At 40.7% G+C, this 435,000-nt stretch overlaps 4 protein-coding genes and 1 non-coding gene across 38 annotated transcripts in view; 2 read left to right on the top strand and 3 right to left on the bottom strand.

Moving 5' to 3' along the window:
* Window positions 1–34,478: 34,478 nt before the first annotated feature.
* TFCP2L1 (transcription factor CP2 like 1) lies at window positions 34,479–83,292 on the bottom strand. Its single transcript, XM_087712056.1, has 15 exons — window positions 83,016–83,292; window positions 72,577–72,728; window positions 61,604–61,680; window positions 59,531–59,636; window positions 58,875–58,981; window positions 57,591–57,743; window positions 55,526–55,636; window positions 53,341–53,432; window positions 52,083–52,131; window positions 51,893–51,986; window positions 51,525–51,615; window positions 51,038–51,138; window positions 48,652–48,794; window positions 38,606–38,657; window positions 34,479–37,530 (listed from the first exon to the last, which is right to left on the bottom strand). The coding sequence occupies exons 1-15, from the start codon at window positions 83,075–83,077 to the stop codon at window positions 37,493–37,495; spliced, it is 1,428 nt and encodes a 475-aa protein (XP_087568182.1). The 5' UTR covers window positions 83,078–83,292; the 3' UTR covers window positions 34,479–37,492.
* A 30,617-nt stretch (window positions 83,293–113,909) lies between these two features.
* On the bottom strand, window positions 113,910–372,903 carry CLASP1 (cytoplasmic linker associated protein 1). Of its 34 annotated transcripts, none has more exons than XM_087711876.1 (43): window positions 372,487–372,903; window positions 323,595–324,075; window positions 269,480–269,558; window positions 268,301–268,404; window positions 266,680–266,771; window positions 266,499–266,574; window positions 255,484–255,581; window positions 254,614–254,681; window positions 230,168–230,320; window positions 229,343–229,416; window positions 228,215–228,307; window positions 227,531–227,676; window positions 225,463–225,598; window positions 223,521–223,591; window positions 215,161–215,220; window positions 213,995–214,072; window positions 213,037–213,204; window positions 212,644–212,693; window positions 211,547–211,717; window positions 207,740–207,763; window positions 191,406–191,513; window positions 187,483–187,509; window positions 186,454–186,630; window positions 179,853–179,960; window positions 174,220–174,282; window positions 167,846–167,949; window positions 163,463–163,486; window positions 159,040–159,284; window positions 156,638–156,701; window positions 155,806–155,969; window positions 155,166–155,244; window positions 154,769–154,912; window positions 150,807–150,902; window positions 148,498–148,641; window positions 146,582–146,688; window positions 142,094–142,210; window positions 134,580–134,730; window positions 132,511–132,757; window positions 131,749–131,939; window positions 129,192–129,320; window positions 124,261–124,467; window positions 118,344–118,460; window positions 113,910–116,341 (listed from the first exon to the last, which is right to left on the bottom strand). In XM_087711876.1, the coding sequence occupies exons 2-43, from the start codon at window positions 323,787–323,789 to the stop codon at window positions 116,255–116,257; spliced, it is 4,836 nt and encodes a 1,611-aa protein (XP_087568002.1). In that variant the 5' UTR covers window positions 323,790–324,075; window positions 372,487–372,903; the 3' UTR covers window positions 113,910–116,254. The 34 variants fall into 34 exon arrangements, with proteins under 34 accessions (XP_087568002.1, XP_087567998.1, XP_087568011.1 ...); XM_087711872.1 differs by lacking the exon at window positions 372,487–372,903 and adding an exon at window positions 372,151–372,359; XM_087711885.1 differs by lacking the exons at window positions 163,463–163,486; window positions 372,487–372,903 and adding an exon at window positions 372,151–372,360.
* Window positions 271,863–271,991, top strand: LOC148049406 (U4atac minor spliceosomal RNA). Its single transcript, XR_015695289.1, has one exon. It is a non-coding gene; the product is annotated as a U4atac minor spliceosomal RNA (small nuclear RNA).
* A 12,990-nt stretch (window positions 372,904–385,893) lies between the features above and the next one.
* Window positions 385,894–395,732, top strand: TSN (translin). The gene is made up of 6 exons (XM_014053933.2): window positions 385,894–386,414; window positions 389,023–389,116; window positions 392,936–393,032; window positions 393,461–393,576; window positions 393,681–393,760; window positions 394,253–395,732. The coding sequence occupies exons 1-6, from the start codon at window positions 386,307–386,309 to the stop codon at window positions 394,487–394,489; spliced, it is 732 nt and encodes a 243-aa protein (XP_013909408.1). The 5' UTR covers window positions 385,894–386,306; the 3' UTR covers window positions 394,490–395,732.
* A 5,761-nt stretch (window positions 395,733–401,493) lies between these two features.
* The window catches only part of LOC106553648 (uncharacterized), a 105,065-nt gene continuing 71,558 nt past the window's right edge, over window positions 401,494–435,000 (bottom strand). The window contains exons 2-7 of the mRNA XM_087711860.1: window positions 427,747–429,453; window positions 415,458–415,554; window positions 414,046–414,250; window positions 411,292–411,920; window positions 405,403–405,548; window positions 401,494–404,380 (exon numbers count right to left, since the gene is read on the bottom strand). Of these exons, the coding sequence (XP_087567986.1) occupies window positions 403,585–404,380; window positions 405,403–405,548; window positions 411,292–411,920; window positions 414,046–414,250; window positions 415,458–415,554; window positions 427,747–429,254 (3,381 nt within the window). The 5' untranslated portion in view covers window positions 429,255–429,453 and the 3' untranslated portion in view covers window positions 401,494–403,584. The remainder of the gene's footprint in view (window positions 404,381–405,402; window positions 405,549–411,291; window positions 411,921–414,045; window positions 414,251–415,457; window positions 415,555–427,746; window positions 429,454–435,000) is intronic.

The raw sequence follows: 435,000 nt of genomic DNA, 5'->3' as shown, positions 1-435,000 counted from the left end.
AGATAAGAGTCAAGTTGTTGTTCTTTTAAAAAATAATCTATGCACAGCCTCTCATTTCCACATGTTTTGGAAAATGGGGATTGAATGGGAATCTAGTCTATGTTGATCTCAAAAGTTTGTGGAAAGTCCCGATCGGGACATGTCTCTGTGGGTACTCATAAATCCATTTTTTACATTCCCCCTTGGAAACATTTACTTTGTTGAGCTTTTATTTCATAGTGTTCACTGAGCATTCGTAAAGAGGTTTTATGACGGGCCACTTGCCAGGTGATGCCCTTAAATAGATGACCTTAAAATTCTTAACAGGAACTATTTAATGAGCTAATCTTTTGGTAGAGGCAAACCAGGCAAGTGACTCTCTTTGTCAAGTGAAGAGAAAGAGCACAGACTTTGCAATCCCTAAAGGCATTTTCTCAGGGAGAATACGTTCAGATTCATATTTTGGGGGCAGGCAAAATACCCAATAATTATTATTATTTTTAAAATTAAGATGCAATTATAAAATCTGCAAAAGTCAGGACTGATTACAACATGGGAGTCTGTGCTGGTGTGGTTACACAGCAGGGCAGACACCATGTAGACATAGAAGCAGGTAAGAACCTGTCAGCCTCGTGCAGTAGTCCAAACAAGAAACACACACAGACATTCCAGCTTTAACTTTATTGTAAAGTGACAATAAGAGAATGTTGCAAGTCTGAAAGTACATCCTTTGGCCCCCGCCCTTGCTTTTACAATCCAAAAAACTTGAGAGGGTCCCTTCTGAAACATTTGCCACACCCCTGTTCCTTCTGTGGATTCAACCGACACTTGTCTGCCTGTTGCCTACTCTGTGGCTGTTCTCCCTGTCTCCCAAGAGGAATGATTGACTGATGCAGCAAAAGTATTGGCCCTAGAGATAAAAGAATGGTGCTCCATTTCTTTCCAGGCAAAATATGACATGTTGGTTACTTCTTTTAACACCTCTAACATACTTGGAGTCATGCTACTGGGAAGAATAGCTTCCTCCATCATATCCTCACTCATTGCATCCTCCTTGTCGAGAGGCCTAATGGAAGCTTAGGAACAAGACATTTCTGAAGCCACCTCAAAGGTCTGGAAGAGGTGAGGGAATGGAGTTCATTATTAACATGTTGAAAACCATGAGGAATATTTTTAAAACGAGGGTGTGTTGTTGTTGTTGTTACTCATCGCACAATCAGCCAGATATTCAGTCTGGGATTGGCATTTTTGCCTACCTATCGAGTCCTTACCAAGGACCTGGAATAGGCAAATCTGGATGTTTGATGGTGTTACAGATATTATTGCAGGATGGAAGCAGTTCCAAGTAAAGCCACCTTCTGCAATTGAATTGTTGTTGTTGTTGTTGTTGTTGTGGTTGTGGTTGTGGTTGTTGCCTTACTCTAAGGAGAAACATAGATCCTGACTGGAATTATTCCAATTATATTTTAAATAACCTTTTGAACTGGAACATTTACATTCCCATTTTCTAGGTCAGCAAGTGGATCAACTAGCTGGTCAATATCCTAATGCCACCCTTACCCAGTTCCTTGTAACTGAGTTTAAATCTGAATCCTACAAGCACACACTGGCTCTTTTCCCCTGATCATCAAACTTCCATGGCATTTCACTTCTGCCATCTTGCCTTTGGGATCTGCCTCTGTAGATGTTGGTGGTCTATTCAGCCACAAAGGCAATGTGGAACTGTACAGTATGTTCCCATTCATGGAAGTTGATGGGGCTTGCATCACAAGGTTGCTCCTGCTTTCTTACTTTTTTGAACCCCATTACTGCCCCCATGGCCATAATGGCTTCTCCCCCTTTGAGATCCCTAAAAGCAACCCAGATCTTTTCTCCAAACAGCTATTGGTGAACACAAACTCCCCTTCCTCCTGTTGGAAGAAATATCCAGGTCCAGGTCCAATCCAGGAGAAAGGCACTGGAGTCAAAATGGAGGCTTGAGGCTGATTGGAATGATGGTCCATTTACTGATGAAGCAGAAGGATATGTGTGGTTCTGGGCAGCTGACCACATGGAGTTGAGAGTGAGGGGTATTTATACCTTCTCTTGGGCTTTGCCCTTGAACTTCCTGTTCCTGTGTAAGAACATATATTCTATTGGTTGTTGTAGGGTCATAGCTGGCTCTGTAGATTGTCTGAGCTAAGCTTGGTTGAAGTTTGGAGGGTGATGCAATGACCTTAGGAGATTGTGCAATGTGGTGAACTCTGCTGCTAGATGGTAATGGGTTAATCCTACCTTTGTTCAGACCTTGCTGCAGGGAGTAATGGATTACCAAATCTGCATTTCTAAAGCTGCTCCAGCTCAGTATCTGCTGGGTGGGGTGGGGTGTAAAGGAAGCTGGGGCTCTGAGATGCTGTCTCCCTTAAGATTTTTATTTCTCTTTTAGGGGAAATATTTTATCTTGCCTTTTAAAAATATTTCTAAAAAAATATTTCATCTTCTAGGAGGGGGAGCAGCTTCCCACACTCCATTAGAAAGAACTGAAACACCATCCAGAGAACGAACTGATGCTGGGACAAAAGAAAGCCTCCACTTATAAATCATATTTGGCCCACAGATTATAGCTTCTCCATGCCTGACTTACCAAATAGTGGTAAAGTAGTTGGAACAATATACCACAAAAAGCCTAAGGTAATTTCCCAATAATCAGTTAGGGCTTTTCTCTTTTAAAATAGAATAGAATAACAGAGTTGGAAGGGACCTTGGAGGTCTTCTAGTCCAACCCCCTGCCTAGGCAGGAAACCCTACTCCACTTCAGACAAATGGTTCTCCAACATCTTCTTAAAAACTTCCAGTGTTGGAGCATTCACAATTTCTGGAGGCAAGTTGTTCCACTGATTAATTGTTCTAACTGTCAGGAAATTTCTCTTTAATTCTAAGTTGCTTCTCTCCTCGATTAGTTTCCACTCATTGTTTCTTGTTCTATCCTCAGGTGCTTTGGAGAATAGTTTGACTCCCTCTTCATTGGGGCAACCCCTGAGATATTGGAACATTGCTATCACGCCTCCCCTAATCCTTCTTTTTATTAAACTAGACATACCCAGTTCCCGCAACTGTTCTTTATATGTTTTAATCTCCAGTCCCCTAATCATCTTTGTTGCTCTTCTCTGCACTCTTTCTTGAGTCTCCACAACTTCTGTACATTGTGGCGACCAAAACTGAATGCAGTATTCCAAATGTAGCCTTATCAAGGCATTATAAAGTGGTATTAACACTTCATGTGATCTTGATTCTGTTTATGCAGCCTAGAACTGTGTTGGCTTTTTTGGCAGCTGCTGCACACTTTTCTGACAGTATAATTTCATCTCGGCAAATATTTGGTTAAAAAAAGCATTTGGCATCTTATGTATTTCTTGTGAAACTTGCTTTGAAATACTATAGCAGACATTCTACTTACAGTCTAAAAAGAAACCCATGACCTTGGTCATCAACATGCTCATACCTATGAATGAGAAATAACTTATGTGAATATGACACATCTGTAATTTGTTGCTGGGCTGTAGGCTAATGCTTAAACCCTCATTTTCTCTGTGTGTGAGAGAGGGGGGGGGAGAAAATCAAATGTTTAATCATATGTCTGCAATCTGAATTAAGGTTATGCCTACTTACATGTGCCACTATTTAAGAGAATAACAGAAAACAGAGTTACCAAATAGTATTAAAGTAGTTGGAACAATATACCACAAAAAGTCTAAGGTAATTTCCCAATAATCAATTAGGGCTTTTCTCTTTTAGAACAGAATAAAACCGGGATGGCGAACCTATGGCACATGTGCCACAGGTGGCATGCGGAGCCATTTGTCAGGGCACGCAAGGCATTGCCCTGTTAGCTGACCAGCGCCCTACAGGGAAATTGGAAGTTTGTTCATAGGGTCATATTTTGTCCACTTGAGCCTTCAGGGAAGCCTCCGGAAGGCTCCTGAAGGCTCCGGAGGGCTTAAACTGGCCCTATAAGCAAACTGGAAGTTTGTTCCTGAACTTCCAGTTTGCCCGTAGGACCAATTTTTTGCGCTCTGGAGGCTTCAGGGAAGCTCCTGAAGCCTCTGGAGGGCCTCAGGGGAGGGGGCGAGGAGGCTTCTATAAAGCCTCTGGAGCCTGGGGAGGGCGAAAAAAGCATGCAAAAAATGGGGGGGTCGCGCCTGTCATGCGCGCTTGCATGCTGGGGGTCGCACATTGCATTATGGTTGCGGCACGCCCGTGCATGACCCCCCCCCTGCACTCCCCCCGCTTTTGGCAAAAAAGGTTTGCCATCGCTGGAATAGAATAACAGTTGGAAGGGATCTTGCAGGTCTTCTCGTCCAACCCCCTGCTTAGGCAGCAAGCCCTATACCATTTCAGACAAATCTTCCAGTGTTTTTTAAAATCTTCCAGTGTTGTGGCACCCACAACTTCTGGAGAACAACCTGTTAATTGTTCTAACTGTTAGAAGATTTCTACTTAGTTCTAGGTTGTTTCTCTCCTTGATTAGTTTCCATCTATTGCTTCTTGTCCTGCCTTCCGGTGCTTTGGAGGTTGACTCTCTCTTCTTTATGGCAATCCCTTAGATATTGGACCACTCTGTCTTTGTATACTTCTCCCATGTCCCTCCCTACCTTTCTCCTTGCCTGTTTTCCCTTCCCCCAGCCCAGTTTCTTCCAAGAACATACCATGTTTTCAAATTAGTCATTATATTTGTAAAGGAACAGGTTCCAACCAGCTGAAGCTGGTTAAAGAACAACTTTTCAATCAGAGCCATCAGACTTCTGCAGGTTAAGTTGGAAGGAAATGATCCTTGAAAAAAATCATTCTAGGCAAGCTATGAAAATTATGTAGTGCTTTCCAGTTCTCTAAAGAGTGACAATAAGTAGAAATTACTTCTAAATAACCTTGTTCTCCATCTTCAAATGCTCCTACAGAGTGACTTGTTCACTATGTCTGGACCATGCCTATCTCCATATGCCCTTCCATGAAATACCTGCCAATGTGTTAACATAGAATAATTGCTAAGGTTCATTTACTTTTATGGCAAGAGATAAAAATTAATTGCTGGGGCTTCCACAGATGCTGTTATAAAAGGTGAGTGAAAAGATAGGATTTAACAGAGGAAAAACCTTTGTGCCCCATAGCTTGGTGTTCCCACTGATTTCAGTTAGAACCTACAGGTTGTTGTGATTTACATGGCAGGTAAAAATTTTAAAAACCAGTGAATTTTAGTCCTTTCTTAGGCACAATGCCAGCTGGGTGACCTTGAGCCAGTCAATTCCTCTCAGCCCCAGGAAGGAGGTAATGGCAAACCACTTCTGAAAAACCTTGCCAAGAAAACTGCAGGGATTTGCCCAAGCAGTCTCAAAGAATTGGACACGATTCAACAGAAGAAGAAAAAAATATACACATAGAACCAATAGTGTCAGTGGATGCTAACATTGTGCGACTTTCAGATTCAGTTCCAAAATTGTGTTTTTAGTGCACAAAGGTACAAAGCTAACACTTGTCTGCAACACTTTAAAAGAGCCTCCCCTTTCCCGAGCTCACACAACTGCTTAAAGAGTTGCAGACAAGTGGTAGCCTTGTGCTCCCTAAATGCCCTAAATGGCCTTTTTAGAGTGCTATACAAAGCCTTATGAAGTCCTTATACACAAAGGTACACGGGGTTGGCTTCAAAAATTTCAGCAATGGGTTCTCCGCTCGGTTGCTGGATGGGCGTGGCCATGGTGGGTCAGCCTCCTGCACCATGGAGTGGGGGGTTTTCACCTTCCCCAGGCTCTGGAAGCTTTCCTCGAGCCCCTGGAAGGGCGAAAACTGCCTCCCCCAGGCTCCTAAGGCCTTCTGGGAAGCCCAGTTTTCCTCCTCCCTGAGCTTTCACACGGACCCTGCACTTACCTCGCATCCAAAACAGGCTGTGTGGGGACTCCTGGGAGGGACGTGGTGGGGTGGCGGGGCTTGATGGGTGGGGCCAGCCAAGAGTCGTATTTGGAGGTTCTCCAAACCGGCCATAAGGTTACCTATGGGTTTTCTCAAACTCGGGCAAACCCATAGCAGCCCACCCCTGTATATAAAGGAGAAATTTCTCCTATAAAGGAGAAATATCCTGCAACTTCAAATATTGAATAGAGTTATATAATGTTACTCTATTAGGAATGAAGATAGGCCCTCCCAGGCGCCCCCCCCCCCCGCCCCCGTATCACCTCAACAGCTTGCGGCGGTCTTGCCAGTCTTGTTCCTGTTTCTTACGATTGGAAGGAGCCCTCGGACTTGCACCAATCTATCGTCATCTTTCAGGGAGTGGGGTGGCCGATTTGCGCAGCGCTGGATGGAAGTGGGCAGTGGACTTTGCTTGGCATCATTGCGGCCCTCTCAGTCCCCCACCCTGCTCCACTCGATCAGGGCCTCTTTGTGGTGCAACCTCTCCCCGCCTTTCTTTACGACTGCGGAGCCTCCTTCTCTTTTTTTACCATCTTCACCATCTGACTCTCTTTGTCTACGAACTTGGACTCTCGGACTTCCAGATCTATGACCCTGCTCCTTTGTTACGACTACTGCCGCCCACCGCTACCCCAAGAACATTATTCCAACCATCAGGGACACCATTTCATCTACCCTCCATCTACAACCACCTCACCCAACACGGACTTTGGACCTTTGGGCTTGGGTGTCTTTTTGGGATTTGGAGGAAGGGAGAGGGGCGGAGCAGCTCTCCCTCCTCCTTCCGCACCACTAGCTATTTTAAACCGCACTACTGCAGTGCTCCGCAAATTTTATGAATGTGGTGTGGATGGTGTGCCTGTTTGATGTCTGTACTCACTCTTTTTTAAATCTCATTATTGTTGTATTTTCTGTGTTTTAACTGATTTATGTGGGGACTGTATGGGTGAGTGGTTGTGTATGTATGAGAGGACTGGGAGTGCAGCTTGGTGCCTCCTCCACTGAGTGCTATTGCAGAAGTGTCAGGGGGGCCCAGGCCTACCTCCCGTCCTAGAATGACTGATATAAATCGCCTGCCGGAAGGAGCGGAGGCTGTGAGAGGAGAAATGGGGACTATGGGTGCGGGGGTGGGCTGGAGCATTATGGTCATTACAGGGAGGGGCAGGTACGATGGGAACTTCAGGGCTAGCCATTACCGGGGAAGGAGGGTTCGCTACGTCACAGCGATCCCCCCTTCCGGCCCTGTTATCTCCACTCCAGGACCAGATGGCGAGAGTTGTCAGGGCCCTAGTCTCAGGCTGTTGTTGCTAAATGCCAGGTCTGTGGTTCACAAAGCTCCCCTCATCGGGACTTAATATTAGATGAGGGGGCAGACCTGGCATGTATTACTGAGACCTGGCTGGGCCATGAGGGAGGAGTCCCCCTCACTGACATGTGCCCAGAAGGGTTTCAGGTGCTACATCAGCCGCGACACCAGTAAAAGGGGTGGGGGAGCGGCAGTCATCAGCCGAGAGTCCATAGTTCCTCGTAGGATCCCTGCTCTGGAGATTGTCGGGTGTGAGTCCCTGCTGGTGAAGTTGGACCTTAAGGGTCAAGTGGGCTTGTTGTTAACGTACCTACCTCCCAACAGTGTTGCAACAGCCCTCCCCTCGCTCCTCGAGTCAGTAGCCAAGCTGGCGGTGGAGTTCCCCAGGCTTATGGTGCTGGGGGATTTCAACCTGCCTTCGCTCGGTGAGCACTCTGATGGGGAGTTGGCTTCCATGACAGCCATGGACTTGACCCAAGTAATTCAGGGTTCGACTCACAGCGGGTCACATGCTTGACCTCGTATTCCTCTTGGAGCAGTGGAGACATGATCTAGATTTGAAGGGCATTGAGATCTTGCCCTTGTCATGGTCTGATCACTCCCTACTGAGGCTTGACTTTTGGAAACCAATCCCCCACTGTAAAGAGGGGGAACAGATTAGGTGGTTCCGCCCCAGGCGCCTGATGGACCCTATGGGATTTCAGACGGCGCTTGGAGAAATACCTGACGCTCTCATCCACAGTCCGGCGGAGTCCTTAGTCGCTGCCTGGAATACAGTGGCAGTGGGGGCTCTAAACCGGATTGCGCCTTTGCGGCCTCTCCGAGGTTGCGGATCCAGGAGGGCTCCTTGGTTTACCCAGGAACTCCGGGAGATGAAGCACCAAAAGAGATGCCTAGAGCGCCGCTGGAGGGCCAGTAACTCTGAGTCAGACCGAGCACTGATGAGAGCCTATATCAGGACCTATCTTGTGGCAATAAGGGCGGCGAAATGTGCGCATTTTGCCACTCTTATTGCATCCACTGAATCGCACCCAGCCGCCTTGTTTAGAATAACCCATGCCCTCCTGAAAGGGAGGGAGGCGGACAACCCTTTACAAGGTAGAGCTGAGGAATTTGTTCAGTTTCTAATGGATAAAGTTGCTCGGATTCGGACAGATCTGGACTCCAATTACACGGTACCAGCCGAGGTACCGGGGGAAGGTCTTGAGCGGATTTTATGGAGCGAGTTTCAACTTGTCGCTCCTGAGGAAGTGGACGAGGCCATGGGAGCGGTGAGTGCCTCCACATGTATACTGGACCCATGCCCCTGGTCTTGACCAGCAGGGAGGTGACACGTGGCTGGATCCAGAGGATAGTTAACACCTCTCTCCGGGAGGGATCCTTCCCGCTCCTCTTAAAGGATGCGGTGGTGAGACCCTTCCTGAAGAAGCCTTCTCTGGGCCAAGCCACTTTAAGTAACTATTGTCCAGTCTCCAACCTCCCCTTCGTAAGGAAGGTTGTTGAGAAAGTGGTGGCCTTTCAACTCCGGCGGTCCTTGGATGAAACCAATTATCTGGATTCCTTTCAGTCTGGTTTCAGGCCTGGTTACAGCATGGAAACTGCTTTGGTCGCACTGATTGATGATCTCTGGCGAGCCAGGGATATGGGTCACTCCTCTATCCTAGTGCTCCTTGACCTCTCAGCGGCCTTTGATACCATCGACCATGGTATCCTTCTGCGACAGTTACGGGAGGTGGGAGTGGGAGGCACCATCCTATGATGGTTCTCCTCCTACCTCTCAGACAGGTCGCTGTCAGTGTTGGTCGGAGAGCAGAGGTCAACCCCTAGGCCCCTCAATTATGGGGTGCCGCAGGGTTTGGTCCTGTCCCCGCTCCTATTTAACATCTACATGAAGCCCCTGGGTGAGATCATATGATGGCACGGGATTAAATACCACCAATATGCGGACGACACGCAACTGTATCTGTCCGCCCTGTGCCAACTCAGTGAAACAGTAGAAGTGATGTGCCAGTGCCTGGAGGCTGTTAGGGTCTGGATGGGAACGAACAAGCTTGCACTCAATCCCAACAAGACTGAGTGGCTATTGATGCTCCCTCCCAAAATTGGTCCAGCTATTCCATCCCTTAGCCTGGGGGGTGAAAGCATTCACCCCTCAGAGAGGGTTCGCAATTTGGGAGTCCTCCTGGATCCACAGCTGACATTAGAACATCACTTGTCGGCTGTGACCAGGGGGACCTTTGCCCAGGTTCACCTGATGCACCAATTGCAACCCTACCTGGACGGGAGGCCCTTCAGATAGTCACTCACGCCCTCGTCACCTCAAGACTGGATTACTGTAATGTGCTCTACATGGGACTGCCCTTGAAGAGAGTTCGAAGACTTCAGTTAGTCCAGAACGCAGCCACGCGAGCGATTGTGAGTGCACCTAGGTACACCCACGTTACACCTATCCTCCGCGAGCTGCACTGGCTGCCCATTGGTCTCCGGACATGCTTCAAGGTGCTAGTCGTTACTTTTAAAGCTCTGCATGGCATCGGACCTGGTTACCTGAGAGACCGCCTCCTGCCAATTACCTCTCAAAGACCGATTTGATCGCACAGATTAGGCCTTCTCCGGATTCCATCTGCCAACCAGTGCGGGCTGGCGACCCCCCAGGGGAGGGCCTTCTCTGTTGCAGCTCCGGCCCTCTGGAACGACCTCCCCGTTGAGATCCAGACCCTTACTACCATCCCGGCCTTCCGTAAAGCTACTAAGTCCTGGCTGTTCCAGCAGGCCTGGGGCTGTTGAAGTATCCAGCCCCACTTTAATTGTGAATGTTGTTGTATTTTAAATTTTGTATTGTCTTATTTATCCCCCTTCCCTTTTTTATTGTAAGCCGCCCGGAGTCCTTCGGGAGTGGGCGGCATACAAAACTAATAAACTAAACTAAACTACTAAACTAAACTTTGCTATGAAGATGGTTGTGTCACAAGTCCATATATAAAGTAGTGAAGGAAATGCATCTATTTTGCCTTTGCAACATTACCATGAGAAGCTGGTTGGTATTTGAGATAGCAACAAAGTTGTGCAATGAGTTTCTATGGCTAGGTATCATTTAACACTCAGCTGCACTGAAAAATGAAAAATTAGCAGCTCCAAGTTGTATTTCACACTATTCCTGCTGACATTCCCTTTTCTAAATATCATTTTACAAGACACGCAATTCTTTTGCATCTGCCCACTCTGTATAGAAAGAATAGGAATGAACCAATCCCAAGTAACCAAGTAAAAGGTTACTCAAGTAACCTTTTCAAGAGGTGCATTTAATAATTCCTGTTATGGCTCCCTCTTGGCATTTTTTAATTCTGCCCATGTGTGATGAAAAGCAACAAGAGCAAAATGGATAGATGGGGCACATCTAATTCTCCTGCTCAATTCTAGCATTTCTTTTTTTTATGTCCACGCATGTTTTTTTAAATTTCTGTTTCTAATTGTTTACACACATAGATGAGGTTTTGTTATAAAACCTGTGTTGGTATTGATTTTATTAAAAAGGTAATAACTCTTGAAAATCCTACCAAATAGGTGCTGGAAGATGTGACAACACTAAAGCAAAAGTGCTTCATCATTATCACTGCCCCGAAATTGTGGCCAGGAATGCATTCTCACTTGTAACCAGCCATTGTGGCTAAGAGCTAAGCTCCAGCTGGTAGTGTGCTTGTTCCATCTACTGTGTCTTCCTAATAGTTGTGCCATGCTCTTCCCAGGTAACTGGGGATTTCCCTGCAAATACTTCCATCATTTCTATTTGTGCAAAAAGGATGCAATGATGGGAGATAGGAGGAAGAGCCTAGATAGCAGGAGGGCAAACAAAATCTGAGTCTGAAAAGAAAGGGGCAAAAGCATACAATATTGGCAAATATCTGTAACTCTCTGAGCCTGTGGGTTGATTTCTGAACGTTTCACTACCAGGCTAGGTAACAACCTCAGTGGAGTTTGGGGGATGTCAGTGTTCAGAAGAACATTTTTAATTTTAAAAAAATTAAATTGTTACATGTGTTTATAAGGGCTTTGTGTGTTCAGTAGGTCTTGTGATGGGTCAGGTGTAGCTGTGTCAAGTGAGAAGGCATCTCAGAAGGGACCCTCCCAAGTTTTCAGGAGAGTAAAAGTAAGGGATGGGAGGGATCTTCCAGACTTGCAAGATTCTTCCACTGCAATCTTACAATAAGGTTGTTACTCATGGTTGTGCCTCTTATCTGCAGGACCTTGAAGGTCTAAATCAATGATCTAATGTAACAGTCTAACTTAATAAGGATTAGATCAGAAAGCTTTGGTATGAAATAAGCTGAAGGATAGAAGGGAAGAAGAAATACCAATAGTATATGGGGAAGAGATCCTTACCCTCCTCCCCGGTATACCCTTGGCGTTTCTTCTTCCCTTCAGCTTATTTCAAGGAGCTGCTTTTGATCAGGAAAAGATTATTTCAGAAGGTGCATAGGCAGGTCTATCACATCTGCCAGCATGTCTTTAAACCAAACTTTTCTTTTCCTGGATTGTGCAACATCAGCCATGCAAACCCAAGAAAAGATACAGCTCCTGATTTGCTCCTGGGCACAAGATGAGCGTTCCCAGGCTTTTAAGATCATAGTTTCTACTTCAAATCCAGATTGAACAGGGCACAACCCTATTGTAATTGAGGGTGATGGGGAGGATTTGTTTCTGTTATGTTCCTTGTTATGATGTGTGTGTGTGTGTGTGTGTGTGGGCGCGCACGCATAATAGTAATACAAACAGAAGAGAATCTATGAACATGCTTCAGGTGAGGAGACTTAAATGCAGCAGCTATATAGGAAAGTATTTAAAAAATGTGAATCCCGAGAAGAAGAATTGAAGACTAAGGTAAAAATAGCCTAGGAAAATAAGTGTTAGAGAGGGAGAGATACAAAGAAAAAAAACCACTAACAGTAGACAGGTACAAAATGAAACTGTGACATGCAAAATGTGCAAAATCTCCCTGTAAAAGTATTACTCTTCTCAAGCATGGAGTTCCAACATAGCATGGCAAGAACTAAAGTCAAATTAAAAAAACATCACATACCTCTACTAATCAAGGTACGGTATGCCAAAGAGCTAGGAAGCAAGATAAACAGTAGCAGCAGGGAGATGTTTTTGTGTCATGCTGAAATACCATAAACCCAGGCCTGAATTCCTGGCCAAACACTTCTCTAGCAAGAGTTCTGTAAACCTGTCCCTGAGACCAAGAAACCACACACTGCCCCAATTCATTCATTTCTCCCACAAAATCTTTGTGGCTCATAATCTGAAGGCTCAGAGCATCCTTCCTACCAAGAATGTCTGGATCTCTGCCTGCCTGCCTGTCTATATGAAGTTTAGAACTGAGGACCAAATTGCACCCCAATACTTGGAGCTCAACCACTTTAGGATTCATACATGCCTCCTCTTTGACAATAAACAGATGATCACTAGGAATGCAAAGAAATTGAACTACTATATTCTTAACTGCCTCCTCCCCCTAAATCCTGCACATTTAGGGGGAGGGGGCCCAGTTAGGCTTCAGATTTGCATTTTGGAGAAAAACTGCTTACCTTTTCTAGTCTGTCAAGCCTCTTTGTCTCACCCATAAGCTTGCCTCCATCACATGCCTAACATTGGCATGTAGCTCATAGAAGATTAGTGATGCAAGGAATGCAAGCCTAAAGGCTGACAAAGGATCCCACCCCTTGCCTCATAACCTTCACAAGCCAGAAGGAGTTCTGAGGCTTCTTTTACAGTTCCTATGCCACCTTGTTGCTAGAAAAACCTGGCTTCTTCAAGCTCAACCTTCTTGTCTTCCCTCATCCTTGCCTACCCTTCCCAGGTCATAGAGCAAGAGTCATCCTGTCAGCCTCTATTTTGCTTGCTTGCTACCGGCTACCATAGTAACAGGGAGGGTGGGGGCTTGGGTATTTGGGGGGGAAGTACTAAGTACTGGAGGAGTTATCATGAGGGAGTTTTGTTCTCACCATCTTCTGCGCATGCTGATGGCTCGTGTTTGGGCTTGGTCAAGGTCAACTGTCTCTGCATACCAGCTGAATGAGGCCACTTGAAGATGCACCCCACATGACACCTTTGGGAGTTGCAGATTGAACATTGGGTTGGGGTAACTGGGAGGGAGGGTCATGGGCAAATGTTTGATATGTAAAAGCTTTTTTGCTTCAGCTCTTGCTTCACTTTAGCTGTTTTCATTTCAGGTCCAGTAAAAGTACCTTATCTCTTCTTAAATGGAGTTGGGGTTTTTCTTTCTTGGATACTGAAAGAGGCATGCCTGACACATCCTAGCCCTGGGCTACCATCTTAAGAATCTACAGCACCTGGACATCTCTCATTGTGTTGTTGAAGTTAAGATTCATCTGCCAATCTCAATGGCTTCTGTCCATTACATTGTGGGGAGTCCTTCATCTCAGTTCCCAAAATATGTTGGGTCTCTCCAACTTACCCTTTTGATGTAGCATCGTTTCCACTAATTCCAGGTAAACTGCTTTCCCATTATCTTGTTCTGGCCTCAGTATTTCAGTATCTGGATGACCTTGACTAATTAGAATCCAAGTAGGGTAGAATCTGGCTAGTATTTGGAAGGCGGGGGAGGACTTCTCTGTCAACCAGAGTGGGAAGTAAAAAAAACAATCCCAGAAGGTGGCCATGGTAAACCACTTTGTAACTTGCCAAGAAATTCACATGAGTAGTCAACAGGAGTTGGGCACAACTTGAGGGTGCCTTTTATCTTTTTAGAACTTGTCCTGAAGGACCTGCTGAAGGAGTACAACATATTAAGATTCCAAGAATAAAGCTATGTAGCAATTCTCCACGAGTTGACCTTCCTAAATGATTGTTCTTGCTAAACCCATTGTCAGTGAGAATGAAGGAAGTATGGCAATAAATGATCGCTCTGGCCCCAGCTGGCAACTGGCACTTTCTTGTAGACAGGTCTGCTTGCTTTTGGACATTCTTCAGCATCTGATAAGCTGACATTGCAAGTTGCCAAAATATAGTAAAGGGAACACACTTGGAGCCTGGCATCTAGACAAACAATTCATTTCATAACCAGGAAAATCTTTTAGTTGTCCAAGAAAGATAAGATGATTCCTTCTGACTAGCTTGCCTTTCTTGGTTTAGCTGGGAGCTGATTTTCTTTATTCAATCAGTGGGAAGTTTATCAATGAAACATTTCAGGCAGGTTGGAATTTTCATATAGTGGGGAGCCACTTTTGCCTCCACCCACCCACCAAATGCATTTCTTTCTGCATGGAATGAATATAAATATATACAGAAACCAACTATAAAGAAAATCAATTTAGATGAACAACAATAATGCCAAGCTTCATATCAGAGACTTAAAAGTATCAATAACTCTATATCTCTAAAAAGTTGAATTATAAATATCCACAAACAATTTCCAAACTAGTGTAAATATTCTATTAATCAAACTCCCTTCCTCCTTGTCATTATCTTCCTTCCTCCCTCCCTCTCTTTCCATAAATCCTGCTGGCTTCCCCATTGAATTTCTAACTTAGCATGTATGTCACTGTCTCCACCTATTCCCCCTCCCCCACAACAAAGACTGAGAGAGTAGCTGGCTCAAAATCACCCAGTGCATTTCCATGGTTGACAATGGACTAGAACCTGGATATCCCTGGTGCCAGTCCAACATCTTAACTTGTATATGTTTTTTTCCTACATAGATAGAGATACTCATACATTAAAATCATCTCTGAATCCCTGTTACTAACAACATATTGCATTAATAGTTGCAAAATCCATCATACTTGATATTATTTCCTTCCATTGTTTTCATTCTATACTATAACATATTTTTTAATGTAATTTTTTACTATCATTCAATCGTGTCTAATTCTCAAAGATTTCTGGACAAGTCCCTGTAGTCTTCTTGGCAATATTTTTCAAAAGTGGTTTGCTATTGCCTTCTTCCTAGGGCTGACCCAAGGTGAGTGGCCCGAGCTGGCCCGAGCTGGTTTCCTGCCACAGTCTCCTAATTTGATGCCTTACCATGACAACAAACTGGCTCTCCCAGCTGCATTTAAATTTAGCTATTTGCCAGTGCAGTATTATTGAATGGTTGTAAGGCTGGTCAGATTGACAACAGGACCTGAATGTTCAAGCCTTAATACACCAATGGCTAAGTTCATCCAACCATAGAGTTGTTTGCTCTATCTTCTGGTGTGGGAGGGCTCTATGGTGACTGTACTATCCCCTCCCCCTAGTGGTCATCTACTCAGTCATTTCAGGTTTCTTCCTTCTCCTTCCCAAAGACTTCCTTTAAAATTCCATGATTGAGCATGACTGATGTAAAATAAAGCACTCACCTGTTCTTTTTCATTAATGGCATTTCTGATCAAATAAGTAGACAATTACAGTTTTCCTTATGTGGGATAAATAATGGTTAATGATCACCTTCTGAATTTAGGCAAGTCAAGCTATTATCAAAACTACAATTATAGAGTCAGTAGAAATGGCTCTGTCTCACTTTATTTTTTAAAAAGTAATGTATTAGTTTCTTTTAAAAAATGTATGTAACCATATATTTATCAACAAAGCAGCTAGCAAGCAAATGGAAATAATTTCATGAACACCAATGGTGCTTCCTACAAAGGGCTATGCAAAACTTCCTAAAGTCAGCACAAATTATGTGGTGGGGTTGCTACATTTCAGGACCCCCTAGGGGTTTATGTCACAAAAAATGTCTTCATTGCCATATCCAAAAATATCCCTTTTCAAACACAAGCTTGTAAAACTAGTAAACATAGTATTCCAGGCACTCACCAGGTCAAGAGACGAGGTCAGCTGCATTTAAAGAAGACAGAGAGACAACAGACATTTTGAGAGCTGTGGGAACAAAATGTACAGATGAAATAACTCAGCAATAAAAAAAAAATGTACCTTAGGCAACTTGTGTTCTGTCCTGCTCCACTATCTCAGGTGAACAGTGAATTAAATCAGGCCTTGCTTGCCAAGAAAACAAATGCCTAGTACTGTAATTTCCCACTAAGGATCAAGGCCAACAGAAGAATGGGAAATTCATTATATTTAAAATGGGAACTGTTAAACAGGAAACTTAGATAAAGGAAACTCCATCAGTGGTCTTTCAAATTAGAAGTTACAGAAGATTTGTTTAGAAACTAGTTTTCAGGAAACATCTAGGACCCTGATGGCAAACCTATGGCACATGTGTCACATGTGGCATGTGAAGCCCACTCTGCAGGCACGCAAGCTTTACCGCAGCTCAGCTCCACCATGCATGAGCATGTGCCTTCTGCCGGCCAGCTAATTTTCGGGTCTCTGACGTGCATGCAGGAGACGCGTACACATGCGTGGAGGGGAAGGGGGTTGATCACACATGTGCAGGGGGTGGGAGAAGAATGATGCGCCCCTCCAGCCCCGTTTTTGGGCCCAGGTGGCTTCAGGGAGGCCTGCTAGGCCCAAAACAAGGCAGGCAGGGGGATATCATGCGCGCATGCATGGGGAGCAGGGGGTGTCACATGCAGGGGTGCAGGGGTGGAGTATGTGGGGGAGGTGTCACGCGCACATTGCATTATGGCACGCGAGGACAAAAAGGTTAGTCATCACTGATCTAGGATATCACTTAAAATAAGGTTATTCATTATTTTAAAGTTAAGGCACTATGACCACTGTGCAGTGATGAGAAGTCTTCCATCTGCCTCAATCGATACTAAGTGATATAAATCATTTGTAGAATTTTACTTTCCCTATCTCTTTCATTCTTTTGGGAATAAAGATATCTGTGAATCTGAAAAAAAACAAATCCACATGAAAAATGCAAGTGAATATATATCTCAACTATTAAAACTATGTTCCCAAGTACATCTTGCAAGATAGAGAATTATTGGACTAATTGACCTTAAGAAACATCATTATACTTTTCAATTGCAGCCCTGTCAAAACACTAATTCATATGATTTTGGATTTTGTTTCTAGCGGTAATTTGTTAAGGGCAGAGACCAATTGTGGCTTTGTAGACACAGGTAGTCCTTGCTTTATGACCACAACTGAGCCCAAAATTTTTGTTGTTAAGTGAGACATTGGTTAAGGGAGTTTTGCCCAATTTTATCACCTTTCTTGCCACAGCTGTTAAGTGAATCACTACAGTTGTTAAGTTAATAACAGGCTTGTTAATTGAATCTGGCTTCCCCATTGACTTGGCTTGACAAAAGATTATTCTATGGCCACAGAACATTGCAACCATCAAAAAAATGAACCAGTTGCAAAGATCTGAATTTTTTAAAAGTTTTTTTTCCAAATTTTAAATATAAACATTTCATCTTTTCTTAAGCAGTGTGTCGTCTTGAGTACAAATATTTCTGTGCAACATCCTTCCACCAATTATAATACAATTAAATATTGTAATGCTCTTCCTTTCCTTCATTAACATATTTTCCAATAAAAACATCATAGTAACATTAAACCTAGTTATTCTCATCATACTAATACTAACAATTATCGTTTTATTCTCATTTCTATCTTAATATATTTTCTGTTCTTCTTTTAACCTTCTTTTTCCCCCTTTCCTTTTATTTCCAATTTCCTTTTTTATTCTCTAACTATTAGTAAAACACTTCCCATATCCTATAATGATCAATTTGTTCTTTCTCCTTAATTGCTAATGTTAATCTATTCATTGCTGCACATTCAAGTATTTTCCTAATGACCTCCTCAGTAGGAATCTCTTTGCTTTTCCAATGTTGTGCAAATACAATTCTAGCTGCTGTTAATACATGAATAATTAAATATATATTCTCTTTATTGTAGGTTTCACCCAAGCATCTGAATTTTGATCATGTGACCATGGAGATGTTGCAATGGTCATAAGAGTAAAAATGGTCACTTCGAATGGTTGTTAAATGAACTGTTGTAAGTTGGGGACTACCTGTATTGATGAATTACCATTCCCAACATCCTGGAAGTATGGCCTGTGGTGATGCAGGCTGAGAATGTAGTCCAGAAACAACAAAGATTTGCAGATTAGTCTATTTTTGACCTATTGACTACAGATGGCAGCAAATCCAGGCATTCTGTAATCAAGGTAAACCTTGCAAGTGAAAAATGCCATCTCAACAGTCAGATTAGCATTTTTCAACTTTGAAAACTTCCAAATGTGTGTACTGGAATTCCCATAATTCTTAGTTATGGCCATACTGAGTGGAATACTAGAACTGGAATTTGCCAAGATTGCCATCTGCAAAGATGGAAAATTTGGATTTAGAAAACTGAATTCACCAACTTTTAGAAGTACCATAGTAAATAACAGACTTTTTCTCAGTTTATCCGTATTTTTCAGAGTATAAGACACACCTTTTTCCCTCAAAAAAGAGGCTGAAAATCTGGGTGCATCTTATACACTGAATACAGCATTTTTGCCTTCTGAAACCCCACCCCTTCACCAAAATGGCCGGGCATAGCTTTTAGGAGGCTTTCAGAGTGCTCCTGGGAGCTGGGAGAGCAGAAATGAGCAAAAAAGGGCCATTTTTTGCTCAATTTTGTCCCCCCCCCAGCCCCCAGGAGCACTCTACAAGCCTCCTAAAGGCTATTCATGCCCTTTTTTGGGGGGAAAAATCACACCCGTTTTGGGGAGGTTTGCAGAGTGCAAAATCTTTTTTTTAATTTGCCTCTTCAAAACCTTGGTGCATCTTATACTCCGGTGCATCTTATACTCCAAAAAATACAGTAATCACTTTCTTTTAGATTTAGATTAGATTTAAAGTTTATTTATATGCCGCCCTTTTCCCTGGGGGGACTCAGGGCGGCTTACAACTTAAAAGGGGGGGGAGACAAACTTTTAACATATAAGACAAATACATAATTAAAACACAACATTCATACTATTCGGGCGGGTTGTAGTCTTAACCCCAGGCCTGACCGGATAGCCAAGTTCTGAGGGCTGTGCGGAAGGTCTGGAGGGTGGTGAGGGTACGAATTTCCACGGGGAGATCGTTCCACAGGGTCAGAGCTGCCACCGAGAAGGCTCTCCTCCGCGTAGTTGCCAGTCGACATTGACCGGCAGATGGGACTCGGAGGAGGCCTAACCGGTGAGATCTAATAGGTCGTGTGGAGGTAATTGGCAGTAGGCGGTCTCTCAAGTATCCAGATCCACTACCATGGAGGGCTTTATGGGTGGCAAGTAGCACCTTGAAGCGCACCCGGAGATCGACAGGTAGCCAGTGCAGCTCGCGGAGGATAGGTGTTATGTGGGTGAAGCGAGGTGCACCCACAATCGCTCGCGCGGCCGCATTCTGGACTAGCTGAAGTCGCCGAATACTCTTCAAGGGCAGCCCCATGTAGAGCACATTGCAGTATTCCAGCCTAGAGGTCACAAGGGCACGAGTGACTGTTGTGAGAGCCTCCCGGTTCAGGTAGGGGCGCAACTGGTGGACCAGGCGAACCTGGGCAAATGCCCCCCTGGTCACAGCTGACAAGTGATGTTCGAAAGTCAGCTGTGGGTCCAGGAGGACTCCCAAGTTGCGGACCCTGTCTGAGGGGCGTAGTGTTTGACCCCCCCAGCCTGAGAGATGGAATACTAGCCAAATTGGTGGAAGGGAAACACAACAGCCACTCAGTCTTATCTGGGTTGAGCATGAGTTTGTTAGCCCTCATCCAGTCACTAACAGCTTCAAGTCCCTGGTTCATCACTTCCACCGCTTCATTGAGTTGGCACGGGGCGGACAGATACAACTGGGTATCGTCCGCATACTGGTGGTATTTTATCCCATGCCACCAAATGATCTCGCCCAGCAGTTTCATGTAGATGTTGAAAAGTAGGGGGGACAGGACCGAACCCTGTGGCACCCCATATGTTAGGGGCCTAGGGGTCGATCTCTGCCCTCCAACTAACACCGACTGTGACCTGTCCGAGAGGTAAGAGGAGAACCACCGCAAAACAGTGCCTCCCACCCCCACCTCCCGCAGTCATCGCAGAAGGATACCATGGTCGATGGTATCGAAAGCCGCTGAGAGGTCAAGGAGAACCAGGATGGAGGCGTAGCCTCCGTCCCTGGCTCTCCAGAGGTCATCGGTCAATGCGACCAAAGCGGTTTCTGGGCTGTAGCCAGGCCTGAAGCCAGACTGGAATGGGTCAAGATAGCTAGCTTCCTCCAAGGACCGCTGGAGCTGAAAGGCCACCACCTTCTCAACAACCTTCCCCACAAAGGGGAGGTTGGAGACTGGATGATAATTGTTAAGAACGGCTGGATCCAAAGATGGTTTCTTCAGGAGGGGTCTCACCACCGCCGCTTTAAGTGCGGGGGGAAAGAGCCCCTCCCGAAGGGAGGCAGTAACAACCGCCTGGATCCAGCCCCGTGTCACCTCCCTGCTGTTAGCAACCAGCCAGGAGGGGCACGGGTCCAGTACACATGTGGAGGCACTCACAGCTCTCATGGTCTTGTCCACGTCCCCAGGGGCAACATCCTGAAACTCAACCCAGGGGTGGTCTACCAGATTATCCCGTTGTGCCTCGGCTGGATCTGCAGAATCGGAGTCCAACTCCGACCGAAACCGAGCAACTTTGTCCGCTAAGAACTGGACGTAGTCCTCAGCCCTACCCTGCAGGGGATCTTCCGTAACCCTCCTATTTAGGAGGGAACGGGTTATCCTAAACAGGGCGGATGGGCGCGACTCAGCGGAGGCGATCAAGGTGGCAATATAAGCTCTTTTTGCTGTCCTAATTGCCCTGATGTATTCCTTGATGCACGATGTTAGAAGTGCTCGGCTCGATTCGGATTTGTTGGACCTCCATAGGTGCTCTAGGCGTCTCTTCCGGCGCTTCCTCTCCCGGAGTTCCTTGGTAAACCAAGGAGGCCTCCTGGATCCACTGCCTCGGAGCGGCTGTAGTGGCGCAATCCGGTCAAGAGACTCCGACGCTGCTGAGTTCCAGGCAGCAACCAGGGTCTCCACCGGACTGTGGGCGAGAGTATCAGGAATAACCCCAAGCTCCGTCTGGAACCTCAAGGGGTCCATAAGTCGCCTGGGGCGGAACCACCTGGTCGGTTCCTCCTCCCTACAGTGGAGGTTTGGTCTCCGAAAGTCAAGCCTCAGTAGGCAGTGGTCTGACCACGACAGGGGTATGATCTCACTACCCCTCAGACCAAGATCACAAGTCCACTGCTCCGAGAGGAATACGAGGTCGAGCGTGTGACCCGCTGAGTGGGTTGGGCCCCGAATTACCTGGGTCAAGCCCATGGCTGTCATGGAAGCCATGAACTCCTGTGCTCCATCAGAGTGTTCACCGAGCGAAGGCAAATTGAAATCCCCCAGAACCATAAGCCTGGGGAACTCAACTGCCAGCTCTTTGAAAGATAGTAGGTCAGGCAGCATCTAGGATGGTATTTTTTCCCATTATTGTTGCAGTATTACTTTCTTGTTAAGCTACAAAAGGTACATTATAAGGAGACTGAAAATTCACCAATGACATATTTTCTACAAGATCAAGTGTTTGCAAACATATATACTTTCAGCACAGATGTCTTATTTTGCTAAAGGTTTTGTGCTACTTGGTCAATGGTTTCTTGCAAATAAGGACAGGAACATTTTTTGTATTAGTAACTTTAAATGTCCTTTCTTTTTCCAGTCTAATGCATTTATTGTTCATTACATTCAAAATCCACAGAGAATTCGTCAAACAAAAGCAAATATTTTTGGTATAATTTCTAAGCATGTTTCCTAGGGAGCAACATCTGGAAGATAGTTTATTTAAAAAATATTTATAATTCAAGATCTTGTTTAGTTCATTTTACAGCAGCCCAGTTCTTTAAAGACCTTCTAATGGTGTCTTCTTCTTGTCTTTATTGAACTTCATCTTAACTCAGGATGAACCATCACAGCCCAAGTCACACCATTCATTGTACTGACATGCAGAAGTTCAGCAGCTGAAATCTATCAACTGTAATTTTGTCAAGAAAAGTTTTGCAATTAAATTTATGTTTGTCAGGTTGTTTTTTTTTTTTTTTTTAACAGAACTTTTTTTATTTTTCTTTAAAAAAAAAAAAACACAAATATGTCATCATTTGTCAATCATTAAAACATTGAAGTACAATTTTTTTTTTGTGTGTGTACCCCTCCCTCCCTCCACCCCCCCCACCCCCCCTCCTCCTTCCCCCCCCCCGACTTCCCAGAACCCGTACACGGTATAGAATTTTAACTAACACAGTCTAAAATCTATTGAGAAAAAAGAAATAAAGAAATTAATGACATTCTAGATTGACCTTAGCTTCTTCTTACTGAACTAACTTTAAACAATTTAAATCATTTCTGATCTTAAGCATAGGCTAACTGGAATTTCTTAGTCCCGTATTTATTTTGTATATAGTCAATCCATTTTTTCCAGTCTCGTTTATATCTCTCATTTGAATGATCTTTGAGATATGCCGATATTTTAGCCATTTCAGCTAAGTTTGTTACTTTCAATGTCCATTCTTGAATTGTAGGCAAGTCTTCCTTCTTCCAATATTGTGCCACCAACAGTCTTGCTGCAGTTATCAGGTGCAGAGTCAAATTGGTCTCTACCACTGTAAAGTCAGTACATATACCTAGTAAAAATAACTGAGGACTAAACTTTATCCTTCTTTTAAAAACATTTTGCATGACCCACCATATTTTTATCCAAAATGCTTTAACCTTTTGGCAGGTCCACCATATATGATAATATGTAGCATCGAGAGAACCACATCTCCAACATTTAGGCTGTACATTCGGATACATAGAAGCCAACTTTTTAGGATCTAAATGCCATCTATAGAACATCTTGTAAAAATTTTCTCTCAGATTTTGAGCTTGTGTAAATTTCACATTTCTTACCCAGATTCTTTCCCATGTATCCAACATTATTGGTTCCTCAATATTTTGAGCCCATTTTATCATACAATCTTTAACTAATTCTGTTTCCGAATCCATCTGTATCAATACATTATATATCCTCTTTATATGCATTAAGCTTTGATCTCTTATTTGTTTAAACAAATTATCCTCAACTTGAATAAAACCAATTTTTTGATCTATTTTCCATCTAGCCTGTAATTGCCCATACTGGAACCATGTTTGAACTACCTTCTCCTCTTTTAATACCTCTAAAGATTTTAATTGTAATACCCCCCTTTCCGAGGTAAGAAGCTGTCTGTAGGTAATTCTGTCCTGTTTTTGTGCTGTATTCATATTTTCAATTGCGTGTCTAGGAATTGCCCACATGGGTATCTTGTCATTTAATTTATATTGATATTTCTTCCAGACCCGCAATAAAGCATTTCTTAAAATATGACTTTTAAAGTTCTTATCCAATTTTTTGTTGAATAACAGGTAAGCATGCCAACCAAATACCAGATCGTGTCCCTCAATGTTCAATATTCTATCATTGGTTAAGTGAATCCAGTCACTAATTACAGATAATACCACTGCATCATAATATATTTTTAAATTAGGTAGTTTCAATCCTCCTCTCTCACGTACATCTTGCATTATTTTCATCTTTACCCTCGGCTTCTTTCCTGCCCACACAAATTTGTTGATACCCTTCTGCCATTCTAAAAGGTTCGCATCTTTTTTAAGTATAGGTAACATTTGGAAGAGAAATAAAAATTTTGGTAAAATGTTCATTTTCACTGCCGCTATCCTACCCAGCAAAGATAAGTGCAATTTCTCCCATTTTTTCATCTCTGTCTGTATGCTATGCCAAAGTGGTTCATAATTATGCTTATATAATTTCCCATTTGAAGTTAAAATGTTAACTCCAAGATATTTAACTTTTTTAACTACCTCACATCCTAGCATCACTCCTAATTCTTCCTTTTGTTTAATATTCATATTTATAGCTAATATTTTGGTTTTTCCTAAGTTTATTTTAAAGCCCGACACTTGACCATATTGATTAATCATATTCATTAAAACCATACTAGATTCCTGCGGTTGTTCCAATATTATGACCAAATCATCCGCAAAAGCGCGGACTCTATATTCTTGCTGCCTAATCTTGATCCCTTTTAAACCATCCAAGCCCCGTATTTTATTCAACAATACTTCCAAAGTTATAATAAACAATAATGGGGACAAAGGACAGCCCTGTCTTGTACCTTTTCCAATTTGAAAAGAGTCTGTTAGACTTCCATTGACTATAATTTGTGCTGTTTGCTGTTGGTATATTGCTTTAATTGACTGTAGAAAATTATCTCCTATCTGCATTTTTTGCAGTATCTTCAACAGAAATTGCCAGTTAACTCGATCAAAGGCCTTCTCAGCATCCAAAAATATAAACGCAGCAGGGATCTGGTTGTTCTTTCCCAAATATTCTAATGCATTAATAATTAATCTAACATTACTTTTCATCTGTCTCCCTTGTATAAAACCTGTTTGGTCCGTGTGTATCAATTGTTGAATGACCAACATTAACCTATTTGCTAATATTTTAGTAAAAATTTTATAATCTACATTCAGTAATGAAATAGGTCTATAATTTTTGGGTTGAGTAGTATCTTGTTCTTCTTTGGGTATCAAAGATATAAACGCTGTCTTCCAAGATGGAGGGACTTTACCTTCCGTTTGAATCATATTAAATAATTCTCTAAGAGGTTCTACCATTTCTAACTGTAAGTTTTTATAGTAAACCGCTGTCAAGCCATCTGTACCTGGTGCTTTCCCTAACTTTAATTGCTTAATTACCTGCAGGATTTCCCCCGAGGTTATTGGTTGATTCAATTTTTGCCTGTGTTCTTCTCTAACTGAAGGTATTTTCTCTTTGTCTAAATATTTGTCTATGTCTAAACCATTAATTTTATCCCCTTTATACAGTTCTGTAAAAAATTCCCAGAAAGCCTTTTGAATCTCTTCCTGTTGAAACACCTCCTTCCCTCTGTAAAACAGTTTAGATATATTTCGAGTTTTCCTTTTTTTCCTAATCTGATAAGCTAACCATCTGCCAGGTTTGTTTGCATTACAAAAAGTATTGTGTTTTGCATATAATAGATTAGTAGCCACCTGGTCAGAGATCAACATGTCAAATTGAGATTTTAATATGTTAATAGCTTCCTTAACCTTTGTATCGTCTGGGTTCATTGTTAACTCCAGCTCTTTTCTCTTAATTTCCTCTTCCAATTCTGTTCGTTTTAACCCTTGCTTATTTCTATGTGTTTTATTTATATTCATCAAAACTCCTCTCATATACGCTTTGCTTGCGTCCCATACAAATTCCATAGATGTACCCTTATTCATATTCAAAACAAAATATTCAGATAATAATTTTTTACAATCATTAATATACTTTTCATATCTAAATAAGTTTTCATTCAATCTCCAAGACCTTCTTGCCTGCACTACCCTTCCCAACTCCATCCAAACTGGATTATGGTCAGAAAGGACCCTAACTGCAATCTTTGTTTTCTTGACCCTAGAAAGCAAATCGTTAGTGGTTAGGATAAAATCAATCCTTGAAAGGGATTGATGCCTGTCCGAGAAGAAAGTGAAGTCATATTCCTCTGCATTTCTTTCTCGCCAAATATCTCTCAATTCAAAATCATCCATAATGTCAAAGAAAGATTTGGGTAACTTAGCTCGCATCTTGGTATTTAGGCGGGAAATCTTCTTATCTCTCTTAGTGTCTATCACTCCATTCCAGTCACCCAATAGTATACAGGAACTATAGTCCCACTGTACTAATTTAGCATGAAGATTTCTATAGAATCTATCTTGCTGTTGATTGGGAGCATAAATTCCCAAAAGTAATGTCTTTTTCCCTTCTAAGATTAAGTCTAAAGCAATATATCTTCCGAAGGGATCTGCTTCTATTAATTCAGCTTTCATATCTTTTCTTAAGTATACAACTATACCATTCTTCTTTTCCATAGCAGAAGCTGCAAAATGTTGACCAAGTTTTGAGTTGATCAAATATTTTTGATCAGTTGACTTAATATGAGTTTCTTGCAAACAAATTACATCGTTCTTAAACTGTTTGAGATAATGAAATATTTTCTTCCTCTTCTGTGGAGAGTTCAGTCCATTGACATTCCATGTTAAAATCTTAGTTGTCATTTTTGGTTGGTTGAAGCATTTTTAGAGCTTCCTGCACGGCCTGTTTAACCTTAGGTCTAGCTCCTCCCATTGCTTCCAGATTTGTTGTTGTAGATCCTTGATCGATGGCCGATGATTGTTGATGCTGTTGCTTTTTAGCTTGTTTCTCCATACGTCTAGTAGTCATGCGGCTAGGTCTTGGTTCCATAGCACCTTGCACTTCTAGAGAAGAAAGATGCTCCATCTTGTCTGATGGTTGTGTAGTTTGCTGTCTATCCTGTCTTTCTTGTGGTCTTTCTCTGGGTCCAGATGGTGCAGGGTGTCCGGCCTTCAATATATTATAATAAAAATCTCGGGCTTTCCATACAGAGTTGAGGCGGTACCTTTGCTTATCAAATGTAAATATGATGCCAAATGGTGCATCCCATCTATACTGTATCTGACGATTTCTGAGTTCTTCGACCAAAAAAGCGTAGTCTCTCCTGGCTCTTAACATTGGAGGTGGTATCTCTTTCAAAACAACCAGGTCTTGACCGCCAATTTGAAGCTTAGTGTTATAAGATGCTTGCAGTACCATATTTCTAAACTCTCTTGTAGTAAAATATATAACGATGTCTCGAGGAAGCTGCTTCTGCTTTGCCAGCCAGGAGTTGACGCGGTAAGCTTTGTCAATTTGCCAGCCTTGATTGGTCCCTGGTCTTCCCATCAGGCGGTCAAAAGCTTCCGATAGGATCTGTTTCAGGTTCTCCTGTTTCTCCTCACGCAGCCCCCTTACTCTTAATGCGAACTCCATTTGTCGGTACTGTATCATAATAATTTCTTTTTCAGCATTTTCCACTTTTTGTTCCACCACCTCTGTTTTCAATGTCAAGTTAGCATTGGCATCATTAAGAACCTCTAAAGTATCTTCCACTCCAGAAATATGTTCTGTTAATACAGTTACAAGACTCAGCATGTCGTCTCTAATTTTATCAACCTTAGCCTCAAATTTCTCATACAACTCCTGTTTAAGTCCTTTTATTTCACTTTTAATTTCATTTTTAATTTCTTCTTTCATTTCTTTTATTTCCTCTTTTCTCTCCTCTCTATTATCTCTAAATTTATCTTCCATTTTAATTGTCTGTGCATTAAGAGCCTCGCTTAGATTACTCAGAAAAAATTCTTTCGTTAACACATCCCCAGCAGGGGGCGTAGGAAGCGGAGGCTGCAGCTTTGTGCCAGGCACTGAGGATGTGCCCCTGGAAGTAGAGGGTGACGACTTCAAGTTAATATTTGGTTTTGAGGCCATTTCAAAATTTATCTGCCTGCAGTTAATAAAACTCTATTGCCTAAATAAGCAGCTTTAAAAAAAGAGGCTTTTATTTTGAAGTTTAAGGCTTGGCAAAACTTTCAGTGAGTAAACATTGTAACAAGACCATTCAGCAGATTCATCACCATTTAACTTCCAAATAAGCAAGGTTAATAAAGGAGTAAAATTCTTCTATTGTGAAACCAAAACAAATGATAAGCAATCTCTTTTGTTTTGCATTCTTTTGAGGGTTTGCATTGTCTAGCAAAAAGTGTTCGTTATTACCGGAGAAACCAGGCTGCTCGGCGCCATTTTAGAAGCCTCTGAGTAAATAATTTTTCGGAGGAGAAAAAGAAAAGAAGCTAAAATGTTGATAAGCAATTAATGTCCACAGTGAACGGATCCAGCTCGTGATAAGAATAAATCAAACAAAGCTTAGAGCAGAGTGGGAGAGACCTACTTTGTCCTGCACAAGGCAGTTTGAAGTTCCCAGCACGGACAGCTGTTCTGCCTTGGGCTAGCCCCCCTTTCCTTGCAAGCACAAAAGCTGCAAAAATCGAAGAGCATTTGCCAGCACAACAGTTTCTTCTTTCCTTCTTGCCTGAAGGATAAGAAAACCTGATAAGACGTCAGATGGAAGATCCTCTAAACAGGTACGTAGCCAGGAATTCGGAGGCAGCTGATTTTTTGCTGCTTCCACCAGTAGGCTCCTCCCAGGAAGCCGTTTGTCAGGTTGTTTTGAAAGCACGGGATTTAATAAATTATGAACATGATAGATTGAGTCTTCTTTTTGTTCCACTTTTTAGTTTTCTAATCTACAAATATAATCCACAAATCCATGAGATTGAATTTGAGATTTTTAATACTATGTCCCAGCAATTTACATAAAAACTGAATCTGAGTACAATGTGTACATCAGAAGAATAAAACCCAACCACCCCTAAGTAGGGTATTATCATTGTGCTGGTATATATTTGTCTTCAAGCCTCCTGCCTTCTCAGACTGTAGCCATTGCTTAATATTTATCTGGAATTTCTTCAGCCTGACCTGAATTTGACTCTTGTGTGAAACTGAAGAGAGCCAGAAAAAGTGTGCAATGTTATGCAAAATCCATCAGACAGTCCACTTCAGGATATTTCATCAGTCTTATTTATTTATTTCTAAAGCATAATTTAAGAGGTTCTGCCATCTATACCTTATATGTAAGCATTTTCTTGTTTTGCATCAGAACTTATTTTTAGCTAGTTGTTTTTCTTAAATGGAGATTGTATGAACTTTTGCCCTTGGTATTGTGCATTGTACTGATTGTTGGTTGGGTAATACTGATGAGAAGACAATTCCTCACCTCCTCCCTTAGCTGTGAAGAGGAAAGTGGAAGGGAGCAGGTTAGAAAACAGGTAGAAGGTGAAGCTTGTGGTTGATATTTATTTATTTATTTATTTATTTATTTATTTATTTATTCATAAAATGTATTGACCACCTCTATCTTGAGGGACCATGTGAGGTAGTCAGGGAAGACAAAAGCTGCTTTACTTTTTCTTAGTCTTCCTTTCTTTCTTTCCTTCCTTCCTTTCTGCTTGAAGGAAGAGGGGAAAGAGGAAGATATGAATTAATATCTTTTTGTAAGAGAGTAGTTTGTGTGAGAAAGACCATTTGGTGATTTTAAGGCATCAGACTAGAAACCGTGAGACTATGACTTTCTCTCACTCCTAGGAAAGAGGCAATAACAAACCATTTCTGAAATACCTTGCCAAGAAAACCATAGGGACTTTTATACGCAGCCTCCAAGAATTGAACACAATTTAAAAAAAGTTTTACATGTGGGAACATGTCTAATAACAATTTAGAAGTGGAGTCTAATATCATTTACAGCTGTTTTAGTGCATGAGCCGTGGTGGCGCAGTAGTTAGAATGTAGTACTGCAGGCTACTTCTGCTGATTGACTGCTGTCAACAGTTCGATCCTGACCCGCTTAAGGTGGACTCAGCCTTTCATCCTTCTGAGATGCGTAAAATGAGGACCCAGATTTGTTGGAGGCAAATATGCTGACACTGTAAACTGCTTAGAGGGCTGTAAACCACTGTGAAGCAGTATATAAGTCTAAGTGCTCTTGCTATTAATTAATAATTAGTAATACCATTCAAGATTACCTTTGAAATGATCATTTGAATTGAATGGTTGATGAAAAGACTTCAAAAACATGAAATATTTCATTGGTGACAAGATAAAAAGAGCAATAGTGGTAGATAAGCTATCTTTGTTATCAAGTTTTTCCTCCATTAAAGAATCTTCCCAAATTTCTGATACACCTCAATATTTTCAAAAACATTTTTATAAACATAACATAATGTTTTGAGAAACAATATAAAAGCATGTAGGTTGTTATGCTGCAGAGGGCAGGAAGAGGACAAGGTATGGGAAGCAGAGTTGTGATTAAATACTTTACATTGTGGTTCAGCTGGTAATTCTCTTTCCATATTAAACTCCAAAGCAGTCAGTTACACATGTCTATAGAAAAACCCAGCTGTGATTTCCCTCTCTTCTCCCAAATAAGCCCCACTGAATTTAATAGGAATTCCTAGGTAAACCAGGAGTAGGTGACTTGGGTAACAGCGTGCATATGGCAAGAGCAAATGTATTGTAAAATGTCTTGTCAAAATGGAGAATGCTGGACTTCCCTAGACAGCAGGAGTGGGAAATGGATAATCTTAAATGTAATGAGCTCAGCCACTGATACAAAACAATGACTGCAAACATTAAGTGGTCTGCAAGCCAACATAATATAAGCTTTCTTGATAAAATACATTGAAATTCTCAATTTGGAAAGTTGCTCTTTTGTATCCTTTGATTAACCCCATTATAGCTTGCCAGCAATTATTTTTGCTTTTTTTAAAATATGGTTGCATTGTTCATTCTATGTTAAAACCTTTGTCATTTTATGAAGAAGCAGAGAATCGGTTTTCCTTTAAGACATTTTACTTCCTGCAAGTCTTAAAAGCTGATTAATAGAAAATGTTGACCAAATCATTATAATTAATTTTAATATATATATAAAGGAGAAAGAAAAGTACTACTATTAGTAGTAATTGCAACAGCTAGTGGTAATTCAGTTGGTTTCTCGCTTCTGGTAGTTCTGCAATCTACAAACATGGACATCAAATTTACCTGCTACATCTTACTAAAACTAGAAGGGAAATAAATATTAATTTTTCAGCAAAACACTGGGTTTCAGAACCTATTACAACTATTTCCACCCAGCACTCAATAAACAGTGAGCCTATTAACAATTAGGGGATAGTCTTTTTTTATTAGAGTAAGAAAGTACATTATACATATACTTTTCTTCATGCACCTATCCGTGTTTTCCTAAAAAGACAGGGAGATAGATATAGAGATAGATAGATGATAGATAGATAGATAGATAGATAGATAGATAGATAGATAGATAGATAGATGATAGATAGATGATAGATAGATAGATAGATAGATAGATAGATAGATAGATAGATAGATAGATAGATAGATAGATAGATAGATAGATAGATAGACAGACCACCAAAAAAGGCACCAGGTCTTATTTTTGGGGAGGAATATCATCCACTGACTCACCTCACTTGCACGCATCACCCCTGGCCTCTTTTTCGCTGTCAGAGGCCTTCAGAAACTTCTGCTGCTGCCAGCAAGGTCTGCAAGGCTTTCCTGAAGGCCTCTGTAACCAATAACAAAGCTCCAGATCAATGTGGAATTCTGTTATCAGCTGCAGAGGCCTTTAGGATAAGGTGACCAGATTTTAACATTGGTAAAGAGGGACACCATTGACTGGGGGGGGGGGTTTCTTGATTAATTTTTTTTTAATGGGACTTTTTAGTTAATGCTACCTTCAATCCTCATGAAGGAATAATCCAATTGAATTGATTAAGAATAAGATGTTCTGATAGAATAAATGGTCTATGGTTCATTTATTTTTATTTTTATTATTTATTAAATTTTTATCCCACCTGTCTTATTTTTACAAATAACTGAAAGGCGGAAAGCATACCTAATCTTCCTTTTAATATTTTCCACATAACAACAACCCTGTGAGGTGGGTTGGGCTGAGAGAGAACAACTGGCCCAAAAGCAAGACTCGAACTCATCTTCCCTTGGTGTGTAGGCCAGCCCTTTCACTACTACACCAAAAGGCTCTCATTTAGTAGGAAGATACGGAAGAGGGTTTTTTTTAGTGTAATGAGGGAAATGGGGGGAAATTCGGCTTGAAGCAAGATTTCTGGGATAGGGTCTTTCTTTTTTGGGTTGGCTTTAATGCTCATCTCTTGGCATTCTGGGAGTTCTCCCCTGGGAAGGAAGCTTTGACAGAAATATTATTTTTGCTCCACTAGAAAAGGCCAAAGTGAGAGGGAAAGGCACTGATGGTGGAGGAAGATGAAAAGTGAACTTTAATCACATCTTTAATTCATTTTTCTCGCCTGTTTAATTATTTTTATTAGTTTATCAGAATATAAAAGACAAAAAAATGAAAATAAGGGGAAATTAAGAGTGGAAAAAGGAAAAAGAAGAAAGTGTGTGGTAGAAGGGGAAAATGGGGAGGAGGCATTGACTTCTGACTCTTTTTTAGCACAGTAGAAGACAATAACATTACAACCTCAACTTTTTACTTTTACACAATAATATATACTACCCAATTCTATAACAACAAACTATCTAATCAGGAAAACTAAAATCACAATTTCATTTTTCCCCCGCAAGCACAAAATTTAAAAGTGGTTTCCACATGGAAACTAAAATAGATATGTTCTTTTCTTTGAATAAAGCAATCAGTTTAACCATCCCTACTTTTCATCTTGCTGTGATAAATAACATAATTCTGTTCACACCTATTAATCTTTATAGACTATCATCATTTATATTAAAAAGGGAAAAACCTTTTTTTACATCCATTTTAAAACTCTAAACTTTTCTTTAAAAATATTTAGCAAGAGGGAAAGGCAGAAGGAAAACGCCCCCTTTTTCCTGTGCCTCAGTTGCTATGGGGAATGAAAGGACCAGGGTTCCCCCCCATGCTGAAAAGAACCCCTGAACAACTTTGTGCAGTGCACAGCTCCATTTCGGTGCCTTACTGCTCAGTTTGGTGCCATTTCCATCAAAGATTTGGAAAAGTTTCTTCTTCTTTCCTTACACTATAATTTTGACTCTGAGAAGGGTTTGCTGTTCTTAAAACGATACATTTCACTGACTCTTTCTCTGTGCTTGCCTTTAAGAAGCACTCCAAGTCAATCCAGAATGATGTAGATGTTAATATGAAGAATGAGCAAATTAAAATGGTGAAATTAGTCCCAGGGAAATATTTTTCAAAGAAACCTTGCCACCATTTTTCCCACACAAGCCGACCTCCAACCTCCGTGCCCTCCAGGAAATCCAGGAAGAAACAGTCGCTACTTCTCTAGCCAAAGTATTTCCTGCAGCTCTATGGTACTGGGTCATCTTTTCTTATAAAAGGAAGTAAAAGGGGTGGGGGGGTCTGTTTTCTTGCTTTAACGTTTTAATATCTTCAATGAAAGTACTGAGACATAGAGAGGGGTTAGATAGAGTGTCTTTTGTCTTGCCCCGCTTAGGATTTCTTAAGCAAATCCACTGCGCTTTCAACATGAAGCCAAAATTGGGATTTTTTTAAAATGCCGGGGGGATGCGGGACAAATTGTTAGAAATCATGTCTGTCCCGTCGAAAGCGGGACATCTGGTCACCTTACTTTAGGAAAGCCTTGCAAGCCGAAGAAATGGGTCAGTGTCAGGGTGTGTGAAGCCTGGCTACAATTGTCTGAAGGTAAGTAGTAGGGCAGCTCCATACATCCCCATCCCCACCATAGCTTAATTTTTACCTATGCACCCTGGAGTGGGTGGGGTCTTAATTAGGGCTTATTTGGAGAGGTAGGGCTTATATTGGGTGCACATGTAAAAATCAAGCTAGGACCTACTTTTGGGGTAGGTCATATTTTCAGGGAAACATGGTAGCTTTATGATAATCATGCCCAGGGCTACCACTGAAAATAGATTCCTAATTATAGAAGAAGAATTTCAGAAATAGGGCAATTCACAATTTGTAAATGACAAAACAATTCAACGGGGGAGACTCAAGGCATCTCAATTCACTGGTAATTCCTGGATCACAATTTCAAGAGATGCAGGGATGGAACATGTCCCTAATCTCTCATAAATCTTAGCACATTGCTCTTGCTTCTTGGAAAAATATTAAGGTAGGCATATAATCATTGACAGCCAGTTTGTTGTGTAATACTTAAGATATCAGGCTAGAAACCAGGAGACCGTGAATTTTAGTCCTGCCTTAAGAACGGAGTCAGCTGAGTGACCTCTGGCTAGTTACTTTCTCTCAGCCCCAGGAAGGAGGCAATGGCAACCCACTTCTGAAAACTCTTGTCAAGAAAACTGCATGGAGTCTGAATAATTTCAGATCCACAGTCTAATTTCCGCAGTTTAGTTACTCTCCCTTTAAGACTAGGTCTAGTACAATATGATTGCAGATACGCTGGATATCAAAGTCTTCACAATAAATTGTATTATCAATTTTAGTAAAAATCATAAGTGCCATTTAGTTGCTCTGCTGTTTTTCAATTCATGATCATATAAAATAATTTCAGTTTGCTTTGCTGTTTTTACATTTTAATTCCATTGTTCCACAGTAGCAGAATCTGGGAAGACAACAAATTAAGCCACCTCAGCAGAATTGTCAGTAGAAATCTACTTGTAATTCTGTTCTCTAGAGTCTTGACTCTGAAAGTAATATTTGAGTGGCAAAAAGTCAATCTCAAGACACTGAATGAAATTAAATTAAGCAGAAGGAATTAAAATAATAAAAAAACACCAGAAATAGAAAACACATATACTTCAAAACCAGAATTGTTTTTTACAAACAAGTTTATTTATAGTTTTACCAGAGCATAAAGTTGAATGACAGCAAAAAAAAAATTCTGTACAACAGCAGAATGGCCAGTGCAAAATATGTATTTTTTAAAAATCAATAAACAAACATTCTGACACTTTCACTCAGAAGTCTTATTCTGGGCCTCCATTCTCCCTTCATTTAAATCGCAATTAAAATTGTCCTTGTGTTACACATTAAAAACAAGAAAACTCCCATACCCCTTCTGAAAGACAAAAATACCCTAATCCAATCATCTGAAGATATCAAACATTTAGCAAGATTAAGATTAACCAGGCTTCACAATAAGACCAAATATAGGGATAAAACAAAGGGCATAAGCGCAAACATTCAGCATACATTTTTAAAAGTCAGGCATTGATTTAAAGCTGTTTTTCCTGAGAGACTAGCACTATTAAAAGGTATCGTGACATCTAATATCCTTTTCATCACCAAACATTTTCATTACCCAAAATTTTTATCTCAGATGTCAGGGTTAGTACAAAAGAAAACAGACAAGTAAAGTCTCATAGCTGTAGATACAGCAAGATAATACAATTTTCTGGCAGTAATTTCTCAAAATCCTATCCCTTGGTCCCTGCCATCCCAAACTTTGTTTACAGGTTTAAATTTTAAATGGAAAGTTGGCATGCTGCTTAACCATTTCCAACAGTTTCTTTATTTCCACTGTAAAGTGCATCCAGACCACACAGAACTGGGCATACTGATCACAAGAGGCATTTACTTGTGAATGGGAGCATGTTCATTTGGTGAAGGACTCTCAGTCTTCCAAATACGTCCTCAGCTCAGAAAGACTGGGCCCCTCTAGTCTAGAGGTATTTTGTAGCATTCAAGGATTAGCACTATTTTATAAACCTCAATCAGCTTCCTTATTGGATTACAAGAATTAACATGAAGACTTAAGGCAGAAAAACATGTTGCTACTGACTCAAATGGTTTACACTTTTTAATCTGAAATAACAAGCTTTCTCCATTCTTTTTTTTGTGGGGGGTGGGGGAATAGCTATAACCTGCTATGAAGGCTGTTCATTTCAGGAAGTTAAAAAAGACAATTATCAAGAGCACAGAATTTATACTTCTGTGAAATGCAACACACAGTTAAGAATGTGCTAAAGGCAATTTTGAACCAAAGCTGTATTGTGCCATGATATGTTTCCATCAGAACTGTTTGGGGAGCATAATAGTCCAATATTTTGCTTTATTTCAAGAGCTTGATGAAGGCAAATCTATATAGATATATAAATCAAGATTCCGGTCTAAGAAGTTAACTCTACACATATGAAGATTCTGGCCATGAGCACTCACTCAACAGATATCAATCAAATGTTGCATGATGCAGCTGGATATAATCTACCACCTCAACCAGTGTTGTCTACCTTTGTGTGCAAATCCACGACCTATCATACAATCATGTGGGAGATAGATGTACATTAGCTTTCTTTATGTATGTTTCTAATCCAACAGGCAATTTTGTACAAAAGGTACTTCTGCGCACCTCCCCCATTCAATTGATCAGGGCACAAAGGTCTGTCTTAAATGCATATAAAGCATATAATATTAGACATGTGTCTATCCAGTTTAATGTGATTTCTATGCATCTCTATGCAATATGTAAGAGAAGTGGGAGCAATGTACGGTAAAAATCTGCTTCTCCTCACACTAAAGGTTAGAGATGTGAAAGTCCATGCTACTTGTGGAAGGAACTTTAACATATAAAGCATGTACATTCCTGTAGGTTACACTTCCACATTAGAAAGCATGAAAAAAACAGTTGCTGACAAATCCAACAACAGTCTCTTTAAAGTTTTGAGATGGAATCACCACCAGAGCTATGGACTAACCACAGAAATAAGAGTTTTGCTATAAGTCCAAGGCACAAAAGTCAGATATTCCTGATTATACTTATAGCTTTCTACCTATGCAGTGAATTGAACCATTTTACTACATTTGCAAAAAAAAAACCTACATTATTCTTGAACATATCACTGGCTTAAAAGTAAAGCTTAATGTGCAGCCTTGAGTACGGCTAGGTTTTTTTTTAACAACAGGCTATGTACACATGTAACCATTTTTATTGTCTTTCAAAGTCAAATTTCACCCAGTTCCATGAGGGTTTTGTAGTTCTCTTAGCTATAATGGTGGGAAAGTCAAATTTGCAATCTCCCATTTTTCCACTCAAGAATCAGCCCCTTTCATCTATGCAATAAACCTGAAGTTTATGATGATCACGTTGTATGATATAACATAAGCTAGCTACAAGGAGGGACATCATTCAGTTGCAAGTGAGATCTGACCCTATTTGTCCTGGTTTTAGTTGGAAGTCTGAAGCCCGTACAAAAGAAATGAATTAAAAATTTAAAAATGGAAACTGGAGGTATAAAAGATCAGGGAAAAAGGAAAAAGGAAACCTTTGTTAATATGAACAGTGCAGAAAATATTTCTCATGATGAGCTTAGAACATAATTCCTTTGCTCTGAAGTAGTGTTTGTGAACTTTGGCAATTTGATGATATGGGGAATTTTGACAGCTGAAGCCCACATATCTTCAAGTTGCCAAAGCAGTATTAAAAAATACTGTTTTAGTACAAATCAGTTATAAAAACCTACAATTAATTTCCTCTAACTGTCTGGAAAGAGAGGAGACAATAGAATAAGCCCAGTTAATTTCAAATTCACATCCAAGATGAATTCCAAAACCTGGTGGTTTATTGTACCAGCTTATTTCATCTGCTTATTTCAATACTTTCTGAACAAGGCACTTGAATCAAAATATCACTAGATCAGGAACAAAGCAAAGGCATTATGTGGTCCTCAGGTCTCCCAAATACACACTTTAATTTCTTGTTAGGGCGTTTGGTTAATAAGAGTGTTTTATCCAATGGATTTTCTATCTTTACAGGCTGAGTTGCAGGAAGGAGAATGAGACGTCGTGCTGTGCAGCTGATCCAAGACCAAATATACAGAGAAGTGGGTCATTTCAGAATAATATGGTAACCATCATTACTTTCAGCTGTAAGATAAGGGTGAAAAAAACCCATAAGGAATTCATTGAAATATTTATGTTTTTAATCCTATAAATATCTACAATTCTATGTTCTATACTTTGCTTGGATTCTGGTTGTACAATAGGATACTGTAAAAATGCCATTCTGCAAAATCATTTTGAATGTATTGGGAAGGCATATTAATGGTAAATTATGGGATTTTTTTGCAAGAAAATATAAACTTTTTCAGTTGGAGACAAGCTATATACAAGTACTGTATTTTTCGGACTATAAGACACACCGGAGTATAAGACGCACCATGATTTTGAAGAGGTAAATTTTTTAAAAAAGGTTTTGCACTCTGCAGGCCTCCGAAACCCTCTGCACGCCTTATTTTTTGCAAAAAGAAAAAAAGGTATGCAGAGCTTTGGGTGTATTGTAGAATGCTCCTGGGAACTGGAGGGGGGCAAAACGGCGTGTTTTTGCCCTTTTTCGCCCTCCCCAGCCCTCAGGAGCACTTTGAAAGCCTCCCAAACCTTCTGCACATCCATTTTGCAAAGGGGACAGGGTTTCAATAGGCCAAAAATGCTGTATTCAGTGTGTAAGACACACCCATATTTTCACCCTCTTTTTTGAGGGAAAAGGGTGCGTCTTATACTCTGAAAAATACGGTAGATAGAAGATGACTTATCTTTTCTCTCACCCTGAGTAAACTCGCGCAAGCGTGCTGAAACAATGAAAAATCAGTCTAATTCTAAAGCAGACTTCTGCAGTTTCCCTCTTAGAACACCTACCCAATGGTAAGCAGCCTTTTTATTGATTTGGCTCCTGGGGCTGCATTTTGACAAATTCCCATTCAAAGTGTTCTAACAATTACCAGGAGGACCTCTTGACCTACTTCGAAAAGCAACAGGAATAACATAATTATTGCTTTTAGAAGAGGGCTCCATGGGTGCCATCTGGTTATATCTTCACATTTATGCCACATTTAACCAAAGAACTTTTGAACAATGCTTATAGGTTGTTTCTTGTTTCTTGCACCTCTCAGTGTGAGACCTGGAAAAACTACTACATTATAGCAGGAAATGTATGCAGATATACCTTTCAATGTAGAGATGAGGAAACAAGATTCATCTTGAAAGTTTTGTACCATCTGGATGAAGAGAAAAATGGAAGATGTTTTTATTTCTTTCATGATACATTTTGTATTAATCTTTATCCAATGGAAAAACACTGATCAAGCATGAGCTACAGACTCCCAATGATCTCTGGATGGCAAAAAGAAGTATATTTTTTACACTATCCAATGTTTTTCCAGAGGTCAGTGGCTCTAAATAAGGTGCTGTTATTTTTAAAAGAAAATCATGTAGATATTGTCTCCTAGTACTAGCAAACCCAACCATTAAGGAAGGAGGATTCCCATTGGAATTTGAGGGGAAAAAAGAGTTTGGTTTCCCACCACCATTTATTTTATCATACAAGAAAACACCCATGTAGGAGAAAACAAGTTGCCATTTCCATTGTATGAATTTTTGGGCTCTAAAAATCACATAACATAACTACTACTACTACTACTACTACTACTACTACTACTACTACCAACACCAACACCACCACCACCACCACCACCACCAACATACATTCATACATTCATACATTCATACATTCATACATTCATACATTCATACATTCATACATTCATACATTCATACATTCATACATTCATACATTCATACATTCATACATTCATACATTCATACATTCATACATTCATACATTCATACACATATATAAACACACATGTTAATTGTAAATGTTTACAGACATCAGTACATTTAGCACTTAACCTCTCTAGCCATTTGTTCAGATTGCAAGGTGCTATGATGCTCATGGGTGACTCTAGGACCCATCTCCCTCTTATAGTTCTTACAAGCATTTTAGGTTTCTTCTCTCCCACTCACTTTCCAAATGTAGAAATATTCACCAAAATTAAAGTTGTGGCTACTAGCATGCATGTATAAACCAAGCATGAGGTACAACCGGGGACTTCCGGTGGACGGGGCCTGACAGAGGGTTGTTATCTCTGGAATCTTGGCATCGTTAATCTGTCTAAACAGCAATCTATCAAGCTGTTTAGCAGTTTATTTATCCTCCCTTCAGGCTTAGAAGAGAGAGATGAGCAGCTATGCTTCGGAAGTTTTCCAACTAGCTCTTTCAGCATAAACACTGGAAGCAGGGGTGGGTGGGAACACCGGCTGTAGCATGGCAGTTCCATGCCAGGATTTATTCTGCCTTTTGTTGCAGAATGAAAGTTTTCGCTCATCCTCAGCACAATGATTTATTATGGACTTCAAGCCGAGCTGAACCAATACTTGTGAAGTTCTTAATTGTATGTATAAATCCTTAGCTCCATTGTAAAGAATTCCTTCTGCTGATTACTTGCTGAAAGTTTTATAAAAATGGCACCGAGCTGTGTAGGAGGGGCATGCCTCGGGTAGAGCTTTTGCGAAGCCTAAAAGTGATTTACTATCAAGAAGAGATTTATTATCAAAACAAATAGCAATTGCTGTATAATTGGACTGCCTGGACTTTTTAACTGACTAAAGAACATTAAGTTTGAGATGGCTTCTAAGCAAAAATTCCCCCCCTCCTCCCCCCGCATCAAAAAGTGCCAGAAATTCACCAGCGCCTTCTGCTAAAATACAATCATCACTCCCTTCTACATCTGCAGGGGACCCCCTGACAAGGGAAATTCTGCAGAAGGAATTAATCGATGCGTTAAAAAATCATGCTGTTACGATGGAAACAAAGCTTAAGGAAGAGATAGCTGCTTCTAACAAACAGATGTCTGAAAAACTTATGACATGTAACCAAATGATTAGAGGGGATTTGGTTACGGCTCTGAATTCAATAGTTGGTTATGCACAGGCCCTTGAAGAAAAGTTAGAAGAACTCAGTGACGCTAATACGAACTTGGCAACGAAAATGGAGGCGGTCCAGCAAAAGGTTAGCGATGTAGACAATGAAATCATAATGCTACAGCATAGGCAAATGGAATTGGCTTTAAGGATAAGGGGCCTCCCTGAAAATACACAAGAGAACCTGAAATAGACTCTCTCTGAAGCCTTCGACCTGATGGCGGGAAGGTCAGGAGGGAATCTTGACTGGCAAATCAAAAAGGTTTATCGCATTAATTCCTCACTGGCAAAACAAAAACAATTACCAAGAGAAATAGTGGTCTACTTTGCCACTAGAGATGTGAGAAATACGATATTACAGGAATCCTACAAAAATAAGCTTCAAATCCGGGGTCGGGAGGTGACTGTCTTGAAGGAGATACCACCTAAAATGCTCAGATCTAGGAAAGACTATGCCTTTCTAGTGGAAGAGCTCAAAAATCACCAGATACAGTTTAGATGGGACGCACCAACCGGCATTGCATTTAGCTATCTTGGGGAAAGACATTGCCTCAATACAGTATGGAAAGTTCAAGATTTCTACACCAACGTACTGAAGGGTAGACAACCCTCTTCCTCTAGATCTAGACAAAGAGAACAAGAAGGATATGATGGAAAGCAAGCCACTCAAGTTTTAACAAGGGGGGATCAACTTGTTCTTTCAGAGGTACAAGAAGCTAAAGAACAAAGACAAGTGGTTACCAGATGAATGGAACAGGAATTAAGAAAGCAACGTACACAAGCCACCGTTCAGGAGCATACAGGTGTTACATCAGAAACAGTGGGAGGAGCTAGGCCAAAGGTTAAATTTCAAGAGGTTCAGATGGCTATTAAAAAGTTTCAGGGGGCTAATGATGAACTAAATCTCTAATATGGAATGTTAAGCGATTGGATTAATTTAGCAGGAAATGGAGTGCTCAGTATTGAAGGGTTTGATTTGGTATATGGCTGCTTGTTTGCTGTATAATAAAGAGGTGGATGAGAACTTTAAAGGTCATGCTCTGCGGAATGCCTTGCTACGGGTTGGGAAAAAAACATTAATATTAATTACATGGTAGATTTATAAAAAGGTTAAGGTATTCTGGACAAAAATATGATGGATTATGTAAAATGCTCTCTCTCAAAAAAAAAAACCACCTATTCTTTGTTATGTATAATTACTGACCGTACAGCAGTAGAGATTAACTTGACTTTGCATTTGATAACTGCGGCTAGATTGTTGGTGGCGCAATACTGGAAGAAGGAAGTTTTGTTTACTATCTAGGAATGGATATTGAATATCACAAACTTAGCAGAGATGGCTAAAATAGTTGCATATCTCAAGGATAACTGAAATGAGAGATATAAACGAGACTGGGAAAAATGGATTGACTATATTCAAAATAAACATGGGTCTAGGAAATTTCAGATAGTTTATGACTAAGATCAGAAACGATACAAATTGTTTATAGTTAGCCTAGCAAGGAGGAGCTAAGATCAATTCAAAGATGTTATTAACTTTCTACATTTTCTTTTAAGTATATCTTAAACTGTTTTTGTTAAAGATTTATACCATGTATTGGTTCTGGGAAGTCAGGGTGGGGGAAGGTTGGGGGGGTTGGGCGAGGGTGGGAGGGAGTGGAGTTTACTAAGTTGGAGGAGGGATGTTGGATGATTGTACATGTATACTACTATTTTTTTATGTGTATTGAAATGGAATTATAAATACCATCAACACAAAAGGGATTTTGCTCAGATGCTGAAACACACCAAGTGAATTAGAGGAAGAGTGGGAAGTAGAGGAGAGAAGGATAGGAAAAGAGGGATAGGAGAGAGGGGGAAGGGTAAGGTGACCAAACGTCCCGCTTTTGGCGGGACACACCCGCCTTCCAACGCATTTTCCCGCGTCCCGCCCGCCTTTTTAAAAGGCACGCTTTTTTTGGCGCTCGCAGCTCCCGCCCATCAGCTGCTAGCTTGCTGGGCTGGCTCATCGTTCTGTTCTCTATCCTACCAGATGAGCCAGCCCAGCAAGCTAGCAGCTGATGGGCGGGAGCTGCGAGCGCCAAAAAAAGCGTGCTTTTAGCCTTTTACCTACTACCTACAAATTTAAGCCAGCCCAGCCTCCCGCTCACTGATTAGATTGGCCTGGACTCCAGCCAATCAGTGAGCTGGCTGGGATGGGAAATTTTCAGCACGCTTGCGCGAGTTTCCATTTCCTTTCTACAAAAGACGAAAGAGGTTGCAGCTGCGCTGACTGGTGAGTAATCTAATTCTAATCGAATTTTCCGCTCGCCGCGGCAGGAGGAGAGGGTGGGGGCAGCTGCAGCCGCCCGCGGCCGGTTCAGGGGCTCCCACCGCCCGGCAGAAGCCCCTGAACCGCGTGCGGGCAGCTGCCCCCTCCTCCTCCCTGTCCTCCTGCGGCCGCGAGGAGTAGTCCGTTCGTGCAGAAATTGCCCGCCCTGGCTGAGTGAATTGGGATCGCCTGCGGCCGTGAGGAGTCCTCGCGGCCGCAGGCGATCCCAATTAAATTCACTCTGTGCGGGCGGCAGGCGCTGCGCCCACGAGGAGCTGCCTCTTCGTGAATGGGATCGCCGCCTCCGAGAGCATGGGCGCAGCGGCTGCCGCCCGCACAGAACGTCGTGCGGGGGTCCCGCCGCCCGGCAGAAGCCCCGGGACCCAGTGCAAATTCGCTGCGCAAGGTGAAACGGCTGGCAGCAGCCTCGCTCTCCTGCTGCGGCTTCTGTTTCAGTAGGGAAGAAAACTTCCATTCGCTTCCCGGGCTTCTGCCGCCCGGCAGAAGCCCCGGGACCCAGTGCAAATTCGCTGCGCGAGGTGAAACGGCCGGCAGCAGCCTCGCTCTCCTGCTGCGGCTTCTGTTTCAGTAGGGAAGAAAACTTCCTTTCGCTTCCCGGGCTTCTGCCGCCCGGCAGAAGCCCCGGGACCCAGTGCAAATTCGCTGCGCGAGGTGAAACGGCTGGCAGCAGCCTCGCTCTCCTGCTGCGGCTTCTGTTTCAGTAGGGAAGAAAACTTCCTTTCGCTTCCCGGGCTTCTGCCGCCCGGCAGAAGCCCCGGGACCCAGTGCAAATTCGCTGCGCGAGGTGAAACGGCTGGCAGCAGCCTCGCTCTCCTGCTGCGGCTTCTGTTTCAGTAGGGAAGAAAACTTCCTTTCGCTTCCCGGGCTTCTGCCGCCCGGCAGAAGCCCCGGGACCCAGTGCAAATTCGCTGCGCGAGGTGAAACGGCTGGCAGCAGCCTCGCTCTCCTGCGGCCAGCGTCCGTTTCAGTCGCTTCCCTTGTCCGTCTTGATTGCTGGAAGCAGTAACAAACGGCGCGTCCGCTCCGCATCGCCCTGACAACCACCCCAGCCGGCGGCTACCGGGCCTCGCTGGAGTCAATTGCAAAACTGCGTTCAGCGCTTTGAGGACCTGAGGCATCTTGGGAAATGTAGTTCCCTATCAGAAAGAATGGAGTAGCTGCGAATTTGTAACAACATAATATAACTTGGTGCTTCGCAGGTTACGAAAATCTCGTTTGATTTGCACACTGTTTTTTAAAAGTTAGATAAAGAAATTATGCTGTGAAAGCGACTAGATAGCCCCCCCTCCCCTTCCTGTGTGCGAGAAAGGGAAGGAGAGGAAGGAAGGAGGGAGGGGGGAGGAAAAGAAGAAGGGAGGGGGGGAGAAGATGGAAGGAGAAAAGATGGATGGAAGGAGAAAGAATGGAAGGAGAAGGAGGAAGATGGAAGAAGAAAGGAAGAAAAAGAAGAAGGGAGGGAGAAGGAAGGAGGTAGGAAGAAAAGGGGAAGAGAGGGAAAGAGCAGAAAGACAAAGAGGATGAAGTTGATAGGCAAGAGGAAGGGGGAAGGAAGGGAAAAAAGAGGGAGAGAGGAAAGAAGAAAGGATGGAACTAGAAAGGAAAGAAGGGAAGGAGGGAGGAAAGGGGAAGACAGGGAAAGAGCAGAAAGACAGAGAAGGTGAAGGTAGATAGGCAGAAGGAAGGAAGAAGCAAGAAATAGGAAAGGAGGGAAGGAGAAAGGAACAAAAGCAAAGAGGAAGGGAGAAATGGAAAGAGCAGAAAGACAGAGAAGGTAGATAGGCAAAAGAAATGAAGCTGAAAGAATGGAAGGAGGAAGGAAGAGAAAAAAGGAAGAAGGGAGTGAGTGAGGAAAGGAGATGATGGAAGGAGAAAGGAAGGAAGAGAGGGAAAGAGCAGAAGATGGATATGTTGGCATGAAAGGGATCCGGGCACAATCTCACCTGTTCCAAGTAAAGTTGCCTTTTGCAATTGGCTACCGGTAATCCTCGACTTACGACCAGGATTGATCCCCCAATTTCTGTTGCTAAGGGAGACGTTTGTTAAATGATTTTTGCCTCATTTTGCGACCTTTTATTGCCACGTTAAGTGAATCATGGTGGTTGTTAAGTCAGGAACATGGCTGTTTAGTGACCAAAATTACAATGGCATTGAAAAAAGTGACTGATGACCATTTTTCACACTTAGCGACCATTTTCACACTTAGCGACCGTTGTGGCATCCTCATGGTTACGCGATCAAAATGTTGATGTTTGGCAACAGATTCGTATTTCTGATGATAGTTTGAAATGGTGACAGTATAAATTATTGCTGGTGTAATACTTAACAATGGTTTTTAAGGATTTCTTTTATTTATAGAATACCTTTTTTATTATTTTGGGGGGATTTTTACTTTTAAATTGTTTATAAAATGTATTTACTACAAGAAATGTTCCTTTTTGCAAATGTGATCTTTGCAAATCTTTGTGATGCAATATGTTCAAACCAGGTTTATGTGTCTCAAAGTGGCTGCTATTCTATGGGCAGGCCAGGTTGGTGCAAGGCAGCTTTGCCAGATTTGGTGTGTTTCACCCTCATTGAATTTTATATCGTATAAAGAATGGAAGGAGGAAGGAAGAGAAAAAAGGAGGAAGGGAGTGAGTGAGGAAAGAAGAGGATGGAAGGAGGGAGGAAGGAAGGAAGAGAGGGAAAGAGCAGAAGACAGATAAGGTGAAGGTAGATAAGCAAGAGGAGTGAAGGAAGAAGTGAGGAGTCTCGAGGAGGGGGAAAACATTTAGTGACCAAAGTTACAATGGCATTGAAAAAAGTGACTGATGACCATTTTTCACACTTAGCGACCGTTGCAGCATCCTCATGGTCACGTGATCAAAATTTTGTTTGGCAACAGATTCGTATTTATTCTGGTTTCAGTGTCCTGGGGTGACCTTTTGACACAAAAAAATTTTTTAATCAAGCCCCCCCCCCCCCCCGGTCAAGGGTGTCCCTCTTTTCCAATCTGAAAATCTGGTCACCTTAGGGAAGGGGGAAGATGAGGTGTATAAGGAGGAGTGGTAAGGGGAGAGAGTAGAAGGAGAAAGGAAGGGGAAGTAGAGTAGTATGGAAGCGGAAATACACCAATGAGAGGAAGAGTGGGAATCAGAAGGGAGAAGAAACGTGGGAAGAGAGGGATAGGAGAGAGGGTAAGGGGGGAAGATGAGGAGGATAAGGAGGAGTGGAATGTAGAGAGAGGAGAAGGAGAAAGGAAGGGGAAGTAGAGTAGGAAAGGAAGATGGAGGGAAGATAGGAAGTAAGAGAGAGGTAGAAGAAAGAGGTGTATGGAGAGTAGAAGAGCTAATAATGGGTGTTAATCTTTTTGGGGCGTTGAGGACAAGAGGAACTGAAGTAATCATTATTTAATACTATATGATACTGGCTATGTATAGTATACATGTGATTGTATGTTATGAAAATGGAAATAAAAATATGTTTATACCAAAAAAAAACAAAAAACAAGAAAAGGTACAACCAGATTCTGCCTATCCTTTACTTCCCTGCTGTTGCCCTACCATTAGAAGACAAAAAATAAGGCAAAAGCAGTTGTTAATCAGTAACCTAAATATTTATTGAAAGCCTTTTCGCACCAAAGTTAATCAAGGCCATTCCACTTTCCAAATGCTGCCTTAAAGCATTTCATGACTATTCAAATGTTACAAGTTTCTGAATCATCAGGGTGAAACAGTAGAGCAACTTTTCAGAGCAAACATTACAGGCTTGATCCATAACGGCATGGGAATTTTGTGCTTAGCTATAACTCCGTCCAGAGGTCAAATACAATGAAACTTAAGTGATTCTGAAGCATGCAACAGGCTACTAAGAAAAAGCTGTAATATTTGGCAGGTAAATACAGGGTATAATTAAGTGAGATATATTTAGAAGTAGTTACAAGAAAGAAGGTAAATTCCCTTCACATTTGCCCCGAAGCAAGACACTTTATAGTTATTAGGGCTGATATCAGTTACTTTTACTAAACTATCTCGCGTTTTTATATATTTCAGTCTTCATATAATGCTATCTAGGAACATCTGTGTCTTTTTCCCTACCCTCTGCCTATCAGAAGATTAATCAAAATGAAACAAAGCCATAGGTTTTGTAGTTGAAATAACTTTTTAAAATGTAAATTGAAATTGTCTGATGACCCTTATTTTTGTTCAAAATTCACTATATTTAAACCAATTTATGTAATCCACTCCTGTTTATCTCAAACTTTCATCAGTTTTACTGGAGATGGTGGGCTGCTATACTCTTAAACAATTGAAAGTCAAAATTTGTTACTAGATAGCTACAAATCATCCCAACTATTGCCATGTTTCTCGATCCATGCCTTAATTATCTTTCAATACTAGCCTTTTGTAGGCAATGTTTCAGAATATTGTTTTGTCTGCCTATTTATTTGCAAGGTTTATAGCCTGCTCATATCTATTATCTGACTAGTGTACTCTTCCCCAAGTCTGTAATCAGGGTTGAAAATAGGTAATATGATTAAAAAAAAACAGATTGGGAAATAAAAAGTAAAATATTATATAAAGCGAATTGGAATTATTAAAAAAAACCTAAATGAACATTCATCTGTTGATTCTACTCACTTTAGCACCATATACATTCTACCAGAAATTTCTGGTTTTAATTATTTCAAGGATCAAGGCATCTTAAATTGATGAACTTATTTAAATAAAGCAGTAAAGAGTGATTAAGACATTTTAATGTTTTGAAGCTCAAAGTCGTTTGAAAGGAATATAATTCAGAATGAACAAATAAGTTAATGTTATGCCTTGGACATCAGGTGCAAAATATTCTAGTTAAAACCAGCGTTCCCTCTAAAGTGCGGGTGTGAGCGGCCGTGCAGGTAACAAAAAAACACCGGGCACAAGTTTCAAAGTGCAGCGCAGTGTTTTTTAATGCCTTCAAATGTGACTGAAAATATCCCCCTTCACTCCCTTCTGAACTCTTGATTTCTGATTGGTGAAATCAAGGAAGACTCTGCCCGGAGATCGATGACGCTGCAGAAGGGAGAATTCCCATTGGTCCTCTGGGGCTTCGTCAGTTCCTGGGAAAACGAGATTCGCTGGTTGTAGCCTGCATTTCTCTGCACATCCGGGGTTTCTCAGGCATTGCCTCGTCTGAAGCCCCGTTCTGGGCTCAGCATTTTTTCTGCAATCCCTTCGCTTTGGGGAGAGAGGGAAGCAGTGTGGGATTGGAATGCCTGAACCAAAGTGGTCCACAGGATCTTGAGACTTGATTTTTGAGCAGTACCAATCCTTTCAACTCTTTCCTTTTCCTTTCTGTCCTTCTTCTAACTTCTGTTCTTTTTCCTTTCCTTTCTCTTTTCCTTTCCTTCTTTTCTTTTGCCTTTCCTTCTTTTCCATTTCCTTTCCTTTCTCTTTTCCTTTCTTCTTTCCCATTTCCTTTCCTTTTTCCTTTCCTTCTCTTCTATTTCCTTTCTCTTTTCTTTTCCTTTCTCCTTTCCTTTCTCCTTTCCTTCTTTCCCATTTCCTTTCCTTTTTCCTTTCCTTCTTTTCCATTTCCTTTTCTTTTTCCTTTCCTTTCTCTTTTCCTTTCCTTTCTTCTTTCCCACTTCCTTTCCTTTTTCCTTTCCTTCTTTTCTATTTCCTTTCCTTTTTCCTTTCCTTTTCTTGTTTCCCATTTTCTTTCCTTTCCCTCCCCTCCCCTCCCTCCCTTCCTGGGTTTCTGAGGGAGAGGGAGGGGCCCCTTTTCCTCCTTGCCCCCCTCCCAACATCTGCTCTGATGGCAATTATGGCTAAAAAAAATTCAGCTGCTCAGACATGAAAATGTGCTGCTCGAACACTATACTTTTCCGCACACAGTGAAAAAAAATTAGAGGGAACATTGGTTAAAACTCTTACCTCATTGCTCACTAATACATGGATCCCTGTAGGTCCCTGTCGATAGATCCGGTTTATCTGCTGTGGGGAAATACTGTACAAGTTTGCAATCTTCTCCATCAACTCCAGTGTAGTTAACTCTTCTAAGAAGATAGCATGGTATACTGCAACAGTATTGGAGAAAGAATAACTTTCAGGAGTGAAGATACTGGCAAGTTGCAGGCGACATGTGATTATGTGGGGCCCTCTTTTGTGTTAGTCACTCTCTTTCAGCCCAACCCACCTCACAAGGTTGTTGTGGTTGTAAGGAAACTAAGATAAGTATTAGGTATCTTCCCCACCTTGAGTGATTTATAAAAATAATAAAGATGGGATAAAAATAAACAAAAAAAATAATCCTAGCTAATGCAGTAAACTGCCACAAGTTAACACATTACTTGCACAAGATCAACCTATACATTGAACTGTGTCTTGAGGGACATGCTATTTGCATTTCATATGATTCAAAGTATACTCTCCTATATTTCATATGATTCAAAGTATGCTCTCCTATATTTTATTCATCCAAAACTTGACGAAAATCAGACATCATGCTGGTTGACACACATCTTATCAAAGGTTTTGCAGGAGGCAGGCAAGAAATCTTTTGACATTGAATGTCTTCTAGTGAAAGCCAAAATCATCTTTTAAAAGTAACTTTCCCAAGACCACTGTCTGATTCAAAAGGTAACTTCAGGGTTGCAAAACCATGTGTAGTCCTTGGAAAGAGATCCAGTAGATATGGTCAATTATTGACTCCTATAACAATCTTGCACCTAAACCATTAGATGCTGTAACTGCTTGCCCTTTGGACTGTGTCAAGCTCAAATCATCATGGCGGCATCATGTAATGTATCAGGACTTTTTCCCCCTTCGCTAAATCAGGGCTGGGAATTTGACAGCCATGGTTTAAACCTTAAAACCAAGTCATCTATTTTGCAAGGAGACTGGGACATGAGAAGAATCCTTCTGTTATCAGGAGAAGGAGAGGACATTATGGAAACTTATTGTAGTTACCCATGAATAGGGGTAAAATCATGAATGTGCCTCAATCACAATACTTAATGCAGATCTCATTTTGATGATTTGCCATATTGCTTTGGAGGCCATTTGATTCATTTCAGAAATGAATTAACTGCAAGCCATCTTTTCCTTTGGACTTCAGGCCTGCCACACTTTCTACCATGGGAAAATAGGAGGTGGGGATTATATGGAGTTGGGTGATATGTAGCCATAATAATATTCTTCTTAGAAAGTCAAGGTCATCTTTGTCTGGCCTGAACTGGATGGGTGGAATCTGTCTTTGTGGCAGTGAAAGATTGGACCATGTGATAAACTTGTTGGTGCTGAAGCAGGATCTTGCACTTTCAACTGGGTGGGAAAACCTGGAAGCTTTCAGATTCGGGTTTTCCTAGATGTGACAACATGAAATCTCTAATAAATTAGAACTTTAAGGAAACACAACCCTTGGAGTTTTATTTTGTTGGGGGTGTTTTTTGGAACCCTGACATTAGTATTATAGACAGAGTTCTCCTGATGAAGAAATGAAGCCTGACAAATTTCACATTATTAGGGACCACAGCTAGATGTGCTTAGAATTTTTTGAGCTTTCTTAGTTTCTTAGCAGAATTTCAAGGCATATTTGTTTCTTTTGCATGCATATCAAGTCTCCCAAAATTTAAAAAACATAATTATAACTATTTTTGTAGATAATGTCTTCAAATTTGAGGATTCAATAGGGATAATTTGGTTTTCTTTGAGACTGAGCACCAATATTTGGTCTTGGCATATATCATGGCCATGATATAGATAAAATTCTGACAAATTTAGATACTCTGGGAACAATGGATCAATGATGAAAAAATTCCTTTCATTTTTTTGTTTACAAAATTTGGTCATGGAAAATGCAATAGGGCAGAAGGAAGATATTAAATGTGAAGCAGATAGTGGCAAGGACAGAAACACTGAATAGTGAATAAAAATATTTTATTAAATTGTTGTAACATCCTTCTATGTTAAACACCTTAATTGGAAAATTCTGATAAAACTATTCACTATGTTAGAACCTAAAGCTGTCACTTAAAAATTACAATTCCCATCATTCCACCTTGTAGGTTATAATTTTTATAAAAAGACTGCCTGTACTATGGAATCACTAGACAAGATTTCAGGGTACATATGGTCCATTCTGGAGAAACTCCAGACATGCCCTGAATCTTCCAGAATGCATCCAACAGGCTTTTTCTGAATATAATTCAAATGCTAGATTTATATGTCTAATAAAACTATTTTTTATAATTTCTTAAATTCTGTGAAATGAATCCTAGAAACTCTCAAATAGCTCAGATTCTGCCCAAATGACACTTACTACAAAGAGTACCATCTCCATTCTCTCGTTTTTGATGATGATGAGTCCGATTTTGCTCAGGTTCTTGACACACATAAATGGTCATCTTAGGCCTTACATTCCTAAAGGCAAAACAAAGTTTTCTGTTCAGTTTTGGCATCGTAGGCAAAAGTACAGTTCTCTAATCTTAATCAATAGCTTTAACATGACTGCCCCAAGGATACTATCAGTATGACTTCTGCTTAAGCAAGGGGTTGGACTAGAAGATCTCCAAGGTCCCTTCCAACACTGTAATTCTGTATTCTGTATCAATAAATCTGTTTCTGTATTCTGTAATTGAACAGTAAGGTGCAAGCAGAATAGTGGAGGACATCTGTGATTTTTACAAGCAGCAGTAATGATCACTGATGATGCAAAGTTACAGTATTAAATTTGAGCCTCTATCTTCCACAATATTTACATATTTCAATCCTCAATGACTGATATAAGAACAAGAACTATAACAAACCTTCCTTTAATGGCATTAAACAGTCGAATACCATCAGCTGGGCCACAAATCTGAACAAAGTCTTCTTTGGACATCTTCAATAAGTCGGCACCTATACATTTCAAGCACAGGTGATTTTCTTTTTCTTTCCAAAAACATATATCCAAGAATACAGAACCACCTTTTACAGATGTTTTATGACAGATGCTGGCTGACCACACATGCTAATTAGAAAATGGGGGGGGGAGAAAAGGAGGAGTTTTGCACCTAGTCATCAGAAAGCCAATGTATACAAATATGCATAGTTAAACTATTCCACTGAAATGTCAACACATGACCTATGAAAAGTAGAGATGTACCCCTTTAAAGGGTACATTTAATACACATACCTGAGAAACTTGAAAATAGTCTACAGAACTGAGAAAACCTATTTCGATGAAGCCACTGCTGAGCATCTTGAATAGAAGCAGAGGGAAGGAGATGCTACATTGCAAAAAGAATAAGAAGGTCTTGAAATGAACTGTTCATCAGTGTCCTAAAAAAGAAAAGCACCACATTAACACGATCCCAGATACTTACATCATTGTTGGAAGGCAGGAGCTCCACCTGATGAGTTGGAGAACTGTTGCTAAAAAAACATACAGTCGAGAAAAAAAGAAAGCATTTTTAAATCTCTCATTTAATCATCTTGGCCATTCCCCACCACTTCCACCACCATACAGCCTAGGTGATACAGTAAAATATCTAAAATGAATTTTCTTTATTATTATTATTTTCTAAATTTGGGCCAATGCATAGTCACCTGTTCTTGGTTTTAACAAGAGCTGCTTGAGTCTTATCAAGCCTCTGTGCTGGTTAATGACTACAATGCAGTTTTAAAATATGAAGCATCTAAACTGCATCTTGAGTTTTAAAATCAAATTGGCATTACCTGGAGCTAAATCTCATTCAAGTGGTAGAAAAAGTGTTGGCATGAACTAGGTCTCTTCCCTCAAATATTGTCATATAGCAGGTCCTGTGAAGTATGCCTTTTTCATTTAAATGCCTCTACCCTGTGGAACACCTTTCCCATGGGATTTGGCAGACCTTTTCGATTTCCAGAAAGTTCTAAACAGTTGGTTTTTTCCACATGGAAAAAACCTGTGGATAGGATGAAGTTAAAGCCCAGGGCCCATATTTTGGTGATATATTGGAGAATATCAGGTTCTATTACTATCTCTGGAGTTTTAGTATTGTTGAGAGCTATGGCTCATAACATAGGTGGTCATATTTTAAAAATAAATATATCAATATAAGATAATTATCATTGTAGATTACTATTCTAGCAATGTTTGAAGTGGCTCATATTACTTTATGATGGTAAGATCTTGCGATCCAGAGATGGTTTATAATCAGACTGAGAGAAATCATGTCCAGATCTTCATTTAGCCTTAAAGCTTGCTACAGAACTAAGCAAACCACCATCCCTTAGTCCAACACATATTTTTCTTACAAAGCTAAAATGGAGGGAATAGGTTGCATATTATATTATCTAAAATAAATTAAAACATTACCTTTTCCTCTAGCTAACAGTGTGTGTGTGGGGGGGTGTCATTTAAAAGCTATCTTTCAAGTATTCTATTATGTAAATAGCTTTCAAATAAGGCAAAGTTGTGCAAGAGTTCAGTTGCACAGGAATGGATCTTACAATCTCAGTCCATCAACATTAAGCTGGGCCTGAAAGCCAGGTTAAGCTTCCTAATCTTTTATATTCGGAAGTGTTTAGAACACACAACCATAAAATCTCAAAACTGGGTTGCCTCTGTCAGCAGAAAAGACAAAAATATTCATCACATACCCTTCTCCGAGGCTGAAACTGTTTGGAGAGCTGTTGTAATTTGGAGATGGAGCATTGTTCACTTGATAAGGCACATCTGGCCATGGGGAACACTGCAAACAAAACCAAGGTGCTGAGAAAGAAAATCCAAAAATGCAATCTCATTCTGTTTTAAAACTAGCTTTTGTGGGATCATCAATAGCAAAAATATATTTATTATCACCTACATGCACACTCCAACTCTGAAATTATCTGATTTCCAACAGTGATTGTATATGCACTAGAATTCAAGCAGCTACTCAAATGTTAAGCATAAGCAGGGAAATAACCTATAATTAGTTTCCTAACACTGTAGATTTGTACATGGTGGAACAAATAAAAAGCCATTCTTCAATTGTATATTCAGTAGGGGAAAGGGCTGTTAATCTATAAATATAGAATATAATACATTTCAAGCACTCTTTACTACATATAAAGATGTTATACTTAATATATGCAGAGTGGGCTTACAAGAAAGCTAGCACAAGCCTACCCACTCACTTTTTACACAGAAATAATTTTAAACATATGCTTAAATTATTATATATTATTGTATAACTAAATTCTTAGCAGAATCTAATGTTGTAAGAGTAGATGTTTGTGCACCTGGAGGTTTCCTGCTTCTCCTCCAACCCCACTTCCTTACAGCTGAAATATGCTTAAGAAATCCCCATATTATCCATTATCCGCACTGTGGATTTGCTAGTGGCTGTAAGGGGTGCCACAACTGAGACAGCTGAAAGGATTTCGCCATTCATTTTCAGTGATATAACAGGCAACCTGTGCATTAACTTAAGATTTCTCTCCATAGTAAATACAAACATTCGTAAATATTTAACTTTTTTGGAATACGGACTTTATGACTCCCTGCTCTAAGGTGCTAAAGGTCATTCTCATCAACAACAGGCCACCTCAATCTAGTAGTTCTTTAAAACTAGGTCATTTTCCAGGCAGAGGACTCACTGCCCTTAAGCATTAGGACCCATAATGTGCTGTCTAAATGACACAAACAGATATAAAAGGTTCTATGAATGAAACAGCAAATTTATTTCAGCTCTTCTTTAAACATTTAACTTTACCCTACTTTCTCAATGTTTGTTTAATCTGGGTCTTGCAGCAATGTGAACTTTAAGACTAAAATGTCAAAATCTTTTAAGTCTCAAAAGAAGAATGAGACCAAAACTTCCCTGAAAAAATATCTGCCTATTGATCTGTTTTTACTTTTGTTTGTTTAGATTGCCCAATGATGAAATGAAATGAACTGCACAAATAAAACACAAAATCTAAAATGAATTAGAAGAATTGAAGGGGGGGAAATACCTTGAAGATAGAAGTAAGCAAAGGATAACACAATAAGATCAAATAATTATTTTTAAAGGTTTAAAAAACTGAGATCATCAGAAGACCTTCACTGTGTGCTGAAAGAATATACAGTATACATCAGTAAACCTCTCTAGGGAAGTCAGTCTATAATCTGGATGCCCCATTGTTAAGGCTCTTTTTCGACTAGCAATCCCTCTCCTTTAGTGGAGGTACTCATCAAGAGAATTGTGGTTTCTTCTCACATGTTATTTCCCCAGCACAACAGCACAACTATTCTCCTTCTGTACACCCAGCCTGCCACATTGTGAGTATCATTTTGAGGAGGTCTGCAGAATTATACATTTTCAGGTTACAATATAATTGTACATGCAGTCTGAGGTACAAAAAATGATTATTATTTATTATTCTGGTGGCAGGTTAGAAGGGGAATGGGTGGGAGCTTTACCTCAATTCATTGCCAAAACTGCAACTAAAGATAGGGCTGTGGATTTTAGAAAATCACCTTAGTATCCAAGTAGAGACACTTTAAGTAACTGATTCCAATTGGCTTAGAAAGTTATTATTGATAATCTGAATTTCAGAATCCAACAGAACATTCTTTTTAGCTCTTTGGAACTTTAGGAAGCATCAATTTTAGGATATATTAGTTTTAAATACAGGTCAAGCAGGTTATACTGAGCATCATCAAATCTAAAAATGCAACAGTGTCCTGTTTTAGACTTTACCCATTGTATCATTTTGCTTCAAAATTGAACACTCCACAATACTGCCTTCTATACATATAAAATATGCAGTCTTTTGCAAGTAATAACCATATAACACTGCAACTCTAGGACAGTGGTACCTCAGTGAGAATGGTTGTATCATAGGAAGGCTGATATTTCTCCCTTTCTTGAGTGGTTTTCTTCTCCATTTTTTCTCTGTCTGTTTTCTGTTTCCTATCTGCTCCTTTAGGCTATAAAAGCACATATAAATTTAGTTTGTCTTAAGCAAAGGATTGTTAAACAGAAAGTGCAAAGGTTTTTATTGATAAAAGTGACATTGAGGCATGATTTAATGGACATTCTTCCCTTGTGTACGTATATGTGCCATGGGATATAGGATAGAAAACTATTTTTGTAAAACTGGCATGGACAATCTGTTCCAGGTGTTGCTGAACTCTAAATCTTGCCCAATATGGCTATGGTGAAAAATGCTGGTAGTTCAACAATATGTAGAGGATGCTGAAGTTTCTCCACCCTTCCTGAAGGATACTTTCCATTAGCAATGGCATCAGTGGATACAACCATGGTGAGCAAGACAATTCCTGCTTTTCTTTTGCAAACCTTAGAGTTTAGGTACCCAACAAACATAGAAGGCTCATAAATACAGGAATTATTAAAGTGATTATTCATCAAGTGAATTTCATGGCAGAGAGGATATTTATTGGATAACTGCCTTTAATAATTTTAACTTTATTGAACATAAAACAATATCCCAATAAAGTATCTGTATCATACTCTCCAGAAATATAGAGAGAGACATGTCCGTCTTCATTCAGATCGATATAATCTATTATCTTAATCATCATTGGCTAATATTCCAATTTGCTCAGTAATTAAATTCAATTTTGTTTCTAGTTTTTATTTATTAATTAGATTTTTATAGCACTTTTATTTTAGCATGTGTTATTCCTGGAATTGATCTGAAGTGGGATTCAGGACATAGAATCACACAATAATGGACACATATATGCAGGAAGAAATAGGCCAAGTCATATGAGTCAAGAATTTATATAAATGCACAAATTATAGGGAACAAACAGAAAGAACTAGGAGTCTAAACACAAATATGATATAGTCAATATTACAAAATCTGGTAGGATGAAATTCATGAGTGAAATGTAGGGACTGAATGATATAACTTACTCAACAGTAATATGCCAGGCAAAAGGGGAGGAAGAGTAGCTTCATACGTGGGAAGTGCACACATTTGCTAATAGAACAAGAATTTTAGCGTGAATCTATTTGGAAGCACTTTGTAAGAATACAAGGAAGGGAAAATCATGAAAATAGTATGCTGATAGTGTGCTATAGACTGGCAAGCCAAACAGAAGTAGATAATAATTCTTAAATATCTTAAAGAACTTGCAGAGAGAAGGAGCATGGTAATAATAGAAGAATTCAACCATCCGGAACACAGTTGGAAACAAACAAAGTCAGTACTGCAAGATCTTCAGAGCTGGGTTTGCAGACTTCCATTGTCCAGACAAGAAAAATAAGAGACGGGCTTTGCTAGATCTGATCCTAAACATTTGAGAGTGGTTACCAAAAAAGTAAAAGCAATGAGAAAGTGGCCATGCTCAAGTTATATAAAAATAGAAACTGAAGTAGTCATTCATTCACCCTTCAGGAGAACAAATTTTCCCAGAATTTGAGAAATACTAGGGAGGATCCCATGAATAGAGATCCTTATGTCAAATCAAGTGCAAGTTGGGAATAAGATATTGGAAATACAATTGCATCCCATTCTAATTCTAATGAGAAAAAAATGGAGAGAGATTAGGAATTAGTTCTGGATGTACAAGCGGCTTTTCAATGAACTAAGAGGTGAAGGGGCCATATAGAGAAAATTGAATAACTGCCAAAAAGGGAGGGAATGATCACCAAGAGGAAGTAAAGAGATGTCAAAAATTAATGAAAAATCCAAATGTTAATATGTGGTTATCTGTAATTTTCACAGAACAATCTTTTCCCACCCCCAATTGTGCCAATTTAAACTGCTTCTTTTCTGAGAGCCTACAGATCCCCTCATATCTGTCCAACTATCCTCTTTTCAAGAATAATGAAGTAAAGTGGGGGGAGGGAAAGAAATATCATTTGTAGCATCTCCTTATGGTACAAAATTAATGGAAGAAATTAGCTACCTACCTTAAATACTTTGATCTGGCAGCTTGCAGAATGCAAGTGTTCTGTATACTCCCCATTTTCATTCTGTTTAAACGTATCCATTTGTATTCGGAATGGTACCCCTTTCTCCCCTCCATGTTTCCTTGGAGTAAATTCCGTACTAATACAGTGCACCTAACCAAAAGAAATGTGCTTAGTGCTCAAGTCCCAAATCACACTGTTTGAGATTTGGGTTTTGGGTTGTTTTATTTTTTAATAGAAGTATTTGACAAGTCTTATGAGGGGAAGCTGAACTAATAATGTAACCTACTGCTTAGCTATGGGAAAGGAATCAGTATTATCCAAATTGAGGTACCCACTGAATCCTCATCCACAGTGGTTAGAATGCGGCATTGCAGGCAAACTCTGCCGACAGCCTGGAGTTTGATCCTGATGGGGCTCAAGGTTGAGTCAGCCTTCCATCCTTCCAAGGTTGGTAAAATGAAAACCCACATGGGAGCAATGTGCAAATAATGCTTTGACATTGTAAACCACCCAAAAAGTGCTGTAAAGTATACAGGAGCAGTATATAGGTGTTATTGCTACTACTCATTACATTCTCCTTTTTAATCAGCTCTTCCCTAAAGCAGCTATTTCTTTCTACCAAACATTAAATAATGGAATTTGTCTTATCATTATCTGTCTGGTGGCCAGATAATGCCAAAAGTATTAATGATTAAAATTTCACTTGTAGTTTGGACCATACTTCAATATTGTTACTATTGTTATGCTCAGATGGTAAAGCCTCTTTTAATACTAAAAAGTATAAATATTCAGAGATATTTTTAACCCTCAATGTTTTTTTAAAATATTTTACTCCTCTTCTTGGAGAAAAATGAAAATTATGTAATCTTCAATAATTGGAATACTTCTTCTATCTTCCACCCTGGCAGGGTCAATCAAGGTGCCACCCTCTGGATACTCAGCTGATAAATATAATGTATAGTCCCAAAAGGGGATTCATGCTCAGCAATTTAGAGCCCTAATTTTTTAAAAATACACTCACTGTAAAGAAAAAATGCAGATTTGAAAAGAATTGATTTTCAAACGTAAGGGTGTTCTGTCCTGCCCATTTAGTAAACAGTCATGTCCTTAGAAGTGTTATTTTATGAACATTATTAAGTTAAAGGGAGGTTGAAATAAAATTCTCAGATTCTCAGTCCCATATAGTCTCAATGAAATGTATCCCAAAGAACATGAAAGAATGATGCCCTCTAATGGCTTGAGATAAAACATATTCCACTTAGGAGTATTTTCTTTCCTTACCTGAACAAATGCAGATGCTCTCTTAGATGGATCCCATAGAAATTCAACTGTATTCAGCTGGGTAGGACTTGCTCTGGGGTCTAAGATACCAACTGACAGTGGGATATCTGTAGAAGAAAACCCCTAAAATATTAAAAAAATTAAAAATTGAAGAGCAGAAACATTGCAATGTAAACACCAGTTGTATTTGAAAGACCAGCCTGACACAACTAGCTGCAGAGTAAGAAACTTGGTCTGAGCTTTTCCATCTGAAACGGATTCCTGGAGTTGTATTTCGCAATCCTGGGAAACTAAAGTTATCCTACCCTATTTATATCTCTTCTGGCTTTCATAGCACAGATAAAGAGTTTGCTTATAGTACTATCAGCAAAAATGGATATGATTATATAAAAGCCACTTTTCTAACAGATTTTACCTAAAAGGTGAGAAATAAATACATTAATGCAAAAAAAGAAAAACCATTTCATTGATATTGGAATGAAATGTAACAAAAGCAAAACCTTGTTGGTTATTTCAACACACCAAGTATTTTCAAATTCATAAATATTACAACAGGTATAAAGAACAAAGTGTTTTTATACCTATTGTATTTCACAGGGAAGTCATACTGTATATTCAAGAAAGAAGCAATGGATATCATAATGAAAAGTTCTCACCTATGTCAAGAATGCGGTCTCCAGGCCGACTCCATCTCCAGCCTTCTAGCTGTTGGTGCTCAGTATATTGCAAACGCCGATCATGAAAAACTACCCGAATAATGCTCTGTGGGGAAAAAGTGGATGAAATAATAAAAGAAGTTAGATGCAAGTATTTTAAAGAAATTATACTTTCCACTTCTAGGACAAAGCTAATAGAAGACTTGCAATGTGTATTTTATTTAAGTAGATGTGCAGAAATCACCCATCTCCATAAAGAATAATATTTTAATTAAAATAAAATAAAATTTCTATTCAGAATATACTGACAACAATCCGCAATCTGGAAAATGGTATTATTTAGTGCTATGGTATCTTGTCATGTGATATCCATTGCAAATAGCAAGATACATCCCACTTTGTAAATCATATCTTACTGTCACTATTTGTTTTTTAAAAAATCCATGAAAGAACTAACATCAAGAAAGTGAAATATTTGGAGAAAGATTGAGTAATAGAATGGAAATCTCCAGAAACTGTATGTCAAAAGACAAAAGTGAGTAGCTTTTATAATATAGGATATTAATCATTTGTCTTTATTTAATCAGACCATTTAATAAGGGAGAAGATCTTAGAAGTTTTATATCCAAATGAAGAATCTGATAGAGATCCAAAACAATCTGTGTTTTAGATATTGATTTCCATGTTATGAACTGTAGGCTTACGGATGTGTTTTGAACTAGATCAGGGGTGTCAAACTCAAGGCCCGGGGGCAGGATTTGGCCCGCAAGGTGCCTAGATCTGGCCTGCAGGGGCACCCTGGAAACAATGAAGGACCGGCCCACGGTGACTCTGGCAAGCTCAGTTTTCTCTGGCAGAGGGTTGCAGGAGGCAGTCACAGCGGAAAACTGAGCTCAGGAGCCCATTTTCACTGGCAGAGCACTTTGGCCACCACAGGTGCCCCCCACATGAGTGATGTCAAGCTGGCCACATGCACCCTAGCCATGCCCACCCTGGCCCTGAGGTCAAACACACCCCTAATAATTTATAATCAATGAAATTGAGTTTGACACCCCTGAACTAGATGCATTGAGGATCCAATGGCATTTTGTAGGTTGTTCCTCTGATTGCAAAGTGGCCTGTTAAAATTCCAGTGCAATTCATGAAGTACATTTCTTTAGACAGAATAGAAACATGTAGTCATTTTATTACGTGATATTATTGTTTTTTTATTCTAAAACACAATATATAAACAAACATCAAATTCTTAAGTGGTAGTAAAACTCCAGCTTATAGTACAATAAATTCTCAAGTCATAAATTTACAAGTCTGCTGTGCTGACCAAATAATCAACAAATTTCTGTTATCATACACTGGGGCAAATGTGGCAAATGCTGGATGTTGTCAAAAACTACCCTTTATAGATCAATATTATGAATGGCAGCAATGGTGCAAAGGCAGTCTTACCTAGTTGAGATTTGTATATACCTGCAATAAAAAAATTAGTACCCCTTGATTTGATCTTTAATAGATGTTGCACTGTTGTAAACAAGGATGCTGTCAAGAAATGTAAATGCTATTTCAGTCCAAAATATGTCTAACTTTGTGACCAGAAGACCAAAGGTGTACATTAGTTGTTCTCAAACAGTATTTATTCTTTGAGATTCCTCAAACATTGGTGATTCCTGAAAAAGTACCATGGGTATTCAAGTTTCGTTAAAATTGATTTATGCATCATGAATAATAATGTAAAATATGAAAGAATCCTGGATTCATTCAAGTTCTACACTTGGCAGACAATGTACAATGTACAAAAACTGTATCTAGAATTGACTGTGGAACATTCCAACATGCAAAGCATATCTGGCAGAAAGGCACAGATTAAATACAAATAATTTATGAAGAAATTGTTCATGGTTGTCAGGGAATTTAGAAAATCTTTAATGTACTCAAAACCCTGAAATTCCCATTATTTCTAAGTAAATCAGGAAACAGTGCAACCACTATGGCTCATGTACCCTTAAAGTATTTTCCAGCAGCATAATCTATATCCAGTAGCTCTTATGTGTGGCAGCAGGAAGAAAATATCCTTACCTTTATATATTTTGTGTTTAAATCTTGAAACTCTCCCAATTTCCTATTCTCAAGTAGACGGATTTCATATGACTGACCTAGGAGTTCAAGGAAACATTTCCAAGTTGTTTAAGCATGTTGCAGCAAGAATAGCAAGAGACAGTTGCAACGGCATCAATCATGTTTGGGAGAGATGCTTTGGAGCTGATGTTGTCTTTGACAATTTTCTCCTAATAAAAGGTCAGGCATTATTGCAACTTATGCTTAATTTAAATATTGTACTTTTTTGTTATATCAATGATGTGGATATTCCAAGAATTTAGAACCTTCTAATCCCTTCTTGAAGCATATTACATGGTCTATTTGTCATGTAATCATCTGGAAGAAGTCTTCTTAAACAGCTACATCTTTCAAACCAGCTGCAGCTCCAAGAATATGCAAGTATTCTTGAATTTTTTCTATAATTGTTTCATTCATATGTGTTTTTTATTGCATTGTACCATCAGAGTGAGATGTTCTACCATTCAAATCCATAGAATTTGACTAATGGATCTTTACTTTAGGAATTATCAGGAGAAGTTACTACTGTAGCCCCTGAATATAATCCTATAAGGGAATAAGCCCCATTGGACACTTTTGAATAATCAGACATAAATTTGTACTATTGTTGTTTTCCAAAAGCTATCTGCACATAGATGAATGATAAATACTAAGCACTCCAGAGAATTCAAGCAATGATCTAAAACTGGTCTTCCTACCATTACTTTAATTAAAAAGCAGGTATAATGATGGTCTGTTTCTTCTCTTTTTGGGCTATTTAGTAGCTTTCAGAGGATCACATGGATGAGCACCCAAGGACAAGATCAGATCTTTAAATGGCTCCTAAAAATATAACTCTGTATCACAGAAACCTTCAGCATGAAATGAGCAGGTGTGTTTTTAGTAAATAGCAATGACTTTTCATTTATTTTAGAAATAGCTTTGAACATTTGTTTTGAATTAAGCTTGTCACATATTGCTATTAGAAACATGGCCAATTGTCTTTCAAAATGGTATAAAACTATACAATTAACTATAAGAGTTCGGTGCAATACAAGACCACCCGGGAATTAAATCTGCTCTTCTATCGTCAAGGTAAGAATTTGGCATGTATTTCCATGTACATAAGCCTAATCAGAAATATAAACGTATTTATTTTGGATATAATACTGTTTGTTTGATAACCAAATGTTGGGAACAAGAACAAAATTATAAATACAATAAAAGAAGAAGCAGATACAGAGAAACTGGCTTTTCAAGTTCTTCTTCTAATCATTTCCCCTCCTTGTACAAGAATGCAGTTCAGTGTATAACAATCTAAAATAATAATCAGTATGACTTCTGGTTTGACCAGTGAAGTTGATCTTTTTCTTTTAAAAAATCTTTTCCTTATGCAGAGAAAAGAAAAAATGTTACATTTCTGGAATTTGGCCAGAAATAATTGGGGGGGGGGGGGTGTTGTTACCCAAATACTTTGAATAATTTACACCACTTCTAGTGATATGGACTTATGGAATTATCTATGGCTGAATAAGAGTTTAAGAATTAGACAAAACTCTCTAAAAAAACCAAAAAAAAAACAAAAAACCAAAGTATAATCATTACTATAGCTCTTCTAGAAATAAAGGAAACAAATACAGAGCAAAAGAAAAGAACCCCCCCTCCCCAGATCTTCTACATAAACCTGTGTTTAGAACTCCATATATTTTATTAAGATTATCAAGAATAACAAGAAATCCCCTCCATGGTTACTGAAGACTTGGCTTGATTGTTCTCGGATAGGATGAGCTGACTGCATGTTGGAAGCTTGACTTGGCATCAATTCTTTTTTGTTATGGTTGTTTCTAATGTTTATGGTTTCCGTATGGCTTCAATGCAGGTAGTCCTCGACTTATGGCCACAATTGAGCCCAAAATTTACATTGATAAGTGAGATATTCATTAAGTGAATTTTGTCCCATTTTACAATCTTTCTTGCCACAGTTGTTAAATGAATCCCTGAAGTTGTGAAATTAGAAACATGGTTGTTAAATACATCTGGCTTCCCCATTGACTTTGCTTGTCAGATGGTCACAAAAAGTGATCACATGACTCCCCGGGCCACTGCAACCGTCATAAATATGAGTCAGTTGCCAAGTGTCTGAATTTTGATTGTGTGACTCTAGGGATGCCGCAACAGTTGTAAGTATGAAAAACGGTCATGAGTCACTTTTTTCAGTGCAGTTATAACTTTGAACAGTGCAGTTATAACTTTGAACGGTCACTAAACAAACTGTTTTAAGTCGAGGGTGACCTGTAGTTTTTTATGTAACCTTAATTCTTGATTGGGAGCTGTCGGGAGTTTGGTAGAAGAAAGATGGCTATAAAAATGTTTTAAACAAACAAGGAATGGAATGGAATGGAATGGAAGGGAAGGGAAGGGAATGGAATAGAATAGAATAGAATAGAATAGAATAGAATAGGATAGGATAGGATAGGATAGAATAGAATAGAATAGAATAGAATAGAATAGAATAGAATAGAATAGAATAGAATAGAATAGAATTGGAAGGGACCTTGAAGGTCTTCTAGTCCAACCCCCTCCTTAGGTAGGAAACCCTACACCACAATCATCGTTAATTGAGGCGTCGCTAAACAAAGACTACCTGTAATTATAGTCCATCTTTTCTAACTGTGGTTTCCCACAATCTGAGCCAACCAAAAGTAAAACCACCTGCTATTAAGCCATTTCCAAACCAAAGTACAAATGGATATTGTATCACAGGTTCACAAGAGAATGGCTTTATGTAGAATGGGTGGGGAAAAGGCACAAGGAACTGATTATTGACTGTAGTATAAATAGAACTTGCATTGGATACACTGCAATCACTAGATGTCTTTTGTAATGGGTCAAAGTCTTGCCACAATAAATCAGCTTTATCTGTGCCTTTGTGCCCTGGGAAATATATTCTTGCAATTTTTTATCTTGTCAGCTGAGAAAGGCCTGACAGCAGTTCAAGGCAAAGAGGTTTGTTTATAGGGTTCTACTAAGCAGGCAATAATACACATATATTCGGTGTGGTTCCACAATAAAAATAAAAAGTGGAAAGGTTCACAATGTTCCTGAATCGTATTATATGCAGAAATTCCACCTGTCATCAAAAGAATTTTTATGAGTTCTCTGCATCAAGTAACACCATTTTTGCCTGCAATTAAAAACCTCGTAAATAAAACAGCAGTACATTCGGGCACTTAGGGCAAAAGAGCTGCCTACTATCAATGTAAAATAAAAATAAAACGTTTGAAGGTGATATACTGACAGCAACAAAAAAAATATTTATTTCTTGTTTGGCAAATTCACTGCCAATATGACAGAACTTTAAGTTCCTTCATAAACCTTGAATTATGGTATTGGGGGGGGGGGTTAATGAATGAGTGTCCAATCTTATTCCAATTTCCAAGGCTCAGAGGAAAGTTAATATCTGTTTTGCTAATGAGATGTAGAAAGGAAGAAAAGGATATTTATTATTTTTTGCTCCTCCAGGATAAAATTTTCCCCCCAAACAACTCCTTTAAAATAATACGAATTAGAAATAAAAGCACTGAGACACGGATTTGTCTGAATTGTAATATGCTGAACCAACTACAAACAAGGCGAAACAAAAAAGAAAAAGACATGTTTTTCCATTTATGATTTGTTTGTTGACTTTGATCTTATAGTAAATAGACTATTTGGAGAGCTTAGACAGACCCTAAAATGCTAGAAAAACCACGTCATGTACATGTGAAGCTCAAAAAATTAGAATATTGTGCAAAAGTTCATTTATTTCAGTAATGCAACTTAAAAGGTGAAACTAATATATGAGATAAGACTCATTACATGCAAAGCAAGACAGTTAAAGCCGTGATTTGTCATAATTATGACATAATTATGGCTTACAGCTCATGAAAACCCCAAATCCACCATCTCAGAAAATTAGAATATTACATGCAATCAATAAAACAAGGATTGTACTTAGAACAATATCGGACCTCTGAAAAATATAAGCATGCATATGTACTCAGTACTTGGTTTGGGCCCCTTTTGCAGGAATTACTGCCTCAATGCGGCATGGTATGGAAGCTACCAGCCTGTGGCACTGCTGAGGTGTTATGGAAGACCAGGATGCTTCTATAGCGGCCTTCAGCTCTTCTGCATTGTTCTGTCTCATGTCTCTCATCTTTCTCTTCTTTATGGGGTTCAGGTCAGGCGAGTTTGCTGCCAAGCACAGTAATCCCACGGTCATTGAACCAGGTTCTGGTGCTTTTGGCAGTGCAGGTGCCAAGTCCTGCTGGAAAATGAAGTCAGCATCCCCACAAAGCTCATCTGCAGGAGGAAGCATGAAGTGCTCCAAAATCTCCTGGTAGATGGCTGCGTTGACCCTGGACTTAATGAAGCACAGTGGACCAACACCAGCAGATGACATGATTCCCCAAATTAACAGACTGTGGAAACTTCACACTGGACTTCAAGCATCTTGCAGTGTGTGCCTCTCCACTCTTCCTCCATTCTCTGGGTCCTTGGTTGCTCTCATCAGAAAAGAGGACTTTGGACCACTGAGCAACAGACCAGGTCTGTTTTTCTTTAGTCCAGGTAAGATACTTCTGACGTTGTTCGTTGTTCAAGAGTGGCTTGACAAGAGGAATACAACATTTGAAGCCCATGTCCAGGATCCATCTGTGTGTGGTGGCTCTTGATGCACTCACTCCAGCCTCAGTCCACTCCTTGTAAAAGTCCCCAACACTTTTGAATGGCCTTTTTCTGACAATCCTCTCCAGGCTGCAGTCATCACTGCTGCTTGTGCACCTTTTTCTTCCACACTTTCCCTTTCACATAACTTTCCATTAATGTGCTTTGATACAGCACTTTGGGAACATCCAACTTCTTTTGCAATTACCTTTTGAGGCTTTCCCTCCTTACGGACGGTGTCAATGATGGTTTTCTGCACGTCAGGTCATCACTCTTTCCCATGATTGTGATTCCTACTGAACCAGACTGAGAGACCATTTAAAGGCTCACGAACTCTTTGCAGGTATTATGGCTTAATTAGCTGATTAGAGTAGGACACTTTGAGACTAGGATATTGCACCTTTTCACAATATTCTAATTTTCTGAGATGGTGGATTTGGGACTTTCATGAGCTGTAAGCCATAATCATCACAATTATGACAAATCACGGCTTGAACTATCTTGCTTTGCATGTAATGAGTCTTATCTCATATATTAGTTTCACCTTTTAAATTGCATTACTGAAATAAATGAACTTTTGCATGATATTCTAATTTTTTTAGTTTCACCTGTATATTTGTATTAACATCATATTGGGCCATAGTTGCAATCAAAAAGCAAGTAACCAATTATGTTTTAAAATGAGGAATGACTTGATCAGCTAAACAAATTGCATCAAATCTTAATGCAAAGTGTAAACCAAATGTTATGATATGGCTTCAATAGTCAATAAATTATCAGTGGGTGTCAGGTTGCATTTATGCTTTATTGTATTTTACAACAACACTGTTTATGTCTTATGGAATTAGGAGTGCTCATTCTGTGGGATTGCTCTTGACAATTAACATACATATGCCAAGATTGCTCCAGTGGCATCCTTCTCCTGGAGTGGTTTGCATATTGACTTCCATGCCTATAAGACAAAAGCCAACCAATGTAGAATTGTGTGCATGTTGACTTTCGTATAAGTCTTATAATGCAACTAAACTTGAGGAATCTCCTCACCATCAAAATGTCTGAAACAGAAATTGCAGTGGATAAATGTTAGTGAGGGGATGTGGGTTATTTCAAATTTGTAACAGCTGAACAGGGCTAAAGCCTTCAAGCCAGGGAGCATTTTTAAATTCTTATATCACAAATGCATTGTCGCTTAAATTAGTTAACTTTGATAACAGTTTGTGTGAATCTTTGGTTTTTTCAGAATAAGAAACTAACCTGAATATTTGATGTGATAATTGAAAGCTAACAATTGGTTAATCGTCTCACTCCTTTTCCAGTTGAAACTCTGGATACTTCCATGAACAGAACAATTTCCCATCCTGGTGGTCTCCAAATCTGTTGGATGTCATGTCCCTGGATCAGTCTTCAGACTGGCTGAAAATTTTGGAAGCAACCTATACTGTATTAGCCTATCCTCACATTCTGCACTGGCATATTATGCTTCAGTTGTAGCTTATGTTCTTCAATCAGAATGTTCTTTCTATCAGCAGATTGTGTAATGATAGCACAAGTAAAAGAGATTTTTTTTCCAAAACTCTACAAATATTAGGAATTAGCAGAACTGTTCATCTTTACAGAAGTAAACTGAAGAAAAACCAGTTCCAGGAGACTGAGTTGACATACCTAAGTCATATCTATTTAAGAAGGCCAAGTTAATAATCACCTGGATTCTGATATAACACTAAGAAAAATGCATATTTCTTAGATCATGAAAGTTCAGTCCCTACGTTCCACCCATGTCAAAGAACAAACACAAACTCCAGCATGAAACATAATCCAATGGAAATCTTGTTCAACTGCAATCAAAATATATTGTATTACTGATGCCCAGCTGACTAACAAACTAAGAACTCCCAATTTTTTAATGTTCTTTTTCACTGAATTTCTCTGAATAACACATAGTAAGAATACCATTAGAGGGAAATTAAAAACTCTTTACTTTTTCTGAAAATTTCACTGATGTTTTATCCTTGGTATTCAATGCAAAATAGAAGCAATAGTATAAACCTTTTTACCTTTTAGAAATAGATTGATTACTTTACAATCAGAACATACGGATTGTATGCCTCCATTTTTCTGCATAAACATTGGGAAAAGCTTGTAGAATTCTTTTTATCTAAGGAGCTCCCCTAACTTTGTATGAAATGTCATATTATTTAATGATAATAATTTTCCTGCAATTTCTTTGAAAATTCCATTTTAAGACAGTCTGTTTCTTTTGAAAAATGTCTAAATTATGCTTTATGAATTCACCATGTCAAAGAAATAACTGTTTGAAAGTTCCTAGAACAAATGATCCTTTGAACTGAATGAAAAAGTCTTCAGCTTCAAAGAGCACATGTGCTGGCTGACATATCTATTACAATATGCAAAGCCTTCCTTCTCTAAGGATGATTTGTGATTATAACATCTCCCTTCTTTTGATCACAATGCAGGAGTTTACACAGACAGTACATTCAACATACAAAGCTATTATGAAGCCTACAATTTTCTTGGGACTATATAGATGTTACAAAGACAAATTGCTGTCCAGAGGCTTAGTTAAATTGGCATTTTACAGAAGCGGAAGGCAGAGAAAGAAAAAAACCAAGAACTGCAGCAGCAGTAGTTTTGCCAGTGATCTATATAATATTAATTTGGCTTTTTATTTGCCATTATGATTTTCATGGGAGGTAAAGGATCCAGTTTTCCAAAGGATTCCTGCCCTGCAAGTCAACAACATTTGGAGATGTAGGTTCTGTCTAGTAGGAGAATAAAATGGCTTCAATGGAAGAGATGGTGATGGAAGAGAGCCAGGCTATGCCTATCCTTATGGTACAAGCTATTATTATGGCTGCCCTATTCCCTTTATTGGGATTAATTTTTACCCTTCTGGCACGCAAGACTTCAAAGGTCTATGGAGATTCTCAATCATTCAGATCATAGTTGTCCAAAGGTGCTTTTTCCAAAAGGCAACTGAGATTTCTTGTTGTTTTTTTTCTTTGAAAATGTTTTGCTTCTCATTCAGGAAGCTTCTTCAGTACTGACCTGATGAGAATCAAAACATTTTAAAAGAAAAAAAAAACAAGAAAATCCATTTGACTTTTGGAAAAAGCACCTTTGGGACTTTGAGTTCAAACGTCCCACTTCCTTAAATTCAGAAAAAGTACTTCAGAGACAAGAAAAAAGTCTAAGATATGGTAAATAAAATGATAATAGCATATTGATCTCTAGCTAAATATAACTGAACTTAGATGCTTGTATGGATAGGTACAAAGTTACCAGTATTAATGCTATGGAGAGGAAATGGACAATTTCTTCTCCATTTTAGTGTTAAGTTATAAAATAGATAATGACATCAGGTCAGCACTAAGTTTAGGGAAAATGAAAATAATAAACGCTATTTTACTACTACCAAATGCATCTAGTATGATTCTTTAGCTTTTATGTCTTTTAAAAAGTGTAAAAAAAGATAATACTTTGTATAATAGTTCAATAGGACTGGGAGTTATGAGGTGCACTTTTTCCTCTGGGGTTAATTTCCAGTAGTATTGGGGGGAAATGAAGAAACAGAACAAAGGACTGCATTGGCCTTAATCCAGTAAAACATACGTAGATTAAGTTATTTTTTTTTAAATTTTCATAAAGCCTACTTATCCTTATATTCAAAGTATTATTCTAGCACTACTAATGTTGTTGGTAAATCCTTATGGTACTGTTAGTTACTACAGTGCATGCCTATGCTGCTGCCAGTTTTCATTACACAAGAGCTTTGTAAACATGTAGTAATAATGGGAGGGTTTGGGATCCATAGTCTAGTTATATATTTCCAAAAACAATTCAATTGAATAATGAATCCAACAGACTTAATTTTGAAAGGCCATGAAGACCATTAAACTCTAAGTGTCTTGAATCACTGAGATTCTGTTTGGATAGTACTACTAAAATTAATTTATTTTCAGGAATAAAAAATGAATGTATTTCAATATCCAATTGAAGTTGGTTTCTACAGTGGACATGATTTTATACCGAATTGAACAAGACCAAAGACAAATATAAATAATATACAATATTTTAAAAGCAATAGCAGAACATCTTGAAAGTAGAATATTTTTATTTACAAATAATCTTTGCCCCCAAAACAACCTTATGGAAGCATTGTCATCAATATTAATAAAAGAGAACTGAAAACAATATTTTCATTCTACTAATTAATTAAACTGTTCCTTTTCACAGGAAATTTTGTAATTTCAGGTGAAATAAATGTGAATAAATGCAATTTTTTAAAAAAGTTTTTTGCTATTTGTAGTAGAAGAAGGAAGGGGGAAATATATTTCTGTGTATATAGAAATATATTTCTACAGAGAAAATTATTGGTATTGATGTTAGAAATAGAAATAGCACTTAGACTTATATGCCACTTCATAGTACAGCACTCTCTAAGCAGTTTACAGAGTCAGCATATTGCCTAGAACAATCTGGGACTTCATTTTACCAACCTTGGAGGTATGGGAGACTGAGTCAACCTTGAGCCAGTCAGGATCAAACTCCTGGCAGTGGGTAGAGTCAACCTGCAATATTGCATTCTAACCACTGCACCATCATGGCTCATTACAAAATGGAGTATCTTATTTTAAATTTTGTCAATCCTAGTTTTTGTGAAGCATGGCTTCTAGCAAATATATAATGCAGATACACATACACAAATATGTGAGAAATATCCTCACATTTATTAGGGAAAGAGAAACCTCCAAAAATAGTTTAAAGCATAACTGACTGAGTTTATGCAATAAGCTACCAATAACATGGAAGTTCAACCTAACAACTGTGGGCTGTACAAACACATATTTTTTGCACTATACAACACTCCAGATTATAAGACGCACCTAGCTTTTGGGGAGAAAACAAAAATCTGCTCCCAGCCCCAGCACATGGCTCGTCAGCACTCTGCTCTGTTGTGCCCACCACCAGTCAGCTGAATGACAGATGGATCCCGGCCTCCCATAGCCCCTTTAATTAGCGGGCTGGCCAACCAGAAATGGCTCTATTGCTTCCTCCTCTATGTCTGCTGCCTCTGCCAGGGAATACTGGAACCTTTGCCAGCATTCCACAACTATTGCCATTGCCACCGCCTATCACCGCCTATCACCGCCACCGCCATTCACCTCTGTGGCTGGATTGGCCTCCCGGAATACAGACACTCAGCTCTTCCAGGTGGCGGGGATCGGCAGCAATGGGTGGCGGTGGCAATAGGCAGTGGCGATCCCCACCATCTGGAACAGCTGATTGGCAGTATTCGGGAAGGCTGATCCAACTGCCAATAGGTGGCGGCGAGCAGTTGCAGCGGGCGGCAGCAAGTGGCAGTGATAGGTGGCCACAATAAGCAGTGGTGGCAAGAAGCAGCAGCAGCAACAGGCAGCGGTGATAGGTAATATTCACTCCATGAGACGCACAGACATTTCCACCCACTTTTTGGTAAGGGAAAGTACATCTTATAGTGCAAAAAATATGGTACTTCCTCCCCAAATCAATCACTATTGAAGCCTCAATATTCATTGATGTGTTGCATCTTTTATCTAAGAAGCCCAGAATCATACACAACATTCCCCAACTCATACAATATACACATTAAGCACAAATGTCTTCCAGATGTGTTGGCTGACAACTCTCATAATTCCTGGCCAAATGGTGGCTATGCTGTATGGGAATTCTAAAGATATAAATCTTAAACATCTAAAGGGAACTAGCTGCGAAAGACTGGTATACTGTATACTGGCCAGTATTTTGTATCAGAATCTCCATACTGCGTGGTGTACATTTTGCATTTTTCTATTGCATCTTTGAATCCTAGAGTTGGTAACCAGATAGTATTGTCTTAAGCAGAAAACAAAGCAAAATCTACAATGTCTCACCATCCAGTAAAGTTTTGTTTTTCTACCTTAATAGAAGAATTAAGGTTAAATGAGTACAACATTGCAACTGGCAATCACAACATTTTTCGTTAGTCAACTATGCCCCTAACATAGAAGCAGTGAAAATATAAACTTCCTAAATATGCATAATTCTACTCCACCGAGGCACATTTCAGGCACAATACCTTAAATGATCTTGATCTCCCAGAAATGCACAAGCAGCCTTCAGACCAAATTAGGGTCTGCTATGTTTAGTCTTCAAACCACCAAAGATCAATTCAAAGAATCAGAATCCATTCAATTTTGTTTTGGTCCTACCTTGGTTGAGATAAGTTAGAGTCTCTTCATGAAGCTTTATAGCAGGAGATGTCGCTGCACAGAGCACATATTGAAACGGAGGGAGTTTTGCATCATTCTCAGGGGAAAGTTGAGGCTCTTCTTGTTTAAAGAATGGCAGTGCAAGCACCTCACTGAAAATATAAAATAAAAATTTACTTAGCAATTGGTTGCCTTTTTTTACTGTACAACTACAATGGAGTTAAAGTCAGAATCGTCTGAACCCATGAGCATTTTTTCTGTGAACACATTCATTTAATATGTTAACCTGTCAAAAAAAAACTAATGATATCAATTTCAATCCATTTCAATACGGCCACATTTATATGATGAAAACTGGCACAATAAACCCAATGATACACAAAGAAAAGGATTTAGAAATATATGCTGTGATGGTACTGTTTTTCAGGTAATCTTATTTAATGCAGTATCATATATTCTGTCATATTCATAGATGCAGACTGAATTATTTTTTAAAGAGTCATGTTAGTCTCTAGGAGCAGGAGCAGCAGGGAGCTATGTAGCATATTAAAGTTTAAGAAGTTTGCTATTCCTCAGGCTTTTATGGACTCTAATCCATTTCATTGGATGTATGGAATCTAAGTGTTCAAAAAAATATGGGGAAAAACAGAAAGATAATGTATGTACACAGACTCTTACTATTGATGTGGAGAAAGGGTCGCAAAGTGTTTTTTTCAAAAGGCAACTGGACCTTGTTTTTCGCTTCTCATCCAAGAAGTTTCTTCAGCTTTTCTTCGGATGAAGAAGCTTCTTGGATAAAAAGCAAAACATCTTCAAGGAAAAACAAAGTCCAGTTGCCTTTTGAAAAAAGCACTTTGGGCACAACTATGACCTGGATGACTGAAAATCTCTGCAGATAAAAGGTAACAATACAAAAGGAAATATGAAATACATAATTGCTTTTTTTGCCATCAATAAAACACCATTGAAATATTCTACAAGGAAGAAGAGAATTAAAGGATTCAAACCAGACTTCACTTTAAAGTTATCTTTATGATAAAGATATAGGGACACGATGGCTCACGCTGAGCTTGTCGATCAGAAAGGTTGGCAATTCGGCGGTTCGAATCCCTAGCACCATGTAACAGAGTGAGCTCTCGTTACTTGTCCCAGCTTCTGCCAACCTAGCAGTTCAAAAGCACGTAAAAAATGCAAGAAGAAAAATAAGGACCACTTTAGTAGGAAGGTAACAGCGTTCCTTGCACCTTCGGCGTTTAGTCATGCCAGCCATATGACCACGGAGATGTCTTTGGACAGTGCTGGCTCTTCGGCTTTGAAACAGAGATGAGCACCGCACCCTAGAGTCGGGAACGACTAGAACATATGTGCGAGGGGAACCTTTACCTTTACCTTATGATAAAGATACACAGCTCATGTTAGAAAATAGTTTAATAATAATAATAATAATAATAATAATAATAATAATAATAATAATAATAATAATATAATATAATATAATAATATAATAATAATATTAAAACAGCAACAAACTGGTGGGAACATCAGCCTGAAAACGTCACAGAAAATCAGATGGTCAAGATCTTGTGGGATTTCCGTATACAAACCGACAAAATACTGGCGCATAATACACCAGACATCACACTGGTTGAGAAAAATAAGGTCACAATCATAGACATCGCAATACCAGGTGATAGCAGGGTCGCCGAGAAGGAACATGAAAAAATCGCAAGATACCAGGACTTAAAAATCGAAATTCAACGACTATGGCACAAACCAGCAGTGGTAATTCCAGTGGTAATTGGCACACTGGGTGCTATTCCAAAAGCACTGGAATTACATTTAAAACAGTTAAAAATTGACAAAATCACCATCAGTCAAATGCAAAAAGCTGCACTGCTTGGATCTGCACGTATATTACGAAAATACGTTACGACATCCTAGGCCCCTGGGTGGGGCCCGACTAGTAACCAATGCCAAATCCGGCGAAACAACTGGCCCCTGTGATACAATTGTACAATAATAATAATAATAATGGACTTGGTAAATAGGAGACAGATTTCCCCAAATATACTTCAATCTATGCAATTGTTCTTGATAAGACAAGACACTCCAATATACTCCAATAATTCAGCACTGCAACCTCTTCATACCTAATCTCTCCCACCAAGAACAAGAAAACATCTTCTCTCAGTCTATCCTCCCAGAAACTACCATTCCTAGAAACTATTCCCAGTCTCAAAAGTGATTCAGACACACAAACAAACAAACACACGTTATAAAAACAAACAAACTAGGTACAAAGTCATGTGTGCATGTTTAATAGATCCAGGGATAAATCACTGGATCAGGTTAATGGTACCTGATAATATCTATATGCATAACCTATAGCTTGGTAACTGCAGAAGAAATCTATTAACTGTTCACTCTCTGGTGTACTCCAGAAAAGTTAGAACTAAAGTCTTGTTCAACTTCTGGTGACTTCCCTGACTATCCATGTATGTTTTTTCAATAGTAGTAAGGAAATAGTTGCCATTGCTTTCTTCCAAGGAGTTTTTTCACTCTATGTTTAACTGCAGGTATTTCCCAGTGTCTGCCATCCAAATATGAATCATATTTGCCCAGACTTAAGCTTTTCTGAGATAAAGTAAGGTATACCAGGTGTGCCTCCAGGTGATGTAAATTGGGATTATATCTCCAAATTTCCAGTCATGTGGCTTTTAAAGACCACTCTTCTTGATCATAGATAAGTTTATGTTTAGTATTTTCAACACAAGTTGGGCCACATTCTAAAACTGTTTAACTAGTCATAAGATTAGGAACATATATGCCAAAAGTTAAATAGACCGAGTGTATATAATGGAAATTCCAGTTGGAAACCATGAGGTTTCAGGAAACTAATATTTTATAGTATTAAAATGAATTATGCTGCTTCTGTAGATTGTTGCAGTCTATAAAATGAATGAACAAAGCATAAATTGTGCCTTTTTCTAAGCAGAAGCCATTAAAATACTTACTTATTTTCTAATGAATCAAATTCATTTAACTTAATGGGCTTAATTTTTGCTTTTGATTCTAAATATTCAATATTAGGTCAACTGTCTTCCATAAATATTTGTGTGCATGTGAAAAAACCCTACATTTTCTAGATGCCACTACATCTACAATTATCAATAAACATCAACTGAAAATTAGGACAGGAAGGTGTTTCTCTTGTGCCTATACAGATTAATAATTCTCTCTTTCACCAGCAGGAAGATTATCTGAAAATTAGTTGAATCCATCACATGTTTGATAATAAACATGATAAAAGTTCTTAACTGAAAGAGAACGTGATTTCATTTTATGGAGAACTAAAGCTAAAAAGTATGTGAGCTGCAAAGTTAAACATGAAAATTTAGATAGCTTTGCTGGTAACTGACACTATCTTGACAATATTATTTATTTTATAGTTTGCTGAAATAATTGTTTTAAATCAGCAAAATAATACATTTTAAATCCAATATAGAATTTAGGTTAGCAAGAATCTAAAATATATTGTGTTCTTTTCTTTTTCAGGTCTACTATGTAAAGTCTTTACACTGTCTCAAAGTAGAGAGCTACCATAACGATAACTGGTGCCATAATGATAAATGTACCATAACGTATAAAAGGACTTAATAAACTTGTAAAAAGAGTGGATGTTATGACCACACAACCTCCTTCTTTTGCTAAAGCAAAAAACCAGAGTGAAGTAGTGGCTGAATGAGTATCCACCAATCTGGTGCCATTGCAGTATCCCCATGGTCATCATCTGATCAAAATTCAGATTTGACAACTGGCTTGTATTTATGTCCCAGGGTCATGTGACTCCCATTTGTAGCCTTCCCAGCTGGTTTCTGACATGCAAAGTCAAAGGGGAAAGCCAGATTCACTTAATAACTGAATGATTCACTTAATGACTATGGCAAAAGAGGTCATAAAATGGGGCACAACTCACTTAACAACTGTGTTGCTTAACCTTAATTGGGCTCAATTATGGTCATAAGCCGAGGACTACCTGTACTACATTGTTACAAGAAAATCTGCACCCACTTCAGAACAGATTAAAGAATGAAGCAGATTGGAGACATGCTTAAGTTAGAAAAATGCCATATTTTGGCATTCCAAGTTGCCCAAAACCATGTACTCTCCTCTGAAAACATAAACAAGGGTTAATTTTTGAACTCTCAAAAAAATTTAAGGAAAGTAATAGAGGATATTTCCCTATTATCTGCTGGCATGTGCACTGCCTTTAATAGGTTCCACACTGAAACACCCATTGTTATATACCTCAAAGCTAAATTGAGATAGCTGTTCCAGGGCTAGAAAATTTTCCAAGTGGTGTGACCACTCTCTTCCCCCTCCCCCAGCCATTTTATATAGCATTTTTGCATTTCTTTTATGAAAAAATCCTTTACATATATTTGTTGTTGTTTTTTGAAAGATTTAGATTTATAGGCTTGACTCATCCCAAGGGCTGGGCTGGTAGCAGAATTGCAAAAGGTGAAATCACAGGGTTCCCCCTCCCAGAAGACTTGCTTGCAAAACCAGATGAAAAAAGAAGACGAGAAAAGATAAAAGAATACAAGACCTACCCTTTGCCAGAATCATCCCACACTCAAATTCTTACACTTCAGTTCTGCCCATGAGCCCAAATCTAGATGTGGGTCTCCACACACTCACGTTATCTCCCTCATTCCCATGCCTCCATCTATTTTATCTGATTCTCATGAGAATATGCTAGTTCAATTCCAGTGGGAAAATGCTAATTTTAAAACTTCCAGTTAAGTTAAGGAAGTATATGAACAATGGGATAATAAATCTCCCCCATTTAAATTGTATGTTCAGTTTCACATTCAAGAATCTATATAAAATCATGCTGTTTTCTTGATCAGAAAAGGAATATCCAAGAAAGGAAAATTATAATTATATTGCTAGCAATATTATTTAGGTAGTAGAAATATAAGAAAGAAAGGTCATAATGCTGCATTTAATTTTAGTCTGCTACTGATTTGAAAAAAAGGCTAGAAAGCATTAGCCTTAGACTAGAAAATCTGGGCTGTAGAACATTTCTTTCAAAAATCAAAATTGGTAACCAAATGAAGAATGCTTATTCTTCAGGTTCACTGCTTCCATAACTAGCACACAAGGTAATCCTTGAATTACGACCACAATTGAACCCACAATTTCTGTTGCTAATTGAGACATTTTAAAATGAATTTTACTCCCTTTTATGACTTTTCTTAAAACAGGTTAACAAAGGTTGTTAAGTGAATCACTGTATTGTTAAGTTATTAACAATTATTAAGTGAATCTGGCTTCCCCATTGACTTTGTTTGTCAGAAAGTTGTAAAAGGGTCATCCTCTCCCATTTATTCTGGTTTCTTTTTAGAGTCAGCATTGGAAAAACTTAGGAATTTTTTCTCCCTACTTTCCTTCTCTCCTCCTAATGTTAACAGGATTAAGAATATAATTCTGTGTACACTTAAAAGTACAATCAGAAATAAGCACGTAGGGTTGGGTTCACACATTCTGGAAAGCCATTAGGTAGCCTGGTTTGATTCAGTGCTGTGTAAACTCTGTCACTGTGGCTTATGCAAGCAACAAAGCAGGGTTGTGAAGTTACCTAAAGACACTTATTCTGTACTAGGATTTTCTGTAACCCAAGGAAGCTTCAGATTCCTATGAATTTAAACTCAAATTAAACAAAACTATATTGTCTTTTTCAAGAAACTCTATCTTGGTCAGAAATAATTCAGATAAACATCATTAAAAAGAGCGACTCAGCATTAGCCTCAAAGGATTCCGTCTTTCACACAAAGAGATTTGAAAACATTGTAAGCAGTACCTGGGAAATCACATGTGGATGGAACTTGACTCTACAATGAACATCAGCTTCCACCAAGCCTGCTATGAATTCACCTTGGTGGCAAGACAATTGTTTTACACAACTTGCTCATCAGTGGTGGGTTTCAATTTATTTTACTGTTTTGCTCATGTGCATGCACATGCTCACATGATGCTTCTGCACATGTGGAGGAGTTTCCGGGTAGGTGGGCGGAGCCTCCTGCTGCTACCACTATCAGTTCGCCCGATCCGGGGCGAACCGGCAGAAACCCACCTCTATTGCTCATCCATGGTTAAATGAATGAATTTACTTCAATTTCTGGATTTGCACAATATACTATATCATAAACATAAACATCAAGTGGCCTGGCTCCATGCAACATGCTGGCTAAACATGATTAGCCCGAGTGTCCTGTACCATAATGTTATTATATTAACTGAAACATAAGATTGAAACAATGATAATTTCTACTCCAGTCCAGCAGAGGTGTCTCAGATTATTCCTGTGCCTTTCAGAATTGCCCAGAACAGAAAAATGTACTGTGTTTAACAAAGATCAGCAGTGATGAGAGAAGCTAAAGACAGCTGTGTCCTCCCAATACATGAAAGTAACAACTTCAGCAGGGCAGGCCCAGCAAGCTGACAACGATCATAGCAGGGTTCCTTATCTTCCAATTATATGGCTTCAGCAAATTCAGAAGAACTTGTGTTTGCCTCTGGGAAGTTAAGCTTCCCAAAGTGACATTATCCACATTTGTGCTTCAATTATTTACTTACCCCTTTCAGATCTATTGAAAAGTAAGTAAGTAAGTAAGGATGACAACTCCCAGAGTTTTTAACCAGCAGGATGTGCTGCTGGCTGGGGAAATCTGTAAATTGACTGGAAAGATGAGTGGGGGAAAGGTGTACTAGTTGATAAGGATTAAGAAGCCTGGCTCCTAATTTAAGCAAATTATCACATGCTTTAACTAGATTAGAGCTGGCAAAATGTTATGCAACAGGTCTCAGGCTTCATTTAAGAGCAGCATACATGATAATCTCTGTAAAGTTCACTTCAAGTCATATTCAGATTGTGGTAACATCATAAAAACATGAGGTTTTCTTGGTGCATCACTACATTTTTCTGGGATGTTTTGTTTTCTAATTAGCATACCTATTGGTATTCCTTGTAAGTTTTTTATCTAAATAGTAAGCTAAGCTCCAAGTTTAGAAAAGATTGGGTAGGTGCTGCCAACTTTTGAGACACACTCTAATCCTTAGATAATGACATTAAAACTTCTAAGCAAGACTTTAGTGGATGGCTTCTCAGGCACAATGACTAAATTAACACAGAAACAAAGGCAAGCCAAACAAATAATATGATTCGTGAATCTAATTTTACTCAACCAATTCTGCGTTCCTTACTCTCAGTCCTATCTAATCTGATGAAGACTTCTGTGAAGTCTAAAAAATTATTTACTTATTATGGCATTGTAATTAGCTTTAAAAAGATGTTGCCAAACAATGTATTTTTAAGCAGCATGAGCAATTATACATTTTTTAAAATGATTCCCTAACTACATACATAAAATCATATTAAAACAAAGGAGTTCTTCACTTATGGCTTGCTGCTTAGGGGGCTCAAATGAAGACCTTCCATTTGTTATTTCATTGTTCACTGTCCTTTTTGCTTAAAGATACTTAAGCAGAACATGACTAACATAGAAATAAAGCAGGAAAAAACTGGATTCATCAAGTCCAGTACATAAAATGAATTAAAGGAACTACTCATCATGCATAGAGGCGTGGGGGTAGAAGGGGCAGGGTTGAGGCCACAGATTTAAAGAACCATTAGACAGTCTTTTAAATCAACAAGTTCTTGGAACTTCTGAAAGAACACTTTGTGTCTTCCAAATGTGTTCATTAAATGGATTTACTTCAGGCAACCTCATTTGAACATCTTTATTCAATATAACCAACAGGTTATTTTCTTTTTAAAACCATCTACATCTAATTAAGAAGGACTAGAATGTGAATTATGTTTCTTTTTTTTCTGCAACAAACTAAGCATCTTTTATTATATGAAAGTTTTGTTGATCACAATCTGTTTAACAAAGTGTTTTCACATACCTGATAGAGTGGATCATATCCCCAAAACTTTTATGCTATAATAAATTGAACAATTTTTAGTCTTTAAAATTGGTTATTTTTCTTTGCTTTGAAATGTCATAAGACCTTTTGTTTCTTAAACAGCAGTGTGTCTATAGATACTCCAGTGAGATGGTTGAAGCAAGGATGACTTGCAGGGACAGAATGATTTAATGAATAGTTTTGTGGAATGTTGATTCAGTTACATTTACTTCCCCCCCCTTATCTCCTGCTTTCCTTTTCTTTTACTTCTTGTGGGGTTCCCCCCCCCCATGCTTTGCATTAGAACTGCATATTATGACACAGATTTGCATAAGGAACTGCAGCAAAAACAAAGGTTTTGAACCTTAGAAATGAAGACAAGAGACATACTATATAACCACTAACTCTTGCCTTATTTTCAAACGTTTCTGCTTCTATCCCCCACTTTTTGGTATTACATTTTTCTTTTTTGCTACTACAGCTTTCAAATTGAAAGTTCCTTTGGGTTCATTGATTATTGGATTCTAATAAACATATGATGGACTAAAATCCATACATTTGTATGTAAATATATAAAGTTGCAGAGATCTATACGGAGAGCTAGTTTGACGTATTGCTTAGGGCATCCAACTAGAAAAAGGGAGATGGCAAATTTTAGTCCTACCTTAGGCAGGACATCACCTGGGTGATCTTGGGTCAATCACTATCTCAGTCCTATAAAGAAGGCAATGGCAAATCACTTCCAAAAATCATTGCCAGGAAAACTGAAGGGACTTGTCCAGGTAATTGTCAAGAGTCAAACACTGACTATAAGCCAAGGCATATACACACGAAAAAGAGACTTACAGTATAGGTTACTGAAAAGATATGACTGCCAAATTAGAATAGCATTTAGTGAAAGTATTTATTCCTTAGTAAATGTATTAATCTTTTCACAAGATAGTATATTACAAATTTCAACATTGACTGCCATACTGACCTTCCCACAACAGGCAGTGAGGGGGAAAAGTATGAGATAGGCAACTGCTGACAATTTTAAAAACCATAATTGACAGACACAAATGGGGGAATCACACAATACCAGATTGCTGGTTATTTAGTCCAAACTATATGGTGCACCACCTTCCCATTTTCAGATCCCACCATAAATCAGTTTCCCTAAATCACACATTTTTCATTAATCTTAGTCTGATCTGAAATAGTTAACCCACACCCTGATAGGAAATAGGAGCTGTAATCCACAGAGGTTTTCTGTAATGTTCACTTCTTTAAATATTTTTCAGATATCCACTATGGGGGATGGTCATTAGGTACCCTATAATAATATTCCACTACAGAGAGAAAAGGCAGCAGTTCGCAGAGTGTGAAACAGCCTAGATACATCCCCGTAATGCAAACAAGCTCCCAGGATGGAATCAAGGGCTTCAGACATTCTAACATTCAGGAAGTCATCCCCACATAAAGACGCTCAAGCAGCGCCCTTGTATAACTTGGATGTCCTAAGGGTGCTTTTTCAAGAGGCAACTGGGCTTCCCGCTTTTTCTTTGAAGACGTTTGGCTGCTCATCCAAGGAGCTTTCTCAGCTCTTCTTCAGAAAAAGCACCTTTGGGACAACCACGACCTGGATGAGAATCTCCATAGACGTATAACTTGGATCTTACACTCATATTGATCTGGGGGGAAAGGGCGAGGTCCTTGTTAGCAAACCTATCTATTCACTTCGGTTGTATTTTCCCCCTTTCGGTTCTTTTGTTGTTTCTTCCACCTTTCACCGTATGATGTCAAATCTTTTCGAAAGGAGAGGAGTTTACGCCGAGTAGCCAATGCCCCGAAAAGCGCCCTCCTGCACCGAGAGTGCGATATATACATACAGTACAAAACCACCCGAACTCCGGACGCAGGTTGGTTCTTCCTATAAAGCTCTCTCACCAAACGCCTCTCACCAAAAGCTCAGGATCCCTCCTGAAGAGGACACGTTGGATAACACCGGCTGGTTTGCGCTTGTTAATGATGCCCTCGGGTTACCCCCGCGCCCCGCGCTTCAGAAACCTTCTCCGATTCGCCCCCCCCCCCCATTCAGACTGAAGCGACCCCGACCCCCAAACAATGCAACGCAGCCTAGCAAAAGAAGCGGGCGGTGGTTTTTCCTCAGCGGCCACTTAGGATTCTCCTGACTAGTTGACCCGCCACGCGCGGTTTTCTTTCCTTTCCTTTCCTTTTCCATTCCATTCCTTCCTCCTTTTCCTTTTCCCTTTCCTTTCTTTTCCGCCTTTCTTTTCTCTTTCCTCCTTTCCTTTTCCTTTCCTTTCCTCCTTTTCCTTTCCTTTCCTCCTTTCCTTTTCCTTTTCTTTCCTTGCCTTTTCTTTTCCTCTTCTTCTCCTACCCCCCTCCATCCCCTTGGCTCGTGGGCATCCCGCGCCCTTTTCTCCGACCCTCCCGCGGCTGCTCCCCTTCGCCTGACTCACCGCAAGTAGCTGCCCGTCGAGTGCTGGTTGTAATGCTCCGGCTGCGAGTGCCAAAAGAGCATCTTTGCCCTCCGCTCGCCGGCCAAGCCGACCCCCGAGTCAAATCCTTTCGGCTGGGTCGAGCTGCCCCCACGAGGCGTTCAGGTCACTCAAGTTGGGAGCGGCGAGGCAGAAGCGACGGCAGCAGAGCCTTCGAACAGTCGGAGCCGCGCTCAGCTGCGCTTTTATTGGTCAAGCCGCGTGAGCCGCTGGGCGGCCGCTCCCCAGCGCTGAGGTCAGCCGCGAGTGCCTTCGGCTTTCCCGGTTTTTTTCCCCCCCTTCCCCTTCCTCGCCTCCGCCCTGCCGTGACTAGGCGCCGGTTCCTTGGCTTGTGGTCGCCCGCGGCATAAGGTGGAAGAACTGAGGAGGAGTCACCGAAGCAGAAGGGAGAGGGCTGGCGAGGGAGGCGCAGCAACAGAGCGGGAGGCGGGCGCCTCTTCCCCGGAATACCAACCCCTCGTTGCGCCCCGTCCCGTCCCCTCCATTTGAGGGGTTTGACATTCGGTCGCCTGTTTGGGAGAGCGCTTCGTCTCCCTTAGGGGGCATTTTGCAGCCGCCCCCGTAGTTCAGCCGAGGGAGAGGGCCTTCTTCTTCGTGGGTTCTGGATGGGGTGGTGGGGATTAACTGTGGCCCCTGCGGGAGTGAGGAATACCTCCCTCAAATGTTTGAGTCAGAATACCCTGCCCTGGGGGGGGGGGAAACGCGCTCTGGGGGTTTGAATTACTCCGGGGAAAGGACCTTTTTTTGAGTCAGGTGGGGTTTAAATTTTATGTTCTGTGAATTGGGATTTGAGGGGAACTGAAGTGGGTTTGTTGAAAAAAATAGGGAGCTGTGCCTCGGTTTACCCAGTTGACTGGATTGAAGGAGCTACATATACTGCACACACAACAACAACAATGGCCTGAGCAAATACTGGTAGGCCTCGATTTAGAGCACTTCATTTAGTGACCGTCCAAAGTTATGTCACTGGAAAAAAGTGACTTCTGACCGTTTGTCACACTTAATGACCGTTGAGGCATCTCCATGTGGTCCCGTGATCAAAATTCAGGTGCTTGGCAACAGACTCATATTTATGACGGTTGCATTGTCCCCAGAGTCATGGGAATACACCTTTGGCAAACTTCTGACAAGCAAAATCAATAGGGGAGCTAGATTCACTTAACAGCAGTGCTACTAACTTAACAATGGCAGTGATTCCCTTAACAACGGTAGCAAGAAAGGTCCTTAAATGGGGCAAACTTCAGTTAACAAATGTCTCACTTAGCAACCTAAATGTTGAGCTCAATTGGGGTCATAGGTCAAGGTCTACCTCTACAGCTTAAAAATGATCAAAGGGGCTGCTTTCTTTGCACATTGCATGGTTATGCAGGGCACTGAAAACTGATTTCTGGAGTTGGGTTTTTGTGGTTAATTTTTAAGAGCTGCAGGTCCTCAGGTCTCCCAAATAGGAATCCAAAGATAAGATAACCCAGTTCCATGCAACTCCCCTGGAGTCTCATGCAACTCACTAGAGAACAGCCTAATGCTGGGAAAGATGGAGGGCAAAAGAAGAAGGGGACGGCAGAGAATGAGGTGTCTGGATGGAGTCACTGAAGCAGTAGGTGTGAGCTTAAATGGACTCCAGAGGATGGTAGAGGACAGGAAGGCCTGGAGAAACATTGTCCATGGGGTCACGATAGGTCAGACACAACTTCGCAACTAACAACAACAATGCAACTCCCCAAAGGCAACTGCTGAAAAGGCAGACATTACATGACCTGAACCTGTAAACTAGCCAGCCACATTTTAATCTAGTGTGTTATGTGAGAAACCACCCTATGTGACTGGTGTATGGTTCCGAGTGTTTTGCAAACGCAGCCTGGCTGAATTGGAAAAAACATGGTTAAGGTAATCCGGTAAGAGAGTCAAACAGTCTAAATTAGGAGAGAAGATGTTGAGACCAAGGAAAAACAGAATGTCTTACAACATACACCATTTAGAAATCATTTGAATAAGTGATTTAGAATGAGTTAAGCATAAATAAATTTGGGCAGAATGCTTTGAACTAAGATTGTAGGGGGGGGAGAGTTATCTAGAACTTTCCTGCTCTTTATGTTCCTTTTCCATAGCAATGGAAAATTGCCATGAATTAATTGATACTTTTGTATCAATTGTAATTGATACAATAACTTTGTATTATTTGGTCTTCAAAGGGTGCTCAGTGGCTATAAATTCAATTGATGTTGGATTCTCAATCTGTTACCATTCCAATACTAAGGGTTAATATGTATTATCACAATAGATTTAGTTTCCTTAAAATCTTTTTAGCAGCAGCAATACTATTGCATTATATTAATCAACATCTTTCTAGTCTACCTTGTAATTGCTACTTTGGGTGGTTTAATTGCCCATTTTTCATATTTTTTATTGTTGTTTGTCAAACCTACTAGAGGAAAACACCACAAAAAATGAAATTCCTTTTTGTGAGATCAACATATTTAAAAGGGGGAAATAAGCATTGACTGAAAAATATGACACAGCACCAAAGAATTTGAAGTATCCTTTAGTTACATATATCCTATAGTTTTACTCACATTTAATCTCCATTTTCTTCTCAAATTAACACAATTATCTTTCTACCAGTATCTACATAATCTATATTGGAATATGGCCTCCCATTGTAGATTCTGTGGAGCACAGTGAAGAATGAAAATGAACCGAGCAATACAGCTTCAGTAATACCTGAGCTTGTTTATGCTGCATAAACACATCCCTGCTTACTATTCAGTTGACTGATTATACCTCATAGTGGACAGAACAATAATTATTCAGGGTAGTATAAATTAATAAATAATTGCATAATATAGTCCCTGTATAATAAGGCAATAATTTCATAGGGACCTACTTCCTTGTCTTATGAAGAAGAATAGTAGTTTTTCATAAATTCCTTTTGTCTGTCAACTTTGTGAACTTTTTATGAATGATCATTTGTTCTGGCCTGAGAGGGCACTTCAGGTTTTCTCTGCTTTGCTCATCTAAATCAAAAGTAAAAGGAGAAAAAAGTAAAATACCGTAGAAGGAGCAAGTTGTGTTCCCATTACCATTTTCCTGAATAGGACAATGAAGCAGCAACAGAAGTTCTGTATACTCTATCAAGAGTAGAGATATTAAGAAAAGGGGCTACTTGTGTTTCACATTACATGTTCAGTTCTTTTTCATATGGCATTATAATTGTGGATCTCAAATATTACAATATGCTTTCTCTTCAAAACCATATTGTGAAAAAAAAAAATTTTTAAAAATTTTGAGTGCCACTAAGACAGTCTTTCATAGAAGATATGCAGTATATCACAGAAATGAGTATACCCACTCACATTTTGTAAATATTTAAGTATATCTTTTCATGTGACAACACTGAAAAAATTACACTTGGCTACAATGTAAAGTAGTCAGTATACAGCTTGTATAACAGTGTAAATGTGCTGTTCCCTCAAAATAACACAACACATAGCCATTAATGTCTAAACTTCTAGCAGTGACATGCGGTGAGCTTTATGGCTGGTGAGGCAAAGCCCTGGCGCGGCTTTCCAAAAGCCCCACTGAAGCCCCGCCGCTGTGTCCGCCATACAGGCAGGATGCGTCCCGCTCTATAGCAGACACAGTGCCTGGGCTTCGGCCGGGCTTTCGGAAAGGGCAGCACTCCTAATGCAGCATAAGCTGCGGCCAGGGCAGAGAGTAAAGCGGTGGCAGCGGAGGAAGCGGCAAACAACGGCCAATGAAGTTCCCACAATGCAAAGTGCCCCGCCGCCGTCGAGGCTGACAGTCACGCCGCCACCGATGCCACGGGTGGGCGGCGACATCGGCGGCGGCGTGAATGTCAGCCTTGGTGGAGCCGGGGCACTTTGCATCGTGGGAACCGCCAAGACCCGCGTCTGCAGCAAAGGAGCTTGGTGGCTCCCGCGATGCAAAGTGCCCTGCTGGACAATTATTTGGAATACATTCTAATATCTTATCATTTTCCATAGCCATAGCTATATGAATACTTTGAGAATCATTCTCTGCAAATATTAATTTAAACTAAAATAGATATTGATATATAAAAAAACTTGTAAAACAAATATTTCAGTACAAATTTAAATGTATATTAAATGTTAGCTAGTTAAAGATATTGCAGGTTAATGGGGAAATAAGAGACCTCTAAGTCTTCTGATGGTTCTGCTCTTGGCGGCTCCCGCGATGCAAACTGGAGAGTTGAACTTGCTCACACAGGCGCGTTTTACAAGCAAGGCTCCTGCTGCTAGATTGCACAGTTGCTCAAGTGCAAGGCATGATTCGCTGCTCCCAAATCAGGAGGTGGGAGAATCAGTGCCTCCTTTGCATACGAAATTTTTCGCTTTTTAATCCTTGCTTAACTTTTAAAAGGCGAAAAATTCCTTATGCAAAGGAGACCCCTAGTTCTCTCGCCTCCTCCTATAGTTAACACTAAGCAGACTCCAAGCCACTGTGACTTGGAGTCTGGTAGCAACTACCTTGGCTTTAATTATTTTAAAAAAATTCTTTAAAATTCTTTCCTTTTCCTGAGGAGACTGGTGAGGCCCCGCCACCCCTGCCTTTAGTGACTGCACGTCCCTGACTTCTAGCAACAAACGATATATTTAATTTATCACAATATAATCAACGTGTCTGTCTTTTTGAGTGGAAGTTTCTTGATCCTCTTGCTAACCTCCAATTAATGCTCTGTGGAGGTAGCTACCCATTAACTTGGCAAAGCAAGAATGTGCAGATATTCTGTGCTTATAGTATTGTGTAACCCTTCCTCTTTCCCAACATGTTACAAAAGTAGTCCAGCATTTCTATTTCCTTCTATCAAGCTAGGAGGAAATAAACTTACAATCACAGACACAGACATCATCTTACAATAAAGTGCTCTAAAGGAGAAGACAGATTTAGGAGGGAATGGATCTGTTTATAATATATGAGATACTGCTGCGCAGAGATTCCAAGATGCATCAAACATATAATAACTAAACTTACATAAACAAAGTAAGCATCAACAACAATAAATATCTTCACCTGTATACAAAAAAAATGAGAATAACCTTAACATGGTACTAACAAATATATATCTATAGGATCTATGTAACGATTGTTTTCCATTAGAAGTTCTTTTCTAATTTAATTTTATCTGAATTTCTTCTTGATTTTGTGGAAATGTCAACCTTAAATCTGATGCTGAAGTAAGATAGACTTCAAGTTCCCATTTCAGCATAGTTTCTTGATGGTCTCCCTTCATTTGAGATGTCTCTCAGATTCAAACCTTTTTATTTTATTTTTACCTGAACAAGATGGAGTTGGACATATCTCACCCTGATTTCATGAACTGGACTATGTCACGCTCTCTGCTTTGGGACAGAGGCCATGTATTGAATTCTGGGGTAGAGAGGCTGAGAGAGGCTACACTTGCAACATAACCATTTCTAGGAAACACTGGAATAACTTCCTTAGCAGTGGCATCATAACACCACAAAATAAATGCTTCAAGTGCCTTGACATTAGGAATTACTGGAGAGAGCAGAATATGGGCATGAGAAATTGCTTCTTTGAAATTGCTTTGGCATGTACCCCACCCATATATATATATATATAACGAAAACCATGGCCATGGCAAAATGTTGATTCTTAGATCGCCTAAGGGCTGTCAGGGCAGAAAACATTCTTGTTGCATCTTCTCATTGCTTTTATATGATAAGCCAAATACAAGGTTTTTCATTTATGCAAGCATCCATTTATACTTTGCTATTCTCCTGCACACTGCTTAGAGAGTCCAAGAATGGGTTATTATCACAGTCTGCTTGCCCTGGACTGAGAAGTCTTTTCCCTGGCCACGCCTCCTTGCGTGGCCACGTCTCTCCAGAAAAAATTCTCAGTCAGCCCGATCGGATTGTTTCTCTGTGAGCTCCAGGTTTTTTGAATTATTTTTTACCTAACTTGGACTCTCTGTCTTTTCCCCCTTATTCTTCCCTCTTTTTCCCCTCTCCTTTCATTTCTCTTATAATAGCAGCCTGATTGCTGCTTGAAGCCTCTTCGAGGCTGGGAGGCAGACGGTGGGGGTTGCTTCTCCGGCTTCGGAGAAAACGCTGATTGTTATTTAAAGTGCACAGCGGGTGGCAAAGCCTTCAGGGAATGCAGCAGGGCTGCGTTTGGTCACCTTTATTGTTTTCTCGAGGTTTTTTCGCCCTTGGCCCTAAAAAACTTGGGAGGCTGCCGCGGAGATGATCGGGGCCTGCTGAGCAGACGCACGTGCTCACGATCATTCTCCTCTTTCCCCTCACGCTGTGCGGAGGCCCTTTTAAGGCTGGGAGTTTCGCGCCCTTTTAAGGCCTTGGCCTCCGCTTCAGCCCCGTCTCACTAGGCTGCCGCTGGATGGTTGTGGGATCAGCGGGGGTTCTTCCCATCCCTCAACTGCCCCCAGACCATCCTCTTCATTGTTCTAGCGGCCCTGGCTCTTGGGCTCCAGGCCTGAGCCTCAGTGCAGGTAGGCCCCCGGCCTGCAAATTGGCAATATTTTTAAAAGAAGTAGGAGAGGCCCCTTTTTTCCCTCCTCATTGCTGGCTGTGGGTGGCCCCTGCTCGAGCCTAGTTGAATGTTAGCTTCTTAAGCTAAACATTCTGTATCCTCCTTACTCTCTGCTCTGCTGTTCCATTATTTCCCTTGTCATTGTGCATTCATCTGTATTGTGATGTGCCTCACTCATGGATTCTTTTATTCTTTCCTATTGCAGAGCAGTCTATCAGAGTGGCCTGTATATTTTCTGCCAATTGCCTGATCAACCTGTGTGTTTCCTCATGGACTCTTCTGTCTCAGGTTCCCTTGATGGTAGACAGGGTTCCCCGCAGGTTCCGAGCATGGGTTCTTCCCAAGCTATGGAGGCTGGTTCAGGCAGGGCGCGGGTGGTCAGTCAGGGTGAAACCTTAAGACCCACTCTATGGCCGAGGCCAGGGATGCTGAGAGGCGCCAGAGGGCCCTTGACAAGCAATTTGAGTAAGCCAGGCGCTTGGCGGAGAGAGATGCTCTCTCCTCTACCCCTGGGGTTCCCTTGGCTCCTCCCCCCCCCAGAAGGGATCCCGCAGCTATGTTGGCCGAGGAGGTTGAGTCGCAGGATCTATCCCCCGGCAGATCCTTGGCCTTCCTCACCCTCTCCTTCCTGGTCCTATGACCAAGAGCAGGAATCAGTGGCTCATCCTATCACCCTCCCTCAGGATATTCCCTTCCCATTCAGGGAGATCAAGCGGATCCGGACATGGGTTCGGATCCTGACTCTGAGGCTGAGTTTTCTCCTAGCATGCAGAGGATGATGGACAGGGCCATTGCTAGGGCTGTGGAGGCTGCCATGCGTAAGCGTGAACGCCCAGTATCAGGTCTCCTTAGGTCCACCCTTACCGAGCCGCCTCTGCCAAAGCGGGTGCGCCATTCCTCTCTTGAATCCTCTGGGGTCAGTGGGACCTCGGCTCCTGAGGATCCGACTCTGGATCTCTTTCAATTGTCAGATGACGATGACGATCTCACATCTGACGCCCCATCTTTCTCGGGGCTTTTTCAAGCCTTCACCTTTTAAATCTATATTACAGAAGGTGGAAGTGGCCACTGGTGAAGGGATAAACCCACCCCAGCTCCTCCTCCCACTGGGGCCGCCCCGGCGGACCCCAATGCGGCGATGCTTAAACTCCCTCCTTCTCACCAACAGCTGGTTCTGGTCCCTGAACTATTCCTTGATTTGATTTCAGCGCCAATGGGATCAGCCTGCCACTTCTTCCTCCCCCAGTGGGGTGGACAAACAGTTGTATACCATGGAGCCGGCTCTGGAGAACCTTCTGGTACTCCCGGAAGTAGACCCCCCCCATCACTGCTCTCACTTCCAACACGCCCCTTCCCGCAGATCTCCTTGAGGGTCTCAGGCGGAAGACAAAAAGGCGGAAAAGGCCGGTCACAAGATTCACCTAGCGACGGCCTGGGCCTTAGAGCGGCTTCATCTGCCTCCTTCAATAGGGCAGTCATGATCTGACTGAGGGAGCTCCTGCGTAAACTTCCTCTGGAAGACAGACGTCTTCATCAGGACGTGTCCAAGACCATTGCGACCGCCCAGTACGCCGCGGACGCCTCTCTTAACGCCACCAGGTTTGCGTCCAGGGCCTTGGCTGCGAACGTAACCTCCCGTAGACTTATTTGGCTCCACCATTGGCAGGCGGACCAAAAACATAAGTGGAAGTTGGCCGCAGCGCCCTTCAAGGGTGCCAAATTATTTGGGGAAGTGCTGGATAAATTCCTTATCGAATCCAGGCATAAGAAGAGGGTCCTACCCTCTACTACTAAGAAGCAGGATTGCAGGCCCTTTCGCTTTCGAAGGAGGCAGTCCTTTTGTGCCTCAGAGCCCTCCACCTCCACCGTCTTCAACCCCGCTAACCGGTCCTCGGGTCAATCAGGGGAGAGGGCGCAGGAGAGGCCCTCCTTCGCGACGGGGGGGGGCAGCAATTCTGGTTCCGCAAGTTTAACCGCGGCGGGGCCTCTAACAGGCCTTTTCACAAGTCAAAGTGACTTCCCGATATCATCTCCCATAGGGGGGCGCCTCCAGCTGTTTGCCTCTCTTTGGGCCCGGACAGCAGAGAATGCCTGGGTACTTCAGACCATCAGGGAGGGGCTCTCTCTGGATTTCCCTTCCCCCCTCCCAGGAATTTCATCAGGTGCCCAACCCCTTCCTGTCTCGTAAAGAGGGAGCGGATGGACTGGGGGGTCCTTCACTCCTGGAGATAACGCCATAGAGCAGGTGCCCCCTCGGCAGTAGGGGAGGGGTTCTTACTCCATTCTCTTTCTCGCCCCCAAGAGCTCGGGGTGGTGGTGGAGGGCCATCTTGGACCTCAAGAACCTCAACCGGTTCATCGCCTATCGGAGGTTCAGGATGCAGCCCCTCCAATCCATCCTGGCGGGGATCTGCCAGGGGGACTTCCTGACCTCAATAGATTTGGAGGAGGCTTACCTTCATATTTCCGTTCGCCTGCAGCACAGGAGATTCCTGTGCCTTTTCTACACCGGCCGACACTTCCTACCGGGCCCTTCCATTTGGCCTGTCGTCGGCCCCCAGGACCTTCATGAAGGTTCTGGCGGTGGTGGCTGCGCACCTCCGGTGCAGACCCATACGGCTCCAATGCTACCTAGAATCGTCCGGGCTGCAGGTCTTGCGGGACCTGCGCATAACCATGAGAGCCCTCAGAAACTACGGGTTCTCCCTAAATCTGGAAAAGAGCCATTTTCCCCCCCTCACCAGAATCAACCACCTGGGGGCGGTGATAGATTCTTCCTGTTGCAGGGTCTTCCTCTCCCCAGACAGGGTGTGGCCCCCCGTTCCGTAACACATCAGGTGCTCCGTGCAGGCAGACTCAGGTGATTATTCTATCTCAGCTATTGGGGAGGATGATCTGCCTGTCGATCGTGCCTTGGGCCGGGCTGCACTCAGGAACTCTGCAGTGGCTCCTTCTACCCCACCAGTGGCCAACAAGAGCAACTCGAGCGTGTTGATCACCGTTCCTCCGCCCGTAAAGAGGTCTCTCCGATGGTGGGCATCACCGGCACTACGCAAGGGCCTCCCCTTCAAGGAACCCGACCGGGTGGTCGTCACCACCGATGCCAGTCTTCTGGCTGGGGAGCGCACCTGGGCCATCTCGTGGTTCAGGGGAAGTGGTCCGCATCGGAATCCCGCTGCAGCATCAATCTACTGGAGCTGAGAGCAGCGAGGTTAGCTCTCCGTCATTTCCACCGGGGGGGTTCGTCGGCGGCACGTCTTGCTCATGACGGCCAACGGGCCACCAGGGCACACATCAACCGCCAGGGTGGCACCAGGTCAAAACGCCTGATGACGGTAGTGGAAGCCCTGGGCCGCTGGACAGAGCGCCATCTGGAGTCCACCCGCTCAGACCACATCTCGGGCATAGACAACACCGCGCGGACTGACTCAGCAGGAAAACCATTGACCCTGCCGAGTGGCAACTCGACCCGCCCTCTTCCGTCGTCTGACCATCAAGTTCGGCCTACCCCAGATGGACCGGTTTGCCTCAAAGGAGAACGCTCAGCAGTCAAGGTTTCTCTCCCACCTCCAGTCTCGGGGCAGAAGGGACGGACGCTTTGCGGTGCCACTGGGCCCAGGGCCCGTTATATGCCTTCCCTCCGCTTCCGCTTCTACCTCAGGTAATCTCCAAGGTCATGGAGGAGAAAGCGGAGGTGATTCTCGTGGCCTCTCATTGGCCCCGGAGATTGTGGTTCGCCGACCTGGTCAGCCTATCGGTGTTTCCTCTGTAGCGCTTTCCTCCGGATCTGGTCTCCCTTCGCCAGGGGGCAGTCGTACTTCCCGTCTCCCATTGGTTGCAGTTGGCCGCCTGGCACCTGAAGGGGACCTGTTGAGGAGCGAGGGTTTTTCGTACGAGGTAATACGTACCATTCAAGCTGCTCGTCGTCCTTCCACTACGAGGATTTATGTCGCCACGTGGGTCTCCTTTGCCAGGTGGTGCCTTTGGACCCGGTCACTGCGCCCGTGAAGCGCGTTTTGGATTTTCTGCAGGGGAGACTGGATAGAGTTTTGTCTCCCAACACTCTGCGTCGCCAGGTGGCTGCCTTGGCTACGGTTTGGGCTGAGGACTCTTCGCTGACCCTAGGCAAGGTCCCCAAGGTGCGCATCTTTTGAAAGGTGCCTCAAATCCACACCCATCCACCGTTATCCTTCCTGGCAGCTGTCCGTAGTGCTCCAGGCACTCACCGCACCACCCTTCGAGCCTCTCAGCTCTATTTCTCTTCGCCACCTGACGCTGAAGATAGCCTTTTTGATCGCTATCACCTCGGCACGTCGCATCTCTGAGCTGGCAGCCCTGTCGATGCGTCAGGACCTCTACATCGTCCATCCCGACTGGGTCGTTTTTACGACTTGTCCACTTCTTTCTTCCCGAAGGACAATTCACTCTTTCATAGAGCTCAAAGGGCCATCCTCCCTAGTTTCTGTCCCCGTCCTTCCCATCCTCGGGAGCGCTCGTGGCATACCTTGGACATTAGGCGGGTCCTCAAGGCCTGCCTTCATCGATCGTCAGAGTTTCGACAGTAAGAGGCCTTGGTTCATTTCCTTTCTTCCTGGCTCTCTGGACAAGAAGGTCTCCTCTTCCACTGTGGAGCGCTGGCTCAGAGCATGCATCGCCTCCGCTTATGAAAGTCTGGCCAAGACGGTCCCTCGAAACATCATGGCCCACTCAACAAGAAGTGCCGCCACCTCCGCAGCCTGGGCTGCCCAGGCCTCAATCGAAGAGACCTGTCGGGGGGCGGCATGGTCTTCACTTTCCCCATTCATCGGGCACTGCAAGCTGGATGCCTTCGCCTCTGCTGAGGCGGCCTTGGCGGGAGGGTGTTACAGGCGGTGGTTCAGACGAATGAGACCCGGGACAGTTCTTTTACCCGCCCTGATGGACAGTAACTTGGGTATGTCCCATTCTTGGACTCTCTAAGCAGTGTGCAGGAGAAAGACCATTGGTTCTTACCTGAAGGGTCCTTCTCTGCACACTGCGGGAGAGTCCAACCCACCCAGCTGTCCCGGGGGTGTTAGTACCATCATCTTGTGTCTCAGAATTGTGACTTGTGTGTCCTCTGGACTTGATCTTGTCTCTTAGCAGGACATCTTCACGGACTTGTACTCTACCTTACTGTGACATCCTCACGGACTTGGCTACTTCCATTTTTTCTGGAGAGACGTGGCCACGCAAGGAGGCGTGGCCAGGGAAAAGACTTCTCAGTCCAGGGCAAGCAGACTGTGATAATAACCCATTCTTGGACTCTCCCGCAGTGTGCAGAGAAGGACCCTTCAGGTAAGAACCAATGGTCTTTCTATTCTATTCTATTCCACACAGTTATACTAGTTAGCTTCATTAGATAAATTTTTTAATCATAATATCAAAAGATATGCATGTGGTTTCTTATATCAGGTGTTGTGTATTCCATAGCACTATTTCCCTATTAATATTTGTTTTTGCTTTTAGGTTTTATATAAAAGCAAAGTGTAGATATGCTGCACAGCATTTAAATGACAACTGTTCAGTGAGAACAAATTATAGATTACATCTAGGGACATTTATTCATCTGCCTTCCACGCTGTGTATTGGTACTATATAAACAACTACACACACACATACAAAAACAAAAAAATAAGAACAGAGGCTATAGTTTTGTAAAAAATGTTTTCTGGTGAAACCCATATTCTGGTGCCTGTGTGCAGATGCACAACAAATGATAACTAATACTACTGTGTGTGACTTAGCATTCCTGCATGTCTTATGAGTCTGATAAGAATTTAATCTTAAGACTCCTTAATTTCTCAATTAAATTTCATAATTTAGAGTATAAACTTTTAAGTTAATGTTTAGCATGGGGTCAAATATGATATAGCAAACTTACAACATTTTCTATTGATCTTGTACAAAAACTTGACAAAACTCTTTATTTCCTCTAAAGATTAAGAAAAAGTAATAATGTATGATAAAGTAACAAATGCTCCAATGTTCCTGAGTGGCTGACATTTTAAGGCAGAATCATACAGAGGAAAAGCATCAACACAATTTATTCACCTCCTTATTTTTCCTCCGTTCTCCTATTCTGCCCATTCGTTGAAGGAACCACTATGCCTTAATCTAATTTAAAGCTTTTGAATCTCTCACTCTCTCTCTCTCTCTCTCTCCCTCCCTCCCTCCCTCCCTCTCTCATGCACACGCACACGCACACACACACACAGACACACTCTTTCACATTTCCCTAACCAACAAAAACATTGAATATGTAAAAACTCTGGCATCCCATTTGCAATTGGACAAGTATTCCTTGTTAACAATTGCCTCATTTAGCAACCCTTTGCAGTTACAACAATGATGAAGTAACTTTATAGTTAATTCTCTCACGTACGACCTTTGCAGTTCTCTAAAGCAAAGGTGTAAGATCATAAGCACAGGTGCGAGTTCACTTTTTAACCATTTCCTTTAATGACTGAGTTGTCGGTCCCAGCTGTGGTCGCTAAACAAGTACTGTCCAATCCATACCTATGCTATCAGTTGCTATTCATAAGTATTTGTATGTTTTATACAAAGGAAACATAGAAATTATTTGAGCATTACTTTTTTCTTGTTGTTGTCATTCCATTTATGCAACATCCAATCAAGGAAATGCACAATGAATAAGATTGGCTGAAAATGATGTGGATGGTGGGAAAAACTTTCAATAACCAACAGGACAGAAGGTGAGAAAGAAGAGGCATACAATGTGGTTAGACAGGTTATCGGAAATCTTGATGCTCAGAAGGAAATAATGGGATATCTCTCTAGCGGCTCTAAGCATCTGGCCTAAATACCAGGAATAGATACCATCGTTCTAATACATTTTCACTGTTAGGTTACAATTCTATGACTTGAAGAATAGCAGTCAGGCATCATAGAGTAGTTAAAAGCTTCCTCTTTGTGTTCATCTATTTATCTATTTAGTTATCATCTATTAATCTAATATTATGGATGTACCATATGTTACTGCTGCTATTACTGAATTGAAATGCTAATAGTTAATGGAATTGATGTCCATTAATAATCTGTTGTATATTGCAATAATTTTAACATTTGTCACTACTGCTTACTGAATAATGTCCTTCCAAAATGCAGAATATGAATTTTGGACCTTTAGTAAGATTTTTTGACAAACTACTTCTGACCAGAGGGGGTATTCAGCAGGTTCTGACCAGTTCTGGAGAACCGGTAGCAGAAATTTTGAGTAGTTCAGAGAACCGGTAAATACCACCTCTGATTGCCCCCCCCCTCTATTCTCTGTCTCCCGAGGCTCAGCTGATTGGGAGGAGATTTTACTGTATCCTTCCCCTGCCACGCCCACCAAGCCACATCCACCAAGCCATGCCCTGCCCACCAAGCCACGCCCACAGAACCAGTAGTAAAAAAAATGAATCCCACCACTGTTTCTGTCCAATGCTGATTTATTTCCCCAAATTGTCCTGTATTGTAAATATTACAGATGGGAGCTTCTGCTTGCAAGTACAATTTCTCTTATGTTAAAGTTATTTCCGTTAAGAAAGAAACTGTCTAAGAACAAACTTTATAATAAACAGCTTAGAATCTGGGTAATAAATAGACATTATCTAATGCTGTATCTTGTATTTTTTGGGAAGAGATATGTTCTATGACTCAAGGATTTTCAGACTCTAAACGTTATCAATGGTGAACTACAACGAGATAAATGATCTGGCCAAAAAAACTTGTTTCTCAAATTAAGTGTAAATATGTCAAAAGAATCTGAAGTAGCTTTTGTTAACCTTATCCCCCAATAAAACTGGGCAACACAGAAAAAGTCTGTGGCAACATGATTCACTTCCTTCACTTCAATAATCCAGTAAATATTTCTCTCTCTCCCCCTCCCTCCCTATTCTCTCTCTCTCTCTCTCTCTCTCTCTCTCCCTCCCTCCCTCCCTCCCTCCCTCCCTCCCTCTCTCTCTCTCTCTCTCTCTCTCTCCAATCTACCCATCAGTCCTGAAATTTGCTGTGCTCCACCAACCAAGTACAGGACTAGAAAGATCTGGCCTCATTAGTTACTGAGATCAGCCAGAACTAGCTAGATATAGCAATCTGCTAAGGTTGTATTTATTTACTTAGGCTTACTTACTAACTGTACTTACTGATATGTATTCAGGGGTAGAATGCCTATGATATAATAGTGTATAACAATTACAACTAACAGCCAATCAAATTTAAGTAAGAAATTATCAATTCAGTTTATAGTTATAATCATTTATCACTTTATCATTATTTTTTTACAGTCATACAACAGGTGGAGTTGACTGAAGCACTGGGCAACACAATGCATTTGTCTGTATACAAATCTCATACTTAGGAAAAACAACATAGAAGATAATATAACTGCTTTAATTCAACCAAATCCTGTTTAGATGCAAGAATTCTCCTAATCGTTGTTATTCTGGTGGATAGGATCTAATATCTCTGGAGCTTCCCCAGTCAAAGGTGCTCAATTATTTGTCCAATAATTCTGTTGTTGAGATGAATCTTCCTAGATAATTCATGCTTCGGTCTACAAAAGAATATATATATATATATATGGGAAAAGACCCGAATACAACAAGACCAGCATACCTACATGGTCTTGTTGTATTCGGGCCTTTTCCCGTGTATGATTGAGATTGTCTTGGCAATGTTTCGGCGAGGTCCCACTCACCTTATTCAGGCTGCTTGTGCGAGTAAAGACAATCTCAATCTTACATGGGAAAAGACCCGAATACAACTGAAACAAAGCCAGCATTACAAACACACACACCAAAATGTATAGAAAGACGGCAGCTCCAGCTACGCTTTAAGCCAAAAACACCAGCCTGAGGATGGCGAGTGAGACCTCGCTGAAACATTGCCAAGACAATCTCAGTCTTACATGGGAAAAGACCTGAATACAACAAGACCATTCGGTTATTCAGGTTTTCTCACGCGTAAAATTGGAAGTGTCTTACCGACGTTTCGACGAAATCGCATTCGTCATCTTCAGGCTGGTTTGCTCAGCTTTGTGCTTCTAGGAGCAATGTGAGATCACAGTTGTCTCTTCCTTTTAACTGCCAGTGGGGGTGTGAGCTGATTGGGTGGGAGCTTGGGTGTGTTCTGATAGGGTGGAGGTGTGTTCTGATTGGTTGAGGGTTTTGTGCTCGGCTTAGTCTGAGTTGGATGAGATTTCATCAAAACATCGCCAAGACACTTCCAATTTTATGCAGGAGAAAACCCGAATAACCAAAGACCTGTGAAAACCTCAGAAAACACACACACACACACACACACACACACAATTTTGTTGCCAATATTTAGGCACCATGCTTAGCTTTTGTGGTATCTGTCAGCCTGGTTAGTCCTGTCAGACCAACATGCTGACTTGGACTATGATAACTTTCCATTTTGATGGAATGGGATCTAGCATGGTATAGTGGTGGAACTAGGATGGGAAGATTGACTCAGTTGGGCATTCAGCCAGGTAGTTGACTTGTAGACCTTGTAAGAGAAAATTCATGTTAGTCTATGGTAGCAAAAAAATCAGGATTTCTTTTTCCAACCAATGGTTCCCTTTTTATGACTCTGTAATCCCTCAATTCACTGTAAATTTTATTAAAAGAAATAAACTTTCATACTTCACTTGGAGGGTTTGAACAAGTAAGCAAACCTAGGTCTCAAACTGATGAAAAGTTCATTCAGTTTTTCAACAGAAGGATGATCATTCTGTTTTTAATAAAGTTATAGCCATGTCCTTTTTGAATCAAGCATAATATATATGGAGAGATCTGTGTTCACCTAATTTTAGTTTTTGCCAAATTGACTTTCCTGGATTCCTTTTCTGTTGGTCCTGGGAAAGCTTATGTGATGATTTTCATCTTCACCCAAAACTTGGATTTACATGGTAACACCCTGGGTTAGCTTTCTAGTTTCTGTTTCTATTACCTTTTTTTAAAAAAAGTTGCCTTTAAAAAAAGTCAAACACTCACACAGACAGAGAGAGTTTTCTGTAACTTTGTTCTAAAGCCCTCCATTGACAGGTTAAGGATTCTAAATTGTCCAGCTGAACAAGCCCAGATAATCATTCGAAAAACTTAGGTCATAGACAGTTCTGGGTTGCAGATGCCCCTTTGCAAGAAAAAGCAGGAAAAAACTGGTAGGGAGTGGAAATGACTGGCAAGGAGATTAGAAAGCTCGCCTCCTATTTTTAGAATAGCAACAAAATCATCAAGAGTATTAGCCCTTCGGGCATGTCAATGGTAGCTTAACTCTTTGAAGCTTCAGATGACTTAGAAAAGAAAGAAAAAAGACTTTGGTGAACAAACTTCTATTAAAAATCTTTATATTAAAGTACCCCATTTTTCTGCACTGGTTTAATTCAGAAAATGGACATTTAGGACACAGAAGTTTTAATAAGTACATAACACTTTACATGTATAATTAAGGCGTTATAAATGGCTTAATAATCGCAATCAAATTATGAATGGCACCAACAGTGGCATATTTCTACATAAACACAGCTTTATTTGCTTATCTTTAATAAGAGGAAGTAAGAGAAGCAACTGTACTTCTCTCCTTGTTGGTTTGAAATATTTTGTTGACTCAACTTTCACACCACTCTACCTGGATGACTGAGAATCTTCATTGACTTAAGACAGTTAAGCATTTTGCTTTGCAAAATCTAGAGAGAATGCTATATGGTTTAGTTTTCTTTTAATAACAGATCGTTAGCAGCTTCTGTTTTTCTGATGTTCAATTAAGAATGCAATTGTATTGGAAAAAATAGACCTGCTAATGAACCCGCATCAGATTCTCTAAGTAACCTGTTGGAATCAGTCTCTTTTCAGACCAGCTAAATTCCCTTTCAAAATCTCTCAAAACTCTAGATTCAAGTGTGGCACCAGCCAAGATCTCAGGGTACAGGATCAGAGATACTTGGCAGGCATCCAGGAGTCCTGCCCATCAGATTATTGAATGTAAATTCGCATTTGTTCAGTTGGGCACCAAGAGGGTTCAGTGGGGACTGTTGCTATTGTACCAGCCTCTCTGCTGTGCAGCAACCTCCCTGAGGCTCTGTGGCTTGGTTGACAGTGGATTTCCCCAGGCTTATGATCTTGGGGAATATTAACTTGCCTTCCCTAGGTATAGGATCTGAGGCAGCTTGGAAGTTCATGCCCACCATGTGCCTGTCCCAAGTCATCCAGGGCCAGATTCATAATCGTTCTCTTATGCTTGACCTGGTTTTTCTGTTACAGCAGCGGCACAATGCTCTGGATTTGGGGAAGATATTGATTTTTCTCCCATCATGATCAAAACAGATGGTGAATCTCAAGTTCATTGGAAACCCTTACCCCTGGGAGGCTGGGTCTATTAGATCAGCTCACTCCAGGTGACAGATGGACCCAGCTGGATTCCAAAGGGAGCTTGGCATTGTTCTGGAAGGTCTACATAGTCTGGCAAAGCCTTGATGGTCACTTGGAATGGAAGAAAGATCACAACTTTGGACCAGATTGCATAAGAATGGCCTCTCTGTGCCCACAGTTCCCATAACTCCCTATAGTAAAAGAAGGGCTGAGGAAACTAAAGAGAGCTAAGAGATACCTAGAACACCTGGCAAACAACGGGGAGTGAAGACAATCAGGCATGAGCTAGATTTGCTGTTATAGCCTACCTTCTGGTGATTGTAGCTGCAAAACGTAACTATTTCTCTGTCCTTACTATGTGTGCAGATAAGCCTCCCAGCAGCCCTGTTTTGGGTGAGTCAGTCTCTTTGGAGGGGATAATATGGAGAGTCACTTACAGGGTCGCTGTGAGAAATATGCTGTACATCTAGCAGATAAATTTGCTTTTATTCACTCTATGTTGGACTCCAGCCTTGGAGCAGGATTAATGGACGTTACGGGGACCGACCTCTGAGGAAATGGACCTTGCAGCTGCTAATTCAGCCACTTCTGTGTTAGATCTGTGCCCTTCCTGACTGGTTAAGACTGCTTAGAGAGGAAGTATGATAGGGTCTTGGTAGTAGTTAATTCTTTCTTGAGGGAAGGGTGCTCCCACTGGCTCTTAAGGAGGCAGTGGTAAATCATCTCCTCAAGGAGCCATAGACTAAACTAGTTTGAATAGTTATTATATGAACGTATTTCATTACATAAACAGAGAATGATCAAGGATGGGGGGAAAGGTAGTGGGAGTGACTTCTGACTTCCTGTAGGCTTCCCTGCTGAGTTTCCTTGTAGGAAGCTGGCAGGGATCATTGGAAATGACAATCTCATGATTGTCTCAACTACAGCTTTGCTAAATTTCAAACTCATGGGAGTAATGGATTCTGGATTTTTGGTGTATTCTTTAAATGTAATTTGATGAAACTCTCTAATAATTCGAGAGTTTGAAAACATGCTAACCAAGACAGGAATGAGAGAAATGCATTCAGTCAATATACCAAATGGGAAGTTAGAAGAGTTTTAGTAGTATATAGATTTGAAATGCAAAGAATATCAAAAAGAAGGAATTGCACATTTTTATAAACTACAAACCCTTTTCAGTCTGGTTTCAGACCTGGCTACTGCACCGAAACCGCTTTGGTCGCACTGATCGATGACCTCTGGTGGGCCAGGGATAGAGGACATTCCCCTATCCTAGTGCTCCTTGACCTCTCAGCGGCCTTCAATACCATCGACCATGGTATCCTTCTGTGACGGCTGGAGGAGGTGGGAGTGGGAGGCACCGTTCTACGGTGGTTCTCCTCTTACCTCTCTGACAGATCGCAGTCAGTGTTGGTTGGAGGGCAGAGGTCGACCCCTAGGCCCCTTAATTATGGGGTGCCGCAGGGGTCGGTCTTGTCCCCCCTCCTATTTAATATCTACATGAAGCCACTGGGTGAGATCATTCACCGGCACGGGATTAAATACCACCAGTACGCGAACGAAACTCAGTTGTATTTGTCCGCCCCGTGCCAACTCAGTGTAGCGGTGGAAGTGATGTGCCAGTGCCTGGAAGCTGTTAGGGTCTGGATGGGAGTGAACAAACTCGCACACAATCCTGACAAGACCGAGTGGCTGTGGATGTTCCCCCCTAAGGACAGCCCAGCTAGTCCATCCCTAAGTCTGGGAGGAGAAAATTTACTCCCCTCAGAGAGGGTCCACAACTTGGGGGTCCTCCTGGACCCGCAGCTGATGTTAGAACATCACCTGTCAGCTATGACCAGGGGGGCCTTTGCCCAGGTTCGCCTGGTGTACCAGTTGCAGCCCTATTTGGACCGGGGGGCACTGCAAACAGTCACTCACACCCTCATCACCTCAAGACTGGATTACTGTAATGCGCTCCACATGGGGCTGCCCTGAAAAGTGTTCGAAGACTACAATTAGTCCAGAATGCAGCCATGCGAGCAATATTGGGTGTACCAAGGTACACCCACACTACACCTATCCTCAGCGAGCTGCACTGGCTCCCTATTGGTCTCTGAGTACAATTCAAGGTGCTGGTTATTACCTTTAAAGCCCTACATGGCTCAGGACCCAGATATCTATGAGACCGTCTTCTGCCGCACACCTCCCTAAGACCGATAAGATCGCACAGGGTGGGCCTTCTCCAGGTGCCATCAACTAGACAATGTCAGCTGGCGGGGCCTCAGAGGAGGGCCTTTTCTGTTGCCGCTCCGGCCCTATGGAATGAACTACCCACAGAGATCCGGACCCTACCCACTCTCATGGCCTTCCGAAAAGCTATTAAAACCTGGCTATTCCGGCAGGCCTGGGGCTGTTGACCTCTTGACTGAGGTCCAGCCCCGCTTAGACTGGGTGCATGATGTGTTTATTTTAATCTGTTCTCTTCTGTTTGTCTTTTTAACCTTTTTCTTAAAATTTTATTTCTGTAAGCCGCCCGGAGTCCTATAAATTTAATAAATAGAAATAGAAATAAACCACTTTGAGATTCCTTTTAATGTGCTTTGCAGAAAGCGGTCTTCTGAAGAAATCAGCTTCAGGTACTTCATATGGTCCCCTTTCTAAGCTAAATTTCTAGCAGATAATTTTATTGTCGTAGTAATGAAAAAAAAAACATTTCATTAGAGCTGTACTTCCCTGAATTCCTCCTTAGTTACCATCATAGAGTCATAAATTGTAAGATCCATACAAGGGGTTCCATACAAGGCTGATTTACCACATTTTTTAAAAATCAGGCAACTACGCACCTTGCCTGATAAAGGAAATGCTATCTATATCAGTATTTTAATAATAGGTCCATGACTATGTAATAAAATTGCTTTTGAAATTCACATTGCTGTGAAGATGGGATATCATGTTAAGACCATCATGGCCAGAATCTAGAAGTATAAAACTACACCACTGGTACAATGGGAGTTTTAACTGAGCATAATCTTCTCTGAATTCAAGTTTACTTTTAAGTAAACATACAATAATCTACTAGTTGTTTTTAGAGTAACTTATAGACACTTTTATGTTTTCTATTTTTGCAGTATTTTTGTTACTACTTAATTGATCCAAATCCTGTTCTCTTTAAAATTTTCTTGTTAAAACTGGATTTTAAGGGGAGTTCATTATCTCAGGTGCTTGTAAGTCAACCTTTCCTCACTAATTACTCATTACAACTTTCTCTTTAGCATTCTTTTGCCTGCAGATATATTTGTAAACAGCCTGTTTCCCAACCCTTAATCCTTCTGACCATCCTTAAGTCATTCTGGTTTGTGCTGCTTTTAATGTTTTCCGTTTGCAAGTTTAATTGACTTTTCACATTCCCAGTGTTTAATTTACCATTTCACCAATAATATTAATACTGTGAATATTAATATGTGATGCTTTCATTATTGGGATGCTTCAGAAAAATGTAATTTGTCAGCAGTCAGAGCTGGATTAGAATAAAACTAGATAGGAGAAAGGAAAGAGAAGTGAAATCTTGAAGCAATTAAATAATTAAGGAAGGTCTTCTGTACAAAAGAATGTTCATGGCCCAAATGTCTAGAAAAATAATATATGTTTACCATCCCTTTCTGCACCTTTTGTTACCTATATCTCCATAATAGAGCATAGTTTTAGTTCCTATTGGAGAAAGTCCCCTATTTACTGTAAATTTCATCTTTTATGCACATTGTAAAGGCAATGTAAGGATGGGTTAACTTTTGATAAGCAAGACATTCATTTAATATATGGTGTATGCTCAGGGCCCACAGGGATTAGAATACTTGTATAAAATGGCCAGAGCCACATTCTGCATTTAGGCATCATCAGAATATTTTGCGGTAGATGTGACTTTTTTAAAAAAAATATCAAGCTTATTTTAGAATATGTTACAATTTTTAGATCTTTCTTTAACTCATCGCAAATTAGCAATCACGATCTGGGAGGTTCTGCTGGCTGCAAAAAAAGAAAGAAAAAGAAAAAAAGAAAAGAAAAGAGCCTTGGGACAATAAATTACCCATTCTTGGTATATGTTTGGAAAGAAGATGAAGTATTGCATAAGATTTATATATGTCCTTTGTCAGCTGGAAAATTAGAATACAGCAGTATTGAAAGAAGTCTGGTCTCATGAGTCTTTTACCTTTACCTAACTGTATAAATAGCAAACTTTCATTAGGTGCAGTTTTCCCCATCACAGTGGTGAAAGAGGTAATACCTGATAACTGTTTTGAATATTCATTTTTCTTTTTAATTAATTTTTCACAGAATCAAAATAATATGAATTTAAAAGAAGGAAAAGAAAAATAAAGATGTAAAAAGATGTAAAAATAAAGATATAGATCAGTTATAAATGAATTTATATTTTATACTCTATCTCTAAGGTTATAGCATGGCTGCCTTCTTTCCATACTCTACCATATTTTATCATGAAACCCATAAATTTCAAGTTCATTTTTTTCCATTTTCAACAAAAAGCCCACAAAGGGTTTCCAGTCACTAGGCTATTTGTTATTATCTTTTCCCTAATTGTTACCATCTCTGCATATTCTGACATCTTTGCCAGTCATTCCTCCATTGTGGATATTTCATAGTCTTTCTATCTTTGCGTATATGATAATTTCACTGTTCAAAAACAATCTTCCAAAAATCTTTTTTGCTTGTCAATTCATTAGTCCCAGCAAGAAAAGTTCTTACTTCCACTGAATCTTTAAAGTTCTTTGTATTATTATATGTATTTGAACTGAAAATTCTCTCTCTCTCTCTCTCTCTCTCTCTCTCTCTTTTCTTTTTTCTTTTTTCTTTACAAATCCAATGAACATGATAAAATGCCCTTTCATGTTTTCCATATTTTCTACATAAATTTGAATAGTTTTTTTGGTGTCATATACCAGCGCTACATCCTTTTATAAAATTGTCTTTTTCAAGAGAAAATACAATATTGTATATGAAAATGTGGATATCTTTTTAAGACAGTTTCCCCATAATGTACTACTATTCATGTGAGGTTTATTTAAGGCAGTGATGTGTGAAATCATGTCATCAGAAAAACTAAACTGATAGCATTAGCTGAAATACCTAATCTGTCTTGATTAGATTAAAGGTTAACTTTTCAAAATTATTAGTGGCCCTCATGAAGCACATGCAAAGTTCCAAGAGGAAAAGCCTTTTGAGGAAGATGGAAATTACACACACACACACACACACACACACACACACAGAGAGAGAGAGAGAGAGAGAGAGAGAGAGAGAGAGAGAGAGAGATACATATATAAGGCAACATTTGCTGCTGTTGTAACTTCAAAGGTAAAGATAAGGAATAACATAGTTCCACTAAACATGCAGCCATAACCTCTTCTGTGGGCTAGATATTTCCCAATGCAGAAGGAAGATTTTTAATCTCGATACATGTTAGTAAGCTGTCTAAAAACACTCCATTTGTTCTCTTGAAAATTGGGAGTGAGAAGTGCTATCCAAAGCCCAGTGAATCTTCTGTTGCTCTACACCAAGTTTTCTGAATTCTACTCTAAATTAATATTTGCCTGAGTTTCTTCGTAATCTGTTGATAGTTGAAGGAGAGGTTTCTTGTATATATTTTTTTTCAAAAGATTCTTTGAGCCCTGGAATCAAATTTCTGGAACCCCAAAAAATTCCTTGCTTTTGTTCATTTGGATTCCAAGGATTTCTGTAACTTATTAAACCCGTTTGTAAGAACACACTGAATTTATCAATGAGAATGTTAATGGATTGTGAAAATGTCTCAAAGATACCAACTGATGGAGCCAAGGGCTAAATTTAAATCCAAATAAAACTCAGTCTTATATAGAGTCAAATATGTTCTTCCCAATCAATTCTGTTATGGGAACCAAAACCTAAACAGCAGACTTGATTTCATATTGAGACCTCCAAGAAAAGATGCTGGAGAAAAAGAAGCAAGTTTCTTTATTATAAAGGCCACAGACAATGCTCAGAAATGTGAAATATATCTCAAAACTCTGCTAACAGTGCTCCTGCTATGGCAACTGCTGCAGGGGTGAATTCTGGCTGGCTTTACTGCTAGTTTGCTTGTGTGCGTGCACGCTGTATGCATGATTAAAATTGTTCTGCGCATGTGCAGAACAAAAAAACAAGATGGTAGCAATGACAGCAGCAACTGGGGAACCGGTTTAGGGGCGTGGCAGGCCTGGGTCCCTGCTGGTTCCAGTGACCCAGGCCGCCACACTACTACCAATTGAGCCGAACTGGCCCAAACAGATAGGAACCCACCTCTGAATTCTGCCTACCTAGTTAAAAAGGAGGGAAGCTAATGTCATGAAGCTTTGGGAGATACTGATCATTTCATGAGAAAAGTGAATAGGATTCTGTGTTTCTAAAATGATAGGGCTTTAATCCAGTTGTTCTTGCATGGTGTATGATGCTTGGTGTTCTATTGTGCTTGGAGTGATTTCATTGGAATAATGACTACTACACAGTTTCTCTGTCACCAGAACAGGCAGGGCATCTTTTCCGAAGGGCAAAAATGAACATCATCATCCTCTACTAATTTCCAGCAATCTCAGGGCACGCTTCTGTGATCCACTTCCAAAATATTATTTGGACTGGAGTGTTTTATTTCGTTGCAAGCTACCTTCAGCAGTTACGTACAGATGAAGGATCTCCCTTTCAAATGGATCAAAGCTACAAGCATTCTAATCTGTATATAATTGAAATTCTCATCATGACTTTTAGCTGGATGAAACTGCATCATAAGGCAACCGTTTTTTTAAGCAAGGTATTCATTTTGGAACGGGATCTCTTCTTTCAGATGAGTCGGGGCATACTAATTTTTTACAGGGGATTTAAAAACACCCGTCAAACAAGTATTCCACCCCGCCCCCAGTTGGATATGTCCCTGTCAAATACTCATTTGGAAACTCTGCCATCCTTTGTTTATTTTCACAAACCTGATTAATCAGTGCTGTAAGGCTGAGCATAGCAACCAACTGCAACTAGCTTTTTTTATGAGTAACCAAGTAAAGACAGATGTCAAAGGCAGGCAGTATTAAAATAGGGAATAGTGTCTCCAATTCTCTTCTTTCCTGATGCTAAACTGCTCCAGATGCCATGGAAGGGTTTTTCTTTAAACTCAGGGGAGACTTAAGCAGTGTGGCTTGTAGGTTAGTAGAACCTTTTTTTTTGTAATTTTAATGTTTTTTTTCCTTCAAAACAGCTTCTAAAATGTTATTTGTATTTATTTTATACTGGTACTCCTATCATAATAAGATAACTTTTCCTGGACAAGATCCACACTTAACATTTTGGTAAGCTGAGGTCAAAGTATCATCACATCCTAGATCAGTGATGGCAAACCTTTTAGACACCGAGTGCCCAAACTGTGTACCCGCACATGCACAAACTGAAAGGTGCCTGGACATGTACAGGCCTGCCATTGCACAGACATGCACAGAAGTGTGTATGTCTGGACATGCACGTGCATACACATGCCCGAAAATCCGCAGACATACGTGCATGTGCAGCAGAGCCCCAAAGACCAGCTGGCTGACAGGAGGTGGGGCATCCCAACACAGGCAGCACAGCAAGATGTAAGATATATATTTTTTGTGAGCTTCTGTTTCGTCATTTTCAGGGAAACAGAAGCTCATGAAAGAAACGCTATAGAGATCTGACCTGGGACGACGGTGCATGTGCCAGCAGAGGGCTCTGCGTGCCACCTCTTGCACACAAGCCATACCTTCGTCATCACAGTCCTAGATACAGAGCTTAGTTTAATTGAATTTATTAGTCATAGAGCAGTTCAAATTAAATTCAAAATTAAAACATACAATTCCCAATATTGAGTAGTGCTTGTGAACAATATCAAAATCTGCAAAACCTATGAATAGCCAACTAATTAAATGCTACTTATTGATACACTATGGCATGTAGCACAGACAAGTGAAGTACCTAGCTCCATTCATTGACACAGATTTCAATTGATCAGACAGTAAATGAATCTGAGCCAAAGGACATTTATCTAAGAGTTCCTGGCATGAAATAGCATAATAGGAACAGTACAACGTGGCTCAGTGTCTTGATTGTTCCTGTGCCACAGGGCAGTGTTTTCTTCAAATGGAATATGGATAGAGGTTACTTTTTAAAACCTTGGGAATTCTCTTGTCTTTTTAAAACTGAAATGACTGCTTTAAAGCTTACGCTGTAGTTTTCAACTATCACCCTTGATGGGAGTAAATTGAGTAATTTTCAACATTAATGATGCATGTGGACTTTGAAATCCACAAAAAGACCCCCAGTTGCCCACCTGTGTTTTAAATTATAAAGATCTTTATACATTTAAGTATTTTTCCACCATAGTCTCGTAGGAAATTCATCCCAAGATAATTGGCTCAATTGAAACACAAAAGTTGTTGATAATTTTGTTCTGTAAAACTGTTTGTGAAAGCTATGATTAGACTACTTGAGGTAAGAACAGTGAATAACATACTTTTCTTTTGGAAAAGTTAACTTAGATCCAGTTAATTTTTAAAAAAAGATTATTATGATAGAGCCTAATGTTGATTGTGTAAGCTTATTGAAGTAAATGGTACACACATTGCATTCTCTCCAAAAACTTGTCATTTCTTTAATCTAGCTTTTCCCAACTTGATGCCTTTTAGATGTTTTGGACCAAACTGCCATAATTCCCACTTGGGAATTCTGTGAACTGAAATTTGAAACTTCTGGAGGGGTTACCCAATTGCAGAAAGCTGGATAATTCTAAGGAGAAAAACTGTATTGGTTGACATATGTATATAGTGAAGTACTATCTCCTTGAATCTATTAAATAAATAAATAAATAAATAAATAAATAAATAAATAAATAAATAAATAAATAAATAAATAATAAATAAATAAATAAATAATAACCGCCTTCATTTTCTTTAGGCTTTTTAGAAGAGTCTCTTGATTGAATGGGATGTTAAGGGGATTGAAACATGTGCATTCAAAATTTGCATTTCTATCAACTTTGCCTAACATGCAATTTGCAATGCAGGAAACTTCAGAGCTTTCTGTAATGCCTCAGGGCTAAAATCCGATCTGATCCAGTCCGGACAAATCACATCAAGATATTTTGGGTACTACAAATCAGGGTGAAAAGCACCCTTGGCTTTATATAAAGTTCTTGTAAATGTCTCCGTGTGTATTCAGAGCATTACATGGTCTTGTTTTATGTGATGGCTTTCAATTGCCATAGCAAAGGCATTTGTAGTATTGCAGACTGTTTCCCGTTTGCTTTTCTTATTGTAAGCATATGAAGTGTAGTTGATTTGGTCCAACGTATACTTTCTTGAGATCTTCATTGAAATAGCCCATATCAAACCCACTACAATCTATATTTTGACCTGATCTTGTCTCAGATATGCTAGGTTGCTCTCATGCACCTTTCAGATCAGGGGTCTCCAACCTTGGCAACTTTAAGACCTGTGGACTTCAACTCCCAGAATTCCTCAGCCAGAACCGGTTATGAAAGGCTCAAGGCCTGGTAATGGGCCACGGCCCTGGTTTGGGGACCCCTGGTTTAACATATAATGCAGTGTGAACTTCTTTCTACAGAGTAGGAAACCTCTGATCAAAGTCTGTATAAGATGGCTAGAAGAGATGGAAATATCAAAGAAAGCAGTGGCCCCCAACCTTTTTGGCAGCAAGGACTGGTTCCATGGAGAGGTTTTTATGAGGACCAGATGGGGTGTGGTTTCATGTGCTGCCTGCATCACATGGATGGGGCTTTGCTTGTTTGTGTGGCTGAGTTTCTGGCATGCCACGGACTGGTGCCAGTGCTGGTCCAGGGTTGGGGACCCCTGCAATAAAGCATTTGTGTCTTCCACATAACTCTGGTGTCTGATAACACTTACGTAGTTCTTACTTATCCTTCTCATTTACATTAGGTAAATCAGAAGTATTGAACTGATACATGAAACTGTTAGTGGGATTACATTCTGGGAAGACAGAAGTGTCTATGTTGATGGCTCCTTACCTTTCATGTTGTTTAGGCTTCAAATGATCAAGTGCATAATTTGGAATATTTTAAGGGTCAACTTTCTTTATAGAGATTACAGTAGAATTGGTTGTGTTTCTGTACAGGTATTTTTTATCTATTTTGTCTTAACCTGATTTCCTATTATTATCCATTCATTTTACACCTGAAAGGGACAAAATTTCTTTATATTTGTACGGTCTAATCTTCAAAGTCTTGCCAAAAACAGAGTTAAACAAGCATTATTAATTACCACTAAGAAGACAGTTAAACCCTTGTGGTAATACATTACAATTCTTTGGAGGAGCTGGTTGCTTTTAATTGATCATGCCAAGAGCACAATGAAACAGTAGGCTAATAGTTGTTAATTTATATTACAGTTGTTTTATATTATTGTAAAGCACCTTGCAATCAAATTGTTGTTATGTTATATACAGCATAAGCTCAACAAAATATCCTAGTGGGACAAAAACGTTCTTGAAGGCTTCTTATTCCAAAGTACTCTTAAAGGTGATTGCTTTTGTAGATCCAAAGTAATGAAAATTTGGGACAGGTAAAAAGAATCAATGAATCTTAGTTCAGAAATTAAGGTGTCATAGGATGTTAAGCCTTTACTCCAGTGCAATCAAATATGTTTCCTTTGATACCATCCATTTGGGACTTTAAGTAGGAGTCTGCTCCTGGTCACTATGTACATATCTAGATTATTCCCAAAATAATAATTAAAAAAAATGTGTGTGCAGCTCTGGGGATGCTTGTTATGAACCAGGGAACTGTATTCATCCTCACCTCTCTGCAATCTGCTGCCTAGAGCTGAGGGTTACTGTCTTCTTGCTCCTAATGCTGATGAGATGTGCCTGGCCTGGCTGCTGGGCCAGGTCAGCATGTTAAATAAATAAAATTCAAAAGTGAAAAGCAACTTCAGAACCATAGTGCCGCCGTAAAGCCCTTTTGCTTCATGCTCCTGGAAAGGGACAGGCTGAGTTTTAACTGCTGGTATGGGGGAAAGCCAAAAGCAGCTCCAGAGCTGTGTGCTAAAATGCTCCTCTGCAAGAAACTTGTAAGGTGCGGGGTGCCCCGAGATCCCTTTGCACATTCCTGCAACATCTCACCCCTGGAGGAATGTCCTGCAAATCCCACCCACCCACTCTTTTTTTTGCAGCAACAGCAGCAGCACAAAGAGGCATTTTAGCACCATAATTCTGGGGCTGCCTTTGGCTTTTGTTGTTTTCATAGCTGAAGCCCAGTCCCATCTGGGTCTACATTGAGAGCAAAAAGATGGTGAAGATCAGCTGGGGCAGTGGACCTGGGGGGGGGGGGTCAAAAGGGCATAGATAGAGGGGCAGATAGGGAGAGTTGAAGCATCCCTGTAAGTTGTAACTGTAATGGGACTGCAAAGTGGCCAAATTTGATCATGGGACCATGAAGTGCTGCAACAGCTGTAACTTCAGGTACCGATGGTAGTTAAGTCCATTCATTCAGCACTATTGTAATTTTGAACAAAAGTGTTCAATTAATGGTTGCAATCTGTATGCAGAGAATCTCATCACATCCATTTGCATCAATGTGTAGACATACAGATTTACTAAAATCTCATTCATTTCCTTGACACTAGTATTTAGTAATATATACAAAACATACAGTAAATAGGCCTTATGATGCAAATTATTTCAGTGAGATGTGATGTAAAAACCTACATGCATAGCAGTATTAATTAGAATCCTTAACAAAATGTATTACCAATTCCCCATTATATCCATTATTCTTAACTTTAGTTTTCTGTATGTATTTGAAAAAGAAATAACCTTCTGTATTGCACAAATGTATTGTGGGTAGACTTTTTTAGTAAGTGATTCTGTTTTGTTAGTAGGCAATGTTTTTGTTAAGGCTTTTAAATTCCTCCTATTTGTCTTCATTGCAAGATTCAGGTATCACAAAAAACTTAAGAATTGATTCATTCCTTTGTAGAAAAACTTGGGTGCCCATTACTATGTTTTAGCTGAGGTGACACCCTGCACCTAGGCACTCATTCAGTTCTTTCCAAAAGGATGGATTTTCTATGTATCTGATTTAGTATTTGTGATTGTAGAATTAACTCCTCCAACCTGTTCTTCTCGCTTGGGAACTAAAGAGTTGCATATAGAAATTTCAGCTATAGAGGATAAAAACCAGATTAACTTGCTTGACATTAAAATGCTATGGTCAAAAGGTCAGTACAGGAATAAGAATTTCCATAGAGGTGTACCAACACAGAGGTTGTATCAAATGTTTTGCAGCTATATACATACACACAGACACAAATTTAACTGTTTAAACAAAAGAAGAGAATTGTGTCTGGATTACACAAAGATCATAAGGCATTGTATAGGTGCAAACATAGAATGAAGTAGCTTAGCTGGAACTGTTCTAGGAAGAGACTCTTTGAAATGTGCAAGTTAAGAGTGTTGTGCAAGGAAAATGCATCCAACACAATAAAAGAATACGGAGGGAATTCTGTGATTGTGATGGCAGATCCAATTCATAGCATGTTAATATAGCACTCTAGGTGTCTAAATGTAACATGTAATTTCTACACTTCATTTTCCCTATAAAAATGGCAATATGGATTGGCATTAAGTAGAACTGCTTTCTGGTGCATCTTTTATGCCATAGTCATGTTCCCCAACCAAACACCTGATCTCAAACACACAGCTGTTTTCTGAAAGCTTGCATCGATTTAAGTGTGCATGTGTGATTCAAATGTGATTTGGAGGTTAAGAAATTAGGTTTAGCACAAGCATTTCATCAACATGATCTTAAAGGTTCTTTTTCATCATTAAGGGGAATGCAAAGAAGTAGTGCAAAGAAGTTCCCATAAGGACTTAAATTTATTTTCTTTTATTCTAGGGCAAACTCAGAAAGTTTTATTATTATTTTTTTTTAGCAAATTCTATCATGTAAATGTTAACATAAAAACATCTGTACATTTGCCATGATACACTCAAAGTGAAACAAATAAGATATAAATACAGATATGGATGTAACATGACAAAGCGCAAAAAAAATGAAAGAAAATAAAACAACCAACCCAAAATCAAAATTAAATACATGCGCATGAACACTGTGCCAAGAAACTTTTTCTGATGGCTAACTGGTTTGATAAGCTTTGTCACCCTGCCCTTCCCATTTATAACATTATTATTGTTAGCAAACATTTTCTGCATTCTACAAATATTTCTTCGTTGTCCTTTAATGTGAACCATTACACTTGATAAATAAAGGGGTTGAGAGGGTGGTAGAAAGAAGATTTATGTGACAGGTTGCATGGTACATTATGTATACAGGTTACCGAGAGGTAACAGGAGGTGATAGAAAAGTCTTGTGTTGTATTGTAATCCAGTAAGCACACACAGTGTACCTTTTCAAAGGAAAGCCACAATGCCTCGGATAATTCAGCACTACATTAAGGAATGGACAGGATTTAGATGGTGAAAGGGATTGCACATATTTGTATACTCCTGCCCTGGATACACTGATGTGCCATGGGAGAACAGACGCATCCCCATCTAAGCAAACCAGTACCAGGCAGGTTGATTTGTGTGAATTTTCAGATATAATGGCCTGAAAAGGGAAGAGGAATGGGTCAATGGAGAAGACCCTGAAGGAAATCACATCGGTTTTTCTCAAAAAGTTAAAGCCCTGTCTAAGAAGGCAGCAAGAGACAAAGCAACTGAGCACACTTGAATCGTGCTGGGGAAAGAGGGAGCCCTCTCTATTCTGGCTCTTGCTTTTTGTGTGCCAGCAGCATGCAGATCTACTTCCATCAGCATGGACAGAGTAGTAGCTAAAGAATCCTTTTGCCCAGAGCACTTAAATACATCTTACATTCCCCAGTTGTACAGCTTTAAAAGAAAGCAAATTGTTGCAGATTAAGCTAGCCCTTTGAGCACTGCCAAAAATAATCAACGTACGTGTATGATCATCTTAAAATGGAAATAATTTGATATGTTAGGCGCAGAAAAACCATTATAAATAATTCAGGCTGACTGGGATGAGGAAGAGGAGGCTGAAGTACTCAAAGTCTGGAGGACTCCTGATCAGTGAAGGTGAAAATTAAGAGAACAACTGTCACACTAAGGAACGTTGTTGACAAATGAAAGAAGTATTTTATTAAGGAAGGAAGGCCTGGTTATCTGAGTTGCAGCTCCGGGAAGCCAATCAGAGCTTTGGAAAGAACGTTTTCTCATGGAACATCGAAGCAGCAGAAATAGAATTTCACATATATCTCCTAGGAGACACTTTTCTCTGACAGCAACATTAGGTCTTGACCAGTATACAGGCAATTACAGTGCATCTAGTCTCAGTGCACACTAACAGAGATCTGTTGTCACAGAAGGAATACCATAAACACTGTAACAAAACAGAGTTCTGTTAAAACAAAGAAACAAACAGTAAAGCTGTGTCAGGTAAGTTAGAACCAATGTAGTTTGCAATTTCAAACATTTTGAAAAAAATATATGTTGAAATACAGAGAAGAAATTGTAAACTGAGTTGTCCATGCAGCTCTTGAATCGGTTCTACAAAACTAACCACATTGCCCTGTATAGATTGTACTGTTGTATATTTGCTTGGGATTTCTTGAATTTTCCTAACATTTGCCACACAGGTGATTGTTATTGGTTTTTTCTAGTTTAAAAAAAACTAGTTGAAGGGCTTGATTTTATAGCCTGTATAGATTACGTCTGAAAACAAATGCAAATTCATTCCAACTTTTAAGCTCAGTTTTAAAACGATGCTTGAGAAATTGGGGGAACTAGAATAGCTAGTTAAAAGTGTGACTATAATACAAATATAGTCTAATATAAATTCAAGCTCTCCATCAATATCAAAGAAATCTGTTTGATAAAATATGAACGTGTTATGCATCTCTGGGACTACTTCAGATCTTAGCAGAGACAGTATGTAACTGCAATGCATTTAACCACAGTACACTATTACCTTGTTTTTAATGAAAACTGCAATCCAGGCCTTGCTTCCCTTATATTCAATTCCAAGAATCTCCTACAATAAAAAGCTTTAAAAGGACTAAAAATACTGATTGCAATAAATATTTGCATGGCCTCCATCAGCAGATGGAGCGTGCTGATGAGGGGAGGGTTTCTGAGAGGCACAGCTGATTGTTTCTATGTCTACACATATGTCCAAAGATCTCCATTAACTGTGTGTAGAAACATCTGAGGATGAGCTGCTGTTGCTGTTGGTCGTCTGCGCTCTCTTTATATACAAATTCAAGAGCTTCATCTGAAAAAGGACAAAGAAGAGAGAGGTTCACAGTTTTTTAGTTATTTCATTTCATTTCATAGCAGGCCATTGTTATTTATTTATTTTTTACTATTTGTATACTGCCACAATCGAGGGAGCACTCACTGAAGTAGCTCTCTCCAAAAAAAAAAAGAAATTGTGCATTGTTCATGCATGTAGAACAGTATCACTATTATTTGGATGGATGGAATTCCACAGCAATATTTTTATTGTAATTTTTTTTTTGCCGTTACCAATAAGAAATCCATATGTTAGCTTCAACTGTTCATTTCTGAAGTTCAAAAATGGAAAGCTTGCCAGCTGATCAAATCCAGATGCCTTTCATTAGTTTTGGTTTATGATACTTCTCATACTAAGAAAAGTGTAAATGATCCATCAGATTTCCATTGCAACTGTGTTCTCAGATTTCAGCACATCTTTCCTGAGTGAGGTGTTTCTACAGAATGAATGTCGTAAGTAGATTCAGGATCAGGACCACATAATCAAATACATAAGGAACGGGGTACTTTCCTTCAAACTTTGGCACTCATAACATGATGAGTTTTAATTTAGTTTTTAATTACTTTGAGAATCAGCAGACTTAACACTTATGAGCATCACTGCAGCCAGCTCCTTCTTTATTTGCTAACATCTATGGAAACAAGGAGGCTGTTGGCATTCTGAGAAGATATGTTTTTCAAGGTGCTTAATCTCCAAGCTGATTCTCAATTCTCCTTTTCACATCTCCTGGCATACGGGGGTACTGTTTTTGAATGTCCTGGGGACTGCAAAGGAATTTGGTCTCTTGCTAGGGTTGGCATTATTTTATAAGAAAGTAAGAAGGAGTGGTCTTCGAAGTTTGAAAGAAACCTTTGAGCACTGTCTTCTTCTGCCATAAATAGAATCTCGTCAGTGCCCAAATTTCAAAATAGATTTCACAACAAATTGTTTAAAACAAATTAAAGGTTATTTGAACATCACTAATCCTACATTTCTAATTTGTTCAGCTCTACATATATTCAGCTTTAATGTTATTTTCATCTGTTCTTATCACTGGATTCAAAATGAGTTTTTGCAGTAAGAAAAAAAGCAGGCATTTTTAAAGAATGTATATTGCATTAGAGAGTACTAACATATGCAGAGAACATTCTTCTAATTCTAATTAAATGTGTGGAGCAGGTTATGAAGAAACTTTGATTCCCTGTATATTTTATCTGGGATAAAATATTATTCTAATCCTTCTGCTTGGGTAATATTTCAATGTGGGCTCATTTAAACAGCTATTATTTGGCTTCTTTAAAATCCTGACAAGTGCTTGATTATATTGGAAAACACAGGATGAAAATAGATACTCTTAACCATCTATGAACAACCTTCTAAAAAACTTTGAAAGAACACAAAGGGAACCCAATTGATAAAAAACAGCAAAATGACAAAAATTTGGATAAAAGTTTCTTTGTTTTATAATTATTTGTATGCTTTCTGATCTTTTATTTTTTGCAGACATTTTGTTACCAAAGTAGGTAACATCTTCAGAGCACTTCAGTTTATAAATCCAAATATGATCAACACATTTTTTTTAAAATATCAAAATAAATTTGGATAATATATAAGAAATTTGGACCTAGAATATCCTACATTAAATAAGTCAATGGTTTCAGGTTTTAAGAAATGCCAAGTATGCTTCCTATGATTTAAAAAGGAGTTAAGTAAACTTTTTTTCCAGTTTGGTTTTCCAATTGTTCCTTGCTATTTTGGATAAGTCTCAATCCTGTATGTGTAAATTTGCAAAAAGTGTGACAAACTGAAATCACTTGTTTAGCTGATTCAAAGATGTATCTGTAAAGGAGATATTTTGCCATTCATAAAACTAGCAACCCACCAAATCAGTGACTGAGATATGCATCTCTTTCATGTCATTTGGGAGGGGAACCTCAGCTATTAATTTCAAGACTTGCTCCCTTCATTCTATGAATACAGTTTGAAGCAGTGGGGCACATACCTTGCTCCCAGTCAGTTGTGCAAGATGAGGCTTCAGTTCTTCGCCAATCACTGAATAGATGGCCACGAGGCAAAACACACTGGCTTTGCGAACACTGCTTTCGGTGTTGTCATAACCCTAGATGAAAGACATCAACTGTATGAGAATCAAAAACACTTTCCTTTCAGTTTTAGAAACTCAGAGGATGAATGAGATGGATACATGGCATCCCCCCACCTCCCACCCAAGGAGACATATTAAATATAACCCTCCTGAAAACTGCTGTACCACTGTCCATATCTGCCTGTGCTTTTTAAAAAGAAGTGTAGAGTATTTATTGCATCACTACAAACAGACTCTACTGCTGTTTAAAAGTAAAAGTGACAAGAGGTTTACTGATACATATGTAATACATCAAATACACACATATATGGTTGATATATGTTCTGGGTTTGTTTATTTGATTAGTGTTGTTTTGGTGCATGATGATGTAGATATATTATTATTATTCTGTATAGGATATGGGGTTGCCTACTATTTTAATCCTATTTACATATTTTAAGTACAGAAGCCACTCAGGGTTGGTAGTGACTGGAGTGACATATGAGCCCAGTTAACTAATACAGGGAATCCTCTACTTAAAACAGTCCATTTAGTCACAATTTGAAGTGAAAAAAGTGACTTAAGATCATTTTTCACAGTTACTACCATTGCAGCTTCCCCAAGGTCATGTGATCAAAATTTGGATGCTTGGCAACTGACTCATATTTATGACAGTTAACATTTTTTAGTTGTAGCCTGTTTCTAGCAGACAAACAGAAACTCATTTAGCTTTATAATGCAACATTGTAGCTAATTAATTCCAGAAAACCAAATCAACCTTATGTTGTAAAGAACTCCTATACTTGCAGTTTTCAAAACTCAAATACAACTGTGATTCTAATTTTGCTGTTATAACGCATCTTTTAAAGCACAATATTAATAGTAGAATGGCCTGCCAAAGATTAGAGAAATGGAGATAAAAATAGTACTAGGACCAAATATTACGTAAGTGCGATACTTCAGTTCATTAACATTTTAGCCCTTTTCAAACAGATACAGTTCCCATACTTTTTCTATGGGTTTTTCATTTGTTTCTCCAAAACAAACTCAAAATCTGTGGTTATTAAATGTATTGAGATCCCGCTGAGTACGGTTAGTTTGATTACTTGTCTTTTAAGTTATGGATTTTCATCTTCCTCCCTACCCTAGTTTTCTCAGGGGATCGATCTATTTGAATATTCTTCTTTTTGTATTTACCAGCTCAGATCACAATTAGGAATGATCAAAATATAATGGTTGCACATTAGATTTATGTCTGAAAAAAAGCTAACGATTCAAAGTAATTTATTGGTTTAGTTCAAAACGCAGACCTAATTCAGCAGTATTTGGGAAAGAACTTTATCTGGAATCTTATTTGTAATTAAATGAACCATTACTATTGATAGGCAAATGTTTCCAATTTATCATATAGGTTGTTAGCCTGCTTTAATTTTATAATAAAATGTAGGAACTGTGGTATGGGAGGAGAAGAAATCACAACATGTAGGTCTATTGCTTGCTATTTGGAGAGACTGTTCTGTCAAATAAAATACAGCACATAAATACACACATAAGTATATTGTCCCATTGCTTGGTTTTATGCAACCCCCTAGTCTAATTTTATATGACTTTTACAATGAATCAGTTCAGATCCCTGGAAAAGTGATCTACCTTTCCTTGACTGTGTGGAAAGAAAAGAAGGTTTGAAATAAATAGAATATGGTAACCTCTCTTTTTTTCCAATTGCATGCGGTTTGATTCATGACAGATTTTATGTAGTATTATGACAAAAAGTAAAGTTGTCCACAACTGATGTAAGTTACGAGAAAGCCTATATTCATTCCTTCAGTTGAAGCAGAGCTTCACCAAAAAGCATCTAAGCTGTTACAATAATCATTGTAAAAATATTCTATTAAATCACTATTTGAAAATATAATAATAAAACAGAAAGAGGCATGCTGAGCTTATGTTTTGCTTATACCTTGGACTCAGAGTGACCTCTGTTGGGAGAAGGATTTTCAGCCCATTCATTTAGTTGGTGGTTTTTTTCACTCTTATCTGATACTAGGACAGCCCTTGCTGGAGAACAGTATTAATAAGGCAAGATCAGATTAGGTTTCCTTTTTGCAAATACAATAATACAATAGCAAAGTTGGAAGGGACCTTGGAGGTCTTCTAGTCCAACCCCCTACCTAGGCAGGAAACCCTATACCATTCCAGACAAATGACTATCCAACATCATCTTAAAGACTTCCAGTGTTGGGGCATTCACAACTTCTGGAGGCAAGCTGTTTCACTGATTAATTGTTCTAACTGTCAGGAAATTACTCCTCAGTTCTAAATTGCTTCTCTCCTTGATTAGTTTCCACTCATTGCTTCTTGTTCTGCCCTCAGGTGCTTTGGAGAATAGTTTGACTCCCTCTTCTTTGTGGAAACCCCTGAGATATTGGAACACTGCTATCATGTCTCCCCTAGTCCTTCTTTCTATTAAACTAAACATACCCAGTTCCTGCAACCGTTCTTCATATGTTTTAGTCTCCAGTCCCCTAATCATCTTTGTTGCTCTTCTCTGCACTCTTTCTAGAGTCTCCACATCTTTCAAACATGCAACCTAAAACATGCAGTCAAAAGATCTGACACAGAGAGCAAGGAAGGGCTAATAAGAACAACTGAACAAGTAGTTCAGAGCTAAACTATATAATACAAGCTAACCTATATAAAAACCTACTGGTACTTCATTTTTAAAACATGAAAAATGGTCTTTGGAGACTACAACAGAATAAAGGAACTCGGATTTTTTTTTTTACCAATGATCATTTTTCTGCCCCCCAAAATGACAGCTCTTCATACGTTTAATAACTTGTGCTGTACAATCTCTCCTTACATACCCTTTGGAACAAGAACTGTAAATTCTAAAAAGGCGTCAATACCTGCTTATGAAACCTAAGGATTGGACAAGAACAGCTACCATTTAAGTTTAAACAAACATATAGATAGCTATTAATGTGTTAACCTATCATTGTAGTGTCTAAACCACGCACAGCAATTTTGCATTATGCAAGTATCAGATCACAATGTTCTGGTTAAAACTAATATTAATTCAGTCTCATTGTTATAATTAGCATATTAATATTATTATGTGTTAGCAATATGTTAATATTAATGCTATCACTAATTATAATAACTCATTATTATAATTAGTATATTAATTCACTCTTATTGTTATCATTCATTATATCTGACCCAAAAGATGTGGAACTTATTTGGTTTTGTTTTATACATGTACTGTATGTATTCCACTTATATCCTGCCTTTTTCAAGGATCTTAAAGCAATCTGCCCATCCAATCTCTTTGTCAATCCAATGAAGACGTAAGTGAACCAGCCCTCAGGGTTAGGGGACAGTAATGTTCAAAAAAATAGAAAAATAAAATATAATTTTCCAGAAAAGTAGCATCCAATGTGGGTTGTACTACAACCCACAAGTCACAAAAGACAGAAAAAACACTTAACACCCCCCAAACATTTAGTATGCACATACAGACAGAGAAAATGCACAAAACACACACACACACACACAGAAACCATTCCTGCCAAACACCCTTCCATCCTTTGAAATAATTGAGAAATCTCACATTTATATCACTTTCCTTTCCATACTCTTTATAAGCACACATGGTGCTAAGCTGTTCTTTGCTAGCATACTTGATATAGTCATTACAGGTAGTGCTTGACTTATGATCAAAATTGAACCCAACATTTCTGTTGCTTAGACAGTTGTTAATTCAGCTTTGCTCCATTTTATGACTTTTCTTGCCACAGTTATTAAGTGAATCACTGTAGTTGTTAAGTTAGCAACATGGTTGTTAAGGTAATCTGGCTTCCCCATTGACTCCACTTGTCAGAAGGTCTCAAAATGTGATCACATGACCACCAGACACTGCAATTTGGTTATATGCAGTAGTAGGTTTCTACTTGTTTCACTACCGGTTCACTCATGCACAGAAGCGTCCGGTTGGGTGGGCAGAGCCTCTCGCCGCTCCCACTACCGGTTCAGCTGAACCAGGAGCAACCCACCTCTAGTTATATGTCAAGGATTACCTGTAGTTTCACAAGTAATTTGATCCATGCTATGTAAGGCTTTAAAAGTAATAACCAGTACCTTTAGTGCTTTAAGATTGTTTTTTAAAAAGCCATTGAACACAGACATTTTATAAACAAACAAAGATGACACCTGATTCCCAACAAGACAAGAATTCCCTTTGGCCATTCTGACAAACACTACACAATCTAATATTGTCAATCCTAAGTGTCAGGGTTCCGATGGATGCCCTAATTAATTCATGAGCCTTGAGCAAAGTTTCAAAATAAATCTTTCAAGTACTTTGATGAGAAAGATATCAGAACAAGTCTGATATTTAAAAATATTGTAAGAACATATGATGTAGGCTTCTTTAGATACCATATGCTAAAACAATGACCAAGAACAACACCAAAAATAGGACTGGCTTAATTCCTTGATTAACTTTACTTTGTATTATTTTTATTCCAGAATGCCTGAAAGGTCCTTTCTTCCTCCAACTGCCATTTTAGAGCTACTACAGAATCTGCTCACCCCAGGAGATAGAAGAGAGAAAGAAGACAGAAGAACCTGTCCTTAAGCAAACTGGTTCAGGAGGAAACACTACAATAAATCAGGTGAGATATTTCGACCTTCAGTTAGCTTGTGAGAGGCAAGAAAGACAATGACTGCAAATAAAGGACTTCTTTGGAACCTGATCAACAATGTCTATATTCTCAGAGTTTATATTAACTTTACCATCCACTGTTTCAAGCCTTTTATTGAAGAGGTGATTCATAAGCCCTCAATTAAAAGCAGAGAGAAACTTATCAGATCCTAAGATTGACTGTAAAAAGCCTTATGTCTCAGAGGAAGGGGGAGGAAGGGGGGAAGAGAGAGAGAGAGAAGCATACTCCAAGAAATTTAGTTGAATACTGTCACAGGATTAGAGTTTACTTAACCTGTCTGTAACCCTTTAGCAGAAACTGACCTTTCTTTATCAAACAACTAGGGAGATTCAGAATGACTCTTCTGATTGTACTTTTTGAGAGTTTCCAGAATTAATTTCTCTAAATAAGCAAAAACTTGACAGAATGAAATATTTAGTAAAGCTGGTAAAGGAAACTCAACCATTCTCTGACTGCCGTCTCTCTGAAAATAGCAAAAATAGCCTGAAAAAAGAGAATAAGAGTTGGAGGTCTTACTGGTTGCCACATCTAAAGGCTATTAAAGCAGCCACAGGAAAGAAGCAGAGAGACTGGTTCAATAAACAGTTTTTAAATTTAGAACAGGGATGAGTGTAGGAGGATTGGATAGGAATCCTCCCCTGGCCCTGAAGCCTATGGTGATTCTCAGTCCTCCAGCTCACGGTTGTTCATGGTTGTTTTTCTCTCAAGACATTTCACTTCTCATCCAAGAAGCTTCTTGGATGAGAAGCGAAACGTCTTCAAAGAAAGTCCAGTTGCCTCTTGAAAAAGCACCTTTGGGACTGGTCCTTGAAGCCATCCTTCTTTTTTTTTCTGCACAAAGATTTTTTCCATAAAAAAAGAGCATGATTTTTCAACCATTACCATGGCTGGCAATGATAGAAAGAGTGGTGATGGCTTTGGATGGACTTAAGGTTGAAATAGGTCCTTAGCCCAAAGGTTTCTCATTTACACTGAAAATGCATTACGTTCTAATTTCCTACTATTATTTCCTTCAATTTAGCAAGTCTTATCAACATAAAATAAATAAATAAATAAAAATGATATTTGCTGCTTGGAGCAACTGAGCAATTCCATACATAGACGCATACCTGCAACAATCCAGGGATGATGTCTTGTAGGAGCTGGTGCAATGACTCCTTTGAGATTCTTTCAATGACTTTAGTTTGCATTTTAATAGCAGCCAGATTAATTGGATAGTCAGCTGTTTGAATGATGGGACAAAGCACTTTGATGCACTGTTCTGGATGGATGGAACTAGCCAGAGTGGAAGCAGCTTCCTCGGCAGCTCTCACAACCTATAATGAGAAGGACAAGCATGGAAAATTGTCAAAGTTGCAGCATTACAAAAAATAGTACATTTCCATCCTTAAGAACCATGAGTAGAGGCAACTACAAACTTATTACATTATATTGATTGTCTCAGTGACTGAATATTTCTGAATAATTTTTTCTATCAGAACACTATAAAAATGTTGGCATTACCATCAACAGTGGTAAGCATGGGAAACTTAGTTCTGCATTTACAAACATGTCAGAAGAACTAATTATTGCAGATTAACATACTGTTGAAGGAAACATTAAGGAGAAAATAGGCATGACCATATTTTGATTCCAATGACTTTTCTTAAACTTGTATATTCTGCATTTTAGGGTATGATGGTAACTATGAAGATCTTCCTTGTAATAGGTGGAGAGAAAATAGAGTTACTGTATCTGTCAAAATTCTCTGTTTGCTCTGAATGTATTCAGATTTCTATCAAAAATAAAAGGTGAATTTTCTACCCAGAATTTATTCTGGTTAGCATATGCTACATGCATATGTAAAAACTGCAGAAGGAATTGTACAGCACAGGATAGATTTTTGCATAGCTGCCTATTGTAATGTTATTCAGATGTGAATGTCTTCAATATTTTTATTCACTTAGTTGTTCAACAGATTAAATACATTAGTAGCAATACATTTTCTTTCACTGGCATTCTAAATCATCCATAACATAAATATATATGCATACAGCCTCCGTATATGTATACCCATACAGATTGTGTTTATTTATATTTATTTCATTCATTTCACTCATAAGAACTGGTACAAACATATTATGAAGAAGAAAATACAATTTGGCTACTGTACACTCATGAAAATGGAAGGCCGCTTGAGCGATAAAATCAAGCACAAAAATGTAGAATATATGTTAACCTATTTTGATAATTCTGCATTATAAAATTATAATAAAATTATCAAATAAAAAAAATTGGAAAAACACAGTTAGCTCATTAAGTCCAACTTTGTTATCAGTACATCTCTATGCAGCCTTTGTTTAAAGATCTCCAGCAAAGGGTAATTCTACTGTTTAGGTGGTCTTAGTATGAAAGTTGTTTTTCTGTCCTAACTTACCCTTGAATGTAACTTCCTGTAATTTAATCATTATTCTATGTCCTGCACTTTGGAACAACAAAGAACAAGTCAGGATTCTCTTCTGAACTTTCAGGTACTTGAAGAATGTTATCCTCCTTCCAGTTGACTTTTTGAAAAGTTAAAGATTCTGCCCTAAAATCTAAGCTCCCAATCCCCTGATCATTCTGATCCTTTTTTGTGTAGTTTCAGGTTGTGTGAATTCATATTAAGTGTGGTATTCTGACCTGGAAACAGTGTTCAAGTAGGGATGAAATGCTATGGGTCTGGGCCAGTTTGCACAAACCGGTAGTAAAAAAAATGCTTTAAAAAGTTTTTAAAAAGGTTTTGAGGATCGCGGGGCACAGCTGATCGTCAGAACCTTTTTTTAAAGCATTTTTTTACTACCGGTTCGGGCAAATAGGTAGTAAAAATGCTTTAAAAAAGGGGGGGGGAAGGTTCTGATGATCAGCTGTGACACGCAAATGTCTGAACCTTTTTTGAGCATTTTTTACTACCTATTTGCCTGAACCAGTAGTAAAAAAATGCTAATAAAAGGTTCTGACGATCATGCGGCACAGGTGATTGTCACAGCTGATCATCTGAATTTGTGTGTGAGTCAGTTGTGTAGCTGTTGTGTTATTTCTGTGTAAATATGAGCTCTCTGTGAGGTTCCTATTTGTTGCACCAAGCTATCCCACCCAGTCACATGACTACCAAGCCACGCCCATAAAACTGGTAGGAAATTTTTTTAAATTTCACCACTGTGTTCAAGGCAAGATCTTGACCAATGTGGAATAAAATAGAACAGTCATCCTTCTGAATAGGATTTCTAGACATATGCTGCAGAGAAATTGTTAATTCCTAAATGGATTTCAAAATATTTGGAAGAGAATGAATTAAAAATTTAGCGTATTTCCTTTTAGCTCAATATAAGCCAAAGTAAAAGCTCACAATCCATGAGTATTTAAATAAGAACAAGACAAAGCAGGGGAGTGGTTTTCATTTCTTTCCCAGAATAATAACCCAAATTAGAGTTTAAAAAAAAGAACCCAGCCTTTGGCCAGACAAACAATATCTATCCTGGGTTCAAGGTTATGCCCTTATTTCCTTGCCTTCATTACTACAACATAATAGAATAGTAGAATGGACAGTTTATACTAGAAAGATATTGTATCCAAGGCTTCCTTAAGAAATGGAAATACTTCTAAAATGAGAACAAAAAATAATACTTCTGCTATAGAAAAGCAAGCAAATAAAAACACAGAAAGTGTTATGTTGCTAATAATAAACAATAAAAATATTTAAATATGTCAAAAGGGGGAAAAGATAAAAGGAGGCAGTTGAATGGCAATAAACAAAAAGGAGTAATAAAAGAGAACAAGCAGAATTATAACAATTGTTTGTGTCTGTTTTCAATGCAAAAGATAAAGCTCAGTACTAATGCTAATTTAGTTATTTTTAGGAAATTAGTCCAAAGACTTGAGACAAAATGTGGTAAATAAAGTAAGTTATAGGAAAACAAGCAAATCACTGAGTCCTGATGACATCCACACAAATTATTAAAGCAAGCTTATTTAAAATGGCAGAACTTTACAACATTTTTACGATCAACTGCTTTGAGTATTGAAAAGTATATGATAATATTGTAAAAAGGATGTTGGAGATCCATGAAATTACAGGCTAATTGCTTTAATTTATATATTCTGGATTAACTGTAAAAACCTTTCTTAAATTTAAAAAAATTAAGCAAACAAATGAATAATTTTTTGAAGAAGATTTTAGCACTGCTTCCTTAAGTTAAAACATGTCTTACTACCAGTTTTCTTTGAGAATATGTAGACAGTGCTGGTTCATTAGACATTGTTCAAAATATTTTCAACAATGTTTGCCATTAAAATATATAGCAAACTTGTCAGTCATTAAAAGACAGGCCCTTTTATCAGTGGATGATTTATTAAAAAAGAAGGAAGAAAGTACTGTAGAAATAAATGCTAAGTTCTCACAAAGAAGTACTATGGAGTTTCTTAAATATTTCTATTGGAAACTGGCCTTTTCATTATTATAAATAAATTGCTCCAGTAAGGATATTACATATATCTCTGAGCGTAGCAAAGCCAGGCTCAGAGATATATGGAATAGGACCCACCACTTTTCCTTCCTTCCTTCCTCTACATTTAATTACATTACAAGCTACCAACTGCAAGTGCAAAATGTCCATATACAAATTTAACCAGAATAAAAGTCGCTGGATATGGCAAGCTTTCTCAATTATTTTCACAGGTAATTCACAAAGAAAAGGACAAGGGCACAAAGTCAAGGTGAAACAATAAGAATGCACAGTAGGGAGAAGCTTGCCAACAAAGGCACTCCTTAAGAACATAATGTTTTGTCAAAGTGCTTTATAGCAAAATCTGTTACAACTGTTGCTAATTGTGGCTACACATACACAGAAAGCTGTTGTATGAAGACTCTGATTCCAAGAAAACATAATAAAGACATGCTCATTTATTAAAAGGATTAAATATTTCCTGGCCTTTCACAACAATTCTTATGCCTTTTGTTCCCATGTTGCTTGTTTAACCGAATAAGTCATTGTGTATTTAAAACACAATCCTGTAAACAACTAAATGGATGTATAGTGCAGCTTATTCTGTTATTCCTATTCTATGGCCAAAAGCTCTTTCTATCTCTTTTTGTTTCTGTATTTAAGTTTTCATTATTCTATACAAACTGCATACCCTTAACTCAGTTGCCTTCAATTAGAAAGATTACAGTCCTGTAATGAATCTGGAGAGTCATGATGTAAACTGAAAAAAAATATACCAAGACTAATGCTAGTTTTTTTTAAAAAAAAATCACCACAAGAAAATCTGGTGTTGGTTAAACATAAAATATAAGGTATTGAAATAGATTGAATGTTTTCATATTCTTTATTTCATTTTATTTGTCACTGGAGTTCTGGCAAGAAATGGCAACCTTTTTTTGTGTTGGGGAAATGACAATACTGCTTGAGGAATATCTGCAAAGTAGGTGGATCTGAAATTTTTGGACTCATGGACATTTTTTTATTTTTCATTTGAGAAAAAATAGGATAAACTAAATTGAAATGGCTGCCTTAATTTTGGTTATAAACTCTGAAACACATACCCATTAAGATGGCTTTGTAGGTCCTAGAAGCTGCAGACAGAATGCTATAGGGTCATATATGGCTAAAAGGTGGGTCCCAAGCTTAAATCATTCACATGAGATAACTAGAGAAATTCTTTAAATCAGGGCTGTCAAATTTGCAGCGTCACGGTGGCATCACATGACTTTCCCTCCCTTCCCTAAACCGCACGGGGGTATGCCCAGAGCATGACGCATCCGGCCCACGGGCCGCAAGTTTGACAGCCCTGCATTAAATGCAGACTCACAAGAAAAGTAAACTTAGGACTATAGTCAATAATATAGGAAACTAGGTCAGAACTATAAGTTAGAAATTCCATTAAGGTATGATTTACTTTTCTCTTCATTCCATTTATACTTACTGGATCAATATAGTGCTATTGGAATTAATAGTAAGGCATGACCTATAGAGACATTGATTCTTAAAGTATGGTATATAGTATGATACTCAAGACTTACCTCTTTATGAGAATCTTTATGCGCTTCTAGGGTCTTCATGATAGTTAGTTCAGCATAATTCTTAAATCTTGCTGGTTGGTTCCTCAGAATTTCTCGCAAAACTCTCAATGCCAAGGCTCGTATTGAATGCTAAATCAAAAGAAGTAGCACATCTTTATTTATTAAAATTTACATGACTTCCATCTCATTAACAAGCGACTCTGGGTGGCTTGAAGACCTCATTTTACTCTTCAAAATCATTAATAGAAGGAATGCATTGTTTGACTGGAATGGATACACATTTTATAAAATCAAATTTCTAAGAAGAAAAATTGACAATGCTCAGAAGAGAACACCAGAGTAGCCTTGCATCACGGGCTCAAGTTCATTAGCAAAACTGAATCACTTTCTTTGCGTGAGAACTAAGTAGCTGCTAATAGATATTGGGAGATTTTATATTATGTCAACATATAAAATAAGCCACCCATTGAACTGCGTATCAAAGAGAATAGCAAACAGAGTTTTTACATAACCATTTCTAATTCAGTCTCTTTTTGAAATACATAAAAAATCCAAAAGTTCAATTAAATTTCATTTCCTTGGTTCTTATTTGGTAATGAAGATCAATACTATATTATTAGTAACACAGGAAGTGAAAACAGCCCGGTTTTGCATAAATACATCTATTTTACATTTCTTTTGGAGATCAGTATTAGTTTTTTCATTCACTCTGCTGTCATGACAGTCCTACTCCTCCCTAGTCACCGGCATCTTTATCCAAGAAGATCATTATTAGTGAGAATATCAGAATAACATCTCAGGTTATATAATTGTTGGGATAGGTTTTTGGATGAGAGCCATTCCAACCATTGACTAGCTTCAACCCAGAAGCATAAGGTTTAGCTTCCTCAGACTGAACTGTTAAGTATGTCCTCATGCTTTGCAATTCCCAAGCTAACATTTGATTTGTTCAGATTTTAATCTTTGAACATCGAATGACAAGAAGTACTGATAGAAACAAATGGAAAAAAATAACAGGTGCAAATTTTATTACCTGCTTTCAGCAAGTTATTCCAAAAGTACTTAACTTTCTATGAACATGGTTTTGATTCTTTTTTAATTTATTTACTTATCAAATTTAGGTACCTTCCATATCATTCTTATTTTTTAGGAACTCTGCCATTATTAAAAATATAGATAAGAAAACAAATTATAATCATATAATATCAATAGGGTAGATGTTATCTATCCTACAGCACAGCAGTACCCAACCTTTCATGCTCCACGGACCAGTGATGGCTGTGGTGGCAGGGGGATGGTTTCATGTGCACAAACTAGATCACCTGCTTAAATAGCCCATTTCTCAACAGGCTGCAGACAGGTTCCGGTCCACGGCCCGGAGATTGGGGACCCCTGCTATAGCAGGAGAAGTTAATTAAGTTACAATTTGTTTATTTGAATTTAAGAAGAATGAAATAATTCAGACTATATCCACAATTGCAGAAAACTTGAGTCTGGCTGAGTGGTAAATTGTTTATTGGCTCTGCTTGCTTTTGATGTGGTTTTCAGTTATCCAAAAGCCACTGAAAAGATACCACCGTGATGCTCCATGTAAGAGCTTCAGAAGTGAAAATATCTGCTTCCTTACAAAAAAAAGAAGAAACACGGTTTCGTTTTTAAATATTTCAAATACGAAATTAAAATTTTGACATGTATAATCTCATAGCCACTGCCATAATAATTCTGTTTACTCAAATGAAAAAAATAATAGTCTAATTAAGCCACAAAAGTTTATAGCTACTCAGAATCACTGTGAGTTAGGAGGCATACAAGTTTACATAAAATAACATTCATAATAATAATAACTTTCTGAAATCTCTCAGCATATGCATCTAGCCTGGGCAAGACTAATTTCTGCAATAAGAAATGTATTAGCTTTTTAAGTATCATCTTGCTATTAAATGGCACAGCTGCAACTTGGGGCAGGGGGGTGGGCTTAAGGACAACACAACCTTTATATACCAAAGGCAATGCTCTAAAAAAATAGACAGGGATAGAACAAAAACAAACTTTAATTTCAAGCCAATTACATTTGATTAAGCTAAATTAAATAATATAACATTTTAGAGGGCCTCTGCATATAACATTTGGTTCCCAGACTATGTGTTGCTGATAGAATTATTTTTTGGCAGCAGCATCCATCTCCAAATCCATACGGATGCCCCTATCCTAGCCAGCTTTTGAAGGCATCTTGAATAAAGTACTATGTGATGGGCGCCCTCCTCAACTGGAGATGTTTGGTAGAGGAAGTGAGTAGCATAGCGAGAGTGTTCCAACATGCACCACACATTTGAGGAATACAAATTTCAAGTGTCACAGAATCAGAGTGATGATCCTTTTGGAGAAACTGGAGGTGGGGTTAGATAACTAAGATAATTATATTGGATGGCATTTCTGAGACTGTGGAAGTCAGATTAAACTAAAGAAAACAGAAACCACCATTAGCCACATAGGATGCAATGTCAGTGTGGGCGGTAAGTATCTATGAGGCACAGCAAAGCCTATGGCATTATCTTACATCTTTATCTCCAAGTGTTTCAAGTAATAAGAGCAAAATTGTCTTAAAATGTTCCTCCCAAACTCCCAGATTATCTTCTCTTGTAATTTTCAATAACTCAAGAAGGGCTCCTTTCCGTTCTTCTACCCGTTCATTATGATTGGATAATTCTTTTAAAAGATCAGCCACCAAGTCCGAATGATCAATGGGCACTGAAAAGAAAAGAGTGGAAAAGTCATTTCACAGCAAAGAAAATTAAGCAAGAACTTTCAACAGGTGACGGCAGGACATATTCACAATATTTCTAACTAGACTATAAACACAATATGTCTTGAGTCCTTTAAGTACAAAGATTTTATCTATAATCTAAATATATAAAGTCTCTAACAATTGATTCTCAGTGTTACCACTTGTCACTATGTGCTCATAAAGCAATTCTGAGCAGGCAAGGGAGCCAAATGAAAACATATGAAGGTTCTGTTCCCACGGCTTTTCCTTTAACCAGATATAGCTTTCAGTTCACAAAGAAATGACTTTTGGAGCTTGGCTTCTTTACTAATGTGAATGTGGAAGACCACTTACAGAATGTCAGGGCTCAAGTCTCACTATTAAAATTGAAAGATGAGCCTGTGGCTGTTGTACCACCTGGCTGATTAAGAAATGAAGTAAACTGGATTCAAGAAGCTAGTGTCAGTATGATATCCTGTAACAGTTTAACATCAATGGGTACATGCTGAGGCAACAATAAGATCAATACTGAATTTTTAAAAAATGAAAACCAACCATCCCGAAGTTGATCCATATCATCATCAAATACGGCTTCCTTAAGAGCAGTTTTATCGTAGGTGCTGATAGTATCAGAGTAGGGGTAAGGGTTGTACTCTCGAGCTCGGGGTCCAGAAAAGGCACGTGGGGGCTGGGTGTTGAGCAGAGAAGTCTTGTTATCCAGAGCCATCCTTCCTCCTTCCACCACATCACTGCTTCCACGCACATCAGTGGCTGGTGAGGCTATACCATCATCTCTGGAAACCTGTAACAATTGATCAAACAAAGATGACTTTATTGGGACCAGTTTCCATTAAGCTAGAAAAGCCAACTCTATTGTTACTCTGATAATAGGTTACACTGCAAACAGCAGTCTTTTTCCACTTTGATTAATAGGGCTAAATAAATTATAACTTTGTTTGCACCAAACCCTAATTTCAAACTGGCAGTTTCTAAACATAGGTTTTCTTCATCATCAACTGCAGTCATTCCAATAAGTTGCTATTCTTCCTTTCTGCAGCTGCTAAATAATATTGAACAACACTGTGAACTGGATTTATTGCCAATGTTGAGGAGAGGAAGAAAATTGTACAATTTTTGAATCCAAGATATGATAATTGGCATGGCTTCAATTAGCACTGTGGATTTCATTCACTTAGATGTTTCTGTGCATAAATCCAACTGCTTGATTTGGGTACCAGAAAATTTATGTGAGCAAATATTCAAAATAGTCTCAAGACGGCCTCCTATACAAACATACATACCTCCCTTCCCTTCTTCCCCCCTTTTTCTGAGCACAGAACTACTATATATCAAACATTTGATTATAGTGACAAGAATTATATTAGATCATATAATTTTACAACACAGTACAAAAATGTATATATTTTAGTTTATACATGGAGTGGACCCATCATGTTCTCCATTGCAGGGATGGCAAATATAAAGAGTTAAAGAAAAAAGTAAAAAAATTTAAAAAATGAAACAATACTGTATATGTACTGTATACAGTATATGTGTACATTAGCATATCTCAAACTGATGCTCCTAAAATGGATTATCACTACAGGATCTAGCATTCTGTCAGGCAGGAAGAATCAGGACAAGTTAATTTTCACAATACAGTATAAGACACACTCTCCCCCCACCCCAAAGAAAGTGGGTGGAAATGTCTGTGCATCTTATAGAGCAAATATTGCGGCAGGGAGTGAGGGATTGGTGGAGCGGAGGCATTTGCCACTGCCTGTTAGCACCACCACCGTTGCCATCATTCACCACCAGCGAATAATGCTGGAGCCTTCACTACTGAGCAGCTGATTGGTGGTTGGATCAGCCTTCTGGGATTGCCACTGATCACCACTACTGAATGGCAGTGATTGGCTGCGGCGGCGATCCCTCCCGCCTAGAACAGCTGATTGGTTGTATTCCGGGAGGCTGATCCAACCACGAATCAGCTGCTCGGCAGCAAAGGCTCCACTGTTCTCCGGCAGCAGGTCACTTTAGTTGACTGTAGAGCAGAGCCCTGATGAGCTACCTGCTGGGGCTGCGATAACGTGCTGAAGCTTGCTGTTTGCTGCAAGGATGCAAGCCTAGTGGATAGATGCTGGGAGGCAGAGGGAGATCCCCCCCCCCCAATTTTCCTCCTTTAAAGCTAATGTGCATCTTATGGCCTGGTCTATCTTATAGTGCAAAAAATATGGTACTTCCAGTCAAGCTAATTTATTGCTCAATCCTATACACAAGAATCTAATCAACTATGGTCACCACTAAATTGGTGCTAGATAGGAGTTAACAGAATTCAAGGGGAACTGAACATGGTTCGCTTGTGGGAATATAATGATTCCAAGCTGATTCCTCTTTTGACTCTGCCCCCAGGCCTCTTCTTCTCCTACACAGTCCAGCAGATCTGGTCAAATTATTATATATAAAAAATGCCCAGTTGATAAACTCAACACCTATTTGTTGTTTGCTTGAAATTGAACAATGTAGGAGATGTTGAAAATAGCAAACTATTTTATCTAAATATTAATGATCACTGCTGTTAATACATCACACATAAATTACATATGCTTTCAATGTCTACTTACAATATCACTGTCCTTCTTTCCATCACGTTTGATTGGCTCATTTAGATCCTCTTGGCTACGAAAACTAAATTTTTCTATAGCTTCTGTGACTCCACGAAGAGAACTATAAATTTCATCAGAATTTAGGTTTTCCGTGTCATAATCCAGCATGCTGAAGAACGAACATAGATAGAATGTTAAAATTAAAGAATGGCTCCTTTGAGATTGAATTAGACATTTTCTCACTTGGAAAGACAAAAATTTGAAATCCAATTTTAAAACATGCAACTTTCAGAAGGTTTTTCAGCCTGAGCAGCAGGAACTCAAGATGTTAACTTCCAGAATGTACAAAAATTACTGAAACTAAACCTATAATTGGACAGCAATCATGCTGGGCCTCATCAATTTACCAAGGGAGTAGGGGTGTATATTTATTATTCAGACAAGAAACAACTTGCCCTGAATTAGATATAAATGGTAACTTAGAAGTCATACCATTCCTTTGTGGCTTTGAATTGATCTCTCTAACCCTTTTTTTAATCTAGTGAGATAAAAATATTAAGTAACAAGGAAACTGACTGCTTGTGCTGCCACAGTTCCATGATGAACATGAACATCCCAGCATGTCTTTAACAGAATAAATACTATATTTAATGTTTCCCAAAATGTTAAAAACTGTATATTCCCCTATATAAAAATCCAAAGGCACATTAAAATGGACTACTTCCCCATGGAATAAGAAAGTTCTAATATTTTTTTCCTGAAACGTAGCTGCAAATATATGATAATAACTAAAATATTAGCAATAAAATTGATCATCAGTGACACTAGAAATTAAACCTATGATACCGCAGACTCAAGGTAAGAAATACTTAAACTAATTTTTGGATTTAACTTTGATTCTGCAAGAAATCCAGATCAAAGAATCTACTCTATTACACCTTAATTATTTTTAAACAAAAATCTGTCAGCAATGTCTCATTTTCCTCTAGTAATTTTTTTCTTGTGCTTGCTGGAAGGAGTATTTCCTCTATATGATTTTTTTCCACCCTAAGAAACCACCATAAAAGAATCTAGAATTACAAAAAATACTAATATAATTTAATTCCTTTCTTCCTCAATATAAGATGTGGTTTCTCAAATACCAGAATTAAGACTAAATTTTATTTGGTTGATCACTGGTGTTTTAACTAGACCAATCACTACTACTTCAGCAAACTAGGTGAAATATGAAACACTAAGCAAAACCTGAGGATTCTACTAAAAAAATATTGGAAGGTGGGAATGAAGGACTGTCTACTCTTTTTAGGCTAAAGTTCAAAAAACTATTATTTAAAAATCCAGGTAACTGATAAGCAAAAAGTTAAAACCTAAATACAGATAATACTTGATCTGGGTTTGACTAGTCTAAAGAAAAAAAGAATTAGGGATGACACGATAGCAGTATTCCAGTATTTGAGGGGCTGCCACAAATAAGAGGAGGTCAAATTATTCTCCAAAGCACCAGAGGGCAGGTCAAAAAACAATGGTTGGAAACCAACCAAAGGGAAAAGCCACCTGGAATTAAGGAAAAACTTCCTAACCGGGAGGACAATTAACCAATGGAACAGCTTGCCTTCAGAAATCATGGGCGCTCCCTCACTGGAGGTTTTTAAGAAGAGACTAGATAGTCACTTATTTAAAATGGTATAGGTTCTCCTACTTGAGCAGAGGGATGGACTAGCAGACCTCCAAGATCCTTTCCAGCTCTATACTATTCTGAATACAACCATTTGTTTAATGATGGTTCAAAATTTTAGTGGCTCCAGAAAAAATGAATTACGATCCGTCTTCAAAGTTGCGACCATCAGACTACTCCCACAGTTATGGGAGTGGTTGAAATTGAAATTTGGGTGCTTGGCAACCGGTTCACATTTATAACAGTTGCAGCATCCTGCAGTCATATGATCGCAATTTGCGACCTTCCAGGCCGGCTTCCAACAAGCAAAGTCAATTGGGGAAACCAGATTCACTTTAACAACTATGGGAAAATAATAATAAAACAAAATATTGCTCTCTATTCTGTAGCTAATGAATTGCTGTATACTTTACATAGGGTAGGTAGACTGTGAATAACACAGAAAGCTTTCCTCTGGATCCAGAGAAACAGGCCTACAATTAAAGAGTTCCTCCTATATTACAACAGGATTAAAATGCTAACTCTGCTAAAAGTGTATTTCACAAAACAATAATCTATTTTGAATGGCGCCTCCCAAAACTAGCATTTTATTATTTAAAACTACCGTACTTGCCAAAAACTCAGCCTTCCATCCTTCCGAGGTGGGTGAAATGAGGACCCAGACTGTGGGGGCGATATGCTGACTCTGTAAACCGCTTAGAGAGGGCTGAAAGCCCTATGAAGCGGTATATAAATCTAACTGCTAAAAACAAGATTTATACCACTTAGAAACAGTTTCGGTCCCTGACTTTCTTTCAGTGTACTCTTTCAGCAGCACAGCCCAAGTAAGCCTGGCAGGACTGAATGTACATCTGATGTTTTGGCAAAGCAATAATATGACATATCCTAAAATCTCAGCATGTGACAGCGTGCTGTGCTACATACAACCTTTTCAAGTTAGAGTAGCAACTATTATTCTTTAAAAACAAGCATTCATAGATTCTACATGATAAATCATTTTCTGTAAAAAAGGAAGTTTTATAATTCCTTTATAAACATTGGTTAATATTATGACAATTCTTCCTTAACAATATTTTGTGCTCTTAGTTCTCAACAATATTTCTCTACATAACAATAGTAATGCTTTTCCCTATTGATGGAGCAGATGAATACAGAGAGGTAGACACACCCCTTATTATTAACGTTCCTTAAACTACAAGCATGGCTCTGAGAATCTGAATCAATATACTTAAGATTCATAAAGTCAAATAATAAAAGAAGCAAAATAACCTCATTCAAATCAATCATCAATACTTTTCAGCTACAAAGTGGATTCATTTTCAACAAATCCTTTCAGCATTGCTTTCATACCCACCATTGGCTTATTATTACCTGATGTTTAATTTTTACATTGTTAAGTTCCTCAAAGTAAGGAACTGAACACTGTATAGTATAGAACAGTGTTTTTCAACCTTTTTTGTGCAAAGGCACACTTTTTTCATGAAAAAAATCACGAGGCACACCACCATTAGAAAATGTTAAAAAAAATGAACTCTGTGCCTATATTGACTATATATAAATGTTTTTCCCACGGCACACCTTACACTATGTCACGGCACACTAGTGTGCCGCGGCACAGTGGTTGAAAAACACTGGTATAGAACTATGACACATTAATTGACAGCGAAATGATAGATCCACCAAAAACTCAATTTACATCAAATTGCTAAATTTGCAATTTGTTTATTAGTATGCCAACGAGAAAAAAGGTCCTTTGAATGAGAGACCTTGTTTTCCACTAAAAACAAAAACAAAAAAACCCCCAAACTTTTCCTAACAAAGTAATCTGGAGTGGATTCAAACAGTATGCATTAAATAGTAATTAGGACTATTGTTATGCAAATATATGGATTATTCCCTATTACTTGTTACATGGAATAGATTTCATTAAAAACCTTCAAATAACAGTGGCATCCAAAGTCTACAAGGGAAGAGCCTATTTTTTAAACCTGAGAATAAGACATTATAAAATATCTTACAAAAGAAAGAACAACAATTTTGGTGTATTATTTCTTTAAAAAAAAAATCTAATTACACGAACAAGCAAATACATTTAGCCAGTGTAAGAATGGTATGAAATATTGTATAGATGTGAAAGTAAAAGAAAGAAAATTAAAAATGGAAGATCAATTTACACTGAATAAATTAAATACATCCTATCAATTATTTACAATAGAAAACAGTGATTCATGCATACAATTGGAGAAGTTACAAGAACAACGAAGAGATGAGAAAAAAATGTGTGACTTTTAATTGATGTCACAATATTATTTTCCAATGCCATAGCTTCCAACAAATACAGCCTTCAGGATTCAGTATTAGCCAATGTCTGGGACTCTACATATATGTCCTACTGTGTTTCCCCCAAAATACGACATGTCCTGATAATAAGGCCATGTCACATTTTTCTGGTGGGCAAAAATATAAGCCCTCCCCCACAAATAAGCCCCCTGGACAACCCCCCCACCTCCGACCAGGCAGAGTGCCGTTCACCAACCTAGTGGTATCCCGAAGGTGCCAAGCCGCGGAAACCAGAGGGGGGCAAAGATGATCACGTTGCTAAGTGCCTTCGGGATACCTCTAGGTTGGTGAGTGGCACTGTGCCCAGCTGAAGAGGGGGGTTGCCGGGCGGCTGCTCTCTTGCGAGCGGGCTCCCAAAGAGCCGGGCACAGCAGCCACCCGGCAAACCCCCTTTCCATCTGGACACAGCACCATTCACTGATCTAGGGGTATTGCCAAGCCGCATGAGTGCCTGTTCGCCACCGCCTGGCTCTCATGGCTTGGCACCTTTAAAATGCCAGTGAATGGTGCTCTGCACGGCTGGAGAAGGTGGTTGTGTGAGTGGCTGTTCCGCTCCTGCTCACTTCCCAGCCTCACGATGCCCTGGCCCAGCTGTCCCTGCAGAGCCAGGGCACCTCCGTTGCCGCTGCCGCCATCCCAACATGGCTTTTTCGGCAGCTGCCAAACTGAGTCTTCTGGCAGTGGCGGCTCTGGGCGTACGCTCTATGGTTGTGGGCTGGCTGTCGGCAGAGCTTACAACCATAGAGCGTATACCCAAAGCGGCCACTGCCAGAAGACTTGGTTTGGAAGCTGCCAAAAAAGCCATACTGGGATGGCGGTGGTGGAGATGCCCTGGCTCTGCAGGGAGAGCTGGGCCAGGGCATCGTGAGGCTGGGAGGCACATGAGAGTGGAACAGCTGCTCACACAACCCCCCTCTCCAGCCGTGAAGAGCACCATTCACTGGCATTTCGAAGGTGCCAAGCCGCGGGAGCCGGGCAGCAGCGAACAGAATACGACATGTCCTGATAATAAGGCCATGTCACATTTTTGGTGCTCGAACCCCCCTCTTCAGCTTGGCGTACGCTCTATGGTTGTGGGCTGGCTGTCGGCAGAGCTTACAACCATAGAGCGTATACCCAAAGCGGCCACTGCCAGAAGACTTGGTTTGGAAGCTGCCAAAAAAGCCATACTGGGATGGCGGTGGTGGAGATGCCCTGGCTCTGCAGGGAGAGCTGGGCCAGGGCATCGTGAGGCTGGGAGGCACATGAGAGTGGAACAGCTGCTCACACAACCCCCCTCTCCAGCCGTGAAGAGCACCATTCACTGGCATTTCGAAGGTGCCAAGCCGCGGGAGCCGGGCAGCAGCGAACAGGCGCTCACGCGGCTTGGTGATACCCCTAGGTCAGTGAATGGCGCTGTGCCCGGCTGGAAAGGGGGTTTGCTGGGTGGCTGCTCGTGAGCGTGGTCGCTTCATGGCTGTTGTGTTGTGCTGCTGCGACAGCGCAACACAGCCATTCGCTCATGAGGCTGTTCCCGGCTTTGGGAGCCCACTCGCAAGAGAGCAGCGCCTGGCAACCCCAAAACGATAAACTCTCTCCTCATAATAAGGCCCAAGCCATATTTTGTGTATAAAAAGAAAGTAAGACCCTGTCTTATTTTCAGGGAAACACGCTAAGTGTAAAACCAGAATAAAACAAAGGAAAATGCTTTTAAATATCAATAATCTTCTTCACATTTGGTTGAAGGACAAAAATCTAAATTTATATCATAAATCACTCATTTTCGTTTATTGATGTCATAATTTTATTTTCACAAGAGTAATGTAGATAGAATAACATTGTAGATTTCTATCTGTGCTGTAATTAAGAATAGTTGTGTGTCCCTTTCAATGTTCTCATTGTTCTGTTCTTGCGCAGCTAGATACTCATCACTGCAAGCAATGATATATTCACACTTTTTCAGGCACTGATGTTGTAATTACATCCTTAAGCTTTGCTAACAAATATGAAGATTAAGATCTATTGAATCTTCATATTGATAGCTGTACAAATAAGTGTTTTTATACAAACAAGAGTAATAATGGAAATATGCCAGGAAATCTCAACTTAGCCAATAACACATCTCCATAGTATGTATCTAAACACTGTTTAAAACAGATTTCTATTTTAATATGGCTATTTGCAACTTGAAATACTATTATGTAATAGGCAATCTCTTTTGTTGCAACTAGTATAATTTTGTCATAGTTGACAATTGTAATTTATGATTAAATTTCTTAACTAAAGGGTGCAAGGTTTCCTAGGTAGATCTCAGGACTTCAATGTGTCCACAGTCACTTCCCCTGATATCCCATCAGCTTCCTGCCCCTGTTGCGTTTTTAAAATTTTCATTAGTAATGGGAAGGTGTCATACTGCAAAGATTCAACTTCAATGTCACCTTTATTTACAAGAAAAGAAAAGATGGATGGCTATACTTCATTGAGAAATTTTCTTTGCTTGCTTAACATGGCAACTATAAACATGAAAATACAAAAGAAGGAAGCGGCAAGTAGTATTCTAAGAAATTGATGATAGGTTGGTTATGTTCCCAATATAGCAATTTTATAAATGGGCAAGCACTTCTACCAATAATGTTTCCAAGAGATAAAAATTCTACAATTGCCCACCAATCCCAAAGGGCTGGGTCTTAAAACAGAGGCTGGGCACAAATGCAAAGACCAGTCTTATGCATGTGAAGTTCATCAAATAAAACTGGAATTTCACCACATGGCAAGTGGGGTGAGTAGGGTTGAAAGTGACAAAAAAAATGAATAAGTCTAGTTCTATATTTCTCCAAATGAGTGCTTTGACTGGAAAGTTGTATAAGAAAGGTATTCCCTATATACAGCCAATAAATATGCATATAAAATGTCAACTAAATCCTAGTGATTGACTATTCCTCTCAGCTGCTATGACAGTTGTAGTGTTATTCTAATTGTTTGCAACCTGGTGTCTTCCTGTGTGACACTCAAATTGCTTTTTTCCAGTCGGCGTGTCCATCAATCTTGCAATTAGAGATCATGGGAATTACAGACAAGCACATCTGGAAGGTGTAGTTTCAGTGTCTAACTAAAAGTTGAACATAACTTAACTCTGGGTCCTGTTGTTATCTATCACTTGGCATTGCCTGATTTCTAGGTTTTAGCTTCATACATCTAAAAGATTGGTTTGAAATACTTCATTGCATAAAGCAAGCTTCTGCTTTGCTTTGACTCTTTCCAGCAGAAGAATGGAGAGAAAGAGAGAGAGAGAAATAGAGAAAGAAAGAGAAAGAGAGAGAAACATTCATACTCAGTTACATTTCTTTGGGTGCTTGAATAGGAGCTTTGGAAACAATGTAACTGATGGGATTTCTTCACAGGTAAAAACTACAAAGGTGGAAAATGCTGCCTCTTTCCACATCCCCTGGATCTGCCTCTTTGAAAGCACTCATCTGAGCCAAAAGGTAAATAACATTGTGACACCTCTGACAGGTTGGAATAACAGGTGGCTTGTTACCTGGGAGAGTATGAGCGCCTGAAAGTCTTGTGAGAAGGAGCAGCGGGGATGGAGTTAGGCTGAAAAAGGGGAGGGGGGTGCTTCGACAGCCCATCTGCACTCCAACCCCAGAAACGACTGCAGTGATCACAGGAAGAAAAAAGAGAAAAGGAGGGAAGAAACAGAAAAAGGGAAAAAGAAAACTACAATCTGAGTGCTGTGTTGTTGTTTTTCTTGCTTTCTCAACTAGAGAAAAACTTAACAGAAACAGATTGGACAGGAATACTCCATTGATTTGCTTCAGGTAAATACCTGCTATTCATTAATACTTGCAATATTAATGGGAATCACTAAGGAATTTTAGGGCATATCTTGTCTATATCCATTTGCCTATTTCACAATACAGAGTCAGAAAATGTTTTTACAGCAAAAAAAGTTTTTCCTAATATGTCAAGGTGAGCAGAATATGCACTGCAACAATTATCCCAGATTAAATGCGATTTCAAGATACAACACAAATAGACAAATGCTGATGACCAAAAGGGTCTGGGTAAACACATGCATAAGCTGAAAATATATTCCATGGTCTGTTTTTTAATAAATCTTTCTCCTTAGCCTTATATTTTGATTTCTCACCATATACTAAATATCAACAACAACCAAATACTCAGAAACAGCACTAAATATTAAATACTACAATTTCTTCTTGTAATCATACTTATGGGCATATGATTCCACTACTTTATATCATACTTAACCTTTAAAACCCATTCATCTTTAGCAGCCCAACTGTCAAGCAAAGAAACTGATTGCAGAGTTTTTAAATCTCCTGATAGAAAACTGAAAGCAGAAAAACCCAAGGCAGCTACAGTAGCATTCAGACTTATAATTTATACCCATAGTTTAAAACAGGGTTGCTTATTTCTCCCCATTTATTAATTCATTTTTCTTAACAATCACTTTCCAGAACTCAGAAATAATCTTTCTTTTTCCTACAGCCCACATTCTGTTGACTAGTTTTATCCAATACTACTCTAATGGCTAAATCAGATAAAGAGAAACCCTTAGAAAATCTCTCATACTGCATCTATTTTGGGGACATATCAAATCCAATTCCAATTCTGAGTTGCCTACTTCTGGAAATACACAAACCATTATTGAAACATACATTCTGGAGGGAAAATTAAACAGTGCAGATCTGACTCTCCAATGTAAAACAGTTTGGGCATCCATGTTAGCTTTTTAGTCTACCTCCATGCCAGATATTCATTAGCAATTGCAAAGATTTGCCAAGATGAAAAAGGCCAGATTTGGAATTGTCATCATTGCAGTTCTATAATATGAGCCATGTCATATATTGGGATTTATTTCTAGAACTGCTGGAGTATTCAATTGGTCGTTTTGTTTCTATTGAGCTTCCAGTACGTCGTTATAGCAAAAGATCACATTGGTGTAGAAATAAATGAAAAAACACTGCAAGTCATGAAATGAAACATCAGAATAATTTTGCAGTACTTTAGAGCTGTGCAAAGACCTGTGGATTCCAAGGGCAAAATTTAAAATTCAAAGTGAGCATAGGCACATATACAGCACCTGTTGAATATATTTTAAATCAATATGTTTCCCTGAAAGAGTTATTAAGAAGAGGGTTCCAATAGATGTTGCATAGATGCCTACAATTTTTACTCTTTGAATCTAGATCTCTGCAAAACCCTACCGGTATTGTTTTACAGCAAGGCCAAAAATAAGTTATGTTTACATAATTTTGCATTTGGAGAGAGAAAGGCTAACATTACAAATGTGATCCTGTGGGGCAAGCAACCAAAGACAGGCAAACCTGAATTTTTAACGAACAAAGTATAATCAATTCTCCTTTACTATCTTAGTATAGCCAAACAAATTGACAAGTCTGCAACTCCAAAGTACAACATTCTGACAAAAAAAAGAGAGAGAGAGAGAGAGAGAGAGAGAGAGAGAAACAGCATTTTAGCATTTCAAACTAAAGAAATACAATTTGCTGGTTAATTCTTTCAAAATGTTAGTTTAAACTCCAAATGCATCTCAGATGCAATGGAAGACATTTGTTTCATCACTATGTTTCATTGAGTCAAAACATTGCAACTCATATTTGGAAATAGTTTAAATTCTGAAGGATAGTTTTTTTGTTCCAACGTTTCTGAAAAGCAGGAACAAAAAATTAGAGTGCAAAATAAAAAAGGCACATCAAAGAAAAATGTAAAAATCACAGTGAAGCATTTCTCAAATATTATAGGCTAAAGCTTGAAAAAGAAAGTAATTTAACAAAAACAGCAAAATATGATTGAAAACTAAAAATATTGACAATGAATAAAAATATAATAAATAGCTTGGAGCAAGAAGCTTGTTCAGAAATAGAATATAAAATCAAACATATATGCAATTTTTTTCCTTAAGGAAAATAAACCCAAGGGTATAATATATTTATGTATGTGTCTTTATGTGTATATTACAATGCATGTCCATACATATACAAACAGATATACACATTTATTTTAAATATACTGTATATAATCATTTTTTTTCTGAAAATCTCTATAGAGATTCAATTTTCTTGATTTGTGGAAAGCTGACCCTATAATTAGAACAAAACTGTCCTGATTTTGTCAAAGAATAAGTTCAGTAGAACAAAAATAACCTAAAATGGCTGAACAGAATAGGTTGTATGATATACACAGAGCTGGAAAACACTATAGAGAAGAAAATGTCAAGACATTTTAAAAATCTTCAAAAAAAAGGGGGTCGGGAATGCCACCAAGGTCATATTTGTACAGGATAAAGAATACTTTTTGCATTTTCCGTATCTGTTATGCACATGTTGGTAAACTTAAATTAACTAAAGCATGCCTTGTATTTAAAACCTGTATCTGAATATGCCAGAAGTCTTCAATCTTTCATTTGGAAAAGTGACAATATAGAAATACTAATAATAGGGAAATTGAATGTTAAGGATATTTTCACAAAATGATTGTTCATAGTGAATATAGCCAATCACACAATTCACAGAGGATAAAATAAATATTGCTCTGTAGCCATATGCCATTTTATGCAACACTTATAGACACTGCTGAGAATACAGTTTACACTGACTCTGATATGCACTTCTCATTCATTATTTTCAATTAAAAAAATCTAAATAAAGGAGATGATCCACTGGTGCTACGTTGGGGACCAGGGCATAGAATTAAACTCCATCAACAGTAGGAGATGTGCTTTCAATTTTCAAATAGAAAGTCAGGTGTAAATACAGTAAAAGCTTAGAAAGCAAAGATACCTTTTGTTAATCCTATTTATTTTGATCAAAGTTCATGAGTTGCTTGGAGTAGCAAACCTGCTAATGTGCCAAATTCCACTCCAGCAACTTGAAACTTAATATTTTCAATATTTATAAACAAAGAACACTTGACTGTCCTTTGTTTATAAATATTGTTTATAAACAACTGCAAATAATGTTCTCAGTCAATAATATTCAGTAGAGACTTTTACTATGGACTGCATTTCAGAACAAATATTGAATCAACAGAATACAATAAAGCCTGATATGCTAAGTAGCAGGATAAATAGAAAATTGTTACTTCAAAATTGATAGTATGTGGAAAGGATCCTAATAGTCAAATAATTTCACAATGAAATATCAGTAACATTCTTGTAATATTGCCATCAGTACAAAAATGTTACTAAACAGGGGCAGATATCTCCATTTATATTTATGAGACAAAATAAATGAAAGGGCCACTTCCTTCTCTGGTGTATGCCTCCCCCAAAGAAGTTCTGGGAACAGACATGTAGTTACTCCCTTTAGTAAGTCTATTCACACTATCTTTTGGAAGAAAATGATTCTATCTCAAATTTTATTGTCATCATCCCATCAAAATATTTTATATTACTCTGTGTAATTAATACATCCAGACTCATCTCCTACCAGAAGCCGGAAAACAACTTGGGCATGTTAATCAACTAACTTTTTCATATTATACCACCACAACCATTATACAGTCATTTTAGGCAGAACATTATTTTCTTGATTTTCTTGGCAGCACATTTTAAGAACACTACAAACAAGTGAAATGAAAATCATATTTTCCAGTTTATCGATAAAGCATTTTCAAGTTCCTCCTCTCCTTTTTTAGATCTTGAAATATGACTGTCAAGGAAATGAGAACAAATGTAAAAGTAATTTCTTTAAATGAATAGAATATTCAATTGAATATATTGACATCTATATGTGTGCAGGACAAAAGGGTAGATACAAATGTCATAGCTTTTTGACATCTGTAAAATTTAGTATTTTTTCAAAGACTATTATTAAAGAAAGTACAGTATTTTTTTTCCTTAAGCGAAGCAACATTTTTCTTCCCCTATTTTCAGAATTGAACGTCTATTATATATGCATCTATATTGAGTTTTTAGCCATATTTTAAATAGAAAGCTTTTACACATTGGACTCATACTTTAATTATGCTACAGTGTTACCTGGGTGATAATCCTCCATGAGAACAATTGGTAGGTGAAGTTAAAGGGCTGGTTCTGCTGCTAGGATGACGTGAAGGGGTCCGGCCAACAGTATTACTAGGGGAACCCTAATACACAAAAAAGAAAAGAAATGACATAATGTAACATACATTAAAGGGAAAAGTAAAATGAAGTATGGGACTTTTACTTCAGTTAATTTAAATTGTGACTTAAGCCGTATCTACCAACATTTTAACTCTGACGATTAACCAAGTATCAATTGCTTCCTAGCTTTAAAACTATTCAATAAGAATTTTCTAGAGTTGGAAGTTGCCCACTATTGCCCTATTTATATTATAAGATAAATAAGACAAGGTGCTTATCAATATTCACATTCTCTATCTGACAGAAGCAAAATAATTACTATAGGGAGGCCTGATTTTTTTTTCTTTCTTTCTTTATATTGATGCCTCAGCAATATTCTAGAATGAAACGCTTTGGGGCTTCTTGAAAATATATATTTTCAAGAAATGCAGCAAAGTAAGAGGTGTTGGCTGGATATGTTAGGCCTTTGTCTATGTATTAAGAACTCTCAGGTTCAGCAGGAAGGGGAAGGTGAGATCTCCCTTCTCCTTCTTCATGCATCTGGACCTACTTTCTACTGTTCTTTCCAGCAGCTTCAAAAGTGTTTGGCTTTGGAATTTTCTGGTTTGGATTTCTTCTGAATATTTTGTAAATTGGCTCCCAATGGTCCCTCCTTCCTGGTTGTCCACAGGAGGGCAAAAGGTAATACATGCATCACAGTGGTGGGTTGCAAGCGGTACGCTTTGGTACGGGCGTACCGGAGCCTGCCCGGAGCACCAGATACCGTTCCGTTCCGGTGCACCTGAGGGCCCACCCTCCTTACCAGTCTTTTAAGCCTTCAGTGCTTCCGCGCACAGCGTGTACAGCACCTATGTGATGCTCCACTGAGCAGCTGGAGCGTCGTGGAAGCTTGCAGAGGCGCTAAGATACATGCGCGCGCTGCACACGTCCATGTGGATGCCTCCAGGCCCGTTCAAATCTGGAACCCACCACTGATGCATCATGACATCATATAATTATCACCCTATTAAATTGCATCAGATACAAACATGAAAGCTTGTAGTAATGGCATTTGCATGATGACATAATTGAGTATGTCATCATTTTTGTATCACCATAGTGTGCGACAAACACTATTGAACCACTTCACTGGAAACAGGGTATTTTATTTTATTTATTTCCCACCTTCATTATTTTTAGAAATCAATCAAGACAGCGAGCATATCCAGCACATCTTCCTCCTCCTATTTTTAGCCACTAAAGCTCCTATCTGAGCTTAATAAACAAACGATCATATTTTCTTAACTTTAAGCCACAGGACCTCTACTTTCTCATCTTTCTTTTTCCCTCTTCTTTTGCCAAGACCCACACTTGGCATCATGGCATCTTAGCTAACATGCAGATAAAGCAAACTATGCAGGGTAATGGCACAATTATTTTAAAGCATAATTTCTTGAAAGTCCTCAAAGCAGTTAAATATATATTTTTAAAAACACCTTTACAATTGCAGCAAAAAATGCCCCTAGAATTTGGCAGGCTAATGAGAGTTCAAGGTGAACTTTATGTGTACAAAGGGCACACAATCCACCACATTCAAGGCAATGCCAAGTTTTATATGAAAGCACAAGATTCTTGAACTTAAGAATGGAGGATTATAAAAAGACATACACCTTTTGGATCCATTCAGAACAATGGCACCTCTTTTATTAAACTCTGTGTCTCTTCTGCCCTGTAAAGCCAAAACTGCAGATTTGCATGACTCTGCTGAAATTAACGGGTGATCAAGAAATGATTATCTTTAGAAATTTTTGTTTTTGCTGTTTATTTCTTACAGAAAAATAATCTTATCTTACCACATTAGTGTTGCTGGAGTTCTTGAGGTGGTTATGTAATAATCTGGTAGCACCATCCTGGAATGTTTTTGGCAAGGCACCAAGTAACATGGTAAACTCAGGAGTGTTCAATTCGAACAGAGAGATCAGGACTATTTGTGCTGCCTAGAGAGTAAATGAAGAAAAAAGTCATAATCACAGCGGGGTTGCGTTTTTTTAATTGTTAAGTGTTACTGGGACATATCACAATATCCAGATTGCAGTTATGTGCATTCATTTTACCCGTAATATCACACATTCCAAATACATGACAGGGAAGTACTGCTGAAATCAATCCATTACAGTAAAAAAAGAAAAAAGAAACAAAGCAAAAGACTTCTCACATCTAATGAAATGTCCCATTGCATTTTCTGTAAGTTGCAAATTAAGAATACACACCTACATATAAGAGTCCAACAAAAACTACATATAATTCATTGTCCTGTATCAAACAACTACCAATAAGTACAAATTCAAAAAGTTTTTGTACAAATATAGACACACACTGCGCTAACACAGCTTTGAAAATTAAATTACCCTGTTAACAACCTGATTCCAGACTTCCACATCATATACTTCATGCTTCAACAGAACTAGTGATACATGATTCATTAATAATGTGCATTCAAATAACTCATCTCAACTATTCAGTAAGTCAATTTATTTTTATAAATCCATTAGCTATTCCAGTTCAAGCTAGTACCTGCAGAAAATGCTCCCTCCGTGTAATTAATATATATATATATATATATATATATATATATATATATATATATATATATATATATATATATATATATATATATATATATATATATATATATATATATATATATATATATAGTACAGGTTTATTAGTTGAAATTAGAAGTTAATAATGCAACCCTATATGTGTTTATTAAGAACCAATCTGGTGTAGTGATTAAGTTACCAGACTAGAAGTCAGGAGACTGTGATAGACACATACACGTGGAGGGAGGGAGCATTTTCTGCAGGTACTAGCTTGAACTGGAATAGCTAATGGATTGATAACATTTTTGTAATAATAAACTTTGGCAGGATAAGAAAAAATGCAACTAAGTTTAATTCAGTTTCTGTGTGCTTTCTCGTAATGTTTGCCTTGAAAAAAATATCCATTATGACTTGTTAGAGGTTAAAGAGGCTGCGTGAGGTTTAAGCTATCAATTATGACTGAAATTCAGTGTTTGAATTATTATCTTTCCCATAAGAATAAGCACTGTTCCTTCAAAATTAAATATTGTAAGTGAAGAACATTATAGAGTTCCAGCTGGCCTCTCCTTCTTCCTCAAATCAGTGTACTTCTAACTAGATGGGAAATCTGTTTGCATAGAACGCAGAAAGTGAAAAATAAGCCACATATGGTCATACTCATCCTGCCCTACAGAAATGTGGGAACATTCATTAAAAGAACATTCTTTGAACAGAAAATATTATTTCAAGTCAAGTCCAAGAAAAGAATGGATAACAAAATGAAGAAAAATAGCTATATGAACAATCAGAAAAATCATGCGAATCCAAGCATGGGAATTTTAATTTAGTTAGGGGCATCTATATGCAAGCCAGTACAGCAACCAAGCAAAAGATCCAATTCTGTGTATCTAGTTCTATTTTCTATCTTCCCAATTCAAGAGGGTTCAATTTGGGCTACAATGCAACCATAATTCCTTTATACTTTTTAGACTATCCTTTATACTTTTTCAGCTGCCTTATTGGTTCTTAAACTGATTCTGCCCGTTGTTGTTACAATTTTATTTCCCTCAGAAATTTTCCAATAACATCTATTAAAATCCAAAAATATATCAACAAAAGGGGTGACTGTAAATGAATGTAAATGACATGCCAAAGGAAAAGGGCGTATAAGCACTTCAGTACAACCCAAGTTGTCATTGTGTATAAATAAAGGTCCTTTCCCTTTGTGTCCTGTAATAGGGAAGAGCTGTATTATGCAAGATCCTAAAGCACAGGCATGTTGCATGTTAATGGAACAGCAGGCATGCAAATATTGAAAGCTTTCAATCATTTTTCCATCCACCTTGGGATGTGAACTCATAAGAGACTGCGACTATATGCAGACACCTGAGATAATACTCATTTAATCTAATTCAAACCAGAGTGAAAGAAACACACGTGAGGTTATCACACTTCACTGCATTTTTAAAGAAAATCTTCCCCCCCAACCTCCCCCCTCCTCAAATCTAAAGTAGATTAGAATTTTGGACTGCAAACACAGACTAATATCTTATGATTAGTGTATGCTACTTTTAGTCTACCTGTTTACACTTTTCTTCCAAGTTTCCTTCACCAGGACCTGACGAGGCTGCTGCTGGTTTAGCTGGCATATCCTCACCTACCCAACTATGCATGGTCTGAGTTTAACAAATAAGAAATGGAATATTATTTATTAGAACCAAGCACAAGATTTTCACTGACTGTTGCAGAAACATTTATTATGTTTAGTTTCTTGCACACGTTGCGCTTATAAAGCAGAGATGCTTTTCCAACATGGAACTAATGTCACAAAAATGGAAGTGGATGGCCGTTACTAAGTTTTGTAACTTATTTTTCCCCCAACCTGTACTATAATATCTTTTACAATTTGTAGATGTAAATTTTACAATTTTGCTGTTACTCATATAGCATTCAATAGCTGTAACGTTATTTTTAGTTATTTATTTCCTTACTCAGCCTTTTTGAAAACAGATAAAGAAAACTTACAACCTGAGGTCAGCCAATTCTACCTCCAACACTGTACTAATGATACAGGTGCTACTGTATCTTAAGTTAGGGGTGTCAAACTCACAGCCCGGATGTGTCACATGCTGGCCATGCCCATCCTGCATTTAGTGAAGGGGAAAACAGTTGTGATACGTCATGTGACAACAATGTGATGACATAAGTTTGACACCCCTGGTCTAAGTGAACCATCATCTTTTTGCTACCACCTAATGCTAAACAGAAATGTGCATATGGTTAAAGCCTGATGCAGTCAAATAAAAGCAAAGCTGCAAGGCAGCAAATTAGGAAGCCTTTCACTGCAATAGCACTAACAATGATGCATTGTACGCAAGAATATTTTTTGTCTCCTTACTGTTGAGCAACATTGAATCTATTTTTGTAAACTATACGCTGAGAAATTAAAAATGGTTTTTAAAATGACTTGTGAACAAAGATTAAAATTTTAAGTGATATTGGCATGTTAAAATACCAAAGATAATGTTTTAATTCTGGAGTGGTAGTGGTGATGATAGTGTTTTAAAAGTGGGCTCTTAACAGTCATCAGCATTTGCTTACCTAACAATGAGGAAAACACCTAGCTGTGCGATTTAAAAAATGTTTGTATACTGTTTTTCTATGTAACAAGCAGTGGAAGATCTTTTGACAGAACCTCGTTTTGGAACCTGGAATAAAGGTTTAGAGAAAAGATCTTTTCCCTTGCTAACTAAGGTTTTCCATAGTCTCTATCAATATGGTGGAAAGGGACAGAATTAGCTTCTCTCCTGTTTTACTGTTTACAGTAAAGGCTTTCTCTGACTACTATCACTATCATGAAAGAAACATTAGTTTAAGGATCCAATATATACAGTAGTGGTGGAAAATGTGCAGCTCATGGATCATACTTTTGCCCTCCAGCATTAGATGAATAATGATATATATGTGTGTGTGTGTGTGTGTGTGTGTGTGTGTGTGTGTAAAATGCTTCTGCAAATTTCTATCATATTTTTACCATGAAAAAAAGAAACCATACAAATCCTTTTAAATGTGTCCTCTTGTTGATTGCTTTAGTTAATTCAAGTCTATCTCCAGATCTAAACTGTCTTTAAATCATAATATGACTGTTCAAGTAATATGGCTAAGAAGTAGCCTTATAAAATATATTCACAAGACATCTATATCAGCAATATTCACTGCAAGAATATTGTATGCATCCTTCTACATCATGGTTAGCATAAAGACAATTTGTAGAAAAGAAGAAATAAAAGAAGAGCAATTAAACTCCAATGTTAATTATTGTTCTTTCTTTTTGCACTAAACCCATTAGTCATAGTTACATTGAAGAAGTATCAAACTTCTTACTGTCTATTTAATGATGCTTGGTTTCACGGTAAACAATTGTTAAAATTATGACTTTACTCTCAACAAATTCAATGCAGTAGCTCCCATTCCAAAATGGATATTCAGAATGCTATATAATTAATCCCCTACCATTTAATCATTATGTGCTGCTGCCCGTTGGCAAGATTCATTTCATTTCTACCTATTTTTCTGACCAGCTTCATCTTTCAATTTCAATGGGCTTCCTATGATCTATCTTCTCCTCTTCAACATAACAAGCTCATATTTCCATGTACATAGTTTAACCTTACTCTAAAAATCTGTAGAGATTCTCAGTCATTCAGGCCATAGTTGTCGCAAAGGTACTTTTTCAGGAGGCAACTAGAGGGTCTTGTTTTTTCTTTGAAGACATTTTGCTTCTCATCCAAGAAGCTTCTTCAGCTCTGACAGGACAGTGGGGAATGGAAGGATTTATACTCCTTGCAGACAGTTGGTCATTTGCATCCTTTTAGAGCAGGGGTGTCAAATTCAATTTCATTGAGGGCTGTGATTGATCTTGGGGGGCCGGGCAGGTGTGGCCGACTGGGTGGGCATGACCTGCTTGACACCACTCCCCAAACTGCTGCCATGTTTCCTCTTCGCATTGGGTAGACTCGGCCAAAGCCATGCTGGCTCAGTGTTTCCTCTTCACATTGAGTAGACTGGGCTGAAGCCACGCTGGCCTGATATTTCCTCTTTGCAATAGACCAAGGAAGCCAACCCCTTACATTTTCCAGGACGGCCCTCTGGGCCGGATCTGACCATATTGCAGGCAAGATGCAGCCCATGGGCCTTGTGTTTGACACCCCTATTTTAGAAGGTCATTGACTTACTGCAAAAAGTTTCCAAGGTGATGTTCTTTTTGACATGCATGTCAAAGATGGCACGTCATCGCATAGCTGGGAACTTCACGGACAACATTAACATGAATGTTGATGGCAAGAAAGCAAATTTGAAACTTGATACTGGTGTTATTAACTTTTCGTCATAGAGGAACTAGTAAGTAAGCTGAAAAGCTGACTGAGGAACTCACGGGTAACTGATTTCTCTACTTCTCACTGTGTATATGTATGTATGATTGTGGAAGATTTGCTCTGACGAGGTACATACTTTGCTTCACAGAGATTTATTGCACAGTCTCAGCACTGTGAATAACTTCACAGTCACTCAGTGCTCTACCTCAGAGTTGAGGCAGGTCAATTAACAGAAACTACTGTTACCAAACAAAATAATGGCACAAGTGCTTCACTGAATAGAAGTGGAATGGTGCAGTACTACATGTTTTTGTGAAAGTGCTTTGAGAATTCTTACCTTGTTATATTTTAAGAATAGGAAATGTTTTTCTTGGTCTCCAAAATGTTTCATTTATTTAAGCCATTAGTTGGAATTTGTGGCCAGCAAATCCTCTCCATCCTACTACTACACATCTGAAACCTTGCTCCCTACATGTTCTAGAAAAGTGCGTGGATGGGGAAGTACATAAAGATGCATGTGAATGCATACATGGGTAGACATGAAAGAAATTTCCTTTTTGTGTGTGCTTGAAATGCCCTCTCTTGAAAGAATGATATGCATTTCTACTTTCATGAGAGCATCTGCATACACACTTGGAATACATGCAAAATTTCAGAGATTAAAAGAATATCTTTCAATTGTGATTATGATAAAGGGAAGAGAAAGAGAAACAAGGTTTGCTTTGTCCAGGCTTTATTTTCAGCCAAAACATAATTTGGCTCCTGATTATTTTCCTGAACAAGGTTTTGCCCACAAAAGTTATCCATCTCTAATTTCATTTCAGAGAATGAATCTTCCCTGAGTTTCACTCAAATGCTTCCATCACTTGAAAGCCTCACTGCATTCTTTAGCATGCCCTTCCACACTATGTGAAAATTTACCCAATGCTCCCCCAAAAAGGGGAAAAGAAGACTAACTACAGAGAGGGGAATCAATGTAAATTATTACACTAATGTAACTGAAATATTTGATTTCAAATGGCTTCTATCAAAGGAAGAAATATTTTCATCCAGCAAAAGCACATTTTGAATACAACTGAATGAATTTATCGATCTGATATAATCTTAATTTTTCAATGAGTTTATAAAAGTTCCACCAATTATTGCCTCCCATTGCTTTGACTCACCTTTCTTACATCTGAGCTCTTTGGTTCTGTTGTCCAGGTAATAATCTTAGAAACAGCAAGTTTAGCCTCACTGGAGTTTACAAAATCTGTAGGATCCATTTGTCTAGCCAAGGATTCAATGTATTTTAATATTGCCACTTTTACCTGAAGTGAATAGAATACATTTTGTAAATAAAGATAACACAACAAATTTCAAAGAACAAAACCTTTTCTCAAGCCCAATCTTTTTATGAACCATTGCTTGCTGCAAAAGAGCCATCTCTAGACCTTCTGAAAACCCTTAAAATATAAGCAAGGAAAAATATATTAGCCCCTGTTAACTATATTTAAGCATTATGCTCGACTTTACTCTCAGACATAATCATTTCCCAATAGAATTGCAAGCACCTTAACCTACCTTAAGGTTTGGTGTTTGGGTCTGATCTACGATAAACCTCATCAAAATATTAAATTGTTGGTCAAATGGAAAAGAATCTCTACAATGAAAATGGAAAAGGAAAAAGAGAGCATAAGAACAAATTCCAAGATTTAAATACTAGTTTTTTCCTGACAGGAAAAATGAAATATATAACAGCTGCATGCCACAGTCTAAGAAATAGAAATAAACAAACACACTCCCAGTTTTCAGTTGACTTTCTGAATGATTTTGTATCTTCTTAAGCCACAAGGAGGACAGATAAAGGATCCAAGTCTTAGTAAACGGAAGCAATCCAAGAGTAGATATTCTGCTTTGAACTTGGTTTATGTCAAAGACTTTATTTTTATCTATTCTTAGTTAAGCCTAATTTTGATGTGGGATTTAAATGAGGAAATAAATTCTTCCAATTTCCCTCAGGACAGTTGTATCAGATGAGAGGCTAATGATTGTGGTTTAACAAATTCAATTTATGAGACACTAAATAATAGTTATTCTATCTGGAGATGATGAACATTGTAATCCATCGTATCTGCAGAGCACTAGGTTTGAGAAAGCTGGTGCATTTTGGAAAAAAAAACATGTCAGCAATTTATCCCCCGTTACTTGGCAGATACACTACCTTGTTACATCCAGAGCTTTCTGCACTTTGGCCTGCACGGATCCCAGCAGGTCAGCACCCATCTTCTTCAGTAACTGTGTCAGAAGAACAAAGAGCCAGTCCTGCAAATCATCCTTGTGAATAATGATGAAGTCTACCAAAGTTTCAAGAAACATGCTGAAAACCTTTAAATTAAAAGAGATAACAGAGGAAAGCATGATTTACATCATGATTAACACAAAAATGATGAAAATCAAAGGCAAAAACCCCTGCATTAATAGGGATGATTTTGACATCCATGTTAATATTGTGAAGTACAAGGATGTACTGGATGATTCATATTAAATAGATAAAAGAGGTGAGATTAAGTGGTGGGAGTGAGGAGGAAGGAAAATACACTTACTCTCTGTTGTGAATTCCACCGCAAAACAGGCCATGCAACAAAACAAACCATTCATTAGTAAACTGATATTAAAAAAAAAATCAAAGCAAATTGCTTTAAGTTTCCCTTGCATTCAGATCAATTGCATTCACAGAAAGTTTAAGATAATTTATGAAAGAATATTTTTATAATAAGCAAGGTCAACTGTTAAGTTCTTGAGGCAATAAATGTTTTTGAAATAATCTATTTTCTTACATTTCAAGGGAATGTTCTGCTCTAGATAATATCCTACTTGCATGACTTACTAATGAAATTTAAAAATATCACCACAGATAACTGCAAAGACTCAACAACTATTTAGCACAAAAATTGAAATATTATGATTATCATTTCAATTCAATCATTTATTTATAACCCAATCCCCAACATTTAGGGATTGTTCATAAAAGGTGCATATATTTTAAATTTTACCTTGCTGTGGGGGTCTGCAAACATACGTGTGAAGATTTCACATAACCTTTTCAACTCCACACGGCTAAACCCAAACAAAACCCCCCACAAAATATTGTAGAAATTAGAAGCGGGTAATATGTAACAACAAAAATTTACATACAAAACCCATCATTTATTTCCAAAGCAGCAAATTAGTATAGACAAGGAAACTCCATTCTAATCTCAACAGATGAGGAAACTTCAATATAAGGTCAAGAGACTATACTTTAGGTTTCTAATTTGTGATATAATATAAATCAGGCATGTCCAATCCGCAGCCCGCATCTCACACTGAACAGCTAGTAATGTGATTCCACAAGATCATAAACTTTTAACATTATTATTTGATTTATATATATTAACCATATTGTATATTTTATGTGCACTCCAAGACAATTCATCTTCACTCAATGCAGCCCAGGCAAGCCAAAAGGTTGGTTCCTCTATCTTTAAATATTTTGCTTTCTTGCCAAAATGTACTTTAATTAATGTAAAGAACTTAACTGCCTTGCAGTATGTTCTCCTTATATTATATATATCCATTTCTTTATTGAAAATAAAAATCTTATGCTCAATCTTTTTTCTAGAAACACACAACTAAAGGATTGTCCCCTTGAAGTCTTAAACAGAGAGTTCTAGAGAACTAAAATGTTCTCCTACTGATTTTGGGATAGTGCACCTCTGGTGTCCAACACACTCATATGGCATATATTCAACCGTGCTTAATGGCAATACAAAAGAACAAATGGACACAAAACAAGAAATTTCAGTTCTCTTGGACATTCTGTCTTGGACTTCAAATATACTTAACCTGAGCCAAAGAAATTATAAGTGGTAGTTCCATTAGGAATAATAGAACTGGAATTCATTGAACATTTTACATCATTTCTCATAAATCTCCTCAAACCTCTTAAACTGTTTACTTAAATGTCAAAGAGTCTTTAATCAACAATTCAGCTTTTTATAAACTGGGGGCCCACCAGGGAAGTTTGGACAGCGTCACATAATTCTCTATGCATACTGTTTCATATTTATAATCTACATATTTGTTGGGCTTTCTTTAGATTTTCATTTAGATATCCTGACTCTAGACACAAATTTTGCTCTCTTGTTTATTTTTCATTACAGAGGGATGCTGATGACATCTCCAAAGGGAGAATGCAAAACGCTCAAAATATTTTTGCTTTCTCTGGTTTTTATTTTTATTTAGTTATTAGTTTTTTAATCCCACCTTGGAGTAACTCAAGGCCAAGAACTTATTTAATACTCCTCCCTCCTCAAATTTTTACCTGCAAGCAATAACCTTGTGAGGTGGGTTGGGCTGAACTGAGAGATGTGACTAGCCCAAAGTCAACCAGTCAGCTTTCATGCCTAAAGTGGGATAAGAACTCACAATCTCCTGGTTTTTAGGTCAGAACCTTACACCAAACACTACAGTAAAATAAGTATCTTTAGTAGCATGATGCCTGTATATCAACATCTATGTGTGATATGTTTCTGGAGTAAAAATAATAATAATGGTCATGTAAGGCTGCCAACTATACATTGCTCAATTCTGTACAGGTAGTCTTCAAAATACGTCCACAACTGACCCCCTAAATTTAAATTGCTAAGTGAGAAATTTGTTAAGGGAGTTCTGCCCCATTTTATGACTTTTCTTGCCACATTTGTTAAGTGAACCACTGCAGTTGTTAATTTAGTAACATGACTGTTAAGTGAATCTGGTTTCCCCATTGATTGTGCTGATCAGAAGATTGCAGAATGTGATCACATGATTCTGGGATGCTCCAACCATTATAAATGTGAGTCAGTTGTCAAGCATGTGAATGTAAATCATGTCACCATGGTCATGCTGCAACGGTCGTGTGAAATATGGTTATAAATCTCTTTTTTCAGTGCTCTTGTAACTTTGAATGGTCACTAAATGAAACTGTTGCAGATCAAGGACTATCTGTATTTAATAAAGAGGATAGAATTACAGTATTAAAAAGTATGTTCTAAGCCACTGTTCAACTTTTTCAAAATCTTGATTTATTCAAGGTAAAAAGATAAAAAGACTCGTAATTATATGAATAGCTTTGAATACTTACAGCACCTCTATCACTAAGTAGAAAACCTATTCAGCAATGATATTAATTCCAATTGTTCATCATAATTATAAGTTGAATTCAAAAATAACAATAATGGGTGATAGTAACAAAAACACAGTCCCATCATTAAAATACTGGTTATCTAAAATATACCTTATAACTAAGATTATTAAACAAAACATTGATAATTTAGAAGAAGCATATACACTTCATAATTTACAGAACACTTTTAAAGACTAGATAAAGAACAGGTACAAAATATACGAAGTTACTAATGTAATATGCACTCACCTTAATGTCCTCTGGCTCTTCAATAGGTTTTGCAAGCCAATTAATCCCTCTTTCCTTTCAGACCAGTTGGAACTAGCACAGTGGTTTAAAACCTCCGCTACATCTTCTGTCTGTCGCAGGTAGTGTGGGATGCCTCCATTGCGGGAACCATAGGACCGCTCTGAGCAAGCACTGGAGGCATCACTGTTTGCATCATCATCGGAATACATCCCATATGGTTCATACCTTCTTCTCACTGGTTTTTTCTGATCGGAGGGAGGGGGGGGATAAATATTGGATTTAGTAGTTTTGAATAATCTCACTAAAGTACAGGTACACCTTGCTCAATAACCATTCATTCAGTGACCAATTTGAATTATGACAAAAGGACTTACCCAAAGATGCAGCCATTGCCCCCGTAATGAAAATTTAAGTGCTTGGCAATCTGCCAACTCTAAGCAATAGCACTTAAGACTTACAGTGGGGCAAAAAAGTATTTAGTCAGCCACCAATTGTGCAAGTTCTCTTCTCCCACTTAAAAAGATGAGAGAGCCCTGTAATTGACATCATAGGTAGACCTCAACTATGAGAGACAAAATAAGAAAACAAATCCAAACAATCATACTGTCTGATTTGGAAAGATTTTTTTTGCAAATTATGGTAGAAAATAAGTACTTCGTCAATATCAAAAGTTCATCTCAATACTTTGTTATATATCCTTTGTTGGCAATGACAGAGGTCAAACGTTTTCTGTAAGTCTTCACAAGGTTGGCACACACTGTTGCTGGTATGTTGGCCCATTCCTCCATGCAGACCTCCTCTAGAGCAGTGATGTTTTGGAGCTGTCGCTGGGCAACACGGACATTCAACTCCCTCCAAAGGTTTTCTATGGGGTTGAGATCTGGAGACTGGCTAGGCCACTCCAGGACCTTGAAATGCTTCTTACGAAACCACTCCTTCGTTGCCTGGGCAGTGTGTTTGGGATCATTGTCATGCTGAAAGACCCAGCCACGTTTCATCTTCAGTGTCCTTGCTGATGGAAGGAGGTTTGCACTCAAAATCTCATGATACATGGCCCCATTCATTCTTCCCTGTACATGGATCAGTCGTCCTGGTCCCTTTGCAGAGAAACAGCCCTAAAGCATGATGTTGCCACCCTCGTGCTTCACAGTAGGTATGGTGTTCTTTGCATGCAACTCAGCATTCTCTCTCCTCCAAACACGATGAGTTGTGTTTCTACCAAACAGTTCTACTTTGGTTTCATCTGACCATATGACATTCCCCCAATCCTCTTCTGGATCATCCAAATGCTCTCTAGCAAACTTCAGACGGGTCCAGACATGTACTGGCTTAAGCAGGGGGACACGTCTGGCACTGCAGGATCTGAGTCCCTGGCAGGGTAGTGTGTTACTGATGGTAGCCTTTGCTACATTGGTCCCAGCTCTCTGCAGATCATTCTCTAGGTCCCCCCGTGTGGTTCTGGGATTTGTGCTCACCATTCTTGTGATCATTGTGACCCCATGGGGTGAGATCGTGTGTGGAGCCACAGATTAAGGGAGATTATCAATGGTCTTGTGTGGTGGCCCGGCAGGAGTCGGTGGAGCTGCCGCCAGAATCCGACAGTACGGGGGCTGGTGGGTCGGCCTTGAAGGAGGTGGAGGACCTTGGACGGGGTGTCGACGCCGCGCAGGGTGGGAAGGGACATGGTGGCCACCGGATACCGGGGGAGCATTGGATCAAGGGGAATGTTCCTGAAGGTATTTGGGAGTTATATAAGGAGGCACACATGTTGGGGGTTGCCCAGCGTAAGGAACAAAGGTGGAAACACAGGAGATGATTGCGGGCATATCATATGGACAACCCATTCCGACCGCATCCGGACTGTCAGACCCGGGGGAAGGGCCCTGCGGTGAGGGATAGTGTTGTGACTCAGCAGAAACCTCCTGTGACTTGTTTTGGGATGCTCACAGGAGGTGTTAACGAGCAGCTGTGGCTCGTTAGGATCTCTCCTCCTGCAGATAAAAGACTGATGGTGCCACGCCCTAGTGGTAGAAGTCAACGTTCGTTTGTTCGATTCCGTTCCTGTCCTAGTCAAGTCTCTGTTTGTTTGCAATCATCGAGAAGAAGCACTTGGATAAGTGATTTGATTTATATAATCTTGTTTTGCAGTAGTTTACTTTTGCCAGAGCCTTTTATCTGTGTTTATTTTGGGCTTGCAGCCAGCCCAAGCCGGGACTGATAAAAAACACTCCTTTGCAAGCTTTGTGTGGCTGTCGTTTCTGAACGAACAAGGTGGGGGTCAGAACAGTCTTGTATGTCTTCCATTTTCTAATTATTGCTCCCACAGTTGATTTCTTCACACCAAGCTGCTTGCCTATTGCAGATTCAGTCTTCCCAGGCCTCTCTCATCTTTTTAAGTGGGAGAACTTGCACAATTGGTGGCTGACTAAATACTTTTTTGCCCCACTGTATATACCGTTTCACAGTGCTTTACAGTCCTCTCTAAGTGGTTTACAATGTCAGCTTGTTGCCCCCAACAATCTGGGTCCTCATTTTACTGATCTAAGAAGGATGGAAGGCTGAGTCAACCTTGAGTCGGTGGGACTCAAACTGCCGACAGCCGGTAGTCAACAGAAGTAGCATGTAGTGCTGCATTCTAATCACAGCTCTTGGATTGACCATAGGGGTTCCCTATCTTAGCTGCCCACCAGGTCCATCAGTGTGCACAAATCTACTCCAGGCTTAAAGGCTGGGCCTGCTTGCCATCCTACTATGTGCAGGAGATCTCAATTTATTACAAGGATAGCAGCAAATGTAATTTTTCCCACTCATCTTTGAGTTTTCTGCAGTTTATGACAAGAACATCCAGTTGATGCAACATGCAGCCTTGCCAGAGAGATAGTCTCATGATATTCTGCAAGCAGATGCCAAATTGTGTGATTTGGAGAAGCAGCCTTCTGAGCTAATGCGATAACGGCACCAGCTCTGGTAGTCATTCAGAAAGCTAGAAAGAGGCTCTTTCTAGCTGTCCAAATAATCATGTTCACTAGCTTTCTAGCCTAGGGTAGAAAGAGAATGGCACCAGCTCATGTGATTGTCTAGAAGACTAAAAAGAACCTCTTTATAGCCTTTCTAATAAATGCTAGCACAATCATTTGGGAGGCTAGAGTAAGACTCTTTCTAGCCTTCTGAATGATTGTGAGAGCTGCTGCTCACTTGCAGAATGGCACGAGGTGGCCAGAAAGGCTGCATGTCACATTGGGTGGATGCAGCTATCAGTAGCTGCAGAAAAATACAAAGGTGAGTAGAGCAATTTATGTGCATTGTTGGGCCTTTCCTGTACACCTGTACAGGCTGGGGACCAGGCCTAGGTCTCCTGGGTACAGTAGGGCAGGGAGGAAGACTGGGCATTATGAGGTGTGCAGAAGGCTGAGACCTCCCAGCCTCCCACAGGTTCTGTACACTAGTGGGTCCTCTAGCTGGCTGAGACTTCTGACCCATGGCAAGTCTCCATGCACGACCTGGGTCCCCAGGGCCTTCCCTAGCCCCTTGAAGCATCCCACATCTGCAAAAGAAACAATTCAGTACAATTGTTCTGATCATGTTAAATTACTGTTCATTCTGAACAAAAATCCAGGTGAGTGCCAGACAAAGATGCCCACACCCTCAAGGGATGTTTTAAGTGATGGGGAACTATGCAAATTCTTCAAAAGAAGTACTTTATAGTATGAAAGAGCAGATTTAAAGCCCCTCTTTTCAAATCAGTAAAATAGCCATGCTCTTTTTCAGGTTTACACAACTGTTTAATAAGTTGCTCCCAGCTATCTTAAATGTTTAGCCACATTGCTTCATGTATAGCTGTCTTAAATGTATAGCCTCATTGCTCCCACCAATTAGGCAGCTCCTCTCTTGAAGGCTTTGCATGGTCCTAATGAGAACTTCAGTCTTATTATCAAATATTTTTCTGTGGCTACCAGAAATTATATTAGCCACCTAAGTCTATTTCCATATCTTTTCTATCCCCCTGTATATTTTCTGTATACTTTTCAGAAAGTCTGTATCAAGCATCTCCAACCTGTGGCCCTGGGCAGCTAGTAATGCGGCACCACAAGATAATAAAAATATTTTTTTTAAAAAGGAATTGTTATTTATTTATATATCAACTAGATTATATATTTTATATGTGGCCAAAGACAATTCCTTTTCATTCAACGCAGCTCAGGCAAGCCAAAAGGTTGGAATGAATATACAGATATACTACACAGGTTGAAGGCACCAAAGTTCTGCAGTTTGATAGGATGCAAGTTTTGAACATTAAGGTATCAACATAATTACAGCCCTATATAATACTTGTAACAGGGGAAGACAAAAAAAAATGAGAGGGAGGGAAGGAAAGAAAGAAAGAAAGAGGCAGGGAGAAAAAATGTCAGGATGGCACTAGTACCTTGCTTCTGGAGTCTCCTAAGAGCTGTATACAGGAAAATATTGAAGGATGGGGAAAAAGCATAGAGAATTATGTCAGAAGCTTCTGCAGGCATTTTCTTTTTGCAACAAAAATACAAGCAAATGAGACTTAGCAAATTAAAAATACAAATTCAGCCAGTTTCTTTTAAGAAATATAAAATGAGTTCAGACAGAAGCATCAGATTGTGCATTCTTCTGTTCTCATCTTGCTACAGCCAAGGACTTCAAAAATATATCAGCACAAGTAATATGCATTTAGAATTCTGGCTTTCCAAAGGCAACACTAATACGCCAGAAATGGGCTATATTTGAAGGGGCGACTGGGGGAGTATTTAGTATTCCTGAGGATAAAGTCCACAGTGGATAGGGTTAGGATGGAGTTATGCACTGTATATCAGTAAAAGCTAAGATTCCCTCCCCCACGAGTTTTGTGTTTTGTATGAAGCCTGTTTTAGGGTGTGTACCACACCTGCATGCTTCTGGCCTCAAATCACTGACAAACTGTTTTGTTAGTTTCCAGCAACTGCAGTGTCTAAATTGATGACTTACTTTCTCAGCTATACTTTGTGTCTGTTTCATGTCATGCTGATGTCTGTATAGTACTCTCAAGGGGGGGAGGGGGGCGAAGAGATCCATCATGGTTATTATTTACCTACTAGGTGCCATTTGAGGACAGTTTACTGTAATAGATACCAAATACCAAATATTCCCGTTCACCTCCTGGAATTAAACTCCAAGAGCTCTTTTGTCACTAAAGATGATCAAATAGACCGTGAGGGTCAAGAGTTCAGTTCTTATAGCTTACTCTCTTCTACTACTGAATAAATAACCTTTGTCTCAAAGTTTATCTGGTTTCCTGTCAAGAGGTCTTTCTCTGCAGTGATCTAGGAATAAAAGAACTCTTCCTTGGACCAGGCTCAGTTGATCTCTTTTTACAGGAACAACTATCAGCCTTGGCCAGGGCAGAGAATTTGATCTGAATGGACTTGTTTTGCATTTTTTAAAAAAATGGAAATAAAGCTTTTACTGTGAAGCAAAGCATCTTGAATCCAAAGATGGAGAACAAAGGAGAAATAGAATATTTAGAATATTTATACAAGAAGTGAAGATGAATAGGCAAGAGAACAGCTGAAGAAAGTTAAAGGACTGTTGATGGTGATTGTCAACAACACAGAGCAAAAGAAGCTAAGTTCTGAAAAGACAGAGATGGACTTTTTTTTTACGAATCACATTTTAAAAACTTGTGAATTTTTAAGAGGGTTTCTAAAAAATGATAAAGTAACAAAATATCATTAACTCTTAACCACAGACCTGAGGTCATAGTGACTGCAACAGTTTTCCAAAATGTCCGGAACACCCCTATTTTTAGAAATGGACCATTCTGGTTGCGAATAGAATTTATAAAATTTGTTAATTTGATCAATCAATGAAAATTATAATTATACAAAGTAAATTTAACAACAGTATCCCAGCTATTATTTTCATAGATTAACAAAAATGTATGAGGGGTCATTATGACCTCATGTCTGTAATAGTGTAGCCGAAATAGAATGCCTCTGGTTAAGAGTTAAGTATATCCTTACATGAATTTCTCAACCACAGTTTGCCTCTTTGTAAGTGAAATTAACCAAATATGCTCATCACACTAGTTAAGATTTGATTAAAATAAGACAAATACTACAAATTAAAATGATCACTATCATTTCAATCAGGGGTCCTGAGCCCCCAGCCTATTACTGGGTTGTGGCCTATTTGCAACCGGGCCGGGAGAGTGGTGGACCAGTGTGCACATATGCACAGCTCGACTTGTGCGAGCAGCAGGCTGGCATGCTGCGCACGCCTGTACAACTCAACCTCCATAGGTCAAGCTGCACTTGCGCACTGGCCCAATGCTTGCACAAGTGAAGTTGCCTATGCACACACGGACGTTGACTTGCTGCTCATGTGGTCCTGTTCCTCCACCCCAGGCCGCCAATCCGAAAAGGTTGGGGGCCACTGATTTAAATAGTTCTGATCAATGAAAGCTAGAACACAGGGGAAAAGAATACATTCTTTATCCACTTGTGGAGTAAGATTGCTAAAAACGGACAATTACATTTTCTATAATTGTGAAATGGAAAACAGATAAACATGGTACTATAGTGAACTTCCTAAAATAGTCACAATTTCTAAAGGAGAAGTTGTGTGCAATTGTATGAATGCAACATTTCAGGACCAAAAGTTCAGTTCTCTATCCTAAGGTATTTGCTATCATTCAAAATTATATCAAAATTTATTGTTATTATTTAAATTATATCTTCAAGAAGCAAAAGTAAAAGACCATTGGTCCAATGGATGATTTCATACATGGTTATCAATAGGTAGAAAAGAGTCAGGGCAAATTCTAGTTACAGGAGCTAGCATTATAACCTTCCTTCTAAAATCACAGTGCTGAAGTGTATCTCAGATAAAGGATTTTTTTTCTTTGAAATTGGCCTTACCTTTGGCCATAAAGGTAAGTCAGATGAAAGTCACATTTACCAACACTGAGGACAGCAAGCCTTCATTTCAGACCCCATATCCAACTTATCCAAGCTCAAGTCGCGTGAATCAGAGTATCAACAATTAGCTCCCCAATCTACCATCTCATTCCCAAAATTCCACATGTAAATTTTATGGCAGTTTTGAAGAAAAAGAAGTGGAACTGGAGTTGTTTAGAATATTGCTTCACATGACTATGAATGGGATCTTCATCATTATGTAATTTATGTAAGTAACTACATTAATCATATATATCTAGACAACCTTATCTTATATTTAATAAAATCCTGGGCATCATCCTATAAGTAAGATAATTTTATCCAGTAAACCTCATTTTATCAAATCAGAAACTAAACATTTATCAGCCAAGTGGCTCCAATTTTAACATTTGATTACGTTTCAGTTCTTAGTTTGCAAATCCATTACACATTAGGTCTTTAGAATAGTGTTACTAGAAGAAAAATAATACAAACCTGGATTCAGCAGAAGAGCAAAGAGAAAGTTCGAAAGAAAGGGTTTTTTTCTGCTATAAAACAATGTCAAAAATATGCATGTAGCATGTGCTTCCTAGTAATTTATAAAAGTCCAGATTCATAGAGAATTTATAGATCACCCAGTGGATGAGAATGCAGGTGTCAACTGTATTGTGTTATACAGATTTAGAGAAAATGTATGCTGTTCATGCATTATCTTGTAACTCATAGTTCATAGGGCTAAAAGCCTTCCAAATATTTTCTGCCACTCTGGATCTTAGGAGTAAGAGCAAAATGTCAAAAGTAGCTTTCAGTAAATATGACCTTAACCACCTATTTCATAGAATTACTTGCAGTCAGAGATGTAGTGATGCAATCTGTTATATTTATTTATAAAATTATTTATATATATTTTATTTTAAGTAGACTCTTAATTTCAAGAATACTAGAGAATTTGAAAATATTAAAGTACATATTTAATGAAGTTTAAATATGAAATATGAAGTTTAGTTCATCTTATTTTTTTTTTACATAAACCTTAGTTATTTTAAACTTTTTTATATTTAATATAATTTCAGAACTGAAAAGAGATGACTGGAATAGTACTGCTACATAACTAAGAATCAGAAATGTGTGTTACTACTGCAAATCATCCAAAGACCAACCAACAGGTGCAGGTCCATCAACCCATAATCTAATTATTATTAATTATTGTTAATGGTAATTAATAATTAAGTGATCCTGATCAGAAATCTCTAGAATTAACATCAGAAGCCTTTGTCAAAGTAACCCGTACAAACTTTCCCTAAGGTAGGACAAGGCAATTTATTCTCAACAGACATTTCAACTATAAATTTTAACTCTCCAAAATGGATAAATGAATAAAAATAAAGCACATTTGTGGAATATGAAGCAAATATATTGCACACACTAACACATTCAGTATAAGTATTTTTCACAACTTATACTAGGAAACTATTCCATTCACTTCATAAGATAACTATAATGGCATTCATAAGTATTTGACACAGATGGTTTCACTATTATGCATTTACTTGAAAGAGAATGAATACCAACAGTTAAGATTTATTTCCACAAATAAAAGATTAGGATCAAACTGTGAAACTCATCTTCTACGTTTCACTGCACTTATATCAACAATTTTACTCTTCACAATGCAATTATGCATTAAAAACCCCTTTCCTCACATCTTCCCAAATCCTAAAGAAAGATTTAGGCAGAGTCACATGTACACATACAGGCTCATTTAATAGGAACACACATAAAATTAAGAAGAGGAAAATGTACGTACAGAAAGAAACTTCAAATAACTTTCTGGAGTTGGTAACATGTTGTGCTTTCCCTCTTACCAATGCATCTGCCACAGCAGTTTCCAGATCTGTGCTTGTACTCAGAACTCGCATTGCATTCATAGAGGCAGGCAACCTGCCTGGCTGGCCAAGCCCAAACCGTTCTAAACAAAAGACAAGAGTGAAAGTCATCATTACATAAGTTCACAACCCTTTGGAATATTAATAAGGCCATTGGCTGCTTTAATTGTTATTGGGTCCAGGTTTTAGGAGTTACTATGAGGTATAATAGAAAGTCAAACAAATTCTGTGTATATGGTTAGAAAAGAGGGACAGGGGGGAGACTGTTATTTAAACTCTTTTATAATAATGGTTAGATGTAACTACTTTTACATAGTCTCAATTTTCCAAAGGATGTAGTATTAAGCACTATGGCGAAATTCTTCAAGTAAGAAACTTGCAGTAATGTATTGTTAATTCCTTAACTTACTTCTAAGTCTTGCAATAGTATTTTTATGTTTATTCAAGTCTTGTTTTATGCTTATTCAAGTCTTAATCTGAATAGTTCCAATTATTCTGATTGTTGTGTATTTGTATACTTCCTGGTTGAGGTTTAGTGAAAACAGAACCAAGAATCAAAAATAAGGTTAAAGCAATTTGAACAACTGATCAACAAAAAATTAAAAGTGAGGTTTAAAAAAAAATACTTCATACCCTATTCCCATTGTATTTGGAAGATGAATAAATCTTCATAGACCATCAAATAATTTTAAGATTTCCCCACTCCAATCTCTTAATGTAGATACAGATAAATGTTATACTTTAAAAAAAAATTTTTTTTAGTTCATTAAAATTGTTTCAGACTTACTAATTTGTGTTTTTAAAGATTATTTTATTTTCTTAAATCTAAAGATTAAATTATGATTTTTTTGGTAAGTATATTATATGAAAGCATTTCCCAACCTTGGCAACTTTAAGACACGTTGACCAACTGCCAGAATCCCCTAGCAGTCTGTGTATCCTAAAGTTACCAAGATTGGAAAATACTATTATATTGGAGAAGTAATGCAGAATTAGAATAAATGTGCATTTTTAAATATTACATCAACAGATAGATTTACCAATAATCTTTTTTTAAAAATTGTCCTGACCAGTGTTGCTTAAACTGTACACAACTGCCATATTTCCTTCCTCATCAATGAACTCCCAAAGGCTTAATTGTGGGAGATTTAAAATAGTCATTCCAATGAAGGCAATTAGCTGCATATAACTGATGTAAAGGGAAATATGCTTCCCATGCATTTCAAGAAAACTGTTCAATGGTGTCCAATTAATATTGTGTATATAATAAAGAATTAGATTATTCCATTTATTTATTTATTTATTTATTTATTTATTTATTTATTTATTTATTTATTTATTTATTTTACTGTCCCTTCCATTTGTAGCCCCATTAAATTGGACTTCACTCATAGTATGGCATCCAGCTATGTTAGAGGATGAATGTACAATTTATCATTTGTTGTTACCAGCAAATACACTTTTTTATGTTAAGAAAGTGAATGTAACTATTTAAAGGGCACTCTAATTAAAAAAATAACATTTGTTTAAGCAGAGTTATCATTTCAACCCTAATGCACAGAAATGTCTTTCAATATCAATTGGAGAAAATGGCAACAATAATCAATATAAAAACCTAGAAACAGAAAAATATCACTGGGAAATATTATTTATGAACCAATTTTAATCCTTCACAGACAAAATCTCCATTTAACTTTATTGTATTTGTTAAGTTTCCACTAAGGGGAACAAGATCAGATCAACATTGTGAACAATTACTGCTGCTAATGTGAAGAAAGCAAAATTAAATACATTTGGGCATTGTGGTAATGCCACTTAAAAGAGTTTGATATTTTTCAAATTTTACTAAGATCATACAGTTTACAACAAGCACATTTTCTAAAAAAATAAAAGATACATTACATGCGAAAATTAAATGTCTTTAATGAAAACCTGTTTTGAAAAGGAATTGATGAAGTTTACTGAGAAAGAAAAACTATATGTATTACTATCTCCTTTTTTAATGCGTGTAGTTGCTGAAGCAGCACAGATGCTTATTTCAAACATCAGCTTTGCTCCAAGCAGGAAGATTTGGTGAAATAATGATAATGAATATGAGAATCCAAATATTTTGCCATGTCATTTTGTTCATTCAGCATAGTATCTTAAGGCCCAGTAAGAATGTGTACATTATGAAAATATTTTGCAGTTCTCTACTGAACAAACTGAGCAGGTTATTTCAAAGATGCAATCAATAATAGGATAACTCGGTTTTTCAATCCTTTAGTTCCAATCTCAACTGAAATTGAATTTCACCCATTTAAATCTTGCAGAATTATCACTAATAATATTTTTGAAAATAATTTATGATATGTATGACTTGATTTCTACCATTGGGGGGGATGTATACACCTACATATTCATCAAAAATGCACATATACAAACTGCAATGTTGTTCCACTAAAAACATGTGAGCATGTTAGACTAGAGGTTTTGCTCACAGACATTGCAAGTCATTGTTATCAGTGTATCAAGAACCTAGTCACACTTCCTAGGACGACATCTCATGAATATTACTTGACTAGTTTCGGGACATGAGAAATTAGTAATTTTTGGAACAATGGGAAAGGAATCTATCATGAATATGCAGTTATTGTTTTTTTTAAAAAACAATGGTTTTTTAAAAAAATCAATAAACTTGACTAGATTACATCTTAATTTGATACTGTACAGAATAATCATTTGACAAGTCCAAATGTAAGTAAAAGTATATTTGCATCCTAGTTTGACTACTGATAGCCCCTCTCCAAAAGAACATTTTTCTGAGAAATAAATTTGGTAGCAAAAAAAACCCCAATGTTCTTATATAAAGGGTGAAAATCTTATTCCAACTTACTCTAACTAAATTGAAATACTCAAATTTCCAGAAGAACCAGTCCTAAACCTGGCTTCATGTAGTTTTAAATAAAAATTGTCATTGCATTAGAAAAGGAAAGATAGTTTTAAAAAGACATGGATAATCAAAATGGCAAAGTAAAGTTGCAAGTCTTTAAAATATTCAATAGAAACAACTAAATTAAATCATATTAAGTATATCTGACATGCAACTTTATGTCCCAATTTTTAGCATATGAACAGCAACAAAGATGATGATGGTGGTGGAGGCGGTAGTGGTGGTGATGAAGGAATGGACTTCACTGGATTTTATTCTGTATTTTTCAGTTCCTATCTTGATTATAACTCTATCAGATAATGGAAATTTACCTCAGGAGCACGAGCAGAAATCTCCAATAAATCCCAGAAGGCTCTAAAGCTATTATACTGACAGAGAATAGCACATAGGTAGTCCTCGCTTAATGACCATTTGTTCAGCAACCATTTGAAGTTACGATAGTGCTGAAGGAATTGCAGACTTGCAGTGACCCTCCTGTCACATAATCAAAATTCAGGCAAAAAAGCTAGCACTTTACAGTTGCAGTGTGTACTTCAAATCCCCCACCTATCTTCCCTTATCTGTATCTTTTTAGCCACTCTGTACTCCGTTGCTGCTGTTCCTGCTGACCATCGCTATCTTCTCCTCCCACTGCTGACAAGGCATGCCTGGCTGAGGCAGCTGCTGTCCTTTGTGAGGCTTTGGGAATTCTTCCCAAAGGTTCATGCAATGCTCGGATGCCTTACAAAAGGGACAGCTGATGCTTCAACAAGATGTTCCTCATCAGCAGTGAGAGGAAGATCAGCTGGGGGGGGAGGGGGCAGTGGAGTATAGGGTGGCCAAAAAGAAAGACATGGGTGGGATGACAGGCAGGGGGAGTTGAAGTGGAGCAAGCATAACAAGGCAGAAGCATGAAGCCCTTGCTGAATAACCATAACCAGGACTACCAGAACAACTAAACTGTTGCTTAGCTGTTGCTAAGGTCATGTGATGTTTTGCTTAATGACCGTTTTGCTTAGCGATGGAAATTCCAGTCTCAATTGGTGTCATTCTTATATTCTATCCAGGTAGAAGGGGGGGGGGCTTGAGTCTTGGTGATAGCCTCTAAAATCTCAATGGAAAAGTTTTTAAATCTTTTTGTGGGCACCTCTGTTACACAGAAAGATTGGTGGTGGTGGTACTATGTCATGTTATTTCACTTTTGTTAATAACTGATCTAACACTGAAGAAACTATTTTAAGAGAAGCTTGTGAAATGGTATTAATGGTTATTAACTGCATGGAAAGAAATATTGTTCCAAGGTAATTCAACAATAGCAGTAGCACGTAAGAATTATATACCGCTTTACAGGCCTTTACAGCCTTCTCTAAGTGGCTTATAAGTCAGCATATTGCTCCCAACAATCTGGGTCCTCATTTTACCAACCTCAGAATGATGGAAGGCTGAGTCAACAACCTTGAGCCTGGTGAGATTCGAACTGCCAAACTGTTGGCAATCAACAGTCAGCAGAAGTAGCCTGTGGTACTGCATTCATTAACCACAGCACCACCACAGCCCTTCAGACTGTACTAATAAACATCAGTAGTATATAAAGCTAGTTATGTGCAACAATTAAATTCACATCCCCAAATTATATGTTTTATCAGTATTGGCCAGCACACATTGTAGCAGGCTGTATTTTTGGAATAATAAGCCTTATCACCAATAAGCCATGCATTCAAGAAGTGGAGAGACAGAGTCAGCAGAAAAGATAGATGGACAAGAAAGTAGGAGAGAAAGAGCAATTGTTTCGTGGGTCACTGGCCAGTATATGGGTAGTAATGGGGAGGGCTGAGTGAGCTGGAATTTACCCATCAAAGTCTTGGCAATGACCTCTATTCTGTGATACACAAGGACTTTTATTATAAGCTAGCTTTGATAAAGTCACATACATGACTGAGCCTCACTTAAGTTAAAGAACAACAATCTCTTACAGCAAAAGAGACTTCTGTACATATTTTACAGATGAAGCTTTGATGTAAAAATATATTTAAAAAACACCATTTTCATTCAGTGGGGCCTTTTAACTTAAATTAATATAAAGAAAGCAAGTAACATTAAGGGGCTGATTTTTGTGGTCCACATAAAACTATTAGGTAAATAGAGGGAGGTTTCAAGATATACATCTGGAATTTACTTGATAGTAAATGTTTTACATTATCAGTATTTAAAACCTGTATCAAACAGGTGTAGATCCTGTTTCTAGAGTTTTTTCTTTCAATATTTATATATTCCACATCCCAGATAACATCATAATGACTTTCTTTTCAATTCTAATTTTTATATAATTTCCTATCATCAAAGAAGTAGCATAGTTTTCAAGAGACCTAAGCAACGTGTCCATTAAACTGAAATTCTATCGTACTGTTTTATTTTTGTCTCAGAACTATAAATTTTGAGGTTGATGGGCAAAGTTTTGCCACTTTGATGACCATGTACCTGTAGCACTACATGAACTAGCAGTAAAGATCCTTGGTAAAACCCCAGACTTGGATGGCCATTCCTCTAAAGGCCAGGCCAGGAGGAGGAGAGTAAAGAAATATTTGATTTCTTTATTCCTAATTTTCACTATATAGAAACCAAATATAATAATTTAAAATCAATTGAAACTAGCATTACACTAACCATCATAAACTTAATTTAACAAACTACTTACTGGCTTATCTATAGAATCATGCCAAGGACTAGCTAATGCAGTTTTCTCCAACTGGTATTGTGAAGATTTTTGTAGTATGAGTCCACCAAACGTGTTGAGTGGCTATGATGGTTTAGAATGGTGAGAACTATAGCCAAAACATCTGGAATACCTGAGGCCAGGAAATGTTTATGTAAAGTAAAATGAGATTGTGGCTTATTTCTTCTCCCAACCATTTTTATGAAAAGGGGAAATAAAATATTTGTGTTCTTATTGTCCATACAAGGTATTTTTGCTCATGCATTATGTGTGATCCTAATCAACAAGGTATTAAAAACTCAAAACTATGGCTGAAAGCTGACCCTCTTCCTTAGTTGTCTTAATCTCATTAGCTAGTTGTTGGATGTTAGAAATATTATTCACTAATGAACAATTGCTATGGTTGCTTTTCATAGATATAAAGAGGAGGAAGTTGCTGTGTCCTTCCTTAGTACTTCCTGAGAGGTACAGGGGAAATACATGACAATATTCTATTGGCCGCTGTAATATTGTTTAATTTCCAGAAATAACATTAAGCAAAAGAATAAAAATTAGCAAAAATAAAAAACATTCAAAAATAGAATATGACAAAAGCATGTTAAATAATGATAATCTCATGATGATCCCACATGCTAAGTGCTGAATGAAGTTTGTGAGAGCAAAGGTTACAAAGGTAATAAAAAAGAGACAATATTAAGAAGCAGATTCATGCAGTTAGCACTTGTTCACCTGACTGCCCAACAGAATCAGCAGTGGAGAGAGCACTAGTGGATCTGGAATGACGTCGAGAGGCTGCAAGTAAAAGGAATGGCAACACCCACAGAATTAACACACAAGTACTTCAGACAAAAACAATGCCACAATCCAAAGGAGATGCACATGATTCACTACCAACACTGGGATTACACAGGGGAAAGAAATGGCATTGTGTATGAATGGACTTGAAAACCAATTGCGAGTCCCATGGTAGGTCTGACAGAGAGTTTCTTGCATACACTCCCTCCACCCTCAACTATGGAACATATGATACATGGAAAACAAAAGAAATAACCTCTAAGCCTTCCAGCTTATATGAAGTCCAGCAGAGATCGGTAACAATAATAACCTGTTGACTACCGGTGAATCACCCTGTTAACATGAAATGACTAACTGAGCAATAATAGGATTTAGATGTAAACAATCCAAATCCTAAGGTGAGAGGCACAATGAATCCTTAGAAAGTGTGCTTGCAATTATAAAAGTTTAGGTTTTTTTCATTCAAAGATGTAAAACCCCACAATCAATAAAAAGACAATTTACAGTCAGGGACAAAGTAAATTAGTGCAGGAAAACAATAGACAACAGGAAGTAACCTTCAATTAACATAGTGACAATATGAATTATACTTAAGTATTTATTATTCAAGCACTTATTAATTGGATTGCAAAGCTATTTTAGGCAGACTCAGTTCATTGAAACATCTCTTCCAAATCGTATTCGGTCTGTCAACGGCTTTCCCATGGTTCACAAAAAGAAAGTCTTTTTGAAAAGTTCCTATCTGGAACTATTATATGTACAGTCAGAAATTGGGACTTCCTTCATGCAAAGCTTAATTTTTTCCAAAATCTAATCCAACAGGACTCCCCAAATCCACATGGCATCGTCCATGTACAAACTCAGGTACAATACTGATTATGTGGATTTTGACTAACAGGCAAAACTAGTAAAATGGGATAGCTGAAATACTATTAATTAAGTTACATGTGGATAGAACAGAATACCTGAGAAGAAAAGGTGTAATAGCAACAGTTATTTTAACCACATTCACAGTGTTAATAGCTCTAAATTGAAAACGTTTCTGGTATATGGAACTTTAAAATCCTATCAAAACTTAATTAAAATCAGAATGTATACTGATATGTCTTTAAATAAATAAAATTACATGCAATGTGGAACAAGGCATGTAAATAATTCCAAGGCTAAACTAGATATAAGAGCTTGGGAATTGCTATTTGCTTGAATAGGTTTCTACAATATTGCTGGAGAATAAAATAGTTCAATCTATAGAATCACTGTATGTTCCGACTGGTAGAAAATGTATTAATAGAATGTAGCATATAATTAAGGAAAAGAAGAAATAACTTGTTCAACAGGAAACCTCATGAGATGCATTCTATAATTGCATTTAGAATGTTATTTTAATTCTGGAATTGAACTAAACAACTATAAAAAAGATATTTCCAATGAACCTAAGATATGAAGCACAAATTGCTCCTTAAAGACTCAGTTGTATTCTTGAAGTCACACAGATTGCAACATTTGCAGGTTGAGGACAAGCAAATCATGCTGAAACTCTAAAAGGGTATTCAAACACCTATGCAACGTAGATAATTCTATACTTTATGGTTTTCTTTGGGTGAATTGGGCACAGCCAATCAATACATACACATGCAGGGAGAAGCTAATAAAAGGCATCAGCAAAAAAGCCTTGCTAATAAAAAAAAGCATCAGCAAAAAAGCCTAAAGATGCAGCTGAGAGATGAGAAATTGTGTTGCAGCTCCATTATTTTTGAACCATCTCTTTATTCAACAGATTCATGGTTCTCAAACTTTTGTTTCCTACAAATCATTTTAAAATTGCTAGTATTTTAAAAGAATTATTTAATGGTTTTTTTTTGTCCTGGAATCAAAAGTATTATTTCAGTAACCATAGCCATGCTATCCCAGGGTGCAGAATACATATGCTTTGATTTGGTTTACCCTCACTATAATTTTGTTTTTTCTTTGTTTCTTTCTGAAAAATAAAGAAATTATTTTAATTTTTTTGAACTGGTGCTGTTCTATATATACCAGTCTTACAAGCTTAGCTGATATCATCTGACTTTGCTCATAGCAGCCTTTATCTCAATTATCAAGATAGCAAATTAGGCGCTGGGATTAGTGCGGTTATTGTTAACTAAAGCATTTAGAAATTGCCTCAATGCATTTGCAGACTACCACAGTTTTATAGCCACAGTTTGCATGGAACCATCCAGAGTTAAAAACAAAAAGAGCTAAAATTGTTTAAAAATAAAACAATCTACAATTTATTGAATTATATAATAAAATGCTAGCTAATGACAGTGAAGCTGGAATAATGCAAATTAGCAGTGGATTCTGAGATGTTATTGACAATTGGGAGAGTAATAGTTTGTGAATCACTCTATTAATATTAGTAGTTTTTATTAATACATGCTTGGCTATTTGTAATAATCAGCTATTAAAACTGAAGGAGATGGGAAACGAACTGCTGGTTCTCCTTAGGTGGTAATTTAGTCAGAGCTGTAACTGACCTATTGATCAGTACATACTTTCTGACTGAAGAAGAAACATACAAAATACTTAAGACTTTTAAATATCCAGGTAAATTTGGTGAATATTCTTCAATATTTCTCGGTAATCCAATAATAGAGAACATCCCTATTGAAACTAAATTAATCTTCCTAAAATCTGGGGTTTTTTCCCCCAAGGACTACATTTACAATTTTGTGTCCTGAAACGATTGTATTACAATTTTGAAATCCATATTACAGATTTTCTTTGTCTCTTGGATTTATGCTTTGCTACAATCAAGAAGACTCCTGGCACCTTTGTTACACAAATTGTTCAGATTTTATGAGGTAGATCCAATTCATAAAATTTAGCCAAAAAAATGAAATCAAAATAAATTTATTATTATTTAATAATAAATACAATAATAAAGCTGAAACCTCAGCCAAGTATTCCATTAGCGTCACACATTTTTAGGATGACTTAAAAACTTTAAAATTAATACCTTCAATAATCAAGTAGGCTTAATATGTCTGTAAAACAGAAATAGGGAATCTGCATCTCAAGATGTTCTTGAACTATATCTTTCAGTTGTTGTAGTGAGCATGCTCAAAGGTGAAGCATCTTATATGTATTTGGGCACATGTTCTTCATTCTAGCTTTAGTTTTTAGCTCACAATAGCAGCGCTTTGCTCTATGCAAATGTTTGTGATACAGATTATTCTATTAGATCAAAGTAAGAAGCCTTTATCCACTTTTCCTGTCAAGGAAAAGTGACAGATTCCTTTGCATTCTGTAACGGATTTTAAAATAATCCTCTGTAGCCCTTAGTTAGCTCAAGTTTTTATAATTTTTATTTATTTATTCACATTGAAATTGTTGGCTTAGAAGCAGTCCCAAATCACCTTCCTTGCAGCATCTAGAACTATCTCCATCCATTTTCAGGAAAAACACAAGAAAATATAGCAGAACCCCCAAATACACATAATTCAGTTAAATAAAATATGTTTGTGTATGTGTGTACATGTGTGTGTGTGGGGGGGAGGAATGCCAAATGCCAAAAAAATCCTAATCCATTAACAAGTAAAACAATTCACAGACTTTATATCCCATTAAAACATTAATGTCCAGGCTTGATCCCATGAACTGCCCATCTATGACTTTGGGGGGTGGGGGGGACCCCAAGTATGCATTCTTTTGCTTTGTAAATTTAACAGCCAAGGGTGGGCTTAGCCCATTCATAAATTAATAATGACTATTATTAAGTAGTGTTTCTTTTTAGCCATATGCAGAACTACTAAAGTTTTCCCCTTTCCAGTTGTGTCTGAATCTAGGGGGCGGTGCTCATGTCCATTTCTTAGCCAAGAGAGCCAGAATTTTCCAAAACTACTTCTGTGATCATGTGGCCAGCATGATTATATGCCAAGCGCATAGAACACTACCTTCCCACTGAAGCAATACCTATTTACCTATTCACATTTGCATGTTTTGAACTGCAAGGTGGGCGGGAGCTGGAGCAAGTAACGGGAGCTCACCCCATCACTTAGAGCTCAGGTCTTTCCAGCTGACAAGCTCAGCATCTTTAACTTCTGAGTCACTGTGCCCACCTATGTAGAATTCAGTTATTTTGTTATTTTGTCCATTTTGTTCTGTCTGGTCTTCTAGCTAAATATGTGTATACTTAAAACAATTTCTGTATGGGACGTTATCGGGACTCTAGCTCTATAACAGGAAAAAATGGAAAAACAAAGAAATAAATAATCACTCAGAAGCCTCAGAGCATTTTCTCCGGTTTCTCAACCTTGCAAATTAATGTCTTAATTCTTTCTCATAGAATTATTTCATCAGTAATGGCCTTAAAACTTGGCTCTGCTGATTGGCCTGGGGCCTGGACAGAGGCATGTCATCCTGGAGGGAGTTACTGGATTAGAAGAGCGCACCTTCTATTCTATTGTATAATCCCCTCCCCCCAATTATTTTACCTATTTCCTCATTGATTTTAATGTATTTATCAAGTTTTAATTTTTTATAATATAAATTTATTGCAAACTGCCCAGAATCATGGGACAGCAAGATGGATAGTGAATAAATTTAATTAATTAATTAATTAATCACTAAATAATTAAATGTTAAAACTAGGCCCTATGACCCTCATGAACAGTAAGCTAAGATTCAGGTCTGTAACATCTTTTTTCCTACATCTCAAGTACTCTCTCTCTCTCTGTCTCTCTCTCTCTCCCTCCCTCCCTCTCTCCTCCTGTCCCCTCCCCCTCTCTCTATAAATACAATGTGGGTAAACTAGAAATATAATTGAACTGAAGCACTCACACAGATGCATACACAATTTTCAAGATTTCAGGTTGTCCCAATGTAAAAATATTTTCTTCATAATATGCAACTGTTTTTACAATAATGCATAAAAATATTATATACAGAGAAACAAGACTTCATTTTTCTGATGTGAAAAAATAGGTCTCTGTGAACTACAGGGCTGGATCATAAATTTAAAAACCAAGAGAGATGGTAAGTTTCTCTAGTGCAGAAATAGAAATTGAGCTCTGTGAATTAAGGAACAAGCTTTTTATGCATAAAAGGAATTCTCAGTATACCTGGGGCTCAGAAAAAGTTATCCTTGATATAGCATGCACTCAGGCCCAAGAATACAGTGCCAATTGTATATGATGAGCATATTTTCTAAATTTTCTCCAAAGGATGCCCATTTTGCATTGGATCAAAAAAGGCAGGTTATGCTTTTTAGTAGCATCAACTTTCCCTGCAATGATGTAGCCTTTACAATAGTTGCATTTGTCAAGACCAATGGCGCCTAAGTGCATGTCCAAAAAAATCTGGAGATTATCAAAAGCATTTCAAACTACGGGTTTTCCTAGTAAAGAAAAGCAGGATTTAAGCATGCAGAAATAAACAGAATAAACAAGAAGATCAGAAAGGGGAAAGGTTAAGGGTTTAAAAAAATGAAGAGAATAACAAGCCCATTCCACTCAGAGGTACATCAACTAGCCAGCAAGAAAGAGGAGGGGTGGCCCTTAGAAGCTCTAGTGCCTACAGGTACTCACCAAGTGGAGGAAAGCCCCGAGCAGGGCTTGTATCTCGGCTGCTCTCACGGCTGGTATCGCGGCTGCACCCCTGACTCACGCTGGGTCGGGGGATACGGCTGCTCCGTGCTAGCATGCAGCATGGAGAGTTTCAGAGAAGGTGAACACAAGTTTAACGAAGATATAACGCTCAGACAATAAATTAACAGTTTTGGTCATTACTGACATTAGTAAATATCCCGGACAGCTGCTAATCTGATTTGTTATGTATAAACTGTGATGCATGCTAAACTTGTCCAAGAATATCTCAGATGTTCTGACCCTCCTGAGAGCCTTGATCTATTTATAACAACCCAGAAAAATATTTGGGAAAACAGGGTTACAATAATATCAGATTTACTTAGAAATTCTACTTAAAGGGAGGAGAGAGGGAAGGAAGGAGGAGAGAAAAAATATGAGGAAAGAAAGGTTGACTCTGTTTTAGAGGGATAAATAAATGATTCTAATGGGGAATGAGCAATGCAAATCTAACATATTTATGTGATTTTTATATAGACTCATAATAATTAGATGACAAAAGGAAATAAATAGGGTATTTAATTCTGCAGAATGTCAAAGCGAACATACTATTTGTACTCAACTTATTTTATATTCTTCTTTGGTTCATAGTGTTATTATGACTGTTTTAAATTCTTCTTCTGTATTGCAGCCATAATTGGGTTTAGCCTTAGAGGTTCTCTTTCTAAGAAAGACAGTCAAAACCAGGTTCAGGGAGTCAACATTTAAAAATACATGTTGAATTTTCCCATAAAATTTGCTAATCCGCACATACACAGATGTTATTTTTAAACAACCTTTATTCCCATTTGGGTTTTCTACTCCTTCCCATATTTCTCCTGCCCACTGACAAAAATTTTTGGACTGCAGACTCCTTGAGGCATGAATCCACTCTTTGTTCAATAGGTTATAATGATGGCAAATACATAAATATTAAAAATTAAAAGAATGGTATTTTAAAAGGCCATAGCCCTGGAAAAGAAACATAATTTTTCAGGTAGCACTTGTTCTGAAGTAATGATGAATACATGGTATGAAGATTTTCAATAAGAATAAGAAATGTGGTCTGAATAGTGTATAAACTGTTGTTTAATTCACTTTCATAAATCTGTCCCATTAATTACTTCACCCATAAATCTAAATCTTCATCTAAAAGCTGAATCTGCATGATAATTGGCAAATGAAAAACCAATTGACTGCACCATTAACTTCTTGGAACTCTTAACAGAGATGGGACAGCATTTGTCATATACTGCTGTCATAATGTTGAATATCAAAGTAAAAATAAAATAAGAAATACACAAAGTCCCATCTGTTTGTCCCTGGGAAAGAGTATAAGTTTGTGAATGTGGAGTAGAAAATGTTTCAATCCAGCCATGTTATTCAATGGTCTATATGGTCCCCCATGACCTGTTGGTGGGATCAGCAACATATCATTGAGATATGACTGGGCAAGAACTAAGGAGTATATCTATTCAAAATCTACAACTAGCTTACTTGCTTTGATTCCAAGGTAGGACAGGAGACAGTGTTAACATTCCATAAGTACCTGGTCGTGACCAAGTCTGTTGTTCCTGATATAATGGGAAGAAAGGTCCTAACAGTGAAATTGGAAACCATGGACAAACATTTTTTTTTCTGATATGATGCCCCCTCTTATTTCTCAGCCAATTTCCTCTCAAAGCTTTTGTCCTTTACTAGTATTTTCTTGTATACTTTTTTAACCTCCATGGCATAGGCTCAATATCATGAGCTGCTGGGTTTTGGTGACTAGACCACATGTACATTATTACAATAAAAAAATAAATATTTCCACATAGGATTTATTTTGGTTAACTGTAAAAAGGCAACATGCTTGAAATATACAGCTTATTTGTTCTTGACTTGTTTCTCTCTTCATGCAGATAGAAAAAATAACTATTGATAGGTAGGAACAGTACAGCATGCTGTCTGGGTCTGAGATCCTCCTGCTTTACTGCTACCAAACCAACCAAGTTAGTAAAACAGTTCCAAACAATGTTTTCATTCACAGTTTTGATCCCCCTGGAAGCAAGAGATCACTTTCCAACCACAATAAGCTATCCTTTGTTACTTGATATTATTTGGACTACATATACAGAGGTAAAAAAAGCTGTTTGTTCGCAGTAGATAAAGATAAGTCTGGAATTGCCAATCTATGTTACAAATGAACATACATTTATGAATTATGCATGGAAAATATGAGCAGCATAAGAGCAGAAATGTCTCTCCAAGAGATGGCTCTAGGTTAACCACTGCAAGCAAATATAAATATAACCATTGCAAGTAAATATAAATATAAATAACCATTGCAAGTAAATATAAATATAAATAACCATTGCAAGTAAATATAAATGTAAATCAAAATGATTTTTAGAAAAGATGGTCTACGGGACAGAATATATTTAGTTTCATTTGAGTGCTACAACTGCATGCATGCATACACATACACAATGTCCTTTCAATAAGTCCTTAACCTGGCTAATAAGCTCTATTCCCATACTAATTAAAGGGGAGGGGGGGAGAAATCTCAGCCTGTATTTAAATATGTATACTTCCTGTTGCAAGTATTTTTCTTTCTTTCCACGTAAAAATGTTTAGCTCAAAATAAAAACACGTTTCTGTGTCACATGTTAATTAAATATCTTCTAGTTCACTGAAAATATAGTTTTCTTGGATCAATCATTATGTCTTAGAGTACTGTGAGAAACTTAAGAGGTTATTCAATTTTTTTTTAAAATTCAGACTTGCCCCAACAAAATGAAAGCACCCTCAAAACTTACTAGGGCTTTGCTCCTTGCCAGTTGTGGGCTTGTCTAGACAAAATGGGAATAGGTTTTGACAGGGCAGGCAAAGCAGGAGAATTGTCAGAACTTGCTCCTGGTATTGCTTCTTGATTTGCTTTTGTAAACCAGGCTTGCACGTTCAAAACTAAATCTATGCTTTGCTCCCACTTTGCCCACAGAAGCCAGCTTGGTTGAGATTTCATTTGAGACCTTTTGTGCTATTTAGACAAGAATTAATTATTAAAAGTATTTAATAATCAAGGTACTAATTATGACCTTTAAAGCGCTCCATGGCTTAGGCCCAGGGTACCTGCGAGACCATCTACTGCCACTGGTAGCCTCCCATTGTCCAGTGCGATCCCACAGAGTTGGCCTCCTCAGGGTACCGTCGGCCAGACAGTGTCGGCTAGTGACCCCCAGAGGGAGAGCCTTCTCTGTGGGAGCACTTTCCCTCTGGAATGAGCTGCCCCCAGAGCTTCGTATAATCCCCGACCTCAGGTCCTTCCGACGCGCCCTAAAAAGTTGGCTTTTCCAGCAAGCCAGCCTGGCCTGAACGAAACAAAATAAATTATTGATCACTGTTAATTTTAATTCGATTTTTTTTAAAAAAAATGTAATTGTCAATTTTAATTGGGTTTGGGATATTCTATTTAATTTTTTTAAAACTTTTGTATTATGTGTTTCTTTTAATGTTGTACGCCGCCCTGAGTCCTTGGGAGAAGGGCGGCATATAAATCTAATAAACCTAAACCTAAACCTAAAAGTAAACAATATATTTATTTCTTGCCATAGTCTTCAATCCAGTGAAATCATTAGTTATTCACAGAGTTCAGATCATGTAAAATTATTATTATAGGGGATGTTGTGCCATAAAAATTGAAAACTCTTTTGAAAACCACAACGTGGTGAATGACCTCACTGGCGACAATTTGGTGCTATGCCCATTGATCCTTTTCTGAAGCATATCTATGATTTAACTGTCTTATTTTCTCCTCCGTGCATTCTGCCATACCTATTTGTGCAAATATCTGTGAGATTATTCTCAGTTTCCTTCTCTGATGCAAGCTTCAAATCCTTTTTCTTCTCACATCTCCCCCCACACCGTCCCCCCCCTTTTTTGCATGCCTTTTCATACCTTTTCATTGCTAAAACTGAGAGAACAGATTTTAAAGCTGCTACATTTAAATCTGTCTTGCTTGCTCATTGGAACACCTCAGTTCCAAATCTGAACTGGCATATCTCAACTGCATTTCCTAATTTCAACCTCTAAATTAAGATTGGAGGTTCTAAGCCAGAGGTGGGTTCCTGCTGGTTTGCACCTCTTCGGGCGTACCAGTTCCAGAAATTTGCCATACTTTTGCGTACCGGTTCCATGGAGGTGTGGCCACGCCCCCATACTGATACGTTCCCCTGCCCTGCAGCCCATTTGCAAGGTGCTTCTCAAAGAGAAGGAAGCGAGGGCGGGGCTTCTTCAGAGGACCCGAGGCAAGAGCAGCATTGAAGCCCTCTCTGAAGCAGCTGGAAAAGGTACGTGAGAGAGGGAGGAATTCAAACTTCATCCTCCTGGTGCTGTGCGGGGCTTTGGGCAAAGGCTGAAGGGAAGGACTTGGCTCGCTCGTGCTCTCCCTCCCCAAGTGTAGTTTGATTGCAGGCAGAGCCACGTTGCCTTTTCAAACCTGTAATCAGTGAAGCTGGACTGGAGTTTTACATAACCGATCCGAGCCTTCCGGGGCTGGGGGAAAGTGTGTGTGCTTACAGCATGGCTCTTTGCCTGGCTTCCTGCCTCCTCCTGTGGTCTCCTCAGTGCTCGCTTATGCTCTCCCTCCCCAAGTGTAGTGACTTCCTCCCCATTTCTTCCATTTCTCTCTCTCACACACACAGCTGGATAATGCTATGCAAAAATCCAGCCCAGCTTCACTGATTACAAGTTTGAAAAGGCAACGTGGCTTATTGCGTTCCAGGCATTTCCCACCCAGACAGCAGGCTGCATTTGCAATGGGGGAGGTGTTTGGGGAAGGCAGCGGGGAGAGTGGGGGGTGGCGGCAGAGGAGCTGCTTTCAAGCCATTGGAAAAGATATCCAATCCAATCCAATCCAATCCAATTTTTGTGTGTGTGTGTGTGTGTGTTTGTTTGTTTGAGAGAGAGTGATAGAGGGAAGGGGGTAAGAGAGATAATCCAATCCAACTTTTCTCTGTGTGTGTTTGTTTGTTTGAGAGTGAGTGAGTGAGTGAAAGAGGGAAGGGGGTAGGAGAGATAATCCAATCCATTTTCTCTCTGTGTGTCTGTGTTTGTTTGAGAGTGAGTGAGAGATGGAAGGGGGTAGGAGAGATAATCCAATCCAACTTCTGTGTGTGTGTGTCTGTGTCTGTGTGTGTTTGAGAGAGGGAAGGAGGGAGGGAGAGAGGGGGGAAGGGAGAAAAAAAAAGGAAACTTCTTTCACAAGGGAGAAAAACAAATGCTGTCGCTTTAAATCAGAACTGAGCATGCCTGGCTGTGAAATTCTGGGAGTTGAAGTTCACAAGTCTTAATAACTTTAAATTGAAAAGGTGCAAGAAAGAACAAATTGATTATATGGTTATGTTATATGGTTTTATGTTTTTGAAGTTTTGGGGCTTGTGCAATATGAGCATTGTGTTTCTAAAAGGGTTTGGATCATTCCCTGCTTGTGAATGGAGCCAAACTTTCTCTAGGGTCATTATCTCATTATCTCTATCTGGCAGGCATCTGAAATAAGCCTCAGGCAGGTTTCTTTGTTAGTAGAAAGAAAGAAAAATAGCACAGGAATTTAGGGCTAGAAGGTTACTAGGAGGTCATCTAGTCCAACCCCCTGCTGCAGCAGGAAAGCTTACATTGTATGGATTATTTTGGTGCCTCTAACAGAGTGGAAAATTGCCAGTAAGGAGAAATAGTTTACTAGGACAAGGCTGCCATGCAGAGGAAGGCAGAGATAGTCCTTGATTTATGACTACAATTGAGCCCAAAATTTTGGTTACTAAGCAAGAGCGTTGTTAAGTGAGCTTCACCACATTTTACCCAATCCATGAGATCTCCTGGTGAGTGACATCAAGTTGGTCACTCCCACCCAGTCACATGACTGCCAAGCCACTCCCACAAAACAGACCACACCTACAGAATAGGTTCTAAAAAAATTTGAAACCCACCACTGTTCTAAGCTACCATTTTATATTAATAATGTGTAGTTGGGCATTTGTGCACAATTAATATATCCAAAGATAGAACAGTTCTTTGGGTTCAGTCACATATCTATAGTAATACTAACAAGTTCATTAAAAAATAATCCTACATATAAAGTTTAGTATTTAACCTAAAAGCAATAGGCACAATTTTTGATCAGAGAAAAAAACAACAGACTCAAAGGGAGAATTAAAGGAGGACAATCTTGTATTATACCTGTAAGACAATACGTTTGGTATCATCAAATGGCACTGAACCATGCCAAGTGAAAATGGAAATAAAACATACCTGAAGGAAGAAATATTTTCTAATTAAAACAATGTTGTTTAATTAGAAAATGATTCTTTTCTAATTAAAACAATAAGTATAAACAATTTATGCTAACCCCACTGGCAACTTCATCTGCTCTCTTGACCTATGATGCTATTAAGAAACTCAGCAGAAAACCATTGCTATGAAATCATTATAGCAAAACTATAATTTATTTCAGAAATTCTTTTGGCCAATCAGCATGAGAGAAGAAATCAGCCTCTTGGCTCTATATTGCAGCCAAGAAAACTCTTACCTAGAGCTATCCTGCTAGGGCTGGTCTCTCGGCTGCAGCCCTGACTTCGGGGGACTTTACTGCGTTTGTCAGTAGATGAGGATGGTGTTGGCACTGGGTGTCCTCTAGTTGTTCCGCTGCTAAGCCCTCCATATGCACTTCCCAACAGCTTCCCAGGAGAGCTGGATCGACTACCAGCTACAAAAAAAAAAGGTAAATGCTCTTAAGTCTTCAGAACATTTCAAACCATTAAATTTACTAAGTGTATATTAAAAATTCAGTTTAATTAATAGTAAATTAAAAATAAAACAGGATACAGAAATTCTTCAAGATAAAGATATGTTTAAAAAGTGGGTTAACAACATAAGTCAACAATAAAAAGCATTGAGGATGATGGATGAATAGAAACACAACCTTGAATGATACTACTCACCTTGAAAATGGTCAAATAGGATCAGTCATACCAGCAAGCTATATTTTATACAGAAGCAACTGAATAACTCATTTGCAAGGGGACTCTCTCACACATGCACGTGCATATACACAATTTCTGTCTCATTGTTTGTTTTTTCTCATGCAACTCACAAGGAAACTTTTTTGAAATTTTCCTTTATCTTCCAACCACAACACTGACTGAGCAATTGCCAAAAATACAATACAATTTGTGTTATGAAAACCTATCTTTGCAATTCTGTCGTTTCAAAAATAGCATGTCAGGCTTGTCCCTGCTGGTGTTAACTTACAACATCTCCATAAACATTTGAAGGCATCTTCAAATCCTTTTTCAGTTTTTCAAATTTACAATCCTAACACCCTGTTACCTAGGAGTGAGTCCCACTGCTCACTGAACGTACACACAGGTACTTTGTCTAAGTACATCATACATGTATCTAAACTTTTTTCTAGCTAAACTTTAATTTTAAAAATACTAGGTTTTTTTAAAAGCCTCTGGGAATACTAGACTTTCAGACATTGAATCAGTTAAAAACAGTAGCATGAGAGACAGTACAGATACATAAACAGAGTTGAAAACAAAAAGGTGTTTCTTACCACCTGCAGGGTTAGCTGATCTGGATCCTGGATTATGACAGCAGACAAAAGGACAGGCAGAAAGTGAAGCAGAGAAAGCGAGACAATACAGAGTTCAAGAAGCATTGTTATTTGCATACAAATTCCTTTTTGACAAGCACATAACTGCTCATATTTTATTATGGATTAGTGTGTGGCAAGAAAACATTTCTGCCAAGTAGTAAATAACTATTTAGAGTAGAATAAACTGTAATTCTAGCTTTATGCCTGCTATCCATGAGGCTGGCAGGACACGGGACAAACAAGTAACATTACTATCCTGGGAATAGCAATCCTATCAATGCAATGTTACAGAATAGGCAATGATATCACAGGAAAAACAAGACAAATATTACAAAGGTTGTGCTTATAATGCAGAATGACCAGGTAGTATAGATGTTAGTAACAAAATGAAACAAAAAAAGCACCAGTCACCTTAAACCTAGCATTCTATCTATTAAATAGTTCCTATCCCTGGCTATGATTTATTGCTTTATTTTTTAAAGATAAAATAAGCATCAGAAATGTTACTCAGTAGCAACCATTTCAGTTGGCACAAATAACATCCCTAGCACATATGCAGAGCAATCAATAATGCTCAAAATTTTGAATGTCAGCTTGTGGACTACGGCACGTAACATTTGGGGATTGAGAAAACAAATTCATCACTTCTAACAACAAAGTCAGCCCTACCAAGCATTTCAATCTTTTGCTACAGTGCATTGTAGAAACAAGTGAAATATTGGTTTCAATGATAAGGTATGAAGTTCAGCATTTTTATTTGCATTTAAAGCAAGAATATGGAATGCTGAAAATGAAAGTCAGAGATGGGAAGAATCTTTGTCTGGCTTCATTTCAAAATATCGTTCTTGATTTTGCAGTTTTAGCAGCATCTAAAAAAACTTTATCTGTCTCAAACATTTAATGTGAAGTGCCTCTCAGATTAGAAGCAAATGAAAAATATTAGTCTCTTGATATTTTTTTCCTTTCTCTTGCAAAGATTCAAAATTCTCAAACTAGATCTTTTTGTGCTTAGCCATCCTGATGTTCCCTAAAGTAATGGCATATTGACAGCATTTCTCTTTAAAACAGGAGAGAAAATATATATACTATTTTTAGGATTAGAATCACAAAATTTATAATATAGTTCCTTTATTCCTATAGCTAAAATGTAAGTATGTTTACAATACTTGAAACACCAAAGACTTTAATCAATAGAGTGCCATGATTTTTTGAAGGCCTACAGCCATGATGGCGAACCTGTGGCACGTGTGCCACAAGTGGCACGCAGAGCCCTCTCTGCGGGCATGCAAGCCGTCACTGCAGGTCAGCTCCATTATGTATGCGTGCACACCTCCTGCTGGCCAGCTGATTGTTGAGTCTCTACCGCGCATACAGGAGACGCGCACACATGCGTGTGGAGTAGGGGGGTTGCTCGTACATTCACAGGGGGAAGTATGGGGAGTGCGGCGTCCCCCCCATGCCCCATTTTTGGTCCCAGGAGACTTCAGGGAGGCCTGCTAGCCCCAAATGGGCCACAGGGGGGTGCACGCCTCCCACTGGCCAGCTGATTGTCGGGTCTCCACCATGCTTGGGGGGGGGGGAGTGGAGAGGACACTAGTGCATTCACGGGGAAAGTGTGTGGGGTATGGTGTGCCCCCCTCCACGACCCATTTTTGGTCCCAGGAGGCTTCAGGGAGGCCTGATAGGCCCAAAACAGGGCATGGGGGAGTCATGAACGCATGCGCAGGAGCAGTGGGGGGTCACACACACATGCGCAAGGGAAGGGGTGTGTGGGCACGCACGTGCTGTCAATCATGTGCGCTGTTGCTCGTGTGCATTTTCGGCACACGAGGACAAAAAGGGCTACACTGGCCTACAGATTACTGCTGTTTGAAAACCTAACACAGGGAAAATTCAGGCATTTTTCTGTTGTGACAAAGATTGAAAATCAATTCAGTTAAATAGAATACTAACACTCTCTTTATGTGTATGTGTGTGTGTGTGTGTGTGTGTGTGTGTGTGTGTGTGTGTGCATGTGTATGCAGGTACTACAGGTAGTTCTCAGCTTACAACCATTCACTTAATGATAATTCAAAATTATGATGGCATTGGGAAAAAAATGACTTATAACCCATCCTTGAAATTACAACTGTTCCAGCACCTCACAGTCACATGATTGCAATTTGGGTACTTATCAACTGATTTGCATTTATGAGAGGTGCAGCAGCTTGTGTTCATGTGATCATGATTTGTGACCTCAGCTAGCTTCCAACAAAGTAAATTAGGAAAGCCAAATTTGTTTAATGACCATGTAATTCACTTAACTATCATTTGATTCACTTAATGACCATGATAAAATTGGTTGTAAAATCAAGGCCACTCACTTTAGGACTATACTAATTTATGATGAAAATTCTGGTCCCAATTGTGGTTGTAAGTCAAGGATTATCTGTATCCATAGAAGTCTGTGTACGATGGGGAAAAAATCGGGGGGGGGGGATTATCCACAACCAGTGGACATGTTTTTTGCCATATAAATTAGCAGCCTTGCCACAGAATACAGTTTTATACAGCCATTTACACTAAGCTGTTAAGCAGCAATTTTAGATGAATACCTTTTATGTTACCCTCTACTCAAACTTTTATAGATTTGAAGAGAGCATCTAACTTATTTACTTTATATTTTATGTCCTTTCCTCAGTAAATGGTGAACACATTGAGACAGACAGCTAATTCTGAAGAGCATGAAGAGGTTTTTTTCCCTTCTAATGGTCATTAGGAATGAAAATCTTTCCGTAAATTCACTGTCTATTCACAATTCACAAACAGGGCCTTGAAACTGAGTGTGTATTCACCCCATGTTTGGGAAAATATACTGCCATGATTCAGGATAAATTAATGATCCTGGTTCTCGATAAACATTATACAACAGGCAATCATTTGCCAAATACTATGTAGTTTTGGGGGCATTACTACTTTTTCATTGTAATTTAACATATAAAAGTCTGTTCCCCATATTTGCCATGTGCTGAAGAAGAAAATGAATGGGGAAAGAAAAACGTTGCCAGAGAGAGAGGGAAAAAAAGATATTGGAAAGAAAACCTCAGCTTGGTTTGAGCAACTTTCCAGCTGCTCTTATCTTGTACCACTGGATTAGTCAGAAGCTTGGGAGAAACGCAAAAATAAACCAGGAATAAGCCACCTAGTCTATCAATGGTTAGACTTACTGACTACACAGAGTGAAAAGAAAAGAAAATTAATAAAACAAGCCATAGTTTTATATTATGCTTTGTTGTCTCTAAATTAGTCATATTTTACCTTAACTCAAATAAGATACAAATTGGCATTATAATTCCTGGCTTAGGCATCCTATGTGGTATGAGCCAAGCTACTACCTCTGTATGCAGGAGTTAATGCTTACGTGAAACACTATTATTGATATCACTAACAAGATACTGAATGGCTCCATGTGGGGACCGAGTGCTTACAGAGATTCTGTCTACTATTTCCTGCATTCTCTGCCCCACTGATATTTTATGTTTAAATATTTTTTATTTTTTAAAAAAATGAAATCAAAAAGAGGCATGTTGCAAAACATAGTGCCAATCTCTAGTGTCTTCATTCCCAGACAATCCCATCTTTGCAAATCATTCTTAGAGCAATGAATATTCCGAGAAGTTAAGTCCCAATTGTATTTTTTTAAAATCTGCATATCATACCTAATTTATCAGGACCTAACTATAGAAATTAACTTTTAAAACTGCATTTGAAGAATATTCATAGCACTGAATGAAATCACTGGTGTATATGAAAATAAGGTAGGCAAAAAACAAAAACAAAAACAAAAAAACCTTGGAAAATACACTGTCTCCTCCACAATAGTACACTAAATGGTTCCTTACGCTGAGATTGCGAAACTACTTTAGCCCGACTGCGGCCTCGAGTGTCAGCAGGTGTTGAAGTGATACTACTGGTGCTTCCAGAGCTTTGCCTCCTTGTGCGAATTCGACCTGAGGAAAGAAAAAAAGAACAGAAAAGTGACAGTTAAACTTTAATATGATTGTGGTTAATATTTTCTTTCACTCACACCTCAGTTAATAGTTCTGCAATCTAACTAAAATGAGAAAATTGTAATAAGAGGCTGAAACTGGATTCCCCAAATTAGGAATCTGATGTTATTGCCTTATTTATATACATTAATTAGAATGGAAGCTATCTACTTAGTGCAAAATATACCAATCACTAAAGCTGAGCATGGTTCTAAAATGATTCTGAAGTAGTAGATGGGAATTCGTACAAGCTCATTAAAGCACTTCTACCTTATTCAGACTTCTGAAAAAATATGAAAAAAGACATGGCTGCCTCAATGAGTAGCAGAGAGACCCTGTGTTCATATGACTTCTAAAGAATATTTTCCAAACCAGTTTAGAATCATGCTCAACCTTACAAATTATTTATCTTTTTAATGCATTCAGAGCTCCAGACTCAACACACCAGGAAAGAATTATATAATAGAATTATTTTTAAAGCATACTGCAAACAAAAATTTCCACCAGAACTAACAGGAAAAGGAAAAAAAAGAAGTATAGTCCTGTAACTTGCATAATGCTTAAATTATCAAGGCAAATACAAAACTAGAAGACAAAGTTGGGATTAAAGAGACAGAAATAGATGTGAATGTGAAAAGGAAAGAACCACAGTAATAATATGCTAAGAAAAAATGAATGGCAGTATCTTCAAATTAATATTAAAAAGGATTAAGCAACATGACTCTTATTTTACTGATGAGAAAAAAGAGCTTCCTTTCCCTCCAGATCACATACTAGTATTTATTATAATTAATTTATATGAATCTCTCTGGTGCTTCCACAGACTTAATGTCATCCATCAGATAAGCTTCCCAGTAATCATTTTTGAGGGTATCATAATAAAGAGATCCTATATATGTGGAGACTAATCAGAGTTCCAGCTAACATGGAGAAAGACCAATGTGTATTACATTTCTACCTGCATAAGCCCACTTCATATTGATACCAATTGTGCAGCTACTAAAACCAGATTTATAAGAGTTTCCCTTGTTTTTAGAAAAAAGTCTTTTATTGGCAATCACTATCAGGAAATACAGTGGTGCTTAAAATTTTGTGAACCCTTCTGAATGTTCACATTTGCTATTACTTAAAACCACATGGAGCTTAGCCACACGATTGGATCTATTCCACAATAAAATGGACATTACTTTTATGCAGAATGCTATCCAATTCAATTCAATCCATTCATGAATATATGACAAGGCAATTATAAACATCAGTATAGTACAGTTATTTAATTAGCTGAAGTCTTGTCTTCTTTCAGGGACTGCCACATAAATTTAAAAATTTCTAGGAAGACTTTTTCCACTACATTTCTACTTTTTTTTAATACTTTGACAATTATCTGTCTAAAACAGTTTAGAGTTGGTATTGTAAATGATATAATATTAATGATGTAAATTGGTTTAGGAAAGGACATTTGAAGATTATAATAAAAATGGAGAACAATAAAACATACTGGCCTATTTCCCCCTTCAGAGTCAAAAAAGCAACTTCCATTATTATATTAAAATAATATCATTAGTTAGCCTGCTTATCCAAAAGGCCTCTCAAGCATCCACTATCTTTTGCCTAGGGTTTGATGCAAGCAAAAATATCATTCACAGCCTGATCCTGCAAAGTATTTATTTATTGTCAAATTTCTAAGACACTCCTCAGATTTATTAGAAGTAGGAATTTAGATACTTAAACAAGTAAAAAACATAAAAGAAAAACTCATTGTATACTTGGCGGGCCAAATAGCTTTAACTAAGAGCCAATTATGAAAGGTGTATAAGAATGTTTGAATTATTAATAAAATGGTTCTTTGGAAAGTTGAAAAAAAGATAAAGTTAAGGCTGAGTTACAAATGGGCCTATGGAGGATAAGGGTAAGAAAAAAGTTTTATCAGTCTCTTTACGTTTTCTCATCCCCAAATTATTCTGCATTATAATAGTTTAGGCAGGATCTGTAGTAAGTTTTTATTACAGTGATTTTATCTGCATACTATTATCTTAACTGGATATGACCTTTTCATCTAAAAGAAAAGAGGAATAAAGAAATAAAGAAGTAAAGAATACAATGTCCAATAATATCCAGTATAGTTTAATAGTGGTATGTACCTCTAACTCTGTTACTCTCTGTTAAAATAATGGGCATGCTAACAGAAATATTCTCTCTAGATTTACTCAGACCTGTCATCACCCATTTTTCTTTATCTCCCACAGCACTATTTCAGATGCATACTTGTCCATTTTATTATGGTAATTATAATTTAAAAAATCTCAATACCATGAACTATTAATTAAAAATAAGCATTACTTAAATCATGTCCAAATGATTTAAAAACATTGAATGTATAAACATTTATTCAATGTATAGACATTGAAAAAAATGAATGTATAAATAAAGTTAATATCTTTCAGTAGATAGATCCCTTCAGTTGGATGCAACTGGTATTTACCTTGAACCTAGGTTTCCCAATTAGGAAAGGAATATGAAGTCACATGTCTCTTTCCACTATCATTCTTACTGATTCCTTCTGATCATTATAACCAGATACATGATCAGATTCTGAGCATAGGTTTTGGGAATCTATAATTTGCAAATATCAATCCGAGTGGAGTAAAATAACCAGCTTTATTCCAAAACAGTTTATAATAGTATCCATATATGTGTTTCAATATATTGCACACAAGTCCTTCCTGAATGGTTAAGTTCACAGCTATATGTTGGTCGATATAATACGCTGTAGATTAAGAGATTTTAGCTTGCATAGCATAGTATTAACATACTTGGGGGGAAACTGATGCTTGATTGAACTTGTGGCACATTAATCAAAATATGCCAAAACTACCATTAGTAAGGAATGATGCATGTGGCATGGGTTGAATTAATGATGATAACTCAGTCTATATATTTCTATCTTATCAGAAAGTATTATGTAAAGGTTTTGATTGACTAAAGCCAGAATAGGCAATAGGGAAAACATGTGGGCCTCTTTGGTGATAATTATAATAAGGATGGACTTATCTTAAGGAATGGGGTTGCTAAATACATGTCATAAAGTGAAAGCATACATTTATGAACAAAAAGATTTAATTGTATGTCAGAATGAACAAAATCCAGAAAGTTGTTGAATGTATAAAAGCAGAAATCCATTGGAAGGTTACAGCTACATATTATGTCCAATAGATGGGAATTGTGGGAGAATCAGGGATGAATTTTGTTTAAAACTCTGAAACCTTAAGAAGGAATGCAATCTAAGGGGAAATATAGGTAGTTGTCAACTTACAACAGCTTGTTTAGTGACCTTTCAAAGTTACAGCAGCACTGAAAAAGATTTATGACCATTTTTCACATTTACAACTACATAACTTGCTTAGTTATGATGGTTGCTTAGTTATGATGGTTGCAGTGTGTTACTGATTTAAAAACTTCAGTGATTCATTTAACAATGGTGGCAAGAAAGGTCATTAAATGGAGAAAAACTCACTTAACAAATGTCTCACTCAGCAACATACATTTGGGGCTCAATTGTGGTCCTAGGTCAAGAACTACCTGTATTGAACTAGGAGACATGAATAGGGTGGGAATGAGATGAGATAATTCAGAAAAAGAGACTGGGCCATTTGGAGACCCACGAATGAATCAGAATGGTGACTGTTTGGCAAATATTTTCTTAGAAAAGGGACTATTTGTAATATATGGTTTAAGAATACGTATCTATTAGTTTATACATACAACATGGGAATGAATAAGGAAACAACTACCGTATTTTTCAGAGTATAAGACATACCAGAGTATAAGACGCACCAAGGTTTTGAAGAGGCAATTTTTTTAAAAAAGTAGGTAGGTAGGTAGGGGTATAGAGAGGGAGAGAAAGAGATAGAAATACAGTAGGTAGGTAGGGAGAGAAAGAGTAGTTAGGTAGGAAGGTAGATAAAGGGATAGAGATAGTGAAATAGAGAGAGAGAGATAGTAGGTAGGTAGGGAGAGAGAATGAGATTAGGTAGGTTGGTAGGTAGAGGGATAAAGAGAGAGAGAGAGAGGGAGGGAGGGAGAGAGAGAGAGAGAGAAAGAGAGAGAAATACAGTAGGCAGGGTTGGAGGGAGAGAGAGTAGGTAGGTAGATAGATGTTTCCAGGCGTATTTATCCTTGTGCTGGAAAAAGAAATCGTTGACAATCTTCAGCATCTAAGACTTTGTTTCTGCTGGCACAGCACTTGATCAATGTAATTCTCATCAATCAGTTAAAGAGTTTTCCAAAACAAAAAAAAAAGTTTTTGCACTCTACAAACCTCCCAAAAACAGCCAGTTTTTCACGAAAATGGGCCCGTTTTTTTTAAGGCATGAATAGCCTGGGGGGGGGGCTTGCAGAGTGCTCCTGGGGGTGGGGGTGGGGCAAAAACGAGGAGAAAATGGGCCCTTTTTTGTCAAAATAATTGCATGCACAGCCTTATGGAGGCTTATAGAGTGCTGCTGGAGGCTGGGGGAGGGGGGCAAAAAACAGCCTGTTTTTTGCTCATTTCTGCCCTCCCCAGCTCCAAAGAGCTCTCTGAAAGCCTCCATAAGGCTATGCACAGCCATTTTGATGAAGGGGCGGGGCTTCGGGAAGCAAAAAATGCTGTATTCGATGTATAAGACGCACCCAGATTTTCAGCCTCTTTTTGAGGAAAAAAGGTGTGTCTTATACTCCGAAAAATACAGTAATTTGATTTATGAACAAACATAGAAAAATAAGTGAGATATACAAGTTGTAAGAGAATTTATATGTGAAGGGCAGACTATTATTTAGTAATGTCTAAAGTGAATATATGAAAGAAGTAACGCAAAACTAGAACCATGGCCAGAAAAGGAAGTATGAGTTTTGTATGAAGTATTAGAAGATAAACACATACCCAATATCTCCCAATATAATTAATAATGTAAAATATTTTACATTTAATAATGCAAATAAGGATAATATAGAAACTTCTTAGAATAGAGTAACATAGAAATGTGTGCAGTTACTCTAGTGGGAAGTTAAAAAAAGCATGCTTAAGTGGAATGATGAAATAATAAAGGCCATGGAGGAGAAAAAGATGATTGTAAGAGAATAATTGCTGCAAAAAGATAAGGATATGAGAAGCCAACTGAATTGGATATATACAGTGAATATTCACGAATTGAAGGAAAGGTATTAGATTATGCATAGAGAGAGAAAAAAATGCAAAAATTATCAAAGAAGCAAGGAAACGTTAAGGTTATAGGAGGTAGATAAAATACAGTATAGTTTTGATGGAATCAGATTATTTTAGAAGTAGGTGAAAAAAGTTCCACCAGTGTATGGAATTCAATATTAAAAATCATCAAAGGATTTGTGAGAAAACCAAGGAAATTCTGGAATAAATTCTAGCAGCAGTATTTTAGAGATCTGAATGTGAAATCATTACTGTAAATGTTGTGTCAAAGAAAAAGCAATAATGAAAAGGAAACAATAAATTATTCAATGATACTGAAAAATGGTAAAGCTGCAGGTGAAAGACAGTGCAACTGGAAACATGGGTATGTTTTGCTTATGGCATGGTTGTGCAACCTTGATTCTTCTCTATTCAAAGAGAAGCATAACAAGAATAGAAACATCAGGGAATGCATTGAAGATAATTCTGATTGAAAACATACAGAAAGAAAATTTGATAAGTGCAGTGTGGCTTTATTGTTCAGCAAGGCTGTGTAGATCAGATTTTTGTTCTTTAGCAAGTCACTAGGAAAAAGGGGACGGATGGACTGTGTATTAGTGGATTTAGAGAAAGTTTTATATATTTATCCAATTTTGAGGCTGCCTGACTCCATAGCAACTCTGGGCAGCTTACAAGTAAAAAGATATGTGTAAAAAGAAATAATTGTCAACCGAAGATAAAATTAATGCCAGCACTATCCTAGTGGATTACATTAAGAAACAGACACCATACAAATCTAAAACTACTTTTATTAGAGCAGCTATAGTTACAGAATGTTGCAGATCTAAATGGCTTACAATTCCTCCTTTTATTTTCATGATAATTGGGGATGAGGTGGGAAGACTGTCTGATGCATTTTCATAAACTAATTTCTTAGCCTATGCTCAAGTTTAATTTATCTGACTGTTGCCTTGGTAATAGATCATCCCACTGTCCTTCAAGGCCATCCTTTTTATTTACTATGATTAATAGCACTGAATTATGGAATGGTTTATATGAATACACAGAGAAGGTTAATTGCTAAATGCCATAAGAATGATATATGATGGAAGCAAAGCATGTATAAGAATAAATTGAATATTAGTTGAATTTCCACACTAACAAGGAGTAAGACAATGATGTGTGATACGTCCTATATTATTAATTTGTTTCCAAATTCTACTGTATAATTGAATAAATGTTTAGGATGAAATCTGAGATATGTTGAAGGTGTGAACAGTAGTGGCCAAAATTGTGGAAACCCTTTGGGAAAAGTGTATTTTCTAAAACTAGCTAATAACACCACTTTTTTTGAGTAGTACCATAAAATTAAATATCAATGGAAAGATAATTTAATCAAGAATGTAATGCAATAACTTTTATGGGCTATTCCCAGGCCATTCCAGCAGTGGAATATAATTATCTTGAAACTCCAAAAGAAAGTAATGTTATAAGCCATCAAACCTCAAAAATATACTTTTCCCAAAAGGTTTCCACAATTTTGGCCACTACTGTATCAGTGGTGGGTTCCTATCAGTTCGCATGAACCGGTAGTGGTTTGCAGCCTGGGTCACTGGAACTGGCAGTGACCCAGGTCTGTCACGCCCCCGAACCGATTCCCCAGTTGGCGGCGCCATCTTGTTTTTCAATTCCGTGCATGCGCAGAACAATTTTAATTGCACTGTGCATGCGTGCACAGCACGCATCAAGCACACGTGCACAAAGTGTGCACTACCAGCAGTAGTGCCGGGCGGAACCCACCCCTGTATTTTATGATTTTGTATGGAGACAATATTATGCTGTTGGCTGAAAATCCCATCAATCTGTAGTAAATGTTGGACTATACAATGAAACAACTATGGATATGAAAATGAGGCACCTGTTAATTTTTGATCCTATAGTGGTGCTTGCATATCCCTTTTGGAATATGACCTAAAGATTATTTGTTCTTCACATTAAGTCCTAAAATCAGATAAATGGAATCCAATTTTAAAAATGATACAAAAACATCTTATGTAGAGGTTATACAAAGGTTACGTACAGACATGCGCAGCACACTGCCATATCTTAGTAACCGATTACCTCAACTGTCTACGAGCTCACCTAATTAGTAGAACTAGGCACTACCAGGAACTATTGTGTTATGTGAGATTCAACCCTGGCTGGGATGGTCTTAGAGATTGACAAGGGAAATAAGAGGTAATAAGCCAATGATAACGTTGTTGCTATATATCCTATTTTCTGCTTGTTAAAACTGTATAAAAGCCAAATCGACAGTTGACTTACCTGAACGGTCCTTCTATGTGTGCTGCGAGGGGAATCCAAGCATGGGTTAACTTTGTCCATTAGCCTAGAGACTGAGTTATGCAAATTGATGACCACGCCTCCTCTGACTGGATGGGTCAGTTTTGTACGAAGTCAGCCATTTAATGATGTATAACAATAACAACGATGGCCGTAGCCCAACAGGTATACAAACATGTCAGAAACACAAGTTACAAACTAGTCAAGTCAGTCATAGTCAAGTCATAGATCAGTGAAAGTCAGTCAAGTAAAAAAGTCACGACAGCCCTGGCCAGCCGAAGCTGCGGGCGGGTTTGGATTCCCCTCGCAGCACACATAGAAGGACCGTTCAGGTAAGTCAACGGTTGTTCTCCTGTGTGCTGCTTGGGGAATCCAAGCATGGGACATGCCAAAGCAATTAAGATCCAGGGCGGGAGCTAGGCTGGCCAGGGTCCCCCATGGGGGAAAGCACCTGTTGCAGCACACGCCGCCCAAAGGAGGCCTCAGCCGAGGCATGCACATCAACTTTGTAATGTCGGATGAACGGCAAAGGCGAAGACCAGGTAGCCGCTCTACAGATTTCTTCCACTGAGGCTTGCGTGGCCCAGGCCACCGTGGTAGCCGCACTCCTGGTAGAGTGAGGAGTAATGCACCTGGGTACCTGTCGAGATTGACTGTCATAAGCAAGAGCGATGCACGCCTTCAACCATCGACCTATCGTATGGGAAGAAACCTTCTGCCCCATGGATGATGGCTGAAAGGACACAAAAAGCGCTTCCGATCGCCTGAAGGACGCTGTGCGTTTCACATAGTGACGAAGAACTCTGCGCACATCCAGGTGATGCCATTGGCGCTCCTGCGGATGAGAAGGGTTGGGGCAAAAGTCCGGGAGGACGAGCTCCTGAGCCCTGTGAAATAATGTGTTGACTTTTGGTAGAAAGGCTGGGTCCAAACGGAGAACGACTCTGTTGGGATGGAATATACAGAGGTCCGCCCGAACTGACAGTGCCGCCAATTTGGAAACCCACCTGGCTGATGTAATAGCCACCAAGAACACGGTTTTGAGTCAATAGACGAAGACTGATGGAAGTAATAGGTTCGAATGGAGAGTCCATAAGCGCCCTGAGCACTAATGTCAAATCCCACGTAGGGTAGCAGTGCACGGTCGGAGGCCGGATGTTGGCCGCCCCCTTCAGGAAAGCCTTGACTTGCGAATGCTGAGACAAGGAACGTCCCTCACCGCCCCCAATCACCATAGCAAGGGCCGTGACCTGCCTGCGAAGCGTATTGGATGCCAAACCTTTGTTAAGTCCAGATTGCAGAAAGTCCAAAACCCGGGGCACCGAATCCTGGAGGGGACCTGCCCCAGTCCGGCGGCATCACCTGCAGAAGGCCTGCCAGGTAGCCTCGTAAATCCGAGTGGTGGAGGGGCGATGGGCCGCTTGAATTGTGGTGATGACCTCGTTGGAATAATGAAGCTCGGTCAGAAGAGCCCGCTCACGTGCCACATGGCTAACTGCAACAGCTGGGGGTTCGGATGTACGAGAGCCCCCTGCCTGAGGTGGATCTGTTCGTCCGGAATTCTCCACAGGCACGAGATCGACAGGTGCACCAGGTTGGCATACCAGGGGCGACGGGACCACATCGGAGCCACTAAGAGAACCTCCGCCTGCTCCGTCAATATCTTCTGGATGACCGCCGGTATCACTGGCAGCGGTGGGAAAGCGTAGAGAAGGCCGGCCGGCCACGGGCTGCACAGGGCATCCACCCTCTCTGCCCCGGGAGTCACATATCTGGAGTAAAAGCGAGACAGTTGTGCGTTGTGAGGTTGTGCGAACAAGTCCACTACTGGATTGCCGAATCGGCAAGAGAGTTGTTGGAAGAGGTCGGGGTGGAGTTGCCACTCCGCATGATCCACTGTGGCTCTGCTCAACCAATCTGCTTGGACGTTGGAGTCACCCAAAATGTGTTCCGCCCGGAGCGACAACAGCCTGGACTCCGCCCAATGATGCAACTTCTCCGCCTCCAACATGAGGGCCCTGGAATGCGTGCCCCCTTGGCAGTTGACATGCACCTTGGAGGCCACATTGTCCGTTAGGATCAGCACATGGTTGTGACTCACAATGTCCTGGAACTCCCGTAGGGAGAGACGGATGGCTCGGAGTTCTAGCCAATTGATGCTGTTGCTCAGCTCTTGACTCGACCAACGGCCCTGTGCCACCCGGTTCAAGGCATGGCCACCCCATCCGAAGAGACTGGCATCTGTCGTAACTTGGATACGATCCGGCTCCTTGAATGGGCACCCCTTGAGAAGCTTGGAAGATGCCCACCACCGAAGGGATCTGAGAGGCTTGGATGGCAGTCGAACTTTGAGTTGCAAATGACTGGTGTGAGACCTCTGATAGGGGAGCAGGAACCATTGCAGTGGCCATGTGTGAAATCTGGCCAAGGGAACGATGTCGATGCAGGAAATCATCTTCCCTAAAAGCTGGGAGAGCAGGGCCAGGGGCACAAGCCGCTGAGCTGACACCTGGGTCGCCAGTCGTTGAATACTCTGACGTCTCTCCAGGGACAGGAAGACTTCGCATGTGGCAGAATTGATTACGGTCCCTAAGTGAAGCAGAGATGTAGTCGGCTGCAGATGACTCTTGGGGAGGTTCAGGACAAAACCATGCCTACGCAGGGAGTCCATTGTTACTTGAAGATCCCAGAGGGCCTGTTCCCGAGACGACGACAGGACCAAGATGTCGTCTAAGTAACAATTTACTCTCACTGGAACCGAGTGAAGCAAAGCCGCCACCACCGCTCGGAGCTTGGTAAAGGTGCGTGGGGCCGAGGAGAGACCGAAGGGTCGCCCTGGCGGATGGATGCCAAGATGCTCTTTAAGGACTGCATTTTGAACCTTTGGTACTTGATGTACCAATTGAGTCTTTTCAGATCTAGAATGGCCCGCCATCCCCCTGAGTTCTTGGGTACCAGAAACAATATTGAGTAAAACCCCAGGCCTTCCTGCCCTTTGGGAACCTGTTCTATGGCGTTGATGGATATGAGATGATATATTTCGGCTTCCATGAGACGCCGCTTCACGGAGCATCTGGGAACTGGACACCTGATGAATCGCGTCGGGGGGATGGAGAGAAATTCCAGGGTGAGGCCCAGCCTCACCACCTGAAGGGCCCAGGCGTCGGATGTGGTCTCCACCCACTGATGAGCGAAGGCCAGTAGACGGCCGCCAACCGGAACCTCACCTTGGGAGTCACCGGTACATCCGAAAGGACCAGTTACCAGATCCACGAAAGGACCTCCTATTGTGGGATTGCGCCTGATGCTGTTGGCGTCCCCTATCCCTGGCCCCCGCACGGTCCTGGCCGTGATCCTGTGGCTGGTGAAATGGCCAGTTGTAGTGGGGAACAAAGGGAGCCGCTGAATATCCCGAGTAGCCACCTCGAAAGGATTGGTGTCTGTTATATGGCTGCTGTCTCCTGTTATTGCGTCCCCCAGTGGAAGGGAGCACCTTGCGTTTGTCCCTGGTCTCTATGAGTATGGGATCAAGCATGGATCCAAATAATGCCCCGCCCTTGAAGGGCGTGGATGCCAGGCGCCATTTAGACTTAACATCTGCCTGCCCATGGCGAAGCCACAACAGGCGTCTCGACGCCACATTGGACACTACAGCTCGAGAAGCGAATTTGGCCGCATTAAGAGTGGCATCCGCCGAGAATTCCCGGGCAGCCATAACCTTAGTGACATCTCTCAGGCTGGGGGGTCAAATCGTATGCCCCTCAGATAGGGTCCGCAACTTGGGAGTCCTCCTGGATCCACAGCTGACTTTTGAACACCATTTATCAGCTGTGACCAGGGGGGCATTTGCCCAGGTTCGCCTGGTGCACCAGTTGCGTCCCTACCTGAACCGGGAGGCTCTCACAACAGTCACTCGTGCCCTTGTGACCTCTAGGCTGGAGTACTGCAACGTGCTCTACATGGGGCTGCCCTTGAAGAGTATTCAGCGACTTCAGCTTGTCCAGAATGCAGCCGCGCGAGCGATCGTGGGTGCGCCTTGTTTCACCCAGGTAACACCTATCCTCCGCGAGCTGCACTGGCTGCCTGTTGGTCTCCGGATTCGCTTCAAGGTGCTAGTTGTCACCTACAAAGCCCTTCATGGTATTGGATCTGGTTACTTGAGAGACCGCCTGCTGCCAATTACCTCCACTAGACCAATAAGATCCCACAGACTAGGCCTCCTCCGAATTCCATCAGCCGCCCAGTGTCGACTGGCGACTACCCGGAGGAGAGCCTTCTCTGTGGCTGCTCTGACCCTCTGGAACGAACTCCCCGTGGAGATTCGAACCCTCACCACCCTCCAGGCCTTCCGCATAGCCCTTAAAACCTGGCTGTTCCGACAGGCCTGGGGCTAAAGACTTACAGCCCCACTCCGAATGGTATGATTGTTGTGTTTTTAGCTGTGTATGGTCTCTATGTTCTGTAACTCGTTTGTTCCCCCCCCCCTTTGAATTGTGAGCCGCCCTGAGTCCCCTCAGGGAAAAGGGCGGCATACAAATAAAGTAAATTCAAATTCAAATTCAAATCTTGGTGAAGACGCACCTCATCAGGGGCTAGTCTCTCCTGCAATTGTTTGAGCCAAAGGATAGAAGTTCTATTAAAGAACGACGCTGCAGTAGCAGTGCGCAAGGCCCAGGCCGCAGCCTGGTGAGTCTTACGAATGACAGTCTCAGCCTTGCGATCCTCTGCCTTTAGACCTTCAGAGATTTCAGAAGGAATGAGAGCCGGGGAGGCCAGGGCCGCTACTGGCGGATCCACAGTCGGGAATTGCAAAATACCTTCCAAATCAGGAGTGGAAGTTTATAGTTTCCTGTCCCCATTGCTGGGAGGGGTAACCGCAGTCGGTTGGTCCCACTGTTTTTGAATAATATCCATAAAGAGTTTTGGAGAAGGAATAACCTCCTGCAGTGAGACCGGCTCAGCGAAAAGGTGCTCGGTGGTATCAAGGCCTACTGCAGAGCTATCCTTAGAAGCCACCTCTCCCATATGGGTAGTGGCCTTAGCTTTATATAATAAGGACTTAAATAACGTGGGCCGAAACAAACTAGAGGAATTAGGTTGATCAAATATCGAGCCCTCATCATCAGAGAAATCTCTATCAATCAACTCCCCTTTCTCCACTAATGCTGAATCCTCGCTGTAAGTAGAAGGAAGAGGCGAATAAGGCCCAGCTGGAAGATCAGGGAGATCTACCTGAGGGACCTGGAGGCTAGGCCCACAAGGGGCACTGGCAACCACAGGGGCCTGGGTTCTACGGATCAATTCAGCGTCCACCCCCCTGGAAATAGCTGCAGAGATCATTTGGTAAAGATCTGGTGAAAGGCCGTGATCATAGCCTTCCATAGGCCTTAGGCCTGCAGCAGTAGGAGTAAAGGTGGCAGAAGGCCCAGCACGTGGCAGCAAGTAGGCCGAGGCAGCCTGGGCCTCAGCAACGACTGGGGGAAGTTGGATCCCCAACCCCCCCCCCGCCCCAGCCTCCAAAATAACAGGCAAGGGGCGATCAGGAGACCAGGCCTGGTGTCCTGCTGACTGCGGAATAGGGGCTGGTGAAATTCGCTGAGGCACTAGCATGGGAGGAGAAACTCTACCTTCCCCAGAAACCTTAGATGCGGTCTTTGATTTATCCTTTTTCTTATGACCCTTATCCGGAGCCCCGGAGGTCTCCCTGGGCCTCTGACTAATGGCTCTAGATGCGGCCCTGCCAGGCCTCAAGCTAACCCCCGCTTGGGCAGAATGCTGGGCATCAGTAGAGGGCTCTACAATACCTCCTGAGGTGGATTGATCGGCCATTGCAACTTAGAAGTGAAAAGACTCAATTAGTACAAAAGGCACCGGTTTACTATGTAAGAACTGCAGGCCTCGTGGTCAACAAAGGAAGCAGCAGTGCGATCCTCTCACCAGGGTGACTAGGCTCGAAGTGAGGGAAGTGGGAGGGGCGATGACTCAGCAGCCTTCCCAGCGCTAAGGAGTACAAAGCCCCGATCTCAACTGCCTAGGGCGCATGCGTCAGAAACGGCCCCAAAATGGCGACCGCAATTCAAGCGCCTAATTTAAACTTGCCCTGTAGTCCACAAGCCGCCCTGAAACTCCGCAGCGTGGAGAATGCTGGTGGCACCGGCAGAACGCTCCCGTCGCGCTCAGCCATCAAGGAGTCGGACAGACCACGCTGCGAACGGCGGGCGAACCAGCTGATCCTGGATGAACCGCGCTGCGAACGGCGGGAGTCTCGGGCATCCAATGCGGCTGAAGGGCTCCAGGCGCGGCCACGGCAACATCGGCAAAGCCTCGTTGCAAAACCCAGTTGGTAAGCCCAAAGGCAATTACGGGCGAGAAAACCGGGCGTCAAGCCCCAATCTAAATGTCTCCAAGCGGCAGCTCCCAAGCCCCAAGGTAGCGGCTGCAATACCAGTAAATACCTGCCACACGGGAAAAGGGGTGGAAGGACTGGGCAGACAGCGAACTGTCGCCTCTCCTTACTATGCCATAATGACTCTCCCAAACATCCACTCGAAGAATCCAAAGGGTAACAAAATTTGTCTCAGAAGTCTGGAGAAAATTGGTATACGTCTCGTCTGGCTGGACTGAGTTAAAAAACTGACCCATCCAGTCAGAGGAGGCGTGGTCACCAATTTGCATAACTCAGTCTCTAGGCTAATGGACAAAGTTAACCCATGCTTGGATTCCCCAAGCAGCACACAGGAGAAAAACTCTGCGCAGGCAGATAGACATTTTGGAAACCTGCTATGATGGATTCCTGAGTCCTTCAATCTTATTTATTCATTGAAGAAAATAATCCAAAGCTATTTATTTTTGTGGGGAAAAAACTGTGAATCTTTGTCTTCAGTAATTGAGGTGCTCCTCTTGAACAGGAGATGTTGATGTTCACCAGTTGGAAAAGTTACAAAACTATTTCCAAAGAGTTTGACTCTACCAGTTCACTATCAGGTAGACTGATAATGGAGGGTATTCGATACAATTGTCAATCCCCCCAACCCCCTCGATGAGTAGTCAATTAACTAAGATGATCCTAAGATGAGTATTCCTTTTGACTCTTTGTTTAATTAGGTTTTCTTTACTTTTAGGACCTGTGAAGAGAATAGATCATGTTTCAGGTCATATTTCTATAGAAATATTGAAAATTCCAAAAGGTGCACAAGCATTACTGTAGAGTCAAGAATAAACAGGTGTTAAGTGGATATTGATTGAATATACTAGAAATGAGAGTGATCAGTATACAGAAAAATACAGTGAGATAAATGCAAATAAAGATTCAATTGCCAAACAAATAAATGAGTGTGAAATTTGATAAGATCCTCAAAAGAAAGAGGAAAGAACTTCAAAAAGCAAAATGTGATATATAAACTAGTGTATGAACATGATGGAATAAATGTGGCTTGCAAGGATGGATAATAAAGATGAGGTGTAAAGTTTGGTATAAATGAGATATTTATTTTTCTTGCCTCATGCTTTAATTTCCTTGGCTTACTGTCTCTTATTCTCTTCTGCACTTAACATAAAGTTACTTACCCCAAAAAGGAGTAATAAAATGAATGTATGTGTCTATAGTGCAGCAGTGGTCTCCAACCTTTCTGGCTTGGCAGACTAGCCGAGGAGGCTGCAGTGACCCGGAGCCGGGGGGGGGGGGGGGGGGAGGGAATGGATGTATGTGCACACAGCTTTCACAAAAGCAGCTTTCTGCACCTGTGTGAGCACTCACCCATCACTTCTATGGTACTCAACGTGCTGCGGCCTTGCACTGGGCTACGAGCTGGAGGTTAGGGACCTCTGCAGTACAGTACTGATGAAATTGGTTAGGGAGGGATGAGAATGAATCTGTGCAGGAATAAATCTGCCATTTCCCCATTTCCATTTTTTAAACAAAAATAATTCAGTTTGAATAACATATTGGTTTAAAAAATCCAAGTTTAATGCAGCAATGGCCAAGAACCAAAATGAAAACAAAGCCATCTATTTATGACAAAAGTTACTATTTCTGCACAACCAATAAGAGAACTGGAAAAAGTCTCCTGCCAATAAATTTAAATATCTTTTAACATTCTGCACTGAGTACTCTTCTCATAGAAATAAAAAGTCCAACGTATTCATTTCTCTACTCCAGATATTCATTGTTACAGTATCTGGTTTATAAATTTAAATTTGAGTAAAAATATATGTAAGATGTAAATTTCTTGTTTTATATTTAATGGTATATAGTGAATGACATTCATGAATGACTTAAAAGTTACATACTGTCTAAGCCTAACAAACCTATTGGGGAGGTGGGGCATATTGTATAATTGTTTTCTCGCTCTTTATCATTCTTATTCTTAATTTGTTGTTTGTTATTATTCATACACTGTACTTTACTGTTTGTTATACTGTGAGAGCCCAGAGAGTCTGGAGTCAGATGTTGCCTAAATTGAATAAATTAAATTAAGTTGTGCCTAGGAGTTAGGAGAAAGAGACAATAAAGGGATACGATAGTTCCAACATGAGGAAAGAGTCCAAACAACATGCAAGAGTCATGCAAGAGGTACCAGCAGACACGGATGAAAACCAGGGAGTACTCGGGTGATAACAGAGACCTGGTAAAGTTGGAGACAGACCTGTTATACAGACAGCTTACCCTCAGCTTTACTGGTAGTACCATCTTTAAGCAAATTAAAAGAATAAGGAGAGTGATAAGAGGGAATTCGTTAGTAATATCAGCAGAAGTGGGCAGGGTGTCTTTAGTATCACAAATGAGGGGAAAATCACATCAGTCAAACAAAGTAAAATAAATTAGTTAATAAAGTAGAACCACAGAAAGATTTCCTTTGCCTATTTTCTTGTTTTCACACAACATACATTATGATGCATTTCTTCCAGAATTATATATGCTACTTAGCAGAACCTGCAAACTATAAATATGTATTCATTCTTCTACTAATTTAGCAAATATCTCTTCACCACATACCAAATCATAATAGCAGCTCCAATTGACTAAAAATGACCATATAATGCACTGTTAATATAAGCAGCTAACATAATCACACCTTTTACTGTATTAATGCTGCTGCACAGAGTATTTAATGCTCAAGTATGAGTAGGTCTGAACAAGAAACAAACAAGTTAAATTAGTTCTGCTTTTAGTTTGTTTGTGAATTTTTTTCCATGTATTTTGTTATCATGAATACAAATTTATGGAAACAGTGGAGGAGCTGCTTAAGAAAATGAGGTGTCGAAGTTTCCAATGCTATTGTAATATCAGAATAAAATATCACCCAGAGATCTTATATACCTGAACACTATGAAACAAAACTAGTCATTAGAGATATCTACAGGACAGAAGGTTTTCATCAAAACGACAAAAGCAGCTTCATGTTATAAGCTCTTCCCTTTTCATGTGTGCATGCAAGATGACAACGCAAGTGAAGAAAAATAGCACTTGCAACATGACAGTGTTTTTGTTACCTGTCCTCCCATTTCCCCATGGATGCTTCTGCCAATCAGTCACAATTTTAAGCTTTAGGGGACTATCATCTATTTTCTGTGATATCAAGGATCTATCTAAATATTTAAAAAGTATTCTAGTTATCACAAGATGGTGTAAGTAATTTCATAATATCAAATAGGCAAAAGACAAAGAAAATGAGCACAGTCAAGACCCAGTTTAGATTCCCAGATCAGAAAATTATGAACTGTGGACCACTTCTATCAAACCTTTTGTGAAATTAGAGTATTTCACTGAAAAATCCTGACTTGCTTATATTTTTCTATTAATTAAAAAGTTTCTTATACATTTTATTAGTAGAAGCTCTCCCTTAGGAAAGTAATTTTTTGTGAATTTTATCTGAATATCTCCGTAACCATATCTGTTCGGTTTCAGGTAGACAGTTAGGAATAGCAATAGCAATAGCAATAGCACTTAGACTTTACAGCCCTAAGCAGTTTATAGTCAGCATATTTCCCCCAACAATCTGGGTCCTCATTTTACCGATCTCGGAAGGATGGAAGGCTGAGTCAACTTTGAGCCGGTGACAATCAAACTGCTGAACTGCAGACAACCAGCAGTCAGCAGAAATAGCCTGCAGTATTGCATTCTAACACTGCGCCACAATGGCTCATAATAACTCCAAGGATAGACAATTGGCTCTTGTAGAAGGTGGTTCTTCTGTCCAGGTGACACTAAAATCAAAATGCTAAGTAGAGAAACAAAATCTGTAGATGAGCTACTGGTGTTACTAATCTCATGTGGTGCTTGAATTAACTAAAATAGAAAGATCTAATACTAAGAGGGATGTTATCATAGCAGAACTTCAGTTTCTTTTCTAATCAGGTGATGAAAGTAAGCTTCTTCTAGAAATGCAAAGACTATCAAATACTGCATATTATCAACAAAACTGACCTTAATATTTCTCTTTTGAAGCATCTCTCTCCTAGGTACTCTGTGAACAACCTCAGATCTAGTTTAACCCTTACGCCTCCATTTACTTTGGAAAATAAATTCCAGATTTGTGGAATTTTACACTTGTTCTGTTGCACTGATTTACAGAAGACGCTGGTAGTCTTAAGAAAATCCTGTTATTTTGACACTGTTAAATGGTGATGCTTCTTCCCTATCATATAAATGAATGCTAGTAGTCTGTAGTTGATGTTTTCTTCTGACCTCTGGTTTTTTTGGAAGAGCAAAGAATAGATTTACCTGAGGACCTGCATTTTTAGACTATCTAGGTCTGGTTACTCCTTTAAACCATCTGAGCAGATTGGGCAAAAGAATAAGATCTATACATTTAAATTTATCCTTTCCTGAATTAGGAAACTCTTATTTTTTTGTTTCTACTAAGACAATATCAACAGTTTTCTTAAAGAGTTTTTTTTTTAACTATAAGCTTCCCTACCTCCAAAATTTTAGGATTAGAAGAGATTTTAAACTATTATGACAAGCTCTGTCTAACAGTTTCCCTCTTTAAAAACAGCACTTGTGGCATTTATTTTTCTGGCCTTTTTTCTAAGAGAAATTCTCAGGGGAGGGGAAATTCGAGAACCTGTGAGAATTGGAAAGAGGATGAATTTGGAAGGACCACAGAAAGAATTCCTTGATTTATAAACTCCTTTCTTACCGTTGTTGGAATCAGAACCTCTTCTCTCCTTTATTTTGCACTTTTTGACCAGGGATGGGATATGAACCTGCTCTTGTATGACTGTTGTGTTTTTAATGATGTATTGTTTTTCATGATTGTGACTTGTTTGTCCTCCCTCCCCTTGAGTTGTGAGCCGCCCTGAGTCCCCCCAGGGAAAAAGGGCGGCATATAAATAAAGCATCTCAATCTCAATCTCTTTTTTTTTTTTTTTGGCTGCAGAATGTTCACAGCCTCAGAAATCTTTTAATTCACTCCCCAAACACAACCCACTTTTGTTGGGAGAATCAGGCCTTGGAGATCAGTCTGAGAGACAGGATAATTCTTCCCCTTAGAGTTTTTAACTGAAGATTAGACTCTGTCTGTTTTCTCCACAAGAAGGTACCGCCCATAAAGGCAAAATATCACCTGGGGTGGGGGTCTCAGGAGAACTATATATTTGTGCTGAAAATAGCTTTGTATGGTATCTCAAATTTCAGTAAACCTAGGATATAGTTTTTCATGCTGGTACAACTCATATTTAGAAAATGCCAGTGGTGCAAGAGGCACCATTGCTACATACTGCAGTGATGTCTCATTAGTGGTGTTCAAACACCATGTTGCCATTGATATAATCACCAAGCTATAAGAATAGCTTCTTACAAAAGTAGTTATTGTCTTTTAACTAAATTAAGACTTTGTTAATGTCAGACACCAATAGAAATTATCAATGAGGTGGCCATAAACAATAAGCAATACAAATGTGTTGTTGACATATATTCGATTGAATCTATTTGCTTTTTGTAATACATATTTTTATTCTTGGATTAGATAGTGAGTTCAAATGAACTTTTTTCTGAAAATGAAAAAGGATAGGATATTTCCCATTTTATGCCTACTGCAGTTTTTAAACAAACGTTTACTTCAGATTATGATGTTCCTGAATTATTAAATAATTCTGAAGTCTTGCTAGGGAATTCTAATAAACACCACCAATAATACCTTTCCCCTCAAAATTCATGGTTACTTTAGAAAACTAAGTTAGTTAGTTATCTAAAAGTTATTAAACAGTGTTTACTGCATTTGTTCCACATGCTATATGCCATCTGATGTCACATAGGGCACAAAAGTTTCATTTTGGATTATTGTATTGGGGGACCCCAACCACTGAGGCTTGTAAATCCTGATTTATGGATGCAGTGCAATATGTGGGCTTAGCCCAGAATTGCTTTTCAAACCACATTCCTCTTTAAAACTACATTCCTTAAAACAAAATTTCCCTCCTACTCCTGATTAGCTGTGTATCTTCTTTGTAAAAAATAAAATACACCTACCAAGAGATGCATATGAGCCTGGAGGTAGGGCTGCAGCAGAACTGAAGGGGGAATCTGAACCAGAAGATGTTACTTTGGATTTGGCACTGGCTGCTGCATTCACATCAATGTCACTGCGAGAACGCTGGAGAGACCCTGATGTTGACGCAGATTTCACACTAATTCCAGAAGCTTTAAGGAAAGAGAAAAATCAGAGTTATAGATAAATCCATCCCAGAATATTCTTTCAATTCATTCTGAACAAAGAGGAAATATTCTGAACTTATGTTTAAGCACATACATATTTAAGCCTAATAAAAATGTAATTTCAAAATAATAATTTCTGGTGAATTTCTGGTGGTAAATGCAATCAAAGGCATTTCCAAAATTCAGCATATTCCAACATCATCTTTCAACAATTTGGAAACTCACAACACCATCATAAATCCTCAGTTTACCATTGTAAAAATGTATTTTATTTGACAGACATTTGGAGCCCAAACAGACATTTTATACTTTGCATAGCACAGTTCTTTCTCCACAGCACATTATGAATTTATGGCAGGCAAGCCACTGACCTACTTCATGTCCCATATTTTGCTTGATAGGGCTATGCTCAACAAGTATTGGGATTTTTGATCTCTATTGGTTACTATCAGATACCCTCTGCTGTTTATGACTGTAGTAAACAGCAAGCATTAGGTAGGGATTAGTACAACCGTGCTGGACACAACTTTTCTAATCAAATGTTGCATTTCAATCTTAAAATAACATTTATCATACATATAAAGAATATTTTCAGAATTCATATATACCTTCCATATCTTAGAATTTGCTTTCAGTATTTTGTCACCATTGTCTATCATTACAGACAAGAACAAAGTTTGCTTAAGAATAAAGTAATTCATATTTCAATATTTCTTCCCAGTGGTTTAAATGTAAAGTATTCAGCCATCTTATATTTAGAACCATTCTATTTTAGATTCAATTGTTTAATTTACAAAACTAACGTGCAAAACTAATAAAGCAATATGAGTAAAAATTACTTTATTTTGCAAGAAGGAGAGAGAGAGCTTATTCTGCCTTACATCTGACCATTTCTTCTCTTGGCTTCTTACCTCGTGAAGTAGTGCTTCCAGTTGGGCTTCTTTTGGTAGACAATGGACGGCTAAAAAGGAATAGAATTAATGGATTTCATTCCAGAATGAATTTTATCTTAACTATTAACTCACTCTTTATCAACATTAATGAATTATTCTATATTATTTGTATTTATACTTTTCTACATTAATGCACTTTGAATTTTCCTACAAAAATGCTGTACAGAAACAAAAATAAAGAAGGAAGCAAAATCAGTTTTAGACTCTATGTAAGTGTAAAATACTTACTTTTATATTCACAAAAATAACAATTCCCAAAATGAAAAGGCTCTAATTTATAGATGAGGAAGGGATAACTTGAAGGTATTAAGTTCATCCAATAGCAATACATTAGTGGAAGGGAAGGCTTACTTGAGACTCTCCTGGGAACTAGAAGAGGAGCGATCTGACTGAGGCAGAGACACTATGCTATCAGAATTCTTCAAGTGAGATTGCAGGGCTTTTTGGTATGAGGATTCCAGTGAATTAAACAAATGTTCCGCTTCTCGGCTAAAATGATTGTGGAAGCTCCAGTAACACCTGAAAATAAAAGTTTAAACTGATCATTGAACAGTATACTAGTGTGTCAGATTCTAACTGTTCAGAGAGACCTAATAAATTTTAAGAAAAAAATTGGAAAACATAGCAGAAAAAATCAATTGTATAATAGTGACAAGCCTATTTATTTTCATATATATTATTTGGGTTTCCAAACATTGTTTAAAGGAATTTAACATTTTGATAGGAAAGTGACTGCAGGAACTGAAAAATTTGGGATGAATGCATTTTCCATTACAAAATAAATAAATAAAGAAGTGAGCACATTACAAGCTTAAATAAGCTTCCACTTTGCCATTAGTTATTGATATTTTGAACGTAGAAATAGGTGGATTTCTCTTCTATGTTAAATTAAACCAAGTTCTAAATTCCAAAGTGGGAACAGAATATCAAAAATCCTATAGAATGCAAAAGCCTGAACTTTCAGGAGTACTAAGCAATGAAAATGTTGAAATCAAGATTTTTCTTTCCAAATTCCCACATTAATTTTCTGAACAAACCATATCAAATAGAGCCAAAATAATGACTAGTTTTAGTTGGCTTATGCAGAAAAAAGTTCCAATGAATCTGATGGCATTTACTTTGAAGTACCTCAGTAAAACACTTAGAATCACTAGTAAGCATAGCATGGTCCATTTCCTGAGTTCTTAATGGTCTGGTCCTGTTCTTTCCTTGGAATATGAGTTACTGGATGAATTTTCAGCTGAACAGCATTATAAAGCCTGTGATTATTGATGCACTAAACAATGAAAGCAAAAATATGCCCACTTACTTTCTGGCTTTTATCCGTGCTTCGGAGTCAGCATCATGAATTCCTTTCTTGATGGTTTCAGCCAATACTGATACATGTCTGAAATTAGAACACATCACTATTTACCTTGTCAGAAGAAGGAGAGAAGAAACAATCTTCCAACATTACATTTGGAATTCAAAGGACGTTTATCCACTTGGCCAGAATTTGAAAGAACTGGATACACAATATCCTTTTGGAAGTGTTTGTTTGTACCAGTGAGCTTTATTGCATTTCATTCTCGTTTATAAAAAATACCAAGAAACATTCCTTGGAGGTCATTGTTTTGTATGTGGAAACCACAGAAGCATGGAGAGACTAAAGCACATTAAGATGCTAAAGCCATACAAGAACGTAATCGAGTGGCTATAAACCAAATGTTTGATCTACACAGAAGGGTTTCTGCAACACCAACTTGCTAAGCTTATGTGGGTCAACAAAAATATTCCCATTTGAGGCCACTTTCTGTAACTATTTCCTTACACCCTGAATGTCTTTGCCTTTTGCTTACCCAAAGACAATCACTATTTTCCCCCCAGTGGCCAGAGTGATATCACTCAAGGGTTTTTAAGTAGAAAGGTAAGACAAACATTCTTTAAGTAAATACCTATACAAACAAAAAGGTTCATTTAAAATTTTACCCCCAAAAAGTTTATTTTAAAGAGACACTTTTAAAAATAAAAAGATTAAAAATTATTTCCACCTCCTCTGCTCATCTTTCCTGCACATGCATTTATTTAAGCATTTTACCCCATTCTTCAGCTTGAGAAGTCTTCAAGGGCAGCTTATTAAAATCCACAAAAACAAAAGAGAGCCTGCCCATAGGCTGTAAAAGCTCAAATGTGGCCCGAATGAAGGATGAAAGAAGGGCGAAACTAAGCAATCAAAATGAAATCACTAATTTGTGCAAGTCACATAGCAGTTCTTATATGGAGCAGTTAGGCTGGAAACAGTTCAGACACTAGTCAGGCAAAAGAAACTGGTCGCCCCCCCCCCCCCCCCCCGGGTCTCTATTTATTGCTCTGCTGGAGTCAGAGGGAATGTCTGCCTGTCTTTGCAAGGGCAGGAGAGAAAGGAGCCCCGGACCACAACCGCCCCAATGCAGCCAGAGGAGCAGTATGTGACATATCATAATGTTTGTATCTTACCTTTCCAGGGAGTGTGTCTGCCATTCCTGCAAAACTAAATCTAAAAATTCAAAACACCGCCTGAGAGAGAAAAAAGGTAATTGTCCTTAATATTGTCCCTCAATGACAACTTGCTTAACATCAAAGAAGTAGCTAGACATGAAAAAGTGATTTCAAAAGTATCTTGAGGAATCCTGTACTCAGGCTACTAAATAAAAACTTTAAAGAAAATCATGTGCTTCTAGTCAGGCTTATTAGGTCTTATGACATTGACATGAACAGAGAGGGAGGGGGTGTCAGAAATGTTCAAACGATGGCTGTGACCATGCAATTGAGGCACCGCTCTTTTTGACTTATGCCACATGACATACATAAAAGGGCCGAGGCTTCAATTATGCTGTTAAGGCCATCTTTTTGTTTTATTTTATCTAATGTTCAGTTTCATGGCTGTAGTCAAGAACTGCAGTCTTCTGTGTGTCGGCATAGTACAGATAGCTTCAACCTGTGTCAGACATGGGGCCACAATGTTCATTGCTAAGCAGTGTGGTCATCAACCATGACTGCATCATTTAATGATGGCAATTCCTTGCGATCGTTGTCCTAACCAAATCCCATGGCATTAGGCGAAGCAACTTCCAAGGCCAGCAGGCAGGTGGGTGGGAGTCAGAGAAAGGGGGGTGGGGGGTAGGGCAAAGCCGCCCTATGTCTGCCAGCGCCGGGGCTTCGGCGGGGCTTTCGGAAAGCCACGCCAAAACCCCGGCGCAGCTTTCCGCCATAGAACGGAATGCATCCCGCTCTATGGCGAGCACGGTGGCATGGCTTTAAAGTCCTGGTGCCGTGCCCGCCATAGAGTGGGATGCGTCCCGCTCTATGGCAGGCGCGGCGGCATGGCTTTAAAAAATAAAAAAATAAAGTGCCAGCCCGCACGCCAGCAGAGGCGGGTAAAACACACACACACACACACACACACACACACACACACACAATTACTTATAATAATACAAATTACAATTACTTACAAATTACAATAATTTTGAATTCCTCCCCCCTCCCTCCGACCCACATACCTTTTCCAGCTGTTTCACAGAGGATTTCAATTCTCCTCTTGTCTGCCATGATGAAAATGCAAAAAATGTAAAAAGAAAAAGGCAAGAGCTGCTGGTCAGGCTAGATTAGCTGCTGCCAGAGCCTCCAATGGATGACTCTGCTTAACTGTTTAAAAAAAAGCCACTAAAAAAAGTGCCCTTTACAGGAGGAGGCGAGAGAACCACGTGCTTCATCTACATAAGGAATATTTCGCCTTTTAACCCTTGCTTAACTCTGCTCAAGTGATCATAAAGAGAGACTAAATGAGGCACGTGGTTCTCTCACCTCCTCCTGTAGAGGGTACTTTTTTTAGAAGCTTTTTTAAACAGTTAAGCACTAAGCAGAGTCATCCACTGTGACTCTGGCAGCAAATACCTCAGCCTTTTTCCTTTTATTATTTTTTTTCTTTTCATGATGACAGTGGTGAGGCCCTGCCTCCCCTGACTGCACGTCACTGGGTAGGGGATGGGTGCTAGGGGTGCCTAAGAGATAGGGAATGGGTTGGAGAAGATGAGTGATGGTAGAAGAGGGTCAGGGAGAGTGTGCTGGGGTGCAGAAGCAGCCAATGCAAGACAAACAGAGGTGGGAAGTGTGCAGTTGGGAGAAACATACCCCAGTGATTTGCTATCTTCCCTGACAGCTTTTCCACTCACTTTTTAGGGAAGTAAGGAGGGGAAATTGCAAATAGCAATCACATAATTGTGGGGCACTACAACTGGCTGTCAAGTATCCAGATTGGAATTGCGTGACTGCAAGGGACTCTATGATAGCTGGAACTAAAGGCTGGTCATAACCACTATTTATTCAGCTCCCCTGTCAGTTCAAACACTTAATGAATGGTCATATATGAAAGAATGCCTGTATTAAATTATTGTCTTAATATCAGAAGCTCTTTGTAATTGCTCAGAATTTTTTTTATCATGTTACTCTTTTTAATTTTCATTACTTTCCAGTATTCCAACCGTAAAAACATTTTTTGTAATTTCTGTTTAGTTACAATTAAAGATTTCTCAAGAGATAATCACAATTGAACATGGTTATTGCTCAATTATTTAGTATGCAATCATTTACTAAAAGGTCAATGAGGACTGAATTCCTTTCTTCATAAATAATTTAGTTTATCTGTTAGTAAATTTTATATTTAAGTAAATCGGGCTCTGTTTCCTGGTAAGTATTTACTTATAAATAAGTAGTTGCCTTTTTTTAAAAAAATTGAAATGCATTGAATGAATGAGAGTGACAGCAGATATCATAACACACAACTCTGGAATTTTAGTCTGGAACTAAATATTTCTAATGCTACATAACCTGGCACTTTTCTACTTTAATGTGCTTTTTGATACAAACTTGTTGCAAACAAGTGACAAAGAATAACAACTAGCAGGTTTTACCCCATGCCCCAAGAACATTCTGAATCAGTTGGGGAGTATCTAAAAATTCCACAAATTTCCTACTGAGCAATTCAGTGCTCAGTAAGAAATCAAAAAGCGTAACAAATGAAATTAGACCTATTTTAGGGTAAAAGCAGAGGATGCACCAAAACAACCCCAGTAGGAAGTCTGAGAATTGCAAAACAACAGTAAATAGGATATGTGTCAGGTTCCGAAGGGTTAATGAAAACAGCCAAACACAGAAATTGTTTGTAAATGCAATTTGTATTCTTCCTCCGGCACGAACTGACCAACAAAGCACTAAGGCAATGAATAAATTGTCAGAACTGCCACCCAGTGCTCCCCACCACCTTTTATAGTTAGTTAGTAATTAAGATAACCTGTACCCCGCGCGTACGGACACCCATCCCCTCATAATCCAGAACGAAAACCACCCGGAAATTAATCGTGGATTGTTGTCAGTCAGTTATCACTAGCTTTGTAGATTTACTCAGCTGTTTGAGGAGGAGTGAAGCCTGGCGAGTCTTGGCAGCTGGCCTGGGTTTCTCCCCTGAATGGCAGCTCCAGGCCTCTGGGCTGGCCGGAGCTGACATCTGGCCCCTACCATGGAGACAGCATTTCGGGAGCTACAAATTACAGTCAGTTAGGAGTCAAAGGACCCCTTCCCCCCCGGTTTTGTGAGATGTCTGCGGTGGAATCTCGCTATCAGGTGGGGCGCCCTACAGTCCTTGCTATGAACCCACAATGCCTCCGACAGTGGATAACCTTTCCATAAAACAAGGTATTGTAACCATCCCCTGTCCCACCTGGTATCTAGTATATCTTGCACTACATAATGCTGCTCCCCATCTACAGTAACCGGGGCTGGCTGCCGTAGCAGGTCTCCTCTGATATCAGATGCCTGAACTGATTGGAGCAGGCTGCAGTGGAAGACTGGATGTGTTTTCCCCAGTAGAGGAGGAGTCTTAGCTGCACTGTGACTGGGTTAATAACTCACACAATTGGGAAAGGCCCAACGAATTTAGGCCCGAGTTTCTTACATAGCAACGGCAGCCTGATATATTTAGTGGAGAGGTATACCCTCTGGCCTACGTGGAAAGGTCCTTGCGCCTTCCACTCTTTTTATATGTGGCATCCCTCACCACTTTCCAAACTTTTTGCATCCGGGCTATCCACTCCTGCGAGGTGGTGTCATCTGGGCGCACCTGAGGACACTCCGGAATTGGGACGAACTTCTGCCTTGTAGCCACATGAAATGAGGTAAACCCCGTACTTTTGTGCACTGCATTGTTATGTGCAACCTCTGCAAAGGGAAGGAGTTGAGCCCAATCAGTCTGTTGGTACTGGATGTAACATCTTAAGTAGCGCTCCATCATCATGTTTACTCTCTGCAGCACAATTAGTCGCGGGGTGGAAGGCTGTACTAAGTCCCTGTGAAGACCCCACCATTGCCACGAATCTGTGCCGGAACCGGGCAGTGAATTGCACTCCCCTGTCTGAAATTATCCTTTTGGGGATGCCATGGATTCTATAGACATGGGTAATGTTGTGGCCCAACAGCGGCCGGCTGAGCAGTTGGTGGAATCTGACAGCGATGAACACTATGGGCCTGCCCTGGAGGCTGAGGAATACTCTGGGGGGTTTTCGGAGTCAGAGCAGGGACTAGAGAGGCCTCTTGGCCACCAGATGGGAGCAGTGAGGAAGAACAGAGGGAGGCTGTCCCTGATGTACGTATGCATGGGGCTAAGAGGAGGAGGGAGCAGCTTTGGAAAAAGGCTCACAGAAGGAAATAGGAACAGGTGGCTACTGATTGGCCCCTCCTGGAGAGCTTATAGGTGGGGCGACGGGAGGGGAATTTTGCAGGAAACAGCAGTTTACTAATCCAGGCGTAGTGAAAGATTGGGAGAATTTCTTGAGTTCAAGCCTTGTTTTCATGGAGATAATTTTCTGGGCTCCTAGCCAAGGGGTTGCTTATCTCCCTCCTTAGTTGTGGCAGACAGCCAAGTTTGCGTCAGTATATATTAGATGCTTGGGACAGAACAGGTAATAAACAGTTTGGCCAGCTTCCTAGCAGATGGAAGGCCGGTACATGCTACACAATGAGCTTGCTTGGAGAACAGGTTTATTATCGTCCAAATGACCTTGTTCCCTTGGCTGTCTGGTAAATCCACAATGAAGTCCATGGCTATTGGTTCCCATGGCCGAATTGGATCTGCCACCTGCTGTAAAAGTCCAGGAGGCCGGCCAGACCAGGCGTTCATGGTAGTGCAAACAACACAACTCCTTACATATTCCTCTATGTCTCTCTTCATGTGAGGCCATCAGAACTGGCGATTTATTAAATGCAGAATCTTGAGGAACCCAAAATGTCCAGCTGAGCGGACATCATAGCAGCACCGCAGCACGGCTACCCGTACCACTTGGTACATATAACTTCGACCCCTTCCAGTCAAAGCCCTCTCGCTGTGTTAATGAAGTTTGATTTTCTTTAAACCACTGCTCCATTGGGAGTGCTGCTTTGATTGGTCTTTCCCCTGGGCATACAAGCTTGGTGCCGGTGGGGCCTGTTGAGTGGCTAACACCCTAGGCTGTGAGGTCGGGATAATAGCCTGCACTAAATCCTCCCTTTTATTATGATACTGTGGTTTGCAAGAGAGGGCATCGGCTAAGAAGTTCTTGCTCCCTGGTATATATTTTAATTGGAAGTTGAATCGCTGAAAATACAAGGCCCCTCTAACTTGTTTTGGCGACAATCTTGGTGGGGTTTGGAGGGCCTCCAAATTCTTGTGGTCCATCCAGACCTCGAAGGATATCCCTCCCACTTCTAGTAAATGGCGCCACGTCAACAGGGCCCACCGGACCGCAAACGTCTCCTTCTCCCAAATGGGCCAGTTGCGTTCGGTCCCTGTCAACTTCCTCGAGATGTAGGCAGATGGCTGCAGGACTCCTTTATTGTTATTTTGTAAGAGGACTGCGGCCAGTGCCACATCACTGGTGTCTGCCTGAATCACAAATGGCTTAGTGGGCTCTGGATATTTTAGTACCGACTCTTGTGCAAATAAGGACTTCAGAAGCTTAAATGCTTGCTGACACAGTGTTGTCCACACAACTGGGCTTCCCGGTCGAGGGTTTGTCGTGAGATGTTTTGTGTGTAAGAGGTCGGTCAGTGGAAAGGCCATTTGAGCAAAGGACGAGATGAACTGGCGATAGAAATTGGCAAACCCTAAAAAACTCTGCAACTGCTTGCAGGTTTGGGGAGCCTGCCAATCCAACACCGCCTTTACCTTCACGGGGTCCATCTCCACCCCGTTAGGTGAAATATGGAACCCAAGGTAATCCAGCTGTGTCCTGTGGAATTCACATTTAGACAATTTGATGTATAAATGTGCGTCCAGCAGCTTTTTAAGCACTTGACGTACAAGAATTACATGTTCCTCCATGGTTTTTGGTATATATAAGAATATCATCTAAATAGACGAGTACCCCTTGATTCTGATGTTCATGCAGCACTTCGTTAATTAGCTGCATGAACATTGCTGGGGCTCCTTGCAGTTCAAAGGGCATAACCCGGAACTGGTAACTGCTTAGAGAACAATTAAAGGCTGTTTTCCATTCATCACCAGCCCGAATGCATACCCTATAGTATGCCTCCCTGAGATCTAATTTCGTGAATATGCATCCCTCTGCTAACCTAGCCAGCATGTCCTTCATTAAAGGGACAGGGTACAGATGTTCCACACAGATGTCATTAAGGCCCCGAGAGTCAACACAGAGGAGTAAGCCGCCATCCTTTTTCTCCCGGAAAAGAATGGGGGCAGCCACCCTTGATCTAGCTGGCTGAATAAAGCCTCCTTTTAAATTCTTTTTTATGTATGCCCTCATTTCTGCTAGCTATTGCAGGGTCATAGAATATATTCGGGGCTTTGGCAGTTTAGCCCCAGGGAGTAGTTCCACTGCACAATCTGTGGTGTGGTGAGGGGGCAAAGTATCACATTCCTTTTCGTTGCATACATCTTTTAAGTCTGCATATACCTGAAGGAATCGCTCCTCCCCAGCTATATGTATGACTATTAATCTAAGCAGATTAATTTCAGGGACAAGTGCATACAGCAGCATTATTCTTGGGAATTATCTAGTGTGCATGCATAGTTTTTCTGGGGGGAAACAGCCTCTGGTCAACAGCCAACTTTGTGCAAGATTTACAGATGACAATTTTGAAATACAGTTACAAGAGATGGTATGATTAATACAAATACCAAAGAGGAGCATTAAAGAAAAGAAAAACCCACAGTAGAAAAGAACAACAATGATGATTTGGCGACTGAAGGCTAAAAAATGGAACGGTTGCAAGAACTGGACATGGCTAGTCTAGTGAAGAGAAGGACCAGGAATGACATGATAGAATCTTCCAGTATTTGAGGTGTTGCCACATAGAGGAGAGGGTCAACCTATTGGCCAAGGCACTCGAAGGCCAGACAAGGAACAATGGGTGGAAAATGATCAAAAAGAGATTTAACCTAGAAATAAAGAGAAATTTTCTGACAGTGAGAACAATCAACCAAGGAAACAGTTTGCCTTTGGAAGTTGTGGGTACTTCACCACTGGAAGCTTTCAAGAAGACAATGGGCAGCCATCTGTCAGAAATTGTGTCGAGTCTCCTGCTTGAGCAGGGGTTTGGACTAGACAACCTACAAGGTCCCTTCCGTTATTCTATAACCTGTAGTATTTCTATTTTTCTATTAGCACTGGTAGACAGAGCTGAGTAAATAGAATGGGGCATGGAAGTCAGATATAGCAGATAATTTTATGAGTTGTGAGAATCATACTTTGCTTTGCAGTTACCTGATGTTCCCGAGAGCCAGTTTGGTGACAGTTAAAGGCACCAGGCTAAAAAGCAGGAGACTATGAAGCCTAGTCCTACCTTATGTACAAAGCCAAATGGGTAGCCTTGGGCCAATTGCTCTCCTTCAACCTTAGGAAGAAGGCAAGGGCAAGCCAAAAATGTTGCCAAGAAAACAGCAGGCTGATTAGAGTCCAAAATGACTTAAAAGACATCAAACAAGAAGGGGAAAAAAAGATATTCCCAAAAAGGTTGATCTGAAAATGGTCTCCACCCCCATCAGGGGAAAAGAGACATTTCTTTAAATGTGTGTGGATCAAATACTATTGAGGATTACACTTGTCTGGTCTGCTTAAATCTGCAAGAGTACAGGAAGCAAAAAGGATTGATATTGACAGCTTTTAGTCATTAAGTGCAGTTCCCAATATTTGCATTGTCCAGCTCAGTAATGACAAAGACATGAATTAGAGGATTCTTCACTAAATGGAGATTACAAAAAGGACCTCTTCCACCACATCTGCTCCTGCTGGTCAGAACAGGATGATTGCAAAGTTCAAAAACTAATTAACAATAGCAATCTTTCCATCAATAACTGTAAGGCCAAAGAAAAGAAAAGAAATTCCTATAACTAAATAGTCTTAGAACCAGGGTCCCATCTACCAGCCAATGCCACCTGGCTACCACCCGGGGGAGGGCCTTTTCTGTGGCAGCTCCGGCCCTCTGGAACGAACTTCCCGCAGGGATTCGGACCCTCACCTCTCTCCAGGCCTTCCGAAAAGCCGTCAAAACCTGGCTTTGCCGGCAGGCCTGGGGTTGATGAGTTCCCCTCCCCTCTCGACTTGTGTGGTTGTGTGATTCTTGTTGATTTTAATTTATTTGTATCTTGTTCTGTGTTCCCCTTTTCCCCTTTTGAGTTGTTCGCCGCCCTGAGTCCCTCCCGGAGAAGGGCGGCATACAAATAATAAAATTCAATTCAATTCAATTCAAAATTAATTATTCCATAGAAACATAATTGTTTAAGTAAGTTATAAAGAAGACCATAGATGCCGATCTGCATAACTCACCTTCTCACTGCAACTGATTTGGAGAAACAGTTACTGGTGATGATGGGAATTAGTCTAGGGATGTGTGTATGCTAGGGAATAAAAAAAAAATGTAAAAAGCAATAGCTTAAACAAATTGATTATCAAATTGAAAACACTGAACAGGGCTTGAGAGAGTTCACAAAGATCTGTGGTAGCAGAGCTGGTCTTATCACTCTTTTCTATGGCTATCAAATTCCATTTTTCAAAACAAGCAAATCAATATATTTTTAATGTCCCTGCTATATTGCTAGAAGGAATAGAAAGTTCAAATTTTTAAAAAAGCAAATGGTCTTGGAATATAGTTCTATTTTCATGGCTTCTACATTTTGTTAAATTTGTTTTTCAAATCTGAGGTTAATTCTGATATCAAACCATACTTCCATATAATTTCCAGGGAACAGCATAAAAAGTTATTGCAGTTTTTACCATGTACAAAGCTAATTCAGCATATTTCATGAAAATATAAGGCTTGATAATATTTAATTAAAAACTGAAGGATTACAGTAAATAATTCTTTAAAATGTGCTGCATGCTGTTACAAATTAATTCCCAGAGTTGGCATTTGCAACAGTCACCAAATATGAAAAAATAATCAACCTGCTTACTGAATTTCCAACAATTTTTAAGCGAACCAATTTTCTATTTTAGTAATCAGTACTGATCTTATACTAAATTTTCTCAGTATAAATCTTAACGATTTATATTTTTCTTCCACTGATATTTTGATTGTTGCACATTGATTGTTCTATTTAAATTCTGTGCCTACTAAATCACGCAGACTTGCTCACTTTCTGAATCACACTTTACCAACAATTTTTAAATAAGCCCAATTCTATGTTTTTTAATTTTGCATGTCCAAAATTTTGGTTATCCAAAAAAGATTCTGACTGAATGTTAAATCAAGCTAGAATTTTGCCTTACCAGAAACATACTTTATGCTTAATGCTCTTTGTTGACTATTACTGCCAATGAGATCAATTAAATAACAAATACATGTAGGGTCCTGATCTCTATGTGACCCCAAAACCTAGGATGCAGTTATCAGACATCCTCCCAAAATGAAACTCAAGTTGTAATTTTGAATATGGTAGAAATGAAGTTACTAGATACTAAAGAAATACTTGCTTTAATATAATGATGGGATATTAAAGCCATACATTTAAAAAAATTGAAGCAATTTATATCAGCTAAATCCATCAAATCTACTTTAGATTTTTCTCTTGGCACACCACTGAAAGAATAGTATAGTTATGACCAGTAAAAGGATACTAGCATTGTACTAGATCAATGGAAAAATTTAAAATTTTCACATGCTGTAATTTGCAGCTAAGGCCTAATGAGGACCCGGATTGTTGTTGGGGGCAATATGCTGACTCTGTAAACCGCTTAGAGAGGGCTGAAAGCCCTATGAAGTGGTATATAAGTCTAACTATTGCTATTGCTATTGCTATTAATACTGTTTCCTTGGAACGAACACAGATTTGCTTCTACTTCACATCAAGAAACGTTAAACTAAAAAGCAGCACTGGTAAAATCAAATCTCAATTTAAAACATCTGAATGCAAATTGAAGGTTTGTTTTTAATGCCGAGACAGGCTTTCCATTAAAAATACAATTCTTCAGCAGGTGTGTTCTATTCTTCATTTGTATTTAACATGTAACAAATGTAGAATATATCACTGTCAGACTATTAAAAAACAGTCCAGAGAACACAATTTAATTTCAGCTTTTTGAACTGCCAGTCTGGTAACGTTTGCACAAACACAGATGCAAGGCAAACAGTAAGTGAATCTCTCATGCTGACTACAAGGCCTATTTAAGATTCTGGGCAAGACTGATTTTCATGTTCATTATATCCCTCTGCTGCTTTCATCAGGAGTACATGGGAGAACAATTTGTATCTGAATTGAGCAATACTCACTCGAATAATTAATCTCACAGCTACTACGCCAGAAGTGGCCATGATTTTGGCACTGTTGGGAATGAGATTAAAGATTGTTGGCATGATGGCTTCTGCCCCATGGTCAAACTTGTTACCCAATACCGATGACAAATGTCTGAAATACAACAAGAAAACAGATTGTAATAGTGAAAGAGCAGGGTAGGCCAAGATGCAGTTATGCAAGGCTATTATATTCAATTAACAATAAATTATAAACACAGTCTGTGTGTTAACAAAGTATTCTCACTTTTCTTTCCAACACATGATATGATGGTCAGTTTTCACAAGAAATCAGTCTGGAGTAGATCACTGTGAAGTTATTAGGGAAAGGCTAAAGGATACTATTAAACTGCTGATCAGTTGGTCAGACCTTCTCTTCTGCTTTCCACCTCGCCTGTCATTTGTAAATTTTAGAGCTGCTATTAACAAGCCCTCTTGCCCTCTGCTTAAAATCAGTCCTTCCAGCAAACTGCAGTACAGAATGAAAGTGCCAGGGCAAATGAAATACCTGAACTTTCACCCTGAACTCTGATTGAACCTAGACAAAGTATTCAATCCTATAAAATAAGATTTAAGGCACGTTTTCAGACATTTAAGGCAGAAACTACCATTGAATTATTGAAACAATGGTTACAAAAATACCTTTTTCAAAGTTTCAATACACATTTCTCAATTATAACAATGAGAGGACAGAGAAGAGAATGTTTGGTTTATCTGAAAATACTTGTGATTAAATTGTTTTTCATCTTCCCATTTCTATAGAAATGCAAGCTATCACATTATTTAAATATATATTTGTTGTGGCATCTATCCATAGGTTTTTCTTTAACAACCAAGTTAACCATTCATAAACAAAAACTGCTGAAAATAATTAACAAACAACTACAATCCCATATTCCCTATCTGAAGAACAATGAGAGTAGCTTCTGAATAAACATGCCAAATGTAAAATGTTACCTGCACTAAGTAACCAAGATGTAGATATATACAGGGGGCAAGAAAGCAGGCCTTTTCACTTGCATAATTCTTATTAAGTCCTTTTTTCACAGGTGTGTGATACAGGTTATTCATACTATCAATATCAGGGTAGACAATCACTGTAGCACAAAGGACATATCTGACATGAAGCCAGAATCACTGACATGCTTATTTGTAAATATATTCATAAACTAACAGTATTTAAGAACAGCAGAGATGGATTTCTCTCTCCCAGCAATCCTACTACTTATCTGAGACAGGGAAATGGCTTTTCCACTACTAAAATACACAAGAGTTACAAATTAGGGATTTATGACCTAATAATTCTTTCTGTAAGAAAAATATTTTTTTTCAGTTTCATGATTAAGATAAACAGATACAGAAATGCCAAGTTGTCCAGAAATGAGAATGATATAAAGACATGATTTACACTGAAAATGAGAAGTTCTTAGTAACAACTTCCTCCACTACTCCTCAATTCGCAAATATTTGCTATACTGTACTTTGTTTTCTGTCTACTATTTGTTTACTAGTTCTTTTCTCCCGGGGTTGACTGAAGGCAGGTAAGAAAAATATGCCCCACCAAGAAAATTGCCATTTGTCTCCTCCCTCAAAGTAATCCAGGCAGAAATAATTTCTCTAATAAATTGACTGCTGGCAGTGCCATCAAAGAGGCTATCCTCATGAATATGAGTACATAGGTTTGTGGGTGAAGGATTCAGAGACCATTTCATGGAAGTCAGAAGACCCAATCTAACCCATCCTATCAATGTTAAAGAGTACCCCATTATGTGGTATTAACACAAATCATATGGGCATATACCACAGGAACTAAGCATAAGGGTTTCCATTTTCACATAAGGCAGGTTCCAGTCTCCCCTTCATCAGAAAAAACAGAAACCAAACTCTGTCATTCTCATAAATCAGAGTGACAAAGATTTACAGCAAGGAGTGACCCTTAATAATTTAACAAAGTGTCCTTTCACTCTCCTACCTCAGAAGAAGTTGATCAGAGGAAAAATATGTTGTAGTTTCACCCAATTTAGAATACGTAGATTGTGTTCCTTACCCTAATGTGATACAAGCTTCTCGCACTACCTGGGACCTCAAGTCTTTAGCAGATAATTTGAAGGCTCCATCAAGCAAGCGTAGATGTTGGAAGAAGGTATCATACTCAGCAGCTCCAGCCAATAATAAAGACCGGATTTTTTTCAGCTGTTGAACAAAAATATAGAAAGGAAAATTATTTTATGATAACTATTTTATCAGTTATCATCAGCAGAGTAGATATGTCAGTGATAAAATTGTATTATTTGTATTTTCCATTTCAGTTAAGCCTCCAAATAGGGTACAGTAGTAAGCTAAAATCCAAGCATCTTAAAACCCTAACATATATATTTAAAACAACTTTAAAAAATAAAATTGAGTTCTAGGTTGATTTAACCAATTTTGAAGCACACTTAAAGAGAAAGGCAACTTCTTATAACATGAGGCCTACCAAAAAGAAAGTGATCTTGTTCAAAGTTCCCTCTATAGCTCTGAAAACTAAGCATTCACAATTCTTGCTTAGTTTTTATTATTTTTAACAGGAAATAAGAATTTTCAGGATGTCTTGAACATAAGAAACTTCCAATTTGCAGAAATATACAGACACAGTAGAGTTTATCCAATCTTCTACGATATCACACAATGTAAAGTCTCATGCCAGGTAAGTTACATTGCAAGAACAGTTCATATAGAATCAAATGCTTACTGCAGCTACTCTCTGTTCCCAATCATGTTTATCATCAGACAAGATTTCTCTGATTTTGTTTATGGATTCTTCAAAGTCTCGGCTAGAATAAATCTGTAAAGAAAACATAAAAACTATTTTACTAAGCTAGAAGAATTCACTGAACTATAAGAAATTATCTCTGCCTCATCACAAATCTTCTGTATACCTCCAAATATGTATTAGATGGTTAGGAGGATAGGATGCTAGAGCTAGCAAGTGTGTGCCAGAAATAGAGACACAACTTTTCTGGTTCAGGTGATCCACCGGCTGCAGGCCAAGTTAAGGGGCCTCTTGCACCTCAAAAATAATAAGACCGCCCCAAAAATAAGGCCAAACGTTTATTTCGGGGGTCAAAAGAAAATAAGACCCCCGTCTTATTTTCTGGGAAACATGGTAGGAACTTCTTTTATTTACCAATGATTGGTTTTTAATATTTTAAATGGTTTGGTTTTATAGTTTTAAATGTAATTTTATGTTTCTTTCGTTGTTCGATTGGGAACTGCGCAGTTGAACAATGGGCGTCTCTATAAATGTTTTAAATAAATAAATAAAATGTCCCATTTTTACTGCAGCATCCTGTTTATCTTTCATGTAGTCCAAAGGGAACTCCTCTTGTGCAGATGGAGATAGGATGGAATTACAAAGAAAAGAAGGGATCCAAGAAAAACAACTCTCCATTTGCTGCTTAAGGATGTCTCCACCAGATCAACCCAGTTTCCATTAACAAAAGAAACATATCTCAATGTTATATTCTGTGCATTTTATGCCTCTTGTGAAATGATACCATTACTGTTAAAATCATCCATGACTTAAGATGGTTTGAGATTTAAGAGTATTCCTCATTATACAAGTTTCCTCATCGTTCCATTCTGTTAATTTACCAAACTTCTCATGGCATGTTCTGCTTTACAGTCTCAAAATATCCTGCTGTCCCACTGGCAATATTGAAAAAGAAATGATTTGCCAATCCAATCAACTTTACTATCTTGTCTTTGTCCTTCTCTGTGATGCAAGCAAAAGTTCCATATAGTGTCTTTCTAAAAATGCATTCTACCTCCACCCTTATGTTCTAGTGTTTTATTTCTAACCATACTATGAGCCATTTACCTGAACAGTTGGGACATCTTCAAAAGCTTTAATGAAATCTTCCTCATCAATGGCACCAGCTCCTTCTTTAGTTGCTAGAAAATGCAAGAGGGAGGCAATAATAACAGCGATAAAATACATTTATATAAACTATATGTAAAATAGGTCTTATTGTAGTAAGAGTAAAGAAAAGAAATAGTGAAGCATGCAATGTCTTCAGGAAAAAACTTTAACGAAAAGATTGAAATAATCAAACAAAACAGAATATTACCTGAAAGTGATGAAATTTGTTTTTTCTAAAATGGCGAAGTTTAGAAAAGTTAATATATTTATTTAAATTATTATTTAAATATAATTAAATATAATTATAAATATAATTAATTAAAATTATTTAATTATAAGTAATGTATGTGTATTAATGTATTGATGTATATGTGTATACATTGTGTATACATTCATGTATAATTAATGTAAATGTGATATATTTGACTGGGCTAAAGAATGAATCGGGCAGTTTACAACATTAGTTAGATTGGACTCCCTATTTTTGAAAGCTTTCTGAAAGTACTACTGCAAAGTACAAGTAGTCCTCAACTTACAACACTTCGTTCAGTGACTGTTCAAAGTTACAACAGCACTGAAAAAAGTGACTTATGACCACTTTTCACACAACATTGCCGCATCCCCATGATCATGTGATCAAAATTCAGATACTTAGCAACTGTCTCAAAATAAGTGCACCAAGGGAGTTGTTATGTTCTACTGTTCGAATCATGCATAAAAAATAGAAGGGAAAAAAAAGATTGAAAGAAGTAACGTTTAGGTGTTTGCAAGGGCTTGACCTACCTGGAGTTTTTGCGACTAAAGCTACTGCTCCTACCCTTCGAGCAGTGCCCGTCCCACATTTTCGAGATAATGAGGGAGCCTTTGAAGAGGTTGAGGAACTGGCTGAGGATGGTCGGTTCCCATCCACCGAGTCATCATCATCAAAATGTTTATCTACAAAACACAACATAAAATTCAGAGAATTACTTATAATTCTCATAGCCCATTTTGAAGCAAGTTTGCTCCGCAAATGTGAACAAAAGAAATACATATACCGTATATACTCGAGTATAGGCCAACCCGAATATAAGCCGAGGCACCTAATTTTACCACAAAAAACTGGAAAAGTTATTGACTCGAGTATAAGCCTAGGGTGGGAAATGCAGCAGCTACCGGTAAATTTCAAAAATAAAAATAGATACCAATAATGTTTTTGAATATTTATTTCAAAGAAAAACAGTAAACTAGCGGTGTATTCAATGAAATACTTCACTCACCTCATGATGCTGATGTCCCGCTGTGATGATGATGTCCCGTGCAGCCGCGGGAGCGATGTCCCGCCTCCTATGACACACGGCACAGTGATTCCTATCATTGGATCACTGTACCAGAGGAGGTGGGACATCGCTATGTGGCTGCTTGCCATAACAAGGAGGAGGTGGGACATCGTTGCAGAGCGGCAGGAGGGGGAGGAAGGGGAATCGTAAGACAGCCCTGCATTACATTAGAACGTGAGGAGGGGGGATGGTGCGGTGCGCGCTGCGCGGCAAACTGACACAGAGGGAGGGGAAACTCACAGGGGCACTGGGCCATTCACGAGTGTCACCCAGCGGCATGGCCCCGCCCCTTTCTCTCCTCCATTTCGGGCAAATTTTTCACTGACTCGAGTATAAGCTGAGGCGGCTTTTTTCAGCCCAAAAAGTGGGCTGAAAAACTAGGCTTATACTTGAGTATATACAGTATTACAGGAAGACACAACTTGTTATTCAGTTATATGAACATAGAGACATGTGCCTGCCTGTACCCTGTCACTTAAAACTAACCATACATTATTTTGCTTTTTAATGTCCATTGGAAGACAGGGGGCTTCAGAAGATAACTAAGTAAAAACCGAGTTAAGTCCATGTGTCTGTTATAAATGTAATGCGTAACAACCTTTATGCCTTGGTTCCTTATGTACATTTCCAAATTAGTTTGGTAATTTTCCTTTTTCAAACAAAATAATTGTGGATTTCTATTAAGCATTTTAGTATTTCTATGTTTTGATTTTTTTTTTAAAAAAACCATCTATTTGATTAATGGTTTATATTAATACTGAGTATTACCATATTTTTCAGACTATAAGACACACCAAGATTTTGAAGATGTAAATTTTAAAAAAAGTTTTTGCACACTGCAGGCCTCCCAAACCCTCTGTATGCCTCATTTTTTGTGAAAAACGGGGCATGCAGAGTGTTTGAGAGGTCTGCAAAGTGATCCTGGGGGCTGGGGGAACCGAGCAAAAAACGGCCCATTTTCATGAAAACGGGCCCTTTTTTTGCAAAACAAAAAACAACCCCCCCCCCACAGGGCATGCATAGGTTTTGGGAGGCTTGTATAGTGCTCCTAGGAGCGGGGGGGGGGGAGGCAAAAACATGCAAAAAATGTCCTGTTTTCCGCTCATTTTTGCCTTTCCCAGCCCCCAGGAGCACTTTGCAGGCCTCCCAAAGCCTATCCACATCAATTTTTCTGAAGAGGCTGGGTTTCGGGAGGCCACAAATGCTGTATTCAGTATATAAGATGTACCCAGATTTTCACCCTCTTTTGGGGGGGGGGGAGGAAGGGAAAGGTGTGTTTTATACTCTGAAAAATGTAGTACTTCTCTGAATGTTCCTCTGTTATAAAAGTATGATTTACAAATATGGGCTGAGCTCCCAAGTAGCTGTTTATACTCAAGCGTGGGCTCTTTGTGGAATACGTTTATCCCGATGGCTAATGCTCATAATCTTATCACAGCCTAGTTTGGAAGACTCCCCAGTGTCAAAAGCATAAGGCTACAGGGTTCACAAAACTAATTTCCCAGTTCTTTGGAGTCTGACCACTGGGAATTAATGTCTGTGTGATACCTAACAAATGCATCTAATTTTAAAATTTATTGCTGACAGTAATACCATACCAAATGCTTTTGTTTAAGTCTATTTCTACTCAACAACATATTCAACACACAACTCCCTTCTTACACAAGTGAAACATGTGGGAGATAGAGGCCTAGATTTAATACTACACCCTCTGATTTTTTTAAAGTGCCTCTGTGAACTATTAGTAATAAGAAAATCCATGCTCTTCATACTGTATTTCAATGCAAGTCATCAGCAATGAAATCACTGAACCATGCACTCATAAAAGGGTGCAGACTAATACCTATAGAGCTTCAATAAAGCTATCTGCTCATCTTAGTCCAATTTTGATATTGGCATTTGTGGAGATGTATCTTCTTATCCTTAGGACCATGATAAATTTTTACAAACAAAAGGAAGCATTCAAATACTATACAAATTAGGTCTTTATCAAAGCAAGAGAGTTTTAATTTGAAGCTTTAATTAATTGAATTAATTAGTTCAAAACCTTGTTGCTGAGCAGATCAGAAGTAAAACAAATAACATAAACAGATGAACGGAAGATTATTATCTCTTATACATTCCTCAGGGGTGTGGCTTCCTATATTGAAGTGTTAACTAAAGAAAGTACAATTTTCAGTAGTTTCTTTTGAGAAGAACATTTTGTTTTCCATAATGATTCAAAGAAAAAAAATCCTTGTAACAATACTCCAGGAAAACTCATTGCTATATAGATAGCAACACCCAGAATTTCACAGTTTAAAAAGACATTTAAATATCTGTGATTTTTTTAATCAATCTAAATAACCGTTTGAATAACATTACATTTCCACACTTAATTTTCACTGTTCACAATCTAAGCTATTCACTTCCAGACATCAGGTTTTTGAGAGCACATGTGCAGAGCAGAAAGAGAAACAAAGAATAGGTTAAAAATCTGAACATGGACTTCAGGAAATGGGAACCTTAACAGTCAGATCTGTACTATAAAGTCAGAATAAAATCCACTCCTTATGACAGCTGAGTGCTACATAATAGTTCACATAGAAGGATGAGGTTTGCAAGTCAAACAACACATTTCATAAAGCTATATCCAAACCTGCTTTGCCTTCCACTGGTTTTAATGGACTTTAAACCAGACAGTACACAATTCCCTACATTTAGCCATTATCCATCCATCATTGCTGTTCCTTCCGCTTCTACAAAGCTCATTTATGAATGACCGTCTAGGTTTACATAGACACATGCCTTGTTTAAAGAGGCCTTTGTCTGTCCCTATTAACAGTTAAACATTCTTTAAAAAAATACTTAATGATCTTTTTTTTATTCCTCACTGAAGGGAGAAAATTTCACATACACATACACACACACAGGGAGAGACAAAATTGCTTACAGGAGCATATCCTTTTGCAAATAAGCTTCTTCAACATTCCTTCATATTTTCCATAGCGAGCTTAGAGGTAGCACTGTTTCACAGGCAGCTGCGGCTTCCAAGTCCAAGGCATAATCAATCCTTGCCCCCTGTGTTCATTAAGCATGCAGTTTCACACCCAGCATTCGACAGCCCAGGCTTGAGCACTGTTTAGAGGCTTGTGATTGGAGAGTTGCACCAGCCGATGCACCCTTCCCAAGCTTTCGAGTGGCAAAAGCGGAAGGTTATTAAAGGCACCTGCAGCAGAGAATCTCTTCAGGAGCTGCTTTGACCAGCAAGAAAAAAAGAGCTGAAGTTCATCCCTCCGGGAAGTCTAATGGGAGCATCATAATAGCTTGTCATCATTTCTCCATGACAAATGCGTTTGCATATATTTGTCATGATGTTGCTTTAAAAGCTCACTTCCTAACATCAGTCTACCAGGTATAACATTACAAAAAACAAGAGGTGATGCCAGGAAGTCAGAAAAATGCATGGGGAGGAAGAGACAAAAATAATGCCCCACCCTCAGCTGTACAAATTCTCTACAAAAATTGCAAAAATGCTTCTATAATACCCAAACAAAGCTTTGTCACCTTCAGCATTCACAATTGTTCCTAAATTTGTTGCTCTTGATTAAACTCACAGTTGTGTTTCATTCCTCTTTTCCTTTCAAGGAGAGCTTTTAAGGGGTTGAAGTGTTTTTGTAGCTCTTCATTTAATTCATTTATTTAGCTTGTTATATCGTCAACATCTTTTCCAGAGTACATTTTTACAAGCAGCTAGAGGGGCTATGTTCCCACGTTACAGATATCCTTGCTTAACCATCCGAATTTCTGATGCTAAACTATGCAGACATTAGGCAAAACATCAAATGACTGTACTGGTTCAAAATGGCAGTTCTGGTAGTTACAGTAGCAGTCGTTAGGCCAGGATTTCATACTCCTGTCCTGCCATGCTCTCCCCTGCTTATACTCCCCTGCCTCGCTCCCCTTATCTCTGCTCTTTTGACCACGTACATTTCACTGCCTACTCCCACCGCCCACTCCAACCTCACCTGACCGTCAGAGTGCAGAGTAGCCTAAAGGACAGAGATGTCCTCTCTAAGCGGTTTACAGAGTCAACATATTGCCCAGAAAATTTGGGTCTTCATTTTACCGACCTCGGAAGGAGGGGATGCTGAATCAACCTTGCCTTGTGAGATTTGAACTGACAAAATTGCAATCAGCCGGCAGTCAGCAGGAGTAGACTGCAGTACTGCATTCTAACCACTGCGCCACCAGTTATAATCTGGATAATGTCATGCTGCCTGGATTTCTAAGAAAGAGTTCATGACATCAGAATTCATTTTCATGCTCTGAATTAATTACATGTTTTCACTCTGTTCATTGCCCTCTTGTACCAATATAATCTAGGCCAATATAGGCCCTTCCCCACTTGTTTGTTAGCCGCCCTGAGTCCCTCGGGAATAGGGCGGCATACAAGTATAATAAACATACATACATAAAAATGAACACATCTCTAGTCTAAAGGCAAGCACTTCCAAAGATCTCCAGGTTCCCAGACAACTAAAAAGATCACTAAGTGGTAAATTCAGTCTTTCCTTATTTCAGCTGAAGGCAATTTACTTCTTGCCTTACTGCCTGACTTCAGTATTCACAAATTACTGTTGGCCTCCACCGTATTGCTTTTCCAAAAGACCAAAAACAGTTTTGTCAGCAGGCCTGGGGAGCATGAATGGAGAAGAAGCCAATCAAGCGGTTGATTTGATTGTATTGTTGTTGGCCTGGGTGGGATGAGGTGGAGTTTTTATGTGATGTTTTAAATGTTGTAAGATGCCTAGAGTTGTGAATTGGGGTGTATGCATATATACAGTACTATGCAAAAGTTTTAGGCAGGTGTGAAAAAATGCTGTAAACAAAGAATGCTTTCAGAAATATAAATAATGATTGTTTATTTCTGTCAATGTTCAAAATGCAAAGTGAGTGAACAAAAGAAACATCTAAATCAAATCAATATTTGGTGTGACCATCCTTTGCCTTCAAAACAGCAGCAATTCTTCTAGGTACACTTGCACACAGTTTTTGAAAGAACTCGGCTGGTAGGTTGTTCCAAACATCTTGGAGAACTAACCACATATCTTCTGTGGATGTAGGCTTTCTCACATCCTTCTGTCTCTTCATGTAATCCCAGACACACTCAATGATGTTGAGATCAGAGCTCTGTGGGGGCCATGCCATCACTTCCAGTACTTCTTGTTCTTCTTTACACTGAAGATAGTTCTTAATGACTTTGGCTGTATGCTTGGGGTCATTGTCCTGCTGCAGAATAAATTTGGGGCCAATCATACGCCTCCCTGATGGTATTGCATGATGGATAAGTATCTGCCTGTATTTCTCAGCATTGAGAACACCATTAATCCTGACCAAATCTCCAACTTCATTTGCAAAAATGCAGCCCCAAACATTCAAGGAACCTCCACCATGCTTCACTGTTGCCTGCAGATACTCATTATTGTACTGCTCTCCAGCCCTTCGACAAACAAATTCCCTTCTGCTACAGCCAAATATTTCAAATTTTGACTCATCAGTCCAGAGTACCTGCAGCCATTTTTCTGCACCCCATATTCCTTGCAGACAGCTGATCAATTGCAACTTCAAAGGAAAAAAAGGAAGTCCAGTTGCCTCTTGAAAAAAGCACCTTTGGGACAACCATGACCTGGATGACTGGCAATCTCCATTTTTGGCAACATAGACTGAATGAGACCCATTGCACTGACATCTATAGTGATGAAGTGCTTTGAGAGACTAGTCCTACAACACCTCAAGTCCTGTCTTCCACCAAATTTTGATCAACACCAGTTTGCTTATAGAAGCAACAGGTTGACAGGGACGCCATCGCCACTGCTCTACATATTGCACTGAGCCATCTTGAGAAATCTGAGAATTGTGTCAGAATGCTTTTTACAGACTATAGCTCAGCCTTTAACACCATCTTACCAGGCATTCTCATTGAAAAGTTGACTGACCTGAATTTCCCTCCCCTCACTTGTGAATGGATCAAAGACTTCCTGATGGATTGTCCACAAACAGTAAGGGTTGGGTCCTTTACACCTTCCATGCTGAAGCTCAGCACAGGTTCCCCTCAGGGCTGTGTGCCCAGCCCCTACTTGTACTCGCTGTATACATATGACTGCATATCCTCTGATCCATCCAATATCATAATAAAGTTTGCAGACGACACAACAGTGTTGGGTCTCATAACTGGAGGGGAAGAATGAGCATACAGGGAAGAAGTCCAGAAGGTATCTGCATGGTGCTCAAGAAACAACTTACAACTAAATACTAGTAAGACAAAGGAGATGGTGCTAGATTTCCAAAAGCACAGAGATGAGCCTCCAGGTGAGATCTTGACTAATAAGCACTCCCAAGAATTTAAAAGAGGAAACCCTCTCCACACAGCCTCCCTCGATATACAATGGGTATATCGAGGGAGGCTGTGTGGAGAGGGTTTCCTCTTTTAAATTCTTGGGAGTGCTTATTAGTCAAGATCTCACCTGGAAAAACAACACGTCTCTGGTGATTGGAAAGGCCCAACAGAGACTTCATTTCCTTAGAGTCCTGCGAAAAAATCAGGTGGAACAGCGGCTGATGACCTCTTTCTATCGGTCCACCACAGAAAGTGTCCTCACATATTGTGTTACAGTATGGTATGCTGGTTTAACAGCTGCGGAAAGGAAGGCACTACAGAGAGTGATCAATTCGGCACAAGAAACCATTGGTTGCCCTCAGACACCACTGGATGACATCGCCAGATCTCGCTGCTTTAGCAGAGTAAGGAAGATACTCAGAGATGATTCACATCCTGGTCAGTGTCTCTTTGCACTTCTACCATCGGGCAGAAGACATCAAAATATAGCCAGTCGAACAAATAGGTTTAAAGATAGTTTCTATCCTTGGGCTGTCAGAATTTTAAATACAACCACAATCACTCTATGCACACACTAGTTTTTTTTCTTTCTTTTTTTCGTTTCTGCTATAATTTTGCACCAGTGAGGTTAAAACCAATTTTGTTGTATTTAAGTACAATGACAATAAAAGATTATACTTATCTTATTTTCACAAAGACTGGACAAATTATCCTTTGGTGCTTGTGGAGAGAGGGGTCTAAATTAAAGTGCAATGCTCCAGTCAGAACACAAGGTAGTGCTGCTGTCCCTCAAACTGCTTGTTTACAACCAGGCTCAGAATCTTACAGAACTCAAACTTACCAAGGAAAACTGATGATTTAAAAACTATAAATCTATATTCAGGAACATAATCCAAAATATGTGTGTGAATTGTGCAGCATGTACTGTATACATGGAGACCCATATTCAAAGGTATAAGCACAGGTGGCAGAAAAAATATAAATTCTAACATAAACTCAGAAAAATAAGCCAAATACAGATTCTTAGCTTAAAGTAAACATACCTGTTTATGGGCAATATATAGCCTATTTGTTTTCATTCAGTTGGCAAGAGTGACTTTGTGCTAAATGAAGAGAACCAAGAGGAATCAAGTGGTACAAAGACTAATGCAATCTTCAGGTGCCCACAAGAAAAGCAGCACTTCCAGTGGAGAGGAATAGAGAAACAGAATCTATAAGGCAAACACTGATACTAGCTAAATACTATAAACAGAATTCGCTAATACCTGCCTCTTGCAAGAACAAACAATTGCATATTCTTTAGAACCATTTGTTTGCCTTTCATTATTGTTTAAAGCAGGGGTCCCCAAACCCCAGACCGTGGTCACGTGTCAGGCTGCAAACCATCAGGAACTGGGCCTTGGGAGAGCAGTGAGAGAGCAGGTCAGCGCGCAAAGCTGTATTTGTGCAAGCAGCGCGTGCACAAAACCATCCCTTCCCCTCTGCCACCACTGATCCGCAGAGCCAGAAAGGTTGGGGATCGCTGGTTTAAAGGTTATATTTCAAAGCAATATGTGTGTTACTCATGGATTCCTAACTTTGTTTTATTGATTTTTTTTCTCCAGCTGATTTTTGGCATTTAGCAAAATGAAACTGTGCAGTGTTGAGATAGTACTTTGTTTTGCCCACTTTTCAAAATCATTTGTACCTTAAAATTGTGCATCAACTGCTACTCAGTAGTGGACAAGTTATCTGTCAGAAGCAAAAATGTCCTGTCTCAAAGTATTTCAACAAAGTCTGTAGTGCCAAATTTGGGGACTCAAAGGACATGGTGAAGATAAAACAGCTAGATTAGTCCAAATTCAATCTGGGTTTAAAACTACGGAAGTAAAACCAGAGATTCAAGGAAGCAGAGACAAAGAATAGTCAAGAAGCATACCAAAGTGTAAGTCAACAACACAGAACAAGGCTGAGATTTAGCAAGCATCCAAGCAGTGAGTGATAGTAAATTCTACCTCATGCAGACCCTTAAAAAAACCAATTATAGGAAAAGAAAAAGAAGCAAAACCTCCAGACATGTTGCTATGAGAGATGGAACAGAGGGCTCCTGGGAATATTTTCCCCCACTCATCTTTTAAAAAGACATTAGTATCAAGCAAGAGAATAAGAAAGTGGAGATTAGCACTTTTCATTTATCAGAGGCCAAGACTGGCAATACTATTGAATAATTGGACAGGCCATGATTAAGATTCATGACAAATCCCCCTTTAAAGAAGGCAGAGCTACATCTGTTTTTAATGTAGCTTGACACTTCTGCAAAAATGATGAGTTATTTACTGGATTAAAGGCAAGTAAACAAGTACAATAAAGAAAAACAAATGCACAGAAAGAAACTGAGAACAAAAAAAAAAACTAGGATGGAGCTTGACTATAGTTTCTTTAGTTGCTTTCTTTTTCTCTGAAAAATATTTTTTATAATAATTCAACTTTCTATGAATTGTATTATTAGAATGTCAATTGATCTGATTTAAATTTTTATTTCCATATTATCAATTTTAATCATTTTTTCTGAGACACAATTAAAGCAAACAGAATAGAATAGAAGGAGCCTGGTTTTAACCACATATGAGCGGCCAGTAATTTGAGGTTTCCTCATACACTGAGAAAACAAGTACAATCTTGAGCAGAGTTATGAGGGAAGATGGCAAAGATCACTTCACTTACTGTTCCTGACACTGATGAGCAACATTGCTGTTTCTCTACTACGGTTAAACAACAAAGAAACATCTACTTGGGAAGAGGAGAAGAAAGGCTTTCAACCACACCACTCCAAGTGATGCTAATCAATGATTTTGCTCCTGAGGTAAAAGAGACTAAGATACAAAGAAAGAGAATGGTTAATGGATATGCATGAGTGGAGAGGCTTGAGTGAGCAGAGAGATGGTGGGGAGGGCCAACTACAGGTAGTTCTCAATTTACAACCACAATTATGACAGGAATCTCAGTCACTGAGTGAAGCAGTCATTAAGCAAAATGCCCAGGTGACTGCTTTGCTCAACCACTGTAATCCTGGTACTCCAAGTTAGGGTTGTTAAGTGGAATCAGGGCTCATTAAATGGACAAAGCAGAAAGATCTGCCTGTCAAGTTCAGCTCCCCTCTATATGTGGAAGAATACTGCTCCAGCAGGCTACAGGAATAGAGGATGGATCTTTGGGATCTGAGTTCCATTTCTTTACCTTGCCAAATGAGTTGATGAACTCCTTTGGCCAGGTAAGCAGTTTCTTTAGCTAGTCCTCAAAGATAAGAGGGAATCCCCCAGCAGGCAGCAGCAGCTTGCAACTTTTCCTGATGGCTTGGCCCATTGACTTTCTGGGGAAGCTGGTTGAGAAGATTGCAAATGGTGATCACATGTAAGTGGTTGCAAGTAATCTGTGATCATGTGATTTTAGGGAGGGAGAGGGATGTGGCATAGTGTTTTACAATAGCTGGAAGTTTTTAATGGCCATAAAGCAACCTTATCAAGTGGGTCAAATGATTATTATACAACCGGTCATAAGTTAAGAACTACCTGTACTCTGTCGTTTAAAATCATACTAGCATGAGGAAGAACTCTACAGCTTCTGGAGAATGTTCATGCATGTATAAAAACACACTCATCAAAGACTTCATTGGTTAAATAAATACTTTGCAAAGTTAAAATCCTCTCAATTGAAATTGATTTGTTTTCTACACTTAAACACATATATGGAAATGAACTTTATTTTAGATGAAGACCAGCATAATTTATTGCAAAATTATAGGTTCGCCTAAGAATCTGTAAAAGTATTTGTCTGTTAGTAACATAACAACAAAAACTACAGTCATATGTTTCATTGCAAAAATTCATCACTGATACATCCAGAAGGTTAGCATTCTGGGGATGGGCACCATTAAGGTCGGAACCTGGGAACAAGCAATTTTCAGGTTATAGATAGCATTACATCAATAGCAATAGCAATAGCAGTAGACTTATATACCGCTTCATAGGCCTTTCAGGCCTCTCTAAGCGGTTTACAGAGAGTCAGCATATTGCCCCCAACAATCTGGGTCCTCATTTTACCCACCTCGGAAGGATGGAAGGCTGAGTCAACCCTGAGCCGGTGAGATTTGAACCGCTGACCTGCTGATCTAGCAGTAGCCTGCAGTGCTGCATTTAACCACTGCGCCACCTTGGCTCTTGACATCAGGGATGTCAAACGTCATTGAGGGCCGCATCAGAGTTGTGTTTGACCTCAGGGGGCTGGGATGGGTGTGGCCAGGGTGGGCATGGCCAGCTCGATGTCACTTGTGTTGGGGGCACTCTGCCAGTGAAAATGGGCTCCCAAGTTCCATTATCGGCTGCAACAGCCTCCTGCAAACTTCTGCCAGCAAAAATGGAGCAGGAGGGGGGGCACAGGCAGCCCTCGCAGCTCCATTTTCGGTGATAGAGACACCGTAAGCCAGTCCACATCTAAACATCCAGCCCCTGGCCTTGAGTTTGACATCCTTTGTTCTTTCCAAGAGCATGAAGCAAACTCCTTTCACAACAAAAACCCCTTTTATTAATTTACTGTGAATTATTCACATCCAACTAAGTCTTTCAAGGGAGGATTTACACTCACAGACTTTATCTGGCTTGGAGAGCTGCCAGGCCAATATCTTCAAACTTGGCAAGGAGTCTTGAACCAATTAAGCGAACTAATTGTGTCCTACTTCCCTTTCGATCCTCTTTTATTTCCTCTGTGAGGGGCCACTCACCATCTACCACTGTTCTTTAGCTGTTCCCTTTGTCTGGCAACTCTGTGCATGCACACACTGGGAACAGGCTCCAGCTGTTCGTCTGCCTCACTGATGTCTAACTTCGAAAGCAGCTGATATCTGGCATATGGCCCTGGCCCCCTCTCTGTCTCCAACAAAGAACCCTCATCAGACCCCGCCTCTGACTCCAGGACTGGTCTATCTTCCTCCCCAACCTCCTCACTGTCCGAATCTGCTGCCAGCTCTGCTGGGGCCCCAACACTCCTGCATTATATAAACATATCTCAGCTTGCCAAATATCTGCTAATTCGGAAGGGTGAAAGGAAACAACCTTATACATATATACAACTATACAAAAAAATACAACTTACGGATGTCTTTGCTCCATACTGGGCAATTAACTTCTGAGTTTGAGGCTTTAAACATAGTTGAGTGGTATTTGGAAGTACTCCTCCAAATCTAGCAATGAGCAGAATGAAGGATAAGGATCTGTAGACTTGCAATTTACTGCTAAGACTGAGTATGATACTGATAAAATACTAAGATCTACATCTAAAGAGAAGCTAATGTTGTTCATGGAAAATTTTTTAAACCTTATTCATTGCAGCTTATAGCATAAGTTTAAAAAATACTGTATAAACGCTATCATTTGCATGCACAAAATGGGTCAAGGAAAGCAAACTACAAAAACAATATTGTGTCACTAGCCTTGCTACTTTTATACCTGTTCTGTGATGTCACAGGGACATATGAAAGGCTGCAGAGCTTGCAGTGCAAAAAGGGTAGGGCAAAGGACCCAGAGGGAGTTGCATCATGCAGCACAGAGGGATGGCTGATGTAGATCTGAAAATGCATGGACAGCCAAACATGTTAAGCAAACTCAGCCAATTATCTTCCTCTCTTTCTCTCCCTCTCCCTGTAAAATCACTGATGGGGGAAGGAAGGTTGAAAGAGGGAGTTGGTAGCTAAGCAACGGGTGAAGAGCCCTGGGAGAGAGAAGGGAGAGAAAGTGTGAAACTGAAAAGTTTGGACATTATTAGTTGTTTCCCTAATTTCTGTAAAATAAACAAATAAACAAACAAAAAACCCTAGGGAGTATCTGTCTCTGGGAAGCAACCTCAAAGGCACAGACACATTCTGCTGTAAAAGAACCTATGATCAAACTATGACAGATGGGAAGGAAAGCTCAGAGCATATCCAACAGGGTTTGCCCTTTGCATGCACAGGAAAAGTTATTACCCTGACAGACAGCTTTCCAGATACCCAGCTTCCTCTGGCAGAATGGGAACTTACAGTGGGGCAAAAAAATATTTAGTCAGCCACCAATTGTGCAAGTTCTCCCACTTAAAAAGATGAGAGAGGCCTGTAATTGACATCATAAGTAGACTTCAACTATGAGAGACAAAATGAGAAAACAAATCCAGACAATCACATGGTCTGATTTGGAAAGTTTTTTTTTGCAAATTATGGTGGAAAATAAGTATTTGGTCACCTACAAACAAGCAAGATTTCTGGCTCTCACAGACCTGTAACTTCTTCTTTAAGAGGCTCCTCTGTCCTCCACTCATTACCTGTATTAATGGCACCTGTTTGAACTTGTTAGCAGTATAAAAGACACCTGTCCACAACTTCAAACAGTCACACTCCAAACTCCACTATGGTGAAGACCAAAGAGCTGTCGAAGGACACCAGAAACAAAACTGTAGACCTGCACCAGGCTGGGAAGACTGAATCTGCAATAGGCAAGCAGCTTGGTGTGAAGAAATCAACTGTGGGAGCAATAATTAGAAAATGGAAGACATACAAGACCACTGATAATCTCCATGCAAGATCTGGGATGAAAATGATCACAAGAACAGTGAGCAAAAATCCCAGAACCACACAGGGGGACCTAGTGAATGACCTGCAGAGAGCTGGGACCAACGTAACAAAGGCTACCATCAGTAACACACTACGCTGCCAGGGACTCAGATCCTGCAGTGCCAGAAGTGTCCCCCTGCTTAAGCCAGTACATGTCTGGACCCGTCTGAGATTTGCTAGAGAGCATTTGGATGATCCAGAAGAGGATTGGGAGAATGCCATATGGTCAGATGAAACCAAAGTAGAACTGTTTGGTAGAAACACAACTCGTCGTGTTTGGAGGAGAGAGAATGCTGAGTCGCATCCAAAGAACACCATACCTACTGTGAAGCACGGGGGTGGCAACATCATGCTTTGGGGCTGTTTCTCTGCAAAGGGACCAGGACGACTGAGCCATGTACAGGAAAGAATGAATGGGGCCATGTATCGTAGGATTTTGAGTGCAAACTTCCTTCCATCAGCAAGGGCATTGAAGATGAAACTTGGCTGGGTCTTTCAGCAGGACAATGATCCCAAACACACCGCCCAGGTAACAAAGGAGTGGCTTCGTAAGAAGCATTTCAAGGTCCTGGAGTGGCCTAGCCAGTCTTCAGATCTCAACCACCTAGAAAACCTTTGGAAGGAGTTGAAAGTCCGTGTTGCCCAGCAACAGCCCCAAAACATCACTGCTCTAGAGGAGATCTGCATGGAGAAATGGGCCAACATACCAGCAACAGTGTGTGCCAACCTTGTGAAGACTTACAGAAAACGTTTGACCTCTGTCATTGTCAACAAAGGATGTATAACACAGTATTGAGATGAACTTTTGATATTGACCAAATACTTATTTTCCACCATAATTTGCAAAAAAAATTCTTTCCAAATCAGACTACGTGATTGTCTGGATTTGTTTTCGCATTTTGTCACTCATAGTTGAGGTCTACCTATGATGTCAATTACAGGCTTCTCTCATCTTTTTAAGTGGGAGAACTTGTACAAATGGTGGCTGACTAAATACTTTTTTACCCCACTGTACATCTTCTCTCTCTCAACTGTATTGAAAATATTGGCATTAAGCACCTAATTAATACTTTCACTTCAAGTAAAAGAAAGCCTTTTAACCAGGATGGGTTTGATTTAAATCGAGTTGATTTAAATCACAATTTAAATCATTTTAAATCACTAGTAAGGCGGCTTGATTTAAATCAACTCGATTTAAATCATAATTTTTAAAGAGTAACTTTCATCTCTATCCCGCAGCAGCTCCTCCTGACCTGCTGTTGACTCACCAACAGTCCTAATATTGTAGAACATACATATACAGCCTTATGCTACATAACTAAGCTCCATTTCATGCTGAATAAACTAAGTTATTAATGTATCTTAAATAGAAAACTATCTTTAGACAGATTTTTACCCCAAAAGCATTTTATTAAAATAAATTTGATAAAAATAAAAAAATCCAATTTAAAGTTTTTAAAAAATCTTTCTTTATTCTTTTTTAATCATAGATTTTTATCCACCCTGCTTTTAACAGAACTTAGTGAGTGAAGGGAACTCCCCAATAAACTTTCAAGTTAAATACCTCCAACATGCCTTTGGGATACTCAAGTTCCCCCCAAAACTGGGATTCCTCTCAGTCTTTTCTTGTAGTGTCAAGACAACTTTGAGAAGAACACTGAACCAGAGCAAAGTGAAGCAATGTGGTTGTTCTGCTTTGAACTAAAAAGCAAAAAGACTACTGTTACTTTGCAAATCAAATGTAATGGAGTTCTTTCTTAGAAGCATCAGTGAACTGAAGCATTATTTCAAAGTTTTGCACAGCCCTATTATTCACATCTATCTTTAGACCAGTAAAGAAGGTACAGATTCACATGGCACAATGCAACAAATGAATATGTATAAGGATATAGACAGCTATAATTAATTCTTTCAGTAGCCAAAAATGCCAGGCGTAGAAAGCACTTGTTGTGTAACTCTTAAAAACACAAAACAGTACTCTACTATTTATTACAGAATGGAGATCTGCTCCAAATCTCAATATAAAGCCACAGAGTAAAGAAACACCAAACACTCTAAAAACAGTTTTATTCTGTAGACATACTACAATGGACATAGGAAACCCAAAGATATATAGTTTTATTCAAAATATTAGGAATGTATAAATCCACAAATACTGAGAACAATAAATTGATCTTTCCTTAATTGACAGAGCAGGATACCTACTATAGCTAAACTGCAATATTCAGCAAAATGTACACTAATTAGAAAATGTTAAGATAAAAACTCTATACAGAAGAGGAGCATACATAAAGATGAAAGGAAGCCTCATGTTCTGAAATGCAAGAAACTCAGGAACTCTTAAATCCCATTTTAATTGTTTCAGCAGAAATGTACATTCTTAAAATGTTATTAAGCCATTTTAATTGTGGGCATGAACTGGTGTGCGTATGTAAGTGAAATGTCACTGAAAATTCCTGCAAATATTGATTAAATCAAGTGGTGAGGTATAGCAATATTTTTCTCTTTTCTTCCTACTTACTATTCCCCTATCTATGGAAAAATAAATATAACTGTTAGCTTCAAGCCGCTCTAATAAAGAGACCTACTTTCCAACCCTTCCATGAAAATGAAGGACCTTCAGCACAAATAAACTTAAGGCTGCCACCTATCTGTATCTGGAATGTCCTAGTGCAGGACTTAAAAAAGCAGAAGCACAACTGGGACACACCTAAGTCCAAAGGGCTTTCCATACATATAATCTTGATCACTGAGGGGGGTACCGTACCCATGCTTATTGCTTGAATGCTCACCTACATCATTCTATATGTCTCTAGACAGCAAAACTAGTGTTATTATTCCTACATTGAACTCTTAATTTCCTGCAGAAAGACACTGGTAGACACTACCACGTAGTAGTCTTCCTCTCTCCCTTTCACTTTTTATTAGCTTAATGTCATCTTTTATGTATTTTGTAAAATTTTAATTAAAGCATTTGGAAGAAGTAGAAGAAACTAGCCAATTTTGAACTGTGTACAAGTAGTCTTTGACTTACCACAATTGAGCCCCAACATTGCTGCTGCTAAGTAAGACAATAAGTTTTGCCTTACTTTATGACCTTTCTTGCCACACTTGTTAAGTGAATCACTGCAGTTGTTCAGTTAGTAACACAGTTGTTAAGTGAATCTAGTTTCCCCATTGATTTTGCTTGTCAGAAGGTTGCAAAAAGGTGATCACATGATCCTATAACAATGAACCTATAACAGAAGCCCTGTTCTAGTTAGTATCTAATATTGTGGATGTGCAGCATTTTAAGTTATTTGGTTGAGGTACTGCAGAATGGTGCTACATTTGTATACCACATGCTGTCTTAAGTACTTTTTTGCCTTTGAAACTCAAGCACTGTTCAGCTTAAATATGAAACTGTACCTAAGGTCATCTTAAGAGTTGGTTCTCAGTGATAAAGATTCAAACAACTATTATACAGTCAGATTTGCCATTACCAACTAAGAGAAATCTCCTCATTAATTGTAACACTGTGAGAAAGAGGAAGTTTCTGCCCAAAGAAAAATATATTGGCTCCAACAGGAAAAATTTATTTGCTGAAATTCTGGTACCTTTACTCCTTTCAGCTCAATAAATCTTGCGTGAGCATTGCCCTTGAAAAAAAGTTTAAGATCAGGAAGCTGCCAAAAGCCCTGATAATAATAATTAGCACCTGTAAGTACAAGGAACTGATAAGATCACTGGGAGTAATATATCAAGTATTTCATTGTTAATCATACTTAGTATTTATAATCTGACACCTTTTTTCAAGTCCAAGATGATTATTTAAATGCATACAGCTGCCATCATTAAACCAATAAATATTATTGCACTAAATTGTAAATAGTACAAGTTAATTGCAATGATTATCAATCAAGAACTGAAATTAAATTGAAAGTTGAAATTTACATCTTATCATACGCAAGAGAAGGTTTCTGTAAGAGAATTCGAAGGAAAGTAACTGATAGACAGTGATGCATTTATTAACCAAAGCACATACAATCCCCTCTTGTTTCATCTGTTAAAAACAACTGAATCATGATTGGCAAACATGAACAGGACTACAGTGAAACCATTTCAACAAACAAGCAATCCTTAAAGACAAATAGGTAGGCATTGCAGTCAGCAGAGATGTAGTGTTATTATAATGGTGGGCATCATAAATAGATTCCATAAAATGTAATATATATCCAGAAAGAACAGGATGATTAGGCAATAAATCTCCTCCTTTCTGTAAGTAAATTCTTAATTATCTTAATCTCTGCAGTTTCATTTTACATGTTTCCTTTACCTTCCTGTTTTTCTTAATAAAAAGAAAAAAAGCATGACTTGAAATACACAGAACAGTCAAATTTTCCTTTTTTTTGCATGCTGCTATCACAGTTTCCATAAATTCTGCACCCCCAAAAATACAGCTAGAATTGTGTCTTAGGAAAGCATCATTAAAGATCTCTTCTCTCAAACAAATTTCATATTAAGTATTCAGATAAATACACCAGCAACAGTCATATTCAATTCAATTTTAAATTATTAAATTACACGTTTGTAACCTTCAGATTTTTTAAAATTTCAGAACAGTTTCTCTCTATTAGATTAATACTATGAATAGCATTGCTATTCATATTTTAATACCCTTTCTGTATCTGCTTCAAAGCTACTGCTTGCCTAAACTTCTCTCCATCGTATTAATGGTATAATGAAATTCCATTTGTTAAAATATCAAGAGAAAATATCATTTTTTGTTCATACTCAGATTACAGATTCAGTCATCTGTCACATAACATGCATTTTGTACAATTTATTAAGCAAAACACCTACCATTGCTGGCAGTCATGATCTGCGGCAGTCCAGTGATGCTCCCTAATCTGAAAGTGACTGCACAACACACTCCTGTGTGCAGTCTCTCATCAACTTAAAAATCAGTTCACCCTCCTCCCCTGAAGTCCTAGTGCAAGAAGCTAGTGCTATACAGTTCCAAAATGAAAGCTGCTTATGCAGATAAAGAAGAAATACTTGCTCTGTACAGCACAATCATCCCTCTCTCTGGTATAAGAAAGGCGGCCGTAGAAATATAGAATTTCTACACAAACTCTGATTTGAAAACCGTTATCCAAAAAGCTGCCTTTACCAAACTAAAGGATCTCCATTTTGAATTAGTACATGTACTTCAGCAGAGTATTTAATGCAAAGCCTGCTTAAAGCAAGCGGACACGATCATTCAGAAGCAGTATCTTTTTGTGTCCCATTTCTGTCTTCCTTTAAGTAGAATGGGATGACTTTTGTAATTTTTGGATTGAAATGTATCATTCACAACGAATTTAGTAACTTGTGTTTTTGTCAACATCAATTGTTTTTTCTCTCAAAATAGGAATGTTTCTATCGACTTTTATGCCCATTGCACTAGTCATCTCTCAGAACTTGAAATAAGCACTCTATTGATTTTTTACAAGATCCAAATAAAGTGCATAAACTCCCTCAGCTTAATAATGCCAAATTCCAAATAATTTTTGCCTTGAGATTCCTTATATTATTATTAACTATTATTATATAATTCATTCTGGATGGAGATGATAGTAGTCTAATGCGAAAGCATCTATTTGGAAACCCTGCTTTTGTTTTGGTGTTTAAAAAAAAACCCTGGTGGGAATCATCTTCTCAGATATCTGCACAGATTTGTATAATCTAATTTCTTTTTCATATTAGTTGCCAAGAGTTGCCATGGTGAAGAAACTAGCCACAACTGTCGTATTTATTTATACTTTTATTTGTTTATCATCCCTCCTCTTTTTAAATATGTACCTGTGTATGGCTCACAATAAATCACAAAAATACATTTTAAAAAACTTGTAAAACATAAGCAAAATACATTAATCAAAGCAATTATGATACAATGCCAACGCAATTACATTTTTATTGGGCTAAACAGATAGACCAACATCTGGGGTTACAGCCAGGCTTCACAATTGTCTGACAGGCTATTGGGAGGCTTTTTACACACATATTAAAAAGCACAAATTCTGCTTGTTCTTTTCAAAAATGAGCTATAGTCAATCTGCACAGCTGCCTCCAAATATAATCTTTGATGGACCAGCCACACAGATATTTCCATGTTTATCTAAATAGATCAATACAGAGATAAAGACATGATTGAGATGATCATTTAAAAAAATTCAGTAAACTGGATTGTTTTGCTCCTGTTAGCTATAATGCCTCTGCTGACTGGTTAGCCAAGTCAAAATAAACCATATACAGAGGAATATTCATATACAGAGGAAAACTGATTTTTCCCAAGTAGTTAAAAAATCACACACACTAAGGAATGCTATATGGATGCAACACTTCACCCAAATACTCATTTTCAGTTTTACAATCCAGGCTATGAAGTTGGAATGATCCGGAATATAGTAGTCCTTTCAAGGCTAATTTGAGAAAAGTATTTCATACTTCATACTACTTCATATATGGAATTGCAGCTTTAAAAAGTACAATTTATTGATATTAGAGAAAATATGAACTACTGTTTCCAGATTTGAGGAGTATGAACAGGAAAGACCACAATGCGTTCTTGTTAATTTGCATGCCTATTGATATGGCTTTTCTTATACTAACCCCTGAAAGAAATGCTATAGAAGAATGGTCACATTTGAGTATTAAAAATCAAAACCAGAAAAATAAGTCTTGACTTAAATACCATCCTATACACTAGAAAATGGAACAAATAAACACTTGTGTGGCATAGTTATCAGACTGCAACATTCTGTAGCACACTGCTGTAAATAGCAGAGAGCAAAGTGAGTCTCATCTGAGTGGCTGAAGTGTAACATATTTCTCAATCCTCAAAAAGCAGGGGGGGATAGCTTCCTTGGAAAGTAAAGCTTTAAAGGTGGAGCCATAGAACCAGGAAATCATCTCTACATTAATTCTAAAATCTTATTTTAGACAATTAATATACCTTCACTTTTATTAGAAAAGAATCAACACTAGCTGAATTTTTTTTTAAAGAATTGGTTCTAAAGGATAATATGCAAAGGTTTTCATCACCTCATTTCACACCCAGAAATAGATTTCTACTGAAACTACAAAAAAGGCTGTTAACAGAAAAATAATTAGCTGAGACCCTGAATCCAACAATTTGCAGATCTCTCTTTCTCTCACAGTCACATAAACACATATGTGCATAGACAGAATATTAAGAATCAGTGAGAAATCCAGCTTGCAGCTTAGCACCATTTTCTGCTATAAAAAAACTGAAAAACCTTCCTGTAACCTAGCAACTATGGCATATCAAGCAAGATGAAATCCTTCTTCCTGTTACATAAAGTAAAGCCTGGTTCACATCACCATTTGTATCTAACAACTGGCATTTTATTTCTACTGCTATAAAAAAGTAAAGCCATTCTTCATAACAATCATAAAGCTGGCATCTTATTTCCCATTTACCATACCCTACAATAAAGGAGAAAAGAAATATCATACTTAAAAACTGGTCAGTTCATCTAACCAAAGAGCAAAAAATGATTTAAAGTATTATATTTAATATATGAAGGTCAATAATGTCATTTACATGAAACAAATATGAGAATTACAAAGATCAAGCTTTTCCACTTTCAAATGCTATTTATCAGAAAGTTTTTCATTACTATATAACCCATTTTTTTGGGGGGGGGGGGGAATTCAACAGTCAAAATTTAAAATCCCTAAATGAGAACAAAGATTTTAGCAGCATGATTTTAAAGGCCAATGAAAGCTCTTTCCTTTAATGAAATTAAGATTATTGTTGTTAGCAATCCTAGCTAGCATGGGCAATACTGTACTGAAGCATGTTTTCCCTATTCCTGTTTTTGACATAGCATGATTTAGCCGAAGAAAATCCAGGTGGGATGCAACAAAATCTAAAGAAATGCACTAAAAGCTACATTTAAAACACTAATTCATCAAAGTTCCCATTCAAATAACCTAGAGAGCAGGCAGTCACTGAAGCTGTTTTCTTTAAAATGCTATTCCTTGGATCTAGCTGTTCTATTAGGCATTTCAGCATTTAAAAGAATGAGAAGGCCCAAATACTGACTAGCACTTTGGAAGTCCCCTTCGACTTTTGTTCAAGGAGGGCTTTTGCACAACATTACTGCATTGTGTGACAATTGTGAACTTTTCTGCAATGGGAGGCATTACTCACTGCCACTCATTCCTTAGTCATCTCTTGATGAAATTACTGTTATGACCTATAACCTTGAAGAGCATTCAGAGAAATTACAACTGGTCCCTAACTCATGCTTATGTAATTATGGGTGTGCCTTGTGACACATGTCACCTTGTCACCTTCAAGACATATAGTTTATACAGTTGGGTATCTGCTGAATGGCTTTCACCAAATAACACTTGCCTGCTCAATAAGATGTAATCGAGTTGGCTGTTTATGTGTCCCTTGACACATCATCATCAAGTGTCAGAGAAGCATACTTTTTTCAGTCACTGCCTCTTTCTATGGAACAGCATTCTACCTTCCATGAGATCTGAACATCTCCCTTTCTGCTCTTCAGAAAATTTGTGAAAACATGACTGTTCCACTCAATTATGGAATTTGATTTGCTATAAATAACTCTCCGGGTGTTAGTCTTCTCCCAGTTTTATGTTATCACCAGTTATGTCTTCCAGTATTACGTTATTACCAGTGTTATAATGTGTAATTTGTTTTTAAATTTGACTTTGTTTTTAATCCCAAATACATATTAGGACTTGAATGCCACATATAGTGAGCTGACTAGAGCTAAGCCATGAAAATAACAAATATTGCCTTTCTATTCAGTTGAATCTATTTTTGCAGAAGGTGGGAACTATTTTTCCTTATTATTACTACATAATTCATTTATTACGCACTTATCACATATAAATCAACTACCGTATTTTTCGGACTATAAGATGCTCCAGATTATAAAATGCACATTAGTTCAGGGGTGGGATCTGGCTGGCTTTACTGCTGGTTCGCTTGTGTGCACGCTTTGCACGCTTGTGCAACGCTGCACGTGCATGCACACTTCAATTAAAATTGTTCTGCACATGCACAGAACTCAAAAACAAGATGACAAAGGCGACGGGCAGGGAACCAGTTCGGTGGCGTGGCAGGCCTGGGTTGCTGCTGTTTTCAGTGACCCAGGCCGACATACCACTACTGGCTCAGCCAAACTGGTAGGAACCTACCTCTAATTAGTTTAGATGAGCCTCTGTCTCCGCTGCCCATTTGCCGTGAACGAGTGGCAGCGTTAGGTGGCAGTGGTGATCCCCGTGGCCTGGAACAGCTGATTGGCGCTGCACCAACCCCCCCCACCTCCCACCACAATATTCGTTCTAAGACGCACAGACATTTCCGCCCACTTTTGGAGGGGGGGGGAAGTGCATCTTATAGTCCGAAAAATACGGTAATCAGCTTTGTCAAATTACCTCCACCATTCTAATATGCACATGCACAGATGCATGTGTGTACGTGCACAAACATATACACAAATAAACGCACCATATTTTTCGGAGTATAAGACTCACCAAGATTTTGAAGAGGCAAATTAAAAAAAAAAGTTTTTGCACCTCCCAAAAATGGCCCGTTTTTCATCAAAAAAAGGGGCATGTATAGCCTTTAGGAGGCTTATAGAGTGCTCCTGGGGGCTGGGCAAAAACAAGCAAATAACTGCCCATTTTTGCCCTCCCCAGCCCCTGGGAGCACTCTGAGAGAGCCTCCTAAGGGCTATGCATGGCCATTTTTGCAAAGCGGACGGGGTTTGGGGGGGGGGATGCTGTATTCAGTGTATAAGATGCACCCAAAGTTTCACCCTCTTTTTTGAGGGAAAAAGGTGTGTCTTATACTCCGAAAATACGGTACCTACTTTGCATCCACAAAAACTATTATTTCTCAACCAACAATTCCTTCGTAAGATGATCCTGACTCTTATCTCACAAATCCCAGATGAACCTATACATTTCCAGAGTAGATAAGTGTATCTGACCTATTCCTCCAATGAATAGGTCGTTTCAAGTTAAACACTTATTTATTGATTGCACAAGACATCAAATTCAGCATGAATCACTTATACCTAGCACTGTATTCTGGAATACATTTACAGTTGCAATGAATGCCTGTTAAATTCTAAACTAATTCTCAAAATCCAACATCTCTGTTCAATGGCAAACATACCCCTTTGTCAAACAAAAGCATCTTAATATTTGTTATTTAATGTTAAGCAACACACCGAAGTTTAGAAAGTCATGCCCAGCATATCTATCATAGTATGTCATTTTTCAAAACAGGATTCAAGCAGAACTGCTGCTCTGACAATGAAAGTTTGACCCTTAAAATATTCCATTTTAGTCGCTATAGCTACACAAGAAGATTTCCCCCAATCTGGTATCCTCCAGAAGTTGGATAGGATACATAGGTATTACAATCCAAACCATCTGAACAAAAACATGCTGGGGAGGCTGATCTAGGTAATCTTCTAATTGTCATAGCTCATTATTTTTACCAACACTTTACAGACTTTAAATAAGGTAGTTAAGTATTTTGTTTACATTAAAATTGAGTCCCCCTCAAACTATTAAACAATTGAGCATGCAGAGGTAGCAGAAATCACATGAGCGTAAAACATGCTTCTATAATCCTAAAAATATTCTAATATTGCATATGGACTAGTTCATTGGATTTCAGCCAGATTTATTTACAAATCACCATATATTAATAAAAATGTATATATATAAATAATGAAATGTCCCCTCCAAAAGTAATATGCCAATGTAAAAAAAAAGCATGATGTTCATAGTTTAAGCAATAAAAGAAAATTTTAAACAATTTTAAAGACACTAAATCATTGATTTAATCTTATTTAAAGAAAACACTACTACTCACCACCAGCTCCCTGAATCATGGTGCCTGATTTCTGGACTTCATCAAATTTTGTAAAAATGATGTTCAGCCTGGTTTGAAAAAAAAGAGAAAAATAATGAATTTGGCAGTGCTTAAATGACATCCAAATAAGGCACATTTGTGCCTCTAATTTTAAGTCCTTTTTTCCTTCTTTTAATTAAATGTAAATGTTAAATAAAAACAAAAAGAGAGACTACATTTTTTAAAGAATATGTAATTTCAAACTTGTACATAAATTGAACTGTATTCCTAACCCTAACCCTAACCCTGAGAAAATTTAGTCCATTCTTCAATCTTAGTTTAATTTACTGAAACAAAACACACAGCTAGTTCTCAACTTATGGATGATTGTTTAGTGATGGACAATGAAACCCCAAAAAAGCTATTTAGGATACAAAACTCCAATATCTGAGAACCCCTCTGTTGTCACATGACCACATTTTGGGCTCACATTCACAGCAGCAATTTATGACATTTTTGTGGAAATTGGTATTTACTTTTGATTAGCAACAAAAAATATCCTACAGTGAACAATGACTGCTATTTTTGCTTAAAGATGCCACAATAAGTTTATAAAATTGAGTCTAGTCGAGTGGTGACCTCCTTTAAATCATCACAACTTATGACCAAAATTGTGGACTCAATTGTACATTGAAGACTACCTATATACATCATTTTCCAGGAACATACACAAATAAATACTTCAGGATGTTGCATTTTAATCTCATTAATTTCAAGATAGTATCGTAACTGAGAGTTACCTACAATAATCTGATCTTTTTTAAAAAACACAATTGGACTTCAAAAGCTAACAAATGAACAAAAACTCAGAAAGAGAAGCTTTTCACTCACCGAGACTGTGGCAATCCCTTTTTGCTGAGATCAGCTCTTACACGTTCACCTACATGTCTGTAGATTTCTACAAGGCTATTTATTGCTGCATCACGAACCTAATCATTAAAGAATAACAAAAGAAAATATGTTTATATGTTTCAGTTTATGATCAATTTATGATTAAAAAATCATAATTGTTAATTTTAAGACATTAGCTTTAGAAATCACAATACATTCATCTTTATTTAGTTTCCTTGAAATGATCATAGTTAGCGTAAATCAGTATTCCCAATGACATCCAGGCAGCAAATCATAATTAAACAAAAGCACAAATTTTCAAAATTCTTCTGAAGGAACCCAGGATTCTTAAAAGCTTAATGTAATTCATGCTAATAGCCTATCTTGCTATATTATAGCTTATTGGAAAATAATATCTATACAGGTACAGTAGTTCATGACTAATGAGAGTCACTTATATCGCTGTTCGAAATTACAATAGACCTAGATTTGAAGTTCTGACAGTTGAACCCCATCTGTTGTCACATGACAAAACTTTGTGGGCCAGGCAAAATGCTGCATTTCTCTCTGTTTGCAGCATTCCGTACTCATGTGGTCATGTTTTATGGTAGTTTTACTGAAAATGGCATTTATTTCTGGTTTTCAGAAAAAGCATACCCATAGCAAACAACTGTATTGTTTGCTTAAGCAATAGATACAGCTACTATGTTCACTTAATAACCATTGCAAAAAAAGTCATAAAATCAGGTTGGTCATATAATCAGCCTACTTTATGACCATTATAACTTATGACCATGATAGACAGACTCCATTACAGTTTAAGTTGAGGACCACAAAGCCCAGAATATTTTGTAAGAAATTCTACTTGTAAGGCATAAATATACCACAATTCTTGCACTTTTAGCGGTAATGTAGAGTTATGTTTCCTTCTGAATAAACCATTTCAAGCACATCATGGTGCATATTCGAAGTATGTAATGATACAGGTCCCACACACATCAGGGGCATGCATTTTCTATAAGAGTTGTGATGATAGAAATAGCACTTAATTGAGAGATCCTTGGGAGAGGATCAAGGACCTCTCATTTCAACCCAAGCGATAAATACTTTTCTTTATTGCTAACACTTAATTATTTCTACTAAAGTATAAATACTAAAGTATAAAGTATCAAAGTAAATTTTATAGAACTATTTCTGTATCTATCTATTGATCTCAGCACTTATGGATAGTTTACACAAAGATCCACTTTTCATATTACCTTAAACTGATACTTAAAATTACTTCTACAAGCAGAATCAAATTCCTATACAGGTAGTCCTCGACTTATAATAGTTCATTTAGTGACCGTTCAACGTTACAATGGCATTAAAAAAAGTGACAACCTTTGTAGCATCCCCAATGATCATGTGATTAAAATTCAGATGCTTAGCAATTGACCATTGCTGTGTCCTACGGTCATGTGATCACCTTTTGCAACCTTTTGACAAGCAAAGTCAATGGGGAGGCCAGATTCACTTAACAACCGGATTTCTAATTTATCAACTGCAGTGATTCACTTAACAACTGTGGCAAGAAAGGTTGTAAAATGGGGCAAAACTCACTTAACAAATGTCTCACTTAACAACAGAAATGTTGGGTTCAATTCTGGTCGTAAGTCAAGGACTACCTGTAGTCCCCTCTCCTCCTCCACTTCTTTCTTCCTCTTGGTAGTAAGGTTCTTCTTGACTTCAACCTTACATAAAAGCAGGTTTATTTATACAACTGAACTAGAAATAATATTTTAAAACCATTTGCAACCAATTTTAAACAAGTTAATTATAAACCTGGATAAGTCTGCATAATTAGGCAGCCAAGGTTTGCTTTGAATTCCAGTCTCAAGCATAGCAAACAGGTTGTAAACTGTGTACATATTTTGCATAGAATTAAACTGGAAATAAAAAGGGAGGGGAATGGTCATGACTTGAATTTTTACTGGAATTTATTTCTGCATGTACATTTCCTGCTTACCTGAGAACCAGGTTATAGTGGTTCTTCCCACACCATTTCCCTACATCATCTATCCTGTCTACAAGGGCACTGTTCAGAAAGCACATCATGGTTTGATGCTGTGGTGAAACAATACAAAGCTAACAACTGCACTTCTTAGAGAAAACAACAATTGCTGAAACAAGCCAATTAGCTTCAGACACCACGGCCAGTTATCCAATTAAAGAAACTTTCACTGAGTAATTGATGTGTTTGTATGCTTCAATATGTCTTGGTAGGAAAATAAATTAAATCCTTGTTTTTCAATAATGTTCATTCATAAAGGTCATTATTTTAACCAAGTATTAAGTCAATCACAACTGGATGAGTTCACACAACACAGAAAATCACAATCTACTATTTAGCCATCCATCTATGGATTATTTTACCTTCCACTTAAATGAGTAGGCAAAGCAGGTAACAATATTTAAAACAGAAAGTACAGAAAGTTCCAAAATGAAAGTTAGTCTGATAGTGGTAGAATATAAGTGGAAAGAATGAATGAGTGAACAAGTAGGTAAGTGAGTGATTGGTGAAAAAGATAGCCTTTTACAATTTTCTAAATCTAATGATAATAGCCACCAAATGCAACTCCTAAAATAGTTCATTCCATAGCAGAAGGACTTCTCCATTGTGGTAGATAAACTAATCTATGACTGGAAGTATCTGGCAAAGCATCTTCTTTCACAACTTAATGTGAAAGCAAAAAATTACGGAGACAATTTCTAAAGTCTTTGAGAAATAATATCAGAGCAGATTAACAGACAAGCTGGAACTACCTAACATCACAATCCATGGAAGTGTCTGTAGTAATAAATATATGGCATATATAAGGTGCCACAAGACTTTTTGCAATGTGTTGCTGCAGAAAACTCATCTGGCTAACTCTATGGTAATTTCTATATGCATATAATTAACTATCCAACTTTCAGTACAGCTCTAGCACAATCGCACATTTCAACCCTTGCAGCCTTATACCCTGATTTGCTAACCATAGACAACAACAACAAAATGCAGAGATTAGTACATTAATAAAAAAGGGACCTCATTTTCCCTTAGCATTAACATGGAATCAAAGTATATTCTTAGAGAAGGAAAATGTCCTCTTTCAAAAATCAGCATACCACTGCAGCAGATTGTTATTAGAGGAATCAACCTCCATTTCTCTTGTATGTGCAGATTGCTAAGTTTTGTCAATATATTTACAGTACACCTGCAAGATAAATGAAACCATGTTTCTTGCCACCATGCTTAACGGAGGAAGCTGTTAAACAATCTTTTAAAATTTCATACTAAAAAGAAAATCTGACTTTTCAAAATTTTACAGACAGTTTGGGATTTCCTACTTTTTGTAGATATAAGATAAATCAGTATTACTTGGGTTTTTTTTAAATAGAGGGAATGAGAATTGAGTGAAAGTAAACCAAGGCCAAAGCAAAATAATTTCTCATGCTGAACAGCAATAGGCTTGGCTTTTGATTTTATCTTGATATGATGTGTGAACCCAGCCATAGTGGTATATTAACTAAACTATAGTTGTTAAGTGTGAAGGAGGCCAATATATTCAGCCAATGGTTAAAACCAATTTGATGTTATTATTAGATCAATTTAGTCTGTACTATCCACCTTATTTAATGTTTTTAGCTGGTTTTATATTTTTTCCTACTTTTGTATGCTTCTCAGATTCCATTGGAGTTAGGCTTCCAATACATTTAAATAAATAAGATAAATAAAATCAAAAGAAGTGAACTATTCATAGGAGCAATCTCAGTCACATACACTGCATCAGATTAGGCATCCACTTCAGACTTAAGGCCTGAGTCTAAAGCATCTCACTCTTTAAAAAAAAACTTTTAAAAGGGTACAATAGTTTGCTTAAGTTTAACTTTTGAATTTTGCACCACAAGGATCTCTAATATACTAAAAGGTCATAGAGGTGAGATGGGTGTAGAAATTTGATGGATGGACAGACAAATAGATATAGATAGGAGGGTTATAATGAAAATATAATTTGAATGGCCTTATAAACGATGTCATAATAGGTCAATGTGGCTACCTCTCTTTGATCAACATCAAATACTGATTCTGAAGGGAAGTTCCAGTTCAAAAAGAAGTTAAAATTCAAAATTGATCTAGGGACAACACACATACACATCCAAACATTAACAATAGCATTTCTAGAAAATACTTCCCTCTTCTGTTTTTTTCTCTCACAGAGCTGCAAACTTTTCTAATTAATCCACCATTCTTCTTTCCCACAAATCATACTCATCCTGCCAGCCATCTTCACTAGGCCTCTATCCTCATTCCAAACGGTCCTTCCACGCTGTTCTTCCACCTTTCTGGCCTATCATGGCTGAAAGCTCTCTTTGTCTCCATGGTAACCACAGGTAAGCCACTGTGTTGCAAGACTAGAGGGAAGTAAGACTTTGCCAACAGACTGCCCAATGTCTTAACATCTTGAGGAAAAGAATGATCACGGGAGGGCCAAACATACATATTAAAGGATATTTTTGTGCATTCTCCCACCAAATTATTTACATATACATGTATATTTTTTTTGAACTGTCACTGTTAAGCTATACAACTGCTGATAGTCAACTGCATAGTTCTGAAACTTGGACTTCGACTACTGGCCTTACGTATTTCATCCATGTCTTGGGACAGGAAGAATCAACTTCAGGATCCCTAGGCAATTTCAATACCTCATAAGTAGTGCATCTCATACCCCAAAATAAATGAATAAAAAGGTAGACAAATAGGCAGTCATTTTTCTGTGTGTATAGGTGAAAAGAATGTGTTTAAGAGGACCACTGAAGAATAGGGCCATGCTATTGGCGCTATCTCCACAGACCCAAGTATTAGTGAAGAATTACCCATGAAAGATGGTTATCTGCATTTAGAAGATTAGCACTACAGAACAGATCGAAGGAGAAAACTAAAATGTACGTTTTTTGTCACAATCACTAGCATTTCCTTTGAACAACCCAGCAATTCATTTGCCTTACAGCAAGAACATGAGGCACCTAATTTATTCCCTCTCCTGCAGGAAAATTGGAGGAAAAAGGATAATGATTTAAAATATTATTCTAAGTCAGTTTCTTCCAACTTGGTATATTTCTGATCGGTTTGGGCTACAGTTTCTAAAATTATCTGCCATCTTAGCCAATACATATATAGAGCACCAAGCTGGACAAAGCAGTTCTAAATAAATGTTGAGTTATCACACATAAACAGGAAATTATGCCTTTAATAAAACCATTAAATACTTAATGTTTAGTTAATCATCATAAATTTCATGACAGATTGGGGGAAAATAAAAATTAAAAAAGCCATATAAGTTTATTTCTTACTTTCTTACCAATTAAATATCAATAAAGTAAGCCCCACAAGCAAAACAATGATTTTATGGATTTAGGGGGAACTATTCATTGGTGCACTTATCAAAAGCTTTTTTACAATGCCAATTCCAAATTTCTGGGTAGGATACAATAATATAGAACAGTATAAAAAAGGCATCACAATTACCTCATTTCATACAAATAAAATTCAATAATAAAATATTTGATGGCCCCAAAAGAAAGCTTAGTCATTCCTGCTAAGAGCCAGATTAATATGCAAAAACATGTCCAAGGCTATACTTGGCTGGAATTTCTTAACAGTGGCTTTCATGTAATAAAGTTTATGATATGGCATTTATTTTTTAGTCCAACATTATGCTTTCTGCTCAAATGAATTATCTGAACAACATGGAAGTCTTTGCAGAAAGAAATTAGAAACTCAACGGCATTGGTGCTCTTGCCCATAATATTTAAATCCTGGGATCTATTACAGAGGTAGTGAATGAAGATAACTGCATTTTTTCTTACAACACAATTAAATGCTATAATTATTGTATGAAGGAGGAAAGAAGCAGAAGGTGAAAAATCATGATAAAAATGGAAGGATTTGGAAGAATCCAGTAAATACATTAAATATCAAAGTGTTTAATACTAGATAATCATTTAAGGTATAACTCATTTAAAAGAACAAAAGGAAAAAAACCCAACTAAAACCCCAGACAATTATTCAAAAGCAAACCAATCTAAAAATCAATGGTCTTTTCTACTTTGTTTCAACTAGAAATAAGAATACCGTTATCCTTTCAGAATACTCCATGGCAGTTTCTAAGACTAAACCCACAAATCCAGAACAGTGTGAAGTGTTCCAGATGTTGGGTTGAACACACTGTTCCCAAAATGATGGATTGGGTGACTGATAGTCCATATATTGTATTAACAGGACAATGCTGATTCACTTGCGTTACAGCAACAAGTGAAAGATAGATTACGTTCTGATAATATTTGAATTATCTATCCTTTTCAATAAACTCCAATTATTAAATTGACTGAGTTATTTTTAGACCTGTTCATATCCATTAATAATTAAGTTCATTTCTAATTGTATATGGATTGGAACTGGTATAATTCTAGCTTGGTTTACTGGCCTAATCAAGAAAATAACAAGATTTTTGCAAAGAATATGGCTTGAAGTACCATGTGTAACTCATGCGCAAAAGGAGTCAGATGAGGAGCAATTAGGAAATGTCTAGATTTTGGGGAACAATTACAGTAATGCCTGTAAAACAATGGAAAGCTTCCTCTTTACACTCTAGCAACAGTTGCTCTCCAATCTTTGTTAGGACAGTAGCTGATTTTAAAATGATTTAGAATAAATACTTATACCTAGAGCAGGGGTGGGATTCTACCGGTTTGGACCGGTTCGAGCGAACCAGTAGCTCTGATGATCAACTGGGAGCGAGCTAGTTCCCTCTGACAATCAGGTGGGTCTGCCCGCCTGCGACTGTGCTTTACTGACCTATATCTTCTCAGCTGATTCACGCAGCACAGCAGATTGCCTCTCCTCGGCTATGTTACTCCCCAGCAGTAACGTGGAAGGTAAGTTTCTTAAAACTGCGCACCTGCACACATGCCTGCATCACCTGCGCATGTGCCTCATCATCCTCATCGGTCCACACCAGGCGCTTTGTGGGTAGGACAGCTACATGCTCCACATTAACCTCTGCCGGGTGGCAGTGTGATTGGTGTTTGCCAAGGCCCTATTTAGTCTTAAAACGAGAACCACAGAAGCACCGGAAGCTGAGATTTTCCGTTCTGTTCTGGGTTCCTGTTTCCTTGGCATTCCCATCTCTACTGCTGGAGTCCGAAAGTCCAGGGGGACCAGGATTGAATACTATATGCATATTAGTAAACAGCAACAAACCCTCCACAAGGTGGTTGGCCTCGCAGGGGGTTGGCTTCGTTGTTAAACCGGCAGAATCCCACCACTGACCTAAAGTGTGTGGAGAATCTCTCTGCTATTCATTATTGTGACCCTCTGTTATTTGTTAAAGTATGCAGGGCTTTTTCAGGCTTCCAAATTAGGCTGAAAAAACATTATTTTGCTTTAAGAGTCACATTAGCGACACTGTTTTAATAATGTGGTTAATTAAAGCATAGGATTAGAAAATAGGAAATGAAAATAGGATGGAAAAAGAGAGCCAACAAATTCAACCATTCTTTATATTCTCTGTTCACACATAAGCTTTCATGCAAACCAGTTTTCAATCTATTGGTCAGCTGCAGGAGCCAAAATATGTATTGCAAATGCCTCAGGATGCTTTTGAAAGTGGCCAAAATATACTGAATATGGATAAATATGAAACTGATATGGGAAGGTTGTAAAGCAGAGGTTTGTGTTTCACTTTTATCAAAATTAGGCGGGGGGGTGTTAAAAGTACAATGGCTATATATGTATACTTTTTTGTTTTTTTTTAAGAAAGGAGGAGAATATAAATTAGAATTAAATATGTATATTGAAAAGGAACTATAAATACCATCAACATAAAATGGAGCTTGCACAGAAGCTGAAATACACCAAGTAAATGAGATGAAGAGTGGGAAGAAAAGGAGAGAGGTAAGGGAAGAAGAGAGGAAGTTGATGGTAAGATGAATTGATGTAAACATTTAATAATACAAAACGATGCTGGCTATGTAATAGTATACATGTGATTATATATTATGAAAATGAAAAAATAAAAAAATTACTTAAAAAAGAAAAGAAAAGCTGGTCTTCTACTAAAAAGGGGGTTTACTTAAACATACAATTTCAGTGCAATATATCGTATTTTTCGGAGTATAAGACACACCGGAGTATAAGACACACCAAGGTTTTGAAAAGGCTTTAAAAAAAAAAAAAGTAGGTAGATAGAGGGAGAGAGAGAGAAATACAGTAGGTAGGTAGGGAGAGAGAGTGAGTAGTTGGGTAGGTAGGTAGATAAAGGGAAAGAGAGAGAGAGAGAGAGAGAGAGAGAGAGAGAGAGAGAGAGAGAGAAATAGATAGAGAAATACAGTAGGTAGGGGGAGAGAAAGAGTGTAAGTAGGTAGGTAGGTAGGTAGGTAGGTAGGTAGGTAGGTGGATAGAGAGAAATAGAAACATAGAGAAATACAGTAGGGAGGGAGGAGAGAGAGTGAGTAGTTAGGTAGGTAGATAAAGGGAAAGAGAGAGAGAGAAATAGAGAGAGAGAGAGAAATACAGTAGGTAGGGGGAGAGAAAGAGTGTAAGTAGGTAGGTAGGTAAGTAGGTAGGTAGAGGGATAGAGAGAGAAATAGAAACAGAGAAATGCAGTAGATAGGTAGGGAGAGAGAGAGAGAGAGTAGGTAGGTTGGTAGGTAGAGGGATAGAGAGAGAAATAGAGAGAAAAAATACAGTAGGTAGGTAGGGAGAGAGAGAGTAGGTAGGCTGGTAGGTAGAGGGGGAGAGAGAGAGAAATACAGTAGGTAGGTAGGGAGAGGGATAGAGAGAGAGAAATAGAAAGAGATAGAGAGAAATACAGTAGGTAGTAGGGAGGGAGAGAGAGAGTAGGTAGGTAGGTAGATGTTTCCATGTGTATTTATCCATGTCCTGGAGAAGGAAATCGCTGGAGCATCTAAGACTTTGTTTCTGCTGGCCTAGCACTTGAGCAATGTAATTCTCATCAATCAGTTAAAGAGCTTTCCAAAAGGAAAAAAAAAAACCTTTTTGCACTCTGCAAACCTCCCCAAAACGTCCCGTTTTTTGCAACAACTGGCCCATTTTTTTTTCAAATAAAAGGCATGAATAGCCTTGGGGGGCTTGCAGAGTGCTCCTGGGAGGTGGGGGGGGCAAAAACTAGCAAAAAACGGCCCGTTTTTCACAAAACCGGGACCGTTTTTGGTCAAAATTCAGGCCTAAGGCTGAAAGACCCAGTGGGGAAAGCCTTTGGGGACCCAAGAGATGGAAAATGGATTACAGGGTCTTTGAGGGTTAGGGAGGCCTTGGGAGGCCCAGGGCAGGCAACCCTGGGCCTATGCTAGGTCTCTAAGGGCCTACCCCACCTGAGGCACCCCATGGTCCACTTAATGACCCGGACATTTAATAATTCTTGCGAGAGCAGGAAGAGCTTCACCTAACAACCATTGGGGACATACAACCATAATGAACCATTTCAGTCATATCTTCAAGACTATCTGTATATAGCTTTGTCTTCTACAGTCAAAACAATTCTTCAAAAAACCAGCTATATACATGGCACAAATTCAAAGCAGAAGGCAAGTGTTGAGTTTCAGCAGGTCTTTAAGTGGATGAGAGAACAGTGTTTCAATGCCCTACATAATTTTCTCCATACAAAATGCATGCAGATTAACAATGAATGTCTGCACTCTAGACCAGTGGTTCTCAACCTTCCCAATGCCGCGACCCTTTAATACAGTTCATATTGTGGTGACCCCCAACCATCAAATTGGTGTCTCGGTCCCTAAGACCATCAAAAATATGTGTTTTCTGATGGTCTTAGGTGACCCCTGAAAGGGTCGTTCGACCCCCCCCCCAAAGGGGTCCCGACCCACAGGTTGAGAACCGTTGCTCTAGACAATTACAGAACACACTACATAGTAAACAGTATTATAATTCAAATATTTCCTGCTTTTGTTAACAAAATTGCACAAAAGACATTTGAATATAATCATTCAGAACTCTATATTGGCTCTCTATTTTGCAAATATTGGATAACTTATCATGGACAGCCTGTATGGTATAGTGGTTAAGGCATCACGGTAGAAACTGGGAGATCATGAGTTCTAGTGCCACCTTGGCCACAAAGACAGCTGGGGGATCTTGAGCCAGTCACTTTCTTTCAGTCCTAGGAAGGAGCGGAGGGCAAACACCACTTCTGAAAAACCTTGCCAAGAAAACTGCAGAAATTTGTCATGCAGTCAGAGTATTGTACGATTGAATGGAAGAAAAGCAATCTTAAAGACAAGTATACAGACCCTGCCAGACTACCCGTCAGTTGGAACAACAAAGTAAATTTGTGGAAATTTTTGAAAAATTCGAACAATATAAGTGGAATAGAAATATATTCGATCAATGAAATAAGTCTGTGCTGTGATTCAAACATGGGATGCTTCTCTGCACAATCATGAATTCTCCTTTATCAAGGCCTCCAAACTGCTTGGTCAAGGCTAACATGGACCAATAAATATGGATAGAATTCATTTTACAAGATACGGTTGAAATTGAGAACGAAGAAGCAAGACTTAATCTTAATCATGAGATCAAAGCATCAATCTAGATTCAACAAGAAAAAAAAAGGTTATGATTTGACAGATTTGACAAAATGACAGATGTTATGATTTTGCATAACATCTATCAACCTATTTTAAATTAACTGCATTTTGCTGGGATTGTGGAGTAATAGTCATGTGAATCCCTGAAAAAAAGAGATTCTTTAAGGAGTTACTGCTTAAAGATGATGATATATATTTTAAAATGCATAGGTATCTGCAATCAATAAAAGAAGTTAAAACTTTCCTGGTGACATGAAATGTTGATGTGCTAAAGCTTTGAAATTAAAGTAAAATAAAATACAAATAAAGCCTCTAGAACAGTTATTCTTCTCCAGGAAGGCAAATGTAGAGCATTAAAGACTCACCTGGCTGTTTGGATCACCAAGTAAGTTACATATATGGGGCACAATCTTGCTCAAGGTTAAACTCTGAGCTCCAGATCTAAAACAGAGGAAGGAGAGAAAAAGCAAGCAAGCAACATATCAGCGAAGTATTTTTCAAAGCAATTGAATGTAGGTATAAATTAGGCATAATAGTCCAACTTACGCATTAAGAGTTGCAATAAGGCAGAGGCAAATTCCTTCTCTTGTCCGGAAATTCTTGTGTTTGAATCCTCCCAAAATTCTGTCCCATACGTACTGTCACATAGATATAAAAAAGTAAGGGGCAGGAAAACACCCTAAATCAAGATCAGTTGCATCTGCTTGATCCTGAATATCCTATTGTCACAAGTGTGATGGGGTTGGACACATAATGTGCATGTGTGGATGCATAAATTAATGAAGGCAGTGTAGGCAAGTGGAACTAAATTAACTATTGAAAAATATTTTAGAACTTTATTTTTATTGGGTGGGAATATGCTGATGTGGCCTCTTTATATTATTTTGGCTGGCTTCTTATCATATCCATGTATAAAGACTCTAAAAAGTTATATTTTGAACATCAAAGCAAGCTAATTAAAATATCTTGTATAAGAGTACTGCTCTGAAAGAATGCTAAACAACATTACATTATTTATAAATAAGACACTTCATAATCTATGTATAATTTTATTCAGAAGTTTTAAAGCACAGATAGCCAATCTATTGTTACAATCCTCAAGTACATCCTAACAGCCCCTATTTTGTAGATACAGAATATTCCCAGATCATGGTACAGCTTTTTGGCCGCAAATGACTGAATTTCATTAGCACATTTTTATTTTATAATATAAATATAAAACCTTATCTATTAGACCATTTAAAGGAATAGGCACTTAGCCTGAGGAACTAATAAATACTAATGAGCAAAAAGCAAAGATAACCTGTTCTAAATGAAAAAGTCATCCTGCTATTTTAAAAATCATCAGTTTGATTGGTTTGCTTAATGACGGAGGTGTTCACTTAATGACCAGTACAGAAAAGGTAATAAAATCAGGTCAAGTGATGATCCACTTAACAACTAGCACAACTTACCACCATAATTCTGGCCTCTAATTGGGTTGTAAGTCGAGGACTACCTGTAGTTATGGAATTATAGCAGCTAAATTACTGGATTTTTTCTCAGTTCTCAAAATATATTTAATGTTGTTTCTGGTATTGATTGGTTTAATATAATACAAAGTAGACTTTTGAACATAAAGGGTTATGGTTGAGAATATTCTTAAATATTGCTGTGCAAACATAAATTATAAATAGAAGCTTTATGTTCAAGCACTAAGATAAGGCTGATCAGCATCTCCCTATCTCCACTCCTCTGTGCCTGGTTCTGTAACTACAAAAGTATGCTTCAACTGTGGTTTACTTTGATTACAAAAGGAGCACAAACACTCTGATCAAATACATAGGTTAGCTGTATGCTCTAGCTTTATCATATCATAAAAAGATTCCTGATTGTAAGGCTTTTGGTCACCTCAATTAAGGATATTTTCTGCACTGATATAAATCCTGGTACTGTTCTGCTGACTTCCCCATACTACCTGTTTAAGTACTAAGGACAATTTTGCTGCTGCAGTACTTCTTCAACCTGTATGCCTTTGATCGATACATAGCACCCATCTTATTTGAACAATAGAGTTTATTAGGCATAATAAAAATGTTCAATACAAATTGAACCCACTTGTGAATGGTTTTCTTGGAGCAGGTACAATAAGTTTGTACCTGATCATTGTACATTTCCAAGAACTCACCTGGGGACTAGCAGCTTGCTCCATGATTTTTAACAGCAGGGCCTGGTCCTGTTCTCGTACAGAGTCTTTTGAATCTCCCAGTCTGTCAATTAAACTAGGTAACACTGGAGACAAAAAGAAAGGTGGATCACAAAGGAGGATTTAAAAAAACAGAGTTGGCATTTTAGATCAACACTAAAATATGTCCACCTTCCCAAGTGCCTTGTGTGGTGTTTTGGTAAGCTGCTCGTGTGGAAGAAATAGATATTTGCTTCAGACAACAGGTTGTAAAAAAGAATGCCCTGTCATGATGTTTGCATATGCTGCAAGCTTTTCAAGTATGTCCAATCGTATTTATTTCCATGCACTGTATTAATGGCTGCTGCCTGTAATTACCCCATACAGGTAATCTTTGCTTAATGTCCAGTCACTTAACAATCATTTGAACCCCCCAAAAGTTACTTAAAACCTATCCTCAAAGTTACAATTGCCATACATACACCTGCAGTTACGTGACTGCATTTTAGGCACTTGGCAACTAGATCACATTTACATTGTTACCATGCTTCCCTGAAAATATGACAGGGTCTTACATTTTTTTGACCACGAAATATGACAGTTAGTTCAGGGTGAAGCAGTCTGTATGCTGACCAGTGTTTGCCAGTGGGAACACATTATACCAATGTTGTGGGAATCGGCATTGATTGATAATAGGCACCTGGTACAATTTTAAAGTGCTGGTATTAACTTTTAAAATTGCTAGTTATCTGCATGAGTAGATTCACTCATTTGAATTGCCATGGCCAGTTCAGACTACCTGGGAAGAAACTATTAGTAAAGTCTGTTTTAAGGAACATAAGTGAAAATGCTACTTTTTGGTGCCTCTCTGGCTGCTTTCTGGGAACTGGGCTTTTTCAGAGGGGATCTTGATTAATTTAGTTTTATTCCATGCTTTCATTTGTTTCTGAACACTTATTTTACACTTTTACTTGATTGTATATTGTTTTTTGTGTTAGAATCCTTAAGAATTCAGCAATTTACACTGTACATGTAAATAATTAATTAACAATTTAAGAACAAGCTAGCCCACACATATGATCTTAGTTTCATCATCAAATAAATGTAATTTTATGAAAAGTTACCAAGGCCAGTACACCATGTTTAATACAGCAGCCTATCCCTTGGCTCTGATTACCTCACCTGTGCCAATTTGAGCTTTAAATCTATCTTGGAGCCGTGTCACCAGTGCAGATAAGATGTCCAAACCCAGCAGGACAACCTGAAAGCAACAAAAACAACAAGGTTAAAAAAAAAGATGCAACCTCTGGATGTGGAAAAGAAACATGAATATGAAAACAATGTATATGCAACCAAGGCATTAAAAGGATATTAAAGGAATGGGCTCTCAAAATTCTCAAACAGAAGGACGTTAAAAGTTGCACAAACTTCATTTCGATTTTTCAAGGGATCTGGCGTCTTCTAGGTAACCAACATTGTAGATAGGACTATGTAATTAGGCAACTGCTATTGAAATAAATGATCACAATTCAACAACTAAGATGGACCAAAACCAATGTCCCTTCTGATGCTATGCACCTTTATTGGAGTAAATCCTTCTATTCAGTAATCTAACTTTGCTCAGGACAATAAATGTTCTATTGCTTATTCTGTCCTTGCTTCCTATATACTTAAATGGCAGGTTGAAGATCTGGATTACAGAGTGCTATTAAAGTTTTAAGCTTGGTCACTTATTATGGATTAATTAACATACTGTAAGACCTGACAGAAGAAGAGTGGAGGGATGATGTCAGGTTATGTAGTGTTGTATTTTGTTTGTGGTTTCTTTAGCTGTGATTCAGGAAACCTAGCCAACATCTATGCAACGGCTCAGGAAAATGCAAACAAGCAGAACAACTCCGGGTCTAAAGATTACTTCCATAAAAGTTATCAATACTGGTTTAAGATAAGCGAGGAGAAAGAAACATTATTTGAAATAATACATAAAATGGCAAATCAAACTATACTGAAGATGTACCACTTTGTAATCTAGAAGTTATTAATAAGCAAATAAACACTAACTGAGTTACAAAAAAAAAATCCTGGGCCAAATATTGTATAAGTTGAAGTTGTTGACATGTTTACCAAGCGTAATTATTGTGTTTTGAAAATGTTGTATACTATATCATGTGGCAGCACAACAGCAATAAAACAATGTGCTCATATTCAATGAGATGTTATTTAAAATGTCCAGTTAACACTTTTTATTAATACTAAATCTTTGAAGAAGTTATAAAGCCATAGGGGGGGGGGGATTAAAATCCTTATGTGGGCGGTATATTTATGACTAACCAAAGGATTAGAGTCATTGAGAATTGGGCGGCATAAGTTTAATAAATGGATTATGTATTTTGAATATACGCTGTTCTAAATCCAAATACATTTTGAATCCATAAAATTATAGATTTTGCACACATATTTCAAATTCATACTTCAAACATGTAAGGTGGAGGAGAGAGACCAATAATACAGTATTTGCTTTTAACTTATTCCAACTCGACACCTTTAATGCAATTACTATGAATGTATTGGCTTACATGTAATACATTTAAATAAGGGGAAATAACTTATGCTACACATGAAGTGTAAGATGTAAACTTTTTTCCAAAATTTCTTTTTAAAAATACTAAGTTAAATGCAAAAAAGCTGCCTCTAAATTCCACAAGGCTATATTTTTAAAACAGGATTTATCCCCGCACATGTTCTAACTACAAAGCTACGCATTATTGGATTTGCAGCCACAACATATCTGCAAAGAACCAGACTGGAGAAGTGTTTGCCTGAAGCATGAAAGGAAGCAAACCTGATATATATTTTAGAACTCCATTAAGTATCAAATTTATGTAGTTCCCAGAATGTACTTGCTGCAGAATTCAGGGATAAATAAGCCTCCAATTGCAGACTAAACTCCAAACACAGAAGGAATTTACATGCAGAGCGCTTCTGTTACAGGAAGCTTACCCAAATAGGGCAGCCTTTCTCGTGCATGTGCCTTTGAAGGGCCCTGGACTACACCTCCCATCCTCCTCCTTTGTGGAAGCTACAGTCTAATGCAATGAGTTTGCGCCCGTTTGGAGAAAGCTGGTCTGTAACATTAAGGGCTTCAACTAAAAAGAAAAGAAAAGATCAACCAAGCTCTAAACTCAACGAAGACACGTACAGAAATGTAGGCTAAGCAATCCTAAAGAGGATGAATTTCCCCCAACGCTAGGCAGGCGCGCCATATCAAGATATTCATAAGCGGAAGAAGGTATTGCTTCGAAGCTTAAGACCGCCTCCCCGCTACGCTTAGTCGTAGCACAGCCCATTATGCAAAGTGACTGCTGCAAGGCATTTTGGGTAACCTCAAAACTCACGGAGAGGAGCCGGAAAGCTGATTGCTTTGCAAATACTTCAGAAACGGCATTAATCAAGATGCCGCCCGCCGCAAAACAGTCTAAGCAAGCAAACGCGGGTCGCGCCTCACTATGATCTCGATGGGTTTCCCATTTAGTTCCCCAGACCGCCGCCTGCTTGGTCTCTCTCAACCATCCTTGTCTTGGGGTTGCGCTACTGTTCAATGAACGTCTAGTGAGGACAGTACTGCTAACACCTACACAACACATTGGCATCCTTGGGGGGCTTGCTCCCCACGTGAGGTGCAATTTTTGGAAAATTATTTTAAATTTACCCCCTCCAGTGGGGTACAAATCCAGGAAGCAATGTTAATGTATGTTGCTTCCTTATTTGTGCCAAGTTAACAAATATTTAGGCAACTGTACTCAGTTTTCGTAGGTTGCCACTAGGTGGTGCTACAGCAATCGTAGTTAAGTTGCTCGTTAGGTACCTTTTATTTGACAAGGTAACTTCTGTATCCTGAAGCAATCACAGGTAACCTGGTTATTTCCATAGGTACCCTTTATTCAACAAGTAATCCAAACTGAGCCAAGAGCACAGAGGTATTTGAATCCCATACAAAGCCCCCTTTCAAAACTACTTCAAACGCCAAAGGCATCTAACAAATTTTTAAAAAGTTAAAAGCTGCCTGTAAAACATTAATAGATTGTTAAGGAAGGCAAGTGGTTTCTTCCCCAATCCTTCACTGTGTTAACATTTGTAGGGGACAGGAAGATCAGGAGAGCTAAAGCAGCAGTGTACTCGCTTTTAACTGTTTTATCAGCCTTGGACCATCATCTTTCTTTAGGTAAAAGGTGGGGAGAATCCCCCTGAGTCAGTGTTGGCTGGTGAGCGCCTGGAAAAGTCCCTGAGATTTTCTTGGCAGGGTTTTTCAGCCTTGCCCTTGCCTCCTACCCAGGGCTGAAAGAGAACGACTGGCCCAAGGTCACCCAATAGGCTTTAGGCCTAAGGGAGGAGCTGGAATTCATGGTCTCCCAGTTTCTAGTCTGGTGCCTGACACCACGCCCAACTGACTCAAACTAGCAAAGTGGAAAATTTAGGACTCTCCCTCCCCCCTATAAATAGCAATATAAGAGGAAATGTGTTGGTTGTTTCTAACCAGGTGCTTTTAACTACTGTAACCAAAGTGGCTGTCTCTTTACGTAAAAACTCCCCTTAAGTCAAATTGAATTCCTGGCAACATGTAAAGTGTTCAATTCAGCCACCTTCTGAGACTTTTCTTTTCATTTCCAGTCTAGCTCAATCTTCTGAATCTCGTAGCGCTCTCTTAGCCAAATGCTAACCAGGTCCAATCACGCTTAGCTTTTCTGAGAACAGCCCACTTTTGACATGGGGCTGCCACCTGAACTCCGCATTTCTACAAAGAGGAATCAAGGGTGATCCACTTTGCAAGGAAGCAGAGTAGAATGTATGCTGCCCAGGGTCACTTGTTGAGAAAGGAACTATAGAAATAAAATGTAATACATATGTAGGTACATATATACACTACCTTGCTCTTTCAGGCAAGTGACTTACACCCATCGTAAGAACCCGACAGCTGTCCAGTCTATGCATTTAAGGACATACAGTAATACCTACATTTAAAACATTAATTGATGAGTCCCTCGTTCTTTACATTATTAATTCTATATGTTTCCATTTTCAAATCTGGACATTGAGTAGATCCACTGTCTGGATTACCCCGAGAGATGAGTTTTTGGATGCTCTCCTGTAATCTTGCTAACTCCCTCACTATTAATGGGGTTTAGTTGGGACAATTTTGAGGGTTGGGGATTCAAAGTCCTGTAGTTGCTCAGGTCACTACTAAAAATCTGCAAAGGTGAGTTTATGTGCTTGGTCCCCTGACATCAGGGATGCCACAGCATCCCAGTCTCTTCAATGAGCCTGCCCTAATAATTGCAAAGAACAGTCATTTTGAGGCACTCTCCATGTCTCATCTTTGAAACAGTTTCAAAGCCTCAACTGGAAAATGCTGTGGCCAAGTTGGTAAACAAGGTCACATAGCACCAATCCTAATGCATCTTTTACCAGCTACTGGGAATCAATTGTCTTTTTCTAAGGCTTAAAAAAACCTTCACAGTTTCCTCATTTGAGGATTTTCTGCTGGTCTTCTCTCCAAATAAATAACCAGATCTGGTCCTGTTCAGCTTTTCAGGATCAGTCAAGGTCAGCTGCAATATGTGCTACTTCAGGTGATGTTTCGTACTTGTGGGTAAGGCCCTACGTGTCACACAATACCAAAATAACTGCTCGACTATTGTCACATTGCAACTATTACTGCAAAGTGATCCTGCTTGACTGAACTAGGTCTATGCAATTTGCACCATCAAAATTCACATAGCAAATCATGGGATATCTAAGCATATATTAAAAATCAAATTATCACTGCACAGTCTAAGGTGGCATTGCTTTAAAAATATAAATCTTTACTAGGAAAGTCAACTCCCTAGTAAAGCACCAGGCAGGGCAGGAGAAGAAATAATGGGTGGAAACTAAACAAGGATAGAAGCAACCTGGAATTAAGGAGAAACTTCCTGACAGTGAGGACAATGAACCAGTGGAATAGCTTGCCTTCAGAAGTCGTGGGTGCTTCATCACTGGAAGTTTTTCAGAAGAGGCTGGACAGTCAGTCTGAAATGGTATAGACCAGGGTCTGCTGCTTGAGCAGGGGGTTGGACTAGAAGGCCTCCAAGATCCCATTCAGCTCTATTCTGATTATTATTCTCTTTCCAGGTTATCAGAAATGTCATATGCTAGAGTTGCTTGATAGTGAGATGGGCAGCATATACATTTAATAAACAAATAATAAATAAATACAAGGGAAAGGGGAAATCATTCTTCATTCTATTTTTATGTAGTTGAATACATAAGAGTCACCCTTAGGTGAGATGATTGATTGAAAAGTAGCAGTAGCCCAGATACCAATGAATCATGGTGGATCTCATATTTGAAAATCTATCCTTTGATTTGCCCCTGGCAAAGGAGGGCAACAGTACAACTTAAGTCTCTTTAGTGTTAATGAAGGATGTCTAAGGAGATCAGGAAATTCAGCCTTTTCAAATGAAAGTATTTTTTTCCTGACAAGCCAGATAGGAATGTTGTATTGCATGTATTTATTCACAAAAGATTAAATATACTCCCCACCCTTAGGATAGTATAAAAGGATAAAGATCAACAGATAGAAAAACCAGAAATTTAGTGTAACAGAAGCACAACAGTAAATATCACTCAGCTATGTGGCAGTAGGACTTAGCCAATTGTAGCTTCTTCTGAAAAAGTTGAGCACAGTTGGGGAGTTTAATGCTAGTTGGGACTGGAAGCCAGTACAAAACTGCAGTGCTGAAGGCTATTGTAGAAAGTGACAAAACATGCTAGAAGAAAGCAAGAGCAATCCTGATTTCCATTAGCTAAGAAAACTATATGGGGACTGTGTGTCCATGAAGGCACCAGATGTTGATCTCAGATAGGGGCTTAACCTAAAGAATTAATTAAACTCACAGCATGTGATGGAATATACAAGCCTCGGTGGTGCAGTGGATAGAGTGCAGTACAGCAGGCTCCTTCTGCTGACTGACGGCTGCCTGTAATTTGGCAGTTCGAATCTCACCAGCTCAAGGTTGACTCAGCCTTCCATCCTTCTGAGGTGGGTAAAATGAGGACACCAAATTGCTGGGGGCAATATGCTGATTCTGTAAACCGCTTAGAGAGGGCTGTAAAGCGGTATATAAGTCTGAGTGCTATTGCTATATACCCACGCTGGCGAACCTATGACACACATACCACAGGTTGCACGTGGAGCCATATTTGGTGGCCAGCCACCAGCTTTGGCGCACATGCGTGCACCAGCCAGCTGATTTTTCGCCCTTCCAGAGGGCCAAGGGAGACCCTTTTCACCCAATCCAGGCTTCAAGAAAGCCTCCGGAGACTGGGGAGGGTGAAAAATGGCCCCAATGGGGCAACTGGAAGTTTGGAAATGATCCATTTCCAGAGGATCTCTGGGGGGGTCGGGGGGGGGGCGTTTTCACCCTCCCTAGGCTCCAGGAAAGCCTCTAGAGCCTTGGGAGGGGTCATGTGTGCATCCGTGTGCGCACACAATTTTGGCATGCCATAAGAAAAAAGTTCACCATCACTGCTATATAGCGTATTTTGGAAATCCTGCACCAATGAAAAAGGCTTCATTAGGCACCAGAATGATACATATATATCAAAGTCAGGTCCATGAAAATGTTCTTAAAGTGTTCCAAAACCAATGCAGTCAAAGAGAAATCACCAGTCCTTTTACTTCAAGTGGCAGGGTGCTTTAAGATGATACATTCTGATAAGACCATATTTTCGTAGTTTGTCATCTTCAAATCTATTGGATTACAATTCCCACTAATCTCTGACAGCATGGACAATGTATCTGGAGATGCTATGGTTGCTGTCATGGTCTAAACAGCCAATAACAGCTTAGCTTTAAGACCATGAAGCATGGGGGGAAATGCAGAGGAACACAGAAAATGGTTGAAGAAAAAGCCAGGGGCATACCTATAAGAAGGGAAATGTGTCTTTTCACAGAAAAAGGACAAATCAAATGTGCAATGTTGCTTCACTCAGGTTTTCCAATACAATTTCTTATCTATCCGTATCACATCATGTGTCTTGAGAAATTTTAGTCATGTCCGGGCCTAAGTGGCCAAAGTAAATTGCTCCATTTTAGGACCTTTCCTGCCACTGTTGTTAAGTGAATCACTGCCATTGTTAACTTAGTAACATGGTTAAGTCAATCTGGCTTCCCCATTGATTTTGCTTGTCAAAAGGTTGCAAAAGGGGATGACATGACCTTGGGACACAGCAATAGTCATAAAGATGAACCAGTTGCCAAGCATCTGAATGTTGATCACATGATCACGTGGGGATGCTGCAATGGGGATAACCGGTGAAAACGGTCATGTGGTGAGTTAAACTATGCCGTGTTCCTCCCTCTCACAGTGCCTGGAGATTGTTAGGAGCTGGATGGGGAATAACAGGTTGAAACTAAACTCTGGCAAGACCGAGTGGCTCTGGGTTTGGGGTTCGTTGGCTCAGGGAGAATTGCCACCACTGGTCTTGGATGGGGTGGCACTACCCCAAACAGACCCTGGGTGTAATCTGGGGGGGGGGGTGTTCTCCTGGACTCATGACCAATGTTCCCTCTAATTTTTTTTCAGGAAAAGTATAGTATTTGAGCAGCACATTTTCATGCCTGAGCACCTGAATTTTTTTCACAGATGTTTCACAGAGCAATTGATTTATAGGATCCAAATTGGAATGGAGAAAAATGGTTTTATGCGTGAGTGTGTGTGTGTTTGAGTGAGCGAGGGATCCAGTAAGGGAACTGCGCCTATTTAGGAAAGAAGGTAAATTATTGCAAACATGATCAATTGAAGATAAGTATGGGAACAGGTTGGGTAGTAGAGAGAAAGTGATAAAAGAGTGGGAGAGAGGAAGAAAAAAAGAGGGAAGAGAGACAGAAAGAGACAGAGAAGGTCAGAGAAAGTGACAGAAGAGTGGGAAAGAAGGAGAGAGAAAGAAGACAAAGAGAAAGAGGGTGAAAGAGACAGAAAGAGACAAAGAGGAGAGAGAAGGGAGAAGGAGAAAGTGACAGAAGAATGGAAAAGAGGGAGAGAGAAGGAGAAGAGAGACAAAGAGAAAGAGGATGAGAGAGACAGAGAGAGAAGAGAGGAAGAGGAAAGAGTAAGAGAGAACATCTCATTTCAACCCTGAGGTGCAAATATTCTCTTTAATTGGTAATTTTATTTGTCCATTTACTATCCAATGCTCTCATTTCTCCTTAAATTCATCAAGAATTCCCTTCTTTTTATTGACTTTATCACAATAGCCCTTGAAAAGTGTTCGAAGACTTCAGCTAGTCCAGAATGCAGCCGCGCGAGCGATTGTGGGTGCACCCAGGTACACCCACGTTACACCTATCCTCCGCGAGCTGCACTCGCTACCCATTGGCCTCTGGACACGCTTCAAGGTGCTAGTCGTTACTTATAAAGCCCTGCACGGCATCGGACCTGGGTACCTGAGAGACCACCTCCTGCCAATTACCTCCCAAACACTGATTCGATCTCACAGGCTTGGCCTTCTCCGGGTTCCATCGGCCAGCCAATGTCGGCTGACAATCCCCCGGGGGAGAGCCTTCTCTGTTGCTGCGCCGGAATGAGCTCCCCGTGGAGATCCGCCCCTTACTACCCTCCCGGCCTTCCGTAAAGCTACCAAGTCCTGGCTGTTCCGACAGGCTGGGGGCTGTTGAAATATCCAGCCCCGCCTCAATTGTGAATGTTGTGCATTTTTTAAATTCTTTGTATTGTCTTATTTATTTCCCTCTCCCTGTTTATTGTGAGCCGCCCAGAGTCCTTCGGGAGTGGGCGGCATACAAAACTAATAAACAAAAGAAACCAGACAATACCGTGAGAACAACTTTTTCAGCAATAGCTTTACAGCTATTTAAAATATATAGTAATTTAGGTCAAGTTTTCAGAACATTAGTCTATTTATGTCACTAAGTGCAAAGAAACAGATTCAGAAAGTTGGCTTCCCTTTTTGTAATTGCCTATTGCCTGCTTAATTTACTACCTACATTTTTGATAACTGATATTCACTCTTGACCCAAGAAGCCCATCGTAGAAAGAACCCTCCCTATGAACTTTGTTGGGTTTCCATGGAATGAAGTTTGATCTTTTTCTCATCCATACAGTAGCATATTCTTTCTAAGGAGGATATAATCAAGATACTCCATAATTGCCTATCAATCTAACAGTATGGCGATTGACAATCCCTTTATATTTCAACCAGAACTCTTTCAGTCTTAAAGGTTTGGTGAGGAGAAATCCAAAAATTCTTTAAAGAGGAAAAAAAATGCTTGCACAATTGCACCCACTGAGACATGTATATATACACAACACACAGAGAAACAAACTTAACAAAGTGCTAAGTCTGCCCACCAACCAACCAACCAACCAACCAACCAACCAACCAACCAACCAACCAACCAACCAACTAACTCTCTCTTAGAGGGAGGGAGGGAGGGAGGGAGGGAGGGAGGGAGGGAGGGAGGGAGAGAGAGAGAGAGAGAGAGAGAGAGAGAGAGAGAGAGAGAGAGAGAGAGAGAGAGAGAATGAATGAATGAATGAATGAATGAATCCCTCCTTCCTTCAGCCCAACACTCTTGCTGGCATCCCGGACAGATGAGAGGGACAGCAGAGGGTCTCCTCGAGTCTAGGCAGCGAGTCATTCGGTGGAAAAGTTGCCTCTTGGAAGGAATGACCCGGCTTGGCTCCCACTTTCAATCTGCCGCCCAACGACCGAACGGAGAAGCGAAGAGACAGGAGAGACGAAGCGAGAGCCAAGCCAGGTCATTCCTTCAAAGAGGCACGTTTCCCATCGAATGACTCGCTGCCCTAGACTCGAGGAGACCCTCTGCAGTCCTTCTTATCTGGCCGGGATGCCAGCGAGAGTGTTGGGCTAAAGGAAGGAAGGATACACACGCTCACGGTCTCCCTCACTCACTCCCTCCCCTCCTCCTCCTCCCTCCCTTCCTCTCTCTCTCTCAAATGGCAAATCCGAGCAGCCGCTGCTGGGAGTCGGTCCCATGCCTTTTCCCAACCCCCACACCCCTTCTCTCAGCTACTTTCTGCCTTGTGATTGCTGTCTCCAGGCTGGCTCTCCCCTCCTATTATCGTGGAAGGCGTCTTACAAAAACCACTGGGCGGCAGTTGGAAACTGCTGCGTGGTGTTTTGTTGCCACGTGTGCGGCCGCACACCGCGCAGCTTAGAGGGAACAGTGCTCATGACTCCTGCTTAAAGAGCAGGTAGTGGTCATGGCCAGGATGGCCTTTGTGCAATTGCATTTTTACTAGATTTCTTTCTTCATTTTTGAAAAAGGTAATTATTTCCACAGGACATTCTATTAGTGTTGTGTGTAATAATCCAAAATGACAACGGGCGGGAGGGGTGTCCTGATTTGATTTTCTATTTAAGATGCGGCATATTGTGAAACTATTCCTTTGAAAAATTTGTATGTGGGTCTACAGAAGGAAGGAGGGGAAAAGATATCCAGGTTTTAATCTCTGTATTGACTAGTGGTGCAATATCCTATGTATGGCATGGACCCTCAAACTACGGCCCATGGGCCACATGTGGCCCGCTGAAGCCATTAATCTGGCCCGCGCAGGACCACAAGGCTGCCCTGCCCACCCTTCGGCCAAGTGCAGGACTTACCTTTGCAAGCCCCTCAGGATGGAACTGAACAGTAAGGCCAACAATTTTGGCCTGCAGAGACGTTCTGGAGGTGGGGGAGGTGAAAAACGGGGCACACAGACGCCACAGGAGGTCACAAAGCAGGTAAAACAACCAATTTTTGCCCCCAAAATTTGGCCTGCAGAATGCTTCTGGAGGGGTGTGTGTATGTGTCTGCCTGTGAGAAAAACGGAGCGCATAGACACCCCAGGAGCAAAAAAAAGGTTAGGGTTTGTCACCCTAAAAAAAGGTTAGGGTTTGTCACTCCCCTGCCTCTGGAAGATAGATGAAAAGGGAGAGATGGACAGAGAGAGAGAGAGAGAGAGACAGAGACAGAGACAGAGAGATAGACAGAGATAGACAGAGATAGAGATAGATGAGAGAGAGAGAGAGAGAGAGAGAGAGAAATTTCTCAAGCTTGTTGGGGCTGAGAAAAATTGCTGCAAAACTGAGTTTCCTGAAGTGGCCCATGAAAAATGATCTAGTAAAAAGAAAAGGCAACCAAAAGAGCAACATGCAAACAAAAGCAAATAAAACACCCCCAGGAGCAAAACAAATTAGAGTTTAATTTGTGTGCATTGTTCAATCGACTATTAAATTGGTCACACCCACCCAGTCACATGACCTAGACATGTCCACCCACTTGATCTGCCCCTCCTCCTAAACAGTCTGATGGACAGTGAATTGGCTCCGTTTAAAAAGTTTGAGGACCCTTGTCTTATGGTATGCAGGAAATATACTTGATTAGAATATAGTGTTTTTTTTCCAGTCTGATGGCATATTGGTTTTTTGGAAAGTCATTTTAGCTGCACTTGTCCCTGTTTTCCTCCTTGACTTTCCACCTGACCATTTGGGGTAACTGATTCTCTGCAGAGGTTTCTTAGTGAAGCAGCAGGTTTTTGATGGGTAAACAAAGAAAAGCTAAGTGACCAAAAGACAGACAGGAAAGTGGGTTGGGGGGGAAAAGAGAGAAATTGGACTGATGATATGGGTGGCTGCATTCTGTTGTAACATAAGCCAGAGTTTGTCTTAAGCCAGCTATCTCAGTCTTTGGGACAAGCAAAGGAATCTGTTCAGCCCTTCGGGTGGGTCTGACTTCAGCCCCAATTACCTCCTGTCAGGCTGATCAAAAGCGAAGTTAGCTGGAGATGATGGGAGTTTTAATATAGCTCATCTGGACGTGTAGATGAGCAGGTGTGGAAGGGCACAGAGTTTCATATCTTTTATCGCTACCAATTGTTGTATCTTGAACGGAATTAGCGTCGTAACCTGAATCTCTCTTGCTGAAGATAATACATTGCTCTGACTCTTCCTAATCTTTAAGTCTGGTGGCATAAAATCTCCCTTGGGTTCCTGTTTTAAGTAGACAGGCACTGATTTGGTTGAAGCATTCCTCAGACAAATCGGACTTCTCCAAAATGAGGACTGAAAGAAGCTTTGCTTCATTTCTTTGCATTTTTATACTTTCCCATAGTTGATAACCGTCCTATTTATTAAGAAATGCAATTGAATTGTCGGCTTATGCGCAGTTTATAACCTAGATATGAAAATATATGAAAATATGCAGAAATCGGAGAGGACTCGATATTTTGAAGAGAACTTCAGTAACTGGAGTGAAAGTCAAGTTATATAACTCGCTAGTGAACTCTTCTTTTGGCTTAGAACAGTAATGGCGAACCTTTTTGTAAAGGCGTGCCAAAATTGTGTGCCCACACTCACAATGCAATGTGCCCGCCCAACTGTGCATGCGCACCACCCTCCGACGAATGCGAGCATGACCACCACCACCAGATAGGAGGCTTTCCTAAACCTGGGGAGAGCAAAAAACGGCCTCCCCCGGTCCACTAGAGGCCCTCAGGAAGCTGGAAAAAGATTTTTTCCGAACTTCCAGTAGGCCCGTCGGGCCCATTTTTCATGCTCCAGAGGCTTTCCTGAAGCCTGGGAAGAGCGAAAATGGCTTCTCCTGACGCTCCGGAAGGCTGAAAATCAGCTGGTCAGCATGTGTATATATGCTGGAGCTGATGGCAAATATGGCTTTGCATGCCACCTGTGGCATGCATGTCATAGGTTCACCATCACAGGCTTAGAACATCTTGTGTACTCCAGTACTATATGAGAAAACGTTTGTACAGGGTTGGTGGTTTGCCTGTCAAGCTTATAGAGCCGAGGTGGCGCAGTGGTTAAATGCAGCACTGCAGGCTACTTCAGCTGACTGCAGTTCTGCAGTTCGGCTGTTCAAATCTCACCGGCTCAGGGTTGACTCATCCTTCCATCCTTCCGAGGTGGGTAAAATGAGGACCCGGATTGTTGTTGGGGGCAATATGCTGACTCTGTAAACCGCTTAGGGCGGGCTGAAAGCCCTATGAAGCGGTATATAAGTCTAACTGCTATTGCTAAGGTACAGTCCTCTAAAATTGATGCAGCTTTGACACAGGCTATTTAAGGTTTCTTTCACTCAAATATTGATCCAAGAAAGCTCTATGATCTTTCATGCATGGATAAAAACATTCAAGGGCAAGTTATCCACCTCTGGTGGTAAGATGTCTTACTGAATAAGTAGTAGCCTAGTGATTAAGCCTGAGGACTTGCTGAGATGTTTGGAGAAAACAATTGGTGTGAAGTGAGAATGTGGCCTTTTTTCCCAAAGATTTTGGAAATCACTGCTATTCTCAAACGGTGAGCTTCTCTCCCCCACTTCTCCAATATATGCTTGAGGGGAAGGGTATTTTAAAAAGGCCAATTTCTTATTTGTTGACTGATTCTCAATGAGGTCAATTCCCCTTGCCCCACCCCTGGTTCTGGGCCTGAAAGATACCAGGAGCTTCATTCCATAGTCACACATATTCCAGTTATGTCTTTAACACTCAACAAACACACTAGTTTCAGAAAAAGCTCAAAAATTGCAAGACTTGGAAGCACAAGCAAATTGTGGAAGTTAATAATGTGCAGGTCATTTTTTCTTTCTATTTCTTATTCTGATGCTTTGGTAGGGACCCTAAATTAATATACTTTTGTCACTGTTACTTTTTCTTATAATTGGGAGCGCCCAATGAACAACAAATTTGCCATCTCTTCAGATCTGGATAGAACAAGCAGTGTTCCTTCTTCTTTCCTTATACTTCCTCACTCAATTTCCCATGAACCTTTTAAAAAATCTTGACAAGATTCAAGGAAGGAACAACTTGGAGATAAATTCGCAAATAGTGATTGTGGGAGATGATTTTTTTTAAAGACATGCTTCCTTTTTTTAAAAAAAAGAAATCAATAGGAGGTATTTAGTTCTGGTTGGTAGAATGGCAGTAATGCTTCGAGAATATTTGCAGCCATTGGACCTCAATCTTCCAAGATGAAAAGATATAGATTGTTTGATGGAACATGCTATTTACAAACAATAGAATTAGAACAGAGCAAGACAGCCTAATAAGCAACCTTGAGGATGAGATGGGTCTATTCCCAATTGACCAATAAATCTGATTATATTATTTCTGATGCTAATAATGGAGCAATTTGGGGGGCTTTTTAGGAATTGATTTGCTTTTTCTGTACAGTTTCTTGACATTTAATGGGGTCATGGCAAGAGATAAACCTTGCCTGTATTGTCAACTTAGGCTGTATCTGTTCTCCAGATGAATAGTCACCATTGAAAGATCGGATTCCACTCCCTGCTGCCTCTTCCAGGTTCCCTGGTCATGTCACACTCTTACGGAAGCCTTAAATCTCATGATTTAGTTGACCACAGAAGTCGCCCAGTGCTGCATCTTGATGTGACAGATGAGGAGCAGATTGTGAGGGTGGGGAGGGAACAGGGAACCACTGTAAACCTCAAGAATAGATTTGAGGACATGTGATGTCAGGCCTGGAAACCATCTTGGGCATTGAATTTTCAGGCCTGCCACATTTACTTACAGGGTATTACTTGGGACCTGCAAGTGGAATTGTGCAAGCAATGCAAACTTTTGCAGACAAATAATTTATGGGCTTGCAAACTGACCAGCATTTTTATTTAACTAAATTTTAGAGGAATCCCAGAAGACAAAGTTCATGCTGCTTGAACAAATAGGGTAGGGCTTGTCAGATCATTTATTTAAGATTCCTATTTCTATTTCTGTTTGTAAATCAATCAGTCCCATTTGAGCAGAATTCATTATTCTATATACTTGCATAAAAGGAGACCACTGTAGTTTTTCAGGTTTTTTAAAAATAAAAGCTTGAGAAAATGCAGCTGCCACCAATGTAAGCAAAAAATTTATATATCTGATTTCTATACACTGAATGATGTCCCTTAGGGAGAAAAACAACAGGCTGGTGCATGCCTTTGTTTCATTACTGCATGGCTTGCATATCCTCATAAGTTCAGCTTTAGATGTGATTTAAAATTGCATGATTGATGAAACAAATAAATACTCATATTCTTACATCTAGGATGGCAACAGAGATTTGTGGAGGTGCATTTATATATCTGTGCATGTGCAACCAATAAGTCATGTTTACATAATCAGTTCAAAGAAATAGACACTTGTATCATCAACCATGCAGCAGTATTTAATAAAGTAGTATGTGTGCTGAAGATTATAATTCAAAAAGCAACTTTTTCTCCTTCCTGCTTGAATATAGAAGATCTATATCCAATCCCTCTATTTCCCTGAAGGATAAAAAAAAAGATTTCTATCTGAAAAATCAGATGCTGGTGTATTCTAGCAGTGGGGAACTTTGACTACCTGAATATTAGATTTCAGTTCCATTATCCTTGACCACCAGCCTACTAAGGAAAGCCGATGAGAGTGGGAGTCCAGCAGCATTTGAAGGCTATTGCTGTTGTCCAAGTGTTCCTTTCCATGGTCAGGAGAAAAGAAATATCATAATTCACCTTTTGTTATTTGGAGTTCACTGGGTCTGTTGGCTTTTAAGTTTCTAAAAAGTTATTGATATCAGAAAGAGGGTGTTTTTGTTTTTTTTGCAATTTAGGTCGATCAAAGCATTACACTGTCACAAGTGAAGAGATAACATAGTTTCTTCTATTGTTATCTTCTAGGATGTTCAGATGGCTTCTCCAGGTTTGTGGAGGGTTATTTTGTGATTGTTTGGAAAGATTCTGAGCCTGGTAAAACCATGCATATATTTAAAGTGGGGGAAGCATGTTAAAATACCAGTATTTTGAGAGTAGGTAGCTCAGCAAGATTCCCTAGATCCCATGTTAGGTTGAGTTTCAAAAAAGAGATGTGTAAAGGAGCAGAATTAATAAGACAGGAAGAATCACAAATATCCACATGGGTGAAAACTGTGTGGTATTTTCATTTCAGACTTGATGTGACACATTCCATATTGTTACATGCCATCTAATTTTTTAGGTGCAATAAATGAAAAGATCATAGTTCAGTGGGAGCACAACTACTTTGCATGTAGAAGTCTATGTTAGTCCCAAGCATCTTTGAACAATTTGAGGAGAAACTAAACCACCCTTGTAGATCAACCTGGAGCAGTTATGGCTAACTTTTTTGTTGGCGTGTGCTGAAAGCGCACCTGCGCCCAACAGCGTCCACATGACTGCACCCATAATGCAATGCGTGTGTGGAACCCCCCCATGTGCCCCACCCCATGCATGTGTAGCCCCTGAATGTGCACACGTGACCCCTGCACATGTGTGTGTGATCTCCTGCGCCCCATTTTAGGCCTAGTAGGCCTCCATGCAGCCTCCTGGGAGCAAAGATTTGCTGTTGGGTGACCCATGCTGCACCTCCTATGCTTCCCCCCACCCCAACACTTGCATATGCACCCCGCTGTGCATGCAAACGTGTCTCCCACATGCATCATGCACCCTGCACATGCACAGCAGAGACCTGAAAATCAGCTGGCTGGTGGGAGGTGCATGAGCATGCGTGGTGGAGCTGAGCTGGGTGACTGTTCACATGCCTGCAGAGAGGGCTCTGCATGCCACCTGTGAATTTTGCACACATTCCACAGGTTGACCATCACGGACCTAGAGCCTTCCAAATGTTTTGAATTTTTAATTCCCCTCAACTCCAATCAACAGGATGAGTAGCAAGAAAATGTGGGGGCTGCACTTTAAAAAGTCACTAGCTTGCCTGCTCCTGGTTTGAATAATAATAGACACTAGACCCATGATGGCAAACCTATGGCAGTCAGAGCCATTTGTTAGGGCATGCGAGGCGTTGCCATGTTAGCTCCAGGGTGCTTGGGCTTGCTGGCCAGCTGACTTCAGCTTTCTTTGGAGGCCGTTTTTCAGCCATACGACTGAAAAATCAGCCCTATGGGCAAACAGGAAGTTTGGGAATGGACTTCCAGTTTGTTCATAGGGCCGTTTTTTGCCCACTGGAGCCTTCAGGAGGTTTCCCTGAAGCCTCCGGAACGCTAAAAACGGCCCTGCAGCCAAACTGAAAGTCACTTCCGGTTTGGCCATAGGGATGGTTTTTCGCCTTCCAGAAGCTTCAGGGAAGCTCCTGAAGCCTCTGGAGGGCCTCAGGGGGAGAGGAGGCTATTTCTGCCCTCCCCAGGCTCCTAGAAAGCCTCTGGAGCCTGGGGAGGGCAAAAAAAGTGTGGAAAAAGCAGGGGGGGGGGTTGTTGCTGGTTGCACGCATATGCGCGCAGAGGGGGAAAGCGCATGCATGTGTGGCACGCTGTGCATGACCCCCCCCCTGTGCTCCCCCTGCTTTTGGCACGCGAGCCAATAAAGGTTCGCCATCACTGCGCCATCTGGATCTGGTTCAGGATAAGGCAACTTCCTTTGTTTTTGTCAAGACATTTCCTTTTTGTGCTGTAGTTCTTGGCTAGCCAAGTCAAGGCTGCCATTTTGAAGAGTAAAGTCCCTTGAAGTAAAATCCAGTTTTCCAAGCCAACCAAAATTTTTATTCCTATAAGCCCTGGGGCAGCTCTGCTAATCATCTGACAATATTGGCAAACGGCAAGTTGGTGAAATACCATTCTAACAGCACTGGATCCCCCTCTCCCCCACTTCTCCCTGTGAAAGAATACTTTGCAATAGTTTGACCTCTTAGCTAATTTTAAATACTGATTTGACATAGATAAAAAGATCTTAGAGGACTTAACTATTTCTCATTTGTCTAAACCCAGGAACAGGGAGGGGGGTGTTGGGGAATTCAGTTTCTTTTATATTTAGAATCTTGCAGGTTTCACGCTTTGCTGTACTGAATTGGTAACGCAGGTTTTGTCTGGAAGTAATCCTGCTATTTCTGTTTTGAGTTTCATATTTCCTCCCTATGGATTTTGTACATGGTTAGGTGGTACTTATTTCCTACAAATGAGTTTAATTGCTGGTTGAATTGATCACCCAATTATAAAACCTGTTCGCGAGACGGTCCCATTCTTACAGTTGGGTTGCATCAGTTTTTAATCTGTAAACGAGAGTTGTGCGAATGGAAAACCCATGTTTTGCCAGCATCTCTTTGACTCTGGGCAGGACACAACAATCCAGCTTTCAAGGTTGTGTACATAGCAGTTGCTCCTCCACTAGAAAAATTAGACTATCTTGAAGAGTTGATGTGAGACCTAAGGCATGAAAGGCAAGGCACAGAAATAAGAAGATGCATACAGGTAGTCCTCAACTTACAACAGTTCATTTAGTGACCATTCAAAGTTATAACAGCTCCAAAAAGGGTGAATTATTTATTTATTTATAGAATTTATATTGCCGCCTATTTGCACATAGTGACTCAAGGTGGCTTTCATCCGGGAGATGAAGCGCCAAAAGAGACGCCTAGAGAGCCGCTGGAGGGCCAGTAACTCTGAGTCAGACCGAGCACTGATGACAGCCTATATCAGAGCCTATCTCGTGGCAATACGGGCGGCAAAATGTGCACATTTTGCCGCTCTTATTACATCCGCTGAATCGCGGACGACCCTTTACAAGGTAGAGCTGAGGAATTTGTTCAGTTTCTAACAGATAAAGTCGCTCGGATTCGGACAGATCTGGACTCCAATTGCATGGTACCAGCCGAGGTACCGGGGGAAGGTCTTGAGCGGAGTTTATGGAGCGAGTTTCAACTTGTCACTCCTGAGGATGCCGGGACGCCTCGATGGTATAAATGACCCCGGAGGACAGATGAGCCTCCCTCAGAAGCCGCCGTTCAAGAGCCAGGCGGTCAGATGAAGCCACTGGGGCTCCGGGTGAACCAGAGCCCCCTGCAGCAAAACCACCTCCCCCCACGGAATCCTCCACGGAGGGGCCACCGACAGCTGGACCAGGTCCGCGAACCAGGGCCTCCTGGGCCAATAAGGGGCCACCACAATCACCATGGCCCCCTCCGCCACCACCTTCCTGGCAGTCCCCGGGATGAGGGTAATGGGAGGAAAGCATAAAGAAGGCCCGTGGGCCACCGGCTCCTGAGGGCGTCCGTGCCCTCCGCCGACCTGGACTGCAAACGGGTGAAAAACCATGGAATTTGGGAGTTCGCGGGCGACGCAAACAAGTCCACCAGGGGAGTCCCGAACCTCTGACAGATTCTCCGAAACAGTGATGGGTGGAGTTGCCACTCGCCATTGTCCAGAGTCGCCCGACTCAGCCAATCCGCCTGGACATTGGAGAGTCCGGAGATGTGCTCCGACACCAAGGAGTGCAGGTGTCTCTCCGCCCAAAAGCCCAGCCACAGAGCCTCCAGCCAGAGGGCCTGCAAGTGGGTTCCCCCTTGACGATTGATGTGTGCCTTGGTGGCCACATTGTCCATCAGGAGGACACGTGATGCCCCTCCACCGAGGACTGAAAGTGACGCAGAGCCAGGTGCGTGGCCTTCAGCTCCAGCCAATTTATGTTGTGGCGGAGGTCCGAGGCCGTCCACCTGCCCTGAGCCATCCGAGAACCCACCAGGGCCCCCCATCCAAACAGACTCGCTTCTGTGGTGACAGTCACCCTGTCTGGCTCCCAGAAGCAGCAGCCCCGCTGAATGGCCGGGGAAAGCCACCACGCCAGAGAGACCCGGGCCCCTGCCGGGAGACGGAGAGTTCGAAGAGAATTGCTCAATCGCCCCCTCTGAAAGGGGATGAGCTCTCACTGGAGAGGCCTGAGATGAAGCCTGGCCCATGGGACAATCCCGATGCAAGAGACCATCTTGCCCAATAACTGTGACAGAGAGAGGATGGAAGTGAACCGCCTACCGCGAACGCGTTCCGTCAATTGACGAAGGCTGTTCTGCCGTTCCTGGGACAGACTCACCACCCCCGACATGGAATTTATGACTGTCTCCAGGTGGAGAATGCGCGTGGAGGGAGAAAGATGGCTTTTGGCGAAGTTCACCGAAAAGCCCAGGCTCTGAAGGCTCCGAATGGTGAGCCGAAGATTCGAGACGGCCTGAGGAAGAGACCCTGCCTGAACCAAGACATCGTCCAAATAACATTGGAGCCGCACCGGAGCAGACCGTAGATGAGCCGCCAGGGCCGCCAGAACCTTCGTGAAGGTCCGGGGATCCGAGGCCAGCCCGAAGGGAAGAGCCCTGTACTGGCAGTAGCAGGACCCGTGCGAGAACCTCAAGAACCGGCGGTGAGCGGGCAGGATAGGAATGTGAAGATAGGCCTCCATGAGGTCCACGGAGGCTAGGAAGTCCCCTTTCCTGATGCCCTGAAGGATGGATTTGAGGGAAGACATTTTGAAGCACTTATACACCAGAAACCTGTTCAGGCGCTTGAGGTCTAGAATTGCCCTCCAGCCCCCCGTTCTCTTTGGAACCACAAATAGATTGGAGTAGTGGCCCAGGCCTCGTTCCCCTAGAGGAACTGCCTCCACTGCCCGAATGTCGAGAAGGTGGGTGATCGCCTGATCCATCAGGCGGCAGCGCTCCCAGCTCCGAGACGGAGGGAGCGACCTGAAGAGATTTGGAGGAGTGGAGAGAAATTCTAACCTGAGACCGTGGCAAACTGTGGCTCGGACCCAAGCATCCAACGTGATTTCATCCCATTGATCCGCATAGAGGGCGAGGCGGCCACCAATGGGACGACTCGAGTTCGAGTCACTTCCCCCTGCGGTAGGGACGGCCGCCTCCACCACGAAAGGGCTGCCTGGACTGGTTCTGGCAACGATTCCTGTCCTGAAAGGACAACCCGGAGAACTGCCTATCACCTGGGAAAGAAGAAAAACGCCGGTTATAGCCATAATCCGCAGCCTTATACCTTTGTCTACGGAACGGGTGTGACTTAGTTTCAGGCTTCTTAGCAGTAGAAGGAAGAACCTTCTTCTTATCCTTATCCTCTACTAGGATGGGGACGAGAGTCTCCCCGAAAAGATTGGGCCCCTTGAAAGGGGCAGCCGCCAAATCCCATTTTGCCTTGTTATCCATCTGCCAGTGATGCAACCAAAGGAGCCTACGAGAGGTGACAGAGGTGGCCAAGGCACTGGAAGCGAACTTGACCGTATCCAGGGTCGCATCAGCAGAGAACTGGCAGGCTGCCATGATCTTAAAGAGATCCTGGTGGAGCCGCTCGTCCTGAATGGGAATGCGTTCCTGGAGCTTCTTAAGCCACATGACCCTGGCATGGTTAAAGTAGGAGGCCGAGGCCGCGGACTTGATAGTCCATGCCGTGGCATTAAAATTCTTCCGCAAGGTAAGCTCTGTACGCTTATCCTTCAGCTTCATCTTATCAGCCGCGTCGCCTGAAACCACCAGAGAAGAGGAAACAAGGGCGGCCACCAGGTTGTCAATGGCTGGCAGCTGAATGGCTTGAGCAAAGGTCTGCTCCACGTTATAGTGCCGACGGTCATTACTCCCAGGAGCCGAAAAATTGAAGGGGCCAGCCCACTGATTGGTCAATACCTCCAGAAACAGGGGCGGAGCCGGAATCTCCTCCTTGTTAGTGGCCGTGGTAGAGAACATGGCCATGTCCAGATCCCTAGGAGGGGGCACCGAAGGATCCACCGTCCCTACCTTGGTGGTCTCCCTCGCCTTGTCTAAGAGGATCTTGAACATGGCTGGAACAAAGAGGCCCTTAGAAGAGGGCTCGTCTGAAAGGGCCGTATTCTCATCATCCGAGAAGCCCATGTCCTGAAGGTTCTCCCCCCCCACAAGAACAAAGCCTCGCTGACCATGGAAGGAGAGGACGCCCGATACTGGGCCCTGCCTAGCCCCCCATGCCTGGAAGAAAGTGAGCCCTTGTCCCATTGGGCAATGCCCTGGGAGATGGCTACAGAAATAAGCCTCTTAATTCCCTCGGGAAGATTATCCAAATCCTCCACATCCCATAAGCAGAACTAGGCCCCTGAGGCACCAATCTGCGAAAAGTACAGGGGCCCCTGGACAGACCCTCCAAAGGATCATCTGAAGGGGAAGGGGAATGCCCCCTCCTGGAATAGGCCCGAGGCCTGTCAGGGGAGCTCAGGAAAGAAGCAGGGCTAAACCCCCTAGGGGAAGATCTGCTAGAAATAGGCCCGAGGGGGGACCTGGACCTGTCCCAGGATGAAGGCCTGGATGATCGGGCCTGCCTTTCTGCCCTGGCAAACGTCTTCTCAATCGCCCTATGCCGCCTGGCCTCCTCCCTAGTGGAGGACCTAGAAGGGCGTTGGGCAACTAAGGAACCCGGGGGGGAACCCCCCGCCCCACCTCCTGCTCCAGGGCTTCCTCACTCCTAATCAGGCCCACCACCTGGCCCTGGGGAATCTCCGCTCCCTCGTCCATAGCCAACTCACGTGTCTGACGAAGGGAGCAGGAACACAGGCCTCTGAAGGCCCACCGGGACCAGGGCCTAAAGGTCTGCAGGGGAACTAGGCCGAAAAGGTACCCTTGCCAGGCCTCACCCACTAAGCAGGTCGAAGCAGGCCCCGCGCACGTGGCGATCTCCAAAATGGCAGACGGAACACCGTGCGCGGGCAAACAGGCCAGCAACCAACTCAAGCGGCTCAGCCAGGCTTCCAGGAGCCGGCGCCGCGCTGAATAGAGTCTGGGAGACCCACGTGGAACCCAGGCACGCTCTCCTCACCCCCGCTCGACCCCCACAGCAGCAATAGTAAGATCAGCGGAGCAGCAGCCGCCCAGAGCGATCAGCTGTTTCGCGGGCGGCTAGAGCGCTCCATGAGGCACCGAAGCTGCTGCTGCCATCGATCCCGGCAAGAAAGGCTGCTCTTCAAGCAGCTGAAGATTGGAGCTGGCACCCCCGCAATCCCGGGAATAGGGCTGAGGCTCCGGGCCCATGGGGGGGAGGCCAAACACCCCACAGGGCTCTCCCCAACCACCCGAGGCAGAGATCTGTCCCTTGGGGCCGCAGCTGCACAATTTAGAATTTGTACAAAGCTTTTAAAATGCCCAATTAAACCAAATGGAAACCAGATTGCAATACAATAATCCTACCTAAACATTTCTCAAACAGTGCTTGGATCAAAAGACTGAGAGAATCTGGGCCAGGATTGGAAGGCACCAATATTTAAAGCTTTGCTCTCAGTCTTTGGACCAATCAGGCTAAGAGAAAACCCACGTGTGACCACTCCCTCCCCCTCCTCTGGAAAATAAGAGGCATGGAAAATAAAATCTCTACTGCTGGAATCAAGACTTATGCAAAAATTCCATAGTCATATTCAAACTTTGAGGAATGTATTTGGAAAACCATAGAAAAAAAACCTTTCATCCTGACATTATCTTACAGTAGCAGGAGACAAGGTTCTAATGAAGTTTAATGATTCATGAGTGATTTCAAGGTCACTGTGCAAGTGAGCTATCAGAAAGTTATACATATTACATACTGAATTAACAGAATCTCACTTTTTCTAATGGCAGTGACCCATGCTGTTCCTCTTGGCCTACCGGTTTTCAAATGGAGATAAGTAACCCATCTGTATCACTTTTCCATTAAAAAAGATATTTATGGAGCAATGCCAGACAATTATGTCACATAATCCCCTCCCACATATGCTACAACACTAGAAGCGTATCAATAAAATGACGCTCTAATCAAAGGAAGATTATTTTCCTCAGCATCTCAACTGTCAGTTTTTTTAAAAAAATATATTTTTATTTCCATTTTCATAACATACAATCACATGTATACTATACATAGCCAGTATCATATAGTATTAAATAATGATTACATCAGTTCCTCTTGTCCTCAACGCCCCCAAAAGATTAATACCCATTATTAGCTCTTCTACTCTCCATACACCTTTCTTCTACCTCTTACTTCCTATCTTCCCTCCATCTTTCTTTCTTACTCTACTTCCCCTTCCTTTCTCCTTCTCCTCTCTCTACATTCCACTCCTCCTTATCCTCATCCTCCTCATCTTCCCCTCTTCCCCTCTCTCCTATCCCTCTCTTCCCACCTTTCTTCTCCCTTCTGCTTCCCACTCTTCATCTCATTGGTGTATTTCCGCTTCCATACTACTCTACTTCCCCTTCCTTTCTCCTTCTCCTCTCTCCCCTTACCACTCCTCCTTATACACCTCATCTTCCCCCTTCACCCTCTCTCCTATCCCTCTCTTCCTATCTTTCTTCTCTCCTCCACTTCCCACTCTTCCTCTAATTCACTTGGTATGTTTCAGCATCTGAGCAAAATCCCTTTTGTGTTGATGGTATTTATAATTCCATTTCAATATACATAAAAATGAAAAAATAGCAGTATACATGTACAATCATCCAACATCCCTCCTCCAACTTAGTAAACTCCACTCCCTCCCACTGTCCCCCCAACCCCTCCAACCTTCCCCCACCCTGACTTCCCAGAACCAATAAAAGGTATAAATCTTTAACAAAAACAGTTTAAGATATACTTAAGAGAAAACGTAGAAAGTTAATAACATCTTTGAATTGATCTTAGCTCCTCCTTGCTAGGCTAACTATAAACAATTTGTATCGTTTCTGATCTTAGTCATAAACTATCTGAAATTTCCTAGACCCATGTTTATTTTGAATATAGTCAATCCATTTTTCCCAGTCTCGTTTATATCTCTCATTTGAATTATGCTTGAGATATGCAACTATTTTAGCCATCTCTGCTAAGTTTGTGATATTCAATATCCATTTCTAGATAGCAAACAAATCTTCCATCTTCCAGTATTGCGCCACCAACAATCTAGCTGCAGTTATCAAATGCAAAGTCAAGTTAATCTCTACTGCTGTGCAGTCAGTGATTATGCATAACAGAGAATAGGTGGGTTTTTTTTTGAGAGAGAGCATTTTACATAATCCATCATATTTTTGTCCAGAATACCTTAACCTTTTTATAAATCTACCATGTAATTAATATTAATGTTTTTTCCCCAACCCGTAGCAAAGCATTCCCCAGAGCATGACCTTTAAAGTTCTCATCCACCTCTTTATTATATAGCAAACAAGCAGCCATATACCAAATCAAACCCTTCAATACTGAGCACTCCATTTTCTGCTAAATTAATCCAATCGCTTAACATTCCATATTAGAGATTTAGTTCATCATTAGCCCCCTGAAACTTTTTAATAGCCATCTGAACCTCTTGAAATTTAACCTTTGGCCTAGCTCCTCCCACTGTTTCTGATGTAACACCTGTATGCTCCTGAACGGTGGCTTGTGTACGTTGCTTTCTTAATTCCTGTTCCATTCATCTGGTAACCATGAGGTCTTGTCTTTGTTCTTTAGCTTCTTGTACCTCTGAAAGAACAAGTTGATCCCCCCTTGTTAAAACTTGTGTGGCTTGCTTTCCATCATATCCTTCTTGTTCTCTTTGTCTAGATCTAGAGGAAGAGAGTTGTCCACCCTTCAGTATGTTGGTGTAGAAATCTTGAGCTTTCCATACTGTATTGAGGCGATGTCTTTTTCCAAAATAGCTAAATGCGATGCCGGTTGGTGCGTCCCATCTAAACTGTATCTGGCGATTTTGAGCTCTTCCACTAGAAAGGCATAGTCTTTCCTAGATCTGAGCATTTTAGGTGGTATCTCCTTCAAGACAGTCACCTCCCGACCCCGGATTTGAAGCTTATTTTTGTAGGATTCCTGTAATATCGTATTTCTCACATCTCTAGTGGCAAAGTAGACCACTATATCTCTTGGTAATTGTTTTTGTTTTGCCAGCGAGGAATTAACGCGATAAACCTTTTCGATTTGCCAGTCAAGATTCCCTCCTGACCTTCCCGCCATCAGGTCGAAGGCTTCAGAGAGAGTCTATTTCAGGTTCTCTTGTGTATTTTCAGGGAGGCCCCTTATCCTTAAAGCCAATTCCATTTCCCTATGCTGTAGCATTATGATTTCATTGTCTGCATCGCTAACCTTTTGCTGGACCGCCTCCATTTTCGTTGCCAAGTTCGTATTAGCGTCACTAAGTTCTTCTAACTTTTCTTCAAGGGCCTGTGCATAACCAACTATTGAATTCAGAGCCGTCACCAAGTCCCTTCTAATCATTTGGTTACATGTCATAAGTTTTTCAGACATCTGTTTGTTAGAAGCAGCTTCTCTTCCTTAAGTTTTGTTTCTATCGTAACGGCATGATTTTTTAATGCATCAATTAATTCCTTCTGCAGAATTTCCCTTGTCAGGGGGTCCCCTGCAGATGTAGAAGGGAGTGATGAATGTATTTTAGCAGAAGGCGCTGGTGAATTTCCGGCACTTTTCAATGCGGGGGGAGGAGGGGGGGAATTTTTGCTTAGAAGCCATCTCAAACTTAATCTTCTTTAGTCAGTTAAAAAGTCCAGGCAGTCCAATTATACAGCAATTGTTATTTGTTTTGATAATAACTCTCTTCTTGATAGTAAATCACTTTTAGGCTTTGCAAAAGCTCTACCCGAGGCACGACCCTCCTACACAGCTCGGTGCCATTTTTATAGAACTTTCAGCAAGTAATCAGCAGAAGAAATTCTTTACAATGGAGCTAAGAATTTATACATACAATTAAGAACTTCACAAGTATTGGTTCAGCTCGGCTTGAAGTCCATAATAAATCATTGTGCTGAGGATGAGCAAAAACCTTCATTCTGCAACAAAAGGCAGAGGAATAAATCCTGGCACGGAGCTGCCATGCTACAGCCGGTGCTTTCCCACTTTCCTCCCAGCGTTTATGCTGAAAGAGCTAGTTGGAAAACTTCCGATGCATAACTGCTCATCTCTCTCTTCTAAGACCGAAGGGAGGATAAATAAACTACTAAACAGCTTGATAGATTGCTGTTTAGACAGATTAACGACGCCAAGATTCCAGAGCTGTTAGAGATAACAACCCTCTGTCAGGCCCCGCCCACCAGAAGCCCTCAACTGTCAGTTTTCAAAACACCGTAAGATTCTAGCCCTCAGTCATAAAGACTTATAACCATGATGAAAAACCTACGGCACGTATGCCACAGGTAGCACATGGAGCCCTCTCTGTGGGCATGTGAAGGGTTGCCCAGCTCAGCTTCATCGTGCATGTGTGCATGCCTCCTGTCAGCCAGCTAATTTTCAGATCTCTGCCGTGCATGCGAGACATACACATGCATGCGTGGAGGGCAGGGATTATAGCAATAGCAGTTAGACTTATATACCGCTTCATAGGGCTTTCAGCCCTCTCTAAGCGGTTTACAGAGTCAGCATATTGCCCCCAACAATCCAGGTCCTCATTTTTCCCACCTCGGAAGGATGGAAGGCTGAATCAACCTTGAGCTGGTGAGATTTGAACAGCCAAACTGCTGAACTGCAGTCAGCTGAAGTAGCCTGCAGTGCTGCACTCTAACCACTGCGCCACCTCGGCTCGACCCCCATACACCCCATTTTTTGTTTCAGGAGGCTTCAGGGAAGCCTGCTAGGCTCAAAACAGGGCATGGTATATGTGTGATGCTGCCCAGTCGCCCGTTTTTGGTCCCAGGAGGCTTTAGGGAGGCCTGCTAGGCCCAAAATGGGGCACGGGGGGGTTGTGCTCATGCAAGGGGAGCATGAGGAGGGTTGCATACATGCGCAGGAGAAGCACAGGGGTTATGTGCACATACACAGGGATGCATTGCATTATGGGTGTGCTATCGTGCATGCAATTCCAGCACACGAGGAGAAAAAGATTAGCCATCACTGACTTATACATTGATAATGCCGGACAGAAAGCCAGAAGATAGAAAAATGGTTCTGCAATGCTAACAAGAGCAAAAAAAAAAAAAAAAATTATTTACCTGAAAGGAAGATAAGCCTGAATTTAAAATGACCTCTTCCTAAAAGAAATGCTTAAGACTAAATGCTTAAGCCAAAAACTCATTTCCAGCTTCTTCTATTTTCTCAGCAGATCACAGAGAACCTTATTTTAAAGATAAATTATTTGAGGGTGAAACAAGACCTCTCTTCTTTTTGGAGTCAATATCAAATGAATTATAGGAATCAAAGCAAATGTGATTTTTCTCCAAAATTTGTATAAACTAGGGATAGATTTGAATGTAGAATTTCAATCTTTCCCAATAGGGAATGTCACACTGTTGTATGTCATTGAATATAAATAATAAAATTTGGTTACAAGAGAGCAAACAGATTCAATGCTTGATTTCCTAAGTTCATTATCTAGTCAGCAAAGCTATCAAATATAGTTTTTGCTCTACCAAAAATAACTTTTTAAAGTGAAATTCCAATTACCTTTGATCTAGCATCAAAAGAAATTGAAATAAAACTGGTCCTCAAAATTAATTGGAATGTCTGCCACTAATGTGGGTTAAGTGGGTCAAACTCACTTTTATGACTTTTTTGCCATGGTTGTTAAGCGAATCATGTGGTCATTAGCAAACTGATTTTGCTTGTCAGAAGTCAATTGGGAACATCACAAATGGCAATCATGTGACACACACTCCAGGACGCTGCAATCATCATAAATACAAGCCAATGTCAAGTGCCCAAACTGCAATCATGTGACCATGTTGTGGTCATAAGTATGAGGACTTATCATGTCATTTTCTTTCAGACAGTTGCTGAGCAAATTACCCATTTTTCCCTGAAAACAAGACCCTATCTTATATATATTTTTGCCACAAAAGGCACCAGGTCTTATTTTCGGGGAGGGGGGAATGTTGTCCACTGACTCATGTCACTTGCACACGTCGCCCCTGGCCACTTTTTCGCTATCAGGGACCTTCAGGAACTTCTTCGTACTGCAAGGCCAGCAAGGCCTTCCAAAAGGCCTCTGTAGCCAATAACAGAGCTCTGGATCGATCCAAAGCTCTATTATCGGCTATAGAGGCCTTCAGGAAAGCCTTGCCAGCAGAAGAAATGGGCCAAGGTGTGCCAGGCCTGGCTGCAACTATCCAATAGTAAGTAGTAGGGCAGCTCCACCCCCATCCCCATCTTAGCTTAATTTTTACCTGTGCACCTTGAAGTGGGCAGGGTCTTAATTCTAATTTATTCTGCACTGTTCCAACATCTTGATGTAAACAAGTTCCCAATTCCATGATTTGTTCTGAAAACATCTAGAAGGAAAATGGCAAACAGAACCCTAGAGAAGTTATGCACCTATAATGTGGCCTCTGATCAGCGGTGTAATCCTCTGAAGTCTGCTACCGGTTTGGTAAGTCTGCTATTGAGCATGCCCACACAGTGCTAAAAAAGGAACATTTTGAAGCCTTCTGAGTCTGAGTAGTAAGTAAGTAAAGTAAGTATAACAGTGCCGGGGAGGGGGGATCCGCTGTGCCACATGATTTAGTTTAGCTAGAAAGCAGGAAATCCAATGATTCTAGCTAATAAAATTTGTGCGTCACAGCTGATCATCGCCTAGCTGATGTTGGAAATATTGGTTCACCCGAACCGGTAGTATTTTTTACTACCAATTTGGATGAACTAGTCCGAACAGGTAGCATTTCAACCCTGCCTCTGATCAAAGATTTGAAGCTAACTAGAATTATACTTAATCACCAGTTACTTCAACTCCAGTCTGTTGGCTTTATCTACCATTTTTAAACCTAGAAAATGCCATTAAAACATTAATATTTTTAACAGTACTGGTTTTTAAAAAAAACAATTCAAATGTTTTCTTTATCTTACATGCACAATAAATGCACAAATTACCTTTTAGAACAATCATCCCCATGAGTACCAACCAAAGCTTGCAGTTTCTCAGATGGCAATCATACTTGGCCTTCAGTTACAAGCCAGTGACTGCTTTTCCAAATGCTAGTGAAGGAATCAAGTCAGAAGTAAGTAGCTTTTCATTTCGAACTGAAATTAAATATGATTCCTTTCTAATTAGGAATTAAATTATTTCCCCTTTTGTCACATTAAACGTGAGCCTCATAACCATTTTGGGCTGGGCCCTGGGGCTGGACCAAGACTTCCAAGGCTTTACATCTGGGAGCTTTTCAAAGCTGCTTGATCAATCTACTTAAGACAGGAACCAAGCAAGGTGTTATGGCACCAAACCTGAAGATTAGGAAGAGTCAGAGCAATACTTTTATCTTCAGCAAGAGAGACTCGGGTTACTATGCTAATTCCCTTCAAGATGCAACATTTGGAAGCAATAAAAGATCTGATAAAAAACTTCCACAACAGCTCATCTACAAGCCCAGATGAACTGCATTACAACTCCCAACATCTGCCCTAAGTCTGATGCACACACACACACACACATAAACATAGAGACAAAAACACAATTAATCACAGGCCGCATCCATAAAAACCACTTGAAAAATCACTCTTCTGGGCTTCTGGAGAAGAAATGGAAAACTTAAGATAACTCTATAAAAACTGCCCAGGGCAGAATGAAGAGGAATGGACCAGATTCCTCTCCAGACAAGGAAAGGGTTGGATTCATCCACAGGACAAATAAAACAAATAAACAAATAAAACCCGAACAAATAAAAACTGAAAAGAAATCAGATTCTATGTTACAGGGTAAACGTTAAAGATTATTAAAAGTAAAAGGAGGAATGTAAAGTTGCTTTATTTGGCCAAGGTTAAATTAGGTATGTAATATAGATAGGTTAAATTAGATATATAATATGGATAGATCTCTGGTAACCTTTAATGGGTTTTGGTTGATCAGGATTGAACAATGAAGAGCTTTTTAAAAGCAACTAGATTTAAAAAAATTAAAAAGATAAAATACAAAATAACAGAAAAAAGGGAAAGGGAATCTAAAGGGGGGGGGTCAAAAAGAAGAAAGAAAGCATAATAAAAATAAAGATTCAGATGATCACAACAGACCAAAGGCCTCTTTCACAAAGCCATGTTCATTTTTCTGAGTCCCTTCAGAGTTATTCCTGAATTCTGGAAATAAGCATTCTATTTCTCATAATAATTACAAGATCAAGAATTACACTGGCTTTCCAAACTCTCGAAAACATTTATTGTTGTAAGGGAATAACATATTTATATCATGTGTCAAATCCACAAAATTAAACAGTTTTATGTTGAAGGTAGCATTTCCCAGAAATTATGTTGATTATATAGGAATAATCTAATATAAAAAGTTCATTTGGGATGAAGATGAGCAAGGGAATACATTAAAATTCACATTGTACTTCAAAACCAACTGAGGCCGAAACTTTGCAGAAATAAGGCAATACGTTTGCAAAGCCTTTTTTCCTGTGACTCAAATAACTGAGAACACTGAGATTTCTATTCCCTTTATCTTCTTCTATAAACAAAGCTAAAGTCTTATACTTCACCCACATACAGCTTCAGTATTCATTAAAAATGGCAGATAAAGGTCATGTTTTACTCTTTGGGCACAAGGACCTTCTCTTTCTTTCAGAACTTTCCCTGAGAAATACAGTCTGCAAACTAAATAAATATTCATAACACATTGCACTTGAATGTTGATCCAGTTACTGTGGGGGCACTTCAACAGCCATAACTTCGTAGCCCAGGCACAAGTAAATGTTTGTTCAGTGCCATTTTAACTTTAAATGGTCAGTGAATGAATGGCCATAAGTCGAGGACTACTTGTAATCCTTTTAAAAAGCCTAAACGAAGCTATAATATTTTTTAAATATAAACTCCACTGATATTTTCAAGCTTTTAGGACCAGTTGCTTTGCACAGTTGTCTAGTTGGCTCCTTCTTAGAAGCCAAGTGTTTATATTCCTGCATATTTCAACCTGTCAATAGGTAATTTTCCCACCCTGTCTCTCCTCCGCACCTTTCCACAAGCTGCTACTAAAATACAGCCATTTTCTATATTGTTTTGCACCCCTCATTAGGTAAAGCATAACAGCCTACTTTCTTAAATAGCTAAATAAATTTGTAAGACGGGCTTCAAATTAATATTGACTCTGACAGAGTCCAGCTGCTAGAGATCCACTTGAATGCCAATTACCCTCCCCGTGACACTCCTCATATTGATAATACCAGTCTAACCTCAGGAAGATTGTTACTGGATATTACAGATATAGCAAAGCAATAACCAAGTCAAAAGCACAGAAAAGGACGTGGAGTCACAGATTTCAGGCATCCCAAAGCTATATACTCACCTTGGCAACTTCAGAAAACATTTGCCCCTGAAGCCAAAATGTCAAAATGATAGCATGACAATGGCACCCATCCTAAAGTCTACTGCCTAAAGCGACAATTTCTCATTACTTCACAACAGAGGTGCCCCTGGTCTGGTATAGAAAATGAAAATGAAGAAAACTGATGGAGGGGAAGGAAGTATTTAGTGAAAAACTTTTATGGATTTAAACCAATTTGGGACTGCTGTTAGTGCTTTGTCCTCCTAATCACAAACTGATGAATGAACAAGGGCAAAGGAGCGATATTCTTAAAAACTATGCTGGTATATCAGGGAGGCTGCTATATAAGAAACCCACATGGATTATGTTGGTGACATGGACACAGTTTGTCTTTTACTTTTTAAAGCAAGTACTGAGAAATTAGGTCAGGAACTCCTGAAAAAATTACACCCAATGCAAATTGCACCAGCAAATTGTGCTTCATGCAAATGCACATTAAAATCACAACAGCTGCATTAACATCTTCAGAGAAGTGCTACTTTAGATAGATAGAGAGGCTTAAAAACCTTCCATAGTGGATAATTTTTCACTTAGAATGAGAATGAGTTATAAATAGAGGTGCACCCTACTTAATAAAACATTGTGTAGACTCTACATGAGTGTTTCAACATGGTTCCAACTTTATTTAAGGTGTCTGACCTCAAAATCCCCATATTTTAAAGTAAGAACCCTTTCTATTTTGTAGAATCACTTCCAGAGAGGTCAAGGCAGCTTATTTTGAATTAAAACTCAAAATATTCCACCAAGTAGGTTTGTTTACCATTCCATTTTTAATGAACCTATGTAATTTCTGCATTTGTATAAACTTGTATTTCTAATCTGAAGTCTAGCATAACTTTGAATCACCTATCATTTGTTATATGACTGTATTTATGACATCTCATAGCTTGCCGAGCTGCATCAACACAGCTACTCTGCTTTTGTTCAATTATGGCTTATGCCCTAGCTTTAATGTGAATCAATCATGCAGATAATCAGAAAAGCAGTGGTTAAAACAAAACATGATCTAGCACAATGTTTAAATGTAATTAAGATTGAGAACTTCAGATCAACAATTATCCCATGAGTCATATTGCTAAGGGCATAGTCTAAGGACATTCAATTTAGGGGACCACTATTTTGCATGACTATAACACTCAGTAATAAATGTTTTGTTTTTGTTTTTTAGGATAGCTAACATCACAATATTACATCAACTGAAATCAGAATGTGCGCATTACTTCTCTAAAGCAGTTTCCTTCTTTCTCTGTACTTCACAATTAAAAAGTTATAACAACTTGTTTTCTCAGGGGGAAAAACCTATAAAACACTGCCTATTTCCTATTATTGCTTCTAACAACGTTTTGTCCACCGGACTTCCACAGAGTGAAAAGCCTGCTTCAGAAAGTGGACTTCTTAAACTGCCAAATGCTTGTTATCAGCTTGTTATTTTAATAGACCCTGCACTTTAAAATAAGCTTAAACCATCTGCTCCTTCTCTAGTTACAGAAGGCAGAATCAACCTCCAGCCATGCAGAAGAATATAGACTGCCAATCTCTGTTTTACTTTACTCTGCATTTCATGCAACTTTCACTGCCAATGGTCTTTAGAAACCTCTTGCATGGCAAAGAACAAACCAGCATCAGACTCCACATTTGCATGGTGGAGGCGGGTTTCTTCTTCTCACTTTTTTTTGAAAAGTTTTTTTATTTTAATTAAACAAAAACACAAAAAAGAATCATCCTTCATTACATCTTGTAGAAAGCATGTCGATTGGTTACAAATACACTTTGTGCGTTTCTTCCACAATCATTACATATACTTCATTCATTGTACATTGTACATTTTAAATCAAAAATCTTTATGTATTTTACTATACCACAATACTGTACCACAATTCTCATTTAACTACAATTATTTAAAAGTGCTTTTATCTGAAATCATTTGTATTTAAAGACACAACCACCTACTGGCATTCATTCGCCATTTCAATAAACCTCCAATAACATTACACCTTTATAACATATTCTGAAACAAAATCAGTTAATAAGATATCTAAGCATTTCCCCCCATTTCCCCCCCAACTCACACTTTAAAGCTTATATCCAATTTGCTTTTACCAATACAACACACACACATATATACCATTAAACATTATCCATTAACATTTCCTTGTTATTATTGTAATTAACTAAAAATTATTTACTATTTATATCACCTCTCCTCTCATCAGGCCCAAAAGAAATTATACCTTTATAGCAAGATCTAAAAGAGAATTTATTAATAAAATTTATAGGTCTTTTCCCCAAGTCCCAATTTACAATTTATATCCAAGTTATTTTTACTAATTAAGGTAATCATTTCATTATTATTATCATAGTTAATTATATGTTAATGAATAAACATTTAATAACAATCTAAAACAATCTACAAAATACTAAGATTCCTACTTATTAATCACCAAAAATATCCATTAACATTTCCCTGTTATTGTTGTGATTAACAAAAAATTATTTACTATTTATATCACATCTCCTCTCATCAGACCCAAAGAAATTATACCTTTATAACAAGATCTAAACAAAAATTTATTAATAAAATTTATAGGTCTTTTCGCCAAGTCCCAATTTACAATTTATAACCGTTACTTATACTAATTGAGGTTATCATTTCATTATTGTTGTCATAGTTAATTATAAGGAAACAAATAAGCACTTAATAACAATCTAAAACAATCTACAAAATACTGAAATTCCTACTTATTAATCACCAAAAATTAACTAACTTTTTATCATCAACTTTCATTATCAACCTGTATCTTTCCAGTGGCAAAACAGTCTTATCTCTCTTGCCAGTTGTTGTGTCAATTCTCTTTTCAGCTCCTTTATAAAGTTTTTATAAACTTCTCTCCGCACTTTATTGCTTAAAAGATCTCTCAAATAATCTCATTGCCCTTGAATTGTTATTAAAATTAGCTTGTCTTTGGTTGTCAGACTTATTTCTGAAAAGGTTTCTCTTCTTAACTCCATCATTATCACCCTTTTTTTCTCCTGCATCTTGAAATCTGGGATAAAGCTCCAAATTGTCAAATCCACTTTTCCATCTTCCCTTCTTTCCATTTTCACCCTTATTTGCCCCATTAATAAGTTCATCTATTGTCTTGTCTTTATCTTCTATATTTTCATTCTCTTCTTTAATTTTTGGGGCTCCAACCCCATCATCTTTTGCTGTGAGAAACAATAGTCTATCCAACGTCTTCTCAAATCTCCCAAATCCTTCCAAAATATTTTGAAGTCCAGGCAGGATATTTCAAAATTTTAAGGTTTCCTCATCTGCATATTGATCCATTCCCCCCCCCCAAAAAAAATGAAGGAGAGAAAAAAGAAAGGAGTCTGATAGCCACTGCCACTCTAGCCTTCCAGGCCTCTTTTGTGTGTGTGTGTGTGTGTGTGTGTGTGTATGTGTATGTATGTATATGTATATGTGTATATATATATATACATACATACATACATATATATATATATATAAATACATGTATACATTATACATGTGTATATATATATATATATATATATATATATATATATATATATATATATATATATATATATATATATACACACACACACACACACACACACACACACACACACACACACACACACACATTTATTTATTTATTATTTAAAGTTGACTTAAGCACAAGTTCTTTTGTACTCTTCAAAAGAGAAGGGTTCTATCTTTTTCTTTCCTTTTCCTTCTCTTGCCAAAATATTTTCCAAGAGCACCTGCGAAAACAATTTGTGCCCTTGGCTCTTTATCAGATTTTGTAAGCAAGTTGCAAACCCTTCAGTTACAAAGTCAGTAAGATCAAAGTGGAATGAATAAAGGATACATTGTTTCAAAAAAGAACTCCAGACTCTGACTTCCGAATGGCAGATTCTACTTTTTCATACTTGTCTCAAGCTTATGGAAAACAAAGATCTTTAATTGTCTTTGGTGGAATTTAATAACAAATGGTAGGAAGAATTTGTTAAAATAAAAAGGGGTTTTTAATTCAAGCCAAAAAATAAGGTGACAAAAAATGGAGGGAAAAAAAATCAATCCATTCACTTCAAGCTGAGAAACATTACGGTCACTTTAATCCACAAAATATCGTTACAAGAAAAAACAAAAACTTTCCAAGGCAGTCCAATAAGAATTAAATTTGCCGCTTTATTCTTTTACTTAAAGGACTAATTTATCTTTTAAAAAAATTCTTTTGGCAATCTTTCTCAGAATAGGAAAAAAAAAATCTCACCCGATGGACTCACTTTCACTTCCTTCCTTACGGAGCCGTCTCTGACTTCATCAGCCTAGGGGCTGCCTGTTTGCCACCGGCTTGAAGCACTTTCCTTGGGTCAATCAGGGACTTTGCAAAGTCGCTGAGACCAGCAAGGCTTTGTCTTCCCGTTCACCGTCTCTACGGGACAGTTTAGGTCCAACTGGACCGTCCAGTGGCAAAAGTGTCAACGGTGGTCTCGGACTGTCAAGACCGCACCTTGTGTTGTTGCGACATTGGCTCCTCCTTCCCTCGGGTTTCTTCTTCTCACTTGATGCAGCCTATCAACGGCAGTATGGCCATGGTACATTTTTACAGATATGAAGGAATGTGTGGCTCCTTACACAATCACCCTCAGCAATAAAGGCGCAACTACATGTTTGAATTCCCCTGCAAAAAGTAATTTATAGCAAGCTAGTGGTTAAGGTACCAAGTTAGAAACCAGGAGACTGTGAGTTCTAGTTCTGCCTTTAGACATGAAAGCAGCTGGGTGAGACTTTGGGTTAGTCACTCTCCTTCAGACCAACTCATATCGCAGGACTGTTGTTGTGGGGAAAATGACCGTTAGCTTACCTGAACAGTCATTCTCTGGGAGCTGCGGGAGAGTCCAAGCATGGGTTAAATTCAGTCTATTTGCCCAAGGACTGAGTCAAATTTTCTTAGACACGCCTCCTCCTCCTCATTGAGGGCAGTTTAAAAACAAAGACATGATCCTGTGACTGACATAGCAACGGTGTCTTGTCTCCGGACAACCTGAAGCATCCTGAACCAAGTCAATAAACCCCTGGCCCGGGTTGGACTCTCCCACAGCACCCAGAGAATGACAGTTCAGGTAAGCCAACAGTCATTCTCCTCTGCACTGCTTGGAGAGTCCAAGCATGGGACATGCCCAAGCTATGAAGTCCCAGGAAGGGAAGAAGAACGATCGGTCGGGGTGTGCGAGGTTGCTACAACCCTTTATAACACTCTTCTTCCAAAGGAAGCTTCAGCTGTGACAAAGGAGTCAATATGGTAATGTTTAATGAATGGTGCAGGTGACGACCAAGACGCCACCCTACAGATCTCCTCCACAGGAATTTGAGTCGCCCAAGCTGCTGTGGATGCGGCGCTCCTCGTGGACTGTGCTGTGATATGCGATGGAACTGTCTTCTCCTGGTGTTGGTAAGCTAACTGGATACAAACTCTCAACCAGCGTCCAATAGTGGAAGGTGAAACATTGTGATCCATAGATTCCGGCTGGAAGACTACGAAGAGCACCTCAGACCAATGAAAGGTCGCTGTCCTCTTGATGTATCTGCAAACCATTCTACGAACGTTCAGGTGTGCTCCCTGGGGTGCTATGGATGAGGACAAAAGTTAGGAAGTATCACCTCCTGTGCCCTGTGGAACACTGAGTTAATTTTCGGTAAGAAGGCCGGACCCAGATGGAGGATGACCCGGTCATTATGAAATATACACAGGTCCTCCCTGACCAAGAGGGCTGCCAGCTCCGACACCCTCCTGGCTGACATGATGTCTATAAGAAAAACAGTTTTTAGAGTTAGGTGTTGAAGTCTGACTGACCGGATGGGCTCAAAAGGAGTTTTAGTCAGAGCCTGTAAAACAAGTGGAAGGTCCCACGTAGGAAACCGATGGATTATGGCCGGATGTAGATTCGAAGCACTCTTCAGGAAGCTTCTCACTTGAGGGTGTTGCGACAAGGACTGTGATGAGTGCCTAGACAAGATGGTAGATAGGGCCGCAACTTGGCAGTGAAGGGTGTTGGGAGACAGGCCTTTGTCCAACCCCTCCTGTAGAAAGTTAAGAAGTTGTGGGATAGTTGAAGAAAATGTGTCAATGTGATGTGCTCGGCACCAGTGCACCAATGCAACCCATCTGGGAGAGCTGCTCGCCTGTGCCCATTGGAAGGGCAGGAGAAACCACTGGAGCTCCCTCGCATAAAGGCGTGCCCAGGGGACCACCTTTATGCATGATATCTTGAGCGCCAACAGTTGCGATAAGGCGACTATGGTGGAATACTTGGTCACATTCGCCTTCAGCACCCAGGCCATGAGGTTGCGCAGATGGTCTGGCGAGAGGAACACACGACAACAGTCGGAATTTATCAGAGCACTGAGGTGCAGGATGTGGTGGAAGGCATTATGTGACTCTTTCCCTGGTTCACCAAGAACCCATAGTGCGGCAGCATGTGAATGGTGGTCTGAACATCCCTGAGACTTTGGGAGTTGGACGGCGATAGGATCAAAATGTTGTCCAAATAACAGAGGAGGTGTATTGGGCGAGAGCGAAGATGCACTGCTAGGATCGCCAATATCTTTGTGAAGATCCTCAGTGCAGATAAAAGTCAGAACGGTAGGGCTTTGTTTTGGTAATGCCTGCCGTCGTAATGGAACCTGAGGAATCTTTTGTGTGACTTGTGGATGGGAATGTGCAGGTATGCCTCCTTCAAATCTATCGAGGTCAGCTCGTCCTCCCATCTGATGCAGCCTAAGATCGTCTGCAAGAATTGCATCTTGAAGCGCTTGTAGGCCAGATGACGATTTAGATTTTTTAAGTCCAATATGGCCCTCCACCCCCCCGGAGCTCTTTGGTACGAGAAAGAGGATAGAATAAAACCCTCTTTTCTCCTGCTCTACGGGGACTGGCCCTATCACGCTTATTTCTAGCACATGCTGTATCTCTGTCTGCATGCGTTGCTTCTTTATGGGAGATGTGGGAATGGGACAGCGAACAAAGGTCCGAGGAGGAAGGAGAGGAACTCCAGGGGCAGTCACTGCCTGACCGTGTTGAGAACCCAGGCATCGGTTGTTATTGACTCACATCGGGCGGCGTATAGTTGGAGACGACCACCTATGGGAGGACCCGGCTGGTGGTCACTTATTTCTACGGAACGGGCGGCTGTTGGAGCCATCACGAAAGGGGCGACGGAAGGGCTGTTGTGGTCTACCCTTATCGCTGAAGGATGAGCTGTCCTGGGCACGGTCGCTGCCCTGAGGGCAGGACCTGTGGAAGGAGGAACCAGAGCCAGAAAAATCAGTCCCATGAAAGGACTGCTTCCAAAAGAAAGTGTTACGCTTCCTGTCTGGCTTCCTGGTGGTGGACGGAAGAACCTTCCGTTTATCCTTTGTTTCGATCAGGACCTTGTCTAGGTTCTCTCCAAATAGTTGTCCCCTTTGAAGGGGGCAGAAGCCAATTTCCATTTGGACTTCATGTCCGCCTGCCAGTGGCGAAGCCACAGGAGATGGTGTAAAGTTACATTGGAAGCTAATGCCCGGGAAGAGAATTTCGCAGCGTTGAGAGACTCATCAACTGAATACTCCACAGCAGCAATGATCTTGTTAAGATCATGCTTCCATCTGGACCCTTCCGTAAAGGGCTTAGATATCAACTATCATAACCAAAGTAACAATACCCTGGTGAAAAAGGAGGCTGAGGTAGAAGCCCTAATGGACCAGGCAGCTGCCTGGTGCATCTTATGGCAGGCTTTCTCTGCCTTCTTGTCCTCTGCCTTCAGGCCTTTAAGAGGTCAGGTGAAAGGACAGAACTGGACGTGAGTGAGATAACAGGGCATCTATCTGCGGAAGTTGCAATATATCCTCTAGATTACTCTCTACCGAGTATAGGTTTTTGTCTGCCCCACTGGGGTTGGTTAATGAACCTGGTTGCGTCCACTGCTGCTGAATGACGTTTACAAAAAGATCCCACACCAGAACCAGATCTTGCGCTGGGGCGTTCTCTTTAAATGAGCTCTCTTTCGGATCCTGGGATCCAGAGGCAGCCGCCACACCCTGATTGGAGCTGCCCAATTCGGTTGAGGCCTTGGCCTTATATAATATTGCTTTGAAAAGGGAAGGCTTGAATAACCCAGTAAATGTAGGTTTATCAGGAGAAGGATTCTCATCCTCCAATAGCTCCTGCTCCCCTATGTTGTCCTCCTCTAATTCGTAATTCGTAATTTAATAAGCTTATATGCCGCGCAATCCCGTAGGACTCCGGTCTGCTTACAAATACAAGATAAAACAAAATAAAAAAAGGGGAAAGACAGGAACAATTTAAAAAGAACACACCATACACTTGACTTAGCTGGGGGCTGGACCTCATTCATGGGTCAACAGCCCCAGGCCTGCCAGAACAGCCAGGTTTTGGTGGCTTTTTGGAAGGCTACGAGAGTGGGAAGGGTCTGGATCTCTGCGGGTACATCGTTCCACAGGGCCGGAGCAGCTACAGAGAAGGCTCTCCTCTGAGGGGCCGCCAGCCGGCATTGTCCGGTCGACGGCACCCGGAGGAGGCCCAGTCTGAGAGTTCTTATCGACCGTTGGGAGGTATGTAGCAGGAGGCGGTCTCTCAGATTTCCAGGTCCAAGGCCATGTGGGGCTTTAAAGGTAATAACCAGCACCTTGTAGCGTGTCCGGAGACCAATAGGGAGCCAGTGCAGTTCGCCAAGGATAGGTGTGACATGGGTATAACGAGGTACACCCGATATTGCTCGCGCGGCTGCATTCTGGACCAACTGTAGTCTCCGAATACTCTTCAAGGGCAGCCCCATGTAGAGCGTGTTGCAGTAATCGAGCCTTGAGGTGACGAGGGCATGAGTGACCATTCGAAGTGCCTCCCGGTCCAGATAGGGCCGCAACTGGTGCACCAGGCGAACCTGGACAAAAGCCCCCCTGGTCACAGCCGACAAATGGTGTTCTAATGTCAGCTGTGGATCCAGGAGGACATCCAAGTTGCGGGCCCTCTCTGAGGGGTGTAGACTTTCACCCCCCAGGCTAATAGATGGAGAGTCTGGACTATCCTTGGGAGGGAACATCAATAGCCACTCGGTCTTGTCTGGATTGAGTGCCAGCTTGTTTACTCCCATCCAGACCCTAACAGCCTCCAGGCACTGGCACATCACTTCCACTGCTTCGCTGAGTTGGCACAGGGCAGACAGATACAACTGGGTATCGTCCGCATATTGGTGGTATTTAATCCCGTGCTGGTGAATGATCTCACCCAGCGGCTTCATGTAGATATTAAATAGGAGGGGGGACAGGACTGAGCCCTGCGGCAACCCATATGTAAGGGGCCTAGGGGTCGACCTCTGCCCTCCGACCAACAACGACTGCGACCTGTCTGAGAGGTAAGAGGAGAACCACTGCAAAACGGTGCCTCCCACTCCCACCTCCCCTAGTCATCACAGAAGGATACCATGGTCGATGGTATTGAAGACCACTGAGAGGTCAAGAAGCACCAAGATAGAGGAATGTCCTCTATCCCTGGCCCGCCAGAGATCATCGGTCAGCGCGACCAAAGCAGTTTCGGTGGAGTAACCAGGCCTGAAACCCGACTGGAAGGGATCTAGATAGTGTGCTTCATCCAAGGACCGTCGGAGTTGAAAGGCCACCACCTTATCAACAACCTTCCCAACAAAGGGGAGGTTGGAGACTGGACGGTAGTTTTTAAGGATAGCTGGGTTTCTTTAGGAGGAGTCTCACCACCACATCCTTTAAGGGCTGCGGGAAAGATCCCCTTGTAGAGAGGTGTTAATAATCCTCTGGAACCAGCCTCGTGTAACCTCCCTGCTGGCCGAAACCAGCAAGGAGGGACACGGGTCCAGTAAACAGGTGGAGGCACTCACCGCTCCCATGGCCTTGTCCACTTCCTCAGGAGTAACAGGCTGGAACTCGCTCCAAGAAATCCGATCAAGGCCCACCCTCGGCATCTCGGCAGGTACTGCCCAAGTGGAGTCCAGGTCCGTCCGAATCTGAGGGCCTTATCCGACAGAAACAGACCATTGGTTCTTACCTGAAGGGTCCTTCTCTGCACACTGCGGGAGAGTCCAAGAATGGGTTATTATCACAGTCTGCTTGCCCTGGACTGAGAAGTCTTTTCCCTGGCCACGCCTCCTGCGTGGTCACGTCTCTCCAGAAAAAATGGAAGTAGTCAAGTCCGTGAGGATGTCGCAATAAGGTAGAGTACAAGACCGTGAAGGTGTCCTGCTAAGAGACAAGATCAAGTCCAGAGGACACATAAGTCACAATTCAGAAACACTAGAAGATGGCACTATCACCCCCGGGACAGCTGGGTGGGTTGGACTCTCCCGCAGTGTGCAGAGAAGGACCCTTCAGGTAAGAACCAATGGTCTTTCTCCTGCACACTGCTCAGAGAGTCCAAGAATGGGACATACCCAAGTTACTGTCCATCAGGGCGGGTAGAAGAGCTGTCCCGGGTCTCATCCGTCTGAACCACTGCCTGTAACACCCTCCTGCCAAAGGCCGCCTCAGCGGAGGCGAAGGCATCCAGCTTGTAGTGCCTGACGAACGGGGAAGGTGAAGACCATGCTGCCGCCCGACAGATCTCCTCGATTGAGGCCTGGGCAGCCCAGGCTGCGGAGGTGGCGGCACTTCTTGTTGAGTGGGCCGTGATATTTCGAGGGACCGTCTTGGCCAGACTTTCATAAGCGGAGGCGATGCAAGCCCTGAGCCAGCGCCCCACGGTGGAAGAGGAGACCTTCTTGCCCAGAGAACCAGGTTGAAAGGAGATGAACAAGGCCTCAGACTGCCGAAACTCCGACGTTCGATGAAGGTAGGTCTTCAGGGCTCGCCTAACGTCCAAGGTATGCCACGAGCGCTCCCGAGGATGGGAAGGACGGGGACAGAAGCTAGGGAGAATGACCTCCTGTGTTCTATGAAAAAGTGAATTGACCTTCGGAATGAAAGAGGGATCAAGTCGCAAGACGACCCTGTCGGGATGGACGATGCAGAGGTCCTGACGCATCGACAGGGCCGCCAGCTCGGAGATGCGACGTGCCGATGTGATAGCAATCAAAAAGGCTGTCTTCAGCGTCAGATGGCGAAGAGAAATAGAGCTGATAGGCTCGAAGGGTGGTGCGGTGAGTGCCTGGAGTACTACGGACAGCTGCCATGAAGGATAACGGTGGACGGTGGGTGGGTGTAGATTCGCGGCGCCTTTTAAAAAGATGCGCACCTTGGGAACCTTGCCTAGGGTTAGCGAAGAATCCCCAGCCCAAACAGTAGCCAAGGCAGCAACCTGGCGACGTAGAGTGTTGGGGGACAAACCTCTGTCCAGACCCCCCTGCAGAAAGTCCAAAACGCGCTTCACGGGCGCAGTGACGGGGTTCAAAAGTCGTTCCTCGCACCACTTGGCAAAGGAGACCCACGTGGCGTCATAAATCCTCGTCGTGGAGGGACGACGAGCAGCTTGAATGGTACGTATTACCTCATCCGAAAAACCTTCGCTCCTTAACAGGTCCCTTTCAAGTGCCAGGCGGCCAACTGTAACCACTGGGGGTCGGGATGTATGACTGCCCCCTGGCGAAGGGAGACCAGATCCGGAGGAAGGCGCCATGGAGGAGACACCGACAGGCTGACTAGGTCGGCAAACCATGATCTCCGGGGCCAATGGGGGGCCACGAGAATCACCTCTGCTTCCTCCTCCATGATCTTGGAGATTACCTGTGGTAGAAGTGGAAGCGGCGGGAAGGCATATAGCAGGCCTGGGGGCCAGTGGCACCGCAAAGCGTCCGTCCCTTCTGCCCCCTGAGTCTGGAAGCGGGAGAGAAACCTCGACAGTTGAGCGTTCTCTTTGGAGGCAAACAGGTCCATCTGGGGTAGACCGAACCTGACGGTCAGACGGCGGAAGAGGGCGGGATCGAGTTGCCACTCGGCCGGGTCGATGGTTTTCCTGCTGAGCCAGTCCGCGCGGGTGTTGTCTACTCCCGAGATGTGGTCTGAGCGGATGGACTCCAGATGGCGCTCCGCCCAGCGACCTAGGGCTTCCGCTTCCATCATCAGACGTTTTGACCTGGTGCCACCCTGGCGGTTGATGTGCGCCTTGGTGGCCACGTTGTCCGTCATCAGCAAGACGTGTCGTCGACGGACCTCTCGGTGGAAGTGACGGAGGGCTAACCTCGCTGCCCTCAGCTCCAGTAGATTGATGTTGCAGCGGGATTCCGATGCGGACCACCTCCCCTGAACCACGAGGTGGCCCAGGTGCGCTCCCCAGCCGGAGAGACTGGCGTCGGTGGTGACGACCACCCGGACGGGTTCCTTGAAGAGGTGCCCCTTGCGTATTGCCGGTGACGTCCACCATCGGAGAGACCTCTTCACCAGAGGAGGAACGGTGATTAACAGGCTTGAGTTGCTCCTGTTGGCCCTCTGGTGGGGTAGAAGCAGCCACTGCAGGGTTCTTGAGTGCAGTCTGGCCCACGGAACGATCGACAGGCAGGAGATCATCTTCCCCAAAAGCTGAGACAGGAGAATCACCTGAGACTGCCTTGCCCGGATCACCTGGTGTGCAAGAGAGCGGAGGGCCTCTACTCTGTCTGGGGAAAGGAAGACCCTGCAACAGGAGGAATCTATCACCGCCCCCAGGTGAATGATTCTGGTGGAGGGGGAAAGATGGCTCTTTTCCAGATTTAGGGAGAACCCGTGGCTTCTGAGGGCTCTCATGGTTATGCGCAGGTCCCGTACGGCCTGCGGCCTGGACGACGACTGGAGGAGGATGTCGTCTAGGTAGCATTGGAGCCGTATGGGTCTGCGTCGGAGGTGCGCAGCCACCACTGCCAGAACCTTCGTGAAGGTCCTGGGGGCCGACGACAGGCCGAATGGGAGGGCCCGGTATTGGAAATGTCGGCCGGCGTAAAAGAAGCGTAGGAACCTCCTGTGCTGGGGGCGGATGGGGATATGGAGATACGCCTCCTTCAGGTCTATTGAAGTCAGGTAGTCCCCCTGGCGGATCCCCGCCAGGATGGATTGGAGGGACTGCATCTTGAACCTCCGGTAGGCGATGAACCGATTGAGGTTCTTGAGGTCCAAGATGGCCCTCCACCCCCCCGAGCTCTTGGGGACGAGAAAGAGAATGGAGTAATAACCCCTCCCCTCCTGCCCGGGGGGGACCTGCTCTATGGCGTTTATTTCCAGAAGGTGGAGAACCTCCTGATCCATCCGCTCCCTCTTTACGGGACAGGAAGGGGTAGGGCACCTGATGAAATTCCTGGGAGGGGGGGAAAGAAATTCCAGAGAGAGCCCCTCCCGGATGGTCTGAAGTACCCAGGCATCCTCCGCTGTCCGAGCCCAATGGGACGCAAACAGCTGGAGGCGCCCCCCTATGGGAGATGTCATCGGGGAGTCACTTTGACTTGCGAAAGGGCCTATTTGAAGCTCCGCCGCGGTTAAGCCTGCGGAACCCGAACTGCTGCCCCCCTCTGTCGCGAAACGAGGCCCTCTCTTGCGCCCTCTCCCCTGACTGACCCGAGGACCGGTTTGTGGGATTGAAGGCGGTGGAGGTAGAAGGCTCTGAGGCACGAAAAGGCTGCCTCCTGCGAAAGCGAAAGGGCTTGCGGTCCTTCTTAGCAGTAGAGGGCAAGACCTTCCTCTTATCCTTGGATTCGATAAGAAATTTGTCTAGCACTTCTCCAAATAATTTGGCACCCTTGAAGGGCGCTGCGGCCAGCTTCCATTTATGTTTTTGGTCCGCCTGCCAATGGCGGAGCCAAATAAGTCTACGGGATGTTACGTTCGCCGCCAGAGCCCTGGACGCAAATTTGGTGGCGTTAAGAGAGGCGTCCGCGGCATACTGGGCGGCCGCAATGGTCTTGGAGACATCCTGGTGAAGACGACCGTCTTCAAGAGGAAGCTTATACAGGAGTTCCCTCAGCCATATTACCACTGCCCTGTTGAAGAAAGAAGCGGATGAGGCTGCTCTAATGGCCCAGGCCGTCGCTAGGTGAATCTTGTGACAGGCCTTTTCCGCTTTCTTATCTTCCGCCTTGAGACCCTCAAGAAGGTCTGCAGGAAGGGGCGTGTTGGAAGTTAGGGCCGTGATGGGGGGGTCTACCTCCGGGAGTACCAGAAGGTTCTCCAGAGCCGGCTCCATGGTATACAACTGTTTATCCACCCCACTGGGGGAAGAAGAAGTGGCAGGCTGATCCCACTGGCGCTGAATTAAATCAAGGAATAGTTCAGGAATCGGGACCAGCTGTTGGTGAGAAGGAGGAAGTTTAAACATCGCCGCATTGGGGTTTGCCGGAGCGGCCCCAGCGGCAGGAGGAGCAGGGGTGGGCTTTATCCCCTCACCAGTGGCCACCTTCACCTTCTGCAGAATAGATTTAAAGAGAGAAGGCTTGAAAAGCCCCGAGAAGGATGGGGCGTCAGCTGTGAGATCGTCCTCATCATCTGATAATTGAAAGAGATCCTGGATCGGATCCTCAGGAGCTGAGGTCTCACTGACCACAGAGGATTCAATAGAGGGATGTCGCACCCGCTTTGGCGGAGGCGGCTCGGTAAGGGTGGATTTAGGGGGACCTGACACTGGGCGTTCACGCTTACGCATGGCAGCCTCCACAGCCCTAGCAATGGCCCTGTCCATCATCCTCTGCATGCTAGGAGAAAGCTCCGCCTCAGAGTCAGAATCCAAACCCATGTCCGGATCCGCTTGATCCCCCTGAATAGGAAGGGAAATATCCTGAGGGATGGTAATAGAATGAACCGCTGGCTCCTGCCCTTGGTCATAGGACCAGGAAGGAGAAGGTGAGGAAGGGGCCAAGGATCTGCCGGGGGACAAATCCTGTGATTCGACCTCCTCAGCCAACAGAGCTGCGGGATCCCTTCTGGGGGGAGGAGCCAAGGAAACCCCAGGGGTGGAGGAGAGGGAGTCTCTCTCCGCCAGGCGCCTGGCTTTCTCAAATTGTTTGTCAAGGGCCCTCTGGCGCCTCTCAGCATCCCTGGCCTCGGCCATAGAGGGAGTCTTGGGGGGTTTACCCTGACTGACCACCCGTGCCCTGCCTGAACCATCCTCCATAGCCTGGGGAGAACCCACGCTCGGAGCCTGAGGGGAACCCTGTCTACCAGCAAGGGAACCTGAGACAGAAGAATCCATGAGGAAACACACAGGTTGATCAGGCAATTGGCAGAAAGGGAACAGGGAACTCTGACAAACTGCTCTGCAAGAAAAAGGAACGAGAGAATTCATGAGAGAAGCACATCACAATGCAGAAGAATGCACAATGATAAGAGAATAATGCATCAGCAGAGCAGAGAGTGGGGAGAATACAGAATGTTGTAACCTAATAGGTTAACATTCAACTAGGCTCGAGCAGGAGCCACCCACAGCCAGCAATGAGGAGGGAAAAAAGGGGCCTCTCCTACTTCTTTTAAAAATATTGCCAATTTGCAGGCCGGGGGCCTACCTGCACTGAGGCTCAGGCCTGGAGCCCAAGAGCCAGGGCCGCTAGAACAATGAAGAGGATGGTCTGGGGGCAGTTGAGGGATGGGAAGAACCCCCGCTGATCCCACAACCATCCAGCGGCAGCCTAGTGAGACGGGGCTGAAGCAGAGGCCAAGGCCTTAAAAGGGCGCGAAACTCCCAGCCTTAAAAGGGCCTCCGCACAGCGTGAGGGGAAAGAGGAGAATGATCGTGAGCACGTGCGTCTGCTCAGCAGGCCCCGATCATCTCCGCGGCAGCCTCCCAAGTTTTTTAGGGCCAAGGGCGAAAAAACCTCGAGAAAACAATAAAGGTGACCAAACGCAGCCCTGCTGCATTCCCTGAAGGCTTTGCCACCCGCTGTGCACTTTAAATAACAATCAGCGTTTTCTCCTAAGCCGGAGAAGCAACCCCCACCGTCTGCCTCCCAGCCTCAAGAGGCTTCAAGCAGCAATCAGGCTGCTATTATAAGAGAAATGAAAGGAGAGGGGAAAAAGAGGGAAGAATAAGGGGAAAAGACAGAGAGTCCAAGTTAGGTAAAAAATAATTAAAAAAAAAACCTGGAGCTCACAGTGAAACAATCCGATCGGGCTGACTGAGAATTTTTTCTGGAGAGACGTGACCACGCAGGAGGCGTGGCCAGGGAAAAGACTTCTCAGTCCAGGGCAAGCAGACTGTGATAATAACCCATTCTTGGACTCTCTGAGCAGTGTGCAGGAGAATGAACAAATTCCTCAGCTCTTCCCTGTAAGGGTTCCTCCACATCCATCCCCTTCAGGAGGGAGCGAGTTATCCTAAACAGGGTGGCCGGGCGAGATTCTGCGAACGCAATAAGAGTGGGAAAATGAGCACATTTTGCCACCCGTATTGCCACTAAGTAAGACCTAATAAAGGTTCTTAACTGTGTTCGGTCAGATTCGGAGTTACTGGCCCTCCAACGTCGCTCTAGGCGTCTCTTCTGGCGTTTCATCTCCCGGAGTTCCTCGATGAACCAAGGAGCCCTCCTGGATCCACTGCCGCGGAGAGGCCACAAAGGCACAATCCGATCAAGAGCCCCAGCCGCCACTGTATGCCAAGCAGCGACCAAAGACTCTGTCGGATTGCGGGCAAGGGAGTCAGGTATTTCCCCAAGCTCCGTCTGATGGGTCCATCAGGCGCCTGGGGCGGAACTATTTAATCGGCTCCACCTCCCTGAAGTGGGGGAGTGGTTTCTGAAAATCCAGCCTCAGTAGGAAGTGATCTGACCATGATGGGGCAAGATCTCTATGCCCTTCAATTCCAGATCACGTCTCCAATGCCCCGAGAGAAACACGAGGTCGAGAGTGTGTCCTGCTGTATGAGTTGGACCCTGAATTACCTGGGTCAAGTCCATGGTTGTCAGGGAAGCCATGAACTCCTGCGCCTCATCAGAGCGTTCGCCGAGAGATGGCAGGTTGAAATCCCCCAACACTATCAGTTTGGGGAAATCAACCGCCAGTCTGGCTACTGACTCCAGGAGCGCAGGCAGGGCTGTTGTAACGCACCTGGGAGGTAGGTATGTTAGCAACAAGCCCACTTGACCCCCTAGGTCCAGCTTCACCAGAAGGAACTCACACCCGACAATCTCCGGAGCAGGGATCCCATGAGGAACTAATGATTTTCGGATGATGGCAGCCACTTCCCCACCCCTTCTCTGATGTCGTGGTTGGTGGAGCACCTGAAAGCCTTCTGGGCACATTTCAGAGAGGGGGACTCCTCCCTCATGGCCCAGCCAGGTTTCAGTAATACATGCCAGATCTGCCCCATCTAATATTAAGTCCCGGACGAGGGGAGCTTTATGAATCACAGACCTGGCATTTAGCAACAGCTACCTGAGACCAGGGCCCTGACATCTCTTGCCACTTGGTCCTTGAGATGAGCTATCAAGGCCGGAACAAGGGATCGCTGTGACGTAGCGAACCCTCCTTCCCCGGTAATGGCTAGCCTTGAAGCTCCCGTCATACCTGACTCTCCCAGACGTAACCGGGATGCTCCGGCCCGTCCCACCCTCCGTAGACCCTTCCTCCCCTCCCATGGCCCCCAGTCTCCTTGGCAGGCCATTCACCCCATACACTCCAGGACAAGAGGCGGTTCCAGGTCCCCATCCACTTCTGCTTCTGCAGGTCCCCCTCAGTGGAGGGGGCTCCAGGCTGCACTCCCGGTCCCCTCATATATACCAAGAAGCCATTCTCAACATACAAACCCCACTATAACAATAAAAACAGTAGGTACAATAAAAACAGGGTAAAAAGTTAAAGTTAATAAAGATGGGATCATTCACTAACATACATACTCAAACACTCCACATACCAAGACAGTTTGCGCGGGTCTTAGAAACTGTGCAGATAACTCTAAAAGTCCAGAATGGTTGAGAACCAGCAATGGCAGTAGATGGTAACCAGGAGAATATCTGTCTTCCCTTCTCCTGTAGGCCTGAAGAAGGTCCAAAAGTCCGGGGTGGCAAAAACGAATCTAGAATGGACACCTCTGTGGCAACGGATCCCTGCGGACAGATTGCTGGCAAGACCTGGCCGTGGTACGCTTGGAAGGCTGGTGCTCCCTGCAGAGGCCAGCAGTAATGCCTCTCTCAATAGCCCGCTCTATAACCTGCTGCATTTCTACTGAAAGATTAGGCCCTTGCTCTTCAGCGGGCTGGTTCCCCTTGCTATGGGCTTGTCTGCATGTGTTGATGGCCAGGTTCCTCCTCTGCAATAGCACAGTCAAAGCGGGTTAATTCCTCAGCCATGGATGAAACCAAGGACTCAGGATAGCCAATTGATGCTTCAGGGGAACCCTCCCTAGAGCCCTCCTCCTCCAGTGAGGGTGAGACAACCCTCTGATGATATGGGTGGGACGGGGCCTCTGCTACATCTGGCAGGGGACTAGGGGAAGGGGAATGGTGGCTAGAGGACAGAGATACCCGACAGCCTTCACCCAGCATCTCTTAAAGAGACAGCAAGGGAATAAAAGCCTTGCTAACTAATTACTACGAAAAAATGAAACACTAGACAAAAATAAGAAATCCTAACTATCTAAAGGAGAGTCCCAGTCTATTCACTCAAGAACTGAGGAGCTCCCCAAAAACGCATCTGAACTGGACTGGACTGAGTTTTTAAACTGTCCTCAATGAGGAGGAGGAGGCATGTCTAAGAAAAGTTGACTCAGTCCTTGGGCGAATAGACTAAATTTAACCCATGCTTGGACTCTCCAAGCAGCGCGCAGGAGAACAGGAGGAAGTAGTAGTATTAGGTATGTCTGCCACCTTAAGTTATTTATAAAACTAATAAAGGAGGGATAAAAAATTAGAAAAATTAATTATAGAAATGTGTATATTTTCAAAAGGTTTTGCCCTAAAAATCTATAAGATGCAATGTGCTTTCCAAAGACCCTGTCCTACTCTTTTGCAGCCATAACTTGTGCCAGGACACTATTAATCCAAGGAATTCCAATTTTTTCCCCTTTGTATCAGACAAGGAACATTTTACTCAAGGATAAGCCGACCTTTGAATTTTTAATTAAAATAGCATACAAACTGTGCCAACCACAAATATGCTGACCCACATTTTTCATTGTATTTTGGTTTAAAATTTGAGTGTCTGTTTATCTACACTTGGGAGTATATACAATATTTCCTTACATTGTATGCATGAGTCATAAAAATAGGCTTCCCTTGATTTCTTAAAGGAAGTACATTTTCATTATATTTTCCAACAATTGTTTTTCAGAAAGCAGTTTGTGGCAATGGAAATAAAAGATATATAGAGGTGTTTTTTACATTCAAAATACAAGATCTGAAAATTTTTTCCAGCAACATCTACCTTGTTTTGAGTCACTTTTCATCCTCACTGTATAGATTTCCCAACCCTTATAATCTTCCCACATCCAAGATTCAGAATGCTACAATTCAAACCCACTTAGGGGACAGTAGATCAGCGAAGGTCACATTAATGTATCTACAACCTCACAACCTACAATGTCTACAACACTTTTGAACTTCTGAGATTTAACTTACTTAAAAGACCTTTTTCACGTAGCATCCATAAGATAAATTCTGTGATCTTCTTATTGTGAGACAAACTAACTTCTCTGCATTCTAAAGGAGTTGCATCTTCATAACACTTAATTTACAGAACTGTTGATACCACTACCATGAAAAAAATATGTGTTAACAACTGTAGCATTTGCCACAAAGAATTTGATAACTAAGTAGTTATAAATAGGGCCCATATGGCAGTGACCAATGCTTAAAGATCCCATGCTGTTATCTTTCCATGGAAAGAACTGTGTGCTTCAAATTGATCTAAAGCTACAGTACTTTTTTTTCTTTCTGTGACAGTCTTCCTGAAATTCTATTAGGGCTATTATACATCTGCTGAGCCCCCTGCTTTTGAACTCACCTTAAATGGTCATTTTCATCTCAAATATCAGCAGGGGAGGATCAAATAAGAGGTCTGTCACTTTATTTATTTATAAGGACATTTGTAGTCTGAGATTGTGAGGCAGATACACCAAACACATCACAAATGTGTAACAACAGAATCTGTTTCATTTGGCATTGCATAGGATGTGCATAAAATTCAAAGCTAGCATTTAGACACCGAATTAACATTAAAAGATGACCAGCAATACTAGGTGTGGTTAAAATGTAGAAAGTCCTTGATGGAGTTTCAACATTCTTTTTAAATAAAAAAATAAAAATAAAATCAGCTGGGATGGGAATAGCTACCTAAAACTGTTGTTGCTGTTCCCACTCCCAAGAAGAAATACAAGACTAGATAAAATATGAGTCTGACTCAACGGCTTTTATGACAATTTAATGATGCTAACAGAGCAACTGTAAAATATTATGAGCATGACAAATATCAGGTTTAAGTTTCAAAACAGCCACAGCCCAATTCTTAGTGCCAGCCAGAATTATTTAATATGGCTAGTTCCAGGTGTCTGTCTAAAATTTTGATTTGAGAAGAAACTATTCATTTCATGCTGCCATAAAGAAACCTTTAATTGTAATTTCTTTTCTGTGAATAAAGAGGCTACATCTGATCATTCTGTTACCAAAGCTGGCTTCAGGATCATAGAACTAGACAGGTCCCTGATCATTCAGCACCCAAATCCAAACTAAAACTAAAGACAATTGGCTGTTTAATTTCTACTTGGACATGCAAAGTGCATGGAGGCCCACCAGCACCTAGGGTAACCAGCTCTTCTGTCAAAGTAATCTCACTGTGAAGTTTTCCTATTCCTCCATTAGCATCTGCCTTCCTATATCTTAACTCCATCACTCTGCAACAAAAGAGAACCAGACTTGATCTTTTATAGGAAAACTTTTCAAATCTTTGAAGAACGCTTTCATATTCCTGTGCCTTTGACTTTCTCAACACTATATATATATGCTCAGTTCCTTCCATCTCGCTGCGTGTAAGCCTTAGTTTCTAGATCCTAATCAAATTCTGACCCCAAAATGCCCCTCTATTGGCGTTCACCTCACAGAACAAGTCAGCCTTGATGCTTTGTTTTTATATCATTTTAATGCATATAGAATGCATCAAGAATAGGAATAAATTGTATAATGAAATCCATTTCAGTGGTGGGCTATTATTCATTTATTTCATGGAGATAAAGCAGGCTCCATATGAAACAGATATAAAAAATTTCTGGAGAATGTCAATAACAGATATGAGAAATAAGTAGTCCTGCAGATTTGCATAAATGCAATACTCACCAGCACTAGACAGTATGGACAAATTACAAATCAGTAATATTTGGGAAACTACAGATTCTTTAGAAAAGGATCTAGGGTCTCCCATCACCCACAGTTATATTAGTTGTGTGTCATTCAGGTAATACTTAGCCCATTACTTATATCATACAATGCAAAATCTCTATTCTCTTAAAATTATGACTCCTTGATGACAGACATTATCTGACTGGTGACATTGACTTTCCAGAATCATCCCCATTATCCTGTAACTTTTCCTGCGGAAATATATTTATCAAACTTATTATATGCTACAGCAAATGCTACTACAGTTTTTCCTCCTGTAACCAGCAATAGGACTTAATTGATTGCCCGGCATTACCATATTTAGAGTATTATTTGTAGCAACCAATGAAGTTAGAAAGAAGGAAAATGTACAGCATAATCACTTAAAAAAAATCATAGGATGTGACAACACAAGATCAACTTTTGAAGAGCAGCCCAATGTCTTTTAAAATATAACATTCTAATCTTAAATACATACTTCTTTTATACAGGCAGTCCAACCAAATTTCTTCTAGGTGCCAGCATGAAATGTGTTTCTCTCACCAACTGTTCCTACCACAACAATCCTGTGACAATATTGATTAAAGTCAGCCAATTAGACTCCATGACTTTGTAAGAAGTTGAACCTGGGCCCCAGTCCTGAACAGGGACACACATACAAACGCTATATTTTATCTGTTTAGCTTGGATCACCATCCCAAGCACCCAGCAAAGATAACTAATAACTTGTCAAATTCAATTACATGGTTCCTTTTTTATTTTGATTGGAAAGTGCCTATGCCTACAAGTTGGTGTGAGAGTTCCTAAGAACAAAGGGGACGGGGAGGAAATACCACAAATGAAGGCTTACGGTGGAGCAGTAAGAAATGTGTTTGGCCTCCAGGGATTTGCAATGTGAACTGTGCAAATACACAAGGTCTCCCCCTTCACGCTCCTGTCTCTGCAAATCAAGCTTACCTTATAATTGCTGGAATTTACCCACGAGGTAGCAAGGCCATCAACCATTTTGTCCAGCATGGTCTGATCGTGTTCAAGGTCAGCAGATTTCTGTTTATCTGAGAAATAATCTATCAATTCTTGGCCAACTTGAAGTCGTTTCCCAACATCTTTCTGCAGGACCTGCATCAAGCAGGACTCCATTGTGGGTTCCATAATGTTCTAGAAAGAAAGCGGAGACAAACTAGAGGGCGGCAGGTTTGAAAAGTCCTCCTGTAGAGATTATCCTTGAGGTCGCCTCTTTGTTTGAAGGTTACCAAGGTCCTGGATTTCAAAGATGTGATTCTGGGAATGACAACAATGCACCATGTGTGTCTAAAGAGCAGCTGGCAGGTTATTAAAAGTTCAATTCAAAAAACTAGTAATAGATAAATAAAGCAGAAAGCAGACCAGCCAGGCTGTAGGACCAGGTTTGTAGTACTTTCCAAATCAGCAGTCCATCCTGAAATTTTAAAGAGCAAAAGTTATTGGCAAATATTAAGCAAAAATTTACATTTCACAAAATCCCAAATTAAATATATGACATTTCCATTTAGAAGGAATGAATTTTCCTTCAGTTCTTTTTCAACGCACCGTTATGACAATTAAGGTTCTAAAAATTGGGACTTAAAACTTGTGTGCTTTGGTATCTTATGTAGTACTGAAGTCTGTCTTAAAATTAAAATGTGATGCTTTAGTGTAATAAAATGTCAAGTGTTCAGAAAATGCATGCACGCACAGGTACGCACACACATCACCCCATTTTTCAGTAACAAAAACATGAATCCAAAATGGACTATCAGGGATCATATTTAAATAGAGAAGACACTTTGTTACAGGATCTATGCATCCAAACCAGGTACTATATCAAGGGGGCTACGGGAGGGGGGGAGGGGAGAGAAATGCATAACCAAGATATAGAACAGCAAGGTTTAGGATAATCTTAAGGGAAATCAATACTGGATGAAGGTTTCTAAATACTAAAACAAACATCATATTTAGAATATGGCTTAACTGATACTGTGGGAGACGTTCCATAATCCGGAATGTCAGAATGCTATTCTGAAACCTCCTCTTGCTGCAGGGCAAGCTATACACTGGCATGAATGTTACATCATTCACAACACTCCCAGATAGCATCTACGGAGGGTGTGTGTGGGTGTGTGGGTGTGCGTATCTTTGCCCTCTTTGGGATTTTCTGAACGGTGCCTGTCTTTCCCATTGAATGTTGTCAGCTTTGCAGGATCCTTGCTAGAGATGTGCAGCTATTTGGCTACAATGAAGGGAAGCTTCTTCTCTAGTTACACATTGATTCTATTTGTCAGCAGCTTGTTAAAGAAGGCATGGCTTTCTCAAGGCTTGCCATACTTGCACCCGAAAACACGTGAACTAAGGAGGTGTTAAGGAGAAAGCAAGCAGCCTTACCACATTGCATTGTCAAATATCTCCCTGCTTGACTTGATATAAAGCTCTTATTGTAAAATATAGTGCTTGGTTTCTGCCAGACATAACACTCAAGTAGATTCAAAAGTTACTCATTTGATCTACCTATCCACAGAACATTCCTCCAGGCTATTACATGTTTTTTTTGTTTGGTGTGTGTGATATTCTCTCTCCCTCTCCCTCCCTCCCCCCTCCCCCCAAACAGGAACGAAGTTTGTGAGATTTCTACAGTGAATGGCCCAAAGCAACCTATATTGTTTAATGTAGCTAGCTTTGATTATTGGGTTGAAATGATTATATTAAAGGGGCAATTAATACCAGTGGCCCATTGCATAATGATACTGTGCTTGTGAAAGAAATTTCCATGTCATTCATTTACTCAGCCTCTCTTTATAAATCAGCATCAATCAAATGAAGCTTTGACAATATTCAGTAACAAAAATATTCAAAACTTCAGAAAATCTGAAAGGAGAATTTGCATTTCTCCTGCATGTGTTTGTATAGTTAAAATATTATGATATCACAAAATCTTGCAAGACTTCAGCATTCAAACATGAAATCACATGAGAAACAAACTTTCAGAAAAAAAACACTGAAATCTTGTGAGCTGCCAGAATGCGAATTCTGTAATCTCAATATGTCATTTATTGTCTTTTTTTAAAAAGTATTTTGGTACCCAATACATGAGACAAAATTTTGTCATGGTGTTCTCCTTCTGAAAAAGCTGCTCTATCTACCATATTCATATGTACAGCAAATACAAATTTACTATTATAAAAGCTGTATTAATCACATTGGTATTGGAATACTCTAACTGCTCAATTTTACACATGTCCAGTCAAAAGTAAGCCTCACTTATTTCAAACTTATTTGGGAGCCAGCCACCTTGAATACATTAATAGTACAGATCAACTTATGATTGCAATTGAGCCCAAAAATTTCCAAAAAATGCCTAAGTAAGGCAATTCTGTTTTTCTCATTTTATTAAGCAAATCACTGCATATGTTAAGTGATAATCCATTCATGTGATCATCAAGCAAATGTGCCTTCCCCATTGACTTTGCTTGACGGAAGTCACTGGGAAGGTTATAAATGGTGATGACATGACCTTGGGATCATAGATGCCATAAATACATGTCAGTTGCCAAGCGTCCAAATTTTGATCATGTGACCATGGGGAATGCTGCAACGGTTGTTAAGTGTGAAAATTGATCATAAGTCACTTTTTTCAGTCCTAGTGTAACTCCAACTGGTCATCAAATGAATGGTTGTAAGTTGAGGACTACCTATATAAATTGCAAATGCCATGTATCATGATACCTACTGGCAAAGTTCTCTAATCTCAGACACCTGGCATCCTCAGGATTTCTTTCCGAAGGCAATCGGGCTCCTAAATTGGCACACTCCTATTTCTAATGCAACTGAAGCCATGAAATTAAATACTATGGATTATCATAATTCAAATAGAAAAAGTTGGATTTAACTGTCAGTATGCAGACTCCCCTTGTTATGAATGCTAATTTAATGACTTCTCTGAGGTAACACCAAATAAATGCAGGGGCGCTTTGCTCTATTACACAGGTTATTATAAGAAGTGCAACCATACGTGCAATCCACATGCTAATTTGAAATAAATTTACATTGCAATGATTGGTATGTGCATTTGCAGAAACCTGAGTTGACAAAATATGCATTTTTAATCTGTTAACTTGTTTCACCAGCTAAGGGAAGACAACAATACAACTGTGCAAGAGGTAGGACAACAGATTGCTTAGAGTAGTTGCGATTAGCAAAAGGATTGCTTATAAGAACTGAATTCCTGGTTTCTACCACTACCACACAACATGGTACACTAGTAGAAAATGATGTGCTCAAGCAGGAACAGGGGGGACCCCAATTGAGAAACCTTGGAAGAAATATTTCCTTAAAATCATCTGAAGCAGCCTTGCCTTTTCAGGCATCCGGTATTACCAGACTCCTATCAAACAGGTTTGGATATGCTTGTTTTGGCTGCTTGTTAAGAGCAATTTTGGAATGAGTAAGTAAATAAAGAATAACTCCCTCACTTTACCATGTTAAACAGTGACTTTAAGAATAAATTGGATTACACAACCTGATTTTCAGCAAGGTAAGTGGCACCACTACTAACTTGCAAACTATCAGGGATGAGTGATACACATCTAGGCCTAAGTTTATGGCTCAACAAATATTTCTTACCAATACTAGTAAGCAGTATTCATGTTTCACGGGGCACTGAAACATTTCAAAATTTTGCTTCTATTTCATTTAGAATTATTTGAGTTCATATAAGTGAGTCTATTCAGACTAAGAGGACTTACGTTGGCTAAAAGCTAACTTTACTGTTTGCAATCACATCCTCATCCTCATCACTATCACCCTCATCCTCATCCTCATCATTCAGCAGTGCAAGACTGCATAGCTAGCACTTCCTTTTCCCATTACAACACAAGATAGATGATCCGGTGACTTTCCATGATGGAGACTGGCCTCTCCAGCACCCAACTAACACCTTAGCCATATGAAATACATACATAGAGAATTAATCCGAGTTTTACTTTGTCCTTTTCCTACAATCCAAGCCCCAAAGCACTACTTGCAAGCATAGACACAAGGAAAATACACACTGCAGGTTCTCCTCATGACAACAGGGCCGGCTCTTCTGTATCACTTTACCAGCAGCTGCAGCCTGGCTCTTCCCTGCCCCCTTATAACAAAATGAATTTCCCTCTTGTATGTACTCTACTTTATTAAGTCTGACAGATACACAATCTCCTCCTGTCCTCCGGCCATACTCCATAGTCCTTCAACCTTGCAACCATTACTTAGAATAGAGGAAAACTCCCGCCTGCCTGCAGAGAACAGTCTCTTTACCCTTAAAGTACTCAAGTCCAGCTTGTCTCTTTTCATTTGATAAAAAGAGGGCAGATCTACTAATAATAATTTGACATGCCTCTGGTTCTGCAAAAAAAAAAAGTAGGGCACACTTGAAGGAAAATGGGTCAAGTTCAGCAGTAAAGTGTGTGAATGGAGCAGAGATAAAAATATTTTTAAAAAACCTGATATGTAAACAAGCAGAGCAAGACCTAAAGACATCATGCCATCCAAAACATTAGAAGTCTAGTCTAAGTGACCTTTATCAAATCAAAGGAGATTTCTGCAGATCTGAATCTTCTTTCCCTTATCGGAGGATGTAGGAAGAGAACCCTCTTCATCTGCAGGGCAAAGAATCAACGATTTAAGCTGCCATGAGCTGCAGCTCGCTTATCAGACCTCCTGTTTTTTCCAGGTCATCATTCCTTCAATCCTCTTCTTTTATAAAAAGCAGCTAGATCCCGCAAACCAATTCCTCCAAAACAATTCCTCTAGCAGAAGAGCTGCCTGTTACTGTGCTGTATTCTATTACTGCCTGCTTTTCTATCATTTTAACAAAAACATTTATTGTAAAAGAATAAATATCATGACGAATGTTCAGCCAACTGAACAAAAATATCAAAAAAACCTTGTCTTTTGCCTACTTTTGTTTTATTTGGTGCTACGGTTCATTTGACTGCCCCTGTACATTTTTGCTCTCTTCCAAAAATGGGTATCTTCCCTCTCCTATGTTTTTTTTCAAAACAAGAATGAAGTCCATCAGTGGTTCTTTCTCTCTTTTATTTAACATTTAACAATGCCACTGATTTTTTTTTCTGTTTACCTTTGCCCTTGTTTAGTAAGTTCAGATTTCCCCATCCCCCTTCTAACTTTTCTTTGCATTCGAGTTGTAAACCAGATTGCAAACCCTAGAGCAGTGATGACGAACCTTTTTTGGCTGGTGTGCCAAAACTGGGGGAGCGCGGGGGGGTCGTGCGCAGGCGTGCTGCACCCATAATCCAATGCGCGACCCCCAGAGCGCATGCATGCATGACAGGCGCTTCCCCCCCCCCATTTTTTGCATGCTTTTTTCGCCTTCCCCAGGCTCCAGAGACTTTATAGGAGCCTGGGGAGAGAGAAAACAGCCTCCCCCCCCCCCCCCCGGAGGTTTCAGGAGCTTCCCTCCTGAAGGCTCCAGAGTGCGAAAAGATGCCCCTACAGGCAAACCGGAAGTTTGGGAACGGACTTCCGGTTTGCTCGTAGAGCCGGTTTAAGCTCTCAGGCTCCAGAGGACTAAAAATGGCCCTACGAGCAAACCAGAAGTCCGTTCCCGAATTTCCGGTTTGCCCATAGGGGCAGTTTTTTGTGCTCCGGAGGCTTCAGGAAAGCTACTGAAGCCTTCGGAGGGCCTCCGGTGGGGTGGAGGAGGCTGCTTTCGCCCTCCCCAGGCTCCTATAAAGCCTCTGGAGCCTGGGAAGGGCGAAAAATGGCCTCAAAAAAAGGCTAAAGTCAGCTGACCAGCATGCGCATGCGTGCTGGCCAGCTGACAGGCCAGCGCCTCGCATGCCCTGACAAATGGCTCCGCGTACCATAGGTTCGCCATCCCGGCCTTAGACCCAAACATATGACTTGTGTTTGCAAAGTATTTACATATGAATCCATCCTACGAAGGAGGTTTCTACTCACAGGATGACTTCCTGGAAAACAGGAGGGAATGTATTAAGAACTATCCTGAACAACAGGACAAGGGTACGTGGAGGCTGCAAAAGGAACAGGAAATTAGAAAGTAAGCAAGGTTTTAAGATTGGAGGAAGAAGAAACATTACTAACCTGTACTATAGTGACAATACTACACTGATAACTGACAAGGCAAAGTATTTGGAAGATCTAAAAGCCAAGAAAGACAGTGAAAATGGGATTAAAATTAAATATAAAGAAGACCAAATAAATGACCAGTAAAACAAGCAGCCGTGGAGTTTGACAATAAAGATACTATGATCTGTGGTGGCGCAGGAGTTAGAATTCAGTATTGCAAGTTTATTCAAGTCATTGCTAGGAGTTTGATCTTAATCAGCTCAAGTTTTACTAAGCCTTCCATCTTTCTAGGTCAGTAAAATAAGGACCCAGATTGTTAGGGGCAATATGCTGACTCTGTAACCCGCTTAGAGAGGGTTGTAAAGCACTATGAAGCAGTATATAAGCCTAAGAACTATTGCTACTGAAGTGGTGGATAGCTTCTGCTTTTTAATCAGTAAAGGAGCAGTCCAGAAAAATTCTAAAAAGTAGCTCCTTATAGAACCGCCATTAAAATGGAAATGTTCTTCGAACGCTGTGATGTGTTTATTCCTACAAAGATAAGAATCATGCAAACTATGATATTCCCTGTGACAATATGAAAGCAAAGGTTTGACTTTAAGGAAGCAGGATAGGCAGAGTATTGATGCATTTGAAGTATCACTTATTGACTACTTCATTTGCTTAACCATAAAATCAAATCCAGTCACCTGGTGCCCCACAGTATGACCATCACAACTTATAACCTTAATTGTCAGGTTCAATTTCAGTTGTTAACTCGAGTATTACCAGTAAATGTTTCATGAGCTAATGAAGTCAAATAGCTAAAGCATATACAGTAATAAAATTGCTGATGTTTTACAAAGCCACACCTGCTTTTGTTGGAGCAGACTGACAGGCAGGTCTTCTGAAAGAAGTCCTTCAAGCTTTGCAGATTTAAATAGACAAGGAAGATTTTTGCCGCAAGAATGAAAAAAGGAAATACCACAAGCAGAGATCCAGGCTTTAACCATGGCTCAATAATATCAAATAAAACCATGGGTATAAATGAACCATGCTGCATGCTTTATTCCAGTGATGACAAACCTTTTTCTAAAAGTGTGCCAAAACTCTGTGCGGGTGCGCAATGGCACGTGCATGTGCCTCACACCCACAATGCAATGCACCCCACTCACCTGCGCATCTGTGCACAATGCACACCCCCATGGAAGTGCGCATGACACCTCCCCATGCATGCACGCAGTACCACCCCTGCAAGGGGGAGTGGTTTTCGGTTCCACCACAAAAGCGCGTAGGACAAAATCGCGCTCGACAAAAGCGCGCTGTGACGTCATCACAGCGCGATGAAAAAGTTCGAAAAATGTAAAAATAAAGCGAAAACCTTACCCTAAGCCCCCCAAACCTAACCCTAAACCTAACCCTAAACCTAACTCTTAACCTAACCCTAAACCTAACCCTAAACCTAACCGTTAAAGTAACGAAAAACCTAACGCTAACCCTTAACCTAACCCTAACGCTAACGCTAACGCTCTAAAGCTAACCCTAACCCTTAACCTAACCCTAACCCTAACCCTAAACCTAACCCTTACCTTTATGTGAATCGGCTTGCTTTAATTTAATTTTTATTAATTTTTATTTGAATTTTTCGATCTTTTTCGTCGCGCTGTGATGACGTCAAAGGCGCGATTTTGTCGATCGCGCTTTTGCCGTCCGCGCTTTTGACGGGTCACGATTTTCCTGGGTGCTGCTCTGGAGAGTCCAAGCATGGGACATACCCAAGCTAAATGTCACTAGGGCGGGGAGCGGAAGCGTCCAGGGTCTCTCCACTGGTATGAATGCCCTGGAGAACCTGCCTCCCAAATGCCCCCTCTGCAGAGGCGAATTTGTCCAGTCTGTAATGTCAAACAAAGGGAGATAAGGAAGTCCACGTTGCAGGTGTGGTGGTGGGGCTTCTCGTAGAATGCACAATGATATGGCATGGCACCGGGATAGATTGAAGAATGTGGGCCAAGGTGATGCAGGCCCGTAGCCAGCGACTGATGGTCTGAGAAGAAACTTTGCGGCCCTGGGAGGCCAGTTGAAATGCAACAAAAAGTGATTCAGAGCGACAGAAGGCAGCCATGTGTTTGATGTACTTACGTATCGCTCTACAAACACCAAGCATATGCCACTCTTTCTCCTTGGGATGTTTGAGGTATGGACAAAAATCCGGAAGTATGACCTCCTGGGCCCAGTGAAACCAAGAGTTGATTTTGGGTATAAATGCCGGGTCCAAATGGAGGTTGAATAAAAAAAAAGTCCTTGCGAATTGACAGAGCTGCCAATTCGGAAATTCGCCGTGCAGACGTGATGGCAATCAAAAAGGCTGTCATAAATGTCAGATGTTTGAGGCTGGCTGAACAGAGGGGCTCAAAGGCTGGGGCAATGAGAGCCCGTAACACTACATTGAGATCCCATGAGGGGTACTTGTGAACAACCGGAGGCCTCAGGTTGGTTGCGCCCCGTAGGAAACTGCGGATGATGGGATGACACCCAAGGGAAGAGTGGTCATCTACCGTCAAAATCGTGGACAAAGCCGCCACCTGCCATCTAAGAGTGTTAGGGGCTAGGCCCTGGTCAAGTCCGTCTTGTAAGAAGTCCAAGATCTGGGAAATCATAGCTGTAGTAGCCTCAGCCTCATGCTCTCTGCCCCAGTTGTCGAAGGCCTTGCACGTCACATCGTATGTTCTGGTTGTAGAAGGCCGCCTGGACGCCTGAATGGTGTGAATGACCTTGGTGGAAAGGCTACCCCTACTTAGGAGGTCCCTCTCAAGTGCCAGACGGCTAGTTGAAGCCACTGGGACTCTGGATGTTGAAGTGCCCCCTGGCTAAGAGAGACCTTATGCTGGGGAATCCGCCAAGGAAGGTTGACGGAGAGACTCACCAGGTTGGCGAACCAGGTCCTTCTGGGCCAGTAGGGAGCCATGAGCAGAATTTCCACCTCCTCTAATAGAATTTTCCGAATCACCCTGGGAAGAAGAGGCAACAGGGGGAAGGCGTACATCAGACCCAGTGGCCACGGAGAGTGGAGAGCGTTGACCCCCTCGGCTTGCAGGACATGGAAACTGGAGAAGAACCTGGGGAGGTATGTGTTCTCTGGGGAGGCGAACAGGTCGACCAGAGGATGGCCGAACCTCTGAGACAACTGGTGGAACAGTTGCAGGTGGAGGCGCCACTCAGAGTGATCGACCGTGGCCTGCTCAGACAGTCCACCTGGATGTTGTGGACCCCGGAGATGTGCTCCGCGTGGATCGAGCACAGGTGTTTTTCTGCCCACGTTCCCAGGCGCTCTGATTCCTCCATCAGGGACTTGGAGCGGGTGCCCCATTGGAGGTTTATGTGCGCCTTTGTGGCCACATTGTCCATTAGGATTCTCACGTGACGCCCCTTGATGTGGTCTCGAAAGTGAACAAGTGCGACCCGCACTGCTCTCAGTACTAACCAGTTGATGCTGTGGGACGCTTTGGGCGGCGACTATCTGCCCTGCGCAATATGGTTGTGGAGATGAGTGAGTGCCCCAGCCGAATAGACTGGCATCCGTTGTGATGGTGAGACGGTCTGGCTCTTTGAAAAGGGTGCTCTTTGCCAGCGCAGGGGACAATCAGCACTGGAGAGACTGACGTACCTTCAGAGAGACTCGAACCAGCTGTTGAGAGTTGCTCATGTTAGCCCTCTGATAGGGCAGGAGGAGCCATTGTAGGTGTCACGAATGAAGGTGTGCCCAAGGAACTACTGACAGGCACAAAATCATCTTGCCGAGGAGTTGTGACAGCTGCACCATCGATACCTATGATGAGTGTAGTACCTGCAACACCTGTTAGACTGCAGAACATGGGCGAGGGCCATGCAGGCCCTAAGCCATCCGCCAATAGTAGACGAGGACACCTTCCGGTCTTGAGAAGATGGCTGGAAGGAGATGAACAGTGACTCAGAATGGCGGAAGCTGGCCATGCGCTTGATGTATCTGCGAAGCGTCCTGCGGATATCCAACTTGGGTCAGCGCTTCTCACGGAGATGTCTGGGATGAGGGCAGAAGTCAGGAAGATGACCTCCTGAGCCCAATGAAACCAAGAATTACTCTTGGGGATGAAAGATGGATCCAGTCTGAGGATAACTCTGTCTTGGTGAATCAGTCAGAGAGTTCAGAAATACGCCTAGCTGAAGTGATGGCGATGAGGAACACGGTCTTAAACGTCAAATGCTTCATGCTGGCCGTATGCAGGGGTTCGAAAGGAGACTCGACAAGGGCACGTAAGACCACGTTAAAGTCCCAAGTCGGATACCTGTGAACCGTAGGAGGGCTCAGGTTAGCAGCCCCCCAGAGAAAACTGCAGATGGTGGGATGACGACCAAGGGATGACTGACTGTCAGGGGCCAGGATGGTGGAAAGTGCCGCCACCTGACGGCAGAGCATGTTGGGCGCCAAACCTTTGTCAAGTCCGTCCTGTAGAAAGTCCAGAATGATAGGAATCGACGCAAAGGGAGCCGAGGTCCCACGAGAAGCACAACAACTAACAAATGCCCTCCAAGTAGCGTCGTAGATCCGAGTCGTAGAAGGACGATGGGATGCCTGGATGGTAGAAATCACCTTGGTGGAAAGGTTGTCCCTGCTCAGGAGATCCCTCTCAAGTGCCAGACGGCTAGCTGCAGCCACTGGGGCTCCGGATGTTGAAGGGCCCCCTGACTGAGAGAGATCTCCTGTGGCAGAATCCGCCATGGATCTTTTACGGAAAGGCTCACCAGGTCGGCAAACTAGGTCCTCCTGGGCCAGAAGGAAGCAACCAGCAGGATCTCTGCCCTCTCAGCCAGGATCTTCCGGATGACTCGGGGGAGCAGCGGTAACGGTGGGAAGGCATAGAGTAGGACCCGGGGCCAGTGGAGGGCATTGGCCCCTTTGGCCCTTGGATCGTGAAATCTCATGAAAAGCCTGGGAAGGTGTGAGATGGCCGCCGTGGCAAACAGGTCCACCTGAGGGCAACTGAACCTCTGAACTAGGCGCTGGAACAGCCGTGGATGAAGACACCACTCCGAGTGGTCGACTGTGGCCCTGCTCAGCCAGTCCGCTTGGGTGTTGGTCTTGCCGGAGATGTGAATGGAGAGATGTTTCTCCACCCACTGACCTAGGTCGTCGGCCTCCAACATCAGGGACCTGGAGCGCGTATCCCCCTGGTGGTTGATGTGCACCTTCGTCGCAACATTGTCCATCAACACCCTCACGTGACGACCCTGAATGCTAACCTGAAAGCGAATCAGGGCCAACCAGACCGCTCTCAGCTCCAGCCAGTTGATGCTGTGCGATGCCTCAGCCGAGGACCACCTGCCTTGAGCAATCTGATTGCGGAAATGCCCCCGCCCCAACCGTATAGGCTGGCATCCATCGTGATGGTGAGCCGGGTCAGCTCCTTGAACGGGGACCTCTTCGTCAGGGCTGGAGACATCCATCACCTGAGCGAACGACATACCTTCATGGAAACTGGGATGAACCTTGGTGAACTGCTTTCGTTGGCCCTTTGGTAAGGGAGCAGGAGCCACTGGAGAATGCGAGAATGAAGTCGTGCCCACGGGACGATGGACAGGCAAGAGATCATCTTACCTAGGAGCTGTGACAGCTGAACGACCTTGGCCTTAGAGGATCGCTGCACATGTGCGACCTTCTCTCTGAGGCTTGCCACCCTCTCCTGTGACAGGAAGACATGGCAGGTGACGGTGTCGATGACGGCCCCTAGGTGTTGCAGCCTGGTCGTCAGATGAAGGTGACTCTTTTTCAAGTTGATGGAGAAACCGTGGTCTTGAAGTACCTGCATCGTGTATTGCAGGTCTCGGACCGCCTGCTGGTGGGATGACGATTGAAGGAGGACATCGTCCAGGTAACAGTGCAGCCGCACCGGATGGGATCTGAGGAAAGCCGCCACTGCTGTGAGGATCTTCGTGAATGTCCTGGGAGCCGATGACAGGCCGGGCTCGGTATTGGTAGTGCTGACCTGCGTAGGTGAAACCTCAGGTACCTGCGGTGGGCTTTGCGGATGGGAACGTGGAGGTAGGCCTCTTTGAGATCTATGGAGGTTAAGATGTCTCCCGGCCTCATGCAGCCCAGAATAGGTTGGAGGGACTGCATCTTGAACCTCCAATAGGTAATGTGATGGTTCAACCTCTTTAGATCTAGGATCCCCCTCCACCTCCCGGAGCTTTTGGGAACCAGGAACAGGATAGAGTAAAACCCTGACCCTTCCTGTCCTGCTGGAACTGGCTCTATGGCCCTGATATCCCTGAGGTGCCTGACTTCCTGCTCCATGAGGGACCGTTTGACCGGGCATGAGGGAATGGGGCACCTGATGAAGTGACCAGGGGGAGGGGAGAGGAACTCTAAGGTGAGTCCCAGCTGGATCATTTGCAAGACCCACTGATCCGACGTGATCTGCTCCCACTCGGCGTGAAACAACTGGAGCCGCCCTCCAATGGGAGCCGACCAGCGATAGTCACTTATATCTCCTGAATGGACTGGAACCAGAGCCCCCTCGAAAGGGGCGACAGGAATAGTGCTGCTGGCAACCCCTATCCCGGGAACACTGGCAATCCTGGGGCCTATCTGCCTGTTGGTTAAAAGGCCTCTGCGACTGAGCGGAGCCAGAGGAAGACTCCGTGTTCCAAAAGGGCTGCCTTGTGTAGGAGTAAAAACCCTTCTTGTCGGATTTCTTGGTAACCGACGGCATCACTTTCTTTTTGTCCTTATTTTCAACCAGGACTGGGTCCAGGACCTCCCCGAAAAGCTTGTCACCCTTGAAGGGAGCAGACACCAACTTCCATTTGGAACGCATGTCAACGTTCCAGTGCCTCAGCCACAAGAGACGCCTGGTGGTAACATTAGAAGCCAGGGCCCGAGAGGCAAACTTAGCTGCGCTAGGGTGGCATCCGCGGTGTACTCTGTGGCTGCCATAATCTTATTAATGTCCTGGCGCAACTTGGTATCTCTAACTGGAACTCTCGCCAATAGCTGTCTCAACCAGAGAAGGGCGGCTCTGGAGAGGAAGGAGGCAGAGGCGGATGGCTTAATCGCCCATGCAGCTGCCTGATGTGTCTTGTGGCAGGCATTTTCAGACTTTTTATCCTCAGCCTTGAGACCTTCCAGAAGGTCTGGCGGCAGCACGGAGGTCGAGGTAAGCGCCGCCACAGGAGGATCGATAGGAGGCAGCTTAAGTACATCCTCCAGACTAGCATCCACCGTGTACAGCCTCTTATCATTGTTACTGGGGGTAGCCATAGTGGTTGGTTGAGCCCACTGCTTCTGAACCAAATTAAGAAAAAGTTTGGGAACAGGCACGATTTCCTGAGCCGAAACAGGCTCCTCAAACAAATCCCCAGATAAATCCTCCGTATCAGCAGTAGCTTGAACCGGGGGGGTAGACCCCATACGGGTGGCTAACTTAGCCTTATCCAAAATGGTTTTGAAATTGGCCAATTTAAAAAGTCCCAACGATGTGGGCTTTTCGGTGATGACCGCTTCCTCCACAGAGAACTCAGCCTCCTATCTAGGAAGAATGTCCTCCCCCTCCTCCCAGTCCGAATCCTCGGAACCCAGAGGAATGGGGGAAATGAGATATAAGTGGAGGAGATGCAGCCCTGGCAACTAGCTGGGGCTGGAGGTGCTTAGTTTTGCGGGTATGTTTGCCCGTATGCATCATGCCCGCTTCAATGCCCCGGGAAATGGCTCTATTAATAACCTCCTGCATCTCAACTGACAGGTCAGGCCCTAGATCTTCCCTGGGGCGAACCCTGGGGCCAGGTCTGGAAGGTGGATGTTGAGGAGCCAAGGGCCCCAGGGCCAGAGCCTCCTCCAGATCCGAAGGACAAGCGAAAAGGTCAGCCTGTTCCACCATGGAGGGCCCCGGAGAAACTGCCATTGCCATGGAGGCCGTGGGTGAAAACTCCCGTTCCTCCTCCTCACTATCCGAAATAAGCTTTGACTGAGCTGGTGGAACCTCCATGGAGGGCTCCTCAGGAGACACCTCCTCAGGGAAGCCTGTGCCTGGTGCTGGGCCTTGGAGAATTGCTTTTCAAGGGCCTTCTGGCGACGCAATGCATCCTTGTCTGCGCCCGCTTCCTGTTTAGGCCCCGGCCTAGAGTATCGCTTTGATCCCCTGATGGCCTCCCGGGCAGCCATGCCGGCCTGCTTGGAGAAAGCCCTGGATGACCCCCCCTACTTGGCTAGGGTCTTCTGGCACCTGATCAGCCATGTAGAATACTGTGGATTATGAAAGGGATCGCCTCCACTCACCACCTTGCAAAGCCCTCTGCAGGCACCTGAAACACTCAAGGGAGACGCAGGAGGTCGTAGCACCAAGTCAGGCAATTGGTAATAAGCGCGAGCGTTAAATGCTCCCAGCGCCTGCAGGAATAGAAGGTCTGTGACCAGTAGGCCCCAATCCTTGCCGCTCTGAGAGAAAGCAAGCCAAATTGCCAGCCAGGCCAGATAAGAAAGGCAACATGCGGCTCCTGCTGTGTCAGGCTGCAGGCAGCTGCGGCACGCGGTATGTTAAACTGAAATCAAAACCGCAAGTGGCTCAAAAATGGCATCCGGAGCTTCCCAGCGCTTTAAAGCTTGCCACCAAGTTTAAATAGGAGCCCTGAGTCGCACCACACGCCGGCCACCAGGAGGCACGGACGACGGCAACGAAGCCTCAATAGCAATAGCAATAGCAGTAGACTTATATACCGCTTCATAGGGCTTTCAGCCCTCTCTAAGCGGTTTACAGAGAGTCAGCATATTGCCCCCAACAATCTGGGTCCTCATTTTACCCACCTCGGAAGGATGGAAGGCTGAGTCAACCATGAGCCGGTGAGATTTGAACCGCTGAACTGCTGATCTAGCAGTAGCCTGCAGTGCTGCATTTAACCACTGCGCCACCTTGGCTCTTATCCCCTCAGCGGGGATTCCCCCTCTCAGCGGGGATCACCGTAGCGCTGGCGCCGGCTATCCGATCCACGCGCCCTCCGCTAGCTGCCTGAGTTCCCCGTGACGCCTGTGTATGAAGCAGGACGCCGGGGAAACAAGGGGTGAAATCCAGCAATTAAAGCACTTAAAATAGACAAATCTCACCAAGCCTGCTCACCTTTAACGAAAACTACTCACAATTAGCTCAAGAGAGTCCAAGCAAAAACTTCCAGAACGAAGAGAAAACTCTAAGCACGTCCACTGAGCTAGCTTAATTGAAAAAATCTGAGGATAATCATCACCAGAGGCGTGGCTTAAAGTTTCAATTCAGTTCTGGGCAGTTTGGCTGTATTTAACCCTTGCTTGGACTCTCCTGAGCAGCACCTTGGAAAATGGACTGTTTCCGAACTTCCGGTTGGTCCGTTGAGCCTGTTTTTTACCCTCCCCAGGCTCCGGAGGCATTCCTGAAGCCTGGGGAGGGCAAAAACAACCTCCCCGGCCCTCTGGAAGGCCAAAAATGACCCGGCTGGTGTGCACATGCGCACTGGAACTGACAGCTCACATGCCAGCAGATATGGCTCTGCTTGCCACCTGTGCCATAGGTTCGCTATCATGGCTTTATTCTGTAAGTCTGTTACAATTGAAATGTGAAGTTTCTGCATTTTGCATTAATTGTTGGTATTTACCTCATCCCTGCTGCCCAATTGTTGTCCTGGGAAACTACTGTTAAAAATATAGCTATTCAATCTAGATTTAATTAATAAACTGCATGCATATGCTGTATATCTAGTGGTGATAGTACCAGTAACTCATTAAATGAGGAAGACTATGATTTAATACAGCGGTTCTCTGCTGGTGGTATATATACCATGGTGGGATTCAGAATTAATCTTGAAAGGGCACAGGATTAGAAGCTAAGATATTTAAATTACCATTCTTGGAAAAATAAATCTTTTTGTTTCTGGCATTATGAAATCTAGGTTCCTCAATAAAGTGATTATTGCTGGGACTCAAGTTTCAAAAGGATAATGTTCCCGATCACCTGGAAAGTCCTTGCTCCAATGAAATGGTAATTCTAAACCTTAACAACTTTAAGATGTGTGAACTCCAACTCCCAGAATTCCTTAGCCAGTGTAGGGAATTCTGGAAACTGAAGTCCATACATCTTAAAGCTGCAAGGTAGAGACACACTGTCCTAGATTTGGATGGGAAAAAAGTCTTATGAATAAGATTCCATGTATTATGAAATGGATGAACTCAGCGTTTGAACAGATTTGACATTTGACCTCAACAAATAATTATTTCCAGAAAAGGTAAATGGTTTTAAAATATGTACAATCTTAAAGAAACCCTATCCTCTTCCCCATACTGTAATTCTTCTGAAGATAGAAGAAAGAGAGGGGGTCAAAATTAATTCAAAAGCTACAAAAAGTGTGTGTGTTTGCTTGCTCCATAGCATTTCAGGTTCTATTTTACAAAGTATTTTACACTTCCAAAGGCTACCTACATTTATCTCTTATAAAAAAATGAATCCTTATCATGGCTCATGCCATTAAAATGCATATTCTCTGTGATACCACATGAATTTTAGATATTGCCTGCAAATTTCCTAACTTGATTAGTGTAGCCAACCCATCCTAGGCGATCAAAATACTCACTCTCACTCTTAAATTTGGAAAGAAGCTTAAAAGAAGCTTCCTGTAACTCCTCAAGCGCTCGGTGACAGAAACAGATAATGCCTTTAGCTGACTATGAAGAAAGAAAGAGAAGTTGATCAGTCACAATTGTACAAAAAGTGCTTTCCCTACAGTTTTTGCAAGTTTGTCAAAGGTTTAAAGGCCTCAAAGGTTCTTCCCTTCTAAATAAAGAAGAATTGGAAAATGTTCCCTATAATCTTCCGATGTCTTTACTGGATAATAGCTGTTTTGTAAGTTGTTCATTTACAAAGTTTAAAAAGATGACTTTAAAAGTTGTTCTCATATCATTCCTCCAAGCATATCCCAAACACCGTAAAATCACCAAGCAACCAAGGTCTTGGTTACCAGCAAGACAGAAATAACAGATGAACTGACTGAACACAGAATGAGAGAGGAAGACTCCTGAATATCCTTTTCAGCACTAACAGACAAGGATGAACCTTCATCTTTGAACAGGTGAATTTATGCCCATACAAATAACTACATGAAATGTTTTATCATTTGTGTTTCTTTGAAAATGAAATAGTCTTCTGATTTTGCTCCTGTTTTTAAATTAGGTCCACCCTTTTTATAGTTTGAAGGATATGTATATGGTATAAAGTTATTTAATGTTACAACATTTTAGTGTAAAAGTTGCAACTTTAGCCACTTCAACTGATATACAAGCACATGTCTACTGTGCCTACATTTAAAGAGACTTTGTAAATTTAGCAGAATTTAGTTCATTAGTGACCATCAAGAGCAAAATTCAGTGTAATTCATATTCATGCTGCAAACAAGGAGTTAATGCAGTGCAATTTTAACACAGTTATTTTAAGCAAATGCAATGTTGAAATGCCTATCGAACCTGTTCTCCCTTTTAAACAAACTGGATAAGGAAGGAAATTGCAAAGCTTAAAAGCTTTTATCTTGCACCGCAATTAATCTTAATAAAAGGATTGCTTTTTTTTTTACTTAATAGATTTCTACCACAGAGGACCTCAATTTTGATAAGGAAGTCATGCAATCTAATGTTCAAAGTCCAGCTCAGCTTCAGGCAAATGTTATTTTATGGAGCAATGCACCTATCAGATGGTGCTAGACAAATCTGATTTTCCATACTCTGTAGCTTGAGTATGTTTATTCAATATTCACTGTTGTCACGGAGACTTGCACCCCTGGTACTTCACCTTGAGAGTCCCCCACCTGTAAAGGTGAGAAAACAGCTCCCTATCCCAAAAATTAAATTTCATGAAAAAATACCTGCCCTCTCATTTAGCAAATTCCTATATGTAGCTGTGAGAACTTAGATACATATATTGATTTGTATCCTACAAACAAGGAGTATCTCTTTCTCCAAATTTAGAACAACCAAATTGGAAGGACTGTGTTATCCATCACCCACCCCTGCTATTTAGAAGAGCTACAGGGCCAATTTGGTTTTGCAGTGTCAACTTTCCACATGATCATAAAAAATGCAACAGAGAGGTTGCATTTTATGGATTTTTGGCCCTAATATCTTCTTCAATTATGTTCAGTTATAATTAGACCGTCTCTTGCAATTTTTATAATATAATGGGTTGGATTCAAATATTTTTCTACCTCCATTTGCACTAATGGGCACCCTGGCACCAATTTCTCCCTTGTTCCCACAATACTGTCCTTATCTTTCTCCCAGTACAAGAGTAACACAGCCTGAAACTAAGTCAGTATAAACATATTTCTCCCCTTATTCCAATACAATGCAAACTTCTCAAGATACATAAAATCTCCATAGACACATTTCTGGATTGTGTTACGGTATTTCATATGCCAAGCAGGACAGAAACAATGGATGGAAACTAATCAAGGACAGAAGCAACCTGGAACTAAGGAGAAACATCCTAATAGTGAGGACAATTAACAAGTGGAATAGTTTGCCTTCAGAAGTTGTAGATGCTTCATCCCTGGAAATTTTAAGAAGAGACTGGACAGTCACTTGTCTGAAATGGTAAAGGTTCTCCTGCTTGAGCAGAGGATTGGATTAGAAGATCTCCAAGGTCCCTTCCAGCTCTATTCTGATTGAAGATTTATTCAGCTGTTTAGGTAGGGAAGAGCAGAATGATAGCAGAAAAGGCTGACTAGAGATGAGAGGTGAAGTAGTGTACCTGGATCAGCCTGAAATACCCAATAAAGTTGTGATCACACCCTTTATAGGTCCTTTCAAGTAACTGCCTGGCAGAGCACAATAGATTCTCAGTCACTCAGGTCATGGTTGCCCCAAGGGTGCGTTTTCAAGAGGCAACTGGACTTTGTGGTTTTTCTTTGAAGACATTTCGCTTCTCATCCAAGAAGCTTCTTCAGCTCTGAAGAAGCTTCTTGGGTGAGAAGCGAAACGTCTTCAAAGAAAAAACACAAAGTCCAGTTGCCTCTTGAAAACGCACCTTTGGGTCAATCCGGAAAGGTACACTGCTGTTTAGAAGCACTAGAAGATGTTCCATACCTACTGTTACTAGCCCTTCAATACTAAAGGTAAAGGTTTCCCTAGTCTGACCATATCTGACTCTAGGGAGTGGTGCTCACTCAACTTCACTTCTTAGTCAAGGGAGCCAGTGTTATCCAAAGACACTTCTGTGGTCAGGTGGCCAGCATCACTATATGTTGAGGCATACAGAACAGTTACCTTCCCATTGGAGTGGTACTTATTTGTCTACTTGCAGTTGCATGCTTTTCAACTGGTAAGTGGGCAAAAGCTGGAGCAAGTAATGGAAGTTCACCCCAACATGCGATGCTTGGGTCTCGAACCTGGCCAGTCATCTTTCAGCTGACAAGCTCAGTGTCTTTAACCGCTGAGCCATCACGTTTTCTCCCATCACAATTCAGAGGAACTCCCACCCACTCACCACCCACCCACCCAAATAGGTCAGGGAATCTGTATTCCTGATGCCCCAAACAGAAATGCACCCTACAATAAACCACAGGCTACTTTATTAACTTCTGCCAAATATATGCTGCTATTTGGAGCAAGGGCTGCTATTAGCAGACTGTCAAGCTTGCACAGCTAGGTTAGAATGCTCACTACACTGCTGTGATTTCTAAGAAGGGGAGGGAGAACTTCCTTTGCCTTCCTCACAACCTTGGCATCTGAATGGCTTCCCTCTACCAGCTGCTGGGCCCATGTACAGCACAGCGTGACATATGGATGTTAACATGTTACCACCTTAATCTGGCTGTTCTCCTTAGCAAGGAACAAATTTAAATGGCCAATCAGCATTGTAGAGTAATGTTCGACCACTCCAGCTCATTTATATGGTAAGCATTTTCAATTTTCTTTAATTCTGTCAAGTTTTCCAATCTACTTAGTAATGTAATGCTGAACTCATGATCCGAAACCACCCTAAGTTTAAATGTCCTTGGCTGTGGCATTCTCCTTGGGCTGGCTTAGCTTTCTTTGTCTGCCTCCATGCAATATCTAGTGCTCTTTCTTTCACATCAGTGCCCCACAAATAAGGTGACCAGACGTCCCGATTTTGGCAGGACAACCACGATTTTTAATTATTTGTCCCGTGTCCCGCGGCGTGTTCAAAAAATCCCAATTTTCCAAAAGAAAGAAAATCAATTTTAAAAAGGATGCCGTTAAAAAAAATGTTTTAATTTCTCTGAAGTGTCATTCCCAATGTGGCCTGTAGAGGGCAGTGGTTTCCCTCCCTTCCCTCCTGCGCGCACGCCGACGCGGGCCGTTTTTCTGCAGGGAGAGCGACGGCTTTCCAAGGCAGGTGGGGATCCGGTTGGGAGAGGCTGGCGATGGGGGTGGCTTTTGAAAGGGTTGGTGGGCATGGGGGAAGGCAATCGGTGGAAGGCTGCTTTGCAACTGCCAGTGAAGTCCCATCCCCCCCCGCTTTTGCCTTTCCTTCTGCTTGCTCCATCCCAGCAGGGGCTGAGACCGCCTCCTATTTGGACCTCCTGCATCCCCCCCCCCAAACAGAGAACCCCATTTCAAGCAACGGGGGGTACCAAACAGGGCAGGGTTGCAAACACCCCCCTCGCCCCAAGGCTGTAGGCGAAAGCTGCTCTCCAGCGTCCCTCCCTGCCCTGCCTTCCCAGAGCCATCTCTGTGGAGGTCCTTTTTGGCTTTAACACGAAGCCTTGAGGAGGGAACAGAGCACATCCAGGCACCTGTCTCGGACTCTGCCCCTAAATCAGGAACGCTGGAGAAGCGGGCGCGGATCGCTGGCTTTTTAAATCAACTTTTTGGAAGGAGTATGGGAGGATGGATGGGGCGAGTACTAAAGGCATCCCAGCTGAAATCACTTTTTAAAAAGCCATTAAAAAAAAATCCCACATTTAAGGCGGTGAGCAGATCTAATGCTCCTTCCGATTCCCCACAACAGAGAAAGGGAGGGGGGAAGAAAGTTAGGGAAGGAAGGAAAGAAGGAAGGAAAGAAGGAAGGAAAGAAGGAAGGAAAGAAGGAAAGGAAAGAAAGAGGAAAGGAAAGAAAGAGGGAAGGAAAGAAGGAAGGAAAAGAAGGAAGGAAGGAAGGGAGGGAGGGAGGGAGGGAGGGAGGAAGGAAGGAAGGAAGGAAGGAAGGAAGGAAAGGAAGAAGGAAGGAAAGAAGGGAAAAAAGAGTGACTGGCCTCATTTCATCCAAGCAGGTTTTCATGCCTAAAATGGGACTAGAAACTCCTGATTTCTTGTCTGGTGCCTGAACCACTACTAGGCAAACTGGCTCTCTTATCCATATTTGATCTACTGTGACCAAATATCTTCCAAATCGTGCCAAGAAAGCAGCTCAGCACAGCTGCATTGAGCAACAGGAATTATTTTTATGGCTGTGTAGTTTCTCCTTTTGCAAAACTAGCAGATTAAACAGAAAACTCGCCACAAGATTGCAAGTAACTTCTAAAACTTCTCCTCAAATAGCAGTTATCTGAAACTACCCAGGGAGCAGAGTTGGGTGTTGATATTACTGTATCTCTGTATAAAGCCATGAATTTGTTATAGAAGGTCTTAGACAAATAGCTATCCTTTGGGGTCATTACAGGTGTCTAGAATAGAAGAAAGACCATTGGCTTACCTGAATGGTCATTCTCTCAGCACTGCGGAATGTCCAAGCACGGGTTGACTTCAGCTTGCTGCCCAAGGAACTGAGTTTAAGTTTGATTGTAGCTCCGCCTCTTGGTTGCCTCAGAGGCTCAGTTTCAAAAAATGAAGAAGACCAATAGTCCATGACTCGAACCAGTCAGAGTCCAAGTCCAAGACATGAAGGTGCTAACAACACACCTCGTGGCCCCACCACAAGGGTGGGTTTGGACACTCCGCAGGGCCGAGAGAACGACATTCAGGTAAGCCAATGGTCTTTCTCCTAGGCGCTGCTTGGATTGTCCAAGCACGGGACATGCCAAAGCTATGTCGGAGTCGGGAGGGAAGAAAAATTGTCCGGGGCCGCGGTGCTTGCAACGACTATCTGTAAAACTCTCCTCCCAAACGACGTCTCAGCGGAGGCAAAAGTATCAAGTCTGTAGTTACGGATGAATGGAGACGGACCAGACCATGTCACAGCACGGCAAATTTCTTCAATTGGAGCTTGAGTAGCCCAGGTGGCCGAAGTCGCTGCGCTCCTCGTAGAGCGTGCTGTGATATGCGGAGGAACCGGTCTGGCCTGAGTCTCGTAAGACATCTTGATGCTCGCTCTGAGCCAGCGTCCGATGGTAGAGGACGTGACTTTCTTCCCCATAGAAGCTGGCTGGAAAGACACAAATAAGGCTTCCGACTTACGGAAAGGAGCGGTCCGCTTGATGTAGATGCGCACTGCCCGCCGCACGTCCAACTTGTGCCATGTCACTTCTCTCTGTTGCCTGGGTGAGGACAAAAGTCCGGAAGTATCACCTCCTGCGCCCTGTGGAAGACGGTGTTAATCTTCGGAACGAAGGCAGGATCCAGTCTTAAGATGACCCTATCGGAGTGGAAGATGCAGAGGTCGCCTCTAACAGACAAGGCAGCCAACTCCGATATCCTGCGGGCTGAGGTGATGGCGACCAGAAAGGCAGTCTTAAGTGTAAGGTGGCGTAGGCCCACCGTCCGTAAAGGTTTGAATGATGGCGCGGCAAGCGCCTGCAGAACGACAGTCAAGTCCCAGATGGGGTACATATGAATGGGTGGCGGACAGAGGTTGGACGCACCCTTCAGAAAACCCTTCACTTGAGGATGCTTGGAAAGCGGTAGCTGAGTGTCAGAAGACAGAATGGTGCTCAGGGCAGCCACCTGTCTACGGAGAGTGTTTGGTACCAGCCCTTTGTCCAAACCGTCCTGCATAAAGTCAAGGACCTGCAGGATGGTCGCGGAGGATGCCATAACTTTAAGGGTGAGGCACCAATGGGAGAAGGCCAACCAAGTTGCCTTGTAGATTCTGACGGTGGAAGGTCGTCTAGAGGCCTGAATCGTCTGGATGACTCTGTCGGAAAAGCGATGAAGCCTCAGGAGGTCCCCCTCAAGTGCCAGACCGCCAACTGCAGCCACTGGGGCTCCGGATGTTGGACGGCCCCCTGGATGAGGGAGATTTGCTCCTGAGGTATGCACCACGGCCGGGACACCAACAGGCTGACCAGGTCGTCAAACCAAGTCCTCCTCGGCCAGTGAGGAGCTACCAGAAGCACCTCCGCCCCCTCCTCCAGAATCTTCCAGATGACATGTGGAATTAGAGGAAGAGGAGGCCAGCGGGACCTTAAGGCATCTGTGCCCTCCGCCCCGGGGCAGTGGAACCGGGTGAAGTACCTGGGAAGGTGGGTGTTGGCTAGCGAGGCGAACAGGTTGACCACCGGGTGGCCGAACCTCTGGGACAGCTGGCAGAACAGTCTCGGGTGCAGCCTCCAGTCCGAGTTCTGGATGGTGGTCCTGCTGAGCCAGTCCGCCATCACATTGTCCACGCCGAAGATGTGGTACTCGAATTGATGCCAGATGTCTCTCCGCCCAGCAACCCAGGGCCTCTGCTTCCGACATCAGGGCCAGGGACCGCGTGACGCCCTAGTGGTTGATGTCGGCTTTGGCGGCGATGTTGTCCGTCAGAATCAGTACATCGCAGCCCATGACCTGATCGAGGAAGTGACGCAGGGCGAGTTTTGCGGCCCGGAACGCCAGCCAGTTGATGTTGTGGGCGAGCTCCGCCTGCGACCACCTATCCTGGACCACAGATGTCCCTAGATGAGCGCCCCAGCCGAAGAGGCCGGCGTCTGTGGTGATGATCAGTCGCTCCGGCTCCCTGAAGTGACTGCCCTTGAGGAGGGCATCCGACAACCACCATTGGAGGGACCGGAGGATCTTCGGGGGGATCGGATTATATGCCTGGAGTTGCTGGCTTTCCTCCTTTGGAGAGGGAGGAGGAACCACTGCAGTTCCCGCGTGTGCAACCACGCCCACGGAACCACCGATATGCACGATACCAGCTTCCCCATCAGCTGCGAGAGAGAGAGGACCGATGCAGACCCAGTTGAGCGGATGCTCCTCACCAGGGTCCAGATGCTGTCTACTCTTTCCTGGGTGAGAAAGACTTGGCAGGTCTCGGAGTCAATGATCGTCCCGAGGTGCTGGATCCTGCAGGTCGGGTTCAGGTGGATCTTGGCCAGGTTGACTGAGAACTCATGAAGCTGCAGGACCTTGATGGTGGTTGTCAGGTCTGCGTGGGCTTACCCCCTGGACGACGAGTGGATAAGGATGTCGTCCAGGTAGCATTCCAATCTCACGGGAAGAGACCGGAGCCATGCAGCCACAGCGGCCAGCAGCTTGGTGAATGTCAAATTAATCTCTACAGCTGTACAATCAGTAATTATACCTAACAAAAATAACTGAGGAGTAAACTTTATCCTTAAGAACATTTTGCATAATCCACCATATATTTTTATCCAAAATGCCTTAACCTTTTTGCAAGTCCACCATATATGAAAATATGTAGCATCGAGAGAATCACATCTCTAACATTTGGATTGTAAATTCGGATACATAGAAGCCAACTTTTTAGGATCCAAATGCCATCTATAAAACATCTTATAAAAGTTTTCTCTCAAGTTTTGGGCTTGTGTAAATTTTACATTTCTTACCCAGATCCTTTCCCATATATCCAACATTATTGGTTCTTCAATATTTTGAGCCCACTTTATCATACAGTCTTTAACTAATTCTGTTTCGGAATCCATCTGTACTAATACATTGTATATTCTCTTTATATGCATTAAACTTTGATCTCTTATTTGTTTAAATAAGTTATCCTCGACTTGCATGAAACCAATTTTTTGATCTGTTTTTCACCTGGTCTGTAGCTGTCCATACTGGAACCATGTTTGAATTACCTTTTCCTCTTTTAATACATCTAAGGATTTTAGTTGTAATACACCCCTTTCTAGGGTAAGAAGCTGTCTGTAAGTAATTATATCCTGTTTTTGTGCTATGTTCATATTTTCTATTGCATGTCTAGGAATTGCCCACATGGGTATCTTATCATTTAATTTGTATTGATATTTTTTCCAAACCGGCAGTAAAGCATTCCTTAAGATATGACTTTTAAAATTCTTGTCCACTTTTTTGTTATATAACAGGTAATCATGCCAGCCATATACCAGATCATACCCCTCGATATTAAGTATCCTATCATTTATTAAATCAATCCAATCACTAATTACAGATAATGCTACTGCATCATAATATAATTTTAGGTTGGGTAATTTCAAACCTCCCCTCTCACGCACATCTTGCATTATTTTTAGTTTTACTCTCGGCTTCTTTCCTGCCCATACAAATTTATTAATACCCTTCTGCCATTCTAACAGGTTCACAGCTTTTTTAAGTATAGGTAGCATTTGGAAAAGAAATAAAAATTTAGGTAAAATATTCATTTTCACTGCTGCTATTCTTCCCAGCAAAGATAAATGTAACATTTTTTCATCTCTGTCTGTAACTATGCCAAAGTGGTTCATAATTATACTTATATAATTTCCCATTTGAGGTTGAAATATGAACCCCTAAATATTTGACCTTCTTAACTATTTCGCATCCTATCATTCCTTCTAGTTCTTCCTTTTGTTTAGTATTCATATTTATAGCTAGTATTTTTGTTTTCCCTAGATTTGTTTTAAATCCTGACACTTGACCATATTGGCTAATCATATTCATTAAGATCATACTAGATTCTGGCGGTTGGGTTAATATTATAACCAAATCATCCGCAAAAGCACGCACTCTATATTCTTGCTGCCTAATCTTAATTCCCCTTAGGCCCTCCAAGCCCCGTATTTTGTTTATCAATATTTCCAAAGTTATAATAAACAGTAATGGAGACAAGGGACAACCCTGTCTTGTAGCTTTTTTCAATTTGAAAAGAATCTGTTAAACTTCCATTAACTGTAATTTGAGCCGTTTGCTGTTGATATATTGCTTTAATTGATTGTAAGAAACGTTCTCCTATTTGCATTTTTTGCAGTGTTTTCAACAGGAATTGCCAATTAACTCGATCAAAGGCTTTCTCAGCATCCAGAAATATGAACGCGGCAGGAATTTGGTTATTCTTTCCCAAATATTCTAGTGCATTAACAATTAATCTAACGTTACTTCTCATTTGTCTCCCTTGAATAAAACCTGTTTGATCATTATGAATCAATTGTTGAATAACCAACATTAACCTATTTGCTAGTATTTTAGTAAAAATTTTATAATCTACATTAAGTAGTGAGATAGGTCTATAGTTTTTTGGTTGGGTAATATCTTGGTCTTCTTTGGGTATCAGGGATATAAAAGCTGTCTTCCAAAATGGGGGTACCTTACCTTCCGTTTGAATCTTATTAAATAATTCCTTAAGAGGTTCTACCATTTCTAATTGTAGATTTTTATAGTAAGCCGCTGTCAAGCCATCTGTACCAGGTGCCTTCCCTGCCTTTAACTGCTTAATTACCTTTAAAATTTTCCCCAAAGTTATTGGTTGATTCAATCTTTGCCTCTGCTCTTCTTTAACTATGGGTATTTTTTCTTTGTCCAAGTATCTCTCTATATCTAGACCATTAATTTTGTCACCCTTGTACAGCTCTGTAAAAAATTCACGGAAGACCTTTTGAATCTCCCCCTGTTGAAACACTTCTTTCCCTCTATAGTGCAATTTAGCTATGTTACGAGATTTTTGTTTTTTCCTAATCTGATATACTAACCATCTGCCAGATTTATTTGCATTCCAAAAAGTATTATGTTTTGCATATAACAGACTAGTGGCTACCTGGTCTGAGATCAACATATTAAATTGGTCTTTTAATAAGGTAATTGCTTCTTTAATCTTTATATCTCCTGGTTTTAAAGTTAACTTTTGCTCTTTCTTCCTAATTTCATCTTCCAGTTCTGTTCGCTTTCCCCCTTGTTTACGTCTATGTAATCTATTTAGGTTTATCAAAGCTCCTTCATATACGCTTTACTTGCATCCCATATAATTTCCATAGATGTGCCCTTATTCATATTAAAAACAAAGTATTCTGTTAACAATTTTTTACATTCATTAATATATTTCTCATATCTGAATAAATTTTCATTCAGTCTCCAGGACCTTCTTGCTTGTGTCACCCCTCCCAACTCCATCCAAACTGGATTATGATCTGATAAGACTCTGGCACAAATCTTTGTCTTCTTCACCTAGAAAGCAAGTCATTGGTAATTAGTATGAAATCAATTCTGGAAAGGGATTGATGTCTATCAGAAAAGAAAGTAAAATCATATTCTTCTGCATTTCTTTCTCGCCAGATATCTCTCAGTTCGAAATCATCCATCATATCGAAAAAGGACTTAGGTAGTTTTGCTCGGATTTGAGTATTTGGGCGAGAAGCCTTCTTATCTTTCTTAGTGTCCATAACACCGTTCCAGTCACCCAATAGTATGCAAGACCTATAATCCCACTGTACTAATTTGGCATGAAGTTTTCTATAAAATCCATCTTGTTGTTGATTGGGAGCATATATTCCCAGTAGCAATGTCCTTTTCCCTTCTAATACCAAGTCTATTGCAATATATCTTCCGTGGGGATCTGCTTCGATTAATTCAGCTTTCATGTCCTTTCTTAAGTATATAACTCTACCATTTTTCTTCTCCATAGCAGAAGCTATAAAGTGTTGTCCAAATCTTGTATTAATCAGATATTTTTGATCAATTGATCTAATATGAGTTTCTTGCAAACAAATTATATCATTCTTGAACTGTTTAAGATAATTATATATTTTCTTTTTTTTCTGAGTTTTTAATCCGTTGACGTTCCATGTTAGAAACTTAGTTGTCATCTCTGGCTCCGTGAAGCTTTTTTAGAGCCATCTGAACCTCCTGGAGTTTAAGCTTGGGTCTGGCTCCTCCCACTGCTTCTAAGCTGGTAACTGTAGCATCTTGGCCGGTGACAGGTGTTTGTTGTAATTGTTGTTTTTTTTTAATTGTTGATCCATTCGTCTGGTAATCACACGGTTTTGTCTTTGTTCCATGGCTCCTTGTACTTCTGAGAGAGAGAGATGATCCATCCTTGTTGATAATTGTGTAGTTTGCTGTCTATCTTGTCCTTCTTGTTCTCTTTCTCTAGGTCCAGGTGGGGCGGGATGTCCGGCCTTCAAAATATTATGGTAAAAATCTCCAGCTTTCCACACTGAATTAAGACGGTATCTTTGCCCCTCGAAAATGAGTGCTAGGCCAGCTGGTGCATCCCATCTGAACTGTAGCTGATGATTTTTTAAGCTTGTCGACTAAAAAGGGATAGTCTTTCCTGGATCTTAGCATTTGAGATGCTATCTCTTTCAGAACAGTCACTTCCTGACCCCCAATTTGAAGCTTGGTTTTATAGGATTCTTGCAATATCATATTCCTCATGTCTCTTGTAGTAAAATAAATCACAATGTCCCGTGGAAGCTGCTTCTGCCTCGCCAGCCAGGAGTTAGTGCAATAAACCTTATCAATTTGCCAATCAAAATTTCCCCCTGGCCTTCCCATCAGGCTATCGAAAGCTTCTGAATGAATCTGTTTCAAGTTTTCCTGATTGTTTTCACGCAAACCTCTTAGTGCAAGTTCCATTTGTCTATACTGTAACATAATAATTTCTTTTTCAGCATTTTTGACTTTTTATTGCGCCACATCCATTTTCGATACCAAATTAATATTGGCATCATTAAGATCTTCTAATCTGTCTTCAATTCCCGAAACATATTCTGTTAATGAATTAACCCCCAACATATCATCCCTGATCTTCTGAACCTGGGTCTCAAGTTTATCAGACAGTTCTTTATGAGCAACGGATATCTCTTCCTTAAATTTTGTTTCCATCGTAACTGCATGATTTTTAAATGCTTCACCCAATTCCTTCTGAAAAAATTCTTTAGTTAATGGCTCCCCTGTGGAGGGGGGGAAGCAATGATTACAGTTTTGTGCCAGGGGCGGGCGAGCTGCCAGCACTTTTTGGAGCCGGGGTGGGGGAACCTTTTGAGTAGGGTTTTGCTTAGGAGCCATTCCAAGTTTTAATCTTCTTCAGCCAATTAATAAGTCTCTGCTGGCCGATTGTGCAGCTGTTACTATTTAATTTAGTATTAAATCACTCCTTTCCTTTGAAGTTTTAAACTCCGTAGAAATTCAAAGCACGAACAGTGTTACGAAGCTGCTCGGTGCCATTTTGAATGTCTCTTTAGCAAGTAAGTTATCAGAAGGAATTCTTGTAATAATGAAGCTAAGGATTAATACAAACAATTAAAAGTTCACGTGTGCAGGGTCCGCTCGTGTTGGATTCAGTAAATCAAATTTTGTTCTGAGGGAGGGTTTGCTTTGCACTGCAAATCGCAGCAGGAATTCCTGACATGGAGACAATTCTGCCCTCGGCTGGCCTTCCCCCCCTCCCAGAAACCAACTGCGTGAGTTGGTTGGTACGTTGCCCGGCACAATGGCTCACCTTATCTTCTTGGCCCGAAGAAAAAGGTAAACAAGCTGTCAGATGGCTGATGGATTGCTCATCCGACAGATAAGGCGACCAGGATTCCGGAGCGGTAACGACCAGCTCCCATCAGCAAGCCCCTCCCAGCGGAAGTCGTTTGTTCAGCTTCTTGAGGTCCAGGATCGCCCTCACCACCCCCGATAACTTGGGGACCAGGAAGAGGATGGAATAGAACCCCCTGCCTTCTTGACCCCTTGGGACCTCCTCTATGGCTGCTATCTCCAGTAGGTGTTCTATCTCCGCCCTCATGAGTTGGAGCTTGTGGGCGGACCTGGGGACAGGGCAACGGAGGAAGGTTCTCGGGGGAAAGGACAGGAACTCCAGGGTCAACCCGTGGCTTCCTCCCACTGGGCGACATAGAGCTGGAGGCGGCTGCCTATGGGGGGAGTCCTGTTACGGTCAATTGGATTTTCTAAAGGGCTTGTTGGAATAGCCCCCTCAGAAAGGCTTGCGGAAACCCTGCTGCTTCCCTCTGTCCCTAAACGAGGACCTATCCTGGGAGTGATCCTGAGGGGCACCATAGGCGCGACTGGGACCGCCTGAGGAAGTGGAGGGCTAGTTATTCCGAAAGGAATTTTTACGGAAGAGCTGGCCCTTCCGTTCCTGTTTCTTAGTGACCGGGGGGAGCACTTTACGCTTGTCTTTGTTCTCAGTTAGAAATGGATCCAAGGCCTCCCCAGAAAGCTTACCCCCCTTGAAGGGAGCGGAAGCCACCTTCCATTTCGCCTTTATGTCAGCCTGCCAGTGGCGAAGCCACAGCATATGCCTCGAGGTGACATTCGAGGCCAGAGCACTGGAGGAAAATTTCGTGGCCGCAAGGGATGCATCGGCTGAGTACTCCACGGCAGCAATAATCTTTGTGATGTCTTGCTTGGTTCTGGAATTCCCTGCCAGAAGTCCAGTCCGCAATTTGCGGAGCCAGAAGAGGGCTGCCCTGCCAAAATAAGAGGAGCTAGTGGAAGCGCGCATGGCCCAGGCGGTAGCCTGGTGAGTCTTAAGGGCTGCGGACTCCGCCCTCTTGTCCTCCGCCTTAAGCCCTTCCAGCAACTCCGCGGGAAGGGAAGGGGAGGTAAGGGACATGATAGGATCGTCCACTTGGGGAAGCTTTAGGAGCTCCTCCAGTGGGGCCTCCATGGTGAACAGTTTCCTGTCCATCCCACTTGGGTTGGCCATTGTCCCCAGCTGGGCCCATTGCCATTGGATGATATGTATAAATAATTGAGGGGCTGGAACCAGATTCAAGGGTGCACATCTTTAAATAGGCCTGCCCCGGAATCCTGAGGGCCTATGGTTACTCCCGTGACTGGGTCAGACGGAGGCTTGGCCTTGGGGGCCGGAAGACCCATCTGGGGCCCCGCTGCCCGGGCCTTGGTAAGAAGGGCCCTAAACATGGTGGGATTAAACAGCCCTGAGCCTGTGGCCTGTTCAGGGGAGGGGTTCTCATCGTCAGATAGAACCGGGACCTCTATCTCAGGCTCCTCTAGGTCCGACACCTCACTAAGCCCTGTTGGGGTGGGAGACAGTGCCCTAGCTTCAGGAGCTTTGGGGACCTTGGCCTGGCTGACAGCTGGCTTGGGCGCCACAGAGGGCAACTTGGCCGCTAACTGTACCATGCCATCGGAAATGCCTTTGGATATGGCACGGGCCACAACCTCCTCCATGGCCCTAGATAAAATGGACTCCTGACCCTGAGGGGGAGGGGGCTCCAATTCTGAGGGAGCTAAGGATTCTTCCTCAGCCCCTGAATCCAAGTCTGCCAGGGAGTCTACAGCCATGGAATGGGTAGGAGATCCCAAGGATGCCCTATGGAGGTTGGGGGAGAACCCAAAGTCCTCACTGCCTGGGCCTAAGGGAGATTCCCCTCGCTGGGATTCACCTCTGGGAGACCCACCCCCAATCTCACTTGGGGAGGACTCCACAGGATTCTTGCGCTGTGCGGCCTGGGCCTTCTGGAACTGTTTTTCCAGGGCCTTCTGGCAGCGCTGCGCCATCTTTTTCTCAGCCTTGGAGGCCATGCCTGCCTTTGGCTGATTCTCCCTTGGGGAAACAACCCCCCCAACTCCCTTGGCCGATGGATTGGGCCTGCTGCATTTGCTGCAGGAGTGGGCCCGGTCTTTTCCCCTTGCCTCTCTTCCACGCTGTGAGGGCTGAGTTGCTTCTCCATTCTAGCAGTGGCAGTAGACCAGGCCTGAGGTAGGGCAGAACCTGATCCACGTGTTGGGCCTTTGAGGGACTCTGAGGCCTAGCCGGTTGAAGAGAGGAGAGGGAGGCTGGAGCTGGCTGGAAGGGACAGCCTTGCGCCGGCGGATCCACGCTGATGGCAGGTAGGCAGGCTGATTAGGCCCAGGTTCCCCGCAGCCGCTTAAGGAGAAGGAGGGCAAGAGCCTGCTTGGCCACCCAACGCGAGGCTCCTGGCTTATGGCGGCCCTCCGCGGCGATCCGCTGGGTGAGACAGGCTGCGCGGAAAAGGCTGGAGCCTGAAAGCGAAAGCACGCCAAAACGGTCTTTTTAAAATGGCAGACGTTCATGCCGCGCGCCTGGAGCGTCGTCGGGCTTGCACGGAGCCTAACGCTCCTGTCAGGGGCTCAGGGGGGCTCTGGCTACCTCCCCAGTACTCACTGAAACGTTGCTGCTGGTGGGATCCTGACTTTAGGAGCAGCCCAACATGATGTCTGGGCTGCCAGCCCTCCAGGGAGCCTGTCTGCGCGATGTGAGGCAGACGGAGTTAACAGAAAGGCAGAATTGCAAAAAGACACTATCTGCAACCTAAACTAACTGTCCTAAACTAAGGAAGCTACAATATCACTAGTAAGCTATAAATTGGGGTCCAGCTTGCTGCACAAGGACTGGAGCCCCAGAAAAGACGTCCTGAGCGACTGAGTTTTTTGAAACTGAGCCTCTGAGGCAACCAAGAGGTGGAGCTACAATCAAACTTAAACTCAGTTCCTTGGGCAGCAAGCTGAAGTTAACCCGTGCTTGGACACTCCAAGCAGTGCCTAGGAGAACATGGGTGTTTTCTGATACGTAAGCATTTGTATAAAGTAGAGTGCAAAATTGGCTAATAAACAATAGCTCCAAACTTAGTTTTAAATTCATACATTTAAATTCATTGCTATTTTCACATACTATGTGAATGAGACAGTTTTTATATTCCAACACTTCAGGATACAGTGTTAAGCTTATTGCATTGGGAGATTTTGTACAACATTTGTTTAAAATATTTAAGAAAAAAATGGTTGGATATTTTGTTGTTTAGAATGCAAGGCAAGCACACTTCAATTTTAAGGGACTGGGATTATTTCCATATACTGTACAGCTAGACCTCGATTTACAACCACAATTGGCCCTAAAATTTCCATTGCGAAGCAAGATGGTTCCTCATTTCATGACCTTTCTTTCCACAGTTGTTAAGTGAGTCATTGCAATTGTTAAGTGAACCATGCAGTCATTAAGCAAGTTTGGCTTTTCCTGGTCACTTTGCTTGTTGGAAACCAGCTGGGAAAGTGACAAATGGTGATCGCATAATTCTGGATACTGCAACTATCATGAATACATGCCAGGTGCCAAGCAAATTTTGATCATGTGGCCATGAGGATGGTGCAGTAGTCATAAAGGAGAAAAACAGTCACAAGTCAGAAGAGCAACAAAGATGATTAGGGGACTGGAGGCCAAAACATATGAGGAACTGTTTCTGGAACTAGGTATGTCTAGTTTAATGAAAAGAAGGACTAGGAGAGACATGATAGCAGTGTTCCAATATCTCAGGGGTTGCCATAAAGAAGAGGGAGTCAAACTATTCTCCAAGGCACATGAGGGTAGAACAAAAAGCAATGGGTGGAAACTAATCAAGGAGAAAAGTTGTGAATGTTCTAACACTGTAAGTTTTTAAAAAGATGTTGGATAACCGTTTTTCTGAAATGGTGGTAGGGTTTCCTTCCTAAGGAGGGGGTTAGGCTAGAAGATCTCCAAGGTGCCTTCCAACTCTGTTATTCTATTCTAACATATACTGTTTTAAAGAAGCACAGAGGGAACAATCCTCCAGGCTTTAGTGACTATCACTAAGTGTTGTAGCTTATGATTCTTGATGAATGTATTCTATTTTATTTTTCTTTATGTACACTGAGAGCATATTCACCAAAGACAAATTCCTTGTGTGTTTAGGAGTTTAGCTTTTCTCTTTGGAAAATGTAAGCTAGCTTAAGGCATTATAATGCAAGCTAGCCTTAGCTTTCAAACAGTTCATTTAGTGACCAAAGTTACAATGGCATTGAAAAAAGTGACTGATGACCATTTTTCACACTTAGCAACCATTTTTCACACTTAGCAACCGTTGCAGCATCCTCATGGTCACGCGATCAAAATTTTGATGTTTGGCAACAGATTCATATTTATGATGCTTTCAGTGTCCTGGGGTCATGTAATCGTCTTTTGTGACCTTTTGACAAAATATAAAATTTTTAATCAAGCCCCCACCCCCGGTCAATGGTGTCCCTCTTTACCAATCTGAAAATCTGGTCACCTTACCCAAACAATTACATTTTTTGTAAAGATGAACCAGCAGAGGAAATCCTCAGAAGTGCAGAAGCAACTCCCATTTGCTAACAGATCTTTGCTCTGCTCAACAACCAATCACTTCGACCTGATCAAAGGAGATTTATATCAGCATTAGCTGGATACCCGTGCTTGATAAATCAACACAGCTTGAAAATTAATGAGTAGTTACAATCCGCCTCTCCTCTCCCCTTTTCTCCTTCAGGTTTGCCCCATAGAAGCCTCTCCTCTCCCCCTTCTCTCCCTCAGGCTAGCCCCATAGAAGCCTCTCCTCTCCCCCTTCTCTCCCTCAGGCTAGCCCCATTGATCCTCTCCTATCCCCTTCTCTCCCTCATGTTTGCCCCACAGAGGCCTCTCCTATCTTATCCCCTTTTCTCCCTCAGTCTACCTGCTTAACATCAGAGCGTTTTTCAGACGGGGAGGGGGGAGTAGAATGTCTAAACTTCCAGCCCACAGGCCAGGTAAGTCACACCCTGGACACGCCCACGCGGCTGTTTGAACAGAGTTCTTTTCAGGTGGGGAGGGAGAGTAGAATGTCTAACTCCTTAGCATCAGGGTGTGTTTATAATAATATAAAAAATACTAATGATCTGATGGTCATTGACGTTTCTCAGCGAGCACATAGAAGCCAAGGGGAACATGAAATTTCAAGTCTGTAGGCTTTACGGTTCTGGAGATTTCATAATGATGCATGAGTGATCTTTTGCTTTTATATACAGTATATATAGATTAGCTATCAAGTATATTACCATTTCTTTGACAAGCCAGTTTCTCTCCAGGTTTTCCACCACTCCAATAAAGAGGTTCCTAGTACTGTATTATGCTGGGATGGAAAAGGGAAGCAGCACTCTGCAGAGTTGAGCTAGTGGAATTGTGAAATCACAAAACCAACATCACACAGAGAAATACTGAGGCTGGTATTCGTTGATCACACATGTGTATGTGTCTGCTTGCTTGCATGCATGCATGCATGCAAAAGAGGCTGGCATTCACAGGGGCAGGTAAACAGGAAGAGGAGGGGAGGGCCTAATTCAAATTGTACTGCTCTGTACCATTACTAAGGACTCAACTTCTTTCATTATTCCTGTATGTTTCTTGCTTACACTTTTATTCAATTTGTGATATCACAGAATTGGAGGCAGAAGAGCAGCGTGCAAAGCAGTCTAGATAAGCACAATCAGAATAATTAAATTTCATTAATCTCAACACATTTTTGCTAAGGTGCTGTTACTGCAGGAAGTATTCCTGGCTGGCCAGTGACATGATGAAAGGGAATCTCAGTAAAGCAAGGAGGGGAAACTAATCCATCTTGCCTGTAATGAGTGGCATGCTTCCTGATCGGAACACCATCATTTGGCAGCCTTCCAGAATAGACATAATATAAGCAGGTGAGGGATCAGAAATAGGGATAGCAAAGCATTATGCCAATATTGTTTCCTGCTAATACAAATTGTATAGAATTTCAACACAGCAGTAATGTGAAAGCACATTGAAAAGAGTGGTTATGGTGCTAGAACAGGTCTAAAGTTTACCTTCAACTATGCACTCATGCCTTCGTCACGTTCCATTTGGATATAGCACTGCACTCTATATGAGGGTTGAAGATCACCCAGAAACTTCCAATTGGTCCAGAACGCAGAAGGGCACACAGTAATGGGGACCTCTAGGTTTTCCCATGTACCACCTTTATTGCATGAACTGCACTGGTTTTGTCAGTGCGAAAGATCAGATCCACGCATGAATAAACTGATTTATTCCTAATCATGCTTATGCACATGAATCTTCGCAACTGATGATCAGCACTTGCATGGAGTTAGAGAAGGGTCACTAGAATTCAAGGGAGGCTGCCTTTTCTCATAGCTCTGTAGGGATTCTAAGCCGATTCCTTTTTTAACTCCGCCTCCAGGTTCTGCCACTCCTACTCCTACAGGCTTCCAGTTTCTTTTTGAGTTTAATTCAAGTTGCTAGTCATCATTTTTAAACCCCTACATGGCACAGTGTGGATTATGTATGGGACTGCCTTTCCTTAAAGATATATACTTGTCCTACTATGTTAGATAAGGTCAGTGGCGGATTTCTGCCAGTTTATCAACCGGATTGGTGATCGCGCATGCATGCGCCTGACGCATGCTGTGTATCCGTGCACAGATTAAAGAAATCTTCACTTCCTTGTTTCTTCAGGAGAGTAACACAGCTGAGGCACTGCAATCCACTCTGCTGCGCAAGTCAGCTGTGGGCAGGTGGGCCCATCTGATTGTCAGAGAGAACCGGTTCACTCCCAGTTGATCGTTGAACCGGTCAAATCCCAACCCTGGATAAGGTGGGTATGCTCCTTGTCCCTTCCCTAAATATTGCCATCTGATGTGAACTGGAAAGGGTGCCTTTTCCATGCCAGCCCCTAACCTTTGGAAACACTCTGCCTCCTAAAGTTTGGCCGGCCTCCATCCTACTATAGCCTTCTGTAAAGCTTTAAAGACTGGCTTTTCCCACAAGCACTAGGATAAGATCGGATAATTGCACATTCTAGAAGTTTGATTTGGCGCCAGGTCTTTGTTGTTTTTAATATTTTAATCTGTTTAGCTTTATGGTTTTAATATGATTTTATATGTTGTTTTAACTTTTGATTGGGAGCCGCCCAGAGTTGGTTAGGCATTGGGCAACTATATAAAGGTTTTAAAAAATAAATACGTAAATAATCCCGGTCATACACACTCAGCGGCGTATATCTAATCAAACAACATATATCATGTAGTTATTGGCATGGGGGGAAATGACGCAAGGAGTGCTTGTACGCCATTCTAAGCTTCTTGAGGAAAAGTCAGAGGCACCTCAAACAAAGAGAAAATCATAGTCTTTGTAGATGCCATTTTTAAAGTAATAGATCTACCATCATGCAAAAGAAGTGCCAACCTGCAAATGCTGGATGTCCAATTTATAGATAATAAATTTGATTGCTTCACAGAATCTGTTTTGGTGCAAGTTTATTAGCCCCACTAGGAAGGTAATAAACTTGCACCAAGACAGATTCTGCCTCCCACACCTCATGTGCCATCTTCTATTAGGTGAAATTAAACTTCATATGTTTCCCTGGTCTGCTTAAAAATGAAAAGGTAAATAACTACCTCCTCACATCATGATAAATGTCTTAATAAGTAATAAGTGGACATAGACTCTATTGTTTGTTCTGCACCAATACTACTACAATCCTAAACAAGTCTAGACAGATTTAAGTGACAATCAACTTAATAGATCTTAAATTTCTGTAAGCAGGTACAAACTTGCAGCAACTTTTAAAAGCTCAGCATACAGATTATGAAAAAAACTTGTTGCCTATGTTGGAAAGTTCCAGCCTTTTAAAATTAGGTGAATAATTCAGATCTTTTCCCAAAAGTGGTGAAAAGGAGAAATATAACGAAATTACCTTGTGTAGGTTTACCATTATGTCTAACTAAAAGAATGTGTCTTTTATGGGGGGAAAGTCTGGGTTGATTGATATCTAAGGAAAGCTAAAACATGTAAAATGCTAATCCAGTTCTAATCATGTTCTTGAGTATTACTGTCACAGATTTCAAATTACAACTTTGACAGCTAATTATGTTTCAGTAAATTTTCAAAATGTACTCCTTTACATTGCTTAGAATTGATTGACCCGAAGTAATCTACAGATATATACATAAATAAACCTTTAGGGCATACCATATATTTCCAGCATTCCACTAATTCATCCCCCATGATCATTCTATTTCTTTCTAAAATATGGCTATATTACATTTACTAAATGAAAGTGGAACAGAATTAGGATACTAAAAATAGAGGGCACAAATGATTTTAATGTCAAATTATTGAGATGACATATCAGAAACACAGCAAAAGGGGAAAAAATACTGAAAACAAACTCAACATTTAGGTTTTCTTGAATATCAAAAGCAAAAGATAAAAACAATTATATTTTAAATAAGAATGGGCATATTATCTTTTTTCAATGTTGCCTTGTTTATGTTAACACAGCTACTTATTACAAATAAGATTACATTTTTCTAGCTTGCATATTCAAAAACAACTAATGGGTGCGATTTCAAATTTCTTCCTCAATTTAATTGTTTTTCCAAATAATCTGGATCACAGTAGCAGGAATGTGGAGACTGTTTGATTTCTAAGTGTACTTTGCCTTGAACTGTCAGGAAAAATCACAGTATAAATCTATTAATTAGAAGCATTTAAAATATATTTCACACAGCAAGACAGGTTCATGATATTTTGCTAATATTGCTAAGAAAAAAATATAGTCTTTTGATTTACTACCCAGACAGTCTAGCTCAAAAGGTAAAGGTTACCCCCGCACATGTGTGCTAGTCGCTTCCGGCTCTAGGGGATGGTGCTCATCTCCGTTTCTAAGCCAAAGAGACAGCGCTGTCCAAAGACATCTCCGTGGTCATGTGGCCGGCATGACTAAACACCAGAGGTGCACGGAACACTGTTACCTTCCCACCAAAAGTGGTCCCTATTTTTATACTTGCATTTTTACATGCTTTCAAACTGCTAGGTTGGCAGAAGCTGGGACAAGTAACAGGAGCTCAAGGATTCGAACCGCTGAACTGCCGACCTTCTGATTGACAAACTCAGTGTCTTAGCCACTGAGCCACCACGTCCCTGTCTGGCTCAATAAAAGTAGTTAAATAATAGCTTTCAAGGGTACTATTTTGCCAGACAATTTTAATTTCATTAACATTACAACATTTCTAACTTCCCAAAATACAATAATGGGAAATAATCACAAACTACAGCTTAAAAAGCTAATTAACTGCAATCATTTAGATTGGGGGTGGAGAGAGGTCTGTGCATTTGAGCAGATAATCCTAAAAATTGTAGTGGCACCATATATAACAGCCAACAAATTGGGAAAGGCTGGTTTAAGTTAACTACCTTCGTTTTACATATATTTCTTTTTTTATCCTGATTGTCACCTCCAACATTGGAAACTGAAATAGCCTTTCAAATTCAAAGATCAGTATCTCAGATTGCTACAGCTCATATAGAAATTATCTATTCCAAGTGGTATTCTGGCTACTCACCACAGCCCAAGGAAAACTCACCCACTGTTTAGCATACTACCTCCTATCTGATTATAATGAAATCTAAAATATTGGCCATGTAAGGGACCTAGTAAATCCATTCTATTGCTAAAATCACATAAATGACATCATTTATGTCAGTAGAGAAGTCTTTGCATATACAGCTATATAGGCACAAAATTCCACATCAACCAAGACTTTAATAATACAAGGACATGGCTCATGTGAAAAATCAATGCACCTAAAGTTGCATGTATAAAAGTTCTCCTGTTGTAAACCTCATTTTAGGAGTGTCAGTGGAGTGCAGGATTGTTCCAGACTCTTCATAGATATACCCAATATAACGGCATCCTCTTTAGACGATGCACGCAATCATTCCATGCTATTTCTCTTACTAATCTCTGGATTCCTGGGGACCATCAAGCTTTTGAACCGAAACCAATTCTTACTGCGGAAGCACAGAATAGCAAGGGGGTGGGGGGAGGGGACTATCAAATATTTGTAGAAAAATATCCTAGCAGCCGCTCATTATATTTTCAATCAATTATTAGCTATCTTTACTTTTCCATTGACTATGTACATACATAGCTATAGGGTACTGTCTAGGATTTGCATATGGCCCTTAAAATCACTATTACATTAGTCTCATTCCCTAGGAGATTAGGCATACAAAATAAACAAGAAGGGGATTAAGCAAATTTGGGTAAGTAGAGGAACAACTGATCATTGTTCCAAGTGCATGCACTTTTAGTTACAGTAAATTATAAATGATGGTTGGGGGGGGGGTCTACAGCCAACTACAGTTGCCTCATCCATTTGGTAGGAGATGAGAACCTGTAGCACTGAAGGAGAAAAAGGGATTATCTTTTCTGATCTCCTTTATTTCTGGGAACTGTCTCACAATCCCTTTCCTACAGAATGCTTCATTCTAGGGAGTTTGGTCCTCAAAGCAATCCCATGTGACAGTGACTTCCACGGGGACCTCACAGAGCATGCCAAACCAAGATTTCGTTAACTGGAAGAATTTACTAATCTACACAGAATGGCTGGATTAGTGTTTGCATGTTGTGCCAGGGTTTAGCAGCTAATCTATAAAGTATCATTTACAGATTACAAGTGCTTATCTTAAATAATATTCTAAGCCCGCAGTCCCCTAACCGCACATTGCAGCATCCTAGGGCCCCACAGCAAAATCAAAATATCCCAAATGCTGGGATATTTGACTATTGAAAAGTAGTGAGTTTTCGGTGGCATTTGGGTGCTGCAGCTCATAAACAGTCATAACATTACAGATATGATTCACAGGATGTACACAGCAACTTGGGGGAGGGGGGGAGGATACCTTTCAGAATAAGGCATGAGTCTTCCAGTGGGCCCATTTTGAAACATGATGAGAAAGGACACTTTTCCCAGTTTGGAAAAAAAAACCAATCCTTCTCAGCTGAGCAGATAATGGAAGATGTAATCTCTAGCATTCTAAGGACATACCTAAAAGTAAATGGTTGCATTAAAATGTTCCACAACCCAGTTCCTGGCATAAGAAATAGCAAGGAAAAAGTATAACAGAATCAGGAATCTTTGGGAAATTAAGGATAATAAAGTTCACAGTACAGCTACAATCATTTTTTTTTAAGTTAGTTAAATACCTCTTGGGTTATATAAACCTAATCACTTGTTCCTTTCTGGGTCAGATCATGCTTTCACCAAAAATCCAAAGTATCAAAGCTTTAAAAAATTGGGTTAACCTGAGGTTAACATTTCTTTCCAGCCTCTGAAAACAGAGACTTAGAGATAATCTAGAGCAGCCACTGACTGCTGCAGGCATTTGATTTTTATGATATATTTTCAGTTTTCACCTCTACCCAATGAATATTCCCATTGCCTCTGACCCTGAATGATCCTCTATTTGCTCCAAACCTGATCAAGCTGCCATGCATTTTAATATTGTCTGAATTTTGAAATGAGAGAAGTTGTCAAATCAAAAGGAAGCTGGAATGCTACTTTGGACAATTACTCTGTATTTAACAAGAACAGATTCAGATTTCATCAGTTGCCTGTCACTGGGTAAGTCCATGGTCCTTGAGAATGGTGATAGACTGAGTTACTGTAGTTGTGTTGTGCCAATGTGTTTCATCACTGTTATTTTCCATTGTATAATTAAGCGTCCTTGCCATTTAGATCTCAAGATGCTCCTCTGTCACAATATCAAGGCAAGCAAGTTATACACAGTCACTGATCAGTTTCCTGAGAATTTCCCTGTAATTGCACATAAAAACTTTGGTTCAACTGGTGGTGATAATTTAATCAGACTGATTGAAGACTCCAAAACAGAACGTTCTAACTGATGTCTATTAATCCTGGAGAAGAGTTGAAATACATCTCGTTGGGCTAAGACTGAGTTAAGAACTGAGATCCAGTCAAGCCAAGGAGGCGTGTCCAAACATTTCAACTCAGTCTCAGATCTAATAGGCAGAAGTTATAAGCCATGCATGGAGTCTCCAAGCAGTGCACACGAGAACATGCATGCTCTAAATCAATGGAGGTATTTTTGTTGTTGTTTTGCTAAATCACTTATGGAAACAATTCAAATGTAATTTTTTCCAGACAATCATTAATGAAATTAACCATTGCTGACTGAAGACCAAATAATCTTTATGGAACAGTTACACAATTCTACTCCCCGAGACTGATTTTTATTTACTCAGGTGATTTATATCACTAACAAAACTAAAAAGAAAACAAAAATCTACACACATACATTTTAATATGTACCTGTAAAACACTGTAACACTTTGCATAACAACTGAACCTTCATTTCCTAATCTGTTATACCTTGGTAAAGAGGGAGATGGGGCATTAAGTGCAACATTTCCAGTGAGGATTGTGTTCAGGAATGACATCTTTAAAAATGCATTTATCTAAATGGATTCAATGACAGTGAAATATATATTTTCTGTTTAGCATTCTCTAAACCAAATAGCAAAAGCAGAGGCATCACCCTGCCAACAAAAGTGTGTATAGTCAAGGCTATGGTTTTTCCAGTTGCAATGTATGGCTGTGAAAGTTGGACCATAAGGAAGGCTGAGTGCCAAAGAACTGAGCCCTTTGAACTATGGTGCTGGAGAAGACTCCTGCGAGTCACTTGGACTGCAAGACGATCAAATCGGTCAGTCCTAGAGGAGATCAACCCTGACTGCTCGTTAGAAAGCCAGATCCTGAAGATGAAACTCAAAAGACTTTGGCCACCTAATGAGAAGGAAGGACTCATTGGAGAAGAGCCTAATGCTGGGAAAGATTGAGAGCAAAAGAAGAATGGAATGACAGAGAATGAGGTGGCTGGATGGAGTCACTGAAGCAGTAGCCATGAGCTTAAATGGACTCCAGAGGATAGTAGAGGACAGAAAGGCCTGGAGGAACGTTGTCCATGATGGGTCGGACACTACTTTGCAACTAACAACAACAACAAAACCAAATACAGAATTGAAGCTACTATGCCATATCAAACAGTTAATCCATTTCACTCAAAAATCAAAACACATGACAGCCTGTTTCCTAAATTTCAAAAGGACATCTTCCCAGCAGCACTATATATTTTATGTCTTAAAATTTAGCCTCCACTATCAAGGTACAAACCCTTCCACACATGCCTTATCTCTATTCTTTGCAGAGCCTAGCAACTATCAGGAACAATGTGAATGAAACTAGCAAAAGTGAAAGTACAATACAGAATCATAACTCAATCCTATTGATGATCCATCTTAAGCAGGAAGAACTATAGATTTCTTCTAGAATTCAGAGAAAGGCTTACTGAGGGGAAACTGTAAAATAGATTCAGACACTCTTGTATTCAGTAGGTTATTACAATCAACATTAATTTAGTCATGGCTAATCAGGCAACACTTTTAAATATACATATTTAAAGTATGGATCCAGTCCATGCTTATATTTCTAAAACATAAAGGTAGAATATCTATATAGGATAAAAATAATGAAGTGATTATTGTATTAAAAAATCAAAACATTCATTTAAATTGAAGTATGTGTCATCATCTATTATTTCAATAATAAATCAAAGCATTTTTCCAAGAAGCAATCATTCAATCACTTAAAAAAGGTTTTCAAAAACATATGGCAGCAGGACTTACCATATTTTTCGGACTATAAGACGCAGCATAATTTTGAAGAGGTAATTTTTTAAAAAAGTTTTTGCACTCTGCAGTCCTCCCAAACCCTTTGCATGCTTTGTTTTTTGCAACAACAAAAAAGGGCATGCAGAGCTTTGGGAGGCTCTTAAGAGTGATCCTGGGGACTGGGAGGGGGGGCAAAAATGAGCCGTTTTTTGAACACAAAAAAGAAAGGGCATGCAGAGGCTTTGGGAAGCTTGTAGAGTTCTCCTGGGGGCTGACAGGGCAAAAACGAGAAAAAAGGACCTCCCCAGCCCTCAGGAGCACTTTGCAAGTCTCCCAAACCGTCTGCACGTCCATTTTTGCAAAGGGGGCAGGATTTCAGTAGGCCAAAAATGCTGTATTCAGTGTATAAGACACACCCAGATTTTCACCCTATTTTTTGAGGGGAAAAGGTGTGTCTTATACTCCAAAAAATACGGTATGTCTCTCTTTTTTGATGAGAAAAATAAATCTTCAAACATGTCTACAACATATAAAATAACTTTTGTCATGTACTACTGACAAAGTTACATGTATAGCTGATTTTAATTTATTATTTATTTTCAAATACATTCTTGCTATAATTTACTAGATTTTTATGATTTAGAAGGCTCTGGTCTTGAAAGATAGCTAAGATATGAATTTCATCTTCACATAAATGCTGTTGAAGAAACATACAAATAATGAATTTCATCATTTTGAGATAATGTGGTTTAAGAAGACATGAAAAGTAAGAAATTTCAAAAAGTGACATGCTAGATACTATGATATCTTATGCCTTCAGATTTTTAGACTAGAATCCCCAGAAGACCAGACCACATATTCAGTGATAAAGGAATGTGAGAGTTACAATACAAATACTTGGAAGACATAAGAGATCATCAGAGATCCCTCATGTACAGCTACTACTTGAAAATTGTTGATGCAGAGATGTGTTATAATTGCCCAACTGCAGATTATGCTGCCTCATCATTGCAGACTATTGTTCCTGGGAAGGATGAGGGGAAAACAAGAGCAAATGTATCATTTTATACTACACAGGAGAAGGAGGCACTCCTAAGTTTTATCAAGAAAACTATAGGCAAGATACAATGATTGATGGTATAGTGCTAGCCCCTCCGGTTGGATGCCCATCAATATGCTATAGAGCTGAAGATCTTTCATAGCATCAATGTTTATGATGTGGCTGGATTAAATCCTTGGAATATCTAGTTGCTGGTACTGCTATGCAGGGAAAGAAAACCTGAAGCTGCAAAAACACAAATGTAGTGGGAACATGGTATATAAGAAGCATGAACAGGGCAAAGCCCAACATAGTGAAATATTATATATTTAATTAAACATTGATATCATAAGCATTGATGAATTGAAATGCTGGAATGGGACAATTTTAATCAGAAAACCATACTGTTTAATACTGATGATGTGAAAAAACAATGAATATGTTGCTTTCATAGTGGGGGGGATGACAAAGACAATGCAATCAGTGATTGAATAATATCAATTAGATTCATGGGCAACTTTTCTGTATAATGGCTATCCAAATTTATGTTCCAACCACTGATGCAGAAGAAAGTTCAATCTGAAATAGAGAGAACATGCAAGCAAGATGTATTGGCTATAGTTGCAAGCTGAGATTTCAAAATTGAAAATATTAAGAAAAATGTAGTTTGACTGTATGGTCTAAGAAACAGAAGTGAAGCATGAGAATAATGTATCAATCACTGTCAATCTGTCAATGATGTCTTTGTTGCTCACAGCCTTCTGAAAATCAAAATGCCTATATACATAGTTATCACCAGAGTACACAGAAATCAAGTTGCTTATATTTTTGATACAACAAGGTAGAAGAGCTCAATTAGAGGGTCAGAAACATGGTCAGGTGATGACTGCGGAACAGATCACAAACTGTTCCTGTGCATGTTCCAGGTTAAAAAAGGAAACCAATGAGTTTCCATCATATGATCTTGAGCATATATGCACCATTGTCAAGGAGAACATCAGCAATTGCTACGAAGTCCTGAATTTAATATATAGAGAATCAGAGAAACTATGGAATGAGACCAACATAGTAGCTCAGATTAACTGTGAATCTAGACTCCCAAAAACCAAGGCACCATTAAAAGAAACAAAAACTAGAAATTACCAAGAGAGGAAAAACCAAAGCCAAGAAGACCTCAGAAAGGAATTTGAAACAATAACAGGGAGTTGACAGAAGAGACAAGAAGCAATATTACAATGACTTCTGTAAAAACCTCAAAGATGATAACAGAAACCAAAAAAACAAGGAAAGTTTTTTTGAATTGAGGAAGAGGTGTCAACCTTGAACTGATGTCATAAAAGATATCAGTGAACTGATTCAAAGACTAAACAAAGATGGAAGGAGACTACTAAAATTCTATATAGTACACACAAGTTCCAAAAGACTGTAAAATAGTAGAAAATTTCTCTAAGAAATACAATTATTTAAAAAATAAGAAACATAAGAATTGTAATACCAGAAGGTTATTACCAAATTGAAAGTTTACAGAAATTGGAACGTACAGAAAAATGGCAAGCAACAAAAGAATCAATAAATATTCTAACCTAATTATGTCAGCAAATCTGGAGAACTGCACAGTAACGAATGATTGGAAGACGTCAATCTACATACAATATCAAAGAAATTCAAAACAATGTGAAAACTATGGTATGATATCCTTAATTTCACACACTAGGAAAATAGTACTTAGGAATATCTGATGCAGGTTTTACAGACATACATGCCAGATGTTTGAACTGGTTGTAGAAAAGGCTGAAGAGCAAGAGATATCAACAAGGATTTTAGAATGTTCTTAAGAAAATAATAATCCCAAAACAATTTCATTTGTCTTTTTGCAAAATTTATACACAAGACAGGAAGCCATGGTCCAGATGGAAAATAGCAAAACAGAGTGGTTCCAGATCAGCAGAGGATGTATTCTCTCTATTGATTTAATCTGTATGCTAAGTATATATTGAAGGGGGCTGGATTTAAAGATGAGCATGTTTTTAAAATGGAGGAAGAAAAATCAATAAGCTATGTTATGGCAATAATGCTATTTTGACAAATGAAAATATTATAGTAAGAAAAGCCAAAGCCACAATGAAAAGAATGGGACTCTAAAGACCAAGCTAATGACCACAGATAGTCCAATCACCCTTAAAACTGAAAGTGATCCTACAGAGATCTTAACTTCTTTTATGAGGATGTACAAACAATAATGGAACCAATAATCAAGAAATACTCTGCAAACTGGCACTTGTTAGGGTAGCAATGGAAAGATATTCAGATGCCATAATGTGTATATATTTACAAAGGTTAGGATTGAGCAGGCATTGGTTTTCCATGTCACACTCTATGGAAGCAGAAGTTCAACTCTGAAGATGCAGGATGGAAAGAATGTTGATGCTGTCAAACTCTACTGGAGAAGATTCCAGAGAATACCATGGATAGCCAAGAGAGCAAACAGGTCAAGAGAAAAAAATCTCACTTAAGACACAAAGCATCAGACTCAAATTATTGTATTTTCGATGAGAGGAGACCTGCCTCTTTTGACAAATCTGGAATGCTGAGAAAGGTAGAAGGAAAGAGATGAGAATGACAACCAAAAAAATGGATCAACTTGATTGCAATGATAAGTATTGGAAGACTTGAAGGGCCCAGTTGGGAACAGATCATCTATCTGTGTGTTCTCTAAAAATCAACACTGATTTGATGGCATATAATCAACTATAGCACTTGAGACATTTACTACGAAATAAATTCATCATCTGGAAAGGGCAGATGAAATAATACCACTGACGTTTAAGAGAAATGGTGCAAATCCAACAATCAGTAAATTATTTAGGCAAACACAAACTAAATTCTTTACAAATTGTTTCCCTCCAGCATCTCAGTATATTTAAGCACTATTCCTAACCTCACATCATTTAAACTTCTGAGACCCAAGTGTAGTGAAATAATGCCCAAGAAATACTATATATATACACACACACACACACACACACACACACACACATATACACACACACACACACACACAGCTTCATTTTGTACCCAGATAACAAATCCGGGTTAAGTGTGTACACACAGATGCACAAAAAGAGGTCATTTTAAAGAAAATGTTACAGAAACGCGACAACATCTTTTAGAGTTAGGGAAACGGACATCAAAACCCGGAATGTCCAAAAGAAAGAAAGAAAGAAAATCACTTAAGAGATCCGGTAGGAAGAATGAAATAATACAATTTATATAGTTGTATTATGGCCGTAGCGTCAGAATCTCCGATATAAAGACATTTATAATAGGGAGTGGCGGAGATAAAACAAAAAGCTGCACTTTTCCGGCAACACACACTCTCTCTCAATGTAGATCGAGGACGGAAAAACACATATACAGAAAAAGGAGAAAGGAACAGTCACCCAACCCACTTTCCGCCGGCCTGGAGATATGCAGTGAGACTGAACGGGGTTTGGCTTTGTTCTCGCATTTAAATCATTCCCCCCAGGAAAGGAGGATCGGCAGGAAAATCCCCCCACCTACCCAGATCATTTTCTGAAAGGAGTTTTTTTTTTCTGCCCCTGCCCGCCCATTGTGTGTGTGTGATTTTTCTGTTTGTGTGTGTGTGTGTGTGTGTGTGTGTGTGTGTGTGCTTGCAAGCGCTTCCGATCTCTCTCCCCTCTCCCGCATCTGAAGCAAAATAAAAAAATAAGTACCAAACGGTGACCTTCGCCAGACGAAGGGAGGCCGGCGAGACAAGAGGCGACGATCGCCCGCACTTCTTGCCTGCCTGGCTCCACCGTATTCAGCTAAACCAGATCTCCCCTCCTCCCTGCTTCATCAGCCCCGCCAGCCTTGCACACACTCACATCCAAACAATGCACATCTCCTCGATCTCCACCCCCCCCCCATCCCCACCGTCCGCCGATTCCCCCTCCCCCAAGTCCTCCACCCACCCATGCAGAAAGTCCATGCAACATGACAGTGCAAGCGCCGGGAAGGGAGGGAAAGACGGTCGACTACCTGGCTGTGGTGGCGGCGGCGCTAACACTGGAGGTGGGTGCAAAGGTATCTGGAGCCCAGCACGTCCTGGAAGAGACATTCAGACGGAACCGGGAGCAACAGACGTGTTTAATCCGCGCTGCTCCCGCCGCCGCCGCTGCTGCTACTGCCACCGCAATGCATGGTTGATGCTTTTCTCCGCCCCTGTTAGTTGCCGAGAAAACTGCAGCTTGGGCTTGGTAAGAATGGAAGCGCTGCTACGCAGGCGCACTTCGCGTTTGGCTGGAGAGACGGACCGGACCGGTGGCGGGCATGCGCAATAGGACCAGGGTGCCCCCCCCCCCAAATAATACCAACCTTCAAGTGAGCATGCGCTTCGTAGTCCTGGCGCTTCTAATGATCATCACGCATGTGCTGGTCTGGCTTCGCTTAGTGCGCTCGCCCCTCGCGGGCTAGGGCTCGGTTGCAAGTCTCCCGGCGAGCGTTAGGTGGCAGCAGAGGGGCGGGTTTTTTTCCGATTTTCCCCGCTTCCCAAGGGTCGCGTGAGCTTTTTTTTTCTCCGTGGAGATTTCCTAGCCCCGAATTCCCGACGTCAAAGAGTTTTTACGGAAGGAAAACGAGCGAACCTATCTACGGTGACGGAATCCGATCAGAACGATAAGGGAGGGGGGAAATCCTGAAGGACGGCCGGAGCGATGATCTCAGCGCGCGGAGTGCGCATGCGTCCGTGAGGCGTGAGCCGTAATGGTGTATAGGCGCAACGGGCTGCTGCATACCTTCATTAGTACACTTAGGCGGGCAGAGTAGGGGGAGGCATGTTTGCGTGAAGGCGGAAGGATACTTAGCAAATGAGCGTGGTTGGAGTTTTCCTTCCGGGGTTAAAAGTTGTGAAAAAAAAGCACCAAGGGGGCGGGGTGCGTTTATCGTCGTCCGTATTTGAGATTATCGTACGTTCATTTTATAAACCGCCTAATGGTTTGAAATTTGATTTCTGGCCAAGGCTTGTTTTTAACGTCAGAGTCACCCATTTTACCCACACTGCCTGAAAAATACTCGAGAAATTAAGAGAGTTGTAGCATGCAGCTCCTTTTTTTTCTGCCCATCCATAAATTCCATAATCACAAGGGTATCTTGGAATGCACACCAGAATAGAGTTAACAAGAGTTGGAAGGAACCTTAGAGGTCTTCTAGTCCAACCCTCCTGATTAAGCAAGAAACCCCTATTGCATTTCAGACGAATGATTGTCCAATATCTTCTTAAAAACCTGTGCTGGAGCACCCACAAATTCCAGAGGCAAGCTGTTCCACTGATTAATTGTTCTTACTGTCAGAAAAAATTCTCCTTAGTTCTAGGTTGGATAAGAAATAAAATCATTAAAGAGAAATGTCTTTTAAAAAGAAACCGGCTAGATGCAGCAGAAAGATTGATAATTCAAATAATTCTGCTACTACAAAAAAGAATGTAAGTTGCATTAAGGTTATACTGTTTGTGGAAATTTTAGATTAGGAAAATATGAAATTATAGAAACATTAAGTTTGAAAAGGAGAAAAAAAAACATGATTTCCAATCCCTTATGAACTATCCAGACTCTTACATGACACACATACTTCTATTTAGAATCTATTTTTATGCCAAGAAGGTTCCTTCAAATGACTAAAATCAGACTTGCCACATTATATAATTCTGTAATGTTCATGTAACTTTCTTGATTAACATTAATTAGCTTTCCCATCAGGCAAAAACTTTTGGGTCATGGGATTTTATTACTAGATTATAACAAAAGGAACAAGAGAATCTGACCTATCAAGAAGGGAAAATGCATGACCTTCCAAAAGCTGTTGAATTCCAACTCCCTTCAGAGAGCCAGTTTGGTATAGTGGTTCAGGTGATGGCAGTGGCGGGATTCGGTGGGTGTGGCTAGGTGGGGGGAGCCATGTGACTGAGGGCATGGCCAACCTGACGTCACTCAAGCCCACTGTCACATGCCTCCCCTCACCAATCCATGCCCTCAGGAAAAGGTAGGCCTCCCAGCCTCTGCCTCTTTGAGAGCTGCTTTGCAAACCAGCTGTTAAAAAGGCAACGGCTGGCAGAGGCGACAGAAAAGTCCTCCGGATGGCGAAAAAGCTGCTGCTGTCGCCATTTTCTTCGCGCATGCACATCCCGTTGCCTTGCAAGCCAGTATGCAAAGCATTGGGGTGAGTGAGCGGCGACCGGGCGGGCGGGGTGAGAAACCAGCGACAGGGATCAGTTCAGGGGTGTGGCCAGTCGGCCATCACTACCAGTTCACCGAACAGGGCAAAATTTCTGCCACCGGTTCAGGTGAATCGGTGCGAACTGGCTGAATACCACCTCTGGGTGATGGCCTAGAAAGCAGGAGAAGGCAAGAAAGCTGACTGGGTCAATGGGGTAGCCGGCAAGGAAGGTTGCAATGAAGAAAGTGTAGAAAGTTAGCACCCAACCCTCCTAGAAGAATGAAATATTTTAGGAAATATTAAAAAGGCAGAATATTATATTTTCCCTAAAAGAGAAATAGAAACCTTAAGGGAGACAGAAACTCAGTGCTTCAGCACATTGAGAAGGACTGGGCCAGTCTATCTACAAAACAAAAACTCCAGGTAATGGGATTAAGACATGACCTCTAGGACAGTGGTGGGATTCACTTACCTTTGCTACTGGTTCGTAAATGTGAACACACTCACACGCGTGCTCACACCACCTGCACAAACGCACTGCCTTCTGTGCATGTGCAGAAGGTAGCACATTACGTCGGGGTGGGTGGGCGGAGCCTCCAGCAGCTGCCGCTGCTAGTTCGCCCAAACCGATAAGAACCAGCTGAATACCACCTCTGCTCCAAGACATAATAGGATTATTTAGCAGCAGGGCTCACTGCATTTAAAAATCACCTGGAGACATTGCATCACCCTCCAGGCTTCAACCAAACTTGATTCAGACAAACATGACCTCCCATGGCCCCATGAGAGTCTGACTACAGCCACTATAATACATTTCTTGCACAGGAACAGGAAGCTCAAGGGCAAGGCCCAAGAGAGGGTATAAATAACCCTCACTCTCCACTCCATGTGATCAGCTGCACCAGGTCCTGATGCTTGACGGTTCTGCTCCATTAGACCATCTTTCCAATCAGCCTCCACGTTCCCAGTGCCTTTCTCCCCATTTGGAACTGAACCAGGTGGATATTTCTTCCAACAGTAGGATATTGGATTTGAGATTTGGAGGATTTCCATGCAGAGAGGGGAAATCCTGCATGCTGAAGGAATGGACTTCAAATCTAGCAAATCACTAGCAAATGCCAGCATTTTGTAAGGTTCAAAACACTGGGATTTACTTGCATTTTCCTCTCATTTAAATTAAGGACTATTAGAATGTTTGAACTGAGTCCCAGCACAGAAGAGTGGTTTGGTTGAGTAGAAAGAGAAGTTTTGCTGAGCTCATCAAAGCAGTTTGATGAATGAAGAACATGTAAGATTGGACTTCATGGCCTTATGAGATGGCAATTGTATTAACTTCCTTTAAAATTAAATAATGGGGCCTGGTTGTTTGGAGAAGAGGGACTTTAGATTTACTTCTTCTAAATCCTGCCTTGATATTGCTCTAACTTCAGATAGTGAGCATGACTTCCTTTGTATGCAAAATTAATTCAACACTGATAATAGTTCCAGACTGCACCTGAAGGCAGCAGGCTAGCTGAGAAGGTAGAAATCAAAAGGGAGAGCGTATACATACCTCTACTTGCCAATACCTCCTCACTGCTTCCTGATGAAATCTCATCCATCTCTCTTTATCTAATGCTGGTCTGGAACTTTTCACACAAATAGCTTGTAGTTAGAGATGTTTCATTCTCTCTATGGACAGTATTTGCCTAAATTATTTTCATACTTTTTCTCATTTTAAGTGGCATCTACTTTGACTTCCCAAAATTGTAGCTAAAACTGAAATTGTTCTTTCTTCCTCTTTCTTTCCTCTTTCTTTCTCTTTGCATCCCTATGGGAATTTTCATACAGAAACCAGTTTCACATACCTGTTCTCAAACTCACAGTCATTTTGCTCATGTTCTTGCTCACTCTCCATGAGGCAAACAGAGCTCCTGTCAGCTGACCAGTGGAAGAGCACAAAAACCAGCAGCCAGTTAGCATTCTATCATCACTTCCTCTTCCTCCTTGCAAGAGGAGGAAAGCTGATCCCAATGAGTAGTAACTGTAAAACCCTTCAGTATGAAGCATCTCATGTCATCATGATACCTTTTTATTATAGCAATTTCTAGTTGCCAAGTGCAAGCAACTGATTATTGCATTAGGCAACACAGGAGTGGATTTCAGTTTACATTAATGACTAGGACTGGATCCTACAACAGATAGCAGTTGTAGAACTATAATTCATTTCAATTCCCAAGGCTTGGGAGTTTTTCCTTTTTTTCAAATTCTTGAAGAAGAAAGTGAGGGGCTTAAAACCTTCGGGGATTAAATAACTACAGCTTTCTTTCACTCAGCTGGACACACATTGTCCTTAAAACAAGAACAGGACCAAAGAAAAGTTTTCTCTTTTCCTCCCTCAGCTAGGATATTTAGGTTACTGGTGAGAAAATGTTGCTGTATCTTCAACTGCTCTGGAGAAATATTTAGGAAAGCTGTTTTTTACACTGCCATGTAAGAAAATGCAAAGTTTTCCTTCTGAGCTTACAGTAGTGCAGCTGTGTAGAAGTTATCTTCTCCAAAAATTAAAAGATTATACAGCTTCATCTGTAGAGTCCTTGGTGTATAATTTGTTCCAAATGCAACATTTGGACACAGTTTGGTCCAAGTACACTTTTTCAAGGACTTCATTTTATCCTGAGTTTTTTTAACTGGTATAATACAGGTAGTCCTCGACTTACAACCATTTGTTTAAGTGATGTTCAAAGAAACATCATTAATAAAAGTGACAATTTTTCTCATGACTGTCTCATGACCACCCCCTGGTCACATGATCATAATTCAGACTCTTGGCAGCTGACTTATACTTATGATGGTTGCAGTGTCCGGGATCATGTGATTACCTTTTGCAACCTTCTGACAAGCAAAGTCAATGGAGAAGCCAGAATCACTTAACAGCCATGTTACTAATTTAACAGCTGCGGTGATTCATCTAACCACTATGGCAAGAACGATCATAAAATAGGACAGAACTGTATTGTGATTGTAAGTCATGGACTATCTTCAGAGCCGAGGTGGCGCAGTGGTTAAATGCAGCACTGCAGGCTACTTCAGCTGACTGCAGTTCGGCTCTTCAAATCTCACCGGCTCAGGATTGACTCAGCCTTCCATCCTTCCGAGGTGGGTAAAATGAGGACCCAGATTGTTTGTTGAGGGCAATATGCTGACTCTGTAAACCGCTTAGAGAGGGCTGAAAGCCCTATGAAGCGGTAAATAAGTCTAACTGCTATTGCTATTGCTTTAATATGGCTGAAAAATATAACCACTGTGAATTATGAGATGTGGCAAAATATATAGATATAATTAAGCTGTGTCTTTAAATATTTTTGTAGCTAAAAATACTCACATAATTTATTTGCTTATCTTTAACCAACCCTTTTTCTTCTATGAAGTGTCAGGAAAGCTTCCAGCTTGCTGGAATTGTGCATCTAGCTCATACATATATATCATTATTACAGTCACTTCACCAGAATCCAACAGTGGAAGAAACAAAGTAAAACAGTTTGTGATTAAGTCACTGATATGATCGAAGTTGCCTGCTTTCCCAGACAGTGGAAACAGAACTTCCATTGTTCATAGAAATGGAATCAAACTGGCCTGATAATAACAACTATGCATAAAACAAATCAGAATTGCCTGAGTATTTTGTCAAATAGAGAATAATATTATAATATTCTTGCCTCATAAAAATACAGTCAGGCATGAACTCCTATCTAGCTCACTGGCTTCTTGTTCAAGTTCCATCCTTTTCAGTAGACTTCTCAATATTGCCTCAGACCTGCATCCCATCCCCCAGGTTCAGGAACCACCTACCTATATCAAAAGATCTTATTGACTGTATTCATACAAAACAAGTCACAATTGGCTTAGCTTGTTGGATGAACAAGCTGTTTTTTATACTTACAATTTAGTGCAGTGCTTCCCAATCTTAGCCATTTTAAAATGGTGTGGTTGGGTTATCCTAAGAGTTGAAATCCACATATCTTGGCTAAGATTGGGAAACACTAGTTTAGTGGATTGCATAAATGTAGAATCTAGACAAGTACAGTTCATTCAACAATGTGATTAACAACAATGAACCCAGCTATTATCTCCTGTCAGCAGCTAACTAGATTTAAAAACTCTCCCTGGCTTCAGGCAAATCTTTAAATAGTAAGTATAAGCTGTTTTACAAGCTCCATGTATTTATGGGAGTGGAGGAATGGATGGGAAGGAAAGGAATAATGCTTCTGTCACCAATCTGATTCTTCCCTCAAAAAAAAAAAAGAGCCATTGTCTTGTTGAATCAGAAATAGCTTCAAGTGATTCCTTTAGAAATTACACTGAAGCTCTGCCAATGAATAGGAATGTGAGGAGAGAGTGGCTGAATTTGCACATTATTATCAGTTTTGGGTATTTAACCATAATTAACTAAATAAGACATAATTGAGAGGGTTCATAAACCATACTAAAGTCAAGACCAAGCAATCTATTTAGAGCATGATGTAACTTATGAACCCAAATACTGCCTTGGCAAGCTCATTATAGTGATTTCCCTGTTTATTTGTGGTGTATCCATCATATGGTGTTCTGTGGCCTTCAACATGCTTACTTACCTGAACTCTTGGGCCCAAATAGATTTTCCATCATAGTTTTTCAAAAATGTCACAGTTTTAATAGTTTGAAAGTTCCTTATATCATACCTAGGATTACCAAGTGTTGTTGGTTTTTTGCCTAATAAAATTGGTGAAATTTTAGCCCTACATCGCTAAGCCAAGAAAATATTACATATGGGATGTCTGCCTATCAGGTATTCTTACAAGTTCATAATACGCTAATAAAGTTGGAAGACCCAAACGGTGGTAATAATGGAGGGGGGAGTCATTATCTATTCAATTTCTGTGTGCCACGTACTGTATCTGTTAAGAACACTAAAGCCTTCATAAGATTTGTGACCTTATTCTAAATATATTTCTTCATCATTCTCCCAGTCTTAACAACTGTGCTACTTATACCTATTCTAAAAATGTTTTTTGGGGGAAAGCAGTGACTCCTATGAAATCTTATGTATTTTTTTTTGCCAGTTAGGACTTTGTACATCTTTTAGTTCAATGAGCAGAATCATCAACATGCACTCTCCCTATCAGAAGCGGAAGAACAAATCATGACACTACATCCCATCCATTTGCTATGGAAACTATGTTTGGTTAAGTATCAAGTGTCTGGCTTTTACTCATGCACTTAGCCGGCAAGATCTATGTATTTATAACCTCGGCAGCCCTAAAGACTAAAACAGCAAAACAATTTCTTTTCAAGCCTTGAAGTTTATTTCAAAATCTGGCTTGAGCAATGATTATTGTTGGTTTTACAATGGACAGAAGAATGCAGTTTTTCCAGACGAATATGTGCCCAATAAGATTAATATTCTACATTAGATACAACAGAACAAAGAGTGATTAAGCAAAGCAAGAAAACCAATGTCAATGCTTAAGCAATCCAGTTCTGTATCAGTGTCTTGGCATTGTGAAAAAAATGAGATGACTTGAAAATAGATCACGGTTTGGGAGCCATATATATATATGGGTGTGTGTGTGTGTGTGTATTAGATTTTTTACAACCCCCGGTATGCCCAAATATGGGAGGAAGATTACTACTTCCATTCTCTGTCCTTCGACTCGTCACAAGAGACCATCCAGGCAGAAACCCAATATTTTTACTGTTGCCTTTTTGTTACATTTTGTTGTATTTGTGCTGATAAATAAATAAAGGGACTCGTCACAAGAAAAAAATAAGGGTATGGCTAGCTGATGAGAGCTAAATAGCTTGAAATAGATCTATACTAGTCTCCCTTTATTTATTTATCAGCACAAATACAACATATATATATCTAGGGATGGCACTGGCGCTAGCGCCGCATGGTGAGCAATGAGGATGGCCGAGGGACAGTTGAGGGATGGATGATAGCCCCCGCTGAACCTCCTGTCCACCCAGTGGCTGCCCGACAAGACGGGGCTGAGACGGAGGCCAGGGCCTAAAAGGGCGCGAAACTCCTTCGCCCAAAATGGCCGCCGCAACAGCGTGGAGGGAAGAGAGAGCGTGGGACGCGTGCGGCTGACACCGCTGGCCCCGCTCGCCTCTGCGGCAGGCTACCCAAACTATGGCCAGAAATGAAAGAACTACGGAGAAAACAATAAAATATGACCAGCGCAGTTTCGCTGCGTTCCTTAGAGCCGGGCCGCCGATCGCTGCGCCTGTAAAAGGCCAGCGGCAGGTTTCCGAAGCCGGCTGCAAACGCGCGGCCTGGAGAGCGCCACCCCTCCCTCACCGCCGGCCTCCCAGCCTCCGAGAGGCTTAAAAGCAGCAATCCAGGCTGCTCAGGGATGAAGGAGGAAAGAGAAAAAAGGAAAAGTAGTTTTAAAGGGAAAAGACAAGGTTGGAGAGTCCAAGCCAAGGAAAAGAAAGCCAAAAGCTGGAGCTTACAGAAAAACAATCCGATCGGGCTGGACTGAGAATTTTTTCTGGAGGACGTGACCATGCAAGGAGGCGTGGCCAGGGAAAAGACTTCTCAGTCCAGGGCAAGCAGACTGTAATAACCTCTACTTGGACTCTCCAAGCGGTGCACAGGAGAACAATCTGGTACCACAACACTCTTTTCTGTTGGAAACCCGAATTTTCATTTCACTTCACCCTGACTTCATCCTATCTCAGTGCTTGGGGGAAGAATATTCTCCAGAAGGATAAAAAGATGAGGGCCTGAACACACATAATGTAAAACCACATTTAAAACAATAAAAACTAACAAAAATAATCAAATAAATTAATATAGTACAATATAACAAAATCACCCCCCTACTTCCCCTGGTGACAGCAGATCAAACGAGCCATTTAATGGGCTCCATCCCACTCTGGGTTGCCCAGGCCTGCTGGCAGAACCAGAACCACAACCTTCTGGAAGAGTATTAGAGTAGGGGCCATTCTAATCTCTGGAGGAATATTGTACAAAGAGAGGGAGCCGCCACGGAGACCTTTCTTCTGGGTCCCACCAGGTGTATCTCCCTCGGGGATGGGACCTGCAACATTCCCTGCCTCCCCGCTCTGATGGGTCGGGTAGATGTGACCGGCAAGAGATGATCCCTCAAAAAACCTGGTCCCAAGCCATGAAAGGTTTTAAAGGTGACAACCAGCACCTTGAATTGCACCCAGAAGCAAATTGGCAGCCAATGCAGCTCCCACAGGAGAGGTGATATATGTACACACTGGCGTCTGCACACAACCATGCGAGCTGCTGCATTTTGCATCAACTGGAGCTTCCGGATGCTTTTCAAGGACAGCCCCATGAAGAGCTTGTTTCATGTATTGCCCCAAAAATCCAAATGAGTATCACCCTGTTGGACTTTTGCAGGGCTTTGAAAGCTTGGATGTTCCACAGGGAACTGGACCAAGAGGTTAAGTAAGCCCCACTGTCAAATTGCATTGAATTGAAGGACAAGTGTTTTTTGATTCCAGGCACGTTATTTTTTTTACATATTGTTTTTATGAATTTTATTGAATTATTTTAGCTCTGTATGCTGCCCAGTCACCTTTATGAGATGTGTGGCTATTCAAAGGCTGGATTCAGAAATGATGTTTTAGAGCTGACAGGCTCCATTATACCCAAAGGGATCTAGAAGGAGTGAGAAAAGAACAGGTAGGTGGTGAATAATTTTCACCACTTTTCCCTTTAGCCCCTTAGAATAGGACCCCAGAGGCACAACACTGTGAAACAGCATGATAGACAAAGTCTTTGGTTTGCAAAAGGAAAGAGCAATAGACAGAAAAAATATCTTCTTTTTTTTCTCTCCAGTAAGCATCTTGTGAGTGCAGTTCAACTTCACATTAAGCCGTTATCTGAAACTTGGCAAAATCCCAACACATAGAGGTCATTGTTCATCATTGTTCATCATAAAGGACCACTGGTATTCTTACTCTTAAAATCTACACTGCAATTATAAACTACATTTCACATCATAGAATGTGTTATTATACTGAGAAAAGGCAAAGATTTTGATGGTAAAGATTTGCTTGTGCAAAATGTGCTGCAAATGAAAAAAAAACTCTATACTGGTATAAAATAAATGAAATATTGGTGGAAAATGAAGTCTTACTTAAGCAAATGAAATTTGCTGCCCCCTGGTGTATCATCGTGTTAAAGAATGGGGACTAGTTTTCCCTCCTACAAATCTTCATACTTTGTTTGGATTAGTACATTTTATAACTATGTACATAGAAAAAATATTTGACATACAGGCCACTGAATTCTGTTAAAAGTTAACCAGAGAATATATTGACACAAATACACACACACACACACACACACACACACACACACACACACAAACACTCTCAGACTAATTTATATTTGCACCTTCAGGTTTTTTTCCACATATCCCGTCCCCTATTTATAAATTTTTCAATCATAATCCTTTTACTCATACTTTCTCAGGCATATTGATGTGATTGCTTTTAAAAGGGGCTTTAACAGGAGATGGTAAAAAGTACTGAAAATTATTTAATGGTACAAATGGATCATCTACAAGCGAATGTATAGATGAAAGGATTTCTCATCTCTGATTATGCAAATGTATTTGGCATTCTGTGTTTGTGAGATGAAATAAAATCTGATAAGTACAGTGTAGCAGCTGTAAGTCAGATAAAAAGATTAGGTAACATTGCCCCATCTAAGCTAAAATGCTGTAAGGATCACAAGATATCAAAACAAAATAGTATGTCACATGCAAGTGAATCTAATAACTTACAGATAATGCTAAAACATTTACAGATTCCCTAGTGCTACTCATTACAAAACTGTAATAGTTGGTTGTGAAGTAAGAATTCCTAAATGTTCAACTGGATGGGTGGGATGAATTTTCCTGTTGGCCACGTACACTGGGAAGTTTGAACTGTGCCCTGTATCAAAAGATAGGGATATTTACCATTAAGAGACTCCTAAAAATAAACAATAATGAATTGCCAAGAGGGATAATGGTGGGCAAATAATAATGCAATTATCAATGATCAAGAGAAATCTTGGAGTCATGCTTGATAAAAATGTCTATCATTAAAAAAAGATAGTGAAAGTAAAACTGCCCATGTTCACTTATATAAATCTGTGGTGTGAGAACATTTGGAATACTATCTATTTCTGATCTCCACACTTCAGTAATTATTGTAGAACAGGAAAAGAGCAAGCAAAGAACAATTCCTATAGAAGAAGAAAAATTATAGGTGGAAAGAAGGCAGGTAAGAAGGGATGCAATAGAGATACGTTAAGGAATTTTACATATAAGCAAAAACAAAGATTGATAATGATAGTTTTGAACTTCAACTCTAATCAGCTCTAGTCCAAAGTCAATGGATTATGAAAATTGCAAATCAAACTCTCAAAGATTAGTCTATATTCTTCTCAACCTATATTTATTCTTAAATCATCACCAAGAATCAGAACTTGGGAAAAGACTCTCCTAAGTGACTAATTTTTAATGGATAATATTACTAAAATCAACTCAAAACCAGAGGTGGGCTGCTTCCGGTTAGCACCGGTTCAGGCAAACCAGTAGTTAAGATTCCATGCAGTTAGCAAACCAGCAAATCCTACCACTGGCTAGCCCCCCCCCCTCGCTCATTTTTCGGACTGTTTTCAGGCAGTGTTTCAGGCCATTTTCAGGCCAAAAACAGCTCGGAAAATGGCCCAGAAATGGCCCCAAAACCAACCAAAAAGGGCCAAAAAATGGCCAAAAAGTGGGCAGGGGCATGGCTAGCTAGTGGTGCGATTTGCCGGCTGAATCCTACCTCTGCCTTTGAGGCGAGTGGCTGGGAGGCAGGCTGGGTGTGATGAGTGATGTCACCCACCTAGTCACATGACCAACCGGCCATGCCTACCCAGCCAGAGAATGGTTGTTAAGTTATTCAAGTTCCACCACTCCTCAAGACCCCCTTAATTCTCAGATGTGTTACAAAATACAGATAGTCCTTGATTTATAGCACTTCATTTAGTGACTGTTCAGTTACAACAGCACTGAAAAAGTGACATGATCATTTTTCACAGTTATGACTAGTGCAACCAGTGTCATGTGATCAAAATTTGGATGTTTGGCAACTGACTCATATTTATGATAGTTGCAGTGTCACATGATCACCTTTTGTAAACCTTCTGCCAAGCAAAGTCAACAGGGAAGCCAGATTCACTTAACAACCATGTTATTAATTTAACTACAGATTCACTTAACAACAGTGGCAAGAAAAGTCGTAAAATGGAGCAAAACTCACTTAACAAATATCTCAACTTAGCAACAGAAATTTTCAGCTCAGCTGTGGTCATAAGTCGAGGACACACAGCTTATTCCAAATAGGGAGGGGAAAGCACAGAACCTGGGAATAATACACTAAGGCTTCCTCATCCTGGAGGTTCACCCAAAGTGAATGCAAAGTTCAATGGGGGGTGATGGGTTTCCTGGTAGCTCTACTGCCATTCCCTTTTCAACAACCATAACTGAAGCTGAAAAACAAAATCCGATGACCGCGAGACAGCAGCTAAGGGAGTCTGCAGTGGCAGTTTTTTGCTACTCCGACATGGTGACCCACTCGCCACTCCGGCTGCTATGGACTGGAGGGAGCGGGAGTCGAAATCCACCATATCATCGTATATCATTGTACTGCAAACCAGGGGATACAAAACCTTTGCCAGACCAATTCTCGAATACAGCTCATCTGCCTGGAATCCACACTGTATAATGGGCATTAATACAATTGAGTGGGTCCAGAAGTATTTCACGAGAAAAGTACTCCACTCCTCTGCTCACAATATGCCACCAGGCTTGAAATGTTGGACCTGGGCAACCTAGAACTACGGCGACTAAGGTCTGACCAAAGCGTAGTACATAAAACTATCTGTTACAATATCCTATCTGTAAATGACTACTTCGGCTTCAACCACAATAATACACGAGCAAACAACAGATACAAACTTAAAGTAAACCGCTCCAAACTCGACTGCAGAAAACACGACTTCAGCAAGAGTGGTCAATACCTGGAAACTCTGTGATTTCATCCCCAAACCCCCACAACTTTCACCTTAGACGGTCTCCTGTCGACCTCACCCCATTCCTAAGAGGTCTGTAAGGGGCGTGCATAAGCGCACCAATGTGCCTACCATCCCTGTCCCAATGTCCCATCTATTAGTACTCATTTCTTATGTATATACTTATACCTGCCTATACTTATATGTTTATATGTTACATTTATATTTCTACTTGTTTTCTCATACATGCTTGACAAATAAAATAAAATAAAATAAAATATCGTCCGCCCCGCTTTTGCGCATTCCTCACAACTGACGCGATCAGCCCAGGCCGACCTAGAAGCGAGACGCTCAGTCCGCCAGTCGAGGAAGCCAATGGCCATCCCGGGTTTCGTTTCCATGCCAACCACGCGCGGGAGCGTCTCAGCCTTATTCTCTCTCTTCCCCCACGCCCCTCGCCCCCAGTACAGGAGAGCAAATCGCGCCGAAACCGAGAAAGGTCCCCCCGCTGGGTCGAGCGCACAGGAAATAACGCCACAAAACTCGACGAGACCCTTTTCTCAGCCGTATTAATTTCCCGGGCCTGCCGCTCTGGGATCTTTTCTCTCTGGCTGGAGCCAAAACTAAGGCGTGGAAGCGAGCGACGATGTTCGGGCTGGGATTTGCTGTCTCGGAGGGCTGTCTTGCGCGTTCCCGGACAGCGCGGAAGACTTCTGCCTAGGGGAGGACGGCAGCAAAGCAACCAAACAGTGAGAAAAGCGAGCCAGCCTTTTCTGGTTTACGGTAGCGGCAGCAATAACCTGCTCCTTCACGCCTCAGTCTTTTTAGGGAGGCAGCCAGGCGGACAGCCTTATACGACGGCGGCCAAGAAGGACCATTTTCTGCGCTGAACGTGACAGAGAGCGCGTGGCCAGCCCGTCGGTTTTTGCGCATGGTCCCAGGAGGCGCGAATCTTTGTCCCGGTGCTCGAGCCATGTCCGTCAGCGAGATGTTTATCTCCTTACAGGGGGTGCTCACCGCCGACCAGGATATCCGAGAGGTAAGAGCAGGGGGGAGGGGAGGCCCTGGGGCGCCCCATCCAAGGCACTGGAACTGTAACTCCCAGGATTCCCGGCCGTTGCTGGGAATTTTGGGGATTGTAGTCCTTACCAGTCCGGAGAAGGGGCGTAAGATGGGTAATGGGTGAAATACTGGTTGAAAGGAAAAAAGGAGAACGGGCTTTTGTTGCCCTTCCTGCACGCACACACGCACCTACCAACCCCATATCTACCTATGTTGCATGGATTTGCTCCGTAGTGAATAATCATGGTCTAAACCAGTATATCCTAAACTGTGGCCCGGGGGCCTTTTGGGGGTTCCTCAAGTGCATCTCGGGAATCTACAAAATCAAAACGATTTGCCAGATATTGAAGTTAATTTGCAAACATTTAAAATGTTTTCATTCTAAAACAAAACAAAAATACGATTTTCTTCATGAAAATATTTGTTTAGGTGTAATGTTGTTTTTTACATGATGCAATGAACAAATATTCTGCAAATGCATCCATTTTAAGTTTTAGTATAGTAAACATTGATAGGGTCTTCCATAATTTTTAGAAGTTGGAAGGGGCCTTGAGAAAAAAAAATAGTTGTAAGAAACACTAAAATAAATCTGCATTTATATTGCAGTCTTGACTTATAATCATAGTGTATATTACATTACCATAATTGAACCCAGTTGTAAGTTTGTAGATTGTACATTGAGGCATCATGTGATTAGGCCTGCTTTTATGACATATTTGCAGCAATCCTTAAGTGAATCTATTTCCCAAATAGGAAATAGATTTTCTGGCTTTTTTTGCCAGAAACAAGCCAAAAATAAAATAAAATCAGTCACATGACCTCAGGATACTGCAAATAACCAGAAAGGTGAGCTGGTTGACAAATATCCAAAATGCAATCACATGACCTGGGAAGCTGTCATAACTTTAAAAATGGATTATAAGTAGCTCTGGGGATGTCCCTTGTAATTTTGAAGGGTCTTTTATTACCTGTCATGAATCAAAGACTATTTGTCAAAGGAAGGGAAAGCAGAGAAGAAGCAGATGTTTTAATTATGTTTTGATGAAGAGGAAAATCTGGTGTATTCTACATCTCTCATTCAGCATAACTGTTAACAATAAGGGTCTTGTTTGCCTTGGGTTGCCTTCTCATTTTAGGGTTTTTTTCCCTTCAAAGAAAGTGATGATGTAACTGATATAACTCATCTTCAGGGCAATCTACTTGCAAATTTTAATCAATCTTTTGCAGATAATGAATTATAAATGTTTCTGATCCCTTTGCAGGGTTCCCAGTTTCATTAGCTCAGTTATTCTAAAAGCATTATGGCTTTTTCCTGTCAGCTCCATATAATAATATTTGTATTTGTATTATAATACAAATGCTGTTAAGAGATTCCAAATTACTCTAGCTTGTGGATAAACAGGAAAATATACCTAATATGTTGAAGCTAAACTGTACAGAACAACATCTGACTCAAGTAACTGCAGCCCCTATTTCTTTAATAACATGTTACATCCACTTGGAATTTTTAAGTGGTCTTAGATCACAAGTGAGTGTACCACATTTCTGTAGTCCAATAGTATTCATTAGGCAAAATTTTACAAAAAGTAGTGGGGAAGAAGCAAGAAAGTTAAAACACAGTTTGAAGACTTTTTTCCATAGACATTTTTTATGAAAAGTGTTTTCTCTCGGTGGAAATCATAAAGCCCATGAACCCCAACCTTATGTTTTCTAGTAGACAATGTACATAGGCATCTTAAACTTAGCAAATAGCAAAAATAAAGAACCTCAACAATGAAGATAGAAAGTAGTATTGCAGTGTTGGTTGATGCAATAGATACAAAGATAGATTTTATCATATTACAGATAGTCCTCAGTTACCAACTGCTTCATTTAGCAACTGTTTGAAGTTACATCTATAAAAATAGCTTTGCAACTAATCCACACACTTATAACTGTCACAGCATCCTGCAATCACATAATTGCCATACAGGCATTTTGCAACCAACATGCATTTAGGACCATCACAGCGTCGCATGAGCGCCATTCGTGATCCACAGTAATGTGATATTTTGCTTAACAACCAAATGGGGATTGAATTGTAATCCCATTGCAGTTATGTAATGTTTTGCTTAGTGGTTGCAGCACTTAGGATGGAGTTGCTGGTCACTAAGCAAGGACTACCTGTACCAGTATTGAAGGCAAGTGGATCCTCAAAATGTATTAGGCCTCTAAAAGTAAATCCTTTTCCTGTTGGAATAAGAAAATCAAATCATGTTAATAGATTTTGAAGGCACCCAGAATTGGATGTGGGGGGGGGGGGGTAGATGTCTAAATTCCCATATCCCATAAGGGCTACAGCTGAGGTCTTTTATAACATGATTAGAAGTATAAGCCAAAATGTAACTTATTATGTATGTACTCATCTGGAAATCTCAAGTCCAAGAATTTGTGTTGCATCTTCAAAGTGATTGGATTGCTTATGGTAAACCAGGTTTGGCCGTAATATTAGGGAAAAAAGTCAAAATGACATTAGTCTTGTTTGAAAATGTTTTTGTTTTTAACAATCTTGCTCAGAGATTTTTTTTCTTTTTAATCAAATACAGGAAATTAGGAAAGTTGTTCAGGGTCTGGAGCAAACTGCCCGGGAAATTTTGACTGTGCTTCAAGGAGTCCACCAGGGTTCTGGATTTCAAGACAGTAAGTCCAGCTTTGTTTGTTGTATTCAGTATATCACACTGTTGGGAAACAATTGAAAATGTATCGATCCTACCAGGTAAGGTGGGGAATATATTTTCTTAGTCAGAATGATATATGCATTTGTTTGTCAGAAATATGAGGATCTATCTAAAGTAATACAGTTTAGGTATTTAGCCAGTCAATAATTACTTTTTTTTAGCAGAGAGTTGAATATCTGATATATCATTTTTTAATGGTGTGGTAGCAAAATGTTTCTTAAGCCTTGAAAATTTAGGACAAGAATGAGCAGGCTGCATTTGGTTCCCAATCCTTTTCTTGTAGTGTCCTGAATTGTGCAGCTGAATTTCAATGGCCAATCCCCAAGAAAGAAAAGTATGATTTTTTTCCTGATCATTTTTGGCAAAAAAAAATATTTTCAAGGTGTGTTAAAGTTCTTTTAGAATGAATATACCAATGTGCATATGAACAAAGGGAATACATCTTAAAAACGCCTTCTTCAGAAATCCTACTCGGCCACTTTGGTGTGTCAGCATGTGCCTGCTGTGGTCCTTAGCCACTAAAAAGAGACAGAAAGAGGGAAAAAAAATAGGCTGCCTGTTGCAGAAGGTTTATTTTCCCAGCTTAAGACATAAAAGGGCTAGATCAAAATTATAGTAATCACAAATTTGTTTTGTTTATTTGGGAATGACTACTTTAATCTGAATCAATTTCTTTTAATTCTGAATTTGTTTTGTTTTTTCACAGCTCATACATTTATACTTGAATTTTTTTTTTTTTTTTATTGACATTTGTAGGCCGCCCTTTTCCCTGAGGGGACTCAGGGCGGCTCACATAAAATCGGGGAAGGGGAAATACAGACAATAACAAAGACACATATAATAAAAAAACAGTAACCAACATGCATTCATCATTCGGGAGGGGCAACTATCTTCATCCCCAGGCCTGACGGGCTAGCCAATTCTTCAAGGCTGTGCGGAAGGCCTGGACGGTGGTGAGGGCACGAATCTCCACGGGGAGTTCGTTCCAAAGGGTCGGGGCGACTACTGAGAAGGCCCTCCTCCTTGTAGTTGCCAGCCGACACTGGCTGGCCGATGGAATACGGAGGAGGCCCAATCTGTGTGATCTTATTGGTCGCAGGGAGGTAATTGGCAGAAGGCGGTCTCTCAAGTATCCAGATCCACTACCATGTAGGGCTTTATGGGTGATTAACAGCACCTTGAAGCGCATCCGGAAATCGACAGGTAGCCAGCGCAGCTCGCGGAGGATAGGTGTAATGTGGGTGAACCGCGGTGCACCCACAATCGCTCGCGCGGCTGCGTTCTGTACCAGCTGAAGACGCCGGATGCTCTTCAAGGGCAGCCCCATGTAGAGCACATTGCAGTATTCCAGCCTAGAGGTCACGAGGGCCCGAGTGACTGTTGTGAGTGCCTCCCGATTCAGGTAGGGTCGCAACTGGCGCACCAGGCGTACCTGGGCGAATGCCCCCCTAGCCACAGCCGTCAAATGGTGGTCGAATGATAGCTGTGGATCTAGGAGGACTCCCAAGTTGCGGACCCTCTCTGAGGGGTATAGAGTTTGACCCCCCAGCCTGAGAGATGGAATATTGGTGGAATCCTTGGGAGGGAAACACAACAGCCACTCGGTCTTTTCTGGGTTGAGCACAAGCTTGTTAGCCCTCATCCAGTCCATAACCGCCTCCAGGCCCCGGTTCATCACGTCTGCCGCTTCATTGAGTTGGCACGGGGCGGACAGATACAGTTGAGTATCGTCCGCATATTGATGGTATTTGATCCCGTGCCTGCGGATGATCTCTCCCAGCGGTTTCATGTAGATGTTGAATAGTAGGGGGGATAAGACCGAACCCTGAGGCACCCCATATGTTAGGGGCCTAGGGGACGATCTCTGCCCCCCCACTAACACCGACTGCGACCTGTCCGAGAGGTAGGAAGAGAACCACCGCAGCACGGTGCCTCCCACCCCCACCTCCCGCAGTCGTCGCAGAAGGATACCATGGTCGATGGTATCGAAAGCCGCTGAGAGGTCAAGGAGAACCAGGATGGAGGAATGTCCTCCATCTCTGGCTCTCCAGAGATCATCGGTCAATGCGACCAAAGCGGTTTCAGTGCTGTAACCGGGTCTGAAGCCTGACTGGAAGGGGTCGAGATAGTTTGCTTCCTCCAAGGACCGCTGGAGCTGAAAGGCCACCACCTTCTCAACTACCTTCCCAAGAAAGGGAAGGTTGGAGACTGGACGATAGTTATTAAGGACAGCTGGATCCAAAGATGGCTTCTTTAGGAGGGGTCTCACCACCGCCGCTTTCAGTGCGGCGGGGAAGTTCCCCTCCCGAAGAGAGGCGGTCACGACCGCCTGGATCCAGCCTCGTGTCACCTCACTGCTGCTGGTAACCAGCCATGAGGGACACGGGTCCAGTACGCAGGTGGAGGCACTCACAGCCCTCATGGCCTTGTCCACATCCCCGGGGGTAACATCCTGAAACTCAACCCAGAGATGTTCCATCTGATCCTCTTGTGCCTCGGCTGGAACTGCAGGGGTGGAGTCCAAGTCCGACCGAAACCGAGCAATTTTGTCCGCTAAGAATTGGGCATAATCCTCAGCTCTGCCCTGCAAGGGTTCCCCCGCCTCCCTTTTATTTAATAGGGAGCGGGTTATCTTAAACAGGGCGGCTGGGCGGGACTCAGCGGACGCAACCAAGGTGGCTATGTGGGATCTTTTCGCTGCCCTAAGCGCTCTGGTGTATTCCTTGGTGCAGGTGGTTACCATTGCTCGGTTCGATTCGGACTTATTGGACCTCCATCGGTGCTCTAGGCATCTCCTCCGGCGCTTCATCTCCCGGAGTTCCTCGGTGAACCAAGGGGGTCTCCGGGATCCGCCGCCTCGGAGGGGCCGTAGTGGCGCAATCCGGTCGAGGGCCTCTGATGCTGCCGAATGCCAGGCAGCAGCCAAAGTCTCTACCGGATTGTGGGCGAAAGAATCAGGAATGACCCCAAGTTCCGTCTGGAACCTTAATGGTTCCATGAGTCGCCTGGGGCGGAACCACCTGGTCGGTTCCTCCTCCCTACAGTGGGGGTTTGGCCTCCGGAAGTCGAGCCTCAGTAGGCAGTGGTCTGACCACGACAGGGGTATGATGTCGTTACCCCTCAGACCAAGATCACAAATCCACTGCTCCGAGAGGAATACGAGGTCGAGCGTGTGCCCCGCCGAATGGGTCGGGCCCCGGATTACTTGGGTCAAGCCCATGGCTGTCATGGAAGCCATGAACTCCTGCGCCCCGTCAGAGTTTTCACCGAGCGACGGCAAATTAAAGTCCCCCAGGACCATCAACCTAGGGAACTCAATTGCCAGCTCGGCTACCGACTCGAGGAGCGAGGGGAGGGCTGCTGCAACGCTGTTGGGAGGCAGGTACGTTAACAGCAGACCCACTTGACCCTTGAGGTCCAACTTTATCAGCAGAGACTCACACCCGACAAGCTCCGGAGCAGGGACCCTACGAGGAACTAACGACTCCCGGATAACAACGGCCACACCCCCACCCCTTCCCTGGGCTCTCGGCTGGTGTAGCACCTGAAATCCTTCTGGGCACAGCTCTACAAGGGGGACTCCTCCCTCTGGGCCCAGCCAGGTTTCAGTAATACATGCCAGGTCTGCCCTCTCGTCTAAAATTAAGTCCCGGACGAGAGGAGCTTTGTGTACTACAGACCTGGCATTTAGCGACAGCAGCCTGAGTCCAGGGTCCTGATCACTTGAAGCCATAACAATTTCAGTACCTTTTTTTAACTTGCTATTTTCTTTTAATTTCAGTACCAAAGAAATGTCAGAAGGCTCGAGAACACTTTAATACTGTTAAAATACATCTGGCTTCTCTGAAAACAAAGTTTCCTGCAGATCAATATTACAGGTTAGTGAATTCCTCCCTTCCCTCAGTACACATTTGACACAATAGATTTCAAAAGGAAAAAAAAATGATTTGGTAAAAGATAGAATTATTGTTAGAGGGAGCTAATTCTAAACAATTATTTGCTGTATTAATCCTTAGTGGGGGTTTTGTTTGTTTGTTAAATAGTTAATGACTTGTTGTGCAAGTAGTTGTATTTGAGAAATTGTTGGAGGGTTTTTAAATAACTAAAATAATTTGGCATTCTGGAGCCAATCATACTATCTAACTCGTTGCATCACAGAGTGTGTTGACCTTCAATAGAAGAGCAATACATATTTTTCTATTGATGTTTGGTTATACAACCATTGAAACATTGTAAACATGACCCTGGTTATCATTAAAAATGCTCATAAAATGCCTAGATTTCAATCAGGTGGTTTTCCATACAGATTTCATGAACATTGGAGGTTTGTGCTCCAACGATTGGTGTTCTTAGCAGCATTTGTTGTCTATCTGGAAACAGAAACCTTGGTGACACGGGAAGCTGTTACTGAAATTCTTGGAAGTAAGTTAATAAGAAGGCTTGGAGAAAGTCTTGACATGTTTGTTAATTGCTAAAATAGTTTGCCTAATTATTTTTGAATTCATGTACATTCCCTTTCTTTTCAGTTGAAGCTGATAGAGAAAAAGGCTTTCATCTGGACATTGAGGATTATCTTTCTGGAGTATTGACTCTTGCAAGTGAGCTGGTATGTAGAATATTATACAGCTAAATTTCTCATCTAATTGAATTGAATAGAAGGAAATGGCAAGTTAATGCATGGATAAAGTTAGTTTGGTTTCTTCTGACTGGGTTATTCTCGTTGGATGAGGCAATCTCAAATGTTCGCTAAAAAGTTCTGGGAAGTGTAAAATCTCTATTTAGAGGACAGCAGGTGAAGATTGTGCACCTAAATGGCATTATTTATTTATTTGTTGGCTGAGTGATTAAAGTTTGTTAGCCTTTCCTATTGTCTGATGGGCAAGATTTTAATTAGTGCAAGTTTTTAAATAAAAGGCTTTTGAGATTGGGGATTCATCTAAGGCTACATCACCCAACATAGGTACTTTCCAAACATCTGGATTTCAAGTTCATGCTTTCTGAAAATAATCAGGTTGTATTTGTATCCTATTAACATACAGGAATTATAATGGAACACCAGTGAGTCGTAACAGGCTTCATTCTGTGTTTTATTTAATAGTCTAGGTTAGCCGTGAACAGTGTGACATCTGGGGACTATTCTCGGCCACTTCGCATCTCTGTTTTCATCAATGAGCTGGATTCAGGATTCCGCCTGCTCAATTTGAAAAATGATTCCCTGAGGAAACGCTACGATGGCCTCAAGTATGACGTCAAGAAAATAGAAGAGGTGGTTTACGACTTGTCAATCAGAGGACTCAGCAAAACAGCAACCGGAGGTGCTGGTGAGGAGAAATAGAAAAGGCCTCACTGAACTGGATTCATGATCACCTCAGTAATGTGGCCAATGAAAGAGAAGCTTTAACTGAGCTCTCTAGCAGTAATGTAGAACAACCACAAGCTGCAAACTGTTTTCCTCCATCTGAACGCTTAGTATACATCTGACTTGAAAACCGTTCTGTAAATCCCCCATTAGGAGACTGTGTTTGCAGTATAAGTTACTGATATAAACTGTATTTGTGAATTATGACCTTTATTGTCTAATTGTTCTGCAGTCCCAAACATGGTAATCCTTTGTTATTGTATCTTAGTATCAGGCTGAGCTGATTCTTTCTGGACCTCTCCATAATTCACATTTAGTACAACGAATGCTCATTTTAAAAGGAGCACTTGTGTAAATATGTTTATCATTAGAATAAAACCAGAATGCTTCATTTCCTATTCTTGTTAGATTGTGAGATTTCAGATGTAATGTAGTCGGTTGAATAAGTAAACACGTTAGGAATTTATTTCTAAATGATCATTATATAGTACAGAGAGTCTGTATTCTGAAATAAGCGGATTCTTAAACTTTGGAAAGAACTGTAAACCATTCATAATACATTTATATGCATATTCTTAGTCTATATATCCAGTTTTTCTTTTTTTTAAAAAGTTGAGAACATGAAAATGTGTTTGTGGTTTAGTGAAGGGCAAAGGGGGGGATATGCAATTACATTACTTAGAATCTGCACTTGAGTCAGATAGTGATCCATTCAATTTAAAATAAAGTTCTAAGTAGATATTTAGCAAATAGTGTAGAGAACAATGTCAGCTAAATCCTAATTACCTGAATACAGGTTGTTTTCATTCAACTCATTTCCAGCAAACAAGATCACAGCCTTAGAACAGTAAGATGCAGATGTTAAGCAAACTGACTTTTTATGGCCACTTATGGTTTCCTCTCCTATGTTAATATTAGATTGTCATCTTCCCTATCATTCAGGCAAAAACTACATACTGTTTCTGAAATGTATAACGACATGTTTATGTTTGACCCTTTTGCATACACAATGTTTTATCTCATTCTTTTTCCATTATTCATGTTTTTTTTTTGAGAGATTATTTTCCAAAGAATAAAAATATATACTTTATAATTCGTATAAGCATCCTTGTTTATAATTTTTTTCCTTGTTCTGGTTGCTGTTTTTGAAATGTTCAATGGGAAGCAAATATTTCCTTTATTAAAGTTGTTAAATAAAAATAAAAAGACATTTTTTAAACATGGCTTGTGCTGTGATTTACACTTCAAGATAATGCCAGTAAAAGTCAATGGTTTGATAATTTGTTTAATTAGAGTAAAATTGGAATTTGCTAAACTTCCTAAATTTCTAAATCCTAAACTCAGGATTCTGCGTGTTATTAATCACCCCTTCAGTTAGGTTAATAAAATTTGCTAGAAAAGGTGCTCCTTGATTTTTACTATCTAATACAGCTCTCCCCAATTATAACTTCATTAGACTAGCAAGAGGGCTGCCAAATAATAGATGAGAGATAGCTCAGTCCAAGGGGATATCACAGCACAATGTGATACACAATGTTAACATATCTCTCAGAACATGAGATGTCTCTCCAGTGATTAATTTAGTGATTTATTTAAAAGAAATATTCCTATCTTTCCCAGATGGGCTAAAAATACCATGAAAAATTTACTTTTTAAAAATTAACATTTGTGAATTGTTTCTGGATTTGATAAGTAAACTAAACATCTGTTCATAAAGGAATCACTAGAATGTTAAATTCCATGATCAGAGTCACAAATTCAAGTGTCAGGCACTAAAACCATTGCGTCAAACTCATGCCATGATGTCACATGACATTGTGACCTCTGCTAAATGGGGTGGGCGTGGCCAGCGCATGACACATCCGGGCCACTGAACTGCAGACTTGTTTTAATTCTGTAGTTTTAGCCTAGCGCCAACAGAGCATTGTCTGAAAAGAAGCAACTGAAAAGAACGTTAAAAATAAGTTTGAGACATTATAACAATGGCTAAACAGAAATCCCTCAGAGAATGTTCTTACCCTAAGCATAGTTGGGGTTTATGAAGACTGCTATTACTACCGGTAATAACAGTGCAATGGGTTTCCAGATAGATTAGAAAGATGTGAAAGAAATCTGAAAGGATTATTGCCATAAGATGACTTAACACAAATATATTAATCATCTTACGGCATGAAACTACAGAATTTGAGAATGTTTGGTTTAAATAAAAACGATGTATAAATAGTCCTCTTTTAGCAACTATTTGCAGTTACAACATTGAGGAAAAGAAAACTTTGCAAGCAATCATATCTGACCTTTTCAGGTCTGAAAAACAAAGGAAAGCTAAACTAGGATTGTATGCACAGTTGCGTTTTCAGTTAGCCATCACTTTGCTTAACAACCAAGTTGCCAGGCCCAACTATGATTACAAAATGGGGACTTTTTTTTTCTTATGCAATCGGCCCAATTCTTTGAGACTGCCCGGACTGGTCTCTACAGTTTTCTTGGCAAGATTTTTCAGAAGTGATTTGCCATTGCTTCCTTCTGAGGGCTGAGACAAAGTGACTGGCCCAAGGTCACCAAACTGATTTTGTGCCTAAGGCTGGACTAGAATTCAAGGTTCTCCCGGGTTTTAACCTGATGTCTTAACCACTATTTATTTATTGTATGCCATATCATATATGGACTAGCAATATATATTAACATTTCATCTAGATTAGTAACACTCAGTAAAATATAAATGTTAAAAAGATATGAGTTCATATACCAAAGTCTATCATCTAATCACTGGAACACAGCATCATTTATATTTTAAAAAATCAGATACTGGACCAATATATTGCAATAGCAATAGCAATTAGACTTATACACCGCTTCATAGGGCTTTCAGACCTCTCTAAGCGGTTTACAGAGTCAGCATATTGCCCCCAACAATCCAGGTCCTCATTTTACCCACTTCGGAAGGATGGAAGGCTGAGTCAACCTTGAGCCGGTGAGATTTGAACAGCCGAACTGCAGTCAGCTGAAGTAGCCTGTAGTGCTGCACTCTAACCACTGCGCCACCTCTCATCTTACAGCCGGTCACAATGTGATCTACAATTTAATGTGGAACCTCACAGTCACACTGAGGAGAGGATATAATTTACCATATTTTTCAGAGTATAAGACGCACCTTTCTCCCCTTAAAGTGTGGAAATGTTGGTGCGTCTTATACACTGAATGCAGTCATTTTTGGCTTCCCAAAGCCCTGCCTCTGCACCCAATTTTTGCAAAAAACGGGCCATTTTCACAAAACCGGAGGCTTTTTTGCCTTCCCTCAGCCCCCAGCAGCCCTCTGCAGGCTTCAGCAGGGCTGGGGCAAGATAAAAACGCCCCAAGGCAAAAACGGGGGCGTTTTTGCCTTGTCCCAGCCCTGCTGAAGCCTGCTGGGGGCTGAGAGAAGGCAAAAACTTTTTTTTCTTATTTACTGGTACCTCTTTGAAATCTTGGTCCGTCTTATACACCGGTGCGTCTTATAGTCCGAAAAATACGGTATACAGAGAGTCCTGGCAGAAGGCATGCGAGGTATGAATCCTATTCAGATTGTCCATTGCTGACAATGGTTGTTCAAAGCCTGGCACCTTTTTTGTGGGATCATTTATATGTCGTCCTATGAGTGGGTGTTCAACCACCTAGTTGGCTTTCCATTGGGAAGCATTGTTAGAAGTTGTTAGGCAGATCTTGTGCAAGTGCCAGTGGCGGCTTCCTCGATTTGAGTCTTCCTGCTGATAAATGAGGAAGACCACTATACCAAACTGGTTCTCAAATGAAGTTTATTGGTGGTTAAATGAAACTTTTGTAATCAGCCCTTGATACGCCTTGCAAAGGCCAATACCTCCAATTAAAACAAGCTTATGAATTCTGGATTTAAGAGGATATATGAATTCTGCTATTATGGCTCTACATAATAGGGTGCAATGAATCTCTCAACAATCCATAGTTACTAATAAAAGAGAATATATGAAGCTCAGGGTTCAACTATGAAACCTTTGGTTGTTTCCATGCAATCAAAAGAGAGCACCGAGGATTCCACAATGCACAATTAAAATTCCCAGCTTAGAATTATGTGTTATCTCAACCATTAATGCCACTTGGAATATTTTATTATATATAACAGGGATGCTTAGATCTGCCCAAGGGGTTGCCATGGAAACAGAGAAGGACCGACCCACAGTGCCTCTGCCAGCAGAAACAGAGCGAGCCCATGGCCCTCCAGAGTTCTGTTTTCACTGGCAGAGGGTTGCAGGAGGCCGTTGCAGATGAAAATGGAGCTCAGGAGCCCGTTTTTGCTGGCAATCCTTGGGCCACCACAGGCACACCCAATGCAAGTGACATCAAGCTGACCATGCCCCCTGGCCCTCCCGAGGTGAAACACAACCCTAATGTGGCCATCAATGAAATTGTGTGTGTGTGTGTGTACATACACACACACACACACACACATGTATATCTTGAGTATTAAGATTGAATTTGCAGAAATACTAAGGGCAGATTGGGGATTCTGTTGGGTGTACTGCCTGCCATGCTGTCCATTAGTCTCCCTCGCTGAACTGACAAGAGTGTAATGCAGTGGGGGGTTTCCAATTTTTTTACAACTTTGTTTACTCATGTGTGTACTCACGCTTGCAAGAACACCCGTGCGACACTTCTGCGCATGTGCAGCTTCTGTACAAGCACAGAAACGTCCAGGCAGGTGGGTGGAGCCTCCTGCCACTGCTACTACTGGTTGCCTGATACAGGGCGAACTGGGAGCAACCCATCGCTGGTGTAATGGTATGTAGGGATGATCTTGAGAGTCAAGGCAAAGAGATTTAGCCAAGGGAATGGTCAGATAAAAGGTAGCTGAGCCCAAAGCAAGAATGTGGGTGGGGCAAAAAGAATCCCTTCCTAGTTTGGGGGCTGTAAAGAGGATGGGAGGAAGGAGACAGAAGTACTTTCAGACTTGCAAGATTCTTTAATGTAGCTTTACAATAAAGTAGAATTCGCTTATTTGGTTGGGTTTCCTGTCTGGTGCACCTCATAAGGCTGACAATCTTGCAAGTCTTCTTTTCCCAAAGAGAGGAATTTTAGGAATGGCCTTTGATCCCCAGGGAGCCCTGCAATCTGCCAAGCATCCAGCAGCAGGGTTGTTGCAATAGCAGCAGCAGATAGAGGCACAGATGATCAACTTGCAGAATGTCACGACACAATTAATACAACAGCTGGGGCAGAATTTGCCTCAATTCACAGCAACACAATTTGTGACTCAGCCAATGTTCCTGTATGCCCATGGGAGCTTCGTAGAGAAATTCAGAGGGGACCAGCAATAATTCTGGACATTCAGTGTCAATGTATTATGTTTATGGGAGGCAAGCTAGTGGAGTTTTCTACTGAATGCACCAAAGTGACTTCTGCTAAGTTTGCTGAAGGAAGCAGCAGCTAAGTGGACCATACTGTTCAAACTGTACTTTAATTTTACCAAACATCATCATGTTGCTGCCTAGTTTATTGTTTTTATTTTATATCTTACAGCAGTAGCACTTAACTTCATAGAGCTTTTACAGCCCTTATTGCCCCCAACTATCTGGGTCCTCATTTTACCAACCTTGGAAGGATGGAAGGCTGAGTCAACCTTGAGCCTGGTGAGATTCGAACTGCCAAATTGCAAGTAGCCGGCATTCTAAAATCCAAATCTTATTGGATTTTATTTATATATTTTTATTCAAATTTTATTTTCAATGGGCTTTATTGTAAATTGCCTAGATAATTTCAGCTCTCGTACACTTTACAAAATAGAAATAAATAAATTAGGATCTGTTTATTCCTCTTTCCTAGTGACCATGCTTGAAATAGCTGGGAAGAAAGATAAGTACCGCTAGGAAGTGTAGAATGACAGATATTCAACAGCAAGCATTTTAAATCCTGATGCAGAGAAGCATATGGAATCAGTGCAAAATATTTACAATAATTAAGAAAAAGGTATTAAAATGTAATGGCTACCCATTAGTCTCCGAATCCGCTTCAAGGTGCTGGTCGCTACCTATAAAGCCCTACATGGCATCGGACCTGGGTACCTGAGAGACCGCCTCCTGCCGATTACCTCCCTCAGACCGATAAGATCTCACAGGTTAGGTCTCCTCCGGGTCCCTTCTGCCAGCCAATGTCGGCTGGCGACTCCCCGGGGGAGAGCCTTCTCTGTTGCAGCTCCAGCCCTCTGGAATGACCTCCCCGTGGAGATCCGGACCCTTACTACCCTCCTGGCCTTCCGCAAAGCCACCAAGTCCTGGCTGCTCCAGCAGGCCGGGGGGCTTGTGAAACACCCAGCCCCACGGAAATTGTGAATGTTGCGTCTTTTTTTTAAAGTGTTGTCTTGTCTATTTATCCCCCTTCCCTTGTCTGTTGTGAGCCACCCGGAGTCCTCCGGGAGTGGGCGGCATACAAGACAAATAAAATGAAAATGAAATGAATGTATTATTGTTAATCTCTAGAATTTGTTGTGACAGATTGGGAAATACATATTTTTATGTAGGTAAGTCACCAACTAGAAGAGGTGACTGAACCCAGTGGTGGGATTCAAATAATTTAACAACCGGTTCTATGCCCTAATGACCAGCTGGGTAGGCATGGCTTGGTGGTCATGTGACTGGATGGTCGTGGCCAACTCAACGTCACTCACGTTGATGGGCGCTTTCTCTTAGCTGTTAAAATGTAATAGTGTTAACTAGAAAAACAATTTCTGAAAGCGAGGACAATAAAGATTAGGCTAGAAACAACACCAGAATGTTTCCTTCCTGCCTTCCTTATAGGATTAGCCCTATAAAGTGGAAAAAAAACAAAATAAGATTTATTCCAACAACTGGTTCTCCAAACTGCTTAGAAAGTTAACAACCGGTTCTCCCGAATAGGTGCGAACTGGCTGAATCCCATCACTGACTGAACATTATTAACAGAAGACAGTTTGGAACAAATTGATATATACAGAATTGGATTTCTACAGTCGTTCTTTAATTCATTTACAAATAAGTCCACTAGTGCTTAAAAAGAGGCTATTGCTTATCCGCAGGATTCTATAGATATTCAGGAATAGTTGTGGCTGAATGTCAAATATGTATTTGGCTTCCCTTCCATCTTACATCTTACATGCATTCTGTGCAATGTAAAATTCAATAAACTGGCACCTACTTGGTCTTGAGAGCAAAAGAGGACAAAACTCGTAGATTTTCTTTATAAAATAAAACTCTCCTAGAAGCAAAAACAACTCCTAAAAGTAGTATTTCCTGGGATAGCAAGCTAAAATGTGAAAACAATGACACTGTCTAAACATTCTCTCTTATTGGATTAATACTGCTCTAAAGTTGACCTGCATGTTACCTAACGCTATTATACATACAATGAAATCTCTATTACATGGTCCCAGGATGCCTTTCCGCAGCACAGTCATGCAGGGTCACGTTGCACAATATTAACAATATTAGTTCAATATTTCTTAGAGACCTGCTCCTTAGATCTGAAGCCAACGCTATCCATTTACCGTACAAGAGGATTATTATCCCCAATAGGTCACAAACCTGAAAGGCCTGCCCTCTTCCACTCTGCCCCCATCTCCTCCGTCAGACAACCCTGATTTTGTTGTCGCTGCTGTTGAACCTATTTATTACAAGAAGTGGATCTTAACATTCTACCACATGAAAACCTCATCTAGTTACTTCTTAGGCTGGTGGCCAAGAGCAGAATGCTGCCCTCACTTCCTGTTATACAGACCCGATCCCCAACAACACATATTTTGTTCAGTGCTTACAGGTAGTCCTCTACTTATGACTGCCATGGGGACTGGAATTTCGGTCATACGTCATGATGGTCTTAGTCCCATGTGACCAGATCCAATTTTACAGACATTTTTATAACAGCTATTAAGTGAATCATGCGGTCGTAAATTTGGACCCATTCTCCCAAATGGGAGGGGTTTGGGGGGTTTTGCCGAAAACTAGTAAAAACCACTGCAAATTGTAGTCATGTGATTGCAAGGCGCTGCAACCGGTTGTAAGCCGGTTGCCAAGCACCTAAAATGTGGTCATGTGATCACAGGGGCGCAACAGTTTACAATGGCTGGACTTGTTTTATGGGTCCTAGAGTCCCTTTTCCAAGTCTATTGTAACCCCAAATGATTTAATTAAATCAAGGACTACCTGTATAGGAAATTCAGGCAAGTAAGTTCTTTCTTTCTTGATACCAGCTTTGTAAATGATAGGTTGGTTCTCAATATGACGATAGGCACTGCAGTTTTACTTCCACTGAGCCTTTCTGTTCTTATTCCTCTGGTGTTTTTCAAAGGGAATGCAGGCCCCAGGAAAAAGAGGCTAGAATTCTTACATTGAGTTGATGGTAGACCTAAAGAGAGAGCCAGGGTTTCCCAAAAGTGTGCTTCTATGTGAACAGAACTACTCAAGCTGGAAAAGAGGATTCGATCGGTGAAATCTCTAAGTGTTCTGCGTTATCTAATCTCAGAAGTTCCGGCGTTGAGGATTCTGTATTAGCTGCGAACTAAGAATGCTGTAAGAGGACACTGCCTACGTGTATATCCCGGTTAAGCTTCCACACTGAGGTTTCTAGGTTAGGGTCTAGGTAATGAGAAGATTTAACAAGTTTAAATATGGACTCATTTTCCCCCCTAGAATTTAAAAACACTGGTTGTGGTTCACACCGCATGCTCAACCTGGTACTTACTGAATTTTTCCACTTCCTGGGATCACGCAACATATGGAACCATGAACTGACCAATGCTCTGGGTTGCACATTTTGCTAAGCCTAACCACAGTTAAGACCCATCAAGCATACCATGTTGCGTGAATACGTGCACTGTGCCTTTACCTGACTTAGTTAAGCCTGCGGTGTGAAAACAGCACTACAAAGCACTTGTTAGAAAGTCCTTCCTAGTAGATAGTGGTCATAGGTAGCACCAATGCTATTTGGATATCTGAAGTTCATCCGTTGTGCAATTGTATTGACAAGTGATATTCAAGCAGACCTAGTGGAGGTTCAGAGCTCGGTTAAGTCATTTCTTGGGCAGCCCCCATTCATGACCTATTGTGAGATGCACTTATCATGATATTGGGCAAAGCATTACGCCGCTTCTTCCAGGAGCCCAGCTCCCGAGAGTACCTCCTGATCTGCCTAAACCAATGATGAGTCCGTGCCTTGTCCCCATCTCGAAATATGAAGGATTCCCGTCTTATCTCAAGCAGTTCAAATGTGTCATCGCAGTCGGGATCCACAGAGGCCACACAGTTGCTAAGTCTCAAGGGTTCCCTGAGCAAACTGAACTTCCCATTGTTTTTATCCCGAATAAGGATCAATACTGCATCTTTCACAGAGCCTGGCTCCCCTGGTTCGAAACTGGACTCAGATGCACGCCTTATGTTGACCATCAGGAGAACTTGCATCTTCTGGAACTTTAACGTCTTGCTGCCCTTTTTCACCCATTGTCCATCAGGTGGCTGGGCCAGCTGTAAGGGGCCTTCCATCACAAACCGTGTTTCTTCCCGCAGCCAGCCCATCGTTTTGAGAGCAGTTTCCCTCATTTCAATGTTGATCACCTCTCTGTTCTTCTTGCTGTCCTGGCGGAAGGAGCGCAAGGTCCACGAATTTCCTTCCTGCTTGGTTTTCATATTGATGTGTTCCAGGTGGGACTCGATGCGGCTTTTGGCCTCCAGCAGACTGCTGTAATCCGGGTGGTACTTCATAGTGGCCTTGATGATACGGCTCAGAAGAAGGGGATACTTGGTGACTCTCTGGAGTGGAGCTATGAGGAAGGACCTCAGATTCATGCGACGAAGGGCGGTGTTGTCATTCTGAGAAACATTGAGGAATATCCTGCAGACCATGGAAATGATTAAATCATAACTTTTTCATGCATACAAAACTGTAGGAAAACCTGGGGGTGGAGTTAAAAGAGGGACTAGCCTAGAATTCCTATGTAGTCACAAGTGGACTAAGTCCAACCCTCTTTCACCCTTATCTAACCCCCAGCAGGTGCTAACTGTTGGTTGAGAAGATTCCTGTGTATAGGCTTTTTAGCAATAAATCAGTTTAATTGGACCCTCACATGTGGACCTGGTCTTTTGTGCTGAACAAAAACATATTTATCTTTAGTGACCCAAGTGCCTTAACAATGCATTATGCTGGTGCTGGGTGGAACTGAATTATTTTTAGTCAGTAAGGAGCACCATACCAGAACGGTACCTGGTACTCCCAGCAGGCACCGGTACACCCGTATCGGGGCGTACTGGTCGTAACCCATCGCTGCATTACAGGTAGTCCTCAACTTACAACCATTTGTTTAGTGACCGTTCAAAGTTACAACAGCACTGAAATAAGTGACATGACTATTTTTCACACTTATGACCACTGCAGCATCCCCATGGTCATGTGATCAAAATTCAAACACTTGGCAACTGGCATGTATTTATGTTGGTTGCATTATCCAGGGGTCATGTGATCATGTCTTGTGATCTTCTGACAAGCAAAGTCAATGGGGAAGCCAGATTCACTTAACAACCTTATGACTAACTTAACTACTGAAGTAATTCACTTAACAACTGTGGCAAAAAGGTCATAAAATGAAATAAAACTCAGTAAACAACTGTCTTTCTTAGCAAAAACAAAATTGTGGTCATAGGTTGAAGACTACCTGTTCACAAACTTAGCTCTCTTAGTGACTCAGGGAGACCAATAGGTGAGTAAAGCCATTTCATTATTCCAGTTGTCAACATGTCTCTGTTAGTATAAGCTCAGAAATATCTGTTTCTCTGGAAAAACTCATCAACTTATCCATCCCCAAAGCACAATTGTTTCCTTGAACCTCCTGCCTAGTTAAAATTTGGGACCATCCTCACCTGAGTAACTCTTTTTCCTTTTCCAATGCATTGAGCATGTTCACAGAGGATGGCTGCTGGAGACAATATGTCTGGAATGCAGGCAGCATGTTCACAAACTCCAGGAATATTTCACCAATGCACACTGTCATGAGATCATCATCACCCTGTCAACATACAAGAGGAAGGAGAGAAACAGAAATACAGAAGAATAAACAATTAATGGGGAGAAGACGGCATGTTGAGTTGATTATTCTCCTCCCAATTTGTTTTTCTGATCATTTTCACTTTCCATTAATTGGCAATATTAGTTAGAAAAAGATGCTTAAGGAAGGTGACTCCCCAAAAGGCAGAGAAACTAAGGCTTACATGAATGAACTAAAAGCAGGTGAATCAGCATGCCACACTGGTAATAAAAACAAAATGGCAGTGTCTGTGGATATTCTGATACAGCATTAAAAATCCAGCACTGTTAAGAATGTTCTGAAATTGACAAAATAGGAAATCTAAATACTGTAAATTAGTTCAAGCAGGAACTAAAAGATGCATAGGGATAAGTCAGCTAAGATGATCTAATTTGGTTTAAACAACTAAATGAAACTCTTCTCAAATTGCAGAGGTTGCCTAGAGTGCTAGCAAAGCTTATTATGTTACTCTGAAATATAAACTTGATATTCATTACTGGAAAAAGATATTACAGAGATTAGACTTGATTTGGCTGATATATAGGATTGTAACAGGAGACATATTTGAGGATTAAAGGAAGTGGAGACATTTTAGAAAGGACCAGTTCTGTTGGATATCTCAAAATTTAATGACCACCTGTTGGATTTAAAGACTTCAATAATAAGATCTGAATGTGGTTTACAATACAGTTACAATGTTCTAAAGCAGGTGACCATACAGTTCTTTGGTATAGATATGGTAAATTGAAAACTTCTAAACATGGAATGAGAAAATGGGAATTCACGAAGGCAGACGGGCTCATTCATAAGTTTAAACTTCTTAGACATTCAAAACCATTCCTTGCCTTACCATTCACCAGCTGAAGCAAATGTGCATCATTTTTGTACATTGGGATCAGGGACATGCAGTCAGGGGAGGCGGGGCCTCACCAGTGTCATGAGGAAAAGAAAAGAAAAATTAAAAGGAAAAAGGCTAAGGTAGTTGCTGCCAGAGTCACAGTGGATGACTCTGTGCTTAGTGCTAACTGCAGGGGGAGGCGAGAGAACTACGGGCCTCCTTTGCATAAGGAATTTTTTGCCTTTTAACCCTTGTTCAGAGTTAAGCAAGGGTTAGAAGGCAAAAAATCCCTTATGCAAAGGAGGCACATGGTTCTCTGCCTCCTGATCTGGCAGCAGCAACTCTTGCCTAAGTTGCCCTTTTATTTTTACATTTTTTACATTTTCATCATGGTGGGCGGACAAGAGGAGAGTTGAAATCCTCTGTGACACAGCTGGAAAAGGTATGTAGGTCAGACGGAGGGAGGGGGGGAATTCAAAATTATTGTAATTTGTGATTTTTTATTATGAGTAATTTGTGTGTGTGTGCATGCGTGTGTTTCTTTCTTCACTTCACTCAAACAAACTCTCAATTTGAGAGCGAGTTTGTTTGAGAAGAGAGGGGCAGCCCTCTTCCCCCCCACTGGGAGCCCCGTTCTGCTCCCCTCTCCCTTTCCTCCTCCTCCTCTCCCGTTTCTTTGCCGGCTGCCGCCTCGACCCCTGCCTCCTCCGTCCCGCCGCTGAGTCCGACAGGCCTGTTGAACACAGTGGCAGGGACGGAGGAGGTGGGGAGGTGAGGCGGCAGGCGGTGGCCGTGATGGCTCCTGGCGGAGAGACGTGCACCGACCTGGAGCAGGAGTTCGGGCAGGCAGGGCCGGTGCAGCAGGCGGTGGCCGTGACGGCGCCCGGCGGAGAGACCTGCACTGGGCTGGGCTTCATCAGCTTCTCCCTGCCGGAGGACGCGCAGCGAGCCCTGAGCAAGATCCGCATCTTCGGCAGCCGCTTGGTCAGCCTGGCGCTGGCGCGGCCCAAGAAGAAGTGGAGGGCGGCAGGAGAAGGCGGCGGTGGCGAAGAGGTCCCCCGGGAAGCGCCGGAGCCCCCCAAGGCCAGGGGGCCCCCAAGAACGCCCGGCCGGGAGAAGCTGACGAAGCCCAGCCCAGTGCACGTCTCTCTGCCGGGCGCCATCATGGCCACCACCCGCCGCCTCGCCCCCCCCGCCTCCTCCGTCCCCGTCGCTATGTTCAGCAGGCATCTCGCGTTTATGGCGGACATAAATGCGAGACGCCTGTCAGACACAGCGGCGGGAACGTTGCTTCTCTCCGCTGCCGCACTCTTGCCTCACCAACCATAATCCTCACCGCACGTCACTGATTGGGATCTCCTTTTATTGTGATAAAGGTTATGATCCAATGGGTAGAGATCCTATCACTAGGACATAAGAATTCATAAGCACCAAAAGTAAACATCTGTAGTTGCAATTTTTTTCCCCTGCAAAAATTGAGGATACTTACAGAATTCTGGGTAGGTTCACTAAGAAGCAGTTAACTACTCATTAAATATATTGGGGTTGATTTACAAATAAAAATGCACCGGACTGCAGTCCAAATCATGCAAAAGCCAATTTAAATGAACCACCTTTGATCTATGGTGACCTGTGACCACTGAGTCTATTCAAATAAGTGGACATTAGAATCGTGCAACGCATTGACAAGGACACCTTGCAAAATGCAGAAGCACGGATTGATCACCCCACCTTGAAGTATTAAAGCAGCCACATCTTCTAGAAGGGTTGCCATAGCTATTTCAAGTGTTTTTCATTCCAGTTTCGGCATATGTGGACACACATGGGCAATACTTATAGGGGGCGGGAGGAATCACAAGCAAAGCAAAATGACTGTAATTGCAAATGCCTGCAGAGACGAGGGAACCTTTGAGGACAATCCTTTTCTCATTACTAAAAATACATACAACTTCCTAATATATACCAGACTTTTGGGCTATCTCATCCAGCACTGCCCAGTTATAAGATTTCTCAGGATCTTTTTCCAGCTTAACCTGGAGTTATCAGGAATCAAACAAGTATAAAATTTGGCTATAGCCTGAACTATGCCCCACTCCCCGGCTCTCTCTCTGACCATCTGTCTATCTGGATCAGTACTATTTGTTCCAGAAGACGAAGAACCTGTGGTCCTTCAGCTGTTGATGAACTACAGCTCCCATGATCCCTCATGATTAGCCATGATAATTGTTTGGCCGAGGCTTATAGTTTAACAGTGTTTGAAGGCTTGCAAGTTCCTTACCCTACCCAATTCAATTTGGCCAGCAATTCTCCCAATTTTGTAGAGAGGCCATCTGTTGCTTAAAAATTAAAGCAGAGATTTGTATGCCTGGGACCTAAGCTAACCCTATCTGTATGAGGGGAAAAATGCAACAACTGGGTACTAGTATTAAATGAAAGCTCTTTCCCAAAGTGCTTACCAGTCTTAAAATAATCACCTCTGTTTGAACCGACTTTTGAGGTTAACCAAGAAGGCTGACATAATTAATATTTTTTTTAAAAAAATGCCTTTCCAATCCATTATAAATAACCTTGAATGCCTTCAGGAAAGACGGACAATCTGTAGTGGGTTTGAATAATACTTAAGAAATCAACCCACCCTAATGTTCATTAATTCATTAACTGTTGGCAAAGCTAAGGTTCTTTTAATTATTCACTCAGAGGCAAATCTATCCCAGTTGGATGGTGCTGAGAAAATGAATTTCTGTAGGAAATTACAGGTAGTCCTCCACTTATGACTACGGTTAGGACCAGAATTTCTGTTGTTAAGGTGTTTGTTAAGTGAGTCATGTCTAATTTTATGGCATTTTTTGCTGCAATTATTAGCTGAATCACTGCAATTGTTAAGGGAACCATTCAGTTATTAGCTGAATCTGGCTTCACCCATTGACTTTGTCAGAATCTGGCTGGGCGATCACATGACTTTGGGGCTCTGCAACTATTATAAATCTCCTAGATAATAGATAAATAAATACCTACATAAATACATACATACATATATACATATCATATTTTTTGGAGTATAAGACGCACCAGAGCATAAGACACACCAAGATTTTGAAAAGGTAATTTTAAAAAAAGGTTTTGTGAAAAACGGGGCATGCAAAGAGTTTGGGAGGCCTGCAAAGTGCTGCTGAGGGCCAGGGAGGACAAAAACACAACCCGGGGGTGGGAGGTGAAAAACAGGCCCATTTTTCACAAAACTGGGACATGCAGAGGGTTTGGGAGGCCTGTAGAGTGTTCCTGGGGGCTGGGAAGGGCAAAAAACAGGTTTGTTTTTTACGAAAATGGGCCCATTTTTCACAAAAAAGGGGATGTGCAGAGGGTTTGGGAGGCCTGCAGAGAGCTCCTGTGGGCTGGGGAGGGCAAAAACACTTGTTTTTGTGAAATATTGGTCCATTTTAATTAATTTTTGCCCTCCCCAGCCCCCAGAAGCACTCTACAGGCCTCCCAAACCCTCTGCGCGTCCGTTTTTGCAAAAACAGGATGCATGGGGCAGGGTTTCGGAAGAACAAAAATGGCTGTATTCAGTGTATAAGACACCCAGATTTTTCACCCTCTTTTTTTGGGGAAAAGGTGCGTCTTATATTCCAAAAATACAATACACACAGACACACAGACACACAGACACACACACACACACACACACACACCATTCGCCGAGCACCCAAATTTTGATCAATTGATGCTGCTTCTAAGAGTGAGGTGAGGGACAGTTGTGAATCAACTTTATCAATGCTGAGAATCAGTCACTAAACAAATGGTTGTAAGTTGAAAACTATTTCATATGGTTTTCATTCCTTTCAGAGGCAATAATGAACTACAAAATATAAACAGGCAGTGGTCTTTACATTATGTTAGCTTTTTTAAGAAGCTATCACAACTTGTTAACATCGTTTTCCTTAAGCCAAAAGAAATATGCTCATATTGGTAACCGATGGCAGATGTCACAGTACAATAGGTTTATTGAAGTTTGGGAAATTAAGGTGCACTTCATAGGGAAAAACAGATGCTCAATTAACTAAATTGAGAACCGATGAAGCATATTTCACGTGCCTCTTCTATGGATTCAAGATAGATGAGCAGAAAGGATTCTGGGATACATCTGTTGCAGTAACACATTTGGAAGACATCTTCCCAGAATTCTGAAGTTCTCAATACATCGGATGTCAACAAGATGATAAATAGAATAAGAGAGTTGGAAGGAACCTTGGAGGTCTTCTAGTCCAACCCCCTGCTTAGGCAAGAAACCCTATAGTCTTTCGGACAAATGGTTATCCAATCTCTTAAAAACTTCCAGTGTTGGAGCATTCACAACTTCTGGAGGCAAGCTGTTCCACTGATTAATTGTTCTGTCAGGAAATTTCTCCTCAGTTCTAAGTTGCTTCTCTCCTTGATTAGTTTCCACCCATTGCTTCTTGTTCTACCCTCAGGTGCCTTGGAGAATAGTTTGACTCCCACTTCTTTGTGGCAACCCCTGAGATATTGGAACACTGCTATCATGTCACTCCTAGTCCTTCTTTCTATTAAACTGGACATACCCAGTTCCTACTATTTTTCATATGTTTTAGCCTCCAATTCCCTAACTATCTTTATTGCTCTTCTCTGCACTCTTTCTAGTGTCTCAACATCTTTTTTACATCATGGCAACCAAAACTATATGCAGTATTCCAAGTGTGGCCTTACCAAGGCATTATAAAGTGGTATTAACATTTCACGTGAAGCAGCTTTGGACATAGTAATTCTTAAATGAGTGCCATTAAGTAGCATGCTTCAGAAACAAATACTGCAAGAGATAATTTAACTGTTGCAAATGGGAAGGGAATTGTGATTTGAAGTCACACACACTACCTGCTCAATAGCCTGATCGATTTCTTCTTGAAGATACTCCAGAAAGTTTTCATTGAGGTCAATTAGCTCTTGGATATTGCTAAAAACCACCAACAGCTGTTCTTGTGTTAGGAGGCCAGCTGCTTGCATGGGGAGATAGAATTCCTCCTTGATGATGCGTAGGTCTTCCCCATAGCTAGCTTCAGTGTTGACAAATTCCAACACTGATTCTTTCCGTTCTGTCCTGCACTTCAGACACTTCTCACAGAGAATGGCCTGTTTCCTGTTTTGATTCTGGACATCTGTTTCCAATGGAAAATCTCTGCCACCACAGTCAGTGCAAGGTTGATGGGCTTCCCATGCCTGTAGAGATGTTAATGTTTCTGATGCCCGGTTCCTCCACTTCCTACTCAACACCTGGCTGATACCACTATCAGCTCGTTCCATCTTGGATGACCTAATCCTTGGCACCCCTCCAATAGTGGTGTCAGCATTGTCTCTCTCCTCATTCCCACCAGCAATTCCACTATCTGCGCTGAGACTGCTGACATTGCTCCAGCGGTGTTTGGAACGAAAGGAGCTGCTCAGGACATGGTGATTCTCATCAACATTGGTTCCATAGTTGACAGTGGCTTTAGTCAGTGCTGGACCTGAGCAGAGAAGCAAAAAGAATGGACATCACTATCTAGCAATAAAAAGGTTCATGATGCAGCATTATTTTCACTGGAATCTTGTAAATCACCTGACTAATTCTGCTCAGAAACTAAGCAAAATTAGACCAGCTTACTACTTTGGTGGGAACATCATCAAGAAATTTTAAGACTGTAAGATAAATTAGAAAGGTGGAAACAATTTTCAAAAGAAGGAAGTGATATGAGACTAAGAAAAAAATTGCAAAGATGTGTCCATGAATTCACCAGGAGTCAAGTTCAACCTGAGAGTATCTCTATTGTTACTATTAAGTAGAAGAAAATATATTTTTGTCATGTTATCTATAGCTAATGTCAGCCACTCTCTCAATGAGCAGGCCCCAACCTTGTGGGTACCAGGGACTGATTCTGTGGAGAGAGGTTTTTCCGCCGACTGGGGTGTGTGTGGTTTCACGTGCTGCCTGAATCCCATTGATTGGTCTTCACTTGTTTGTGCAGCCCAGTTTCTACCATGTCACAAACCGGTGCTTGTCCATGGACTGCAGGTTGGGGACCCCTGTTCTAAACCAACACCATTTCTTTAGAAAATTAAATGAACTATGAAAGTTGGGCAAGAGAATCAGCCATTATTAAAGTAAATACACTCCAGTAGTTATGTGACTTGCTAAAAGGATTATCAATATTTGTAGCTAAGAAACTTAACACAACAAAAACCTTCATGACACTCCTAGTAGATAAGCATCCATGGTTGGACAGTCATACAATGCTTGGTGGATATCAAATTCTATTACTTTTGCAATCAAAAAGTACATTCCGATTCTAAACACCTCTGTTTTTAATTTGACCACTAAGAAAGAAAACTCTCATTTGCTGCATGACTCATCTTTGAAAGAATTTTCCTCTTCCTTATCCTAGTAAGTAGACTCCTCATTTGCTCCAGGTGCTCCTGTAGAACCAGTTGTTTCAGGTTTGTCTCTTGTTCTATATAAGATTAAATGCTAGACACCCGTGGTGAAATTCAGATTTTTTTTACTACCGATTCTGTGGGTGTGGCTTGGTGGGCGTGGCTTGGTGGGCATGGCAGGGAAGGATACTGAAAAATCTCCATTCCCACCCCACTCTGGGGCCAGCCAGAGGTGGCATTTACCAGTTCTCCGAACTACTCAAATTTTCCGTTACCGGTTCTCCAAAACCTGTCAGAACCGGATGGATTTCACCCCTGCTAGACACAGTGATGGCATTATCTTCTCTTTCTAATTACTAGACTAGGAGCAACTCCAGAACATGGCTAGTCGAAATGTGCAAAATTTCTGCTCGAGTTAGAGCAGAGGTCTTCAAACTTGGCAACTTTAAAACAGTCTGGTTGCGGGATTCTGGGAGTTGAAGACCACACGCCTTAAAAGTTGCCAAGTTTGGACACCCCTGATCTAGAGGTTTGTTACAAAGGGCAAGGAGTAGTGCCAAGTCAATTGCATCTATGTTTTTTTGCCTCTTGTAGACCTCTACAGCAAAGGTCAGTAATGCAACATTCTAAATGATGTGTGTGAAGCCATGAAATTAAATCTAAAACCATTTCAATCATTTAATGGTGAAACATTTCATGAAATCACAAAACTTCTGTGTTCTTGCCCTCATGACAGATGAGCTCAGCATCTGGTGACAGATGGACAACAGTGCAGAAATGATTTGACATTGCCTTTTTCAGATGGTTTCTTCAATTCCCAAGTTAGGTTACAACTCTAGGTTCCAGTGGTTTCCAGCCCAAATATTAATCAAGTGCTCACGAATAGTTCTTTATCTTTGAAAACTATTATAGAAATAGCAATAGCACTTAGACTTATATACCGCTTCATAGGATCTCTAAGCAGTTTACAGAGTCAGCATATTGCCCCCAACAGTCTTGGTCCTCATTTTATTCACCTCGGAAGGATGGAAGGCTGAGTCAACCTTGAGCCAGTCAGGATCGAACTCCTGGAGTGAGCAGTGAATTAGCCTGAAGTACTGCATTCTAACCACTGCACCACCATGGCTCTTGTTATGTTTTCAAGATCAACCAAAGTCAACTACATGCTGCCATCTAGGCACGACAACCGTTATAAAAAAAGGAGTAAAAGATTAGATTTACTGGATTCTCTCTCTTGCCGGCGCTTCTGGGCATGGTGTCGGGCCGCTGCAGCTATCTTCAACTCCAGTTGTTTCCTCTTTACAGCATCTGTTGGCATTGGATCACTGAAATGAGGCCGTAGTCTACACTCCCGCTCAACTTTGGTGCAGACCGGGGTTTCGTAGGAGATGCCCGAACTCGATCTGCGGCAATTTGAGGTGGCGCTCTGGAAGGTAAAGAAGTTGAGTCAGAAGAAAGCTTTACACAGGATAGCCAATTACACTTTAGCAGGGATTCTCAGAGCAAGTTAATATTTGCCAAATTCACCGAACACGAGTCTGCCCCTTATATATGGATGATTTCAACGTTGTAATGTGGTCACAAAAGGAGAAGAGTTTGCATCACAATATTGCAATGCATATTTCTTCATTTGCTCCTCAATGCCCAGGTAGCAGCAGTGTCCATGATCACATCAAAGTGATGATATCTGTATCAAAATGCTCAAAAGAGATCAGTTAGTACTTAGTTAGTACTTAGAACATAGAATAGAGCTGGAAGAGACCTCAGAGGTCTTCAGGTCCAACCTCTTGCTCAATCAGGAGACCCTATACCAGTGATGGCTAACCTTTTTGTCGTCATGTACTGAAAGCGTGTGCACACACCTACAATATAATGCATGCACCCCCCTGCCTCCTGCACATGTGTACAAACCCCCCGCATGTGCCCCACCCCCAGCACTCTCCCCGCATATGCACAGCAGAGGCCCGAAGACCAGATGACTGGCGGGAGACGGGCGTGCATGCACGGTGGAACTGGGCTGGGGCGCCAACTGGCATGCCCGCAGAGAGGGCTCTGCATGCCACCTGTGGCACACGTGCCATGGGTTCACCATCATGGCCAGGGGTGGGTTCCGGCAGCCACTACTGCCGGTTTGCTCATGTGCGCGCTTCACATGTGCATGCTTGAGGTACACTACACGCACGTGCACAGTGCAATTAAAATTGTTCTGTGCATGCGCAGAACTGAAAAACAAGATGACAACGCCGGGGCCTGGGGAACCAGGCCACCAAACCACTACTGGTTTGGCTGAACCAGTCCAAACCGGTAGGACCCACCACTGATCATGGCCCTATACCCTTTCAGATGAATGGCTATCCAGTCTCTCTTTGAAAGCCTCCAGTGATGGAGCACCCACAACCTCTGACAGCAAGTTGTTCCATCGGTTGATTGCTCTCACAGTTTGGAAATTTCTCCTTAGTTCTAGGTTGCTTCTCTCCTTGGTTAGTTTCCAACCATTGTTTCTTGTCTTACCTTTTGGTGCTCTGGAAAATAGTTTGCATCACAGAGTCTAAGGCAAGTGTCTAAATTACTCCATTCAAATCATGATGCATCCATTATCATTTGTGACCTGTTGCCCAAGCCAAGTAACTCACTGTGGATTGATGACAGTCTTCCACAAAAGTGTGATTTGCTTTCTGAACTTCACAGGATTTGGGGGAAGGGAGATCAAGGGTAGTTTCAGCAGTGCAGCTGTGAGAAAAGGGACAGAATCCAATTAATACCATTCACAAAGTAGAGAACAAAATACTCAGTTGGAAATATATAACTGATTTACATTTAACTAATTAACTAATTAACTGTGCCAGGGAACAAATAGTTGTATTCAAAATGTAAATTCATTTGTACTGACTGAGGAAACAGTGAATGCTTTATCTCTCCCTCCTGTACAGGTTATTTAAACAAGTTACCTCTGGTGATATTACTAATTGAAATTATGGTAATTTGAAAAAGGTAAGCTCCTTAAGATAGAATGGTAACAAACTAGCTCATATTCTCTTCCTTTGCTACTCTCGGATATTTTATTTATCCTGAGAAAGAAGAAACACTTCCCTTCCATCATTACAAAGTGCTCCCTAAATCATGGAGATGTCATATAATTCCTCATCCATAAATTATGAGCAAATAGTTACCAATACCCAAGGCATGGAAGACTAAGGGTAAGAGAGAGGAACCCCTCAGATTAGAACTGTAGAAATAATAGGAACACTTAATAAATATTCAGTTTTTACATTACATTTAGATTTTTTTAATTTTAATTTAAAAAAAAACTCAGGGCAGCAAGTTTATCTAATATTTGTTCCTCCAGCCTGGGTTCAGGAGAACCTGTAGGTTATGGCCAGTTCAGAGAACGTCCAAATCCCACCCCTGGCTGGCCCCGTCCCACCCACCCTGCCCCTGCCACCCCACCATGCCCCTTCTAGGAGTCTCGTTTTAGATTCAAGATAAGTGCAGGCCCGTATGGAGGCTCGGAGAGGAGGAAAAATGGCCTCCCAGAGGGCCTCTAGAGCCCAGTGAAGGAAGTTTTCGCTCTCCCAGGGGCTCGAGGAAAGCCTCTGGAGCCTGGGGAAGATGAAAATACCCCCCCCCCCCCGTGGTACAGGAGGCAGACTAGGCCACACCCACCATGGCTACCCAGCAACCGAGCAGAGAACCTGTTGCTGAAATTTTTGAAGCCACCCGACTAGAATTCACATTTCCCTGCTTTCTAGCCTGGGACCTTAACTTCTACACTGAACTGGCTCAATTCATATTTATTATTTCAATAAATATTGAAGAGCCTTTCCAGATGTTAGAAGTGTATCCTTCACTGACTTATTAAAAGGATTCAGATACATCATTCCTTTTTGCAAACATATTTGGAATAAGAGAGAAAAAAATTAAAATACAGTATTTTTTATTCCATGTCAAATAGCTACTGGTAGAACAATGCCCTCTATTTATTTCTATAGAATATTTTAATAATTTTCATGCAGATCTTCACACACTGAGTATTCAATGTACCCTAAAATATTGCCAACACTAAATCATATATGCGTAGTTTTCGACTTACAACCACAACCGAGTCCAAAATTTCTGTTCCTAAGCAAGACAGTTAAGTGATTTTGAAACCTTTTTTTGCCACAGTTGTTAGGTGAATCTGGCTTCCTCCATTGACTTTGCTTGTCAGAAGCCAGCTCGGAAGGTTACAAATGGTGATCACATGACCCTGGGACAATGCAACTGTCATAAATAAATGCCAGGCATAGGAATGTTGATCATGTGACCCTTGGGGATGCTGCAATGGTTGTTAGTTTTAAAACTGATCATAAATCACTCTTTTCAATGCAGTTGTAACTTTGGATGGTCACTAAACAAATGATTGTAAGGCAAGGACTATCTGTAGGTTTTTTAAAAAAGGTTTAATGGAAGTCAAGAATCCTGTCAGCCTCTGTTTTGCTGTTTGCTTTTCGGCTGCCATTGAAACGGGGAAGGAGGGCACGGTATTTGGGTGTGGGAAATAATCTGTACAGGAGGATTGTTAATTGGGAGTTGTTCTCACCATCTACTGTGCATGTGGCAAGGAGAGGAGTTTCCCGCCAAGGCCAACTGTCCGGCATACCAACCTGATGATGATTTTTGAAGATGTCTCCCACCTGACAGCTGTGGAGATATTGGATTGGACTATGGACTGGGGTTACCAAGGAGAGGGGAATGGGTCATGTATTGATATCTAATGCTTGCGCGCGCTTTTGCTCAAATCCAGCTTTGCTTAGCTTCTATTTACTTATAATCAGTAAAAGTACTCTTAATTCTGCAAAATGGAGTTGAGTGGTTTCTTTCTTGGTTATTAAGTGAAGCAGCCCTGACAGATCCACTGCAAAGAATGCTTATTTTATTTAGAGAAGATCCATAAAAGCCGGAGATACTATTATTGTGCTAGAATTGCACAAAATAAAGCAATGTTAAAGCAATCCACACAAAGTAGAAAAACACACCATATTCTTTCTAATTTTATAACTTAGTATATAAAATATTTTAAAATCCTTATATAGAATCATAGTTCTGGAAAGGTCCTTGGAGGTCTTCTGGTCCAACCTCCTGTCCAAAGTAATAGTCCTTATATCATCCTGCACAAATGGATGTCCAATCTTTCCTTGAAAACCTTCAGTGATGGAGCACCGAGAACTCCAGGAGACAAGCTGTTCCATTGATTAATTTAAATTAATATATGCATAGATATGTATGCAAGTCATTTGGGGACTGCTGGGAGCAGATATGGGTGTTTTTAAAACGACCTAAATCATTAATTGTGACTCAGATCTTTTTTTCATTTCAAAGGATCTAAAACAGACTCGTGTCCATATCACTACTATTTTTGAAAGCATTTTGCATAAAACTTATAATATCAGGGGATTACCTCCAACATGCATGCAGAAGAGTAGAGTCAAAAACACATCAATCTTGAAAAGTAAAAATCTTCACAAAACAAGGAAGTCAAAACATGTGGCATATATTTGCCCCTATTAGCTGAATCTGGCACATAAAATGCTCATGGAAATCTGCTTAGCCTTTCAATAAAATAAATCAATTGGATTTGGAAGAAAAATCTCTTTTATACATCTTAATTGCTGAGAAAGCACACCTATGAGGGAGTGTTTCTTGATATAATAAAAGCATCTGCACTTTCAAATTGCAGACATAATCTCCAGTTGTGCCTAGAAATAAGCTGGCTGCCAATGAAGTCATCTAGGATTTAGGATTAGGATTTATTTCATTTATATGCCGCCCTTTTCCCCGAAGGGGACTCAGGGCGGCTCACAACTCAGTCAAGGGAAAGGAGGTACAAACAGGGGATAAAAGACAAACAAACAATACACAATTTAAAAACACACAACAACCATACCATTTGAGAAGGGGGGGCGGAAACTCTTTAGCCCCAGGCCTGCCAGAATAGCCAGGTTTTAAGGGCTTTGTGGAAGGCCTGGAGGGTGGTGAGGGTTCGAATCTCCACGGGGAGTTTGTTCCAGAGGGTCGGAGCAGCCACAGAGAAGGCTCTCCTCCGGGTAGTCGCCAGTCGGCATTGGCCGGCAGATGGAATTCGGAGGAGGCCTAATCTGTGGGATCTAATCGGTCTATTGGAGGTAATTGGCAGCAGGCGGTCTCTCAAGTACCCAGGTCCAATACCATGAAGGGCTTTATAAGTGACGACTAGCGCCTTGAAGCGTATCCGAAGACCAATAGGCAGCCAGTGCAGCTCACGGAGGAAGGTGTTACGTGGGTGAACCGAGGTGCACCCACGATCACTCGCGCGGCTGCATTCTGGACAAGCTGAAGTCTCCGAATGCTCTTCAACGGCTGCCCCATGTAGAGCATGTTGCAGTAGTCCAGTCTAGAGGTCACAAGGGCACGAGTGACTGTTGTGAGGGCCTCCCGGTTCAGGTAGGGACGCAACTGGCGCACCAGGCGAACCTGGGCAAATGCCCCCCTGGTCACAGCCTACAGATGGTGTTCAAAAGTCAGCTGTCTAACATAGTTAGCTAATAGAGGACTTGTGTCCTAGAAGGTTATCCAATGTTCTGGTAGAGAAATAGGCAACAACTTTTCACTAAAACTTCAAAAACTGGTATTATTGAAGATGATGATTCTACAAGGCATCTGGTAGATTTCCATAGCGCGTGCAGACAAATAAAGAATGCCCAAGAGAGGAAATACTTTTAAATGTTGGCCCATTTGGTCAACTAATGAATGACATAGGAAACTTTTTTCCATTTGAATAAATTTATTCTCTCTCCCTCCCTTTCTCTCCCTCCCTCCTCCTCTCTCTCTCTTCCTCTCTCTCTCTTCCTCCCTCTCCTTCTCTCACTTCTTCTGGCCAACTGTTTTTTCATCTAGGTCATAGAATTCTTTATTGGCTAAGTGTGATTGGACACACAAGGAATTTGTCTTTGGTGCATATGCTCTCAGTGTACATAAGGAGAATAAAATACATTCATGAAGAATTCTCTCATTTTCTATTAGATCATCAAATGTTGTAACTGAACAAGGAAACTGATGACTTCAGGATGAGGAAAAAATTAATAAGCTTAGATACACTATCTGGCGTGGGATCAGTTTAGGAAGATGCTAACTGGAAAAAAAGCTGAGGTGCTTATAAATGAACCAACGTAAGCTTCTTATTATACCAAAGCATTGCAAGTGGCTTTTATATAGCAGAAAACAGGGCTCCCAAAAACATGTTTAATTATCAAATTTGTCCTAGATTTTGTTTTTTGCTGTAGTGGTCTACCCCTGTCCTTTATTTATTTATATAATCATTTGCATTAATGTCTCTACCAGCCAGATTTTCCACTGGAAGCACATTTCTATCTAACTGGCCCAACATTTAAAAGTACTTTATCTCTTGTGCATTCTTCATCCATCTGCCTCTACCACAGTAGTCCAGGAAATGCTTTTAAATGCTCTTGATTTCATGCATAATCAGCCCTGACCAATATGATCAGTAGCACGAATTCATCAGAACTCTGGTCCAAAGCTGTACAGACTGGGTATTTCGATGACTGAGAATGTCAACTATTTTCCATCCCTCTTTCTTTGTAATCATAAAATAAGTGGTTATTTTGACCATTTGTGTAACAAAGCGTTGTTGCTTAAATCCAAAAAACCTTTTGCCTGAAGTTTTTTTTTCAACCATCTTCCTGATTACCCTCATATATTTTTTCCTCATTCCTTTGTATATATGGTAGTCCGTATAGGTACACTGATAGATATAATAAAGCTCTGCTTCTCTGCCCATTTATTGAGATTAATTCCAGCTTCCATCCTCCTCTTTTTGAAAAAAATAATTTTAACAGAAGCATTTAATGGCTAGTCATGTGAAGAGGAGGACCAGGAATGACATTATAGCAGTGTTCCAATATTTGAAGTACTGTCACAGAGAAGAGGGGGACAACCAAAGCATCTGAAGTAACAATGGATGGAAACTGATCAAGGGGAGATTTAAGCTAGAAATAAGGGAGAATTTTTCTGAGAACAATCAATCAATGGAACAGCTTGCATTCAGAAATTGTGGATGCTTCAACACTGGAACTTTTCAAGAAAAAACTGGACAGCCACTTGTCAAAAATGTACAAGGTCTCCTGCTTGAGCAGGGAGTTGACTAGATGACCTACAAGTTCCCTTCCAACTTTGTTATTCTAAGTCTAAAGAATCTGAATTGAACTGAAATGAGAAAGAAAAAAAACAAGAAAAAAGTGCAAAAAGAAAAGGAAAGAAAAAGGTGGAAAAATCAAATAGAACAAACAATCTTTAAAAAAAAGTGACTCCTGATTTCACAAAAAGTGCAGGCTTTAATATCCCACCCATAAGATTACATACATAATTCTTGGGACTTCCTGGGAGGAGCCTGCTGGTGGTGGCAGCAAAAAAATCAGCTGCCTGCGAATTCCTGGCTACGTACCTGTTTAGAGGATCTTCCATCTGACGTCTTATCAGGTTTTCTTATCCTTCAGGCAAGAAGGAAAGAAGAAATTGTTTTGCTGGCAAATGCTCTTCGATTTTTGCAGCTTTTGTGCTTGCAGGGAAAGGGGGGCTAGCCCAAGGCAGAACGGCTGTCCGTGCTGGGAACTTCAAACTGCCTTGTGCGGGACAAAGCAGGTCTCCCCCACTCAGTTCAAAGTTTTGTTTGATTTAATCTTATCACGAGCTGAATCCGTTTGCGTGGACAATAATTGTTTATCAACATTTTAGCTTCTTTTCTTTTTCTCCTCCGAAAAATTATTTACTTAGAGGCTTTTAAAATGGCGCCGAGCAGGCTGGTTTCTCCGGTAATAACGAACACTTTTTGTTAATTCTCACAAGAATTCAAAACAAAAGAGATTGCTTATCATATGTTTTGGTTTCACAATAGGCCAGCAGAAGCTTTTTAATTAGTTTCATTTTTACAAGAATTTCACTCCTTCATTAATCTTGCTTATCTGGAAGTTAAATGGTGATGAATCTGCTGAACGGTCTTATTACAATGTTTACTCACTGAAAGTTTTGCCAAGCCTTAACTTCAAAATAAAAGGGGAACTCAGCCTCTTTACTTAAAGCTGTATATTCAGGCAATAGAGTTTTATTAACTGCAGGCAGATAAATTTTGAAATGGCTTCAAAACCAAATATTAACTCAAAGTCGTCACACTCTACTTCCAGGGGCACACCCTCAGTGCCTGGCACAAAGCTGCAGCCTCCGCTTCCTACGCCCCCTGCTGGGGATGTGTTAACGAAAGAATTTTTCCTGAGCAATCTAAGCGAGGCTCTTAATGCACAGACAATTAAAATGGAAGATAAGTTTAGAGATAATAGAGAGGTGGTAAAGCAGGAGAGAAAAGAGGAAATGAAAGAAATGAAAGAAGAAATCAAAAGTGAAATAAAAGGACTTAAACAGGAGCTGTATGAGAAAATTGACACTAAGGTTGGTAAAATTAGAGACGAAATGCTGAGACTTGTAACTGTATTAACAGAACATATCTCTGGACTCGAAGATACTGTAGAGGTTCTTAATGATGCCAATGCTAACTTGACATTGAAAACAGAGGTGGTGGAACAAAAAGTGGAAAATGCTGAAAAAGAAATTATTATGATACAGTACCGACAAATGGAGTTCGCATTAAGAGTAAGGGGGCTGCGTGAGGAGAAACAGGAGAACCTGAAACAGATTCTATCGGAAGCTTTTGACCGCTTGATGGGAAGACCAGGGACCAACCTTGACTGGCAAATCGACAAAGCTTACCGCGTTAACTCCTGGCTGGCAAAGCAGAAGCAGCTTCCTCGAGACATCGTTATATATTTTACTACAAGAGAGCTTAGAAATATGGTACTGCAAGCGTCTTATAACACTAAGCTTCAAATTGGCGGTCAAGACCTGATTGTTTTGAAAGAGATACCACCTCAAATGTTAAGAGCCAGGAGAGACTATGCTTTTTTGGTCGGAGAACTCAGAAATCATCAGATACAGTATAGATGGGATGCACCATTTGGCATCATATTTACATTTGATAAGCAAAGGTACCGCCTCAACTCTGTATGGAAAGCCCGAGATTTTTATTATAATATATTGAAGGTCGGATACCCTGCACCATCTGGACCTAGAGAAAGACCACAAGAAGGACAGGATAGACAGCAAACTACACAACCACCAGACAAGGAACAAAAACCTAGCCATATGACTACTAGACGTATGGAGAAACAAGCTAAAAAGCAACAGCATCAACAATCATCGGCCATCGATCAAGGAACTACAATAACAAATCTGGAAGCAGTGGGAGGAGCTAGATCTAAGGTTAAATAGGCCATGCAGGAAGCTCTAAAAATGCTTCAACCAATCAAAGATGACAACTAAGATTTTAACATGGAATGTCAATGGACTGAATTCTCCACAGAAGAGGAAGAAAATATTTCATTATCTCAAACAGTTTAAGAACAATGTAATTTGTTTGCAAGAAATTCATATCAAGTCAACTGATCAAAAATATTTGATCAACTCAAAACTTGGTCAACATTTTGTAGCTTCCGATATGGAAAAGAAGAATGGTATAGTTGTATACTTAAGAAAAGATATGAAAGCTGTATACTATTGGGTGACTGGAATGGAGTGATAGATACTAAGAGAGATAAGAAGATTTCCCGCCTCAATACTAAGATGCGAGCAAAGTTACCCAAACCTTTCTTTGACATTATGGATGACTTTGAATTGAGAGATATTTGGCGAGAAAGAAATGCAGAGGAATATGACTTCCTATGAATCCCTTTCAAGGATTGATTTTATTCTAACCACTAATGATTTGCTTTCTAGGGTCAAGAAGACAAAGATTGCGGCTAGGGTCCTTTCGGACCATAACCCAGTTTGGATGGAGTTGGGAAGGGTAGTGCAGGCAAGAAGGTCTTGGAGATTGAATGAAAACTTATTTAGATATGAAAAGTATATTAATGATTGTAAAAAATTACTATCTGAATATTTTGTCTCGAATATGAATAAGGGTACATCTATGGAATTTGTATGGGATGCAAGCTAAGCGTATATGAGAGGAGTCTTGATGAATATAAATAAAACACATAGAAATAAGCAAGGGTTAAAACGAACAGAACTGGAAGAGGAAATTAAGAGAAAAGAGCTGGAGTTAACAATGAACCCAGACGATACAAAGGTTAAGGAAGGGAGGTGTGGTTTTCTCGATGCTACATATTATCATATATGGTGGACCTGCCAAAAGGTTAAGCAGAAATGATTTAAACTGTTAAAAGTTAGTTCAGTAAGAAGAAGCTAAGGTCAATGTAGAATATCATTAATTTCTTTATCTCTTTTTTCTCAATAGATTTTAGACTGTGTTAGTTAAAAATCCATACCGTGTACGGGTTCTGGGAAGTCGGGGGGGGGAAGGAGGAGGGGGGTTGGGGGGGTGGAGGGAGGGAGGGGCACACACACAAAAAATTGTACTTTAACGTCTTAATGATTGACAAATGATGAAATATTTGTGTTTTTTTTTAAGAAATAAAATAAATATTTGTCTAAAAAAAAAAAAGATTACATACATAATTCTCTTCTTCCTATACTTCCCCCACTCACCATTCTTTTCCAAGTCTTGCCTGCAGAATTTACATTGCTTAGCTTAGCCTTCCCCAATTGGCTACACTCCAGATTTGGCGGCTATAACTCCCTCCAAGTATTTGTACAACTCAGAACACTTTTATCCAGTATGCAAAAGAAGATGAACAGCAACTGATTCAAAAAACTATTGAGAATGATTTAGCCTATGCAGTAGATATAATTCAGTTTTAAAATACAAACAAATAATCCCCTCAATCATGCTCTTTACTATTTATTAATAGTAAACAGTAAATCATGCTCTTTGCTATTCTACATTTCAGGAGAGGGTCTATCAATTGAATTCTGTGAGAAATTTTCTATGATGATAAATGTGATGTGTGATTCAGAACAAATACATTAAGTATTTACCATTGACTAACCAAAGGAAGATTATTGGAAACCCCATTAAAATATTTTTTTTCAAAAAGATAAGAGTATTTTGGCAGAGATTTGCTCTCCAAGCTTGTTTCAATTTAGTTTCTGAACATTTCATTAACGGACTAGGTAACACCATAGAAAGAGCCGAGGTGGCGCAGTGGTTAAATGCAGCACTGCAGGCTACTTCAGCTGACTGCAGTTCTGCAGTTCGGCTGTTCAAATCTCACCGGCTCAGGGTTGACTCAGCCTTCCATCCTTCCAAGGTGGGTAAAGTGAGGACCCGGATTGTTGTTGGGGGCAATATGCTGACTCTATAAACCGCTTAGAGAGGGCTGAAAGCCCTATGAAGCGGTATATAAGTCTAACTGCTATTGCTATTGCTATTGCTATCCACACAATTTTCTTGTCTTATTCTCCTTAGCTTAAAAATGTCTTGTGTGTCAATGTGATCAATTGGTTCAATCAATTGATCAATTGAGCAGCTAATATATTACTAATTGCAATTTTGAATTGTAAGATACTTAAAAATACCAAAATAAGTCATGATTGCCTTCGCAAAATCACTAAAACAAAATATAATTTGTTTTATTTTGGGAAAGCACAATATATGAATTCAGCCACTTATGATGATGGCTTAGGATTATGTATGAAATAGACCATAATGTCTTGTTTAGCAAACCATAGTTTGAAATGCAATGTGAGGAAAGTAGCCAGTAAGACACTACACGGAAATAGTTGGTATTACTGGCTCATTTCAAACAATTTCTCTGTCTCATGTTACTAAAGTAAACCCAGGACTTCTTCCTTTTTTTAAATATAATCTTATTGAAAGTTTTAAAAACAAGGGCAAAATTTAGTACAAACTAAAATTTTGTACCAGGATCACTTTGGACAAAGAGATGGGCAACATATAGAATGAATGAATGAATGAATGAATGAATGAATGAATGAATGAATGAATGAATGAATGAATGAATGAATGAAAATGAAATGAAAATGCATAAAGGAAAAAGGAAAGAAAAATGAAATGAAGCACAAAGATGGAAAGATATAGCTGTATTTACAACAGAGGAATGGTGGTGAACATGATAGAATACACTGAGATAGCCAAATTGACCTCTTTGATTAGACAATATATACGTTTATTGATGGCTGCAAACCCTTTATGGACCTTTTGCATAAAACAGAAGAATTTATGATCTATGGTTTTAAGGATTCAATAGTAAAGAAGAAAGTCACAATGTAACTTTAGAGAAAGAGGCAAACCTACAATTGTTTTTATGGTTACTGTAAAAACTATGAGAAGCTACATCTTTGTATCTTTTTTCTTTCTTTTTTCTTTTTCTAAGCTTTCCAATTTTCCAATTGTTTCTTCCTTATCAAAAGACCAAGAGTGAGGCCTGAGAATGTTTTAACTCCCAAATCTAGCAACAATCTACATAGCTGCTTAAGTATTACCTCCAATTCTATAGCCTTGAGCTGTAAATTGCTGGAATAGCCAAAGCTAAATTCTGAGAAACTCCTGACTCAGTTTTATAATTTCAACAGAAAAACTGCATTTTGCCTTATGCACTATTTTGTCCCAAATATGCACATTTGCTAATTCAGTACTAATGTCCATGCACCATCTATTATTGAATCACTGCCCCAAATTTTCTAAAGGGAGCCTCTAAGAGTATTTTATATGGCTGTGACAGTAATCTAGATGTCACTCTGAATGCCCCATGATTAAGACAGAAATTGATCTCGCTTAGTGTAACCTTACCTAATGCATATTGAAGTAGAATTAGCAAGTGATCAGACTGAGCAAGGGACACCTGATGGTTTTCAGAATAAGATTGGCCTTTCTCTAGGTTCTCCTGGGACCCCTTCTTCCTCCAATCAATTTGGGAGGTTTCAGGAAAGTTTTTAAACGTTAAACTTGTCATGTTATCCAGACCCACAAAAATGCAGTTAATTGTAACACTGGTTAAGACTGTAATAAACCCATATTTATAAAGTGACTTGTTTTTGCCAGCCCTATAGCTAAGACTGACTACATTCCATGGTTTAAATGGCAAGTGATATGTTAACTGTCACGTTGACAGACAGGAAGAGGACACGGAGAAGCTATGTTCCATCACAGTGTTCAATCCTAGTGTGGCATCACATCAATAGCTTCTGCAGGGGGATTTTTAAAAGTCCCCTTCCCCTTTGCTATGTACACTGCACACAGTAGCAGGGCTTTGATTGCCAGGTCATGTTCCCCTTGGCATTTTTATCCCTCCACCCCTACTCCATGGAGACCCCTGCATTATGTGTAACATAGCTCATGAGCATTAATAGGACAGAGTCATGTAATAAATTCCAGTCACTTCAACGTGCTCAAATAAATAAATAAATGCCACATAGAGGAAAGGATCTAATCCCACCGTTACTTTCCCATCAGTTATGTAGGAAATCCTTTCTGCACCAAATAAAAATTGGGGTTCGTAAATTGTGCTAACCTGTTACGTATATTAATGAAGAATGCTAAGCCAAAAGTCGAGGTTTACACATCACGCCAAACTAAAGCCAAGCCTCTTTGTGGTTTGGCATGAAGTGCGAACTAAGCTCTAGTAACATGGAACAAAATTATCATCGAAGCACAACATGAAGCTGTTCCTTTGAAACAAAAACATTGTTTGTTTTACACAATATAAATTCACAGGACACCAACCCTGCTTCTTGGGTTGAAGTTATATGATTATCTGAGAAGAAACTTTCCAAAAGCCCAGAAGGATGCTACCCAGGACATCAATTTTCACACTAGTCGAAACCTACCTACTTCACCTTGACAACATACAAATATAAAAAGTATTAGATATTACTAAGTTCCCTCGGACTTAACATTCCTCAGGATCTCTAACAAACGATTACCTCTTTTTAATGAGGTCCAGAGCAGTATCTATAAATTCATCTTTCATTTTCTGAAGCTTAGCTCCATAACTGGAAATATCGGTTGTCTCTAACAGCAGCGGGCAGCAAGACGATGGAGTTTCAGGCACCAGCGATTGTCCAGCGCAATGGAGGGTTTCCCTGACATTTGTTTCATCCAATCCTTGCTTCTCTCCGTCCGCAAAATCTTTCTTGCCCTCTTTCCTAAATGCCGCAGCAGGTGGCAGAGGTGATCTTGGGACTGGGCTAGAACAGATGGGAACTGGCACAGTTTCTGATGCTGGAATTTCGGAAATCCTATCCCTGGCCATAGGGATATTTATTAGGCAGAAACTTCTGTCCCACGTGGATGAATTTTCTTCACAGCCAACAAACCTGGAAGCATTCTGGCTGTTTTCATGAAACACCTCATCGTCGTCATCTATGGCTGAAACTACTCCTTTAATGTGATCCTGATTTTGACTTTTTTCCTCCGTTTGATTTGCTTCCATTTTGTCCTTCACAACTTCACTATTGCCATTGAGAAAAAGGGCTTCCCTGCTTCTCATCCTCTTGAACTCTTCAAACGTTGGAATGTAGAGCCTCTCTTTGCAATTGGCTTTTTTGCTCTCTCCCGGAGCCCCTTTGCAATCTCCTCTCTCTCTCTCTCCATTTAATGATCCCATAGTTTGGGATTTGATCACTTTCTGACTATCATGGGCACAATGCAGGGTCAAGTTGGGGGAACTGTTCTGCCTCCTGATCTGCAACCTTCTCTGGGCTTCTTGCTTGATGTCTTCTGGGCTGGTTAGCCTGCTATGAAAGCAAGGCCAGGGGGCATGGGCAAGAGTGGCATGCTGCACAAATATGGTGCAACAGTTAGAGGAGCAACCATTCTTGTATTGCTGGCAGACCCAGCATTGAGAACATTCCCTTGCAACCGAATCATTCAAAGAAGGCTGAGCTCTGAGGGGCTTGCAAATCTCAGGAGCTTTACCACTGTGAATTCTAAGTTTTTCTTTCAGGATTTTTTTGGCATCCCCACTTATGGAGGAAAGAAACCACGGAGGCACTTTGGCACAAAAGGAAATCGCTATATCTTGCGTTGAAGGGATCCCTTGTTCTGATGGAAGGGAGAAGTGTCGGTAACGTTCAGGTGAACTGGGAGTTAGAGAATCTTCCATGGAATACCCGGAAGAGTGGGCTGCGCCTTTGCAATGAAAGGCAAGTTTATTGTCTACATTTCCACAGCGAGGATGGCAGTGTGGATCAGCTACCGTGGCCCAGTGTAGATTCTCCATGCTCTGGTACAGATGTGTTCCTGCATTGTTGCCTCCTTTATTTACGGGATTAAAGTCTCCAGTGAAAATACGAGTGTCCATGTTCTTTAATGGATGCGTGTTGCTAATTGAGAACTCCTTGAAGCCATGTTGCACATACAGCTGATTATTGTGGCAGCTCAAAATTACCCGAGAGTGTTCCTGCCTCTCATCAATGCTGATGTATGTCATAGCAAATTGACATGGGTGACTGGACAGACGGATGATTTTAGAAGGGAGAGGGCGAAAGGATGAATGGGCTGTCAGACCTTTCAGTTGACGTTCAGAGGTCCTGGCCACAGACAGCAGAAGGCTGCTATCTGGGTACTCACGTTAAAGAGCAGATATTTGTCCAGAGCCATGGCTGCAAGTCTTCAACCAGAAGAGAAACCTGATCAAACAAAGAAGAGAAAAAAGGAAGTTACAGGAAAAGGTTGATATTCAGGGACAAATTGTGCAAGTCTTTAAATATGCAACCAATTATCACAATGTCAGACATAATCCAAAAGTCAAAGAATTGAACCAATTGAGCAAGCTCACAAGAATTCAAAAATTCCCGATAAGTCATTCTTTACCAGAAGCATTAGAAACCCTAACAAAAAATTCCAGAGAATTTCCTGGGACAGTTGAGCTGTAACGGCAAGAATCCTTTTTACAATATTCAAATTCTTTTGCACCAGTCTTCTTGCTTGCCCTTTATAATGGAAGTGTTTAGTCTGCCTTTTATTGGAAACTGGATCCAGTTGACACCCGTCTCTTATTTTGGAAATAGATCAGGTTTGCTATCATGTTGCTTTTCCCTGACTGTTCAAGAATTCTCCTACAAAGAACATTCCCAACTTATGCTTTGCAATTGTACTTTTAATACTAATCTAAAGTCTTATTAGACAGTGGAGCAAATGATCAAAGAAACATCAGGGCAGTTTAAATAAAAAGCACATTATATTGGCAGCTATACAAATTGTCATCTGCTCTAGCACAATATATTCTTTATGGGTACAAAGTAGTGCAAGTCTGATGGTTATTGACAAGTATAGATATTCTTTATTACTCTGACTATTGTTCATCACCAAATGATCAAATTATTTAACATTAAAGCAACATAAGAATAATGCACAAATGGAATATTAAAACAACATGGCGGAACTGTCTAGACTAGAGGTAGTCTTCAACTTCCAATCACATTTGAGTAAATGTATTGGGAAACCCATGTTTCATACATCTTCAAAAGAAGGGAGTTTTTCAGTGAAGGTAACACCATTAGACGCTCCTTCCTTTGGGAATGTTTGGCTTGGTATCATTTCTTTTCATTTCCCTCATTTAAGGGAATGGTTGCTATTTATTCCTATAATAAAAAAAAATGTCAAACCACTAGTCCTTGAAACAGTATGCTGCTTGAATCAAATCTGCCTTCTCATCACTATTAACGGATAGCATAACCATAGCAGAAGATTCTGAGAAGAGAGCAATGATCTTTTGGAAGGAAATCTAGAATGGCAAGGGAAGAAAATAGTAGACTTTTGAGGCTTCCCTTCTATGCAAAACTAGAAAATTCTACCAAAGGGAGATAGTAGGAAAAAGCAGAAGGCAGGAAGTACATTCATATCTCCTGTCCTCCTCTCTTGAGAGAAATCAAATTTGGAAAGACAGGTCTGTCAGTACTCCTTCCTCAACAATGGAGGAAAAGTTATAGAGGGGGACAAAGGCTACAGGTCAGTGGTGGGTTGCAAATATTTTTACTACTGGTTCGGGTGCACTCCCCCACGCGCTTCCGGGTCTCCTCTCGCCACTACTACTGGTTCGGCCGAACCGGGAGCAACCCACCACTGCTACAGGTGAGGAATAGAATGGAACTGACCCTCAAAGCCATTGCTTTCCAGCCCATATGGTAAGCTGCAGGTCATTGGGGCACTAGGTTCATGCCCAGAGTTACTCCACTGGTGATTGCTAACACACATTAAAAAAACAGAGACTATTCTATTTTATGGCATTTATATCAATACTTTAATATGTAATCTCAGTAATATTAATCCATTCGTACTGGATCAGAAGTAGTGAACCAAAAGCATTTCAGCTAGGTCAACTGGTTAGTGTGCGCGCGTGTGTGTGTGAAATTTCTATTAAGAATTTTGATTATAATGGTAAAATCTAATGCAAGGTAAACTTAAAGAAACACAGGAGAACAGAAAGTAGTAAAATAGCAATAAAAAAGAAAGTGGGAAGAAACAAAAAATATGAATATAATAAAAAGAAAAAAATATATAAGTGACTTCCAACCTTCATCACAAGTATAAACAAATTTAGTGACTCTTCATTCCCTCTAACAAATCCATAAAACGTAGCATGGCCAATTGTAGTTCAAGAACATCTTGAGAGACTAAAGTTCCCTACTACTACCTTAGACTGTGGTGCAAAAATCTTGGCATATTTAAGTGTCCTATTGTACAATATAATTAAAAATACATAGATACCAAATCTTTAATGTAAGCTTATTACATTCAAGCACAATGTTATAACTAGTAGAATCACTACATTACACTAGGGTTGATTAATGTGTACATACTGGTATTACGTACAAGGGTATCTATTCCTTTGCATGAAAGCATTCTTGGGTAAATTAAGAATCATTGCCACTTGAGACTGACTGGAGTCACTCTTCAGAGTTAACCAGAAAAGCACTGCTGACCACATGTAATGTGTGTAAATAATGTGCTTATGGTTTTTCAAGATGCTTCTGTAATCAGTCTATCACCTCGTCTAATCATCATCCCATCTGGAACAGCTTATTTTTTTCCCAACACTTGTTTTTATTCATACTTTAATTATTTTTCCTGTTCTATTTGGGGAAGATCACAGTTAGTGGCAAAGAAGGATTTCTTGTGCGATCAAAGGTTACAACATGTTCTGCAGTGAAGGAGTGAATAAAGAACAGTGTGAAAGCAGATTTAGCAAGGAATCGTGATGATTCAGCTCAGAGGAGCAACATCCCAGAAATGATGCAAAAGGAAGGAAAAGGAAAAGCAAGTGTTCTCAAAAAACATTTTTGGTGTAATTTAAGATAGGTTCACAAGGAAGATCATATTCAATAAGGTTTAGTCTAAAAAAAACCATCTGCTGAATTATAGCTGAATTATGGAGACTCTACAAAGAGTGCAGAGAAGAGCAACAAAGATGATTAAGGGACTGGAGGTTAAAACATATGAAGAACAGTTGCAGGAAACCATTAATGAAAAGAAGGACTAGGGGAGACATGAGAGCTGTGTTCCAATATCTCAGGGGTTGCCACAAAGAAGAGGGAGTCAAACTATTCTCCAAAGCACCTGAGGGTAGAACAAGAAGCAATGGTTGGAAACTAATCAAGGAGAGAAGCAACTTAGAACTGAGGAGAAATTTCCTGACAGAACAATTAATCAGTGGAACAGCTTGCCTCCAGAAGTTGTGAATGCTCCAATACTGGAAGTCTTTAAGGAGATATTGGATAACCATTTGTCTGAAGTGGTGTAGGGTTTCCTGCCTAGGCAGGGGGTTGGACTAGAAGACCTCCAAGGTCCCTTCCAACTCTGCTATTCTATTCTATAGCAAACAGAAAAACTCCATGGATTCTTGTCCAACAATTTGAATCGTAATTTTCCACTCCCTAAGTACAATTTTAAGGGCATGCATTTGCATTCTAGGTTCATATCAGGTACATGATCTAGATAAATAAAAATGTAAATGTTAGTTTGTTCAAAATCTTAAATCTCCGAAAGTTCTTCACCGATTGCTTTGAAATTTTGACACAACATTGCATTCGAATAAGCATATGTTTTTATATACCTATATTATAGAGATGCCACACCTGTGACAGGTTAAAACATGCTTTTTTGAAAACCAGCGGCATCTGTTGGACGTAAAAGAAACACACGCTATACTAAATATTTCACGATTCCATTTCAATGTTTCCGATTGCATTGTTATATTGAATTTTCATAGATTTTGATTTATTTTCATTTTGATTTAATTATTTCGTGTGACATTGTGTTGGAATTGAGCTGTGTCGTTTACCATAGTGTTCATTTCGTGAGTATAGTATATGCGGAACAGTTCGGCCTCTCAAGCTTCATCCCGACGGTCCCTTTATATGTGTTGCTGGGCTGCAGCCACACCCTTTCCCCTTTCTGCCCCTCCTCCAATGAGCTTTGGCCATTTCCGCCAAGGGGAGCCCTTCGGCCTCTCCCTCCCCTCTCTCCCCTCCCCTCCTGCTGGGCCTTGCTGTCTGCGGCGGGGCAGCGCCTGCGCCATCCCTCGGCCACCTGCCCCCATCCTTAAGCCAGCCTCCCCCCGCCCAGCCCAGCGGAGCTCCAGAGGAGGCAGAGGTGGAGCGTTTCCTCAGCCCGGCCGGCTGCACGCGCTCTCCAACCCCCCTCACAGTGAGCCAGCCGCCTCCCCTTCCCCAGGCGCCTCCGTCTCGGTCTCCTCCTGCCCTCCCGGAGCATCTCTGACTTCTCCTCCTCCGAGATCCTGGATGTCTCGCTCTCCGGGGCCACCAACTTGGGGGAGCCCAAGCGCAGCTCCTCCGAGGAGATGCTCAACAACTTCCATGAGGCCAACAGCCCCGACACCGTCTCCCCCAACCAGCCTTGCCCGGTCCAGCAACCCCAAGGCCTAACCAATGGCAGCACTCACCTGCCGCCCCACTACGCCCACGAGGAACACCCCCAGCCTCCCTCCCTCAGAGGGTCCCCATCCAGCCCGTCGTTCTGGAGGCTGCCCGTTGTGGGGAGCTTGGAGGGCGCCAGGACGGGGCCTGTGGGAGTGTCCTCCGTGGTGGCTCTTGCAGAGGCCACCGTGACTCACTTCCATGCAGGGGCTGCCTCTGCCGGGGGAGTAAGTGGCAGGGCCCGCGAGGTGGGCAAGACCCTCACGAACCTTGCCTCTGCTGGCAACGGCATGACCCTGCCCGGAGGGAACCACCCTGGGAATGTTTCTTTCTTCGCATGCTGTTGGTAAATGTGTCCGGTCCAACGTCTTTCCAACAATTGAAAATTGTTTCTCACATGGACAATTATATGTTGCATGTTCTAGAGTCGGCAAACCAGACAATCTCTATATCTGCACAGACAATGGAACAACAAAAAATATTGTATACCCACAAGCATTGTGAAATTAAACATATTAGAAACTTGCGCTTTCTCTTTTCTTTCTTTTCCATTTAACCAGATTGGGCCACAGCAACGCGTGGCCGGGTACAGCTAGTAATAAATAAAACATGGTTTTGAGAAAAAGGAGTAGTAGCACTAGCATTGTCACATCTATTTGACAGTAGATACTGTCCACAGTTACATTCAACACTAAAAAAAAGAAATGGACTTTTCTGAGATCAACATAACACCATCTAAACAATCTATATATTCCCCTTACCCAGACAGCATACATCAACACCCCCAAAATGTACATGTTTTAAGAGAAGTGATATTGTATTCCTTGAGTAACTTTCAAATAATAATTGTGTTCATGTGCAACGATAAACCTGGAATCCTGGAATAATCAACAGGAATAATATGAATGATCAAAGAGTGAATTATAGTTAATCCTTCTTTAGTGGCCACCTCAGACAATAACCATTCACAGTTACCACAGTGATAATGAAAAATCAACTTTGCAACCAGTACTCATATTTATTACCTTCACAGGTCTAAAAGAAAATTTAAGTAGGATCATAAGCACAGTCGGGATTTCACTTAGTGACCACTTTGTTTAATGACTGAGTTACTGGTACCAATTGTAGTCACTAAATAAGGACTGTATGAAATGTAGCCTATCCATCCATCCATCCATCCATCCATCCATCCATCCATCTATCTTTATATGTTGTATTTATTATTGTTTACAAATACCTCTCAAAGTGGTAAATATACATGTATTCAACTCACCTTCCTCCTTCTATTTTCCCCTCAAG

Source organism: Thamnophis sirtalis, unplaced genomic scaffold, assembly GCF_051295495.1.
Source record: "Thamnophis sirtalis isolate CommonGarterSnake01/CBP01778 unplaced genomic scaffold, rThaSir2_p1.2 scaffold_1, whole genome shotgun sequence".
Taxonomy (NCBI): domain Eukaryota; kingdom Metazoa; phylum Chordata; class Lepidosauria; order Squamata; family Natricidae; genus Thamnophis; species Thamnophis sirtalis.
Note: the sequence above shows the minus strand (reverse complement) of the source record. Positions and strands in the feature narration are given on the sequence as shown.

What these genes read in the sequence shown, in the direction of transcription:
- TSN (XM_014053933.2), top strand. Translation starts at nt 386,307, where the DNA reads ATGGTCCCAGGAGGCGCGAATCTTTGTCCCGGTGCTCGAGCCATGTCC. An exon ending in CCGACCAGGATATCCGAGAG is followed by an intron (nt 386,415 to 389,022) that starts GTAAGAGCAGGG and finishes AATCAAATACAG; the next exon opens with GAAATTAGGAAAGTTGTTCA. An exon ending in GGGTTCTGGATTTCAAGACA is followed by an intron (nt 389,117 to 392,935) that starts GTAAGTCCAGCT and finishes TTTTAATTTCAG; the next exon opens with TACCAAAGAAATGTCAGAAG.
- CLASP1 (XM_087711876.1), bottom strand. Translation starts at nt 323,789, where the DNA reads ATGGAACCCACAATGGAGTCCTGCTTGATGCAGGTCCTGCAGAAAGAT. An exon ending in CCCTAGCAGGATAGCTCTAG is followed by an intron (nt 179,961 to 186,453) that starts GTAAGAGTTTTC and finishes GCTGCATGCTAG; the next exon opens with CACGGAGCAGCCGTATCCCC. An exon ending in TGGAAGAAAAGTGTAAACAG is followed by an intron (nt 148,642 to 150,806) that starts GTAGACTAAAAG and finishes TTTACTCTCTAG; the next exon opens with GCAGCACAAATAGTCCTGAT.
- TFCP2L1 (XM_087712056.1), bottom strand. Translation starts at nt 83,077, where the DNA reads ATGCTCTTTTGGCACTCGCAGCCGGAGCATTACAACCAGCACTCGACG. An exon ending in ATACAACCATTCTCACTGAG is followed by an intron (nt 53,433 to 55,525) that starts GTACCACTGTCC and finishes TTTTGTTTGCAG; the next exon opens with TGTTCCCCATGGCCAGATGT. An exon ending in ACTATTTTCAAGTTTCTCAG is followed by an intron (nt 51,616 to 51,892) that starts GTATGTGTATTA and finishes TGAAATGTATAG; the next exon opens with GTGCCGACTTATTGAAGATG.